The sequence below is a fragment of the Streptopelia decaocto genome (genome assembly GCF_964273445.1).
Source record: "Streptopelia decaocto genome assembly, chromosome: 1".
Taxonomy (NCBI): domain Eukaryota; kingdom Metazoa; phylum Chordata; class Aves; order Columbiformes; family Columbidae; genus Streptopelia; species Streptopelia decaocto.
The window spans coordinates 78676302-79253017 of NC_138663.1; the positions used below are offsets into that span (position 1 = coordinate 78676302).

Sequence of the window (576716 nt, forward strand, 5' to 3'; positions counted from 1 at the left end):
GCTCATAGATAGTGAGGAACAAAGAAGCAACCTGAGCTGGTTAAATGTTATAATCTCTGCTGAGGTGATAAGATAGTGGATGTTGCCAGAGCGCCGGACAATGCATGGACAACTGCGAATGACTTGTCACCTTGGGGGGTGGGATGCGTGATTGCTTTGTATTAACCAACCATATGTCTGTTGCTACGCCTGAGCCTGCTGTAGACAATATAAAAACCATGCCAGTAGTTTACTAAATTGACTTTGACTGCACCTCATATTGAGTCCGCGTCTCTGTCTGTCTCCAATCCGGTCGTGAGCGCTCAAAGGACCCTGTCGCAACCCCCTTTTGCGAGCTTTAACCAAGCTCACTCTCCACAGTCTACCTTGACTTCAGTAAAGCATTTGACACAGTCTCCCACAGCATTCTCATAGCTAAACTGAGGAAGTGTGCTCTGGACAATCGGGTAGTGAGGTGGACTGTGAAGTGGCTGAAGGAAAGAAGCCAGAGAGTCGTGGTCAATGGGGCAGAGTCTGGTTGGAGGCCTGTATCTAGCGGAGTGCCTCAAGGGTCGGTGCTGGGGCCAGTACTGTTCAACATATTCATCAATGACTTGGATGAGGGACTAGAGTGTACTATCAGCAAGTTTGCTGATGACACCAAGCTGGGAGGGGTGGCTGACACACCAGAAGGCTGTGCTGCCATCCAGTGGGACCTGGACAGGCTAGAGAGCTGGGCGGGGAAAAATCTAATCAAATATAACAAGGGCAAATGTAGAGTATTGCATCTGAGCAGGGACAATCCCAGGTTCCAGTATAGGTCGGGGAATGATCCATTAGAGAGCAGTGTAGGGGAAAGGGACCTGGGGATCCTGGTGGACAGCAGGATGACCATAAGCCAGCACTGTGCCCTTGTGGCCAGGAAGGCCAGTGGCATCCTGGGGTGTATTAGAAGGGGTGTGGTTAGTAGGTCAAGAGAGGTTCTCCTTCCTCTCTACTCTGTCCTGGTGAGACCACACCTGGAATATTGTGTCCAGTTCTGGGCCCCTCAGTTCAGGAAGGACAGCGAGTTGGGTGGGAGTGTGATCTGCTGGATGGTAGGAAGGCCATAGAGAGGCATCAGGACCGGCCGGATCATTGGGCTGAGGCCAATTGTATGAGGTGCAACAAGGCCAAGTGCCGGGTCCTGCGCTTGGGTCATGTGGGAATCTAATGGGAGATTGACAAGGAGAACTGCAAATATGCTCAAGCAACTGCAGATGGGGTGTAGGGAAACACATCTATCACACTAACTGTAGTTTAGCCTTACGTGCTGCACAAGTAGAACCTCTGTGTTTAGATGACATAGGCCTGTGAAGGTCTTAAAGGCACCTTATTGAACATCCTTGAAATCCCTGCTCTGCTGCAGGGAATGATCAAAGCAGTGTGGTAAACTACACTTGCATGAATCCCTGATATGCAGGTGTGACAGATGCACTACCTGCCCCACATCCTGAAAGCAGCAGAATCTTCTAGGCTGATGAGCCACTATGGTCATGCACACCCCCCTTGAATGACAAACAGGGCCTTTGACCAAGGCTGGACATTGGGAAAAGGTTCTTCACCCAGAGGGTGGTGGAGCACTGGAACAGGCTCCCCAGGGAAGCAGTCACAGCCCCAAGCCTGACAGTGTTCAAGAAGAGACTGGACAATGACCTCAGACACATGGTGTGAAGAGTGGGGTTGTCATATGCAGGGACATGAATTGGACTTGATGATCCCTTCCAACTCAGGACATTCTGTGATTTTGATGAGATTCTTAGGTACATGGTTTAGACTTGGACTTGGCAGTGCTAGGTTAACAGCTGGACTCTATGACCTTAAAGGTCTTTTCCAACTGAAATGATTCTATGATTCCTCACAACAGCCCATATAGTCCTGTGCTTTATAACTAGAAGGGTGTTGATAACACACCAATGTTTTGGCTGTTCCTGAGCAGCTCGCACAGCATCAAGGGTGTCTCTCCATCCCGTCCCCACAAAGGCCAATAGGCTGAAGATGAGCAAGAGGTTGGGAGGCAACATAGCCAGGACAGCTGACCCAAACTGACCAAAGGATATTCACCGAACCACAGAATGACTGAGGTTGGAAGGGACCTCCAGAGGTCATCTGAGTCTAACCTCCCTCCTGAAGCAGGGCCACCTAGGGCTGGCTGCCCAAGATTATGTCCAGGTGGCTTTTGAATATCTCCAAAGATGGAGACTCCACAACCCCTCAGGGCAACCCGTGCCAGTACTTAGTCCCCCTCAGAGCTAAAATGTGTTTCCTGATGTTCAAACGGAGCCTCCTGTGTTTCAGTTGGTGCCCATTGCTTCTTGTTCTGCCACTGGGCACCACTGAAAAGAGCCTGGCTCTATCCTCACTGAGCAGCGAGCGAGCGAGGAGCACAGTGGCGATTACGGTAAGTTCTGCTGCAGAGCACAGATCAAGGAGAAAAGAGGGGCAGGCCCAGCACCAGGCAAATCTGCAGAGGGGCAGAGGGACCATCCGGTGACGGGCTGATCTCGTGAGAGAGGCTGATGAGGTGAGGGTGTTGCCTGAATATTTAAATGGCCCCTAGTTAGCGCAGGTGACCAGGGCCAGCAAACAGGGGTAAGGCAGTTAGAGCGGAAGGGTTAGAGTGGCAAGGGCAAGTGGGGAGGTCCCTGCCACTTGAAACAGAGGCTACAACCTGCTAGCAAAGAGCTATGTTCAGCAGGAGGCATGTTATCCACCCAGAGAAGAGCAGTACCTTCAGCGTATCACATGGTCCTTTCTTGCTGCAAGAACTGATGCAGACACTCAAACCGAGTTTGGGAAGTCCAGGTCCTGTGTTGCAGAGTGTGCCCATTTCTGCTCAGGGACTGATGGCAGCTGTGAGGTCACCTGTGGGCAATGTGCCCAAGTGAAGGAGCTGCTCAGTCTGGTCACAGAGCTTCGAGAGGAGGTGTCCAGGCTGAGGACCATCAGAGTCAGGAAAGGAGACTGACTGCTGGACTTGCAGTCTATCATCCCAGACACAGGAGCAGAAACCAAGCATGGCCCCAGATACAAAGGACCCCTAACCTCTCATCACCAGGCTGTATTAGGGGCAACCCAGAAGATGGGGGAGAATGGAATGGGTTACTGTAGGTAGTTAGGGTCTGGCGGCCAGAAGATCTCGCGCTGTATGGAAAGATAGTAGCCCCTCCCTTTTAAAAGGAAAAAACCCGTGGGAACAGAAGACCCTGACAACAGAAGCAATGGACTCTCTCGATTTTATCGAGCAGCAAATATCATCAAGCACGCTTGCCAGGTGGAACCCACACGAACCACTCGATCTGTATGTATACTTCACAGAAGGAGGAGGAGTAGGAGCACTGGCTCAGGGCCCTCATGAAAAAGCTCGACCGATACAGTCGATAGTCCTGGGAAAACCGTCACGCGCATTCTCTCCAGGAGTTGAGTGTCTTGGCAACCTCATAATGAAAGGCCGAAAACTCGCCTTAAGGCACCTAGGTATTGAACCTGCCAGGATATTCTTACCCTTGTGCAAACAGCTGTTAACGCAATCAGTGGCAATGTCGGAATCTCTGGCCGTAGCCCTTGCAGGATTTCGCGGAGAAGTCCACCATGCCGTCAAGCCTCCTTGGGCTCAGATGCTGAAAATTTCCAACATTGACCTTCCACAGAAGATCATGGACCGACCCCAGCAGGGACCAACGGTCTTCACAGACGCATCCTCAGTGACCTCAACCGCAGCAGTGGTATGGCAGTCGGGAGAAGAATGGCACCGCATCAAAATGACTGACAGCGCGCTCTCAGTCCAGTTGCTGGAAGCGACGGCCGTGGTGCTGGCATGTGGACTGTTCCCAACTGAACACCTCAACATAGTGACCGTTTCCATGTTCGTTGCCAAACTTTGCTTGGCCATGTCGGGGCCTGGCGTGTCAACATCCGCAGCTGCTCTAATGCTAGAAGAAGCACTCTCCTCCCGAAAAGGAACCATATCGGTCATCCACGTCAATAGCCACAACCCAATCAAAGCGTTTCACCAGATCGGCAACGATAAAGCAGACGCCGCTGCAAAAGGGTTATGGACACTAAGAGATGCCCGTCAGCTACACGAGTCACTCCACATTGGAACTAAGGCTCTAGCAAAGAGGTGTGGGATTTCGACCACTGACGCAAAGCACATAGTAGCTACGTGTCCCCACTGTCAAAAAGCACCACTGTGGTCCAGTGGAGTCAACCCCAGAGGTCTCAAAGCCTCCAAGGTGTGGCAGTCGGACTTTACACTCTGCCAGTTGCTGAAACCTCGAGCATGGCTAGCAGTAACCGTGGACACATATAGTGGGGTGATCATAGCTACACAGCATCTTAGGGCCAACTCCAAAGCAACCATTCAACATTGGCTGACAGCCATGGCGTGGCTAGGTGTCCCTAACCAGATCAAAACAGATAATGGTTCACATTTTGTGTCCAAATCAGTCCAAGCATTCGTTCAGAAATGGAGTATCACTCTAACACATGGGATCCCGTACAACGGCACAGGACAGGTGATAGTCGAACGAGCGAACCAAACTCTGAAATCTAAGCTGGAAGTCTTAGCAAACTCAGAGAGTTTTGCCAACACCATTCCCTCGGGAGATCAGGCTTGCTTGCTAGTGACTGCTTTGCTAGCACTAAACCAATTCCCCAGTGGGGAGGAGGTGAATAGTCCTGTCCAAAAACATTGGGCCACTCAAGCGCTAGAGGAAGGCCCGTCAGTTGTGGTCAGAAATGAGCTGGGAGAATGGGAACCGGGGTGGAAATTAGTTCTGACAGGGCGAGGGTATGCTGCAGTCAAAAAAGATGGAGGAATCAAATGGTGTCCGCTTAAGTCCATTAAGCCGGATCTTCAAGCTAAAACTAATGAAAACTGTGAGTTTCTGTTTTCAGGACCGGATCATCGGACACCCTCGTGACCCATGTACCCCGGTGACCAGAGAAGTCAACAAGCCGGCGAGCACCCCATCTGGGCCTGAGAGTTCCACACTGATAGAATCCAGACAGCAGCGAAGCGGCTTCCGAGGAGGGAAGCTGCGACACTTCTGTGTGATCTTGATTCTGGGGTTTGTTGCTACAAACCTAGAGAGGGTCTAGAAAAGAGGAAAAGAGATAGAGAAGCCCTACAGGGATGGTTTGAGTCATGGTTTATCCAGTCACCATGGCTAACCGCCCTTATATCTACTTTAGCAGGGCCGGCCATTGTAGGTCTGCTAGCACTAATCTTCGGACCCTGCATACTGAATAAGCTTGTAGCGTTTGTTAGAAGCCGACTTGAGCGAGTTAACATCATGCTGATTGAACGCCAACAACTCCTTTAAAAGGAGGCATTTACCCAGGGTTATCCCCAGTTATCCCTAGCTATCGCTAGTTACAATCCATTACTAACCGTCACTCTCTAGTTTTCACCAGTCTATGGTGTCTTGCTGCTAACATTATTTAGTCTACCTCTAAAGATTACTTACACAGTATTGTACACTATTACCTCCTAGTTCTAACCAATTTATAGTGCCTTACCGTTCACTGTAGTCACTTTACTCACAAAAATATTGCACTAAGGTAGAAGCACACATTTTTAAAGACTGTTACATTTCTTGGCTAATTTAGTTTTGCATAGGGAGGGGGGAAATGTAGGTAGTTAGGGTCTGGCGGCCGGAAGATCTCGCGCTGTACGGAAAGATAGTAGCCCCTCCCTAGGTAGGTAGGAGTATGTGAGGCAAGCAGACGGATGTGACGTTGTAAACCTAAGGTATATAACGCTGTGATATCTGTTAATAAACGCCATTTGCCATCCACCACGTTGGTGTCTGTGTGCTGATGGACCGAGCGACCTGGGGTGTGGTCGCCGTGCTGTTCCTGAACCAGGTCGTCACTGCCTACTGAGAGGCAACAGTTACAGCTTGGGGTCGCAGATGAACACACCCTCAGCGTGCCCCACCTTCCCAGGTGCCTGTATACAACAGGTATGAGGTCCTGGAGCTGGATGGGCAAGCAGCTGATGCTGCTGATGAAGACACTTCTGGGAAAGAGAGGGCCTCTAAGCAACCCACATCCCACACGAAACCCAGCAAACACATTAAAACCTCACATTTAAAGAGAAAAAGAAGGGTTATTGTCATAGGCGACTCCCTTCTTAAGGGAACAGAGGACCTGGTATCCGGACCTGACCCAAGCCACAGGGAAGTCTGCTGCCTCCCTGGAGCAAGGGTAAGAGATGTGGCTCAACAACTCCTTAGGCTGGTAAGGTCCCCTGATTATTAACCACTATTGTTTTTTAATGTTGGCAGGGAAGAGAGAAGCAAAAGTAGTTGTATGGGAATTGTGCAAGAATGGCAAGGAGGCTAATTGTAAATATGCTCAAGTGACTGCAGCTGGCATGTAGAAAAAGCACATACATGACACTAATTGTTTTACTGATCTGATGTGCTTGACAGGTAGAACCTCTGTGTTAGATAACATAGGCCTGTGAGAAACTCTAAGGCACCTTATCATTATGCCTGAGATTCTTGCTGAAGAGAAGCTGCCAAATTAACGTATACTGTAATTAACACCACAGTTCCTGAGGTCAGCTGATCGAAGCCAGCTCAGCCGGTGCTGATTGAGTGAAATCTCAAGGTACAGAGAAGCTTTTTTAAAATTTTTTTGATTCCTGCAGTTTCGATTTAGCAACCCGGAAGCCTCGGCAGTCCTTGTGAGACTGGCTGACGTGGCGTGGGCGTTACCACGATGACGGCGATCACACCCCCGCCCCGCTCCTTGAAAAAGCCTCAAAGAGGGCAGCAATGTGTTGCTGCTCACCAGGCACTGAGGGGGAACCAGCTTGTGACACAGGTGAGTACCAGCCACAATAACCTATTAGAGAGCAGCGTAGGGGAAAGGGACCTGGGGGTCCTGGTGGACAGCAGGATGACCATGAGCCAGCACTGTGCCCTTGAGGCCAGGAAGGCCAATGGCATCCTGGGGTGTATTAGAAGGGAGGTGGTTAGTAGGTCGAGAGAGGTTCTCCTCCCCCTCTACTCTGCCCTGGTGAGAGCATACCTGGAATATTGTGTCCAGTTCTGGGCCCCTCAGTTCCAGAAGGACAGGAAACTGCTGGAGAGGGTCCAGCGCAGAGCAACAAAGATGATTAAGGGAGTCGAGCATCTCCCTTACGAGGACAGGCTGAGGGAGCTGGGTCTCTTTAGTTTGGAGAAGAGGAGACTGAGGGGTGACCTTATTAGTGTTTACAAATATATAAAGGGTGAGTGTCACGAGGATAGAGCCAGGCTCTTCTCGGTGACAACCAATGGTAGGACAAGGGGTAATGGGTGCAAACTGGAACACAGGAGGTTCCACTTTGTTTTGGACCCTGTTGTCCCCTAACTTCGGGGTGCCTCTGTGACATTTTTGGCGCAGCAGGCAGGGTTTCAGATATGGAGGAATTATTTAGAGGATTGAGTAATATCTCTGAAGTAACCTGGGGTCTTGCCGTAATGTGGATCGCAGTGTGTTTCAGTCTGGCCGTTTGCTTAAGGGTAGCACAGGATCTGTGTAAATTTAAGCTCCAGATGGAGGAAAACCTTTCAGGGCAAAGTGAACAGTCTGACTTTTTAAAGCAGGACCTTTTGCGTACAATCAGATTTTTTAGAACAGAGATTTGACTTGTTGGAACAGAAACTTGTTATTTCGGAACAAAAACTTGAGTTTTTTGCGAATTAATACAAGAGCTCCCCCTAGTGTCCCTGAAGTTCAGGTGTGCCTGTCGGTCTCCCCGCTTCTCGACAAAGATACTGATTCTGAAAACAGTGTTGATGAAGGGGGAGTAGAAACAAAGGACGTGTGTCCTCTTATTAGAACTGAAACACATACGGAAGGACGAGGCAAAAATACACGCACGGCTACCCATAGTACGCCATATTCAGGACTGGAGCTAGGAGATTTACAAACTCAATTTTCACGCAAGCCGGGCGAGACAGAGACTGAATATCTTTGGTGTGTTTCACTTACGGGGGGTGACAGAATATTACTGAGTAAGGACGAGGCCACAGGCTTCTGGGACCCAGGGGTATTTTTAAGTGATGGTCTGGACAGTAATCAGTCCATCACATCTCATGTAGCTTACTGGGCTGGTGCTATAGATCCCAGGGAACGTGGGGAGCCAGTTACAATTTACAGAATCACAGAATCACAGAATCGACTGGGTTGGAAAAGACTTCAGAGATCATCAAGTCCAACCCTTGGTCCAGCTCCAGTCCAATGACTAGATCATGGCACTAAGTGCCATGTCCAATCTCAGCTTAAAAACCTTCAGGGATGGTGAGTCCACCACTTCCCTGGGCAGGCCATTCCAATGTGTGACCACTCTCTCTGTAAAGAATTTCTTTCTAATATCCAGCCTGGTAGAATTTAAGCCCATGCCCCCTTGTCCTATTGCTAACTGCCTGGGAGAAGAGACCAATCCCCACCTGGCTATAACTTCCCTTCAGGTAGTTATAGAGAGTGATGAGGTTGTAACAAGCAGTTCCGAGAAATGTTTGTTCATTAAAGCTCCTGGAGATGTTTGTTTGAGTTCTGAGAGGTGTTTGTATGCTTACTTGCTTTGTCCTGCTTGATGTATTTACCTAACAAGGAGATGTTTGTTTGAGTTCTTACTTGCTTTGTCCTGCTTGGTGTATTTACCTAATAAGTAACCAAAGTAAGGTGACCGAAACTGGCTACACAGCAGTCAACGCCCACATGATACGAGCCTTCAACATGAGTGACAAGTTACATCCGGAAGCTATGGACCAGAGATGGACTTTAAAAACCCAGAGAACTGAATGAGCGGTGTGCACGTGCCGTGAGAGAGACTGAGGTCTCTAGGCCGCACCCAGTGCTGTCTTTGCTTGTTGCCGGATTCTAAATAAATTCTTGTTATTTACAAGATCGAGTCAAAATTTATTACAGAGGTCACCTCTAAGCCTCCTCCAGACTAAACAACCCCAGCTCCCTCAGCCTCTCCCCATAGGTCTTGTGTTCAAGTCCCTTCACCATTGTTTATAAAAAGTTTATCAGAGCTTGCTGAGGGAGTTCAAAAGGCGGCTTGTATACAAGCAATGTATGAAAGAGGCCGACAGTCTCCCGCTATGGCGGTACCGGTGGATCCAGTCCATCTTTGGGCACTTATTAAAGGACTACCAGATGCCTTAAAAATATATGTCCAGTTTCTTAAGGAGAAAATTCGGGGGGCTATCGATCGTAATAAGCAAAATCCCCAAAGCCCTCCTGAGCATGTATTAACCTGGGTGGAAATTTTACACAATGTGGTTACACATGGGCGCGAGATGGGGTGGGTAGACCCGAGCAGCAGCCCATGCAAGAGCCGGACGGTCCGGAAGATGAGCTGAGCCGAGCCTCCTCTGGGGCTGCCCACCCCCGTCCCAGAGGGGGTGCCTTGAACGCTGCAATATAAGCTTCCCACTGAGCATATACAGGAGCTGGTGGTATATTTAGGGGGAAAATCAGAGAACAAAGAGGAGGCACCGGTAACTGCCCCCCTCCCTGAGGACAAACGAAACATTAACCCTTTCGTATCCTCACAAAAGGAGTCAAAGGAGCCAAAAAACTAGTAGAAGCGGATTGGAACCAGGACTGCCCACCCCGCTTTGTATTTTCTTGCCAATGGTTCAGTGATAAGGAATCATACATACATATTCCCGTCGGTTCAAGGTGGATAAGTGTGAAATGTCTAATTGACAGGCGCACAAATCAGTGTTTTGAACAGGCGGCAAGCTGACAAACTCGGGATTAAACCATCAAGGAAAGCCATCAATATAGTAGGGTTAACGAGCATAGCAGAGAGATGTCCTTTAGCTCAAACCCACCTTTTTCTGCCTGGGGAGAAGTGCATGATGGCTGTGGAAGTTGCCCTGAGTCCTTATAAAGCAAACATATTGAGATTTGATATTTTGGCAGGTAGACGGTGGTGCTTACCTAATAGGGAGATTTGGAGCTTTGGAAGCCACAGAGCGGAGGTAGCCCGTATTAGAATATTGCCACTTACCTCTGCACCCTTGCATCTCAAAGAAACTACTGGCATTAGGATTTTGCAAATTGTTCCTGCTCTACCTACTTCTAAAATAACCTGTACTCCACAATAACCCCTGCCGAATGCAGCAAAATGGGGCATTATGGAGGTTATTAATTATCTTGAAAAAAGACAAATAATTAGCCACACCCATTCTCTCTATAATTCTCCAGTTTGGCCCGTTCACAAGCCTGATGGGCGGTGGCACCTAACTACTGATTATTGAAAACTGAATAATAAAACCACACCCCTAACAGCTGCCATCCCAAACATATCCTTGGTGGTGACTGTAATACAAGCAGCAGCCCACCCATGGATGGCTGCCTTAGCTGTCAAAGATACGTTCTTCATGATTCCCCTAAGGGAAGAAGACAAGGTACAATTCGCTTTTACCTGAGAAGGGAAGCAATACACTTTAAATCGGCTTCCTCAGGGGTACAAACACTCTCCTACTATTGCCACAATGCCCTTGCTGCACTCATTGGCACTGTACAGGTACCTTTGGGCGCTCACATATATCAATATATAGGCGACATCCTAGTGGGCGGAGACAATAAGGAACAGGTGGGGCAAGTAGCAGAAACTCTTTGGAATTTATTAACACAGAATGGATTTGATATTCCACCGTCCAAGTGCCAGGGTCCCAGTCAGGAAGTTAAATTCCTAGGGCCTTGGTGGATAGGGGGAGCCATAGCAGTGCCTGATGATGTCCTAGCTACTACAGAAAAGCGGCACACCCCAAACAGCAAAGCGGACTTGCAATGCCTGTTGGGTACATTAGAGTACTGGAGAAAGCATATCCCAGGATTTTCAGTGATTGCCCGTCCCCTATATGACCTACTCCGAAAAAACAAGAAATGGGATTGGACCCTACAACATACAGAGGCTCTTTATGTTCTAAAAGATGAACTTAAAGCCTATCAGAAATTGGGCCCACTGCATCCACAAGACCCATTGAGAGTGGAATGGGGGTTTGCAGAACGTGCTTCCTATTGTGGTATATTCCAAAGGGGGCCAATAGGGCCAGCTAGACCTTTGTTGTTCTCTTCCACCACATTTAAGTGAGCTGAACAACGATATTAGGAGTGGGAAAAGGGGTTCTCTCACTTACCCGAGCAGTTAAGGAGGCAGAGAAACTGTGTACATCACAGGAAGTTATTGTACAAGGCCCTTTTCCTCTGTTAAATTCAATCCTTAAAGGGTCACCCCCCCGAGGGGGTAGCACAGAAAACAACGGTACGAAAATGGTACACCTATTTAGAGGGAGTTAGTCAATTGTTACTACTGAAAGAGGGTTCTGTAAAAGTTTCAAAACTTCAACAACCTGTGAACGCTAATCCAGTCCTGCTGAGCCTGCCTTATAAGCCCTCCCCAATATGCCGCCCAGACCCATCCCACAGGGAGGTCTGCTGCCTTCCTGGGGCCAGGGTGAGGGACATTAATAGAAGACTTCCAGAGCTAATTCAGCCCTCAGATTACTATCCCCTGTTAGTAGTCCAAGCTGGCAGCTAGGACATCAACAGAAGAAGTACCAAGATAATTAAAAAAGACTTTAAAGCACTGGGTTGGTCAGTTCATGGGACAGGAGCACAAGTGATATTTGCCTCAGTTCCTGTGCTATCTGGGATGGATGAGGAGCTAAATAAAGAGAGGAGTAGAAAAGCCCATCTCATCAACAGGTGGCTTAAGGATTGGTGTCACCATCAAAATTTTGGGTTTTTTGACCATGGGGCAAACTCCATGGTACCTAGTCTCCTCAAATCAGATGGGCTTCATCCTTCTAGGGAGAGCAAGAGGACTATAGCCCATAAGTTGGCAGGGCTGATCAGGAGGGCTTTAAACTAGGTTTGAAGGGGGAAGGGATTGAAACTGGGCTCTCCAAAGATCAGCCTAAGGATGGAAAGCCCGAATTAAGAGTGAAATCAGTAGCCCGCTTGAAGTGCATGTACACTAATGCACACAGTATGGGCAACAAACAAGAGGAGCTGGAAGCCATCGTGCAGCAGGAAAGCTATGACACAGTTGCCATCACAGAAACATGGTGGGATGACTCATATGACTGGAGTGCTGCTATGTGTGGCTACAAGCTCTTCAGAAAAGATAGACAGGGTAGGAGAGGTGGAGGGGTGGCTTTATAAGTTAGAGAGTCGCTCAACTCTGTTAAACTTGAGGTCAGCAGTGACAAGGTTGAGTGCCTGTGGACCAGAATCAGAGGGAAGTTCAACAAGGCTGACATCCTCGTGGGTGTCTGTTATAGACCACCCAACCAGGATGACGAAGGAGATGAATTATTCTACAAGCAGCTGGCAGATGTCTCAAAATCGATGGCCCTTGTTCTTGTGGGTGACTTTAACCTGCCGGCTATCTGCTGGGAGCTCAATACTGCACAGAAGAGGCAGTCTAGGAAGTTCCTAGAGTGTATAGAGGACAATTTCCTTCATCAGCTGGTAAATGAGCCTACCAGGGGCAAGACCCTGCTAGACCTACTGTTTACAATCAGAGAAGGGCTGGTGGGAGATGATGTAGTGGTTGGAGGCCGCCTGGGGCATAGCGACCATGAAATAATAAAATTTTCAATACTCAGAGATGCAGGGAGAACCATTAACAAAACCTCTACGCTGGACTTCCGGAGGACAGATTTTTGCCTATTCAGAAGTCTAGTTCAGAGCATACCCTGGGAAACAATGCTTAAAAACAAGGGGGCCCAGGAGGGTTGGACATGCTTCAAGCAGGAGGTTTTGAGTGCACAGGAACAGGCTATACCCGTGTGCCGAAAGGCTAGCCGTCGGGGAAGACAACCGGCTTGGCTAAACAGGGAGATTCTGAATGAAATCAGAAATAAAAAGAGACTTTACCGACTGTGGAAAAAAGGGCTGGCTACTTATGAAGAATTTATGGAAATAACTAGTTCATGCAGAAAAAAAATCAGGGAAACAAAAGTGCAATTTGAAGTTAATTTGGCCAATTCTGTCAGGGATAATAAAAAGTCCTTCTTCAAATATGTTAATAACAAAAGGAGGGGCAAGGAAAACCTCCATTCTCTGTTGGACTTTGATGGAAATATAGTTAACAAAGATGAGGAGGAAGCTGAGGTACTTAATACCTACTTTGCCTCAGTTTTTACCAGTAAGACAGGTGGCCCTCAGGACAACTCATCTCTGGAGGTGGTTGACAGAGATAGGAAGCCAAATAGGCCCCTTGTATTCCAGGAGGAAATAGTTGGTGATTTACTGAGCCATCTGGATCCTCACAAGTCTATGGGACCAGATGGGATCCATCCTAGGGTGATGAGGGAGCTAGCAGAAGAACTTGCCAAGCCGCTCTGCATCATCTTCCAACAGTCCTGGCTCACTGGGGAGGTCCCATATGATTGGAAATTGGCCAACGTTACCCCAGTCCACAAAAAGGGCTGCAAAGCTGACCCTGGCAACTATAGGCCTGTCAGCCTGACCTCGGTGCCTGGCAGGGTTATGGAGCAGATCATCCTGAATGGAATCACATAGCACCTTCAGGATGGACAAGGGATCAGACCCAGCCAGCATGGGTTTAGGAGGGGCAGGTCCTGTCTGACCAACCTGATCTCCTTTTATGATCAGGTGACTCACCTGGTGGATGAGGGGAAAGCCATGGATGTGGTCTATCTGGACTTCAGCAAGGCCTTTGACACTGTCTCCCATAACATACTCCTGCAAAAGCTGGTAGCCCATGGCTTGGACAAATGTACTCTACGCTGGGTTAAGAACTGGCTGGAGCGCCGGGCACAGAGAGTGCTGGTGAATGGGGCTGCATCCAGCTAGCGGCCAGTCACTAGTGGTGTTCCCCAGGGGTCAGTGTTGGGTCCAATCCTGTTTAACATCTTTATTGACGATTTAGATGAGGGGATTGAGACCATCATCAGCAAATTTGCTGATGAGACCAAGTTGGGAGGGAGTGTCGACCTGCTGGAAGGCAGGAGGGCTCTGCAGAGGGATCTGGATAGAAGACTGGAAAAATGAGCTGATTCCAATGGGATGAAGTTCAATAAGGCCAAGTGCCGGGTGCTGCACTTTGGTCACAACAACCCCCTGCAGCGCTACAGGCTGGGCGCAGAGTGGCTGAAGAGCAGTCAGACAGAAAGGGACCTGGGGGTACTAATTGACAGGAAGCTCAACATGAGCCATCAGTGTGCCCAGGTGGCCAAGAAGGCCAACGGTATCCTGTCCTGTATCAAAAATAGCGTGGTCAGCAGGACAAGGGAAGTGATCCTTCCCCTGTACTCTGCGTTGGTGAGGCCACACCTGGAGTATTGTGTTCAGTCCTGGGCCCCTCAGTTCAGGAAAGACATTGAAGTGCTGGAGCGGGTCCAGAGAAGAGCAACACAACTGGTGAAGGGACTTGAACATAAGACCTATGGGGAGAGGCTGAGGGAGCTGGGGTTGTTTAGTCTAGAGAAGAGGAGGCTTAGAGGAGACCTCATCACTCTCTATAACTACCTGAAGGGAAGTTATAGCCAGGTGGGGATTGGTCTCTTCTCCCAGGCAGTTAGCAATAGGACAAGGGGGCATGGGCTTAAACTCTGCCAGGAGAAATTTACGCTGGATTAGAAAGAAATTCTTTACAGAGAGAGTGGTCAGACATTGGAATGGCCTGCCCAGGGAGGTGGTGGACTCGCCATCCCTGGAGGTTTTTAAGCTGAGATTGGACATGGCACTTAGTGCCATGATCTAGTAAACAGACTAGAGTTGGACCAAGGGTTGGACTCGATGATCTCTGAGGTCTTTTCCAGCCCAGTCGATTCTGTGATTCTGTGATTCTGTAATTAAAGAAGCACCTGAACTAACTCAGGACTCAGACACACAAGGGGTCTGGTTCACTGATGCATCAGCCCATCGGGTAGGGACAAAATGGCAGTATAAGGCAGCAGCATTGGAGATTGCTACAGGAAAAAGAATAACAGAGGAGGGGGAAGGTAGTGCTCAAGTAGGAGAACTGCATGCTCTCTTATTAGCAGCAGAAGGAGGAGCCTCCACGATTTACACTGATTCCTATGCAACCTGTAAGGGTGCCACCGAATGGATATGCCAATGGGAATCCAACCAGTGGGAAGTAAATCACACCAGAGTGTGGAGAGCCAAAGATTGGCAAGGACTATTAATGGTAGGCAAGTCATGACCTTTGAGTGTGGGCTGGGTAAGAGGACATGCGAAAGATGGAACCCCCGCTGCCAAATGGAACCAACAAGCTGACTTTCTAGCCCAAATCAGAATAGCTGGAAGCATACCAGAGGAGTGGGCACAGTTAGCTGAATGGTTACACCTTAAGCGAGGTCATTCTGGAAAAGCAGATCTTTATTATGAATGCCGATCCCAGGGATGGCCAGTGTCCATGGGAACATGTGAAGCAATTCTTACAGCCTGTCCACAATGTCGGATCAGACTTAAAGCTGATCACCCAAATCAGGCCCTGGCCCTAAATATCAGGCAGGGCAAGACTCTCTAGAGCACATGGCAAGTTGACTATGTCGGGCCATTGAGACCCTCTAATGGAAAGAAATACATCCTGGTGGGGGTAGAGGTAGTATCAGGATTATCAGTGGCCACTGCTGTCAACACCGCCACTGGAGATCAAACCGTGCAAGTGCTGTGTGGGTAGTTTAGTGTCCTACCCACTCCTGAGAATATCCAAAGTGATAATGGAACACACTTTTCAGCTGCCATGGTTCAAGACTGGGCTAAGGGAGAAAGTATTAAGTGGGTGTTTCGTATACCATACTATCCCCAAGCCAATGGGATTGTGGAATGAACCAACGGTTTAATTAAAAAATATGCAGATGTATCATGACACAACTGGGACAAGTGATTAACACAAGCTGTCTTCCTTTTCAATAACCGCTGGGGAAGCTATGGAAGCCCCAAAATCAGGGTGTTTTGTCCTGAAAAGCCACTGACAGACAGCAACTTGACAACAGACAAAGAGGAAAAACAGCCCCCAAAAATACAAGTGGGCCAGCCTGTCATGGTAAAATTACTGTCCATTGGTATTGTGTTCATGACTCTAGCAAAATCCAGAGGGTTATATGCCTGGGAAGCCCTCAATGAGAATGGGAAAACCCACCGTATTAGTGCCCGGTGGATAGTTCCAGACTACTAACTCTGAAAGCCCGGTTCCTAACCCAGGACCGAGGTCTGTCTTTGTGTTCTCTGGCAGGACAAGAGGAAGATGACGGGGTGGAAGAGGATCCATCTGGTGGTTAAAGTCAGTCCTTGGGAATGGAACTAGGACACCAACGAGCCATTCAGGAGGCAGGACTGCTACTGGAAACATCAATGAACTGTATAAGCTGGATCATCACAAGGACAAATTACAGAGAACTCAGGGGACAATTGTTGCTATACTGGGGCCTAACTGGTGAATGATTGCAATTGTTGTAATTTCACTATTCTATTGTTTATGAAGAAGTTGTTTTGTATACCTCAGGTATGGTGATCCACAATGGACATTAAGACTCATGGCAGAAGTGTCCCCTTTATACTTTGGAGGCAAGAGGTGACTGCACCAGCACTCCAAGATGCCTGTCAGATCATGACTGTAGTCACGGAGTCGATTGTGGCAGAATGCAAACCCACCTGTCTCCCCTTCCCTTCTTTCAATATGGAAGGCGTAGACACATCTCCCTGTCTCTCTGCTGCTTGAGGCTAACAGCTTCTTTTGTTTTTACCCCAGAGCACGCTGGCCAGGGTCGTTGAGAGAGAGGAGAAGGGAGCGCAGAGGTGCCAAGGAGTTGCTAGGCACCCACGGCCAGTGTGGGGGAAGCTTGGAAGCTTCAGGGGAACCCCACAGCCAGAGTGGGGCTGCAGAGAAGCTTCCGGAATGCCTACAGTCAGATCTGATCAGGCTATATAAAACAGGATTCTCGTTGAGGCTCCACCCCTTGTGTGGACCTCTTGGAGCACGAGTCAGATGCTGTGGCCGAGAGCCCTCCCCCTTAGGCAGGATGGCTGCCTAAGGTGATCTCCTGGGACCGGGATTCCCCCCCGCACCGAGCCACGTGGGTAAGTGATAAAATTTTCTTTAATTCCTCATAGGATCGTTGGTGCTTACTCTGTGCTTCAATATAAACACGTGTATCAGTTCCTCGGATCAGCTGACTGAAGCCAGCTCGGCCGGAGCCGTGAGCGAAATCTCGAAGCTACAGAAGTAAGAGAAGGTAAAGAGAGGGGTTTCTGGTCGTGTTTTCGATTCCGCTACCTGGGAGTCCCCGGCAGCTCTTGCGGAGCCGGCTGACGTGGTGCAGCCATTACCACGGTGACGGGGGTCACACCCCTTCCCTCTTGCTTTGAAAAAGCCTCCGGGAGGGCAGCTGCCCACCGGGACGCGTTGCTGCCCACCAGGCGCTGGGAGGTGAATGTGCTTGTGAGGCAGGTGAGCACTACCCACACCGTGCTGCAGCAGCGACTGGGGCTGCTCGTGCAGTAGGGTTCAGAGGTTCTGTCACTCCTTGCTGTTAGACCTCTCACTTGTTGCTGGTGACACAGACTGCGGTGTAGTAGGGCAAGTAGACTGGACACAACTAGCTCTTGTAGGTGAGTTTGTCCGGGGTTTCATTTTGTTTTCTTGTCCCCAATTTAACTAAGGGTAGTAATGGTTTCTAGAAAAAGGAAAGCTGTTGCTGCCATTAATACAAAGAGTGTGTCTACACAGACACTACCTGCCAAGAAGGATGCACCCACCCAGGCTTCTGGCTGTGCAGAGTGTCTGTGCCTGGCATTAGTACCAGAGAATGGTATGGGAGGTACCTGTGTAGGATGTGACCAGGTCAATGACTTACTGTGCCTAGTGGCAGAGCTTAAGGAAGAGGTGGAGAGACTAAGGAGCATTAGGGAGAGTGAAGAAGAAATTGACTGGTGGGGTCAAACTCTTTTGACTCCTAAGGGTGTGCAACAGGAGGTGACAAAGCCTTGTCCCTCCTGCCATAAGGCAGACAGAGCAGATCTAATTGATGGGGGGAATGGAAACAGGTCCCTGATCAGAGAGGTAAAAGAACCCCCTCTCGAACCTCATCACCACCCTTGGTGCTCTTAACAAATAGATATGAGGCCCTGGACCCTGAAAATCAGGCAGAGGACAGCCAAGACAGCAGAGGACAGCCAGGACAGCTGACGTGGCGGGGGGCGTTCCCATGGTGATGGCAACCACACTCCCTCCCCTTGCCTTGAAAAAGGGGTGCAGGGAGGAGCAACCAGCTTGTGTAGGGGGTGAGTCCCACCCACACTGTGCTGCAGCAGCGGGTGTGGTAGCTTGTGCAGCAGGGTGCAGAGAGCACTTGTTGCTTGTCAGCCCCTCTAACTTATTGCCAGCATCCCAGACTACTGACGACCATGGTCGCCTCCAGGAGGAGAGCTTGTCTCAAATAGACGGTGGCAACGCAGACTGAGGTTCTGTCCCGAACAGTGGCTGTTCAGGTCTCCGGCTGCAGGGAGTGCCAGAGCCTGCTGCTGCTGGGGGAGGGAGGCCAGCACTCCACCTGTGTGAGGTGTGAGCAGGTGCAAGTTCTGCTCGACATGGTTGTGAAACTTGAGGAGGTTGACACGCTGAGGACCATCAGGGAGTGTGAAAGGGAGATCGACTGGTGGAGTAACACCCTGACAGGCCAGTCGGAAAGGTCCCAGGGAGGTACCCCCCAAAAGGAGATGGACCTCCTGCCCTCTCGGACAGAGGCGGAAGTCCTGAGACAGCGCCACCCTTGTTGCTGTCGGGCAGAGGTAGGGGACCTAAAAGACGACGAGAGTTGGAAGCCTATTCCGGTTCGGCGTCACGGGCAGCCCCCCTCCCTGTCTCATTGTCTCCCCAGGTGCCCCTCCGTAATAGGTTTGAGGCCCTGGATCTTGAAGAAGAGGTAGGTGAGGAGGTGGTGCCAAGCCTGCCTACAAGATCACATAGGAAGAGGCGGTTGATTTCACAACTTAAGACTGCCTCTGATAAGAAAGAAAGAAGGGTGATTGTAATAGGAAATTCCCTTCTGAAAGGAACAGAGGGCCCAATATGCAGACTTGACCCTCATCTTAGGGAAGTTTGTAGTCTACCTGGAGCCCGGATCAAGGATATCGCTAGAGAGCTCCCCAAACTGGTGCACCCGACAGACTACTACCCGCTGCTGGTCTTCCAGACAGATGGGGAGGAAGCTGCTTCCCATAGTCTGAGGGAAATGAAGAACGATTTCAAGGTCTTGGGAAGGATGGTGAAAGACTCAGGGGCTCAAGTGATCTTCTCTTCACCCCTTCCATCTTCAAGTGACGATGTGGGATGGAATAGGAAAATTCAGTCTCTAAATGGTTGGGTCCAAGACTGGTGCTACAGGCAGGGCTTTGGATTTTTTGATAATGGTTGGTTTTATAAGACACCAGTCCGGACAGTGTCACGCGGGAAAGGTTTATCTCGCAGGGGCAAAAGGATGCTGGGGCAGGAATTAGCTGGGCTCATTTGGAAAGCTTTAAACTAGGCTTGAAGGGGGATGAGGTTGTAGCTGGGCTTGTCCCAGTGGGGCTGCATTCTAAAACTGATGAGGACCGGGTGGCCTCCTATGCCCCTAGGGAGAAATTGGTGTGCTCTGCTCGCTCCCTGAAATGCCTGTACACCAATGCACGCAGCATGGGGAATAAGCAGGAGGAGTTAGAATCCTATGTTCGGTCAGGAGGTTATGATCTGGTGGCAATTACAGAAACATGGTGGGACAGTTCACATGACTGGAATGTGGCCATGGATGGCTATGCCCTTTTCAGAAAAGACAGGCCGGCCAGGCGTGGTGGTGGAGTTGCTCTCTATGTGAGAGAGCAACTACAATGTACTAAATTCTGCCCAGGAGCGAATGATGAGTGAGTTGAGAGTGTATGGGTCAGGATCAAGGGGCAGGCTGGCAAGGGTGACACTGTTGTGGGCATCTGTTACAGGCCACCAGATCAGGCTGAGGAAGTTGATGAGGCCTTCTCTGGGCAGCTGAGAGTGGCCTCACAGTCACAGGCCCTGGTTGTTGTGGGGGATTTTAACTTCCCTAATGTTTTCTGGAAGGACCATTCAGCCAGCCAGCCACAGTCCAGGAGGTTCCTCCAGTGCATTGACAATAACTTCCTCATGCAGATGGTGGAGGAGCCGACTAGGAGAGGTGCACTGCTGGATCTCATCCTCACTAACAAGGAGGGTCTGGTCGAAGCGGTAAAGGTTGAGGGCTGCCTGGGTTGCAGTGACCACGAGATGGTGGAGTTCAGCATCTTGTGTGGCAGGAACAGAACAGCAAGTAGAATTGCAACCCTGGACTTTAGCAGGGCTAACTTTGGCCTTTTCAAGCAATTGCTGGGGGAAATCCCATGGGCAAGACTGCTTGAAGGAAAAGGGGCCCAAGATAGCTGGATTGCATTCAGAGATTGCTTCTTCCACGCTCAGGATAAGAGCATCCCCACACGTAGGAGGTCAAGGAAGGGAGCCAGGAGGCCTGCGTGGTTGAATAGGGATCTGTTGGGTATGCTCAAGCAGAAGAGGAGAATTTAAAGGTCATGGAAGCAGGGGCTGGCTACTTGGGAAGAAAATAAGGCTGCTGTTAGAGGATGTAGGAAGGCAGCTAGGATAGCCAAGGCCTCCTTAGAATTACAGCTGGCGAGAGGCGTCAAGGACAGCAAAAAGGACTTTTTCAAATACATAGCAGATAAAACTAATACCAGAGGCAATGTAGGCCCACTGGTGAATGGGGTGGGTGCCCTGGTGGCAGAAGATACAGAGAAGGCAGAATTACTGAATGCCGCCTTTGTCTCTGTCTACTCTGCTGGAGGCTGTCCTGGGGAGCCCTGTACCCCTGAGACCCTGGATGAAGCCAGGTCAATGGAGGAGTTTGCTTTAGTTGATGAGGACTGGGTTAGGGAGCAATTAAATAGTCTGGACATCCATAAATCCATGGGTCCAGATGGGATCCATCTGCGCGTGCTGAGAGAGCTGGCTGAAGTCATTGCTGGACCACTCTCCATCATCTTTGCCAAGTCTTGGGAAACGGGAGAGGTGCCCGAGGACTGGAGGAAAGCAAATGTCACTCCAGTCTTTAAAAAGGGCAAGAAGGAGGACCCGGGTAATTATAGACCGGTCAGCCTTACCTCTGTCCCTGGGAAAGTAATGGAACAGCTTATCCTTGGTGCCATCTCAAGGCATATCAAGGATAAGAGGGTTATTAGGGGCAGTCAGCATGGCTTTACCAAGGGTAAGTCATGCTTGACCAACCTCATAGCCTTTTATGAGAATGTAACAAGGTGGATGGATGATGGCAAGCGATGGCTGTGGTCTACCTTGACTTCAGTAAAGCCTTTGACACAGTCTCCCACAGCATCCTCACAGCTAAGTTGAGGAGGTGTGGTCTAGACAACAGAGTAGTGAGGTGGGTTGCAAACTGGCTTAGTGGGGGGAGACAGAGAGTGGTAGTCAATGTTGCGGAGTCTAGTTGGAGGCCAGTATCTAGTGGAGTGCCTCAGGGGTCAGTACTGGGGCCAGTATTATTCAATATATTCATTAATGATTTAGACGAGGGAATTGAGTGTACTATCAGCAAGTTTGCTGATGACACTAAGCTGGGAGGAGTGGCTGACACGCCAGAAGGCTGTGCTGCCATCCAGCAGGACCTGGACAAGCTGGAGAGTTGGGCGGGGAATAACCTAATGAAATTTAACAAGGGCAAGTGTAGAGTCCTGCATCTGGGCAGGAACAAGCCCAGGTTCCAGTATAGGTTGGGAAATTACATATTAGAGAGCAGTGTAGGGGAAAGGGACCTGTGGGTCCTGGTGGACAGCAGGATGACCATGAGCCAGCACTGTGCCCTTGTGGCCAGGAAGGCCAATGGCATCCTGGGGTGTATTACAAGGGGGGTGGTTAGTAGATCGAGAGAGGTCCTCCTTCCCCTCTACTCCGCCCTGGTGAGACCCCATCTGGAATATTGTGTCCAGTTCTGGGCCCCTCAGTTCCAGAAGGACAGGGAACTGCTGGAGAGGGTCCAGCGTAGGGCAACAAAGATGATTAAGGGAGTGGAGCACCTCCCTTATGAAGAAAGGCTGAGGGAGCTGGGTCTCTTTAGTTTGGAGAAGAGGAGACTGAGGGGTGACCTTATTAATGTTTATAAATATATAAAGGGTGAGTGCCACGAGGATGGAGCCAGACTCTTCTTGGTGGCAAACAATGCTAGGACAAGGGGTAATGGGATCAAGCTGGAACACAAGAGGTTCCACTTAAATTTGAGAAAAAACTTCTTCTCAGTAAGGGTGACAGAGCACTGGAACAGGCTGCCCAGGGAGGTTGTGGAGTCTCCTTGTCTGGAGACATTCAAAACCCACCTGGACATGTTCCTGTGCGACCTCACCTAGGCGTTCCTGCTCCAGCAGGGGGATTGGACTAGGTGATCTTTTGAGGTCACTTCCAATCCCAAACATACTGTGATACTGTGAAGAAGATCCATCTGGAGAGCTCCCTGGATGGACCTCATCTACAAAAAGGATTACAACTGCAGCTGTAAGAAGAAAAAAAAAAGAGTGGTAGTAGTCGGCGACTCCCTTCTGAGGGGAACAGAGGGCCCTATATGTCGCCCAGACCCATCCCACATGGAGGTCTGCTGCCTTCCTGGGGCCAGGGTGAGGGACATTAATAGAAGACTTCCAGAGCTAATTCACCCTCAGACTACTATCCCCTTTTAGCAGTCCAAGCTGGCAGTGAGGACATCAACAGAAGAAGTACCAAGATAATTAAAAAAGACTTTAAAGCACTGGGTTGGTCAGTTCATGGGACAGGAGCACAAGTGATATTTGCCTCAGTTCCTGTGCTATCTGGGATGGATGAGGAGCTAAATAAATAAAGGAGTAGAAAAGCCCATCTCATCAACAGGTGGCTTAAGGATTGGTGTCATCATCAAAATTTTGGGTTTTTTGACCATGGGGCAAACTCCATGGTACCTAGTCTCCTCAAATCAGATGGGCTTCATCCTTCTAGGGAGAGCAAGAGGACTATAGCCCATAAGTTGTCAGGGCTGATCAGGAGGGCTTTAAACTAGGTTTGAAGGGGTAAAGGATTGAAACTGGGCTCTCCAAAGATCAGCCTAAGGATGGAAAGCCCGAATTAAGAGTGAAATCAGCAGCCCGCTTGAAGTGCATGTACACTAATGCACGCAGTATGGGCAACAAACAAGAGGAGCTGGAAGCCATCGTGCAGCAGGAAAGCTATGACACAGTTGCCATCACAGAAACATGGTGGGATGACTCATATGACTGGAGTGCTGCTATGTGTGGCTACAAGCTCTTCAGAAAAGATAGGCAGGGTAGGAGAGGTGGAGGGGTGGCTTTATATGTTAGAGAGTCACTCGACTCTGTTAAACTTGAGGTCAGCAGTGACAAGGTTGAGTGCCTGTGGACCAGAATCAGAGGAAAGTTCAACAAGGCTGACATCCTCGTGGGTGTCTGTTATAGACCACCCAACCAGGACGATGAAGGAGATGAATTATTCTACAAGCAGCTGGCAGATGTCTCAAAATTGATGGCCCTTGTTCTTGTGGGTGACTTTAACCTGCCGGCTATCTGCTGGGAGCTCAATACTGCACAGAAGAGGCAGTCTAGGAAGTTCCTAGAGTGTATAGAGGACAATTTCCTTCATCAGCTGGTAAATGAGCCTACCAGGGGCAAGACCCCGCTAGACCTACTGTTTACAAACAGAGAAGGGCTGGTGGGAGATGATGTAGTGGTTGGAGGCCGCCTGGGGCATAGCGACCATGAAATAATAAAATTTTCAATACTCGGAGATGCAGGGAGAACCATTAACAAAACCTCTACGCTGGACTTCCGGAGGACAGATTTTTGCCTATTCAGAAGTCTAGTTCAGAGCATACCCTGGGAAACAATGCTTAAAAACAAGGGGGCCCAGGAGGGTTGACATGCTTCAAGCAGGAGGTTTTGAGTGCACAGGAACAGGCTATACCCGTGTGCCGAAAGGCTAGCCGGCGGGGAAGACAACCGGCTTGGCTAAACAGGGAGATTCTGAATGAAATCAGAAATAAAAAGAGACTTTACCGACTGTGGAAAAAAGGGCTGGCTACTTATGAAGAATTTATGGAAATAGCTAGATCATGCAGAAAAAAAATCAGGGAAAGAAAAGTGCAATTTGAAGTTAATTTGGCCAATTCTGTCAGGGATAATAAAAAGTCCTTCTTCAAATATGTTAATAACTGTGGCAGAATGCAACCCCCCCCCCTCTCTCCCCCTCCCTCCTTCAGTTTGGAAGGAGTAGGCACGTCTCCCTCTTTCTCTGCTACTTGAAGCTAACAGCTTCTTTTGTTTGGCCCCAGAGCAACCTGGCCAGGGCCATTATGAGAAGGGAGTGCCAAGGAGCCAGTGTGGGGGATGATGGAAGGCTTCAGGGGCATCCCACAAACAGTGTGGGGGTGCAGAGAAGCTTCTAGAGTGCCCACAGTCATATCTGATCAGATAAAAACGGGATTCTCGTCGGCGACTCCACCCATTGTCGCGGGTCCCTTGGAGCACGAGCTTAGCCACTGCCGCCGGGAGCCACGGGTCCCCCCCGGCTCCCCGGATGGAGACTCCGCTTGCCTTGCCGCCACGTGTGTAAGTAAAACTTCTCGCAGGATTGTGAGTATATTTATACTTTTCGTGCACATTTGCACATGCATTTTCCATGCACATTTGCACGTGTACTTTAAATTATTTCCTCGCACAATCGCGAGTGGCCGCCGAGAGCCCCTCGCACAGTTGTGAGTGTATTTTCCTCCCGTGCTTCCACATAAGCACGTGTAGGATTTCGTGCACACTTGCATGTGTAAGTAAATTAACCCTCGCAGGATTGCGAGTGTATTATAAATTTACCCTCACGGAATCGCGAGTGTACACTTCCCGTACTCACTACGAGGGCGTGTATCTGCAGGGTGTTTAGGCAAGTGTGTATTTCTCCGGGATTCAGGGCCGGCTCCGGCATTGTTTTGAGTGAAGCCATGTGCATGCACACTGTGGACCGGCTGTTGCATTAGTTGCTGCCCCTCAATAATTTTCCTCAACTGATATCCGAACCTGTATTTAAGTCACTTTTGGAGTGCTAAAACCCTGTTTCTCACCGGTTTAATAAAAGTTGTTTTGGACTCTGTTGTCCCTTAAATTAAGCTCGGGGTACTTCTGTGACAATAACAAAAGGAGGGGCAAGAAAAACCTCCATTCTCTGTTGGACTTTGAGGGAAATATAGTTAACAAAGATGAGGAGAAAGCTGAGGTACTTAATACATACTTTGCCTCAGTTTTTACCAGTAAGACAGGCGGTCCTCAGGACAACTCATCTCTGGAGGTGGTCGACAGAGATAGGAAGCCAAATAGGCCCCTTGTATTCCAGGAGGAAATAGTTGGTGATTTACTGAGCCATCTGGATCCTCACAAGTCTATGGAACCAGATGGGATCCATCCTAGGGTGATGAGGGAGCTAGCAGAAGAACTTGCCAAGCCGCTCTCCATCATCTTCCAACAGTCCTGGCTCACTGGGGAGGTCCCATATGATTGGAAATTGGCCAATGTTACCCCAGTCCACAAAAAGGGCTGCAAAGCTGACCCTGGCAACTACAGGCCTGTCAGCCTGACCTCGGTGCCTGGCAGGGTTATGGAGCAGATCATCCTGAATGGAATCACACAGCAGCTTCAGGATGGACAAGGGATCAGACCCAGCCAGCATGGGTTTAGGAGGGGCAGGTCCTGTCTGACCAACCTGATCTCCTTTTATGATCAGGTGAGTCACCTGGTGGATGAGGGGAAAGCCGTGGATGTGGCCTATCTGGACTTCAGCAAGGCCTTTGACACTGTCTCCCATAACATACTCCTGCAAAAGCTGGTAGCCCATGGCTTGGACAAGTGTACTCTACGCTGGGTTAAGAACTGGCTGGAGGGCCGGGCCCAGAGAGTGCTGGTGAATGGGGCTGCATCCAGCTGGCAGCCAGTCACTAGTGGTGTTCCCCAGGGGTCGGTGTTGGGTCCAGTCCTGTTTAACATCTTTATTGACGATTTAGATGAGGGGATTGAGACCATCATCAGCAAATTTGCTGATGAGACCAAGTTGGGAGGGAGTGTCGACCTGCTGGAAGGCAGGAGGGCTCTGCAGAGGGATCTGGATAGACTGGAAAAATGGGCTGATTCCAATGGGATGAAGTTCAATAAGGCCAAGTGCCGGGTGCTGCACTTTGGTCACAACAACCCCCTGCAGCACTACAGGCTGGGCGCAGAGTGGCTGAAGAGCAGTCAGACAGAAAGGGACCTGGGGGTACTAATTGACAGGAAGCTCAACGTGAGCCATCAGTGTGCCCAGGTGGCCAAGAAGGCCAACGTTATCCTGTCCTGTATCAAAAATAGCGTGGTCAGCAGGACAAGGGAAGTGATCCTTCCCCTGTACTCTGTGTTGGTGAGGCCAGACCTGGATATTGTGTTCAGTCCTGGGCCCCTCAGTTCAGGAGAGACATTGAAGTGCTGGAGCGGGTCCAGAGAAGAGCAACACGACTGGTGAAGGGACTTGAACATAAGACCTATGGGGAGAGGCTGAGGGAGCTGGGGTTGTTTAATCTGGAGAAGAGGAGTCTTAGAGGTGACCTCATCACTCTCTATAACTACCTGAAGGGAAGTTATAGCCAGGTGGGGATTGGTCTCTTCTCCCAGGCAGTTAGCAATAGGACAAGGGGGCATGGGCTTAAACTCTGCCAGGGGAAATTTAGGCTGGATATTAGAAAGAAATTCTTTACAGAGAGAGTGGTCAGGCATTGGAATGGCCTGCCCAGGGAGGTGGTGGACTCGCCGTCCCCGGAGGTTTTTAAACTGAGATTGGACATGGCACTTAGTTCCATGATCTAGTAAACGGACTAGAGTTGGACCAAGGGTTGGACTCGATGATCTCTGAGGTCTTTTCCAACCCAGTCGATTTTGTGATTCTGTGTGATTTTCTTTAATAATTCCTTGCCAGATTCAGGCAAGTGTATACATTTCCCGGATGGCTCTGGCATTGTTTTTGGTGAAGCCATGTATATGCACACTGTGGATCTCTAGTGGTAATAGTTGCTGTACCTTTACTAATTACCTCAGCTGATATTTGAACCTGTATTCAAGTCACTTTGGAGAGCTAAAACCCCATCTTCCACCGGTCCATCTGCTGTACCGATTTTTACCGAATAAAAGTTTGTTTTGGAGCTTGTTGTCCCCTAACTAACTTCAGGGTGCCTCCGTGACAGTGGGCGTTTGGTATAGCAGCTGTGGACACTGAGAAAATTGAACAGCTTTCTGATTTGCCTGGTCTCTCTGATGACCCTTCTGTTGTAGGACTGCTGATGGTTGATGATCAGCAGGTGCCAATTGCTACCATGATGGTGCATCGCTGACAATATTGCACCAATTGAGACTCTTTGATTCCTATCCAGAAGTTGATTCATCAACTGGAAAGCCAGGGTGTGATCAGTAAGACTCGCTCACGTTTTAACAGCCCAATTTGGCCAGTGCATAAGTCTAGTGATGAGTGGAGACTAACAGTAGACTATCGTGGCCACCATTGAGTGCTGCTGTGCCTGACATGCTAGAACTGCAATTTGAACTGGAGTCAAAGGCAGCTAAGTGGTATGCTACAATTTACATTACTAATGCATTTTTCTCTATTCCTTTAGCAGCAGAATGCAGGCCGCAATTTGCTTTCACCTGGAGGGGCATCCAGTACGCATGGAATCGCTTGCCCCAGGGGTTGAAACACGATCCTACCATCTGCCATGGACTGATCCAGACCACGCTGGAACAAGGTAAAGCTCCAGAACACTTGCAATATATTGATTATATCATTGTATGGGGCGACACAGCGAAAGAAGTCTTCGAGAAAGGTGAGAGAATAATTCAGATTCTTTTGGATGCTGGTTTTGCCATAAAACGAAGCAAGGTCAAGGGACCTGCATGAGAGATCCAGTTTTTAGGAATAAAATGGCAAGATGGGTGTCCTCAGATCCCAGTGGATGTGATCAACAAAATTGCATGATGTCTCCACCTACTAATAAAAAGGAAACACAGACTTTCTTGGGCATTGTAGGTTTTTGGAGAATGCATATTCTTGACTACAGCCAGATTATGAGCCCTCTCTATCGAGTGACTCATAAAAAGAACCAATTAGACTGGGGCCCGGAACAACAACAAGCCTTTGAACAAATTAAGCGTGAGATAACTCATGCGGTGGCCCTCAGACCAGTTTGGACTGGACTAGATGTTAAAAATGTGCTCTACACTGCATCCAGAGATAATTGACTTACCTGGAGCCTTTGGCAGAAAGCATCAGCAGAAACCCGAGGTCGACACTTAGGTTTTTGGAGTTGAGGATACAAAGGATCTGAGGCCAACTATACTCCAACTGAAAAAGAGATACTAGCAGCATATGAAGGAGTGCGAGCTGCTTCAGAAGTGATTGGCACTGAAGCACAGCTTCTCCTAGCACCTCAACTGTCAGTGCTGAGCTGCATGTTCAAAGGCACGGTTCCCTCTATGTATCATGCAACCGATGTTACGTGGAGTAAATGGATTGCATTGATCATGCAATGAGCTCGGATTGGAAGTCCCAGTTGCCCAGGGACTGTGATTACAGACTGGCCAGAAAGTAAAGACTTTGGGATGTTTCCAGATGAGGTGGAAGTAATGCGTGCTGAAGAAGCACCACCATATAATACACTTTCAGAGACTGAAAAGCAGTATGCACTGTTCACAGATGGATCCTGCCATCTTGTAGGTAAACATGGAAGGTGGAAAGCTGCTGTGTGGAGTCCCACACAACAAGTTACAGAAGCCACTGAAGGACAAGGTGAATCTAGTCAATTCGCAGAAGCAAAAGCCATCCAGCTGGCTTTGGACATTGCTGAACGAGAAAAGTGGCCAGTACTTTATCTCCCTACTGACTCATGGATGATAGCAAATGCCTTGTGGAAGTGGCTACAGCAATGGAAGAAAAGCAACTGGCAGTGCAGAGGTAAACCCATCTGGGCTGCCACACTGTGGCAAGACATTGCTTCTCGGCTAGAGAGCCTGCCTGTGAAAGTTCGTCATGTAGATGCTCACGTGCCTAAAAGTCGAGCCACCAAGGAACATCTAAACAACCAACAAGCGGATCAGGCTGCTAAGATGAAAGTAGCTAAGGTGGACTTGGACTGGCAACATAAAGGTGAACTTTTCCTAGCTCGGTGGGCCCATGATGCTTCAGGCATCAAGATAGAGATGCAACATATAAATGGGCACGTGATTGAGGGGTGGACTTAACTATGGACACTATTTCACAGGTTGTTCATGAATGTGAAACTTGCGCCAAAATCAAACAAGCTAAATGGTTAAAGGCTGTATGGTATGGGGGGCGATGTATAAGCATGGAGAAGCCTGGCAGATTGATTACATTACACTTCCACAAACGCGTCAAGGTAAGCGCTATGTACTTACAGTGGTGGAAGCAACCACTGGATGGTTGGAAACATATGCTGTACCTCATGCTATGGCTCAGAATACTATCTTAGGTAATGGGATCAAGCTGGAACACAAGAGGTTCCACTTAAATTTGAGAAAAAACTTCTTCTCAGTAAGGGTGACAGAGCACTGGAACAGGCTGCCCAGGGAGGTTGTGGAGTCTCCTTCTCTGGAGACATTCAAAACCCGCCTGGACATGTTCCTGTGCGACCTCACCTAGGCGTTCTTGCTCCAGCAGGGGGATTGGACTAGATGATCTTTTGAGGTCCCTTCCAATCCCAAACATACTGTGAAACTGTGAGATAAAGTCCCTGTAATACACATGAAAAATATGTTAGGAAAGGCAGTCTGGGTTACTCCTGCCTCAGGCAAAGGCAAGCCCGTTTTTGGGATTGTTTTTGCCCAAGGACCTGGCAGCACCTGGTGGGTGATGCTTAAGGATGGAGAAGTTCGGTGTGTACCTCAAGGGGATTTGATTTTAGGTGAAAATGTTCAGTGATGTGAATTGCCATACTAACAGTGTTTAACAAGTGTCTTTCAGATCAAGACAGTAATGATGAAACCAGAGCTAGCTTCTTTGAGTGGTGCCTGACATCTTCTTCAAAGTTGAGGTCTTTAACCCACAAACAGTGGTCATGAGATGCACTAGATGTACCATTTTTTCTGCCCTGGGAGAGTGTTGTGATAAATGAACTTAATGAACTTTTTGAAGGATGGTCCACAGATTAACAGAATGATGAATTACTCTTGTGTATATATGTACATATGTATATATATATATATATATTAGTGATTAATTAGATTGTCTTGATAAATTGTATTAATTAGATTGTATTGATAAGGTTTAAGTATACTGTGAATGGCATGTTATAAGGGGTGGAATGTCCTGGTTTTGTTAAAAATAAGTTTATCTTTTAGTGAATTTGCTTGTCAGCTAAAGCCTTCATATTAGCTGCTTTCCTGAAAGCCAGGTGCATGTTTTGGTAGACATAGCAATGGTATGCAAGGTTGCTGGACTGATAAGGACGGATGTACATCTCATGAGAGAGGCAACGAGAAACAGGTGACCAAAAACGGACCAATGGAGTGTAACATTCCATTCACATGAATATTTCATATAGAAGTGGGAGATCACGAGGATCTCGTCCTTTTTCCTTAGGGCCGACATTAGAACAGGACCTTGCTAGTCGTCCCTGTGAACTGAGGCCTAGTGACAGACTGAATCCAGTGCCGGTTGGCTGTGTAGTCCAGTCCAGGGCTTCAGATGCCGGCTCTGCAGTTGCTGGGACTTTCAAGATTGGTTTTGTATATTTTGTATTATTTTCTCTACTTTATTGGTAGCATTAGTAAAACATTTTAAGTTTTTTCTGACTCTCTTCTCTCTGTTCTTCTTTTCCTCCCAATTGCCTGTCCTTAGTGGGAAGGGGGGAGAGGGAGGGGCCGAAGACGGGAGGTGGGGAGAGAGCGGGTTAACAATACATCTGCCACCGTTTTACTGTCACCCTGCAATCAAAACCTCGACAAGGACACTTTCTATAGAGCACAAGAGCTCTCCATCCCCAGATGTAAGAAACTGGGTAAGGCAGGCAAGAGGCCGGCATGGCTGAGTTGAGACCTGCTGATCAAACTAAAGGGCAAGAAGGAAATGCACAGGCAGTGGAAGCAGGGTCGTGTATCCTGGGAAGAGTATAGGAATGTTGTCTGGTTGTATAAGGATGGAGTCAGAAAGACCAAGGTGCAGCTGGAGCTGAACTTGGCAAGGGACACAGAGGTCTTTTCATGTGTCTGCTCATCAACCTCTCCATGTTGGCAGTTCTTCACAGAAGCACAACTAGTGCACACTTACATAAGTAATTGATTAGTTGCTTACTTACAATACCTCTTACTAGTCAAATATAAGCTAAGCACCCTGCTTCTAAACAATGTATTACTTAATCTTCTGTCTCCCTCTTGTCATACAGAAGGATCTAAAACTTGAAAAATATCCCCTCATTTTGTAGGTGGTTAGAAAGCATTTATCGTGTCATTGGTTGATGATGGGTACATCCTTTGTAACTTCATCACAGGATAGATTAATTTGGCAGCTTCTCTTCACCGGAGTCCTAAGGTGATGACCAGCATGACTTCACCAAGGGCAAGTCCTGCCTGACCAGCCTAGTGGCCTTCTATGATGGAGTGACCACATCAGTGGACAAGGGAAGGGCTATGGATGTAATCTATCTGGACTTCCGTAAAGCCTTTCGAAGTCCCCTCCAGCATCATCTTTCTCTCTAAATTGAATAGATATAGATTTATCAGTGGTCTTGGCTAACTGGGAATGTCCCAGTTCACTGAAGGAAATGGCCTCAAATTGCACCAGGGGAGGTTTAGATTGGATATTAGGAAAAGCTTATTCACTGAAAGGGTTGTCAGGCACTGGAACAAGCTGCCCAGGGAAGTGGTGGAGTCACCACTCCCAGAGGTCTTTAAAAGATGCATAGATGGGGTGCATCAAACACAGCATTGCCTGCCGGTTGAGGGAGATGATTGTCCCACTCTGCTCTGCGCTGGTGCAGCCTCACCTGGAGCACTGTGGGCAGTTCTGAGTGCCACACTATAAAAAATATACAAGGCTACTGGAGGATGACCAGAAGAGGGGTACCAAGTTGGTGAAGGGTTTGAGGAGGAAGCCATATGAGGAGCAGCTAAAGTCCCTTGGTTTGTTCACCCTGGAGAAGAGGAGACTGAGGGGAGACCTCATCATGATCTACAGCTTCCTCACAAGGGGAGGAAGAGGAGCAGGTGCTGATCTTTTCTCCCCGGCGACCAATGACAGAACCTGAGGGAATGACAGGAAGATGTTCCAGGGGAGGTTTAGGTTGGACATTGGGAAAAGGTTCTTCACCCAGAGGGTGGTGGAGCACTGGAACAGGCTCCCTAGGAAAGCAGTCACAGCCCCAAGCCTGACAGTGTTCAAGAAGAGACTGGACAATGTCCTCAGACACACGGTGTGAACAGTGAGGTTGTCATGTGCAGGGACATGAATTGGACTTGATGATCCTTGTACATCCCTTCCAACTCAGGACATTCTACAATTTTGATGAGGTTCTTAGGAACATGGTTTAGACTTGGACTTGGCAGTGCTAGGTTAACAGCTGGACTCTATGACCTTAAAGGTCTTTTCCAACCGAAATGATTCTATGATTCCTCACAACAGCCCATATAGTCCTGTGCTTTATAACTAGAAGGGTGTTGATAACACACCAATGTTTTGGCTGTTCCTGAGCAGTGCTCGCACAGCATCAAGGGTGTCTCTCCATCCCTTCCCTACAAAGGCCAATAGGCTGAAGATGAGCAAGAGGTTGGGAGGCAACATAGCCAGGACAGCTGACCCAAACTGACCAAAGGATATTCACCGAACCACAGAATGACTGAGGTTGGAAGGGACCTCCAGAGGTCATCTGAGTCTAACCTCCCTCCTGAAGCAGGGCCACCTAGGGCTGGTTGCCCAAGATTATGTCCAGGTGGCTTTTGAATATCTCCAAAGATGGAGACTCCACAACCCCTCTGGGCAACCCGTGCCAGTGCTCGGTCCCCCTCAGAGCTAAAATGTGTTTCCTGATGTTCAAACGGAGCCTCCTGTGTTTCAGTTGGTGCCCATTGCTTCTTGTTCTGCCACTGGGCACCACTGAAAAGAGCCTGGCTCCATCCTCACTGAGCAGTGAGCGAGCGAGGAGCACAGTGGCAATTACGCTAAGCTCTGCTGCAGAGCGCAGATCAAGGAGAAAAGAGGGGCAAGCCCAGCACCAGGCAAATCTGCAGAGGGACCACTCGGATACGGGTTGATCTCGTGCGAGAGAGGCTGATGAGGTGGAGGTGTTGGCTGGATATTTAAATGGTATTTAATAGTTGTACTCAATACACGGGAAGCTTGTAAGTTCACTGTGGGACAGAAAATGATGGTGTTAGTGCTCCATACAGTCACAACTGTACTGGAACAGAAAGGTAACCGTTGGTTATCCCCTTTGAGATTCCTGAAATACCAGGTGATGTTGTTCGAACACGATGATGTGAATATTGTCACTACTAACATTGTCAATCCAGCTTCTTTCCTTTGTGGATCTGTTTCAGAGCCTGTGGTCCATGATTGCCTGAAAACAATAGAAGCTGTTTACTCCGGCAGGCTGGATTTAAAGCAACAGCCACTGGAAGATGCTGAAGACTCCTGGTTCACCGATCGAAGCAGCTTTGTAAAGCAAGGAATACATAAAGATGGGTATCCTGTAAGAACTACCAACAAGGTAATCAAAGATAAACCTTTGCTTCCTAGGACTTCTGCCCAGAAAGCTGTGCTCACATGAGCTTTAAAATTATCCAAAGAGAAGAAGATTAATATTTGGACTGATTCAGAGTGTGTTTTAGAGTGGTGCATGGCCATGGAACTATTTGAAAAAAACCGAAGTTTATTAGCAGCACAAGGAAAACAGATTAAACGTGATGCTCCAATTGTTGGAAGCTGTGTTGGAAGCCAAGCAAATTCATGAAAGATTTGTGGTTTGTAAAAAAAGTGAATAAAAAGGCACTTAGAAAGCAGCCTGCAGGAGGGCAGAGTCCAAGTCTATGACTCTTTCAAAATATTCAAGGTGATTTCTGTATGGGAATGTAGCACAAGGTTGGCAAGGAGGTTAGTTAAATGTAAATATGCTCAAGTGACTTGTACCTGTGTGTAGAAAAAGCACATACATCACATTAATTGTTTTACTGACCTTGTATACTTGATGAGTAGAACCTCTGTGTTAGATAACATAGGCCTGTGAGAAACTCTAGGCACCTTATCACTATGTCTGAGATTCCTGCTTTGTTATGAGGAAGAGCGGGAGGCTGCACCTGCCTGAAGCCTTGAAATACAGGTGAGCTCAGCAGGCCCAGTGATCTTCCAGCAGGGCTGAACTGACCAGCGCCTGCATCCCCGCTTGTGTCACCTCTGCCTGGGAGCTTAAGTGCCACTTCGGAGATCCCCCAGTAGAGAGGTAACTAAAATAAAAGTAGCTCTTTGCAATGCATTCATGGCCTCTGGCTCTTCTTGCGATGTGCCTGCGTATGTGTACACATTTTCACAGAATTACCTGCAGTTGGCAGATCACCTTACCGGGTGGGTAGAAGCTTTCCCTCTGAGCACTGCCACGGTGACAGTGGTAGCAAAAGTGATTCTAGAACAAATTATTCCTAGACATGGAATAGTGGAAAATATAGACTCAGATCACATTTTACCTCCAGGGTACTGCGAAGACTAATGGATAGCCTGGAATTTTCATACCCCTTGGCATCCCCCTTCATCTGGAAAAGTAGAAAGGATGAACCAGACCTTAAAGAAGCAATTGTCAAAATTGGTATTAGAAACCACATTACCCTGGACTAAATGTCTAACTATAGCCTTGCTGACGATCAGAACTGCTCCTCGCAAGGATATAGGGGTTTTGCCGTATGAAGTGCTCTTCGGGCTACCATACTTAGGCAGGAACAACGGACCCCCATGATTTGAAACTAAGGATATGTTTCTCAAAAACTATATACTCGAGTAGTCCCCTTCTTCTCTCAGTCACCAAGGGCTTCTCACACAAACTCTGCCATTAGAGTTTGCAGCCCACAAGTTTCAGCCCGGAAACTGGGTCCTCATCAAATCCTGGAAGGAAACTGAACCCCAGCCAGACTAGGAAGGACCATTTCAAGTTCTACTGACCACCGAGACAGCAGTATGAACAGCTGAGAAAGGGTGGATTCATTATACACGGATCAAAGGACCAGTCGAACCTCCAAAGGACAACAGCAAGTGGCAAGTACTGACCACTGATGACCCTCTTCAACTAAAGATACAGAGATGAAAATGAAGTGCAACATTTAGGGATTATTAATCCTGTGTTATGTAGGATTTACAAATGGGTTACTCGCTATTAACATTACTGAAATTGAAGGTTCCCTGACAATTTGACGCTTGTCAGATCCTTAATTGTGGGGATGTACAAAGCCAAAGAAAATTGAATTATGAAAACACGTACATTTGTCCAGGGGAACCAAGCTGCTCTAAGGATGATTTAAATAAGTGTATAATTTTCATTTCTGTTTCTCCTTGCCCCTCCTGGTACAGTGTTTTCTGGACTACAGAGTTTAGGGGATGGACAGTAAGCAATGAACACTTATCTCCTCAAAATATAGAGCTGAAAAGAAAAATTACCCTGTCCAAAGGACAATCTCTCCCAGGATGTGAGTCCCTGCAACGCAACCCTTTGTACAATAGAGGGAGTAGATAACTCAGTAAGTGGAGTTTATGAATTAGGAGAAGACATTAGTGAAAACGATCTCCTAGGAAGGTTCAAAATGCAAGTGTTAAAGAACAATAGTAATGAAGAATTAATAAAATCACCTACTCAAAAACCTCCAATAGAACCTTGGGTCCCACCAAATGACCCTAAGGTGGTCACAGTTTTGGAAATATCAGATTTAAGAGAAACCTTGGAAATAGAAACAGGATATGGTGATACAAATGCCTGGGTAGAATGGATAAAATATAGAGTGCAAAGCCTAAACTAGAGCAATTGTTATGCATGTGCATCAGGAAGGCATGTGGCCAGGTGGTACTCTTCCCTCTGGAATGGAGCGAAGATTGACAGGGGATGGAGTGCATCTTAGCTTTATACCAAGACTCTATGGCATGGGGAAATAAGTCGTGTCATACTCTTTCCCTACTATTTCCAGCCTTGGGAAAAATTGCTGGTGACACAGACTGGGGCGTGGCAGGGCAAGCAGACAGGACACAACTAGCTTTTGTAGGTGAGTTTGTCGGGGGTTTCGTTTGGGTGGTTTTCTTTTTTTCTCCCCAATTTAACTAAAGGCAGTAATGGTTTCTAGAAAAAGGAAAGCTGTTGCTGCTGTTAATACAAAGAGTGTGTCTACACAGACACTACCTGCCAAGAAGGATGCACCCACCCAAGTTTCTGGCTGTGCAGAGTGTCTGTGCCTGGCATTGGTACCAGAGAATGGTACGGGAGGCACCTGTGTAGGATGTGACCAGGTCAATGACTTACTGTGCCTAGTGGCAGAGCTTAAGGAAGAGGTGGAGAGACTAAGGAGCATTAGGGAGAGTGAAGAGGAAATTGACTGGTGGAGTCAAACCCTTTTGACTCCTAAGCGTGTGCGACAGGAGATGGCGAAGCCCTGTCCCTCCTGCCATAAGGCAGATAGAGCAGACCTAATTGATGGGGGGGAATGGAAACAGGTCCCTGATCGGAGAGGTAAAAGAACCCTCTCTCGAACCCCATCACCACCCTTGGTGCCCTTAACAAATAGATATGAGGCCCTGGACCCAGAAAACCAGGCAGTGAACAGCCAAGAAGATCTGCCTGGAGAGCCTCCTGGATGGACCTCATCTACAAAAAGGATTACAACTGCAGCTATAAGAAAAAAAAAAGAAGGGTGGTTGTAGTCGGCGACTCCCTTCTGAGGGGAACAGAGGGCCCTATATGTCACCCAGACCCATTCCACAGGGAGGTCTGCTGCCTTCCTGGGGCCAGGGTGAGGGACATTAATAGAAGACTTTACCAAGAATAAGTCATGCTTGACCAACCTCATAGCCTTTTATGAGAATGTAACAAGGTGGATGGATGATGGCAGAGCGGTGGATGTGGTCTACCTTGACTTCAGTAAAGCCTTTGACACAGTCTCCCACAGCATCCTCACAGCTAAGTTGAGGAGGTGTGGTCTAGACAATAGAGTAGTGGGGTGGGTTGCAAACTGGCTTAAGGAGAGAAGCCAGAGAGTGGTAGTCAATGGTGCGGAGTCTAGTTGGAGGCCAGTATCTAGTGGAGTGCCTCAGGGGTCAGTACTGGGGCCAGTATTATTCAATATATTCATTAACGATTTAGACGAGGGAATAGAGTGTACTATCAGCAAGTTTGCTGATGACACTAAGCTGGGAGGAGTGGCTGACACGCCAGAAGGCTGTGCTGCCATCCAGCGAGACCTGGACAAGCTGGAGAGTTGGGTGGGGAATAACCTAATGAAATTTAACAAGGGAAAGCGTAGAGTCCTGCATCTGGGCAGGAACAACCCCAGGTTCCAGTATAGGTTGGGAAATTACATATTAGAGAGCAGTGTAGGGGAAAGGGACCTGGGGGTCCTGGTGGACAACAGGGTGACCACGAGCCAGCACTGTGCCCTTGTGGCCAGGAAGGCCAATGGCATCCTGGGGTGTATTAGAAGGGGGGTGGTTAGTAGATCGAGAGAGGTCCTCCTTCCCCTCTACTCCACCCTGGTGAGACCCCATCTGGAATATTGTGTCCAGTTCTGGGCCCCTCAGTTCCAGAAGGACATGGAACTGCTGGAGAGGGTCCAGCGTAGGGCAACAAAGATGATTAAGGGAGTGGAGCACCTCCCTTATGAAGAAAGGCTGAGGGAGCTGGGTCTCTTTAGTTTGGAGAAGAGGAGACTGAGGGGTGACCTTATTAATGCTTATAAATATATAAAGGGTGAGTGCCACGAGGATGGAGCCAGACTCTTCTCGGTGGCAAACAATGCTAGGACAAGGGGTAATGGGATCGAGCTGGAACACAAGAGGTTCCACTTAAATTTGAGAAAAAACTTCTTCTCAGTAAGGGTGACAGAACACTGGAACAGGCTGCCCAGGGAGGTTGTGGAGTCTCCTTGTCTGGAGACATTCAAACCCACCTGGAAATGTTCCTGTGCGACCTCACCTAGGCGTTCCTGCTCCAGCAGGGGGATTGGACTAGATGATCTTTTGAGGTCCCTTCCTATCCCAAACATACTGTGATACTTCCTGAGCTAATTCAGCCCTCAGACTATTATCCCCTGTTAGTAGTCCAAGCTGGCAGCGAGGACGTTAATAGAAGAAATGCCAAGATAATTAAAAAAGACTTTAAAGCACTGGGTCGGTCAGTTCATGGGACAGGAGCACAGGTTTGCCTCAGTTCCTGTGCTATCTGGGATGGATGAGGAGCTAAATAAAGAGAGGAGTAGAAAAGCCCATCTCATCAACAGGTGGCTGAAGGATTGGTGTCATCATCAAAATTTTGGGTTTTTTGACCATGGGGCAAACTCCATGGTACCTAGTCTCCTCAAATCAGATGAGCTTCATCCTTCTAGGAAGAGCAAGAGGAATATAGCCCATAAGCTGTCGGGAATGATCTGGAGGGCTTTAAACTGGGTTTGAAGGGGGAAGGGATTGAAACTGGGCTCTCCAAAGATCAGCCTAAGGATAGAAAACCTGAATAAAGAGTGAAATCAGCAGCCCACTTGAAGTGCATGTACACTAATGCATGCAGTATGGGCAACAAACAAAAGGAGTTGGAAGCCATCATGCAGTAGGAAAGCTATGACATAGTTGCCATCACAGAAACATGCCCATGGTATCCTGTCCTGTATCAAAAACAGCATGGTCAGCAGGACAAGGGAAGTGATCCTTCCCCTGTACTCTGCATTGGTGAGGCCACACCTGGAGTATTGTGTTCAGTTCTGGCCCTTCAGTTCAGGAGAGACATTGAAGTGCTGAAGTGGGTCCAGAGAAGAGCAACAAGACTGGTGAAGGGACTTGAACACAAGACCTATGGGGAGAGGCTGAGGGAGCTGGGGTTGTTTAATCTGGAGAAGAGGAGGCTTAGAGGTGACCTCATCACTCTCTGAAGGAAAGTTATAGCCAGGTGGGGATTGGTCCCTTCTCCCAGGCAGTTAGCAATAGGACAAGGGGGCATGTTCCAGTGTAAGCTGGGGAATGACCTATTAGAGAGCAGCATAGGGGAAAGGGACCTGGGAGTCCTGGTGGACAGCAGATGACCATGAGCCAGCACTGTGTCCTTGAGGCCAGGAAGGCCCATGGCATGCTGAGGTGTATTAGAAGGGGGGTGGTTAGTAGGTCAAGAGAGGTTCTCCTCCCCCTCTACTCCGCCCTGGTGAGAGCATACCTGGAATATTGTGTCCAGTTCTGGGCCCCTCAGTTCCAGAAAGACAGGGAACTGCTGGCGAGGGTCCAGCACAGAGCAATGAAGATGATGAAGGGAGTGGAGCATCTCCTGTATAAGGAAAGGCTGAGGGAGCTGGGTCTCTTTAGTTTGGAGAAGAAGAGACTGAGAGGTGACCTCATTAATGTTTATAAATATATAAAGGGTGAGTGTGTTGTGTGTTGATAAGGATCATGGCTGAAATATTGTGGTGAAACTAGTTCATCCAGCCACAGGAGATGATACATCCAGTATAGGGTGAACTGCCACTAACGAGCCACAGCCCAGGCCAGCTGGCCGATCCCAGAGGTGGGGGATGTGCCAGAGGGCACATAGCTCTTCTGATATGCCCAGCTTGGCACACAAAGGGGAAAAGCTGAGACCCTTCAGCATGGTCCAAGACTTGTTAATCTTTTGCAATCACCCCTTCCCCCCAGATTTTCCTTTACTCAGAGAGCTATAAAAAAAGCTGTCATGAAACAGCACTGGGAGGGAACCCACCACCCTGATGACCCTCCGCCCACCAGCCTTGCCGCAGGAACTGGACCAGACACCGGAGGATGCTGCATTCCTGAACTACAAACCCCAGCATCCTCACTGTGCGACACCAGAGGCCATACATCATCATACAAGTCTCATCATCCATGCTGTGGAGCCATAACAGTGACTGGATCCCTCACCCTTTTCTTTCTTCCTTTCTCTCTGCTCTTTCCTTCTCTCCTTTTTTCTATTTCTTCGTCTCTCCTTCTGTGAGTGGTGATATCTTTCTTTCTCTCTCTCTCTTATACCTTAGTTTTCCTTCCTTCTCTACCACTCTCTTTTCCTTTTTCAACATATAAGAGTAACATCATCTGAAGCTCTGCTATTGGATTCTTCTAAAATTTGGTATTATAGCTACTAATGGTTGCCAATACATTGCTTGTAGAAGGACTTTTTGCTGTTTGCTGTTTGCCAAGCCACCATTTGCTGTAACTAGTATTCCAACACGTACTTTTAATAAAAGTCTAATCAAATTGGACCGCTGGAGTGATTGTCTGTCATTCACTTCACCTAACCGCACAGAATTAAGCCAGAGTTAACTCATACCTGGTCTCATCTGTTGAGTCAGGGTTCCCCAATGAACACAAAGCAAGAAATCAAGTAACTGCGGGTTTTGAATCCTTTTTCTTTTGGTGGGTAACTATAAACAAGAATGTAGTCTGGATAACTTATATTTATTATAACCAACAATGATTTATAAATTATACTAGACAAACAGTTAAAGCAATCACCAAACAATTAGATGCTACTAGTAGAATGGCATGGGAAAATAGGATGGTCTTATATATGATGTTGGCCGAAAAAGGTGGTGCATGTGTAATGTCGGGAGATAGGTGTTCTACCTTTATCCCAAACAATACTGCCCCTGACAGCATTATAACCAGAGCACTGCAAGGACTCACAACTTTAGAAGAAGAATTGGCTGAGAATTCAGGGATAGATAGGTCACTCACGGGATGGTTAGAATCTTGGTTTGGAAAGTGGAAAGAATTTTTAATTCTTTAAGCATAGTAGCAGGGGTGCTAACTGCAACAGGATGCTACATCATTGCATGTGTCCGAGGACTTGTTCAACGCCTTATCGAGACAGCTTTATCAAAGTAAATGCCTTTAGGGCCACTGCCATACTCTGATAAATGATACTGCTAAAAGAACAAGAAGAAGGAAGCAATGCTGGATGCATAACTCCTGAAGAGGAATGTGAAATCATGTTGTCCCGGCTTGAAGCCACGTACTAGACTGCATCATAAAATAATGCAAAAACAACAAAAGTAAAAAGGAGAGGAGGAAAATTGTAAGGAACATTTAATGAAGGACTGTTGTTTTTACAAAACTGAGGACCTGGCGCCTGACCCCAGCAGGGGGGAAGGACCAAGAGACATCAGATTATGAATCCTTAATGTAGCACAAATTATCTTCAACTAATCCCAGAATGCATACTGGTACTTGTATTTACAAGTTAATTTAGGGGGAAGGGTAGCTGAAGAGCCAGGAACCCATATTTTAAATAGATCAATAAGGGGAAGGGTATTGTTGAAATTAGATGAATAAAGTATGTAAACTGAGGCAGGTGTCAGGTAGTCTGTAAACCCTGAAGTACCCAGCCAATGGGGAACAGGGGAGGGAAATTACGGCCATGATTTTGGGGGGACTATAAGCAGGGGCTTTTTGCCCTGTTGTGACTTAGATTTAGGACTTGAGGGAATACTTAGTAAGTTTGCCGATGACACAAAATTGGGGGGAAGCTATTGACACTCCCAAGGGCAGAGAGGCCCTGCAGAGGGATCTGGACAAATTGGAGAACTGGGCAATCACCAACCACATGAAATTCAACAAGAGCGAGTACCGGATTTGGCACCTGGGACACAGCAACCCTGGCTGTACATACAGACTGGGGAATGAGATGCTGGAAAGCAGCTCTGCAGAGAGGATCTGTGGGTTCTGGTCTATGGCAAGTTGAACATAAGCCAACAGTGTCCCTGGCAGCCAATCCGAACAGGGTGTTGGGCCATCTTGTCTAGACTGCACTTTTGCCAAGAAAGGTTGGACCAGATGATCCTTGTGATCCCTTTCAACCTGGTATTCTATGATTTTATGGAGATATATGTAGAATTATATATTTTTGCATATATATACTGTATATACACACACATATATAGACATATAAAGTGTATCTAGGTATATTAAAAAAATATACATATTTATACACTCCTATATATATAGTTTCTCTGCATATATAAAGTGGATCAATATCCATATCTATATAATGCTTTATCTATATTAAAGTTTAAAGTTTGTCCCTGGACCAAATGAAATGAGCAGCCAGACTAGCTGAGGGCACTCTGAGAACACGTGGGCATAACAGTGTCAAAAAATGGCAACCAGGAAATCACAATATGGTGTGAAAAAACACAGACAATGATGTTGTCAAACATATATGCCCCCATATATGTAGCGAGAGGGGGCTTCCTTTTCTGACATACTTCTGAGTAAGCTCTTCGAGGTGGCTGGTCCTGCCAGACAATTACAGGATGGTATGAAAACACACGGGCCATGAGATTATCAAAAGTACACGTGGATTAATTAGGCATTAATTGCATATTGATTAAATAAACATTGATGCAATAGACACCTGTTAGTGGTAAGCAGCAGTCACACAGTTCACGACCCAGAGGCATATGCCTGCATTAGCCATCAGATGGAGGATTGCATGCTCCTCTGCACCAGGTGCTGCCCATCTACGGCTTTGGCACAGCCTGGCAGGGTGCTTGCTGGAGGATGCCTGAAAGCTTCAGCTGCCAGCCCTCGTACTGTCTGCAAGTTCACTCCCACACTTTACTCTCTCACACGCCACGATCCACGCAGTTTCTCACAGGCCCAGCTGGGCTGTGCCAAGGGGAAGGTGCCCACTGGCAGGCCTGCTTTATGCCCTGTGTATTGGTGCAGGAGGGGCCCAGCACCCCAACAGCACCCCAGCAGTGTGCAAACCCCACACTGAAGGAATGGGGTTTGCACACTGCAGCACCTACAGGCCTCCAACCATCATCACCTGGGCTTGGGTGGGCCAGGCACTGAAGAAGCTTCCCCCCCGGCATTAGGCATTAAATTAGGTATTTTTCTCCAGTGGTATTAAACGCCTTTCCTGCTTGATTGTCACCCATGATGGACTGGGGCACTCCTGTACCTCACACCGTACTGCACATCTCTCTGGCTAGGAGAAACTTGATCCAGTTTGTCTGCTTTCCACCTCCACCTCCCCCGCCCCGACTCCCTCCCCCCCCTCCCCCCCGCCCCCCAATATAGTAATATTCATCATCTTATTCTTGGCGCAATGGGTTGCATTTCCATCAATTAAGGGTCTAGATACCCTGATAGATGAGCCATTGAAGAATCATAACCCCTTGCTTTAGATGCTGCCCCCCGTCTGCCCCTTACCAGCCGTTCAGCGGAGGGGCCGCCTGTCCCCTCACCCTGTTCCCATGCGGCCAGGTGCCGGGGGGAACTGTGGGGCTGTTAAAGGGACAACCTTCCTCCCCTCCCCTCCTCCCCCCCCAAAAGGCAAGCTGCCTCCGCACTTTGCCGTGCACCAGCCCCGTCGGCGTGCCCAGCCCTGTCCGTGCCAGCAGCCTTCGGCCGCAGCCCCGGGGCCATGGCAGCGTCCTGCACCGCTCCTCCCCGGGCAGCCCCCATCGCGGGTGCTACCGCTCTGCCGGATGGCGAGAGGACACCCGCTGGAAAGCGGGTTCCCAGGCGGGGGGGACTCGGCTCCCTGCCGGGGCCACCGAAGGCCGGGCAACGCTACCCCGCGGCGGGGCGAGCTGCCCTGCATCCCGGCCGACCTCGGCCGCTCTCTGCCGGGGTGCACCTCACCCTGCCAGCCCCAGAGCGGCCCTGCCCTGCGCCCAGTCCGTGGGACAAAATCCCGGACCCCGGCGGCGGTGGGGAGGGGAGCAGCCGAGCACCCTCACCCCGGCGCTCCGCCGCCGCTCCAGAGCGGCGTTTCCACTGGGATCCCGCCCGTGGGGGGGTGTGTGGTTATTGTCCCGGTAAGAGAGGCACCCGGACTGCCTTAAGGGCCACGTAAAATGCCATCGGTCAGCGCCGCGGCTGCTGGGCAGAAGCGAAGCGCGGGTAATCTTACGTCCCTCCAGAGGGTGGGGACCCGGGGCTGGGCAGCATCGGACGGGCCTCCCGTCAGGGAGCAGCACGCTGTGCAGGTCCTGTCGATGGAAAAGTGACCCAGCACTGTAGTCTTTTGAGCTCTTATAGGGTTTTCGTAAGAGAAAACATTTCCATTCATCATTTCTACTATCAAACAAAAAGGATGTTCGCGTGAGAACTCGTTGCCGAACTGTTAGATAAAGGCAAGGCCACGCAGATGGTGTAATCACCAGCACTGAGTGGGAGCTGATGAGGGGCTCCTTGATTGCAATTAGCTGGCTAAGTTTGTCCTGTGGTGAAGGGATGTGGGCAGCAGAGCACGGCCTGAAGGTCGGGCAGTACTATAGCCAGAGATTGGTATGTTTTCTTTATTTCTGAAATGATTACTAGTAGGATTTTCTCTCAAGAAAAATCTGTGCTAAGCTTTATAATTTTGACACATTGGACTTGAAAATAAATTAATGGATAATTAAATACCAGCTAAATGAATGTTTTGTGTTGTCATAATATTTTTATTAGTTGAAAATACAGCAATAAGTAAAAACATTCAAGAACTTGCCAGTGAAAACATGTTTACGGGGTTCTGCTTTCATTTCTTTGAGGATAAGTAAATATTATTACCAGGTGTCTCTGAGAGGTTTATCTTGGTATGGCTGTTACTGGAACGTTGATCTTTGTGTTTTCCTCCGTTAGATGAAAGCAGAAAAGATGTGAGCCTCCAAAGAGCGCTTCATTAATGAAAAGTCCCACATAGGCTAATATGCCCTACCAGGAGCAGGCCCAATGCTGCTGGCGGTGGTTACAGGATGGTGGCAGAATGTGCTTGAGGGCCAGCACTGCACACCATGCATGTCTGGTTACAGCTTGCTGCACCCTGCACAGCATATGCAGGGCTAAAAGCAAACCCAGTGGGTGGGATTCTTCTGCCAAGCTGTAGGCTGGGGACAGATGCCAGTCAAGGGGTAAATGTATAGATGCTCTTTAACTGACATGGCACTTCTCTGCTCTACATTGTGTACCATGTGAAGAACTCTGGCTACAGCACTATTTCATTGACTCTGCCTCAGAGCATGACTAGATCTAGCTGGTGAGTTGAAGGTGCATTGGTCAGCTGTGCTACAGTCACAGGTAACTGTGAGCCAAAGAAAACCACACAAATTACAGTGTTGACACTTCAGTGAGGGGCATGAGATGGGAGAGCAGGAGCCTAAGTCAGTTTCATGAGCCTTGAGGTGGCTGAGAGAACCTTAGATTCTGATAGTTTCTTTAGTTAATTCACAGTCAGAAAATGCTTCAAGTAGCCATGACACTCTGGGGTTCAGAGAAAAGGGAAATTAGTATTGCCCTGCATACTCATACGTGTGCCATATGAAGTCCTTCTAATGCATTATTTATTTGTAAGACGCTTGTATGTGAGTAGCTCATTCGGAGAAACACGATGCCAGTTGTACCATTTTGCAATGCCCTTTCTTGCAAGGGTACAGCATACTTATTTATAACCTCCTGGTGTGAAGGAGATGTTAATCTGCATGGGGAACATTTTACCTCATTAATAGTATGATTTGTTCTGGGATTGATGTATTTGCCAAATAAAATATTAATGTAGCACCCTATGTGTGACCAGTTTATCATTTTGTTGACTTGTTTAAGTGCTAGCTTTTAAAAATGATACCTTGGCAGCTTCCCATTTCTTTAGGATTGGCTGAACAACAGCAAATACCTAAGCAAACTCAGAATATATAGATAGGTGAGAAAAGACATACAAACAGTATAATTGCTTGTACTGATTGCTACAGGAAGCCAGTATACTTTCTTATAGTCTATTAAACATTCTGGAAATTCACAATCCATGTAATAAAAACATATTAGACTTGTTGCTGTAACATTTATAATTTTTCCTCCTTATTGCCTTTCTTGTACTTCTCATATGACACAGGGGTTAGATGTTTGTCCCCCACAGCTTCTGGGTTGTCTGATTCAAGGGAATTCATGAGCTCTTGGATGGTGTGTGAATCATGACAATGGAGGCCTGCAGCCCCTAATTTCTGACATTGCTTAATGAGGATCAAGAATGGCAAGAGGTGTGTGAACCTGCGTCTGCCCATGTGTAGGCACTCTCACTAGTGCTTGGTCTAGTCTACACCTCCTTGGACTCCCTCCCCAGGCAGCAATTGTCACTCTTTAACAGGACACAAGCCCTGCTAGACATGTAATTTACCTTTCAATTGTGGGGCCTAAAACATGCCTTTTAGTTGTCGCCAATAATCCATGCATTTGTCTGTCCTGTCAGCTGCACAACGGAAACATTTTATGCTTGGCAAAGCGGGAGCCAGCTGAAGGTCTAGAGGCTTTGCTGATAGTCTTGACTAACCTGTTAAGCTATGAAATGGCTATATAAATTGCCATCCTTGCCTGAGGAAAAGACACAAGACAGAAAGGTGTGTCCTAGAAGCTTAAAACCCCAGAAACTGGGAATTCCATGAATAAGATTTAAGGACTACCTGAGTCTCATAGTTCCTAGCTACCCTGTAACCCACCCATTGAGAATCAATCATGTGGAAAGCAAAATAATAGTCAGGATGGACGTACCTAGATGCTGAGCAAGGCCTGTGGGCTCAGCCAGGGTCCACTCAGAGAAAACAGTACAGAGATTTTCATTGTGCATGATAAGGTGTTGTATAGCAAGAATGAAAGCCCAAACATATGCAATATAATAGTAACCTTTTTTTTTTTGTTATTCTTGGGTACAACACATTTTCATTCTCATTCTGTAATGTCTGTGGCAAAAGCTTGTTTTCTACCTGAAACATCCTGAAATAGAGATGACATCATTTGTCATTGCCCCTGGAAGAACTCTGACAGTCCTATTCTGTTACCTCATTATCAGTTCACAGTCGTGTCACTTCCCATTAATTGTGCCTGCCTTTGCCAGCCTGGATTAGTTCTGCTGGGGAAATTTACAACACTGGGGGCTGTGACATTGCTCCCTTGACAGCCACCCCTTTGTCACCTGTACTGCCCCTGGACCGGGTGCCATCAATGAGGAGAAGCCTGGCTCTGGCTAGGTCAAGCACAGAGCCACCTCAGCAAATTGTCTGTCCCACAATTCACCTTTGGGAAGTGATTTGCTTTCATGATAGAAAACGTATTTTTCCCCATAGCGTTATTTTTAGATGTGTGTTTGTCCCTTCCTCCCTCCCCTGCTCTTTAGCATCATCTAGATGGCAAGCGTCACTTCGTCTGGTTGTTTCCTGGTGTCCTGAACACTTAGAAATGGTTTTCTCAGAACATTACTTTTTCCGAACTATTAAAAAAAAAACAAAACAAAAACTAGTCCTTTCAAAGCTGCTAGAAACACTTTGTTGGCAAAGCAGGGGTGAAGCATTGAATGAGACCTTGTGAGGAGAACAGTCTCCCTTGCAGGGCAGCGGAGGACACACAGTTCTTGGCAGGACTCAGCCCTGTGGCAGCCCGTGCTGTGAAGATATTTGAGCTAAATTACCAACAGAGGGATTTTTTTTTCTACTTAAAACATTTCAAAATTTGTAGATACTGTTCAAGAGGTGTTTTACTGAATGTTGTGGTTATCAGAGTCGCTTTTCACAAAAGCAAAAGCAGAAATAGCTGCAGTTCATCTTTTCTTAATTACACCTGCCCTTGTGTCTGACCCTGCGCTTGGGCTGAGCTCACGTTTCAAAAGCCTTTAAGGGCCAAATGAGTAAAAACCAGTTTGTCCTGCAAGAAGCTTTGATATGTCAACCCACATTTCCTCCTAATTAGGATCCTGAGCCATAGGCCTAAGGAGGGTGCCTTACCCCCACAGCTATAGCCGGGGGGCAGGAAGAGCCTGGCCGTCTGGTGTAATGGTGGGCAGGTAGCTGCCCCAGCACACAACCCAGCAGCTCGGCAGGCTGGTGGCAGCAGCAGCCCCACGGTGCAGCCCTGAGCAGGGCATGGGGAGCAGAGTCAGGGAGGCTGCTGGTGAGCAGCGGGAAGCAGAAAGATCTGCAGTGTGTCCATGAGGCAGGATGGAGATTAGGCTGGGCACAGGCACACCCACAGCACAGCATGGGCAAGTCTGGAGGCCCCAGCTTGAGGACAAATGGGGCATCAGGACCCACGGGCCATTCAGGCCCCAGGGTACTCTCCACAGCCTCCCCAGCCCTGGGGTTGTGCCAGGGCAGAGCCATGGACCCAGGCAGAGGCGCCTGAAGCCAGTAGTGGGGAGTAACTGAGCCTCCTCTGAGGAGCCCTGGCAGGGTAGAATCATAGAATGTCCCAAGTTGGAAGGGACACACAAGGATCATTGAGTCTAACTCCTGTCCCTGCACAGGACAACCCCAAAGTTCACACCATGTGTCTGGGGGTGTTGTCCAGTCTCTTCTTGAACACTGTCAGGCCTGGTGCCATGACACCTTCCTGGGGAGCCTGTTCCAGTGCTCCACCACCCTCTGTGTGAAGAACCTTCTCCTAATGTCCAACTTAAACCTGCCCTGGCACATCTTCCTGCCATTCTCTGGGGTTCTGTCATTGGTCACTAAAAAGAAAAGTTCAGTGCCTGCCCCTCTTCCCTTTGTGAGGAAGCTGTAGACCATGATGAGGTCTCCCCTCAGGATCTTCTTCTCCAGGCTGAACAAACCAAGTGACTTTAGCTGCTCCTCATATAGCTTCCTCTCCAAACCCTTCACCAACTTCGTAGCCCTCTTCTGGACACTCTCAAGTAGTTTAGTATTTTTTTTATCCTGTGGCACCCAAAACTGCCCACAGTGCTCCAGGTGAGGCTGCACCATTGCAGAGCAGAGTGGGACAATCACTTCTCTTGCCCAGCTAGCAATGCTGTGCTTGATGCACCCAGGACACTGTTGGTACATGGGACAGGAAGGCTGACCAAGGAGCCCAGGGTCCCTGGGAGCCAGTCTGTGGCCCTTGGGCTCCGGGGTAGGTCCTGTGCAGCCTGAGGGCCAGGCACCCAGCTCCAGCAGCTGGAGTGACCTATGAAGGGAGCTGTGGGAGCGGAGGGGCAAGCCTGGAGCTGGGTTGACCCACACACAGGCTGCGCCCCTCACCCACCAACATAGCCCCAAAGGGCTGAGCATGGAGGGCAGGTCCTGGCTTTTGAGGTTTATCGGCAGCCCTGGGTATGGGATGTGATGAGTCAGATCCACCCAGGGAATCCTACCAGGAGACACAATTACAGGGAAGGCTCAAGACATAGCACCAAAGCCCAGCCAGAGCTTTAACAGAGCTCCAAGGCAGAGGGCATGGGGGGTACCAGGTGGGGCAAATCAGGGGAATTAAAGCCTATTATATTAGTACCTGACAGAAATGGTTTTGTGTGCACATTTTTGCTGATTTCTAGTCCTTTGCACCTCTTATCCATCTCCTGGTCCTCTGGTCATCCTCATTGTATAGAAGTTAGTTTGCTTCTGGAGTTAGGCAACACGTTCCTGCTGAGATCAAGCCCATGTGCAATGGTTGGGATAGTTTGCTGCAGGGACTGCTGCCAAAAGATGTTATGAGTGAGCCACCTTCCAAATGGTTTTGCTGCCTTCGCCCTGCAAAGTCTACTAGCATCAATCCAGGAGGCAACTGGTTTAGATGCAGGCAGAGACTGGCCTCGTCCCTCTGCCTGTGTGCCAAGGCTTTTATCCTCTGCTGTCTGGAAGAAATTTTAAATAACATGTAAGTTAATTTTTGTGGATAATACTAAATCAGGTGTTTTGAAAATCTTATGTCTGCAGATCAGTTTTAGCTATCCATCCTCGCAATATCTCCCCAGTTGGTTCTAGGAATGGCCCTGTGTTGGTGTGGCCAGGCAGCTCAGTTTATCCACAGATGTATATGAGATATTCACTGGTGATTTAGTGATGTACAAATAAGTCTGGATTAAAATCACCCCCGGGTGATTTTGATCTACAATAAAGATTTAACCTTTAATTTTTTTAAAAGTTTTGTTCTATTTACTGGCTTGTCATGGTAGCACAAGGTAAGGGAAAAAACCCCCAACAACTTCTATACAAGCTGTGTGATAAGTATGTTTTTAAAAGAATAGTTTAAAACAACTAGCTTTTGAGTCTCTTTTTCCAAGCCAGTGCTGTTGGCAGTGGCTCTGACAGTAATAAGTTTTGATAGGTAAAACAAATAACATTTGGTCCCATTTAGCTGAATAGTTCTCTTAATGTAGTCTTGTCATGGAGCTAAACTTGTTTCTTGATAAATGAAACCATCAGAACCGAGAAAGAAACTTCTTTTGTGAACTGCTTTATATTTCTGTCATTTCTCCGGGGGCTTATGATGAACAACTGTCGTGCATAGTATATATTAGATTTATTTCCTGCTTTGCTGTCACAGGTGCCTTGCCACTAAAAGTTTAATTCAGTGCATGGTTTCTGTGTAGTATTTTAAAACTTAAAAATCTTAAGTTTGTTACATTTTTGATGGCTTCTTCCTACAACATAGAACACCATGCTTTGTGATGGTGTCTGTAATGTATGGCAAAGTGGGATACACACAGGTAATTCTATACATGGATATTTATAAACCTCTGACTGTACATTTTCTGTAACTTCCAAAAAATATAGTGCAACAGAAATGAAATACATACTTCTTCCATGTGTGCATAAGAACAGTCACACAGGGTTGGATCAAAGGCTCTTCCAGACTGTCAGCTAGTCTCTGACGATACATCAGTTTAGGGAAAGGACATGGAGTGACCTTCCTCTGGAATATTCTTCCAGGCTCTCATCGTCTTTGGTTAAGAAACTTCCAGACTAAGAGGATGCAGTATAAACCATGGTATTTAATAGCATCATGATTATAAAATAGATACACCTTAAATGAAACTACATAACCCATTTATTATTCTGGTTTTTACCTTGTTCTGTGTCAGTTATTCCTATGGTGTGTTGAGGCCACTTTCATCTCAGGATCTCAAAATGCTTTACAGGTAGGCAAGTGATAGCAAGAAGTCACACTATGACTTGTAGTTCTGGAAAAGGACCTTGATCATCCTTGGTCATTCAGACTAAGGAATGGAACAAAGACAATGTCCTGTTATTTTTGTGTGTGACTTCCTTTTCATCTGTACAGAGTGGTAACCCTATCTCAACTTACTGTATCTGAGGACTTCATGACATTGGTACCACATGCTTCTGGCTGTTTGCAGAGATGATAGAAATATTCTGTAGTGACTGTAGTTTTCTTGCAGGATAGTTATAGGCCACATACTTTGTGGGGTCAACTCTTGAACTCCACGAAACAAAATTATCACTGGAACAACTTCAAGTTGTGCACGGTCTGATAGCTCTGCATGTCTTTATCATACTCTGACACACAAAATGAAGAAACAAACAAACAACAAAACCCCACAACAGTTTAAGGTCATTATTTTAAAAAATGTTTTAGTAAGTCTGACAAATCATTAATCCAACAGCACAAGACCAAGGCTGAAAGGACAATTACACTTAGCAACTTCATTAAAGTCTTCAGAAATGTTTCATTTGCTTACTAAAATGAGACAGTTTTAGAATTGTCTCAGACTAGTTCATATTTCACACAGCAAGTCAAATATGTCATCTTTCTTGTAGTTTGCAAGTTCTCCTATAAACTCTGAGATTCATTTGCAGTTAAGACCATAACAGCCAGATTCTGCTTCCCTTACTCTTGCTAGTTATTGTGTTATTGCAGGGTTGCCGTATTAATTCCGATATGAGTGGCGATCCTAATTCTGACATGATGAGGGCTGAATATTGCCTGTCTCAGGTATCTGGCAAGTCTGATGTAGAGGAAAATGGCAGGTATCTCTTTGGTGTTTGTTTGTTTGTAGGAAGACTGTTTCAGAGGTCTGGCATCTTACAGGAGTTCTGCTCAGACTGATCTGTCAATAGCATTGCAGTGGAGGAAAAATTATGCATGTTAAATTAATTTATCATAAGCTCTGCAATAATCACCAGAGTAAGCAATATTTCATTTTCTGAATGGGTATAGCCTGTATCCAACTACCCATCAGAAAGTTAACAGTGGTTCTCAAAGAAAAGCATACTTCATTTCATTTCTTCTGGCCTCTTTTGAACTGTACAACTAACTTACTTTCTCCCTTCCTCTGTCCCTCCCTCCCTGTTAGATTTATGAATCATTTGCAGAAGGGAAAATCTCTTCTGCAATATTTTTTTTGTTAGTACCTTTTAACGATTCATTTTGCCACAGATGCTGTCATTTAACTCTGCTGGTGCACGAGAGGCTCAATCTGATCACAAGTTTTTGGAACACTAGTTTTTTTCTAATAGCAGGAAGCTATCAGAATTGGTTTCTCCTTTGTCATATAATTTCTCTGAAAAGGTCAGGATGGCCCTATCTTCTGGGCAGAATTCATAAAATTATATATGTTGGTCAAGGTTTAAAATCAAAACCTTGTTTGACAGAATAACCATGACCTTAACAATTGCCTTATAGGGATCAGAAAATGTGGCCTTACGTAAGTATGAATAATAAGGACATTAGCTTTGAAAATACACATTTGAAAAACATCTTTCAAGTTACAGCCATTTTTTGCATTTGTTTTTAAGTGTTTTGGAAAATATTCTTGCATAAATACACAATCCCAGTGAATTTACTGGTTACAAAAATAAGGACTGAGACAGGAGTGTAAATCAGCACAGTTCTTTTGGCTGCAAGCCATCTGAGTTTACAAAGTCAAGAAGCAGATTTCTTGTTTAAAATGATCTGTAGTTTTCCTTTTTTAAAATATATGATTTTTAAAAATTCAAGGACACTAAATAATACATCTTTTGCAGCACAATTCTGACAGCGTTTACCTTATTTAGGTAGAGTACCCTTTAAAGTTACACAAATAAAGCAGTAAGAAAGTGGAGACTGTCCCTTGGCCTTTTCTTATCCATAAACAAGCCTTTTTCCTTAAAGGTATTTTTACAAATAAACATGCTATTTCATACACTCCACTGTATTCTGGTGGATGTTTGCTATGTTGACACAGCAAGCAGTATCCTTTTTAGTGTAGAGAATAAGAGAAGTGTGTGCTTTAAATCAAGGGAAAGATGCTTGTTGACTTTGTTGGGCACCCTAAGGCTCTTGCTTATAAACCCATTTTTCTGAGGAGGAATTTATCATGTTTTGTAAAAGATACATCACATTATACAAATATGTTAAATCTAGGTCAGTTTAAAAATGCGATTTACCACAGCATACACTCTTAGAAATATTTTTTTTAATAGTATGTCTTAGGAAATAAGCCACCTAGCCAGATAATGCTGCTGATAAATGAATAAATGAACGATAGTGATATTAGTTCTAAACATCTGAAGAGTACTGGAAAAGTCATATAAATCAAAAGATTGTTATTGATGCCTGTATGGACTTTAGGGTTACAATTCCAGGTGTATCTCTGGTGAAGAAAGGCTACTCAAAGATAACTGATGATCAAACAAATGGTATAATAAATTCAGTGATAAACACTTGTTTCCTACAGTCCTGCAGCCTTTTTGGCTGCATGAATCCTGCTGAAAACCTCAGGCAGGAAAGAGTATTTCTAGCTATAAGTGACAGTAGACTGTCAGAATGACATTTTACTGGAGTGCTGATGCATCATGCGTCTCTCAGTTTTTTTGGGAGGAAAAGAGGAGGGAACACCTACTAAACCAGAATTTACTGTGATTGGCAGGAAGAGTCAAAGCAAAAGTGCCTTAATTTTTTGTTGCTTTTCACTTTTCCTCATGTTCTGTTCTTGTGAACCAAAAAAGCCCTCAGCCTTAATTTTAAAAGAAGCCCTGTAAATTTCATGCTGATAACAATCATGTATAGAGAAATCCATAACAGGCACAAAATTCAGCTGGGTCTGCTGATGTTTAAGTGTGGTTAAAAAGAAAGCAGGTATTCATTTATATGAATGTTACGCATGTTGGTTACTCAACTTAAAATGGGAGAAAAATGGAGAAGTGTGAGTATAAATCTGACTGTTGAAAGGATTCCACCGGAATGACAGAATGATAGTATTACAGAATCATTTAGGTTGGAAAAGACCTTTAAGATGATAGAGTCTAACTGTTAAGGCTGCCAAGTCCACCACTAAACCATGTCCCCTTTAAATCCCTCCAGGGATGGTGACTCCACCACTTCCCTGGGCAGCCTGTTCCAATGTCTGACAACCCTTTCCATTACGGAATTTTTCCTGATATCCAATCTAAACCTCCCCTGGCACAATGTGAGGCCATTTCCTCTCGGACTATCAGTTGTTATTTTGGGAGAAGACACCAACACGCACACAGACAGGAAGAAAACTCAGATATTCAACTTACTGCCCTCAACTATTTTAAGTACAGATGGGAATGAGAGTTTCCCTTCAGTGAACTCGGACTCAGTTTTTGCTAGTTGATCTGGTTTCAGAGTTAGCTAGTGCTGATAGTGTTATTGCTGGATTTGTTTGGAGGTTGTATTAACATTCAGTGCATGGATGTTCAGTTATAGAATTTTGTTCTCATATTTTCTTGTGTTTTTCAGCAAATTCAGTCAGTTAACAAGCTATATAAATAACTTTACAAGTGTTCTCAGTTTTTGCCTGTCTGTATGTGTCGATATGCACATGTGAATATAGAAAAAGCATATTCATATTCAGATAAGTCAGCATCAAGCATATTTTGTTTGAATGAAAGGTATTTTGTATTTAAAAAAAAAAATTAATATATAATCAAAATTACACTTCCAGCTATCATGTATCAAACCTGACATACAAGTGTTTCAAGTATTCAGTGGTAGTGTTTGGTCTCAGTAGCATTTTGTGAGACTCTTCATGGGATGAGTAGTTCTTGCCTTCTCTTTTCCACAGGGTGACACAAAAGTTTGTTCAAGGTTGGAACCTACCTCTGAGCAGGAAGAATATTCCTGCCCACTAATAAATTCTAGGCTGGTCTAAAGGAAACAATTCAGTATTTGTAAACTGTCCCAATCTCTTCTCTCCTAGAGTAGAAGCCTAGAAGATTTCAACATGATATTGAAGGATTGTGCCATTATTCTTACCTCCCACTAATATGGCTTCTGCCTAGAAAGGGTGTGGAAGATACAAATTGGCAGTTGTTCTGTGCACCTTATCTCTTACCTGGCTGAAAAAGAAAACAAGGAATCACATGAAGAATTCAACAAGGGTGGGAAAAATACACCCAACATGAAGTAACGTTAGGGTTGAGGAAGGACAAGGAGCATCAGTGAGAGTAGGGTTGTAGCTGAGGCAGAACTGAATGCAGAATGAATAGGGAAGAAATATAGACTTCTCATCAGTAAACTATTATATATAAGGACATGTTGATTGGGGTATTTGGGGAATTGCATTCTGTTCAGCAGAGTTTTCTTTGATTGCTTTGAATTTTTTTTTTTTTTTTGACTTTGACTTTGACTTTAAAGACAAACTAGTTCTTGTGTCCTGGTCTAAACAAAGTGGATTCATTATTTCTAATGTGACATGCAAACTTTAACAAATGACCCATTTTTGACAGGTGCTAAGCATCCACAGCTCCTGTGAATTTCAGTTCTGACTTAAGTGGTATTCATAATTTTTCAGCTCAGTTTGTCCTTCTAGCAGGAAGCAAAGCCAATTAGACTTTGTCCTTGCTCACTTTTTCACTGAGTGCCCTAATAAAGCCATTGTGAGCACTAACACCTCAAATGTGTGTAGTTAATATTACTGCCAAGTAATTAGAAGTACAGTCTCAATGTCTATATTTTGGGGCAGGAGAAATTTCATTTTAAATTATCGGTCACAGTGACCATGGTCCTTCATTTTGTTTGATGGTGAGATTTAGAACATTTTCCATTTAGACAAAATAGAAGTTCAACATGTACTATGAATGTGTGAAGTTCATATGCAACTGGAAAGCCCAAGATACACTGACCATTCAAATAATCAGCTTTGAGGAAGTTTATTACTTGGCCATGGTTTATATTATCTTGAAAGTTAATTCACAACTTAGGCATCCAGTGCAATTAGTTATCTTTTCAAAGAGGCCTTTGCTTTTGAAAGAACTAGTTGTAATAATATCAACAAATATCGATTGTTCAGAGTGTTGTAAAAAGAGAATGGTATTACAATATCTCAACATCACTAACTTTTACGATTTACTTTTATTTGCAATGAAAATAGTCATTGTTGCTTCCATCTGCATCCTAAGAGCACAGCATTATCATGGAAATGTCATTTCTGTGCTACAAAGATATATGACAGCAGCTTAATCCCCTATATTCTTGAATTTTACTGCTAAGATTCTATTTCTAAATAAACTCATTCCCAGGTAAATGGTAACCAAAACCTTTTAACGAAAATTCATGGCATTAATTACAAATACACAAACATATCTAAAATTGATAGAATTTCTCCTAAAGGACTTGCTGAGTTAACTTAAGTTCTCCAAAAGACCTCAGAGTAAAACAGATGTTAATTTTTTATCTGAACTGAAGTACGAGGGTTTGGGAGGAAAGCCTGAAGATTTTATCACTTTGTAAATGCCTCAATTTGAAAAAGAGAATTGATCTCCTAAGACAATTAATTTAGCAGATACCAACTAGGAAAGAAACTGCTCAGTTTAAATTTTGTATTTCATCTGAAAGTTAGTGTTGCTTGCTAGATCTGAACCAAATCAGTACCTGAAACAAAAAATATGAAGTTATTTCTATCAAGAATAATTTTTCACTCAAATGGTCTGAGTCACAAGACAAAACTCCGTTGTCATTCTGTAATATAAATGTCTTGTTACAAAAGTATATAACTCAGCATGTGGGACGTGAGCATTTCAGAATTAAGGAACAGGTATGTTCACTTCCAGTTGCCTTGGGCACTGTTGTGGAGGAGTTTTTGCCTTTACTTATGATGTTGACTGGTTTCTTTTGTTATTTTCCCCAATATAAGAGCCATCACATTGGGAACCATATTCCCGATAGCACTGGACTCCTTATCTCCCATCGTTACTATTTAAGTTTGCAGAGGATTATGTACTCTGTTGTGTGGTAGAAATTATTTTGGCATCCTGTCTGGCTGCAGTGCTACTTGTCCCATCTTTTTTTCTGGTTTCCAGAGCTTAGCATGGTCTACTTCAGTGTATTTCTTCATCTTAGTTAATTGCTCATGAGCTGTCTGATTAACACTTTCTGTATCCTCTGAATGTCTCTTCTATTCTGAGTTTCCCTCACCTTTGTACCTTTCAGGGTATAAACAGCCTCTGGCATGTCTTTCTATTCTCCAGACTGTGCACTGAAGAATTCTATTACAATTCACCTACTTTTCATATGATTTCATATAGTTTTTGTTAAAAACCATGTAGAACTTCTATTAACATTTCATTGCCTAGTGCTTTTCTTTCCCCTCCCCTCCCCTCCCCTCCCCTCCCCTCCCCTCCCCTCCCCTCCCCTCCCCTCCCCTCCCCTCCTACTCAGTTTTCCCCGATTTAGGGGTGGCCTCAGGGAGAAAACAATCTTCCTGCTCTACAAGCTTTATTCCCTTGTCTCGCCCATTTTCCAAAGGTTTCATTCTGTGGAAGTGCCCTCCTGCTGATCTGCAAGAGTTACCTATAGGTGTTACTGCAACTGGCCCAAATGTATACAAATATATATGTATATATTAACTCATTCATGGTCTCAGTTTCTGTCTCTGAAACTTATTTAAACACAGGCATTTGCTTTCTTTGCTAACCTGTTGCTTATAGAAGTTGCCACTATATTAATTCTGAGGGCATTTCTGGCACTAAGTAAAGAAAGTACTTGACTCTTTTATACATTTATGTTAGTGAGAGGAAACCTCAACTCATAATTTCTCCTTGGCAATGTATATGCTCTTATGTTAGGGTGTCCTTTATTTGTGTTGAAAAAGCACAAAATGTTTACTTCAGGATTGTGGAAGTGGTATCTTGCTGCCCAAATTGTGGAGCTTTTGACTAACGCCTAGAGGAGATACAAGGGTGAATGTATTTCCTTAGGAGTTCTCTGCTCATTTCATCTTTCATCATGTGTGACCACCTCCTTTCAAGGGCAAACAAACTTGGCTGTCTTCCTGATCTCACAGCTGCTTTTATCTCTAAGTTTTCTTTGAAAGAGAGAAGAGCAGCTTGAACACTGAACTTGGACGTTGCTGCTCTGCTGGAGAGAATGGACTCGGGTGTGGGAGGAGTGAAATACTCTCTGGGCAGCACTGGGGCTGTCAGAAATCAGTGTGGGGCTGCAGCTCTTAGACTGCCAGCTCCAGCTCATCTATCAGGTGCAGCCTGGAGCAAGGGTGAGTGTGGATGGCAATTAATACCCCATGGCTTGCCAATGAAGAGCTGGATGTGTGCTGATGATGTGGAGGTAGAAGGGAGGAAGGGATGAGTTCTGCTAGTAGGGATGTGATGAGGGCACTGGGTCCCTTCTGCCTTGCCATCAGAAGTGACTTGCACATTCTCGTCATAGCATAGACTCAGAGAAATGATTACCTGTCTGATTATGACTAAGTTTCATTTGTGGAAACAGATGCTGTTCCGTGCTTTACTAGAAAACTTTTTTTTTTCCTTTGGAATATAACATTTTTATTTGTGTATGGCTTTAGCTGTATAGTAATATTCAAGTGCCCAGTCGGTTGGGCCACTTCTGTTTTCTTTTGATTCCCTGGGCAGTAGGAACTGATTGCAGCAGAATCCCATTCCAGGTGGCACTGATCAAGTACCATGTATGTGCCAAGATACAGAATAGCAAACCAGCTGTCTTTAGCCCCTAGAACAACATGGGGGTCAGAAGGTTGGGATGGACAGGAGAGCAGGTTCCATGCCAGTAATGGAGAACCAAAGGTTTGGTAGGATTTGGTGCTGTGTAGATCTGGGCTGGCTGACCAAAGGCCATGATGAGAGGAGCTGAGGGGTGGCAAAAGACATGGGAAGGGGTCTTCATAACAGACCTGAAGGAGGAATTTTGCACCTGAAGAAAAGGTCCTGTGACCAGGCTGGATTTCATTTACCACAGCCTCTTCCTCTCCCCAACTGAGCTCCTCTTCTGTGCTGTGAGTCAACACACCGACACTGCCAGCTGATGTCCTCCTGATAGGAAGCCTCCATTGCATTAGGATTTGTGCTGCCCCTTTTCAGCTTCTGCTCCTTAATTGCCTCACAACTATGTCCTTTCTTGGTTGCTCGCAGATCTGGAGACAATAGGTGCAGTCGAGCCTGACTGGCCCTGCTGTTGATTGAGAACTACCTTCCTCTACTCTGTAACACTTGGAGAGAAAACGAAATCTTAGAGAGAGCAGAGCTGCTGCTGTGACCTACCCATGTGTCCTGCCTACATGGCATACTTACTAGTTTTCAATTTTCTCCTGTATATTTCTGTTCGGAAATACACTGCTCCAAAAAGAATTGGGAGAGAACTTGCTCTTATTCCTTCTACCCTCACAGAAGTCCTTCTCTTTCTATTCCTTTTAGTACCTTTGGTACTGGGTTGTATCAAGTTATACACATGGCTGTATTGTTCAAGGTCTCCTGTCCATGTGCAGGTATGTTGCTGAAACTTATCTCTTCCTAGGTTGTCTCTTCAGTGAGAGCTCCTGTGAGAGCACTGGATAAAAGCAGTTGAGGAGGGAAAGACCAATTGCAGCCAACTCTGGATGTGGAGATAAATCTTGTGGAAAGCAATGTTTAGGGGAAGGGTTGTGTGCAGAATGTTAATATTTCTAGAAGAGTTTGCTATGTGTCTCAGTATCATTTATTGCATATTGGGGAAATGTAAGTGCAGTAGGAATGTCCTGTGGCTGCAACAACACCCTTTAATGCATTGAAAAGCAAAAGCATTTCAAGTGAAAAAGTAAAAGCATTAACTGGAAAGTGTGGTAAAAGTAGACAGGCTTAAAGAGTGACTGACACAGGGAGGTACAAGAAAAGGTTAAGCAGAAAATGTTACTGGGTGACAAAGTGTGATATATCCTTAGAAAAATATTCATGCTTTATGTTATGGTTGTGGACTTGGGCTTTATTGGGACTTGCTTCGTATGTAAACTTCAGCTTGTACCTGATATACATGACTTTTTAATCAGTTTTGCTTTAAAAAATTGATCTGGCCAACTGGCCTCTCTGAACACTCACATGGATTTGAATGTCAAACTTAGTCTTTTGCAAGGGAGAATTCCACAGTGCCCTGGCAATCCAAGCTGCTAGTGACAGCAAAACATGTTGCCCAAAATAAATGGCTTTATCAACAGATTCCAAGATCACCATTGTAATTTTTATGTCTATGTGCCTGCTTTCAGACACAGTGAAATAGTTGGCAGTGTTCATTTCTGTTTTGAGAGAGAAATACAGTGGAAAACAATGAGGCAGGTACACAATTTCTTTAGGTCTTGTCTCCAGTTTATCTTTGTCAGTTCAAAACAAGAGGCATTTTTCAAAGAGATATTTCAGAGAAAAATTCTGAGGCACAGAGGGGCACCCAGCATGTAAAATTAAGAGTTTAAAAATTAAAAGTCTGTGCTAGCTCATTTAGTGGATATTTTTATTTCAGTATTATGCAAACTTTGAGGGGAAAAAAAGTTTCTGTAGGATATGGAAAACACAAGAAAAGCTGTTGTCACAGTGATTTTTCCTAGTTCTCTAGTTCTTTAATTCTCTGGTATTACAACTCAACAAACTCAAGAATCTTGTTTTTGTAAAGTGAATATGAATTGGATGCAGATATCTGAATTAAAAAAAAAAAAAGTTCACATCACTTTTGATTAGAACTGCACTTCAAATTATTAGAATGTGATGGATGTGTTTGGATGAGGAGGAAGTTCAGAGTTATGTTTAGATTTCTTCTCTGGGCAATTTATAACCTTAGCATTAGTCACATACCCAATCTCCAGTCCCTTTCAGGATATAAATAAATATAGTGTAATATGTGAGCAGTAAAATTTATGACCATTGATTGATCTCAATGGAGTCTCTTGCTTGAGTTTCTGAATAGAGGGTACAGAAAAGAACTTCTTAAAACCTGCACAATCTTGACTCTTTCCAAAGACACGTAGTAGCCGTGGGCTAAATCTTGCAGTATTTACTAAAACCCATTACTTAATATGATGATTAAATGAAGAAACTGAAATTTTCACCTCTAGGATAAAACTATCTCATTTGTAGAAGACCTGTCCAAAGCTTATGAACTTTGAGTTCTGAGAGGCAGACAAATGTGTCAAGTTCTGGGGCTGGTGTGAATCTTTGGGATTCATTTTGGTGTCTAAAGATGCAAAAGTTAGCTCTACCACCTATAGTGTTCCCTTTACTTTAGCTGTTCTCTATTTTTCACTTATGTTTATCAGATTTTTTCTGGGCTACTGATTAGGTGCTTCCTGAGTTTCATCGTGCTATCTTTACGTTTTTCACACTTTACCTGCAAGGCCAACAAACACAATGTTAGTAAATTATGCTTCTTAACTCATTCTTTCCCATTTCCCAGACTGTATCATAACATATGTACAGATTTCAAACTCTTTGATACTTGTATCTTTTTGGCATTCATTAAAAAGAATTTTGACAAAAACAATTTGTCAAAAAGATAAAAAGTAATCTTTATATTAGTTCTGGAAATACTTTTGAACATAATAAAAAGTTGGATTAATCAGTTGAAGGTCAGCAGAAATTAAGAACTTCAGTGTGTTATCTCACTAATGAAAAACAGAGAAGTTCCTGTTACCTAAAGCTGCACAATTTTGCCCAGTGCTGTGATGCACATGTGGATGTGTACAGACATATAAAGAGTGTCAATGAAATGGTCTGTATGCCAAGGATTGTTGCTGCTGCCTTGCTGCAGAACTTCCACAAAGTTTCAGTTTTGCTCTTATTAGTACTGTAAGAGTTCTGAAACCCCACTGTTTTTGGATTTTGAAGTTGACTCAGAAGTTATTTCCTCGTTTACCAGTGTTTCTTATTCTAGTCAGGTTTTGTACTGCCAGATTTGATAGTGATCTTAACAAAAATGTTTCTTTTCTGAAAAATCACATCAGAAATGAGGTTTGCTCTCTAGTTCACTAAATGTATTGTGAAACAGGTACCTGAATATGTGGTGAAAAGTTTTTGGAGGAGAGTACAGATTTGTTAAGGTTGAAGGCTTTCATGTAAGTCTCTGAAAGTCTCTGCAAATTTTGAGCAAGATTTTTTTTTTTTTTTTTTTTTTTTTTTTTTGTAAGTGACTAAAACGTATGTACCATTTTGTTTCAAGGTTTTGGGTTTTTTTACCTTGGTGTTGGAAAATTCTCCTGTCTCACGTTGCCTTGTGTGGTCATTAGATGAATCCATGTTGTTTCTGCATAGCATTCAAGTCACCTTGTGACTGAGAGGCTGAGTCTGTTGTTTGTTTAAATCTGTGTCTGTCTACAGCCTTGAAAAACATTCAGATATCTTTTCCTCTGGCTGCTTATGCTGATTGTGTTGTACTGTTTTCAAAGCAATGATTTCTGTGGGGTTTTTTTTCCTTTTCTTTTTTTTTTTTTCTTTTTCTTCTCCTCCCCCCTCCTTTCAGAATTTTCCAAGACAAGAAGAAGGGTAATAGAAACAAATAAACAAACAAAACTGAACTGGAACAAAAGCCGTGCTGGAAAGTAGCAGTGCCTAAAAAGAGGAGGTTTGCCTGTGGTAGGACTCCTGGTTCAAGCAGCCATTCCTAGAGTCTCAGCCTGTAACCTCCAGCAGGACAGAGGAAGGCATTTTTAGTCCAGGTTCTCCCGTGTTATGCTCTGGAATGAGAAAGGAAACATCCCTTACAGTGGGAGTGATCTTTTTGGAAAAACTGTTGGGAAGTTCTGTAGCACAAACCCTATTTACGATGATTTGTGGGGCAGTATCTTTGCTGAAGATTCTGGGGTGCAAAAAAGTGGTGAAATTAGGGAAGTGCAAGAAGATGACAGCTGGGCCTCTGCATTTAGTTCAGCATCCCATAAGGGAGAGGAAAAATATAGCAGTGTCTGCCAGAATGACACCTGAACATGTGTATACCCTGCTAGGGATGGTGATTTCTCTCTTGATTTTATGGAGTCAGTTTTGCAGCACACTGTTCTGGAAAACCACTGTTAGAACTTTTGTGCAGATTCCTTTTGAACTGGGCAATGGATGGTTATGTGGGCAGCTTCCTTTCAAACATCAAGGCTGAACCACCTGAAAGCAATACCGAGGGTGATGGAAATAATTTTGCAGAGTCATTAATCTCCCGTGCCAATTGTTTAATGTAAAAAATGTGGAAAGAGTTGGGTTTTTAATTACTTTTGTTCACTGCTGTGAGCGGTGATTCACACAACTTACACTGCTAAGGTGTGGAATGAAGAGGAAGATTTTTAGGATGAAGCAGACTTCTCCTGCAATCACTCCATCCCAGATGTCATTGTCTGGTAGCTTTATGCTACAGTAGGCTCCCTCAGTGTGTTCATGCTTACAGAACTGGTAGTGATGCCGTCAGTGCTGTGCTTCGTTTGCCTGGATTCGAGCTGAGAAAACACTGAATGAGTAATGAGAAAAACACAAACTTTTTCGCTTCCAGAAATAAATTGTAGCACCATGCTTGGTTTCTTTACTGTTTACATTCTCTGGCTTCATCTAATGGCACTTTTATTAGGTCTCTTCCAAACATGCTTATATCTGTTTGGCTTTGTCCTCATTGTGTAAGCCTCGTGTTAGCAGGTGGAGTGGGTGCAAAGATTAGTGGCAACTTTGCTTTTCAATTTGGGAAAGGGTTTTCTTAAAAAAAAAAAAAAAGTGAGTTAACAACAAGTTACTATGGATTCAAGATTAGTGCTTTTAGAAAGTCTTCGCTCAATAGGTTTGTGTCAAAAAGGAAGGATATGCAGGGTTAATCTCAGAAAAACAAAGGAGAAGTTAGGAAAAAAACAGATGACGTACTGTGGCTGCCACAGGCTCTGCTAGCCCTGTTGTGCACATTACCACCTTCTCCTGCAGTTGCAAGCAACACCGATGTCTGCTCCTGGAAATCTGCAGGATGTCTGAATCCAGTTTAACAAAACCAGCCCCAGGGGATGTGCTGCATGCAGATGCCTGAAGCACCAAGTGCTGGGGAGCTAGCCTAATTTTTGAGATTGGTTAGGAAGTCGACAGCTCCCAAGAAGCACAGAAGATGGCTGCTTGCTCCAACAGTGTCTTTCTAAGCACTGTGTCCAAAACAGGACCAGAAAGTGTTGGTCTTTGTTATAGTGTAGGTAGCACCTTCTGACCTCTTTAGTACCACTATGTGGTCATCTTGAAATCTGAAGTGGTGCTTGGAGCAGTGGGGCAGTCTTTCCTCCTGAGATCCACTCACACATCTCCCACTCTCTAAGTCTGCTTCAAATCTGTATTTTCTCTGAAAGAAAGAATATACTGTCCCAGAATCTTAGTTTTTCTCTCTCCTTTCTGTGTAGTAACACTGCAGACAATTTAGAAACAAAAAATTGCTACCATTTGCATACTGATCTTGGACAAATGATTGAAGTATTGTGCAACCTTGACATTATTTGCCCCTTCTCCCTTCCCCCTGTAGAACAAACAAACAAACAAACAAACACCCCCAAACCAAACCAACAAAAACTTCAACAAAAATTTCCTCTGTTACGTGGCTAGTTCTATATGCAACACAGTAATGAGCTCATCCCAGAATGGTGTTTAAAAATGACCCATATTCTGAGAGTTAAGTAGCTCAGCTTCTTCACTGCTGGACTGAAAATCACAGACTGATTAAATTTTTATACAATGCCCTTAGTGGAGGCAAGTCCCACTTTGACCACTTCCAAAGGGACTGCTTAATGAATAAGGACTGATTCTGTTTGAATAAAGTGGTCTGCCTGTGTTGACAGTGTAAATAATAAGCAGCTTCTGGTTTTAATCATATTTTAATCATATTGAGTAGCATTTGATTCCAAAATTATTCCAGCTATTTCAGTTCACACATGTAATGATCTATTCAGTACAACTCCAATTATTTTAATACATCCCAGTATTTTCACTCCTATTGAATATCAAAGTGAAAAAAACAACCCACCACATAGATGATGCACTAATCAAACCTTGGGACTAAAGAAATTCAATTCAATCAGTTTCTATCACCCTTGGTGTCACCATTTGTTGCGCAGCAGATCTCAGGCTACTTGTGCAGTAATAATTTATAGTAAGGTTATTATAAAATAGCCTATAAGAAACAGTTTCACTGCCTCTAATGCTGGATTAAAAAAAAAGAGTATTTTAAGGTAGAGGAAAAATGTTGTTAAAGTAGGTGCAGGTCTGAGATTCCTAATTTGAATAATTAAACTTATTTTGTATTTATAAAAGCATTTCCAGGAAATAGTGACTTCATTGCATAATTGTTACTCAAATCAGCCCTATTGTCAGATTAAAATGCACATGAATGTGTTCTTTTTGTTCAGATGTTTTAGCATTCAAGGATAAAATGTGTTGCATAATGAACAGCACTTTCAACTATTGTCTTATCATCATCTCATTCTTTAGTGAGCTTCTGATGTCATGACTTTCAACTTCTGATGGCATATATGATTCCTAGCTCAAGAATTTTTTTAACATTTTAATTTGAAGGTAGGGTTTAGTTAGAGAAACACTTAACTGGATCTATAAGGATCTATAAGGATATATAGTTTTCATAGAATTGAAGCTGGAAACCAGCTTTTCTAATCAGTAGAGAATCCAGATTTTGGGTGGCTTTGTTGCTAAATTGAAACTTAGTATAAATGGTGGGCTCCAGGTCTGAGTTTGACTCTGATTATTGAACCTTACACAGCTCCACAAAAATATTTCATTTTTCAGTGTAGATTCTTTTCTGAGCATGGAAGAATAGAGGTAACAGTGAGATGATTCAAACATAAGTTGTCACATTCCATAGAAAGATTCTGTTTCATGTTACTTCAACCATTATTTTTTATATTCGGTATACGGCAAGGAGATGTGTCATACCTAACCATAGCTTTTTGCTAGTTGCATTGCAAAAGCAATGGAGAACAGTCCCTTTTCTATAAGATAATGAAGCTTGACAACAAAATTACTTAACCCTGTAACTCTGAACAAAAAGAGTCTACCATAACTGTCAAACTATATTTGTAAGTGAGCTAATTGAATCAAACCCAGCATAATTCTAGAAAGTGAAGATGGCAGCTACTGAAGGTATTCAATAGGACGTTATAGGAAATTGATTTTATTCATAATATCAATGTATTAACTTTCAAATAATTTTAGAAAACCGTTCAGTAAAATCCAGACTTGCTAATAATACTATCTTGTTGAAAGTGAATGGAATCTTTGCCAATCTAGTGTTTAAAGCTCTCACCAAGAATCTTATTTATTGGAAAAATATTTATATTTTCTTAATAAAAATTGAAACCATTCAAATTTTACTATTCAATCAAAGTGCATTTTATATTGCATGAATATTGTGTCCTTTCTTAGTTTGAGCCCAGGCTTTTAAAAGTGAAATAAATTATTACCTCAACTCTATTCATCAGGAAAAAAATAAATTCTGTCTTTTATGAAGCTGTCATAATTCCTGAGAAATATTAGACCCTAGGGCTCAATACTCCATTTAAAACATTCTTCACATTCGTATCAGTTTTTATTTTTTCTTTTACATTCCTTTTGCTTGTTTGATGACTTATAGTATTCCCCCTCTCACTCAGTGAAATTAAATATTATGTCCCTATACTGTTCCTTTTAAAAACAACTCAATAGAAGATACTAAAAACCAGAGATTTTATATATATATTTTTAAAGGGAATATAGCTGTGTTTATCACATTGTCTACATTCTTGGTTTTCCTCTTTCATATTTTTTGTTTTGTTGCATATTCTCTGAACGACGTAAGGCATCCAGATGAACTGAAAAAGAACAAAAGCTATTTAAGATGTGACTCTCAAAAAATATTTACATCCCTAAAGATGCAAGATAAATACATATTGGGATTTTAAAAAATGCATAGAGGAACTTAATTTTTGTTATGTAATTAGGGTTCATGTAGCAGTCTTCTTTTTTTTTTTTTTTTTTTTCTTTTAAAATCCAATCTTTTCCTTGCTCATTCTTTCAGGATTGTGCTTATAACCAGGCTTACCATGACTAGATCCTTATTATCTAAGGGATCTAAGTGCAGTCAATGATTAACTACACTGCAGGGTAGCAGAATTGTGTTCTCCAGGGTATCTATGGGGAAATGGGGAAACAAGTCTTAGTGTAGGCAGTTTCTCAAGATGCTCCAACTGATGAATCAACTAATGTATTCAGAATATGAGAGCTGATCCCTCTGATGATTTGGAGCCTGAGGTGGTTGTTGTTTGATTTTGTTTATTTGTTCTTTTGTCCCAAAATTTCTCTCTCTCTCTGTATATATATATATGTATATTTTTATTTTTTTTTTTTTTCAAGGTTGAATAGTTCATACCAACTGCAGGTGGGATTCTGTCACCCAACTCTAGTTATCTTAAAGTTAACTGCCCGTTTTCAGGTAATTGTCTCGACACTCTCTATCATCAATGAGGGAATGGAGGCAACTTCATGAGTGTGATTCATCCCATCCTAAAATAATTGCCTAAGCTGGGATGAATTGGGAGCAGCTGTCTTTCTCCACCAAGTAGCAGGAGAGCACTGACAACTGGCTAGACAAGAAGCAGCTAAAGATAAGTGAGATAGATGGTCCTCCTCTGAGCTATTGATACGTCTCTTACTCCTCTCTGTTCTACTGATTTGGAAGATGAGTAATATTTTTCAGTATTTACTCTATAGGGCAAACATATTAAATAGATGTTAGTATCAAATCCATCAGGTTCAGGAGTACATAAGGCAGAAAATAAAGCACACAGTTCCACTGAACCTGTCCATAGACAGTCTGTGCGTTGTTTAGATTTGTCAAATGGTAGCTTAAAGAGCAAAAGCTGATGCGTGAATCATTGTATGTATTTCAGGTTGGGATAAGCCTAGAAACTGGCATCCACCCACAGTGAAGACTCCACCTGGTTGCTCCTCTGTACAAACAGGGTCACGGTGACACTTCAGAGCTACCCTCCTCACCTTCTCATTTCTTTTCTGAAAAGTAAATATTCTATCTGAAAAACAAATGAAGCCACAATGGGTGTATAATACACCTTGTCTCAAAAGTAACTCGAATGTAAAGCATTTCAAGGTAGCAGAAATATTAGACAAGTTTAATACCATCTGAGTGATTTTCTCAATAAAATTCAGGATAAGTACCAATAGAACATTAATGATGGTTGAAACTTTCCTCAACAAAGAGAGTAATCAGTAACACTTTTACAGCAGAAATTCTGTGCAATAATTTTTATTCCCATGTACTATTTGTGAAATGGAGGGAATTTACAATTTAACATTAAACTTAGCAAAAATGTTCATATTTTGAGGCATACTTTATAACAGAAACCAATCAACCAAAGGCAACTATTAAGAGTTCATTTGCTTGTCCAGCACTAAGCTTCTGCTGAATGTTTTTCATGTTTGGACAATAATGTTTTTCAGATGATAGTGAACTCTTGACTGAGAAAATGATGGACAAAGCAGCCATTGCTGTGGTATAGGATGTCATCTCTATGAAAGTTTTCTTAACAATTTAAAGGAACAAACATGTTTATTAAGTTTGCACTGATACTGGCTTGAGGTAGGAGAAATTAACACCATCAAATTACCATTAAGATCTGCTGATCTCTAAACTAGTTTTCTTGGATTTTGGTAGCAATGTAAGTATGCCAGTTGGCAAGTTTACCCTGTCTCTATGATATGTTTTGATGTTTGAACTGCTCTTTTTTTTTCTTTTTTTTTTTTTCTTTTTTTTTTTTTTTTTTTTTTTTTAAATTTGTTTTTATTTCTCTTCCCTTTGTTACTCTAGTTCAAGCATAGGAATACCCAAGGACGGGTGTTCGGGTGTTTCTGCCAGCTTGTTAACTGAGTTTTCTTTCATTCATATGTTCATTATGCTTACATTTTACTGATACCATCTTAAAGTAAGAACTGTAAATTCTTAAAATTCCATACACTGTACATCTGGAAATCTGGGCTGCAAGACTACTTCTCCTTGCTTAATGTGTGTTGAGGTAGAAAGAGACCAGTCAATTAACTGGTATAATCATATGCTCAATGCAGCCATATTATCTATTTGTTCCTTCAGTGTGCAAAATAAGACACTGTAAGTGTTTCAAAACCAAAAGATTCATCTGTTCTACTTTCATTAGGACTTCTGCTAGCATTCTGATTTTTGTTGGTCTTAATTAAAATAATTTCTTTCTCTTACTGAACTGCAACTATAAAGACATACACATCATGGTTATATTTTTCAACCTTTTAATAACAATAAAAAACCCTGTTGCAATTACATTTCCATTTATTATTGTGATATCTTTATTTTTTTTTTTTTACAAAGGAATTAGACAAGCAAGTTTCTGGAGCTCTTAATGGAGTTGAAACAATAGCCTATGCATGTCATTGTACATGCATAGTGAAAAGATGAACATAAATCACATACCCACACATACACACAGAAAACAAGGCACTGTTAAGACTCTACAAATAATAAATGACCAAGAGGTTATTGATACATTAAAAACTAAGCTCTTACTGAAGCTCAGTATTCATTTTAATACTTTAAAGCTGTGCATTGTTTTGGGGTTCTCTGCTTAAAAGCCCAGCTGTGTCCCTCTTTCCGTATGTATTGGACCCCACATTTGTAGGTGAATAAATTGCTCCGATGTTGTTGCTGGAACGAACTAAAAAGTCGGCCAAGCGTTGTGTCACACATGTAGCGGTGTTGCATTTCCGTTTCTCCAGGTGGTGACTACTAAGGTAACACGAAAAGAGCCAAGATTAAGTCAAATGATGAGCAATCAAGTGTGCCACTTCTAATAGGCATTTGGGCTGTGCTAATGTGGGAGTTCTTTTAATATGTGCACAAATACAGGAACATTACCATCTTCCTACCACCTACTTTGTACCTGAAAAAAAATCTTGCATTGTATGCTATTATCAGTTTTAATGATGGGAGTTATTTTAATGCAAAGACCTTAACAGTCATGTGTCATTTTTATTTATATTCTGCATAGCAGTTTATGACATCTAGAAAACCTGTAATGATAGTATTGTTAAGACAGTAAGTGAAAACAATGACTAAATGTTTAGCTTTAAGCTGAACTTCTAAATCTATTTAGAGCTCTTGCTGATATCATGAGGATTACTAACATGATGACTATCACTAACGTCACTCAGTTCTTTTGTTCCCACAAAAGAGTCACATCCTGCTCTCACTGAAGTAAACAGTAACCTTCCAGTCCACATCAAGTGGATTGAGCCCAGACACTCTTTCTCCCAATTACATCACATATCATGAGAGGTGGCAGGCATTGCCAACTTCTGCTGACTTCAGTGCTAATCAGGATTTTGCTCTGTCTAAAATCTCTATACTACTGAAAAGCAGCCACATCTTTGTTGAAACACCAGCAACTTGAAAGTGGTGTTGTGGTAGGAGATAATAATTTGCTGGATGAGACTTTAAAGAGTGTCTATGGAAGAATCAATATCTAAAAAGAACATTTTATGGTCTGAACCAACAGACCATTTACAGAACTCTCTGTAGAACTAATGTAGCATGTTATTTATTTATTTCTTTTTAATCAGTTTCTTCAGACAGAAATGCTTGCTGAGATTGCATATTTTGTTATTGTTGATTTTCTTGGTTTTCTTCATGTTGATGTGCCATGAGGTAGACAACAGTTTGAAGCAAAAATTTACTGTGAAGAGTGACAATTTCCTAGTTTCAAACTCTGAGCAGTTACCAATAAGTACATAAATTTACTAAATCTGTTATCTAAAATGTTATATATTATTTTAGAAATATTTGTATTAATCTAAGAATCTAAATGTGCAGCATTTGTGAGAGAAATATCTGTATTATACTGGTTCTTCTTTGACTAACAGTCAGCAATTTCTAAACATTTAATATTTTAAGTATGTAATTGTATTTAAAGGAAAAGTTTGGATAGGTCTTGATTATACCTTCTCTTAGGTTTCCATGGGTATTTCTATTGATTTAAAAAGAGTTTAATCAAGCCTTTAAACTATGAGGTTCCAACAGCAACTGGTTCTCATGGAAATCCCGATTTCTTTGTGACGGCAGAATTCTCTTTTTTGCTAAGGGTACAAAATCAGGCCCTGACACTCCAAATCTAAAACTCCTGTCCTTACAGGAAGATACTAGATTTCTAGCTGATGTCTAGCCTGACTGACCCCACGATACCTGTTAGCTCTCTGATCTGTAGCCTTTAATTGAATATGTGCTTCAGTGAGACAGTTCACCCAGTGAGAGGTTGTAAACCAAGGCCTCAGAAAAGCAGGTAAGGCATACCACACTCATAAAGGTGATGCCTTACTTCTGAGTATTACATTTTTTTAAAAAAAGTAACAGGTGTAAAATGTGGGAAATTAGTCTCCATTACAAAAATATTTTGGGAGATAACCAAATTGTCATATAACATTTTTTTTAAATATAAATTTGGAGAGAGAAGAATAAGCAACTATACAGACACATATAGTAACTCAATCTATGTGTAACAGAATTATCATTGAAAGAAATTCACCCCAAAGCCCAACAAACAGAATAGTTCAGTGCTGTTAGTACAAATTGCAAATACTTTTCAAAATGCTATTTTATTAATTTAAAAAGTTACCTGTAATTTGATTTATAGATTTGTAAACATAATGCATTTCAGACTCACTACATTTTATCAAAGCCAATGGCTTATTTTCCTCCTTCCCCTGATTAAGTTGATATTTAACTCTGTAATGAAGTATTACTTACTTGCAGGAAATAGGTTTAAAAATAATTCAATTCTAGCAGAGCATCAGTGTTTTTAAGAAGGGTATTTTTTCCCCTTTAGACTTGAAAATGTGACAAATTTAAATAAGAAAGCCCTTTTAAAAGACTCGTTTATTCTGAAGGTAATGTATTTGTAGCCTTTCTTTTTTATGAAAGCACTATAATTGTAAAGTGGTTACATGATTTGCAAATTTTTTTTTCTGTGGATTTCACTTTCTGCCCTGAATGCTTTGATCTTTATGCTTACAGAATGGCTCTATTTATAAGAAGAAGGGTATTTCAAGCTCTTTTTGAGAATAAACAACAGACACAGAGTCTCAAGTAACAGAATATCACTGACATGAAGTTTACTTCATAATTTAATCTTAACTGATATGACTAAAAGAAACAAACAAAATCAATACCTTTTTGTCTTTGCTGCTGGTTGTTCTGGCATTTCCTCATTAAGTCTTGAGAGTGTATTCTGTGACATTGCTGGCAATATCCATCCTTGTCTCCTGGAAGTACCATCAGATAGATCATCAGCCACAGAGTAATCTCTAAACAACTAAATACCTTGTGAAATTGAATAGTTCTATTTTTGCTGATATTATCTGAGACATGAAAGCAAAAGCAAATCATGCAATAATCTGAACATGTTTTCTCCTAAAAAGAAATAAGTATGATTTTTTTATTACTCACTTCTCAATAGGTGTAGATTCCAAACAGCTCAGAGTGACAGAAAGTGCAATGAAGAAAATTGACAGCTTTAGGTTGCACATCTTTGCTTCCAAACTTTCTGAAAGGAATAATGATTCAAAACTGAAAGCAAACCCAAATACTCTTCAGCATATCCTATTACTGATGCCCAATGAGTCCTAAATCAGCAGCAGCTAGAGTAAAAAAATGATCCCCCTAAGTTACGTGACACAACACAGTTTCAGACAGATAGCTCTCGAGAGTAAATGTTCATTTTCCAACTAGTAGTTTCAATCCTTTCCCATATCTCCAGTTTGCAATTTCTGACATGTCCCAATCTCAAACTCTGGTCTCAGGTGTAATTTATCTTGAAGTTATCTTAGCCTGTTGCTGAAAAATGCCATTGATTAATAATGAGAATCATTGTGCTTTCCTGAAAGCACATCTGTTGCGCTGCATCTTAAGTAAGTAAAAAAGGGAAATTGTTTACCTTTCAGTGGTCAGGTAGCTAACTGAAGAAGCACTCCAGTGTTAGCAAGACGGGTGCATGCAACAATTCCACGCTTGCATCCAGCTCTGGAGTATCCCTTTTCGCCCTTCCTTGCTGACAAGTAATACGGCTCTTATATACCCTTCACACCTTTCTCAGCTCTGACATCAGGCAGCACACAGAGACTGTCATTAATTCCCATCCCTATAGATAGAAAGCACCCCAGAGAGGAGCAGAGGCAGATAGGTCACTATTACATTAGCACATTGATAAATATTAACCTGGTATATTCAGGATGCCATCGTGAAGATGCTGTAATAGCATATTGCACATCAGAACAGTAGCCTCAATCTTACAGTTCTGATAAGATGCTGAGGTAATATTCCCTGGGGGAGTTTTCAAGGGCTAAATAAGGTAACAAAAGTTATAAAGAAAGGCAGATTAAATGAAACACTAGATCACCAGTAACTGAAATATAAGGGAACAGATATCTTGGAAAAGAGAAAAGGGTTAAAGTTGTGGAGGTTTGCTGTAGAAGTATAAAATGATCAAAACGGAAAAAAAAAAAATGTTTGAAGGGATAAAAGCTGTATGACAAATAAGAAGAGAGAGAAAATTATTTAAATTGACAGATAGGGTGATCATTCAGGGTAACAAGGTAGAAATCATGTACACTTTTCAGCAAAGTATAAATTTGAATGAAAATTCTACCATTATTAATATAAAATCTTATGTTTTACTAACACTGTTAGCTTCTCTGTTATGCATGAAAATTGTGTCAATTAATATTCTTAAGAAGGCAAAGACTAGGACTAAAGAGCTAGAAAATGCCAGAATTAAGGCTGTTTGCACAATTTTATTTCTCTAGTGTGCACAGAGTTTGGTTCAGAGAAAAGTACACAGCTTTTAATAGAATAAATTCTATGTTAGTAAATTACCTGATTGCAAATTTCCAAGGATACAGATTAGAACTAATTTTTCCTGATTTCAGTGGGAATTAGGCAAAGCACTTATTTTTTTTTTTATTTTTTCGTTTTGTTTCCCTGTGTTATTAGTTGTCTTTAGGTGACTAAAAGCCTTTGGAAAACAGGTATTTCATTTATTTATGGAGGTTCAGATGCTGACTCAAAAGCTCAGGCAAAGTTGTCTATGATAAGAAGTTATCATATGTATCTTCCATATCGCCACAGAACATTAAATAGTTCATAACTGCTTCAGTTCCAAGTACCGGAAGCCACTGCCTTCGCCAGTTTAGTTTGTAACACCAGATTTTCACTGAAATGGTTAAAATTCTAGTGCTGTCTCTCTTCAGGCATCTGTGCTGCATGAGTGGAATACAGTAGGAATTTTTAGCTGATACAATATCTTAACCTGATACAATATCTTAGTCTGCCAGTAAGATTCTAGCAAGTGACACAATGCACTTTTTGAAATTATTTCTTTTATTTATTATTTTTTTTTTTTTAAATGAGATGCTGCTTCTGGATATTTTCCTCACTGTTTTTAATGCTACAATCATATGTTGTTGTTTTTTCTTTCCCCTCAGCTTCCTGTCATCCTTCCCTGGATGGACAGTCACAGTGTAATAGAAGTATGTGTAGTGTTGTTTTATCTTCACTATAACAGTATGTTCTCTGCAACATCTGAAACAAGTTTATCTCTCCAAAGAGTCTTCTGTTATTATTTTCATTGTAGCATTTGCCTACAATGAAATAACATTCTGGTGTTATTTTCACTGCAGCACTTCCAGTTCCCTGAAATGACGGCATGATTAGATCCATTTTAGAGAGATAGAATTACGCTAAAAAAACACAATTATGCAAATAATCTGGCTGTTGATTGACACCTGCCAAAATTCACAGCTTGAATCTTGAACTTGAATGCCTTAGTACACTTCTTCTGGGGCGGGAAGAGATCTGGGTGACACACTCAGTAGTGCAGAATGTGTTCAGCTCTTGTGAAAAGGCAAGCTCATGTGGTTTCAACTCCTAAGAAGCACTGGATAGATCAGAAGTAGTTTGCATCTGAGATGTTAGAAGATTGGACTGGGTATTCGGAATCAGTTGAATTTTAAAGCATCTAAGTGAATGGTTGTTATGTCAATCTGGAATCAAGCTGTAGGTTGGCATAAAAGTGAAACAGGCTTTTCAAAGAAATATTGGTAAGAAATCCTAATTCCAGCTGTCCTGCAAGTGGCCTTGGGGAGCTTCTAGTGCTTTGAAGGAAGAAGAGAAAGGGTGATTCTTCAGTGCATTATAGAAATAAAACTGGGCTCATGATGCTCCAGGGCAATTTTCTATGTCCCGAGCCACCTTTTGGCAGAGTCAGCAAGAAGTCTATCCGGCTATTATTCAGATGTAATGTTAACAAAATCAAGGCATTGTGGCTCCTCTTACAAGCTCTCTTAAGCAGAATTAGTGTTTTATCACACAAACAAGAGTGAAATATGAGATTGTGGAACCTCTCTGACAGCAGAACTATTCATAATTCAAATTTCAAGAACCTGGCACTAACTAGTGTGCAATTAGCACCATTCAATGTAGCAGTTAGAAAACTATTTTTATCACTGACAAAGTTCCTTAACGTTGATCTTAGAAAAAACCCTTAGTTATTGTGCATAACAAATGTTAGCAGCCTAAGGAAGAAATCAAATATTCTCAGTAAAGAAACCCACAACCAATCTATTCTGAGGAGTTACATTGTAATTTTACATGTTTATACTGGTGTGTAAGTCCATATGAAAAGATTTGCCAGGCTCTTCTCAGTGATAACCAATGATAAGACAAGGGACAATGTGTATAAACTGGAACACAAGAGGTTCCACTTAAATTTGAGAAGAAACTTCTTCATGGTGAGGGTGACAGAGCACTGAAACAGGCTGCCCAGGGGGGTTGTGGAGTCTGGCTTCCTTTCAATTTCTGAGTTCCACAATTGCTTAATAACATTAATAACACACATTAAGACTTTTGGTAATGTATGTCTCTTTCCCATTTATGAGAGTGACAAAAAGCCATAATACCTGTTGCATGCACTTTACCAGATGCTGTTCTCTTGTGCAAGGTAGATGTCTCCAGTAAATTACATTGTTGCTCAGTTACCAGGAACTAGTGTGAATAACTCATTGTTTTGTTTGCCTGTTGCATCAAAATAGAAAAGGAAAAGCTGTAGGCATTAATCTGAAATAAGCTTATTTAACTTTTTTAAATAAACCAGAAATCATACAAACGACAGCTTTAATATGTGTCAGTGTAGCTATTACCAGTAATGAAACCAAGTGGTCCATGTGTCACTGCTTGTAGCTGTTACATGAGTTGAGCAGAATGTTTCATGTGATCTGACAAAACTGTTTAATTTTTATGACAACTTTATTAGCCTTTGATTCCTTTTAGGTAAGTCTGAATCAGGCTCTGAAACAAAAACAAAGTATAAAAAAAGGTTTCATTGACATCGTCAGTACCTCTGAAAAAGTCTAAGTCCCTTGTGTTCAAATGGCCAAATCTGCAATTAGAGGAGTAAATCAAGTGCCTAAACTTAGTTTTATGCTATCGTTTAAAATGTCCTAGGATATCCAGGACTGGCATGCATGAACCTGGCTAGTAGGACACTGTCGTAGCAACTGCAGGCTAAGCGGAACATCAGAGGGAGTCTAAAATTACACTAGACACCTATGATTAGGAACCTGGATTGCTCCCTAAGATTTTACATTTGGATGTCAAAGTCTGAAAAATTTGTCTGTACTGCTTTCTTCCCAGTATTTCTTGCTTGGTACCATGTTGATGATATGACAATGTTTCTATTTTCTGGTGCATGGAGTTGCAATTTGCTACTGTTATCACAAGCTATGTGTGTTTGCTTTGTTTAAATATTGTTTTATCAAATATGCTTTTCTAGCATAACTTTCTTTGTTACTTTTATTTGGTGTGGGCCATTTCAGCACTGATAAAAGCTCAAAAAGCTCTTCTTGTTGATCCCAAAACTGATGTTAAACCTGTGGAAGTAATGTGGAAGAAGCAGCAGAAGTTATCTTAAGGATATCTTAAATCTGGCTTCATGATGTATTATGCTACTGAGCTCACACCATTGATGAAACAGTTATGTAGCCTCACAGAGCTGCTGCAAATGATTGCTTGGAGAGTGAGCTCAGCAGAGTTTGTGCTGAATCAGCTCCTGTAGCCGGGACACTCCCAAGCAAGAGGAATGAACCCCATGTTTAGATCAGCAAAGTCAGAGTTGACAGCACAGTGGACTGATGAGTTATAGTTCCTAATGCCATTCCTACTTACAATTTATATATCTTTATTTGCCTGGCATCTACTGACTTGCATCCAACAATTTACCTTTGAATACAATGGAAGGTTTAAATTATTGATTTTATTTTTCCCTGTCTCTGCAACCTGCTTCCAGAAGTATAAGCAGAACTCTCCTTTGGTTACCAATGTCACTTACAAGGGCTCTAGACAGTGCTAATGGTAACTAGATAATGTGAACTAGGACCACACTTCTTCCTTTATGGTAACCTAAGGCATCCATTCCTTCCTGCTATGGTCATTCTCTATAATCACTGTCTATGAGAATTCATCTATGAACAGGTATTCAGCTTTCAAATATATTCCTGTAATATATACATACCACTACAACAAGAATATATGGAGTCTAATAACATGTGGACTCATGTATTTTAAAGCAGAACAAATGATTTTGCTAAAAGGAAGTCTGTGGCACTTTCTTGGACTATCTGCTTACAGTCAGTGTATTGTAAATTTGCATCCTGGCTCACAGCATAGTTCTCCTTACTGAGGAGTCCAGGGTGACTATGTTGCTGCTGGATGTGCAGATTGAGGACTCCCTGAATGCTCCTGTGAGGGAAAAAAGACATTAAAGAATTAGGTCTGTGTAGAAGTTTCTGATTTACTAAGTGTAACTGTGAGAACTCTCCATCCTGTCTTCCCCACCGCAACATTTGATAAAAAGCAAAGACTTCTGTAGAAGATACAGTGAGACCAGGAACCACCCTCCATGCTCCCCAGACTTATTTCAGGGGAGATGAATCGCTAGTCAGTACAGACCAAATGGAACCATTCACCAGCAAGAGAAAGTACTGGTTTTCAAAATAGATCTACACAGAATCGTGTATATATAAATATCTATATCTGTATATATAGACATAGATATAAAATCTACACAGCCCTTCCTACCTGATCCAGTGCATAAGTTTTAACTAAGTTTTCTTTTAAACTATCTCACTTTCAGTAATCAGTCTTCTTTTTTTTTTTTTTTTTTTTTTTTTTTTTCCCTCTGCAAACTGCAGCAGGAGAATGACAATCTGGCTTTGTCTTGAAACACTCTGAGTCTTTTAGATGATGCTGTCTTGACAGCTCTGCTATTAATAGTGGCATTTACTCTGCTGTTTAAAAAGAGGAGTGGTGCTGAACTAAGAATCAGTCATGTTAGTAATAATTTTTCACTGAGGGCAAATGCAGTGTACTAGTTTACGTAGGAAGATTTACATTGACAATACCATAAAACATAAATTAACTTATTAATGGTATGTTGGCTCATGTGGCTGCAAAATAAGGTAGCTCTTCAAAGAGAAGTGCAGTAGGGCTGCATTTGCCTGTGTTCCTGGAGCTTCCGCTCAGATGTTTCACAGCTTTTAGGACTGATTTGTCTTAGAAGAGATCCCTACATAAAGTGCACCTAGAAAGGCCAGAAGTATCACCTTTAAACATTTTCTAATAACCAGTCTCTAGCCTGATGATATCTCTGCACACAAAGCATATCATCACACACCAAAACACTTGGGGACTTGATGGATAGAGAAAGTGAAATGCTATCAGGTTACATAAACCACTGATTGATGAATCATAGTTAATGTCATTTTTTTAGAGGAAAAGACTCCAGAGAGACTGTGAAGCCTTTGAACTGCCAGTCAACCTGCAGTACATTTGTTCCTTTAACTTTTCTTAAAGTATGTTCATGAAACAATATGCCTTGTTAGTGGATAGCTGACGACCTGAACACACAACAAATCCCTTTGTACTTTAAAAATGAGGTACCACCCAGAAGTATAACATTAGGTTTTCATATTCTATTTTACATAGGTGATTTTTTTGGAGAAGCTGTTTTGACAATTGGAACATTTATGTTTTCTAACATTTAAAAATAGAATTTTGTGTAACAGAATGTCTTCCAAACTTGCAGCAAATTTTGCAAAGAATAAAGAATTTTATGTCTTTATAAAGTTTGCTAAAAGGCTGGAAAATATGAACCTTCTTTGTTAAAACAAAAGCAAAATCTCCAAACCATACAGGTGGAAATCAATGTGATAAATTGCTTTCTTAAGAGAGAAACTGTTATGACATCCTCTCTAGTTTAAATAAATAAATTTTTATGAAAACAGACAACAATCAATGTTTTGCATGTAGACCATATTATCTCCAATATATGAATCTGAATGCTTGCTATAAATTACTATTTATTGTTATTGTGTTACAGGGGAAAAAATGAGATGAAGATGAGTTAAGGTGGATGCACAGAGTTGACCTGGCTTGTGTAGATCAAGCTCTTACCTATTAGTCTTTTCACTGGTCAGTACAAGGAGACCTTGTGACTTCCCATGTTTTACCTCAGTCTAGTATGACCACTGCCAGAATAAATACATTTTTTATTAGAACAGAGTCAGTTGAACTATTACATCTTTCTTTATTTTGCATCCTTCCCCTCTGTCCTCTGAGAGAGTAGGTTCCCAAAATACCTTCAGAGGGGTTTTTGGCTTTGTGCAGATATTGTGACCTCTATGAGGAGCTGAAAGGAGAGAAAATGTTGTGAAAGACTATGTCTTTTGAGGTTTCTAGACTCAGTTTTGCTGATCTGTTTGAAGGTTTAACTTTGCAGTGAAGCTTTTGGAGTGCATAGCCAGACCAGGGCACAAACCTGAGAAGAAAATCCTGTGTCGTTCTTGTTAGAAATTCTCTCCATTAGCCTCCATTTGACTGGGAGCTGCACAGCTCTTCAACTATCACAGCTCCGCACAGCCACCATCCCAATCAGTGCTAGTGAGCAGTAAAATTTTAAGCTCCCTTCTGTCTCCTGATAAGCCTGCAGTACAAAAGGAGATCTCAGGAGATGCAGCTGAGAAAGAAAATGGTTTTAAACATTGCTTGGATGGTGGTCCAGCTCTGAACCAATGGGGGAAATCACAGTAAACCAAATCTGTGTCATAACATCCTTACCTGGATTGCCACACTATGTCCTATGGGATGTGCAACCCATGATTGTTGCTGTAGTGCTCCGTTCTCTGGATACATAGCTCATCTTTCCAGCCTTTACTGAATTAGTTACATTTGTGTTTGTTTACAACTGCAGTGCTGGGAAAGAGCTACTTAGTCCTCAGTGTTTCCAAAATCATGCATTTAGAGTGAGGTCAGAAGTGACTTCTGTATTTTTGGTATGTAACTCATCATTACATATAACATTTAGACCAGGACCAATAATTGTACATCAATTCAGCATTTTTTTACTGAGAACTTCTACTGATTTCCCTTAGAACACCATTTATTCATTTGAATTTCCTGTGAGCTTGCATAAGCGGTTGTAACGGGGTCCTGACCTTAGGATGGGAGCTGCTGTATTACAGGCTTTTTTGTTCCTTGGCCAAGATGAGTAGATCTAGAATGACATAAGGAGAGATAAACAGGACAGATGTCATCTGACCTGATTTTTATCTGTCTGAAAGTTAGCTAGCTAGACTAAGCTAGCTCTCTAGACTTACAAATCAAAGGGAAGAAAGCAGCACCTCCAGAGACTGTTTCCTCCCACTTATTTTAGACAGCTGTCTTGAGATGGGATAAATTACTCTCTGGAAATATCTGACTCTCTCTAATACCTATTGTGAGACTCTAGATGAGGATCTTCAAGCAATCTTCTTGCTGAGAATAGTGTATATCTCATTTTATACAAATACTTGACTCTCTCAAGGTATTTTCCTTATATTGAAGCATTGGAATGTTTAGAGTATCCCTCAAACAAAATCTATCCAGACAGAAAAAATTTCTCTCATCTCACTGTCTCAAGTGGTGGCCTGATAATGCAGGAAGGGGTTAATATGGTGCAAATATGGCCTTTAGGAGAAATCAAAACACATCCAAACACTGAAAATTCACAGAAGTCATTAAGTGCCTAGATATGGGCCTTACAGGTGTATTCATTCAGGCATTCTTTTATGCACACAGACCACACAAGTAGGCCACAATTACCTACTTTAAGATTGAGAACACACACTTACTCTAAAAATGTTTCACCAGTAACCTTCAGCTTCCAAAAAGCCTGGGGAAAAAAACTCAAACCAAAACAAACCACCAAACAAACACAACAAAACCACCCAGCACTCTCTGACAGCTAAAAACTAAAAGAAATGTATTTTCAGTCTAATATTTTTCTCTGGGAAAACACTATTTTCATAGAAATAATTTCTTTCCTTATCCCTGTAAAAAGCCTTTTTCCTTCCTCCAGGACTGTGGAGCCAAATGTTTGGATACCAGCCGTTGTTCATTTCTAAGCAGAAGTACCTAAGACACTTTCTCCATGAAATAAAGATTGATATAATTCCAATAGTACTTCCTTTCTCATGGTGCTACAGAAAAACAGAACACCAGAGAGGTTTTGGAATGCAGACAGTCCTTGGGAAAACTCTTGTTAGTGTGTGTGTTTTTATCTGTGTCTCTGTGTCTGAGGAAACATGCCCTTGAAACATTTACTTCTTCATTTTGCTTTTAAAGAGAAACTCAGTTCATACTTAAGCACATCAATAAGTGAAAGTCTTTTGACTTCTGTGCATGTTCAGCACATCAATTCATACTTTAAGGCACCTTGCTAATACAAATTGACCAAAACTGAGTGTTAGCATAAGAAGAGTAAATATTTTGTAACTGGTAATGTGAACCTTTGGAAATAGATGTTTAAATCTCAAAAGTCAGTTCAGATAAGCTGATGGCACACAGTGATTAAAACCATTGTCCTGAAGAGGTACTTCAGCTTTTATAACTATAATTTTGGTGTTGTTTTTTTTTTTTTTCTTCTTCCCCCCTTAATTATTTTTTATTTTCAAGAGGAAAGAGGGCACTTATTTGTCTTCAGTTTCTAAAATGTACATTATTGATTATGACATTTTAAAAGCAAAGTTGTCTGAAGTGGAGCTAGAAAATCATATGATAGCAGGCACAAACTGTAAATTAGTTAAACTGCCACATGGGTTATTTTTTTCTGATATGGAAATAAGTATTTAGAGCAAGTTGTTAAGTGCCTGCTATAAGGAGATGTTTATTTGACTGGAATTTCTGCTTTCTGATTTTTGTTATTTATTTGCTGTGTCTGAATCTTCAACCTTATTCACCCTGAGCAGAAATTATTGTTGAACTAAATAATTGTACTGAGGTTGTAGAATTACAGTCCTGTATGTGTTGTTACTATGACTTTCTATCTCAAGGTTTATTTAATGGGTGATTATTTAATAATTAATTAAAACCCAGACAATGGCTTTTATTTCCCTGGTTTGCTTATTTCCCATAGATACTGAAAATACTTGCATGCATCTCAGAAGCTCACTTTTAAATAATTAGGATGGATAAGGAGATTTGAAAACAGGGATCTCTGTAGACAAAACCATGGCTTCTCCTCTCCCCAAATAGGCATGGATTAAAATATATGTAGAATATATTGTAAAAATAATTATGAGATGAATCATTAAAAAAATGGATGGGGTGAGAGAGAAAGAAGATAGGACTGGTAAATCATTGTAATAGCAAAACACAGGGTAAAAAAGAGCTAAACTGAGATCTACAGTTCTAGTTTCTAATCAATTAAGATAAATATAAATGTACCAAATTCCCTGTGCATTCTCCTAGCCAAATCTCTTGATCAGCTGCTTGCAGTCAGATTTCCATAGGTAACTTTTGCAATTAGAATACTGAAGTTATTTTTAATGCAAAATCAAGGGTAGTGCTCTAATGACACTGAGATTTCTTTCCCACATAGAACAAGGCTTCGTCACACACCGATGGCTGGTGCACGTTGTATGGGTTAAGGAGAAAAGCCACTTTACATCTGAACGAATACTACATTGCTATTGACATACACTGCTGAACAACTGCCATTTTGGTGGGCAGTATTCTCTTCCCTCTCCACCTTTAGCTGTTTTTTTTTAAGGGAAACATGGATGGCCGCATGGAGGTAAAGTAGCTTTACACTCAGCTATTTTCCACCTCTGTTTGCTATTGCTTTTTCATTGTATTGTCTTCTGTGAACACGAAGCAGTATGTGGCCCAACTCGGACCAACCACTGTCTTTATATTTTCTTAATATTTTGTCAGAGGATTCTTCAATTTTCCAGAAGTGGCAATGGATAAGTGGAGAAAACATAAAACGCAAGAAAACTCAAAATACTTAGTGAGAAATAAGACTTTATCTCAGATTTTAGTTAAAGGAAGTAAAATATAGAAGCAGAATTTCTGTTTCTACTTAAACTGCATGAGCAAAATCCCAGTACAGACAGCCGTCAGGTGTGATTTGGAGACCATGGTGAAGCGAGAACAGAAAACAGTGCAATAGCTCTTATGAAACGCGTATTTTCTGGGGGAACAGGAAGCTTTTCACGTATTGGAAGCATGTTAATAGATTTTTACTTGAGAAATTTTCCAGTGTGTGGGAACTGAGAAGGTGTGCTCTCAGAAAGTTACAATTGTGAACTTCTATTATAAGGAATAAGAGGTAAAAATGCCCTACCTCATGCTCTGGTGCAGCACTGAGCAGGCCAGGATCCTCAGCCACCAAAGGTCTGTAAGACATCAGTGGGCATGATGAAACACATCAAAGTGTTTTTCAGTACAGCAGCAGAGTTGTAAGTTTGTGAGATAAAAACACACTGTGTAACAAAAAAGCCACGTACCTTGTCAGTCAGTTATTTCCCACTCCCAGCAGCCTGGCCACAACAGGATATGTGGCAGTCTATGGAAATTTGTCAGGAAGGCTGGGTGCTTCCTGAGAAAGCTGAGAAATGCTGCCTTGGAGGCTGTGCTTTAAACCAGGCTTTCATTAATCCCAATCCCACCCTCACCATGCTTTTTAGACCTTGTGTTTAGACTTTTCCTGTACATTAACAGTTGATTCTGTGACAGAGGCAAACACAAGTGTTCCCAAGAGACTTAAAGTCACAGATGAAACCTACTTCAGCACTAGTACTTGAAGTGGTATCTATTTATTCTTAAAGCTGATGTCTACCCAATTTGATCTCCCTTATGAGGAAAGGCTGAAGGAGCCGGGTCTCTTTAGCTTGGAGAAGAGGAGACTGAGGGGTGACCTTATTAATGTTTACAGATATATAAAGGGTGAGTGTCACAAGGATGGAGCCAGGCTCTTCTCGGTGACAATCAATGATAGGACAAGGGGTAATGGGTTCAAACTGGAACACAAAAGGTTCCACTTAAATTTGAGAAGAAACTTCTTCTCAGTGAGGGTGACAGAGCACTGGAACAGGATGCCCAGGGAGGTTGTGGAGTCTCCTACTCTGGAGACATTCAAAATCCGCCTGGACGCCTTCCTGTGTAACCTCATCTAAGTGTTCCTGCTCCAGCAGCGGGATTGGACTAGATGATCTTTTGAGGCCCCTTCCAATCCCTGACATTCTGTGATTCTGTGATTCTGTGATCAAAGTCATAATCTCATTTTGTCTCATTAGCTAGAATGATTTATACTTGGTCAAACTACTCTGATTTTGTAATGTCAGTAATCAGTAACCAGCAGCACACAACCTGTAGGACAACCACAGCAGCTGTCTAACTGTAGGCACCTTCTTTATCTTTCAGTTTTGCATGGTGAACCATCATCATTCAACAAAAGTCCCAAACAAAAGGGTTCTCTTAGTGAATGTTGCAGTGCCTAATTATTAGGATCTTTGCTCCTTTCTGGAATTAACAGCACCCCAGTTATGTAGTAGGTTAGTTAAACTTGGATACTTTGAAAGCAGATCCAGAAAGGCTGTTACACTGAGAAGAAACGCTGAAGACCAGCAGCTGGGGATGCTGAAGAGAATGATATTATGCCTCTGTGCTTCAGGGGCTGAGGCAATTTTCTCCACTTTTGGTTCAGACCTAGTTCTGCCTTACTGTTGAGCCTCTGAGTGATTGATATCAACTGGGAAGGGCTACGCTTTCTTCCAAATCATTCCAACACAGCAAGAAGAGGCCAATGATTACGCCTGTACTGCTTTCCATCCACTAATTCAGGGCTTAAACACCCCCTCAAGATGTGAGAAGTACAAATTAATTCCCCACTTCCAGTCTAACCTAGTATCAGCCTTTGCTAGGGCACCATTTAACCTGTAAATTTACAGTTACATGTACTCTTGAAGTTGCTTTCTTGCTTGTGAGCACTCTCCAGACATCTTCAGTGGGCACGAGGTTCAGCACTTCATCCTCAGGGTTCTGGCACGACCGCAGATGCTGGCCTGTTTTGGTGGGGAAGGGAAAGAGATGGGCTTAATTATTTTCTAATGAAGAACTAAGCCTGCGCCTTTTGCATCAGGGTGAATACTCTAAAATGCACAGCTGAAATAATTTGGCAAAACCACAAATTCTGCAGTAAGGATACTTGGGTTAATTTTCAACGATTTAGAATAAAGGTCAAAGTTTAAGCGGACAATATCAGTCATTTGTTCTGAAAGCCTTTTCAAAACTGTAAGTACCTAATTCTTTTGCCATGAAAATAATTTCCTTTGTCTCAGTCCAATATTAATGTAATTGCATTTGAGTAACAGTTTGAACTGTGCCTAGTAAAACAGGATTTCAAAATGCTTTTTGCATCAGGAAAAATAAAGTAGTCAAAAATTCTACCACTATAATTGCCCTGTGCTTGGTTACCTCATGTGATTTTTAATCCTGTTTGTAAACAAAACAAGTACTTATCAGTTTATCCATATGACTAAGCTGAGCTAAATGGAAGATGCATTTTACATTGAAAATTGGATGTCACCTTGGGACTTGCAGAATATTGCTTCCTAGACATTTAAATCCAGATATTTGTGTGCTTTTTTTTTCTCTTTTTTTATTGGTTAGCTAAGGTGAAATGTAGTTTAAAACTGAAAAATGTATTTATGGGTTTGTGCAGGAAAAATGGGTCCAGACTTGTGTCTCTTGATGCTAACCCACCTACCATCATCAGCCTCACTGGATATGCCTGTTTTGATCCACACAGGATCTATCTGCTTTGTTTTTAATCCAACCTCATTCAGCCCAAATTACCTCAGCTGTACTTCATGCATCTGCTTTGTAGCTGTAGCCTGTACTAAAACTGCCCACACCGTGTGCTTTAGTTCTTTGTGCACTGTGTAAAGTGATTGTCTTCTAGAAACCACTCTTCCGATCCCTTGTCTGTCTTTCTGGTTGCCTGTGGAAATGTAGTCCGGTAGTGGTGATGGCTGGAATTGGCAGCTGTGATGTTACTGCTAACTAACCTAGCCTGCTATAAATATGTTCCAAACTCAGTGCAGAAGGGAAAGGAGTAATATCCTGTAAAGAGGGATTCAAGTGACCTCGTCCCTGAAATTTCAGTGGACATTGGAGGCTTATGAGTAGGATTCAAGTGTAGGTGTTTGGTATGTTAGCCACAACCCAGGGGTAATTTTTTCCCATAAATACATAGTTTCACCTGGCCTGCATAAATTCCTCAAGTGGTTTGTTACAAAACGTAGTCACAAAGTGAATATCCTAGTAGCATAAGTTACTACTTCCTCTCCTCTTGCTGTTGGCTAAAAAGATACTGGTTGATGGTCACTGAAGGAGATAATTTCCTTATAGCTGTGCTGATTCTAAGAGGCCAGTTGTGTTTAGCGCTGGCTTGGGCAGCTTAGGTTAGGGCTTGAGACTGTAGTTCCACAAATATTTGAGGTGATGTAACACATTACTAGTGCTCAAATGGGCAGGTTTCACTCTCCATCCTTTCCTACTCTGCTTTCAACCCTACTTTCTCTTATCATGTTCTTGACTTTACTTTCCTGCTCTTTTGCTTACGTGGGTCTGGCACTTGTTGAACCATTCTGCGGGCCAGATCAGCTCACTACTTGGAAAGCAATCTTCTTGTTGCATTACATTTCTGCCTGCTTAATGAGTTTGCAGAAGAGCCTCGAGATTTCAAGTGTGGAAGAAAGGTGAAACAAGAAGAATGCACAATGGAGAGCAGGGAGATGGGAGAAGGGAGTAGGAACACTATTGGTTCATCTTCAGGCAAAGAAATGGTAGTCTGCATTTTAACCTGGATTTAAATGCACCTGAGCTGAGTGAGTTATGCATCTACATCTCTGATAATCTAGGCTGTTAGTCTGTGTTGGCTTCAGTACCAATTAACCAAGTGTGACCACAAAAATATTTTAAAGCTGGGGATAGGACCCTCAGGAACATAGCTGGAAATAATAATTCTGTTTATTTTGTTATTCAATTTATAACCTCAATAATCTTCTCAGTAACAAATGGATTGAAATGCGTTTTCTTCTATGATGATTTATGCTTTGAGGGAAGGTAAATAGAGGCAAACATTGCCATTTTGTCACTTGCAGTTTTATGAGGGACGGTGTGATGTTTCTGATGGCCTAAGAGAAACGCGGACAGAGGTTGGTGGCTGGTTTCTTTTAGCACCAGAAGAGAAAACCTGTAATTACCCAGATGATGTTCCCTGTGTATGTTAGTGAAATGCAGGGACTGGTATAGTGAGGGACAGAATCCCACTGCCAACTGCTAGGAGCAGAAGAGGACAGATATCAGGGACTGCAATATTTGTTCTCTTGCTCATCATTTGTCATCACAGGTGGGCTACAGTTTGAATAAAGAAGTATTAAGATAAAGCATAAATGATTCCCTGAGGTATAAACTTTTATGCCAAATTGCAAAGAAAGTACATAGCTGTATAAGCACAGTTTAGTGCTGTGATTCAACACAGTTTGTGTAAGCATCTTTAAGCAAATCAGAAATGCAAATTATTTATATGTAATAATTAATTGTCTGAGTTGCAGACTTCCTACACTTCATTGTAAAGTAAATATTTCCAGGAATGCTATAATAATATATACTTTTAGAGACTGAAAAAGAAGAGGTAGCTGTGGAAGGAGTTAATTACCATGAATTTGCTAGGAATCAAGTTAGTTAATAAACACATTTGAGAGGATTAACATAGTTGTAGAAATTAGTGTTTGAAGAGATTGCCTGGGGGAGTGTTGGGTTGAAGAATGTGAAAGGCAATTCAGTCCTATTGGGCTTGTCAAGCACAACTTGCTTCCAACCATGGCTCCGTGAAGTAGAAAACACAAAGAGCAGGTGCCACAAGATCACACTTGAAAAGTGTATCTGAGACAGAAAAGAGGAAATTCACCCATATTCATCCCGACTGTAAGGTAGGGCTCTGATTTGTCCGGGTTTTCTTCAGCTTACTCCAACAGACAGAGGGAACTGTATTGAGTAACTTGATTTAATGATGCATTTATGGCAATCCTTATAGAGAAATCTTTAAACTGGTGTTCTCCCTGTTTAAGTCCTCATGCTAACCCTCAGATGTGCAAGGGCTTTTACAAGTAAGTACATTCCAAGCCCCTAGAATATATTGCTCCTTCTTTGTACACATTTTTGGCAAATATGAAAGATGTGTAAGAAAGCAGGTGGCTTAGCGCTATCAGAAGCTCTAACCCTCGAGGTGGAGATGACTAAAAGCAGTCAGACAAATAAAGAGGGATGTTTTTTTCCCAGTCTTGGGAGGGGAAGCAGAACGAGGTCTGGTTTGTTTCCATTTAGAACTTAATTTGATTTGGTGAGTTTGGTTTTATTTTTTCTCCTTCTAATTTTAGTGCCAAGATATTAATCTCCAATACAGTTTCTATGAAAATTAGGAAGTTTACCTTGATGCCAGTGGAAGTGGGGAGGGCTCAATAGAACATGCAGAGGAGAACTAAATGTCCTTTTTATGTCTAGGAAGGACCGGCATAGTAAATAAAGGCCATGGAGACAGGTATACGTCAGTCGAACATATACATCTTGGTAGTCCTGTCTCCCACAGTGGTGACTACCAAGGGCTTGTGAGGAAGACCGAAAAGCTGTACAGATGAACTAGATTGGTCTCAGAATGTTTCTTTCCCTGTTCTTTGCTCACTGGTTGTATGCTGCTGACAGCATTCCGCATTTGATGAGAAATATCTAGCTGTTACATTGTTGACATTCACATGTCATATTTTCTTGATTAGAATGAAGTGTATAGGCTTGTAGTTTTTGTTGGAATCCAGTCTGTAATTGTTTAAGGAAGATGCTCAAATATCAAATAGCTTAGAAGGAATCTGATTGTTTTGCAAACATGGGGAAACAATGTTTCTTTTTTTTTTTTTTTGTCTTGTAAAAGGATCATTGGACAGACTCAGACATCGGGATCAATTTAAAAAAGGCAACATGAAGGACGCTGAGAAGCCACGTGCAGGGGACAAATTCTGCTGCCTTTCCAAGCTGAAGGTACATAAATATTTTAGCAATTTTGTATGAATACACAACTGTAATTGCTTGCATTTATAGTGGTTTGGTAGAAGTTACAGTCTAGACTAAATGAATGAATAAGCTCTCTTTCCTTACCCTTAATGCCTTAACTGAGGTCAAGCAAGTTTCTAAGCAATCATGTGTTGCTTTTCGTGTCCCTGTACTTTACACTCTGTGATGTGTTGGAAGTGTATGTTTGATTGCCCCTTTGAAGCTCCACCTCTGAATTTGTGTAATGTTTACCATTCCTTCTTAAACCTGTGAAATGAGCCTTACAGACTGTGATATAGCAGTAAAAATGAGCTGTTGATGTAAACTAGACTATTCAAGCTGTCAAGAAGCTCAATAAAAGGTTGTAAAATAGCTTGGGTTTAGTAGTAATTCAAAGCCCAAATACATTACTTATGACTTTTAGCATTTGCAGCAGATGTATTTTAAAATACTATTGATATTTCGTAAATATTTTTTATTAAGAATGCTTAAGTTAAAGGGATTTGAATACTACTGCATATATTCATCTTTATTTTTTTACTGTCAGCTAGATTCTTGTAAAAAGGACACACTATTTGCTCCTGTTTGAAATGACTTGTTCTGGGCTCATGAGCTCTACTGAGATGGGAGAGCACATACTCGATGAAGTAATTTGATCAAAGAAAACGATCTTAATTCTGCAAGTAGTTTGTCACTCAGAAGAGCAAAGGACACAAAGAACTTTGCGCACTGGGCTGGCTGCAGGCGTTATGCAGTCCTGCAGATGGCAATCTTGCAGCAGACACTCGGTGGGAGAGGATGTGCTGTGCCTGTCTTGGCCGGGGAAATGGGGCTTAAGGTTTCTGAAGATGGTCTTGATCAAAGGTGAAGAACTAAAAATATATATATATATATATATATATATATATTTTTTTTTTTTGGTTTAGTGAAGCCATAACTCTGTGGACAAGGATGGATGATGGGATTTACAGATACATAGGTGGAACAGAACTGTTCACTTGTTTCACCTGGAAGCTCATCTTTGATGGGGGAAATAAACACAGAATATTTCTAAAGATATAATTCTGAATTCTCTATGCATTCTCCTCTTCCCTTCCTAGGTATTTCTGCTGGCACTATCACTTGCGTATGTGGGTAAAACGATGTCTGGTGCTTACATGAACAGCATGTACACACAGATAGAGAAGCAATTTAATATTCCGGCTTCTTTAGTGGGCATCATTAATGGAAGCTTTGAAATTGGTAATTACTCATTTTAATATTTCTTATTATTTGAAAATATAATATGTTGGTTGAACATGTATTCATAACTTTCCTGTCCATAGCAATCTGTCAGTTACTGTATGGTGACGATATTAACCAACTTTATCCTGCAAATTCAACTGGTATTCACATATTTAGTGTCTTGGAAACTAACACGACAGCTTAAATTAAGAAGTTTAGCATTAAAAGCTGATTCAGCTGATTTCTGCATTATTGTAAGACATGACAAAGCAACTAACAAAATAGAACTAGTTTATGAGCTTTGTATTGAATCTTTCTGAACAAAACAGAAAGATGTTATACATTTTGTTTGAATTTAAGCTCAAATTTAGCATTTTACAGTTCATTTAATCAATAACCTCACAGTTGGTTGGAGCGGATAGTCTCCTTACGCAAACTCAGTAGTATCTAAAGATTTTGTATCTGTACAACTGTAAAGAAAGTTTTCAGTTCTGCTTTTATTGACCCTTACCTTGTCTATCAGTGACAAGCTTGTGTCATGTCATTCAAAAAAACCAAACAAACAAACAAACAAAAGGCTTGATAGCTACAGACACATCTAAATAAAGATCCTCAGAGAATGTGTTTCATATCCTTAAAGTCACAATATGGATCTTTATTATCCCTGGCTCAGCAGAGGAAATGGTATGCACAGGCTCATATACTGATGGGGAGGGGAGACAATGCTTCTTCTTCCCCTTTTCCTGGTCTCCCATATGTTGAAGAAGAAGAAATTACTGTCAACATTGTGCTGCTGCCTGCAAAGCAGCCTGATGGGGCAGCTCAAGTTATGATAGAGAAAGAATACGCAGAATATATTCTTGCTTTTGCTAAGGAGGAGACTTTAAGAAATAAGAAGTGGCCAAGATTAATGATGTGGTGTGTAAATGGCTTATTATTTTAAATAAATTATCCTCTCATATGCACTTTTCTGTAGCCACTTGTGGTATTCATATCTCCAAGGAGGTAAAATAACTGTGAATAATCATATTAATATTTTAAATTACTAAGAGTCAGTGTATGTGACAGATGTAAGGAACTTATTAAGACCATGTAATTGTACATCCTCAAGTGTCATTCAAACCACTGGTTCAATATAGCCTGTCTAGCAATCATACATAAAGAAGATGTTATCTTCTTTCAGAGCATGATGCTCATAACTCAGAGACACGGTTTTGTTCTTTTGACAAAATGATTACAAAACTAGTAGGCGTGTGATTACTAAATTATTATTTTTACGAGGCCTGATTCATAACATGAAGCTTGATTCTTTTCCTAGTTGCATAGCAATAAATGAAGAGTAGAGAAATTCAGCTGATGTGAAGTGTAAGTGGAGGAGAGGAGAATGAAGATTTTTAGCACATTTGTATTTTTAAATGATATTAGGTACAAAAATCTGTATTTTTTTATTCCTCTCAAACTATTACTGAAATTGATATTAATTTATTATTCCCTTATTCTCTGTATATCATCTTGTGTTTATTATTTTTGGTACAAAAACACTTGCACATATACTTCTGTATTTTCCCACACTTTGCAAAACAAAATATCGTAGGAGAATAACATCCTAAAACAGCAATTATTCTGCAGCACCTGGGCCTGGTCTCTATGTGAAATTGTGGGCATTTTTTTCTCTACATAGATGCACTCAAAAATCTCTTTCACCATGATCTCTTCTGCATTCTGTCTTCTATTTTCATATTCTTTCCATGTGATGTAACTCTTCCAGAAAAAGATCACAGATAGAAAGGAATTACTTCATCATCTAGGCAGTTCCCTGTCTAGTTACAGTTTTTACAAGACAAGAGAAGTACCAGATGTTGAGCTAACAAGATCTACTCAAATTTGCATTGCACTTTACATCTTTTGAAGGATGCTTTGGTTTGTAAATATGAACCCGGTTCTTTTTGCAGGCAACTTACTGCTGATAGCATTTGTGAGTTACTTCGGAGCTAAGCTTCACAGACCCAGAATAATTGCTTTGGGCTGCACAATTATGTCACTTGGATGTCTTTTGATATCACTTCCTCATTTCCTGTTTGGAAGGTGAGTATTTTGCTTACCTCACAGCAGCTTCTGTGATCCTTACCTTGCCTTAATCCATAACTTTTCCCATTGAAATAATATTGCTTATTGAGAGAGACATTGCTGAGCATGGGTATGATAATTGTAGAGTAGCCTGTTTTGTTTTGTTTTTTTCTGTTCCTGAGATTGCTTCAAAAGTCAGCCATCACTTCCTGAGGGAAAGTCACCCCTCTGCTGGGCACCTTCCCTTCCCTTCCCTTCCCTTCCCTTCCCTTCCCTTCCCTTCCCTTCCCTTCCCTTCCCTTCCCTTCCCTTCCCTTCCCTTCCCTTCCCTTCCCTTCCCTTCCCTTCCCTTCCCTTCCCTTCCCTTCCCTTCCCTTCCCTTCCCTTCCCTTCCCTTCCCTTCCCTTCCCTTCCCTTCCCTTCCCTTCCCTTCCCTTCCCTTCCCTTCCCTTCCCTTCCCTTCCCTTCCCTTCCCTTCCCTTCCCCCTCTCCCCTTCCCCTTTCCATTTTTGCTTGTCTTAACAAAATACTAATTTAGGCTTGCCTATATTTCAATCAGTGGGATATCTTTCGAGAAAATAAAATCCTCTCATCTTGTCATGCCCAACGTGATATGACTCTGCCAGCCTTGGTGGCACTCTCTGCTCAGGGTGTAAAGGGGGTTAGAATGTAAGAAGAGTAGGAGAGAAGGTGATACAGGGTATTTCATCGGGGTGTTTCATCAACTTCTCCTGAAGCATCTGTTACAAGATTATATTAGGGGCTAGATAACAGTCTGAGTAAAACACTGGGTTGATTCCGTGTTACAGTTCCTTTGTTCCTAGCCTGATCTTACTGAGGCTCAGTTAACTTGTGATGTGGGTTTCCTTCTTCCTATAGCTACACACCCTTCTTATCGGTAGGTCTTTACTGAAGTACAGATTTATTGGATATTTCTAATGTATATTTCTTCTTAACCTGTACATGCTTTTTTTTGATTCAAACAGGTATCATATTGAAAGCAGTATTTCATCACAGGATAATTTTTCAGTCATGCCTCTGTGCTTTGTTAATCAAACCTTATTGTCTTTACCTACAGAGGAACCATCAACAGGTATGACTCTTCCTATGTCTACTAATACTTTTTCCTCAGCTTTTATAGTTTTTAAGTAAATACGATTTTATTCTCATTAGCAATTACTTCAGGGTCCTGCTTTAGATCAGTACTTCTTGCAAGCTTAAAAACTAGTGGTCATAAAATTTCCTGTCCTTCTTTTTTCTTTAGTCTGTGTCTCCAGAGCTGTAGCTATTTTTCACGAAGTTTTCATGGTATCTGAACAGCTCAGTGAAGATCCCTGTCAGTCCGCTCTGGTGAAATGTAACACCATGTTATTCTCAGAGAAGTTTCTGGTTTTGACTTGAAATTCTATGATACTGTAAGGAGGTGGGAAATATATTTGGACAATGGGTAAAAGGCATCAGGATGCTATTTTGTGCTACCACACAAGAAATAAAAGAATGAGAAGTACAAATAGACCAAAAAAGTGGATCCCACTTCTTTTTAGAGAAAAGAGAAAATAGTTTAAACTAGGCTGAAACTTAGCTGGGAGACTGAAAAATGTATGTGCACTAGCGATCTGCATATAAAGTAAGTACTATGAAGTCAGAGGACTCAGAAGCAACTATGCACAGGTCCTCAAGCCTATGACTATATCTGGATAAGGTGATTGTTCCCCTATTAGTTTATGGACAAGCAAAACTGTAACATTCGTATTTATGAGCCCCTCTCTTGTGTGATACAAAAACTGGTTTGAATTTGACCACATCTGCATGTGGATTGCTTCACTCATGTTTACTGACAACAATCTGACCTTGACAGAGGAGATCCTGGCTTGATCTCTGAACAGTAATGCTTTCATTTGGAAAGCCATCAGTTGCTGCTAACAAAGCCAGCATTTATTTGTTAATAAATCAGCACTGATAAGTCTCAGCATGACAAAGTGGGTCACAGACAACAGTTCAATCTGAAGCAGACTGCATGGGATGAAGAAATCCAAGGTCAGGGAGAGGAAGAAAGTACTAAAGGTCATAATAGTTTCTGATATAACTGTCTTGATGTGGGACAAACAGGATTGTGCTCCAGCACAGCATTCTTCTGCTAGTTATGCAGGAGGGCAGCATAACTGTGACTAAATGAGAGCTAGATCCCCAGATAGATTCAGCAGGCTGGCCAGATACATTATTGTGGATCTTGATTTTGCTTGATAATTATATAAAGGTCACGGATAGTCAGACACTTCTGCAGAGCAGTACCCAGATGGGCAGATTGCTGGCTATGTTCCAGTGGGTGGCTGCTCAGGGGAACACTTATCTTCTGAGCTGCAGAGTATGATGGAGGTAGAAAACCTTTCTGTTACATTTGGTGACAGGTGCCTATTACGGTAGAATTTGTATATTATTTGCTAAATCAGAATCTGCCTTGTCCTCAAGATGTCCCAAACCAGAAATTCAATACCTGAACAAGTAGCATCAGGACAGATGGAAGTTCTGGATAGGGAGGTCATTGATATGCAAGGCAAAAATCTGTACTGCTAGAGAACAGAACTTTGAGGTAAGGGTCTACGCTGAGGTTTCCAGTTGGTGAGGACTGTTGTACAGAGTGTTGTTTGAAGATACTGGCAAACAGCCAATGATTTAGACACAGACAAATTTGCTCTCCATGTGCTTTTCTGCAAACTTTTGAACATTAGTAAACCAGAAACTAGCAGTATGAATCAAAGCAAAAAAACCTGGAAAGCTCAGAAATCTCATTCCATGCAAAGGTAGAATGCCACCACATCTTCTGTATTGACATGGCTTTCTTGTAAGCAAATGATGACACCTCACTGTGAAATCGGGAACTCTTCTGGTTTATTTCAGACAATATTCTTTTAATCAAATGACAATGTATGGGCTTTATGCAACAATTACCTGAATTGTTGCAAGAGACTCCTGAATTTCAAAGATGCTCATACTGTTTTTGCCAGCCCACTCTTCCAGACTGTCCAGGTCTCTCTGTAAGATGGCTCTTGCTCCTGAAGTGTCCACCTTACCACCCCGTTTGGTGTCATCAGCAAACTTTTTGACAGTGCTTTAAATCCCATCATCCAGATCATTTATGATGGTGTTGAATAGCATGGGGACCAATATCAGTCCCAGAGGGACCTCACCTGTGACAAGCTGCCAACCCAAGTAAAAGCCATTGATCACCATGCCTGTGAGCCAATTTCCCACCCATCTTTCAGACTGTCCATTCAGTCCATATCTCACCAGTTTGTCTAGAAGAAGGCTATGAGAAACAGTGGCAAATGCTTTGCTGAGGTGCAGGTAAAAAACACTTACTTCCCTTGCCATATTGACAGAAAGTATTACTTTGTTGTATAACGGAAGGTGATCAGGTTAGTCAGGCATGATTTTTCATCCCTTCATCACTTATGTTCAGGGGTTGTCTTCTCTTCACTGACATGAAAATGGCAGTTTTTATGAGGGAAATGGGTAAAGGGAAGGGCCTAAGTCATAGTTGGACTGCCAGGTGGTTGGACAATGTAAAGGGAAGGAATTTAAACTACTCCAGCAAGTACAACAGCTTCTTTCAGTTCTGAAGTCTTTCAAATATCACAACTACTTATTTCCCTGTTTTACAGGACAGACCTACCAACTGAAGTCAAGTCTTTGTCTCTAGAATTCAATTAAGAGTTGGAATTAAAACATTAATTCTGGCTTCTTATTTTATTTACAGAATGTGAAAAAGAGCCTGGATCCTTGCTATGGATATTTGTGATGGTTGGAAACATAGTACGAGGAATGGGTGAAACTCCCATCATGCCTTTAGGCATTTCATATTTGGAGGATTTTGCCAAAGCAGAGAATTCACCTTTCTACCTGGGTAAATCTACGCTATTGTGATAACTCCCATCCCCAAACACACACACATATAAATGAAAGCAAAAGAGGGTTATCATCACTCACTTCAGTCTAATAAAGGAAAAGGCAGACATTATTGCCTCATCAAAATAATAATGTTGTAATGTAACTAGAGATTAACTTGTTGAAATGAGGCCATTTTTAGGTGTAAATGCCTATTCAGCAGAGCTGTCTTAAACATATATAATAACTCCAGGGAAATTCTGATGTCCAGGTTCTAATTTAGTACGGTTTGTCCTTTTCATACTTCAGGATGTCTACATGCAACAACCATAGCTGGTCCCTTCCTTGGTTTATTGTTGGCATCATTCTGTGCACAACTGTTTGTTGATCTGGGATCAGTAGATGCAGGTAATGGATGAATATATAAAATCTTACATCTAAATCAGTAGGCTTGATGGTGTATTGATCAGCACTAAAAGATGTTTTCTTGCTAATATGAGGTGTCTTAAGTTTGTCTGAGTCTTTTGGTGTTTCTTTTAGAATGAAAAATCTGTGTATAATATTAAATTCAGTAAAAGGCCTGAATTCACACATACAGAAATGAATCTGCATATAAATTATTTGATGAACAATTGTGTCATTCGCCTTAACACAGGAAAGGACTAGAATTAATTTAATGCAAAACACTGAAATTAACCAGAAAATTAGCAACACTGGAAAAGAAGACTGAAGACTATTCTCTTCCATCAGTCTCATTTTAAGAATCTTTAAAATGCTTTTAATATATCACCTGTAAGGGATGACTATGAAAACACACAGTGACAGCAAAGAATGCTTCTGAACTAATATAAAATTTTCTCTTTTTTTTTTTTTTTTTCTTAATAGAGGACATTACCATAACAGCTACTGATGCCCGTTGGGTTGGAGCCTGGTGGCTGGGTATTTTGATTTGTGCATCACTGAACCTTCTTGCAGCAATACCTTTTTGGTTTTTGCCCAAGTCACTTGTGAAAGAAGGAGAAACCAAGGAACCTGAGGAGACCAGTAAAAATAGTCTAGTAACATTGCAAGAAAATGATACAGATGAAAGCAAACAGACCATGTATGAAATTGCTAAAGGCAAGTTACATTGTATATTATTTCCTTAATTTAGTCCTTAAGATGTGAACTATGTCTGTATATTTTTTTAAGTAAAGGTGTGTCCAAGGTATGAAATGCATGTTCTGTTTTTCATCTCTCTGTAGTTCAAAGGATTTGCACAGGGGTCTAGAATGGCTCCTTGCAGAGGAAGAAAGCTAATTCCATAGATCCAGGGTATGAATTCACTCCTTTCCCCTTCACGCATTTCAGGTGTATGTAGGTCTCGATCTTTTCTTCCTGGTAGAGGGTTAATGTACTGAAATCTGGTTAAGAATTTCAACACTTCAGTGAGATGTGGACATATTGCAGATACTAGCTGCTTCTACCCCACATTGACCGTGCAAAAAAGCAGAAAACCAGCACAAATCTTGTGCATTCCTTGACTCAAACTTAAAGCCACAAAAGGGAATTGACAGGTGCTTAAGTCTCTCATAAATGTTTAATGGCTGTTGAATAAAGATCTATTTGACCTAAATTTATTTGTGTTACTGCTGGCAACATTCACATCTGTGGTCTTTCATATCTCTACATCTGTAGGAAGCTATTTTTTTCCTTCAGTTTTTTGTACTAGTTGGGAATGTAAATGGATAAAATATGTCAAAGGCTATGTTCTTCGGAGCAGTCTCATGATTCTGTATAGCCAGCTCAGGACAACTTGACAGGATCTTTGTCTTCAGAAAGTAACACCTCTCCGTGGTGTTTCAAGCTGAGTCCTGCAAATTCACCATGCTCAGAGTGATATTGCAACTTCATTGTGATAAACATGGCATCTTTCTCTGCTGCCATGTAGCCTTAACTGTATCCATGAATAAAGGCTTGTTCTGGTGAGAAAAGTTTCTTAGCTCAGACTGTGGGTCCTAGTACCCCAGAATCCCTTCAGAGCTCATGTTTTCAACATCTGACCCAGTTAATGACCATTTCTGTTTTTCTCTTACCCTCTCAGCCACATTGAGCATAGAGTGATTAATTTCGTGAAGCATCACACTAACACATCACATTATTTCATTCCAGATTTCATCCCCTTCCTCAAGGCTCTGTTTCGCAACCCAGTTTATATGTTATTTATATGCATAACTGTGTTACAGTTCAATGCTTTCAATGGGATGATATCCTTCATGCCCAAATACTTGGAACAACAGTTTGGAAAATCTGCATCAGATGCCATCTTTTTAATTGGTACGTTTGCATTTTGCTCTGTTCTGTTATACCAAATAAAGATGTCTCTAAGCAAATTCTCCCTATTTTTATATATATATATATTCCTGTGCACATGTATACATATACATATATATACTAAAATCAAATGCTTCTATAAATGAGAGATTCCACACTCCAAAGCATTTCTAAATGAAAATGCATTTTCTGCTAAGCATCTCCTATTTTTCTGTGCAGAATTTTATAATCTACTTCCCATCTTTTCAACTGGCCCAGAAAGTTCAGCTGATATGAAACTTGTACCACTGATCTCAAAGAGGTTATGCTAATTTACATATGCAGAACTTCATTGAAGGAAAGCACTGACCAAATAGCTGTCTTTTTTTTTTTTTAATCTCTTCTTTATTAGCTTGTCCTTTTTTTTTTTTTTTTTTATGAGTGAGAACAAGGTGTTCATGCACTAGGAAATGATAATGGCAAGTAGTTGTAGCACAGAGCAAATATCCTGAAACTGTAGGAGTCTTTCTATGGTTCCACTTTATCATGTCTTATATTCTCATTGTTCCTTTGTTGAACTCTAGCAACTTAATTAGACTAGAATTTATTTAATCATTACAGAAGAATCATCTTACTTCTTTTCCTTAACTGTATTGAAACCTGGCTTTTCCCTTCCCTTCCCTTCCCTTCCCTTCCCTTCCCTTCCCTTCCCTTCCCTTCCCTTCCCTTCCCTTCCCTTCCCTTCCCTTCCCTTCCCTTCCCTTCCCTTCCCTTCCCTTCCCTTCCCTTCCCTTCCCTTCCCTTCCCTTCCCTTCCCTTCCCTTCCCTTCCCTTCCCTTCCCTTCCCTTCCCTTCCCTTCCCTTCCCTTCCCTTCCCTTCCCTTCCCTTCCCTTCCCTTCCCTTCCCTTCCCTTCCCTTCCCTTCCCTTCCCTTCCCTTCCCTTCCCTTCCCTTCCCTTCCCTTCCCTTCCCTTCCCTTCCCTTCCCTTCCCTTCCCTTCCCTTCCCTTCCCTTCCCTTCCCTCCCCTCCCCTCCCCTCCCCTCCCCTCCCCTCCCCTCCCCTCCCCTCCCCTCCCCTCCCCTCCCCTCCCCTCCCCTCCCCTCCCCTCCCCTCCCCTCCCCTCCCCTCCCCTCCCCTCCCCTCCCCTCCCCTCCCCTCCCCTCCCCTCCCCTCCCCTTCCCTTCCCTTCCCTTCCCTTCCCTTCCCTTCCCTTCCCTTCCCTTCGCTTCCCTTCCCTTCCCTTCCCTTCCCTTCCCTTCCCTTCCCTTCCCTTCCCTTCCCTTCCCTTCCCTTCCCTTCCCTTCCCTTCCCTTCCCTCCCCTTCCCTCCCCTCCCCTCCCCTCCCCTCCCCTCCCCTCCCCTCCCCTCCCCTCCCCTCCCTTCCCCTCCCCTCCCCTCCCCTCCCCTCCCCTCCCCTCCCCTCCTTCCCCGCCCCCCGCTGACTTTGGCAGAGGTTTTCGATGTGCAAGAGAACTAGTAAAGACCCATTTCTGAATGTGGTTATATTATTCAGTCACAGGCACTATGTGAGTCTTTGCCAAACACAGCCTTCCCTTATGAGTAGCTTTGTTTATCTCCTTTATTTTAACATGAATGTTTCACTTCTTTAAATAGGTGTTTACAACTTACCGGTTATATGCATTGGGTATTTTTTTGGAGGCTTACTAATGAAGAAATTCAAGATGAATATCTATCAGGCTGCGAACATAGCATTATGGGCATCTTTGCTGGATTATCTTCTCTACTTTGCTGCCTATTGGACTGTCTGTGATACTTCACCAGTTGCTGGCCTAACAGTTTCCTACAAAGGGTACGTTCTTTAAGACACAAGAGGACTTCACTCTTAAGACTCTGAAATTATTTTTTTTGTCAAGGATCAGACAGAGATTTAATAGCTTTGCAATATTTTAGTTTCATGATCTAAATTCCCAATGCTTTTTACTTGCATGAGACAGTAGGTCTATCTTCTGCTATCCCAAGCTAGCAATATAACCAAGATAGCCACTCCCTCACCCTGAATAAGGGAGAAAATCAAAAGGGAAGGGAGAAACTTAGATTGAGATAAACACAGTTTAATAAAATAACAAAATACTAATATACTAGTAGTAAATATAGATACAAAATACAAATAGAATATAAAATAAAAGATACTGCAATTCCTCACAAACTCCATTGGCACTCAGCAGCCAGTCCCAGGCAGCAGCACCTGGTTCTGAACAGCTGATCCCAGAGAAAAAAAAAGAGATAAAAAGGCAGAAAGGCCCAGAGGCCTCTGCAAATAGCAGGATGGCAAAAGGCCAAACCAAAGACATCCCCAGAGAGAACTCCCCACAAGGGGTCTACATCCCAGCTTTGACCAAATGAGAAAAAAAGTTAGCCAGACGATCCCAACAGCTTAAATATGCAGTGTGACGCTAATGGAATGGAATACTCCCATTGACCACTCTGGCTGTCAGTGAAGCTCTGCCCCATCCATGCCCCCATTCCCTGCTGCCTCACACCTGTGGGCAGAGCACTCCCAACCATTCTTGGCTCTCAGACCAGAACAATTAAAAACATTAACTCTGCCCAGGAGTGTTATCTCTTGTTCTCAAACTAAGTCCAAACAATGACCATGCTAGCTAAAAAAAAGAAAGTTTTCTAACTGCATGAAGGAAAATTAACTAGATTTCAGTCACACCAGCAACTGTTTTAAACAATAAAGTGTATAAAAAAAATTAACATCAAGACTCAGGCAATTGCACGTCCATATTAATTCTTTTACTCATCTAATCATATATTCAAGTCATGTAACTGAGGGTAAAAATAAAAAGTTGTTGATCAAGTTAGGCATACATGAATGCAAAATCAGAATTACAGAGGGACAAACTTCTTTATATCACACAGGTTTACTGGAATTTGATTGCCATCAAGTTATCAAAGGGTATTTCATCTGCAGTTTCATGATTTGAAGGTTGCCATTAAGCATTGGGAGGGATTGTGTGTTTATAAAATGCACATGTAGGTATAGATGTAATGCTTATAGACAATCAAGAACATACATGCCATAGATGTGAAAAATGCTGTAGGGTATGCATACCTATCTATGAATTGATAATATAAATATAATATGATTAACATAACATATAACATAACATAACATAACATAACATAACATAACATAACATAACATAACATAACATAACATAACATAACATAACATAACATAACATAACGTAATATATTACAATATAATATCTGGTAGAAAGATAGAAATTAATGACTCCAGGATAGGAGCATGTAGGATTAAGTCCTGGATCAACACTTGAGCTAGAGTAGAATCGTAAGCATTGCAAAGAGTTACTGTAGGTATTTCATTACTGAACTATTTATTCATCTTCTAAATCTATTTCAGAATAGAGCAAGTTTCATATGAACAAAGTGCTCTACTTGCTGGCTGCAACCTGGATTGTGATTGTCCATTGAAAATATGGGACCCTGTTTGTGGCAACAATGGAATCACTTATGTATCACCTTGTCTTGCCGGGTGTAAAGCCTCAAGAGGAACTGGAAAAAGTATGGTAATGCATACATTTTACTGTGCCATAACTGTGAAATATGGTAGGTGAGAAATATCCATATCGATATAGGGTGGGAAACATCCATACGTATAAGGTGATAAATAGAGTTGGACAAATTCATTGAATGACAACATAAATTCCAAACTAAATATGAAAATTAGTTTAAGTTTAAATTAAACAGTATAATGAAGAAGCCTCCTTTTCTTCTAATAATTAAAGGAATCTTAAAAGCTCAAAATGGAGTGAGAAATTCTTCTCAAGGTGTTGCCACTTGGTAACCTGAGTACACAAGAACATTTCAGCCAAAATGAAATTCTATAGCATGGACTTAATGATCTCTTTTGACGTATAGATTTAAACAAGTAACCAGGTATTGTAGATCCCTCCTGCTAACTCCATGTGTCTCATACAGGCAATGGTTGGACCTGTGCCTGGCAGACTGGGAGAGGGTCTGCAGTGCAGTGCTGCACGTGTGTAACATGCTCAAGTGCAGGAGAGAGTGAGCTAGGTGTCAACTGTGCGAGTTTCACACTCGGTCTGTGAGTTTTGACAAGTCTGTGTGATTAAAATACTCTTTTGACAGGTATTTGAAAACTGCACCTGTGTTGCAGCCTCAGGGTTTTCATCTCAAAATGTCTCTGCAGTTCTGGGCCGGTGTGATGGAGGAGAACACTGTGACAAGATGCTTCATTATTTTTTAGTATTGTCATTAGTCTGCAGCTTCATTTTTTCCTTAGCAGCCATGCCTGGGTACATGGTCTTAATAAGGTACAGTAAAATACTCTTAAGAAATCTACTGAACTTTTTATTCTGAAGTCAAACACCCACAGGAATTAAAAGTGTGTTAGTTTGTGTATTGAGGGAGGAAGAATAGAAAGATCTTATGTTATTTCTGTGTTGTGTTAAGGTTTAGTGTTGTGCCAGCTTCACAACCTGTTGTTACTTCTGGCTATCAGCTGTACTCTGAATTAGTGTAGGACTGCTGAGTCAGTGCACTGAGATATTGAGATGTCTGTGATACCGTGTGTTTACTGATCCCATCAACATGATGTTGATTAAGACACAACTGTCTTGCACTTTTTGCTTGCCCCAGTCCAAGTGAAACATACTGGGACAATAGCTTTTTCTTTTGTGATTTGGCAGTCTTAGTTAAGGAACTCCAGTAAACTTCACCTAATGAGGATAATCAACTCTTTCAACCAGCGCTCTAATTAGAATGGTTTGGGCCTATTGTGATTAAGAGTTTGAAAAAAAAAAAAAGGTAAACATTTTGTATTAATGTCACCTCGACTAATTTATGTACAATGTAATTATCATATAGGTCTCTAAAGCCTGAAGAAAAGTCATTTGGAGTGGGTATCCATGGACTAGCTTCAAGAGTATTTGGTAAGAAAAGCTCTAACACACTTCAGAAGCACAGTTAGGTCTGATCTAGGGTTAGATAAGGATCACATCAGGGCTGTGGGTGTGGCATAGGAGTGCAATTCCACAGAGTGCCTTTGATCAGGAAGAATTTGGTGGTTTTTTACAGATCTAGGCAGCATGACAAATTAGAATGGCTTTCAGTTTGCATTTTTTTATACTAGGTAATAGGGTAACTATATCTGCTGTTTGAACGGCATTTTGCATTCCTTCACTCTTGTTATATGTTTATTGAACACAACACTCACTCTCACTGATGAAACATTGGATTTTGAATAGGAATCACAGTCCATATTGTAGCATGTATATATCACTAAACAGGCAACAGGAAAGAAAATCTTTGTTGAGGGTAAGTGGATAAGGAAGAAAAGACAACATAAGACATACAGAGAACCTGGTTCATGCTGCAAGAGGACAGGACAGATGGAGTAGGTGAGAAACAGCATAGGTTCTATTAGTGTATCTGCTAATTAGAAAAAGTACGCTATTCACAAAAATGTTGCTAATATCCTTTGTAGCTGGAATTCCATCTCCCATTTATTTTGGAGCTTTGATAGATACCACTTGCTTGAAGTGGGGTACCATGACTTGTGGTGGAGAAGGAGCATGTAGGATGTATGACATTGTCACATACAGGTATATTTTCTACTTTATTTTCATTTCTCCTTCCTACTGTTTTATTACAAGCATAGAGGTATAATTGTATGCTCTTTATCTTTTCCTAGTAGACAAACTGCTCCTGAGTTAGAGATTTGACACGACACTTTGGCATTGGCCTTATTTGTCAAGTGCAATGTTTGCCACAGATGTTGGAACATCCTTTAAACAGAAATGTTTGGTGTCATAATTACATTCACTAGTGGCCTTTCATGAGAACAGACCTTAAAACACTGAATTCTGATTAAAAAAAAAATTAAAGCAGTAAGCCCTTGTCAGAAAAATGTCAGATGTTTAATGGCTGACTATGCAATATATTTGAGCAGAAAATGGTTGAAATAGTACTTGAATTCAAATATAGGAGAAATTTATAGAGAAGATATGGTTACCTAAGTTGGGAATTGGCCTGGCATACTGTGCTTCATGCTTTTGTAGTCCTTCAAGGAGCACTGTGGTAATTTTCAACAAAAATCTTGTTGAACCAATGGTCTTAGGCTGATATCTTTTAATACTATGTTGAGGATGGTTTGGAAGAAGAATCCTAGCTAGTGAATGCCCAGAAGTTTTACTCAGGTGGTCTGAGCTGCCCTTTTCAGGGCTGTCTCCTCCCCCTAAGGAGAAAGCCACAAGGGTATCAGTTGGCTACCTTCACTGGCTAAATTAGTTGCCTGAACCTGAGTGATGTAAATAGCCATTTCACTGAACCTGACATATTCTCCATTCTCATATTAATTCCTCTTTTATGAGATCCAAAAGGATCAGGGCACAACCTTTAGAGCAGCTAGGCAACTGTCACGAAACAATGTATGCTGAATAGTTTTGATATTTTTAAATTAATTATAAATTTAATGACACTCATCCTTTATTTCAGGTGGCTCTATCTTGGCCTGCCAGCAGTATTACGTGGAGTGTCCTATATCCCAAGTGCACTAGTTCTCCTAATTTTAAAGAAGAAACTTAAATCTGAAAAACAAGTCTTATTGAATGCACCAGTAGAAATGCAGAATAAAGTACAAGAAGCATTGAAATAGCATTTCAAAGCAGGACATGTTGTGAAAAATCCTTGCAGTATAAATTTTGGATATATCCTTGTGAAAGATTTCATACTTTAAGTAGTGAACACTTAGACAGAGATTAATAGAATTACATCTAGTTGTACCCTAATTATATTATATAAGTATCAGTTCATAAACAGAGGTTATAGGAAAAATATATTTGGTGCAAAAGAACAAGGAGTAGACATATGAAAACTTATGACATGATGGGTTTCAGTTGTCTGAGCAAAGGACTATGAAGAAGAAACATATGTTTTCAGTCCTGGTTTCACTGAAGATAGGGACAGTTTTGCAACTGACTCCAGTGATGACAGATTTCAAGCTGGAATTCTCCAATGTCTTCCACCATAGCATCTCTCATTGACTGTAGACAGGATTTGTAACTTCTTTGGGCCTGACTTTTCCATAAGGTTATTTAATTATACTGTTAGTCCTTTCAGGCAGGTGCTGTTTGTTATTTTGCACAGTGTAGATCAGGGATGTCAAACTCATTTTCACCAAGGACCACATCAGCCTCATGGTTGCCTTCAAAGGGCTGAATGTAATTTTAGGACTGTATAAATGTAACTACTCCTACATGCCCTTTGAAGGCAACCACGAGGCTGATATGGCCCCCGGTGAAAATGAGTTTGACACCCCTGGTGTAGGTGGTCAATATATTGGCAGCCTGGTTTATGACATAGCCTGGGTGCTGTGGTAACAATAATAAATTTAAAACAAAAATAAAAAAAAGGAAGAAAGAAAAAAAAATTAAAAAGACGTTATTATGGAAATGTTTTAAGGTGTAAATAGAGCGTGGACAAGGAAAAGTATCAGGATTTGTTACTTCAGTTGCATTCACTTAAGAGTGGAATAACTCATACATTGAGCATGATAGAATTATACTTGTGAGCATTTTGCCCATCATATTGCTGTCTGCTAAATTGTACACCTTCTCATGTCTTGTCAAATTATTTTTGAATGGTACATAACCATAATCATCCATGTGCTCTTCCTGATCTTTGTCCAACTTTTATTTCTCTCAGACATGATACTACAATGAATGTAGTATCCATTTGGGGTTTGCTGACAGTGAGCTGTTGCCCTAGGATGGCTTAAGTATCTCAGGAAAAGACTCTGAATGTCTCAGGGAAAATACAAAAACAAAACATGAAGAAACCCCTGATGATAAGGGTATATGTCACACCAGGTGTATCTTTGATTGAATATAGTGCATCCATGTTTAGCTTCTAGACTGGAACTGCCTTGTGTTTAGGTCTGTCTGCAGGTGACCATGCAATAACTTCTCAAGCCCTTTAATTTCAGCTGTTGGAAATAATAAAAAAACAGCCCTCCTGATTATTACTCCCTTCTGCATAAGGAATGAAGGGAGCTTCTGGAACTATATTATAGACCAATGCTCCAGCACTTACAAATATTTCCTACCCATTTAATCTGTATGATGCAGACCTACTCCTGTTTTATCCATCTGAGACCTTCTGCAGCTATGGAAAAAAGGGAAGGATATTTCCCTAAAGTAGTTACATTAGTTAAGTTATATTCTGTTTTACTTTAAGGTGTCTTAGTAACACCTTATGTGTATATGCTTGGATTTGCTTCCTGCCACCATGAAATCAATGACAAAAGATCCATTTCTTCCCACATTGTAGGAACTCAGCTCCAGAATTTAAAGTTTTTTTCAAATACAGGAGATCCTCACAATTAGTTCTTTTGAAAAGATATGTTACAGTCCCTTCCTCCCTTTGCACTGGATGATAGAGCTGAACAGGTATAAAGTGAGGAAGGGGAATAAAACAATAAGCAAACATGATGCAGCTTGTGTCAGAGCAGAGCAGAGAGTGCAGTTCTCTATGAAGCGACAGGTTTTCCAGAAGTTCCGTGAACATTTGAAGCACAGCTGATTTTCAGCATTGCTCTTGCTACCACGGGCCACTTACTGAAAGCCATCATTCTTGCTCGCAGGTATTATATTCTTCCAAAGCTAGAGTTAAAATCTTTTGCAGGCATTTAGTCACAGTTTGGTGCCAAGGTAACCTGGGAAATGTGACAAGTTACAGTGCACTGAAGTTTCACAGCTGTAGGAAACAAAAGGGCTTTGTTAGGTAGGCAAATCTGCGCTGTTTAAATGGACCACTGCCAAAGAGTAAGGTCTAGTTAACTTACTGTATTTTGAAATAGAAGGAAGCAGATAGGAAAGTTTCCAAGTTTAAATTTAGCATTTTAGTAGATACTTTAACTTTCTTTTTAGTTGTTCCAGTTCATCTGCTTCAGAATGTAGCAATGAAACAGACCACCTTCACAAGATACTTTTAAATCATTAGCCTGCTACTCAGTCTGTTTATCAACATAGTGCTAGCTGGGTGATGGAATGGTAGAGAGGCTCCTTGGCATAAGCCTATGGTGGGAACATTGCTTCTCCAGAGCAAAACCAGGAAATGGAGAGTGCAGGTCATTCCAAAGTAATTGTCATAAAAGCTTTATGGTATGCCATGTCTGGTACAACAGACATTCCTGGGATTAGGTTGGGAGGTTAAAATAATACTCTTGGAGCTATTCCTTCAAATGTAAAGCCAAACTTTAGACTTGATCCTTCCAAGTTTTGAGTATGCTGACCTTGATTCAGCAAAGCATTTAAGTATGTGCTTAACTTAAAAATGTGTGGTCTTAATGATGTTCATTGTTTAAGTAGATGACATGGGACATTTAAAGACTGAGCCCCTAACTGACCCTGTTGTCACACTCACTTGAACAGAAGCTGCTTGCTGTAGGTTACAGTAGGTACTCAGATGATATTCACCGTGCTTGAAAATCTGGGCTGATCCTGGTCTGATGTTTCAAGCACCGAGACTCGCAACAGCATTGTGGGTAGCACAAGCCACAAATCAAATAATGCCAATAGAGGTAACAGTAGGTGTAAAGTTTTTTATCAAGCAGTAGTATATGAATATTTGAGTAGATTAAGTCCAATATAAAATTAATAAAAATGTGTGGTAAGTTTATTTTCTGAGTGTCTGAGAGCCAAGAATATGGTTATCATAATAAAATCAACCACGTTTCTTTGTCAATTAAGTTTCAACTCAGTAAAGGGTGCCCATGAGTTGAATTTTGATCCCTAAGCCTACCAAGGGGGAAGCTAGGTGCTGGTGCCTGGATGCAGATGCTGCCAGACACTGAGATAAAAACACTTGATGTTTTACTGGCAATGTGACCAGTGCAACCATCCTGAAGATATTTTAAAGGTAATGGTACTCAAACTGCACACACGTCTTCATCTGGCATTTTGTACACAGTGCCTTTTGTAATGATACCTGATGCTCTATTGGATTTTTTTGACCATGGTCAGGTCCTGAGCCATCATTTTCAAATAAATAAAAATAAAGCCTTCAGTATCTCATGGCAATGCTTTTTAAGAAGCACATCTGTGTGGTGGTTGTATGTGGGGTTTTGTTTGTTTTTACTATTTACATTATTTTTCCTGTATCAACTTTTAATTTCATCATCTACTTTCTTTCCAAGTCTGTTGATATTTTACAAGTAATTATTAGCAGTTTTATGTAAATCCTAAGAAATTCTGGGTCTTGTATAAACTTCATTGTCTACCTACTGCTTCTCACTTTTAAGGATTGAAACCTATTATTGATGCACGATTAAAAACTTCTTATTATGCATATTGTTTGAGCTATGATTTCTATGATTTTTTTTTTTTTTTTTGGCAGGAAATTACTCATTTGGGAGGAAAAAATGTTGCCTGGCAAGTTAATTTTAATCAGTGGGTATAAGGGAAGGTGTGTTGACCAAAGCCGCATCATTACACAAGGATTCGGCTGAGGGTGTAACTGTCTGATTTATGATAAGGATGCTGGTTTTTTGTTTGTGATACAAACATACTATGTTAACGTGTATAGCTCTGAACACATGGGCATTACAGTTTTGAACAAGTATTATGGGCAGTTCACTTTTTTTTTTTCAGCCTTTTCAATTACAGTGAACAGAAGGCTGATTCTGTATCTGTATTCTGTATCTGTGTTCTGTATTCTGTCTCAAGTTGAGTTTTTGCAGGTAACTCCTCCCTACAGGCTCTTCTCATCCAAGCAAGCCTCAGTGTACCAGGAGCTAATTCAGCCTGTGGATGTGGAGAGAGGAACACCATGAGCATACCTGGGATGGGATTTGGTATGCAAAAAAGCCAAATTGCTTTATGTAAGTTTGGTCATGCGATAAAAACTGGATATATCCAGCAACAAGTTCTTGGCTACTGCTGCTTTTTTTTTACAGAATTGTTGTTAATCTTTTCCTTTCTTAGTAAGGCATAAAGTGTTCTCAGTTATGCTGGTTGGGATTTTGAACTTTCATTGTTTAGGACTTTCTCTGAGAATGTGGAAAATGACCAGGTAATTGCCGCTCTCTCGCTTTGTTTGGGGAGTCAAGGGCACAGATTTCTTAAATCACAGGACAAAAAATAGTAGATCCCTTTAGAAGGTGAAATCTTAGGTGTCACAATGCCCAGCTTACCTTCAAGAGGAGCCCATTGGGTAGCTCCATGCCAGAAGCAAGATGTGTACCTGTTTCTTTCCAAGAGAGGTACTTAGGGAGTGCAAACGTGGTTAGTTCAGGGCAGACATGCACACAACTGTAGGTGGCAGCTTGCTGGATCCTCATAGCTTGGGCAGTGTTTGAGGAAGGTCCCCACTTGCAGGGCAGAAAGCCAATTACAGGTGGAAAATGGTGGTGTAAAAGAAAAAGTTCATTACAAAGATGTGGCTTCTATTAAAGGCCTTGAACCCCTGTGCTTGTGTAAAAGCTCCTTAGCTTATAATGTTATTATTTTAATCGTTCCAAAACAGGCTTTGAAAAAATCAGACTTCTCATTTGAGGTTAATGAAACACAAAGTTGTCCAGTTCATGCTGTACCTTTGCTGTTACTATTGTTTCAAGGCAGCTCTTTGGAAGGCCAGAGTGCAAGCAACTGCAGCTGTCTGGCACATGATGATTTTTTTTCTTTTGTAGGTAGCAAACTAATCTCAAGAAAGCTTCTGTGTATAAAGGCTTAAGTTTCTGCAGAAATTTCCAGAATTGAAAAATATTCCAAGAGAGCATGATCCCTGCTTTTTTGCCTTTTTTTTTTTTTTTTTTTTCCCCCATTCAGTACATTTCTACCTCATACTTCATTATAACTCTGAATGTTCCTCCTGGTGAATCTGAATAATAGGATAACAGCATTTTCAATGTTGCTGCTGCTGCAGCTTTGTGACTTACTTCCTCCTGTGGCCAGAAGTTTGCAGGATTATTCCTATAAAAGGTATATGTACATATATATATATAAGCATGCACACAGACACATAGACAACTTTTATTGTTTATGCTCTCAGTTATTTTTCAGGAATTACAATTTAACAGAGTTTGCCGAGGGAGTTCTCTTTTCATTTTACTTATTTATATGTAGGAGTCTGAAATGTTGTCTTGCGTGCTAGAGAAGTTATTTCTAAATTCAAATAAACCAAACACAAAACTACTCATTGTTTCCAACTTTCTCTGTTAATTTATCATGCTTTGTTTTCAGGTCAGACAAAGCCTGAGCAGTAGAGGTTTGATGTAGTTGAACTTTCCTCACAATCACAGACCTTTAGGTGCAGTTTAGTTTTTTCTTTTATTAGCAAAGGCTAATGTAGAGATGAGCTTAGATTTCTCCAAATCTTATTTCTGTGTGAACGTTGTGAACTTGCTACCACACACTTCCATGGCAGCACACAGTGATTTTGTTAAAAAAGAATTATGACTTCAGTAAATGTCTGGAGAGATGAAGAGTGTGGTAGGTGTGGGAAGCCTGTTTTGCTTCAGTACTATGGGCTGATAAATCCCCCCAAAAATCCGTATCACAAAGGAACCCTTCTGCCATATATTTAGGTGGCTTTAATACTGAGGGTGAGCTGTTGCAATCATTCAGTGTAGCTGGTATAACTGATACCTTTTTTTACTCACACTTTTCTGATATGTGTGTTTTCACACAACTGGGTTGCAGTTCAATCAGTCTTCCAGATGTGGAGATGACTAATAGGGAATTACTCTGTGAAATTCAGAGGCCTGAATGCCCAAAAATGACAGCTGAGCCATCAGTGCTCCAAACTCATTAAGCAATATCTTCTTTAAATAAAGTGACAGGTAGGTTAGTCTGGATATGCCTTTAGTTTAAAAAACAAAACAGGCATGAGAAGAGGTACCAGAAGGGTCAGGAGTGATACAGATAACTCCAGGATATGCAGTGGCCCTCACTCAGCATTTATGCAGTACAGGATGACAGGCAGAAGATAGGAATTGCTGTAGGGATCAGACTGTAGGCTCTCAGTCGTAAGCCACGGATTAATACCTGTGCAGAACATTTAGCAAGTGCAATGTATGCTGGAATAATCCCATAATCCAGACAACTCTATGGAAGGAAACATGCATCAGCCTAGAGGATTGTGCAAGTTGTAATAATGTGCTTGGCAACCTTTTTCTTTTTTGCTTTTGACTTTGTAACCAGGTACACACCTCTGTTTCTCACTAGAGGCTTTGGCAGATGCCAGCATGTCCTACAGTGAGATGGGTTGGCTTTGGTCCCCTCAGATTGCAGCACCAGTGGGATCCTTGCATAGCTCCAGTCAACCTGGGCTTTGCTTGAGACAAAAACCCTAGTTCCCAAAGGTTTTGGCTTGACAGGTATCTCTGTGTCATAAAAAAGTGTGGCTTGTGGTAACTAGAAAGGGAGGGCAATAAGCAGAGGGTGCTGTGGCTGACATCTGCACCATGGCAGGGGGAAGAGCATCTGGTGCATCTGTCTTAGGTGTAAACAATTGCACTGCAAGCTGCAAATGGGAACCCATGCGATATCAAATGGGGTTTAAACTACTGCCTGTTTAAACTTGTTCATGCTGGAGAACACAGGCAGTGATGGTGACTGAGCAGATGGGAATGATTTAGTGACCTAGACCTCTAATTCTAATCCTAACTGAGTTGTTTTAGCTCTTCTGATTTTATAAATGCACTATGGTAAATGAATTACATTCTCTACTGCCAATAAAATATTATTTCTTGGCACATATTTATTAATGTTTATCAAGTCTAATTTTAAAATATAGATGGCATGGCTTCCATTACTTCTTTGGGGATTGTTTTATACTCTATTAATTTTACTGTCTTGGAATTTTTCCCAATATGTCACAGATACCCTGTTGCATTAATTTGTTCTTTCAATATAGAGTTTCTAAACCAATTTCATATTCATTTTTTCTCATTGATGTTTTTACATTCTTCAGATACTTGTTTTTGTTAAGCTCCCTAAAGTAAGCCTGTACCTTCCTATACTGAGCACCTTATAGTTTGTCCAAAGAATGCATAAATTTCATGTGATGCTCATCTAACAAACATCCTTTTGTTCTGAAAACTGGTTCTTGACTGACACACTGCTTTTTTTTTTTTGCCTTGAAAGAAGTCTTCCAGTACTGATTTAACCAAGATCTTTCTACATTTTGATATTATACTGTGTGCATTTTTTGCCTTTGAGATTTTTCTAGAATTTGTGCCATTTACAAAATAGAAAGAAGAGATCTGTTTTTTTTAAAACTGTGTTGTCATTGGCACTGGGAAACTGAATGCCAGAAAGTAGTTTCAGGGACTTTTGTTTTTCCTTTTCAGCACCTCCAAAGCCAACAATAATATAACAACAAAAAAAAAGAAGTATAGGTCACCATGCCACTTCCTGGAGTGGAGCACCAAACTAGTGAGTATACTGCCTTTTTAATGTTTACAGTTATATCACTGACGTTCCCTATGACTGGTCTTACAGATTATAGAGGAAGATACCTTTACTTTCCTTAGCAGAGGAAAAATAATCCCATTGGATGTTTGCTGGAGATTATGCTGTACAGTCATCTTAGTGATAGTTCACAATATGCTTGCTTTAGATGCTCCTCATGTAAAAACCCAGCTGCCTTAAAACCAATTACTGCAAGTAGTACTTTAAAAGTACTTAATGCATAATGTCATGAAACAGCAAAACTCTACATAAAATATTGTTTCCAAAAGTAGCCATGAGAAAAACAGCCGTCCTTGGAACTGCAAGTGAGAAATACTGATCCAGGGAAAAAATAGGAAATGTTTTCCTAGAAGCTTCCCACATCTAGCACATTTTAAATGAAAGTAGAAAGTCTGAAAGTTTATTTTAATTACTTTTAAAACATCATTTAGTAGGACACACCCATCCCTCCCAGGTTGCATAAGTAATTATAGTCTTTTATATGAAAGTGCTTGAAGGTTTCTTCATATTAAAAAAAAGGTGGAGGCAAGTTTATAACAATGTAATGTACAAACAAATCAGTATTGAGATGTTCCTCCTACATTTCACACCAAAGAGAGAGTGAAAAGTATTTGAGAATAATTTTACAATACCACAAGTTATTAGTGTACTTTGAATGTGAGAATTAGCTGGAATTTATATACCAACCACATCGTAAGATGAAAGTGGTGCAGGTACATCATAGTGCTCCAAAGAGTTCTTCTCATGCCTTTGCTCAAATTTGCTGGAATCCAGGGGATTTGCACTAGTTTTGCCAACAGAGAAATTCTACTGTGCTTTTAGGTTACCACCCACAGGGAGATGGGATTGAAAAGGCACTCCATGTGCAGGCTTGTTACTGGAATCGCCCAGAATTAACTATTTACAAGTGCAGGGTTTCTCTCCTAAGCTCCTTGAATTCACTGTCCCTCTGCCCATGAAGGCAGAACCACACTCCCCAGTCTGCTCCCTGGTACGTGGAGGCTCGTTCCTCCTTGCCCTTGGGCTCAGGTGCATTTTGCACTCCCACAGAGGTGGCACAGGCAGTGGGCAGCTCCCACCTGGAGCTGGAGCTTAGAGGGAACAGCAGAGATCATGGCATGAGAAACACATTGGTACTGGCATACTTGAAGCTGACTTATTTTGGGTTGTATTCCACCATAGAGTTACTTCTTTACTTTCTTTTAAAGCAAACTTTCTGCTGCACAAAGGCTATGACCTTTAGGAGCCAAATTTCACCTTCAGTTTCTTAGGTTCATTTTTAATACAACTTTCACACAAAATACTTTTAAAAGGTGATTTCCAATGGCCTGTATTGAATGTGAGCACCCTCTTCTGAAGGTTGTCAGTGACATTTAGACTTCTACTTTGCAGCTTTGAAAACATCCCCAGTATGTTTGTTTGGGCTATCCCAAACATCTCGTCATGTTTTGTTTTTAAGCGTAGAGTGTAGCTAGACAATGATTCATTTATTCAGGTTAAAATATTGATCCAGCATGTAATGGAGATTCAGCCATTGACAAAAAACTGTTTTTTTGACATACCTTTTTCTTTTTCAGAAGACTAATTAATTCAAGCACACATTATATCCAAGTTCAAAGGCACATACAGCCCATCTTAGCAAGAAATTATATGACTTAAAATAATTTTTTAATATCTCTTCCTCCAAGGTTAATAGTATTGATTCCCATATGAGCACACATGTAATATCTGTCACAATTTGAAGAGATCAGTAACACTCCTCCTCTACTACTTCTATTATTTGAGGTTTTACATGTAAGTACTCAGTGCAGCCTCATCCTTGGGAAGAAAATTCCCTTACTGCAGAGTTAGATTGCACCAATTTTGCAGGAGACCTGTGAACAGTTGCCAAATCAAGTTCTACAAGAGAAAATTCTCATAGAAGAACACTCTGAAATGATTGTACCAGTTGTATCTTTGTCTTTTATCAGTTCTCTTTGGGACCCAAGGAGGCTGGAATTACTAAAATAAGGTCACATGACATCTTAGTATAGCAACCCCAGATTATCTGTGCACATTTCCAGAGATTAAAATCAGTGTGAAGAAAAAGGCTGAACACCTTATGTACAAATCATGCTTCTAAAAGCATTTTTCTTTTTGAGGCAGAGGATTAACATTTTCTTCCCCTCTTCTTTCACATGTTGTCCTTCCACACTTCAGCAATCTATCAGAATTTGTCTTCCTCTTCACTCCGCTACCACTTACTCCTGAGAAAGCCCACAATGTGACTTGCAGACTGACTCCCTGAGCCTTGGCCTTGCAGCCACATCAGCCCCGACATGGCACTGCCACGTGATCTTTTGGTTGGTGGCTTGACATTTGGGATTGTGCTGCTTCTGGCTGCGGCCCTGTTTGGCTTTAAAGCTCAATCAGCACAACCGAGTGCAACTAAAGCGAAGACAAGCGGGTTCCCCTTGCACAACACTTCCTCCACTGATGAACGAGATGCAGCTCCCCACACGCAGCCTCCTGAGCGGGAGTTGCCACCTGGTTTACCTCTGCGTGTCAGGAGGCCAAGCCTAAAACATCTGCAGTTTCTTAAGTGGCTGCCAGACAAAACAACCACCTGGGGAAACAAGCTGGCTGAGCACGGGAATGTAAACCTGCTTGTTCTGAATGTCCTTACTTCTCCTCATCTGCGGAATATCATGCACCCATTTGATGTGGTTCACAACACACCAGAGTGAGGATGTTGATGTTCAGCCAGCCAAGCGCATCACATCAGGGACACCGTGTCCTGCCTTGGGAGCATGGCTGGTGGTGCTACATAGCACAGCACCTGGACGGGCTCGGGAGGCAGCTTCCTCCATTAGAGCCATTTGCAGGGGACTCTTGTACCCACCTCTGAGTGCCTGCTGCTGCCAGCCTGCCCCAGACAGACAGCATTGGGTCATGAGGGAATCAGGAACACTCCATCAGCAACAACAAATACATCCTTTTTGGTGACCTGCTCTCCTGTTTTTGAGTTTCCATGTTACCACAGGCCTCGCAGAACAGGTTCCCCAGTGGGCAAGGCCAACCTACAGCCGGTTGTCAGGCTGGTGACTGACACAACATCCCACGTTGTGGCTTGTGGAGAGGTGCTGATTGATGTGAGCTGCTGATGCTGCTCACTGCCAGCATATGCAAGTGGGCTGGCTGGGATCCAGCAGCTACGGTTTGCCTCCCCAGGACTGCCCTTCCATAGCAAGGGCCCTTTTCCTCATCTGTTAGCACCTGCCACATCACAACCAAGTTGCATGGACAGGCACGGTGGCAAATGCTGTTGCAGATACTGGAGGTCAGTTTGCAAAAGCTATGGAAGACTATTTTTATGGGAGCACTGAAAACTTTTATGGTGGGATTCATCTCCCCTGACTTTTTGTTGTCAAAAGCTGATCTTGCTGTCTAGTCTTCTCTCAAAGCCATACCTGGAGCTCATTTCATCTCATATCTACAGTAAGTATCTAAAATAGACAAGACAACTCACACCTCTGGAAATGCTTCTTTTTCCTCCTTGAACTTTAAAGAGAAACTGACTGTCTCATCTGGATGTGTCTGTACTGAATCCGTGCAGTCCTGCCTCATAAATGTACCCTATCATCTGTGTGCGACACTTACAAGAAGTGTCATGCCCTCTCTAGATAAAACTCTTTGTATTCAGCTTCAAAATATGTTTACAGAAGTGCTGATGGGATTTTTCTGGGTGTCTCATCTTGAGAACTGCACTCCACCTTCTTTCCTGATAGACAATGGGCTTGCAGTTACCTTTCCAACAGACTTCTGTTCTTCTACCTGGTGACAGGCTCACAGCAATGATAAATAGGGGACCCGTTGCTAATGTTCATACATGTTTTTCCTCAAACTTTGCACTATCATTGTAGTTAAAAGTAGTCCAAATACAGGGTTTAATATGGGTAAATTTTAAATTATCAGATGAAGCAAATTCTGGTGATATTCTGGTGAATGAATCTAAGCATTTACAAGATTTTATTTTAAATAATAATTAAGATGTTAAGAACTAAGCAAAGATAACTCTTTTTCGCTGAAGTAAAAGTATGAGAAGGATCAGTTCCTCTGAAGAACAGGTTAGATTGCATTTCCTGTATTCTGAGTTATTTTAAGAGAGAGTTTCAATAGGTATTTTTTCCCTTGTGTTTAAACTAATGAAAAAACAAGTTAGCATTTAAAGACTAATGCAGCAACATTGCAATTAAAACCATTGCAGAAAATAGCATTTTTCTGTGTTGCATATGTTCTTACTAAATGGTAGAAGTGAGCTGTGTTTTGATTTTCTCACTGAGCATCTGGTGACAGGATAGAGGATAGAGTCCTGCTGGCAAAATGGAAGAACTGAAACTTTAAATGAAGAGTATTAATAAAAAAATATATAGTCATCACAGTAAGATGTGCAAAATTCCATCAAGCAAAATCCAATAGAGAGTGTGAATATGGCAGATAAAATGATCATCTGCAGTTAACTACCAGGCTTCAGTGGAATGTGAGAACTTCTATATTTATGGACTTCGCAAGTTTACTATTTCTTTCAGATTTCATGACTAAATAATACATTTCCATGTATTTCATTGAGTTAATTTAATCTTTAGCAAATCTCTTAATGTATTTTTATACAGAAAAAGCTAATCAAGACTTTTAATACCAACTTTGTCAAAGTTTGAATTTCAGTTTACCTATCACTGGAAAGAAAGGATGTTGGAACAATGCTTTTTGTTTCCAGGGTTCCTGAAGTTGAGTCGTAAAACTCTTTTTTTCTATATTTAGAAATCAGTAGAATGGTCCTTTAATTATACTTGAGTCTGATTTTGTAATGCTAGTTTCTGCAAAAGTGAGCACTGTGCTGTTACAGGCAACCAAATGACCAAAACCTTTTCTTGAGACTCTTGATAATGCCTGGAATGACTTCTATGTCAGAATCTTCCCTTGCACTGGGGAGTTCTGCTCTAGAGAGGACACAGATTAAGTAGGTTTGGACTCTGTATGTGCCCTGCTAGATGTTAGAGCTGATTTTCTACTTGTGGTTGGTTAGGACATGAGAGCTGGGCTAGCTGTGGGTAATAGGTTCACTCTATTTGTCTGGCCCATCAGTAGTCAACTTGGAGGGATGGCTGTTTCATCCCAGATCTCCTATTGGCACCTGCAGGAACTGCTTGCAGTTGTGTTAAATAATTCTGATTTATAATAGGCAGAGGGTCTGATGGAGGCTGTGATTTCCTGAGGGCATCTGCTTCTCTTTAGGTCTCCGCGAGGTTAGCCCTCTTGCACCTCTGCATTGGGGTTGTGACACAGAGGACCCTGGCAGATATCAATACACAATTCATGCCCTTTGAGGAGCTAGACCATCCTTCAGTATCTTTGCTGACCCTCATCAAAGGCACCAAGAAGTTCAAGTTACTGAGGCTGCAGGTAAAATGCTTGGAAAAACTGAGCCTGCCCTCTCAGGGGTCTTGTACGTGAGCTGAATCACTCCATGGCTGTTGGGTGGATGGTAGCGAGTGCCCTTTGGAAAGGTGCTTAAAGCAGCTTTAGTTTTTAGACGTTGTTAAGGAAAAAAAAAGAGGAAAAAAAGAAAGAATGAAAAAAACAAGTTGTTCCTTCCGGGAGAGGCTGGCACCACTAGCAGGCTGGCAGGTAGGCTGCCAAAATAACACCACTAGAAACCTGCCTTCTTTTGCAAAGCTTTTGTATCAGTGATTGTGGGAAAGTTTTGCAATCACCATAAGAAGGAAATTCAAGGTTTGAAAAAATGCGGTGGAGTGCTCCACTTCTTGGAGTAGGCAGCACTTTTGCTGTGACGTTGTTCTGGCTTCAAGCCTGAAAGCCCTTGGGCACGGGAAAGAAACCGCCTGACACCGCAGTGACACAAAGTAAGTTCTCTCTCTCTGCCTCTCGCTGTGTCTCCCTGCTCTACCTTCCTGCTTCTTTCCATTTGTTTCTTAGTTTTTTTGTTGGTTTAATTTTTAGGTGCTAGTGCAGGACAGACTAGGCTTTGTGTACATCTCAGTGTCACTAAACTTGAAAGAGTTTATGTGAAGTACAAAGGTACAATTCTGCAAATTAGATATTTTTTTAAGGGATAAGAACTGTGGACAGTGGGATGTTTTGTCCCTCTGTACAAAAACTATTAGTTACCATTACTTCATTTTTTTCTTTAATGGTCATAAATGAAATCTTGTATTATTTTTCTTGCTTCATGTAATTTTAAATACGACTGGTGTCAATGATTTGCTGGTTTGCCAAAGTTCAGATTTTTATAGAGTGGTTATGGAAAATGTTGTTGTTTCATTAGGCACAAGATAAGTGTTTATACAATTTAACATTTTCTATAAGTTTAAGGTAGATAATTAACCCGGCAGCATAACATTAAATATTGTGAAAAGAAAACCATGTCACTGATTTAAATACTGTTTATTTAACAGAGTCTGATGTTTCACAGAGTTAATCCTCAAAAAAATACAAATCAATAAAGAATATATTTGCTTTAGAGAACTCTTTCAGCTCCCATCCTGTAAAGATTTGAGTAGATCAGAATTCACTGTACTTTATTTATGTATAACTTCTTTTTTTCATTTTTTTTTTTTTTTTATTTGTGACCTGCTGAGGGTGATCTAAGGAAGACTAGGTCCCTTTAGAAATTTCTTATGTGGTTCAATGTGAAATATATGTGTCTGCTTTTCATAGTAAATTTTGGTGGATCCTACTGGAGTGGGATTTGGAACTAAAAACTACATAATAAACGTTAGAGTGCTTATGAGGCTTTATATCTCTTTATTACACATTAGTCCCTATCACAATCATTAGGAATAACTTTGGGGGAGCTGTTTGGTGGTTAGAAGAGTGTTGTCCTTTCTGGGCATGGGTGGATGTTTCTCAGGCAGTCCAGGTTGCTCCTGGGCATCTTGCTTGGGAGAAATGAGTTCTCCAGTGGAACGGAGCAACATCTGTGGGTTAGCCCAGGACCCTGCTACAGCCCCTGGTGTTGAAAATCTCTTGCGATACTTAAATGGCTTCTGCTCATGGGTCAGCAGGAAGGTAACTTTGAGAAGTTCCTGGAGGAATTAAACAAATTGGGATACCTAAGATCCCAGTGTTTTGGGGTGGAAATGTTACAGGCCAATTTCTTGGCCTGAGTTCTACTATATTCCTTTAATACATGTGCCAGTGTATATCAGAGCTAACTCATTGATTTCAGTACTACTGCACCAGTTTTCCAGCAGAGGAACTTGGCAATAGCTCTTTTTGACTTGTTGTTATTCCAGATCTCTCTCTATTAGCTGGTGTCCCCGATCAGCTTCATCTACATCAACTAGTGTAGCTGACTCCTTATATTAGAGCCAATTTTAAAATGGAGAACTTTGGCAGCCACATTAAGATAGCTGCATATTTCATCTGTCTTGCAGGAACCTGTGCAGACTTGTGGACTTAAAGATAGTAATTATTTGTTTCTTTAAATCAGTGCCCTCTTTTTCCCTAATACACCTTAACTTACTGTATCTCTCCCTCTATTTTCTCCTCAGTCATCATTTGTGGTCCAATTCTACAAATGTTTATCCAATAAATAATGTTACTCACAGGAATGTTGACAGAATGTACAGAGTAGTGTCCAATATTTCTGTGAATTCATAGATTACACAGAGAAAATCCTCATAAATATAACATATTACCAGGATCCTATTGGATCATACCAAAGATCCAGCTAGCCTTGAACAGTGATCAAAAGTGGATATTTAAAAAAGAATATAAGAATTTATTCAAACATGGTGAAGATGTTTATCTGACACACTGTCTTAGCCTCCAGCTTCCTAGGGACTTCGGTTCTCTACAAAGATTTCTAAAAACTGTCAGCACATTGCCTCTAAATTTTCCCTCTATCAAAGAAGGCCCTGAAGTCCTTTAGAAAGCAGATTTCACAAAGCAAGTGCACCGGTCCTTAACTCATTACAATGATACTTTGAACACATCAACATCCTTCCTGAGAAAAGGCGTAGACATCTCAAGTAGTGTCTCACCACGTAGTATGTCTGAAAAACATTGAAACCTTTATTCTTATGCAAATAATTGTTAACTGTAGTTATGTTTTCCAAACAGGAAGACCTACATATAAGATCTGGAGAAGGAAAACCATGGACAGGTCAGTCACTGCTGGCCAACTTAAAGACAAGTCACTCTTCCAGGACACAGATGACAGTGCAGTTCCTGTCAAGGGTGTGTGCCATAATTGTTCAAAGCTAAAGGTATGGAGAGGAGCCCTCACCACATATTTTCTCTGGAGTACTGAAAATGAAAATTTGTAGTTCTATCATAATTCAGTTAGTTCTGCATGACACTCTTTGATATTACACATGTTGGAAACAATGCTCTAGATTGTGATGCCAAGCACATAGGAGTCAATAAATATGTTCAGCAGTTAAAAACTGAAGCCATATTTTACTAATGAATTGTTTAGAGGTATGCTATAGTCATAGCAGTAGTTGCAGCTTTACCTTTTAATCTATGTTTTTAGTACAGGAGAAGTAAGAGAAATAAGATATGCTGTAATAACAGTACCAGTAATGAACCAGTAATGCCAATTTTCCCCAAGGAAAGAAACAGCTAAAACAGTATGTGGTAGAAAGATAGAAGGTGCACACAGTCAGGGCCAACTTTCTTTTTCTTTGAAGTAGAAGAGGCTTTAGAGATTATCCTGAAAGGTAAAGTAAAATCTTCTGTTTTAATGAAAACAATAGGAAGGATCTCTTCACAGAGAATTAGAAAGCAAAGCACTTGATTTTTGTGTTTCTTGTGTAGGTTGCTCACGCATGCAACCATGATAAAAATATTGTTTCTTTGCAAACTCAGTTATTTTCTCTTTTCAGATATTTCTTGGAGCCCTAGCTTTTTCCTTTTTTGCCAAAGGATTTTCTGGAAGCTACATGAAAAGCATGTCCAGTCAAATTGAAAGGAGATTTGAAATCTCATCATCAATTTTTGGCATTATTGATGGCAGCTTTGAGATAGGTATGTATACTTTTTTGTTTGGAAAGTGGATAAGTGCTTCTTCTTAATACATTTTTTCCCTAAAAATACTATCTTTTTGTAATCTTGCTGTTTCTCTCTCTTGTTGATGCAGGCAACTTAATGGTAATGGTGTTGGTGAGCTACCTTGGACCAAGAGTTCATCGACCAAAAGTAATTGGTGTTGGATGTCTCATCATGTCCTTAGGAGCATTTTTGTCAGTGATACCTCAGTTCCTAATGGGACGGTAAATATGGAGAGTTTTCACATTGTGCACTAGTTGAACTTGACCATATGAATTATTTTTTAATCATACACCCAATTTGCAAGCTTGACAATAGTAGTTTCTTCCAGATAACAGGAAGGTTTTGATAGTTGGATTTTTAGTACTGACTTGCTGATTTCCTCTCTGAAAGCTTACCTCTTTCTACAGGTAAGTAGAAGAGAAACCCAAGATTTATACAGAATTTATACATAATTAGGGATAAAGTGGGTTGAACTCTTTGCCTGGAATAGATATATATCTACACACATGTAGTTTTTAGCCATTTTCCTTTTTATATGCTTAAATGTACTGTAATGAGACCTTGATGGAAGATGTTTCTTTCTCTATAGTGGCTATTCATGCTAAGCTCTTTAACATTATCAAAATCTGAATCTATCTCCAGTGAACTCAGGGAGAGTTAAATAGCTAAGTAACTGTCAGAAGCAGTTCACACCTCTCCAATCCTTCGGCATTCTCACTGAATAGTAATTGTAAATAAACCCCCTCTGTCCCTCAAAAATTAAAATTGATTTGTGCATCTTCTTTAGCTCCAAGATCGACACCTATGACAAGGGGGCTATGGAAAGAATTGTATCTGGGGACCATGGTATGGAAAGTGGTCGCAGTCACTGCTCTGCTTGTGAAATAACATGGAACCTGCACTGCAGGGGACAGCACAAGCCAGAAGCCATGGAAATCTCTGATTTAACTCAAACATACAGCCAAATTCTGAAGATTGTGCATTCTCCACAACACTGAGTAAAACCCAGTGGCCATGGGGACCTCACCATCATCCGTCATGATATTAAAGTTTACCACTTGATTGCACAGTCAGAGGGAATATCTGGTCTCCGTTTATGCCAATGTAGCATGAATGTACTCAAGCTGGCTTCAATATACTTAGCAGATTTGCTGTAGTAGCTGGCTGCCTAAATACAGACGAACTGGCACATGTTTTGCAGCCTATGTTAATCTCTTTATAGACACAGATAGGTTACTAGTAGATCGTTAGGTAATTTTAAACTAACACAGAAATCTCTATGTTACATGTCTGTCACGTAGGTAAGAAATGAGTGTCAGCAGGGAAAAATATCAGCATTGATTTATGTGAAAAGATGTGGAAGGATTCTGCCTCTGTTCTTCAGTCTAAAAGAACAAACTTTAAGCCCTGGAAGCAGCTTTTTTGCTCTTTAGCTTAAGAAAATATTTGGGTTAGAATGGTCAGAGCATTTTGAAAAATATATGAAGATGCTTATCTTTTTGGGTTTTTTTAAGTTAAAGCACTTGAAATGGGTTGCCCCTCCACTTTGCCTTCATGTAACAGGAATGAACATGTATGAACATGAGGCTCATACACATTTCCTGCAAAGCAGAGTCTTTCACGTGTCAGTTGTATTTTACATAGTTGTTTTCCAGTTATAATTATGAAAGGATAACTGTTACTGTGGACAACTCTTCTATGAGTGTATCAGCTTGCTCCCCAGGACTGTCTGTGAGCCGTCCAGTTACAGATGCTACAGAAACACCCAGTGCAATGAAAAATTTTGGTAAGCAAAGGCTCTGATGCTGGGTTTCCTTCTTCTGCTTGTCCCCATTTTTTTATACCCTCTTTCACTGGGAAGCAGTAAAACCCCTGTTAGAAACCATGACATGTACAAACCCACTGTAAAATGATTTTTTTAAAAACATATTTTATGCCATTTTTCTGTTGCAATAAAGTATTCTCAGAATTACATTCACAGAAATGTAAATGTTTATGACCTGCAGGATGTGAGAAAACAACAAATTCCTATCTGTGGCTCTTTGTGTTGTTTGGGAACCTTTTACGTGGAATTGGGGAAGCACCAGTTATGCCATTGGGGGTTTCATATATTGATGATTTTTCTAAAGAAGAAAACTCAGCATTTTACATAGGTAATACGCAAATGAGTGATTTTTATGCTAAACATTCTTTTCTTTAACATTTCTGTAGCCAAGCAAATACTCACCAAAAAGAAGAAATCTATCTGCTCTATTCTGGGTAACTTTGAGTCATGCAGAGAAAAAAGCAATGCAAAAGAGATCTCAGGTTTATTTTTGAAGGATATTTCTCAGATACCCCTTTTGCTTTCCTCAGGTGGCTTCTGCCTCATGTGCCAGGTTTCTCTGTTGAAGAGGAGCATAATCAAATACTCATTTTTCCAAAATGAGAAATCGTCTCTGTCTTATCTGGCACATCATCTTCAGTACTACAGTTTCAGAGAATAAATTCTTCCTAATCGCTATTGCACAGATAAGAGAATCATTCTTAATCACAACAATGCAAACATGTTACAGAATCTTTACCTGACTTTTGAATTTTACATGCAGCATACTTCCTGATGAAAGCTTTTTGAAGTCACTAGCTACTAAAGGAAAAACCAAACACTTGCCAGGGTGTTGTAACAAATCCCTTCTAATTGGCATTTTGTTGTTGTTTTGATGAAACATAGCCTGTTGCCCAAGACAGAAAGACTTGCACCCAAGCTAATTATTTTCTTGCTGAACTGATTTAATAGCATGAAGTGTTTGTGTGGTTGAGGGAGCTCAAAACCACTGCGTGAAGTAAACTTGGTGAAGTTGAACCCGTCATAGAGATAGGAAGAGTTTCAGGATAAGCCCAGTGAGTAATGCTACTAGGTAAGGCCATTGTAAATGTCTTCATTTGGGGATGAGGAAATCTGCAGGTTGAAGAAAATTGAAGTATTGTGAAGGGAGCTGACAAAAACAAAAGTTCCACTTACCAGTTATCCAAAATATTTGTAATCACCTCTGAGCTTCTAATTAAAGGTATTTGTAAAAGTTCAGCTGAGATTTTTTTCTTGTCAGAATCTGATCTGGGAGAGATTGCGATGAATTGGGAGCTATTGGAGGAGTGAAATTAAAAATATAAAGCTGGCAGAGAGTATAGTATGGATTCAACCAAAATGAAAATTTGTTTAGGTCATGCAACGAGACAAGGCATTTTGTTTACAGATTATTAAAATATTTCATTTTAACATTCTGAATAGTAATTTTCAGTCTATAATTCCATTAAAATATTTTAGTCCTTTGATGGACTCACCAAATTTCCAAAAAAAAGAAGTGGATGTTGAAATTATCTTTTCCATAGATCTGAAATTCCTTTTCTTGAGCAACTTTACTGCTCTTCTGAATCAAATTATAATCAGCATTTTTATAAAATAATAATAAAAAAGTCCTATAACGAAAAAACTTCAGTCAATCCTTTCTGTTGAATTTTGTCTACTGTTCTCGTTATTTGACTCTGAGCAAAAAGTTTCACCTTCCTGTCTTTCTTTTTTCTCCTGCCCTTAGGTGTTCCGTTAAGAACATAACTTATATTGAAGCAGGGACAGCTTTTTTAAAGTATCAATGGAATACAGCATTAAAATACTTTTTGACAGCAATAAAACCAGAATTGTAATAAGAAGGAACAGAAAAGGAAAAATCAGCCTGTTTTCAAGCCATCTTACAGAATTTAATACAGGATGGTAGCTTTGTTGTGGTGGCTTATTTTATTAGAAGCTTTTAATGAATGAAATTTCATCACTGAGTTTACCACTAGCATATAATCTTATCACTAGTGAAACCACGGCTTCAATGGAAATGTATCTGAGGCCAATGTGTGTTGTAAATTTTAATACCTGTTACGTGCTAAATTACTGATCAATATAAGGGTTGGCTGAGCTATGTCAATATGCAGAAACTGATTAACTGATAAGTCTCCATGATTAACTGTTTGTGGTTTAGTCTGTTTGTCAATGACGAACTATAATTATTAAAAAGGAAAATAGAATTAAGAAAATACTACAGTGAACTTACTTGGTTTTATCACAATACAATCTAAGTGAAGTTATTACTGAATTCAAAGAGAATGCAGGTATGAAATTTAATTTAAAAACTACGCATATCCTTCTTAGTTTATCTGATAGCTTATGGTCTCTTAAAGAAATATACTACATACACCATACAAGGCCATTGGTATGAGTGTGCTGTATTTTATCTGTTTATTTTAGAAATTTGCTACTGTGTACTTGAAGCTTGGAGGTGATCTTGCAGAGTTCTGAATACTGAGTCCTGCTTTAGGCTCATTGATAAAGATAAAGAGGTAATTCCTGACTTCTAGTGTCAAAATCCTGATTCTGCAGAAGTCAGTCACTTTGGAAGCATCAGAATTTGGTCTAAAAGGCCAGATTTTCCAGTGAAGTAAAATGAGAGAACTAAATGAAAGTGATATGCAATTAGAGCAATGAAGCAAAACTGAAAAATCGTATGGTTAAATTATGCTCTATGAATTTCTTATAGAAGTCCTTGATCATAAGATAAGTGATTACTGTATTCAGAAGAGAGTTTGCAAAACTAAGAGGAGAAAAATCTCTGCAATAGAGGAATGCAGTAGGATTTACAGAGCATAGCACTTAACATGGACAAGAACTGACAGGCACTTGATCAATAATTCCTTTTTTTTTCTAATAAAATAAAATTAAGCCTTCTGCAACTTCAAATGGCAGTTCCATGCTAGAATTTACAAATACGTATCACTGAACTTTTTTTGAAACTTTTACCCTCTGTCACTAAACTTCAACAGATCAACACAAGTGACAAGGGAAAGTGAGTGCCTACACTGAAATTATTTTGAGGATATTTTTCTTTTATGTTGATTGCCAGCAGTGGTCACCAAAATCAGATTACACTCTATTTACATACTCAATCAGCAAAATGGAGGTCTAGCTTCCTAGGTTTCTGCTAGCCTTCACAGCTTATTCTTTTGCTCATATGGGCATCCTACCTTATTCTGATCCCACGTTCTCTCCTTTGTAAGCAGAGGCAGAGTGGGAAATGGAAGCCTTAGTGAGGCCAGTAACAAAACTGAAAACTGATTTTAAAGAGGTCATTACTTGATCACTAGATTTCTTGATTTATTTTTTTTTTAGTAGACACATAAGTACATATTAACACAGCAGTTACTCAATTTGCTCATTCTGGTGCTGAATGAATCAACAAAGATTGTGTCTAATGAACTGTGTTCACACACAGACACACTTTTATCTCCTTGTTGCCTACTGAAAATATCCTCATGGTCCTGTACCTAATTCCATGTCTACACACCTCTGTTGTCTCTGTCATCTTAATGTGACTCCAAACTGCAAAGATGTGCCTTCTTATATGCACATCATCAGATCAAATACTGCTACTTAAAATAAAACTAGGTACCTGAACATAAAGTACAGGGGAAAGTCCTGACTTCTACAATCACAGAACATCATGCAAGCTTCAAATAGAGTTGCAGGTAGATTTATGATACCTCCAATGAGCCTAGAGTTGTATGTTCACTAGTTAACTGCTACAAGCTCAACGAAGTAGCTACAAAAATCTGAGAGAGTAGGGAGGAGGAGGGATAAAATTCTTGCAGTGTTATTCTCTTGTTCCCTGTTCCCTCCAAGACACTGATCTTGCCAATGAAATGAATGCAGGAGTCCACATGAAACTATGCTCCCTTCAGCAAAGCCCTGTGTGGATGAAGAAGTCTGCTTCCACATTGCAGATAGTGCACTGGCAGTTTACTGCTTATCTTCTTGCTAGTCAGAAGCTTCAGAGTAGACATCTCCGCACAGCCTGTGCCCTTTTTCTGCTTTCTCCTTCCTTTCTCCTTCCCCTGCCCACAGAGGAGCAGGCGTGCTTGTCCATGGAACATTTTCCTCACTCTTCCCTGCTGCCTCCCTTCTCTTACAGGTTTGGTGAGATCCTCAGGTATGTTCGGGCCGACCCTGGGTTTCCTGCTGGGATCTTTCTGTGCCAGCCTCTGGGTTGATATCGGTGTTGTGGATATCGGTAAGAGACCATGGGGTGGTGCGTTAGCTGACAGGTCAGCAGGAACCTGCATGCTAACAAGCACCTTCCCAGCTTACTTCTCCAAAAAGGGGGGCTCTCTAGAGAGCTTTTCCTACTCAAAAGCTGGTATTAATGACATTTTAATATCTGCTGCATGCAGTGTGACTGGAATAGCCCGTGATGCAAGACCACTATGCCTGCTGCAGAAACATTCTGTATAATACCTACTTTTATACCTATACACACACTTGATACACTTGTTGTGCATTTGAGAACAAATGAGCAAATGAAATGCTAGAGAAAGGTCTTTGTTCATGGACACTTTCAACACCTGGCAAAAATTATGTTCTCTTAAAAAGCATGCAGCAGAGATTTGTATGAAAACTCATTTCATTGTTAAAAACACTTCCAGGTCTCTAATTCCAGAGAAAAAAATGAGGAACTTCAAGGAAAAACTGTTGAGTTTGGAGATGGAATAAGGAGGAGGCAGCGGGAAATTGAGAAAGAGAAATTGTTTTTTTGATGGGGAAGGGCCCTCTTGCTGTCACTTATTCCCACAGAAAGTGTTAGAAAATTGTGGCAAGGAAATGGGACCAGGGGTCTAAATGTAGACTTCTATTTTTGATTGCATGGGACTGATTTGATACAAGCTGCATTTCAATTCCTCATGAGAAACATGAATCACCTCTGTTCTGGTCTTTAAATAATAAATACACAGATATCTATAGTATCACTAGTTAAAGTAAAAATAAATATTATAATTGTGATATTTAATCTATTTTCCTGTCTTTCTGTATTTTATAGATGCCATAAGCATAAATCCTAAGGATACCCGTTGGGTTGGTGCCTGGTGGCTTGGATTGCTCATTTGTGGAGGAGTCAACTTCATTGCTTCATTGCCTTTCTGGTTTCTGCCTTCCTCCTTACCAAAAGAAGGACAGAACGAAAAAATGAAGATTAGTCACTTGCCTGTTCAAGGAGATCACTGTAAAACAGACTCCCCAGTTCAGCCACAGTTAAATTTCTCAGAGGCAGTAAAAGGTAAAACAGTATTGCTCGGATGTTTGCATGTGAATTCTCTTGGATGAATTCACTTTGAGCTGTACTACAAGAGCTGTTGCAGGGGTTTGAGTGAATTCATGGCTCCTGTGTATGAGCTCAGTAATGCTTAAATTAATCTTGTATAGGCAATATTAGACCCAACTACACACTGGGCTCAGTCCACCAAAGGTTTTATTTGGATGTATGCATGCACGTTCTACCCTCAGTGACTAGGGCACTTCCCATGAAGTGTTTTGAACTCTCATTTTTTAGATAGGTGTGCTAACCACCAGACTACAGGCTAAATATAGGTTTTTGTCTTCACTTTAATTTTATGGACTTAGATATCAAGGGTCTCAGGAAAGGTTTTGGTCTTTTCCTGGGTCAGGTGCTCCCTTTCTCTCAATATCACCCTCATGCAGGGCTCTCATACGATTTGTGAAGGCTCCTGCTTTAGGCACCAAACTTTTCATTGGGTGCATTATAGAGTCTTAATGCTCCCCTAGGGGCCCTTTTGTGTACGGGCATTGAGGATCAGCATTGCAAGCCTTAGTGGCTCTGATGAATAGTCCTGAAAATAATAAAAGGATTTCTGATTCCAAATCCAGCATCCAGCATGACATCCAGCCTTCCTGCTTCTGTAACTCATGTGTTGGCAACGAGGAAAACTCTCACTTGGACAAGCGCATATTTTGATAGGCAAAGAACTGTAACCTGCAGTAGAGCCAGTAATTAAATCAAAGTTAGTTTTATCATCTAAAGCATGTCAAAACAACTCTTCTCTATGTTTAGCAAGGTGTACAGCATATACCTCTCCATTTCAGATTTCCTCCCAGCTCTGAAGAAGTTGTTTGGAAATCCAATTTTCCTGGTGTTCATCTTTCTCACTATTCTGCAGTACAATTCTCTTGTTGGGGTGATAACCTACGAGACAAAGTTTATGGAGCAACAATTTAATGTATCAGTGGCAAAAGCCATCTTTCTAATTGGTAAGTACCTGTCCTTTTAAATTCCACTGTCAAAAAGGAAGCTTTTCTTTGGTATTTTGCCTTCCTTGTTAGAGGAGTTTCTATAAAGTTTTTTGGTTAAAAAAATCGTATAGTGGTTTATTGATTTTCCTACTATATTTTGAAAATTGATGTTAATTTTAATGCTAATTTTCCTGATGTTCCTAATTTAGTGAGCTAGAGGATTATTAGAACTGGGTGGGGTTTTTTTGGCTGAAGTTTTTTTCAAAGATTGAGATTTGTGTTACGAATGTATCTTAGTGAACAAAAACCACACAGCACTGTAACTAAGTAACAACTAAAAGAAAAAAAAAATTAGAAAAAAGTCTAATGAAATGTGTGATTTTCCTTTTCAGAGTAACATCTCAGTATAAATGTTCTTCAGTTTTTATTGCAAAAGCAATTTTCATACGCAATAAGAAACCAAAACGTAAAATTTTGAGTAATTTCATTCAGATCAAAGTACTTCTATTTGGAAGTTCCCTCAAAAATATGTTCTTTGTAGTGTTCTATTAAGAAGAGAATGCTGAAATTTTATTAATCTTACAGTGATTAACATGGTCTCATAACCTGGCAAGAAGACCAGGGTATTTGAATAACTGGGATTTCATGACTTTAATCTGAAGGTGCCCTGCTTTGCTGTGGGTCAGGAACAAATGTGGGAAGAACTTTCTTTTTCCTATCTTTTTTTTTGACCCAAAAACCCCACACAAACAAACAAACAAAACCACAGAGAAAGGCAAACCCCTTAAGATATAACCATGTAAAAGGTCTCTATTTAGCATGTAAGTATTAAGGCTGGATTTTGTGAAATGCTGAACAGATTAAATCTAAACGAAAATCTTTCCATGATTCACTCTCAGAGTAAAATGGAATCCAGTGCAAAACCAGATGCTGCTTCCTTTCATGTTCTGTTTTGGAGATTTTTTTTAAAAACTTTCAAAATGTTGAACATTTTAATATAGATGAAGAAGCACCCATGAAGAAGCACACATTTATCTCATTTACTCTAGTTTCTAACAGGCACTGGTATAGGTTTTTTTACATCAGTATGAATACAAACACTTTAATAAAAAGGCAGGGAATATCTAGGAAATAAGCTTTTTAAAGTTGTAACATGACTTGAAAGAAAATGAGGAAGTAAGCAAAATTACTTAAAGGTAATAAAAATTCTTAGAACCTCAAAGGGCCAGTCTGAAAAAAGGTCAGTTTCTGATATTTTGGAAACTGTGAGAGCCAGATACTTATTCCAAAAAGGGTCAATGCAAGTAACAGCAGTTAACATTTTTGTTACTTTCTATTTGCAGGTGTGATACTTCTACCAATCACAATCATGGGGATGTTTCTAGGAGGCTTTCTGATCAAGAAATTCAAACTTCGCATAACCGAAATGGCAAAGTTTGCATGTATCACCTTTATAGTAGCGTATTTGTTAAACCTCTTGTACTTTACATGCAGTTGTGAGGTGCTCCAGGTGGCTGGATTGACAGCGCCCTACTCTGGGTTTGTATCCGCTTAGGTTTGTGTTGGTTGTGTCATTTGTCATTGTTGCTTCCTGTACTGTGCAGAACATGATGCATGCACCTGTGTTCCTCTAGTCACAACCTAATCTGGATTTGTTATCTCATCTCTACTTCAAACCTTCTACTCTTGGAAACATTTTGATTTTAATTTGCATGAGTTCTGAAACATGGCTTCTCTGTTGATTTACTGTAGCATAGTGATATATCCTTTTGCATGAAAAAAACTGTATGTGTCTGTTTAAAGACAACACTTTTCATTGAAACTGGCTTGTATTACATAATCTGCTAGTGTCAATCAGTGTGGTTTCTGCTGCAATGGAGCTATTGTGATTATGTAATTTTACTGCTCCCTTGGTGGTGACAAACACAAGAAAAACCTGGATTTGGAGATAGACTTGTCAGGCTGAAAAGACACCTAGTGTTGGTGATGGGCAGAATACCCCAATTTTGCTTTTGACATTTCACTTAAACTAGACATTTCTTTTTCTAAATTGTTTATTGCTGGATATTGAGAAGATACCTCTGTATTCTATAAATCATTAATTAATACAAAATTTATCACAGGCGGTTTAAATTTTTATATTTTATTTCAAAGCCTTTATTTAAAGCTGTTATTCTGCTACCAGGTAGAGAGTGGGAAGTAAAAACAGTGTTGGAAGTGGCTTCCCCGTAGTCCCCCAATAGCTTTGCCCCTAGAAGGGACAATATACTTGATCAGTCTTTATCAACCTGCATGGGAAATTACCAGCCTGCCTTGGTTTCTGGAGCTGCTGACCTGACTGGGTCCATTTTCTCAGCTGTGAGCTAGAAAGTGGTCACATCAGGGGTGTGTGTTGCCCAAACAGACAATCTCCCTCCCTTACCAGGACCATGGTCATGCTTTCTTAAGAACATTTTGCTGACCCTAGCAGAATGCCACAATTGCCTACTGTTTAAGTTTAATTCAGCCTGGTCCAACAAATTTCAAGGGATTTTAAGGGATTAAACTGAATCCAGCAGGGCTTGTGATTTTCAGTTCAGACAGAAACTCAGTCCTGTGTTTTTTGAAACTGAGCCTATGTTCAGGGAAATATCAAAATTGTCTTGGCAAACCCAAAACCCAGTTCATCTTTGAGGTTAGTTACATAAACGATGTCAGAAGTTTGTGCAGTGGAGATAAGTCTGGTTGAGGGCAACATCTGGTGCTGTAGAGTGAATTAAAAATAAGAAGAAATGTTCAGACAGCATATACTAAAAGAGCAATTACAGTTTGTCCGAGAGAACTGGGGATAGAGAATTTAGCATGTGCTGGGATTGTTCTGGTTAAGCGAGTCACATACTGTTATATCCGTTTAACAATTTGTAGTTTGAAGATGAACAGCAGCCTAGCAAGGGCTAGCCCCCCATTTTTTTTCCCTGCTAAAAGACTTAGGAAAAATGCCTAAAAACACACCCCCTTGAAGTGTGTTTTGGATGGAGTGGTATGGAGGAAGAAAAGGCAAGTTTCGAACACTTTTCCTTTTTATTAGTGAGTCACTTCAAGGTAGGGGTGATTTGTAGATGGTAGACTCCTAACACTTTCTGAAAATTGAGCCCAGCTACCGTGCCCTCAGAGTTGCTGGCCACTTTTTCAATTCTCAGTGATAGTTGTCACCCACTTAGTTTAGCTCATTGGGGCTTGAGGTTGATGTTTCTTACAGATATGTTGGTAAAGGTGAAAGCTATGGAAGTCCATGATAATACATAACAAGAAATTAGATCGGATGAGAAATGGGGCTCAAGCCTGTCCCAGGTGCAGGGCTGCTGCTGAAAACTGTCAGAGCTGAGGTGAAAGTAGCACTTCACTAAGTCTCATGTCTTAGTGAGACACTACTTTCATCACTACTAACCAGCTCTGATCCAGTGAAAAAAAATGTTAAGGACGTCTTTTTGCTGTAGTTCTATATCACCCAGATATGGTATGATATCTACTGCTACAGAAAAGCATGGCCAGTCTACAAGGCATGAGAGATTCTAGGTATGATTTTCTTTTTCTTGGGTTGAACTTTCAAATGAAAAATACCAAATATTTCCTCCCAGCCAATAATATCAAGTTTGTGAGTTCCATGCCTTTTCAGCAACAATCCATAAAAATGAAAAAATCTTGATGAAAAAATCTCAGTGGAGCTTTGGTTTAGCTGAAATTAGCCCAGTCTCCATATGACAACTGCACAGTCTATTGGATGGTAGCAGTTACCTGTTCCAGTTACCTGTCCCTGTTTATTGCTAAACTTTCTCCATGGTTTTCCTGCCTACCCTCTAATATTTTGTTTGACAATATAATTAAACTGATTTTTTTTTTTTTTTTTACTTTTTTCCTGTTTTCCTCCAGATTAAAACATCTTTCCTTTCCTAAAAACAACTTCATGGCCAGTTGCAATGCTGACTGTGGCTGCAAGCTGGATCAGTGGGACCCTGTATGTGGGGATAATGGGATCACTTACATGACAGCCTGTTTTGCGGGATGTAAATCATCAACAGGGACAGGAAAGAACATGGTAAATATATAGGTGGATAGGTGATCATACACATAGTTAGATTTCTCCATCTGTTAGTGTTTTGGCTTTGTGATTAAGAAGTCCTGTAGACTCAAATGTCCATTCTGTATGATTTAACCTTGTAGCAGAAACAGCATGAGTGCAAGTTTGCAAGGAAGATTTTTAAAACAGTTGGGGTGAGACAAGTAAACTATTCAGGAAAGACATGAAAGTCTCAGACTATTGGCTTATGTTTCTTGAATGCTTTTATTTCAATTTGTTTTGTAATTTATTTTCTTCTCAGCAAAATGACCATAAATTTGGCTTTAAGTTTCTCAGTAGATCTCTTACCGCATAGGTACAATACAGCTAAGAGGGGTTTGCCTTAGAAAACCTTCACTAGTTTGGTTGTTATACTAGCAAAATTCCATAGTGTCAACTCACGTGCAGCAGACCTGTGTAAAATTGTGAGTACTGGTTTCACAAACTGTTACAGATCACACTGGAATATCCTGCTTTCCTGAGCTGCCATAGCTCAAACAAGCAAGTCATAACTCTAAGTTGAATGGCCAAGAGGTCATTTTGTTCAATGTATCAGCAGCAAAGCTGTTTCCAGTACTCCAAACAACCCTACCTGGGCAATACCATTAAAAACAGTAGGTTTGCAGAAGTGTGTGAAAATGGTAATGTCTTCTGGCAGAAGCAGAATTGTCTTACTGTAACCATACTGAAAGAGACAGGCAACGTTTCCAAGCTTATATCCTTATATCCCGACAACATTCTCTTGCTTCGCCCAGGGGAACTGGCTTTCAAACCCATGTTTCCTGCTAACTTCAAAGGCTATGAAATAGCCCTCTCTCAATCCAGCATCAAATGGTGTTTTAGATAGATAATGATAGATATTCATGATTGCATTGCTGGGTCCACTTCTGTATTTTTATTGTTACTCATTTACTTCATAGGATGCCTGAGCAGAATGGCTGGATAACAGTTCATGTCTGAATTTTGTAGCTTGGGCCCATTTTAAACAGAGCACCTTCTGTCCTAGAAATGGCACAGCTGAAACTAGAGTCACAGTTGCTTTGTGTCTCTGGAGCAGCTCAAAGCGTCTGGAGCATAGCAATGAACTTGGCCACCAGTCTGCAAAGATGATTAGGGAGATTCTTTCAGTGTAAACAACAGGCTGCCTGTTATGGCGAGTGAAAAATATAGCTACTAAAATAGTTTTGTGCCACTGATTTCTGATGAAATAAATTCTTCTTCTCATCTTTTCCTTTCAGGTGTTTCATAATTGCAGCTGTGTGGAAGGACAAGGGCATGGACTTGGCAATTCCTCTGCAGTTTTGGGACAATGCCAAAGAGAAAGCTGTACCAAAGCATTTCCCTACTTTTTAGCATTACAGACTGCATGTGCATTTATTTTAGTCTTAGGAGGCACTCCTACATACATGATTATGTTTAGGTGAAATACTTTACCTTACCTTGACCATAAAGCTTGGGGAAAGAGAAACAGAATATGGTGTCTACTATTTAATTCCTATTGTGAGGAACGGCATGCTGATCAAATTGCGTCTCTGAGTCTTTGCCTGTAGTCTGAAATCCAGCTCTTTTCAGAGGCACAGCCAAATGCCTGTCCACCTATTTAATTCCAATTTAAGGCTGAATAGATACTTTGGTGATGAAATGGGTGGGCCTTATGCTCATCCTAAACATTAGTTTTCACTTCCAATGACAGGGATGTTTATAACACAGCAATGAACTTGAAACAAAATGTGGTGCTAAGCCATATCCAAGGTGACTGTACTGCTCACGTTACTGAGGATAAAAACACCTTTGTTAAGTTTTGTTGCCTCAGAATGTTTTCTGTGTTGTGAGAAGCCTGATACTCCCATTTTGTCAAACTGGTATGAACAGAACTATGTCAGCAGCAGTAATTTTTACATTTTTATTCCTTCAGTTGTAAAGAAGCGCTGCTATTTTAAACTCAGAAGAAAAAACAGTGTTCTGTGCCTTTTGCATGGAATTTTCTTTCCAGTCATGCTCATGGGTGAATTGCAATCTTCAGTAGTCAGTACATGTGGCTAGATAACTCTTTTTCCTAAGCTGCTGATACTTCTGAAATATTTCTAAGTGTAGCTGTTCTTACCACATGCCTGGATTAAGGACAAAACTAACTTTGCTGGAAAAAGTTTTCGGAATAGTAATGTGTATAATCAGAAGCCTTTCACGCTAATGCTGAAAAGACAATATTCTGATGTATAGACTCCAGTTCAGGAAATAGTGTGGCCATAGCAAGTCTGCCTCTGCCCTCTGCGCCAGTTCAGTACACCCCTCTGCTTTATGTGAATTCTTCCAGTTCATCTGATGGAGATGGGCTGTTTCTCCACTGGTAGGAATGAGATGCTTTTATAGCCAGGTAACTCACATTCACTGTCTCTCTGCAAAATGTTAGAGGCAGAGGTGGATTTTACCTCTATGTAGCTAGCAAGGCCTGCACACCCTTGTTGCTTCTGTTCACCACTGCACAGTATTGCCTCTTCTAAAGAAAGGCAGCCTCTTGGAGCTTAACTGCCTACTTTTAGTAGGTTTACTTTAAGTTTCCTGTGCATCCTCTCCCAGAAGTCTTTACAATCTTTCTCCTTGGGTTCAAGGTCAGTTTCTGCAGAATCTCCCATTTATTCCAATGAGAGTTCATCAGCTGAAGTCAATGGAAGGAGGCTCTACATCTGAACTTTTACTGTGGTGAATGTTTTCAATTACAAATTGAGTGAGCTATGCTAGGTAGGCCATAATACCTTTGCAATGGGGCATGTTCAGATGTTCACCAGATGGCTACAGCTACGTATTTCTATTGTTCTCCAAAACAATGTAATGTTTTTGTTTCCTTTTCTAGAACTGTTTCACCAGACCTGAAATCATTTGCTGTTGGGATTGAAACTTTATGTGGTAGAATACTAGGTAAAACTTCATTTCTTTGTGGGATTTAAGTAGGTGGTCAAAGAGATAGACCCAGGCTAGCCAGTGTAATGACTTTGCTCCAGATGAAAGCAAGATAAATTTTCCAAAATTTTTGTTTGGAAGCAGACTATGCGTTTCAAAATATTTCTAGAGCTTGCTACATGTTTCCTGGTATGTAATTACACATTATAATTATCTCAGTATTTTTTCTCTGCAGCAAGGGAACCAGGTAAAGGAAGGAATTTTTTATTTTTTTTTTATTCGTGGACACAACTACCTGAGCTTGATCAGTCTTGATATCCTTAACACCTATGCTCCCTGTTGCTAGCAATTTCTCACTTAGAGCTGCCATGTACTTTGTCTATTATTTTCTTTCTTGTGTTTAACTGCAATAAATAATCACTCAGGTTTTCAGACAGGTAGTGAGCCCTGCCTCTAGCAAACATTGCCTTATCTCCATTTATTTGCTGATTTTTGAAATCTTCCCTATGCAGACAAGCCCAAGTAATCATTTGGACCTCTCTCTTAACTCCATATTTTAACTGCACAGAATCAACCTTGTGCTTTTATGAAATAGTTTCCTTCACAAAACTGCACATTATCCCTGAAATAGCTTACTAATTATATTAAAGCATTATGGCTGTCTAAAAGGAATTCTTTCAGTACTACATAAGTAATATACTTACTACCTAGTTGGTTTTGAGCAAGTATCTAATTTCAGCTCTTTAAACTCAGCTAACAGTTTTTAATGGCGAACGTCATACCTGAATATTATTAATACATTGGTATACATAAATATTAATGTGTAATGGCACATAATTCCACACCAGGGACTGAAAAAGAAATGTTTGTTACATTTTTTCTTTAAACAACAGAAGTTAGAATTTTAATAAAAATGCCATTAAAGTAGAATTATTAACATTTCCCTTGCTGAATATAATAATGCTATAATGTTCTATTCTTTCAGCTCCCTTCAGGTACTTGCTTAAATATTTTCACTAACTTGGAGTCTCAAAGCTGGAGGTGGATGTTTAGTCCCATTTTATGCAGCCATAATTCAGAAACCCTGAGATTCATTTCCTCATTTCTTTACCATGACATTAAATGTTGAGATCTTCATGTCTGAGATCATATAATAAGAATTTTCTTTGCAGGAGGACTCCCAGCTCCTATTTATTTTGGTGCCTTGATAGATGAGACCTGCTTGAAATGGGGGACAAAAAATTGTGGGGGATCTGGATCTTGCCGGGTGTATGACACAAAAGCATTCAGGTAAGCTGAAATCTTCAGTAAGGGATTACGCATTTGGCTTCTAAGGCAGCTTTGGGCACCAAGGACGAAGGTGTAACTTTGCCCACGACAACTCTCAGTTGACTGATTAGGATACTAAGAGCACCAAAACTCCTTATATTGATGAGGCCTTAATAGATCAAATAAACCAAATAATTTTGATTCAATTTGATGTATGACATTGCAGTACACTGCCTTACATGTCCAGAGTTAGTTCCTTTATTGAAACATTAGTGCACTGAATGCCTTGACTTTGTGGGAGACTGAACAAACATGGAGTGACTGTGGCATTAAAGATGCTCTTCCTCATCCTTAATTTCTCTGCTTTCTAATATATAAGACCGCTCACAAAATCCACCTGGAGAGGGTACCCAAATGAGTGGGGAGACTGAAGGGTGACTTCATTAATGTTTATAAATATCTCAAGGGTGAGTGTCACGAGGATGGAGCCAGGCTCTTCTCAGCGACAACCAATGATAAGACAAGGGGCAGTGGGTGCAAACTGGAACATAGGATGTTCCACTTAAATATGAGAAAAAACTTCTTCAACGTGAGGGTGACAAAGCACTGGAACAGGCTGCCCAGGGGGGTTGTGGAGTCTCATTGTCTGGAGACATTCGAAACCCTCCTGGACACATTCCTGTGTAACCTCATCTAGGTGTTCCTGCTCCGGCAGGGGGATTGGACTAGATGATCTTTTGAGGTCCCTTCCAATCCCTAACATTCTGTGATTCTGTGTGAGTGGTGGTGCATGGAGAGCTGGGGCCAGGAGCATCAAGTGCTGCCAGTGGGGAGTTGGGGAAGGCTGGGACAACAGGCAAAAAGCCCCGGCTGGTGCAGCTTCCACTGTTCCAGCCCTAAAATACGGACTGCTGAATGGAAGAAGTCTTCAGACAGATGACATTTCTGCTGGGATTATAGGACCTGATTATGATAGAACCTGCCTGGGGCTAAATATCATGAGATTGTTGACTTTCTGTCTGTTATTTCTCAAAATGTGGAGAAATATCTCATTGAGAGTAGATAGTTTTGCCAAGGTGTACTTGATGTCTTACTTGGTTTCACTCAGAATTGGCAAACTTTATTAATATAAAAATATTTTATCACTTTTTTTTTTTTTTTTCCTCCTAGAAATGTCTATCTTGGCCTCATTGCAGGACTACGGGCAGGATGCTGTCTCTTATACATAGTGATCTCTGTTTTAATAATGAAACGCTTCAAACTAGATGGCAAAGAGACAACAGATATTAAAAATACAGAAAGATCAACCAGCAAAGAAGCGGCTATTGACAATAAAAAAGAAATCCTTCCCAGTGCAAGAACATCAGAGGAGAGTGAGGAAACTTGTATGTAAAAAAGAGGTCATCTCATAACTTTAACTATGTTTCAATTTTTCTAAGCACAACAGGAGTCTAATTACTGACTTCAACAGCTAGTTTACATTTTGGGTGTTCAAAGAAATATCCTTGAAACATTGATTTTTAATTTGCTTTACCCTATCCTCTTTCTCTCCTCATCTGAAACAATAGGGGGTTTTCAAAATTTGGGGAATTTTACCAATCTCTTGCTCTCAGTCGCTTTCTAGACCAACAGGAAGACTAGCCAAAATTTTTCAAGTGTCATAAATTTGTTTATGCTTGAAAAATTAAAAAGAAGAAATCTACAATAAGCTTCTTTTCCATTTTTCACCAACTTTATTTCAAGTCCTCTTGCTCTGTATTTGGTCCTACAGCTCTCAATGGCCGATCGAGTTACACTTGCGTGGTTGCTCTGATGGCCTTTGCTGTGTGGTTCATGGCCAGAGCAGTTTGTTCCCAACTGAGTCCCATGGCCCTTGCTCAAGCAAGAGCCCCAGGGCTGTCAGTGAGCACTCTCTGAACAAGAACTGAATGATGACTCTGGGGTTTGGCTTGAACACATTAAACAATCAAAATGGATTGCAAGCAAAAAAAAAAAGGTGTATTAATTTTGCAGCACATCTCAGTGTCGGGTTTGAGTAAAATTACTCTGAACTGATGCAATAAAGTGATAGGTGTTTAAGTTTCTTTTATTTTTTTGTGTCTGTGCCTGAGCTTATGTGGTTATTTTTATCCTAATGACCACTGCATTTATAATACATGTATATAGATTTACTTTCTTGTTTAAGGAACCTCCAGTAAGCCTTGAAATATAGTGCTGAAAGCTTGCAAGTTCACAGCTTTCCATGGACAACCTAGCCCAGAGAGAATCTTCAATAAAAGACTCTTCCAGCAGTCATTACTTGGAAAAACATCTCTAAAAACACTTAATGTCTGATATTTCATTGATATCACTCATGATGTAGCTTCTCAATGGGAGCAAACATGCCTAGTAAGATCACTGCAGGTTTTGTCTCCATCATCACAGCCATTTTCCTTTCTTTTCTGAAGGTTATCTCTGATCCCTGCGGTCCTGTGCAGAAGCCTAAAACTAGGAAACAACTTTACTTTCTTAATCTTAAACTTCCTTGGGATATGGAAGAGGGCATTGCACTAATATAAGAAAATCTAGCACCCTTTATCTGAGAAAGTAGCAGATCAGAGGGCTAAAGAGAGGGACTCCCCTTATTAAATGATCTTCTGACTTTTTTCCACTGTCTGCCCTGTGTAAGCACAAAAACAGGAATGTGGAAAGCAAGTTCTTCATATCCTGGCATTGGGGATGGAGTTGTTTGCATTTTATTACTTAATGAAAATGACCCACACATTTAGACACTGTTTTTTACAATCACAGCTCTGATTATAAACTGCCAGCAGATATGGGGAAGTAGTGAGGGTTATAATGGAACAGGTATGAAAGCTTCTCTAGTACAGATTATATCAATATTGCACCTAGGTCTGCAAACAATTAAAGAAAAATTGAAGTTCCAGAAACCCCAAGAATTTAACACAGAGAAAATCATGATCTGTCTTTCTGTTTCTGCAAACAGTTTTTTAACATTGAATAAATATATTGGCAGTTCTAGAAACTCGGGTGACTCATGCTAACATCATTTCCGTTTTACTTCTGTTGTCTGGGTATTTATTTCTGTACATTGCTTTTTATATCACAGACTTTTTTTTTTTTTTTTTTTTTTTTTTTTTTTTTTTTTTTTTTTTTTATGGGAGCATCTTTTGCACCTATTGCTTGGTTTTCCTGGGAGGTAATGTTTTATCAAATGTGTGTTGATAATTGATGTCAGACTAGAAATGAGATTCGGGTCAGATTTGATGATTCATGTCCAGATATTTACCTCAGATGCAACTTTGTAAAGCGAGCTCTTTCAAACAAATAAGACTTAACACCATTCTTCATAACAGTCACAAATCGATAATAGCATAAGCACTGCCACAGGTAGTATTAAATGAGACTCTGTACTCCCAATGCCAAGGCTATATCACTTGCCTACATTTTCAACATGTCCTGTTTCTTGTATGCAAGTCTAAGCACTCTTCTGTGAACAACAGGTAGAAGTTTATTCAAGGAAATAATTTGTCCTTCAACATGCAACTGGCACAATATATACAAAAAATTAAATAGGTGGTCACCTGAGTGGCATTTTCCAGAAGTTGTTTATCCCTTTGCCTCTAAAAATAGGGAAGAAATAAGGACGTTCTTCCTTTTAAGTCCTTCTGCCCCAAAGGCAAGGTTTCACCAAACACAGAGGCAGAGAGGCCTCTGGGACTCTGGTTTGATTGCAAAGCCACATTACTGATTCTGGGATCAGAACTGGTATCTTTGTCCTGTGTGATAGCTGTGTTAGCAGGCTCAGAGCTGGCTCTGACATCTCTGAGCACCATCACTGGGAAGATCCTCCAGGAAGGAAGAGAAGACTGTTGTATTATAGGGTAGCAAAAGAAACTGATAACCAGGAAAGCTATTTTGGAGGCAAATTCGCAACTACACCAAGTCAGACATGCTTTTTTAGTCAGGCGTGCTTCTTTAGTCAAAAGACAACAAACCAGGGATCGTTACAGACAACTTGGTGGACTATAAATCATGGTAATTACACTGAAACCAATGAACAAATAGCCAAATAAGTGAATTTTTATCAGACTGTGGGAGGTTTAAGGTCATGAGCCTTGTGTTTACCTAGCTCTTTTTTGAGGCTATCATAAAGACCTTTAATGGCATTATCAAAGTCATTCTGCCAGAATACATATGGAAGACAGAGCTTTATAACAGAAAACACTGCAGTTATTTGGCGTTCCTTTACTTTTAGATATATAATCAACCAGACATAATGACCTATGACTACCTGTTTTTATGACATTTTCTAGTTGTTTATCAAAGACAAAAAAACCTCAGCAACCCTAAACCCACAGTTTTCTGTACACATTAGGATCATGTACCCTACAAAGACTGAGCTGTCCTATGAGTTTTGTGTCCCCATTATCAACAAGTCCTGTCTGTCCTGGCACAAAGATAAATTTGGAATAAAGTACTAGCTGTTGTAAATGAAAAAAAAAATACTTCAGACTGTCAAATTGAATTTAAAGCTTTTCAACTATTTTAACACTATAGCAGAAAGGTAACATTAGATTTAGTCTACCATTTTTTCACTATGGAATTTTGCCTACCTCTAGTTTGAAATATGGTCAAAATTCTTTCTAGCTGAAACTTAATATCTGAATCACATGTTGTTTTCCCTAGTGTTTCTTACATATCTTATTTTCCAATTAATTCATATTTTTATTCTGAGCTACTAAAGCATAACTTAATCACAGTTCAAGTCAGACAAGAAGAAAAAACAAAAAAATCCTGCTACAGGTACACCTGAATTTTGAGGCTGAGAATGTTCCTTCATGAGACCCTTCTGCACTAATATGCAAGTGGTCTGTAAGGGCAAAGCCAGCTTTTTAGAGAAGGTAAATTATTTGTTTGTGTATGTCTATGGATGTGGAGGGTGGAGAGTGGCCATGGGAAACATGCAAGTGTTTGGCCATCTCTTTGGACAGATCTGCATTACGGACAGGATGGATTCTTGAGTCCAAGACCTTCCTAATGCACCAGCAAGGAAATGGTAGCCCTTAGCTTATATCTGAAAAAACAGTGTTGCAGTCTCAGGTTAAGCAATTTGGGACACAGTTTCTCCCTCATGCAGTCAGGACTCTTAAGCATCAAACAAAACCTGGTGTCCTGGTTTCAGCTGGGATACAGTTAATTTTCTTTCTAGTAGCTATTAGAGTGCTCTGGTTTGGATTTAGTATGAGAAGAATGTTGATAATACACTGATGTTTTTGTTGTTGCCAGGTAGTCAAGGACTTTTCAGCTTCCCATGCTCTGCCAGGTGCACAAGAAACTGGGAGGGAGCAAAGCCAGGACAGCTGACTCAAGCTGGCCAAAGGGGGTATTCCCTACCATACGACGTCATGCTCAGTATATAAACTGGAGTTAGCTAGAGGGCAAATATCACAGCTCGGGAACGGATGGGCTGTTGGTGTCACACATGGTGAGCAATTGCACTGTGCATTGCTTGTTTTGTACATTCTATTATTATTACTATTATTATTACTGCTATATTTTCATTTGCTGTCTTATTAAACTCTTCTTATGTCACCCCATGAGTTCTTTTCCCCCTTTGATTCTCTCCGCCATGCCATTTGGTATGGGGGAGTGAGTGAGTGAGTGGCTGCACACTCCTGGTTGCCACCTGGGGTTAAGCCATGACGCCTGGGCATGGCATCCATTGCACAACAAAGTGTGGCACAGTGGAGTTATTGTGTGGGTTTGGACAGGCTGTGTGTTGCATGTGTGGTAAACTTGGTCTCTTCTGAGACCAACCATGGTGTCACTGCTCTTATGGTCCCACTTTAGTTCCTGCACCATGGGAGGAGCTGCTTAAGGCAGGGGTTGACTTCCACTGGCACATCTGGAATAAAGGAGCCACCCAGAAAGACTGGGAAGCCCAAGAGGTTGAAGCTCATGGTTAAGAAAGAGCCTCCTACGAAGCCACCCGCCCATGCCCCATGCTGGGAGAACAGACTGCTTTTTGAGTGTCTCTGGTACATAGCCTAGTGGTTGTGGTGTGGGAATGGAAGCAGAAAGCCCGGGCTTTATTTTCAGTGGGACCTCAGTGCTGCTTTTTTTGTTAGGTCTTCTAAAGGCACTATAAAGTGCTTACCATATTCAGTGGGGGAGAAAAGTAATATAGTAAGTCCTCAGTGATCAAGGTTACCAGGAAGCAACAGGCCAGCAGATTTCAGTAGATTGGTGGAATAAACTTAGAAGTGAGGCTATACAGAAATTGTTACAAGGGAAATACAGCTGGAAACAAAGTATTCTCATGGAATCCTCGAGATTTCATCAGAATAAGACTTACATGATGCAGGGAAAAATCTAATAAGTATGTCTAAAATTATTAGAACAGATCTTCATCTTGAACCAGAGACATTCTGAGTCAGTGACTGTCATACCTAAATAATTCATCTCCTCAACTGTGTTACGTTGTCAGGTGTTTATAAAAAAATGTAGCATTTTCTTCTCCAAAATCAACAGGTAAGAAACAATCAGAGTTTCAGGTTTCTCAGCAGCATGTATTGCTGCATAAAGGAGAGAGTGCTTTTCCTGTTATCTGCAAAAATATTAATTGAATTAATCTCATTTGAACATGTATTTATTTTCTTATCATCTCATTGATAGAACACTGATTCCATGTATTAGCTCATATCTCTAAAATTAGTGTTATACTAGGTCTCCGACTTGGATTTCTTATACATCTATTAAGTTACACCACCCTATAGCTTAGATAGCATTTTCACAGGAGAAGTATTAATGCAGTTTCAGATGAGGCCAGAAGGCATCTTCCAGGAATATCCCATGTTTAGGTGGCTCAATATATCTGCAGCCATGGCTGCTGAACTCTCCTGCAGAGGGTCCACATGCAGCCTGCTGGGAGAAAGCCGTGGCTTGACCCCTGAAGCTTCTGGTGGCCCTGCTCACTGCTTCCTTCAGGATGTGTCTCTCTGATAATGCAAGTGGGTATCTGGCCTGGCTCACACGGTGACATTGGAGCTGTGAGGTGGCCCTACATGAGGTGATGGTTCATAATGAACAGTGGAAGAGCCCAAACATGCTTGTCGCCTTCCCTGCATCCCATGGGCTGCTCCTGCCAGCAGAGCTCCTGCAAGTCACGGCTTGAGTTGGTTGTATATATATATATATATATATATGTATACACGTGTATATATATATATATGTACAGCTTCAGGATGAACTCCATCTCTACTGGAGTTTCCTTCCACAGAAAGCCAGACACCCTTGATCTCTCCTTAGACTAGAGTTAAATACCTTAGCGATGTATATAATGATAGAGTTTGTGCTCAAGTCCTGACCTAACCTGGCAAGACCAAGGAAACCTGAAACGTTACTCCAGTACTAACAACAGGTTATAGTAATAATAATGGTGATGTGACCTGAAATACCCAAGACATCCTGATGGGTTTTATGTATTGATTTCTTCAACTTTTTTTAAAGCTGCAGGCATGTGGGTGAGAAAACCATCTCCTAAATATGGCAGATAGATAGATTTCTCTACAGAATTTTGTTCTTCATAGCCAGCAGAAGGCATGAATCCTACAAGATTGTCGTGGCCAATTATAACAAAATTTAAACCGAAGAATATGGCTTTAGGAGACTGTGAAGAAGTTTCTTATCAATGCTTAAAAGTGTTGATCTGTACATTCAAAAGCAGAACCTGAGTTTAAAGAGAGAATTCCACTTTCAGTTGCCCTATTTTAGGTAATTTAGGTAACAATTTTGAGCTGAAAAACATTATTACCCAGCATTCTCCAAAAATCTAGCACTGGATTCCTCAATAATGCATTAAGAAAAAAAAAAAAAATCAGAACATCTCAAACACATTTGAACTTATAGTTTTTAGGAATTTTTAAAGTATCATTTTAGAGCCAGCATGCAAACAGCTTCAACCCCTCTGAATATAATAGATGTTCACCTACCCCTGATATGCTTTAGCCTGCAAATACCTTAACTTATTTTGATCAGTAAAATGACTTAGTCACAAAGTTATTTAACAGTAATATATGAAAAAAAGAGGATATTTACACTGCAGTTAAAGGTATGGCCACAGCTGGGTAAGCTTGACCTACTGGGTCCAGCTGCCACCGATTACAGTGATGAAGAAGACACCTTTGCATGGGCTTTACAAATCCGAAACAGTTTCTAGGCAGTGTTTGCACTGACAAAAACCTTTGCTGAAAGCTGGAAGGCAAAGATGTGTTCATAACTACTGTCATTCAAAGCTAAAGGAATTTAAGCTAAACTTCCAGTGGTAGAGCTGTTATCTCCAGGCAAGAACTACTCTTGGATCAAGAAATGAAAGGGTGGGGACTACAGATAAAATTACATTTCCAAAACACTTATAAGCTACAGTATCTTTTCCAGACATGGAAGGCTCATCTAGAATGAGAGAGCAACTCAATAACTATTAACAAAGAACATAACATTTCAGTTTTTGGGGCTATTTCTTTTTAGAGTAGGAAACATCTCCTGACTCACTTCATTTCTTGCAGGTTTACTGTGATCCAAGTCATTAAAATTGAAGTGTTCAAAGCATTTACACAGGACTCTTTCATTATTGAACATGAGTTAAGCTTTTTAGAGCTTGCATCCATTGGGATGCCATTGTAAATTAATCTGAAATAAAAACTTTTGACTAAGCTTGGCTTATGAATTTACCTAATAAGTGCTTTAGAAAAATGCTTTTTTATCTAGCATGCCCAAACTTGCATTCCTTGACCAAAGAAATAAGACTGTAACAGAACATGGAAGTGAATACAGACATCTCAAACACCAAGACAGTCTGTTCAATTTGAGTGTGTCTAAAAAATTACTACCTTGATTTCATGTGTGACAGTAACAGTGAAGTTTTGAAAGATAAATAACACTCCTTCTTCTGTCAGACCATTCAGATGCATATGTGTAATGTAACAGTTATTTGCAGCTCGGTTTTGCTCCATTCTCCTCTGACTACATAGTGTTGATAGAGACTGATCTAAGATCTGAAGATACTAATGGAAACTGTAGTGGAAATACCATGATTTCCATTTGTTTCTGTAGAACCCAGAAGATATCATCTGAGAGAAATACTGGAGAGCCAGAAATGAACAAAAATACCTAATGCTCATCATTGAGCTCTCACTGTAGAAGGTAACTTGCAGCAACTTGGAAAGACATGATTGCAAGTAGGAAAGTAACTCCTTAAATATTTTTCTCCTTCTTCAATTTGAAATTGCACAGTGCAGGAATTCACTCCTGCATCAACACTAACAATCCTAGCATTGCATGCAGTTCCTACCCAGAGGTTCCCTTTTTGGATCAACTGGCTGCATTATTTGCAGGTTTTCTTCGTTAATGCCGTAAGTTGAACTAGACAACTTAGTTTGGTTGCTGTAACCAATCCTGTTCCCTGTATTCCCATGTATTTTCTCCTTTCCTTCTTAATTAAACTTTCAAAATAACACTTAAGAGCTGCTGTCTTTCAAAGCCTTCCCACATGTACTCTCTGCACTCTATTATGATAACTGTTTTTGCCAAATCAACTGGTTTAGGAGATAAAATAATTTAGGTAGTACATTAATTGGAGAAATTTTTAGTCTTATTTTGAATGTTTTCCCACCCATCTACCCATAAGTGCCTGCTGCTAAGGCAGTTTTTTTCTGCAGTTTTACATTTTTTGAAACTTCTTGTCTTCTTGAAGCTTTTCAGGAACAATAGGAATCTACTTGTTCACTGCATTGTCTGCTGTTGGTTGCCAGTGAATGCCAGTGAACACCAATGTTGGCATTTATTGCAAGTTCAAATTGACTGCAAGCTAGGGAACTGCGTCCCTTGCTGATTAGTGTCAGCAATACAGAGATAATGACAACTCATCCAATGGCAGGTCTTCTAGACCTGCTGATGTTTGGATGACCTGGAGAACTAGCTATTGAATTTCTTAAAGCCCTGGAGGATTTGTCAAACAGGGCTGGAATAATGGCAGTTATGAGACCTGGATGGGAAAAGAATTTTTTTTTGCTACATACTTCTTTTCAACCAACTCAATGCATTCCTGAAGTCAATGAAAACAACAAACAACTTTAAATCCCAGGTATTAAAATGAGGATTAAAAAAGGACTAGTGGGCTGAAATTAATGATGATTCAGAAATGAATCAGCTGATGAATTCTCTTTCAAAATCTGTTTTCAAGTAGAAAAAAAAAAAAAGTATGAATAATTGGAGACTAAGGAGCTTTTGCAAGTAAATACTTGCAGGTATTTAGTGTGTGAGGAAGTAAGGAAAGTAAGGAATTCCAGAAAGCATTCACAAGGAGGTACACTAAGAAAACTAACTAGTGCTATTGCTGACCACTAGCAAGTATCTTTAAAAATAATAAGTAACTGCTACAATTCCAGCTGAACATAGTAAACAATCTGACATTCGCTTTTTGAAAGATTTGAGAGATCTGACAGCATATGAAACATCTACCCTTGAAGTGAGTAGGACACATCAGTGGTCCACCTCTGATCAGGTCTGCAACCCTAATCCAACAGAGCACACACTGTGGGCATTTTAAGTGTGAAAAATAGAAGCTTTTTACTCACACTATTTGCCAAGAAATCCTACCTATTTGGGGAAAAAACATAACAAACACCCAAAGAAAACCAAGCCCCCTCCCCAAAGACTGCTGCAATGACTTGCAGTTTTGAGAGCTGTAAACTCTGTCTCTTTGGGTTTAGAGGCATTGCTCCTAATGTTCAAAATTTCAGTACATAAAGGGAGGCACCTGAATGAAAGCAGTCTGCCTTTCCAAAGAGTTAAGCAAAGGGAGCTATGGGTATATTTACAGTAGTGGGTATAAGAGTAGATGTAGGCATTTAATTTTACTTAATGAGTAAAAACTGTGGCTGCAGTGACAGATTATTGCTGAAACACATTCATGTACATTTTTCTGCCGAGTAATTGTTCTCCCCTCAAAAACAACAGTGAAGAAAGGATCTAAGCCTTCCTCCCAGAATTGTAGGGGTGCTCAAAATTCTCTCTCGAGTCTTCTTCAAATCTCTCCTGAACATGCTTAACAGCACTCGTCCTTATTTCTTTCTGATTTCCTGCTTGAAAAAATATATATCTTGCCCTGCCTCAAATGCATGCATCTTGCAGTAGGGATTGACATCTTGTGATGTGGATGGCTGTGTGTGTGTGTGTGTGTGTGTGTGTGTGTGTGTGTGTGTGTGTGTGTGTGTGTGTGTGTGCACAGTGCTTCTCATGCAGCAAGGGCTCTTAGGACACAACAGCAGCACAAACATTTATTACGGAGTTCCACTACGAGATAAAATAATTTGATCTGTTTTCTCTGCTTCCACCACAGGTCCATGACCTACAGTTGCAGGTTTTTAGTGATGAAGGGAAGACCACAATCTTTTCAAGGCTGGCAACAAATCCAAATGTTGTTCTCTCTGTCTCTTTCTATTGCAGGTGCTGAGCTGCTGTGGCACCCAAAGGCATTTGGGCTTTTCTCCTGAATCTGGCTGGAAATACTTTTTCCAGAAGAAAGGGGAAAAACCCTTTGATAAGCAGGTTATGACCTTCTTGTGCCAGCCTTCCTCTCTGTATCCAAAGATGCCAGTTTATTGACACCTCCTTGACCTCATGAGCCTGGAATAATATCTTCCTAAATCTGCTGCAGACCATAACACCTTTTTCTGGCATTGTTGATTCTTTGTTCATAATTCTCATATTCTGTCATCTGGAATCAGGTCTTCTTTTCAGTTAAAACTAGTATATTTTGTCACATAGAATGTATTTTTAAAGATCACAGATTTTGGATTAAAAATATCCCTCCCAAACTCCTGGCTTGAAAGTCACTGTAGGAAATCATATATGCACCAAGATGTGTTAATAAAATATCAGTTGGGCAAAGCAGATGAGAGACAAGCAAAACTAGAGAGTTGCAACTACTTTCCCTGCCAAAATTCACTCCTGAGTTCCATAGTTAGATAAGATGATCAATTCCTTTAGGTCCAAAGGTCAATCCTATGGCTGTATCTGGATACGTCAAAACATTTGCAAATGCAATTGTAGGACAAGACCAAGCAAAGAGTTTTATCAGTTTTGCTAGATGGACAATCTCTGTCTCCATGAAATATCACTTTATTTGGGTAAAAAGATCCTATTCTTTTCCCTTGAGCTGCTGCAACGCTGCTGACTGTCATGACACACAATGCTTATTTCAGAACAACTCAGCATTTTGCACTAACATATCTGTTAACCATATCCCACTAAGCCTTGAACATCTATTTTAAAGTATCAACTGGGTAATTCAATCACTGTTGTGAAATGGTATCCAAGTACACATCTTTTTATTTAAAGTAACAATGGTTGTCAAGCTCCGAGTGACGCAAATATGATGAACACAAACCCGCAAATACACAGAAGCAACTTTGAATATATGAGCTAAAGGCTTGAGCTGAGAAAGTTTTAAGGTGCATGAAAATACAGATGAGTGTTTTGCTTGACTGATGATGAACTTCTCCCAGAACAATAAAGACTGAACGACAAACATATCGAGTATTTGCAGCAGCCATAGGGGTAGCGTTGTTGTTTGAGTGTCCTCTGCTGGGCAGTACAGGGAATAGCAGTCAAGACACGAGCATATGTTGGATGGATTTTGCTTTGAAAACAATATCACTACAAAATTCAGAATATTTATTTTGTTTCATAGCCAGTTAACGAAAGAAAATGAGTTTTTAATAAAATTCTACAAGCCTGAGATTTTAAAAAACAATTATTTCCTTTATGGCAATGTATGTTTAGTTTCAAGTAGGAATAAAATTTTCAGCTGAGCTAATATAAAATGCTTCTTGGAAAAACACTGCTTTTGTCAATTTTGTGATGGAAGATTGTTGTCATGATTTGTTTAGATAAGGAGAAAATATTTTTCTTATAGGCTTTGGGTTTACTGTGAATTCTGATTGAATTTGATGAAATAAAAGAACTGCTGTTAGCCTTGAGCTTGTCATTCCTGCGGCAGTCTACTTCATCGACCTGTTTAGAGGATCAGCACCACACTTTGTGGGCCTTTGGCATGTGGCTGTCCTGCCAGCAGCTATCCCTGAACCCTTTAAAAATTGCTGACTGGCTTTATTGGAAGTGCAATGGGAGGTTTTCCTTTATTTGTTGAGAATTCAGTTCAGTTCATATAACTTGCTCTGACTGTTGTTGGTAACCAGGTACACATAAGGCACTTTCATACTTGTATGTTAGTTTTTCTTGTTGTTGATCACAGGTTTGCTATTAGTTTTACTTGCTGAACAGAGTTATTATTTATTATTTAGTTGTTCATAACATTGTGAAAGTTGTTTCTAAGAGAAGCTGTCCTAACTCATGGAACACTGGTCTAAATGGCTTTCTAAATACATGATTCATTCTCTGCATCAGAAGAACCTGGCAAGCGTTCTTTGATCTTGCCATTATCTTCTTTATTCATAGGAGCATCTTCTCTTCCTCCATTCTCTATAGGCCTGGAGTTCTTATTTTCAAAGTGTTTCTTTATCAATATATAAAAAATGATCGAAATTAAGTAGGAAGGACCTCTTAACACTGCTGATAAACCAAGGTAGACATACCTGTGGAGACAGAGCATAGAAGATAGTGCCAGGCATCAAAGTTTTCAAAGACATGGAAGAAAATCTCTTTAATGTCTTTTAAGGATCACATATATAACAAAAGTGCTTAGGGGAAAACAGAAAAACTCATTCTTTGTAAATGGTACCATAAACTGGACATTTTTACTTGTAAAAAATTTCTGTTAAAGAACTGATAATATTACTTTTGCTTGCAAAGACAGGGATGCTTCCATTATCTTCCCTTTTGGGGATCACTTTAAGGCCTTAGATTTTTTTAGGGCTAGAAGTACATTGAGATCTCCAGAGTGTACTATTGTATGTAAAAATAAAAAATGTATCAGAAGTGGCCAAGGTTTGGGCGAAACTGAGAAAAATGTCTGGAATATTTCTGCTGGAGACTGACAGTGTTTGTGCTTAACCAATACCTTCAGATGCTCAGTATGATTTTGTTTTATTTATTTTTCTCTTAAATGTAGCCAATGCACAAAGTTAACATTCTTGCCAGTATGAACAAACTAACCTGCAAATAAGGTAAATGTGGGTTTCCTTTTGATGGTAAATCATATGATCCTAGGTCTTTTAAATTGACTCAAAGGATATTAAAAATATGTAATTAATTCCAGAAATCTTAGTCGTTGATACTAAATTATTTTTGCACAATGTAAAAACTGACTAAAAATACTAAGAGTTTAAGATCTGATCATAACATTTCTCAATTTCAGGAATCAGGACTGACCTAAATCTCATTCCAGAGTTAATATCTGACCATAATTTTTGATCAGTGGCCTCACACACTACAGTATAACAGAAAAAAAGCATAGATGTCCATAGAGAGGAAACGCATGAGGGTTTTTGTGCCCCAGTTTGCCTTACCTGTAGGCATCGGAATCATATAACCTGCAAGCACCTCGCTGCCCACAGCTTGTGCTTCCCCATTTCAAGCATGTCTTGTCAATCAGTGCACCGAAATAAACTGGTGCTGGAATCCCAGCTGCAAGGAAACAAGCAATATCACAGGAAAAGACATCTTTTTAGAAATCAGTTTTACATTTTCTTTGTGGCAAGTTACATGCTGCAATAGTGGCAATAAGGTGGATTGAACTGTGGGGAGTTTTTCCTTTCTTTTATCAGAGTAACTGTAAGATGGGACCCCCTCTCTGTACCATGGGGATCATCAGTCCCCAGATGTGGTCTGATGGGTTTGGTCAGGCTCATAGTCATGTCCACTGGTTTCTCAAGCACAGCTTGGAGAGTCACTGTGGCTTCCAGTGCGTGCTAAGATCCTGTAAGGGACACCTGGACTGGTTGTGCGTTTGGAGCACTGACCTGGTGCATAGTTCCCTCTTCTGTGCAGAGCCTACATTATGCACACTGGCTGATAGTCCCTTCTGCCTGAATGAGGGTAACGCAACTGAAATCCTTAGTGTGACTTGGCCAGGTATGAATTTAGGCTTTACCGCACAACATGGCAGACTTGCAACAAAATCCTAGCCTTGCTGAAGTAAAGGAAAGTATTCACTTCAGAGGAATCCAAGTTTTAGCGTGTACTGGGCCATTTTTCACATTAGCTTTGTTCCTACAGGACCATGCTGCATTCTTATATAGGAAACAATCTATTTTGTAAAAATAGGTTTACTTTCAGCCCGTTTTACCTTAGAGCTCTTGTGAGACTCTAAACTCAGCAATCTGTCTATAGAGGCCTGTGTCTTACAATCATCAGTGCTATAGTCAGAGTATGATTAGAGAAATGTTCGTTTTGGAGGTTTCTTAGAGAAAATGAGGGCACATCAGATTTGATCTCCAAGTCACTGAAGAGAAATGTCAACTTTTTTGAATCAGTGACAGTCCCTCTACCCCTTTGTGCAATGGAAAGAGTACGCTGGCTCAATGTGCTGAAGCAGAAGCCTATAGAAACGGGTCAGCACTTTTTTCGTAATGCTTTTTTTTGTTTTCCTTTTTAAATTTTCTATGGCTGAATCCCACTGAATCCAAGATTCCCATTGGCATTGCTTGTCCTGGGGGCTGAGGGAGAAATTCTGCCCCTCCATTGTCTGATGACAGAGGTAGAAGGGGACAAAGTGTGGATACACCTTCCTATCTCAAAATGTCCCATCACAATCCTGAGCACAGACTACAGCCCAAAACTAGCTCTGATTGTAGACATTTGTAAGTGACTGTTTATTTTTTTAGGCTTCATAGTAAACCCAAGTGGCTGGTCTCTTCACAAACATTTCCCTACATTTCTGAAATGCAGGTATTCCTATTACATTGACACCAAAAACAAAAGGAGAGAAGGGGTTTCTTGTTTCTTGCCTGCCTAGGCATCTTAATCATCAGCACTGCAGCATGCTTAAGGGGAATTGAAATCTAAGCTGTCATTTAACAGGGAAGTTAAGTTTCAACATGGAGAAAACACTGCTATGACCAGAGTTGTATTAGTGTTGAATGAAGTCCTACTAGGGCATGTCATTTTGATCTTACTTGCAGCATTGTATCTCAGCTATTGATTTAATCGTAAATTTGAAACCTTACAGTGTTGTCTAGAAATTTAAGATAATACTTTAATTTTGCTTAGAAACTCTTCCCATTTTGGAATGCCAGGTTCCCAAACTGCATCGCCATTTAATCAGTAGGTCAATTTTCAGAATTGTCTTAGCTAGTTTCCCAATGAACTCCTGCCTGAATATTGGACCTTCAGGAAAAAAATAGATCCTGGGCTGCTTCTGAAGATCTTAACAGTTGTTTCAAGGACACATCTGATATACAAATGGTCATTGCATTGTATCACAGTACCACAGTATCACAGTATGTTCGGGATTGGAAGGGACCTCAAAAGATCATCTAGTCCAATCCCCCTGCTGGAGCAGGAACGCCTAGGTGAGGTCACACAGGAACATTTCCAGGCGGGACATGGTGTCATTTAAAGCTATACGAACAAGCATCTCAGTCAGAATGATTTCTCTTACCTAGCATTCTCATGACGAGTGTATATAGACCAACCGCAAGAGATTTCAGCTCTGGCTGAACGCATCTGAAAGAAAGAGGGATAAATATGAAGTGTTTTCCTATCTAGTGCTTAGACAGGCCTATCAAAATGTCATTAATTACCCTGAATCTAATACCCTTAATATTAGAAAGCCGAACTTTGAAAGGAGTGTCCTTTCTATGTCTGCTGAAAACACTTGAAGTGGTATAAAAAATGTTAATTAAGATATTTTTTTTTTCCCCATCACATAGCTCCTGGGTTGTCTATTCACTAAACATAACTAAACAAGTGAAATTCTAAAGTCAGAATCACAGTCTATCTCAGTCTTGTAGAAAAGGGCTCTCCAACTGCCTTAACTCCTGGCATACATTTTCCTCATTTGATGGAATATACCTTACTCACCTAATGGAAAATATCACATTACTTGAAGACAAAAATCTTGCAAGTAGCTTCATTATTGTGTCATTTTTCTATTCTCTGATGACATTCCATTGTACAATGCCACATCTTGAACTACACAAAACCATCTGGCAATATGCCCACCTGTTTCATTGAAAAACACACTCCAGACATCAGAAATGGATGTTGATCTTGAATCCATTCTATATTCAGCCTCTGCCATCTCCTTACAAATACTAACATGGTCAACACTCAGAAAGATGTCTCACAGAGATGAGGAAGGGAGGGAGTTTGCATTCTGTTTTCCATGCTTACTTAGGAAAACATAATGCCCTTAGGACTACCATTGAATTTTGCACTAATGCACCTGTGTACCTCGACAGACATGAGTATAAGAGCCTCAGACTGAGCTCTCAGATATCTTGAATTTCCACATGTCTGATAAGCATAATCTGTTAGAGCAACACCACATCCAGAAATCTGGAAAAATGCATTGAATTTTCAAAATCTATACAGCCAGAATATCCAAGCAGAGAGAGAGAATGTGTTCTGGAAAACCTGGCTGCATGACAGGTGTAAGAGAAACCATTTTACAGTTAGTTGAAAGCAACACACTAGAACCAACTTACAGACAGCAGCAAAGTGAGGTTTGTGCTAACAGCTAAAACCAAATGGGAAATGACAAAAATCTTTAAAGCAAGCATGTTATGCTGCAAGAAAGTCTTTTTTCCTAAGTGAAAGAGAGAAACTTAAACATAATTTTGATCCCCTCATTGAAAAGCCTCAGTGTTAGATTTACTTACCTGAACATAATCATGTACGCTGGGGTGCCTCCCAATGCATAACAAAAGCCTCCTATGACTTGTATTACTGTATAATAAATAAACCTCATTGAACAATCTTCACTTTTTGGACATTGCCCCAAGGTGGCAGAGTTATTTCCTGTCCACAAACTGCTGGTTTGAAGACAGCTGCAGTTATGGAAGACCTGGAAGACACAAAGCAGATTTGGTGGGTGTGTGAACCAATGCAGGAAGAGACAGAGGCCACAAACGCGTTTGCAAAGCGCAAGTTTTATTTTAGTTACGTCTCTACTGGGGGATCTCCGAAGTATCACCTAAGCTCCCAGGCAGAGGTGACACAAGCGGGGACGCAGGCGCTGCAGCAGTTCAGCCCTGGTAAGAAGATCACTGGGCTGCCTGTGCTCGCCTGTATTTCAAGGCTTCAAGAAGGTGCGTCCTCTTGCTCTTTTTCACAACAAAGCAGGAATCTCAGACATAGTGATAAATTGTCTAGAGTTTCTCACAGGCCTATGTTATCTAACTTAGAGGTTCTACTCATCAAGCATACAAGGTCAGTAAAACAATTAGTGTGATGTAAGGCTCAAGGACCTGTGCCTTTTGGTACTAGGTTACACCGCCTGCTAACTGACTTGTCTCTGTGGAAAGTACCTAAATCACAGGTCCCTCTCTGTTAATGCTGATCCATCAGAAGTACCTCACAGCCTTTAGCAGCAGATACCTGTTTAGATACAGCTCATGCAGAGCCCTGAGATCAGCAGAAGTTGTACTGACACCTCAGGAGCAATAGCTCTTAACCAGGCCTTCAGGGGCTTGAGGATGTGCCGAGGTAAGGGGAAATGTGAACCACAAACCTTAACCTCTGTAGAGGCAGACTTGTGTGGGAGATAGTAGACCCACTGTCATGGATGCTGTTGAGCCCTGCTCCCTTGCGTTCCAACTTAAGACTTTAAGCAAAGAATGTCTTTTGGAGAAGATGTCTGTAGACACCAGAGAAACAACAGCCACAGTGAAAAATCTGTTGGAAGGAAAACTGAGTGCAAGAGACACCTTCAGACCACGTATTTTCTGGAGTGATCATCTGGCATCACGAAACATGGGAATGACACAGTCCAAAGGATGTTTATATCCATGGACTGGAGCTTTCTCTCTGTGACTCTGTATTATCCCCAGCACTCTGTGCTGAGCAGAGATCAGTCAGCAAGAAAAATAAGCAGTATCCTGGCATCCCAGAGTCTCAAATGGAGAAAACTAGCTGCCTCCCCTCAAATCAGTCTTCATGCTTAGACATTAATGATCAGTATCAGGGCAGATACTACACTCTCTTAGTTTACTTCAGCTGTTGGCTAAAACCTCAGGGCAGCCAAAATGAGGTTCGTGAAAGGCAAGCCATGGACGACCCTCAGGCAACATGCAACGACTTTGATTTGTTCATTTCACCCTCTTGTGTTCAGCCTACCAAATATGAAAATTAATGTCTACAACAAGCTTTTTGCTTAATGTGCAGCCACTCAGAGAAATCTCTGTCTTCCATACTGTTTGTAGCCAGAAATCATAAATACTTTACTGACTGGTCCCCAATAGCTTAGGTTTTCCTTAAATGAATTATACTACAAAATTCCTGATGTTACACAGATTACAAGGTAGTAGAAAACCACATAAATTGAAGCAGGGTCTTACTGTGTTCTTTCCATGTCCCACCGAAGCTGTGCACCCAGCTAGACATGCCGAAACATAAGTGATTCCATTGTCTCCGCACACAGGATCCCACACATTGGAGGCACATTTGCAGTCAGAGTTGCATTCAGAAAATACAGCATTTTCTTGGTAAGGAATGGGTTTGCTTGGAAGTTAAGAAATTTTTAATTCAGTGCTGAGATCAGTGTAATGGCTTCTGTGTGACAGTATTGCTGTCCTGAAACCCACCTCATATGCCCAGGACATACATTTTCATAGCTCTACTGATCTGTTGGTTTGAGATTCCATCCTACTTGCATTGATATTAAAGTAACTATAGATTATAAAGAATTTTAAAACAAATAAAAATGCTTCTACTAATTTTAGCTGGCAGGTGTAGATAGAAAAGAAAAAGGAAAATAAGAAAGGCTTTGAAAGGTCACGTAACTCCTAATTGAATGTAGAGATAGCAACAGTCTTATCAAGTACATCTTTAGCTGTTGGTAAAAATGCACCAGTGACAGAAACTAGATTTCTAGGTCTCCATAGTAAAAAATACTCCTCTCTTAAAGCCTAGTCTAACTCTTAGAGGATATGGATAATGCAGTATTCCCTTTTACTTTCAGACATCCTTTGGGTATTGAGATCTGTAATGAAGATTAATGTCTTCCCTCATCTCCTTTTTGGATTAATTAAGTTTATGTACTTGCCATCTGCTTCATCTCAGTGCTTACTAAGCATATTCCCTGGTCCAGTATTTGCATTCTAGTGTAAACGTAGCAGAGTACAGGACAAGAAACAATTAGTCCTTGGGTTCCAACAAATATAAACATCCTCATCATCCTGCCTCTCCAGTTCCACATTTTCAGCTGTGAACAAATATAGCTTAATAAATGAACTGTAGTGACAAATTATTGAACTATGGGAGATGCAGACAGGTTCACATTAGATATGAGGTACTCTGAGCAGGCTGGACATGAGGCAGTGACAACCCATATGCTATAGTATCTTGCTGGGACCCTTGGATAGCCTGGTCCTAGCATGCATTCCCTGTCCTGGTATCTTCACTCACTCCAAGAAAAAAAGTAACAGCCTGTAACTTTTAAAACCTGGTTCTCTCCTGAGAGGAGAGAGCATCTTCAGTAGGCATAAAAGCTTCATTTTGGTTTACAGCAGGCTGAGAGTTGAGGATGTTTCAGTCTTTATGCCTTTTACACAGGATATGCTTCAAGTCCTCTCCGTTATGTCCGCTTCACTTTTTTGCTGGATACACTTCACTAGAGAATTGCTTCTGCTGTAGACATAGCACAGTGTGAAACAGCAATACCAACCTCCACACAGCCAAACAACCGACATTGGTAATGACGTCATTTTGCTAATGTATTTCTAATTAGTCTTTAACCAGTGTTGAGGTTTGGCAGGCTGTCACTCTGCTGACTAACAAAGCTACCACAATGACATGTGGTAGTGTTCACTTTCTCTTAAGTATTGCAAAAGCATGTTAGTTTTTCAGTCTTGATGTCATAGTACATTTTTTTAAGTATTGCTGCTACGGAGAAAAACATACTCTTCATTTAATACTCACCCTTCATAGGACACTGTCATTCCTGCTACCATGTAGTTCTCACAGCCAACAAAAAAGTGCAATAGAGAGGAGGCATAGGCCAAAAATGACATGATAAATGCAAATTTAGTTGCTACAATGATGTTCATTTTGTACTTTTTCATTATGAGCCCTCCTAGGAATATCCCAAGACCTACAGGAGGTAAGGATGTCAATCCTGAAAGAGATTAAAGAAGGGAAAATGTTGAAATAGAAGAGTCACAACAGACTTAAGACTTAAAGTCTGTCCTCAGCTTGAGGTCCCTGGAAGCTTCACATTCTGTTATGATGACTGTAGGCGGGTTTGTGCTCAGCCTAATCCCTGGCTGGCACGTGTTATTTTTGAAGTGCTTAACCCTTAAAACCCAATTCCATTGCAAGGCACTTGATAGATGTTGCAGCAACAGACACACAACACATTCATTGCCCCTGGTATATTAATTATATTATATTGTATTGTATTATTTATTCTGCTCCTGTAGGCACCAAAACTATAGTTTGCATGAAGTTTTAATTTAACTCAAGTTCAGGATAGACCATCATTTACGTCACTTTGTTCTGCAAGGAATTCCGCCCAGAAAAATTATGTCAGAACTCATCCCCACGCACTGCTTATAGCATAAGCAGTTATTTCACTGTGTAACTCACCTATTAGAAAATTAGACTTAGATGTAGATTGTCCATACTGCTGTTCCATGTACTTTGGTTTGTAAGTCAAGAAACCAACAAAGCTATTGAACTGCAACAGTGAGCAACACAAAAATGCAAAGTACATTCGATTACCCAATACTTTTTTCAGGGAGGTACAGAAATCTGAAAGAAAGGGATATATGAGTTGGCTTTGAAAGATGCATGGCATGATTACTGGTGAATAATCTATAAAATTTAGGGCAAAATCCTCTCAGCTGTCCAAGTCCAAGTCATCCTGACCTTCATGTGAGTATCTGAAAGCAAAATCACATTCTTGAAAAACAGCAAAGTCTGAGACACTGGTAGAGAATTCTAGAAGAAGACAGAATTATGGGTTAAGGCCTGGGTGCTCTAGTGAGATCTGCACATGAAGACTAAAGGGCTCCACACAGCAAGGACTTCTTTCAGCTTACATGATTATTATCACAGGTCCAAGTCTGAGTGAGAGCTGCCTTTGGGCCCAATGTCTTCCACTGGGATCTGAACAAAGACAGGAGAATTTGACTAATGATGCAAAGCCATCTCTTCCACCCCTCTCTTAGCCTAAGGACTGCACAACCAGAGCTGACATTCAAGCCTGCTGTATTTTCTTCAGGCAGCAAAGTGCTTCAGAATCTCCATGAGCTGTGTGACGATCAGATTAATAATTTGGCTTCTCACATTACAAAAGGAGCCTTCTAATATTTTATTTAGTTCCTGATACAGAAACAACCTTTCCACTATTCAAATTTCTTCTAGCACAAAATTTTAGAGTCAGGTGCCACTCAGGCAATGACGGATTACAGGTGATGCACATAGAATCTCACAGCTCTTTGACTTCTAATAATCTTTAGAGGACCCCTTCTTTTCTGGGGGTAACTAACTAGTTTAGACTGAAATGCAGGGGAGCCAAAATATTTTGCAAAACTATGACATTCCCACTGTATGTTGTGCCTATTGCTTCTCCCGTTAATACAACATGTGAAACACTTGCCTTTCAGTATTACTGACCACTTCCTTGTTTTGGGTTTTGAAGAAGTAAGTTTCTTTCCTGTGGCACCCATGTTTTCCAAGAGACCATATGAAGTTCTGTCATTATTTGCTTCCTCTGGCTTTTTCAGACTCTTTGGCAGGAAACAAAATGGAATAGCAGCTAGGAAATTGGTTACTCCACCTATTAAAAAACCGAGCCACCACGCACCCACCCAGCGGGAATCCTGTGGTGTGATAGTGATGCTTCCTAGAATTGAGAGAAACAGATACAAGTTACCTAAATGAAGAAGTTGAACCTTCCCACCCTTTATCTCCTAAAACAGCTACATTTTACAGTGTCTGACTTCCAGTAGTGACGATAATCATCTGATGAGAGACCGTTCACGCAGTGAAGGCATCAGGACTCGCACCCTAAATTATGTTAAGTTTCATTTGCCTTTCTACATCTTATGCTGACTGACATTTTGTGGTATACATGGCAACACGGAGACCCTTATCCAACAATTAGGAAACCAAAAGGGGTGGCAGGCAGACTTAAAGGCTGATAAATTTCTACTGAGACCATCCTCTGCTAACCTAAACTGTGTAGGTTGCTATTAAGCATATGGGCATTCTCTGTGGCATTGATGAGATTAGCCGTGACTTTGTTGCAAGGAAGACGAGAGTAGTTTGTTGTATTTTTATTATTGTTGCCTGCTGGCATATTTGGTGGTGGACCAACACTATCATACTTTTCACCAACCAGAACCAGCTCACTGTCCTTATGCTTCAGTAAAATCAGACATTGGCTTAACAATCGCCAAAGACAAAACGGTTCATCTGTCTAACTACAGGATCCTGAAGATCTGAAAGCTTCTTTGTCCTGCTAGTAAAACAAGATCAGCACTACTGCTGCTACAGTGGGTCTTTTCCTGAAAAAGCCATCCCCAGTCTGCACTGCCTCACTCCTCATCATGCTGGTCCAGAGGATGGGGAGGTGGCTTGGCCAGGAAACACCATCTCAGAGATGGCTGCTGCATCTTCCACTGAAAGGGAACAGGACGAAGGACAACAGTCACTGCCTATGGGGATTCTCCAGCCCCCTTGGCATTTCACAGGTGTGAATACATACATGTGTTTTCTTTTCATCTGAATAAGCAATGGCTGTCAAAAAGTGTCTAATGTACTACAAACATTGTACAAATTATAAATAACATAAAACACTCAGCTGAAGGTGTGGGTAATCCACCCAAACTGTAAACCTGTTAAGCCAGCAGAATCCTTTCACTAGGATCCCAATTTCGTAAAATAGCTTGGGTCTGTTGGAGTTCTTGGTACTACCTTTTAAGTTTAAACATGTATTTTAATCCTTTAATCCTAAACCACAATTCTAAACATGTTCCCTGTCTAATTCTGCCTTTGACCTAAAATCTTCCAGTAATTTAATAAAAGTGTAATTATGTATACAGTAAAATCAATGAAATAAATATAAATTAAATCATAGCAATGTAGTATGATAAAATTCATGCAACTGTGCAGAGGAACCTGTTGCAAACAAATATTAGCTTACTTTCACTTTTCCTCTGTTTTGCTTACCTAAATCCACAGATCCAATATCCACGTACAGTCTTGCACATAAAGATCCCAATAGGAAACCAAACATTGGGCCCAACATGGCTATTGTGTGCAAACATGCTGAAAATATAATGAAGCAGATGCTAGTACATTCAATGACTGAAAGTTTTATTGGGCAGAGGATGATCAACCTTTTGTACTACAAATGTCTCAGTTTACCTCATGTTGAGATTACCTACATATACAGGAACATCCTCTTCTTTAGCAAAATCATCAAGATAAGAGATGCCCAATGGTGTTATTGGTGTCTCACCAATTCCACGTAACATGTTTCCCAGTAAGATATATATCCACATATATGATGATGGTTCCTTCTCACAGCCTGCAGATAAGAGTTTACATCTTTCTAATAGAATAGTTTAATGTGAAACAGTGACAAACCACAGGAAATTTGGCACATGAAAATATTACAGTTTAATATTTAAGTTATAAATGGCATTTTCCTTATGGAAGATTAATGAAAGGCCTTCAACCTCATTATACCTTTTAATAATATTTTAACAACTCTCTCTTCCACCTCCATTGTATGTGGTTTCTAAAAATACAGATAGGTATCATCCATCAGGAAATATGCCCGTGTAAAAAAAAATATGGCAGATTGATATTGTCATAAATATATTACCTGGCATACAACATATATCTTTAACTTGAAAAGTTTGAGATGGTTTCTGGGGCACAGCTTGGATTGTCTTTGCCTAGGTCCCATAAACACATAAAACATCCGCATTTCATATTACAAAGGAGATCACAGAAATCTCCATTTATTTCCAGTTAACTCTATGCAGTTCTGTGTCACACCATCTATTCCATATACCCAGCTCCAGGTCCTGGGTGATTTTATTGTAATTCAGAGGTGGGAATATAGGGAACTGGGGATCTGGATCCTTACAATTTGTGTTTGATGGATCTTTGCTCTTCAAATGAGATGAACAAAGTGCATTTAAGTGTTGGCAATGCTCCCAGACAGGTAGAGACTGAAGTTAGAATCTAACTGAGCATCTTGCATGAAACAATTATTTACTCCACTTGTAAACAAGGATAAAACTGACTCCTATATTTGTACTAACCCTTGCAGCTCCTTACCTGCTTGGGAGACTTCCAACAAGGTTTCATTCACATCTTGATGTAGGGAACAAGGATTTAGGCTTGAAGTTACGTTGGCTGAAGAAGCTGTATGTGATGCTGTCTCATACTTATAACTGAAAATACATAATAGTAAGTTTAGAAGCAGTGCTCACCAGGGAAAAACTAGCATAGTAGGGCAGGAACCACTGGGTTGCTGTTTCCTTAAAAAGAAAGGTATCTCTGTTTAAATATCAATATAAAGTACTAGTGAAGGAGCAAAAAAGAAGATTATGTAAGCACATTTTGTAAACCCAAACCACTAAAATGAAGAACAAATAAAGGTTAGAATGATTTGCCTAGAAGATAAAACATTTTAAGCTGGAGAATTCAAAAGTGCTTTTGAAAGTAATTCAGATAGGATTAGAATTGTCAGTGTCAAAATGTAGGCCCAAGTAAGCTCCCTATGCTGACAGAGTCAAGGAGAAAAAGAAGAATCTTGTGAGTGTAAGTCCCCCTTTTCCTCTTAGATATCTATTTTGAGGTGGTGGGGGAGCCTCAGGTGGTAGCTGTTTGCCTGATAAGTGGCATTGGCTTCAGAAAGAAATGTTGTAAAATAGGGCGTGGATAAATCTATTGACTAAAAGGTACTCTTCAGCTCTATTTACAGGGAGCATGGCAATGATGTGGGGAGGCAGCTGAGCAGCTCAGGTGCTGGAAGCTGTTCAGCTGTTTTAGCATGGTCCTTTTCCTGGATATGGGCCCTGCCGAGGTGCAAAGTACAATTGGCTTAGGCAGAACAACACGGTAAAGCACACATTCTGTTTCTAGGAAGTGGGCTGCCTCTGTTAGACCAGGCAGAGTTATTTTTCGGGTTGAAACAAAGAGCATTTATCAGGAGAGATGGTGTAGAACAGTTTCTTCATAAAAATTCAGGCCCAGGTTCATGAGAAACTGTATGAGTTTCCCAGTGTAGATGAGCAAGATATGTAGTTTGGCCTAAGCAGTGGAAAACAGAAGTCTGATGCTAGCACAAGATGCAGTATTGTGATAAAAAGCATTCCTTGGTTTACTTTTTACAGTAGCGTAACTAAAATTATTCTAATACATTTAAGAGAGCAACAGAAATATGTCTTGCTCTATATGCTATCACTATATCAAAGCTATGGCTAGAAACAGTGTCACATATAAGCAACAGGCAGTAATTCTCTAATCCTGGAGAAGGTGAATAAAAATTATCTTAACCAGCCATGGAAAAATCAGTTTAACCAGCCATGTGAATTTGGAATGTGAAAAGCCCTGGGACCAGTTCTACCAGCACTGATCCATCCACAGGCTCTGCGTGAAGCTGAAAGGCTGCTTTGTGTGAGGAGCAGCTGTTTGCCACAGGAGAGCAAAATGTCTTACACGACAAGGATCTGGCTTGTTCTTTCAAGGAGTGGGATATCTTCTTATGAGCATCTTTGTCAGTTGGTTACTTCACTAAGTAAGCTCTGAATCCCTGATTTTACATGAGAGTTACATGTTACTGTAGATAAAGTCATACTTCAGGTAGAGATGTCACTCAATATGAAGTTGCCCCCTCAGAGCTTTGAGATCCTGTTCAAAATGGCACAAACTTATTCTGGAAATCATATTCTGTGTTCCTCATAATTTGACTGTGGTTCATAATTGACTTTCCTGCCTGCATGATCCTAGCATCTCTATTAGCAACAAATGATGCCACATTCTTAGGTTAACAGGTTAACACTGGTTTTCCCATAAGATATTCTTATAGTTTGCCATTCAGGAAGAGTATATAATTCATTAAAGCAATAACAGCAGCGTAGCAGTATGGTTGAAGATTTTCAAAGCACAATATGTTTTGGATGAAACTTGAGTTTTCGTAAGATTTTCATAGGTGTTTCATCCTGAAAAAATAAATTCTAATGATTTTATAAAATCATCTCCCTCTTTACCTCTTTCTGAACAAGTCTGACTGAAAACTAAAGAACTGTAATTTTCCTGTTTTTTTGAGAAGTTGAACTTTTATTACAGAGAAGCCATATTGTTCCAGCCAGGTATAATAAACAGTGACATGTGTATCAAGCATGATTCACTGCACATCGAGGTGAGGGTCTATAGGCCTTTGCAAATCTAAGACTTAAAACATACCAAGTTACATTAAAAAACAGAGAGCAGTATCCAATTCCAATGTTAAGTTGCACAAATGAATCTTGATTAGTACTTACTATCCCATGAAGAAATGAGGCATTGCAGTTAAAATACTTCCCACAGCCATAATAAAGCATCCAACAGCTATTATTCTGGGCCTGTGAAGTTTAGCTCCAAAGTAGCTTACAAATGCAATCACCAGCAAGTTACCTAGAAAGTAATGAACCAAAATTAGTGCCAGGTGTTGTGCCTTGTATTTCTTTGAACAATTTTCGGCATGCTACGGAATATCAATTACCTATCTCAAAGCTTCCATCAATGAAACCAACAGTAGATGATGTCAGGCCAAACCTTCGTTCAATCTGAGTGATGGAACTTTTCATAATAGTACCAGACAACGCTTTACTCAAGTAGCTGAATGACAAAGCAGCAAGAAATGTCTGAGGAAAGATTAAGACAGAAAATGAGAGACAGATGCAGGGAAACTTGTCATTATGGTATACGCTTGTTACTCAAATTGTAGCGACAAGGTTGTGTGCGAATCTTCGTGTACCTTAACGCTACAGAGTGCCAGGGTGGTCTCTCAACGCTGTCTGCTCCTGCTCTGGCTTTTCGTGCAGGAGAGGGCTGGTGCTGGATTCTGCACTGAGAACGGCTGCTTGCTTTAGGGTTCAGGTTTGCAACAGCCATCTTAGTGACCAGAAAGCCTGATCTTCCCTGTGTTTGTGGCCAGAGGTTTTCCAAAGCAGAAATCCCATGGAGCAAGGATCTTCAATTTGGCAAGCAACTTACTGGGGACCACTTACCTTACTGACATCCTGATGCTGAATTTATCAAAAAGCTGAGGCCTGGTGTTGGGTAGCCAGAATGGTGGGATTTCTAGATGTTGCAGAAATGTAAAGTTTGCCAGAGGTAAAATACATAATCAAGGAAGATTTACTGGTACTAGTCCAACCTAAAATTAATCTTAGCCCAATTATCTTCTGCTTGGGCCACATGTCACTTATTTTAGGCCAATTTGTAACTGGTTCTAACTCAAACATATAGATTGCAATGGCGTCAAAATAGAAGTTTTTATGATACCCCAGTATGTGAAAGGTGGTACAGACTAATAAAGTTCATCTCTGTCTCAGATGATATATTTTGAAATGTGTGCGTCATCACTATGTTGGTTGTATATCATATACTTAATAAGGGAAGGCTTTATATTCTTTATAATTTTATAGTTGCTTCCATCAGCAGAAGTTATGGCTTTTACAAATAAAGATATATTTCATAAAAAGTTAAACTCTGTTTAAATATTATCCAACTATTTCAACAGAGTTTAAAAAACAAATAGACTTAATTCTCGCAGGGTAAAAGTTCCAATACAGCACAATGTTGGGTAAATAAACAAAGGTAAATACAGATTTAGACTTTGCAATACTGTCTATGGTAAGGAATTAAGCCAATCCTGGAAGCAAAAGCTTGAAAATAGGTAAATTTATTATCTTTTTGTCTAAGAATGAAGATAAAAATCTCACAAGTGTGGTTTTTGTCCTGACATGTTTTGTATTTCCTGATCTCAGTTGGCAAAAAGTCTGTGAGAACCACCTTTCTTGACTTATGTCAACAATGATCTAAGGGTTTTTGGCTGAAATAACAAACAGATGATAAGCATGAAAACACAAATAAAAATGACTTGGGTATTTTGGGTTTGAAAAAGCAATCCCCAGGTAAACCATAGAACATTTTATAGGAAGGTAAGAGAGAATAACAGTTTGTGTTTTGCTGCCTCCAAGGTATGGTATCCATTAAACTCTGATTGCCATAAAGTAAGGCATAGATCCACAGTCGTGGAGTATTGGCCACATACATGATGCAGAGTTAGTCCTGTGAGTCTCCCAGAGAGATGAAATTCTATTTTTGTGGGTGTATCAGGTGGCAAATATGAGTCATACAAAATAAAAAATGTAACAGGCTTGCAATTACCTATTTTTTTGCCATTAATCTTTCATTTTACAGATATTTGACAGAGAGAAATGTGTTCCTGATTGCAACTCCACTGAGCCTATGGAATTTAACCTGAGGTGAAGTTGGCTGAAAAAGTAGTCAAAACATAAACCCAAGGACGTCCCTGTCAAAAGAAATCTTGCCCTTGTAGTATTTGCAGCTCAGCCAGAAGCAATAAATACTAAGACTTCAACATGAAAGCAAAATTCTCGTTAGTTTACTTGCTTTGTTCCGCCAGTTCTTCTTGTGTGCTTCTGAAAGCTTGGATGTATGTGGGAATCAGTGGACTGTTTCACCTACAGCCCTGGATTAGATAAAAGCTTTAGAACACAATTTACCTCACCTTATTTTGGCCCTACTAGAATGGGTGATGATAGCAGCCTGCAGACAACAGTGTATTATAGCCACCTATTTTGGGATGCTTCAAGTCTTCCACTGGAGTTTGCTATCTCTCTCCAATGATCAAAAGAGAGGATCTACCTGTGAGTAACTTGAGAGTAAATACGTTATATCAGGACTTTTTTGTTTCTTTAGGACAAAGACAAGATCCAATCCTTCCCTGTACCTCCAGTGTGTATTCTATTCCAGAAATGATAGAGGGAACATGAATGAAGTAATCCAACATGTCACATCTTGAACAACATTTCTTAACATATGACAACAGCAATTTGTGGTGGTATTGATAAGGCACCAAACCTTCAAGCCAGTGCAACAGGTAGTCTTCTTTTTGACTGGTAGATTCTTTTTTGCTTCATCATCCAAAATCTGGGCAGGTTCTGCTTCCTGATTGGAGTCCTCAATATTGCTTGATTCAGTTTCCACCGTCATGGCTGATTTCTTCACTGAGCAATCTGAAACCAAGAGAAAACAATAGTAAATACAAGAGAAAGTGTTCCAAAATAGAGTTTCTGATGAAAAGTAGTTACAGGAAAATGCTGAAACAAAATATTTTCATTGGAAAGGATTTGGCTCAATGACTTGGGTGTTTCAAAGTGTGTATTTGTTTAAATTCTGAGGTATATTGTTTCGACATATTTATTTTCAAATGAAGCTATCTTCACTCTCCCCGCTGCTTTCCATTCGTCTCCACTCCCTTTTTTCAGTCTAGAATGACTTTTAATGCTAAAAAGATAATTTCCATGAAAAAAGTAAGAGACAAAGTCTCTGTCTAAAAATAAACTACAAAGGTCAACAAAGCATCAGTGCTGAATCACAGGGAGTTCTAGTGAAGCTCTGAATTTGTAGGCCACATGGCTTAGAACCCAATCACTATTTTTGTAAGTTCTCTGTGGTAACACCAAGCCACCCATTCAACTTACTCCTTCACATTGGCTTGTTTAAATCAATCCTTAATGACAAAATAATTGATTATTTTAGCTAATTGACCTCCTATAAGGAGGTTGTGTGTTTTTTCTTCTCGCAGTAGTATACAGGGTTTGCAGAGTGCTGTCTATATCCCCTGATGCATGAAATCATCTGCAACTCAGCAGTTCAGCAGAGCCGCTCCAGTTCCCCTGGGAAGAGAACAACTTGTAGCCACAGAGGAAAAATCTTTCCCTCTCTTTAATACAATGTATTTTTTATTGTTGAAAGCCCTGTTTCATAATTAAGTTGAATCTGGTTTTATTGCAATGAATAGTACAATACTTAATTTCTTCTTTTCTCAATATTTAAAACTCTATTTCTGAGACATAAGTAAGCAATTAAAGGTAATACTTCAGTGGATAGCTGTAAGGGAAGTCTATGTATCTATTTTCAAAGTTTATTTCAAGAGCGAAAACACTTGCCCGTTTGTGCAACTCCAAATACAAACACAACAGATTTCTGAAGGAAGATCCAGATACCCATGCAGAGCCCCTCGGAAAAAATGGGTTACTTGAAACAAACCCTCTTCAGATCTGCAGATCTTGACATACAAAAGAGATGGAAGTATTGAAACTAATTACTCCAAATCAGAGCTCAGAAATCGTAGCCCACAGGAACAGATTTATTTCACCTTTCATAGTAGCCTCTTCAATTGAGAAAAGGGCGAAAAAGGGGTGGGAGAGGGGAAAATCATACAAAGAGAGCTTTTCCATGCTTGAATGGAGCTGAAAAAAGTTAGATGAACTTTTCCAAAGCTGGAAAAAGTCCATCCACAGTTGCAAATTGCTCTGCTACAGGCCTAATGGCAGAGTGACACTTGTCAGAGCATTTAAAGGGTAGGCCTTGCTCCAATGCATGATGGTGAAGAACATTTATCTTCACTTAGATTGAAGAGCAGTAATACCTCAGAGTGTTTAAGACAAAAACATAAACAGAGATTTAAACAATTTAGGACTTTCTTAGGCTTAAATTCTGGATGAAAAATAGCTTTTCCTTTCCCTTGGTTCTTCAGACAGATAGGAACAAGAAGCAGAGGAAGGGATTTCCTCAAGTCTGCACAAATACCAGCAGATGCTTGTGAAATGAGATTTTTAGTGCTCAGGAAAAGTTAGTACAGAAATACTTTCCAGCATCTGGTTCTCTGAAATTTATCTGTCCCTGTGTAATCTGAAAATATCAGTTTCTCTCTGTTAATATGATACAGAAAGGACTGCGATAAGATGCGGGTTGGCACGTAATTGCAGTCCAAAGGCCTAAAGAAGTAGATTTTTTTTGGAAGGTATAACGTGACTTAGAGTCTTAATATATGGAGAGAAGGAGTGAAGGCAGAGAAACATGAAGATAGAAATGAGAGTCAGAGAAAAAAGAAAAGCAGTTAGGTATCCATACATGTAACTGAAGAAGTTCAGATATTAGCAGGCTATCCCAGTAAATGTTTCAGAGAAAGACTGTGAAGGAGCAAGAGGGGAGGACAGTCAGATGGAAAGTGCAAGCAGAGAGTATCAAAGAGCAGGCTAAGCAGTTAGAGGCAAATAGTGAAAAAGGCATCCAGAGACAGAGGTTAGGGTACCAGGCAAGAAAAAGAATTGGAAAAAAAAAAAAAGAGAGAAAGAAGAAAAATTAGGTAAAATTCATCTGCTGTGGGGTAAAGGCTACTTGATGTGCACAGAAAAGTGTGAAGGCAGCTAGAAGGTGGCAGAAGCAGCTAGAAGGTGGTAGGTAGCTGGCTCAGCACTGTCAATATGGAGCTTCTCCTGCAATCCAGGGGAAGGACCCTCAGGCAAGAGTGGAGATGACCAGCTCCTGTGAGTGGTGAATGACACGTCTTATCATCGCTTTGCAAAGGTGCTACTGAAGATGGTGGTACTTTTGCTGGGGAAGGGCAGGATGGGCGGCAGGATGCAAAAAGATGATGCAACCTGTGCTGGAGAAATGTTAAAGTGAGATATGTTCAAGGGTCAACAGTTGGAGCTGCTGGCAGCATGTTCTCTCATCCTCAGTTGACCCTGACCTACATGCAACTCCGCTGAAGACTGAAGAGATCAGGGCTGTGGAAATGCCAGACCACAGGAAGATTAGAAAAAAAGATACAAGGACGATCCATAATTGATTTCAACATACATTAGTTGTTGAGCCTGATGGTTTCAAGTATTGATAATGTTGCTATTTTAGATTTATTTCATTAATGTTTTTTTCCATGTTTAGTAAACCAAGGATCTGGTTACAAACAAAGGGAAAGTATGAAACTTTTGGCACCAAATATGATCATTCTGTTATATGGCTTCCCTAAAACCATTATGTTTTGTCTGCACAAACCATTCTGCTGTAGTAATGACCTGAGATAGTTGCATTAGCAGGATGAGGAGGTCAGTCAAATAACATATTGGCATTGTTTAGGTAGTCACTCAACCTAAACAAAAATCACCCTGACATCCTTCCTGAGGGATGAAAACAATCCTCTTCCCAAAAGCAAGCATAAGGAAAAAAAAAAAAAAAAGAAAAAAAAAAATCTCCCAAAGCCATATTGTGAGAATGGAAGCAAATGCTCTTCAAGTTCACTTTTGCATCATACCCCAGGAATATCTGACAAACAGCTAGTTACACTTGTTTGGTCTTGTGCTTGGTATAGTCCCTCCTGAGAAACACTTTGAGTGGGGAAAGATCAAGGGTTGTAACTAATAATCAGTGTGGATCATCTGTGTTGGTGGGAGCTGAAAGCTTTCATAGCATCATGGAAAGACTGTGGCACCTTGTGAATCTATTTCAGAGTACAGCAGCCAGCCTTGGGAAGGACAGTCACAGACTTCTTCAGTGCTTCAGGGTGTATGACCTTGTAGGAGCCATGGCCTAACTCTGTGCTTGTTAGGTAGGTCTATTCCTTAATCAACACTAAAAATATTCAAGCTTGGTTTTCTACACCCGAATTATATGCAAATTATAATGAATAAGAGCATAAATTTAAATACCTTAGCATGAATAACCAGTAATTAGTTTACAAAGGTCAAGACAATGGTTTGCTACACATCTTGTAGATTCTTATGAAAGAAAAGTACAATGATGTTTGAGGAATTTTCAGAATCCAACCCAGACACCGTAAGTCCTTGTGCTGTTTCTCACCACAGTTGTAAGCTCAGGGGCTCTACCACCATCCAATAGACTACCATATTGCAAATCAAGAGCCAGATTTCATACAGTAGTTCATGGAACCATACTGATTTAATCTAATTGCAGTGCTAATCCAATTGTCTTATAGACTTTTAAATATATATAGAGTTTTAAATAAGACTTTTAAAGTTAACGTAATACAAAAAAAGAATATCACAATGGTGTGCAGGTCTAAATGCTGCTTGCATTTCTCATGGCATATGATGCTTACTGTCCAGAGATGCACATACAAAAATATGATGCCGTCATTAAAGCCATTGACACAACGGGACTGTTACCGGTGTTTTAGTCACAGGAAACACAACTAGTACTACACAGGTAACGCTCATTAGCTGCAAACACTAAATGGCAACATTTTCAGGTTAAGACAAACAAAAATAATATTAAAGAGGTTCCTACCTAGGTCTGTATCCACAACTACCACACAAATGTTCCAAATTCAGAGAATTCTCTCCTTAAGCAAGTCAGTGCTGGTACTTGGTAGAAGAATCATTAACTTCCAACACAAACTATGGTTTAGGCAGTTTTAATCTTGTCTCCTCCCAGTTCTGCCCTCTGTTAAAGGTCCCAAAATACATGTTTATCCACAGTGGTCAAAAATTAATCAGGTAGAAAACGTGCAAGTGTGTTCCTTCTGTATACTCTTGTGAAACACATTTTTTTCCCTGAGCTTGTCAAGGTTATAATAGTTCACACCTTCCTGCCATTTATTTTCATAGTCTATGGCTAAAGTCTTTTCATCTAGAACCTGCTAGAAGTGGCCAAGGACTTTCAGGAAGAGAAAATAAAATGTCTTAGCCGTATTGAACAACCTGAATGTTCAAGAAACATGCATGCTTAGAAGACTGTTCAGATTTATAGGTCAGTGCTATTAACAGCACAGGCAAACCCAGTGTGAAAGTATATTGGGGCTCTGTGTACTTTGGAGCTGCCCTTCACCTACTCACAGCTCTAGTTCATGGAAAACTGAGCTGGTTTTGTGAGAAGTATTTTATTTGACTTTGCTCTTTTTGTGGATTATGCCTGATTCCTGAGGGTGATTGTAGAAAAAGGGAAGTAATTCTTAAAGTTTGTGAACTCTGACTACTGTCTGCCTGGATATTACACCAAAATGTGCCATTCCTTGTCAATGCACCCTTCCCTGCCAACACTGTCACCACACCCATACTTTTACTGTCTGTGAACAATTACAACCTACTTAATAATGCTGACCTTTGGATAATCTTAGTTAAATTTTGCCTTCAATACTGTTATCAGTGATACCTTGCACTGTTTATGACTTTTCTGACTCTCAGAGAGTTCCCTTTAGCTTCCTATAACAAGAGACATCATCATCAAGAAAACAGTAGTCACTCCAAAGCAATTAAACCGCAAGTGTTAGTAAAATTAAAAAATAAGAATGCAGGAGGAATCCAGATCACAAATCCAGTCTGCACCTTTTGTAAAAAAGACCAAGCCCTGCCTTGAAGAAAATAAGAATTGCATTGTCTTCCACTCCCTCCATTTCTAAGGCTACTGCAAAAGATTGGTCTTCTGATACACAGGAACCTTATTTTGATTTCCAGTGATGATCAAATTATATTCTGGTTTTGAATGGACAGGGTCCTTTAACTTTAAAACCTATTCCTCTCAATCTGATCCTTAGGACTCAACCTCGGTCATAAATGAAGAAAGCACATTTTTTCAACCGGTTTAGCTAGGTAAACAAGCTAATCATACTTAATAATTTCTTGAAAAATAGGATCTCTCGATTCTGTAGCACATTCTCAGAACCCTTGGCTACAGTGCTTTCTATATGGATCCATATTTCATCAATGAACTGGCTAAAAATGTATACAATATTCCAGGTGCAATCTCACCAGTGCCATGTCTTGAAATATTAACTATTCCTTATCTCTAGCCTTGTTTGATACATTCTAAGCTTACATATAGCATTTTCAGAAATTAAAGGGTGGTTCCTCATTATCTACAATTAACAGGTGTGCTCAGGGTCTTCTCAAAATTTTTTGACCATCAACCATGCAACTTTCTATTTAACATTGTATTCCACTCCTATTTCACCATTCTCAAGTTCCTTTTCTTTTTTTTTTTTTTTTTTTTTTCTGCCTCTATGATATCCAGAGTGTCCTCTGTTTAAGTCTTCCATCCAACTTTGTGCCCTTGCTGTTATTTCAATAAGTTGAAGCTGGAATGTAATGCATAACATATTTATACATCTAATAACAGTAATGAAAACTAAAGAGACAAACTGGTTCCTAGCTGAGAAACCTAAAATAGATGAGTCTTAACTCTTGGCTTCCTCAAAGTTTGGGCTGACTTCTGAAAGAAAGTAATCTTAGAGAAAAGCTTCGAGAAAGTCTTATAATCACAGTATAATTCAGAATAGAGATGGAAACTGGAGCTCATCGTCTGCACGAAAACCAGGACTAACTAAAAAAGTTTGTTGGTCTTCCTCAGGTCTGATCAAGTTGAGTTTTGGATGGAAATCTGCAAGGACAGAGGTTCCACAGCATCCATTGGCACCTGGTCCAGTGTCTCACCACTCTCATAATAAACAAGTTGTAGATGTAGATGTAGATGTATGTATAATTGGAATCTCCTTTGCTGCAATTAGTGTCCATTGCCTCTCACCTTTTTGCTGTGCATCACCTGTGCACAGGGAAGAGTCTGAAGAACACAATAAGATCCATCATTCACTCAGCTTGAGTTTGTCAATATCTGTCTTGTTCTGGAGAGCCTCAAACTAGACACAATGTTCCAAATGCAGCCTGACAAATACCGAGCAGAGGTATCACTTTACCAAATCTTCTTGTCTTTAATAACTGTAGCCTAATATTCAGTTAGCCTTGTAGGCTCAAAGGTGCACTACCGTCTCATGTTTAACTCACCATCCACCAAGAACCAAAGGTCCTTTTGTGCACAACTCTTTCTGTCTAGCTGACTACGTTGACATATTCTGTGGATAGATTAATTCTATCCCAGGTGCAGGGCTTTGTATTTTCCTTTACTGGACTTTATAAGTTCCTGTCAGCCTGTTTCTCCATCCTCATCAAGCCTCCTCTGCCATTCTGCCTTCCAGCACATGACCTGGTCTTTTCCTCAGTTTGATGTCATATGTGAACTTACTGAGAGCACTTCCAGTCCTATTCTCCAAACAATTAATGAATGTTGTATATTATCAGCCTCAGTGTTGACAGCTGAGGAACATCACTAGCAACTGGCCACTAGCTGCTCGGATTTGAATTGCTGATCACAATTTCAGATCTAGTTTTCTACCCACCCTATAGTGGATAAACTTACCAGGATAATAAGAGAGTCCGTAACAAAGGTATTGCTAAAACCCCAATAAACAACATGTACTGCTCTGCCGTTGTCCACCAGACTAGTCATCCAGTCATAGAAGGCAACCATCTTAGTCAGGCCTTGATTTGCCTTTGATAAATCCATGCTGGCTGCTCCCAGTCACCAGTCTGTTGTGTGCCTAATAATGGCTTCAAGGATAACTTGTTCTGTAATCTTCCATAAAGTTCTTTTGGCATTGTATTGGTTCCTTTTATTTGTAACTTCTTGTGCAGAATATTTTTAGTTTTCCATGACTAAGTGATAATTAACATGGTTAAGGGGGGTTTCATTCGCTGTTGCAGACAAAAACTATGTTGTTACATGATGATTTCTTCCATCAGACTAAGGTATGAATTAAACAAAACAAAACAAAACAAAACAAAACAAACACCTCTGCTCCCTAGAACTTCTCTAAAAGAGTGAAGCATATCTTTGCAGTCAGATGGTCAAGTATGTAGCATTAACTACATGCAAGAGGTCGAAACTCATGGTCCTACAACAGATGTGGGCCTCTTCTTCTGAGAGGTGGTGATACTTCATCTTCTGTTGTGGCATAAAGCATCAACCATCCACTTCAGCAGGCTTCTTATACAATGATTGACATTTTCTAGTCACAAGATAGGCATCTTGGATCTTGTATATTGCTCTTTATTACAGGATGACATCTCGTACTTCTGATAATGCATGTCATTACTGATGTTCCCCCGAGGATGCACACTAACACTTCTGTCCTCATCCCTCTTCAAAGGTGCATCACAAGCTCCACTATTATGCTCTGATTATGTCAAGATAAGTATTCCCTCTTATTTTACTATGTTTTTTGACAGAGTATTACGTTCCCAAGGTTTCATTTTCAGGTTATCTTCAGATTCATTAGCAGACCTACCCAAGGTCTTTTTTTTTTTTTTTTTCCTTTTTCTTCCCAGAAAGGGCATGGAGCTAGATATACTCTGTAATTTGGAAGTAGTAGCACCTGTAGAAAAAGTGTCACTTTCTTTTTTGTACAGTAAAAGTGTAAAGAGTATTCCTTTGGTTTCTTCATTGTAATGTAGGAATACACAGCAATTTGTCCCCATTTTTTTCCTAGTCCTGTGTATGCCATTAATTTATAACTTTTCAGGAATCAAAATGTCTTTTATACTTTGCTTTCTGTATGGATGAGAAGAATTTTTCTATATTCAGATTGCTGTCGTCTACCCTCTCTGTTGAAGCATTCACATTCAAAGTTGACTTCTTGAACCAAGAATTGTTGATCAAAAGTACTAGAATGGGAAATGGGAAACTACTGAAGTCAAATCAAAGACTATGGTCTCACACACAAAAAAGACATACCTCATCTTTTTCTTATCCAAGCCTTCCTATATGACTGTGACTTACACTCATGGGAAAAAAAAAAAACAACTGGATTACGTTTGTAAAAATCCCCTTATTAAGAACACTGAGATATCACTAATTGCTGATTACTCCTGAGACTAAAAACAAACCTTACAAAAGCCACACTAAGATTCACCTTTATCGCAGGAGGTGGTTGCAGACTCCTCCAGGCAGAGGGTGGCAGCAGACTCCCACCAGAAGAAGTGGCTGCCAAGGCACCAGTTTGCAAGGGGTGAGCCAGCAGTAGCAGGGAGCAGTCGACCAGGCAGGGGCCAACTGCAGTAGGCAGCTTTGGTTAGAGCCCTTTTTATTCTTGGGTCACTAATCCCTAAATAAAGAAAATCAATGTATTTTAAAATTTAACACTTAGTTAACAAACTAAGTAAAAGGGATGGTATACAGTTAAGCAAATATTAAGCTACTACAGGAATCCTGAGAACGTAAAACGACTTCACAAGAATGGAAAAGGGTTCTTGGTGCTCCTGTTGCAGCACATCCAGTTTCAGATTATGTTGTAGAGCTAAGAAGAAATAAAAGCATGCTGATAAGCTAGTGACTGGGACTTGTTCCTTCCACTTCTCAGTGGAGCTTTTGTCTTTCACAAGAACTCATTGATAATTTTGTCATTGCTTTGCATCATGTATCTATCTGGCGAAAAGTAGACCAGGACATGCTGTTTTAACGATATCTATTATTTTTCTATTTAAAATACAAAGGGTAGTCTTTAATGCTGATTGTACAGCTTCTCTTTGCATGAAGTCTTAACGAGCAGCTTGGTTTGGATTTATTATTTTAGGCACAGAACTGAAGGTGTGCAAATCATTGGCACGCGAGAGTATTTAGACCTTTGTAGGAGCTAGTCCAAATGTGTGCTGCATGATAGCATAACAGGGATGAAATTAATACTTTGGGCGAAATCCTTGGGGCAAAAGCCCCATCATCTTTGCATGGCCTGGAATATTATCTGAGATACAAAGACAGAAAAAAAATATTATGTTTCAAGTAATTGAATACCTGGCATTATATACAGCACAACTTCACTAAGCTGTTCACCTGTCTTGTTACACTAGAGCAGATCTTTTACAAAATTTGTCAAGCCTTGATTTAAAGACAAAATGTGACAGAAAAACCTATAACATCTCAAAGGCTGCTGTTCTAGTGAAAAAAAAAAAAAAGTATCTTATTTCTAATGTAGTTTTGTCCTGTTCTATTTCTGGGCACTGGAACACAGTCTACCTCTATCTGCAGAACTAAACAGACTGCATAGCACTTTCACGTTTTTTTTTTTGTAAACCCGTCCCCATTTCTCATCATCTTCTTCTAGATGTGCCAGCATCGCTGGATCAAGGGTAGGGTTCTGGTTATGTGCAACCATGTGCAACAACCTTTCAAAGTTACCTTGCTCAACAGCCATGAGGGGAAGTTTCCTGACCTGGTCACCATCAAGCTGTGAGAATGTACTCTGCGTGCTCTCCACTAAATCCTTTCCTTATTTATTCCATTCAATGAACTGTATTAATCTTTGATGAGCTGTTGGTTAGCCAGCCTCCTGATGATATTAATCACATGTTGCTTAAGTAAGGTCATTTTAATGAGCACTCTAAATCAACATTAAAGGGGCCCATCTTTAAACTGCTTTCATAATTTTCATTACAACTATGGACTTTCTTTCAGATATTGATCAGTGCTAGATGAAGATGCTTCAGGGTGCAAGAAGAAACAACCAACCTGAACCAGACCTATGATCCTTGTAGCCCAAAGGCTCTTGCTGACAGTGGCTGCTCTACAAGAAGGCACAAGTTGGCAGCTGAGGGCCAACCCAGTGCAGGCTGTGCACTCAAAAGCTGGTCAGAGTCAGTAGATCTGAGGCAGCAACAGGCACTGGTCCCAGCCCCAGGCCAGTGAGCATCAAGCAAAGTTAAGAAGTCAGGCCCTAGGAGCATCCTGAAAACCTAGACAATAATTCAGGAAGAATGAGGGAGAGGGCTCAGCACATGCAAACCTCAAAAATGGCTCAGATCAAGACTGCATGAGCATAACTAGAGCTGCAATGGGCCTCTAGGGCCCATGGGCAGAGGTGACAGTGGGTTCCAGGGGACACAGTTGGGCCATTGGTGTCCTCAGAGACCTGAAACACAGTAGCCAAGGAAGGTTACTTGGAGAAACTGAGGGTCAGCAGTACATATGAGATGTCTACTGCTTTCCCAATGGCCAATAAGTTTCAAAAAGACAAAGAAGTCTTGAGCAGAACCAGGAGACAAAGGCAAGCACCTAATGACTGACACAGCATTTTCTTTTCTATAACTACCCTATCTCCATATGAACATGGGTATACAAAATTTCTCTGTGAGGATTTCTCAAGTCCCACATCTGTTGTGTGAAAAGCCAGCTCCTTTGCTTTGAACTTCCCCTCTACTATCTCCCTTGCTATTGATCTTCCTTGTAGTCTTGTGCATAACCACACTTTCTCATATGCTCTTTCACTCTCCAGGGACTTTTTCTTTTTCTTTTTTTTTTGGTTGGCCTGGGACTGTCTGAGGTGGTCTTGACACTTTAAAGAGTCTTCAATACTTTTTTTCTCTTCACCTAGCCACTACTTAAATCTGTGTAAACTTCCATTCCCATAACTCTACTATTCGTGAAATGAGATTAAACATTACCTTTGTTCATTTATGCTGTACTTGCTAGTTTTCAATATTTTTGTATGCTCTTCTTCTGTTAAACAAGTGTACTCTCTTCATATTTCTCATGATTATCAATAATGCTCTATTTACAAATACTTTTAAAATACTCATGTGACTTAGCTGCTTGCAAATCTATGTAGTATGCACTTTATAGATTCTAGAGAGAATAAACTTCTTTCTTTCAATATTATGCAGAATTAAGATACATGTTTCAAACTATTAAATTGTGTTGTGTCATCAACAGTCAAACCTGCCAAAGTGGTAATGTCAATGTTTTCTCTCAGATGACAGTAATCATGCTGATATTTAAAAATGCTACAATAATTGTTTCATACGTCAGTCTTACTGTCTTGAGCATATCAAGGAAGCAACCTATAATTATTCAGCCTATGTATTATTTCTGATACATTCACACCATTTGCTCTCTGTTATTTGGCAATTCCCTCAGATTACAGCATCATATATAGCAATTTAATAGTGGCACAAGGACTGAGTAGCTGTTCTACCATCTGTGACCTGAAGATGCTTCATCTCATACTGACGTGTCTTTCCTCTCAAATGCTGGGAGGCCATGAGCTACAGATCAAATGCATTGTTCCCACAGTCTATTGACCTAATTGTTTTGCCTCATTTATTTGTTAGAATTCCTCTGTGTTTCCCTCCTGACATGATTAGAAATGATGTGCCTATAAGTAAGATATATACTGTCATTTGGGAATTGTATTTTTTGCTGGGAGGTAGAAAGGAAAATGTGGCTTATGTCCCCAGGCCTGGTTTCATGTCCCATCATGTGGCATTGCTTGGTACCCTTGCCTTATCCCGTATGTGCCAATTAGGGTCCTTGCTACAAGGTGAAAACATATGAATACCATTTTTATATGGCATACACCCTGTGGGTACTTCTTAACAAGGTTGTGAATCCCACTCTGGCTTCAAAGGCTGACATCAGTTGTTGGTAAATCTCCTCAGCCAATTATTTTAACATTCTCACCTTTGAAAAGGAAAGGTATTTGCTTCTTTGCAGTCTCTCAATTGTGGTTTAATATCTCTAATTCTAAAAAGAAAAGGAAAAAAAACCAAACTTGTAGACCTCTGTGAGACATTACCACTTGCACATTTAGTTTAAGACGAAGAATTCTGGTAGGAAGGACCTGACAGGTCCCAATCTCTTAGTACTGAGACCATATGTTCATCTACTATAACAAGTGCAAAATATGCATCTCTAGTCAGACTCATGCATTCATGCATCCACATTACTGCTTGAACTATTAAAATAAATAGCAGACTTTAAAATATTTTGAAGTGGGAATGGAGTATGTCTGTTTGGTGACTTAAAACATTATCATTGCCAAAGGGTGAGAGGAAAAGATTGATCCTTTTAAAACCATAATGAAGATAAGGCTTATTGAAGCAAATTCTTTTAGAGTATTCCTCTTCCTTTCATGTGTAAAGACAACAGGGTATGGAAGAAAAGCCCATGTTTTAAAAGAATTATTCACTAAGTACAAGCTTAGGTACATAAGCTTAGGTGATAAACCAATAAATTGATTGTTTTCCTGTTTCTTTCTGAATTAGAGTAGGATATGTTTATTTCTCTTGATTTCTTTCTTGGTGCTATAAGCCAGTGAATTTTCCTGGCCATCTTGCCACTGGGCCTGTACAGAACTGCTTCTGTGACTGCTTCAGCATTGCTGAGCAGCAGTGTCCCTGCCATAAACCCTTCTGGCACTGATATGCACATTAGGAATCATCCCCATTTATTTGACACACATACAACATCAGACATTGAGTGAACTGCAGATATCCCTCCTTTTTTATTCCAGTGTATGCTTAAGTTGGGTTGTCCCTTTCTCTCACTGAATGTGGTAGCTCATTGCTATGAAAAGTGCCGTACCAAGGGGGCTATGGAAGGCTTCAAGTATCTCTTACTCTCTGGATACTGATGCAGTTTGGCAGTTTTTGCTGTTTTTATGATGATGTAGTATAAATGAGACCTGAGAGTGGAATGCCAATTTTTGTGATTTATCCTAGACGTAATGCTTCAGTTACATATTCACAAATCTTCTCATTATTTTAGTTTTGTTTGTTTAGTTCAATATCCAGTTATATAAGGCAAAGTGAACAGCCACAGCTCTCTAGTACCCCAGTGCCTGCAGGGTCTGACACCCATCTGGGAGGACAAAGAGCTGGGACAGGAGACTGTGTCTCCCATATTCCAGGCCACTGCGGCAAATGGTAGGTGGTCCTGATCCTTCCTCTGACAACTGCATTTTCTCAAGTGATGGCTTTAAATCCTTACCTTCTGCAGATATTTGATGCTTAAGCAATGTCCTCTTCTTGGTATTCCTACTGAAAGGATTAGCTACTTCTCTAATGGCACAGTGTAAGAATTTATCATTGATAAAGCTAAGTAAATGCCATTCTTATACATCTGTCCATTCTCATGCATCCCACAGGAGAGGTTCCGCATCTGCCTCTGACCTGTGAGCCCAGGTAGGCAGCAGGGTACCTACTGTCACTGCTGAGATGCCAATATTATGATGAAGTGTGAAGCCTATCTTTGATCATGTGCTCTAAAATTCTAGTTTCCTTAAAAGAAGTAATTTGGAGTGGTATTGTCACAATTTTTTTCAGTGCAAGCATTCTTGAAATTTTGTTCCATGTTAAACAGGTGTCCATTTTACTCCTCATCCTAAATGTATTTAATACCAAATGTTGTCAAACTTCAAAAAATATATACCAAAGGATACTAGGATACAAATCTCAGTTTCAGGTAGCAAATACAATAAATTAAAAGAAAAAACCCAAATCACCTGGTCTTTGAACTCATTTTATTGTTCCCAAGCTGTTTTTCCACAGTTTGTTTTTTTATTTTTTTTTTTAATAAATCATATGTATCTTGTATCACGATATTATTACATTGCATAAAATGCATAGTATTATTCAGTAAACTGAGTACTAGCAAATAGCAAGAAACTGCTGGAAACCTAAAAAAGCTCTATTTTTATTCCAGTTTCCTTTGGATAATGCTCTCATGGTCTCTTTGACTTCAATGACAACTTTTATTGCTGTTATTGCTGTGCTGTAACAGAGCTACTTGAAGAAGAATCCCTAACCACAACATTTGATGTCTTAAGTGTTATGGGTTGAATTCACGAGATGCCCAGGGTCTGTTGCAGATTTGTACTTCCAGCAAACCACCTTCCTCTTGCCCTGTGCCACACCATTTGCGAGGGCGAGCCATGTGCAGAGCAACCCCACACCTTTCAGGTTGCCAAGTTGTGTTTCTTGCACCAGCTACTGTTAGGCTGGTAACATGGTAGAGAAGGCTGCATCGCAGCCTCCCTACTACCCCTCACACACAGAAGGAAGCCGAGGGGCAGCAGTGGCTGTTGCAACTTGAAGAGGAGGGATGGAGCTGAGGAGCAGCCATAGGAACGGCTTCTTGGCAAGGGAGCAAGCTGCACCTCCCTGGCCATAAAAAATCCCCTCACTTGAGTGGCACTGGCTTGGCAGGACAAATGGTGAGTAGTGTTTTCAGAGCTGTACATGTGGTAAAATGTTTGTCTTTTACAGTGAATATTACATGAAGGTGACCATTTTTGGGGTGGATGCTAATATACTGCTTCACTGATTATGAATTTTTGCCTGGAACCACCACTCACTGGGTAAAGTCACAGTGGAGATCTCAGTCTTCCTAAAGTCTAGTCTCCTTTTCTGGCCAGTAAGTTGTCTGAATTAAATGGTCATTATTGACAAAGTTATCTTTCCTGCTCTTTGTCCCACAGGTGCCTCTCTCCCCATTGGCTGAGAGAGTCTCATCTTGTGGAGAAGACCTTTTCCGGAGAACCCAAAGGACAGCAACGCTGAAGAAAATGGACACCATGCCCAACACCAAAGTCAGCCCCAGGTACACATACCTGAGAGAGAAATGATTGATCAGAGTCTATTTCAAAGGCAACACATGGCTAGAAGGCATCAAGGACACATTCATATTTTCACGTGGTATGGCTGAGTAAGAAAGCTCTTCAAGCAAGGCAATGACCCTGAAGGTGAGAGTTTGATTGCTCACCAAGGTCAGGCATTGTGTGGTCTGTGGCCAAGAATGCATCTCAGGCATTGACTGACCTCCCCCATCCCAATGTGCTTCAGTGAGAATAACATGAATATTTCTAGGGTAATTATTTTTGGTTGCCTCATAAACAGTATCAGTGATACGAAGACCATTTGGTGCTATTTTTGCTTTACAGGCATAATGACAGTAACAACAACAGCAACAATCACAGCATTATTCTTTATTAACAATGAATCCCGACTGAGCTTTTGTACTTTTCTTCAAATTTCAAAACAAGATGTACCCTCTCCTCATGTTTTTTCCTGAGGGTGGGGGGAAGGGCAACCTGTTCTCTCATTTTCCTTTTACATTTGTTCCGTTCTCCATTTCTGGTAAAGCCTTTCATGATTGCTGTTCAGATAATTACTCTCCTTTAGAAATAAATTGATAAAGACAACATTCTGCTTGAACCTCTAGTTAAGCCAAGCATGCTTTGTGGCAACCTTCCCTTCCTTTTTGTGGTCCAGCTCCAACATGGAGCAATAACGAGGTTTAACAGCCCTTTTACTTATTAACTTACTTATTTACTTACACACTCTTTCTCTTAGCAGAGTTGTTAAAAAATAGGGGAAGCTTTAGCATAAAATTGAGGTTTAACTGAATATTTTTTGGGATGAAAACCCAAGTGACTTCAATATTTCCACCTGATAGTGAAATAAAATACTCCACACACACACTTTGAAGAGACCAAACCAAAAGAGAATGCTAAAACCTGAGCATTATAATCAATATTGCTAGTCAGACTCATGTGGCATCAAATGTTTCATTTAAATTTTCTGACAGAAATTCTTCTACCAGTGCCAGATGTAGAGGTACATAACACAAGTGGAAGAACGAATGGAGAAGAGTGTTTACCTGAGTGCTCTGGAGTCGTAGAGTCTGCATGCTCCTCTTCCCCCACATCTTTTGCTTCCCCATTTCAGGCAAGTTGTATCTATGGCCACTCCATAATACACTGGGGCTGGAATTCCCGCTGGGTGTATTTAACAAATGAATAGATGCAAGAAGGTTACTTTCCAGGGTGACCCGTTCTGATCTAGAGACCTGTTCTTGTAGAACATTAAATAGTACCCTGAAACAGCAATGATACTTCCATAACATTTGCCGGTTTGAGAAATTGTGCCTTGTGCTGCCCAGGCACACACCGCCCTTTCCTCCCTGTGGGGAATCGGGGTGGGGAGGAAATGCAGCTCAACATCAAAAAGGCAGTGGAAGTCAGGAGAAGGAGTGCTGGCCATGGCTTGGTTTTCTTGACCTTGCATGACTCCTCTGGGATAAAAGAAAAAAAAACAAAAAGGAGATACTTCTCCTTTCTTGAGAGTGATTGGACTTGTTCAGCTGGGGGTTGGGGGTGTCCTATGTGTTGGTTGGGGCATGAGAAGTGGGAGAGGCAGTGAGGCTGGGAGCCTGCAGTGGGCTACAAGTATCCAGAGATCCTGCTATGGCAAGGGCAAACCTACGGCATTGCTTGTGGGTGTTGGAAAGGAAAAGCCTGGACTTTGTGCAACCCCTGGTTGCCGGACAGAAAATCCCAGCCTACAGGTGTGAGAAAGCAGCCAACAGCTTGTTTTGATGTCATTTCACCTGAATCATCCAGTTCACCTAAGTCTGCTCTATTTAAACACATGACTTGCTTCTTGCGAATTATTGCCTTTTCCATGAAGGCATAGAGGATTTTAGAGTTTCCAGTTCATTGATACCTCAGGGTACCCTTGATTTTAGAGAAAACTTAAAGGTGGCTCTACCACAAGGCTGCAGTGAACCCTACCCTCAGTCACATATGTACTTATATTAATCCCCTTAGAAACTAATGAAAACATGCATGAAAAAATGATCACAAATTCTGAGCCGTAGTGGTTCTATTACGCTTGTTGAATAAGGATAGATGAGAAGTAATTTTGATGTTAACTTCATAGTCCAAAGGATCACCTGTCACCTCTATGTACTTTAGCAGTGTACATTTTTATTATATCTAAGACACAGTTAAACTGTATATATACAAAGCTGCTTCCTTTTTTCAATCCTTTTCCTATTTTGTTTTTTAATCATGTAATATTAACTTGACAGTTAGACACCGTTCTTTTCAAAAGTTTCATTCCAGGATAAACTATTAGTTGGGAGTGTACTAAAACAGACCCAAGAGTACAACTGGACTTACCAAGTACTCTGATTGCCAGGGTATAGATACCAAGTGCAAATGATTTCAGGTGTGGTTTAATGCATCTAAAAATAAAATTTCAAAATGGTGTTAAATATAAATAAGTGATTGACTGTGGATAATTTGAACACAAACAGAAAGCAAGAGGAAGGAAAGAAATGTGATTTTTTTTTTCTCTGTACTGACACTGACTTTACCAGGATTACAGAAATATGAAAATAATGGGATAAAATCAGAACTGTACCTAGGAATTCTGAACATCTATATTCAATATCACTTTTTAAGAAGGTGATGGTAATACCAGCACTTAGTTGTTTCTAATGCAGGACAAGAAAATTGGTTTTGAAACCGTGCATCCTTGGATAGTCTTATTCAGTTAAACACACTTTTAAATTGTGGACCATAACCCAGGTTAGTACAAGGTATTTAGTCACTCGGTTTTCATTGTACTGTATTTAGGATGAGGATCACACCTTCTGTAAAGGTGAATCTGCCAAGCCATTCTCTGACAGAACAGATCATTTCTATTTTGTACTTTTCTGAGCTTGCAGTAGGGACCCAGCACAGACATCAGTCTTCCTAGTTCCAGATCGGCCCTGCTCCAGCTGTGGGTCATCATCCTGCCTCTTCCAGGAGGGTGAAGGTGGTGGGCAGGAGAACAAGGGCCTTTCACATCCATGCCAGCAGCAGTGTACATATGAAACCACTCAAATTAGTAGGACTCTGCTGCTGCTAACCTCACTGACCATTTAAGTGTGCTATTTCATTCAGCATGTATCAGCCTCACTATTGCAGTACTTAATTCAGCAAGAACTTGAGCACACGCTTTACTCTTAGCACATGAGTAGTCTCAGTCACATGATTAAACTGGAACATGCTTGATATGTGGGGTGAGTAACACATGGGTGTCATTATTGTAATTGATAAAACTCCTTGTTGTCACAATCATTCTATTCAATATAAAAAGAAAAAAAAATGGGCTGAAATTCAGTTGGCACTATGGATAAAAATAGCACTTTGGATGTCCAGTCTATGTGCTCTGAATCAGGATGGACTCAGCTTCTGCAGAAATTCATGTAATTGGGGACGTATTTTAAAAAATAATAAAGACATTGCAGAACTAGCTCTCTTGTTCCCCACCAGTGATGTTATATTATTTCCCCATGTAGCTGCCAGAGCAGCACTAAGAACTCATATTATAAACGATGTTCAGGTAATCTTCTTTTAATTTTGTGAAAATGGAAAAGGATGTTAAGGACATATATGGAAAACAACACAGAAGTGCCATGGTCAAGAAATTGTTGTGTGCATCCCATTTTGTAATCTGAGTGCTTTATTCTCTACTGAGAATCATGGATTATCATCATACAGTCTGTCATAGTGTGCATAGTGTGGTTTATGCAGTCACTGCCGTCTATGCAGGCATGAACGTAACATGATTTTGAGCTGGAAAAACAGTGTTTTACCTTTCTATCAGATAAATGTTGCCCAAGCACGCCTCAGCCTAGAAGTCCTTTTAACCAAATGTGAGGATATAGAATGCAAAAAGTGGAAAATAAAAACAATTATGTGTTCCATAGGACTTATATCATGCAAAACAATATCTTCTCCCTCAGATGAAAAAAAAAGTGTGAACATTTGTATTGTCTTTGCACGGAAACGAGCTGTTTGAGATCCTGAGTAAGAGCCAAATCTCTCAAGGAGATCTGAGACTTCCTTCTCACTGCCTAATCACCTGCTATTCATAGCTTGTGTTTGAACAACAGCTATCTGAATTGCGGGTTTTTTTCTCCAAAACTTCAGGGCTTTCCCAAGTTCCTTGGCAACTGTAATTAGTCTAATACCACTAAAAACACATTTCAGCAAATGACTTGGTCACCAGCTGTACGTATATGTCAGTGATTTCAGTCGTGTAACCCTTGAAGTATATGTCACTAAATCTTACAGGCATTTAGAGATTTAATTGTATTTATGCTCCATGGCAGGTGCAACGATATCTGCTCATCTAAAAACATCAGCTCACTTAAGTACCAGAATCTTATCAGAGTTGACTGCATATTGAATAATTTTTAAAACAGATAGTTTGAAAAAATACTTAATGAAGTCTGCAACTTGACCTCAGGCCTGTTTTCAAAGAGCATTTATTTTCTTTCTGGCAACAGAAGGACACTTTCAGTTCAAACAGATTTTCAGGGAAAGCCAATCAGTGATGGATTTCAGAAAAGCAAGCATGAGCTTAAAGTGGAATTGTGCCCACAGGTCATTTGCAGAGGAAAAAAAAGGGGGGAGTGGGATTTAACTTACAGAAATACGTATTATTTAGCTGCACATCAGATCTGGGTGTCTTCAATCCAGCAGAAAAACACATAACTTCTCAGTTTCAATTAAATGGCTTGCAAAGTAAAATGATTTTCAACAGAAATAAAATCTCTGGAGCAGAACCAATAACACTGTTTTGCTGATTTCGTATACCAAAATGTTTTAGTATTGTTATTGAAAATGTCTCTAAGCTTTTCTAAATAAATCCATCAAACATTAAGCCCCCTGAGAGCAAGTTCTTAGGAATGAGAAGTGCAGGGAACTGTGTGTGATACAAATTTGTAGGTGTTCAGATACGAACATCTCCTCCCAGACACTTTTGCAGCGGAGACAAGATGGAAAGCAGGAGGTTGAGCATGGCCGAGATGGTTTCAAGGCCCTGTGTGGTATCATACCTGTACATTTTCTAACGTATGTTTTATGGATAGAAAGGGGACATCATGTGAAGACAAAGGGGAGGGAAACTCCATCCCTGCATAGCCTTGTGCCCATATTTATATACCAAAAAATCCTACTGTGTCAGAAGGAACCAGAGAGGGCAATTTGGTAGAAATCCTGAAGGCTTTGCTACAAGCTCTCTACTCATGAATCATGCTCGTCTTGGTGCATGGACAGTTTCAGTGGTACATAAGCTCCAGTAAAAATTGTCTAAAATGGATTATAATATGATTGTTCTTCTTGGAGTGACTCCTTGGAGAGAGAGAGAGAGAAGTCATGTGTTTTTGCAGTACTCAACAGTAACCCTACAAGGTGGGTGGAGAAAGATGTGCAGCTTATATGGTCTAAGGCATATACCTCACTGGCATTGTTTGTAGAGGGCAGTGGAGAAGGGCCCTCAACAATTTCTGAAAGTCTCTATGTGAATATTACTTCTGTTTCAAGGACTGTGCTGGAACCACAGCTGAAGCTACATTTCTTTATTTAGGGGTTTCTATACAGCCCTTGCTCCGTCAGTTCTAGTACTGGCTTTTTCCATGTGTTATAAAGAGACTGGCAATGAGACGGCCTGTTCCAGAGAATTTCATTCAAAAACAAAGAGAATTTTGGGGTAAGAAAACACAACAGTAATAAAGATTAGTTTAACTGCAGTTACTGTTGTTTTGTTTGAGAAGTAAAATGTACCCATCTGGAAATAATTTGGAAATAGGAACTGAGAAAGAAAGCTTTCCAAAACAGAGCAGAGGAGCATTTTGAATCCAAAAATTGCAAGAAGCTGACAAAAATCCAGATTAATCCCTGCAAGTGTTATATTGCTTTTGCACTTTCTAAAATTAGCTTAAAAGATTACACTTGGTGGTGGACGAACAGTTCCAGTAGTTGAATACGTATTGGAACAATCCCTTGGGACAAGCATTTAATAAACGCATGATTATTATGAAAGAAAAAAAACCCTCATGCTGAATCTATCTTTGTTTTGAAGAGAGAAATCTGGGCTCAAACAATTATATGGAATAATAAAATGGACTACACGAGAAGAGTTGAGGGTATATAGAGGATTCGGGTTAGATCACCTCTGTGTAGCTGTGCATCTGTATCCACAGCAAATGAGGAAAACTGGCTACCTATAAGCATACATGTGCACACAATGGCATATGCAGAGCTAATTTCCATTTCATGGAGGTCATTTAACACCATTCTGGTAATGTAAAAGACATTCAGGGAAGTGGAACTTGTTATAAATGATAACCAGTTCTCCTGTATTTTGGATGTTTAAAACCAGAAAGGTATTGCTGGTAGAGATAATTATAAGCATATTGTTGCTTCAAAGGTAGAAAACTCGTTGTCAAATTGTGAGGATGCCTTTCAATAGTAAAAATATATATATATATATATATTTATTTTAAAAGCCACTTTGTGTAGCTGAAAATATTTCACAATACTAGAGGGGGAGGGAGACCCAGTTACACATGTCAAAACACCCTGAAAAATATTGGCAATGCTAATAGAAATTGCTTCTTACCTTAGAAGCAGTATGTATCCAGGTGTGCCACCTACTGACAAAGTATATGAAGTGATAACTGATATTACTAGAAAATACAGAAACATTTTTGGACACTCATTTCCTTTTTGACATGGTCCCACCACAGCTGAGGAGCTTCGTGAAGGAGATTCCAAGGTTCCTACACAGCTGCAGTTAAAAAATACCTGGAAGACAGCAGGCAAAAGTGTATGATAACCTGAACTGCTGAGAGTGGATGTTCAGGAATTGCACATCATGCTTTTCCAGGCAGAGAAAAGTTTAAATCCAACTGGAAAAGTTTTTTTTCAAAAGGAAAAGTCTTGTTCATTAGAGGAGAAATTTATAAAGAAGCATCTACTGTTGATGAATGTATTTAGTGGGTTTTTTAAAACAGTTTTGGTAGCCAACAGCTAGAAAAGAAAACAACCCTCCTATATTCTCTGCTTGGGATTTCTGCTGGAAAGAGCAATTGAGAGTTTTAAATGTGGGTGGCCAATCACTAAAAAAAAACCCAAGGAGCTTAGGCCTGGAGAGGACCTGCCTTCCTCAATTTTAATCCCCTCGCTCTGACAGAACTGTTCTTATAAGAAAAACTACCACATCACATTTGGAAATGAAAGCTTGTCTTACGGTGTTTTGCCCACTGCCATTGAACGCCTGGCAGCCGGCAAGACAAGCAGAAATGTAGGTAACTCCATTTTCCCCGCAGATGGGGTCCCAGTCGTTCTTGGAACAAGCGCAGCCTGAGTTGCACTCTGAAAACAGGGCCTGCTCATAATCAGTTGTCCATTTAGTTCTGCAGAAAAAGAGAAATTGCAATGATGTTTTCTAGCATACGTGGAATAAATCATTATCAAATCATGGGTTATGCTCTGCCAGGCACACCTGATCAGCCCTGCTATCTGAAGTCCATTAAGGTGTTGCCTCTTCACAGCCATGCAGCAGTGTAAATTATTTTTACTCTGTTATCAAAAGCTTTTCACAATATCACACCACCTACTGTGAGATAGTAGCTACTTTATTAAGGGGGACAGCTAAAAATGTGTATTCATGCATTTTCTCAGATTTTCTAAGATTTTAGTTATCTGAGACTTGATGCAATTTTAACAAAACCAGATATAACAGTTTGATTACTCTGATGGGAAAGAGGGGACTGAGCTATTCATGGGAAATGGCCACTGTAGAAGTTAGTAAGGAAATGATCAGAATGGGATTCATCCAAACGGAGGGTCTGATACCTTGCATGACAGCTATCTGCTAGCTGTAGCCATCTGCTGAAGTCACCAGGGGAGCAGCTCCTGGGGCTGCTGTGGAGTCAGTGCTGGAAACTCCTACTAAAAAGTGAGCTTTACAGAGTAATAGCATGGGCAAAAGTGTCCACAAAGTCCTAGCCTCTGGTGTACCTCACAGTTAATGTAATGGCTAACTCATGGTTAAACCATTAATCCTTAAGTTTTGGGTTCAGAAGCTATTAAATGCCATGAGTTTTTCAGCAGCGCACAGAGTCAAGGAAGAATTAATTGAATCTCACCCCCCCTACTGAGCTCCTCATATTTCCAGAAATCTCTAGGCTCAAAGGATGGGTCCCATGGCAAAGATAATTAGAAAGTAATCAGAAAAAATAATCTGCACTTGTGGCATAAACCCTTCTGGGCTGAAGGCAACAATCATGAATGGGTTCTGACACAATGCCTGCTGGAATAGATGGAGCGGTTTCCACCACTTTGAATCAAATTTCTGGGAAGCATATTTAGGTCAGTCATTCTCTTTTCAACAATGTATACTTTGTGGAATGAAATGAGGAAGAAGTTGGGTTTGCAACAGCACTTTATACTGAAGCGTGCCCTTCCCAGCATACCCATGGTACGACACGGTCAGTCCGGCCACATCCGAATTCTCACAGCCCATCGCAAATAATGAGAGAAGCAGAAGGTAACCAAAGAAAGATGAGCCCAGGGAGAGTTTTGCAGCCCCTAAAACACTGATTCTGAATTTTTTCATGATCAGTCCCCCAGACAATATGCCAAAGGCAACAGCAGGAATGTTGATAAGACCTGAAATCAAACAGAAAAAACTGTATTAATGAAAACTCCAGATCAATGTACTGTTTTCCTCAGCCAGAAAAACAACAGCAGCAATAACATGAAGCAACAAAATATGAAAGATCTTCAGTGAGGACATTTTATTTGTCTGGACTTCGATTGTTCCTAAAAAGGTGCTGGGACTGCTTTTAAAAACTTTCTCCTAGGGAAATATTTCTTTGCTAGTCCTTTGACAGAGAGATTTTATATATAAGGTTTAGATAATTAATGGCTTCAGGCAATCAAGTGGAAGAGCATTGAAGGAAACAAGAAAAACTGGGTGACCATTAATCCTTACCTGGACAGCTTTGCTCAAAGCAGTGTCCATATTGACCGACATGGACAACAAGATCAAAAACCCCCTCTTGTTCAGTATGTGCAGAAAAGATGTAAACAGAAATCACCGTGACCGATACTGCACAGTCAAGCAAGGTGCCCTTTCCTGGTTTCATTGTTACTGAAAATTATTTTCCCAGCTTTACCAGCCAGTCCCAGCACATTAAATACTCCCCTTGCACAGGGCTGTGTATGAGGTTTGCAGCTTTTAATTCATGCTGACACCAAGCGGTGCTGAGGTGAGTGAGCACACAAAACCCAAGCAAGTACCAACACATACGTGCATTCATATGGCAGATGATGTTTCAGAAGTCTGTTCAGGGGACTGGAGGTATTATAATATGATTTCAAATGACTTGGAATAAATCACCAATTTACAACATTAAAGTCTAATCTGCCTACTAGGAGATGTACTGGGATCTCTTACATTTCTGACTCAAGTCAGTGTTTGATCTACCTGTACACAAGGAAAAAAATCAGTGCTTAGAAGAGATGCTAGTAGCTATGTCTGATTTTAGGAAATGCCTTATTTTATATAACAAACCCAGGAGTCGTGTCTAGGCTGAGTACATGAGCCCAGTTCAGTTACTGACAAGGTTCAGGAAGCTTCACTGGGGCAGCATTTTTCACTCTGCACATACATGAAAGTTTTATTTCAGGGGATTTAGAAGCAGCATCCAAAATGTGGCATATGTAAATTAAGAGTCACTATACAACAGGTTTTCCTGTTCTCTTTTGCTTATAGGAGGGGACTGGGATTGGAACTGGGAGTCATGTGATGCACCATAGAGGGCTCACGCTCTGCCTGCCCATTCCTATACACCCCTTTTGTTCGTGACAATATAAGTCCATTGCTTGATACTGGCATCATGGTGAGGGAAGTGGGAGAAGGGAAGCAAAGTGTGTATATTTATGGAAAATCATACATACACAGCAGGAGCTTTTTTACTTTCTTGCTTATCCCTTGGGTTGCAACTGCTGAAAAATACCCTCTCATGACCTGCAGCTGATTTTTTTTAGAGTGCTTCAGATTGCTCTGACAATCTGGATATCTGTCAGAGAGATTGTGTTAGAAATTGCTTTGTTTTTACACACACACACACACACAGAAAAAAAAAAAGAAAAAAGAAATTGAGGTAGGGAAATTAAAATAGACCCTCTTAGTTCTTATTGCAGGGATGACCACTCAGCCAGCATCCTTCCGTAGCCCAGGAATCACACATTCTCTGTTGCATATTGTCCCTGTGCTTTGTGAAATCAGATGGATCTTAAGCCTCACTCAGTTTGCACATACCTGAAAGCTTAGCTCCAGAAAATCTTTAAATACAATTAGAAGTACTGTACTGAATGTAGCGATTGTTTCCTGGACTTTCTCTGGCCATTGACTAGACTAGAAGATTTCTCCTTACTTGGAGGGGTTTCATGCCAGGAAATTCCAGCTTCTATCTTTAAGGAATTAACATAGCACAAAGGATCAATACAGCTTTTCAGCATATATATATACCTCTGTTGCTGTGCAACAAATGCTGCTCTGGAACAGGCAGTTCCCTCTGTATTGGATAGATATGTCTCTTTGCTGCGTAATGCTATTGAGTCCCAGCACCTCAGGAGCTGAACCCAAACCTGCATGCAGGTTCAGCAACTGGGCAGTGAAGTTCACTATCCTGAAGACATCTCCAAAAATAGCCACCTCCGTACCCAAAGGTAGAAACCATGTCTCTCTCTTGTGCTGTACAGGAGGACTTGGGAGACTAACTTCATCACAGAGAAAGGCTCTCAGGTAAGGTTAGGGCAGAAATACCTGTTATTCCTCCACCAGTGTTGCACTGAGATGGTGTTAAGTTTTTAGCACATTCATGTTGTGATCACTGGTATAACTTTGACTTCCTTTTATTTAACACCAAATTCCTCAGAAAGTAAGAAATCACTGACAATATCACAGCTACTTTATGATCAGCCCTTTAGCACTCACCGAATTGATCATCATTTTGTTGAAATGGGAAGTCAGCAAGGGAACAGATCTGTCTCATGACAAATTTTTGTAAAGTATTTAAAAATTAATTATCTTTTCAATTATTCTCCTGTGGTGTACATACATTATTTTTCAAATTTCTGGTAAAATAAGGGAAATAAGGTATGAAATAATGTAATCTTTCATAGTTATTCTAGCGTAGATAAACTCAGAGCTAACTAGCGCTAAAGCAGGACTTAAATAACTTACCTTCTGTGAACTACTACTTAGGGCCAAACAAGGAAGGAGAAGAAACAAAAGTATCCTAAAATTCCAATTTTCTGTAGATGTATATATATGCCACTCCTAGAATGTCCATTTTTAAGAGATCAAGAAGCAGATATAACTTTACCTATAACAAAATTAGTTTTTGAAGAAGTTTGCCCATACTGTTGTTCAATATACTTTGGCTTATATGTCACCATGCCAATTAAAGAATTGAACTGAATGATACTTGCACACAAATACAAAATGTAAACTGGATTCCCAAAGAGGTTCTTCAGTGATGGCAAGAAGTCTGTAAGACAAAATGACAGAAATGACAACCAGGCTAGAGAGACAGTAACTGCTGTGAATAATGCTTTGCAACGTGTTTGCACCTTCCAAAGAAGGACTGCAGAACATTTCAGAAGGAATCCATGAAGTTCCATGATGCTCCTAAGAGCTCTCCCATTTCTGTATGGGGGATCAGTGGGTCAAAATACTAAGCATTAATATCCCAGAAAAGATCTTTTGGTTTAAATATCTTCTTTCGATCATAAACCAGGACTGATTTGGTTTCTATGTGTCCTAAACAGCCACAGCATCTTTTTGCTTAATTTTTTGGGCATAGGGTGTTCAGCACAGCTGACAGTAAGCACAGATATATTGAATTACAGATTCAAGTAGTGAGGAAAATTATTTTCACAAAGTAGGGCCAAGGAAATGCAATTGTGCAAAACAGCTCATGTCTAAATCCACTTAGCCTCCTAAAATACTGTATCTAGTCTGTGCCCATCCTTACACTGATCAGATTTTGCATGTTTTTCTAAAAAATCACCTCAAAGAAAAAGGTTTTGCAAAAACTGAGATTTTTTTATCCCCATTTCTGCAACAATCACTATCTGTGAATTAAAAATTTTTGCAGTTTCATGGTATTTGCTGGGCCACTAGCGTAATTTTACAAATCTCAGCTGGAGAAGTTCTGCGTGCAGATCCAGGGAACTACGAAGAGACCCTTTTTGTGTGTACTAGTTAGGTGGAGAGTGACGCCTGAGGGAAAACAGCAATTCTGAGGCCACTGAAATATGGTCTGAGAAGGTATAAGCTTTTAAGGTATAAAAGCTGCTAAGAGAAAGACTCAGGAAGGAACTCTAGTGACTTGCCTTTTGCCATCTCGGCCATCTTCACTTGTTGTTGATAAGAGCTGTGTTGGTCCTTGTTATCCTCAGTGATGAACTTTGACTGCTCGGAAGAGGTACTGGAGTCCTTTCTGCTCTCTGGTTTTGGGAGGTGCCTTGGCAGGAACCAGAATGGGATGCCAGCCAGAACACTAATCACACCTGCGATTAAGTAACCCAGCCACCAGGCTCCCACCCACTGCACATCCTTGTGAGTTATCGTTACACTGTCTGGAGAAAGTAAAAAAAAAAAAAAAAAAGGAGAAAGAAACAAATGGTTTTGGGGAATGTTTGCTGATAACAAGAGAGGTGATTTGGTAGGGACTTTCTCCAGGGGAATCCACCCCTGCCCTTGCCAGGTTTGGCTGTGCCTTGTGTTTCCTTGCCAGGTTTGGCTGTGCCTTGTGTTTCTCTCTCAGTGTTGCAGGAACAATTGTGGGGCGGCAATATGGACTTGCTGATTCCTGTGACACAGCAGCAGCTTTCCCACTGACACCATGGGGTACCCAACCTTGCCACTCGCATGTCCCCAGAGAGGCTGCAAGGACCAGGACATGGGGTAGTGCAGGTGACCAGGCTCTTGCTGCTAGCTGGGTTGTTCCACTCAAAAGAGCCAGGGAAAAAGGGTTGGAAGGTGTTTTCTTGAGAGGAAGGGGATCAGGAGCCCTTGTACCCAATGCAAGACCTCTTTTCCAGGCAACAACAGTGTACTATGGAGTGCACACACACATCTCTTGGCAGGATCCTGAGCTTCAGTTCTGCCTCCTTGGGGTGCCTGCTGCTCCCTGCCAAGCCTCCTCACCAGGGCATCTCCTGGGGGTCACCAGCTGCAGATCTGCTGAGGCTGAGCAAGAGTCAGGCTTCCTACTTCCTCCATATCTATCCTTCCTGCTAGACTTTTCTGCATGGCACACTGCACTGTTCTCATCCTTTTATAAAATGTCCTTTCTACCCCACCAGCCCATTATGCCTAGAAGATAACTAGACAGCTTTTGGTCTAGAATAGGTATGTTGGAGCCTGGCTGAATTTTTTTTAAACCTGAGTTTTCTGACTTACCCAGATCTACAAAGCCAATGTCAACATAAAGTTTGGCACACAGGGATCCTAGAAGAAAGCCAAATATTGGCCCTATGATTGCAACTGTCTGTACGCAGCCTGCAATAGAAAACAGGGCACTGTTATGCTTCTGAGTTAAAAAGAGTGCTGGTTCTTGCTGTACCTAACAAAGCATGACCTGTGATGGGTAACTAGTGATGCAGTCTTAAAATATGGAACCAACATTTGCTCTCTGGCACATTAATTACAAAGGTCAGAACATTTTCAAAAAGAAGAAAGCCAAAAATAAAATTTCCCCCACTGCACTGGCACTTTGAGATTTTTGGTATCATCCAATTAAAGCATGAAATTGAGCCCAATGTAAAAGAAGTCAGGGGACTTAATGTCCTGAACTCCATAGTAACACCAATCTACAATTGCTAGCAACTCTTTAGCTGACTAGATTAAAGTAACTGGAAAGCAAGTGTCAATTATTTAAGTTAATTGATTACTTTAAGTGGTACTGGGCCCTGAATAGGCTGAAAAATCGCCTTGGTTTGGTATCCAGTATTAATAGGTTTCAATATACCCTCAGCCAAACTTCTGAGTATTTTGAGTTTTCAAAATTGATCTGAAAATCTGGGAGCATGAGGTTTTGCCTTTTGCCACACTGGAATCTTGCCAAGACAAGATGCTGATGGGGAAGGACTTTTTGGTAATATTTCAGGTGAATGTGCAGAGATCTTCAGGCAATGAACACAATAAGAAAACAGTGACAACTTTTCATAGCCTCAGCATTATTGTTTATAATTCCACCTGAGTCCAGAGGGAAAGTTTTGAGTGCCTGCTGAAATTCTATTCTAAGTGCTTAAAATAGCACATGTTTTTAATCACTTTCCAGAGAACTGAATGTGCACAGAGGCTCAGCAGTCCACATCAGGAAGAATGAGGAAAATTTGGGTAACAGCAGGAATCTAAGGCCAAATTTTTTCCTCAAATTAAGATAATGGAACTGTGCTGGTATAATTAAAAGGGAACTAGGTCTCTTGAGTGTACCTGACTGTTAAATAAACTTTAATATTAGAAATTATGCAAACAAAACAATCAGGGCACTTAAATTCAATAACACTCATTCCATTATTCAGAAAGACTCTGTTTCCTCTGGAGAAAAATCTATTAGGAAAAAATAATCATTATTTATTTTACCAATGTATAAGGCAGCATTCTCTTCAATGGCATGATCATCAATGTATGTAATTCCCAAAGGCTGGATAGGAGTTTCACCTATTCCACGCAAAAGATTTCCCAGTAAAACATAGATCCACATGGAAGAGCCTGCTTCTTTTTCACATCCTGGGTACATCATAAGAGAGACAATAATGATGTGGGTTTTACTACATTTTGACACTGAATGCACATGACTTCTAAAATGTTTCTGATGTTGGAAAATCAGTATGAAAACTGTGAAAAACATTTTGTGATATGTGGAAATGGCAATTTTAACCAAATCAGCTTGAGGTGGACACATGTTTAGCATGAACTGCTTCAGCCAAAGGTATTAGAAGTTGGCCAGTTTTACACATTTGTCACCTCATCCTATTTTAGAAACATTTTTCACTTCCTTCTAACCAAAATTGGGATTTTGTAATGGAAAGATTTGGGAAACAATGACAATAGTGAGCACTACCGGCCACATATGCAAGCACACATGTGATTTGTGACAGATGGGGTTTGATTTGTTCACTTAGACCTTGTTCATGGCCAGGCATCAAGGAGGAAGACTTGGGAAGCTCAACACACCCAAGGAGGAGACACCTTTCTGGTATGTGCTTTGGGGTCAGCGGGCAGGGAGGGAAACAAGAAGGGGAGATCTGCAGGCTGGGAGACCCAAGCGGCTATTTCCAGTGGGATGAGGATCCAAACAACATTTCCTGACAGAGGGAAGACCATGACATTCCAAGGTCCCCGTGAGAGTTTGCCTGGTGTTCCTGCAAGCCACGAAGGTGCAGAAAGTTGCTGGAGGAGACAGTAAGGCTGGAGGAAAGGCTGCAGCCTGAAAACAAACATATTGGCTGTGGGCAGTGGCAGTTATTTATTTATTTTTAATAAATTTGCCTCAGCCGGTAAATCTAGCTTTTCTGTGGGAAAGATTCCTATTTACTACTTTTTTGCATTCTAATAAATTATTGCATGAGAGTTTGGGAGCCTTTTGATGTATTGCAGTGTGTTTATTACAATATTTAATAGAGATAGTTCTCACCTGCATTTATTTTTTCTTGAGATTTTTCCCAGACTGAGGTTGGAGTTTGGTTTTTATCTTGCAGACATGGAGAGATGTTAACAGTCGAATTGATTGTGGAATGGAATCTTTCATAGCGATATCTGTTTATAAACAAAAAGTTGCTTTTTACTTTTCAAGCTTATAAGAAAAAAGCAAATAGATCTGTTGCTGCCATGGAAGATAGGCCCATAGCACTTAAATGCAAATTTCATCAGCAATCAGTGTTGCCAGTGATGATTTACTGTGCATAGATGGAACTTGGTTTACATTGCGATAGTACATGAAAAGGGTCCCTTTGGTTCTCTTTGTGTCGCAGCAATGTATTTCAGATTAACAGGGGCTTTGTTGTGATGCCTGAATCTGTACATAGAGAGTATCAGACAATGGGTGTATAGGCTGGCTGGTGTTTGTTACTCAGATTGTCTTCCTGAGTTTAGTCATCAATCACTGAAGCAGCTTCAACAATTGTTAAACCATGTAAAAATGTGGCTGACCAAGATCACAGACTAATAAAACGATAAGTTGATTACAACTGAGACTAGCATATATGTTACATTATTTGCTCTACATTAGTAAGTCCTTTCGCAAAAAATATTGAATTGAGTAACCATGTCCACATGTGCCTATTCCTATGGGCATCTTCACAATCAATGCCTAAATATTTTAGTGAGCTAAAATTCATTGTGTATAGCCCAGTTGGAATATACCAACCACTTCACACTTACCGTCCCATGAAGAACTGGGGCATTGCAATTAGGAATGTTCCAGCTGACATAATTAAGCAGCCTGTTCCAATTATTCTTGGCCTGTGAAGCTTCGCTCCAAAGTAGCTTACCAGAATTATGATTAGGAGGTTCCCTTTGAGAGTACAAAAGGAAAACTGAGTTTTAAGGTTTGTTGATAAGAGATTACCTAAGATAACGGTTTCTAGTGTGTGGCATAGGCAACAATTTAAGGGGAGAGGGCTGATTGCATGGGGTTGGTGTTTTGCTCTCTTTCTGGGCATTCTTACAGGAGTGCAATGCCTTCTGTGATGAGAAAACCATAAACTTTAGATGAGCAGCTGGAAAAGAGCAGAATGACTGTGCCAGTTGAAGAGAACAAATAACCAGGAAAGCAGGAAAAGAGGAGTCAAACAGAGCTTTATACACTTAGGCTAAGATTTCATTCCCAAGAATACCACAGTCAATGGAACACCCATGAGATAAATTCAGTGATCTGAAATCACAAGAGACAATGTCACACTGGAAACCTTAGAAAAGAGGGAAGGGGATGGACTGGAAAATGAACATAGATTACAGTTAGAAGTTTGTACTCTTGCAGCTTAAGGAATCACAAAGGGTGAACACTTGTAGGGAAGGTGGATTGCTGACAAAAGGAGAGAGAAAGCAGAAATCTCTGCAGGTAAGCTCTCATTCAACTGTCAAAATTTCTATTAGTATTTATTAGCCAGCTTATTCAGTCACAACATATTTAGGTCTATGTTGAATTCCTTGTATTAGCAACTCTATCCTATCCAATGCAGTCATACCAACAGTCATGTTGATTTTTAATAGATGAATCTTGCTCAGTTTTTAATCTTGCTCAGTTTTTAATCTTGCTCAGCTTTAATGTTTAAAGGAAATTCATACAATAGTTTTTCACAACAAATTGCGTCACTTTTTTTTTTTTCTGAAAGAAAAAGGTTTCTACAGCACATACCAATTTCAAAACTGCCATCAATAACACCAACCAAAGAGGAAGGGATATCAAATCTTCTTTCTATTTGTGTAATAGTACTTTTTAGATAACTTCCTGACAGTGCTTTAGCAAAATAAACGAAAGACAATGCGCCAAGAAATATCTGTGAAAGAAATGGACAGTGATTAAAACCAAGCAGTACAGAAAGCTTTTTAAATTATTTTTAAACAGTTTTTACATTCCAGACTCTTTCTTTCCCAAATAACTGTGTCAATTTTTTTCCCACTTTTATGAAACATGCTAGATTGCCAATTTATCAATTTCTTACAAGCAATAATGATATAAACTGAACTTGCTATCAACCACTGCTAGCTTCAGGTATTTGCCAAAGTTACTGATGTTTTGAAGGACAGAGACATGCATCACCCTCCTGATATCTCTAAGGAGGGGGTATCTTACAACAATAACTATAAGAGTAAACGTAAAGTGTGGCTTGGCAGAGAGCTGTGTTGCTGTTTGGGCATTATTTAACGTAAGCTTTTGCAATCAGATGGAATTTTGAGCCCTGCTCTGGCAAGCTGTTCCCACTGAAGTCCAGGGTGGCCAGGAGCAAGTTGTCTCTGCCACCTGTGACGTGGCCCCATGATTTGAACAGTGACTTCCCAGGCAATTCTCTTCTAGGCTCATCCTTTCCCCACCAGATCTTTTGTCTGCTCTACTACAGAGATTTTTCTTTTGAGTGCATGCTGCATTTTGCTGAGGGAGAACCTTCTTGCATTTTTCTATTTTGTAGAGGCAGTTGTTTTCTCTTAGTTATTGCTATGTATGTTTTAGTGTGTTAGTCTGAATCAGGAGTGGGCTTTGGAAATTAAAGTCCTACACCCTTCACTGTGCTCTGGTGCATACAGCAAATGTGCAGACCGAATCCCTTTTATACAAAATTAAACTGAAATATGTACTCCAAAAGGCACTACATTCACTTCAACAGCTAATGGCTCTTCAGTCTCTGGAACAAGTCTGGAGCTGGTTCAAAGTAACTCCCCACCTTGAAATGAACACAGAGGGAGTGCAGGGTCCTTAGTATCAACTGCTTCACTCCTGCAGAGTTATTGCATATATTTGCCTTCAGTAAAGGCAGCCTTACAAAGTTTGAAAGCTCCAGGCACCATGCGATTGGTCATGGAAAGCACAACATTGCTTTCTAACTCCAGATACAGGTTGTGTTGACTGAATATATAGGGGTGCTCTTTGTAAAAGGTGTTTTTAAAAAAAAGCCAAACCTTAAACCAGAAATTAAAAGACAAAGTAATGTTTCATATAAAGAGAGGTCTAGACCCTTGTCCTAGACCTTAGGCCTGCTCTCTGAGCAATCACGCTTTCAGTAAGCAGGTGCTCTGCAGCAATGTACTCACCTCCAGTGCAACAGTCCTTACAACATCTCATTTGACAAGGCACATTGGTAATAACACTGGCATCACTGTTGAATGCAAATTCTCATGTTAAGGTTCAAATACATGTTTGTGTCACATTCAACACACTTCATTTTATCCAGTGCTGGTTCTTCTTCCTTTGGAAACACTTGTGGGTAAATAAACAGTATTTGGCTATTTCCCACAGTGAGGGCTCTAAAAAAGCTTTCTAGTAAAAAGATCACCATAGTATTTTACATTTTCTGTATGTTTATGCCTTTGGATTTTACATAGCAATATGAAAGCAAACAATTTTTTTTTTTCACAGGAAAATCATACAGGTCAAACTAGAACTTCAAAAGTCTCTGTCTCTCTTTGGCACAAGTTTTTCTATTGGGTTTGCAACTGTCCCAGGAGAGAAACGGAGACCATGTGCAGTGGTAGAAAAACACTCCTGTTTTAGACCTGGGACAGAAAGGTACACATGATTTTACGTTCTCCTGTGGTTTGTCAATGACTGTAAGTAAAAATTTCACCCCATCTTTCTGGTTAATAAAGGCAATCTTAACACATGAGAAGGCTGATAGGTGGTATAAACAACCTGTTGAATCTACAAATTGTTTTGGTGACATGTGTAGGCAAATACAGATCTGAAACAGACTGTTTGTGACTTAAGAAAAACAATAATTTCATACTGACTCATCAAGACATAATCAGAACTAAAAAAGAGTTCACCAAAAAAGAGGTTTTCTTAGTCTCTACCGGAATAGGTTAATCATATCTGTTTGGATTTCCAGAAGCCAGAAATTTTTTTAAGAGAAAGAAACTGAGCTGAAATATTATTGCTTTTCCATTTTCGGAGCTAACAAGTTGATTCCTGACTGGCTAATCTGTGCTGGAAGTTTTATTCAATGAGGGACTTGGTTTACCGTTGCAGTAAATGAAAGAACAATTATAGAATTATTTTTATGCTATGAATTTAATTAATGCAATTCATCTTCTGTTTCAAAAGAGGACTCCATTTCTGGGCCTTTAAAAGATCAGACAAAGTCAAAGTGAATATTCAGGAATCAAAATATTTTATAGTAGTCATCAGACTCAATCCCACAACATCTTAACTGCTTTGCATAATTATGGACTTCAGGTCAACTGTTGCTGAAGTCATTGACTGCACTGGGAGCTGGACTAGTATGTGGAAGTAGATATATGTGTGTATGTGTGTGGGAGGAAAAACAACAGAAATATGTGCAAGATGAAATGAACTGGGTAAGGCCAAAGATTAATTTTCTATATAACTCAGATGATAATCTCATCTCACCATTATATGGTGACTTATTGAGACCTCATCCATGAGAGTGTCAGCGTTTTCCAGCCTGGCTTTGGAAAGCAGGTAGAGACAGTAGGCAAAGCATCATGCTGCATCCTATACTGTGGTGTCCCATCAAGGGAGGAATGCTTCTCCAAGGTGCAGTGGTCCTACCAGCAGGTAGGTACAGCTACAAGATGAGGCTTAATGCTGGGAGCTTCCATTACCTCGAGGAGGTACTTCTCATCAGTGAGAGAAACACAGATACAGTGGTGATATTTCTACAGTTTCATTTCAAAGTAACTTCATGCAGTGCTCTCTCAAATCAGGAATATTGCAACAATACTTTAATAAAATGGCACTCAAAATACATGGACCATAATTCAAATATTTTTCAGAGCCCAGAAGACTACCATGGCTACAATCTTACAAAAGCAATCTGTACTAACAGCTGCCTGTGCTAAGTGTCTGCTGATACTCCGTTCTTAACTTCGGGAAAATAGGGTCATACAATAACAAGGATATAGTGACCTTTCAGGCTGACCCTTGAAGACACGCAAGCCTAAACCAACATGTTACATTTGAACATTGGCAAACATTAGGCAAATACAGATCTGAATCAGACTTTTTTGTGACTTAGAAATACTTTTTAAAATTTCATACTGACTCATCAAGACATAATCAGAAGCAAAAAAGGGTTAGTTCACAAAAAAATATAAGAGGTTTTTAAAGTCTCTACTGGAATATTCAAAACCACTTACTCTACCTTTATACCTCCACAACATGACTGTTTTTCCTTGGAAGCAGAAGATTCAGATTTGAATGAAGATCGGTCAACAGGGAGGATCGTGTTGTTTGAGAAAAACTGAGCATTTTCTTTTGATGAAATCTCCATGATGATATCACCTACTTCTAAACAGAAAACATGGAGAACATTTTAAAAGGGCATCGTATTAGCTCAGCCTCAAAAGCTCATCGCGTGACAGAAACACCCCTGTACTGTTTTCCCTACAACAGCAATTATCAAACTGGATAACAGAATCTGACCAGTGCACTGGATGTTTAATTATGGAAATTTGCTATGCACTTGCCTATAATAACGAAGATTAAATCATACTCAGAGGACAGTCTTCATCTTCATTCTCCAACTATCACTGATGTGATTTCATTAAACATTTGACCGAGCATTACCGGCAGACTAAATGAGGTTTGTTAACATTTTAAACAGTATTTCTGGAGCCTATAAGTAAGTTCACGTTTCTAGATGTGACCATGTCTGCAGAGATTTCTCAGAGCTGATCTCTTATTTCCCATGTATCTGGGACATTAAATAATTAGATCAAAGGAAATCTAGCCCCATTAATGAGATTGAAACATTTGCTCTAATTGTCTGATGTCAGCTAATGAGTTTACACAAGAATAAAGAGGTTTAGTTCCCTTTACCATTTTAGATAGGACTTTAGGGCTCAGTGGTCAATTGTTACAGGAAAAATGTGAATTTGCTGCTTTGCAGGTAAATACAAAGAAGTAAAGAAAAACATAAATACTGCACTTTGAGAACAAAATATATCACTAATTCTTAAATCTCTACTTGCACACTGCAGTACTTTGTTCTTAATTTCAATCTCTAAATCAGATCTGAAAATATTTATGAAATCAGCTTCTGTGTTCACTTTTAAACAGCACTATGTTTTATAGAACTGCTGGCTGAAAATATGAATAGGAGAAGTTCTTATTCTTGTTTGTCTAAAGACACAGATCTTACATTAATTTAAAATACATATAGTTTTATTTATATGTATGTATGAATGTACATACATGTGCATTCACAGCTTCCCAAGGGTCTGTGCAGTACATACTTGACTTCCAGAAATGTATGTGAAAACAACAAAAGTATATCTAGATGATAAGATTTGTTCAGACGAATAGTTGCCTGGGCTCTGCTAATATACAGGCAAGGCAAAAAGACTGTGGCTGTGGTAACAACATTTTCACTAAGATCTCTCCATGGCATCAGATGAAATAAAAGCTATTGACTACATATGAGAAATACTTGCATTTGACACTGCCCTGAGAGGGGCTGTAATGCATTTCATTTAAAAACAAAAAACAGTACAAGAAGAATTGTTTGGTCTTGCTGCAGAAAACTTCCAAAGTATTCTTGCTCTGCTGCTGATTTTCTTTCAATTTTGTGAACGTCACATTTTCTCTCTGTGCCTCACTGCTGAACTTGTACAGTGGAGAATGACCAGTGTGCACCTCAGCACTCATATCAGTTTAAATTCATCCAAATTTGTGATAATGGGTGTGGCACTCACCTAAGGTATGCTGCCATGTAGGCATATGAAACAGCCTTTAGCTTAAGGTTTGCAATACTCTGCATATTACTATTGTAGCAATAAATAAAATATAAAATAAAATAAAATAAAATAAAATAAAATAAAATAAAATAAAATAAAATAAAATAAAATAAAATAAAATAAAATAAAATAAAATAAAATAAAATAAAATAAAATGAAAACATCTGTAACACAGATGAAGTGAATTTTACTTATGTTTGAGCAAAGCAGCTTCCAACTTCAAAAGGTCCAGCAGAGGAGCAGGAGGCTTGCATGATCTCTTCCTCTGCACCACATGTGCAGGGTTGATAAAAAAAATATGCCATGGAGGGTTAGGGATGGACTATGACACACTGATGCTTGGCAGCAGCATACAAGTTCATGCTACACTGAGTTGGTACAATTCTCAAATGGACAGCAGTACTTAAACAAAACTTATACTCAGTGGTATAAAAAAAAAAGTATTACACTATAAAAATTATTACAGTTTCTTATCATACTCTGTCTGGTAAATGGAAACATACTAGGAAGGACTGACAGCCATACAAATTTCAGAGTCTTTACTGTATCCCTAATTGTTCTATGGCACAGGTTTAATGAGATCAGTAGTTTCCTGGCCTGGAGCAACCTGCAACCATGTATCTCAGATCATCAGTTTGGTTGCGCTGATGGTGCCTCTGAGGGAAACTGTTAACACAAGACAGGGAGCAGAGCCGTGTGCCCAGTGGTACCACAGCCCACTGCAATTCTAGCTTTAACCTTTCCTCTTTTGTGTAACGAGCATAAATATGACTGTTTCACTCTAATCACAAACTTGTCCTCTGCTTCTCAAATACTTTTTGGTGCCATTGGTATTTTACTGGGAGTACTCATAATACACTGCCAACTACATTCGGAGGTCAGAGATGGCTCTGGTTTTACCAAAGCAGATAGCTGACTGGTAAGGATGGTCTCTTACTGACTCAAGTATAGTGACAGCCTTAGATTTTTGCCATATCTTGGATACTGTATTTCTCCAGTGCCATGAAATATGAGGACAGATCGTCTGCCTCAGCTCTTCCTTCCCAGACATGGCAGGAATGCCAGCAAAATGAAATCTGAAGTAGTGGCACATTTCACTGAGGTCAGGCTACTGGACCAGTTTGGCAGATGATAATGAAAGGTTAGCTTTGTTCTATATTTTCTGTCATGTGCAGTCAACCTATCACCACTGAAACACTGTGGGCCAAATTCAACCTCTAATGGTTACAGTGCTAAATTCAGGCCTTCTGTATCTAGCAGCCTGCATGCATCTCTCCTTGTATATATGTGTATGTGTGTGCATGCACACAGTTGAGATTGTATATAATCATGATCTAACACATGTATGACTGCAGAAGTGTCTATGCTCAGATGCAAATGCACAGACATACAAATTTAAAGACAGATCTATTGGAGGACAAACTCCTAACCAAAAGGATGTTATATGGGTAAAGTGCATTCTGTCTACTCACTAATAATTTAAAAATAAGACCTGAGCAACCAATTACCTTGGCAGAAGATTTAGATTTAGGTTTGATTGGTTTTTTAAGTAGGTATCGTTACCACATAATGCTTGCAATGATAAAAAACATATTCAGTGGTTTTAGCAAGTCATTGTTATTATATCTGCACAGAATCTTCCAAAATGTAGGTTTTCTGGCAGTAAAGATACTCAGTTCTTATATAAGTAAATAACTGTATGGGAAGAACAAAATTAAGTGTTCCAAGGCATAAACAGTTATATGTGTGTACATAGACAGTGAATTTTCCTTCAACCAAATACCATCTAAGCAGTATTTCCTAATTACATGTAGCACCTTCTGAAGCTTGCAAAGCAGTTTGAAATCTTCAAGGCTCTCTGAAGACAATCAATGAATTTTCCATGGATTAGGTCTTCTAAATCCCTTTTGTAACTTTTATCAGAGACTAAGAAAGGAAGCCATCGAAGAAAGCTCTGTATAAGGCAGTTTTCTGTTCTAAAAAAGATACTCTACTCCATGATAGTCAAGGAAGAGTAGCTACATAAGTGAAAACAGAGTCTAGTTCTGTTAATGTATTCTACACCATCTTCCCCAAAATAGATGTACAGACCAGAGGTTCTTTTGGCAGGAGCCATCAAAACCAGAGACATTTTAGTCTCTCTGAAGAAAAAGGAGGGAAGAACATGGTGCTTTGCCACCACATTTAGGAAGAATCAAAGTTCCACCATGAAATTGCCTTTTGTGGGAATACTGAAATAGTGGGTAGAATTTGATCACTAGTCATTCTAACAGAAAGGAAAGACACCGAAGTGAGTGCCCTGGACTGAAGGGAACTTTACAAATTTCATCACCCCTTTGACAGCTAAGTCCAGGAGGGTGACACTCTGCCTGCAGGACAGCTGCTGGCCATGCTCATACCTTCTCCCTGCCTGTCACTGGGTCTCCAACCCCTCCTTCACATTCCTGGCTCCAGCTGGCCAGGCTGTGCGAGTCCTCTCTGGCAGTCAAGCTTTCTGTCTCTCTGAAAGCACACCAGGTAACTCACCGTGACTCAGCTTGGGCGGCAGTGGCACTCACCCTCCCAAGGGCTGGTGTGTGGGGCTGTGCCCCACGGTCAGGTCCAAGTACGAGCCCGTCCCTGAGCATGCATGCAGTGGGCTGAGATACCGCCAGGCAGCTCCCAAAGTGCGCCTCCACTCATTCAAACTTCAGGCAATGAAAAAAAAAGAAGAAAAAGTCCTTCCCCTCACTAGAAACTCCTCCGCTTTGCAGTAAGCCTCCTTAACATGCCTTCATTGTGTGTCAGCCCGCAGGCACAGGAGCCACACTTGCTAGAATAGGTGGACACAGGACACCAGTACAGAGACTGTTTGCTAAAGAACCCAGCTAAAGGACATCTTCTCTAAAAGGTGGCTCAACAAAGAGAAGAAGAAAATCCAAATCTTACCTGGCAGCAGAAATCCCCAGAGATGGTGCCTACCAGTTTTCGTAGGTAAGCTCCCTCTATTGCTTATGCATACCCATACCCATACCCATACATACACACACACATACTAGTCCCAGCTTAGAAGTGGAAAAAACTGGAGGGGAAAAGCAACTCTTAGAAATAACCCTGTTTAGGGACAATACATCTGATACTGGAGGTAAAGAAAGGAAAAAGCATAGGGGTGGGGGAACTTGTTTTGTCTCGTGTTTTGCCTGAGCACTTGATATTCATCTCCCCTCCCATCCTGCACCCCACCTCCTCATATTTTCTTCCTTTCTCCCCTCCTAGCCACTCCAGGACACTGGGCACAAGGGTAAAGCAAAGAGGCTGGGTGCCCTAGCTGGAAATCCTGAAGAGCATCTAAACCCACATGGGGCATTTTTCTTTGTAACACACTTTGTTTGATGGGGCATGTGGCAAAGCTTTGTGGAAAGGGAAAAAAAAAAAAAAGCCAACAACAAAAACCAAACCAAACCAGAACCAAAACCAGAACCACAAACAAAAACCAACCAACCAAAAAGAAAACAAAAAACACCCCACGAACAAACAAACAAAATCTCCAAAACAGCCCCCAAAAAACTGATCTTAATTGTTCATTCCCAGGAAATGAAAGACTTCAAGGGGAAATGGACCAGAAAAAAAAAGAATCTGGGTGTGTGGGAGAGATAGGATGTAGGGTGAACAGGCAATTCACAAAGCTTTCCCATCCAGACACTGGTCTCTCTCAGTATGCCCAGTATGCCCTGCTCCCCAAAAGCCCCAGGGCAAAGTCTCCATCAACATGATGTAAAACGAGAATGAAAAGACCCATTAAAGGCGAAGACAGAATTGCACAGGAGAGTCAGTCAAATCCTTTGCCACAATGAAAGGAAAATTTTGCAACCTTCACTCTCATGACCTTGTGTTTTTCCTGTCACAAGGTCATTGCTACTGAAAAGGCAATGTTAATTTGCAAGTTTTTGTAGTGGTGAAGAGCTTGCCTAGTTCCCAGTGTAGTCATCTGAAGTGAGAGAGGCTGTAAATCCTGGGTGTTCTGCTAACCTGTGAGATTTAATTACACAAACAGTGAAGGTATTAACACTGTAAATTCTTCTTTCTTTCTCCTTCTTGCTCCCTCCCACCCTGTGCAGTGGGGTATGTTCCCACGGCAGCTAAAACCTCACTGGCAGTCAAAACGGTACGGTGCCAAACACGGTGCTTTGGAGCAGGATTCTACTTTCCTGGAGTTAATATAAATTATTATCCATTCCTTCATCATATCTCCATTTGGGATTCTTAATGCGGCTGGAATTTTATTACCCTGCACATAATTCATGTTTTGTACTTTAATGTGTCTTACATCCTTACTTGTTGGGTTTTGAAACTTGGAAATCTCTTTTCCCCTTTTCTAAGAGACATCAGGGTGCCTAATAGTCCATGGGAATTAGTGATTAGGAGAATTAGTGATAATGAGTTTATTCAGCCCCCTTCAGAGAACAGCTTCCAGCCTAGCTCCTTCAATTATTAGGAAAAATGAGTTTACACAATACGGGATCTGTACTAGTTTTGCCTGACCTTTAATCTTCATTGCTGACCTTGTGTCCTCCAATGATTTCTGACACAGGCTCTAGTTTTTCTGCCACTGGTAGCCTTCACCATACTGTCTCTTAAAATAGGTGAGGTTCAGGTTCAGAATCACCAATTCTTTATATAAATCTCTTCCACATAATCCTCTGAGACACCATCATGCTACAAATCATGTCAATGAACACCATGCAATGGTCCCCTACCCTTACAGAAAAATAAGAAAAGAAGCGGTTTATCCAGTTTAAGATGAAACAATGCTTTGAAGAATGAAGTCCACAAGATTCAGTACAATCTTTTCATCTTTCCTGGATCAACTTGCTGTCGCAGTTGGGCTTTCACTGGAATTTCTTTATAGAGCCTTCTCTGATTTCTTTCAATGTGTAAATAATACCCTACCTGGAACTTCATCAAAACCAGCCCGGAGGTATTTTCCATTATGGAAAGTTTCCTTACACCTTCCAAAAGAGCATTACATTCCTTTATGCGCTAATTATAGCATTTCCTCAGAAATGGTCATATTTATGTCCAAACTACAATCCTTTTCCAGATGCTCAAAATAGATGAATACAAGATCCTCACTAAAACTCAGTGTGTTCATCTGGAAGAGAAGACAGCCTCATCCAGGTAGGGATTTATTAGTCTCCCAGGCTATATATCTCATGGGAAGGCGATGCAGCACATCATCTACTAAAACATACTAACAAGAACTGGGACGGGGAAAAGAATGACTAGCAGTTTCAATACAGGACATGACACTTCTTCTGTGTCACTTTTCAGTGTCTACCACAGCAGCCCCCTTCCCAAGCACTATTAATGACCGAAAACTCATTGGAAGTTTGCTAGACAATCAATCAGGCAAGAAAGGTTTTGCTTTCCCATAGTCCTAAAAGAAATTGCTTACTTATATATCCATATTTGATAATTAAAACAAAGCCTTTAAAGCAGCTACAGGACAAAGAACCAGACTAAAGCTTGTTCCTCGAGATCTGTTTCTATTTTCTTTGCATTCCTGCTTCATATTAGTTACAGGAAATTAGAAGCCAGACCACCTTCATTTCTAAAGCACAGGTTTAAACTAATTACATTTACAAAGCCTAGTCTAGACATAGTGAATAGCCGTGACAAGAGTAATCTTGATTCATAGATGTATCACTACACTAAGAGCACAGCACCTTTGTGGGGCAGTCTTTAAACCATCCAACAACAGCAGATCTGGCTGCTTCTTTGTCAAGCACAATTCATGAGCTAATGCTAACCTTGTAAAGTCTCAAATAAAACCCCAGTATTCAGAAGCATGAAACAGTTTCCTTCATAAAGGATATTTTTAAAAAACATATTCCAACAGACTTACTTCAATCATAAGGGCTTCCTTGCAAAGATAAACTTTATACTGAAATCAGAATAAACAGATAACAGCTGCGAAGAAACATTGGGTTTATCTGACAGAGGGGAAAAAAATGACTTTTAAAAAAAACTTATAAATGGGATTTTGATATATCATATAATCTTAAAGTTTAAATTTATATAATTTCTATGGTCTGACAGAGAACACATTCCCAAGCCTTAATACTGCATTGCAAAGCTACGTAGAAACTCTCAGTAGAATGAGTCCTAAACTACTCCAATCAACATCTGGCCAAATGCTCCTTTACTGTTTTATTTATGTTAGCACATAAATCCTCCAACCCTGAGCTGCTCTGCTGTTCCTGGAACAACTCGGAGAGAGGGAGAGACAGTCATGGCAGCGATTGCTTGTGGCCCAGACTCCTTGTACTGCAATGGTCTCCTAAACACCTGGAGAGCTCAGTGCAGGAGCTAAGATGCAGGAGACAAGACTGAGAGAGCTGTATAAATAGTAGGTAATATTTGCATTTGAAGAAGAGGAATTGAAACCATGTTCACTGAAGGTCATGAAGGAAATCTGCACAGAGCTCAGCAAAAATTCAAACAGATACAGACCTCTTGAATCCTTGTCCAGAGAGCAAGATGTTCCAGGCATCTCTCCATTCTGGAGTATGGAAATGCAGCTGCCAGAATAAAGGCAACTAAGAAAAGCATGACAGCTTGGAAGCAGCTGTTTCTTCCAAAGAAATGTCTCTGAGTAGTTAAACATCAATACAATTAAACTTTCATAATTTATAAAAAATTGTATTTCTACTTGCTGTGATTCCTGGGTAAATCTGTAGTTTGGATTCACTAACAATCAGATACAGTGAAGATGTTTACAGTTAATGTTTACAGAAATCCAGTTTCACTGCCTATATAATTTTAATTGCTTTAGCTGTACTCCTCTATTGCTATGGACACATTATATCTTGAAATTAGCTTTCCTCTTCTTTTTGTTGCCAGTCCTAAGAAGATACTTGTTAAGAACATGAACAAGTAGGAAATCCACTGTGGGAACAAATCTTATGTACCTTTTCCATATCAAAGAAACAGGGACAAGCAATACACTTCGGCTGTTAGAAGCACGTAGGGATTGTAGTGAAAAATTCAGGCTCTGAGGTGGTAAAACAAAAAGGAGAAATGAGAGATCCAGTGGCACAACACTGCTCCTCAGGGCAGGAACCATCTGTAACCACTGGAGCTTTGAGGAGAATTTTGATTTAGAATAATGTAATAAAAGAAACTGGAATTTGTCCAGCCACAGGGATTAATACCATTAATCTTAATAAAATCCCATAGCACTTTCTGTAATGCAGATAAGTTCTTTGAGCTAGGTTTAAAGCCAAATATTTTGGCTAGAAATGTGGAAAGAGAAGGTGTAAATAATTTAAAAGTAGAGTTTATTATACAGAAGGTGATGAATTTGTAGAATATGATTGGCAAGCACAGTAATAACAATTGACATGTGCAAAGGATTGTGAGGGGAAGTCATTTACCAGCAACAATGCAAGTCACTGTAAATGAAGCCAATGTGTAGATCAAACAGGAACCTTCTGCTTTGTATTTCCTGGCTGCAGACAAGCAGATATTGTAGCAACCTTTTATCTGTATTAGACTTCCAAAGCATTACAATCCCATCTATGCTGGGTTATTTAGTGATTAAAGCTAGAAGTCTGGACTGGGTGTCAGGGAAGCCATCAAAACCTTAGGTAAAACATGAAACTTGCACATTTTCTCTTGTGGCCCGTGAATTAAGGCAATGTTATTATCACCCTTTGGCTGTGAAGCTGTTCAGCACAGCACATCCGGGTTTTGGGATCCCGGTGCGGAGTGGTTAAAAATCTCCCTTGGATTGTGTGAGATGTCTTCTACCCCAGAGCTACAGACCCAGCAGTCAGTGCGGCACCTGGAAGTTACGCATCTGACTGTCAAAGTCATTTGCTCTTCTACCCCTACAGGAATCACCAATGATATCCAGGGAGCCCATGGTGGCATTGAGGGATAATGACAATTTCCACAGGACTTAGGTGAGATAATTGAAGAAGCATTAAAGAAAGCATTGCTAAACAGAATGCCAAGAGTTCTCTGAGATTTCTATTTTTAGTGAAACATTTTAAGTGGTTTTAGGGAAGTGGATTTGCCTGGACAATTGAGAGTAATTCAAACACCTGGCAAACGCAAAATTTAATTGAGCTGCTACTGACCGTGCATCATGGCCTGCTTTATGTTTTAGCAGAACCCCAGGAGAGGCATGCTCATGTGTGGTCTCATTAGCAGATTGACTGTTTCTGCTTTTTGCTTTATTGCTCATCTCTTCCCATGGGAACCTGTTTGTAGAGCTCCAGAGGCAGTTTGGTGATTTTCAAAGACAAGTGCATTTTTTTTTACCTTGGTAGCCCTTTCTCTTTGTGATGAGTATTGAAAGAAAAGAAGTTTCCTTCATCACTCCAGTTGTATACTTTTCTGTGGGCAGCTGTGAATCTCTGGATCAAATAATTCCATGCTCGGGAGTTATTAAGTGTTTGGGACAGACTAGCTGCAGGCTTATGAGCAGTTCCCTTAGAACATGTACAACTATATTTTACATTTTACTGGCAATAATCCCAACTAATACCTTTCATAAGCACTGCCTGGTGCAAAGTTCCTTACATTATTTTTGCCATTCAGAATTTAAGCCAGAGAACAAATAAACCGGTGAGACTTCCAAACTGACAGCTAGATGTGTGGCTTTTCCATATCTTGAAATATGTTCATTTTTAACCTGTAGGAAAAGAGGCTTTGAATATGAAGTTGATCCAGATAATTTGTATGCAGCAATTTCAAATGAGTTGGCTGAAGAGCTCTCCAGAGCTTTGATGAAAGTAGGTAATAAAACTTAAAAAATTGGGAAAATTTAAGACAGCTGTAAGACACCTTTTTTAAAAATTAGAAACAGTGAGCAAAGAAAATAGCTAGATGTCAATCCTAGCCCACATAACTAGCAGAATCTTTAACTGAAGAATGACAGTATACTTACCAATATAATTGCAAGAAAATTGATTTCACTTACTGATCTCACTTTAACAGATTACTTCTGTGATTAATAAGGAAAACACTGTTAACATAACACATTTCATTTTCTCTGGGAGCATTAGTCACCCTGCATCACTACGGCTGAATAGTACCATGTAATACAGACCACATTCAATCAGTATGGTCCATATTAACTGGGTTGAAAAGAACACAGATGACGGATGTTGGAATATTTGCCATCATTAAAGCAGGATGTTTATAACGAGGCCTTCCACAGATTGGCTGAGTCACACAGCATTTAACATGGGATTTATTAGTGATCCAAAATAAAGTGCAGAATTCTGGTGGTAAAAGTTGCAGATAAAGGGATACCAATAAATGTGAGCATGGGTCTCTAACGCATACCAAGCAGGGCTAGCAGATAAAATGGTAATCATTATACAGCAGTTTTACTGGATTTGAATCAGAGTTTCAAGCAGCTACAGGTCATTTGCAGTCTCCTGCTTACACTGGAAGCTGGGCACCAAAAGCAAATTTGTTCAGTAAAGGAAAAAAGAAACACAGCAAACAGGATACCACAGAATTATATTTATGTTGTACATTTGTCTTCACATTGCAACATCCACATTGTTCATTTTGTGACAAGTATTTCTAATAATTTTGAATACATATTTACTGTATAATACATTTTACCAAGAGGCACTTCCAGTAATTCTGGCAAAAAGGAGCTTCATTATAGTGTCTAACTTACAAAACAGTAAAAATAAATAATGTTTATCTAAAAGATTTTTTTCCTGTACAGAATCTATTTTGTACAAAACATTTATCAGCCATTAACTAAATCACTTAACAAATACTTGTGAAGAGAATATATTAGGTATTGCTACATGTATCAAGTGCAAGATACTAGTGAAAGGAAAAGAATTATTCTGTTTAAGAAAATCACCTAAAAATACAAGGCCTTGTTCCTGAAGTGTTTAAAAAGGAGAAGCTTGGTTACAACAATATTGACAATATATAAATATAAATTAATGTATGTAGTACTTAGTGAAAAGAACACTGTGTTAAAAACTGGCGTGTAGAAATCCTGAACAAGATGGCACTTTTCTGCATTGCCACTTTGGCTGGCAGTTATGTTTTAAAATATTGCTTCAAAAGAATTATAAAGGTACACAAAACCCTTTTCAAATAGAGTCATATAAAATCACATTCCTCCCCCTTCCCCTGCATCTTTTGAAGTGAAAAAATCAAGAGGGATTAATTTTGAAGTACATGGGTGAACTGCGGAAACTTGCTACTAGAGCTGAGTCTGAGGTGCAGTGCTCGGAGGGCACAGGCCAGGAGTCAAACCTCTTAGGATAGGATGTAAGGTGACCAAATTCATCAGTGTTTTCTGAAGTAAAAAAAACTTCGGTTAGCCTTATGTGAATTTGAAAATACAAAATTTGTATGATTTGGCCCCCAAATCTGGTGAGGGATCAAGTGCTTCAATTAGATTGACACACCACAAATTTTTACTCAGAAAGGGTTTTGACCTTGCAAGATTAATTTCTTGAATACTTTCAACAAAATGGATTTTTTTTTTTAAATTTTAATCACATCTCGTATGTGATATATGTACTTGCATATTGTTACCCAGATGGCCAAACTGTATTGGAAAACAATTATTTTTGAAAGGTACTACTTCCACAACTAGAGGCAAAGATTACAAAATGTGTTTCTGTTGGAAAATGCCCTTCTATCAAATGTTCTTCTATCAAAAGCATTACAAAGAAAAAAAGAACTGCCATCTGTCAGTGAAAATATTAATCTGTTGAACAAACATAACCTACAGTATGAATCACATCTTTTTTAAAAATGAAATTAAATTACTCTCCATCATGCAAATATCTTATATCAATTACTCAAGAAAAGATGACTTACTTAACTTCAGAAAAGTAATGACCAAATGTATGTTGACATGGTTGAAATACTAAAAATATAATCAACACCACATAGCAGTTATTAACGTTGTCTTTGATCTCTTAGGATACCATCTGCACTACTGTATTAAGGTTTACAAATATCTAGAAATGAAAGTTTTGCATTCAAATACAGATTTCCATCATGTGTCAGAATCAGGCAGGAATTTTGAGAAGGAAGGATAGCTTTAACAGGTGACAGGCTTTCTGCCCTAAGCAGCATGCACGCACAAGGCAAACCCCTCACTCTTTTCTCTCTGATCAGATTACAAAGATTACAGACCTTTTTTTTTTTATTTTCCTTTTCTTTCGTGAAAGCATGGAGGCAAAACGACTAGGGTCAAGGGAGAAAAAACAACAACAAAACCCACAAAACCTCTTCAATGTCCTTTAAATAAATATTTAAAATCAATGAGCAATTGCTAATTCATATTCAATGTTTGTGTTTGCTGTAGTAAAGGAAGACAGCATTGAAAACCGGAGCATCTAATCCCACTGCCTTGGGGCTACTGCTGTGAGCAAACCACAGCGAGATGGGTATTCAGTGGGCGTACATTACTCCAAGGTATTTCTCTGTCTACTTTGAGAACAGCCCTCTGAAATTCGGCATTTGTTCTTTACCTCCTGCCAGTTCCTTCCTGGGACCCCAGGTCATTTGCAGGCCAACTGTGGTAGCTCAGCTCCCTCTGCGAGCCTGAGGGCCACAGCACACACTTTTTCCTTATTTGATCTGATTTTTATGTTTGTTTGTTTGTTTGTTTGTTTTAATCAGGACAAGAGAATTCAATCATGAAAGGATACATGGTCTGCAGCTGTGGCAAGGTCCTTTATACCTGCTCTTGTGCTTCCACACAGACAGAAAAGTGAAATATTTGGGTTTCCCCATCTAACTCACTGCTGGGACACACTACTTTGCACACCTGCAGATTTCAGCGGTGCTCCTTGGTGTGCACAGATCCCATAAGCCATCCACAGCAGAACAAGTCTCACCTCTTTCCCCATTTCCACACCTCAGACATACAGCAAGCACAGCTTCAGAAGTAAGAAAAAACTGGCACAGACTAGCCACCTGAAAAGCTCAACTAAAATATATATTATTGTGGTTTTTTTTCCCTCCTCCAGCACTAAGCAAAGTTTTCCTTAATGAGGGAGAATGAAACTACTTCAGTCAAAAATTCTTCTTGGTTGACCAAATCTTCGAGCTCGACAGACCACAGCCAAGGCCTGTTGGTTTTACCTGAACTCATCGCTTTCCAGAAGGAATAGTTTTACGTGTGCAAGCACTCTGGGAAACTTTTGCATACACATCAAGTGACACTGGCAAGCTTTCAAACTGCCCAATGCTTACTGTTGTTTCAATTTTATCAAAGAAGTATTGTTAACTAGCTCGAGCTTTTGCCCCATTTTTGCCATTGTGAAAATGGGCTCTCCAAATATACACCTGCACTCTTGCGCCCACAGGCTCCTGAGGAGCTTGTATTGTCCTAGGAATTCAGGCAGGTGCTCACACGGGCATCTGTGTTCTACTGAGGCGGCACAATGTATTTTTAATCAAGAGAACACCTGCCTGCCAGGAAAATCCCACTAATGGCCTCTGAATAAATCATAATTACGATGTAAAAGGAGGATAACTCTCACACTACTCCCTCCAACACTGGGATTCAATAACTACCACAGCAGGGGCTAAAACCCTGCTTTGATTTACCTCCAGAGGAATGTTGTTTTGCTAAATGTGATGGAATTCAAAGGAAGATTTATCATATTAAGTTGCTCTCAAAAGTACTTGTGCTATTTTGCCCTAATTCAAAGTTTGGCTCCAATAATCAATATTTTTGCTAGCTTTTCCAATGATTGCTTAAAGCAGCTGTTGCCTAATTTCAATTATTCCCCCATTTGTTCAGAAACATTTTCTTCAGGAGGCCTCAACATTCTTATTTGTTGATTCACCTAAAAATATGAAAAAAAAAAAAAATATTTCCCCACCCTAGCTAATGGGAATAATTCTCTTTAATGCATTTTCACCAATGCTGCAACATCAAACAGTAACTAAACCCCCAGAAACTCCATGGTTACTTCATTCCGGTGGGATTACATTTGCTTTTGAAAGAAAAGTAAAATTAAGTGCATTACATAAAGTCCGTTTCACGCTGGACTGCAATTTGCTTTTCTCCTCTCTACGAACTGCCAGTTCAACTTCCTCCCTGTATGTCCACAATCCCACCAGCTTGAGGACTAATCACACCAGCGCTGTGCTGCCTGCTGAGGAACACCCGAGTTCTCGGGCCAGTGCCCAGGCCTGAGACTGGGAAGAGCGAGTGGCCCCCTGTGCCTGCCCCCCAGCTGCAGGGCCTGCAGCAGACCTGGGGGAGGCACGTTCTCTGCTCTGGGCACACGCCTTGATCTGATCTTCTGCCCATGATGCCGCGGGATGCTCACAAAATTCTCGTACTCATCCTTAAATTGAAAGCTTTCTTCCTTAAACGCATAATGCTGCAACGCCTCAACCATGACAGTACTTGCAAAAGTAATAGCAAATATTACATATTTTTATGAACTACAGGTTTTCCAACAGTCGAAAGTACTCTTTCAGAGAAAGAAAAGCCATGTTCTGTCATTGCTGCCCTCCCAACCTATTGATCACTATGTCCATCAGATGGCTCAGCTCTAGAATGATCCACAGCACATCTGCATTGTCTCTCTCACACTTGAATCAGTTGGTGCATCTCCCCAGGGCATTTGCTGGTCAGGCACCTTGTGCTTTCTCTGGATCACAGCCCTGGGCACAACTGGGTTTGCTGGGGTGCCCAGGCTCACACCAATCGGCACATCTGTGCCTGTGGAAAGTCAGTGAGAGGGTGAGCCCAAACCTGCAACCATCTTCTTCAACAACAAAGCCCTCACCATCAGCGTCACAGGATCACATCATGCAGACCAAGCAGGATGTGCCAGATAATTAACGAGACTTTGCACAAGTACTTCATTAACACATGTGACCAAGCACAAATGTTTTGCTGCATCATACTTATGGCAAAATTTCTAAAAGTGCCTAAGGTTCATTTTGAAAACTTATAAAACTCTCAAAGATCACAAGTCCCACTAAAAGCTGGTGGGGCTCAGGCTGCCAAATATCCAAACTGCCAACTACCCCACACCTACTCAGCTCAGAGCTCAGTAGCCTGGGCACGGCACTGGGTGCAAATGCTCCCAGACAGGGCCACAGGCTGGGCAGTCCTCGTGAGCTGTGCCACGGACTGATGCTCCGCTTGGCAAGATCCCTCCCTTCTCCACACTGCATTCTACTTTCTGGGGAGTTTCAGAAAGAAGAAAGAAAGATGGGGACAGAATTTCATAAAAAAAAAACCAAAACCAGTATGTAAAAACCAGACAGAAATTTAGGAGAACTTTCTAAAGAAAAACAGATAATCTTAATGTCCTGCATGGAAAGCATAAAAATGGAGCTGGGTACAGAATTTTCCTAGGTGCCAAATTGTACTTTTAGAAGCATCTATCTGAACCTTTACAGATTTCCTTCCAAATTCAGATGATCAGGATCCCCAGAACTTCTAACAGTAGTGCACTAAGGGCAAAAGTCCCAAATGCATCTATTGAAAAGGTCCTAAGTAATTGCAATCTTGGATTTTAACTTGATGAAGATGCAGAGAGACATTCACACATGATGTCAGCGTAAAAAATGATGAACAACTATCCTTGCATTGTTAACAAATACTTTCCCAAATTACACCTGTCCTGGGAACCATTTACAACCAGAATATGACCTATGCTATGAGAGCCAGCACCCTGCACAAGGTCACAGAGGAGGCCATTGGTGACATGCTGCCATTTCCTCAGCTTTCCGTAAAGGATTACACTCACAGAGAAGGGCCGTTCAAAATGCTGCCAAGAGCACAGGAGAATCCCTTTTTTCCTAGTAGATTCTTGCAACTCACTTCTAATGCATGACTTGCAGCATCACATCAAACACTGTCTTTCAACTGGAGGCAGCTGATTTTCAGAGATGAGTGTCGAGGTGCTCTGTACTGTGGCTCAAAACGAACCAAGAAACGCCAGATCCCCTCAAGAATTAGAGCATACATAGTGAACTATGGCCCTTTGAACAAGGTGGAAATTATTACTTCTAGACATGGGCATTTTTTGGGTTCTTGGAAACCAAAGTCTCAGACTCGTCCCTATAAGAAAAAGTAATAAAATAAGTAGTTTGGAACTTTCTCACTCTTTACTTAAACGTGTCTCTTCTGCAACACAAGTATAATGAGAAGCTATGTTCCATGGTAAACAGCACGCGACTATCAAGCAAACAGGAAATATGGGGACAAAATGGTTTACATGTGATTGCTATGTGATGGACAGTGCTCTTCTCACTACACTGGGAGCTGCAATCAGTGCAAAAAGCCTCCTGTTTGAGGGAATGGCAAACTTCTAGACTAGAAGGGAACAGGATCAGCTGCCAAGCAACATTACAATGGAGAAAAAAAAATCCAATTTGAAAAAACAGTTCAGCTCTTCTCTCCCTATTTTTAAAGCACTGAAAAGTGATTTTTTTTAACTGAAAAACACACTGTTTAGAGAGGGCTTGCTTTTTCTAGTATTTAACAAATGTCTTTGCATACTGGACGTACCAGAAACCCATATCAACATTGAACACTTCCCAACTGAAAGCTGAGCACTTTTCTGAGAGAATACAATTCTTCTTCCTTTATTTTTTTCCCCAAAATATTGCACAGGCTGTGGTTTATTTGGGGTTTGCAACACCAAAGGTGTAGCCTCCAAAATGTTGTTGCAACTGCAGGTTAAAATGTTTTGTCTCCTTTGGACTAGAAACTATTACAAAACCCCCTAAAATATTGTCTGTTTCATTATCTACTACAAAAAAACCAAAGCAAAAAAAAAATTGGTATTCACATATTTGATATAAATTCTCTCTAGTACTTTTTTTTGGTGTTGTATTTAAGCTGGCCTGGGAAACTCCCTGATCATTGGCTGCAAGAAATGTACTTCGAAGACTGAAAATCAGATTCATAAGGAGGGGACACCTGCAGAAACTGCATCCTATTACCAACTATTTGGAGTGCCAAAATCCTCACCCCTTACCCAGTTACCCACTCGCAGCTACTTTAGCTTCTTCACTGGTATTCCTTCCCATTGGGATAAAATCAACAGTCATTATGATTTTAAGCCTGTCAGCCATTCCTTCACTGGAAAAGACCTGAGTTAATCAAACTGCACCCACAATCAGGCTTGTGTAGCAATGCAGCACCAATTTGTGACAGCTGCATTGGCACTACAGAAAGCAAGCCTAACAAATTAAAAGCTGACACTCATTTTACCCAATGGCAACGAAAAATGACGACTAGCAAAAATATAATAATTCCATTTCAGCACATTTTTAGGATAATTTTTCTTGGTTCAGCCCTGCGCATGCCTGCTTAGAGGAATATGTCGTACTCCATTTGCAGGATTTGGCCTCATTTTTTAATGCCTCTTCGTAATTTTATCACCTGAGCACCCACTAACACTTTCTGCAATAATTTATTTTCATTTTCTTCTAGCAAACACAATATAGAAATCACGATAAAATATCCAATCCCAGTGAACATGCACTGAAAATGGCAAAAAAAGTGCTTCGAGATGTGATATTTTAAATAATCTCTATAAGTTTAATTTTTAAAGGTCAGAATGAGGCATATTAAATTCTTCACATATTATAAGGTATGCATATCACTTGTACAAGAAAACCCCTAACGATTAATCAAAGTGACTAAAGAGGTGTGAGAACAGTGCAAGCTGGAATTGGTGGAGACTAGCTGAGATCTTGAAGACATATTTTTTTCCTTTTGAATGAATTCTGCTATATCCTTTCCCTTTAAAACAATAGTGCAATTTGGATTTTTGCTTTTGTGATTTCATTGAAAAACATTTACTAAATATTTCTGCTGATAAGAGCATTCAGAGCTATGCTCTGGAGTCACTCTGCCAAACAGCAAACACCTTCTCAACTGGTGAGAGTAGGATGGGATGATATCAGGCAAAAAAACCTCTGAGAAAGTAAAATGCAAAGAAAAAAACAAACTCTGAAGTGACAACACACATGCTGATTGGCTTTGAGTAAGAAAGTTTTCCAACATTTTTGGGCAGGTATCAATAGGACCATGAAACATTGTGGATGAACAACTATAGTAAAAATTGAGGGATGCAATGTCAGAAATTTAATATACAAAGGACTTCTACAAACTCTTCCTTTCACAAGCATTTTTACTCACACAATCAATCCTCTTCTTGGCAAGGGGCTGCAGGATCAAAATATAAAAAGCATACATAGTCAAATAATTTTTGAGAGATACTGAACTTTATATAATTACTTTTGTGGGAACAAACCTCTAAATTTTGTGGTACTGGTTTGTGCTGCCAGCCCCAAAGAGAATTAATGTGCTAAAGCCTTGATCCTGTAGACCACTGGCTTCCCAGAAGGGTCTATACAAATTCCTCAAGACTTCATTTGTTGGGTTTGGAAATGGCTACACTGTATAAAAATGTTTTTGTATTTATTTTTTAAAAAATTAGCTTTACAAAAAACTCTTGCCTTTTTTTTTTTTTTCTTAAAGATATCATTATCTACAGGAACCCATAAAAATTTTTCCATATTTACATCTAGATAGCTAATAATTGACAAATATAATATTGTGAAATAAAATATTGAAAGTGAATATCCAACCTTTTAAATAGACATTTGGCTCACAGCATAAACAACAGAGAAAACAAATAAACAGAAAAACAAAAGAAGACCTCTTCTTCTTACAGGCCCGATCTTTTCCTTTCTCTTAATAAAGAAAAAAGAAAAAAAAGTGTATTGGTGGGATCAAACACGCTGCTTCTAAAGAGAAGGCCAGCAACAAACTGCTCCCATCCAGCACCTCACACTGAAAAAACAAGTTCTCCGAAGCTCATGTGAGCAGTTGCTGAGACATAGGAGTGCCAGCCGATGCAGGACTGGCACCTGTCCCCACCACTCTGCTCCTAATGCATCATTTGCGGACGGGCACGGCTCCCACACTCCCCTTGCTTGCTCTCAGTAGATGGTGGTTTAGCTTCATTCTTAAATGATGTATTTGGCCACTGATGCACCGAGGCACAAGGTTAAGGTAGGAAGGTGACCACGTGCCTCTAGTTTCCAAGTGCACACACAGACATTTGCTCTCTCCTCTCTCCTGCCCAAACACGCGCTCTGCCCCACGCAGCCACTCACACACTCAGAAGGACACAGAGGGCCAGGTCCATGCAAAGGGAACAGGCCGGCATCACACACAGTCCCTTGTAACCCCTCTGGAAAATAAATTTCCTGGCACATCCCTTTCGCCAGCAGTCTGGGATGTGCTGAGGAGGAGGAGGAGGAGGAAGAAGAGGAGGAAGAGCCTGCGCAGCCGGATGGGGCCAGGCCAGCAGCCCAGGCCACCACAGCCCCTGCTGAAAGGCTGCTGCCTGCAGCTGGAGTGCAAACTGGGATTGGAGGGCTACAGGGAACGCAAAGATCCTCAGAATGGTCTCCTGTTCCACCGTGGTCACATATTCTCTAAAATTCAGGCCTTCTGTTCGCTGCTGTGTATCAGGACATGTGCTACAGCTAGTGTAATAAAAACCCGATCTATGCTATATCATGTTACATCCATTCACACTTGCAAACACCCCTTCACACACACACGTATATGTTGGCAGGATACATCAGCATTCATAAAAAGCTTTGGAACTTTTATCCCTCAGCATTAAGAGCAAAAGCTACTTAAACTGGTACCTTACTGTTAACTGCAAATGTGCTTTAGAAACAGCATTTCCTTAGATAACTTTCTTCTGTAAATATCACAGTGACCATAATGTATCATTAAATGTATTTTGCTGAAGTGTGCAGCCAATAACCCTGGCTATATATATATATTTATATAATTCCACCCACCCCTACATTTTTTTTGAAGAAAGTCTGTAAAAGCCGGTGTTGCAGTGTGAAAGCTTCCTTGAGCACAGGAGTTTAAACAATGTACCTCACCATAAAAAGGAAAGAGAAACAAATTAAACAGCTGTAGGCGCATTATCCCATACTTCTACAGTGTTGTGTCTAAATGCTGTGCTGGCTTGAGAAAGAGTCTGTGCACGAGTCAATCTGTCTTAAAATACTGCTGTGAATATTGTCATTGGTTCGGTTCTACAGTTGCGTTCTCCTCTTCGTCCCTCTTGGGCTTCCCCTTCTCCTCCTCCTCTTCCCTGATGGCCTGTATTTGTTCTGAAGATTGGTGCAGCGTGGATTGCTCTGCGCCTTGCTTCTCTGTCCCAGCTAACCTCTCCTCCTCCTCAATTACTTTCTTCCACATTTTATGGTTCTGAAGCAGGTGTTGAGTGATCTGACAGTAGATTTTTCTCCTCTTGAACTTCTTTCCTGCAAAATACCATGTGACATTAATGTACTTTTTATTATGAGGGAAGAAGGAAAAGGGACTGAAGATGTAGGAAGCAGACAGGGTGTACTATGACACAAACTGCAGAAGCAGATTTTTTAACCCACAAACTTAGAGAGTCTTAAAATTCAGAAAGTCATGCCTCTCCAGACCTCTGGGAAAGAAGCTCACACAGACACCTAGTGCTTGAATGATTATGCATAAAACATGTTGCTGAGCTGTTTATGTTCATTTCTTTATATCAAGTACTTAAAGACTCTGATCGACCTACTCGATAACTCACCATTGAATTCTGTGGGTCCTCTCCCCCTGCTGCAAAGGACTCCTTACAATTGCCCTAGAAAAAAAGTCCTGATTTTGTTCTCTCCACATTTTACCCCTGATCTGTGCTGTAGACAGATAATGAATGAGCAAGCATTAGTAATCAAAGGAGGGAATCTATTCTTATGTTCTCTTTTCAAAGTCAGAGATTTTGCACTCCACCATCTCAGTTGTGATGACCTTAAAACCTTTGCACAACGTTGTTTCAGTGACAGAGTCTGACCACTGAAGAAGTAGTCATATAGCCAAATAATATCAGGGAGCTTTCTTGGATTTGCTTTTGAAGTATTAGTCGTGTACTGTTAACCTATAAAACGTTTTTGCCACTGGTAGTTCTCATGGCTCCTGACACAGTTGCACTAGAAGTTTCCTGTTGTCTGAAGTGTGCTTTTTTCTGTGTCAATATAGTCTGTCCAATGCAGATTGTTAACTCCTCAACAGCACAAAGCTTGAAAATTTTCCCTGGTCATTAACAGTGGCAATGGCAGTTGCAGAACTGAAATAATAGCCCCTCCAAAGACAACTGCTGATTTATTTTTTAAAGAAAGTGACATAGAGGAATGTTTTGTACCAAATAAATTTGCGTGGATTAGTACTTGCAAGTTGCCTAAAGTATGCCTGTGTCAGGATCCAAAACGTTTAGCCCTTGAAGCTTTTGAACTGGAAACAAAGAGCTTTTCACTGAGAGTAGACCAAATCCAACTCAATCCTTCATTAGAAAGCCCTTGGTTCCCTGTGGGGAACCTTCAGATTTAGCATTAATAAGAAGTTCCTACCCTGCCAATGCCGCAGCAGGACATTCTCTCCTGGGTTTCCCGGGTGACCCTGCATCTTGCTGCTCTCTGCAGACACCAGTGAGCACTCGCTGTGATGTTAAAATTGGCCTGAATCACTGAACACTGAGCCTGTTTAATTCTTATACTTGCATCAGAACTTTGGGGGAATTACATGTTTCTGTTTAGTAACGAAAATGATTTAAAGCTACCTTAAGGTTTTATAATTCTTAAATCTATCTCAGCTGCTTCAGTGAATTATCAGGACCCAGGTGAAGTGGTTTCTGCCACAATTATATTTCCACCTGACTAAAAGGCATTTCCATCAAGAAAGAGAACTTCACCAACATCTACACAACTCATAGTATCTATGCATCTGACATCTCAACCTTTTGTTTCACTGATGAAGTTTAGAACATCCAAAATTGTGTTGATCATAGGTATACATTTCTAATGACCTGTAAGACCCCTATATAGACACAAAACAAGCCACAGATGCCTGACTCAGATCCACACAGTCACAGAGAATTTAGGGAATCAAAACAAAACAGCTTGTGTTAGTTTGTTGGTATGACTGAGAAGATGAGCACTCCATACTTGGTAAGAAGAAAGAAGGAAGAATTTGGACATTTTAAAACTTCTGGTACATTCATTTTTAAGGTTTTGGAAAATATAAAGAGCTTAAATCGACCAGGTTGAATAGTTAATTACTGTCATGAAGTCGAAAGTAAAAAAGAAAACAGAAGACAACAAAAAATGGTCTGTTTTCAATGTGACAAGGGTTAATAATGATCTGTGCTTTTATCCTGAAATCAGTATTGCTGACCCTGACTAGCGGTGTTACAGAAGATAAGTGAATACAGAAATGAGGAGAAAGCAGAGTAAGGATTTCAAGGAAAGTTAAGCACTGCGATAGATAAACGAGAACATCCTCCATCTTATTTTTTCACACAGCAGTGTTGGTTTCAGTGCACTGGCTCTATGTTGGTTACCAATTGCACTAGGTTTCCCCCTAGTAGACAGTTCCAGAAATGCCCATCTGCCACAGAAACGTGGCTCCGCATGCTATTATAGAGCTAATAGATCATAAGGTGCTAAAATAAAGCAGTGTGCTATATTATGTAATGCTTGCTGTTCTCAACAACATTTTTTGTGCATGTGAACCTGCTAAACTTATGTGCAATTGTGTGCGTATGAACAACAGCAATGATTTCTTAAATACAAACTGCATACCCCTGGATCTTACTAGACATAAAGGTCAATTCTGCATGTCAGGAGATGTAGATTTTAGTTTCATGCCCTGACATCAGTTATTGCAACCATCACATCTTTCTACTTCTCAGCTTTCCCAACAGCAAATGGGGATGATACTCAGTAGAGCATGAAAGTGTGTGTCTAAGAACAGAAAAAGTGAGGCTGCTAGAGAAAAAGCTGTGTCAGTACTTCACTAATGCACTTAAGTCTGGTGCTTTCTTGAATGATTAGATACAAGAGAGGGAGAGAAAGTTGATGTGGAAGAAGGAAATAAAAAAATGGAAGTAGGAAATTCAGAGGGAAGAAGAACACAAAAGAGAGGAAAAGGCTATACATGCAGGATTAAACTGGTAAAAGACACAGATTTTGTGTCTTGAAGCCTTTTCTCTTAAAAATCACTTCCAACAAGTTCCTGAGATCTCCCCGTAAGGTAAAAAGTGGTGTTCTCCATATGACAAAAACTGGCACTGTTGCTCTTCTGGAGAAGAGGCAGGAGACTGTCAGTTTTAGTTACTGATTAGCTGGAAGGGTTAAGGAACACAGCTGCCAGCACACAACACAGTGATGCTCAGCAACAATTCTCTCCCCTCTCCTTCTCACATGCTAACTTGAAAACTTTTGCATTAAAATACTTCCCTTACTAAAAACTTTTATTGCATCAGCATCTCAGAGCCTTGTTCTATTATTCCTATACATTATGCTAACTCATGGAAATGATGAGTGTTTTCCTCAAAAAAATCTTCTCCTAACCATCCTTTCTTCATCTGAAATTGTTGCAGTCTACTATAACATCAGTGCTGAAATAGCCTAAAAAGCCCTCATGCATAGACAGGTGATCCACCACCAGAAACCTCAACTGAAGGCAGAAATGAGTAGTAGATTGAACAGCAAGGCAAACCAGTCCTGAAACCATGGAGTGGCTCCATTTCCAATGTAACTGGCTACATGTCAGCTTCACCAAGGGCAGCACTGAATCCTTCTGACTCTGGCAAGGCCCAGACTGAACCCGACCAGCTCATGGTCTCTACGCTTTTACAATATTGCTCACAATACAGAATTTACTCTGCTGAAAAATATAAGTGTGAACAACTTACTGGATTCAGCATTTTCACAAGTTTCCATTTCTGCTGTTTCTTCCTCTTCGTGCTCATCAGTGTCTCCCGATTCATCACTATCTTCTATCCATTTTCCTGGCATCAGCCCCGCTGAGTCATAGGAGTTACATAGTGGTCCCACAATGTGAGTGATGAAAGATTCCTGGAGGTGTGCCAGCTGAGGAGCAGAGCGATCCATGAAAGGGCTGATTGGCAAGCCCAGGCTAGCCTCTTCATCACCCTGGAGATGAAAAATAGCAGTAATTTCTCTGAAGTAAATGAAACAAAACCATGTCACGAAAAGGACTAATGCACATCAAACCAATTAGAAATGATGAAAGAAAAATAATTCAACTCTAACGCCACTTCCATAGCATGCCAGCATGACAGTGCTACAATTCCATCATATCAGGCGGTTAATCAAAGTTACAGCTCTTTTCTTGTAAGAGGACCCACTACTGATAGTGTGAATTTAACAAAGATGTTAGTTGATGACTCTGCAAGATGACACCCACTGCCCTGGTCCTGTACTTTACACTGTGTGAAAGTTTGAAAATCATTATTTTCTTCCTTTCTTCACTTTATTTTCACAAATTCCTCCTGATTTTGTGATTGTTAGCTCACAACCACCTTGTAGCCAGCCATCTGTTTGCAGGGAACAAGACTGAACTGCTACAAGCAAGGGCTCTGTCATTGATCAGGTTTTCTTACAAATTTTGTCTTAATTATACATATCTTGACATGGAGAATTCCTCTTGGATTTGAGTGATAATAATTTGTTTTCCTGGGAATATTAGAATGATCCCTATGAAAGCAGGCATTACTCAGAAAGTAAATCTTTCCTATAAAGATTTTTACTAGCTTTTCTTCAGGAAAGCAGGGATAAGGGGGGTATGGGAAGACTTTTCTCTCCCTCCTCTTACGATGTAAAAAAAGGTTAAACTTTCTTGCAGAACAAAATCTAATAAACTCATTAGTCTCTAACACAGCAAATCTTCTAGTGATATTACCAAGTTTTCAGCTGAGTAGACATGTCAACACTGGATGTCACCTCCCCAAATCTAATCTTCCTAATAAAGTCTGACTTGTAAATTAACGTTTTAATACAATACAGAGAACTATATTTGAGAATACAGATCAGAATTTGGAGAGAAATTTTCAGTTTCCTTTATGTTACATATTGCCCAAATTTATCTTCTTGTAACCTAAATTTTCCAAAACTCATGGACAATGTATCTAGTCAACACCCTGTTGATATTTGGGTAGGCCAAAGAAAGAGAGTTAAATTTTGAAGCATGTATGATAAATGTCTCATTTCTTTGTGTTTTGTTAATTGTTTTATTTCACTGTTTACCCACCCCAAAATGTTATGTTCAATCATTAAACAAAAAATATTAGTGATAAAAAAACATGCCATCCATTCTTGAAATAGCAAGCAAATTAAGAAGAGCTGGCATGTTGCTCTTCTTTACAGTAACACATCTGAGATTTCAGAAAGGTGACTACTGAAATGTTTACAAGTTTTTATTAATGTTCCATTAAAAGTTGATTTATTTTATTAAACATCTCACAGTGCATTTTTTGATTCTTCTTAATATACCTAACTTGTCTTCAAATAAATATGCTGAACATGCATAGGGAAGGAAACATACTGTAACAATATGACATAGGATTTTGAATGTTTCTATGCAACATGTTTTTAATAAGGAGCTTTTATTTACCCAGGTGTTAAATTCTTCAAAGGAATTGGTGTTTATTAAAGGAAATCCAAGAAACATATTTCATTATTTTCACAGCATAGGTCAAATGTACATATGTGTGCTTTTTGATAACAATTCTATGGAAATTCAAACTTCCCATAAAATTCTCCTTTTTAGAAATTAGAAAAATGAAGACTTTCCTCTTCTCAAAAAAAAAAAATCTGATGATCAAAAGCATGGTGAAGATGGTTTGATACACCTCTCATAGCACATTACATTAAAGAAAATCAGATTTTAACCTAGGTTAAATAAACTGAGTATCTAGCTTATCCACGTTAATGCCAAAGGTTAAGTCCTAAGAAGAAAATGTTCTTCGTTTTCAATCTCATCAGTATCCTGCTAGCATGGCAACTCCTGTTATGCAAAAAAAATGAAACAGGAACCCACCAGGATGTACTGATTTCTCAATACAGTGAATAAACATCTGTTAAAACACAAACAAACCCCAAAAAATCTTAATATCTTACTATCTGACCTCTTGCAATTTGCAAGCCAGGAGTTCAAATACATTTCTCCACAATCCGCATGCCAAAAGGAATGCCATTAACAAAGATAACACCATGTGTTATTTTGCATCAAAATTTGCAGAGAGGGTAAATCTCAAATGTGGTGGATTTTTGGTTTTTTTGTTGTTGTGGTGGTGGTGGTTTTTGTTTTGTTGTTTTTGTTTTTGTTTTTTTTTTTTTCCTTTTAAATTACAGGATTATAAAAAAGATAATCTCCAACAATCCTTTGGAGCAGCTTCCAAGAGCATGAAAACATTAGTAGCACACTTTTCTGACTGATAGAAAATAACTCAGATTACTACTGTGGAACAGATAATGCAGTAACCTCCCACATGTGTTCTTCCCAAGCTTGACCCAAAGCTCAATATCCAATACTTTGACGATATTAATGTACTGGAGCACTTGCTGCCTTATGACATGAGCTATGTTGGATTAAGAGAGAGTCATATCATATATCTGATTAACAGGTCTTGTTTGCACACAGTAGTCGCCCACATAAGCTATGATCATCACCAGAATTAAGTGAAGTACAATTTCTTTGAGAGTTGTAAAGAGAATAGACAAACATGAAGAAAAGCATTTGCTGACAGAAAATTCGGGAGATAAAGGCTGACCGCTCTTTCTTTAAGAAAAAATAAAAAGAAAAATGGAATCAGCTATAAACATAGTATATGCATTGTTATTTCTTTTTCTCAGGAGATCTCAAATAAATGAAGGAGCTTCAGGTCAATGTCTGAATTTTGTCCTTTTTCCCATTACTTCAAATACACCAGAAGCAGCAGCAAATCCTGTTTGGTTTTGTTTTGTTTTGTTTTTTCCAAACTGAAAGCACAGTAAACTTAGCCTGTGACTTCAAGTTACTGCACAAATTCCCTGAGAAGTCTGTGGGGCATCTGGTTCAGTGATTAAGCCTGCTCGCTTCCTCTCAAAAAGACAGGATGTGGAGTTTAGTTTAACCAGCAAATTCAAAATATGTTCCCAACCAGGAAACAGAGTTTCCTGATTGGAAATGTATTTTGCACCCCCAGGTTCCAGTACAGGTTGGGGAATGACCTATCAGAGAGCAGCGTAGGGGAAAGGGACCTGGGGATCCTGGTGGACAGCAGGATGACCATGAGCCAGCACTGTGCCCTTGTGGCCAGGAAGGCCAATGGCATCCTGGGGTGTATTAGAAGGGTTAGTAGGTCAAGAGAGGTTCTCCTTCCCCTCTACTCTGCCCTGGTGAGACCACATCTGGAATACTGTATCCAGTTCTGGGCCTCTCAGTTCAAGAAGGACAGGGAACTGCTGGAGAGGGTCCAGCGCAGGGCAACAAAGATGATTAGGGGAGTGGAGCATCTCTCTTATGAGGAAAGGCTGAGGGAGCTGGGTTTCTTGAGCTTGGAGAAGAGGAGACTGAGGGGTGACCTCATTAACGTTTATCAATATGTAAAGGGTGAGTGTCACGAGGACGGAGCCAGGCTCTTGTCGGTGACAACCAATGATAGGACAAGGGGCAATGGGTACGAAGTGGGACACAGGAGATTCCATTTAAATATGAGAATAAACTTCTTCACAGTGACAGAGCACTGGAACAGGCTGCCCAGGGAGGTTGTGGAGTCTGCTTCCCTGGAGACATTCAAAACCTGCCTGGACGCCTTCCTGTGTAACCTCATCTAGGTGTTCCTGCTCCGGCAGGGGGATTGGACTAGATGATCTTTTGAGGTCCCTTCCAATCCCTAACATTCTGTGATTCTATGAATGGTGTGGAAACAGCCCTGTCCTCTGTACTCAGCAGGAGTAAAGAGGTTATTATGAGAAAAGGTTCAATTAAGGGCTCCCTTACACCTGGCAGGAGAGGACCGGTGCCTGGTTGTATTCCCAGGTCTTTGAAAATCAATCTGTGGCTGTCCTTCCTCGCACTACTGTCAGCTGAGCCTTGCATAATTAGTGCAGTTGTGCTGACAAACCTTCTGAAAGCTGAAAGTGTTGTCTTAAAAAGTAAAGTATGCATTAGGATCAACGTGCAGGAACTAGATACAGTCTATGACAAACTGGAAGTCAATGCTACAGTTGTTCTCAGTACATGAAGGTTCTGTGTGTGTGAAGAGAGATACGGCCCACAGGGAAGCGAAAATAATCCCTCTGCTCTGTTTAAATCATCTCAATAAGCGGGTTGTGTGTAGTTTTGGAGATCATATATTAATACAAGTTTAAGCCACCTAGAGTCACTGCAGAGGGAACCATCAGATGTCTTCGAAAGACATAGAAAGAAGGAAGGATGAAAAGACAGTTTGCACCAAAGAAGACTGAAAGGAAGACACGACGACTGCCAATAGGTAAAAAAGAGGAAAGGAACACTTGTTCAACATGTCCACTGTAAGGATAGTGCCAGACAAGAACAATTAAGCCTGTAGAAACCCCATCATCAGAGGTCTTTGAGGACACATCGGAACATCAGTGACACATCAGTGACAAATGTACTTTCACTGATCCAGCAAAAGGTTGGACGAGTGTAATTGCAGCCCTCCCCTTCACCCCTGTTCTTTGTGATTTTGTCTTATCACCAGCACTAGCATGCTGTAGGAGTGTTTAAAACAAGACATACAACCAGCAGGCCCCAGTTTGGATGTGCATTGATTTACCTGTTCATAAAACTCATTGACAATGCCTTCTGTCCACTGCAGATGCAAATCTTTGCATTTTGCAGGTCCATTTATATCAGCCAGTTTGATGCACATTTGGCAAACCAGCAAGCGGTCGTTCTCATTAGTCCAGTCAATTCCAACATCATCATTTACCTAGCAGAAAGAAAAAGGAAAACCGTGACAGTAATCTTGGAAAAAATAATACACTCACAGTGGAAATTCTACCCTGGGACATCTGACAGTGTTATTTAGCTATTTAACCAAATCACAGGTGTAATCAGGTGAGCCAGCCCAAGGCTGGAATTTACAATCAGCTTTAGATCAATCTGTAAAAAGAAAAATAAATGAAAGATAATGAACACTGAGATAAATTATGAGAAATTAATACTTAGCATATGATATGCCTGTTTGAAAGCATTTTCTAGGAAAACAAACAAAGGTAACCTTTCCATGACATTTTCCAAGAAGCTGCTACCTAATTTGTGTACAAAGATAAATTTCCACCAAATGCCATGCCGATTTAATTCCAGTGTGCAGACACATGTAAAAGGTTTATTTCCGTATTTTAGATAAGCATGTGTGAAAGTATTCCCTATATTTTTTCTTTTCTCTGTTTTTCCCATACCTCCCACAATAAAATGTGGTATCAACTGATCTAAAATGAAAGGGTAACCTTCAATGAATCACAGAAAGGTTGAGGTTGGAAGACACCTTTGGAGCTCATCTACTCAAACACTCATGCTCAAGGCAGGACCAGCTAGAACAGGCTGCTCAGGATCGTGTCCGGTTGGGTATGAATATCTACAAGGAGGGACACTTCACAGCCTCTCTGGGCAACCTCTTCCAATGTACAACCCCCACAGTTTACTCTCATAGTAAACACGTTCTTTCTTATTTTTAAATGGGGATTCCTGTATTTCAATTTGTGTCCATTGTCTCTTATCACAGGATACTGCTGAGAAGAGTCTGGCTCCATCTGCTTTAGTCTCCCTATGAAGTGTTTATACACATGGCTGCATCCCATCATGTCCCATGGACTTGTGTATATCCAGTTTGTCTAAGTGCTCTCTAACCTGACCCCATTCACTAAGTCTTCACCACTCCAGACTTTCTCTCACATCTCAGGGGTGTGGGATTCCTGAAGCCAGGTCTTAGTCACAAAGACTGAGGCTGAGAAAGTATTGAGGACTGCAGCCTTTTACATCTCCAAATGGTGAGCGGTACCAGCCCTTACTGACATCAGTCACATTTTCCTACCTCAGCCTTTTCTCCTAGAATATCTCCTGGTGTGAGAGGGGCTGTCTTCTACTGTCCACTTAATTTTCAAAATTCAAATTCCTCCTTCAAACACAGCTTTAATTGTCAAGCTTGCAATAGTTATATAAATGGGCAGAAAGTTATTGTGCTATGATTAGACGAAACTTCAACGTCCCCTGTCAGCAGGTCCCCTGCCCCATACAGCAGTGGGGCCCACATGGTGAGGGCTTTGCTTTTGGTGTACATGATCCAATATAACTAATATCATAGAATGGTAAATGATCCAATGCATTGATATCATCAAAGCATCAGACAGTGAACTTCCTTCAGTATTTCTAGGTACTTTCCAGACTGCAAGCTTTTCTGGTAGGAGGATGCTCACGCTACGTGTGTTTACACTGGCTTCTGTACAGAAGGGTCTCTCTGCCTGTAGTCTCAATATACTACATATATTATACAATATACAGTTCAGCAACCCAAACAGTAACATGAGCATTTAGAGCTAATTTTATCAGTTGCGGCACCTCCACTCATACACAAACATGTCAGGTCTGGTCTCTGAGACCACACTGGTACAAAAGAGTTTTTGCTGACTAAACTTAATAATCTCTTTTTAAGGTAGAGATTACACTGGGAAATCCAGACTCAGACACAAGCACTGGTTAGTATTTTCACTTTCTCCTCCACTTTTTATTCCATGCATGACCATTTGACTATTCAAGCAACAAGGAGAGAGAAGGAGGTTAACAGAGGTCCTTGGAAATCTATAGCGAGCTGACAGTACGTGACATATCAGATTGTTCTCCTATTTATCTGCAGTGTCTCAGGTATCACCTTGCTTGGTTACAACAGTGGTTACACCTACTGTTGTCCAGCCTGATAGATTTAAGACAAATTTAGTTTTCAATATCCACAATTTACAGCTACTGCTTTGGTCAAGCTTGTCCTCTTCCACAGTTAAGACAGTTAATCTCTGTGACAAAACCACAGTAATCACTGGTTTAGCCTGCCTTTTTTCATTCCCTACTTAGGTTCACAGAAGTGAAGGTGTTGGTCCAAACTGTCAAATTCAAAGGATGTATTCAGACAGGCTAAATTGCCCATGCCTTATTGTCATTGTAACCCTGATATATGAGAATCTGCCAATACTGTTCAATACTCTAAGAGGAAATTAGGCAGGTGAAAATGATTCCAGAGTTCAAAATTAAGACATAAAGAAATCCCTCTGATATTACCAGAGGTTTTGGGACATGACTAGCAGAGATGCAGGCAGAAGGAGTTCAGACTTTTAAGCATCTATAGATCAGTTCTCTGTCTATCCCAGACCATAATTTAAGGCGCTTCTTTATAGCATCTTAAAGCCTAACAATGAAAGAGATGTTACAGCGAAATGGAAACCAAAACCAGTCATACATCTGGAGGCTTCAAAATTTCAGGATACAAGCCCATCCTAAGCAATACCACAAGAAAACATTCTATCTATGTCACCAAAACAGCTGGGATGTCCTAGTCCTGGATGAGAAACACATTGTGCTTGGTGTGTTTCTCACCAGGAACAAGAAGGGAGTAACAGCTCCAAAGGCAGGTATCATCTAGGTGACATGCCAACAGCTCTGAGGGATGATGAAGTTTAATAAAGTAACTTGATAAGTGGTGATTTCCAATAAATTAGGTTGAAACTGTACAGTAATTTTTGAAAATGGTTTCCCAGGGTTGTGATTTTATACTCACGAAACGGAGCATGCAAGAAAGATCTTTAGTGACCTTTCTTTGGGGTTTACCCATTTGAAACAAAGTAGGAGAGAAAGATCATGCTTTCATTGCATTTGAAATTACAATTTCAAAATTGTTATGATTTCTGTGCTTTGCCACAGTAACAGTACGATTAAATCAATACAAATTTACATTAAGTATTTTTAGCCATTATGGAAACTTGATAACACCTTTGATTTTTTTTCCCTGAGTGCTTTGCTAATAGATCCAAAGTGCCAGTCAACAGTAAATAGTATTGAAAAGTAGGATGTAATAGGGATTTACATTCAAATAGTCCATAATATCCTTAGCCTTAAACCATTTTCTGAAAAGACTAAGCAGTTGTGCCACTAAATTTAAATAAGTAAAAAGGAACATAAGTGCCTGATTAGTATTCAACAGCATGTTTTACAGCAGCCAAAAGGACATTCAGAAGAAAGAGCGACACAGCAGCCTTTCTAGCTTTTTCACTGTGATGCTATCAAGCCCCACAATCTTTTCTGATCATCCACCAGAAACCCGAACCAATCTTCTTACCTTGGCATTGAATTTGGCAACAAAATCAAAGTGTTTCTTCAGATCAGTAGCCAAAATTGCCTCAATGACGAGGAAGCGGAAATGCTTGAACTCCACGTGGTCGAGGTTGACCAGGAAGTTGTACTCTGGCCTTGACATGAAAAGGTTCCAGGCAGCAGCAGCGTGGTGGTTCTCCAGGACGGAGCGGTCGTTGTACAGCACCGCCTGCAAAAGCAATGTGGGCAGCTGAACACTGAGAAACCTCTTAGCAAAAGAAACATCACAATGCAGAAATGAGAATGTCATTGGGATGATGTGTGAGCGTGGATGAGGTTTGGTTGAATACTTATTTTTTTTTTTAAAAGAACTTCCTGAACTATAAATATATGATCTTGGCAGGATTAATAGCAAATACCTGAATTGTGATGGCAAAGATTTATTGGAAGACTGATTTGGAAAACCTGGGTCTTTCATACTCAAGGTTCTTTGGCTCCTGACTGAACTGTATTATATGACAACAGATTATTCTGTTTCCAGACACAAAATAATGACTAATATAATCTATGTTTGTGCTTCTCTGTTTCTCAGAATTAACCTCACTAACAGGAATTATTGTGTTTGGTGTTCGTACTGGGTAATTCTGTCCATATTGGATAGATTCCAAACACATAAACAAGTGAAATTCCAGTTTGCAACCTGACAATACACACACAGCCTAACGGATTGCTCAATGCTACAATCCAAAATTGGTTAAATCTTTACCAAAACAAGATAAATGATACTCATAGTAATAGCAATTCCAATCAGGAACTAAAGAAAGATCTAGAACATGGACTTTAGGGGACAACAACCATCCAGAAAATCTCCACTTCAGCAGCATTCAGTCTTTTGACAATTTGGTTTATGGAAATAAAAGTTTTTGGAAATATGCTTACATGTAAAATACATACAAATTTTGTAACTTTTTACACAAATATATACATATATGTTCCCGTGGCTTTTCACTTAAATTATACTTTTTTGTCATCTGGAGGTGAAAAAATTAAATCCTATCCTAAAGTAGAGAACCTATTCTTTAACGCAGAGGACAGGTTGCTGAAACAACTCAGCTTTACAGTCCACCTTGCCTAAGTGCAGAGTAAGCACTTGAGACAGATATATTCTGCTACACACGCCTGAGTCCTGAAAGCAAATTTTTAATACATCAACGCTTTAATTACTGAATGCTGATACTGCTTCTTGTGAAAAAAGAAGAAAATACCTAGATGCCAAATTCAAGTTCTGCAAACTTCGGGTGACATCAGATTAAAAAAAAGAAACCCAAACAAATAAAAAAAAAAATGAACAGCAAACCAAAATCAAAAACCAAAAACATAAAAAGGAGGACTTAAGTTTTTCACATTAATTTATTTTCAAAATAGGAACAATACATCAAGGCTAATAATCTAATTTCCCTTCTTGATTTTTACAACCACAAAGTTACAGCACTCGTTCCATATAAACAGATTTAAGGATAGCATACGTTTTCTATTAATCTATTTACCTGGCCAGAGTATCAAAGTTCTCAGTCACAGAAAGATGTTGTTGCAAGGATGGGAAGTATTGGTTTCTAGTTTATAGACAGAAACTGATACAGAGCAAGTACAGGTCACTTGCTCTGGATGAGAGAGAAAGGCTGGATCCAAGCTGGGGAGTAAATCTAGAATTTCTGCATCCCTGCCTGTCTTCTCACCATTAAGCTATCTTTTTTTTTTTTTTTTCCCAGCCCATAGAAATGTTTTTCAGAACAGTATGCTGAAGCCAGGCAGGTCAGCTATGTAAAGTAAGGAGAGATGATCTCATAATTAAGCCAATTAAGACTCAGAATTGCTGAATTCAGCTCCCAGCATTGGCAGCAACTTCTCTGTAACCTTAGCTAGGACTCAATTCTTCATCTGTAAAACTCAGATTATTTTCCACACACCCCTTGTGCTTAATAGAAGCTGCAGACACTGCTGGCAAAGAGAGGCTGTTACCCAAGACCTTCCAAACTTAACAGCAATGCTGGCAAAGATTTATTTACCTGAGGAGCACTCGTTGCTACCAAAAAGGCATTGGTCCTTCCTGGGTGATCATAATCATGCATGGCTGCAGCTACATAAAGAGCCATCAGTTCAAGGGCAGGGATGTTGCCAGCGAGGCATCCATAGCTGTCATCTGTAGGGGTGTATGTCTTTGAAAACACGTAACCCATGTGGCCGTGAGTGATTCCACTGTCAGAATCTGAGCAGAAATAAATAAATAAACAAAAAATCCTTACCACTTTTTCAGTGTCTTACCGAAACAGATAGAAGCAACAAAGCAGGAAGAGAAGAAGCCAGTTTACAATACATAATACAACAGTAAGCACACCCTGACTCAATGATTTCTGATACTGTGCACATGATTCAGTGCAATAAGGTACACAATTGAAAAGGAACAAATTCTGATCCCACCTGGGCATCTTCCAGCCAAGCCTATTCTCAAACTATGTAAGTTGCTAGCAACAAGCCATGGATTCATGGCCACGCTGTAGCTTCGTGGGTAACCTGATCCTCCCATTCCTTCCTCTAATTGCTTCACCATGTAATCTATGACACACTAACGGTCAAAGCCATGAACTAGTATTTATGAAATCAATTACGGTGTTATGTTTTCCAATCCAAAGGTCTAGACTTCAAATCTTTGCTGATTTTTTTGACAGCCTCTTTTTGAAGCAGCTTGAACATGCCTGTCACAGGCAGATACTGAGTGAGATGCTTTGCTAATTCAATCTGCTTCAATGGATCAATGTCTTTCAAATAGCAAACAGCAAAAAGCTCCAAAACTCCAGCCCTTTCATTCCACCCATTTCACTTCACCTATAAAGTCTCCATCAATCCTTGCTAATAAAATCTTCCAGGAATAAAAACATTTTCCACCCCATCAAAACATCCTGAAGAGTTTCACAAATGCCACACAAGCAGCAACAACAAAAGCAGAAGTGGAATTGGTTTCTGCAGCACTAATTCCTGCTTTTCCAGTAACTCCCATGAAATATAGACAGGTCTTCTAGCTGCTACAACTGAACCTGGAGAAGTTAATATAAAGCTGCAATGAGAACAGTTTCCTGTAAAGAAAAATCATAAACCAGCAGATGAGTGGTCTTGCAAACTAGTTGCAAAATGGTAACAAGTCTCTTTCTTTGGAGCCAGTGAGGAAAGTCGAAGGAAGACTTTGTGACAGCTAAGCAGTGGCAAGTGCACGGCACTACCGGCATGTCCCAGTGGTTTTGTAATAGAAAATCAATGCAGGGTTTGAGGATTTAAAAATCTAAACTGCTTCTGGAGCTGCTTTGAAAAGCACTACTAATTCAGTTTTCCTAGAAAAAAAAAAGCTATTGTAAAAATGAAAAGGTTACAACCATCTGTTGTTATGGGTGACCACAAAGACACGCATTCACACATCATTAGATGTGAAGTATTGGGTTTTGGAGGACCAATTCCATTATCTTCAGAGCTACACAAACATACCTTAACACCTTCAACATCCAACCTGCTACTGAAATTAAAAGTCTATATAAAAACAAGTACTGCACACAATCCCCAACTGCTGACCTTCTAACAAAAAAATTAATGACAAAAACTTTAAAAACACAGCGTATATATTTGCACATTTAAATATACCTGAATCACTTGCTGACCCATGATCATTAACCACAGTCGGGAGTCCTGGGATGGGCTGAGTAGTAAGGTACCAAACGGCATGCAGAACATCAGTTGCATGGATTCGGTTGTGATCTGTGATACAAAGCAAGTGACCCAGCTATTAAAGATGAAGGGTTTTTCCAACAGAGGGAAATCAGCACCATCTAGTGGGTACCATCTGGCAGTCAATCGAGCAGAGAGAAACAAACATGAAAAACACCTGTATTCTGTAAAAAGCTTTTTTTTTTTTCCATTAAAGCTGAAGCACATTCAATGGCATTCAATGCTATGTCTCACACTACTCCAGAAAGAAAAAAAAAAGCAGTGACGAAGAGGCAGCTGCAATGTAGGAAACTTTGCAAAGAAAATGTTAAACAAGGAGACTGATCTGTGCTACCAGCTCCAATCCTTTACTCCAGTGGTCGTCTTTTGCTTGTTAAATGCACTGTTAACCTCTGATTCAAATGAAATAACTGGGAAAAACTCATCCAGTTCAGCCAGATTTCACCCAGTTTCTAAATATAAGACAGGTAACGCTTACCTGACTCTTCTTGAGCAAATTTAGGTACCATGCTAGTAGCTGCACTGCAAAATATCAAACCTGGCGTACACCACAGAGTTAAACCAGGTTCTTTCCGCAGTTTTCTGGCCAGAGATAAAGAGTTCAGGCCTTGTGTCTGGCAATTTGGCTTGCTACAAGCTCTCTTTGCAGAAATGGGAGATAAAAGTCACCAGATCCTTCAAGTCCACACAAAGGTTTACCGTAGTCATAATTTGGAATCGCTTTGCTTACTCACTAAACGTGAGCATGATGTCATGCTACTTAGACCCTGTATTTACCTGTCACTTTCCTCTTTTGTCTCCTTTGTCTTCCCTGTGACCCTCCCTTTAATTATATTCATAATAATTGTTGTATATATAGTATATATATAATTATAATATATAAACCTGATCTAAAATATTATATAAGTCACTTGTTAGTGATTGCTGTGTGAAATTCTGAACAGTAAAACAGTAAGCAGCATAGGAATGGATTTTTTTTAAGTAGAGAGCAAAATAAGGAAGGAGTCTTATTTCCTCTGCCTTCCTCGAAGTACTAAGAACATTTTTCCAGAGACACTGATCTCCTCATGCAAAACCTAGAGGACACCCCTGCGTAGGGGGTCTAAACGCTCTTCTCAGGAGTAAAGCTTGGGGGAGCCTCTTGTGAGGCTGACTTAATCCAATTGGGACAGTCACCATTCTTTTGTGTGAATAACCCATTTTTTCAGTTCAGCAATCAAAAGAAAAAAGTGGTTAAGCCCAAACAAGTTGCTTCACCTTTTGCCCCTTCACAGAAATGAAAAAACTGGAAGGTAAATTAATTTTGTATTAAACAAAATATTCTGCTTTACTAAAATGAAACAACATAAGAAAAAAACAAGGAAATGAAGGGCTAGATCAAAAAAAAAAAAAAAATCCCGAGACTCTATAAATAGCAAAGCAGTTAAAAAAAAGAGGAATGGCTCCAATAGGATGGACAGACTATGGGACATCCACCTATAACCCCTTCAGGCTATAATCTGCTGCTTCAAATCCCTGCTCAGATTCAAACCAAGGCAAGATTTGGAATTCGGTCTCTCACTTTCCCAGAAGAGAGTTCGAACTACGTGGCTGGAAGGCATTTGAGGTAGCTTTCCTTCACTCCCTCTCACTGTATCTGTTCCAATTGGTATTTAATGCTTTGAGAGAAAGACTATATGACTTATTAAACCAATGTTTCAGACATTTTTGGGGGAGGCAGGAGAAAACAGGGTGTTCTACATTGCTCAACACAAGGGCTATCCATCAGCTAAAAGACTTAATAACTGGCTCCCTCATCCTGGAAAAGAAAAATTCTTTTGCAGTTGAAGCAGTTTGGTAAATTTTATTTGAATTAGTAACTACTTTGGGGATGACTGAAAGCAGGTTTTTCAGTGAATAAATGATTCACACTGAAAAATACCAGCTGAGCTGCAGTTGCAGAAGAACAGGATGCACTTATCTCCTTGGCATACTTTTTTCTGGTTTATAAAGCTTCTCCTTTGGTAGCATAGCACTGCTAGTGTGTAAAAATACAGTTTGCTTATGGGAGGGAAATGGTTCAATAACTTCTGGTCAGGGCATTGGGGTATACTTGCATCATCAAGAAACAGTTCTTTGTACCTGTAGTAGCTTTATATGGTTTCAGGCTTGCACAGAATTTGCCACGAATGAAACAACATGAGATGTTAAATGCAATGAAAAAAAGACGAGGCTGTGGTTCAACACCAGCCTATTACTAGAGAGCCATCCATTTATTAGCAATGTAGCAGAAGAAAAAAGGTAGCTGCTATGAGAGAAGAAAGGCTTCCATAACTAAGCATGTGGAATATACTCAAAACTTTATGGAAACACTGTTTTCTGCTGGGAATTTTTACTTACAAGGTATCTCTCGGTATCCACATTCCAAGGCATGAAAGTAGTTCATAAATTCCCTCACTGGTATTTTAAAGGTTTCAAACAGCCCCATGTCTTCAAAAAGCCTGTATGATACCTGAAAAAGAAACAAAACCACCATCCTCTAAAAATTAGATATAAAAATAATTGTCAAATTACCCCATGAAAACCTGCATTCCTGATAGTATTTTCTCAAGTACATTTGATCCAGCTATACCTGCAGCTATTTGCATTTCCATATGGATGTGGTTACATAGCCAAACAGAGGAGTTATTAGTACCAAACAGTCCTCTTCATTCCTTCATTACACTTTTCCAGATGTTTTTTTTTTTCCTTTCAGGCATATGGATCCCCCAAATTTTGCAGGCACCTCAGGAACATCCGCATATAAAGGAAGATACCCAGGGGTCTTCAGTGTTTTGGGAAAAATTTACCTACAAACTTCTCCAAGGAGCACCCATGATTAAAATCAGTTCCCAGGAAAAGGGGGAACAGATGAAGGAATAACAAAAGGAGAGGACCATTTGGATGCCATGCATTATTTCCTCTCCCTCTCCCCCACTTTGGAAGTGAAATGGCAAAAATGACTTCCATGGGATTTCAGAGGGAGGCAGCAAGCAGCTTAGGAAGCAAAGCTGCTCCAAGCATTCCTACACGGAAAGATGACTGTAGACACAGGAGAAGGTCTACTGGAAGGGAGAATGTAATGGATGAATGAGGGGGGTGTTCGGGAGAGATGAGTAGGGTGCATAAGGAAGAGTGTGACCAGCAGGTCGAGGAAGGTTCTCGTCCCCTCTACTCTGCCCTGGTGAGGCCACATCTGGAGTACTGTGTCCAGTTCTGGGCTCCCCAGTTTAAGAAGGACAAGGAATTACTAGAGGGAGTCCAGTGGCAGGCTACAAAGATGATTAGGGGCCCAGAGCACCTTTCTTGTGAGGAAAAACTGAGAGAACTGGGTCTGTTCAGCCTGGAGAAAAGAAGGCTGAGAGGGGATCTCATAAATGTTTATAAATATCTCAAGGGTGGATGTCAGGAGGATGGGACCAGACTCTTCAGTGGTGCCCAACAATAGGATGAGAGGCAACGGGCGCAGACTGAAGCACAGGAGGTTCCATCTGAATATGAGAAGAAACTTCTTCTCAGTAAGGGTGACAGAGCACTGGAACAGGCTGCCCAGAGAGGTTGTGGAGTCTCCTTCTCTGTAGACATTCAAAACCCGCCTGGACACACTCCTGTGTGATCTGCTCTTGGTGAACCTGCTTTGGCAGGTGGGTTGGACTAGATGATCTCCAGAGGTCCCCTCCAATCCTAACCATTCTGTGATTCTGTGAAATGTAGACAGCAGCACCTACAAAATGGATGCTTTGGAAGACAAGTTTGAACTTGACATACAGAACAATGGGACAGTGTAAAATTGCTGCCTGACCTTTTCACTTCTTTCACAAATTGGATCCTGAAGCCTTTCAGCTTCTTTATTTATTTACTGCTGTTAGCTAAATTCTGTCCTTTTGATGCCATCTGTCTGGTAATGATGTGCCTAAAGCTAAGCAATTTGAAGCATATTTGGAATGATGAGTGCTATTCTGATAAGAAATTGCTACAAATTATGTTTCGTGTTTTATTCCTCAATGTAAATCAAACAGCTATCCACACCTATTTCTTTCCCTAGATTGTGCATATAAATTGAGACCTGGGAGCTGCATCTAAGGTTTAATAAACAGAAACTTCAAATGTCCTGCAACTGTGGATTTTTACAGTAAGAATAATAAAAAAGGACATGAATTTGCAGCCTCAATGATACTGCCGCCTTACTCCCACCTCCTCTTCTAGTCATTGCCTAGGAAAAATCTGCACGTGACCTCACTCTCTGGCAAAGCATTGCAACAGGCAGCGATACTGCAGAGACAGGTTGAGTGAGGTGTCTGACACGACTTGGGATGCCCCTCTAATGACACGTATCTAACAGCTGGGGTTCTGCTGGTGGCCCCACCTCTTACCTCTGTTCCCATCGTAACTGTATTAGTGTCACTAGCAATGCAGTTAGAAGAGTCATTGCTGATGGTAATTTTGCTTTGTGGCCATGGATGTTGGCCCTAAAGCAAAAAGCTCTTTGTAGCAAAGGAACTAAGGAACTACTGAATTACATACAGTGCTTTGGAAGACACAAGCTTAGAATAAAAGGCAGGGCCTGTGGAAGGCAAAACTTCACTATCTGAAAACCCCATGGGAACCTCCTGTACAGAGGCAGAATGAAGAGAGTGACTTAATGCATAATTTGGATTAGAAACTGCATAGAATTCTGTTTATCTATCTGGAACTACAACTGAAATAAATCAGGCAGGATCCAAACTTTTAGCTACAGAGAGATGACGTATTTGACACTCTAGTCCTCAATCACTAAATGGTGAGCTTCGTATTTCCAGCAACATATCCCTGGCTAAAAAGAGGAAGCATAAAGAAATATTGTTCTGCAGGATGAAATCTTACTGGTCTATACTACCAATACTGGACAGGTATCTTAAATACAGCATGTTCTAAAAGCGTGTTTTTCCTCCTCCTTGGACTGGAGGTTTGTGTGGAATTCCACAGCAGTTGAAAAGAAGTGAAGCTGCCTGTGATGGAAAGGAATGACAGCTCTTCTCCATGACCTGGAGTAAAACGGCATTATTTTCTGTGGTCATTAGAAAGCACGAACAGCCAAGCAAGTCATTCAGACATTTTTGTAATGTTTTCTTTCTGTTTCTCTTTCTCAACAAATGGGGAGGAGGAAGGGGTAAGGGCAGCTCAGAAAGAGGAAAAAAAGGGGCATTGAAGTCTTCCAGAAAGTCAAATAATGGAATTCTTTCATTAAAAGAAAACAAGCAAACAAAGCCCCAAATAAATAAACAAAACAAGCAAAATCAAACAACCCCACCAAAACCAAACGAATCAAACTAAAAGACCCCACAAAAAAAAACAAAACCAAACAAAAGCACAATTGTGCGATTTTGTTTATCCATTTCTCTGGATTAACCATTTTTACACACTTCTATATTTTAAAATTGTTGCTCCCCAAACTGCATGCTGCTTCACGAGCCCCCCGTCAGTGATGGTCCCAGGGGTCGAGCAGGGGGTCCCAGCTGCCAGGGACAAGCCCAGGGAAACGCCAACAGCTGCCAGGCACTTGGCAGTGGGTGCTCCATGCTGCCTCTATCTTCCTGCCCCCATCTCCTGCTTGTCTCTGCAACCACTGCTCATGGCTGAATGAAATTTTTATAACTCAGATACTTCTGGTGGCCCTGCCAGAAAAAGGACAAATGCTTCCCCCAAATGATTCCTAATGGAAGGTTTTTTGGGGATGGGGATGGTTATTCACATGTCGCTCCTCTCCTGGGTGTTGCAGACACACATAGATGGGTCTTGTCAGAGAACAAAGGCAAAGTTTAGCTTGGCGGTTCCCTACTCACTGTGTGCAGGAAACCCTCTTGCATTCCTTTTTTATTTCTTGCATTTGCTTTCTGCAAATGTGTGTTTTAAGTTGTTGGCACCTGATCTCCAGCTCTGACAAACATGACTCCTCACAAGGACCACTATGACAATCCTGGGAATACCCCATCCCTCAAGGACAGATTTTCCCTCGTTCCCTTGTATCGTGGCTGCAGTCTCTCTTTGCAGGAGCTGTGCCTGATGATGAGATGGTCAAACCTTCTGCTTGGCACCACCCATTGCAATGACGCTACCCTGTCTCAATGATGCTCTGTGTACTGACAGCACAAGAGCACCACCCGCATTTCACAGCTCTATGGGACTGGTAATAAAAGCCAGAGAGAAACCTTGACTTTAGCCTATTCTTTTTCACTTTATTTGCTTTCCAAAGCAAATGAGTTTCTCTTCCACAAATTTTCATTTTACAGGAGCTGTAAGAAGAGTGTTAAGTGTGACTGAAGATATTATCTAGCTTTATGGCCTGTTGTGAAGCATCAGCTCAGTTGGAGAGTTGTTGCTTTCTGAAGAGAGACTTGTATGTAAATTCCTCTCTAACCCCTATTATGCATATTTGTTAGTGCTTTAGAGTGCTTTCCACTGTACTTTGCACAGATGCTTTTATGGCCGCTGACTAGTTTGGGATCTTTTTATATGTCTAAATCAATTTAACATTCCAAAAAGAAGAAACAGACATCTCAAGCAGCTTCCAAAATGCTAAGCCAGCATTTGCTTTATAAGCTGAATGCTTCCCTAGAGGCACGTGTCAACTCTGCTTTGTTCCATCTCATAAATTTAACATAGCAAGGCAAACATAGTTAATTCAGCTTTTTAATTTACTTATTTTTAATGGATGAGTCCATGTAATGGCAAAATACAGAGAATAAATTAGTAGAGCTTTTGTTTTCCTTTGTTTATAATATCCCAGAATTTAAAAATTATACAAGAAAAAGACAATACATTTGGCTGGAGAAAAAGATTTATTTATTTTAGCTGTCTTATTTCTGAAAATAATTTTCTTAGAAACATCTGAGCAGGTGGAAGAAAGACCTAAAAGAACTGTATTCCATGAACAAGGTTGAACTTGCTACATTCTGCTCTTAGGGAGTGGGAGTTATTACAAACAGCTGTTATAGAAAAGTTGAATTTTGATCACAAATATTATTTATTAAACCTCTATTTATTTCACAGGTCTCATTTTGTGGTGCTGCAAAATGCATAATACGGTCAGAACCTGTGCAAAAAGCAGACTCTGGAAAACAGAGTGTGGAGCTTTACTGACAGTTGAGGGAGGCACAGAACTCCATACAACTTGGTAAAGAGATACCCATGTAAAACCAGAACAAATTTTGGCTCATCCAAACTGTTGTTTATACGTTTTTGAAAAAGCTCTGTTTTTTCTTATGTTTCATTTATCATTCTGTAATGTGCTTTGCTATTAGAAAACAACATGACCAATGATCCAGAAGAGCATTTTAATCTCACACTCATTATCTATCGCAAAATTGTCTCAGTGATCACCAAACACCAAATTTATCTCAATATCCACATCCAGCCACAGTTTGCCTATTTCTCTAAAATTAACCTAGAGAGCTGGCAGGCTGGTTAAACATAGATGTTCCTTGCCAACCTACAGACCAACAAAAAGCAGACCACAGAATAAATATGAATTCATGCTGTGGTTTTTCTGGTTCAACACCAGATAATTGAATGTAACTGAATAATAGTTAACCCCCAAGGAACCAAGATTTGATACAGCATTCTCTGGAGCTTGTTGCACTAAGATCTGCCTGACACACAAACATCTGTCTTTGGGATAGGGGTGTTAATTGTCTCGCATTATACCAATTAATATAATCTCTTCTTTCTTGCACTCACCACTACATAATGCTTTGTAAAGTGATACTAGATCAGTCAGAAGGCCTTGGGGTTTTTTTCCTCCCATCCCTAAAGATAATTACTTGCCTTTCTTGTTTAAGAAACCTCAATACTTCTGCAAGAAAAAATGGCTGATTTGTCAGTGTGCCAGAAAAAGGGGCACAATAGAGCAGAAAGTTCAGCCAAGAGCGTGATTCTGGAAGTGACATCAATTGTGCTGGGTAGAGATGGGATGTGCCTGCATCTGCATTCAACTTACAGGAGGGAATGGAAAACCTATAGTTGAAAGAAAGACTAGTAAGCTCTTATATCCTGATTATTAGTAAATTAGTCTTCCTTGTGTAATAGTGAAATGAACTTACTAACAAAGTGCTGACTCTTTAAACATGAGGAGAAATCAGGGCTATTTTTTTCCCCAGTTCCTTAAATCTTGCTGTCTTGCACAGCCTGACTGGAGTGTCCAGTATAAAAAAAGTACCTCCATCAACTGAGTATATTTACTCTTTAGTGCTCCCATGCTGAACCCCACGAGAAATTATTTCACAAAGAACTCACTAAGGGGTGTCAGCACCTCCTGCAGATAGAAGAGAATATTCAGAAAGGTTTAAATAAACTCATTGGTGATGTTTGGTTTTTTATTTCACAATTTATATGTTAAAAAGCAGCAATTTAGAAGGAATGTAATGAGGAATTCATATTGTCAACTTTGAATGAGGCAGCAGCAATCACAATTCAGTGGATTATCGGGTTGTAAAGGTCATGGGTGTTAATATTACTTTGTCTGAATCTACCAGTAACCTAGAGAGTCATCACAGACAAGATAACCTTCCTACCTGACTGAGAATTCGACCACATTTCTTTCCGATTTTTTCCACCAAATCAAAGATTGGGAAGTTCCAACTATTTAGCTGCTCCATCAGGGGATCCAAGTTATCCATAATCAGAGGCTCAGGAGCAAGTATAGGCTTGTCCTATGCCAGAAATCAGAATAAAGAGAAATGTTAGTTCTGTGAAGCATCTCACGCTAACATTTATGCTCTTAAAAAATTAAAGTCATACTGGCATCATCTGTAAGCCGATGGTACTTTACTCAGCTCAGCAGAGATGTCCTCATTTCTACCAGCCCTGCAGCTAGACACTCTCCTTCATAATTTGTTTCATTTGAATGAATAAAAATATATGAATATATGAAACATCAGTCTCTGAACTTAACCATGAGACACATTCATCCCTTCATTCATGAGAATCATTCATTCATTTCTAAGGGAGTCTGTCTTCTTCATTGTAAATTTTGCTGCAGTATAGATGAAAAAACGTTCAGCTTCTATTATACTTCTGCATCAGGACTCATTCATTATAATGTAACATGGCTAACTGAGCATGATCCAAGGGAAGACTTGTACTTCTTAAACTGAAACCTACTTGTTTTTTAAGGTTTGCAAATAAAAGACAGGTTGTGTCCTTCCTTTCACATTTCTCCCCGTATACTTCCCTTGAATTTCATTATTACTAAGAAACTGCAAACGAGTAAACACCAAAATATCTCAAGAAAAATGCCTTCTCTCAGTATATGCAATGTTCTTACGTTCAAGACATACAACAACATCAGTAGCCCTCAGGCAAGTGCAAATTTATTTTAAAATAAGGACCACTGTAAATATTAGCCACAATTGCAAGGCCATGGAGAAGCTGAAGTGGCTGAACAGGAAGTCTATATATCATGCTGGTAGTCTGAGAAGATAACTTCTCTTCCTTCCAATCTATTCCCTTTAAAGGCAACACTAACACTGAAGCCAAACATTTCAGAAGTGCCTCATGCCAGACCCATAAGCTTATATTTATTCATCAAAATAGTTGGTTAGTGTTTCACAAGTGGTCAAGGCTTAGTAGTTCTCACACATTTCAGTGGGTCCTTTCAATTCTTCAAAGTCAGTCCTTCCTACTGCAAGTAGAAGTCTGATACAATTGTTGCTTAAAAACATGGTCACAATCTTTACACAGCTCTAGGGTTTTTGGATTTTGTGTGTGTGTGTGAGCTTGGGGTTCCTGTTGTGTTGTTTTCTGTTGCTGTTGTTTTTCCCTAGTATCACTATACACTCAGTCTACTGTGCAAGTGGAACTTAATCAAGCTACCTCAGGCGGTATCAGCGGATGCAGAATGATGGTCTCAGGTGCGTATGTCCTACAGATGGATCCCTTCCGTGTCTGCTCTTTGGAGCAATCTGTCTCATCATCATTTTGTACAATATCGCTGCTATCGCTGTTGTTGGTCTCATAGTCAGAAGTGGCTTGCGCAGGATCATCTAAAACACAAATCACAAAGCTCGTTGTGTGAACAGCAAGGATTGCATGAAAGTCATCCTGTGACCTTCTGAATAATAGCAACAGGATCTCTGACTCATAATACATATGTGCTGCTTGGCTGGGGCCAAAGGCAGACAATCTGTCCAAAGGCATTAAAGCATATACCCTGCAGAGTGTAAAAAATGGTATCAGGGATTGGAGAGTGAGAAAAATTTTGAGGACCGTTATTTGAGCTGACTAGGTTAGATGAGGGAAACTGTATTTTCTTTATTTTTTAACTCTGTTCTTCATTAGCATTTTGCACATGTTGTACAAACAAAAAGGAAAGGAGCCTCAAAAGACAACTCGTAGGTCTCACCTACATACATTCTCCTTTTATGAGAAACAGGCATATCTGCCCTTTCAGTGAATTACTTTTAAAGGATGAGGAGTTTTTGATGGATGAAGAATTACCTGCTCTGTTCAGGGTGTGTGTGGTACCATCGCTTCTATCTAGTGTCCCATCACCAGCCTCTATTTGGTTATAGGGTCTCCCACAGCTGAAATACAACATCAAGAAACATGCACAATATAAAGAACCATGTGCGTTAGATAGTTTAACGTAACATGATTTCCTGCTGACAGCATAAGATTATGTCACACAGTGTTAACTATGGTACAGGGTGCTTTCTCAAGACAAAATTACAGCAATGAGCTGAAGTTTTATTGGAAGTCAGGAATATAAAAGGACAAAAATACAAAAGGACTGTGGATGAACTGGCCAGTACCAATAAATTTGTGTGGCCAACAGGAAACCTATACCATGTGATTTCTTTTTCTAAATTAATTTTTTATTTTTTATCAGTACATAAACCCTCCCTGGTTTTGTGTGACAGCTGTACTACAAACGTGAATTAAAATGATGATAATCTGCCAGAGTGCCATATAATCTTATAAATGCAATCTGAACCCAGTCATGATGTGGATTTACTCTCCTTTTCTTGCTTCAAACTTAAATGTGTTCCTCCCTAATACTGCAAAAAGGTATTTGCCATTACTTCTGTGACAACATACTAAGTACATCAGAACCAAGGGGCATTGTGGACAGAATGAGGGGAAGTGATCTGGCATCCAGACATTTAGCAATGAAACAAGAAGACAAGAGTTTGCTTTATCATTCCCAGAACATAAAGATATTGTGGGAGGGATCACAACATCACGACCTTTCCAAATGATTGTCTCTTCCCTTTCATTAAAATACTTTATTCCTTGTTTGTGACTCCCTTTAAGCCCTAAATGTTAATTCAATACCAGGTGGAACATTTCAAATTACAATATCCCAATATGACTGAGCCTAGGACCTAAAGGAACAATGATATATCATCAAAACATGAGGGAACTTAAAAAATCTGAAACCTCATTTAAGAGCTTTACATCAAATTTGTCCATGAAAAACTGTCCTTTTAACTTTTTTTTCCTCTGGTTTGAGTCAGTATTTGTGGCATATCCTTTATATGTCAGGCTTTGCAAAGCATCTATTACACAAGTATTTTGATTGGTCTAATTTTGTACTAGAAACTTTGCACCAATGTAAGTACACCATAAAAAAATTGGCTGAACTCCTATGCCTGATGGCTTTTGACTGGGTCATCCAAAACATTTTCTGGAGCTTGGTATGCCCTGCGAACATAATGAAATCCTGAAAGAATTTAAAATAAAAATACAAATCTGTATGCAATGACACTTGTAGTGCATAGCAAACCGAATAAATCTTGTATCACTCTGGTTTATAAACCAGATGAAAAACTGTATTAATTTCTCTGTTCTACATTCTTTGTGGTTTCCATAAGGCCAATGCTAACAAGCCAAAATTTAAAAGTAATAGAGAAAGGAAGCCTTTGATTGGTTGTAATGCTACAAGGGCTTGCGTCATTATGATTGTACCTCTTTATTTCCAGAACATATGCAAACTCACACTGATACAATATGTATGGTCCACATAAAACGCTATATTAAAAAAAATTCCTAAGTTGCCCTGTGTAACACTTGAAATCTGCTCTATGTCAGAAGTAAACATGCTCATGCAACTTTAACTCAATCCCCTTCATGCACAGCCATTATAACACAATATGCTTTCTGATCACAGGATTAAGATTTTTTCCACAGGATTCCTGCCTCATCCACTAAGCAGAATAAAAATGATTATTTACATCTTATTTTAACAGCATCGCCTGGTAAAATTGCTGTCTTGATGCCCCTGTCTGGGTGGATCTGATTTAAAGCACTGAACCCATCAGCAGTTAATGTCCTCTCTTTTGTTGTTGGAGGAGGGATTGGTTTGGTGGTAGCAGAGGTTTGCTGACTTTGTATCATTTCCTAGCGGGGCAGTTTTTTTGGCAGTAAATGTAGGAGATGCATACCATGAAAACTAGCAATCTACAATGTGAAAGCTCAAACATTACAAGATTTATTTCCAGTGTTTTTTAATTTAACTCTCTCAGCTTGTCTTAGCCATTTAATGTCCTTTTTTTTTTTTTTTTCTTTAAATTGTGCTTACATTACTTAGGGGTACATTATTTATATGCTGCTGGTTCATCTTGTATCTGTGGATATGACATCTCAATATACGAATGGCTAGAAATATGACAGTGCTTATGATTTTTCAATGGACGTTAAAAGGACACTGACTTATTAACAGTTGATGCAAATTCTATTAACAGTCATTACATCATAATATTTTAAATAATGTGTTTGTTTCAAACAATCAACAAAGCCTATGTGCTGGCAATGTAACTATTTGTATTGCTTATGCAGTCCAAGCATTTGAAAACAAGGAAATTAAGAACCTAAATGTATTATTCAACTTACGTAGATCACATAAGACAGTAGCCACATAAAAGCTAACAAGCATTTTACCAATGAGTACATTAAAATCAAAGTCTACACATAACAAGAAAATATCTTTCATTGGCATCCAAAACAATCTTACATGGATTACTTTTTTCGACTTTTTTTTATGCAATTCTTAACTGTTCTCTTTAATGGAAGGCTTACAGTGATAATTGTTACTAGTTGTTACTACTAATATTTTGTTGAAGCAGTAATAAAGGCACAGTTTAATCAGACAGCAGCACATTTACGGTATATTTCTTATGTGTAATACGGTTTTCTTTTCAAATTAATCAGTGCCAAGTCCCTGTCTTGCAATACCTTTGAAAAACTTTGAAAGGCACTTGGTTTCTATTTAGCTCCCTAATTATGCCTTAAAAGCCCACCAGGACTCCAGGCCGAACTCCAGTGAGTATCACTCCCTTGAGTAAACTCAGAATCTCATTTTTGACTTTCTCACACCCACTTCCAAGCCCTGCACCTCGCATATCGAGACACATCTGAAGTCATGCAACTGACACCAGAAACTAAAAACTGTTTCCAAAGATAGTCAAGGATTTAACCCGTCACATTGACTTGATGTGCTTTTTGCTAGCTAGCCAACAATCACAAGTCACTACTGTGACCAAAAGTAACATCTAATGAGCAAGGTAACCTTGAAACTGCACTGGAACAGGATTCTAAATACCTGTGTTTCCCACTATGCTGAACTGGACACATACTGCAAACTGCAATAATCTAACTTAGCAACTGAATCCTCTTCAAGAAGATAAACAGAACAACTTTTTTTCTAAAATGCCGATTTTGCAGAGCAGGCCTGCGTTATCTAATAACGGGGTACTTTAAAGCATGAAATTAACCTGTGTTACTGTAACTCTCTGCAGGAGGAAGAACTCAGCTGCAGCTCATTTCCGAAAAAAATCCCAGTGCTACATAATCCGACTCTGCCGTAGGGAGGGCAGGATCCACTCCTTCTGAGAGCGAGAACTCAAAATGACATAGTCTTCAGGCATTGTTGGAACACCTTTATCAGAAGGCTACAGGCCAGCAGTTTTTAATCCTCAGCAGTCAGATTTTTCTACCAAACATCAGGTGCCTCTTGTGAAAGACTTGGCCCGTGACCTGAAAGTGACTACTCGTGTTAAAGGCATGAGAAGCTGTTAACATGAAATCCAACTTTTGAATCTGCACGTTATTGATGAAGAATTTATTTATCAATCAGACTGCACATCTGACATGAGTAAAAGCTGCAAATTTAACTAAACGTCTTGCACATTAAAGCACTTTGCAGCATCAATCTACACAGTTACTCGTGTACTATCAACTGCTTAGATATGGTGAAATATCAATACACAATACAATGACAAATCACAAAAACTTCTATGTGGGCCAAAAGAGATTCTTTGCAAGAACAATGTGAAAGGATTCCAACGCATATCAAATTATTATCTTACCTGCGGCAGATGACAGAGGGGCTGATAATAGGGTCTGACAGGCTAGGTGCACTCTGAGTGGCAGTTAAGACTTTGTGTGGCTTTAAGCCTTGCTTGGTGTCAGTATCTGTAGAGTCTGGAAATGATGCGGAAGTTGACTTTCCAGTAGGACTTGTGGCAGGCGTCCCCTGAATTGGTGAATGGCATGGGGAGGTGAGAGGTGAGATATTTTGCGGGACACCTGGCAAAAGAAGAGTCTTGTCAATTAGCAGAAGTGGCAGATGGCTATATGAGTTCACTGGGCAGAAACAGTCCTCTCGAGATGCGCAGGTACCAGCACAGCTTCCGAAAGGAAAGAGAAAACCCTCCTCCGCTCTGAGCCAAGCCCACGGGTGTCACAGAGAGATGAAACTCCATTAATATCAGCCACTTCTACGCGCTGAAGATCTGGCCCAAAATACGAAACGTATTCTCCCTGTTGAGTAGGATGCACTAACTGACAGGCATGAAATGAAAGGCACGCGTTAGTGGCGCGATTATGGGTATCAACATGTCCTAGCGACCGACAGAGACACCAAACTCCAAACAGGCAGTTCCCAGACCCATATCCAATTTCTTGTTGCTTCATTGTCTCCATCTGTAAAGCAGGGACAAGAAAGGCTTACACACATTCCCAACAAATTTGAATTTCGACATGTGTGAAGACTAGAAATAAACAAAAAAAGTGCAATATTTAGTAGTCATACATTACAGAAATACAAAATACTGCACTTATTGTGCCATTTCTGCATTCCTCACAGAATTTGGCCTCCATCTTGTGCAGCTTGAGTTTAGTTTTCAATATCTGCTGCTCACTATGGGAGACTTGTGACCATTACCTGTACATGGTATTCTACTCCTGAGCTAGTGTATGAGAAACCGCCAAGATCCACACATACGAACACTGGCAAGACATATTTCTCTCTGTCCCCAACTCTATCTAATCACCACTGCCAAGATGAAATTCATCAGCCAGTACAGCATTTGAGACAAATTTCCCCTTTCTCTTTGAATCCACTTTACGTTTTCTAGTCTCAGACAAAAAGGCCCCATTCACAATATAGTGCAGGGGGGCAAAGAGAATCTAAAAAGGAAATGCAAGTAAATTGACTTAACCTCCTGAGCTTTGTTCTGAAGTTTGTAGGAACTCAGCCCTAGTTCATTTACCGTGTTCATCTTCAAAGCCAAATGACATAAAGAGCTTGGGAATTTTAACTGGTTCTATGTTTGAACTGTGCCCACTATCTAAAATGCAGTTCAGACACAAAAATTATCTTAGAATAAGGCACTATGTTGATCTAAGTTTATGAAATACTAACCTTGCAGTAAATATGTGTACAGTTCCAGTGGTTTTTCCTGATAACAACTTACTGTGATATGAGGTTAAAGTATTATTTACTGTTGACAATCCAAGAGTCAAAAATAATCTCTGACAGTTACTACACTATAATTTTGAGATATCCAGCATCTCCTACATTTTGATAAGGGTATTTCTTCAGCAAACATGTGGTATGTATTACCGTGTTAATTCAATAACTGCAAGTAGGATATTATGCTATTCTTGAGATCAGAAACCTACAGCCTATGGAATAATTAAAAAGTTATCAGATGGCCATGACATATGGAAATTGCTTTAAAATACAGAAAGCCTCTGTTTCACATTTACTGATCCATTGAGATGTCTGCTTTCCATCTAACAAAAATATGTCTTTAAAAACATATTAGTTGCACAGGGGATTGAGTTGGATTATTATTTATCTTGGAGCTATATTTTACCAGGTAATCTTTGTGACCGTTAGAGAATACAATATATATGGTCATCTATCAGCAATTTAAAGCAAGCCTGGGAATTTAAACAGCAATTTTCACAATACTGTTTCTAATGACATCTGACTTCCTACTGCTAGTTTGGGCTTCTATCTCTCAAAATATTTTTGGTTGTGTTTGTTTTAGAAGAGCAATTTGCCAGGGCAGGTAACCAAAAATAAATTTACCAGGAAAATGCAAACCTACTTTCAATAATTAGACATTTCACCATTTATTGGAAAAAGCAAGAGAAAACATATCTTGCTACAGCAAGGAATTTTGAACAATCAGCGTAAAAGAAAATGAACAATACAGGGAGAACTTTCAAGTTCATCCATCTGCTTACGTCCTCCAGAAATTTTACACACGTGCGGTGTTGAAGAAGTAAAACAGTAACTTCAATGTGATGTGAAATTACATATGAAAACACTTGAGTTTACCTCGGAATTTTGCCAAAATAGGTATAGCTAGGAGTATATTAAAATCCTAATTCTTCATGTATAATTAAAGACACATTTTGTAAATTTAGAGATTTACAGATTTCTCTAGATTAATTTCTATGAAGAATTATTATATATTGCCCATGGAGCTAGCATATAAAAGTCTAATTTGTATTAACTAATGTAAATTGATGCAATTCTTTAGTTGGAACACAAAACCAAATTACAATTAAAAGAAAATGATTGCAAACAGTCTAAACCATCAAAATATCAGTCTTCTACATAAAATGCTAAGCCAAAATTTTTACTCATGTGAATCAGTGCCCCTAGGGATTCCTTGTGATGGAGAGGAGCTCTCTCTTCATCATTGGGGAGCTCGTGCTGATGGCCAACTGAGATAACTATTAACACTTTCTGGAAGCAGAAGAGACTAACTGTAAACCTAACTGATAGGGTTGGTAAGTGTCATTTTCAGTGTATAAAAATTACACACACACAATCCTCCTTTTCAACTTAATGGGTTAATCTCTGAAAATCACAGGTTCACGTTGGATTTATTTTTTTCGAAAACAAATGCCTGGATTCTTAATACTATATCTCCCATCATTTTCCAGTTTCAATTCTATTCATTTGCCTATGTGCCTATTATGTTTTAAGATAATATTGTGTTACTTAATACTGTGGTATAACAAAGCAGTTTCTGTAAAAGAGGAGATTAAATAAACTCTTCAGTTTGAAAAGGAGATGAGATGTGACAGCGCTAGATATGCAGAATAATTGTGCACCCATATCTTCAAAGTCATCTCTTAAGTTTCGGTTCTCTGACTTTTTCAATGTCAGGCCTCAGGCACCTATCAATTTCCATCTGATGTCTGGGTGGTCAGTATCTTCAAATAACATTGTCTCAACATTATCCCATGTTTGGAAAAAAAAAACCAGTCTAAACAGTCTAACCCAAACAGGTGATTTAAAAAAGGAAGGCCTTGTGATCATTTTTAATTACAGGTTAGAGCATAGGCAAACATTACTTATCCTGCATTTGTACAGGGATGAGAACCACATTACTGTGAACTAAGACTGATCCATGGCTGTCATAGTGCATATTTCATTATAAAATAAGAAGACACCTTCTTAATTTCTTTCCCTCAGTTAAAACAGGAGTCATTTCTTTAAGGGCTATACTTACTGAGTAAAACCCCCCATATTTCTCATCTCTAATATACAGTAAGAACTAGCTGGACTTTCTCAATAACGAATATACAGAGATAGACCTCTGAGTTACAATGGCGGTATCTTGGATATGTTTGCTTAAGAAAGGTCAGTTGCTGCCTACAGCTCTGAATAGCATTATGGAGATTGTGCTTCAAGAAATCTCAGGCAATATACACAGACAGTTAATTTAATTAATGTTATAGAAAACACTGTTCTCAGCCCTGTTGTAGTCAAGGGAACTACATGGATATAAATCACAACATGATTTAGTATCGCATCTGCCACATCATGTCATGACTAAACTCTATAAATCATAAAAGTCAAAACATTTTCAGTGGCATCACTATGAGCTATAATATTTTAAGCCACTGTTGGGTTTTCTTTTCAACAAAGGAAATAATGATATTTATATTGATGGAAAAATAAGAAAAGACACAGACTGGACAGAGACCAAAAGCAGCTGCACGTGCTAGTCACAGGCAAGCAGCTGAGCAAGACTGATGGAGCCACAGACACCCACTCACCTTGCCGGCTCTGCCTTTTGGCATTCAGGTGGTTGGTAGAAGACATAGCGTAGGAGGTGGAGAAGGACCTGCTCTTTGTGATTGTCATCAGAATTGAACTGTTCCAAGAATCAGCGCTGCAAAACCAGAGCACAAACAAACATCATTCGAGACAGCAGAAAGCCTAAACGGCAGCTCTTAAGAAGTTACAAGCCACAGCAAGACGTATGTGATACTGAGACAGCACAAAATCTGACAAGGACAACAGCATCTATCTGCTGGATGAACTGCTATTTGTGAGGCACTCAGTATTGTATTCTGTAAAAATATTTACAATGCAGAAGCTGGACTTCCTTCAGTGCTGAGGCTTTTTCACTTTATTTATATGAAGATGTCTTAATTATGTGGTTCTGACAGTACAAAGAGGCTCAAAAGCTGACCTGAAATCAAGGCAAATCTATAGTCTGTTTTAACTCCTCCTTACAACAGTCCAAAGTTCTCAGTGTAAATGAAAAGTGATCCTCCTTGACTCCTCTGCTACCCATGCCAGGCAGATACCCAGTATCACTTTGGGCACCAGAGGAGCTCATTGGGAGACTGGAAGAGGCTCGGAAGAGCCCTGTATTGCTCTTACTGGTGGCGTGCCTCTTCTCTGGGCAAAGCGCTTCATGCTCTAGCCAATTCAAACACATGCTGCATCTCAAAAAAAAAAATAATCCTGTTGACAGACCCTCAAGACATTGGTCACTGATCCAAGAGAAACTCAGTCGAGGAAAATAGGGTGCATGTGTCTGTGTGTGTGGGGAACAAATGCCTGTCCTTTACAGCAGATGGGCACGTGCTTTTATATATTTATAACTTCTGCGTACCAGAAATGGCCAAACAGTTCTGTAAAGCAGAACTGTATTTATCATTGTTTTCCTGAATGACACTTGTCAAATGTCAGCTTCTTACAAGGCCACATCATTCATTCTTATCATGAGGCCTATGACTTCTCTGGACAGATCCATTAGGCTGTTCAGGCTCCACATTTCTCCTCATAGTCTTACATCCAAGTGATGAGATGACATGCAAGGCAGAAGACAGCTTTTTAAAGCACTCTAGCCCCAGCTGAACTTGATAAAGCAAGACAAAACCAACCAACTTGAAAAAAACAAAGTGTTCTGGGAAAAAAAAAAAAGCACGTAACATTTTCTTAGTTCTACAAACACCTTATTGTTTTGGAAGAACAAGCACTATATTAAAAAATATTAGCTGGGTGTCTTTGTTGGCCCAAATTCCTATAATCCATGATGAAGTGAGACAAAGAAAGAATCCAGCTGTTTCTCAAATTATTTTGTTTTGTTTTGTGGGTTTGCTTCTTAATTGACAGGAAGAATATAACACATTGGGCCACTGTAAAGTAAACCAAAACCAAACCAAACCAAACCATAATCCCCAAACCACATCCTTTGACTTCTTAAGGAAGAACCACTGGATATGTACGTGACTGAGGGAAGGAATATGGAAACTCTATTACTTTTCCCAAATTATTTGAAGCTATAAGAGGACCACATCTTACCAGTTCAGTGACATGTGGACAGAAGAAGGCAGGTTTACTAATCTTAAACAAAGACTGAAGGGGGATTTTTGCAAATATTTGATTATAGAGATCTAGAGGTTCTGTCCCAGAATGTGAGGAGTATGTAACTGAAGAATCTGCCACAGGGTAATTCCAGTGTCATTTCCCCTCTCCTATCCTTCAAGCCATGAAATGCTACTTTCTCTGTGACCTGTGGCCCGCTTGAATTATGTACAGGGAAAGTGGCAGATAATCAAGATTTTTTTTCTCCTTCAGTTCAAAATTATTTTCCTTGAAAGCAAAGCTGTATTGGTCTGCCAAAATTTTTAAAGCCAGACTTATAGGATTCATTTTTCCCCTATCTGGAATACACGTTGTTTCTCCTACTGTAAAATAAGAACGGCAAACAGTAGGCTGGGAGGCTTGACAGAGCTATAATTATACAATTGGCGACATTAACATAGGAAGAATGGATAGCCTGCTTAGTTGGCTCATCATGTAGAGTTATATAACAACGGTAGAACAAGACCAACAATAATATTTAATTGCTCTCCTTCTCCCTCTGATTCCCATCTTAGGATGCTTACATACTATGTGAGAGTCTCGGATCAACAGCATAAATCAAATGCAGCCTGGGAACCAAAGGCTGGTGACTGAATAACATTTCCATTTGGTTATAACTTCTTCATATTTACTTTTACGGATATATATGGGACTCCTCACAAAGTGAACTTTGGCTAACCGTGTATTTTTCTTGCACGAGACACTTGGTGTGTACTCTGCAGACTGCCTTGAGCACCTATGCTCCCTGCACAAGAGCCTCCTCTATGGGAAAGGTTTACGTGTCTGGAAGAAAGGCCAACCAAAGCAGCTCTCCGGGGCTGCATTCACCCAGGCTATCCAAGAGCAAACTCTAGGGATGTTGGGGCTTCTCAGGTTCTACCTTTTTCTCCACTACTGGCACCAAACTTTGAACTGCAGAAAAAACATTTGAGCCTTCTGATATCATGGCTCTGAATTCTCTTTATTGAATTTGGTGCTTTTGCTCTGCTCTTCCTTCCCCCATAGCAAAGCATGTCTCCACACTCCTCCTCTCCTAGATCACGGCCCTTGCTGAAGTGGGGAGGGGACCTGAAATTTATTCTCATAGAGTGGCACCATAACTACCACACTGGAAAACTGGCTGCCCTCCACCCTTCCTTTGAAGGCTCTGCTCCTTTCTGACTAGAATAGAAAAATATTCATGGAACCAGAAAGGAGAAAATCCTGTTCAAACAGCTATGAAACATATCATAGTTAACAGTGCCTGGGACCCAAGCCTCTCTTCTCACAGAGGAGCACCCTTCCCACAAGACTAAGAGCCATTCAGCTCCTTGTTTCACTGGTTGCTACTGGCTTATCTGCTACAGCCCTCGTGTGGGGCCAAATGCAACTCACCTCAGCCTTTCTCATAGCATGGAAGTCCCAAAATGTGAGGTGCCTAGGTCTGAATGCCCTCAGGCAGAGAAGAAACTTTATTAGGGTAGCTCTCTGCAAATGCCCTAAACCAGTCAGCTGCTGGCTGTAAGCAGGTGAGCGGACACAACTCTCCCTGTCATGGGAGGCCTATGTAATTCATGATACTGGCTCAAGTATCAGGCTCTGGGAAACAGAGAACGGGTAAGAGTGAGCAGGGAATACCTAACTGATATAGTAAATCGTAAGGGAATATAGCCAGAAAAAAAAGCCTGTCTCTTGTGCTTCTGGGTAACTTTGAAAGACTTTGACGGACATGCTTTAGGAAATTGGAACTAAACTTCTTTTTGGGCACAAAATTGAGTAGGTAGGTACCTCAGCCTATGCAAACCTCTTTGTAGATCTAGTCTTCTGTTTCTACGACACTGTATGAAGGTAACGTGGCGTTGTGTATGTCACAGACTCTTTTTAGTGTACAATTTCTCCAGAGATTTTGCTGAAATCCATTTCAAGGCTTTATTAATTATTGTTTTGTAGTTGTGACTCTTCCAGCACCATTACCTGCTTCCATAGCCCTTGAAAATATGAAGCATCTTAAATGAATAAGTAAATAAATACATTATAAATAGAAGTGGGCAGTCAGTCTGCACCCCAAGAAAGCAGCTGTGTTTATTCGCTTCTTGTGGCAAATTAGGAAAAGCCTTTTAATTAGATGAGATAGTTAGGATTAAGGACGGGACAGTGAGGATTCTGAATCCCAGTAGCTGAACTCTGTGGTCACGAGGAAAGAAGTGCTCCACTGCAGTTTTTAAAATTAAGGGAAAGTATGGCAAACATCCTGTAAGAGAAATTTACACTGTCCATTTCATTTTCAACTTTGCTTTTAACCTCTATCAGTAAATATTCCTTTTTAATTTTACTCCTAGATCACACTTTTTTTTTTTTTTCCTTTTTATTTTCCCAATGGTAACAAATATACTTAGAGGCTTAACTTCTCTCTACTAAATCATGTTTTGACTATTTAAACCAATGTGTTCTATTTACCATCTATTGCTGGTACTGCATTCGCATGAGTTTGTTCACGGAGCCCTAGGCACTTGTTATATTCTGCAACTAAGTGTGCACCTGGGATGCAGGGTGTGTACAGTGCTGCATCATCATATGATACTCCATTTCTATGGACAGAAAAGCATGAAATCGTGTATTTTAGGACAGTCCACTTGAAATCAGGGTTTGTGTTATGCAAGTTAGTATCTAGAGGATGGAGAAGCGCTTTATGAACTGGTTTAATGTCAGGAACACATAACTATGTGTGTTCTTAGAAGGGATGTTCAACAGCTGGGTTACTTGTTAGAATTGTTTCTTGGCTGGGCAATACCCAGGGAGGAAACTGTTGTATATCAAGAAGACTTTAACCACATATCTTACCTTGTTTCCAATTTTATTGTGTAGTTCTGCACTTTTCTAGCATAAATGTATTTTCTTCCCATTTTGCTTCACAATAATAGGAATAGTTTTAGCATAAGCTGACTAAAATTGGTAATACCATTTCCTTGGCAACACAATCTACAGAAACATGAAGAAGTAGTTCTAACATACTTTGGAGTCAGCATTTTTATATCAGGGACATCATCACACAGAACCAAAGAAATCTGCCTGAAGAGACAGACACAAAAGACAGAGGAGGTAACTTGTAACCTGGATGAAGATGATTCATGAGGTTTGATGCTGGCACTGCGATCCCTTCTCACTGGAGCTGGCTCCAGTGTAGGTAATCCCGTGGCTGATGTTGTGGTGGTCCAAGTTGAGGACACTCGTCTCAGCAGCCCTGGAGGCAAACTTCTCCGTAAGCGCTAGAAAGAAATCAGTTGCTTAGAGTTTATACAGGGTCACAAACACTTTAAACGTGCACAAGAAAAACCTTTTCATTTGATTAATTCTGCCTGAGAACACCTAATGAGCTATCTGGTATTATGGTGCCTACCTTCTGTTCAGACACACTTGGTGCTTTAAACACTTGGAGTGTCTGGACCATCCTCCCTATTTCAAGTTTAAAAGAAGGTATATTTCTACAGCCCCATAGCCACAGATATGCAACAACTGGAGCTCTCACTGGAGTCAGCCAATGTTGATTGTGCTCTTCAAAAATGTTGGTTCTATATGATGTGGCAAAAGACACTTAAGTGAGTCATCAGGGCCACAAAGGTGACTGAGGGACTGGAGAACCTGTCATAAAAGGAAAGGCTGAAGAGACCTGGGATTCCTCAGCCTGGAGTAAAAAAAGGCTCAGGGGTGATCTTATCAATGTATATAAACACCTGAAGGAAAGGTGTAAAGAAAAAATATGCCCAGGCTCTTTCCAGTGGTGTCCAGTGACAGGACAAGAGGCAATGGGGCATGAATTGAAATACAAGAAATTCAATTGAAATGTAATAAAATATTTTTTACTGCGAGGATGATTGAACACCAAAAGAGGTTACCCAGAAAGGCTGTGGAGCCTACATCCATGCAGATACTCAAAACCCAAATGGACACTCTCCTGAGCAACCTGCTTTAGGCTGAGTCTAGAGAAACCTGCTCCAGGCTCAGCTTCCATGAGCTGAAGGACTGGACTAAGCGATCTCCAAACTGGACTACACGATCTCCAGATATACTTTCAACCTCAGCTGTTTTATGATATAAACTATCATGAATGCTCACAATCAGAGATTTAAGACAAGAAAGGCTGTAAGAAAAATAACAGAAGGGGAGCTTCAACTTTTTTTCCTGTTATATCTACCCAATCCAAAGATCACCCACTGAAATAAAACTTTCACGCTCAGGGGTATGATGTCTCCTGAAAAGCTTACAGAAAGCATCATGGTTCATGGCAGATTTTTCTTGACCACCCTGCATTTTTCTTTCACCTGACTCTTCCTTTTCTCCATTAATAGTACTCACATTGTTCTTCCAAATTTTTGAAGGCAGACAGTGAAAATAAAGGATGATGATCAAGTTTTTGCAGATCCAGATTTGCTATTGCAGATGTTATCGTTTTCTAAGATGTTTCCCTTGTAGTTCTTGTGAAGTGCTTATAGTTAAGAACTACAATAAATATATCTCTGTGAGGGAGAGCTTTGACTTTGCCAGAGGGTTAAGAGATATGAGATGGAAGACACTTGTGGTTCTGAAGTTCAAACTTACAGATAAATATGTTAACAGCTATCTTACCCAAAATGCTCAGTGTCAGATGCTTAAGATAAAGACCCTAAACCTATATTTAGACACTTAAATAAAGTACTGCAAACTACTTTATGAACCGTAATACATTTAGGTCACTGAATTCTTCAGTCAAATTAGTCCTCTGTAGCATTAACTCATTTCTTCATCCTTCATTTCTCTTCTCCTCACTAGGTATTATGCAACAGTAAACTGGTATCTGTTCTCTGTGCTTGCTCATGTGATGGCAGTGTTCCTCCATGTAACTTCTCCACTCAGAGCCTAGAGTACAGCCATTATAGACATGTACACTAGAATAAACTGGAAAACGTGTTTAACAACCTGTGAACATCCATTTCATACATACAGCTGCTACAAAGGCAAACAGGGTAATAATTATCATCACACTAAAATACATTAACGAAAGAGTCACAAGTGTTATAATTCAGATGCCGGGAAATGCTGGCATGAATGCTGGCTGTGCCATGTGAACTGCTAAAGCATTCGCCTGTGCAATGTCCTCTGCCTATATTTAATTTTACAAGGGAGATTGCAGGACAAAAGTATTTCAGTTTAGTTTCAAAAGCGAAACGTAAGCTTTACAGGACAGCTAATTAGCAATGAACCTACAATTCAAACTGCTTCAAAGCTGACGTGTTCTTTCTAGTTTCTCACTTACTAAACGTGAGTGGTTAGCAGCAGTTATTGCCTGTTGGATCCCTGAGCATTCATAAAGTAATCTGTCAAGGCAGTAACATATACTTTTTTTGTTCAGTCTTCTTTTTCTTCTTAAGACTATTTCTCATGAGCTCACAATATTTGTCATACTAAGTATTCTGGTGATATTTTTTGTTTGTTTGATATACAACATTTTAAACTTCGTCCATTGCACCTGGAGGTCATCAACAGACTTTTTCACTGACTTCTATAGGTTTCTCACCTCTAGCTAAGGGATGGAAGACAAGACTGAAATTCATAAAGAATTTCAAAATCCATTGTTCAAAGTAGGCAAAAAGGTCCCTCATATTACTACTTAATTCCCTACTGTTAATTGACTAGAATAGTCACCCCACATGCACTTGCTCAAATCTTTTGAGTGGGAGTGGAATATCTTTGTGAGAAGTAATGGGACAGACTTGTGAGTCTGGATGCCAAAAGACTTTTGCTTGCCCTGCTCCCCATCGTGTCTTCTCTCTTAAGCTCCAGCCAACACCTGTGAAGAAATATGCACACCACCTATGTGAACTACCCTGTGTCCAACATCATCTTCTAAACATGCCTGAACCAAAGTTAACCTGTCCACGAGTTGAAGGACACACAGGAATTTTCTCACTACAAAACCAACAGCCTACTTAGCTGTCCTTTTAATAGTACAGTATGATTAGTGCATAAGATGTGAATCTGAAGCAAACAAGCAAAAAGTAGAGGGAAATATCCCACTAGTCCAGTGCTGCCCCTTTAGGGAGAGCCGAGTTATAAGATGATGGACAGGATCCAGTACTCACCTTGGGAATAGCTAGTTTCTCTCCTTTCTCCGGACATTCCTCTGAGTCGGAGCAGGTGTAGTTCTCACTGAAGGACACCAAAGGGTTCACCCGTGGCTTGTGGATGGCCTGGAAGGTTAACTGCGTATTAAGCAGGTTGCTCACTGTTCTCAGTGAAGTACACACATTGGGGGGCAGCGAAGGATCTGCTAGAAGGTCTGTAATGAGCCCGTGTGCTTCTCCCATGACAGCAATATCCACTGTGATACTGGTACCAGAAGACTAAAGAAGAGAAAAATAATACATATAAGACAATTGGAGTGAATAACCTGTGAAACAGTATCTAAAGCTATGGTGAACTCCCTCCACAACTTTTGCTAAAGTGGTTACCCACTGAGTGGAAAAATAATAACATGAAATATCTCTTTAAATAACGAGAATCATGCTGACTAAATTGATCATCAGCCATAATGCTCACAGTATGCAAAGAGTTTGGAATTTCATCATATCTGTTTTCCCAGCTTTCACCATCTGCAGCTGACTTAGCCCATCTGAATGAATTGTCCAGGCACCCTACAGAGAGATAGTCAATGGCCAGGGGCTATTTGCACAAATAATTTCAGAGACATAACTTAGGATGGGAGGGGTCTCTCTTGAGAGGTGCCTTTCTATTAACTACAGAGGCATCTAGAACAACTAATGTTCAATGCTTATGCTTAGATGAACAAGCATACACTGAGATTTTTAAAATAACTCCATGCTATTAAATTATAGCATTGTGATATGGTGGCAACAACACTCTTCTCCAAGCAACTGCATATTGGGCAGCTATACCAAAACTGAAATGGATTAAAAAGTGGATTGTACAATCTATATTTTATTCAGACAGAAGAGAATAATTACAGATTTGTAAGACCAGTTCAGGTGGTCCTTACTTTCCCTTGGATTTGAAATATATATCTACTTCACATATATCATTTGGAAGAATTATTAACTGGAGTGATCTGCAAGCAGAAATAATACCAAGTAGCAGTTCATATCACTGGTGAATCTTACACATTCTACCCAGTACATGTATATAATAGATCTATAAATCACACACTGCAAGCCAACTGTGGTCCAGGCAAACTGTCTTCATACAGGTAGTCCATCCATCATGCACACAGGTAATCTAACACAGCTGTAGCACTGGGCTTCCAGTGCATGCACAAGAGGGTTGACATTCAGCAGCTCCAAGTACCATTTGTCCTGAAACCCAGTAGGGCAATATCTGGTACATAGGTACGTATACATGTAACACACAGTAACACTGCTGCAGCCTACGGCCCACCAGAACAAATATATGGCCATCAGGCCCTTGGGATAGCTCCACTGATACACTCCTCGTGTCCAGCTTCTTGTTAACACAGAGGTAACCTGTAGGACCAGAAGACAGGCCTCCTCACTCACCATCCTCTCACAAACAGAAAATCAGCCTCCTCTTCCCTCATTTCTTGTCTTTGTCATGATACCAAAGAAAAGAAACCAGAAACTGTTTGATATACTGAAGTGCTATTTCACCCTACTGAAAAAAAAATGGCTGAAGTTCATTTAATGGCTTTTTCATTGCTTAACATCTCAGAAGTGCATGCAGAAGGTTCTGGCAGATGCTAAAGAAAATTCTTAAAATAAAAGACAAGGCTTGGGATGGGAGGAATTAATTATCTATCTTAACCTCAACGCTGAAAAACAGACCAAAGGGGAATAAGGGAGAATACATAATTCAAAGTGCAATAGAAGCCTCATATTTTCAGCAAAACTGCATAATCTACAGTTTGAAATTCTATTAAGCCTGGAGCCTGGAGTTGTTGACTGCCGATCAGAGACAGAGATTAATACTTCAATGAAGTAAACAAGTCTGACTCAGCGGGCCGTAAGCAGAGGCCCAGATTTTGTACAGCAGTACTAATATTTTGCAAAGCAGCCAGCATTGTTCTGCATGATTAGTACCAAGTGGGGGAGGGAGAGGGAAAGCCCTTCTCTTCTTCATGGTGTACTTCTGCCACATGGCCCTGTTATGTCTTGGTGACCCCTGTCTCGACTCTGGGACCCAGCAGATGGGTCTGATTCAAAGGCCAGGCTGTGCTGTTAAGTGAGGAGCTGGTGCTGAGGCCACGTGGCCCAGGAATGGGGACACCACACACCAGGTCTGCATCCTCCCCGCTGAGCTGTGCCTGCACCTCACCGCAAAGGACAGTCTGCACTCAAATCGAGTTAGGGACTCACACACATAACACGGTAATGCTGCTGCAGCCCATGCCCCACCAGAAGAAACCAGTGAAAACGAAGGGATTCTCTCTTTGGAAGAGTGCCCTGCACCTGGGAAAAGCTTCCAGAGCTTGGCAATGGCACAGATGATACCACCTCACTCTCTCTGCACAATGTGCTCTTCATACAGCAAGGTGGCAGGACCTTTTGCATCTTTGATCAAAAGGACACTACCAGCAGATCCAACGCTTTCACCTGACCCCTCACATGAAACCCACTCAGCTACCCCCATTGCCCTTGGGGAGCACAGCATGCCCAGAGAGCTCAGCTCCATGCCTGTAAGGAGGTGGGGGTGCACGCTGAGCACCCCTCACCAGGGCTGTGACGTGACATGAGGATATGCAACCGGCACAGACCGGCCGGAGTCACCATAGAACAGCCACAGTTGCCAATTTGTGCAATAGGACTTACTGCATTGCACAATAATTCCAAGTGACAGCACAGTACAAGGTATCTCAGAGACATCACTGCGCTGTAGTAAGCTGCTTTAAACGGCACTCATGTATATCATACTTACAGTATTGTTTGAACTATGTCTAAGCCTCAGAATTCTTAGAATGAGAGCATATATAAAAAGAGAACAGCCCAAGCTTAAATTCCTCTCAAAGAAAGAAGCAGAAGAAGGTAAACAGCACTCTAATCCACCGATTCCAGCACATTAACACCACATCCTAAATTGGTACAGTTTGCACACTGTAATTTAATCACACAGAACTTATACACAGGATAAGTTTCTTTCTCAAGCAGTTTGAATATTTTGTCTGTCTCAAGATGAATTTAGAGTATTATCAGACTACTCTGACTAGATAAAATTACAGGTATTAAAGTAACTATTTTCTAAAACTAGTTACAAATTGCATGAAAACATTGAAAAATATTTATTTTTTGTATTCTCTACTACAAAACAGTGGAGAACTGTGTATGCTTTGCAAACCGTTAGAAAGTAAACTAAAATGCATTTCCCTAAAGGACAATGAAACCTGGAATTTTTTATAAAATACATATGGTGATGTAAAACAAGATAAAGTTTTATGTAGGACAGCAAATTGCTGAAAATTTTAGATTGATGTAATTGTATATATGTGTATACATACACATGCACAGACACAGTCTTTTTTTAGGGTAAAACTGTGTCTGAAATCCATGCTCAGGCTTTGTAAGTAGTTTTCTACTAATGTGCATAGCCTCTGCATTAACTGATGTGGCTTCTTTCCAAACTACTTTACTCACTGAAACCCAAAGGCCGGATACTTGGGAATAGAGGCATGTTTGCAATCAACACTAATGAACAACTAACTTGATAAAACAAAACAAAACTAAACAAAAAAACCTGAAGAGCTAAGCTAAGGTGAATTTAATTTCACACTGGTCAGTATTCGTTTACCAATCCATGCCAATAACTGTGAATGCAGTTTCCTCCCAGAAATTTTGGAGAAGATTCACCTACTGTTCACATTGTGACTTCATTCCCACTGATTTAAGCCATGTCAGACAGTGACTAAAACGGAAGCGTTCTAGGTCATGAGAATGAGAAAGCAAAGAGGCTGGAAAGAAAAGCAAAGCTGGATCAACTAAACATACTCATTGATAACTAAGGTAAGGAACAAAATAAACGCCTTAAAATGTTGAAAAACAGCTGTTTTTTTGCTTGCCTTACCTCCCCCCGCTTCTTTTATTTTAAACTGGCACTAAAGTGGGTGTTTTAGGCTGTGGTACCACCTGGAACTCCTAACGGGGCTCAAATACACTTTCTGTATGTTTTGGGGATTTGTTTCTTTTTTTAGTGTACAGAAATAAAAGAAAAGCTTTTCACCTAAAGAGTTCACATGAAAAATAAGATGGCCAGATCAAAGAAGGATGCATTAGAAACCAGGGACAGGTGTGCATAGTTCACAGCACCAACTCTGCAATCACCTAAGCTTCCATGGGCAGGGGCTTACTGGGAATTGGCAAGAAAGCTTTCACGTACCCAGAAGCACACATACTGCAAAGCGCAGGACCAAATCACAAGTAGCACCTCCCACTGTCAAATAGACAAATTTTTTCCATGTAGGAAACTTATATTCAAGGAACCCTCTTAAATGCAATATGAAAACAATATTCTGGCAAATTTTAATGAACACTTAGCATTTTTAGGTTTGAATAGCGTGGTTTGGATTCTGTAACATGACTAGGAAAAAAAAACAAACACTCAAAATTTACATAACCTTCTGTAGGCTTTCAGACTACATTTCACAAAATCACATTCATTTTCTTCTATTACATTACATTATGCATAAATATCTAAGAATAGCTTTTTACTCACTAGGGGAAAAAGCGGAGAAAACTGTCCAGCAAAAACCATTTAGGAAAATAGGAATAAAAAATTCCTTTTATCCTTAAGACCTGATAGATAAATTTAGTTTATGAGTTGAACCTGCTTAAGAAACAGCTGACCTACCTATGAAGCAGATTTGACATCCTTATACTTAATAGATGCCTTACTGCAAATAAAAGGCTTCCCCTCCCTCATTGGTGTTTTGCATATGATTCTCATAAAACTGAACTCATCCAGCTTAAAACACTGCTCTTTCTCCACCCTAAAAGAAAAGACGATTAACATGAAAACATATAAATAGTCAAAACTTAAGCATAATAAAAAAAGAAAAAAAGAAGAAAAAAAAAAACCCAAACAGTTATCAAACACAAACCACAATTCATTTCACACAGCTTCATGTTAGGCAAAAAATAAAATCTTCATTTGCTGTGGTTTGTACAAGGAAAAGCACCGAGATGTTGGCTTTTCACCACGTTACATTCAAGAACACGCTGTAAGTGAAAGAATGGGGGAGGCGAGGAGGAAAGAAAAAAGAGAAAAGAGCAGCATCCAGTGTATCTTCAATCTTCACACAATTACGAGCAACAATAAATCACAATTTGATATAGTTTCCAAGTCACATCATGAATGCTCAGGCCAAGCTGTCTGGAAACAAAATTAAAAGCAAATATAATTCTCCATTATTTTAATGTCCACAGAGCGATTTGAAGGATAAACATGAATTGGCTTCTATGGAAATAATGAATCATTTTAAAGGCGCCACAGACTTAACTACTCCACCTTTCACTGAATGACTAAGGAAAAAGAAAAGTGTGCGTACAATTCTTTGACATTTCATTTTTCTGTATTTAAACCTGCAGAACTGGGGTCTTACCCAGACTTCTTATTTTTATTTTACTCTTATTTTGTACTATCACAAGATTTTAGGTTTTCTCTCTTCTCTGGAGAGCAAATAGTACATTTATGAGAATCTTTTCTCCAGCTTAATGAAGCACAGCATTTCCACTGCTCTCTGGTGACGGACCAACCCCAAGCTCTGTTCTTTGGTAAGGATGAATATAGCACCTTCCCTTTGTCTCAGCATGTTGATCAAAGGAAACATTTCCTAATCATCAATGTAATCACTGATTTTGCTGTTGATTCTTTAAAGCACTCAGAGCCACATAACCACAAACCAGACACTGAAGCACAAAAGGAGGAGCCCATAATCAGGGAAGACTCTAGATCTTCTGCGAGCCATAAACATGGCATTTGAGTTGGCATCACCATAACAAAGCAGCCCTTCCTGGTAACAATGACATTGAACTCTGATCTGCAGAACAGAAGGTGTGAAAGCTAACAGATGCAGTGTGTCTGTAGCCAGCAAGATGCCGGAGGGTCTCCAAGGACCACAGTACAGCCAGGAGAAAGTTTTATAAGTAGTTCTGCAAAGAGAGGATCCAATAAAATGGGCTCACTTAAGGGTTAAACGTTTTTGTCCCCTTAGCACACACTGTATTGCAATGACAGTCAGCAGGAGGCAGCTGTGCTGGGGGCCAAACTGCACTGTGATGGGCAGGTTTTTATGTCTCTCTCTCTCTGTAATCTCTCACTGTCTTAAACTGCTAGGTATACTAGCAAGCAAGTCCACTAATTTGGACCTTCCTCTGGCATCCTATAGGCTGCCATAAAATTTCTAGGAAGATAATTGTCTCTGATCCTTCCTCACATTTGCCAAATTTTCTTGAAATTGTCAGAATGATCACATAAGCCTATTTTATCCAGAAAATCAGGATGAAAGCAATACACTTTTAAAATGGCTCTAACATTTAATCTATTCAGAAAAACACAAACTTTGAACATATTTAGAGCTTTTCAGAAAGAAGCACTGATTTGAGGAGGAAATGCCTTTTTTTTTTTTTTCTCTTATAAGATCTGTGGAATGTATCACCATTTATAGCAAACTCTGGGGCTGCAGTCGCCATTGCCACATCCTGCACTTCTGCCTTAGGTGACACCATTCACAAAGCTCATAGCTATAGCTGACTAAACTTCTTCCATTACAGGACCTTGCAGTTCGTGATATCTTTGTCAGCCAAAGAGCTCAGACTGAAACAGCCCATGCCAGGTATTTGTCTGGGGTGAATTATTTCAGAAAGATTGTTCAGACATTTACAAGAACACTGAGTGTTTCATCCATGCTAAAAATTCTTAGTAAACTGATACCATTTAATCTGCAGCAGGCACTGAAGGTGCGGTAAAGCCTTTTACTTTCCCTGTCCTGATATGAGCAGATTTAGTTATATAGCATCTGGGAAAAACAAAACCAAAGCTAGCCTTGTGTGACCTGTATGGGTTGTCAGAAACCAGCCACCAAACTTCCTGAGGACGCTGTGTGCACCTCCACCTGCTGCCCATGTGGCCTTGTGCACAGTGCTCAACATCCCATGGGGCACAGGATCACATCGAATCCAAACTGCACTGTCAGTCTGCAGCTCAGGCTCACACCACAATTATTCTTCCCTCTTGTTGAGTGGCGATGTCACAGTAATCATTAGCACTGATAACACCACTGTGATTGCTCCTCTCTTCAATGCCCAGGCTTGGGTGAGCATCTCCCTGGATGGGCCATAGCTGCTCAGAGAGAAATCTGTCTCACAGCTTTAGCAAAGACATCTACATTTAAAAAAAAAATATGCAAGAGATTCTTTCTCATATCATACTCAATAGGCAAACTGATGTGCCCTCAGGAAAGCATGGCTTCAAGGTTTTCACAGATAAGCACTGTGAATTTACAAAAAGGAGAAAAAGAGAAACAGAGAATACATTTTAGTCCAAAGCAGCTTTGGTGCCATCTGTAACTTTGAAGGGAAACTATCAGTTCTTGCTGTCAGGTCACCTATCAATCTTTTCCAGATTTGTTAAGTGAACCAAAATAAAATCTCCTTGCGGTGGTTGGCAACCAAGAAGCAACAACAACAACAACAAGGTAGATGCAGAAATCATCTCAAGTGGTAGGATGATTAGATTTGGTAAGATTCAAGACCTTCAAGACTAGGAAAGTCTTCACCCATGTGGATGCAAGTACTGGACGTAACCCAACACAGCAGAATTATGTACCATCTATATCTGACATAAAGGACCTCAAATTAAGTAACTCCACTGGTGCTGACATAAGGGAGTACCTAATTTTCCACATTTCCTCTTGCCACAGCAGAGCACAAGTATCTCGGCTGCTGCTGGAAAACCCTTGAAAGCGCAGGGCAAAGGGACAGAGTGTTGTTGCCCAGCAGCATGCAAGATCAACAAGGGGCAAACTGGAACCAGTTGTACATGTGTTCTGCCTTGGGCTCCTGGGGAAATCCCAGTTCAAATCAAGATATTCAGAGACTTTTGGTGACCTTCTGCAAAAAGCATCCCGCAAGAAGATCCAGGGAAAGCCGCTCCTGGAAGGAGGCAAGAGCACGGGGTGAACTTCCTGGCCGAGAGCCGCCCATCGCAGCTTGGAAACCTTGTGGAAACTCTGACACTGATGTTTGATGTTCTCGGCAGAGCCTTGGGGACCCAGTCACCCAGTTCCAAACTACTTTCTGTGCAATTTGGCTGCCTAAAAATCTTAAACTATCATGACTATCCTGGCCTGAAGAACTACTTGACAACATAGAGCAGATCACTGCAGTCACAAACAGTCAGGGCTTATTATTTAAAAAGTAGACACTGCTCTGACTAAACTCAGAACTTTAAAAATTACTACTTTTCTTTAAAACACAGCAGATGGGAAAAATTAAATTCTAAATGGGGCTCAAATCTGCTTTGAATAACACAGACTGAGGAAAACAATTCTGTACCTCAGAGACTGTCCTCAATTGTCTTGCACTATTGTTCTTCAATTTGTACATCAGATGGTCACAAATTGGTAGCTTGAAGCTGATAGTTTACGTTCATGCAAAGAAAACAGTGACAACTGTCTTCAGTCTCAACTTGAGATGCAGTAACACCAGCTGAGACCCAGCAGGGGCGGGATGCTGGGTGCACACGCAGCGGAGGATGTGCCATCTATTAACACCTGGTGATTTTACCCATTTGAGTTTACAGCTCCAATATCCCAACTGCCTGCTTAGCACGGGGAGTTATTTTAATTCTACGGTGAACTAAAACAGAGCAGTCAAATACACAGCAGGAGTTAAAAAAAAGATCCATTGAAAGCAATAATCACCATTCTGCCTCTCGCGTACTAACTAATCCCCCCACGTTTTCAACGTGACAGTCTCAGTTACAATAGAACAAAGTCAAAGGAGTCATATATTGCCATATTTTCTCCCTTTCAAAATTTCTCAGACTCTTTTGAGATGCAACTTGACAAGTGACATTGGAATTAGTGAGAAGCTGCAGAAATACTTATCAAAACTATCCAATCTAAATCTTCTCATCGACTACAGTTCTTCACTAAGAAGTGTTTAACAGTATTAAGCAGAAAAGCATTACTAAATTTCACTAAAAACATAAAGCAAATAAACGCAGCCTCTAAATTAAGCCAAAAGATTGAGGGGGAGTGGAATGAAGAATTGCTACAGAGAGTGTCAAATGTATGTTTAAATACTAGAAGGGAGTTGCCAGCAGTGGAATAAACTAAAAAAAAGAAACTCTGTGAGGTTTTAAGAACTGTTCACTGAGTCGTGAAAACCAGAAGAAAAAGAGAATTAGAATCTAGGAAATAATCATAAGTGAAGCTGCAGATATAGTGTCTTCAAAGTTCAGTCTGCTCTTATTGCAATTATGACAGGGATTTGGAAATGACAGCAGGAGGCAGATGTGTGTCTTGGGCTGTGTTTTGCATATGCCGTAGGAACAGGAGCAGCAAAATCTCATTAAAGTCCAGGTGACCAAGAAGACCAATGATTTTTAGTGGCCTATTTTTTAGAACATGCTTTCATTGAAGCCAAAGGCAGGCAGAGATAGTCTGCACCTTTGAAAAGGATAAATCCTGTGTTCATGAAAGTCAAATGACTGCCTCACTGCAATCAAATTGGCCAAATTTTAACACCTTTTTCCTTCTCCATCAGACCGTGTGGTAAGCAGTATTTTAGTTCTCCTGATTTAAAGTGTTCACACTAATAACAGTTAATAACTATCTAGTGTTACAGATGCCTCCTCCTCTCTCTCATGACTTTATGTCACTAATTAATTCCTCTGTGAAAAGAATTATTCATATTTTCTTTAAGACTTGGCTTTGGATTCTTATATTATGACTCATTCAAGAAAAGCAACTGTAGCCTTAGGGACTGGCAGCCCCCAAATCCTTCATCATCAGTGACGCAGAGCTGTAATTTCTCTGGAGTACAAGCTACTTCAACATCTAAAGCCAGGACCTGCAAAAGGCACATCAAGCATGCACTGTATGTGAAAATCCCCCACCTCTCCTAGATTACTTGTAGGCAGACACTTCAATGAAGATCAAAACAGAGAGAAACAGTAATTAATATACAAGAAAAATAAAACTGTCTTCTATGTGTCTTCTATGATATTAAGATTATTTTTTTCACTTAGCACAGATCTAAGCTGACAGACCGGCAAGCCCTGAGGACTGCTTCCAACCTACTTCATCCTTGATCTGCAAGGACCAACTTAAAGACACACTAGGTTAGTTTATACTATAGGCTTATTTTGCCTTTGCTGTCACACATAAGAAAAATATTTGCCCATTGAGGTACAAGGTATAGAGGTGACCAGAACAACAGGCCAATGGCTGCAAAAGATGGCCATTTTCAGCCTCTGTTGTTCTGGCTTATCATCTATCAACTGGATGTTAAAGGCTCTAAGACATTCTAATAAATTTTAACAATCACAGTTTTCTTTCAAGAAGCAAGTGACTGATTTGTCTTGTGCACAGTTTTAATCTAAGGAAAGTCTTACTTCCAACTTGTGGCTTTTAGGTTGTGAGCAGTTCTTGACTTGCATTTCAGAAAAAGAGAAAATGCAAACAGTATCCCTAATCATGACATGCTGGCTGCTTCTCAATTGTAATTAGAGATTGATCCAATCTGTACTTCCGCATCACCAATATCTCATCATACTGAACTCTGACCATCTGGCTCAGGGTCTTCATTTCTTGATGAGGGTCAAACAATTCTGTGTTTTTGGAAAGCTTGGATTCAAATTCACATCTACAGCTAACAGCATCAGCTTCTCATTTACAAAAGGCAACACAACCACAGAGACCGAAAAACAGACACAGAACATGAAACATTGGTGCTTACGCTGGTAACCCAACTAGACAATGATTTCTATTTCTGCAGTGACTTAGGTTTACTGTTTGGACATAGGAATCAAGAAAAAAAAATCAACGATGGGTTACACGTGTTTATTTAAAATGTTAAATCATCTCGTGAAGCTGAACTTCAGTGGCTCATCTGAATTTACTCCAGTAAGAAATGTGTGATGATGCACCAGTGAATGCAATAGAAGCCCTTTATACCAGTGAGTGGAGTAGGTTGCCTTGAATTTGGAGAGACAAGATGACCCACTGAAACTCTATCACTAGGACTCTTACTGAACTGTGAGAAAAGAAACACCGAAATCACCCTTAAAAGAGAACAAGTGAATGCAGCCCACTTAAATCATCACTTCTTTCTTAGCACACAAACCATCTGACACAGCAGACATGAGACTGGTACTGACACTCTGGCCTTTTAAAGCTAAAGGTCTGAAATGCTACTGGTACCTCTGCCAACAATTAAGAAACACATGCTGCAACAGTGCTGCTATAAAATAACTAAGAAGTCCTACATGACTGCAGGATCAACACAAAACGAGCAGCACTGCACAATGGGTAAGTCACCTGCAGCACCGACAGTTATCACTTTTCAGACAAACGATAAGGTACATCTGCCTGGACACATGCACAAACAGGTATATAAATAACCAAACATTTCATCTCTTCAACAACAAAATGATCAATCACGGACTGGGCAAGCTCTGCCAAGATGGTCAACAACACAGAGAGTGCCCTGTGCTGCCTGGCCAGCTGGCACGCCCCGTACAACCCTGGCACCAGCTCCCAGTGAAGCCCGCCAGTGTTCGGAGAGAGGTCCAGTGCCAAACCCAACCACCAGCTACCACCAGGCGGTACTGGTATCAGCACAGGGTTTGAGCTGCCCTTGAAGGCAAGAACAACACAGAGAAATATGTAGATGCATGGAAATGTTTAGAAGTGTGGAGGAGTATGGGGATGTACTGAGAATGCAGAAAGGCAGGACCAGAGTTTGGAGAGGAGGAGGAAGACATAACGGCAAATTGAAATCAAGGAGGAAGGCACAACGAGGGCCAGTTTCAGAATAGCTGGAAACAGTGCATTAAAGCCATTCAGAAGTTCACATTTTCTGGCACATGGGTTAAAAGTCTGCTCTGAATTTTTAAAATAAGGTATAGAAAAGCAGAATCAACATACAAATATCTCTTTTAACACTGAAAGCAAGCCACTTTAAAAGACATATCAGTATAAAGTCTTGCTATTTTAACTCCTGTTAATCAGTGGACATATTATTTAGCTAGTTTCTGATTACACTTCTAATCACATGAATTTGCCATAGAGCCCTCTTATACAGAGAACAGCACTGTCCTCACAAGCAAGAAACAGTGGTTCAAACTAAGCAACTCAAGGATCCTCACTATATTGACAACTTTAGAAAAACACCAAAAATACTTTGTACCCCGACAGAAAAATGATTTGGTTTGGAATTTCTGGCAAGTGAAAGGGCTCATTTTGGCTCTGCTTCAGCAATTTTAAAGCATTTTTATTAAAACACAGGAAGAAGAAGTCAAGTAAACTTTACAAAACTCACATCTTCACTTTGAAAATGCTGAAACAAAGCTACTTAATGTTTTCAAAAAGGTTATGACTTCTTCTGCAGAACGGCTTAGTGCCAACATCTGCTTTATTTGCTGCATCAGACTTCTGCAGAGGCTTAGTGTGTCTCCTGCAGTCAGAGGCTCCTTGTTGACTGATCCATAATGAATTAAACCTTCAGATGCCTTCAAGATTCAGGTTTGTTAACAGTGGTGACCTGATGCAGGGTTTTGAAGTTAAAGGTCTCCCCCCCGTAGTCAATTTAACTTTGGGAGGTTAAACACAGAACAACAAAGATAAAAGGCTGCCTTAATCACAAGGAAGCTCTTGACTTCATACCACTGACCTTGTTGAAGAGTCGTACACATCTCTCATTGCAATGTTTTATGTAAACATATTTGTTAACAAATTGAAACAGACCACAAGCAAAATTGTTTGCCATACGGTGCTCTGACAAATCAGCTGATGAAGCATATGGATTCAGTTTTCCTACTTCTGTATTATTTCCCTGAGTGCTTCAATCTGAGTGTTGCAAGTGGCCTCAGATACCCTATTTATCCTACTAAAACTAACTCACTAGCTAACTAACAAAATATATTGATCAATTCTCTCTGTATTCCCCTCTTCTGCTCCTAATGCATTTGGTGAGATTTTTGGCAATAACATTAGGAAGCAATCTTCTCTAGTAAGAAGAACTAATTCAATTAAATTATTTATTCTTTTAATTACTGTCATTCCTAGCAAAATGCTAATACAGAACAGAGAATGTATACCAGTAATGCCCACTCCATGCAAAACATTGGCATTTTGCCAGTAATGTGAAGCCAGACCTTAGTCTGAATATAGATTTATTTGCATCCATTTCATCTTTTGTGGCAAGCTACAATTGTGGCAGAGAGTAAAGCTGAAATATTCTATATATTACTGCAAAACAAAATTTCCCACCAAATTAAATATGCACAACACCTTACCTACTTGCCTTTTCTATCTTCACTGACAGATCAAACAAATGTGTTTGATTTCCTGTCAATAAAATCAAGGTGGCACAAGAAGGCAGTGTGATGAGGTCCCACTTTGTTCTGCTTTTTAGGAAAGATGCCTTCAATTAGGATGGGATTTCTCTGACATGACACAAATATGCCTTTAAGCCGCAACTAACTGCATAATGATCTAATTTTATACAGAGCCGTAGTAAAATACTTCACACTTAAACATGTTAATAGCTCATTTTAAATGAGGGGAGGGGAATTAATTGGAAAGAAAGGAATTAACATTTTGTTGGCCTTTTTTTAAAACAGAGAAGAAAATGCAAATCAAAAGCTGTCTCTAAAGACTAGCTAATCCTTTGTGTATAAAGAGAACCATATGAGCCTGTGCCAGCTAAAAACAAACAGACAAGTTACAAATAGGACTTCAGATTTAACTCTGAAGCCTCATTTGTGTGGATTTGGGTGTACTTAGTAACCAGATAAAAAAGATAAAATCATGTTCTGACTCTACATATAATTTAGGGGTTTCTACTCTGTTTTAAGTCATCAGCCTAAATGAGAACCAGTTAAAGATGTTTCACCAAGTGCACAGAATACAGTGTTTTAAATTAAAGCCTGTCCAGTGGCAGACCTCTAAAAACACACTAACTATTTTTGCTCGTAAAATCATGTTCGTTTCAATCTGTATAAACAATTTATGAATCCACCTTTTAAGTAATACAGCCTTTTCTCCCTACGCCAGGCTGACAGCAATGCAAAACCCCGCAGGGCTCCAGAGCATTGGGCTGAACTCTGCTTCCCCTCAGGCAGCGACAGCACCAGTGATGACTGGGATGCCAGCCCTTCATTACTGACAGGAACTTAACGAGAAAGGAGATCAGAGTGCAGGTCTTCTGCTGGAAGCAGAACCAAGCGGTGCAGACCGGGAGTTCCCAGAGGGATGGAGGAAGAAAGTCCAAAATGTCACTCCACTTTCTAAGGGTTACTGCCTCCCGGATGGTCCGCCGGTGTCTCACGGGGTCAACGGCACAGGAAAAGGGGAGAGGGCACGAGAGGGGGTTACGCAGCACAGCTATGAGGATATCCAGCTGCAGAAGTGAAAAATCACAACAGGAAAGCGGATGAGAGTTTCACTGCATAGATGCCACTGAGAAAATTACAGACCAGCTGGTTTGAATGCATATTCAAGGCTGGAGCACAAGTACTTCCATAAATGGGCACACTACCTAGGTTAATTAATGCTCGGTAAATGCTTAAAGTGAGTCGGTGCTTCGGGAAAGTTATAATGTAACAGCAATGGTACAACTGAGGAGAACTTTTAATACAGCGCATTACGATCGTGTGGTTTTAGATGGAGAAAAGCCAATTCCGGGGATCACCAGGTGGCACTATTCTTCCTTCAAATTGAGACTGTAACTCTGCTGTACACATGAAATGCTACCATCAGGTTGGGAGGAAAAAGAGGAGGAAAAAGGAGGAAAAAGATGTTCACCCATGTCTTTTATACATTAGTCCAGTAGTCTCTCGCTGTTTGCATTCTTTCCAATGATCTTGAAAATCTTGTACAAACAGCGAAGAAATTACTGTATCTGGGTGAGATGGGTGGAATCTCGTAACTTTTGAATGGAACCTCACAATAAAGTATTAGTAGCAGAAGGATTACAGACATTTCTCTAGGAACACAAAACTTCTCAACACTACATGCAGTGCCTGACAACTGTAATAAGAAACCAGAATTTCTTTCAGAGAAATAAAGCAAACATATAAGGAAAACATACACATGCCCCTATTCTCCCCATTTTTAATTTCTATCTATCTGCCACCAGAGCTGTTGAAGATGATGAACTCCCTCAAAAATTATGCAGTGGTTAGTATGAAAATATTCCCTAGATGTGGTTGGTAATTTTTTTTCTAAATAAAGCTGCTGAGAGTATCCACATACAAATAATAACAGAAGAGAGAAAATAAAAGAATATTGCGAAAAATGCTAATACGGAAATATCAGCACACACACATACAAGACAATGTTTACATGTGCATGTTGGTGTAAGCATGCTTTCTTTCAATTTGTTGAAGTGATTTACAAAACAATGCAAAGTATTCAGCAACACATTTGCAATTAGGTACAAGCTACAGAGGAAGCAAATCCAGAATACAGACAATTTGGGATGGAAGTACAGAAAAGGCACATTCAAATTGAAGTCTCAAAAACACCTTAATCTGGATAGAAAAGAGTGTTCTTTTGTTGTTGTTGTTGTTTCGTTTTGGTTTTTGTTTAATCCACTAAACGATTCATCTGCACTCAAGACTACAAATTGATTGCGAGACAAATTTATCTGCAGAGTGACTCCTCTAACTTCAGTGGGAGTCAGAGCAGAACTGGTCTGATCGCTGTGCTCACGAGCCGAATTCCCTCACAAAACAGATTTTTGTTTTCCTCTAAGCAACTCTCCCCCCTTTCAGCTCCCTAGAAGCTGACAGCCTGCTTCCTGTTCCATGATATGTGAATCACGATGTGAACGCCAGTCACTATTCCCCTGTGAAATTAAATTAAGTATCGGAGCACAGCGTGAGCAATAAGTTTCCCTAAGACGCCAGCCCTAAAGAAACTGTACTCTTTCTTCCCCCAGCTGAAGAATGGAGTTACAAAAGCAGGGTCAAGCTGGTTATTACTCTTCGTATTCCGCAACATCAACCAGACTGCTTTGAGCCAGCTTAAAGTAATTTCTTCACTTCCTAGTCATGGATATAATGGTACCAAATTTAAAGAGTCCAATAATTCATTACATTTATTTGTGTGTTCTTCTGTAACCACTTAACACCATGTGAATTGCAGCAACGCTTAACATACACAGAATACCATGATAAATCACCAGAACTTTGTGTATGTCATACAGCTGGAAAACTGGTAAGACAAGGGTAAGCAATATTAACACATGGCTTATCAAGCAGCAAAGGGGAGTTTGTGATGCTGCTTGTTTCATGATTTTCAATAGCACTTTGTTAAGCCATAAAATATTCACACTTGGAAAGATCATAGGGTTATGTTGTCCCATGTTTTTTTGCAGACAGATGGCCCTTAGTAACTTACGCATGTCTTTGTCACTGCAGTGTACTCTGAGCAAGGAGGCACCACAGGGGCATAGTAATGTATTAAAAGCTAGTTTGTGAGCCAAGATTATTGCACATCCTGTGGTAATCTCATTTAGGTTTAGGAGCATTTTAGTTTTAAATTGTGATGTAGGAGCCAAAACCAGACTACTTAGCCTCTGTTATGCATCAACACATGTGCTCCAGCCAAGGTACCTTGCATTTGCTCCAGGGAAAAATAAGAAGTGCTCCCACCTTTCGTTCTCAGACAGAAATGCATTTCTCCTCCCTTTGACGTGAGAAACTAGTCCAAGGACCAGTTTCATAACCTGCCTAGGTTCCACTGCCTAGTGCTCCCGAATTCTGAAGTATGGCTTTTCCTTCTCCCGAATCCACCTGCAGGCTTTGCAGGTTCATCCAGGATCACTTCTCTAACATCTTAGTCCACTGAAAATCTCATCACAAACTCTTCCTCGTCTGGATTAGCTGCCAGACAAAGGCTACTGTCGGAGTTACCACGTCAGGAAGAGATGGTCCTGGCCTTCAAGCATTGCCATGTCCCCTGCCCAGCTGCTGCAGGGACGGGTCAAGCACAGCAAAGTAAATTGGTTTAATCTTGTGCATCTGGTAGTGAGTTTCCAGTCATCTGTTCAGGGGTATAAAGGGACTACATTCTATTTGAATGCATTGATCACATCACAGTCCAGCTCTAATGTTAGAATCTGAGAGCTTCAAAATCCAAACTGAGATAGCTCACAGTGTTGGACTTGCATGTTTGTTCTGCAAGCTACTGAGTCACCTGGATCTGAGAGACTAAGAGCTAAGCCCTAGGTTTATTTATTGCCCTAAGTTCACAAAAATATTCTTTCCATGAAGAAAAAAAACAAAAACAAAACCCAAGAAAAACCTACAACAACAAACAATGAAACCAATCAACCAACCAACAACAACAAAAAATCCAAAACAACAAAAAAACAACAACCAAACACAAAACCAAAACAAAACACAGAACCTCTGCAAAGCACAACCATCTGGAGGTTTTTAATATTTGGTAGTGTGTAGCAAAACCTTCACCTATGTGTACCTCTTATAGGACCCACTTAAGGTAACAGCATCCCACAGAAGGCCCCTCTGGGTCTCTGGAAGGTGCAGAGCACTCTTTGCCTCTACAGTGAGCAAAAGCTTTAGACCACTTCTGGGAATGCAAATGAACGGGATCCACGTGACCCCACTAATAAAAGGCTCCTGTCTCTTTGCAAAGCATTGAAATGCCATCTGGCAATTTTGTTGACGTCAGCAGGCACAGAAAAACAACCGCCACCTCCCCCAAAAAATCAAAAGCCTTGGGTGGAGGGGCGGGGGGGAGGAATGCAGAGCCCTCCACTGTGCGTCTGCACTTCAGGCTGGTGTTACTAAAAACCTGCAGCAGTGCTGTCAGCCCGGAGACCCGTAATTCCGTGGGAAGCAGCGCAGGCAAATGCACCGTCTTCTCCCACTCTTGCCTACATGGACCTGCTTGAAAAAAGGGGTCTCTCTTGCCCTCCTTAAGCTACTGAAGGTTTCCAAAATAACTGCTTAAGTCTCTTTCAGAAGAAGGTTTCACTTTTGTTAGGGAAGGGGAACAGCTGTGAGCACACAGAGTAACACTGCATCTAATCCCTGATCTGGCAGAAAGCAGGAGTCTGTCACCTTGTGGTGCTCCCTCTTCACCGACAAGTCCCAAAGCACACAGAGAAAGCAACTGTATGCTCTTGCCTCTATTTTATACTGCTGAGCAGCCATGGGTTCCCTTGCACTCCAGTTTCAGGAACTGCTACCAAGCATCAAGCAACATCCAAGCATCCTCACTGCTATTTTGCCTTGTCACTCTGTCAGGTTGCTGAAAGTTTGTATGTGAGGAACAAACCTTTCAGTATGAAGAAAGAAAACTTTCATCAACACACCAGTAACTGTAGGGTATGCCAGACGTAACGCTCATTTGGCTACTTTGACTAGATTTCTTGCAAGTCAATCTGGAACACAATGAAAGAAATTCTGTACTATTTTAAGTAAAATCTCACACAAATATTCCACGATGACAAGAGATAAATGACCTAAGATGCTGTACAATTTATGTTCAAATCCTGCAGGGATAATATTATAAGCTACAGCTACTAATTTTATATCATATTTAATAGAAGGCACAATATTGATTTTAAGTATCACATGCCATGGGGCACAGAAATAACCCCAAATATTCATGTAAAATGCCAAAATTTTAACTCCACAATGTAAGTTATCTTTTCCATGATGAGCTAAAATAGTACTATCAATATACGTGCATGTAGACTAAGCAGGCGTCTTTTTGTATTAAAGTACATTTTGCTGTTAGTAAAGACTTTGTCAGCTATTTCTGATCTCTGTTAACAATTCACATAAAATGCAGAAAAGGGCAACAGTACACCACCCTAAAACAAACATTAAAAGGATAGATGCATCCTCCATGTGCCACATTTAAACCCTGAATTGAGTAGCTTCTGAGTTCCTTTTAATAAGGGATGAGAAATTTTATAGTAGCTTTGTGAAAGAAACTCAATCCCCCCAATAATATTTCTCAAAAGATTAGGACCCAGAACCACGCAAGATGGGCAAAGATGAGGAGGGAGAGATGGAGGGAGGAGGCTAACCTGCCATCTAGGGCCACATATGTTACATGCTCTAAGTTGTCCCACTGAAGCAGTGTAACATAAAGCATAAGGCTCTACAGCATTAATGTCTCACTGACTGACGTATGCAAACCTGCGTGAAGTAACAGTCCTTTTTCTTTCTCCTGCTCACTCTCCCCCTTTCTCCCTCCTTTACCACATCTCTTCTTACTGAATGAAACCGAAGGATTTTTGCTTACAAAACCGCCCTTTGAATTCCTAATCTCTGCCTCAGTGTAATTTTTTAGCAGGACGTCAAAGCAGCACTGTGTAAATAACTGCAATGAGACAGCTCTGCCTGGAAACTGGAAAGTTTTCCTTGCTCAAATCTTAAGCTTGAAAGCTTACGCTCAATTCAATTAAGAAAATTTATGGGTAATTCCACGGTTTCTCCCCAAATCCCTACGTTCTCAGGCAGACAACCCAGGAATGAACAAAACCCCCAACAACTGACTACTTTCTGCTGGCACATGGGCAATTATGAGGAAAGCATGTGTTTAATTGACTTAGTCGTAAATCCTGACACAGGAATGAATCAGAGGATGGAGGAGACATAGCTATTTCCCTGCTGCCATTTCAGGTGTAATCACTTCGGCTTAACATTTATTTATTGACTCCATAAAATACATAAACAACAAAACCATCTTCTCATAATTTTATGGGTATTAAGCCTCCACTTGAAGCTGTAGGAGAATAAACTTAAAGCTACAAAGGTGACAGACAAGACAGAGATTTTCTGAATTCTCTTCCTATCTCGCAGGTCTGCATCATCTCACATCTGTTTTAAATATAAACAATTTTCGGACTTCACAACTAAATCCCACTCAGTGATTCTGCTTAGAGCAATCCCTAGTAGAGCAATAAATTAGAAATCCTCATGCCTTCTTTCGCTGGTCCCTGGCTAATACTACAATGAACTCATGAGAAACACAACCCCTGTACCTAAATGGTCATCCAGAGGATTATGTTATCTTCGAAAGCATCAAGATGCCCCTCCATCCATTCCAACCTTTCATTCAAAAGAAAGTCAGCCTTCCTGTGTCCATATAACAAGTGTGTGAGTTTCACCTTCTGAAGACCTTGCAGATTCTGGAGCTCCTCAGCTAGAGGAGAAATGGCTGTTGTGACACTTCCTAGGGAGACCCTCAGAAGCTCCACTCTAATAAACTTTCATCTTCTAATTAAAACGAAGTCCAGATAGCCAAAATTTGGAATTCTGAAATGAATCCTGTTTTCAAGCTTTGTGAGTATTATTCAGACACTGACATTCACTGTAATAGGCATACATGAAATGTAACTTTTCAAAGGGAGCCTGTCACTTTGACAACAGTAAGTAGTGTGGGAGGAAACCAGTGCCACTTGCAGATTCTCCTTTACAAATATTTGTTTATTCTTGTATGGATAGCATTTCCTATTATTTCCTGTTTTCCAGTTAAACTGCTCTGCTTTCCAAGCAAGTAATTTCTCTCTCTAATAGGTGTTATACTTTCCCCTACCAGGCACACCTGAGACTTTGTTTGGGACAACTCATCTACTGTTCCAACTACTGGAATACGCAAAACTATTGGCCCATGTGAAGTAAATACTCAGGCCGTGAGGAAGTCACTTGCCCCTTCGCTGCCCTCCCAGAGGAGCTGCTGTCTCTTGGAGATCCTTCCATATTTCAGTTTGGAGACTAAAGCTGAGCAAACTACAACCCATCAAGGTCCAGCCTGAGCCAGGAAGTTCCAGTCCAGCCTTTAGTGGAATAAATCCAGCACAGCAGGTTGACAGGTGACCGGCCACCCTGAGGGACTTCTCTGAGCTAGGAGGCCTTGTGGGTAGTAATTCAGTTGATCTGCTGATAATGGCATGCAAACACAGCCCCAATTTTACATTAATTGCTTTAATTTCTTGCACAGCCTCTGCTCATGTGAGGTGGCCAGGAGTCAGGCCTTGCTTTACCTGCATTAGTCTAATTCTTGCAGACTCAGAATAACTACCTTAACTGAAGTTAAGATAAACTGAAAGGCTTTTAAAAAATGTTTTCAGACTCCTGAATTTAATACTGAACTGTTCATCGCAAAGTTAATACAAACCCAAGGACGTCCATGCGGTCACAGCATTTGAGATGACTCCTCTCTCCCTATTTGTGTGCCAACCCCTTGCCAAGAGCTCTTGCGTTTCCCAGTTCACAGCTGATAGTGCCGTAAACACCTCTGGCAGTGGAAAGAATGTGGCCTGGACACAATGTGGGCAGCCACTGCAGACCCAGCAAGGGAAGGTCAAACATTCAAATTCTGGCCTCATGTGCTGGCGGCTAAAATGCTTGCAAGGTCCCCCTTTCATTACATTCGTGAAGCAGAAAACACCATGCTTATAAGGTCCATGCAAGGGTCCCTTAGAGCCCGCGCTGGCTTCCCCCAAAGGCCAGGCATCCTCATCTGAGGCCAGTTTCACAGAGTTTTATGACAACACTATAAAGCACAGTCAGAAATTCAACAAAAGGTTTACAATGCAGATGCTATGCTCGCACTTTAAAGACAAGCTAACTAAACCTTTCCACTAGACTAAAAGTGCAAAAACTTTATTGTCCTGGGAAGAATAAAAATGACAAAGGGTCTAGATAAAATCTTTGTACTAGGGTGAATGACAGTGAGAAATTACAGGTCATTTGACTACATTACCGACATTAATAGCCATTTAAAGTTGTGGATCATCAAGGGACAATCATGTTACCTTCTCCAAAAAGATGCCAATGGGGAAAAAATGAGTAACACAAGTTCCAATCTACCAAGTTTAAAGTAGGTGTTTACTTCATTAGTGAGTTAATTCATTATGGTACTACCCAATTTGGTTCTCATGCTTAAGGTCCTTTAACACCTTTGCATCATCCTTTAGAACTTAAGGACGTGTGTGTACAATTACAATTTTTTTCAAGGGAACATACTTTTGACTGCTGGCAGTGTACATCAATAAAGTAAGTAACTAAAACCTCGCTTTAGCCACAGTTTTGCTATTACCACAGAGAAAGACAGAAAGGATTTCAAGATAAATGGGAAACCACGTGCAGACTTCAAACTATAACTGTGCTTACAGTCAAGTTTCTCACCAAACAGGGGACACTGCAAGTAAGGGCTCTGTCAGAACATCCAGCACTAGCTTATGAAGAAACACTCGACTTGTAGCTGAGCTCTGCCATTACTGCTTTAACTTTCTGATTTTATCAAAACAAAATTATTTCTCACAAAGGGTTGCTAGTTCACATTTGTGAACTTGCCTTTTTGCTAACCCACGTTCTCAGCTGTGCTAGCCAATCTAGCACACATATTATTGTGAAGAGTTTTGCATTTAACTTACCATTGTGTTGAAGTCTTTAGCGTGGAGCAACGTGACGAATTTTACCAACACTTATTAAAAATAAAAAGAGAGCAAGCCATAAGTAAAATAAAGCAAAGCCTGGAATGCAATGAATACATCTGCACCTAGAGCAGTGGCCAAACCATAGTGCTTTATCATAGAAAAGTAGCTTGAAATAACTTTTCAGTGTATTTGATATATGATACTGCTTTTTTAAAACCAAGACTAGAGCAAGCTTGTGAACTTCAAAGTGAAGCCATTTCCGGTGAGAGGTTTATTTTGTTACGAATTTGACACACTGTAGCTGTGACACTGAGCAGAGTTGCAATGTCAGGGTTCGGGAAGTTCATCCACACTCTAATGACAGGAGATCACATGAGCCTGACTGCAAAAAATGTCATGGGTCGGGGGGTTCTTCCAAAGTTTAATTTCCCAAGCAGTTTATCTTGCTTGCATTGCACCCCCCCCATACTAAAATCTTGACACAGAATGAGGGCTGAAGTGAATGTTTGAATTTCTTTCTGTCTAGTGTATAATAAATCTAATTCGTGTAAGGCAGTTTTGGCACCAAGCTATGTATTTGCACATTTCTGTTGGCTTAAGTCACACTTTCTGTTAGGAAAGCTGTTCAAAAAAGCTTTATTTCCTCCGCTCTTATAAATTGTTGGCATAAACAACCATTCAAAAATCTAACCTCAGTTATTTGGCATTCTAATGATTTACACTGAAGCCCACGAACTTGGGTTTCTTGTTAAAATCAGTGTGTGAAATTAAGTGAATTAACCTTCAAAATATTTATATTCAAGCTAAGAGAATAAGAAGGGGGTGGAAGACACCTGACAGCTATGCTGCTGGCTTCCACTGCTGTCTCACTGGAGAGGGGCACGGGATAACCCACAGAGATTAATCCCAAACTGGCAGGGAGATGGGGGACATATAATCGTTCTTTTTCCTCTTCCATTTCTATCCAGGCTCCTGTGCAAAATAGTGTTTCTTGTCTCACCATTACCTCCTTCTTGGTCTTGGTTGCTTTCTACTTCAGCCTTTTTTTTTTTTTTTCTTTTCTTTTTTTTTTGGGGGGGCGGGGAGGGTAGGGGAAAGCTCCAGAAGTAGCATAAACATTTCAAAAAACAAGCTACACAGTAACTTCAAAGAGGAGTACAGTCAGATCGGGCAAAAGGTTTGCAATGAACCACCAGAGCACTTCGGCCGTGGCACAGATTCACCTGAGTCATGCCTGCTGGGAGCCGCGATATCTCCATTCTGAAAACGAGGAGATGAATAAAACATGCGTTCAGTCACTGACTCATACACATGCAAGCGCACAAATTCTTTGGCATTTCTTCCCCTCTGAAATAATGCAGAAAAAAATAATCCAAACAAACAACACAAGGAAAATTATTTTGTGCTTCACAAATTCAGTTACGGCGAAGAAGACTTACATACAAGAAAAATATTTGTGCATGCAGCTGGAACTGAGCTTTTTAAGAAAAGTACAGAAGCACTAAGTTTTTTGTGTCTTCGTTTACCTAAAACTTGATTAGCACATTGATATGCAAAACACGGACACTCTCCAAAAAGGGTTACAACACATCTACCACGGGAAAAAGAGCAGTGCCAAAACGACATCATACCATTCCTAGTTTGCTACAAACTCAATTACTCTGGTCAGTTAAGAGGTCCTTAAATGATTTTCCTGACAACTTTGCTATGTCATCCGAGCCTGGTAAATCAAAGGCAGCTTTCTTTCTGCTTCCACAGCTTCCTTGGTGATAAACACTCTGCAGCTGGCTACAGAGGCAGCATTGGTAATAGATTATAGGCAGGATTAAGTCTGGTTCACTAGTTCTGAGGACTTTTTTTTTTTGTGTCCAGGCAAGAGAAAGCAAAAGGAGAAAGCAGGCCAGTTGGGTCAGGAGCACTTTTCAAGGAGCTGTCACTCTTCTGACATGAGCTGCACATTTAGCTGGTGCTGAGGCAGTAGCTGACACGGCCGGAGACCAGAAAAACAACCTGACCGGTGCAGTTTTCTGCACAGGGTGTTTAGAGACGTGGAGTTTCCACATTGTATGGTATCAAACTATTTCGTTACAGCGCAAAGAGAAGACACTTTGATCACAAGCAAGAGGGAAAGTGTTTATGTCAATCAGCATGAAGATGGAGTTTCCACCAAGCCACGACCCTGGGCCCGAGGCGCTGGGGCAGGTTTATGCTGCCTCCCTGCGTCTCCCTGCTACTCCAGCTGCTCAGGAGCTCACACACACGCTTTGTTTTTGATGTGGAATGACAGAAACAGCCTTTTCTCTCTGTAACTTGAGGCCTCTGCGCTTACTTTGCCAAATCGTGCTGTTTTTTTGGTTTTGCCTCTGTTGGGGTGAGGTTTTTTGTTTGTTTTTGAGATGATATTTGCTCTGTCTTCTCTGAACTATACCCACTGCACCTGGTGTCTTCCTCACATTAAAATAATTGTATTTTAGTGATCTTTTTCCAACTGTCTCAGAGACAAAGCGGGGAAAAAAACGAAATACAGAGGGTAAGTAAATAGCTGAGCAGTTACAGAAAGTCAGGGCCACTGACACTTGCCATAAAACACAAATGCTTGGTGGTTTAACTGCAATGTTTATGGAGTGTGGTACAGGGATACCAAAACTAAGTAGGAAAGATCTCTCAGTTACTAGAAGCAGACAAGCCAAGTGAGCTGAGAAAGGGGATATGTTATTGAGGATATTTGCCCGATTCGGTATAGGCTGAACTGCTCCCAATACCAAAGCTAGTTTGCTTGAATCTACACATCAGTGTGCTGCCAAAACCAACAGTCTTCCCAAACCAGGCCGACTTTGATACGTTAGGAAAGAAACAAAGATGCCACACTAGAAGAACCCTTTAATCTTACAATTACTAGTGCACCAGCTCAGTTCTTTTGTTGTGCACCTTCTCCCCTGTTATTTAGTTATATTCATAATGAAATTTTACACTGTTTGGAAGTCTTTAACTAAAAAAAAACCAACAACAAGCCAAAACCACTTCCAAACAAACAAAAAACAAACAAAAACCCAAAACTAAACTCAAAACAACAACAACAAATCAAAAAAACACCAAAACAAAAGCAACAACAAAAAACCGCACCAAACCCACAAACCCATACCCAAAACTCAAGTAGTGACTAGGTACTGTCATCTGTAGGTAGGTTGAGCATATCAGAGGTGGGAGAAATCAAACTTGAGGCAGAGGAACAGATTCTTCTGTACTGCATCTATTGTACGTAGGAAACCCTTCCAATGCCCTCCGCTGCCACCCCCTAAACCCAACAGACCCCACAATGACAGTGGACACCTAAGCATTCAGAATCTCTGTCAGATCACAAACCCTCTTTGAAAACAGTTAAAAACATTTTATTTCAATTTCTAATAAAATAATCTAGTTATGAAGACTTATACTTTATCTAAAGATTCAGTACCTAATTCCGGGCCTACAAGGAGCCCAGCAGCATTTAAGCCATGCAAAAGATGATATCTGCTTTGAAATCTGTTTTGCCTCTTACTGCGGTCACATGGTCCTTTTGTTCTCTTTAATATTAATGTAATTGTATTAATTTTATCAAAAAACAGAGAGATCTAATTTCAGTGGGAATGCCAAAGGAAATCTGTATCTGCTGTGGCAGCAACTAATGATGTGTCTATCAAAAAGAGATGTATTCTTTCAGTTGTCCTCCTACTGGGAAGTGCAAAACTTCTTCTGAAAGACTTATGATCCTGTTCTTTAATTTGTGTATTTTATACGAATGCTACCAAGTATATTGTTCATTTTACACTCAATCAGGGAAGTAATCGTGAGAATAATTACAGATAAGTGCTAATCCACAATTAATGAGCACTCTTGGAAGTACTGTATGCTCCTACATGTCAACAAACTCGGACACAGAGCAACCAAAAAGATTAGCCGAACAGGGTAAGAAATGCTTTGGCTGGAAATATAATCAGTCTAATCGATACAAAATGTCTCACATGTCACCTTCTCTTTTTATACATTGGCAGTATTTTGCCAAGACAAACTCAATAAAGTAGAACATCTCTTTTGTCCATCCCTCAGAAGCCTTTTAATGAAGCAGCTGAAACCTCTTAATCACTCTCAACTAAGTCTTGACAGCAAAATAAAAGCCAAATGTATTTCAGTTCTGACAAGACTCCTTTATATGACCATCAGTTTTCATAAGAGGTAGTGCTTGGTATGACCTCCAAAGTGGACAGGGCGAGGCTTCAACATGAGGTCAGGGTGGGTAGGGTAGGTAATTACTGGCCTGGCCACCCCACCCATACCCTTAGTTGTCCAGCTGATTCTTAGAGGATTTACAATAGTGATAGGAATTAGGGAATGAGGGTGTCTATGAGATGTGAAACATAAATTACTGACTAATTAGGTTTAATTAATTTTCTGCCTGTAGAGCAACCCATTTAGGTTAAGCTGTAATTGGAAGCCATCTAAACCTAAATGATTACATTTATACTAGAAGTGCTGCCTAGCTGCTCTCCTTCATCAAGACTCACTCCATGTGTCAAAAGGGAACACTTGTTCTTTCCTAGGATTAGCACTTTCTGCCTTGCTTTCTAAAAGATAATAAAATTATTCAATCAACAGAAAATCACTTAAAAAATTAACAATGCCATTACTCCTCAGAAAACTGCTCAAACTAAGAAAGGAGTCATGTGACAGCTGAAGAGCCAGAAGACCTGGAGCTGCAGACCTATCTGCACTTCTCCACAGGACTTGATTATCAGGGAGCAAACAACAAGTAGGAATTTGTTTTAAAATCCTGCAGTGCAGACGTGTTTCATGGTCAGGAAGTCATTTCCAGAGCAGAAAAGACAGGCTGTGCACAGATGCCGCTTCTGCTTTCTCAATGGCCAGTTCTTCAACCAAACAACCCAGCACAACACGCACCAAAGCTGTAATTGGTTCTCCAGAGCAGATTTGTCTGATAGATCAGATCCAAGTAATAAACAACAGAAGTAAGATTTTTATAACAATGACATGACACATTTCCTCATGTTTTAAAATATAATATGGTTTTTAAAATGCAGCATACACCCACATCCATCCCACATGGCTACATATACGGTCTATCCATATACCTATGGAAAATATATTATTTAAATATTATACACAAAACCTTCAAATCTGAAGAAACTCCAGCTTGACAGCAGAGCACAAAAAAAGCTGCACCGAACTGATTTGTCCCACAATATCTGACAACACACGCATCTGAGAAAGGGATGGGATCTAACACCCTTTCGTAGATACACAAAGTGTATGTTATGGGCTGTTACGGTATGAGGTCAAGAGACATCGTAAGCATGAAGTCTTGTCATTCTCTGGCTGAGCCTCTGCCAGAAATGCCTTGGAAAGCATCTGCCAAAAGAAAGACTTTGCATCTGACACCATCAGCTCCCCAAATCAGCACACAGAGCTCAGTGGGAAACACTTCCTAACCCAGGCTCCCAACTTGTTTTGGGTTACAAGACACTACAGTTATTTGACTGTAGTCCTCAGTTTGTGCCATTCAGCAGCTGAGAACTGAAAGTGTCACCTGCCTTCCCTTTAAACACTAGACAGAGAAAAGAGAACACATCTTAACAAAGCATCAGGGTAAGTTCCCAATCACGAGACTTACACCAAAGTTGTAATAAGAAATATAACCCAAGAAAATGCACTTCTTGATTGCATTTAAGCAGTAAAGTCCTCTTTAACTGCTCAAATATATCAGATAATCAAGGGGAGACAGATGACTGGCAATTTACTCCACTTCCTATGGCTATTTGTTCTGGGTAAGGCTTCTGTTTTTCTGTCCCTTTGTGAAAGATGGAATATTCCTCCTGCTTTCTTCTTCAACTGTTTTTTCATGTAACTCAATAAAGCACAACTTTAGGGGGGGAAAAGACCATGAAAACTCAGTTCTTTATCTCTAGGACTGGGATTCTTCCTGCTTCCTTTTTCTCTAGAATTGAATTACAAAATGTAAACATGGCAATCACAATACTACCTTCTTTTTCAGTTTTGCCAACTTTATATCCTTTTCCTATTGGCTAATTATCATATATATCACTATAACTCTTCACCATCCATACGTTATACAAAATAGTCACTACATACATTTAGCTCAACCTCTGCCTTGCTCTTTGCTCATCACACACACTACACACAGCAAGTTGACCTCCCAGTTTGGACCACACATTTCTATGATTTGTCACTCAAAAACATAACCTGCAGTTGCATGACATTTGCTCCTGTCACTCCAGTCCTCCAGGCAGCAGAGACAGACTCAATGTCAGGGACCTCCATCCTCTTCCTCACTGCCATCACACATGATATTTTTCACAACTGTCACCAACATCAGATGGGAAACTCTTAGTCTGGCTGCTGAGGAAACTACTGACAAAAACTCTGAGGAATCACCTATGAGGATGTGTCAGTGTGGGCTGCAGCGAGATCATTTTTTTCATTTCTCAAAGGCCAGGTCAATCTTAGGAAAGATGATAAATTAATTCTTACCAGTGAGACTTCACAAGAAGTACAGTCAGCACGAGACGTGCTGATAACAGCACTCAAAGACACTGCTCACACAACAGAGAACTTGAACATCATAACAAAAAACTGAATTGGGGTGGAGGGCTAGAAACCAGCACCATTCGGTAATGTAGCTAAAGGCTATACTCCTGAGGACTGGCAATCAGAGCTTTCAATCAGCCCAAATGCAAAGATTTGCCACTTTAGATGGTCAAGATCATGTTCATTATTCAAGAACAAATACAAGGCATCTATGTGATCCAGTCACAAGAAGAAAATATAATGCTTAGATAAAGCACACAAAGCCTTTTCGCTAGGTGCAGGAAAGTTTTATGCCATTGAACAAGGTGCAGATTAGACGTGTCTTAGAATACCACACAGAGGAAAAACTTCATGATCTGAAGTTGAACTAAGTGGCTTGTGCATTACATCAGGTTTAAAAAATAAGATTTATACTTTTTTTCTTTTTTTTTTTTTTTAATTTTAATCAGATACCCAGGTGAACTCTAATTTCTATCCAATTTATGAAGAAAGTTGAATTCAACTTAACTAAAACAAATGCAGAAAAGAGCCTTTGCAGGAGGGAAGAAAATAACCTATGGGAAGACTAGAAAAAGCAAACTCTGTCTAAGGTAACAGAGTGATGGCTGAGAGGGGATATGATTGCTCTTTAAAATAACCTAGATGGGGAGTTGGTTTATGCTACAGGATAATGTTGGACTGTAACAAATAGGATGGACATAAATAAAAACAGTTAGAAGACTGTTCCTTGCTACTAGAGGAGAATTTGGGAAAAAAAAGAAGTGCAGTAACAGTAAGATAAGAGCCTGGATTAGGTTCATGAAAGGATTACATACTGGTCTCTTGCTAGCAGGAGGCAGCATTGGCAAATTGTCCTTGCTCATTAACTCAAATGTAAATACTGCAAATTCCCTCCTTTTTCTTCCTTCTGCAGTGCATTAAGCATGGAGCATGGAAAAAAAATCTTGTCTCTTGCAGCGGGAAAGCTAGCACAGGAGAATACCAGTAAAAGTTTTACATGTGGCCTCAAAACTCAAACCACAGAGCCATGAAGTGGACAAAATGACGCAAATGGTGACGTCAAGGTCTCCCAACACTCTCATCCATGTTAAATAATTGAAAAGTCTCCGACAGTTACTGAGCCCAGAAAACAAACCTGCGCGCAGCAACAGCAGCTGAAGAGATGAATGCACTGACACGGGACAGGGCAGTTTTCTGCCAAGTTTAGTCTTGAAAACTGATTATGCAGCAAGTGCTCCAGCATCCTGGCATCAGCAGAAATGCACAAAATGGGCTGCTATCCCCCCAAACCCTTCCCATCCCCACAGCGTACTCAGAGCACAAAATCTGGATACATTGGTACGGACCATATTCTAGATGCTAGCAGAGAGTAGAAGGCAGTGAGCCATTTTCTTGCACTTATGCAAAAATCATGTTAATATAATATCCTCATACAGACATAACAAATTAAGGCATCACCTGGATGGCAACTCTCACTGAGCAATACTTCCGGCTGCCAGGAATTCAGAAATCAGGTTACACCCCGCTAAGGAATCCAGAGCACATTACACACAGAGCAGCCTATTCCATACCCCTAGACACAGTGGCAATCCTACCTTGTTTTTTCACAGTTTTCACCACCTACTCCTATTTGTGATTGCATCCCCCCCAGTAAATTTAATCCATTCATCCTCATTAATGAATCATGATATAATAAAAGAAAATAAATATTCACCGATTAATGAATTTTTAATGGAAAGAAGGCAAAAAAAGTCAAATCACATGAAATTGACAAAGACTGTATTTTTATAAACTGAAATAGCAATGCCAAATTTGCTTTGTTCTCTAGGTGGCAAGCCAAAAAAAATGCAGAAAACAGTAAAAACATGTTCACATCATCTGTTATGATGTTTCCATGAAAGGCCTGTTGCAGAGATGAGCATTTTCAGTCACCTGAGTTTAAAAAAAAAAAAAAAGCTATGGTACTAAAAGAGCCAAAAAAGAGCCAATTTTTGGCCTGTAAACTATCAATATTCTCATGTAAGGTAACAGGTGTTATAATAAAGGCCATAGGATTTGGCTTATAAAACATAGTAGCAACAAAAATTTTAAAATGAACAGCAAAAAACAACCAAACAAACAAATACTAAAGATCAACAGAAACAAAATGAAGTTATAAAAAAGTTTGAGAGAGTCTTCTTTTGTTTTCCTTGTCCAGAGAGAGTCACTAGGTTATGACACTGTCAAATGGCACAATGAAAGAGTTAAATTTAGATATAGGATTAAAAACTGAAAGGTATAGATAGGCTCTGATGAGAGCAGATCAGATCATTAGAAGTAGTAACAGATGGACAGGAGTAACAGGAACAATTTGAAGATTTTTGTACTTAACTGAAAAGGGTAAAGATCAAAGCAATAGACGTTGCATGGACTAAGGTTTAAATACTGAGAACCCAGACCACATTTTGTGGTTTGGAGAAGTTCCATATTAGAAATGTTGCAAATGGAAAAAAAAGTTTGTCAAGGTTAAGGCAACTTTGCTTGGGTTCAGGGGCCTACACAGAGCCAAAGATGATACAAAGGAAGCTGGAGAGGGAATTAGGATGAAGCATAGGTTTGAGGTCTCTACACAAGGCTTCTCAGGAGTCAAAAAGAGGCATTAGAACCTTTCTGAAGAAACAGAAAAAAAAAAAAGAAGAGAGAGACAGGCCCTAATACAGTAAATTAAGCATACAGAAGAATATAATCAAATGCGGAGTTGACGAAGAGTTAGTGAGAGCTGACACGCACTCTGGTCAGCTGAAAACATCTGGCATCTGAGATGCCAGTAGTACACAGGACGTGTCATAAAGGACCGGGCTGGCATTACAGTTGAAGTAGTCACGTTGGGATCCCTGAAGTAATAGCTGGAAAAATAACTGTCATGTATTACTGAGCCAAAATTCAGCATTTAAAACAGGCCCAGGATCAATATGCATAGATTTTATGGTCGTATAAGAAACTTACAGATGAGACTAAGTTACATTGCAATTTCATGGTAACGGACAAAAATGTCCTTTGGTGTCATTAGTGTTTCTCCAACATGGCAGGGAATAGGCGTGGGACAGGTTCTAAGTACTTAGCTTCATACTGCGAGGGATGATCAAGCAAGCGTCAGGAAAACAGGGAAAAGTACTCCAAATGAGATCAAGTGCCATTACAGGAAGAACCACACTAGTTAAAAGAGCACTGCTTATTTATGTCCCCAGCAGCTGAGATCAGGAGGTGAAGAAAAATATGAGGTGCACCTCCAAATATCACCAGAAGAAAAGTCTGACTCAGAAATTGTGCTGTGCCTTTATGCGATTGCCACCTCGAGTGGTTCCCTCTAGAGCACATGAAAGAGATGTTGACAAAGGAAGGTTCATCTACACTACTACAAGGACTCTGAAAAGCCTGACTAGAAGAAATGAGAAGAGTGCAGGTTACATATCCATGACACAACAAACACCTCCCAAGCACTGAAAGACCAAGGTAGAGTTTTCAGTAAAAGGCAACTGACCATTAGAAACCGGATTAGGATCACCAAATCACTTCTCTCAAGTCAGCTGTTGCTAACATACTCTTGACATTTAAGTAGAGCACTTCCCTTTGGCAACAACAGAACTGTGTGTGCCATATTAAAATATCTTGGATTTGTTTCTTTCTGCTCCCATGGTGAGGAGTTGCTAAAAATTCCTGGACTTCAGAACTCCAGCAATAATTCCAAAACAAAATGTTGGAAGTACATTTTTTTAAATGCCTGCAGCAACAAAAATAGCACATCCCTAGGACCTTGAGCATCTCAGGAATTCAACATCCAGTTGCATAACTTCTCCAATTTCTTTTTCCCAACTCTAAGACTCAGTGTTGGGGGGGTGGTGGGGTAGAGAAAGAGTATCACAATCTTAAAAGCAAGGTGCTGTCTATGCAGTCCAAAAGCCAACAGGACACTCCATGTCACAAGATTATGAAATTTACTCCAGAAAATGCGTCTGGTACAAGACAAGATAGTTTGTCTTACTGATTTGCACCCCTCTTAAGGCACTTCAATTTCAGTTTCGACTTTTCCTCCTCTTCTATGTTCTACTGGTTCTTCAACAACAACAAAAAAAAATAGAGTGTACAGCATGCCCTTTTCTGCTCTAGCTTAAGCATGCTGGGGGATTATCACAACTGAGGTGATATCTATCTGCACTGTGTCCTTTGCTGAAGGAGACACTGTGCCTTGTGTTGCTCCTCCACCAACATCAAGCTGTACTCATCATCAATGCTAATAATGGTACTAGCTCCAAAAAGAAAGTCTCCTCTTGTTAGACAGGAGGTGGCAGTTACACACAGACAACACACGTACAATCATACTTTCTAACAACTCCTATCTGGACAGAAATGAATCAAAATCTACAGTGTGATTTTGTCCAGACCCTGCTTCTGTGATGAGAATGCAACCACATCAAAATCCCAGAAACAATCACCATTCTGAAACAGCACTGTCTCAAAGGCAACATTGATCTTTTATGATCCTTATCGTGGAATTTATCTATTCATCACTCTCACACCCCACAGAGTTGTAAGGAATAGCAAGTACTACTGCAGATTCTCTTGTCAGCTATCCTCACTTCCTTTTCTGCATCTTAATGAAGAACTTAATATAAAATAATTATTCACAGATTGTTCTCTCAACTCCAACTGTTAATTTAAAAGAAGCAAGCACATAAATCCCTCCAGGAGTCCTAAAGCACAGTCTCTATATGCAGAGAGTTATTATTTTTAAACACTTATAAAAATTAGTCCATGACACACAAAAAGCTTATTGCTATTCTACATTTCTATCACACCCATCACTCAACTTTGTAGCTTCAGGTTCCCCTATCCTGGATGTGAAAACTGAAAATGCCATATGTGTGGGGTTTACTTCGAAGCTAACAGCATGTATGTGAGAACAGCATATGAGCTTACAAAGCCATACAGAACAGAAAAATTAAAATCGTTTGTCTGTCAGGTACCAGAAGAACAATAGACAGCATTAACAAATGACATTTACTTATTTTCAGAGCTCATTTTTAGAGAAGTGAGCTCTTGTGCTTCAGAAGCAAAGTTAATGGAAACAGAAAGAAAGGTTATCTGGGTTTCTACCAAAATTCTATCCATGTATTCTGAAAATGGATTACATGTTTTAAATCACTATCTTGGTAGCCAGTTTTTAATAAAGCTCTTGCTCTGTTTGGAAAGCTTTTTTTCTGGCTCCCATTCCCCATCTATTTTTTCTCCCTCCTCCCAGTTTTTGTGTGCGTGTTGGGAGAGGTGTAGGGAAAATGAAAAGGCAAACATCTGCTACTGCCACGTGTCTTCCAGCTACTGGATGGGGCTGGGATATGGAGAGAACGAGTCTTTACAACTCTACAAGCTCATCTTCTGCTTCCACACCTCAGTGAGCAGGACAGGATCACTAACACTGCAGCCCTTGCTCGCTCCCTGTCTTGCAAAGAATTAGTAGAAAATGACTCAATTCTTAACTCTGGACTCTTTCCATCCCTTTTACCAGCACCAATGAGGATGCCAGTTAAGACATTATGATCTGCAAGCACCACAGAATGGTACGCTCTGGCACCACACTCTCAGAAGGACATTCTTGGCAATACTGTTTATCACCAAATCTGTGAATATTAGCAGACTAGTATCTGGTAGCACTAATGCACCTCATCACAGCTTTTAGCTACTAAATTTAGGAAAAAAAAACTTCCTGTAGTTGAGGGGGAAAAACAGCACCCCATGACATGGGACACAGAACCACAGAAGGGCTGAGGGTAGGAAGTCACCTCTAGAGATTGTCCACTCCAGCTCCCCTGATCAAAGCAGCAACAGCTAAAGCAGGTTGCTCAGAACCGTATCAAGTTGAGTTTTGAAAATTTCTGAGAATGAAGCTCCACGGCCCCTACTCCCAGTTCTGTATCATCTACACATTCACTGAGGGTGCACTCTGCCCATCATTCAGATCACTAACAAAGATACTTGTTTCATGCTAATTTTTTTTAACTTTTTTGCAGTTCAATAACTGATGCCTCTACCTCTCCTGTATGGGCTTGTCTATTCACTATAACAAATAGCTTTTTCAGTCCTGCATAAAGCGCAGTAACTCAATAATTATGAACTCTACATTCAGGTCTGATAATCTCCAGACTTCCTTTATGGACTGCAAGAATCCATACTGCTCTCTTATAACATTCAAGGTTATTCAGGAATTGAAAATTGAGCAACACAGACCCATTACACAATGAACCTTTGATCTGTAAAATCCAACCCAACATTAAATTTTATTTTTTATGACTTGACTTTAAGATTTACTCCAGCTCTGGCTTATTCCAAAATCTCAGGAGGCTGCTCCAATAATTCATTTTGAAATTTTGAACACTGATCCATCAGACACAAAACAAAATTATGGCTCACTACTAAAGTCAAACAGAAAAAGAACATCTGCTGTTGGGAACAGAGCTGATCAGCTGTGAGCTTTTCCACTGGGAAACTCATAAAATGAGCTACTAGAGAGTTCAGCATGTGTTCTTGTAAGGAAGGAACAATAGGAAATACTTTCACTTATTTATTCTTTAAAACTATCCCAGAGAGCGGCAATTACAGCATACATGTCTTCCCCAGTATGGACACAAAGCACAGGAAAAAAGAAAAAAAGCAAAACTAAAAAACCCACCCCTCTCCTCCCTCCCCCCCAACCCAACAAACTAATAATAAAATTGCTATCAAACCAAAGTTTCCATTATAGAGTGAAATCAGTCAGCTCATTTTGTCCTTGTTCCTGACGACATCTTCTGCTACTAACAGCATTGTGGAAACTCTGTAAGGAAGGTTAGAGCAGCCCACATCCTCCAGCAGTGCTACTATTAACACACTAGTGGAAACATCCTGGCTGAAGACTGGGCATAATCATTATTCAGTAAAAAAAGAAGTACATTTCATCTCTGAAAACAGGAAGCAAAAAATCTATAATGCTTGCGTTGAACAATTTCTTTGGGTAGGTGACAAATACTTGAAACACACATATGCAATAAGTTAAATTTAAGATGTTGCTGAAAATTGAAAGAGCGCCTTGTATCACAATTTTCAGGTTTTGATAGTTGGGAGGAGCTGAAATTCAGTCTTTTATCATCACAAAAGCCACAGTGCTACGCAATGTGGTAGGTATTTTTCATTACAAAGAAGCTAGCTGTATCATTATTATGCTGGCCATCGCTTCCTTTCATAAAATCCTGCTTTCAGATGCTTATATTTTTGCAAAACTTCAAATTTGCACTGACATTTCCCCTTGCAACTCTTCGCTTGTATTCAGAAACTTTTATCCAGCAAAGCCACTTCCAGAAGACTAATGGGACACTGTTTTACTAATCACCTACTACTAATCTCCTTGAAGGGCACTGCTCTGGACTCCGAATAATCTCAGTGTAGGTTTTGTTTCAGAGATTGGCAAGTGGATGCCCAAATTTTGGAAATTTGAAGAATTTGCTATCTGAAAACCTGCAGATAGCTTTGCTTGTACTAAAACAGAAGACTTGAATTTCAGCATGATCAAAGTCTCTGAAAGTCTACAAATTTCTCAATGGGTACTTAAAGATGACCAGCAACTTCAACTGTCAGATGTCAATACACTTCAACCCCCCCCAAAACCCAACACACAAGTGTAAGAGTTTGAAACTGGAAAGCTAAAAAAGTGCACACAAACAAAATCTCTTAGCTGATGTTTTTTAACCTGAAGAGCATAAGCCTCTGAACTGCTTCAAAGGAATTTATAAAGAAGCAATTGAGAAATATAAGCTGTAGCCAGCAAACTTACATTCTATAAAAAACAGTAACAAAAACAAAAAAAATGAAAACTGCTGGACCATAAAGATACACTGTGGTGATGAGAAATGCAGGGAGGTTAAGGGGTATTTCAGGAGTCTGATCACCCCAGAGAAAGAGATCGGCTTTCTCTGCTCCAAATGATGACAGTTCATAATCTTGTCCTCTCAATTCAATTGTCATAATCAAGCTATATCTGCACCACAGAAGTAGATACGCACTCTCCAGCCTACGGCAATGTTTGGAAAAAAAACAAAAACAAACAAACAAACAAACAAAAACAACAAAAAAAACCCACCAAAAAGCAGACCGCATTTCAGCTTCTTCCACTATCTCTGCTTTTCAAAATACTAAGTCAAATGTCATACTGCCTAACTGCTTATTCTCTTAACATGCTGCTTCAAGGAATCATTTCACCAGGATGTGACTTCAGACTGCCGTTTGCATTCCAGTGCTGATTCCTTTTCCAAACTGCACTGAACTGCAGCATGCCTATGAACCTACAAATCACAACCTTTCTGAACTGGAACTTGCTCACTGAATAAAGTAAAACAGAATTTAAGTTGTATATCATCAGCCAGCTTCTGTTCTATGTCACACAACCGGACTGCCCGACTAGCAGCAAGAGTTGCACTACAAACCTGGGAGGATTAATGGTAGAGAAAGGATTTGAAGAAGAAAGGCAGTACTTCTGGAAATCTGTGTTGAGCTCCTGCTTAACTATGAAGAATACTGACATAACAGAGTGACTGAGTCTTAAGAGGTCCATCATTATCAAGCTTCTAATCTACTTCTCTCCCACTGCAAAGTATTTTGGGGTGGAGAAGCTGATTCATAGATTGGCTGACACCATTTAAAAGGTTTTTCTCCATCTTGCGATGGATATGGGAGGTTGGAGGAGGTTTCCCTGCGTCATCTGTGTCACGACTGCCAGCCAGACTTATGCTGTCTTCTGTCCTGCCAGCTTCTAGCCTCTTACAGTTCTACATCAACACAAAGTGCAATTTATCACACTTCAGGCTCTTGTGAATCACTACAGACAATTCATTGCCATTTGCCAGCGTGGAAGGATGTACAGCGCTGAGACTGCCTGCCTCTGCTCTTGCCTGACGAAAACCATGGAAGACCACAAGTGTATTTCCGCTGCTCATCCTTCTGAAATGATCTGGGCTCTCTTTCTTGCATTTTGGAAACATTGGCTCCCTGGCCTAAATGCACATTCTGACAATCCTGAGTACTTGTAAAACCCCTTTGGTTATCTCCTGAGCAGTGGTGGTGGTATATCAGCAAACCACAGTAGTCTCTTTCAGGTGCCAAGCTCATTACAACCCTGCTCCCCTCCTGGACATTCATTAGAGCAGCAGGGTAGAAAGCCTAGGAGACAAATAGAAAAGGTCTCACAGTCACACCACAGCTGTGGTGCCACTCCTCACCTCTATAAGAAGCAAGGCCAAATCTGAGGCAGATTATTTCTTTGAGATAGCTTTCTGCATTACACCACTTATTTGCTGCATTAGAAAGCAAGGAAGTATTTTATAGATCATATCTTAATCCCAGTCTCGGCTTTCTGCATCTTGCCTGCTCTGCAAAAGCCCACCCCCAGCTCCATATTCTGACCGAACTACTACCCTCCCATGAGGTTTCTTCCTCCTAACATCCCAAACTCCACAAATATTTGCTCTGCCACTAAAGCTTTGAAAACTTGTTTGCTGAATGAAAGGATAAAGTAAGGTACTATTAACAATGAATGACTGTGGAAAACCACAAAAACATACTTAACAGAAAATACATTTTTTAAGCTGTTTTCAGGTATAATAAGAAGGATGAGGTAAGATACAAGGACCACTCTTTTGACATGTTCCAGCAGGAACTCTGCTTTGGGCAGAGCCTTTCTAATGTGAAGATGGGGGCAGAGACGAGCGATGAATGAGAAGGCTCTAACACCTGGGTGCATGGATTTGAATAAGCTGGAGATGCAGGAGGAGCTGGGGGCTTCTGCTGAGCTCCTGTGGTCACTGATACTGCTGTTCCAGCAGCAGTCTGACTGACAGCTGCCATACACTTCCTCTAAGTAAATGCCATGACACAAAGCAGTGTATTACCTCTACCTTGTCTTGCATTGCCTCTCCACGGTTGTGCGTGTTTATTATTCTGCCACTGAAACCTCTTCAAGAGAGCACATGCTGCGGTGGTGGTGGTGCCATGGCGAGCAGGGCTCCCAGCACATGCTGTAGCCTGCCTGTGGGAGACAGGCTGTGCAAAAGAAATAACCAGGCACAACCCACCGGACACAGGCACTTGAAAGGAAAAGGAACTTCTTGGCTCCAGCTGACCCTGGCTCTATTGGACATTTTCCTAATCCCTAGGCAATCTGCGAGCCAGGGAGACCTACACAGTCCCACACTGACTCCTCCGAGGCCTCCTCACCCATAACCATTCCTTCATCCTCTTCTCTATGAAGAGCTTCATGACCTTTGCACATACCAAGAATCCTTGCTGCACTGAGGGTTATCATGCAGGTTCCTTACACCGTCCTGCTTGTAAGCGAGCCTCCACCATGGCCCTCCCCTATACAAACATCCCCACCAATGCATTCACACCTGCTGATGAGAAGCAAGAACTGGTGTGTTGCAGAGGCTTGTACTTCCTCAGCATGAAGTTCCCAGCAAAGCTGGCTCTGGCCATACTGCTGTCAGGCTGCTGGATGCAGGGGCAGCTGAACAGCAGTAAAGTCTGAATTTAATGGATGTCTGAGAGAAAAATAAATCACATGATATCCAGCCTTCTCATAAAGATATCAGATACGATGTATGGATCCTCACGGATGTGTAGGGGTTACAAGTGAGGATGATTCAGAGCAGAAAGGCAAGATGCAGCTAGTAAAAAGGTCTGTGGCTAAGCAAGCCATTATTAAAAAAAAAAAAAAAAAAAAAAGTTGAAAAGACAGTTCCCAATCCTGACAAAGGGAACCTCTCTTCCATTTCTTTACACCAGCTTTAATCCATCAGAATTAGATCATGCAGAAACACAGTGAAAATATGGTTGCTGCATGATGTAACAATATATCAAGCTCTCTCTTGGAAAATCCTTGGATTTATCATTTTACAGAATTACAACTCAAGTAAAATTTGAATCAATTTATTTTCAGTTTAGCACCCTGCACAGATTGTAGGCTATGGGAGTTTCTCCCATCTACCAGATCAATGGTAAGGAAGAGGATATTGCACTGTCCATGCAAGCTGCCTTAGGCATAGCTGCACTGTAAATGGCTGGCAGGTAAGAGAGGTGTCACTTCATGAGATTTACACAAATCCATCAAAATCTAAACTGGTGACTTAATGGTACAGAGAGTATTAGCATTGTTTTTACTGCTACAGGCATGCATTTTTCACTACAGAAATATTACTGATGCAATTTTTTACCTTCACAGTACATTCCCTTGAACAATCCTGGGCTATGTAAAACTGTATATCAATTACTGGGTTATTTGGGCTTTCTATTGTTGTATAAATCTAGTTCCTACTTTTTAAATTCACAGGCACCAATGAAACAATTAGAAGTTTACATCATGGGCTAATGAGTGAAGATCTTTTCCTGTCTTAGGACTGGTATAAAATACAACTTCTATGCTCAAAGACTATGGCCTGTGAAATCTACAGGGAATTTCAGGCACAGGGAAATACTCAACATCCTTACAGCAAATATTTAACACCTCATCACCTTTGGCTCATTTGGTTACCACAGCACTTCAAGTGCATATCCATTCGCTGAAGTCATTCTCAGCTGTAGCTATCAGGGATAAAAAATTAGGATCAGTCCAAGAAACAAGATCCTCAGGCACATACATCAAATAAAACCAACAGAGAACTGCCCCCCAAACCTGTACTGAAACTTCAAAATGATTTTCAGGCAATCTGAACAGCTGGATGGACAAGAAAGAAAAGCATTCATAAATTCTTTCCTTAGATCTATAAAGGTAGCTCCTTCTGAAATTATTGAGAATTCAAGATTCAAGCACCAAGAGATAATGTGGTTTGTTGAATAGACATTAATATATAATGCAGAATTAATCATAATTTTGCTTCAGTTTACCCATGCAAAACACCCACAAGATCAGGCTCTCCCACATATAAAAATATGTAGCTAGGTAAGGTGTTTCTCATCAACCAAAACCAAAAAGACCTAATTCAGGGTTCACACTTGAAACCAATTGCCTCACTCTTTCACATGCACAAAAAGCCAAAAACCCACGAAAAAATTCCCTCGTTGCACCAGACCGCAGAAACCACAGAGACTTTTGTGATATAGTGTCTGTGAGTGTAAATGACGCTCAACTGATCAAAAATAAAATTATACAAACTCCCCCAAACAAACAAACAACAGAACCCCCAACAATATTGTCTATAGCCATTGTAACTACTCTTGTTTCTTCTCCACCCGTCCTTCTCAGCCTGCTTGCTGTTCTTGGTTTCACTTGATTTGATGTAAAGTGTGTAAAATGAGGAATAAAGATCACATAATGACTTCTAAAAGATACAAAATATGTTCAAATAGAATATCAGAATTCAGACTTACAGTTCCCATGGCTTTAAAAGTCAGATCTGCCAAATTATTTTAATTTAGAAACAAGATCAAACCAAAAATCCCACTTTCAGAATTCCATTTTATTTCCTTCCTTTAGTTAAAAAAAAAGAAAAAAGAAAAAAGAAAAACGAAAAGGTAATACAGTAAGCAATTTTGGAGAGGTTTTCTTAACTTAAATATCTTTAATCTTGCCTGAATAGAGAAATATTATACAGTGTTACTACTTGCCTATCGAAATGCAGTATCATTTCCTCAGCGTTCTAGTGCATCCCTTTAAGGACTAAATAACAAACTTGCACCAAAAGCCGGAGCTATTATTTTTGTATCATAACTGTGTGAACAGGATCAGCCTAAAATGCTCAAGAAGTTGCCTTTTTGTGGTTGTCGTCTTCCACAATCACTGCATTTTCCAATAAGGCACTGTTGAGCAGGGGAAGAACAAGCAGAGCAGCTCCACTCCACCTGTGCCACTCAGAGTAAGAAGTGCGAAGAGCCAGAGAAATATCTGTGGCTTTGAAGCTGAACATCATCTTCCCTCCCTTAGTTTACCTTCAAACAATCCTTATGGATTCACGCTCCGCTCAAGTCAACTCCATCTACGTGTGTCACTTATTGAGTCTCGCTTACGCCCAAATTGGTAGATAGGTCTGGGAAATTTTCTTTTCTCTTTTAAAACCCTCCAGCAGCACTGAGGGGTTGATGAGGGAAAGGATACACAGCTTAGTGCACTCAAGCACACCTCACACCAAGGTAAGGAACACTTATCTTTCCCAGACACATCATACTGCAACACAGTAAGACGCAATGCAACATCAGGGTTAGGAAACATAAAAGGAAAAGGAAACACTGAAAAAGTGAGGCTGAAATAAGAGCTTTCCTTGGAAACTACATTAGTGTTTCTACATCTTAACAGAAACACAATGACGAATGATTCAACTTCCTAACAGAGCATTTATTTACTCTTGTTTACCAGGAGATTTAAGAATGTCTGACTGAACTGGATCAATTCAGCTTCAATGCAATGAAATTCTATCCGTCAACAATCTCTTATTATTTTTATTGTAACTTTTTTATTGTGAATTACCAGAGAATCTGATTCCTTTGAAATTAAGTATTTCAGCTAGTTTAAATGATAGCAAGCCAAAGGAGAAGAATAATCTGGGTATCTTTCAGCAACAAAAAATATTTCTGAAAGAGGACTTTTTAAATTGGGCATTTAAAGCTGTAGCAAATTGATATGGTGTAAGATTAGAAGAAGTCAAAAGAGAAGGCATTACGTTAAAAAAAAACAACATTTAAAAACCAGAAAAACTTTCTCAGAGAATATGGTGGATTATTATTCACTTAAAACATTTAAAATAAGACTGGATATATTTAAAAGGCATATTCTTATTTAACTAGAAAACATAGGCCTGTTTGTGACACCATGATATTTTTGACTAGTAATATGTCCGAGATCTCTAGATGTTCACAGTGATCAAATCTGGCTTTAAAAATTTACAACCCTGTAAAATATGGCATGCAATCTGCCCTTCCCTTCCCTCTCTCAATTGAAAGGGTACAGGAGGATTCTTCTCAAAAACTGGGAAGTATTATTGTAGTTCATCCTTCTTTCTGTTGAAGAATTTTCTCCCAAATTCCCTCTTTCCCATTGATAAAGGCATCCCTTCATAGCCAACCACTTTATAAGCAGAAAACTGAGTTGGAATATGTAATAAGCTACTACCTCCACTTTCCCTTCAATATTATTTCTAGAATGATTTCTTTTAGTGCCGTTACATCCCAAGTAAGATATTGCCAAAAAAAATTGCAAAGCCCTGGATTGCCTGGAGCAAGAAGCAGGAAATTTACTAATTGTACTCCCATTCACCACATCTTAGTCGTAATTATGGTGAAGATCCTTGCTCCAAACAGCATCCCACAACTTTTCTGTTACATCTGCTCTATATCGTTCACATCTGTTTCACTCTCATACTTGTTAGCATATTTATAATGATGCATCAACCTAGATGATGCTGAAAAAGCTGAGGTTCTGCCAATGCATTGCATGTACTTGTGATCAGTGATTTCATACATACATACACACACACACGTAAGATATGAAATGCAACAAAGATACACACCAAAGAACCCATCAGCAGTAGACTACAATTTTCCTTAGACACTTGGTTTAAAATACTCCTAAAGCCTTTAAAAAAAGTCTCATTTTTGAGACAGGGAGATTCTATCCATTACTTAAGTCTGCATTAGTGGGCTGTCATGGCACCTCCACAGTCACAAGTACATGCTCTCGCAACATCAGCTTTGCCAATATTTTGCACTATTTATCATGGAAACGACAAGTAATGATAAGCTGATTCTCACTGCATGCAGAGGACCCCGCCGACCACTGTTAAATCACCATGAATCTCTTTACAGTGGCATTGCATGGGAAGACAGTGACACAACAGATCACCAGAGCACAGTACCTGGTCAGTAGCGGGAATCGACTCCCACCTACGCTTCAGCAAGTACAGAGATTTCCGGCTCATGATTTTGAATCTGCTCTAGAGGTCTTTCCACACTCGAGAAAAAGTCTTCTCCCAAACCAATATCAAGAACCTTATTTCTGACTCCAGTGCTTCATTGCTGTAGACGGCAGAGCTCCTCGGTGTGCACACGATTTTTGCAAGCTGCAAGGTTGAGATCAGTCACACCCAATCTTCTTCCGTTTCTCTAAAGCATCCGTCTCCTTATCATGCCATGAGAAAGGGAGGCAGTGAAAAGCCTAGCTTTCACTGACGAATTACCTCGCAAAAAGCATGGAGTAGGTAGACAACACCAGACGCACTCAATCTGAAAATAGCTGTTGCTTAGGAACTGGAGGGGTGAAACGAAGCACCTCAGATATATGATTGAGAGCTTTTATATTTAAAGAGAATTAAAAAGACTGGACCCCTGTGTTTCTCTCCCAATTATCATCCTTTTAAAATGTTGGAGAGACGACCACTCAGTTCCACTGTATCCTGGGGCTACGCCTACATCTTCGGCAAGCCAAACAAGGCTTGATGACAGAGCAACAAATAACTCCCACACATCCAAGTTCCCGTGTAAAAATGTGTGCACAAAGCATGTCATGGGTTCCACCTGAAATATATTAGGAGTATCAAGTATAATATTTAAGTAGAATAATTAAAATACAGTTTGCACATCTTTTCTGCAGAGGGATAATATGCCAAAGATGAATTCTGCTATTCACATTTTCTTGTAGCATGTACTGATATTAGAAATGGATATGAATATTTTCCCCTCACACAAGATGATGTGGTTTTACACACTGCACCTGTTATTTGAGAGATTTCTTCAGGCAGATGAAATATTCCTAAACATTTAGAAATTCTTTAACTTGGAACTCAATTTTGAAGTTTCCTGGCTAAATCCTAACACATATTAATTTTAAAAATTAAGCATGTGTTGTGGTTTAACCACAGCACTGCACCAGCAACCAGGAGGAAAATTAACTCTATCCCAGACAAAACCAAAACAGCATGGAACATAATGAAATTAACTTTGCACTTTCTGAATGATTTCAAATCCAGAGAGTGAGTTCTCTGCATGAAGCATTTACATCAGGCAGTGTTAACTTTCAGAGATTAAAAAGAAAAAAAAAGAGGGGGAGGGGGAAAAAAAAAAGAAAAAAGAAGAAGAGGTAGGTAGCCAGGAACTCATCTGCTCTTTGTAAGGCAACCTAATTCACTCTAATTACAGCAGCTTTGATAGTAAAATTGTTTTAAAAGATAAAGAATCCTACAACATACATATACATATAGATGCATGTAATGCGTAATAAAGTTGAGTGAGGCGTTGGTGTGGAAGCCAGGAGCAAGTTAAATATTGTAAAGATTGCTCTTTACTTGTCCCATTTACATTCTATTGAATTGCAGATGCTTATCAGGAGACAAACTCCTGCAAACAGAAATTCCATAAGCCTCAGTGTATTTCATTTGACATCCATCAGTACTGGTAACTACTTCACTTTGCATTTAACTCCCACAAGCAGAAAAAGAATATATTTTCCAAGTGGGTCATCAAGAAGCATGACGTGCACTGTAATAGTTTCCTCTCATGCTTCAACACATGCCATAGAAAACTTCTTAAAAAAAACTTGATAGAATTAGTTTTGTTTAATGAGTCTTGGTAGAATAATTTTATGAGTTTATATGTGGGTTTTAGTTTTACATTATGGTAAACTGGTGGTTCCACTTGCTTTTCTCTCAAGTGACACTGTTAACATTCACACACACAGGTGGCTTCCTAAGATCTGTCTTCCCATTTTCTTCAGTTTACTGCATAAAAATTAAAAGATGACATGGGCGACTAATAAACAAGCTCCCATTAACACAAGCTTAAACCCCTTCCTTCCCTCTCGCCGCTTGCCTGAGCAGCACAGGTTACCACTGGCCAGGAGAGACCTCTCCCGCCAAGTGCCTTTTCTCTGCTGGAGGAAAGCCTCATGGACCTTGGGAAACACCACAGACAACCGTATGACAGATCCTGCACACACTTGCCAGCCCATCTTTAAACAGCTGATGCATTGGTTTTGAAGGAGAGGCGTACCTAACAGATTACTCATCTTAATTTTTAAGCAAGGCCTTGTTTAATAAAAGGTACATTTATTAAGGACAAAAATCAGCATGTTTTTTATATTACATGCAAATATCGGATCCTCCTAAACTTCCAACCTTTTGAGGAATTAGTCAAATTAAATTCAAACTTATTCCTGTCAAAGACAGTTTTTAGAGCTGTGTAAAAGAGAGAGTCTAAGGCCATGGTGCAATAACTGAGGTTTATTTTCTTCCCCGTAATGAAACTTTTCTTCCTTGTTTCTTGTGACTGGACACTCTGATACCACACAGTAATCAGAGAACTTGGGTCATTTGCTTTTCCTACCCTATTCGAGATACTAAACATTTCTGTGGTATATGCTGATTGTTAGTTTTACAAGGTTCTTACAAGATTTATAATAATTAGCTCTCTAGAAGCTTTGTAGAACATCTGTGCACAGCACAAATGAAATAAGAGATTGCGCAGAGGATGGACTTGATCAAAACTATGCACTTCTTTTTAGAGGGATTTAGGAGGAAACACCTCACTGCTCTATCAAGGAGACCCTACAGATGCAGATTTTCTCCTGTTTTGAACACAGTCTCAGGGTGCAATTTTTTTTATTTATTTTTTTTTTTTTTTTTAATGAAATATGCAAAAAGAAAGACATTCTGCCTAAGGAAAAAAATAATCAGCAGGAGTGTCTTCTACAGGAAAATCTGATACATAGTTTTCTAGAATAGTGTTTTTAATAATTCAACAATATTCTTCAGGAAAGGTTCAAATGTCTGCAGGCTGACTTGTGGAGAATTCCACTGAACTTCCCCTCACCTCTTTTTTTTTTAATACGAAATGGTGGCAGCGTATATAAAACATCACACAGAGAAAGAACAAAACCACTCTCAAAGACAGAGAAAAATTTTACATTTATATTGAGTTATCTTCTTACAATTACCTCCTCCTCAGCCTCTAATGAAATCCAGAGAATTTAATCTATTTTTGAGTAACTAGTTATCTAATTTTCCCAAGTACGAGCTTCCCTAGCAGTACCCAACAAATGGTTTTACTTGCACTCCATATACATGGGCATTTGCAGCAAATGAGTTAATGTCCATGAGACCTCTTCCTTTGAAATCAGGCCATGCTGTGAAAGCCCTCCTTATTCTCAGGAAGGGACAAAAGAGAGTAACTAGACAATCCATTTATTTCTCTGGAACCCTCCTTGGAAGCAACCATAGCCTCATGAGAACAAATAATTAACAAATTACTCAGCAACTATTTCATCCTGTGAGTTCACTATTTCAGAAAACTCAAAAGGCACCTATTAAACAGCCCAACTCCGATTTCCTGCAGTAAGGTACCTTTTTGATAGTCAACTTCATCCATTTTACCTTTTAATTTAAAATCTATTTGGGCCAGATTGATACCACCTACCTTACACCTAAATCCCTTTCTCTAACGTTTCTTACTGGCTGGCTGTAAACCTTCAAAAATGTCCAGCTGGCACCATAAACCCCTTTAAGCATGGAGGCACACAGCCAACAGGATGCATCAGGCATGAGGACTTACACAGGACTTAAGCCTCCATCTCTGATGTAACATCAGTGCAGACTTCATATGAACTCCACAGAGCAGCCTCTAAATATTTTGCTGCCATAGGCAAAGCATTAGGACTCTGGTGCATGGTTCAGAGCATACGAAAGACTACTCAAGTTTTCATATGCACACAAAAATCAGATTAAAGATTGCAATGTTAGAAAATTTTAAGAAGTTTAAGTCACTTTAAGAGTCCTTCAAGAGACTACCTTCCCCTCAACAGTAGGTTACAGTCCAGTTTACCTTCTGCTCTTTGGACAGAAGGACATAACACGATCAACTAGCACATCAGATGAGGCAGGAGAGATTTTGTACTGAACAGGTCTCACTTGACTGGATAGGATTTCCCTGATCTCTGAAAATTCCTTAGTTTCCACTGAAAACTACTGTGCTTTCTGTTTTCTGTTTGTTTGTTGGTGGTGGTGGTGGTGATGGTGGTGGTAGTGTTTTTTTTTAATATTTTTGAAATGATAGACTGTTACCTAAAAAAATCAGCACTGCAGTCCTTCCTAAGCTGTTTAATGAATATCCTGCAAATTTCACACAGTTCTAACACCAATAATCCCTTTATTATTGAACAAGGTGAGAGAGACGTCGAAGTTTTACAAGTTTGTTAGGTTTTAAAGAAAAAACTGTAGAAAACATACACATATTATTTGAAACTGTATTCCTCTGTATTCCTTTGATATCCTAATGGTGACAGCTAAGTAAGAAATGCTTTACCAATACATCTATAATTCATCTCCCTGCTATTGAAAGAAACTTTCTGTTGGATGACTTAGATCTGTCTGGATCAACAGTATGGATTACAGCTCAAAAATTATATTAACAAAAGCTGTCACGGTTTTATGCTTTTTTGCATTGATTCAACCCTGCAAATATTAACCAAATGAACAACATTGCAAGTTTTGAATGGAAAACTTGCTGGAATACCTGAAACATACAAAAAGACAAAACCAAACACAAAATACTGAGCAACTGACCTGTGAGCCTCTGGGTCCTCGTTTGTGATCCCATTCAGAATGCCCCATGAGCTGAAAAACAAAGAAAAGCACAGGTGAGAAAGTGCACTGATTAGCTTTAATTGAAACACTCACACTTTCATATCCATTAAACATTTTCTTTGAAAAAACAAGTTTGCTTTTGTGATTTATTTCACACAACTTTTAGCTTCATAATGAGGGTGAGAAGACTTGTGAGTTGCTACTATAACTTTGTACCTTTACATTCAGTGTCAAAACACATCCAGCATCACAATACTGCTCATGCCAATAAAATTCCCACTGCCATAGATTCAGCTTTAGCCAAATATTGAATACTGATCTGGCAAAAGGAGAGCTGATATAATCAATAAGGAGATTACCAAAACAAGGGGATATTCGATTAAATAGCAATGCACATTTTTACATCAGGTATGAAAGTTAGTGACAACTTTAATTCTGTCTCACCACTGAATTATTCTCAATGTAATAAGAAGCAGAGTTGTACCCTTCTAAAGGAAAACAGGTTTGTGTTATCACATTGCAGAGGAAAGCAAAGAGAAAGAGAGTTCAGAGCTGATGGGTTCTTATGGAAAATAAAATCTGTGACGGTACACAGCTCCTCAAGATAAAGAGAATACAAGCATTAATTATGGCCCAAATTCAGCTCTCAAATCCTCCACGCAACCATACAGGAGACCGTGTTGTGAGACAAGTGGTCAGACATGGGACAGTACAGATGGACTCCATAAAAAAATCATTTCCCTTCTCCCATAATTTTGCTATTGTGGCTCATAACTGTCTGCTAACACAGGCACTCAGTCTCTTAGCAACATACAGTTTGCACACAGCAGCTCTTTCCATGTATGTCATGGTGGGGAACAAAAAAAGAGGAGAGGGAATACCCAGCAGGCTTTATTACTGCTTTATGTATCCAAAGATTATGGGTAAATGTAAACTGCTGACAATAAAGCTCTCCTCACACCTGCCCAAAACCCCTGGGAAGCATCAGGGAGTGCCTGGGCTGTGCAGCTCACCAGGCGCTGCTGCTGCTCATCCTGCACCCGAATGTTCGGCTGGCGCCTGTTCCAGCCTGGGAGCTGGCTGCCTTTTACAGCTACTCAGGGATCTCTTCTGGGTAATGCTTTTTCTTACTCACATCAGCATAGTTTAACACAAATATAAAAATACGTGAATGAAAGATACGACGGTTAATGTGACATGTAATGACTTACAGTCACGAACACTTTCTTGCTCTTTTTTTCCCCAAAGAAAATGCCTTCTCTCCCATCAGAGGTAAGCAATGAGATTTACAACCTAAGCTTAATGCAGAACGTGCTTTTGAAACACGCATCCCAGGACAACAGATCAAAATTACTTCCAAAAATGAGGAAAGCCACAGACATCTCATAAAATCTTTCTCTTCTCCATCTTATTCTTTCTATTCTCCTACTTATTCTTTCCTTCTCCAAGGGCCCCTTCATTTCCTTAAATTATTACTTATGATTACCTACCTTCACAACTGGAGACAAACTTCACAGGCAAATAAGCATCAAAGATCAGAAATGTCACAACATTTTTGTACCTGAGACAGCCTCACAACTGACCCCCTCATTTTACTGTAATTATTTCCATTTTCCATATACTGTTAGTGGAAACACTGGTTGTGTCAGATTTCCCTGTTTGTTTCTCCATTCTGTTATGTTTGCTCACTACTGTATGAAACTGAGCTTTCACGTTTATGAAAGCTGGCCTCTCAGTAAATAACGGGCATGCAAAAGCTACCAAGAGATGCATCTACCCAAGGTTATGTGCTTCACAGAACCTCTGCCAAAATCCTCAGAACCTGTGCTTCCTCCCTGGCTCCTGCCACTCTGAACCAAGAAAACCTCTTCAGTTTTAACTCCTCAGCCCCTGTTGCCTTGTGGGAAAGTGGTGCTTGCTTTCTTAATTTACTGGACTATAGAAAAATTAATTTAGCACGAGCCTGATCACCTGCGATTCCCAGCGTAACAAGGGGTTTCTTTACCTACAACTTCCTACCAGTGAAATTATCACAAAAAATATGCCTGTTACTTCACACTTAAGAAAAAAAGGATTAATGTTGCAGGTCTGGCTATGGTTACTGTGGTTCTACAGGTTCTATAGACATTTGGCAGCACATAACATACCCTCAAAACCAAGTGTTAGTATGAGATCCCACTACCAGGTGTGTCATTCTCCCACCCTCACTGAATCCACAATTTGCAGAAAAGCAAAGGGTTGCTTTACTTCTGCCACCAAAAATAAGCAACGCAATTAAGAGTTGGAGTTCTCATTCCCATTAGAGGAGGTACACCAAATGTCGGGATGCTCCCAGTCCAGCCAGCCCCAGGCAACCAGACTGATGTGTGTCAGGGGTGGTTATTTGTGACCACTACCAATCTTCAAGCCCTGATCCAGTTCTCAAACATTCATTCTCCTTCAGGCATAGTTTGCCCACCCTGTTCCCTAGTTACCAACTGCTGTGCCCTTGTGGCCAAGAAGGTCAATGGCATCCTGGGGTGTATTAGAAGGGGCGGTGGTTAGTAGGTCAAGAGAGGTTCTCCTCCCCCTCTACTCTGCCCTGGTGAGACCACATCTGGAATATTGTGTCCAGTTCTGGGCCCCTCAGTTCAAGAAGGACAGGGAACTGCTGGAGAGAGTCCAGGGCAGGGCAACAAAGATGATGAAGGGAGTGCAGCATCTCCCTTATGAGGAAAGGCTGAGGGAGCTGGGTCTCTTTAGCTTGGAGAAGAGGAGACTGAGGGGTGACCTCATTAATGTTTATTAATATGCAAAGGGTGAGTGTCACGAGGATGGAGCCAGGCTGTTCTTGGTGACAACCAATGATAGGACAAGGGGCAATGGGTACAAACTGGAACACAGGAGGTTCCATCTGTATATGAGAAGAAACTTCTTCATGATGAGGGTGCCAGAGCACTGGAACAGGCTGCCCAGGGAGGTTGTGGAGTCTCCTTCTCTGGAGACATTCAAAACCCACCCGGACACCTTCCTGTGTAACCTCATCTGGATGTTCCTGCTCCGGCAGGGGGATTGAACTAGGTGATCTTTCAAGGTCCCTTCCAATCCCTAACATTCTGTGATTCTGTGGTGCTTCACACCCCCATACAGAGCTTTTCAGTGCCCAGAGTGCTCTCCTGTGTTCTTACCCCCACAGCCAGCCCTGGCTCTGCTCCTCCTCCTCCAAGGCTTCCTGGCCTTTCAGCCAGATCCCCCACCTCTGGCCCTGCTCCTCTACCAGATGCTGCCCATCCTGGGGCACTCCACAGGTTGGATGCTGCAGCAACAGGTAACACTACAGTGAGAAATTAGTCCAAAGGCTGCAAAAACTTGTCCTTGCTCCATTTCTCAGCATTTAGTTATCAAAATCACCTACTGAAGAGAGGCCAAAGTCACCAATGAAGCAACCAGTCATGAACGCATTGGAACCAACAAAGTGACCCCTTGCTTATTCTGGCACATTTCATTAACAAACTGCTAACTCCTCACAGCAAATTACACAACCCACATTTCATTCCATTTCTCTACAAACAGGCCTTTGTGGAATCAGCCATTTTTGCTGAAGGATCCATTGCTCCTAGTTTAAAATAATTTCAACATCATTGTTCTCTCTATGCCAGGATGCTCTACTGACTTTAACCCTATCGTTATCACTTGCTATAATGGTGAACATGAGGAAGAAAAAGAAAAACTCCAGGATACTAAGACACCTTACCAATACTAGGTAGTTTTCAAGCATGGTACAAAATGCACGATCCTGTGAAGCCAACCTTTTCCTACCATTTTTATAACCTACTGAATGTTACTTGGGTTTAAAAAGTATTTCTTCCTCACAATCTAGAAAACAGTTTTCATCTCATGCTAGATTGTTCTTGGCATCTGCAATCTAACATCCTACACAGGGATGATTGCCTGGATATAACACCCTTTAGCTAAACAAACCACACTGTGTTACATTACTTCTGAACCTTAGAAAGATTTTCTTTGAATGGACAAATACTAAGTGTTGGACTACAATATGCAGGAAAGGAGGAAAGCAAGTATGCCTGACCTATCAGGCTATCTGGAAATCAAAATTTCCACAAGCTTTATAGAAATCAGAAGATAGAGAAAACAGTATTAAAATAAACAAACAAACCCAAACACCCCAAAACAACACAATCAGAATCAGTCAGAAACATAGAGAGTCTGCATAAATCCACTTGAGTCTGAGTAAATCCTCTGAAATCAGAAAAAAAAAAAAAAAAAAAAGAAAAAAATAATTGGTGCATGCATGAAAACATACAGATACAAAAATGCATTTGGAAGTAGAGGGTTTTATGTTTATTCCTAACAGAAGGGTTTGTTCCAGACTCCATCAGTTCTGAAACTACTATGAAGCAATTTGGTCCAGAGGAAAGGTAAAAAGCCGCACACCATCCAATCACTTTCCCTTATCATTGTTACCGACCAGGCTACTGAGTCTGAGCAGACCAGCAGCAGCAAAGGAGGGATAAAACCAAAACCAAACTCCCACACGGCTTCTATGCGTGAAGTTTTTCTCAGAAGGAAAGTATCTACTTTACATTTCATCTACAACTGCCCTGGCAAACCAGCTCTGACAGTTTTAACACTTAAGGATGAAGGCAGCTTTCAGCATCAAGAACAACTCTTTCATGTTCAAGAGTGCACAGAAACACGGGCTTTGCTAAAGCCAACTGGCTCGGTCTACTCTACTAATTGACTAACAGGTCTCCAGGGGAAACAGCCTCCTGCAGCACAGCTGAGTTTGAAGATAGTGAATGGAAGAGGGGGCAGGAATGGAGAAGACCCTAACACCAAAATCACAAATGCAGGGAGAAAACGAGAAATGGAAAGGGGCTCTGTAGGGTGGTAGCCTGTGCTTTAAAACTGAGGCTTTCACTACAAACACTATGAAGTCTCCAGGCCCCATGGTTGTAAAACCAAATTTAAATGTAAACCAGATGTTCACTAATGCAATGATACCTGCAAAGGAGTAAGGCATGGCATATAAGGGACTGCCTACATTACTTATCTGAGATACTAATGCCGAAGTAGAACAAAGACATTTAAAAAATAGCATCTTCAGCTCTCACCTCTCTAAATGGAGTTCTTCTCCCATTTTGTGATTTAATTAAATGATTACATAACAATGTCAACTTTCACTAAAATTTGTAAACCATAATTCTAAGCCTCCTCAGCATTAGAGGACTGCAGGAAAATGTTACCCACACATACCATAAAAGATCTAAATGAACAAAAAGACAGAAAGTAAAGAACGACAATTCAAACCTTTTTAGCTATTTCTAAGTCTTGTTTTCCACTTCTATCATCTTTTCTGGTCTGGGTTTTTTATTTTGGGACCTCTGAACCAGCACTACTGCTAACTATGCCATGGGTGAAAGAAAACAAACAAAAAAAAACCAAACCAACAACCCAAAAAACAACTCACAGAAATAGAAAAGGCATCATCTTATTATAAGGACCTCCACAACTGGGCACAAGTGGGGAAAAAGACCCCAACATTTAGAATATGAGCAGTCCCATGTATATTCTTAGGAAAGGGAGGGAGTCCTCAGTAGCAGAATGCAGGAACATTTTGAAATCACAGGGCTTTCTTTATTTAAACAAGTAAAACAGTGAGAACAGTTTCATTAGAGGGAATGAGCAGATCTTTTCATGGTAAGTACCTAAGAGGACCAATGAAGCAGTTATTCTTAGTGTTTAATCAAAGAGTTTACGTCTATTCATTGTCTGTTTTAATTCTATTCAGTTTATAGTCTACAACTCTGGAATTTTATTTAGATATATTTTTACACATACAGAACATTTTTATAGTTATATATATAATTAGATGGTGATGACAAAGGTGAGCTAAATCAATCATAACTCACCAAAGCTAGTAAATGGGATTCAAACAGACTGAAGAAGATTCACATAGTCCAAATGCATGTGTCAGGACTTTGCTCCAACTCACTGGCTTCATGTGATGCATGAATAGGATACCTTGAGCTGCCCCAAACAATTGAGCACCTGCAAAAATGTCTTTCTGCCTCTCCTGCGAGGACTTAGAGCATTTAGTAGCAGCAAAACATAATTACCAGTGAGGTTCTGGGAAGTTTTGTCTGGCTGGTAGCTAGCAGTTTTAGGAGAGGTAGGAATCAGTGCCCAGTAGAGCTAGAAAGGAGCATCCAATCTGGATGGCACCTGGTTTCAACCTTTGCCAAAACAGCAGAGCCTATATTTAAACATGAGCATAACATCTTCCCTCCTTGGAAGAGATTTAGTTGAATGGGTATGTTGAGGATGTGGAACAGTGTCTCACTGTTGAGTTCCTTGACACTGCCTCCTTACAGCTTGCGCTGAATGGGGCACAGTATGATACATATTCTCTGACTGAATGGGTATTAGCTATGCTTCAGTCAGGATCACATTTCCACTGGTAAGAAGAAGCTGTTTGTTACCAGCACGTAGGCACAAAATGTTCTTGATAAATTTATTTTTCAGTAACAAAAAAGCACAAATTATTTCCTTGATTACTTAATAGAAGAAACACAAATATGCAGGAGTCAGGTCATGCAGAAACTAACAGGGTTTTTTTGCACATGCTATTTTGAGTAGGAAACCTTCTCTTCGATAGACTGTTCCCTGCACTTTCATGGTAATCAAGATTAACGAGGTGATTTACCCAGTTGACTGACTTAAGTAGTGCAGTTTTGGTGTGGACACCATCAGCAGAAGAAGGTAAGTGGGCTGTAGTTTCTGAGATTCAGCACTGCCAGATGCTGATAATGGGGGAGCAACTGCATGGCTGCACTGACCACCCTTCTCCATCAAATGGCACAGCTGCAACTGGCCCTGTGCGCATCCAAGGTGTCAGAGATGCCTTGCTTGCTGTGTGGTGAGTGTGATCATACACAGGCACATGTAGGCTATGACACACAGACAGCAAAGTGCTCTAGTATTTGGAAAAACAATCCCTTTTCCACAACCACTCGCCAGCTCCCAGGGTCAGCTTAAAGCACGAGATGTCAGAGCCATGCTGTTCAGCCAGATGTGTGAGCTGCACGCTCGCTCCATTGAGGTCTCTGGTTGGGCAATTACTGGGGAGGAAACTCTCCATCCGAACACTCCCAATGAGTTAGAGCCCTGCAAATCAACAAGGTCAGCCCCCATTCTAAGACTGGTTAAAAAAACAAAACAAAATAAACCCCACCACAATAAACTAACTAAATGAATAAACCAGGGGGGTGGGTGTTAGAGCCTTTAAGCTGCTTCCTAATCAAATAAGTTGTTTCAAAGGTTTGTGGGCTGTTGGACAACAGCTGGAGGCAGACGTGAGATTTTTAAATAGAGGCACAGGCAGAAACGCTTAGAAACTTGGCATGGCTTTAAACTGGAGGTGGGGGATGCGAGGTAGAATGATGGGTCTGGAGAGGAGCTGCAGTGAATGGCTTCCTGCAGGATGATCCCATGCGGGGATGGAGTTAAGCCTTCTGAAGCTGGTACCGTGGTGAAGCTGGAAGCTGCAGGGGCAGATGACTCCTTAACCCTGACAGCCCTCTCACGGCCTGGCTGGCAGGTCAAGCAACAAACCACAGCACTGCCAGAGGCTACACAAAACTAGGGAAAAACATTTTATATATATTTATATATATATATCTATATATCTATATATATGTCAGGCAGATAGACTGTTGAGACAGTGAACATGATACTGAGCTGCTGTGGCAGAAGAGAATGGAGAAAATAGGGCACTCAGTGAGGTAAGGCTGAGAGGATGGGAACAGGTGCTGTGGGACGAGAGGACAACCCAAAAGGCACCAGCAGTTGACTGTCCCACAGGCACAGCGAAGAAATCGTCCCAAGCACTTAACCAGGGACTCCGCTCCAAAGGAATAAAAGGAATGAGATCATATCTGGCACCGGGTGAGACAGCAAGAGAGACTACATTTTTGAGGTCTTTTCTCATGGCAGCATATGACCTTTTAGAATATTTCCAGACAATAAACTGCATCTGACTTCTTCAGGGATCCTGGCTCCCTTGCACAGGGGCAGGAGGCATAAAGACGTATGATACAGCAAATCGGCAGCAGTGGGTTCATGGAAAACTGTTGTGCCCCTTGCTCCGTGCCACTTCTTGAAACGAGCAGGTTTAATTTAGTGTGATGGCACTGTGAAATTTAAAAAAAAAATGTAGGTGGGAAAAATAAAAGACAGGGGAATATCCACCTCCACACCCTGTATCTGGATTTATATAAGTTTTTGTCACAACTACTTAAACAGATTATAGTAGTAAAACAAATCCCTACAGGTTTCTATTATTTTCAGTCCTACCATCAAATTTCCCAGGTCCTTATTAATCTTTCACACATCAAATAGGATTTTAAACAACAGGTTTTGGAGGCAGAGCTGTAGTAAAATATAGGGAAGGATTGATTTGTTTTGTTTGCCTGTTTGCTTGTTTTTTGAGAAAAGCAACTGTTACTCTTCAGTGATTAGCAAGGATGGACACCACACAAAGAGCTACTTGCTAATGTGGAGTAGATTTCTTTCAGCAAAGGCTTCCTAAATTAGTCTTATCTTAATCTGGGTATTTACAAAATTTCCAGAATAAACTAATAAAACAATTAAACTGATCATAAATAGATTTTTTATCTCCTTAAACCTATCTGGTGGATTAATAATAGGCATGTTGATCCTGTGGATTAGTATTCAACAAGCAAAAGTGCTCACCACATTTTCCATTTACTCACTTGCCCATTCTGGGCATAATCATGAAAACCAAAGCCCTAGAAAAAAGGTATCAATACTGGTGAGACAAAAAATGTGGGCACAGATACTCTGATATCCTCTCAGCCATGGCCATAATTTACATACAGTAACCCACAGAAGAAGATTCCTTGATATGAGGATGCTGGGGCAACACAGCAATATCAAGACTCCTAAATCTATCAGCAAGCTGAAAAAAGAACAAAAATAGATTGTTAAAAAGCAAAAACAAACAAACAGAAAACAAAAACAGAAACAAACAAAAAACAAAACAAAACAAAAACAAACAAACAAACAAAAAAACCCACCAAACAAAAACCAAACTATTTAAACTTTGCTTGCTATTCAAAGCAGACACATTAAGTCCCTGTATTTCCAAGCTACATAGTCAAGTCCATCCTGGTGTAATTAAGTTCCTAGAAAAAGTCAGAAAGCTTATTTACTTTTTTCCATTGGGAATCATTAACTCTGCATTAAGAACCGCAGTCACAATACCAAGCCTGGCACAGGCTTGATAAACTAGCTAGCTACTGCAGCAGGCAAAGTCAGCAGTCTGAAAGACCGTTTAGCTATCTAAAGCCTATTATTTATTTTATGAAGGAGTCTAAAGACTTCTACAAAAAAAAAACAACAAAAAAAACAACAAACCAAAACTGCTCTGCAATGTGTGTTACCAATACTGTTTTCTCTTTAGTGCATGATTTTTCATCTCACTTTCCATCTTTTCAGAGATATTATATATGGTGTTTGCACTCTCTGTTGTTAGCCAATACTAGCCTCAAATATGATAAGTGCTCTTTTCAGCTGGCTATCAGTGCATAAGAGGGTCTCTGCTTCCAAAGAAATTAGTTCCTTGAAGATGCAGAGCATGTCTTTTCACATAGCAATTAAAAACCCACTGAAAGAATAGGAAAACTTTTAAGGGACTTTTTCAGTCAAGCTCTGATTTTAGGTGAATCACCCACAATACTAACACGAAACATGAAATGCCACACGGAAGGCAACTTAGTCCAATTAGTTTAATAAGTGCATTAGTCTAAGAGCTGACCGCTCTCTGGTAGTCTGCATAAAAATACGAATTTCTCAACTCAATTCCCAGTGGATAAGGTTCTACCTCACATAAAAAAACAACTAACAAAACAAACAAAACACCACACATGAAAAATCTTTTGTCAAATTGGCATCCTTACTGGCAGCCTCAGCAGAAAAAAAAAAAAAAACAAACAACAACACCCTTAGGACTGAGTAAGCATGAAGGTTTCACCAGACATTTAACCTTCAGAAGTGGTTCCTCTGCGGGTAGGGAGAAGTGTGACTTGCTTGTGTCCCCCTTGTACTTCCCTCGTGCATGCAGGGTGGCACTTCGTCATAGCTGTCAACTCAAAACCTCACACCAGATCAAAGAGCCACTTATAAAAAGGAAGGGGGTAGAGAGTGGGAGAGCAAACCCCCAACCTCTCCCTCAGATAAGTTAAATAAAGGTTGCAGTGCTATTGCCCCCAAAACTGGAAATTCTGTAAGCAACAGAATGCAGTGGTTTGACGAAATCAGACCTCTTCTGCTACCATAGTCACTTACTGAAACAAACAAACAAACAAATAAACAACTCCACAAAAAAATCCCACACAACTTGTCTTTTTTAATATGGCATCTTAATGTCCACCTGGTGTGAAACAGTAAACACAGTGATTACAGGAATCAGCTCTTGGTGAGGCTAAAATGCAGAGGGGCAGAAAGCCAGAAACATAATTTCTTACAGTTTCAACAGCTAATTTTCCTGAAACGCAGTAACTTTAATGGCAGCACACTGAGGGATAGCTGAATTTAGTAATGAAAGTCTTAAGATACTGAGAATTTGGCCTCCCTTACGCTAGTGCACAGAGCAGGCTGACCTCCCATCGTGAGAGCAGCACTGTGGCTAGTCAGGTGAAGCCTCAGCTCCCAGAACTGGCCTGGAAAAGAGCATCGCTCTGCCAAAGCTCACTGACACCCACACAAACAAACTACTTCTTTCATTAACACCCCCTTTTCCCAGTTTTGAGGTTTCACAATGCAGAAGAATAGCCCTGACATTTCAACAGCTAGATCCCAGCTAGCAAATGTCCTAAAATTACACTGTGGAGCCCGGTAGCTTACTAAAAAACCTCAATGTCAAAACTCAAAGCAGATTCAGTTTAAATGCACCCTTGGGGGGATTTTATACTAACTACTTTCTATTTCAGACTATTCACTTTAAGCTCAACCAGCAATGCTTCATCACTCATCCAGGAAAACTCCCCTCTCTGCCACCCAATCTCAATCAACCTGCCAAATTAATTATCACCCTGCATTTGTCTATTGCTAAGAGGGGGGAAAAAGCAAATAGATGAATGTAGCAGTGACCCGAGCAAAAATGAATCCTCTGAAACAGAACTAATTAAATCAGTTCAGTGATCTTCTTCCAGCACGACACATTTCACCCACCCCTTCCCCAAGCAGCCCAGTTCCCGCATCTCCTCCAAGCATCCTCGGCAGGGCGCTCAGATGTCTATCCAGCAGCAAACTGGGGATCTTTCCTAGTCATCCTTGTAACCGCATGGTTTAAAACGAAAACAACTGTCACAGAAAATTCACCATGATAATTTCACACTGACATTTACATGCAAATTCCTGGCCGCAGAATACGTGTTTCAGCCAGATAGCAGTAGGAGTTGATTATCTACCTCAAATTTATGGGACCACAGGCATCAAACTTCGGTGCTTTGCTGGCTCTACGAAATGAGCAGAACTCAGAATGCTGGCAGAGTGAGGCTTCCCCTTTGGTACCCCACTCAGGCCTTACAGCAGAGCTGGCAGACTAACATGTAGAGAAATTACAGAACTTGTGGATTTTAAATGACTCCATGAGTCAGACACCGAACTTTGTTCTAACTGCATTCCTAACCTAGCAAATAGCTGTGCATGCACAACCACAGCATTGGCGACCCTGCCGACTCAAAAGGGACTAGTTCAAGGAAGCAAGTAACACATTCTAGATTTCCTTGTCCTACAATTTTAAGCGACAGTCCAGCTGAAATGCAGTCAAAAATATATTTGGGTCATAAAGTTCCCCGCCACTGGAAATGGCATCATTTTCATTGCAGTCATGCTGTCAAGACAATGTGTGAAATTCTGTACCAGTTGATAACAGCGTGCCTATGCAGTAAGAATATCAAAAGCTATAGGTGTAAAGACTGCAACAGAAACACCGACCTCTCTGCTCTCAGTAGACTTCACTTTCCATCACTTTTCTCTTTATGCAGAACACATTCAGAGCAAGAGCAGAAAAGGGAAAGGCCACTCAAATAGAAGGTGACAGGGAACAAAAAGACACTGAAGCGCGACCTGTCTTTATGAAGGAGTTCAAATATAAAGTCAATCCCACCTTGCTTTTCTCCCTCCATGATTTTTAGTACGGTCAGTGCTTCCTTAGATGGGAAGGCACATCAGGAACGGACATCAGTACTGAAAGGTACTGAAATCTGGATGCCTGCACAGGATCTCTGTCAAGTTAGATAAAGCTTCAGACACGGGATGCCTGAGAGTGCCCTGTTCGATAACGCTGCATAGGAACAGAACAACAACACACAGAGGCAGGACTCTGAGTAATCTCTAGGTAGGTGCCTACCCAGGCAACAGTTTGTCATTCGCACCCATCTGCTGCTCCAAATCACACACACATGCTGTCACATGTGCTTTTCCCCATCTGGATTGCAGAGATGCTAGATATAAACAGGCAAAAGCCAGGAAGATGAATTCCGGGCTTGTGCTATACAAGGGGGAATTGGCAGTTCGCTTCATCCCCTCCAAAGGGAGTACTTTCAGTGGAGATTTCTAGAAGTCAAAGTAAAAAGAGATATTTCACAATGGTTGCAGTTTTTTCCATGATTTAAAATCCCATCTTTCAAACCAGTACGGCTCTTTAAAAGCTTTGTTTCTGAGATTTTATTTTTAAAGTAATAAAACCACACATGTTGTCTTAGAGGGATACAATAAAATACATTCCCCTGCAATGTTGTCTGCCAACATTTAATTCCAGATGGTCACTCAAGCCATATTTCCATAGCGTCACAGCACTGCTAACAGCAAAACCAGACCCCACAAAAAGTGTCATCTCTATCGTGGTGTAAAGGGTGCACAGAATATACACTATCCAGAGGTGTCACAGTGCAAATGGAGAGACCAGGTGGCATTTTAGAGTGAGAAGGAGAAAGGCGGAGCAGGGCAGAGGGGAGAGGAGCCTGTTCTGGAAAGGTGGACCTTGAAGGAACAGGCTTGAGAGACATGCAGCTGCCTCATCTCACACACAGAATCACTGTTTCAGGACCCCAGTTTTGGTTCAGTTAAACTGAGGCACAGGAAAGCTGCTGAAATATTCTTTGGTAGAAGAATCTTGCATCGAAAATATGTCAGTTTGAATTATCTGCCCTTCAGAAGCAGGCTTCAACAAAATTAAGTACCATTTTTGTGGTTAAAAAAAGTTGCATGTCCAAAAGGTCCATCCATTCAAAATGAAAGTTCTGAAATTTGTTTTCTTTTATGTAAGAAACTGCTTCCCCCTCCACCATTAGTCCTTTTTTCCCTAGAATTTTACTCCTTGCATAATTTAACTTTCCATGTTGCTGAAATATACTTCTAAAACAATCTTCCTCAAAAAGTAATATTTCTTCTTCTTATGACAAGCTGTTCAGCAGTCCATCAGAAATAAGAGCTTTCTCTTCTATTAATCTAATTGTGATGTCTTCAGCCCCTTCCTTTTTTGCTGAAAAAGTAATTAAAGTTCCCTTTTCCTGTGTCCCAAATATTTTTCTTCCATCTTCTTACGTTCAACTTGTGTAAAAATGCTATCTTGATTCAGCAGAAGTGTTATTTTAGTAGGTATTAGCCACCAAAACAAACAGCTGTGTGGATCTGGTCCTATGACTATGAAAAAGAGATCTCCAGATCTGTATTGATTACAGACACAATCCTGATCCCCTAATGCTAACAACATTTTCATCAATTCAGCGTGGCCTGGATGTTGTCCTTTGTTTTTCCTCTTAGGCCTTGGAACCAGCCTGGTCTTCTGGGAGATAGACTTAAACACAGTCTGAATCTCTGTAAGATGGCTTTGAGTGTCTCTCTGCTATCATGTACCAGCTGCAAGTCAGAGAAATTTTAGTAGCTACCACTTCTAAAGCACTTATTTCCAGAGCACCATATGCCAACTTGTTAAGTCAGACAAGACCTTTGTGAGAAAAAAAAATGATTTATCTCCTTTTCACAGACGTAGAACTGAGGCATTTACCCAGCAAGGTACTGCCAAACTGGGAATACAAACTAAATATCTTCAGTTCATGGGATCAGACCATAGGTTTCATTTTGATCAACTATTTATGTCCAAATTCTTTTTTGTGGGAGTTGAAGGCATACATCAGAGAACAGAATTATTCTTGTTTTCAGCTGCCAGGAGATCTTATCGCTGTTTCTGAAAACGAACTGCTCAGCCCTCTAAACATCAGAAAGGGGACAGGCTTCAAATATCAACAACCTTCCTTTTTAAGAAAGCATTAAAGTAAAACAGGAAATATAGGAAACCTCAAAGATCAAAAACAGTGAAAGTTTTTCCCCTGTATCTGTGGCCAAACACCCAGGCATCCTGCAAGCCTCTTTACTCAGTCAGAAGGACGTTAGCTAAAGAAGATGACTTGAACAAAGTGAAACACCAAGAGCTGTGCCCCAGACCTGAACCCTCCCTGAGCTTTAAAGACATTGAGTTCACGTCAGCTCCTCACAGAGATGCAGAGATGAACAGCGAGAGCAAGGGATGAAGAGCCAAAATGCCAGGAGGAAAAAAAGCTTTGTCATGAAACTTGCTGATCTATTCATCAAGATAAGTGATTGGGATGCATGAGGCAACTCTGGCATGAAAGTGTTCAACACAAGAACTCCATGAGTTGGAGAGTATTTTCATTCTTCCACTTCCATTTTACTGTGCAACTCCTTTTTCAGAAAGAGATATCAGAGATAATTGCAGTTTACCTAGTTTACTAGTATCAAGACCCACATTTCCACAAATACACTGTCAGGAGATAAGCAGTTTGCATGTTGAATGTCAAGTACCTGTGCACCTTTGGTCCTCTCAATAGATCCCTTTATCAGGACAAACCCTCCTTAAAGGGGAACCAGGGCCACTAACAAACTCGGTTCAGGCAAGAGAGACAGAGGCTGAGAAACAGATGCTTTATGAGCTTGAGAGAACTGCAGAAGGAAATAAAAAAACAAACTTCCCTTCTCATACCTAAATATAGAACACAAATAAAAATGTATATATCCTAAATATTTTTCCTAACCTAATCCTTTTCTTCCCACACATCCGCCTCACTCCCCCTGACACACGCAGTGTGGTCCTGGAACCCGTGTTTTCGTTTGTTTTCAGAGGAAGACAGTTCATGCTAAAACACCTGGTGGCGGCTAATGAGAAAGTCAGGAAGTTCAAGGTGGACTGAAGAGCTGCCCATGTGCAGCCAGTCTGATGAAAGGAAAATTCAGTTCTTACCAAGGAACCACACAGAAACGAGTATTTTGCAGTGGAGAGAAAATGCCCTTCTCAGTGTCAGCCTGGAGTGCAAACCTGAGGAAGAGACAGCCAGAGGAGAACAGAGGCTCTCAGGCAACACCCCACCAAAAGCTTGTAATGACACACTGTGTTGGCCCTGTGACTAAAAAGTGGGGGTCAGCCTCCATATGCACAATGGTACCAGTATCCTCCATCATATTAAATACACGGGATCCAGAAATAAGAGGATGGAAATACAGGTAGTACCTACACATATAGCTAATCATAAGCTGAAAACATTTGGAAGCTCCTTAGACATCAGTTCTAAAAACCCTTATTCTAACTTATGGAAGACATACACGCTGATTTTCTGCAGTTGCACAGATTAGATCTGAAGTGGTAACATTTCTCACAGCATTTCAAGTTTTCTTAGAAATTTCAGTTCCTGGAATCTGAATTGTAGGAAAAGAAAAGAAGAGGAGATGAGAAATAATATATACAAAAACAACAACAAACCACAAAAAAACCCAAAACAAAACAAACAAGAAAAACCAACCAAGCAAAAAATAACCAGTCCCCCCACACCCCCCCACACCCCCCCCAAAACCCCCCAATTTCCTATAAGAGAGAGTCTTCTAACTACCATGGCTGTGAAGGGGGCAAAATTAAATACAAGGATTGAAAACTGAGGATTCATGGCTGATCCGTGATCTCCAGAATGCAGAGAGCTGTCCCTGCATTGGTGGGAAAGCTGCCAAAGGGCAAACCTCAGGTCTGCCCGGTATCAAAAGCCAGCACAGTAGATACGGTAAAACATAATAAACAAGCTGCATCCTTCCACTCTGTCAGGAAGACGGGCAGGACAGAACAAAATGCCAGAACTAAAGCAAGCGATTGCTGAAAATAACTTTATCTCTCCTTCTTTATCTCAAGAGCCAAATTATCTCAGTTGCTACTTAAGAAGAGTAGGCAATGCCAGCATCAGAAAGGTCAGAAAGCATGTGAAAATGTACCCAGTAGCTTATCCACCAACTAAATATCTGCTATTGCAACACTACAGATTAGCATGAAAATTCCTACTGTCTTGCTGCACAAATATATGCTAAGTCTTTATTTGAAGAGCATGAGAGTAAAAAATGTGCTAGGTGGATACCACAGTTCAAATGTCCTCACATACTGATACGTGAGGGTTTGGATTAACTTTTTAAAATTTATTTTATTGAATGAAATAGACTTCTGATTATTTATTTAAAAGTGCTTTCAGACTGACAGAAAGCATCTTGTAGACGTACAGACTAATTCCTCGTCCCCAGAATGCAAAGAGCATCTGCATATAAACAAATAGCCTAAATAGTTGACATGACTGCAAGAATTAAAACCAGGTTTCTTCAAAACCGAAACACTTCAAGAACTAAATTTTCTGAAGATTTCATTTTGGATGCAATTACTGGAATTGAGAGAGATGATATTCATAAGACATCAGAACCTCTTGTTTCAATATCTAGGGAGAACAGCATTTCAGCTTTGTTTTACTATAGAGTGGTGAAATTAAAAGCTAAAAAACAAACAAACAAAAAACAAACCAAACAAAAAAAGACAAACAAACCACACCAAAACAAACCAAACAAAACCCCAACAACCTAGGGAAAAAAATTCCCACTATTGCTTCAAGCTCTAAAGGGTTTACTGACCCAAGTCAGCCTTTCGGCTGTTGTGGTAAAGAAACTTCATTCACAGAGCTTCTCAAAATATTCAGGCTGCTTCTGCTTGGGGGGGCGGGGGGAGATGGCTTGGGGGAAAGGCAGCAAGCTGCATTTGGAAATCTTTCCTGAAATGCCTCCACATTCCTCCTTGAAAATCAGGTTTTGGGGTGGCACTCCATTTAGAAAGAGAGGCCAATTTTTCTGACCTTACAGACCAGTCCATCTTTCTAAGTTCAAGAGGCACAAGGTGCACAGATGGGAGAGTGCAGGGGCGAGGGAGCCAGGAGAGCTTCCTGACCAGGAGCCAACAGCAGCTCACCAGGCAGCCTGATGCCCCACACTGCTGCGAGCGCTTAGGCTCTAGGAAATCCCATGACACTGAGGCCTGGTGTCCTTCCTCCCGTTTTCAGGTCTGGATCACCCCAGAGTAGCCCAGAAGTCCTGGGGACCTGGTACACAGGAGCAAGTCAAGCTCCATGTGAGCTGCTGGAGAGCCATGCTCGTGCCCAGCAAAATGGCTTCCTGGGCGCAGAGTGGTAAAGAAACACTAATAAAGAGCAAAGCCATAAGGACGAAGGACCCAGCAGAATTCACAGGATGTAGACGTCAGAGACCAAAGACAGAATGAGGTCAGAGCATGATCCGCTACCTGGGGAGCACAGCAAGCTGTATCTAGGCCAACAATTTGCTGTAATCTTGGTATTTAATGGGAGGCAGAGGGAGAGAAGGGAATACCCTTGGAGCTCACACAACTACCAAGTAATGTGTGCTCAAAAGCAGGCTAGACCAGGGGTACAAACTTAAACCACTCTGAAGCATAGCACAGGCACTTCAGCTTGCAAGCTGGCAGCGCCTGTCACGTCACAACTACACGGTATGAAACAACTTTGGAATTACATCTGCGTGTTCCCCTATTTCTGATTCCCACTTTGACAGCCATTTTCTGCCAGGACAGCATCATCTGTGCATCCTCCTGTGTGCAGACTCAACTCTGCCTGGGGACCTGGGTCTAAAATAGATTCCTTCCCTTTTGTTTTCACGGTTAGGGCAGGGCAGAATATAACTGAATATAACTCCTGGAGGAGCCTTTAATTTTCATTACCTTCTAAGTTAATTTCCTAGCAGGAGGAGGTTGGAAGTAGGATGTCAACCTTCTTGGAAGAAGGAAGGAAGGAAAAAAATCCCAAGCAAACAACAAACCCAAACCAGAAATGTGCTAAGAACATGGCATGCAGATGGTTGTTTTTGTTTTGCTTTGTGTGGGGGAGTCATAGGTCCAGGATTTCATACCAGGGAGGAATTTCACTTTTACAGATATCAGCAGAAAGCCTTTATAATGCTGCTGCTATACTGACTTCGAGTCAAACACATCCTGTGTACCTCACACACTTCTGATACCGCAGCTACCCCGCTCAGTGCCAGCCCACCCTGCGCAGATGTGAGCTCTTCACCTGGCTGGACACAACAGCGGCTCTAATACAAACATGCAGACGAGTACCGGGTTGTAAAGATGTCCAGCAGAAAAGTATGGACCCCCTCTCTGATTAAGGTGGGGCAGGGGGATGAAGCATTTGGGCAGGGAGGTAAACTCATCCAGGAAGAAAAATCATTTCCAGCTCTTCGTAAGACAATGGAGAGTCTTCCAACTCCCAGGCTATTAATTAATCTTCATCTTATAGATACCTACCTGCATTTAATCACAATGGAGAGCAATTCTGCAGAAAGAGACGATTACTAAATAATACTTTCAGAAAACCTCAGGCTGAACCAAATCTCCAGGATCCAACAGGGATGACACTGGGCATGCCAGGCCATGGTGAGCCTTTTACTTTTGCTCTGAAGAAGTCAAGAAAATATGAGGAAGGACAGTGCATACAGCTCACCCTTTTATCTAGTTGATATATCTAACTGCTCAGTGAACAGAAAAGTGTTCACTTTTTCTTTTTTTTAAAGGCCACATTGCTACCAAGGGATACAAAATACATCCCTAAATTAAGCAACCCAAGCAAGAGACAGTAATTAATTGGCCAGTTTAGTTGCTCTATTCTTTTTCACCAATCTCCTCTAATTGTCCCCAATTCCCTGTGGGAACAACAGTAAGCAGTAGCTTCACTTTAGAGCAAAACAGACCCACAGGACTCGCTTCACTAGGGTGGAGTTAATTCATTATTTTTGTCAGATCCTGGCCTGCACCAAAAGAAAAAGCCTGTCTCACTGGCAGGATAGAAACTAGCTTGAAGACAGTAATGGTTCAACTTAACTAGATAGAAATTACTCTGTTAAGAAAAATTCCAAGAAGCAATTGCACAGTGACTCAGTTGTATACAGCTGCCTGCTTGGTTCATGGGCTGCGTAAGGCATCACCCACACTCTGCGCACCCGGCAGTTCTGCCTTTCGCTCTGGGTTCTCCACAGCTTGCACAAGGTATCCCACTTGTTTCAAAAAAAAGAAGATTAAAATCACTCTGAGTGTCACTTGTGATGAACCAGGATTTGAAATAATGTCCACATCAACTCAGCAATTTCATCAGCAAGCACAGTGAAACAAAGCAGTTTTAATGCAACTTGAAAACTGTTAAGTCCTTTATCACTATGCAGGCTCTGTTTCTACCACAAGGAAGATAAAGGTAAAGAAACTAAAATACAACAATTAAAAAAAAAAGATATTTTACTGCCAAGGATTTTTCTGAATGCATATTTTGTGTGCATATTTCAGACAGCCATAGATTTAACTATGGGAACCCAAGATACAGGTATGAGACAAGAGGTTAATTCTTATCTTGAGGAGTCAGGAAAAGCAAAAAGCAGCACCCAGATTTCTTTTTAGCTCTGACATGTTTTTTTTTTTTTCTTTTATTAGCATCTCTCCTAAGCTATAACTATTTATTTTCAGTTTCTTTCTCACATGGTGCATTGTCCACAAAATTCTTGACTGCTAAAAAGCTGCACCAATGTGACCACATGCTGCTGGAGAATTTGTATAGCCCTCAGAGGATGCAGTCAGTACAGCACCAACAGCTCAGCCTTCAGTAGCCAAAGAGTTGCTTTGTCACTGAACACAGCTGTAAAAAGCCAGAAAAACAACTCACTGCATTTTAGAAGAAGAATTTCCCAACATGTGGTCTATGCTTGTATACTCTGCATATCACATGGGGGCCAGGTGGTGTTGAAACAGTTCAAGGTAAAACTTTCCTCAAGCCAAAACTCAGCTTGACTGCAAGTTCTCTGGGGCAGAAGCAAGCATCTTTCTGTCCTGCTTTTAAGCAGCTTCTAGAACAACAGGGCCAGATCCCCAACTGGAGATCCCAAGGGTTACTGTCCTGTAAATAACAAAACTCCAAATCAGCAGCTACACTCGACCAAAAATCTCTCTGGCTACCATTGTAAACATGGATTTAACTAATCAATCCGCCTGAAAAACTAATAAAGGTCAAGGACGATCATTTAAAGCAGCAGCTATCACAGAAACTTATAGAGGAACAGCATCATTGTGCAGCTCCTAAACCACAGACTAGATGCCTAGATCTACAAAAAGCATATTATTGAGATTGTTAGGCTGCAAGGGAAGATGGTTTTAAAAACACACTCAAATAGCAACCCTCCTTAAAACAACCATGCTCATACTATCTCGTAATAGTAAACTAACATAGGGAAAAGCAAACAAGCAAACAAGCTTGAATATCTACATAACGAAAAAAAACAACAAACCTACCAAAGAAACCCGGGCAATATTGAGTCTATTCTGAGAATGTTTTCAAAAATAAAACTTCCTTCTCATAAGAGAAACAATTGCTCCTGACAAACTTAAGTCATTTTATATATGAAACAGATTTGAGTCTAGGCAGTTACAACAGGATAACTCCAGTCCGAGAAATTTAAGGAAAAAATAATATTGAGATCAAATTTCTGCTTCTCAGAATCCTCAACCTAAGGGCTGATTAGGTTTAAAAAAAAAAAAAAAAGTTAAACAACAATATGATGAAAAAAGAGGCCATGCCCCTGGCATTTGGTATTATAAACACAGGAAAGTGCCAGTATAAACCTTTATCGGGAGACTGGGTTCTTTGTCAAGCCGTGCCTTTCTTCCAAAACATCCTTGCTGCCATATGTCTGCATCTCGCCAGCTGCAGACCTAATAAGAGACTTCTTATTCATGCCGTATAATGTTTTACAGGTTTGCCACGGGGGTCACTCACTGCGAGTCATTTACGTCACAACCCCAACAGCCTCGGAGCTGGTGGGAGCCAAGAAATGTAGGTTGGCGTAGAGGAGAGGAGGGGGGAGGGAGGAAACAGCACATCAGGCTTGGAGCTCTGAGATTTTGTCTCCTCACCAGCGCGTTGAAAGCCGGGCTTTCTAACTTGCTTTTCTGCTCTGAGGGGCTCTGGGGCCTTCCTGCTGTTTTTACACTTAGGAGAAGAGGGGAAATGAAATACATGTATTTAGATGAAGACCGCTGAAAGATATTTTTATTCCCCCTACTCTTGTTCTGTGACTCATTATGTGGAATAACTCTGCAGTTCCAACAGGCCAGTCATCAGTTTTTGCAACCTATTTCAAATATTTCATGCATTTATAAAATGCAAATGAAAGACAGGCCATGCTTGTGATGCAGCGGGTGTAGGCATTTATCTGAGTAGAAACGGAGCTGGCTGCCTGATGAAGCTCGTTTTTTTGAAAGAACTGCTACCTCACCCTCACAATTTATCCCCCCGATGTGGCTCTCCGTAGTGTTTTTGTCTGGTTTTGAATCGTATCCACTAATTGTAGGGAAAATGGCTTTTCAAATCTGCGTGGTTTTATGGTGTTGGAACCACGGAGTAGAAACACTCGCAACAGGGAAATTGAAAAAGGCAAAGGACCAAATCTGGAGCTGTGACTGGAGTGACCAGCACATCTCTTCCATCTGCCTGAAGCCTTTGGAGGCAACGAAATATTTGCCTTTCCTCCTCACTCCCTTTCCTATAAACAGAGAATGACAGAGATGGGTGGAAAAACGAGGGCAAGGTAGAAATTTGCTCTTTTTGCCACTGGAATAATTTGCTCATTTAATGGCCAATGGACTGAGCATTAAACAACCTGGTCCCGTGCAGCCGATTCAGAGCCATGCCAGCAAACTCATGCACTGTAGGCAGCAAAGCTGCCATGTAAATGACCAACAAGTGATGAATAACAAAGGCTGGAGCTTTTAATTGTTCATTTCCAGTTCAGTCAACATTTCAAGGATTTTTGGTTTTAAATGCAGGTATTCTATAGGTGTAAAACTGAAAGGGAAGGGGGCACTCTTGAAACATTTTTGACTCTTGCTCCACATGAAGCTGGGACATTTTCTTTCCTTTCCATCTGGTTTGGGGGATAGGAAGCTTTTTACTTCAGTATTACCCTATGCTTTTAAAGGTTTTAAACTCTGTACAATGTAAGTCCACAGGAAGCTAAGCCTTTTCTTTGTCTTTTTCTTTTTTTTTTTTTTTTTTCCTGAAATGCTAGAAAGTCACTAATAAGGCAGGGTATTTTATTTAGTAAGGAAACAGCTGCAATGGAAAGTCATTGGAAAATACGAGACAGGTATTTCCATGGAAAGTTTAATAGCTACAAGACTTAGTTTGCTAAAATTTTCAACATTTAAATGGTTGTTGTTGTTTGGTTGGCTTTTTCATTCCTCTTTTTTTCTTTTCAGACAAAAGACAGCAGGTCCCTGTCTCTCACCTGATCCCTGTACAGCCATGATTTGAAAATGTGCCTAAGAGCACAGCGTGCTTTAAGAGCTCTGAGTCTTGGAGTCACATGGCCATATGAAAACTGCAGTTTACACTTAGAAAATGTTAGCCTTCCAGATTGAGCCCATCATGCCAAACAAAACTTAGAAAATCAGTAAGGACAGCAAAAGGTGAAAGTAACAACCACAGAACTGAAATATTCTGAAAGACTCTTTTAAATCATTTTTTTTTCTTCAAAATTATGTACACCTAAAAGATTCAGCCCCAGTACTTTCAGGCTATAAATGCACCATCTGCATAAGTGCAACAAAACCCTGAGCATCCCCCCCATCTGCAGCTTCTGTAGGAGGGGAGAGAGGTAGAGGAACAAAGCACTCTGGGCAAATCCAGAGAGACATTTATGAATTCAAGAAAGCCTCTCACTGGAGAAATACAGATCTTTCAGGTCAGTAATCCCTAATCAAGGCTGCAAATAGCACTTCAGTGCTATGACGCATTTCAGAGCAGCACGTTAAAATTAGTATTATGACTGCTGAAACTACAGTAGCTCTGCCGGGAGTCCTGTTAATGAATGTACAGGAAGTGTAATACTAAAGTCCTCTGGTACATACACACGCACACGCTCCTGTCAACTAACCTATAAACATTATGTGCACTAAATCCAAAGTCACGGTCCTAGTCTATTTTTTGCCATTCTTCCCATAAGAGAAACTAAAAATAGGCCCATGAGAACCATGCATGGGACTCTACTCTTCAAATGTTTAACTCTTGCAGCAAAAATTGCCTAACACTATTTTGAAGGGATTCTTCGAGGAGCTTGCATGATATATATATGTATGGTTTGTTTTTTAATATGTATCTACACACACACGTGTGCACACACACAGAGCTAAGAAATTGTGGGTGCACACTATTGCCTACTTAGAGATATCGCCGAAGTTTATTTATACATTATTTATCAAGAAAAAAATAAAGACCTGGAGAAAACAGAGGCATGACCTCATGCAGCTCTGAAGTCCTACTCAGATGCATGGGGAAGGAAAAATCAAAAGTAAACCCAAACCCCCTAGCTCCTTTGAAGAATTGCTGCTGTGCAGTCAAGCAATGTTACATAGCCGTGTGCCAAAAGAATTTTGCTGATACACTGAAAAAATGAAGAGCTGTTATATTTAAAATAAAAGATATGCCAGTAAGAAAAAACAAAAATCACCTTGCATATGCAGGACCTGCTGTCTCTGCTACAAGGCCTTTTCTACTCAGCATGCAGTCAGCCAAATTCCATGAAGACTACCCTCAAATGCTGCAAGTGCCCAACAGGTATAGAGACACAGTAAAACCAACAAACCTCCACCTTTCTCCCTGTTCCTCCAGAGAAACGCTACCCCGGCATTAGGATAGACAACGTCCCTGTTGCTACGCCTCACCCATTGGAAAGGGCATGTACGGTCTCTGGCTGCAGCAAGCTCAGGGGAGCAGATGGCAGCAGAGGCAGATGGCAGCGCACAGGTTCCGCGGGGCTGGGAACGCACAGTACTGCATCCTCCACTGAGGAAAACAAATGTTGGGAGACACCAAATTGTGGCTGAATTGACTTCCTCAGAGCCTATGGTGTTTATTTTCAGGGGCCAACACTTCAAAGAAAAGGACTGCTAGATTTCTGCAGTGATGCTTTGCACTAAAAAGGCTTGAAAGACTCCCTGCACCTTGGTGGAAAATTGCCTGAGCATTTGGCTCAGCCTACCATCATGAACTCCATTTTTATCTTATTCCATTCATTAACAGTGGTGCTTTGTGCTTACAGACTGCTGAACTGCTTCTTCACAGATTTTTAAATACTTTTGAGAAGGAGACTAAACAGTCTTATCTCCTTGGTAAAATAAGGAAGCAGAGGGGTAAATTGTCCCATTGCCTTCTGCTGTGAAAGCTGAGTGGCTCAGCTCCAGAGTGACACTACGTCCGCAGCAAGTGACAGCAAAGTGGTAAGGTCATGGGGAACTGGATGGGACGGGGAACAATCCTGGGAAAAAATCTGCAGTATCCATGAATAGGGGCATGGGGGAGTTAGAGACCCATGGTGGTTCTCAGCAAGCAGCTGGGATAAGCCAGGTCACAGTGGGAACTGATGGAGTGAATGGGATGGCGAGCCAGCCAGGAACAGAGGGACACAACCGGACAGGGAAAGGACATGTAGACTGGGGTCTTCAACAAAACATGCTACTGGTGAAACTCCCCAACGGTGAGAACAGGCCAGGGGCTGTGAACAAGGATTAGAAATCCAAGCCAGGGAAAAGACACAGGATGTGTCAAGAGCAGTGAGACTTGGGAGCAATGTGGCAAAGCGTCCATCCCACAGAGCACACACACCTTTCACACACACCTTTCAAACTTGGACTAGGACACACAACCCTCTTATCGCCAGAAGGCAGTCAGAAATGTAATCCTGCTGAATTACTGGTTCACCTGAATAATGAAAGCCTTAGGAAAGAAAGGAAAAAAAAAAAAAAAAAGGCTGCAAGCAAACAAAAATCCACAAGGAGATCCTTAACTTTGAAGTCCAATTTTACTTCACTCTTTCTTCTATTACGCAGCACAGAGCTTAACGAAGTGGCAACAAAGTACTTCATTGCAGGGTCCTTTCTCATTTGGCACACAGAAAGGGTGCTGCCTACAAATGCTTTTGAATGAGCAGCTGCATTTCCTTCAGTATATATAGCATTGAAATTTCTTAACTCTAAGCTACAGAAATTCTCTTGTCTGTTCTTTTATTCTGGAAGCTTTTAACATTCATCACCACATGATCTGAAAGCTTGAGAAATACTTATTTGAATAAGACTTACTTAAGCAAGAGAGAGCTAAGACAAAGAGTGTCAGGTCAAATACATCTACTGATTTGAAAGGTATGGTATATGAAAACCGAGGCCTATTTCTGAGCATTTTTCATGTTATATAATACTTTCCTTATTCAATACAGTTCCCACTGATATCTAAAAGCAACCAGTAAACAAGATAAAGAGTCAAGCAATCATAAAAAGAGGAACTCACTTATAAGAATCTGGATTTTAAACAAATTACGTAGAACTGCACAAAAAGTCAGCACTCTAGGGCACCATTCACCTACCTTAACACTGATATTTTCCCTTCTGCAATCTCCTGACTCATTCTCTAAACGCATTCTGGTATCCTCAAAAATGTGATCTAAGAAAATACTGCTTGCCTCTGTAGAGAGCACAGATTTACACCCAGCACCGGTTTGTTCTGTGCAATGACCTTATCAAGGAAGTTATAGGAAAAGAAATACACAGAGATGGATAAGAGATGTATATTATTTTAAAGGCTTAGGACACAAGGCAAACATTAGGGAGATAATAGAACACAGGCCAGTTAAGCTCATACAGGCTACCATCATTTTAGCTTTCTCCTTATTTCTGAAAACTCAATAAATCCTTTTAAAATGTTTTTCAGTGGAGTTCTATGAGGTATACAGTCAGAAAAGTGAGATCTGTCTTCATTTCTGCTTTAGGTTTCATGAATATGTAAAAGATGCAGCAAGTGAAATCATCCAGAGTGTATGGGCTTAGAAACTGTGACTCTTTAAAGTATAATCAAAAATCATTTCAGGCACAGTTTTCTTTTTTTTTTTTTTTTTTCTTTTCCAGTTACACAAGACAGTTTCCATTTACCCGATCCTGCAGAAACATTAGTCTCCATCTGAAAGAAGAAACCAACCTTTCAATCTTAAGCTTGGGTAACTACATGCTGTCTTTAAGAAGAAACAAAAAGGTTAAACACCTCTCCTAGTTTCTACATGTATTCCTCATTTAAGTCCAATATTGCTTTGCTAACAGTCGATTTTCCTGAGACCTTGTTCTTTAACCTAGTAATCTGTAAACTTGAGTTTTCATCAGTGTTTTTCCAGATGGTTTTTTTTGACATGCTGTTTTTTAGTTATTGGTGGTTCTATGTAATTTGCTTCATTTCAGAGGAAAGAAAAAAATAAGTGAGAAACAACGTTACAATGAAATCTGGCTGAGGATGAACGAGAACTTGTGTCTTGGGCTGCTGCTTTATCAGATTGTCTAGTTAAATGGATGATGTTGATGTTTGTGCTCAGGTCAGGGGAAAGAGAAAGGGAATGAAAATCCGAAGTCCAACTGGTACAGCAGCAATCAGCTGAGTTCACAGAGACTGTAAAAATGAAAGGTCTCTAAGTCAATTTGCTTTTTAAGCCCTCAGACAAATGACTTTTCCCTCCTCATTCAGAGTTAATTTTTTTTTCCCTCTAGCAAACAAGTCTGTAAGGATGAATATTTACATGTTTGAGTTCCAACAAGGAAAGCTGCAAAACATCAAAATAACTAATCACAAAGAGGATCTTTATATTGAAACACAAAACCTTCCTACAGCAGCCCTGCTGCTTACAGTAGCTCTAGTGACCTGGTCAACAAGAAGAAATCCATTTTAAAATATTAACATTTTTATATCCCAAAAAGATTATTATTATTTTTTTTTTTTAATCCATAAAAAGCTCCTGGAGTTGCATTCATACCAGATTTTACTTTGTACTGGTCTTCAAAGACTAATTCTATATACCAATGCACATTTAGCAGAAAACATATGCTTACTATAAGCTCCTTTTTTTTTTTTAATTACCTCGCTCTCCTTGCTCCAAAACAAAACAGTTAAATTGAATGCCGTACAATTCTGCTGGCTCACTCAAGACTGTAGATACAGAAACATCAGTGCTTCAGAGTAAGTCAATCCCTTCCCCATCAAATAGACTCGGCTGCCCCACCAGTGTTGCCTTCCACGCGCCTGGTCCCATGTCAGCATCCTTCCTGATATGCTGAGCTCACAGCTCCTCCTTTACGTCATGGGCACAACAACTCTGTCCCAAGGTCATGGCTCCTCTGATGCAGAGGCTGCTAAAGCTGTTGCGTCCGGACCTACTGAAGTTGGCAGGTCTCAAGAGCTCAGGGGTGGACATAACTTCCACTAGTGTCAATAAAGTGGTCAGATTTAAAAATCAGAAAATGCATATGAGAAAGACAAGTGTCACATAGTAATAATTGCTTTTCAGACTGGAAGGGGACATGACAAACATGGTTACTGCCGTAACAACCACACATATGATCACCTTGTTACGAGAAACATCTGACTAAGGGAGACTTACAAAGTCCAAAATACAATTGCTTCCTCCTTTTTGATACAAAAGGGGGACCCATGTTCAAATTCCAGTTATGTCCCCATCTCTTTCTCTCAAAGGAAGGAGGAAACAAGGAAAAACATTAAAGCTGGACAAAGGACAGAGAGCGCCATGTGAGGAGCCTCGAGGACAGGCAGCACCTTTTCCTGATTTCAGGAGGTCCTTTGGTGGCTGATGAGCCAACAACCATCTTGTCTCCTCTGAGATGTCGCTCCTCATGGGGGACAGAGAACAATGAACATGAGGAGAGGGAGAAAGGTCTGCTTTTGAGACAAGGAGCTGAGGAGCGGTGGGACAAGCCAACCGCTTGGTCCTCATTGTTGCCTCCAACTTGCCACTCGTAGCTGAAGCCAGGGCAGGAGCCCACACGTCTCTTCTCGAAAGGTGAGGAAAGACAGTGCAGAGACTGGGCAAAAATCTGTCCTGCCTGTCCCTCCTCCATCCCCGCCTGGGCCAAATTCTTGCAAGCAGCAGAGAACAGGAATGGTGAACAAATATCTCTCTTTTTGCTGCAATGTTATTTAAAGCTCCAGCTTCCTTTCCACTCTGCTTTGGACAGCTTGAAGCAGTAAAAATAAATTAAGCAGTAACTTTTGACAACAGGGTGATGGCACAGAAGTCACATCTAGGTTGCTACAGTCAGCTTGCACATTTTAATGCAAGTTGCAGTAAATTCCACAAAACTGCTAACTTGCTCAGGAGAGGCCACCCAGAATTATTTCCTTACATGGAGCAATGACAAGACTGTGTAATAGATACAAAAGGTCTTGACTCCTAGCAATTATGAATTTGTTGGAGAAACATGGAAATTCTTTAAATGTCTCCATGCTGAAGACACAGCATCTTCCTGCATCAGACCCTCAAGAGAGGCTGCAGTAGGTAGGTGAGTACTGCAGAGCTGCCACTACAGTAATCTTCTAAAGACTGTTTTTTAAAGTTTTCCCAGCAAATTGCCTTGTGCTAGTGAGGAAAATAAAAAAACCTAAAAAAAATTAAAAAAAAAAAAATAAAAAAGGAAAAAAAAAGAAAAAAAAAAAGGAAACAAAAACCAGAAAAGAATCCAAAGCAGCCAACCGCACATCAGTACCTCTCCTGTGAGGAGCAGTCATACTTTCCAAAGTCAACATTTTTCTTCCCTCTCTAGTTTGGGGGGACAAAAGAGAATTTATCAAACCAAACCAAGATAAAGCTGAATGTTTTTCACTTTAATATACACCGTGACAAATGCAGGCTATAAAAGCCATTTATTTCTTTTGCCCAGGCCTGAAGTTGGTTTAGAGTGAGATTTGAAAGCTACCACTTCCACATTTTTTTTCATTACATCACTAAATACGACTCTACAAGCAAAGGAGCCTACATGATGCAAGCTGAACCTCTTTGGAGAGGAAGACTGTTTCTTTTGGACTTCCTTACAATTTTCTGAGGCCAACAGCACAGTTGAAATTCAAGTATTTGAAAATCCAAACATGGCATTTTCTTCCTCAAATGCTCTATCTAGCACCAGTCCCTGGAGGAGCAGGAAAAAAAGCAGATTCTTCCCATCCCTCTCTCATTTTCCATTATTTTTTTTTCCTCTTCACAAAAGAACAGGAGAAACCTCCTCCCTTCCCTCCTTTTTGTGGGCAGGGATTGGGAAATAAGAACCTGAAGCAGCTTCTCAGCCCGTTCTAAACATGTGGGCAGCCTGTTCACTTCTCCAGCTCTCTCGCTGGCTCCCTTCCATAATGAGCTCAGAAAACACAGCCTTCCCCAAGTATTACAAGCACCAGACTGTTCTGCTTCTGCAGACTCCATCAGTGAAAATGATGAAGCAAGACAGGAAAATATCCCTCCTTCCCCTACCTTTCATTTATAATTGACCTCTTTGATCCTCTCCCTGGCAGAGTCTGAGCTTTTCCTTGAGGTAAGCCAGCCTAATGACAGGAAAAAACAAAAACTCAATATTCAAGAAATGTAAAAGAACAAAGCCCCTGAGAGGAAAGTGAAGGGGAAACGTGGAAGCAGCAAGACTACCAACCTCCTGAAAGAGGACAAACCTGTGACAACCTTGTGTTTCTTGCAAGCAAGCAAATATGTCTGCAAATTTCTAGATTGCTCAAGCAGCGTTTCTAAATACTACTTGCTAAAGAAACAAGTCACATAAAAGAAAGAAGAACCTCAAAGTAGTATACTTGTTTTTTTAAAAAAATTATTATTAAATGTAGCTTGTCATTTTTGTCAGAAGGAACAACATCTGGGATTCATGAGTAAAAAGGCTGGGAGAACATAACGACACGTGCGATACAAGGAACTAGGAAAAAAAAAACAAACCTTCCTCGTTTCACAGAGCCTGATAAACTTGCTACATGTGTCTAATACATTTTACCATCTGTGTTATTGCAATAACACCTAGAGAGACAGAGAGATGTTCCCTTGGCATTTGGCTTTTCAGATACTGCTGCAAAAAAACATGCACCCACAAAGGCCCACAGGGCAAGCTATAAATTTGGGGTTACCATGCATGATGACAAATACTGGAAGAGGAGCTGGCACATCACTGCCACAGATCAACAGTGAGGACACACACTCCCAAACAGAAGAAACATTGCAGCATTTGGTCACAGCCTGAAGCCAAAGCCCAAACCTGCACCTTTCAGACTTTTACAGTCTCACTTCCTGAAAATTTGGTTTTGATTTTCCATGAAAGCAAATAAAAATCTTGATCTCCAAATCTAGGGAAGAAGCCATCAAGCTTAGAACGCCCAGAGTTCCTTACCAAACCAGTACAATCAAAACACTATGAGTAAATCTCAGTTTGGATTAATTAATTTTGAATCACTAATAATTTAGGTTGACATGGACCTTGTGAGATCATATAGTCCATGTGCCTGTTCACATCAATGTTAGATTAACTCAGGGTGTTGGTTCAGGTAAACTTTCCATCCCATGGGTAGATGTGCCACAGCCTTTCTGGGCACTGTTTTTCTGGTGTTTAACTACTCTTGCTATGAAAAATTCTTCTATTTAATTGACTTTCTCTTGCTCTACTGATTGCCTCTGGACTTACAAACGCCCATCTTGGTGAAAAACCTGGCTCAACCTTCCCTATAATTCCCTTTTAGGTAATCTGAAGACAACAAAGAGGTCACAGGCAGCTCCTCAGCCTCTCCTCTCAGCCCTGGTGGCCCCTCCACTCATCACCTGCTTGGCACAGGAGCAAAGCACAGACAGCACATCATGGGATACCTTGGGATCCCTGGAGGGAAGGATCACTTCCACCAGCTGGCCAGCTACACTCTTGCAAGGACAGCGGGCTGGTGGTGAGCCCCACGGCCCGGCGGCTGCAGTGATGACTCAGGGTCTGGCCTTGACTCATTTCCCTGGAACTAGGGTTGCCTTTTGAGCTAATCAGTCAAGAGCGCTAATGGACTGCTGAAAAGGGTAAGTTGCTGCTTTTGTCCTCATTAATGTATCATGATTCACAGGATCTTGCCTACTACTAACACCAGAGTGCTTTGACTGAGCATACCAGAACTGACTGATACCGTATTTGTGACAACTGTCAAAGAATTAATTTTCTCGAGAAGACAAAAAAGGTGTCAGTATCTGACTTAACCATGTCACCTATACAACAAAAAAGACTTTGTGTGGAAGAACAGGTAGCCATAAGGCTGAGCGCTGTTTAACAGTATTGGACTAAGGACATAGTCCAACAAAAATCTATCCTTTTAAATTAAAGAGTTTCTTAATGCTACAAAGCAAAAGAAAACCAGCAAGCCAAAATGAATCTCTTTCCCTCCTACTCCCAATATGCAAGAAAACAAGAAAAGCACAGCAACTATTCATCAAGCAAAACACCTGGTTTCCAGCCTACAGCCCTCAGCTCTGCACTCAATCACAGTTTTGGACTTGTCTTACCATGAATCTGGAGGAAATACTTTAATTTGAAAACCAAATGCAATCACAGTAAAGGAAGAAGGCAAGTGCTCAATCTGGCATCACAGCTCCATCTACCTTCCTAGCTTCCAGAGCACACCCAGCTTGCAGAGCAAACTGTAATGCATTTGTGCTCCCAGGTGCTTCTTCTGAGAATATGGCCATACTGCTTTAGTACTTTGGCACCCAAGCAAGGAGACAATCTGCATCCAAGGGTTCTGCATCTCCCCAAAGAATGCCTCTCTTACAGCAGGTACAGTATAACATAGCAAAGGCTTGGGCTACAGACTATCACTTCTGCCTTTTTCCATGCAGTGTTACATGCAGAGATGTGTAGGATCAAAACAGCTCACCATTTCCATATTGACAAAATACAGGTGAAGCTTTCTTTGTGTATATCATTATTCTAGGTATTTTCCACTGATGACATCTACTCCAGCTTCATTCCATTCAGTTTTTTATTCCCACATTACCTGAGATCAACTATCAGCAATACCCATTTCAAATCCTACCTACCAAGAGAAAAACAAACAAACAAACACCAAAACTATCTGTCTGGATCTCTCCCCGGCAAAGTCCAAGCCAAGTGACTATCTGTGGTTCTCTTGGTATGGACCAATTTCCAAACCCCAGTGAGATATAGACGATTTAACAGCCAATAAAATCATTGCCACTCATCAAACAGAAGACTACAAGAAGTTATAATGATATTTTGCAGATACAAGCCACTTTGCTCATGCCTCAAGGCAAAGGAAAGACAAATGCAGTTTCTTTTAGTGCAATGTCAAACCCAGGTAAAAATCTGTTTTTTTTCCTACTAAAATGAAACAGAACTCTCTGACACTTTGTGTCTCAGTTGAGGGAGGAATGAGGAACAGCTGAGTGGTCGTAACTTCATAAACTGATATATCTGAATAATGAGCAAACATCACTCTGTGTCCCAATCCCAACAAAATTGCAGAACAGCCTTGGTACCCAGTTAGTGTCTGGTCTTCTGGACTGCCTAGTAAAAAGAATCACATGGTGGATACCACTGAGCTGCACAATTGTCATGTAAATCATCTCCTCAAAATGGTGGAATCCAGATGGGAAAGGTCAACTCATTTAACTTTTAGTCAGGCACAGTCTGACGGTTGGCTGGATTCCTTCTGCAGAAGGTGGACACCTGCAAACATGTCAACATTCTTTATCTTATATAGCAAAACACCTGTCAATCTTAAAAGAAAGAAATTATGATCTACAGCAGTTGCAACATGGCTATCTCCTGAGCCTTCCATGTCCTCGGATCATGTCGCACAATGTTTAGTTCCTTTACACTGTATCTCTAAACTCGGATTCCACTTACCAGATGTTTTTTCCCCCAAGTCTTCTGCATGAAACAGTGCTTTCTTATATACGAAGTAGCAATAGAACCTGATAAATGATTTCTTTCTGCATACCAAACAACATAAATAGAGCTTCTGAAATCATCAGTTGAAGCCTATGCATCAAGAACCTCAAATAATACTTAAAGCTTTGTTTTGTGATGCCACTGTAGTTTTTAATACAATGTATGACACCACAATGGTACGCGCGCTGTTTTGGTACAGATATTTTTTTCTAAATCCAACAGACACATCCCAACATCATGGAAACAACATGGTCGATGTAGTATACTTCTTATTACAAGTAAAGGAGAGAGGTCGTCACTGGTCATCCATAAATATATTCTACTGTCAGTCTAAATACCAACAGGAACTTGCTCTCAGCACAGACCCACATTACCTTTCTCGCAGAAAGATTCGACAGGCCAGCAGTAATCCCCAGATCAGATTTTGAGGCATTTTAGGTACTCCAAATCCAAATCAATTATCATCTTGGATACTAAGAGCAATATTCTAATTCAATGCTCCATTGAAGGCCAGTGTGAAGACAGTAAAAAGGTCTAACACCTTTATGGCACTGCATGTTGCTGACAAGATGGACTGTAATCATTTGAATGATCTAAACCTTCCAAAACATAAGACATTTTGTTTCCAAGCCTAACTGTAGCATTGCAACACAGCTGAGAAGTCAGGGAGTGAAAAACTGAAGCCAGATTATGATGTGACCAGATGGGACCTGAAGAACTTCCAGCCATCAGGAGGTGACATGTTATTTAGACATGCCTATTGATTGCTAACTCTGGAAGGAGTTAATCTTTCCTACCTGTAGACATGTATGGTGTAGACATCCAGATGCAAGCTACTTCCTGAAAGCTTGTTTTCATATGTCAAATGGACAGTGTCAGGCATGTTTCCGCGTCATCTCTTCACAGTGAGATGAAGCACGTCACAAAGCAAGGCATATGATTTTTTTGACAGAAATGCCTTTTCTCTCCACCCACCATGAAATATGCCTTGGTGGACAGCACAAATGCTGTTCATTTTGCCAGACAAATCCCACCTTTACAATCACAAGGTATCAAAAACCATAGCTGGAACTGAACAATTATGGACTTGTGCCTGTAACCCAACAGGACATGCCTTGTCTATAAAACCCTTTTCAAGAGTCTTCCCCTGTCTACAGCACAACCTGTGACACATTCATCTTTAACACCAACCAGTTACTCTTTTCCCTTAGCAGATGACATCCCAGGATGGGGCCAACTCCATACTATTTGCTTGCTACAAATGATAAGCAGAGCTTGCTAGGCAGGCACGTCTACTTTTGTACATACAGATGAAGTTATACTCCATTTTGCCAGGCTAACTTACAAACTACCTTAAGACAGATGCTGGGGACCACCAGAAAGGAAACTGATGGTGGTGTGACTACTAACAGAGACAGCTCTTCAACAACTTCTTTATTTTGGGGTGGGAGGTGCAAGAGGGTGGAGGCAGGTGGCAAGCAGGGAGCCAGTCACTACACTGGAGAAGGCTCAGATCTGCTTAGCACGTTATATGGATCACTGCTACCTTCCCTTTCCGACAGCATCTGAGAACATCATGTTGATATGCCTAACACCAAAGTGTTGACATATAGCTTTTAAGTGGCCAAGTAAGGTTTGCCCCATAACTGATAGAGCTGTTGCAGGCACTTAATAAGCAGCGACAGACAGATGTATCTGACAGGCAGCAATAAGGACTCAGTATCCTTGATTTCCAGTACTAACATGTCCAGAAGTACAGCAGCTCTTCTAAATGAAATAAGGCCAACAGAAATAATCTTTTTAAAAAGTCTAGTTTATAAGGAAAAAAAGAAAACCTAAAAAATGAATAATTTTCAAATCTGATTGGGTGACATTTTAATCCTGGACTGTGGTGCCAACAAACTGGAGTATCAAAGATTTGCTGGATTAATAAATTGTATTACATCATAAAGAAAATAAAGAAGTGCTTTAATACAACAACCCATCAGAATTTCACTGATCTTACTGCACACAGCTAGATGATCAGAGGGCTCTGTCTGTGTGTGTGTGTATTCACGGGCAAGCACATACGGATTAGCAGAGGCTTAGGAAGAGAAAAGCACTCATACCTATATATGGCCCTGTTATATGGCACTGAAAATAAGTGCAAATACAGTAGAATATATGGAAGGACACGTACAGTGAGCAACATACAAGCAGAGACAGATTAGAATATTTCCCACCAAAACAGAATTCATTCCTGAAGTATTCATTTCAATGGCAATATGCTTTTTCTCTTACTGAATTTAAGAAGGAGATCTGCCAGTTATTGCAAATGCAGAAGAAACAGTTACTCCAAAAGACCAAGCTAGTCCACAACATGAACTCCTACAAGTCTTATAAGGTTTGTCAGTTTCAATAGAAGGCTCAGATACTGTTTTGGTAATCAAATTAATTAATAATAACTATTACACTATACATCCAAGAATGCAAAACCTCTGAAAATAGGATATGGAACTTGTCAGCTCACACATATCAGGTCAAATCTATCCCAGGTCAATAGCAGCCAAAATTGCTACTTGTGTGATAACTGTTCGGGAGCTTCTGTAAAACAGATTAGCTAAGTCTACACCACGTAATTACAACACTGTGCAAGGCTACGGGAGCCTGCTCAGGTAGGGGAAGCTGCCTTGCCACATCAGTGTGGTGCAATGTCCAGGTTAATTAGTGGCTGCTCAGGGCACAGTGACGCTACTTCCCACACCACAGCTGTGCTCCCGCACGATGCTTCGCCATCCAGACACACCAGTCCATCCAAAGCCAGCGCTCCCTGCCAGCGCTGCACAGCTCGGAACACAAAGGTCTTTGCATCAGTAAATGCCAAAGCTGCAGTCACGCTGGCTCCAGTCAAAAGCCCCGACCTAATCAGAGGTGATGAGAACTCAGCAGACAGGAACCCAACCCGTGACACTTCCCCAAAATGCCCTCTGTCTAACAGGTACGGGACAAAGTGATGAAAGCGCAGCTGTACAAACTTGCTCTGGCTTCGCCAGTCTCGTTGCAAGCAGGCCTGTGCCGCTGTCCATCCGTCTCTCTCGTGATGCGTAGACCTCCAGAGTAACACAAGAGGCCTCTAACTTTCATGCTGAAAATCTTAAAAAATGTTACTGTTCCACTTTACATTACAGAAGACACAAAAGAGCTGGCGATTCTGTGGGTGCACAGGAGTGTCTCAGGCACTTTCAATTAACCTCTGTATTGTGATACCAACATAAGAAAAATGACAACTCTGTCAACTGCTAAACTGGTAAGAAACCGAACACTGCCACACATAACTGGCAGCAGAGACCTGGTCAGCCCTGGCTGTGGCAAATTTATCATATACTGGATTTCAAAGCAATGAGCAATTTTCTTTCTACTCTCTTTTTGTAAAGCAAATGTGGTAATGAATACAGTGCTCACCATTTCAACTAATGAGCCCTAAAAACTGCAGAAGTGTAGAACATTTGCTTGCTCTACTGAGCTGTGAAGTAAAGCAACAGATGACAACCTTATGCCTCACTGTCTTGTGGCACTTTTCTTAAAAACAAGGATTAAGAAGACATTCAGAGAAATAGCACATATTTATGTCATGAAAAAATATCACATCTGACACTCCCTAAAAACAGTAGAAAAACCCAACTTCCTTCTAAATGATGAACACAGGAAGTCAGACACTAATGACGTCCCCTGCCCTAATAACAGAAGAGCATTTCTAAATTAAAGCCTAAAAATCAATACATACTGTTACCACATTTTGATGATTGCTTTATATAAGGAATTAAAAATCATAGCACATCTTTAAATTTTTGTAAGGTATTGAGCTCTTCATGTCAATGAAATTACTCACCCTTGCATTCACAGTTTCAGAATTCTAGCTAAAAAAAAAAAAAAGCATATCTAGCTAATGGTCGATGTGATAGAAATAAAGCAGTAAAGAAGATGCAGGGAAAGAAAAAAAAAAAAAAGAAAGAGACATAATGGCCCAACGGAACCTTAGCAGGGACTAGTGTTTCAGAAGTTTTAATTAGAAATGTTAGTGATATTCTCATCTACTGCAGTTCTCATGCCTGCAGTACTTTCTCCTTTTGTTTCTCGAACAGCTGCTTCTAAAACTTTACCTGGTGAGTTTGGTGGGTTTTGAATGGTTTGCATCTCTCTCCCCAATTTTTAATTTCACTGCAGAGAGTGGATCCTACTTCCTCCATCAAGTTCTAATTAACATGAAAACACTCATCGCTACACTTTTAATGCAGCTGTTACAGCAAACTTCACCCTAAAGCAAACTTCAAAATGGTCAAACTACAAATCATTTGCATTGATCAAAAAGACAAAATGAAGTACACTTATGAATTTGATGAGTTGCATCTGTATGCACAAGCGTGTTCTTCCCAAATCAGCTTTGATCTGGAGATTGAAATCCCAATATAAAGAATTTTAGACTTTGGCCATCAAAACAGCTATGTGCACAACTATTGCAAAAGCCCAAAGTAAGCTACAAATTGCCAGTAAATGTAGAAGTGGAAAGCAGCAGGTCCATTTCAAGTGGAAGAGTGTCATAATTCTTCTCTCAACCACCCCTCCCTGCCCCATCTATTTCTCTAGCAAAACTCAAGACCCATTTATGAATTGAGAAGAGAAAAAGCAAGCTACAAACTATCAACTGGAATCAGATTCTGTGGTCACGATTGTCAAGTTACGCTATTACGCTGCGGTCAGAGTATGATCACTGCTGAATCAAATGAAGACTGGAAGGAATCTCTAAGTTACCTGAGGTCATATGCTGCCTCGAGTCAGGATGACTTACGCTGATGACATTCCTGACAGATACCCAGTTACCCTTGTTTGACAGCCCTGGTTCCAGTGCCAGTGCAAGTAATCCTATTCTCTACTAATTTACGCAATAGATTATTCTTTCCTCTTTGGGAGAGCCTTTTAAAGACTCATGTTACTCCTACAGCTGTTTTTGACTCAGCTCAAATCCTGTCAATCTTTCTTCAGAGGTCATGTTTTCTTTATCTCCAGTCATTTTAAGTACTGTCCTCTGGACGTGGGTTCATATCTTTCCTGGAGCGTGAGGCCCAAAATTAGAAATAGCCCAATCTGAAGCCAAAGAATTTCAGAGCAAAGTAGAAAGGTTATGTGATCTGTCTTACTGACACTATAGTTTAGTTTAGCTATTCGTTATGGCACTAGTCTTTTTCACAACACATAACATTGCTTTTCAAGTGCGGGCTGTGATCCACAACAAACCCAAATCTTTTTTCTAAATAGCTGCTACAAGCAAGTTGTTCCCCATCCTCCTTTGGATAGTCTAGCTACAGTGATCTAAATTTAGCAAGCTCAGCTGCAGTTCATTTCCCAGACTGCAACTGCAACTTCCCCAGATAAATTTTGAAATTTAAACCTGTTCTGCAAGATAGTGACAGTCTGTCTTAGCTCCATGGGATCTTCCTATTTAATGAACATTCCCTGAAGTCCATCTTTCAGCTTGCTAGTGAAAATACTAACCATCACCAACAGCTGCTATTGTCTTCCTTTTTTTTTTCTTTTACGTGTTTAAACGTAATTCAGCTACTTGCTTCAGTGTTTTATTGAGAACTAAATGTCTAAAATATCCTACCTCATCTACTTTCTCGCTCTTCAAAATTCTAACACTAATCTACAGGTCTGTCTCACATCTGCTCTCAAATATGGCTACTAACACCTCCAAGATGTTGGCTACCAACTCTTTACATGTACTAACATGAAATTAATCAAGTCAAGACTACCCCCAAATACCTGAATGTTTTCTAACCTTACTCGTATATTCCTGTCATCTGTGGTCTCATCACATTAATTGTGTCAGCCATCTTCCACACAACTGACCTTTTACATAAAGACAGCTGCTAGACAGTCAAGAGTGAATTTCAAAAATATTGGTGTCTATCATATGCTTCCCCTTTCCATGAAAAACTGGATTGACTCTTTAGTCTTCCTCTGAACACTTAAATATGATGACCCCTTGTTATTTTGGGTGTAGCTTGCTGGTTTACTCTTACTTTTTGGCTTCGGTTTTCTGGTTTTCTCCATAGATACTTTCAGTACATTTCCCTATTTGCCCTTAGCTCCTTGATTCAGTTTCCATGTCCTGTACATATGCATATATACATAGGTACATACACACACAAACACATGATTAATTATTTTTACTTTGCTATCATTCATTTACACTCATGCTGTTTTCCCACCTGGGCGTACTCAACCATTTCTTCCTAGTGGTTGTAGTCAAACTTGAGAAGTTTCTCTTCTAGTTGTGTTCTCCACCTCCTGAAATAAAAGCCACTTTAATTGCCTTTGTGTCCTCTTATGCAGCTGTGTAAAACAGAGCTGACATTCATCATAATATTTTCTACATTATTTTCTTCTTTATCTGTTGCATAAAGACTTTGGGTAAATACCCTTCCCCTATACAGGATCTCAGAACAAGTACATAACACTTATACAAGGATGTAGCCCAACTCTGCTTGCTCATCTTGAGAAAAATAATGGCTTCAATATTAATCTGTTAAAATTACTTACTAGGTCAGGTGCCTATCCCAGGCAATATTGCTTATAGTCATCCACAGTTTCTTTTAATGGAACACCCCTCTCATTAAATTAATATGCTTATGCATTTAATTAATATGCTTATGTGAAAGAAGCTCTTCCAGTTTCTCTCTGCTTTTTTTTTTTTTTCCCTGTTTTTTCTTTTTGTCTTTAGTATTGAAACATGCACTTAATTTTCATCCAGCAGGTCAGAAATCACCTGGGAATTTTTATTAAACTGATTCCTTATCTTCATAAGAAAAACTTTGTTTTATCAAGATCAGTGTGTGCCACTTAGTTATGCTACTAATTATTTCAAAGTTAGAAACCAATTGATCAGTGCTATCGATAGGGTACAGTGAAGAAATGAAATTGAGAGGCTACAGAAAATGAAGACGAGAAAGAAGAGACAAGACAGGAGAGGAAGAGGGGAAGACGGGAAGAGAGGAAGAGAAGATGCCAAGAAAGAAGTCAGACATGCAGACTGACGCTCATCATAACAGTGACGCTCTTGTTCTATTCTCTATTGCAATGATGACCACTGTGTATATCATCAGTAGGATTACAAGCCAAATGTATAATCTGTTAACTGCAGCAGCTTGGAATGAGCTGATATAGTGCCTTTGAGATTTCACTGTAACACTCTGCTTTCGGTCAAGTGAATTTAAGTTGGGAAAGATTGAAGCTTCTGAACCATCCATGTTCCCATTGTTCTCAATATATCACTAATGGCTGTTCTTCTCATAGTGTCTAGTTTATATCACATTGTACTAAAACATAGCATTCAAGAAACAGTAGGTAAAATGGCATTCAATTTTAAATTACTTTGTAGGCATTAGTGCAGTGTCTATGACCTGAAAAACAATTAAACAGTAATTCCAGACCAGGAAGGAATCATATGCTGTTAAGTCCACAACATGGATGCAATACACAGCTCTGGTCCTACGAGATTATATTTCAAATAGTTCCCTTCTTGCATCATGAGTCAGTCAGCAGTCCCACACCATCACAACGATTAGCCACAGCTTTTTGTTCTTCAATGAAAATGTACAGGCTAACAGCTTGATTTTAATTCCCCACTGGAACAAGTAACTAATTACGAACTGTATTAAAAGTTAGCTCCAATAATTTAATAGGGTAATTTTGGAGATCTGACAGACCTCTAAATTACGTATAAATAGATGGTTATGAATGCTTGAGAAATTAGACTATAAATGTAAAAGCCTTCTACAGAGCCAGATGAAGACCAACTATGCACATAAGTCCCTTATCACAGCAATTTCAGAGATCCCCATCACTGAGTTTAATAATCCTAACTAATCCAACTTTCCTGAATGGAAAAGGGTCACTCACAAAAAAAAAAAGAAAAAAAAGTATGAAATAATGAAATTAAGCTCTTGAACTCTCAGACAAGAAAATGGTAATTCTGCATCAGCATATTTTAAAAATTTAGACCTTTATCATCATGGGAGGGACAAGATAAAGAATCTTTAGGTTTTATCCCCAGAAGCTGATGGACAGCTAACATAGTAAGTATCCAACAAGCTGAATGGATTGCACTTCATGTTCATTAGTATTATGGCTTAAAATAAAGGTGCCAACAGTGTCTGTTCTTTGGTGACCAATGTATGCCCCCTCCTTGGTCTTGAAGTGTTAAAGCCTCCCAGCAGGTTAAAGCCTGTTTCCCAGAACAATGAGATTGGTGGGTGGCAAGAAGAGGCAGATTCTCTTATTTAATATTATTCTAAGAAGTGAAAACAGTGGGGCACAATGTAGAGAATCGTTGAGAGTACATATGTCACCTGAAATTTCCTGGTTCAGCAGAAACACGCTTATTTCAATTAACAATTATACTACCACACATTTGTGATCTTAACAAATATAATGGAAAGATTAAAACCACTCCGTAATTCAACATGAAGATGTAACAAGTCTTTGTACTCATGCAGTCAATGTCCACAAGCTGCAAAAAGTGAGTTTCTGATCAATTTTGCATTCCTAAGAGCCTTAAACACCTCTTATTTCACTTATATGGCTGTGACGAAAGTGCAGCCATGGCAATATTGCCGCATTTCACCTCTAAGTTTGATGAAGAATTTACTATCTTCTCAACAGCACATTTCATGAGTTTTACCACAGAAATATTTTTATTTATTTTCCGTCTTCTATCTGAGAGACTGAGAGAGCTGGGTCTGTTCAGCCTGGAGAAGGGAAGCCTGAGAGGGGATCTCATAAATGTTTATAAATATCTCAAGGGTGGGTGTCAAGAGGATGGGACCAGACTCTTTTCAGTGACACCCAACTATAGGATGATGGGCAACAGGCACAGACTGAAGCATAAGAGGTTCCATCTACACATGAAGAGAAACTTCTTTACTTTGAGGGTGCCAGAGCACTGGAACAGGCTGCCCAGAGAAGTTGTGGAGTCTCCTTCTCTGGAGACATTCAAAACCCACCTGGACACATTCCTGTGCGATCTGCTCTGGGTGAACCTGCTTTAGCAGGTGGGTTGGACTAGATGATTTCCAGAGGTCCCTTTCAACCCCAACCATTCTGTGACTCTTTTTCACACTTCTCTCTTGCACCTGTTCAGATCTAGTTTCTCCTTCCTTAGTGTTTCAAAGACAATTGTGTGTACCATAGGAAACGCATTTGAGAACTCTTGGGTCTGCCTGAAAGGCACAACCACCACAGGCCATCCTTTTAAAGAGCTGAACAAGAACTATCCCTTGAACTCTGAGGGCTCCCGAGTTGCTCTGCTTGTAGCACTGACGATTCTAATGCCGATGAAAACCAGAATATTATTCCCTAGTTCTCAGCAAAAGGCAAAGGCAAATTAATAAGGTTAAACAACGTAATCCAATAATGGAAAAAATAACTGCATGGTACAAAAATTTAAGTATTATAAAGGGCACTGACTACTTTATCAATGAATAAGACTGCTAACATTTTAGATAGTTACCATATAGCACTTTGACATTATTAGCTATTCAGACATTCAAAACAGAACATACTCTGAAATACCAGACTACTACATTTGCTTTCACACGATGAGGTGAAGCTTTTTTCCTGTACTATTGTGGACTTGGACATTTTCTAATATGAACCTTGCTAATGTTTGCCTAAAGTATACTCCAACACTGTAACATATTTTCATTTTTAGAACAATCCTATCCCCTTAACTTCCAGCTTTCAATTTGAAACTTGAATGCTGTATGTTCTAACAGAGTTGGATAACATATATGCTAAAGAACATAACTGCTGATGTGAACAAAAGAAAGAGAAAAAAAAAAAGTCACTACTTCTCTATCAGTTCCACACTGTGGTTTTTTTTGTTGTTGTTTTCTTTTTTTTTTTTTTTTTTTAAACATCAGCAGATCAGGAATGAATAATTGCCTTAAAACTTCTCCTATGCTATAAACCTTTCATGTTCACATGCACCAGGGTAAGGATATCTAAAGTTTCTTTTGTGAAGAGTGACATGGATTTGGTGAATATGGTTTAAAAAGGCAAGACAAACACTTGGTCATGCAACCTTACAGAGGTTCTCTTGGTCTATGTAACACTTGAAAAAATAAGACAGAAAAGCATTTGAAAAATATTTAATTTCATGGAATATAATACTTTTGCAAGGTTTGATTAAGGTAACTCATGCCTAAACCAAATTGAGTTGGCATCAAAGGGGATCATACTATCCATTTACTGATACGTGAAAACAACTGAGTTTCAGCCATCCTTTGGAGGCTTTTTCTGGGTTGCAGGTCAGTAGTGCCTCAGATGGAGGGACACTAGAGATGGCTCTTCAGAAAGCTGTTTCCTGAATAATACTACAGAATTATTTGTCAGGCAGACCCTGAGCTACTTTTTGGGGTTCACACTTGAGCAACAGGCAGCACAGCTCTCGGTAAGGGGGTTGAGTTATTGAGTTAGTAAACACAACAGGTTTGAGTGAGTCCACCTGGAGCTGTTCCTGTACCAGCCCCTCTGGAGCCATCAAGGTGTGCGAGCTCAGCCGACGGGCGCACAGGATCAAGCTGCAGGCACCGTTTTGCCCACACCACCTCCTGTGCTATGTCTGCCTGGCCCTCACCACCTCCCTGGGCAACCTGACAGGCACAACCATGTCAGGCTCTTGCTACCAGCCCCAATTCCCCAGCCTTCCATTCCTCAGGCTACAGCACCCCAAGCCACTCTCAGTGATGACAACTGGCCATCCTCTTCAACCAACATTGAGTATTGGGATGTCTACTGCAGCAACTGCTTTGGGCAGTTGAAAAAAAAAGTAAAACAAAGAAGATGAAGATGAAGATGGAACAAAGGCTCTAGAACAGATTTCCCTATTCTTTCCTGCCCTATTGTTAGGGGCTGTCATGAGTCACTGAGGCAGCAGTGTACTCCTGGAAAGAGCTTAAAAAACCTCCAGGTATGCGCAAAATGGCTTTGCATATCACAAGTCAGGGAAACTGCAACTTACAAGGCTTCCTGACCAAGGTCAAAGCTAAAAAATCTAGAGGGAAAACTGAAGTTGTTACTGGTAAGACGCCTTGTGTCTCCTGCACACATGAGCTCTCATTTCTAATGAGGAAAGTTCTTGCATAAGCTTAGGTAAGAAGAGTAAGCTTCAAGTAGGATATATATCTAAATAAGAACTTCTGCTTTCAGACTTTTTCTCCCAGATGATAAAATTAAATAAAGACCCTTTGCTACCAGAAGCCAGTCTAGTTGCCATGTCTATCACTGATCACAGGTTTCCTAGAAAGCTATGCCTAGATGTACTAAACTCCATTGGACCTACTGGCTACTCTTACACATGCAGACACATGGTACTGCTACCTGTAGTTCTCCTGACACTGCTGCAGAAAAGGAAGAACACAGCTCCTGTGGCAAATATGCTTGTGATACCATGGAAGTCTCAGAAATGCTGTGTCTTTTGTGCCTTTTAAAAAGTTGCGTTCTTGAAGGAAGGTATAAGTAATTATTCTAATTCATCAAAATTACAGTCCCTAGAAACCATTCTATCTACCATGTGTAGCTCTATACCAATTACTATGCATACAATTGAAAATTAAGTTTTAGGCATCTTTCAGCCTCTCAAAAGGATTTTTTAAAAGTCCCTAGCTTTTTTAGACAGAATGGATTTCCAAAAAATTCACCCTGGAGCACCATTCAGAAATTATCTTTTCATCAAAAACTGTATGATTAGATTGGCTCAGATTACTTCCTTGAAAATATATCCATATTTAATTGAGCATATAAATCGGACTGATGAAAATTTGTTCCCTGAAGATACAGCCTACGCTATCAAGTTTTAGACACGAGTTAGCCATACACTATTTCATTTCACTTCATTCAGCTTTCTCAGACTGTGGCTGTTGCTGAATTATCAAAACCCACACACTACATATCACAACTTCTTATATCCAAGTCAACTCCTTCACTTTTTCCAGGACGCACGCAGATGCAGATTCCTACATACGTAAAAATCATCCAGACTGTTCCCACCTTCACTTTCTACAGATCAGAGCATCTTTCTGTGCCATGTTCTTGTGTCTTCTGATTTTAGGATCAGTCCCAGACTGACCAGAAAAGTCTCTTTCTGTACGGTTTCACCTCATACTCACAACATGTAGAGGTGGCAGAGGTTGTTCCCTTTAGGATTTATAACTCAAGTTAGTGTCTGTAACTCAAGTAATGGAAGCAGAACATGGGACAGGCAGATGTATCTACCAACACAGTATTCTCAGTAGGCCTGGGAAATCAGTGCTCGTCATGTTCATCATTTCCTCTCAACAAAAGAGCCCAAGGAAAACCATACAGCTCACAAATATGTGACAAGTTCAGCTCTTCCATCTGAAAGGCCATCTTTGTTCTGTTTTGCTGGAATGCAGTTATTCCAGGCTACCTTGCCTCACCTGTGTGCAGGCCAATTTATCCACTTTCACCCCAAACTCAGGTAGCAAACTCCAAACAAATTCCATTTAATCAGCTTCCCAAGCTTAAGTTACTTTTTGTATTATTTTTATGTCTTTGATTTAGCTTGTAAAAATACCTCTTGGAATGTTTTTAATACTGGTTTCCAGAGACACAGTTTCCCCTTTGCTGCCTCTTTCTATTTGCACAAAGCAAACCTCAACACTCAGACTCCGCTCCTCCCACATGCTGACCTTGGCATGCTCAAGTGACCCACGTGAAATGATAAAGCTTTCCCTTCAGAGACATGAGAAGCTGCTGCATAAAGGATGAAAAAAGGTACTTGCTCTGCAACCGGTAGCACTAGAGAGATAAAGGCATGGTCAGACAGAGTCAGTAATACTGCAACTGATAAACCAGTTATCTACTATAGTTACCAGATAATACATGAATCTGGTCTTTCAGCCTCTCAGAAAAATACACAGGCTCTCCTTGTTGAATTCATCACATTCCAGAAATCATTCAGTCTTCTGTTTCTTTACAGATTCTTGAATAGTCACCAGGCTTTGCTACCATTAGGTTATCAGCAAGCACTCTACCCCCAGCCTTCTCTCAAGATGACCGTAACAACTTTGCAGCCCTGTAATCTCAAACAAGTTATATGAGGAATGGAGATTCTGTCTTCAAGGACCAAAACCACCAAATTAATATTTCCACATCACTATCCCTTGACTGAGATCATCATTGCTGCACCTTGAATACTGTATTTAGTTTTGGGCCCCTCATTACAAGAAAGACACTGAGGCACTCAAGCATGTGCTAAGAAGAGCAAAGAAGCTGGTGAGGGGTCTGGAGCACCAGTCTTAGGAGGAGCAGCTGAGGGAACTGGGGCTGTTTAGCCTGGAGAAAAGGAGGCTGAGGGGAGACCTTATCACTCTCTACAACTGTCTGGAAGGAGGCTGTAGCATGTAAGTAACAAGTAACAAGTGACAGGACAAGAGGAAATGGTCTCAAGTTGCGTCAGGGTGGTTTAGATTGGATATTAGGAAAAATTCTTCACAGAAAGGGCTGTCAGGCATTGGAACAGGCTGTCCAGGAAAGTGATGGAGTCACCATCTCTGGAAATATTTAAAAGAAATGTAGACATGGCATGTAGGGACATGATTTAGTGACGGACTTGGCAGTGTTAGGTTTAGAGTTGAACTTGATGATCGTAAAGGTCTTTTCCAACCAAAAAGATTCTATGATGCTATACAATTCAGCAGACAGAAAAACTCCCTGAAGTGAACCATTCCTAAGCAAAATAATCTCTTATTTTATAAAACTGGAAGTTGTCCCATACAACATCTAATGAAAATACTGTTCACAAGGAAGACTTGTGGGAAATTCTGATGAGAAACTGTCTTCACTGAATTATGAAGCTTTTGAGGTACTTCAGGAAAAATAAAATTATTTCATCATTGTCTGGATGGCCATTAATATTGATATGTGAGGAAATTATTTTAAAATATGTTTAATTTTGCCTTCTACAATACCCCTAAAAGGAATTTTCTTGAAAAAGCAACCAAAATAGACCCTTTAAAGTCATCCTGTGTCCCCTCAAACTGATTCTCTAACTCCCTTACAAGCCAACTCTTCTCACATTCCCAAAAAAAGAAACTCACACAGTCAACTGCAAAAATCATAAAAAATGCCCTCAACCTATAGAAAAATAACCATTAAGCTCATTTGATCAGGGCTAAACAGTGACTTAAAGCTATCAACACAGTTAGGCAAAAAGCTTAGTGCAGAGCGACACTGCACAAGTGTCTCAACAACGAGACTAAGAGACATCTCCAGCTCGAATGCATTTCTCTTTCTTTCTCAAGCTCACAGAAATCGCTTTAATTTACACTGAAAAAAGAGCCCACGTACTCTAATTATGAGTTTCAGCAACAGATGTGATGCACACACGCCCATTCCCAGTTCTCTGCTCATTTGGTTGAAGACAAACCAAAGGGGAAGATGATCAGTTCAGCAATTTAAGCACAAGCCCTAGGACTTAGAAAATTTCCTACAGAACATTAAGGCAAAGTTTCCACATTCTCAAGCAAGTCTGTGGTCAATTCACAGCTAAGCCTCGGTAGTGATGGCCACACGTTAATGGGCAAGCAGGAAGCAAAAAGCATGCCATTGAAATAGGCTGAGACCTACAAGGATCTCACCAGGAAAGGTGATGGTGTATTACTGCATTTCCTGAACCTGTTCCAGCTATTTTAAATACTACCTCCCTTAAAATTACACTCAGGCTTCAGTGATGCTACACTTTCAGCCTCTCTTGTAGGCCAACGGCACTGTTAATATCATGGCTTCTAACTTGTCTCAGAAATAAGGTGGGGAAAAAGAAATGGAAAAGGGACTGTCTCGCTCACAAAGCTTCCATTCCTGCTATCAGCAAGCCAAGCCATAGCAAGGACAGGCAGCAGCAAGTCTGGTGAAAGACCGCTGTGTGTAGAAAGCTGAAGAACAGAAATAGTATCATGGGAACCCAAGCTCAGGTTGCTTCAAAGGACAGTGAAAGAAAGTGATTCATAGAGTGAGGTTTCAAGCATTTGCACATTTCAAGCCAAGCATGTAACCACTTACTGGTGCAAGTCTCTTTATTAACATAAACAAAACCATATATCATACACACACATATGGAATAGTTTGTGTGTTTAAGATAATTTTTGGTTCCTCTTTAAGGAAATTCAATCATAGTTGACGTTTCAGAGCTGCTAGTAAGTGACCTTACATAGCATCTGTGTTGCAATGCCTAGATGTGTTGCTAGGGTGAGCTAAGGATAGGAGTTAAGCCTTGGCTCTAAATTTCCTGGCTTTTTTCAGCTCATGTCAGCCCTTATTGTTATTTCCACATAGGGAGAGGAAGGTGCGATTAAGAGAAAGAATACTGTTGCTCTGCTTGACTGTTTCTTGGCAGTTGGTGGATTTTGCTAAAAAACCTTATCAGAATGAAACTCTCTCTTGTTTCTGTGGCATGCAGTGGAACCATTTTCATCCGCAGAAAAAGATATGCTGTAACTGAACTGTTCCCCACCTCAACATAAGAGGCAACCTCCCTGTCAGCACAGGCTTGACCCCTCCAACCTGCACATGGAAAGGGAAGGGAAAGGAAGACTGAAGTTGCATCTTCTTGAAGTAGCCCTTTACTTCAAATACTTACTGGGAAACAAAACAAACTAGCACACTCAGGCCAATAGATGATTCAGTCTCAGCTATACCACTACCTCATTTTACCTTTCTTGGAAACACAACCTGCCCAATATTTTTTTCTTCTTTTCCTCCTCCCAGATGCCTGTATCCCCCCGCAACAAGAAATGCAAGATGTCTTATGAACAGTTTCAAAGACTACAGATGATGCTTGTTATTCCTGGTAGACAATAAAGAAGGTTAGCAATTAATCACTGTCTGCTAATTGCACTTAAAAAGTGGCAATTATTGATAAATGTGTTCCCACTTCAAGCACATTACTGAGAATTGCGGCTGGTGAGAAGTCTGGACTACTACAGAACCTGAAAACATTAACTGGTCAAATAGCTTTTGAGACCAGAGCACAAATACCGACTTCACTAATTGAAAGGATGACGTCATTGGACTGATTTATGAAAGGCACTGCTGATGTTTAGATTAGGAAAATTTACTTGAGATGGCCAAAGTAAACTTCATGGCCTTTGTTTTGGATACTTCAGTTTATGAAGCTGTCATTTAAAAGAACCATTAGAAATAAACAGATATGTGGTGGTATAACCTATTGAAGAGGTCAGGGCTGGGGGGAGAGGGGCTGAGATTGTTTTGTTTTTAAACCCACATATGACTGGCACAGCAGTGCTTCCTTCGGGCTTCCACTCTTGTGCCCTCTGAAGCGAAAAGTTTCCAATACAGTTTTCTGCCTAAAATACCATTAATGATAGAAGCATGTGTTGTTTACGATATGGGTCCACTCAGTGATCCAAAAACAAAAAAGGAGGGCATATTCTGTATTCCCAAGAGAAACAGGCTGGAAACATTCTCCCTGAGTCACAAACATTCCCTAGGCCACAACTCAGGTAGTTTCTACAGACTTCAGGCTGCGGCTGAAATGATTTATAGTAAGACTGATGAATTAAAATATTTGTGATACTCAGAATTATTAATGGTTTATGGAACTTAATTACAAGTCATTTTCTTTCCTTAGCAATTTTATTTTTTGACTACTTAATGTATTTGACATTTAATTTACTACTTTATTCGGTCTGGAGACTGGACAACAAGCATGTTTTAAAGCCCCCCACCTCAAAACCTTGGAGCCTGCCTTGTTTCCTCATGCCACAAAAAAACACATGCCCTCCCATACACTGCAGAACAGACGGTATTGAAACAGGGCCAGGAACAGAAGCAACCAAGTGGCATCCATCCTCACAAGAAAGAGCAGAAACTAATCCAACATCTGAATGCCAGACACTGGTGTGTATACATGAAGAGAGAGAATAATACAGCAAACTCATTTTTTTTCTGCATTTATATAGGCTTACCACTTTAACATAAACACATAACCCTACTGTGCCAAAGCTGCTGTCCAGTGGAATGAAGCCTCCTATAATCCACTAGTGTTGTCAGTGGATCAAAAATAAATTATTGTAAAGGACAAACAAGGTATCACTCTCAGCTGTTCAACATGAAGCAAAAACAACAACAAGAAGAAGTAAAACGATGCCTGATTACTCACTCAGAACATGAACTTCAGATGGAGTTCACCTCTGAAGAGCATCTACAGGGACTTGAAACTATTATACAAAGTTTTGGGTGAGACTGCAGCAGAAGGATAAATATTCAGAATACAGGACTAAACAGAAAAGTAGCAACTGCCATAGCTGCTTTGTAATACGGGAAAGAAAAAAAGGCAGCATAAGGGAACAGGGACGGCAGCCGAAGCAGGACATCTGTTTCAGTCATTTCATAGAACAGGCGAAATTATTTAAACGCTGGTTTGGGAGACAGAAGCTCTTGCATATGGTGGGACCCAAGACCCTGGGAGTCATGGCCAGAGTAAAAACGAGGTGAACTGGATGCCTGATAAGGATCACATGATTAGATTTAACTTGGAATAATCTATTAATACTGCATGATAAAACCAAAGCAGTACTCTGAAAATGGATGGTTTTAATTATGTTACATACCACTTCACTGGCTTTGGGAAAAGTTTCAGATCTACCAAGCTCCCTTCCTCCCTAAAACAATTCGATACATATTGATTTTAAATAGTCTTTAATATCCAGACAATTATAAAACAATAAATATGGTACAGCTTTGTATTTTCCACAACGAGCCTCTGACAGCACAACATCAATTTATACCACTGAAATACCCGTGCCCATATAGGACCTGTGGATCTCAACACCACAGTAGTTATGGAGGAAGTATATGTTGTATTCACTCATATTTACCAACCTCACTGTGTATTGCTTACTTTCTCAGTATGCACTCAATATACTGTATTCAAAGATCAGTATCATCCTGGTTTACATAATGTTAGAAAAAAGGAACCAATGAGACAACCCAGGTCATACTGGGATGCTCACGAACACATCAAAATAGTACATTCTCTTGATAGGTGTATCTAATTAATTTAAAGCCTCTGCCTTCAGGTGTTGCACCCTTTAAAGTATGAGTTATCTAAAACAGTGCCACTTGTAAGGCATGTTCATGAACACATTGTTGGTCACAAAAGCATCAAACATTTCTTCAAATTATTTTTAAAAGTGTTGCTATTTTGAATTTCCAAAGACATTTACCTGTCCTTAGTGGGGGTTCTCTTCAGGCAAAAGGAAGAATGGATATTTGTGTAAGGGAAAGTTTCCACCTTATTATAAAAGCAATCAAAAAGCAAGCAGACCTCAACATTTTCAGCTTTTATAATCCTTAGTAGAATTTAAGTCACCACACAAGCAATTCTGGGAATTTCAGATAAGTTAAACATTAATGGCTGAGGGGAAAATAGACCCATCCAGGAGAAGATTGCTATATTATCTACCCATTGAACCACAGTAGTGCAGACACTGTCTTGTAACAAATTAAACTAACTCCAGTTGGCTTCAGTGGTTTAATCAATGAATCTATATTAATCAATATTAATCAACCAGTAAGCAGCTTGCCTAGTCCTAGTATAGTACAGGAAATTTCATACATGTTATTTCAAATAGGAATTAAATAAAAGTGAGAAAATTGAAAAAACTAACAAACAAACAAAAACAAAATAAAAGCAACAAGATACCCTCCCAAAACTTTCCAAGAGCAATGTCTAATGGAGTACAAAACAACTTCAAATATTAATAAACAAACAACCTCCCAAAAAACCCAAACCAAACAAAAAAAGCAAAACCCAAACACAAAAACCCTCCGTCCGTCCCCCCCAAAAAAGGCAGGAAAAGCCCTCACTTGAAAATAAACAATCTGCCCAACATGTCTGATCAGTTCCTTAGTTCTTTTCAGTACTAAAATCTGTGTGGCTGTGACAGGAAACATTATGGGACACAAGATGACTTATCAGCTACTGAAAGCATTCGCAAGGTTTTGCCACTGGCAGTTGCTAAGCAGTGACGTCTCCAAAGCATCTCTCAGGGCCACAATAAACTGGAAGGTTTGTCAGTTCCAGCACCCATGAGTAAGCGACAGCCCAGAAGACAAATCAGGCTTAGTTCAATTTTCTCCTTTAAAAATACACCTATCAATCAAAATCCCTGTGCAAACAAACAAGGTAAACGAGTCTAGTATTTGGTTCACTCTTTCATTTAAAATGACTCTTTAAAGCAGAGTAAGAAATCTAAATGTAATCTAACTGAAAGTTTAGTTGGACACACGTGTGATTAAAAAAAAAAAAAAAAAAAGCAACAACAACCACCACCCACACCAAAAACAGAACACCAAACAGAACAGCATCACAAAACCACCAAGTAGCATTTCCTGAGCTCAAATGAATAAAGTAGCATCTCAAAGCACGTGAGCCCTACAGAAAGTTGCTTCCATGAGAAAATTATGAGCTCAAACATTTTTTAAAGAAGCACTGGAGCTAGAAAGCCTGATGCATTATGAAATGCAATCACAGGTCAAACCTGGCTGGGTCCCACTGAACAAGGTTTCTCCTTGTGTTTGACTCACAAGTGTCTGCTGCCTTTGCTGCAGAGTGTAACCCAAGCACCTACTGAAGTCTGTGCCATGGGTCCACTGAAAACCCCACTCACCTGTGGATTTTCTGCTGTCTGGTAAGCCGTGCATTCCCAATGCTCCTTCTTCTCCTCTACTGCCTCCAAACATAATGTGTATTTCTCTCATCTACCTGGCCACCTGGATCTGAGAAACTGATAGAATGCTGAGACCTTTACCATTCTCTCCAGGGCAAATAAAACTGCCTAACGGATTAAAAGACAGGCTTTTGTTTGCTTGTTGGATGAGGAAAGGGAAAATAATTGGGCATCTTCATTCAAGAAAAACAGTGCAATGGCATGGCTTTATTTGGAGTGACATCTGTATTATTTACACAGAAAATCAGATATTTAAAGATGGTACACAAAATAACTGACATGCATAATTGGTGGCGTTACTTATCTTCTAGAAATTGTAGTAATTTATATAAAAAAGCAACTTCTCTAAACAAAATCTACCTCCTGATTTTTCACCTCAGTTTGAGAGAAGTTGAGTAGCAGCAATGATTTTCACTTTTGCAAAATGTCCTTAGGATAAGGATTTAGAACTCCAGGAATACTTACAAATGATTATGCTGAAATACCTTAGCATATACTTGTACAACTTCTTGTAGACATTTAAAAATTTATCCCTACAACAGAAAGACAGGAGGTCTTTTCCAAGTATACTCAGCAAAGAGTCAGCAGAGCCAAGATTAAAACTTGTACTCTCCCTATGGCTGTGAATTTAGGAAATTCACTGTTATAATGGGATGGTTTTAAAAAAAAAAAAAATCTCCTTCAAAACAGACATGCACTCTCAGTCCCATCAAAAAATGCCACACAGCATTACAATTAAACTTTTTTTGAAAACCCTTCTGGAGTGAAATAAGGAAAAATTTCAGCTCTGGATTGCCTGCAAGTTCACAGCTCCTGTTTTCACATACTTCTGACAAAAAAGCTTCATACATAACTGCAGTGATGCTCTTGCCATAGGAAATCTTTCAAATGACTTCCACGTTGCATGTGGCAGGTCATGCCCTCGCTGGAACAGCGGCAGCTCCTGCAGAGCTGTGCTTTGGCTAATAGCAAACAATAATTGACCTCCATATCCCTCAATGGCTTTCACAGCAACATCACAGATACACTGCAGTCGTGCCTGCCCCAGCCTAAAACACTTCAGCTATTTCACAAGATTTTCCTCACTCCTCAGTTTAAAAAAACAAACAAACAAACAAAAAATCCAAACCAACAACACTACTTGATTGGCTACGCTTACCCACTACAACCAATACACTAAATCACAAAGCAATTGGTGTCAATGGCCACTGTGGTACAGCTGCACCCATTTAAAAGCACAGCTGCTCAAGAAATAAAAGCACATTCTTTTCATCCAGCCACAAAACTTTCAGAAACATGAGTGACAAATGTGCCTAAGTGGATATTTATTAGCAACACTAAGGGCTCCTCCTTAGATCCCCAGTGTTTTGTTCCAGGCCCAAATCTTCTCTCAGCATAAAATTACTCATTTTTGTGACTGTCCTGGCTTCTACAAGCAGCTGCTTTTGCCAATCATTAATAATAATTATTTGTATTCTATTTTATCATATACTAAGTGTTGACCATACATATGAGCATGCTGTTTAAGGCTCCCAAATGCCAGGTGCTCTTCATAGCTGTTCTTAAGCCTACACGGACCCCATCTCACCAAGGCCTACAATGCTACAGCTTTAGCACGAGCATCTGGGTTTGTGGCAAAGGAGGAGATTTTAGTTTTTCCCATGGCCTCTGTGTCATATCCTGTTTCTCAGAGTCCTCCCATTCCCCTAAAATATGACTTATCTCCCCAGCACTTCTCTTTCTCAGACTCCAGGCTGACTATCTTCTTGATGGTGGAGCAGCATGAATGCCAGCTTTGCATATAATTGGATAAAGATTTCAAACTATGCTTCACTGTCTCCTGGCTTTCCAGTACAGCAATTCTACAAAACAAAAACTTGAGGATTCGGGGTTTCTAACGTGTTTTGCTATCGTAAGATAAAAAGCGTTATGCAGAAATATTGTTTACATTTATTTGTTGTAATAGAATTTAGTTCAAATAAAACCTGTAAGTGATAGAAGTGAAAAAGTATTTGTTTGCAAGACTACACTCTAAAATGAATAAAATATGTTTCAAGAGTAAAAGTTACAGATGCACAAGCCAAGACCAAATTCTGTTGTTCTTAATCAAGCCAGCTGACCCTAAAGCTACTGCAAATCTAAAACGGTTTACGAGAGGAAGAAACTGGAGCTTTGACATGTGAGTGTATGGTAACAAGTATGTCAATCGCCCCTTATAAAGGTACTTACATATGAGTCTGAGAACAGATGCTGCAACAGTACTGAAGCTGGGTGAGATTTGGTGGTTTTGGTTTGGTCAGAGTTTTTTTGATGGTTTCTTTTCTTCCCTGGAAATAATCCAGGGACAGCATATGGAAAATAGAACAGAGATTACAAAAAGGAAGGATTGTTCCTGAGAAAAACAGTATTCTCAACAGAGCTATGCGTGGCTCAGGAAATGGACAACTGACCCCTGCTCGGGAAAGATTTTATCAATGAACAGCTTTTTGGTTTTACATTCAACATTATTGCAGAAGGGTGGAAGAAGGTGACACAGATTATGGTATCTGTTGTATTATTTTTTGGCTTTACACAAGAGATTTAAAAATATGACTATCTAAATGCTGGCCGTTAACAGGCAAAAACCTTTTAAGGAGGAAGACAGAGCAGGGGTGAGTATCTGTTAAGTAGTTCCATCTGCTGAAGCCAGTGGTCCCCGCAGCCTCTGTGTAATCTGAAGCCTTTTCCAAACACACACCTTGTCCTGCTAGCCAAAAAATAAATACACGATGTGCTCACATTTGGCCTCAAATTAAAACCTAGAAATTTTTAAGGATTACAGTGAATATCAGTCAAAACATTTTTTTTTTTTTTTTTAACCAATCCTCCACCAGGCTAGGGAAAATAGTCTCAGAACCATACAAATAATTGTGTATAATTGTGTTTAAGGCTGCCAAAACCAGGTGATCACGTAGTTTCAAAACACGGAAACCCAAAAGCACCACTAGGTGAAGTCCTGGAAAAGATCAGGTGGGATGAGGGGAACAAAAGTGAGTAACATCAGGGCTCAATGCCAAGTCTGAGCTTAGTTCTGTTCTCTAGTATGTGGACACACATCACTACTTTGTAAAATGGATTACTGCATTTACACACCAGAGCAGCAGTAGCTAGATTCAGAAGATTCACTAACAAATGTGCCAGAAGATACGAGCAAATTTGATGTTATACAGAGCCCCTTCTGGATCAAGGGGAAAGTGAACAACTTGCTTTCCATTAAAACAGTTACATCAGAATTGCACAGACGGCACACAGAATAACAGTTCCGTATGTTTGTATTCTGAATTGACGAACATGTTGGCTACAAAATTAAGGCTCACATTATTGTGTTCAGTTCAAACATTCCCCAGGTTCAACCCACAGACCTCAGAAATAGGTCTCCTCATTTTTCTTTTTTCCCCTTTTTAAAAACACAAGACAGTAAGTCAGACATGCAAACGTAAGAACTAGTTAACTTTTTAAAGTATTCTTCATACCACAAGGTACCAGAAGAGGTTTCAAAATTGCTTTTCCAACACATGACAACTTTCAGAAGAACACCATTTCCACGGTGCTCCAGAAACAGAGGTAGGAAATGATACACACTTTTTTAACTGGATGATCTGATGCAGTGCAGGTGTTCAATAAAGAAACAAGCAAGCCTACAAGCTGGGCTCTCTCTAGGATGCACAAGTCCTTTTACATCCTTAGATCACCATAGCTGCTCCTCCGTCCACTTTGGGATCTCTTTCAAACACACAGATCCATCCTAAATGCATTTGCTACCTTTGCAAATTAAACAAACTCCATTTGCCAAATAAAAACCCAACAACTTACAACTGAAATACTGAGAATGGAGACTGGATAGATGTATAGCACATATACTCACAAACAACTACTTATCTAATCAATAACATTATTTTTCAAAAAGGAATATGGGTTGGCCTGGGACAAAAACCGGCTTGTCAGATCAATAGCAACTTTAGACACATTGCAAAAAAAATGTGTATTTCAATGTGACTGTGAGGAATAAGCTAGAGTCTAGAATTCTTGAAAAAAGATGTAATTCTTTTTATGAAGACAAATACTAAGAAACAGTCTTTGCCTTGAAGAGGAATCTAGGAGAAATCTGAAAATAGGCAGAAGAAGGCAGTTAAGAGGTAAACAGTAAACTGTACACTGGATTCAACCACAGCTAACTCTTTGAGTTAGTGAACAGACACAAACCATTACCATCACTGGAACGTTACAGATGATTTTTTTAATCATCTTTGTCTATCAACCTTAGGATAAAATTATTTATTAAGGACATACCACATTTAAAAATAAAGTTTAATACAGCGCAGGTCCACACAGGTAGAACTGGGTTCAGCCATTCCAAGCAGTGTGATAAGATTGTGGACCTTCATCATCAGCCCACTTCATCCAACACACATGCTTTATAAGCAATGGCAGCAATCCCCTGAAGGTACAAAATTCCCACTTCCAATAACATTGCATCAACAGTACATTTGGACCAGCACGCGAGCCATTTGAAAACTCCTAGGGAAGATTTTCAAGCTCTCTTTGTTACGTTTACTTGGGTTGTTGTTTAATTTCTGTCCTCAAGGCTTTGGCACCTCGCAGACTTGGGGGAGCCTGGCACAGGGTCACACTCTCATCGTCCAGACAGAGGACGACGGCCGAAACCCCCACCAGACCATTCATGCATTTCAAGGACAACCTGGTCAGCTGCCATCTTTTGGTGTCGTTTTAGAACACGGCTGGCTTTTTAATGGTTTTATCAAAATAAAAGCAAAAAGCTGTTAGTCACGTTTGAGACCACCAGTGTCACAATCTGAGACCGCATGCTCTGTGATTCCTGCCATTTGACATGTTTTCCCTTTGCCCCCGAGACATTCTTTCCATTGAATTCACAACAGAAAGAACATAAAACAGACCTTAAAAAAAAGCAATTACTCTTAAATAATAACAAACAGACAAAGCCATAGTAATTTCTGTTGGCATAAGACAAATTAGTGGAATTTAACACATAGCTTGATGAGTACCTCCCACCAAAGGATTAACCATACACAGATGAAAAGATAAGGACTAACCATTGCCAGATAAAAACTCTTATTGAAGCAAAAAGAAATAAAGTTTCAAGGAAAGTGTCGAGCAAACACTGAAAGCATTACAATGCTTGCAGAGTTCCACACTTTTTCAGTAAGTCTGGAATTAGAAACTTGTTTTGTTTATGAAGAGGAATGCATAACATGCTTGACCGTGATAGGGAAGAATTGGAACAGATCACACCAAGTGTCCTTTCCAGACCTAAGATTTTAAGATGACTATCCAGTATCCACTGAAAGCAAGATGATCCAGATGGTTATTTGTCAGCCTGCTCTCTTGTCCTCGTGATTCCCCCTTTCCTTCGCAATTTAGTGTATTTTTTCCCAGCTTCAAATGAAACGTGGTCTCAGCAAACAGTACATGATTTCAGAACCCTAAGTTTGATGTAATTTGTTGGTGAAACAGGATAATAGTCTTAGTAATGAACAAATCTGCTTGGCATTCTGAAATGTCCAATTATATGGTTAACGTAAGCATGTTAAGAGCTCAAAAGCAGAGCTAAACGAGTAATGAAATTCTCTGGCTTGGCGGCCCAGTTAAAATAAAGGAGGGAGCAGAAATCACCCTAGGCCAAGAAACAGCACCATTTCAAATTAAACCCAAGAGTAGATTTATCACAAAATAAATTTTCAAATGTATTTTTTGTTAGCATATTTTATTATTTTTCAAAAACTGAAACATAATTTAACATCTAAGCACAGATGACAAATTCTGTTCTGAAATAAGGTCTGACAAATTCTTTAACTAGCTTAGATTGATATTTCTAGAATTCTTCCTCTTGTCATCTTTAATTCTTTGGGTGAAACTATTTGAATTATGTTAGTCCTCTGACTTTTCTTGAGTCTTTGCTCCCCATTAAGAAGGCACTTTCATAATGAACATGCCACTTGGTGGTAATGAGCATTTCTGTGTTACAGGATATAGTATGAAATATTGAACTTAGAAGTACAGAAGCAGAATTCAGGAAGCTCCTGAGAATTTCCTACTTTGAGCTACAGATCTGTTTTACAGAACACAGAAGTGGGTTTGGCTGATGGGGCGACAGAAGGGATGTACTACTCCATTGATTGTACTTTTCTTTGCACAAGTCAGTAAATGCTACTAAGATGACACAGAAGTCTGAAAGACTTGACTCCCAGAACTATGCACACACTGCTCATTATGCCAACATACAAAAAACAGAGGAACACGAAAACACAGCTCATCTTGTGTTCCAAAACGGCTTCATGCAAAAGTGCTGCATGGGGAAACTACAGAGAGGGAAGCTAAAAAGACAACAAGAATCTTAAATTAAAATATTTTATAATCATAGAATAACTTAGGTTGGAAGGTCCTTTGGAATTCAACCCAACACACAGCCAACTTAGTAACTTGTTTTCTTATACTTTTCTTCCAAAGAGAAAACAAAATAAGCAGAAGCATAATCATTTACAAAGGGATATCAAAAGTCTTTGTGACTTAGATAAAAAACATAGCATGCAAGTCAACTAAATTATTAAAAAAAAAAAAGAATAAACCAGGAAGCCTCTGACATGCCTTCTATCCTACCTGCTGTTGATTTAACACTCCCTTTACACACACCTTTGAACTCCAAGAGGAGGCATGAAATGGAACTTAAAGAAGAATATAAGATGGTGGCAGATCAATGAGGATGTCTCAAAATTACATTTTTCTCTTAATGTATTTTTTTCACTCTACTGAGGTCCAAAATATAGACATTTTACACCATTCTTTGGCAACTGATACCAAAAAGGTAATACCTTTAAATGCTAAGTTCCTCCACGTTGGGAGCCTCTGGAAGCCACAGATCTGGCAAGGGCTTGACACCGAATGGTTCATTAACATTTTAGTTCAGTGTCCCTCACCCAGCTGGTATCAGCAATCTAAGAGGATGGTGCAAGAGCTCTCTGACAGGCAGATATGGCAGACTCCAGCCTCTGGGGAGATCTTTTCCCAAGCCTGGGAGTCTGGATGTAGTTCTCAAGAATGCTGTTTTGTGCTACTTTCCAAGACTCTTTTGCCTTCCCGGCCCACTCCCCCCCCCCCTTTTTTTTTTAAACCAAACATTATTTCTTCTTCTTAAACTCAGACCACCATAGTTGAGAGAGACCAAGAAGCTCATACATAACGCAATACATTTATTTATCTGTACATCATAAGGTCAATGCTACAAATGGGCTCACAAATAGGCCGAAGTCTGAGATACATGCACCTGGGCTTTTGTCAGTGCACTGTGCCTCCAAGTGTCCCATGGGAAAACCACAGTTCTCCTGTGTAACCTTTAACAGGAACCTCAAGTGATATCCTTTCACACAAGCTGAGCTAACTAAGCATCAGGATTAGATTAAGTCAGACAGCCAAGAATCCTCTATAATCAGTAGAGAGAAACAAGAAACTCCATAAAGTAATTGACATTTATGGAAACAAGGAGAGAAATGAGAAAAAAAGAAAGTTGAGGAGACTAGTAGAAGTTTTCTGAATGGGATTTAGGAAAATAGCACACCTAATATTCCTTGCAACCTTCTGAACTCTTTAAAAGAAACACATACTGAAGGGACCCTGAGAACAAAGATAATATGGCCCTTTGGAAATGGTAAGGCTAGATCTCAAAACTGTTTTTTCTGAAAAATCCTCTCTGCCACATGAGAGATTTATATATATTTTATTGAAAACAAACAAACAATACTCACTGTGTAATTTCATATTCTGTGCAACTTGAGACTGCATTGTTAAATACTTATTTCCAGTGTAATTAATTTTAAATACTGGAGAACAAAAAACTGTCTTGGAGCATGAATGGCAGCAGGGTACACTTTACACTATTTCTCCTTTCCAAACATACCTTTACACTTCACTTAAGAATGTAGAATGGGAGCATAATACCTCATTCATTGCTAACAGCACTATGAATGAAAGGCTCTCCGAACATCTGTTCAATGATATTTAATGCATGGTCGAATAAGCATTGGTATTTCCCGCTCACAGATTTGTAAGAATTACATATGGGCTGCAATTCTGTTGACAGATCCTTGCTCTTCTGGAAAGACTCTTTGCCCAGTCCCTAAGGCTTTAGTTTAATTCTTTAAGGACATTACCATATGCTTGCAACTCTGGCTAGTTACGTTAAGCCAGGTTTGATCATGGCATTGGATACACATTGTCTAAATACCACACAACATCAAAAGCCACTTCCCAAATTAGCTGTTGCTAGGAGAGAAAGGAATGACAGAGAAACACAGGAACGGAACACGAACCAAAATGAACCAGACTACGTTTTTCAAAGGAAACAGAAACATTTGGGTGTCTTCACGGAGCTGGCGTTTACGAGGCATTATCACAGAGTTTATATAGTCACGTCCACAGCCTCTTCCCAGACACAGTCCCTTTAACCCATAGCAGAGTTAAAGCAGCGATCACAAACAACAAGGAAGCTCAGAAATCACTCTCCTTCTTCTTATCATACAAAGCAGCAGAAAAAAAACACTTGGATTTTTTACAGTTCTGTACTTGGAACTGCAAAGCATGTAAGTTAGTTTTGATTTGTAAATGAAAGGTAATTCACACACTATTTAATCTTTTAAAATCCAGTAGAGGAAGTTATTTCAAAGCTTTACTTCAGGGTAGTGGAAGGACAAGCCATACAGAAAGCTTTTCAAGGCTTAATTGCATTTGAGCATGCATGGAGACGAAAAGAAGATCTGAAATTTGTGCAATATTAGTCACACTGAAGAGGTCCAAGATAATGACAATGCAAGAGCTAACACAACATCTGCGTGGAAAGAAACCTGACCCAGAATAAGTAATATCTTTCTTGGTTTGTAAAGCTCTCTATGGATGTCATCCAACATACTTCGTAGATCTGCTCTCTTTCTATTCCCTTGCTGCAAACTTGCACTCATCTCAGGCTGGCTGCCTCCTCTGCTCTCCACATAACCTCAGCACTTCTGCGACGCCAGCCAAGTCCTCTGCAGTTCTTGCTTTCTAGAGTAATCTTCCCATACATCTACACCTGTACAGCTATCCTCCTCCCTCGTCCTCCCCCTCTCCAATTATTCAGCTCCATCAATGGTATTACACAGCCTTGCAGTTTTGAAACACAGTTCAAACCAAGAAAAAAGAAAATCTTCAGCGAAAATAAAGCCATCAGAAACAATGTGGTATTATCCAGCGTACACAGCTGTATGTAGAAATGACTGAACAGGAAAAATACAAGGATGAAAGCATGAGTGCATGCAACGTTCAGAATGAGGAAAAGCTGAGATATGAGCCAGCTGAAAGTCTTTACCAGACACAGAAGCTGCTACATTGATCCACATTGCTCAGTGCTAGTTATCTTGCTGGGTCCTGCATATCATTTCCACAAAAGACCCTTAGAAACTTCCACTAGATAAACACACCATTTAAATATCAGCAAACTATTCTGTTCACTTAATACAGGAGATTTTTCTGATGGTGACTGGCTGCCTTAACAGCCTGATACAAGGCCATCCTGGTTGTGTGCCAGGATGTCCTACACGTGTGCCACCCATGTTTAGTGCTCACTGACCAAACCTGGTTGGCCACTCCAATGCAGATAAATTGTTGAGGACTACACAGGCAATGGAGAGCACCCTGCCTTTTGAGCAACAGTCACACTATGCTTAGGTCAAGCTTGAAGCACAAGAAGAAAGCTTTGCATTTTCACAGAATCACAGAATCACAGAATATTAGGGACTGGAAGGGACTTCAAAAGATCATCTAGTCCAAGCCCCCTGCTGGAGCAGGAACACCTAGATGAGGTTACACAGGAAGGAGTCCAGGCAGGTTTTGAATGTCTCCAGAGAAGGAGACTCCACAACCTCCCTGGGCAGCCTGTTCCAGTGCTCTGTCACCCTCATTGTGAAGAAGTTTCTTCTCAAATTTAAGTGAAACCTCCTGTGTTCCAGTTTGAACCCATTGCCACTTGTCCTATCATTGGTTGTCACCGAGAAGAGCCTGGCTCCATCCTCCTGACACTCACCCTTTATATATTTGTAAACATTAATGAGGTCACCCCTCAGTCTCCTCCAAGCTAAAAAGCCCCAGCTCCCTCAGCCTTTCCTTATAAGGGAGATGCTCCACTCCATCATCTTTGTTGCCCTGTGCTGGACTCTCTCCAGCAGTTCCCTCCTGTCCTTCTTGAACTGAGGGGCCCAGAACTGGACACAATATTCCAGGTGTGGTCTCACCAGGGCAGACTAGAGGGGAAGGAGAACCTCTCTTGACCTGCTAACCATTCCCTCATCCATATGTGAGATTACCTGGTATAATCTCTCCCTGTTAACAATTTCTTGTGAGGTAGCGCAACATATTTTAGCACTGCCTAGCAAAGGTACTCCCATACCATACAATGATAATTATTTGTACTTTCAAGAAAATAATATTTTTTTTTTTCTTTTTTTGGGGGTGTAATTAAAACAATGGCAGTTATTTTTCAGTTAAATACATAGGGAGAAAGCTGAAGTTGTACAGCAAATGAGAAAGTGACAGCCTAAATTACACTCCACAGAGCCAGATTTGAGTAAATATCACATACCATCCTTCAGATAATACAGTATTGTTATTTTTTCCTACAGCATCTTGTAGCCCTGCGCATTTGTCGAATTAAGAGATCCCACAGAAATTATCCATAAAGTAGCATATGACAACCACTACTTAAACTCAGTTTTTCATAAACACTACAAAGCAACAACGAAATTTTGAGGAGATAATTCTCTTACATCAACACCTAATTAATCACTTCAAACCTCTTGTCTCTGTTTGTCAAAATACTGTAAGTGTATGTGTGTGGATATATGAAATCTAGCTCTTAAATCTTTCTCAAGGGAGCCAATATTACTGGAGAACATGAAATAATGCACCAAATAATGGGGATCTGATAGTGGGGAACAAGCTGCAAAAGTGAGGGGCACATAGCCAACTCCACAAAGACCTGAGGAACCCAGTTGAGGGACCAGATCGTGTACACTTACTGATCTTGAACATGACAAAGAGAAAAATAATGGAAAATGCTGACATACATCCCCCAGGTTCTGCCTACTTGGAACAAATCTGTATTTCCTTGTTGTTGAGATGCTTTTCAATAGACAGTATAGATTAATGAAAACATGCCTTCCAGGAAAAAAAAAAAAAAAAATAAAAAATTATATATATATATATATATATATAAAAAATATATATATAGTTTATGAAACATTTTAGACAGTAACCTTGGTAAGAACAGTGGATTTTTACAAATTAGCTCTGAATTCATAAAACTCACATGAACAAATTAAACTGTAGCCTCTGGTCTATGCCAAGCCACCAAGTATGAAATGAATGGTAGAAACCTTAAATATTTGGTCACTAGGCCCTGCATATTTTGTAAGTAGCAAGCATTTCCATAAGCCTATTAACCTCTTGAAACAAAGGATCACTTATGAAATGTAGGAAGCCCTTCCAATCTGTTTTTTTTTCTTTCCAATTAAATTTTTAAAATAACGACTAGAAAAGGGAAAGAAAATGATACAGCAGTCTTTTCCATTTACAATTGATATTCAGGTGGTGATAAGGATACATTAAATAATGTTTTTCTTCGCATAGGTTGAGCAACTGGATGCCTTACAGGGACAGGTAAAACATCAAGCCATTCATCTCTAAAAGACCGAAAAAAATTCCACAGTTGCAATACTAAAATTTGAGAAAAAGAAAAATATGAACACTTGCTGAATGTTTCAAATAAAGGGGATGGAAAAAGATCAAGTAAAAATATACTCTGAAAAGCGAATGGTAATATACAACAATCAAAATACTTGATCTACTATTTTAACATTATTTAGCCTGTTCCAATGGCTATTACTATATTGAAATACAGTTTCTAGACATTCTACAATTTGACCAAAGCTAAAATGAAGTGAAATGAATTCACTTAGCCAGCATGACAACAGACACCTCATCATCTGCCCTGCAGCATGAATGCACCACCAAGACCTTGATCTTGCAAGAACCTATAAACATCCTGAAGCCATAAGCTTAAGCAAATGTTCTCACGACAGCCGGGAGAGCTAATGTTAACTCAAAAAAGTAAATATGCTGTTCTGGTTAGTTGGGTAGTAGATAATTTCTTGTATCATTGTCATTCCAGTTCACATGACTTTCCTTTCCAAAAAAATTCTTGTGCTCATTCAAGATCCAAAGTTTCTGATAAAAGAGACAGAAGTCATAACGTTCCTAGAGCCAAAGTCTCGATGTTGTTAAAAAAGCAAGAGCAGTTCAGAAGACAAGGCAAAAATACCAGTTCAATGAGGAATGAGAGTAAGCACTGGGCTCATTACACATTAGTCAGGTTTACACCCAATTTAAATATTTGGAAAATTGTAGAAAGGAGTGGCAAGCAAGAAGGTTGTGTTTGCAAATAAAGATTTTAAATCTCTCTCATGGATTTTATTAGAAACATGAAACATAGAATCATAGAACAGTTTGGGTTGGAAGCAACCTTCAAAGGTCATCTAGTCCAACCCCCCTGCAATGAGCAGGGACATCTACAACTAGATCAGGTTGCTCAGAGCCCCGTCCAGCCTGGCCTGGAATGTCTCCAGGGATGGAGCATCTATCACTTCTTTGGGCAACCTGGGTCAGTGTTTTGTCACCCTCATTGTAAAACATGTAGCACCTCTCAGAAGCAGAATGGCTCCTGGCAAACTGGATGACTAAAACAGCCCATGAGACAGCTACTGTGTGCCTGATATTTGCAAAACCACCTCTACATGATCACCATCAGCTCTTGCTGCAAATTATGCCACAGGAAAAGAGGAAAACAAGCCAGCAGGACATTTAGTCATGGCTGCTATTAAAAAAGTGAACAGATGAAAGCTGTATGTAAAATGGAACAAAAAGCAAAAAGAAACACCCCACACCAAAACGTTCAACATGAACAGTGAAGAGATTCAGCGTTCATTTAAAGGTTTTATCTTCAACCATCTGTGACGTAACTTATTATTTTATAGTCATATATCACTTATTGCTACATACTGTGAGGAACAGAAAAAGAGGGATGGGGGAAAGATATTTAATGACAGTAAGCAGAGTACTTACTAATTTGAATAACTCCCAGAAAGTTTCTTATCTACTGAACAAACATTCCCAGTGTTTTAATTAAGTCAAGCAGACAGGGATCAAATGAACATGTATATACAGCAATTTAAGAATAACTGACAGCAGTGTAAGATGCACTTTTGCTCTTGAAGCCAAGCTAGGCCTTCAAATCTTCCCCCCTGCCCCATTAGGTTAGAGTACAGGGGGGAAAAACATTCTAGAAAATATGTTGTATGGAAGCTCTTTAAGCTACTTTGTTACTTAGTATAAAGTTAAATGTTTTCAGAATTAAGTTTTCTAGATAAAATAATTAGTAACACTATTATTTAAAAATAAATCTGCTGCTAGGGAGGTAGAACACTCAGTAGTAGCCATTGCAAAGATTTAGCTAGAATTACCAACAACTGCTCAAACGGAAGGTTTAACATTACAGGAACCAATGTCTACTTACAGTGCTTCTGTCCATTAGCGGAGACAAGGCTGAGCTGTAGTAGCTTCCCTGACACGAATCTGCACAACCACAAATTTCACAATGCCTTTGAACATGCATCATCAGGCTTTCACAGGAAGGAGTCACGCTTATTTGTTTGCTCAGCATCTGTTACTTCTACATATCCAACACTAGAATTATGTATGGGTGCAAAATGCAAGGCTCAGATGGGCCATCAATGTGATCTACCAGTCTGCCTATGCAGGGGGTGAGGAAGCAATGAGACCATGCTGAAGTTCAGAACTTCTTCCGTATTGTGCTTTTTGTGCTTAACTAAAGACCAAGTAGTTTGCATATGAGGCTAACATGGATTTAAGCACAAGTAAGACCAACAGGCATGCCCATGCAGTTGCTCGCTTCGTTAGAATAGGGCAGAGAGGGAAGGAATATCTGTTTCTGAGATGGGAGGAACAAGAAACATGATTTGGGCCTCTTGGACTTCATCCCCAACAATTCTGCCTTATGTGCAAGACACTTAAACTCTGCTAAAGGTAAAACACGAGTAACTGCAGCAGTCCTCGATTGCTTGAGTATTCCTGAACACTTTTGATCCTCTGCCTGAATTTGATGTCTTTGAAATTATTATTTCTGTTGATTTTTCTAAGAGAAGAGGTTTATCTTTAGAAAGCACAAGTGGAGCATCACATAATTGGTCACAAACTCTCACGACACCTTGAGTTTCAAGTCAAACTGAGTTAACAGGCAATTCATTACAGAAGAAAAATGTGGGCGGCTGAGTGCATCTTACAGCAACTGTTTCTCCACCTTATGGAAAAACAAAGTAACAGGCATTCTGAAACATGAGCAAAGACCTGAAGGTGCAAAGGTGTCACAGTAAGACCATGGTCACAAGAGAATGGAGCAATGTCCTTAAATGCCAGAAAAAGGAAATGATAGAACAAGTCTAGGTATATATATATGTGTGTGTGTGTATGTATATATATATATATATATATTTTTTTTTTTAAAGTAGGCTTCCAAGTGATCTGTTATTCATAATGCAGAGGAATGGAAGAATTTTCCATCCCAAAAGAATCTAAGAACATACTTCAGAAATTGACTTCAGTGAGAAACCAGGATAGGATAAAGTATAGCACATTTATTCCATTATTTGACAACACAGTTCTTGTCCCTTCAGAGCAGCGAAGACAGTTTTACGGAACTGCTCCATTACACCACAAAACTGTTACGGCATACTCCACTTAGATATATGTCTGTTCTCCCACATCAGCATAATAATTTCAGTTGAAATCAATGCAGACAACCCATAACCAGCAAATTTATGTCTTACATCTGTCTTTAACCTACCATCAATCATATAAATATCTGAGGCCTTTATTTCAAAACAGATTTTAAATACTTCAACTAGTCAATCAAAATTTATAGGAAAATGCTCACTATATATAGTCCAATTTAAAACTCACAGCTCTAGATAAATTTCACTGTAATTACCTAGAAAGCATCAAAACCCTGTAGAATCAGTCAGCTGCATACATTCCAAGAAGAGGATAACAATAAGCCCAACCAATTATAGTATGCATCTGGAAAATTAAGACTTGTGACTCCTGAAGATACTTCACGCTCATATTTAAGATTCAGGAGTCAAGAATAAGAACCCAAACTCTTTGCATTTAAGTGTAGGCTTAGGTAAAGGATTCTGGAAGGACGACAGCACCCCACCAACAAACAAAACACATGTTGATGCCAAACAGTTTTCCCTGAGTCTGTGAATTCATATTAACATCAGCAAGAGCTGCTAAATGCTCCCTCCCTTTGGTGTTGACTCTCATTTTGTGCTGGCCTTTCATTTAAGTTCACTTACCCTTTTTCTAAGCTCCTAAATTCATTTGTTCATAGATTCCCCATTTTCAAGAACACAAGGGGAAAGAAAGCAAACATTAATATCATTAGTAAAATCCCCCAAACTTGCACTTAAAACTTCTTTCCAAGCAAAAGACCCAAGCAATCATCTTATAAAGTTTGAAACCAAAAAGATTGTATCACTCCCATACCTAGCAAGTATTTAGAAATCTAAAATTAGCATTATTTTTAAACAGTGTTTAACTAAAGGACATAGGGTAAATTAAATAGGAGAAAAATATTATTTTAAATATTCACATGTAGAAACTTTACATATATCACCTTCATGATGTCGTTTGCCTTTTGATCAGATAATTTGTCTCATTTCTCTGCAATTCTAACCTTTCAACTCTCAGTCATTATCATTACAAGACAGGTTGCTATTGGGAAAAGAGGATAATAGATTATGTACTTCAGTAGGACCCCTGCAATGGAAAGGACAAATCAGTAAACACACAAAATAAGAATGTAAATATGCATGGAGATAACCAGTGAGGGAAAGTTTTCAGATAGCAAGAAGCTGTAGGAAAAGGGTAGAAACATCTCTTGGCAGAAAATGAGGAAGGAGGCAGAGCGTTTATTGGGTAAGGAAAAGAGAAGTGGTGGAAAATGAGGATTTCAAAGATGAGAAGTAAAAATAGGCAGCTTAAAAGAAGCACACAAGTCAGGAAATAGCTACATGAGAAAACAGTAGTAGGTAATGACTCAGCTCCTTCTGTCTAATCGCCCAAAAGAGCAAGCTACATGCTAAAGGGTAAGTCACAGAATGACTTCAAGGAGTTCAGCAGGTTCTAGTCTCTCACGTGCAAAGCAACCATTTATGATGGGGAACTGATTTAACTGTGGTGACTAAAAAGAAAGCAATTAAAATTATGATGGTGCTTAATATTTCAATGCTGAAGACACAGACATCACTAAGATAGAAAGGGAACTAGAAAGCTCCTGGGAAGCCACTTAGAGTATAACAAGAAGAACTCACTTTAAGGATAACAGGTACTTCAGACAAAAATATAACACTGCCTTCAGATGACACAAACACCTATGGCACACTAAGAACAAGCCCTTTGTGGAAAGCCCAGTAATGTCTGTAGAGCTATTTACAAAGCCCTTCAACACTCTTGTGAATCTCATCCCGAACATCTTGCCCACTGTCACATCAAAGTCTTGTGAGGGTTGAAAACAAACCAGATTTCCCCAGTCCCAGTTGTGTTCTCCAGAAACTAGAAGTCAAGACACCTGCATGTTCTCCTTAAAAAACTCCAAGGAAAAGAACAGGTAGTTTCTGGAGTAGTACTCATACCTGCCTCTCTTGCTTCTCTCTCTCTATTCTGTGCCTAAGAGGACTTCTTTTTTAAATTTTTCTCCACAAAAATAAAAGAACTATTACTTATATGAGACAGACACGTGAGGAGAATAAGAAGTAAAGGTTTTGCTGGTTTTGTAAAGGTAATGTGTCGCATGAAAAAATAAAGTCAAATTGCACTACAAGCTTGCAATCTTGTCATAACATGCCTCAATTACCTCAGTCTTGACATGGAGAAAGCATGGTCTCTCCAAAGGACAGAATGATCCAGTCCCAAAACCTTCATGAGCCAGAAGCTATCAATTAATGTGCAAAATTATATGTAAAGATTTTATAATGCGAACTCCCAGTGTCACAGCTGAAACTCAAACACTTGATTTTAGAGTCTCGAAGAAGATACAACAGTGTATTTCCCCCATCACCTCCAATACACACCTATTTCTGATGCTTCCATAAATTTTCTTTTCCAAACATGCCCCTCAGAACAATCCTAAGCAGAAGTGTTTCCTGCTGATACAGGTTGTGCTCACAGTATCTGTAGGCCATCAGCGACTCAAATTCCAGTAGCTAGTACTTTATAATTTGTTAAATCAGTCCTAAGTCTACTGAGTATTAAAATAAGTGTACTGCAGCAGTACATAGCTATGCTCCACCAATCCTATTCAGACACCCTAACCTCAGGGTTTTTTTTAATTCCAAGGAGTCAGAAGTGCAATATATCTGGCTACCCTAGCATCAACTCAATGATGATACCTATGATATTGAACTCAAAGGTTGCAAACAATAACATTCAGGGATAAGAATTAATTACTGGTAAGGGCTGATAGTTTTATGTTTTGATAATATTCATTTCAAACTAATTTATTTCTAGAGACTTGCTTTATGATCTCAGTTTAACTGTTCTAATCATCACATCACTTGCTTTTCCATATGTCTATAGCAAATCTAGGGCAGAATCTAAAAGCAAACAAATCTTGGTACACAATCTTTCCCATCCTATCTGGCTTTTTAAGATAGAATATTCATTGCAAATCTTGCTCTATGCATATATAGGGAAGTAACTAGTGTATTAGAGAATACAAAAAAAAGAGGAAAATTACTAATTTGAAAGGCGTATTTCAAATCCACTCTGCCTCTTTCCCTGCTGTGCTCATGAAAGCTCGGGATACAGTTTCTTTCAGATTCCCTAAAGGCAGGGCTAACTCTCTCTTGTAATTGGGGAGAACTGGCAGGAGTGATATCACTTTATGCATCACCTGAAGGAAATGATGGAGAGCATTATCAAGTTTGCAGATGACAGAACTTTGTGGAGGAGCAGAAGAGGGGAAGATAGTTCAGTACACTTGTGGGCAGGGGCTGTCACCCAGAGGGACCCAGACAGGTCACCCTGGGGAAGAGATGGATTTGGCGGTCCTAACAGCAGCCTGTCTGTACCTACAAGGGAATGAAGCCAGAGAATGAAGACAAGCTCTTCACAGTGAAGCATGGCCAGAGGCTGAGAGACAACAGACATAAGTGGAAACCAGAGAGGTTCAGAATAGACATCTCTTCTATCTCTGCTATAATTTGGTTTGTCACATACAGGAAGTGCCACAAAGGAGAGGAAAACACCTCTCTGTGAGGAGGGGTTCATTAACCAACTTAACTTTCTAGAGAAGGGAGATAATACAGGACCTAAATAAACTGCCTGCTCACTACAAAGAGCTTTGAAAAGAGCTGAAAATGTAATGTAACTTCTGTGAGTGGTTTTAAGATCCACACCTTAGCTTTGGACCTGACTTCAGACTTCCTCACAAAGTTCCAGTCAACTAAATTCATTCCTGATTGCCAGGAGGACAGCACTGAAGTTTATTTGTTTTTCTGGAGTAGGAGTGTTTTGGTCTTTGTTTTTACTAAGCTAACTATGTACATCAGTAGCTAGTAACTAGGCTTTCCAAGTTTAATTCCTTTGTTAGTATGTGTTAACATCAGTATGATGTGAGATGGATCACTCAACATATTCTAGTACTTCACTTATTTTTCCTTGGATGAACAACTCAGTTGGCAACAGCCTATTTAGTGAAGGCATCCCTTATTAAGATCAACCCATTTCAATTATCAGTTCTCATGAAATCCTGCATCAAAAGGAGAGCTTAGTGATTGGTTCTGAAGGGGGGGAGGCAGCAGGGGGAGGAGAATTAAAAAAAAAAAAAGAAGGAAAAAAAAAACCAGCAACAACAATAACTCCTTCCTATTAATCCCTCATAGAACAGGCAATTTTCAGAGGGATTTGTTCACAAACAGCTAAAAGGATGTGAAAAGCAACACCGCCCTGGCCCTCTGACATCCAGGTTGATGTCTCCTAGGGATGATGAGCAGGCAGCTTTCACAAGCCGCATTGCATAACTGCGTAGGGCTCAGCACCGGAGAGAAGGGTGGGACTGGAAGCTCACAGGGAGTATTTGGACATAATTTGAAAAAACAGATTTTCAAACAGGCCTTATTAAAGGGGCCTCCAAACTTTATCAGCCCCAGGAGCAGCCGTTGTTTTATCCAGTCTAAACCAGAACAACTTACTGATTTTATTTTTATTTTTTTTTTCCCTGGGAAGCTGAGGAATCAGTCTGGCACACTGATTCGTGGTGTTACTACACTGGCTTTCCTCAGCTGGAACATTCCTCCAGCATCCCATGAAGGGCTATTAATAATAAGTAAATCATGAGAACCATCTGTCCTCTGCAGAGAGGAGGGAATGTGGAACTGCAGCGGGTTTCCTCTTGCTGCGCAGTGTTGACCCCTTCCTGCTTGTGAGACCAGCCCACATTATCATGAGAACTGAACACCTACATCCAACACACAACATTTTGTCTGTTTAGCTAAACTTTACATTGCTTAGGAAGAAGGACTAGATTTGGGGGCACATGGGACAAAAGACAGCATAACAGTATGCTGGAAGAAAGGATATCATCTATCCCTTCTCAACAAAACCTTAATCAGTTGGGTTTTTTTAATGTTGCACTATATTCTTCTACTTCCATTGACATCCTTCGTTCAGGCTAAAAGCCACTATATGCTAATAAAGACACACATATATATTAAAAAAGAACTTTTAAAGTATTCTTATAAGAAGACAAAAAATGTCTTTTCCATGAAAAATCACTCTTTAGAATAGTGTCTTTTCAATTTTTCATTAAAACAACATTATACTGAATTTCCATCCACAACAGCAGAATATTCTTCTGCCCAATTAGCAAAGCTCTGCTATCACCAAGGCAGAGAAAAAGTAGGATACAATTAAGCAAACACAAAGGTGATGTGATATACACTCATAAATGAAAGAGAATAGAAAAGGAAAAAACTAGGCACTTTTAAAAGTATCTTTTAAGAACAGTATGTTTTTGCTTTTAGATAGGCATCTAATCCTCTGTGCCTCATCAGGAGGAAACACTACTTGTCATCAAAGGAAGTTATTGTTCCCAGTTAATTAATGACCGTAACACGCCTTGGGATCTTGGAATGTAACATATTATTACTATTACACAATGCAGAGGTCTTTTCAATCAGTTAAGTATTTCTATTAACGTGTATAACCCAAGTGTGTTTTGCTATTTACTTTGAGCGTATCCTTTCTAAGCAATTTCACAATCTCACCCCAATCCTGCAAAATACAGTTTGCAAAATCTGCAAATAGCTATAAAAACACCAACCCTTACTGATCCTCAAATAAGATCCACATCCTACATATCTTTTAAAAATGCCACTGCTTACTCCAGCCATTCTGTGAGAGGTGGAGTTATCCAACAGCACAGAAGTACACAGCATTACAGCATTTTGCTGACAAAAAATACTTTTGTGATTACCTGTACCGAACACTGTTCTGGTGAACTTGCAAAGATGCATACAGCAATTTCCTTCCCAAGTGCTGTTCCTGCAGCCAACACTGCACTTGCACACCTCTCCTTACCACAAGAAACTCCTCCTGACTTAAGGGAGCAACGTGATACATGCAAGTATACAAATCTTTCTAAACTGAGGACCTAAAAATGTCCCAGTCATTAAGCCAGAAAATATTCATTCATTTCTGTATCAGCAGATATACAGTGATGTTCTAAACTTTTTACTTGAGAACAAAAGACATCATGGATGTTACCATGTTTTCTGACTTAGAGTGTGGACCTAACAGGAAAGAATTATTATATTCTGCAATACTTTCCTAACTAACATCAATGCATGTACAGCCTTTACCTCATCAACGTCTTTACAGTTTCACATTTTCTTCGATCATCATCCTTCCCCACCTCACAGTTTGCAGATGAGCTTTATAGCTTCTCCTTTAGGAACAAAGAAAGCTTAAACCAAAACATTGCTAAGTGGTGCTAGACACACAGAAATATTATTTATGGCAAGCAAAAAGATAAAATGAATCAACATATACATACAGAGTGGACATGTGAACCACTCAAGTCTGGAGATCTGGAAAATCATCCCAAAGGTTTAAGAAATAAAGGAAAGCAACATACTCCTGTTCACAGATACAGGAAATTTCTGTTGTGCCTCAAGCATTTGCCAACAGAACAAGCTGAAATTTGATTGCTAGAACCACAGAGCAATAAAGAGCGCCCCAGTCAGAACCAGCATAAAACCACAAATAAAAAGCAGTCCAGTGTGCCAAAGACTGCCTGAAACCGGGAGGAGGCTAGGGTTTTTTATTTAGCAAAGATGAAAAGGAAAAGTTCTGATGTGGTTGCCAGAGAGGAGCACGTTTCACAGCCACTGAGCTGCCCAGAACTGCCCTCCCAGAGCTTCCCAGCCCCACACAAACAGTCTCAGCTTCTCTCCATAGTCCTGCAGAGCAGCACCAGCTTCTGGCTTTAAGGTCAGAACAAATACTCTGATGCCAAAGAAGCATTGCAGCAAAAGCCCTGCAGGAAGTACATAAAGGAGCAGTGCTGAGAAGTTGCTCTCCCCTTTGCATCTCATGGTTGCAGAATACAAAATAGTTAACGAATTGGACGGGTGCTAGAAGTTAAGTTTAGACATCAATACTCTTTGAAGTCGCAAGATTATGCATCTCTTCTGGTCCTATAGATGCAGTCAAGTAGAGCCCAACACTAGTGGGCTTTCAGACTGTGAATCTTAACTCTGCGAGATCAGGAAAGCCCATGGGTAAACTGGTGCTGCTGAGCATTAAGACTCACCTTTTGGATCATGTACAAAGAAACCTGTAGCTGTTCAACTCACCTCTTAGTTTAATTCACAAAGCACAGACCTCACAAAAACTGCCTTGCCTACATGTGTCATTGGGGACCTGTTGGGATCTCTTCAGCCAAGCTAGGAATGCATTCACCGAACCACGCATGCACTTCTCATCAGGGACGATGGCCTGAGAAGGCAAACTGCCACAAAAGAGCAGCACAAATCACTTTAAAATGATAACATTGCTTCTTCAACTATTTTCTTCTAGAAGAAACAGTGTACAAACAGCCGTATTAGGGCAATGAAAGGATCTCTGCAGCCCTGCTGCAGTCCCACTGGGAAAGAGCACAAAATGGTGAGAGGTATCACAAAGCACCACCTATGCTGCCTGGTTCAGCAAGTCATTCTGTCAGAGATAACCAAAGCTTATGTATTGTTCTGAACAACCACATATAACAAAAGCAGATTCACACAAACTAATTAAAAAGTCAGTAACAGGGCAACCAGGATGACAGTGTCAAAAAGCAGTGTAAGAGACATGTAACATGGTGCTAAGCACTACCAAACCCTCACAGTCATACATAAGAAAGCATATTTTAAATAGATAATCTAAATATGTTTAACCCTCTTGCAATTCAACATTTGGCTTTGTCTTTATCTATTATTATCTATTATTATCTATTATTATTAATATACCATTCAATTGTTTATGTTTCTTAATGGGCTTCAACTACTAGAAATACAATATGCTGACAGTTATATATGCCTGTATTTTACATATGTGGCATCAATATTCTGTCTGTATTGGAGTACATGTATGTATTAACAGAGTACTTAAGAACTGGCTTTAAAAGAGTCATCATATTCAGTTCAATGAAGAAAACTGTGGTAAAGCTTACCTGAACTAACTCATCAACCGGCAAGGAAATTGATTCCTTTTAAATACTTGCCATAAGACCAAATTTATTCCCAAAATACAAGAAAGCAGGAACAACTTTAAAATATACTTCCAAAAAACCTTCTAGTTGTACAATGCAAAATTCTTAATTACAGGTTTTCCACAAGAAGAAATATTACAAGCTTTCTTACTTATCAGGTATTGATTTAGAAAAAGTCCCATTGTTTATAGTAAAGACATAAAATGAAGTACAGCACATCTGATCATTGGGAAGTTGTATTTTAACCAGGCTAGTAAGCCAAAAGATAAAACAACAGTGTGTTGACATCTACGTCCACTAAAAGCACTTTTTTGGAATCTGTTATAATACAGAATTCTTAAAAATATCCTCACATGACCAAAAGAACATACAAGTGTAATGTGATATTATTTTCTCATATAACACTGGCTGTAGAACACATGACCTAGGGACATGACTGTGTCCCTAAATGGCTACAAATATGGATCTTGCTGAAAATCAGATGCACGCACTTACGCAAATGTTTTCCTGATCTGATTTCTGCACAATAACGTTTAAGAGCATATATATATATTTGTTTTAATTTTTTGATGCACTGAGATTATTTTCCATTGCTCAGGACAGGAAAAAAAAAATAGAAGAAAACACAAAGTAAGTACAGAATATTGAAATCTAGTAACTCACAGTCTACCAAAAAAAATATAACAGGTTCTGCATTTCTTGGCCTTTTTTTTTGCTATAACAATCACAAAGAACGCCATTTTAGTTGATTTAGGATACATTACGCAGCATAATTTTGAGTATTTCTTTTAAACAAACACATCCATCAAACCACAGCTTAAAACAATTACAGACCCTTGTTCACTGGTAAACTTAAAGCTGGCAGAGTCAGATAAAAAAATTCAGTTGCAGTAAATGTCTAGCCAAGCCCAAGCCAAAATAAACTCAGTTTTGTTTTACTGTGTGCTTTTGTTGGTTTTATTGTTGCAGCTACACCAAATATCCTGAAAAAAATACAAACACAGGCACTGAGTCACGTTATGGTAGCTCCCCATTATCAAGGTTCTTCCAGGCAACCTAGAACTCACCTTAAACTTTCAAGCTTGTTTCTCTTGACCAAATAAAATTCTACTTCTATTTCTGCATATAAAGAAAGATAACAGAATTAGCATAATTTTAGGAACTCATAAACTAACAGACAGGACTATTAAATAGTAGTTAATGCAGCTGACCCTGCTTCCCAACAGCCTATTGTAAATATTTATAGGAGTTTCTAACCACAATAGTTGGGTCTCCTGGATGTCTTCACCTGGAACACTCAAGCCATCATGTAAGTAGTAGCTATGAACAGGAGACTATGTTCACATTCAGAAGAAAATTTGCTATTTAGCTACCACAAAAAGGATATTTTTATTCTTTAAGCTGTATCTTCTAGAGTAGAATACAAAGTACATCTGCCCATGGCTAAGAAAATTTAGTAATTAATCCGGTTTCAAAAAATAAAAATATTGAAATTAAGAAGCAGCAAGTTCCTGCATGTTTATCTCTAATTGCTGAAGACAAACTATCAAGTTTCATTGTTTTCAACAAAATTTTTAGTAACTGACAAATTAATTCTGTAAAGATTTATTGGTAAATTTTTATTATTTTTCCTTAATACCATGTTCAAATTTCTATTACAACAGCAAGCAGTGAAAGATTACACATTTGAAACTCTAATATCTTGAGAAGGCATGAAATACTGAAATTCTACAAAAACCTAATTAATGGACCTCTTCTGTGCTTTTATGTAATCCCTTTTATCCCTTGGAGCAAGGTATAGAAAAGAATCTGGTTAATAGGGATAGGAGTAAGAGAAAGCCTTTGTCTTCCTTCACATACAACAAAAATCCCTCGTTTCATTGCCTCTAAGTTAGTCAAAGCAACCAGAGTCCAAGTGAAGCAGCAACATGGCAGCTAAAGATTTTTCTGAATGTAGAAAACAACACTGCTCTACTCAGGAGTTGAAAACGGAGACTCAAGTCTATTATACACTTTGTTTTGTATCTGTCTGCCTTTTTCTTCAGGATTCAACCAGGACTGGGTTGCATTTCAGTATCTCATAGGTTGGAAATATTTTAAAGTAAAGCATCATCATCATTTGTGGGTCCTACCTGGAAAGCCAGGCAAAATCTTCTGACCCACCAAAAAGGGAAGAGCAATACAACACAAGTTGAGGGACAGCCATTCAAGTCCTACCCTTTGCTTAGTTATTATGCCTCTCTTTATATTTTGAGGGAGAAATAAAAATAATTTTCATCCAGTAAGATATCTGGTTCATAGCAAAAGATGCCTGTACAAAGAAAAACCCTCAGCCAGTGGCCCTGAAACATGTTTGCCATACTGGAGCACACTTGAAGTCTTACAGAGATAATCCAAGGGCTCCTGAGGAAACAGAAACAAACAGGAAAACACTGGTGAAATACTTAAAAGGATTTAAGGAGTGTTCCTCTAAGGTGATGTGGCCAAGAGCCCAGCTGAAGTGCCTCTACACCAATGCACGCAGCATGGGCAACAAACAGAAGGAGTGGAAGCCATCATGCTGCTAGAAAGCTACAACCTCATGGCCACTACTGAAACCTGGTGCGATGGATCAAATTACTTGAGTGTGGCTATCAATGGCTACAGGCTGCTCAGAAGGGACAGGCGAGGAAGGAACAGTGCAGGCATTGCACTCTACATCAAGGGATGGATAGAGTGTGAAGAGCTGTCTCTGAAGAATAGCCACGAGCAGGTTGGATGCTTATGGGTAAAAATCAGAGACAAAGGCAACAAAGGAAACCTTGTGGTTGGTGTCTACTACAGGCCACCCAAGCAGGGGGAGACTATTGATGAAGCCTTCTTACTCCAGCTACAGGAGGCATCGTGTTCACAGGCTCTTGAACTGCGGGGGGACTTCAACCACCCCAACAACTGCTGGAGAAGTAGCATCGCAAGATGTAGGCAATCCAGGAGACTCCTGGAGTGCTTTGAGGATAACTTCTTAAGCCAGGAAACAGACAGCCCTGCCAGGGGAGATGGAATACTGGACCTGATGGTCACCAATGCAAGTGAGCTATTGGGTGACGTCAAGACTGGGGGCAGCCTGGGCTGCAGTGATCATGCACTGGTGGAGTTTGGAGCCCTGAGGGATGTGGGACAGGTAAAGAGTAAAGTCAGGACCCTGAATTTTAGGAAAGAAAATCATATCTTGGGCTGTATCAAAAGGAGCATGGCCAGGAGGCCAAGGGAGGTGATTCTGCCCCTCTGCTCCACTCTGGTGAGAACCCCCCTGGAGTCTTGCATCCAGCTCTGAAGCCCTCAGCACAGGAAAGACATGGACCCACTGGAGGTGGTCTAGAGGAGATCACCAAGATTATCAGAGGGATGGAACACCTCTCCCGTGAGGGCAGACTGAGAGACTTGGGTTTGTTCAGCCTGGAGGAGGCTCCAGGAGACCTTATTTTGGCCTTCCAGTACTTAAAAGTGGCCCATCAGAAAGATGGGGACAGACTTTTTAGCAGGGCCTATCACAATAAGGGCTAATGGTTTTAAACTAATGGAGGGGAGATTCAGGCTAGACATGAGAAAGAAATTTTTTTACAATGAGGATGGTAAAACAGTGGCCCAGGTTGCCCAGAGAGGTGGTAGATGCCCCATCCCTGGAGACATCCAAGGCGAGGCTGGATGGGGCTCTAAGCAACCTGATCTAGTAGAATATGTCCCTGCTCATTGCAGTGGACTAGATGACCTTTGCAGGTCACTTCCAACTCAAACTATTCTATGAATCTTGGAGGAAGAGAAACAGGTTTGTTTTCCTTGTTCTGTATGGTTTTCTGTATGTGGACACTGTGGTGAGAGCCCCATAAGAGCTAGGTGACTCGCAGAAGTGTCTGACAGGACAGGGCTTCACAGCTGCTTCCACTTACTCTTCTGGCTTGGTAGGGGACTTTCTCTCACTAGACTGCTGCCTGGGAGGGCACAGCTCTCCCCCGGAATCGAGCCAAAGCCGACGCTCCCTGGGAAGGGTCACGCTGGCTGCAGCAGGAGTACAGGTTCACACCTTTTGCGCCCAAATATAAATACTCCATCCTAATAGTGAAATGGACCAACGGAAGTTCATCTTCCATTGTCCACCCAGTTCTAAATACAGTAATGACATCTAGATGACTCGCTGGGTCTTGCTAAAATAGAAACAAACAGAACAGTTTCCTGCAACCACTGAGCCAAGTTCCAGTGCAGTAACCGAGTCATGACATGGCAAATCAGTCTTGAATACACAGGCACTCAAGTACTCTCTTTAAGAGAGTAAATAGGAAGAGAGAAAAGCATCTCATTTGGCATTAGCTTAATTCACACTTTCTCATGCACTTTCTTAGGATATCTCTTGACTATTTAGATTTCTTTGGGAGTTTCCAAGATTATATCTTTGCAAATCCCCTACAAAATACCTTGATTACAAGGTATGTATGCAACAACCAAATGGAAAAAGGAGTATATCAGGCTTGACTCAGCAACAAGTTAGACCAGTGATATTAACCATGCTTTTCCACACTGTTCATGGTACTGTCCCTCATGTTGCTACTTTAATTTGAAACACTCCACAGAGCAGTATTTTTTACCCTTAATAGCCTGAAATTCCATGTTCATGAAAGATTAAAAGAGTCACACCAAGTACAATGGTGAGGAAGTAGCAGGCATGCAAATATAAGCATAAGGCTTTATGTGACGGTACTTCAACAGGAAAGCAGTGCCAGCAGGATACAGGATTTTGCATTTCTTGCTTTTTCCATTTCAGTGACAAACAAGGGATTTCAGTCAAAGGAAAAAAAAAAAAAAAAGGCAAAAAGCAGAAAGAAAAATGAGACCCCCTCACATCCAAAAATGAAAGCTACAGGCACTAAACCCACTATTTATATAGGTTTTCTGAATGCTTATGGTCTTTGGTTAGAGAAACAGAATGCACTTCATAACGTCCAAAATTTGACCTGCAGCATATTACATTTAAGTATCACTAGAGTACAAGTAAGACAGTTCTCATGAGCGCTGAGCACCCAACCATATCCCTTACCCTCCCTGACAGCCAGTGGGAGGCAGACTGGGGAGGGTGAAGAAATGAAGATGAACCCAGCCATGAGTTCCCCAATAGCAACATGTGCACCAACAGCATGGCATGCATTTACTTCCCTGAAAAAAAACCCAAAAACCTAATTTAGGGGACTCCTAACTCTCAGTTCAGTCCTCTTAGAGCAGTCTATCAGTTCTCCTTTCCAACATAGAAGTCTTTGTAGAGCCACAATGAAAACTGAACTGTTAAGATGATCTAGATGAAAAATACCTCCCTGAAAGAATGTAAGATTCATCTCAAGTTCAAGGAATTACATAAAAACCAAGGCAGGAGCAAGCCGTAAATATAATGGCCATGTGGGAAGTCAATGGTCTATCACTAAACACTTGTCTGTGTATCAACAGGCAGAGCCTGCTGACATGCTGTAATGATAAAATGTGCCCTAATGAACACAGGTGCTGTCTTGTGAGTATATAAATCCAGCTCAGTTTTAGGCTGGTGACAAAAATTTAACCAATCAAGGGCAAAAAATATTTTAAAAAATTATGTTTTCAGCAGGATTATTTCCTGACAGCTTACTGTGCAACTGATTTAATAGCAGTACTGGTATAAAATGGAGAAAAATGGTGAGGAAGCAGTATTCCTCCATCAACAGCCACCTGAACTTAACAAGATTAACTTAAAGTAACTATGAAACCACAGCCAGTTAAGCACTTTGAAAATCATAGTTTCAGAAAACCAACACAAAAACCAGCACAAGCCCAAAACAAAAACCACCAAAAACCACCACAAGCTAGTAAGGGAATGAAGCAGCAAGGTATCTTCATTTGGGAAATATATTTGTCTCTATTTTGTTACAAACAAAGCCTCACACTTCTGTATAAATGCAGTATCAGCTGCAAAGTCAATTCCACTTCACTGCAGCGTTTTACCTAGTAATCCATGCAGCTTTCAAATTATTTTCACTCTCCAAAATAAAAAGAAGCATGCATGTTCTCCATTGGATGGAAAAGTTAGAACTTGATTAAGTAACAAATAAATTCCTTTTTACAAGAAAAACTTGCTTGCTTGTACTACGGATATAATAACTCATACACGAGTTTAGGTCAATCACTTTTTTGCTTTTTTGCTAATGCACTTGAAACATTAGGAAAGACTATACTCGAACATCTGGAAAATGGATTCTGTGATTGTGAAATCCAGTTTGTAAGCAGAAAATCCCTTTTCTGGGAGAGAAAAGAAAATGGACAGCCAAGGCACCTCCAAAGGAGGAAGATGATGGGATTTTTGCTTGCCTTCAAACTCAGCATGGGTGAATAAAAACAGTTAAATAATCCATCCTTCCAGGGTACTTCATAAGAAAAACAATAAAACCCCACAACCAGGCCTGTCACTCAGTGAAAGCAAAGCCACTAGTGTATTCCTGACAACAAGGGTTTTTCTAGGTGGAGAGAGATGCATGGAAAGATTGAGAATACAAATGAGTCCCCAGATTGAACACTGCTATCCTTAGTTTTGGCACTCAAGGGCAATAACAAAACATCAGCAATCATTTCTACAGGTCAAGAGCTGCTTTTTTTTTTTCGGTTTCACAGGAGTGGCTGAATCTCCCAGGTTTTCCAACTCCGGATGGCACAGAGCAGATCCACCAACAAAATCTGTGGCTCATCTTTTAACCACAGGTAGAATCACCTCCTCACATAAACTCTCCAAAACGCAGTTCAAATCATCCCTTAATGTGCAAATTACCTGGTCCATCAAAGCCATCTGGAAAACACTTCATATTAGATAATAAGGTCCAGCCATCTACACTGGTCAGGTATTTGGATGTCTGTGTTAAACAAGACAGTATCACACCACTGTAATACATAGCCTAAGAAGCTTTGTATTAAATAGCTGAAGTGTTGCTGAAAGAAATAACATTAAAAACTGTGGAGATAGGAATAAAATAAAATAAAATAAAATAAAATAAAATAAAATAAAATAAAATAAAATAAAATAAAATAAAATAAAATAAAATAAAATAAAATAAAATAAAATAAAATAAAATAAAATAAAATAAAATAAAATAAAATAAAATAAAATAAAATAAAATAAAATAAAATAAAATAGTTGTAGCTTCAGAATCCCTGGAAATGTCACAAGTCTTCAAGTCTATGCAAATACAATAAAAAAGGAACCATCTTGACCTGTAGATTTACTGAGGAAGATGGAAAGCCAAGGATCAGATAACTTTCCAACAAACCAAAGAGTATCTGCAGAAACTGGCTTCTCACATAAGCCAACATGAATGCTCGGTTTGCAGGCATGAAGCTGTCCAAGTGAAGTAGCTGTAGCATCAGAGGAAAAGGGAAAAAAAGGCATCAGCTCTTGGTATGAGAAAAATCACAGGAACTACCCAAGACAGACTGATTTGTGGTTTCCTTTGGGTTAGCAGAAATCATAAGAGTATTTTGCCGATTCCCTTAGAGTATTTGCCACCAAATCACCACAATGGTTTCCTCTTAAGGATAAAGCCTGCACTCATATTATGATCCTACGTCACTGAAACAGAGAAATCCTGTTATTGATTTTGATAGTTGTTAGAAAAAATACAAGCCAAATCCTGGTTTATATCCTGTACAAACCAATATCTGTTCTCTTTTCGAGCAAAACCTTAACAGAATTTAAAAGGTAGAGAGGGTTTTGCAGCATCAAGCTAAAGGAAGCGCAGCGTGGTAACTTTCAGCAAATTCTACCATTATAAACAGTGACCATGGTAACAAGCAGAGTTTTTCTTCCTTTAGACCCTGGGGGAATAAAAGACAACATGGACATTTTTCTGTGTGTACATATATTAGTCTTTGTACGTCACCACAATGTTTGTGTGTCAAGACCTTGCTTTAGAACTGCTGCTCTTTTACTTAGGCAAATGTATATTCACATTGGTTTCCTGCTAAAAAAGGAAATGAGACAGGCACAACTTTTCTTGCTTATCTCTACCAGTTGCTCAAAATGGCACACCTCTAAAAGGATACCTGAAGAAGTTTTCAGCTGACAAATGAGGAACAGGAAAGGGAAAATGATGCTGCCCAATAAACACATAACAAAACAGCAAACGCCTTTTGATGTGTTATTTCTGGCTAATTCTCTTCTTCCAAGTATATCTGTTTAGAAACCACAATTAAATTACTTTGCCCTGCAGCTAGCATGGGGATGGGAGGGGGAGGAGATAAAAAAAATAATCAACTACTAAAAATGCTGATATCTAAAAATGACTTCTTTGGGAAGGCGAGTCAATTAAAAACAAAAAAAAAAAAAAAACCAACAAAAAAAACCAAACAAACAAACAACCAAAAAAAACCAACTACAAGGCTACAAGTACTTACCAAGTTATAAATCACTTTTCAAGCATATTGTGATACAGAAAAATATTCTGTGCTGAAAATTACCATCTAGATCTTGTACCAAAGTGGCACCACACAACTCAAAGAAACACTTTTAATGTAAAACTGATGCCTTTGAAATCCCACCACTACTTCAATCTCCTTTCGGCAGATGCAGCAGAACAGCCTGGTCCCCAGCTGGCTCTAACCCACTGGTTAAAACCAGATCCCATTTACCTTCCTAAAAGATGTGGACCAGATGACTGAATAAGATTTTCAGCTTTTTGTCTCAGAGTACAGAATTCTGCATCACTGTGCTTTGTTCATAAGTGCTTAAGGCACACATAGTGCTCCCATCCTATTTGGGCATCACCAGCTTGCCTATACAAAAGCATCACAGAATAATTTTGATCAGAAGGGACTTCCCAAGGTCATCCAGTCCAGCGCCTTGCTCTAAGAAGAATCAGATGTCAATGCGAAGTACAGGAGAAAACATTCATACTGAAACAACTTTATTACAAAATACTCACAAAAAGAGGTCTCAGAGTAACTTAATCTCTCACTTGGAGAAATGCCAACAGCCTCCTATAAACCTGACTATTTCTGCTGGATATAGAGCAGCCAATGCACGGGAAGGGCCAGGAAACCTCAGACCTGTTTCTCTGGTCAGTGTGGAGACCCACAAGGATGCAACAACTGGTAGATACTCATCAGCAAACCCAGTTCTCAGCTACTAAAATCCCATCAACTGCACTGGAATCACATGAGCATATTTGTGTTCTGATTATATGAAATGAAAGTTAGTATCATGATTTCCTCATGAAATTCACTTTGAAGACAACTCTGCCATATAGTCATTGCTCTTGTGTAATATCTACCACACCCTTCAGTAAAACTTCCCAAGAACCACCACAGGAAAAATAAAATTAAATAGACCCCTCAAACTTACTGTCATCTATTTGAGTCACTCATATGAGTAAGCATATTTTTACTGAAATTAGGATATCTTAAAATTCTGAATCAAATTTATATTCAATTATTTTTCACCCCACTGCCATCCTGCAATGAGGCACTGCTTTCAGCTGCAAAAAATTCTGTGTTTTTGAGCACTGTTCACAGTGTTTAGCAAAAAAGTGTGTGTGGAGGGAAGCTTTGTGACCTAGAAAGGAGATGTGCTGTATGAATGATGCACAGAGCCCAGAGAGTAAGACGTCATTATTCTATTTATATCTATAGGCAGAGGAAAAATGAGTCCACTATAAAGATGATATACTTCATGTACTGCAATAATTTTTATTTATATGAACAGATTAATAAAAAAAAAAAAACCACACAAAAAAACATGAAGACATGCATCCTTGCAGTACAAAGAAAAAAATATCAAATGTTGATCAAATCTCATAGTCTTGTCTTATTTATTCTCTTGGGCATTTAGTTTGCCAGACCTCCAGTTGTCCAACATGAAACAACAAGTCTTCAAATCTGTGGTTTACAAGTATGCTATCAAGCCCATTTAACAATTGTGTTCAACTGTTTCTAGTAATCTCACCAGATACTTTGAAATACAGCTTTTCTTCCAGCTTCTCTTCAAGACACATGTATTTTCTTTCCTCTCCTGTGGCTGCACGCTGAAATGGGCACGTGAGCCAGAGACACCAGTATGGCTGAGAGGTGTCAGACCAAAATACCACCTGGACAGTTAACTGAATGGCTTTCAGAGTTTACAGAAAACAGTGCAGATTCCACACCTCTGATTTTATTTCAGTTCAGATTAGATAAAGTGTAAGGAGGAAGGAAAGGAGAACCCATCACTCCCAGGAAATCGTGACGTAGGATCTCTAGTGTCCACAAATCCTGCTGTAACCTGCTGTGTGCTTTTACTGTTACGTTCCACTTACGTCGTCTACTTATCAAACAGCATCAACACTGAGTGGAAAAAAAGACCCCAGAATTTATTACTTGACATCACTGGGGTCCATTTTTAAGAAGTAATTGTCATGATAACACGAGTCTCTCTCTTATCCCTGCTCTTCATTTAAGCCTTAATTCACACAACTGCCTCTCCCACTTTCATAACGTTCCGCAAAATCACTGGCAAGCACAAAAGAGCTCAGGGACCCACTCAAACACATTTAACCTACATACAAAGAGCTAAGGGAGCTATTTCAGCCCTGCCTTCCAAAAAAAATAAAAACACATGCAAAATCAATTACCAGTTCTGCCTTTTTGAGCCGCTGGATCTAACAGATGTAGCTTACAGACTCCCTCATATCACATGTTTATACGACAGCCCTTAGAGTACACATTTTAATAATGGAAAAAACAAAACCATTGATTGCCATTTCAGTTGTCATCAAAACAACTAGAACCTTGTCTGCTTTCATTCTATGTTTCCTTCTTTGTATTCTCCACTGACTTGCAGCACACTCTAGAAAATACACCCTCAAACTACCTTTTCTAGAAAATCTCCGATTCACAATAAAATGAGAAGGCGCAGTGGTTTTCACAAGCAAGTTTTCTGACATAGATGCCTGCAACACATTCCCCTTTATTACTCTTCTAAGAGGAAGGAGCAGATTCTTTTGGCAGGCTAAAGCTGACACTAATGGGTGAATAGGTCTAAGCTCTGGAAAGAAGAGATCCACCAGTGTCCTACTGAACTAACCAGTCACAAAGTAGTAACACTTGCGGTATAGGGGTACTAAGAGAGAAGGCACACAACTTTCAAGTGTTTTGCTGTAATGAAAGCACCAGTAAAGAGTCCTATTTACCTCTTTTAGCAGCCATCAAAAGACCTTCTTAGTGCTTCAAATACAAGCAGTTAAAAGCTCATGGGATCACAGAACAATTCACACTGGAAGGGATGTCAGGAGGACATCTTACCCAACCTCCTAATACATAGTTATAAAATACATATTCTAAAGCAGCTGACTCTAATCCTAAATCCATTCATATAATCAACATCAACTTGCTACAATCAAATGAAGGAATACAAGCCTGACCTAAGCAGTTAAACACCCAATTTCAGAAGCTTTCAACAGCAACAAAAATCTGTTCTTCATCTATTTTTCTCACCTTTGGTTTGCTTACATTTTCCACTGGAAACTATTGTTTGCCTCGCATGCCGGCAGAATCCCAGCTAGAGGCTTCCAGCTCTGCACCCAGCCATGTGTTGTGTTCAGCATGTTGAAAAATGTTTGGTACAGTCAGACCAAAGAGTGCCAACTCATGGCTATGGAAAAATATCAAACACTTACTGAGGAGAATACTTAGATAAATTACCAGTTATTCACTAAGGGATTTAGTCTTCTCTTTTTCACTGAGTGCCTCTGTCTTCTCTTAGGAAACTGTAGCTTTAGAGTTAGGACACTTTGGACTTCCCCCATATTACTAATCACTGACACTAAGACACAAAGAACTCCCTGAAAATGAGTAATTTTTCTTTCTAATTTTTTTTTTTTTTAAGTCATCAGATTATTTGGTTTGCTAAAGTACTTCACTGAAAAGAGGTAACTGAGTTACAATTGTTTCTTATGTCTGGTTTATATATATACAAAATGAAACCAAACAGTATGCTGTTCATGATAGGTTTACTTTATTCAAGCAATGAACTTAGTAAGTCCAGCTTTATTTCTTCTTCTTTTTTTTTTTTTTTTTTTTAATACAGCAGGTTTTAAAGCTAAATAACTTCTTTGACTGAGAAGAAACTTAGGACTACACGTAAACAGCAGAGTGAAAATAGGTCAGATTTTGACAAGTCTATGAGTTACCTCACAGGAAGTCTGAGGAAACTGGAGATTTTCTGGGAAACTTACCCACATCATGTTTCCATTACTGAACAAATAATAAAATTATGAAAACAGGAAGGAGGTTTTTCACTGTTGCCTACTGTATTTGTTTCTTTGTCTCCCATTAAGTTTCCAGTCCTCTAGATACTCCTGAGTCCATTTATTCCTAGAATAAGAAACTCCATACTTAATTGTTGTTTATTTACATGTACAGTGATACAAATCATATGCTATCACAGCAAACCAAAAGACAAATCTACCACAGAAATCTGATTTTATTTTTTTCAATGAGCTGACTAGTACACATTATGGCAAAAATAATTTATTTTTAAAGAAAGAATAAGTGGCAAAATCTAAATGTTCAACCTCTCATGTTTTTAAACGGAGAAAGCAAATATAGGTAGCTATGAGCTCACAAATGACAGGAATGCTGTTAAGAAAGCACCTGGGAATGAGTAACTTTGGTACAGATTGAGCACACAGGAAGATCCCCTGACCTACCAGAAGGACATGTCAGTAAACATCTGGCACAACCTCCCTCTTTGTGGAACTCCACCGAAGCATGACCAGGAATGAGTCCTCCGTCTGCAAACACCAAACTGTTTCACCACTTCCAGGACGGATTCATTCAAGTTAGGACATGGGAGCAAAGCAAGAAGTCCATTTAGAATATGCAAAACGGAGGACAGCATAACATCAGAAAGGCAAACAGAGCTCAGAGCTGAGGAGAGGGCTTGCAATTTCCCATCCTGTTCCTCAATGGGCTCTACCCAAGAGAGGACACATTCTACAAAGCCACACAAGCAGGTGCTCAAGTGTCAGCAGGGAAACAAACCTCGCTGAAATCACTGCAGGCCTTCACTTTTTACTTCTGGGCTCGACACTCACAGTTAAGAGCTCTTCTGGTTCAAGGCCAAAGTATTCAGTGTTTTACTCAATCATGCCCATAGAAAGGATTATCAATGACCTACTTAAAACATTCTTTTGCAGTGTTTCCATCCTTCTGACTGCTCACCTATCTGTGTTGAAGATAACATTTTTTACAATGTTTGCAAGTTAATGATTGTCACTAGTGTACAAGGTGTACACCATGTGCTTGGCAGAGATAAAGACTTGGTGTGCCCCATAAAAGCTTACCATCAAAGCAGTCAAAAAAAAAAAAAAAAGGAAATATGGGAAGTAAAATTAGCAAATTTTTGAGCCCTGCCTTAACACAACACTTTACAACCTCAGCAGAAATATAAGGAGAAGTGAAAGAAGCTGCTATAGTTCTTCTGTACTGGTAATATTAACAAAATCCAGACTAAAAGCAAGTAAGACCAGAACTACAGTATTCCAAGCAAGCCTTATTAGAGTAGACTGGGAAGGGAACTCTGCCAGCTGAACACACCATGATGTCTGAAAGCACAGCATGCTCACACTTTTGTATGACCTTCACAGAGACTGCCATAGGCTCTACACCTTCAAAAATTCAACCAGTGCTGGAAGACAGAAATGCCAGTGTTCACACTTCTTTTGCAGTAATTTCATAACTGAAGACCTTTAATCTACTTAGATTTTTTTAGGCTTCCCTCACATTTACAAACCTTGTTCAGTTTGAATGAGGCAGAATGCAATTTGTTTTTAAACCCTTGATTTCCTAATCTGCTGCCAGTTGAAATGAGGCACCTTCCATCTTATATGGATGCAGACAGGTCTCATGAAGATCTGCTCCATTCCCTGAATAATCACCACTCCAATGAAACTCAGGTCTGCAACTCCTTGGTCCCAAAATGCAACCTGAGATCAAGCTGAAAATTTCTTATTTTGTTCAACTTTCAGTGCTTGCAAGTCTACAACAAGTCTTGAAATAGCTATGTTTCTCACTCAAAAATACTCATCAGTGGCAATCTCAGAACTGCCTAAAACTGCCTTTTACTCGGAGGAGAAAACCAAACCAAACCAAACCCACCAGCCCCTAGCCCTGCAAGGGACATGTGTGAAGAGCTTGAAATAAACAAATCCGGAAGATCTTTTTTTTTTTTTTTTTTTTAAAGTAAGCATTATTTACTTAAATAAATAATCCTGGAACATTTATTATTGCAAGATTTTCAAACTCCACTCCTGAGTTTTGGCATAGAGTTTTTTGGCTTTTAACACTGTAGTTTCGTAGCAGTAGATTTGCAGTCTGATATGTGCAGGTTGTATGTGACTATTTATGCAATGAAAGTGAATTTAATATAAGCTGCTCCAATTAGAAGCTGTAATACCAGTAGAGGGAGCAATCATTAAGTCTCAGATTCAAGGCCATCCCTTTGAGGAACTTCCATAAACTTTAATTGCAGGGACAATAAACACAGAGTGCCAGATCACAATAACTGGAACAATAAAACAGTAAGGTGATTTCTCCATAATGCTTATCAAAGTTTTATCTCGAGTAAATGACTTATAGTACCAGATTCTGTCAGGGCTGCTCCTCTTTCTGCCCCCCCCAGTCAGATTTCTCTTAAGTAGCGATACCTTTCAAAAAAGAGGAAGAGACAAATTTCCCTCAGTTTGTCAACTGATGTTCTTCAATAGGATATGATAATGTTGCAAACAGACATTGACTTTTAAAAGGTCTGTTTTCCCTCCTGAACCTAGACACAAAATAAATGAAGTGCCTGTTGATATTCACTTTCTGTGCTGATTCCCACAATGGGGTAAGTATGCCCTTTTCTGTGCTATGCAGGTGTCCGGGCTTATTGGTAATGGATCTCCTTCATTTGCACTTGAAAAGAAATGAGCCTTTGGAGTGTAATCACCACTGTGTTTATTTGTTGCTCCCCTCTTTCTTTTCTGAGGGTTACAAAGGGTGCAATGTGCTCTTCTTTTGCTCTGTGGACCAACAGATGTCTCACTGCTCTCCAGAACAGTGACACGGACAGGGGATAAGAGAGAAACCAAAAAGACCTCTCATTACCCATCAGATCTGGTTTCCCGACAGAAGAGACCAAACTAAACTTGAGCTCCCCTCCACCACCACACTGCTGCTTCCAACAGGATACAGTGGCAGCTCCGCCTTCATGTGCTACTGATGTGAAAACACGTAAGACATGTGAGAGGCTAATTCTGCACTTATGAGCAGGTAGCAGAGGTCCCAGGTTTTCTTCCTCTTAGAGATTCAACGCACATGCACATCTAGATGAAAAGCTCATGTTTGTTTTTTCACCTTCTCCAATGGCCTGGCCATAGTGAGATCAGAGGCCACAGCCTGCTCATCCTGTCCTGCATACCTCCAGCGTGGTTACAGGCTCTTCAAGAATAGTTTCATTCAACCCAGAGGTGGTGGCTTTTCAGGCACAGAAGGGAAAATTAAGCACAAGCAGTCTGTGAAATACTTTGCAAATTTAATCTCCAATTCTGAAAAACCCTAAGGTATTTGTCTTGACATTCAAATGAACTGGGCCACTGACTTCAACCGCAACACTGAACCAGAGATCACAGAGCACAGGACTGTGTTTCCTCAATTTGTGCAATGCTCAAAACTCCAGATTGTTTTGACAGTGATGCAGGGTGACCCAGGAGTGCTCGCCCTCAGTAGCAGTTACATAAATTTACCAAGCGTTAATCTTTTCTTGTCTAGGACGAAGCCTGTCATATGATACTGCCACCAAAGCTACTTCTCCAAAGTGAACTGTGTAATTTGCAAAAGCTGTGGAACAGATTAGCCTATTTATTTGCATTTTTCTTTATTGACTTCTTCTAAGTTTCTATAGGCAAAGGAATTAAACAAACAAGCAACAACAAAAACACCCTGAACTGAAGTCCTCCATCCTCTCCGTCTCTGCCCACTGCACTTTACCATGAGAAGAAAGGAAAGCTCTATTTCAAAGCAGGAGAGAGAGGAACAAAGAGGTTAGGAGATATACCCGTGGACGTGCAGATAAGTCATTACAGAAAGTAGTGTGAGAACCTGGATCTGAATACTGCTGCCTCCACTAATTAGAACATTCAAATACCCACACTTTATTCCTCCCTCTAATGTTCTTCATTATTGCTGCTATATGTGGAGCTGTATTTAATAGCCCTTGTGGGTGGGCATAGGTCATTTTCTGCTTCTGCATATTCTGTTTTCCCCAAGAGAGGCTTATGCAATATCCTGATGTTCAAACAATAAAGGAGTCACGGAAAATGTGCTCTTGCATGAAAACTTAAGGAGGGGGATGGGAGGAGAAGAAGAGTTGTCCCATTATGCTCAAAAGTTTCAATTTAAACCAGCTGTACAATAAATAACTTCCTGCACTTTGCCACAAACACACTAAAAGGATACTCTCTAAACCCAAATACTCTCGGGTCAAGTGTGTATATCCACTATAATGATAACACCGCAAGTACTTCCTGATAACTCAGTAAGAGCTACATGGAATTCCGCACAACTTCACTGTTCCCAAATACCATTCTGTTTCAGAACCAGGACCCAGTTTTCTACCTCTCATCATACCATTTCAGCCTGGGCAAGTAGTTTCCCCCAATGCTGAGAGAGAGTGCTTCCCTAAGGAAACCTGTCTGCAACTCTTGTATCTGTTCTGTACCAGCAGTAAAGCCCAAGCTCGTATATGGCTGCCCCATGAAGATGTTCTCATGCAAAGTTCAAGCTGAGGTCATCTTAGGTTTTCCCCCTCGGTCGTGAAAGGGAGGGAACTGAATCAAGCCCCTTTCTCTCTCTCCTTCACCCAGCCACCTTTTTTACCTAACTTGTAGGAAGTAAGTTCCTTTCACCTCACAATATCCTCTGAGAACTTTGGACACAAATAGCCAATGGGCTCAAAAGCTCTTAGGGGACATAGTGAAACACATGGACACAAATTATGCAGAACTCGTACCTATTTTCAAATCATTTAAATAGTTAAGAATAAATATTACACATTTCCATTTAGTTAGATAATTCAACACACGGTTCGGGTTCTTCACTTCTGCATGGAACCACTCATAGTATGACCAGTTGTCACAGTCCTACCCTAAATGTCTTGATATTTCCTATTTTCACCTAGAAGTCCAGATGTCTACTGCAAGGTAACAATAGGGAAGTATCTGCTTTCATTTTAAAGGAAAATTTCCAGCAACATTAGGCTAGGAAAAGCTTGAGAAATGTACCAGAAAACAAAACAAACCTCCTCAAAAAGGGAAACAAAAAACAATATATGCAGACTGTTTAACACTAACAGGTATATACACCTCAACATAAAGGTTTGTTCCTGTGTGACTATCACAATAATTCACAACATCTGGTTGGAAAAGTGGAATTGTATTTCTTTTCTATCAAAACTTTATGTGTTTGTTTTGAGATTTGCTGTCCAATTTTCCCAGCTAAGGCAGCTACCGTTGAAGGCTTTTATAAGGTCCTTACATAGAGCATCGATGCAAAAGACCAATTGTGCTGGAGCAGACCCAGTGGACAGTGAGATGATGCTCTGCTGGAAGACATCAGGCATGTATGAACTCTAATGACCCCAAACAGCTGTACAAGTCCTGCACCTCAGAGGCCACATTCCCTTCGGACCTCTTACCTTGATCCACAAAGCACGACAATTTGTTGCTGATCCAGGCAGCTCAGCTGTTCAAGACATCACAGTGAAGAAATGTACCACTAAATTACTTTTCCATACATGGATTATAGGTACAGGTAGTACATGCTGGGCTGGAAAAAAATGGGGGGAGGCTGTTCCTTATGAGCTTTGAACAGACAGTTTGTGTGAGTTTCAGGCAAATACCACACAAGCCAAGGTAAGAAAGCAAGGGTGTTTAAATAAAAGCATTGCTCCTTACCTGCTGTCACCCATTCTGTGGCCATGGAACTTTATCACACAGTAAGTCTCTATCTAAATTGAGAGGTTTTTAAACCCATTGCTCACTATTTTATCTTATCAAATTATTACAGGTGGAAAAAAGATACCTGTATTCTCTTCTCCCTCATACTAAATGTTTGTACTAATAACCACTGTAACCTCCTTTGAAACACAGTACTTAGACTATCTTCTTAAAGGAATGGGTCACTAGCCACCCTGTTATGATCCTGCTATACAAGTCAGATGTCTTTTTATGGGTTTTTGTCTGTTTTGTTTTGTTTGCCTCCGTAAGTAGAAAGTACCATCAATGTTAGCTACCGAACCTGTCAGCATGTATCTCAATGGTACAAGACTTCCAGTAACCTCACAAACACCAACCTCTGCCCTCTTGCCCAGCTCCTGTTCTCCAAAGCTACCCCTGACATCCTCTGCAACCTGTTGCTCCATTAATTTTTCAACATTCATCCTCTCTCAACACTGTCATAATGAGAATCGCTATTGGAGACTGTCCTGCTAATTCATTAATAATCATAACCCATCAGTTGTTAAGATGATTTGAAACAGCAAATTAAAAAACTCCTTCATTTGTTGTTAGCAATTATCTCAGCATCGCAGTTTGGTGTTTTTCTCCGTTACACAGACCATTTATCTTTTCTGTTCAGCCAGGGGCAAAAAAGTAGAAACAGAATAAGGCTCACGTCAGCATTGCCAAAGACATAGGGAACAAAGCCACGGAAGTCCTGGGGTCCGACTGTTTCTGTGCAGTAAGATCCAGGCTCCCAAAGCCCTACAAATTGACTCCTCTCAGATGAGATTCAGTGTGCTGGCACTTCAGAGTCCCTGCCAGGGGTTTTGCACTAGGACTGGGATTAAACCATCTCTGGGCAACTGCCAACACTCACCCCTGCCTCAGCCCCAGCTGCCCCAGCCCCTCCTGGCCTCCCCCAGCACCTGAGCCTCTCTGGCTGCAGGTCCCATCTGAGGGAAAATTCCTACCAGTGGGGCCACTGAAACACTAACATTGACTTAACCTGACGAAACCCTGATGGCAAAATGTGCCTGGTTTGCTGGCAAAGCACAAGAAGATGAACAGATACAAAATAATCAGCGCAAAAATGGTGCTTTTCATTCCCATTTGAGTCTGCAAAATCAACATATCAAATGCTCAGCACCGCAAACATCTGCACACACCCAGAAGGAGTAACACACGCGGCGTTTTTCAGAATTTACCTCAAGAGCGTTGCAACAGAATTCACAATTATGACAGAAATCACTTCAAGACTGGATATAAAACATGATACATCCAACATCTTGGAATTAAAATCACCATAAAAAGGTAATCTGACAAGCTCAGTATTGCCTCTTTTTTCTTTTTTTCCATAGAATCTCCCCTCATTTTTCCTCATTCATTCTTATAAACATCACCTTTGAAAACACTGCTATTTGAATTGTTTTTATGTCCTCCCTTGCTGAAACTGAAGGCAGAAGTAAAGCAAAAAGAAATGGTGATTTTTAATTCATTGCCCTCCACATAGTAGGATCAATCATCATCTTTGGATAAGAAGACATACCAGAGGGACAGCGTGTGTGTATATATATACACGCACACATATATATGGTAACAACTGGTTTTTCACTGTTAAAACTATTTGCTTTGAGACTGGAACATTCTGATCCTGGCAAAATGACGCAACTTATTAGTGGCAAGAAGTGACTCAGTGCCTTGCACTATTTTAGAAAGCGAGACAAGATGATTATTAACTCTGCTACTTCAAATTCATACACACTTCCAAATTCAAACTTTATTATGGGAAAAAGATAAAAATAGAAGTACAATGGAAAAAAACCTTCAAAATAAACCCATAAGAAAGTACAAAAAACAATACAGAGCTTTCAACTTGTTCTTCATAAAGTGGCCAGGAATGAAAACATACACGTACCTGATGAACCATATTTTTAGTCACTCTTCTTTAAAAAACAGATTGCTAGTTGTCATAAAGAAAAAACAGAGTATACTGAAAATCTCAAGGTTTTCTCCATCTGTAGTTCTTCTGATAAGCAAATAAGAAATCAGTTTAACCTAACTGCACCTGTATTTCAGAAATAGTTATTTCCTGCTGCCAAACACCCCATCTCAGCACTAACTCCAGTGCACCAGTAAGAGCATGAGGCAGCCTCAGAGGCCTCTCCTCTGGGATGCAGCTGTGTCTGAAATCAGTGCTGCATCACTGGCAGAGCACTTGCAATAACAGGCCAAAAGAATGTTCCAGTGGCTACTGCAGATTTGCAAAAGTAAAGGTAGGAAGCTCTGCCCAGTCTTCAGTTCTCTTTATTGTCAACTCTATTTCTCTGTACCCATATACAGCAATAGTTTTGTCTGGTCAAGCAGATCTTCAGAAGAAACATTTTACATATTTTATGCATATGTGTGAAATACAAATAAATTTATATATGTAGGCTGTGTGATGTGGTGGTCACAGCATTAGGTAAAAGACCCAGCTTCCATTTGGGCCATTATCATTTACTTACACTGAAAGGTGAATAAGTTACCACCTTTCTCCAAGTTTCTCCAACTACCCATACCTACCCTCTTTGAAAATAAGGCTTGCAAAGTGCTAAAAAAGGCCAGTTGAGATCTGATGCTCCAACTGTACCAGCAAAGCCTTCTTGAGCAGCTCCCAGACACCAGAAGGTGCTTTGGTTCACACAGTTTATGACCAGTTTGTGCAGTGAAACAGGCTATTGCTAAATAAAAGCAGTTTTAGCTGTGACAGCTACATGAATACAGAGGTTTGTAAGTGTTAATCAAGGAGAAAATAAAGCTCCATCCCTAAATTCTGAAAGTTTGTAGCACGGATTCAGCCTAAGAGCTACTAAAACATTTTGTCTTGTGTATTAAAAAAAAAGGGGGGGTGGGGGGTGGAGCTTAACGTTTGACATTTATTAGAGAATACAATCATGTCATACTGAGTCTGTGTCATATTGAGTCTCTCTGCCTTTATGCACGCATCTGACACAGAGATGCAGGCATAACACCCGAGAGACAGGACACTCCTTTCCACATGAACCTTTCCAGAAATAATTAAAAATATTCTGCTAAGCATTTCTCTGACAGCTGTTTCCAAAATTGCCATTTTTATTTGGAATTTAGAATCCAGCATAGGTAGTTTATGTTTTGAATCCAGAGTAGACTATATAATCCTATAATTGCATTTAGCATGACTTTTGAGTTCCTAATTGTGTCAATGTTATGTGCCAACTGGACTACACCAAAGTTGCTAGCAATCATGTTTGATAACTGTTTATGAAGAGATAGAAACCGAAGAGTACCTAGAGAGCAGGAAAAATTAGAGTAGGGGGATGAAGACAGAGACGAAAAAAAGCAACCAACCAACCAAACAAACAAACAAAAAAAAACAACAGGCAAACAAGAAAACCCAAGGTTTGGAGAAAAAAAAGAAAAAAAAAAAGAGGATTAAAGTCCTGTTTAAGTCATCTGTATTGAAGAGAGATTGCAATCAGAAATCTGCCACTTACTCAGCAAATTAGCCTGACTTTCAAAGGCATCCTTTAGCAGATGTGTGCCATGGAGTAATCAGTGCACCCATTACATGAAATGCCATTTATCACAAGAGCCAGGGTTAGATTGAATGAAGGAAAAAAAAACCCACAACACTTCTCCCTCAAAAAAAAAAAAAAAGAAAAAGTTAAAATCAGGCAATATATTATTTAAAACAATAATATTTTCAACATGATGCATCCTCAGATATGAAATGTTGAGAATAATGGGAAGACTAGAATTCAGGATATTTACATGAATTTTTTCCCAGTTTAAGCCAGAAGATTTGGGAGTAAGGTGACAAACTACCTAAAAGAGACAAGGATTGTGCTTTATGCCACCTCAGTATCAGCCTCCCCATTCAGGGCTCCTGCGTAAACACACAAATTCATGACACACTGTACAAATTTTGTTTCTCAGCAACCAGGGAGGATGAAGGGTTTACTCTCCAGATCTGCAATCAGCTTTGGCACATCACACCCCCTTCTGCTCCTCACATCTCCCCAGGGAAGGTCACGGGCTGAGGGCTGCCTGGGTCCTTCAAAAATGTTCGGCAAGCCACACATTCACGTACACTCCCCAGAGCAAAATCAAACAGCAGCAGGAAAAAGGACTGAAATGTGGCCACAGGCTCTGTAAATTGTGGACCATATCCTGCCCATCAACCATGAATTCTTCACGCCACCTTTGCTGGACTGAAACCAATAACAAAGCTTTCCAGCACATGCCGCTTACCCCACAAGATTACTAGCTCAAATACAAGATCACACCTACAAGGAAAAACAGTACCATCATCTAGTATTTAAATAGGAAGCCTTTTAGTCTCATGCTATAAAGCCCTCACTTTGGACCCACAATGTAGCATCCATGAGATGGTTAGACTTCTGCCACCTTCTTCCCATACATCATCCACCTCTGCTGTCCAGCCCAGCAGCACAGCTTGTCTTTAGCACCCTAAAACTGATTTAGGGACTAAGAAGCCACAGACTAGGAACGCAAAAGCGCCCATCATTACAGGGGGAAAGAAAATCAACAACAACAAAACAAAACCAAAACCACACCAAACCAAACCAAAACATACACCAAACCAAACCAAACAAACAAGCAAAACTAGAAATACCAGGAACGCACTTCCGTATTGTCTCATTCCATAGCTCACCATCAGCAGCCTAATGGTTAAAACAAGTTCATGAGAAAGGCCCCTCTCTCCCATTCCCAGTTGCAGCATTGATTCACTGCATAACACTGACCAGGTCATTTAACTTCTCCCTTTGTTTTAATCAGCTGTAATGGGGGGGATGAAGATCTACATCACTTGAGGTCAGAAGAAGCTTTAAAGCTAGAAGATGCTTTGAAGAGTAAGAAAGAGAAAGAAACAATATAAAGCATAAATGCATGGTAGTGAATCAGGTAAGATTTGAAAGTCAGCTGTAAAAAAAGGTAGCAAAAGAAGCAGACTCAGATTCTACCTCATCACATTGCTAGAATGCTCTGAAAATTAAGTTCACTAAACTGTGAGTTTACATCCCAAGGAAAAGATTGTTCCAAAACCACCAAGTTTTATAAGAAATGTATAACATTGTTCAAATCTTCCAGATTCATTAGAGTTTTAATTCTAGCGTATCTAATATATGTGCATTTTTGGCCATTCCTACTAATACTGTGTGATTATTTGCTCAAGCATTCAGCAAATACAGGTACTGAACATCGGAACCTCTCTCCTGCATGCTAAATATGCTCTAAAAATCCTAAATGGTTTAGCACATACAAGCAAGTACGTAAGACTATGTAATGTGAGCTTTTTTACATTTGACCTGGTTTGGAAACGAACACCTCTTTTTCCAGCTGGTTTCTGTTTTTTCCATTTACATGGACGATTCCCTGTCCTCACAGCTTTTAGCTTCTCTGGTTAAAGGACAAATACCAGTCATTTTCTGCTCCAGAAACCTACTCCCCTGCCTTTGTTTAGCAATACATTTGAATGGAAGGATGAGTGTCAATGGATGAATGTCCCATCTATGCCACAGAGTCATTCTGGTGCTTAGCAGAGCCATGGTCATAGCAGTTGCTGTATAGATGGCCTTTTCATGACACTCACAAAAAGACAGATGAAATGTATGGGTAACCAATATGTTTTATTCTTTGCATTGCTGCCATTTTCTCATGATTTACAGTCCTGGTGGCTCAACAGTTGAACACAGGCATTCCCAGAACATCCAGCATCTGAAATAAATTATGAAACAGTTCTTTTCACTTTGAAGTCCACTAAACCTGTCACACTAAGCAAGACTGGAAGCCAAGGAAAGCCAATAGAATCACAGGTAACAGCACAACTTTATTGTCAATTCAGAAATGAATTCATTCCAAAATTCACTAAAACTGGAGTGCATCACTGTAATCAACTCCACCCTGTATGTGCGACACAGCGCTCGCCCGAAAGCCTCACTCCGGAACATTTTGCTTACTCATACATGTATTGCACCAGGATCCCTCATCTTTAAAGTACACATATTGAAACCTAACCTCTTGCCAAGAGTGATTTTGCACACCACTGTATATTTTTAACACTTCGGTTTCTCAGTCCCTATTAAGAATGAAATGTCATTCTCTGAAGTGTTCTCCTGGACCAGTCTCTGCAAACAAGTGCCTAAAGTATCATCTGGTAGCCTTAAAAAATTATGACACTTCCACCCCCATCCCTAACCTATACCTCTCCCCTAACAGTGAAGCAGCAATCAGTCTGAAAAACAGCCTGTCTAATTTGCTAACACCACACCTTGTGTCAGGAAAAAAAATAGATTTTGTTTTTGTTTTTGTTTTTTATTTGCTGTTCACCCCTTTAATGGTTCTCATTAATTGCCAGGGTCCAACTTTCAAGTGAGGAGCTCTGGTGTTTAACAGCATACACAATTAGCTGGCCCTGTTACTGTTTAAGTCGGAGGCAGGCACGGAAATTTCCAAGCACGCGGTGTCTGCCGTGCCCATTAGAAGGAAGAGTGAGGACATTAGTCTTTGTGACATATGGTATTCAGATGCACCCCACTGACACAGAACATAAATGGCCTCGGGGCACTGATGGCAAACACGTAACTCCTGAAGCCATCATGGTCCAACTGTCCACCAATTTATCATTGTATTACAAAAGCCATGTGTATTCGTTCACTTCTGTTAACTATCAATGTAAGGGGGGCCAGCGTGTCACTACGAAAGGGACAGTGGGTGCACTCCAAAGCTTTTTTCATGCTGAGTGCTTTGTTGCACACTGAGTTTTCTCATTAGGTGGAAATCATCAGAAGAAATTCTGCATGTCCGCCTCTCTCTCCCCACCCGCAAACGTACATCTGGGAGCAAACATTAAAATATATTTATTGGGGGCAATGAAAAAGGAAAGCCAAACTAAATCTTCATCTCATTTTGCTTCCACGCTTTCTGAGTCCTCTCAAATTTCTTGTAATATTGCAAATGAAAACAGATGCAAATGCAAGCAGAGGAACTAGTAAATAATCGACTGTCTGATTACCGTTGTCTGCTCCTATGCAGAGCTCATTTGATAATTATGAGGAACTGGAAATGAGCTATGAAGCTCTATGAATGAATTTAAAATCAACACATTGAGGGGGGAGGGGAATACACTAGATTACATTTTCTACACCGTTGTCCCTTTTGACTGCCTCTCTTATTTTGTACTTAATCTATCTAATGCTTCACTTATTTTGAGCTTAATAGAGACACTCAAGTCAGAGATGAATGTTTTGGTTGCTGCATTTAAGAAGCACAAAAATCTTGCAGTAATATCCTAGCACGGATCATAAAATACAGGTCTTGTATTCTTGTTTATCTTAACGTACACCTTCACATGACCAGTTTCCTTTCGGCTACATACAAATACAAGTAGTGCGGTTGACATGGGAAAATGGCTTATGTCTAGCTGCAAAATTACTTCAAACATGCAATTAACATTGCCCCTAAACCAAAATAATCTCCCTCAATACTGACAACAGACAGTGGAAAAGAGAAATCGGTTAACAGAGGAGGAAAAGATGAGAAGGTGAAAGCTGAAGATGTCATGCTCACTAAAACATACAAATATTCTTTCTCTCTGTAAAGATGAGGAGCCCAATTGAAAGGCCCTCTGCATCTGTTCTCCTGAGTACCTTTCATTGAAGTCAATAGAAATTAAACCTGGGTGCTAACTAAGGCCGCTCATGAAGGTGACCACAACACCAAGACAAGGTGTGCCTGCACCTCTAGATCCATTGGCCTGGGTCTTCTAAAGTCACCAAAGCTGTGTAAAGCAATAGAAAAATGGCTTCCAAGAGCCACTTTCTGAATACGGTTGGGTATTTTTAATCCTAGTTTTAAGGACAAAAGAGAACTACAATAATACAAATATGGAATAGAATAACAATATTTTTTAAATAGCTTTAGGCCAGTAAAGAGCTGTCACTAGCAGGGGAAAGATAAAAAAAAAGTTGAAACATCTTCCCTCCCATGCTCACTGTTTATGCAATATGTTTATACCAGATGTAATACACAAGATGCACTACTATAGTGGTTATGATTCCTGCCAGGTTTCATCTTTCCTTTCCAGTCACCGTAAAAACCAGTCTCATACAGGCAGGTAAGAAATCACAGATGATTCCATAACGAGTCCACCAAGCCATTTAATTAGTAAGGCTGAAGGGTCATAAATCATATGTTTTAAGTGGTCAAACAGCAAGCATGGGGAAAAAAACCTAATGCTGGTTACTCCTGTGACAATATTTTAACATTTACATTAGGTAAAAAGAAAGGAGTGGAACCCTAAGTTCTTGCCCATAAGTTTATCTAAGAGGAAAAAGGAAACAAACAAAATCTGAAAGTTAAATACCAAACATTGAAAGTAATGGAAAAAAAACAAGTTTAACTGCAGTTCACATAAAAAGAAAAAAAAAAAAAAGGGAGAAAAACAAAAGAAACAAAAGCACAGTTATTTTGAAAACATACACAATCAGATATAGATTTAGAAAATGGGGCATTTTAGCATTCAAATTTTCCCTGCTTCTATTAGACTGAATCTGAAGAGATGCCGAGTATTTGAAGTCCCAAATTTGGAAAAATATTATGCAAATGCCTACGATAACAAGCACACAAGTAATCATTTGTGCTGGCTAATGCAACTGCTTGGATTTCCAAAGAGAAGATATCACAGTCAGGACGAAGAGCAATTGCTTTTGCTGCAAGGTGCAAAGATTGCCCCAAATCCCCATTACAATTAGCAATGGCATGCCCTTGGTGATTAAAACATATCAACACAACAGAGATAACATTACTCATAGTATGGAAGATGTACATTCTGCTCAGTTATCATGTATAAAGCTGAACAAAAAAAAAGTATCCAACATATAAATAAAATATCTTTGCAGATTGACATGGTTATTTCCAGTAGTTCACTGTTAACTCGGTGAACTCCCACTCAGCACCCCAGCTGGACTGAATAGAAACACCAATACTTTTGAACCACTAAGAACAGGATTTAACTACTCTCATCTTTCCTAGATTTCTTTCTGAGGAGGTACATCTGAGAGGCAGTCTTCTTCCCCCTTCCATGCCTTCTGGTATCAAATGTACAAACCTGAAAGTGATTCTCACAGCAGTCCATAAAAATCAAATCTGGGTATCGTGCTATGTTCCAAATGTGAGATTACATGGGCACAAACACAGAGAAGTGGGATGCCTTAAGGCAGGTCTCCTTATAGGGTAACACCAAAGCTGAAATGAGACTGCAAGAAAATATCTGCCAGTTAACCAGGAGGCTGCAGTGACATCTTCTATAGCATTTTCTTTTCAACTGTTGCCACCTCTACTAGAGGACAGCATCTTACATGTAGTTTATGTTGTTTAGCAGTGTTTGACGCAGTTGTCTAATTGCCATGTCATGAAGTTGTACCTGACCATGACTCTACTGGAATACTGATGAGAATCATTCCTACATCCAAGAGTTTGATGAATACAAATTTCAGTGATTTTGAAAGCCAAGAGAGGACTCTTCCTCTTATTCGGAAGTTACAAGAACAATTTTACTGTAGTTCCTATTTACAGGAATTTTTCAGACAGGTTAGGGAACCTGTCAGAGGAGGAAGAAGCAAGGGGCAGGGGGGAGGTAAGAAACTTTTCCCTTTAGTAAGTCACTGGAATTTATTTAAAATCCTTTAAAACTAACACAGATTTCATTATACATTTAAAACTCACAATTTCTCAGAAGATATAACTGTCTTTTTACATTTGTTTAGAGCAAGTTTGAACGGCAAGCATGGGAATATTTCTTCTACAAATCTAAGACCTAACCTTTTCCAATAAATGACCCAGAGAACCAGATTACAGTTTTATACTCCGGATGTAGATCAAACATTTTCACAAACAGTGGACAAATCTTGATTTATTTAAGCCTTTACTCATGCATCAGAAAAGGCTTTCAAGCAGTATCTCCAAGTTATTTAGAAGACAAAGTCTTATCTTCACAAAATGGGTAAATCACTTACAAACTTAAAATGTGATTGTGTAGGTTTGCAGAATGAGGATATCTACCTGCCGTGGTTTAGCCTGAGCTAGCGATATAACCACAATAGCTGCTCAGTCAACTCCCCCAAATCCCACTCCCAAATAGTGGAGAGAATCAAAAGGGAATGGAGAAACTTGTGGATTGAGATAGATGCAGTTTAATAAAATAACACTAACACACTACTACTAATAATATATATAAAATGGAAATAGAATATAAAATAAAAGATATTCAATGCAATTCCTCACAATCTCTGTCCGCACTAAGCAGCCAGTCCCAGGAAGCTGCACCTGGTCCCGAACAGCCAGTTCCAGACAGAGAAAAGGCAGAAAGGCCCAGAGGCCTCTGCAAATAGCAGGATGGCAAAAGGATGAACTAAAGAAACTCCCAAACAGAACTCCCCGCAACGTATCTCCGGCCCTGCTCTGAAAAATCCTATCTGGAGACCTCCTTAAATATGAAGCATGATGCCAGTGGGGTGGAATACTCTTATTGCTCAGTCTGGATATCAGTCAAGCTCTGCCCCATCTGTGCCCACCTTCCTCACTGCCTCACACCTGTGAGCAGAGTGCTCAGAAAAAGTCCTTGGCAGACACCAATTAAAAACATTAACTCTGTCCAGGGTGTTATCTCTTGTTTGCAAATTAAATCCACACAATGACCATGCTAGCTAAGAAAAATAAAGGTTTCTAACTGAATGAAGGCAAATTAATTCACTTTCAGTCAAACCAGCACACTGCCATAAGTATTGTTGCAAGACCAGGTAAAAAAAATATTTGTTCTTTTCCTATTAACAAAATGGAGAGAACTTTACATAAAGCTGAATACAAAGTAGAAGGTCTACAAAAGCCTTTTGCTAGACAACTTATAAAACCATTTATAATTCCTTTGCTTTCCTGCTTTTTTTCTCCTTAAACATTTCTCAAGGTCTTGAATTAATTTAATCCATTCTTTTTACTGAGTTAGACTGAATCGTTTTATCAAGTTCTGCTAATTTTCCATAGAGCAGCTTCAAGAAGTACAAACATGCCACGGCCCAGCTCTGGCAGCCCAGCCAGGTGCTGATGTACATGGTGCCTGCAGAGTACAAGGTGTGGTTCTGCACTTCAGCAGCACTCCAGACACACTGGAAAAAGTTTTTCAAAATAATACCAATAATAAATATGGGTATCTCCAACAGGACAAGGTGTAAATCTTGACAACTATTTGTGCAGCCCTAAAGTATCACAGAGATTAAGTTGAAAGCTGCACATGGACAGCACTACCAAAGAAAAGCGAGATTGTGACTGACATGGCAACAACCTAGTCCTCAGGAAGAAATGGAAAGCACATGTGTCCTTTGAGAACTCCACATTCAGTGACATTTAATAAGCCGGCTGCAAAAAATACAACCGCAAAAAGCCAGTCTGTCTGCTGACGAATAGGTACCAAAGCCCTGGAAAATCCTACAAATAGTAGCAAGGTCTTTTCATGCTAAATAATATGTCTGTGGTAGAGATGAATCCAGTTCAAGGGTGATTAGAAGCAGGAAGTAATAAAGAAGGAGAGTCAGCATCAGACTCTGTAGAAAGTCTTTAACACTCAATTATCATAACTATAAACAGCAGGAAAAAGTTTTAAAATTTATTGAAATCAGGCTAGCAGTGCATGCATCCCATGTAGGTATTTTTTTCTGTGAAGCTCCCTAGCACATCAATCTGCTTTAAGAAATCATTAATAAATTTTAATATTGCTTTTGAAGTTTATATTAAAACATTTTACAGCAGAAACTGTAAGGCTCGATCTTGATTTGCCCTAATAAGGTTAAAGAGTATTTATTGCTTCATTAATTTGGAGACAGCAGAACTGATGGGAAACAAATATTGGAAAATATCATTAATAAATACTCAGTATCCAGCAGATTTTGAAGTTCCACCTTCTCCTCACAAAGAGAGGTAGTTCTAAAAATGCTTGATCTTCAATCCTAACTTCACTTCCCATTATGGTTACAACTAGATAGAAGAGAAAGGAATGGTTCCTTTATCACCCTACACTACATGTGAGAATAAAAATTACATTAAAAGACAAGACTGGTGAAAATATGCTTGTATCACAACACATTAAGTCGAGCCACCACCTATCAAAATGAGAAAATGCATAATTCATACAGCCTTTTTGCATCAGTCTGAGGAAATTGAATTTACAGCGAAGGGATCCCATACATAAAAACTTTAAATGCTTTAGGACTGAAGAATAACTACAAGTGTGGGTAAGTCATTTGTGGGCTACCCAATAACATTTAAATGACTGAAAAGCTCCTGAGTACTTTTGTGCATCTTGCCCAAAAGATGCACAAAAGATGCATCTTGACAAAAAGTATGATTATAAAGCACTCATACTCCCCTAGCCTCCAGCCATGAAAACCAAGACATAAATCCCATACCCAGCAAAGGAGTCAACAAGCCTCTTTATTACCAATAAAATTGTTAGTAGCAAACATATGAACATGTTTCTAAACAATTTCTTTCTTTTAAGTCAAGTACTGTAAACTAGTTAGACTGATCGTAATTGTTCAAACCTAACGTCTATTTTTTGCCTTGGCTGAAAAAATGGAGCTGGAGCTAAAAAAACAAAGAAAAACTTAAATCCCAGCCTTGGATTTGTTTCATATTATAGCATGTGGGTTTTGCTGATGCAAGTACCAGCGGAAGAAAAAGCCTTGACTCAATTCTGTACTTGACTCACAGCAACTGTAGTACTGGCAGGGCTAGCAGCATCAACTTTAAAGTGGCCCAACACTTTCCATGACACAATTCATTTTAAATTCTGTCTGCACCATTTGATTCTTCATTATTTGGCCTGAGATTATGTATATGAGTGGCTGAAACAGAAAAACACATTATTTTACCCATGTGAAAAACGGAATCTACTTCCTCTTAGATCTTGTTTCAGATCATGAATTTGAGAGTTTGGAGCAGGCTATAGTATCAGAGACATGTCATTTGCTGTCCCACTCACAAGCACCCCCAAACTGGCCAATTTAGAAGCTAATGAAAGTACAGTACTTCAAAATTACTATTAAAGAGACCCATCAGAGAATTCAACACTGCTGCTAAGATCTCACCCACACTTGACTGGCTCCAGAGCATGGAACTGAAATACATAAGGTGCTCCAAAAGACTAACACTTGGGTAGGCAAGGTAAATCTTGGACTATGCATTAAAACAGAGTTTGCTTCCCTCTCTATCCTAAGCACAATATACAGTCAGTTACAGAAAGCACATAAAGGGACAACTGTTTTCTTTATCTGGGAGAAAAAGGTGGGGAAAGCTTAGAGAGGAGGACACAAAAACATGAGAATCACTACAAGGCAAAAGAAGTATGGATACTGGCACTGGGAGATAAAATAGAGGAGGATGAACGGGACTGAGAACACAGGAGACAAGAAACAAGAGAAACGAGAAGGGAATGCAGACATGGTGGGGAGTGCAATGGACAGGGGCAGAAAACCAGACTTCTCTCCCCACTTGCTCAGGGTGAAGGAACAGCACTGGAAGTCAGTGGAGACTAGAAACAAAGTAGGGATGGACAGAGTTGACGTGAGACAGGAGAGCAAGGGAGGTCCTGAGCAGAGTCTTGGATGCCTTAGTCCTCAATCCCTCATGTTCTGCAGAGTTGCCAGCTGCCAGGGCTGGGGTGCAGAGAAGGCAACAATCAGCAGAAAGGACTTCACTAGCTCACCTGGCAGAAGTTTGCATTCACTGTTTAGGCAACTTTGGTGCCTGAAGGAAGATCTAGCCTCAAACTCACAAAATCAATCTTTAATAAAACACCTATGAATTTCAGTTTAGACAAGAGAAGCAAACAAATCCATAAACTTGGGATGGCTGCAAAAATCAATTTAGAAGTTAGTGGAGAAAGCAATAGGGTTGTGATTCAAGGCATCAGGACACTTGAACCCTCTCCTGCATTAGCTGCGTGACGTCAGAACAATAACGCCACTCGTGCTCTCAGTACCTCTGTTTCCCTATGTTTTCCACCTGTGGAAGACATTCGGAAAGTTATGGATGAAAGAAGTGCACAAGGATACTGAATAGGAACTCATAGTTCAGGCTGATATCGAAACATGTGAAAAAGGGACTCACAAGAGAAAGTGAGGGAGAATCAAGGTTCTTAAGGTTGAATTCACTAGGAAAAAAAATTAATGTTTAAAATGAGGCTGACTGCAACATATTTGATAGTATACAGACTCCAACTACTGTACATGTCAAAATTCCTTTTAGCAACAGAAAAGTTGCTCAACATAGTTTGCCCTACATATTTTCCTTTGGGTAGTTGATTATTTCTTCTGACATTCGCACATTTTTCTTTCCCTTTTGCACCGAACAAGAGGCACCTGTGTTTCTTTAATCATTTATAATATTCAGATTCTGCTTTTGAACTTTCCTTTGCCCCAGTTTCTTGTCATCACTGCTTAGTTATCAGCATGGGGAAGCAAGCAAGTAGCTTACTCTCTTCCCTCAGGCGATACCATTGCTGCGCTTTGATTTGCGTCACAGAGACAGAAAAAGTAGAACAGCTGCAGCCCTTAATTGCAGAAACCACGTATGCGAAGCTGCAGCTCAGTTTCACTGTTGCTCTTCCAGCTAGAAAAAAATCATTAAAGGCCCACTTCTGCTTGCCCAAAAACATGCTTACCAGGCCACACACTGGAACATTATGTGACTTTCAGAGACAGTGAAAAACAGTAAAAAAAATAAAATCGTTTTAAGTAGAATAAAGGGAAGTTTAAGAAACAAAAACTCCCATATCGGGTTCATCACCTGAGTTATTCCCACAAATGTGCTAAGGCAGCAAAATCACCATTGCTGCTTCTTGTTCTCCAGCCCCCTCCTTGAAGAGGATGAATGGGCACCACCTGTTTATACTGTGTGTTAAAGTGGGTTACTGCAGCAGAAAGGCTCAAGTGCCTTGGTCATTGATTAGGTGTAGGTAGCACATTTATGTTAATAAATACAAGATCAAAGAGTCACACGTGGCATTTGCAGCGAGGGGAAGACCAGCAGGTTTAGTGATACATGTCAAGTTCCTGGGGACAACTTTCCCTAGATTTGAGCCATAACTTTCCCACATACATACCCTTCTTTATGCATTCATCATAGGTGGATGCCCACAACAAAACCAAGAGTGGTTTCCATTACACGGGCATGGGACTGAGGAGCTTGTCTTGTTGGGAATTCCCAAACAGTGAAACCCGTCACTGTGATCCAGCCCCTGCCAGGAAAACAATGACTATGGCCAGACCAAAACTGATTTGGACTGGAAAATACACACACAAGTTTATCATCTTAAGCTTCAGTATAAAATGCTTTTTTCCTAAAGAAACATTTTCCTTCAGATTTATAGCCCCACTGGTTTTGAATGTCTGGTTTAGAGGTTTTCATTAAGACGTCTATCTGTTTACATACTGTCCAAGTAATCAGATGGTCCCAGAGTGTTTTAGATATTGTTTATTATGTAGCATGTTATAAAGACATTTTTATATTGAGAAGTGCCATCACCTAGTGGTAATGACCTTTTGCTTCTAATGAAAAGAAAAAGCAATGCTGAAATGGATAATGCAGTAGTACATTAATATTTGAGAAAAAGGAGTGAGGATAAGGGGAGGGGACGACTTTTCTTTAAGCAGTACCGGATGTTCATTTGATCAAACCCAAATCATGCCTAAAAAATATTTTTCCATATAGAAGCAAAAATGAACCATAGAAAGCGCCCAACACGCTAAGAGAGGACCACCAGTTAGAATCATAAACAACGCATTAATTTATTATATTAGGAAGAAAGTCTGCAGTACGTACCTCAAGCCCTCAGCAAACCACTAGACAAATTCAGATGCAAAACATGTTCAGACTGTGTACTCAAGAGCACGTTACACCTGCACTAGCCACGTGCTGGTGATGCAACAGCTGGATAAATCCACTCCCCCACCCAGCCTCCACCACCAGACTCAAAGGACAGCAAGGAGCATGAGACATTTTTCATTATACTGTACTCATATGCGTGTTACCAATGCTTACACAGCCCTACTTTCACGAGGAAAAAAGCCTAAAATAAAAATGTCCTAACTTAAAAGAGTACCCTGTTCTAGTTGTATTTACAGTGCTGCAGAAGTGTAAGGTTTGGATTGCTAACGTGGATCATTCACCACCAAATTCCTAGGAAAATGCAAGCTGTGAAAGGTTTTGCTTGCTTTAACTTCTTGAGCAAAAGGTAAATCTCTTCCAGACAACTTTGCAGTATTGCTTAAAAATGTCTGATGCTGCTGAAATTTGCATTTTACAGAAACCACACTTAAGACCTTTTTTTTTTAAAAAAAAAAAAAAGTCCTCCTGGAAGCACTGTTTCATTTGTTCAAATAACAAGCATCCAGTAATACAAAAAATAAAACTCTGAGATAGAATTTGTCTGGGATTTCCATAATTATTTTCTCTACATTACTTGTTTGTACTGGGTGAATATGCTGCAGGTTCTCATCTTTACTGTCTTGTTTTCAGCCAGTCCTGCTCTCTTTTGAGGAGAGCTCATTTCTGCCACCAGTGCACAATGGTCAGCCAGAAATACAGTTTTTTCCATATTCAGGGCATTGTTTAAACATACCAAATAACTTTGGCTTAAAGCATAGATCTGTCCATTTTTACAAGTACACAATTTTGTGCTTCATGATCAAGCTATTTGCTCTAAGGGGTTACTATGACTTCTGCTCATGAACATGCTTCTTCCAGAAAATGAGAAGCAACACCGTGACAGCAGAAAGGGAAAAACTATGGCAGAAACCTCTGTATCACAGTTATTCTCACACATTTGCTGCCAGGTCTAGAATGTACTTTTGGGCTCACAGTTGCTGACTTACTCTAATCAAGTTTGTCATGGGAAATATTGACAGACATGGAGGATAACCATGTTTTCCACCTACAGTGAGATGTTCCAAAAGCCAAGATGCTTCGTGGTTAATTCTCTCCTTTTGCCAAATACGCATATAGCCTTGTCTTTTGTTTTTGATTCAGATGATATTTAATATATTTTTAGAGGCAACCACCGGCTAGACCAAACAGTCTCCCTTTCTGAAATAGTAGCTCTATTTTATGGTCTCTAAAGCATGACTGCTTTCCCTTTCTACTCTTCAAATGCAACTCAGTTCTGCTAATCTGCTTAATCAGAGCTCTTCCCCACACCTTCTGAGACACTCACAATTCTACACTGCCCATCTCAGCCTTTGACTACCAAAGCAATATTTCAATGAGCATTATCACCTAGACACTCCACCCTTCTGGTCTTATCTGGAGAGAAGAGAAAACAATATGATGGTATCACTACTAATCAAAGATTTATGGACAAGAGAGATGCTCCCAGACAAATGGGACCACATCCAGAAAAATGTGCATGTTCTCAAACACAACTAGCAAGAAGAGATACGGAGCAGGACAAGTTCATTCCTCCAGGAGCAGTGAGAATCTTACACCAAGGATGAACCTGACTATGAACAGGGTTGGCTGACTTCCATGCCTATCTTTCAGATGGGTACCTAATGTACCTTGATTTCATTCAAGTTTAGCCAAAGCATCACAGAAGAACAAGGCATGCATACTGGAAAGGCACCAAATGGTGACATGTTTGTACTGCTGTTTGGCTAGAACAATACAGCATTTATCAAAAGTTAAACATTTACTCAAAACAGGGCTTCTGAACACTTTCTGTCACAGTGTAAATTGCTGTAATACAGCATGAAGTTCCATACAGAGGAGCACAAACAATGAAAGAGGTAAAACAATCCTGCTAAGTTGACCCAATACTTTTCTTTTTCTTTCTTTTCTTTTCTTTCTTTCTTTTCTTTTCTTTTCTTTTCTTTTCTTTTCTTTTCTTTTCTTTTCTTTTCTTTTCTTTTCTTTTCTTTTCTTTTCTTTTCTTTTCTTTTCTTTTCTTTTCTTTTCTTTTCTTTTCTTTCCTTTTCTTTCCTTTTCTTTCCTTTTCTTTCCTTTTCTTTCTTTCCTTTCCTTTTCTTTTCTTCTTTTCTTTTCTTCTTTTCTTCTTTTCTTTTCTTCTCTTTTTTCTTTTCTTTTCTCTTTTCTTTTCTCTTTTCTTTTCTGTGAGCATGGTGAGAGTGGGATATGACTATTCCATGTTTGTTTTCAAGAAGATAATGAATTACAACATCTTTTCCTCTTTGATTTCACCTTGATCTAACTTAATTACGGAGGGGAGGGGGGCAAAAACAAATAAAGTAATTGACTCAGGCTTTGTTAACTCTGGGGCCTTGTTCCAGTTTCAGCTTTTGGGTCTAGCTGCCCAAACGGAAAGGAAGAGCAAGAAAAAAATTACACACTCAAAACAATTGTTTGTACAGCACGTATCAGTACAACTTCAAACAAACTGCCCTGCTTTAAATGACAAAGAATTTGCCCTAAGGCAGCAGACTGTGACTTGGACACTAACAGTTTAAGGTCCAGGGATAAAAATCCCTCTACTCCCACTTCTCAGTTTAGAAGGCCAACAGCCTGTCCCAAGGGGAGTCATTAGGCAGCTCCACCACACAAAATCTTACCAGCTTCTTTCTAGCATGCAAACTTTTAAGACTAGTATTGCTTTAATGGTGTATTATCAGTTGAGTGATGCTGATTTTTGAGAGAGCTATAGCAAGCACTCAAGGAATTTAGTGTTACCTTTACTTGAGCCAATTCTTTAAACACATATGCTCCCAGCCTCCAGAGGCAAGGGGTTGGCCTGAAGTCTCTGAAAACAAAAGGATGTAACTTGCATACTCTTTCTTACCACCACTGCTCCCATGTTGATGTATTTATATATAAAAACACTATACACATGGGCAAGACATCTTAGAATTCTCCAGTGAGAAAAATGACATGAAAACCTTCCCCAGCCCCCAAACTGGTACAACTTGGCAGAGGGACAACCATAACTGAGACGAGCATACGTTTTTCCAAACATACTGCCTGCCCTGTCCTACTGCCAATGGTGTGTTTCTCCCTTTGAATTGTCATCTGATGAAGACTAGAATGAGTTAGTCCATCCACAGAATTCAAACAGCACAGAAATGCATTTAAACAGGCGCCACGGAGGCATTTACATAATTACCTTACGTGCAAGGTCACAACGTGCTGTACTAAATCTTCCATGTATTGTAAACAGGCAATTTCTGCAGGGCAAAAGCACAGGCAACATTGTTTTACTCACCTATGATAATGGCCTCATCAAGAGCATCATTACAGGAACAGGATATGTGATTAGAGAGGACAATAATATAAATTTCGTCCTCCCTTGGCATAACTGGAGGCATAGTGATGGCCCTGCTTTTCATTACATTCAACTGATCTGTGATGGTTTTGGTCAAAGTTTCTGTCACAATTAGCTGCTTTCAGAAAACGTTAGAACTTTGACACCCCCCCCCCCATCTTTTGCGGTACACTTCAGGACGCCAGGCTTTTGCTGCCCTTCGGCAGACCGCTCCTCCTCACAGGCCATCGGCTCTCCATCCCTCAGCCCTTCTCACAGCGAGCACCGTGGTTGCATTTACACAGGGCTCGTGTTTCTGCCATCTGCCCACCATATTGGTGGTGAGGTTTGAAAACTCACAGAACAAAGCAGAGCTTGTCTCTCTTCACCAGCCAGTATGAGGCCTGTGCTGGCACCCAGCAGGCAGCCTCTACATCAACAAGTAGTCAGCAGTCTGCAAAAGCTAAAACCAGCAAAAGATCTTCTCATTTCTAAGAAAGAATTTAAACAGAGTTGAGACTAAATCAAGAGTTGGAGAAGGGCCTATTCAAAAAGAAGAAGAAGAAGGAAAAAAAAAGACCCCATCCAACTACATGTGTGATAAAACTAAGGCAGCACAAAAATCCAACTGACATGTAGGAACCAAAGATTCATTCATCTCCCTTCTGTGAAGCTCCTTGACTTACAGCTACTCTAGAAGCCTCTCCCAATTCCAGCTATTGACTGCCTGTGCTTACACCACCCCTTGAAGTGAATGATAAATTCACTACTGCCCATATTTCTGGGTTTGTTCCTGCACATATTGCTACAGCCAGCCCCGCTGTTCAGATAGCAACTCCCTTTCCAACGATGCCGGTCTGGCTGCTGGAGCAGCGGGGCTGCTCAGCCTGTCCTTGGGAGGGCATGGACCCACGCAGTCTGCGCATCCAGGTTTCCAGCACTTTTTAATAAAAGTGCTGTCTGATTGACTAATTGTTCTTTATTGGTGCAGCTGCATCATAGACCTGCTAATGGCATCACAGTGGAAGTTTTGTCACAGTCATACTTTCCTGTTGCAGCAGGCAGGAAGACAAGACAGCTACTGGGAAGAAACCATAATTAAAAAGCAAATATGTTTGTGTGAAATGAGTTGACACAGGCAAAAACTATGTAAGAGAAGGATGCAGAACTTCAATATGGTCAAAAGCTTTTCCAGAAAGGGAAATTCTTTGCTGAGGGCTTAGAGGGAGGCACACAGACAGCTATTCTCTCCTGTTCAGTTTGAGACTCTCCAAGTAACTAGGGTTGAAGTTTCCGTCAGTAAAGTCAGTTGCTTCATCCTAGAATTAGATACTGCAGTGATAATAGATGATGTCTATGGCATTAGTGTATAATACAAATCTTTGCATATACTAAAAGGAAATTGCCAAAACTAGACCTTTTGTCAATGAAAAATAAAAATACCACAGAATGCTCCTTCACTCCTTCAGCTTGGAGTCTACCTTCTTTTTCCAGCAAAGAGAGCCATACAACAGTAAAAAAACCCCACAGAACAGAGCACTTCTGAATCACAGAATCACACAGCATACGAATAGGTGCTAATAATATGGAGATGAGCCCCAGTTGCATGTTTAGTAAACACCTGCTGGAATAAAAATCATGTGTGACACAAACCAACCAGACAACACACATTGATCTTCCCATCTCAAGGGCATTCACAGTCTACTGCATTACACAGCTCCTTCATCAGTTATCAAAGATAGAAAAAGGAAGTGTGACTGCAGACTAGAAAGAGTTAATTGTTCCAAGAAAAAAAAAAAGGCAAATAAGTATTAAAAGAAGCAATAAATAGGAGAACTGAAACAAATCGTGTAATTTGCAGATTAAAATAAATTAACATGGTCTGAAAATTAAAAACATCCCAGATTAAAACTCAGTCAGCCACACCATTAGTACATTCCTCTCAGACCAAGTGGTCTGAGGAATTTATACATTTGGCATCATATAAAATGTGCTATTCCTGGCAGGACTTCGAAACAGGGGAAGCGAAAGGGCCAGAAAGACAAGCAGAGCAACAGGGAGCTACCTCAAAGGAGGCGGGGGAAGGAGCCATAGGGCTGCCCTGCCAGGTTTTAATCACAGGCTCGCCGTTGTCTGTCACCACTGAGACTAAGTAAAAGCACGTTACACTTAAACATAATATTCACCTCTCCAACTCAGCCCCCTTGCTGCTCACTCACTCTTTTCTCCCACATAAATAGCTAATCAGTTTTCAGTTACTTTGATGTGTTCCTTAAGGACCCCACGATATGATCCTCAGGACAACAAGTGCCAATAAACTACTTGCACCATGCAGCCCTCTACTACAAGTCCTGACCGCAGCTGCCATTTCAGCCACCTGCTATTGCGCTAACTGGGTCCACAACTGGTTAACATTTTTGAGCATCCCTATGGGCTATTTGCCATAGTATTTTATGTCCCAAACCCAGAACATCAAAGAGGGTTAACAAGTTGTGCTTAAACAATTGTGACTAACCTACATCTCTGATACATGCTGCAATTTGTAAGAAATCAACAGCAAGTTTAGTCATGTAGTATTTCTGGGTGACAACCTACAGACTGATTTTTTTGTTGTTCATTTAATTTAAAAGTGCAAAAGCCATGACTAGGCATAGGTATCTCTTTTATCAAGTTTAACACAGATCAGTTCTGAACTATCTTTTCCCTTTACCATGCTAAGACAACACTACTGGAGGGAAAAAAAAAAAAAAAAGAAAAGAAAGAAAAAACAAAAGAAAACAAAACAAAAACAACAACAAAAGAGACCTGAGCCACCTCAGGGTAGTGGCTCATGACGGTCCTTGGCACTGGGAGGCAGAAGAGCTGTGGGTTATGAATGGAATGGAAATTCAGTTGGCAGAGATGTGTTCATCAAGGATATTTAGGAACCAGTTCTCCAGTTGCTCCTGACATAGACCAAAAAAAACCCCAGAAACTACTGAAACAAAATGCTTGCCTTAGAAAACAAACAGGGGAACCACCACCACTGCAGCAAGCATCTGTTCTCCATTTTCCTTCTGCATCCCAACCATTAGAGCTCTACAGACCTTCTGGAATACCTGAAAGCATGCTCCACCCCACCCCCTCAAGTCCCTGAAGATCATAAGAACAAGCTTGATTTGCAGAAGACAGAACAGATGCAGGAAGAAAAGATCCTTTGGGTTTAGAGGCTATGGAATCTATACACTTTCCTACTCCTAAAAGCAAAGAAAGGCAATTGCAACACAGCGAATCAGAAGTGCAATGCTGATGTAAAAGCAAAGACACTAAGAAGAAAGGAAAGGAATGACAACAACCAAATAAAGAATTTCTCCAAACCTAATACATCCTAACATTGCCCACTTCCTTTGCACTCCCTTACTTGAATTTTTGTCTGTCTGAATAAGCATTTGTAATGGGAACTCAGCTCATGACCTTGCTCCCATTACCATATCTTACACTTAACTGTAATCCCATGGAAGTCCAGACATTAACCCATTTGGGTGGGGTGACTATTATTACATGGTTCCTTTTTTATTCCAAAAGCTCCAGCTGCTGGAACCATAAGACTTCATGAGAATCCAAGGGTCTCAGTTGCAGGATTTTTGTCTTGTTTATTTTAAAAGATATCTCAAGTTCTCATGCTAGTGGAGAATAAATAAATAAATTTTAAAAGCTTGAAAACATGACTTGCAAGTTCCTTAAATGCTCAGACACCAGCAGAGGATAAAAAAATACCATTTTTTAAAAAAGGCTCATGATTCTTTTAAGCTAATTTCCTAACTGCTAAATCCTTGGTGGCTTTTATTCTGCAATGACTTCATTTCAACAACAATTTTTTTCAGAATTGAACTATTCCTGATAAAAGTGATAGATTATAGGGCCCATTCTTCTGTTGCTTTACTGAAGGTGACCATTCATTTGATGAGTCAATTTTCTCTCCCATGCACATAAGAAGATGTAAAATTATTTATGGGTTAGTTGGGACCATGCTGCAGGAAATGAGAGGGAGAGACATGGATCTAGGATCACAAAACTTTTTAGATAAAATATAAAAAAGGTAATAATACATTTATGTTGCCTCAGAACAAAGGGATCAGGCCACAGCTCATCTTCAGGTTTGTACCTACTACCTAATCAATACCAACAATAAATGTATGGGCAGGCACAGAATTAAGCTACTTCACTCTCTGTGGGCATTTCTGTGGGAATTCACTAGAATGCTTTATCTACAATACCAACACCATTAATTTCAATTAAAAAATACTTCAAAAATTGCTTCATTACTTTTTAATGATTATTTCAAATTATTTTCTGGCTATGTCTTAAGTCTCATCACCAGGTTCATGGGGTTTATTTGATTTTGAAAATGCCCTTTAGAACCCGAATAGTACTGTAATGATGCAATGAGTTTTATTAATATATGGTAGCACTGAAGAACAATACAAGCACCACACCATACAGCATCTTAGCAAGACAGCCAGCTGTATCTCCTCCATCAGAAGAGTAATATTAGTTGTCAGAACTTATTTTCTTCCTAGTTGTTATGAAAGAACTTCGTCCAGCTCTAACGTGTTTGTTTTCATTGAGAAAAAGAACATTTTTTTTTCTAAACAGTTTCCAGCTTCAGGAGTCTCAACTTACAGATTTGAAGCCCAATAAGCCACACAGGATCACCGGTAATAAAGACAAGCAAGAGAGAGAGAGACAGAACAAAGTGCAAGCAAGGGAGTACGTGTATTATCATATTAAGCTATGCATAAGCATAGCTTGGCCAAATTAATTTTTCAGTTAAACTCCCACTACTGAAACACAGATTGCATGCAGCTAATTAAAAAATACTTTCTAATGATGTTTGCTGAGTAAAGCATACTACAGCTGTATAACAGTAATGGAAACATCCACTAAAATTCACTCAGACCACTGTGTGAGCTAAATAGGTTAACTCTTGCAAGAGAGGAGAGGTGCACTGCGATCACATCATTACGCTGCAGTCCCAGAAGTCTGACTGGCTGAACTGGGCCTACTCAGTTTACAGAGGTGCTTCAAAATAAAAATCCAGCCATTTTCAGTTGTGCTGCTAGGTTTCTCTCTCTTCTCTGCAGTATCAAATGCTACTGACTACAGCTGGAAAAATTATACAGAATAGGATGGAACCCTGGCTTCTCACAGAACAAAACCTCTTATGAGGTCATATGAAGTGGCTTCTCCGCTTCCCCTACAAGAACACTTAATGACTCCCCAAAAAATTTATTGTCAACGCTGATCTTAGCCTGAATGCTAAAGCCCAGTCTAGCCCTGATTAACCCTACCTAGTTTTTTCTACATAGATTGCATAACACAAAAAAAACAGTATAGAAAAAAAAGAAAAAGCAGCACCGACTCTTGAAGCATCCTCAATTCCTTTTTCTTTCTCCTTTTTTTTTCTTTTTTTACATGTCTAAGGAATTAACTATCAATTGCTTTCATCTTCAGGGCAGTGACTTGTCAGACCAAAGGAAGGAAGGAAGGAATGAATTGTTTCATTTGGCATTCTCTTGTATTGGAGCATCTACCAAACAGCTCTTACGTAGAGCTTGTCATGGTGATTCATCTTATTGCATCCCAAGCCCCTCATACTGCCACAGTAGGTATTCCAACTACAAATGAGTCATGAAACCCCTGAATGTGGTGTTGCACAGGGAAGGCTGAATTCCCCACCAAAGCAGTTTCAGGGGAAAAAAAAAAAAAGAATGATAGAATAAATAATGTGCAAGTAAACAAAGTCCTTGCCGTGTTTAGCACAGCTGTTCTACAGCATTCAGAAAGTCAGTAGTTACATAGGGCCACTTCCCAAATAAAGAAATGCACTGTATTGCACAATACGGGAATATGCACACATAGGGAATATGCATTGGCTTATTAGTGGTGAGGAAAAAAAAAACCAAAACAAAACAGTGATCTACAGCAGTTCCAAATGTGCTGGCTTGACTGAAAATGGGCTGATTTTCTTCATACAGTTACAAACCTCTCTTTTTCATAGCTAGCAGAGTCATTATTTGGAATAGTTTGAGAACAAGCAGATAACACCCCAGCACAGAGCTAATATTTTTAATTGCTCTGGTCTGAGAACCAAGGACACTCTGAGTGCTCTGTCCACAGGTGTGAGGCATCGAGGAAGGAGGGTATGGATGGGGCAGAGCTTGACTGACATCCAGAGTGAGCAATAAGAGTATTCCATCCATTAGCGTTGTGCTTCATATTTAAGGAGAGTCAGGATCTTCCAGTCTCTCTCTCTCTCGCTTCTTCACTTTCTTGCTCTCTTTGCTGGTGTCAGGTGAGTTCTGTTTGGGAGGTTCTTTAATTCAGCTTTTTGCTATCCTGCCATTTTGCAGAGGCCTCTGGGCCTTTCTGCCTTTTGCTCTTTTCTCTCTCTGGGATTGGCCATTGGGGACCAGGTGCTGCTTCCTGGGATTGGTGTGGATGGAGTTCATGAGGAACTGCATTGAGTATATTTTATTTTGTATTCTATTTCTGTTATATATATATATATTTACTAGTAGTATAATAGTAAAATAACAACTATTTTGTTATTTTATGAAACTGTGTTTATCTCAATCCAAATCTACCCCTTCCCTTTCTCTCCCCTATTTGAAGGGGAGGGGAGTGGGGAGTGAGCGAACAGCTATCATGGTCACATTGCTAGTTCAGGTTAAACCATGACATTAAGTAAACAACCAACCTGATGCTGTTGGAAGGTGTGTACTGACATTATTAGACTGGAGTCAGGATTCTTACAATGTCAACATTCACTTTACCATGTCAGACATCTATGCACAACAAATTTTACCTCTTTGAAGCAGTAATATGGATTAGAGAGCAGACTATTATAAACTGCAGACACTGAGTAAATCATTGCCCTTGCTCCATTCTAAAATAGAGAACAAGCTGTTCCACTTTGCTCTGGACTTCTTATCCATGTTCAGCATGTGCATTGACTTTGTGCATCTCTTGACCTATCCACTCCTGCACAGAGATGTGAAGACAAGAAGTTAATTAACAGTTAGGTTGGCATTAAAAAGATGTTCAACTAAGCAAATATGTAGGAAATGGGTGAGGTACAGCATAATGAAGGAGCAGAGCCATAACACAGCCATAGGGTTGTTCAATCTACTTTAAGTTGGAGAGTACAATTTTCCACTGAACTCAGAGCAATTCATAGGAAGTGCAGCTCTCTGTTTCCTTGGGGCAACAATAAACAACCAAAATAGCAGCAAACTAAGTGGGAAGTCATCTTTTCCAGCAAGTATGACAGCACAAGATATTGGCAATCAATTTTCCACCTCTGAATATGGTCATACACAAACACATAGTTAAAGGCACCATATTGTAAGACCCAAGACAACATCTTCTCAACCTGATGCAGTGCAGTGCAGAGCTAGTTCAAATACCTGAAACGATACAACTGAGGAGTAAGACAGGGTTCATTTGCTCAGTCAGCGAAAAGCTACATTGCTTCTGGTAAGGAAGTCGGTGTAGATTTACCCATGTGTCAGTGTGTACACGTATTTCTTTGACACTATATCAGTACTATAAACGACTGTCTTACTCCTGTGTTTAGTTCCTTCAGATTTATTCACACAAGTCACCCCATCTGTTGCAAGACCAGGTTTTCTGCCTAACATTTATAGCTGATCCCAGCGTGACAACTTCATTCTGAAAACAAAAAATCCCTGCTTTCCAGTTCAAGAAAGCAAACCATTAGTCAGAGCAATCTCCTGGCAGTAAGAAACCACTGATTGAGTTTTTACTCCACCCAACTCAAAGGTCAGAGAATAGTTTTCCATCCCACATTACTATGTACCCCACAGACCAGGAAGCTGAACCAAGTCTTCCAAATCTCAGGCCAGTTCCTTAACTGCCTACCACAATTTGCACATCTACACACTCACGTGCATGCACTTTCTCTCCGAATTTCTTCAGAACTCTCTTCCAAACACATTCCCCCTCCAAAAAAAAAAAAATATCAAAACTGATGAATCTTGCAAAAGACTTTGGCTTCAAAAAGAAAAAACATTTCAACAAAATTTCCAATCTAGGTTTTCTGAGTAAAGCTAGTATCATAAGCAATTGCCAAGATAACAAAACCAAAGTGCACTGGCAGAGAAAAACTAATAATACAAGAGCATGAGCTAATTAGGATAGGAAACAGACTTCTGTGATTTTGTGTTGGTATTGCTCAATGTTTGTGAGGTTTCAGGTGGTGTTAAATAGATCTGTAATCTTCACTGTTACACTGGTATGCATCTAAAGCAAATGCTATGCATGCAATAAAGTTCTAATATTTTCAGAGACACAAAGACAGGTTAATCAAAATTAGATGTAAATTTTAGCATAGCCTATTTTTAAACTCACAGGAGAAAATTCCATCAAAAAGCATTTTCTTTTGAAAGCCACTTTATCCTCATTGACTGCAGGGAGGGAGAAAGAAAAGGGGTAAAAAAAAATAAAATCACACGCCACATTTCTATTCCATTGCCTTCTTGAAGGAATGCATTATGAGGCTGAAAAGGAGATTTAATTAAATCAGTCCCACTTACCAACCAAATCCTACCTGTTTCTTTGCCAGAGACACCATTCCTTCTTATTTCCAAAAGGATGTAGGGAGGAGAAATAGAAGAGCAAAACTGGATTTTAAGAGCAGGAAAGCAGAGGGTGCTTTTACTTTCTGTAACTCAACAAAAAAAAAAAAAAAAAGAAAAAGTGGAAAAAAAAATCCCAAACAGTGGTATCAAGGCATTCATTAGTGCCAAAGCACCACTGCTACAACTCTTCTTGTGAGGATGCAGGATACCACATGCAGAACTCTTGGATACTAAAAATAAATAAATATTCTAAAAGGGCTTCTGCTGAATTGTACTTTCACAGTAAAAGCTGGACCAGGTCCAAGAAGAACCATGAAACTGAGGCTTTCTGTATATTGCAGCCATTAAAATATGCAGTATGTCGAACAACTGCAAGGGAACCCTGTTATGTGGTAGCCCCTGCTAAACCTCATAACCATCGCTTTCTCCTCAACCGTTGTATGAGGGGAGAAAAATTATTACCCACTGAAAATCAAGAATCAACTTATTTAAACAGATGAGTCAGCAGATGTAAACTTCAGCAAAAGTAATTCCCCAGGCTGCTGACATCACCACACACACACACACAGACCACCTAGGAATTCCTGCAAGCATGCTACCATCCTGAAAAAAAAAGGGAATAAAGCAGAATGACCTCCATGATGGTAGGCGGTGTTTTACTGCCATTACTCAGGGTAACAGAGCCTTTGGTAACCTCAAAGATTCTGAGTACTATGGCGTGTCTTCCTCAAAAGTTTTCATGTAGCATCAGCTTACGCCTAGCTGCTCTTGGCAACGTGCTCGCCCTCGCTGCCATGTCCTCAGCAGATGCGATGGGTCCCAGCTGTGCCTGGGGCTCTGCAGCAGCTGCCGAGAGCGAAGGGGAACCCACCTCGAGAGTAAAGGGGAACCCACCTCCACGGAGGTGCAGGTCCCCGCAGCCCACCCAGCCACCACTGCTTGGAGGCACCCGGCCAGCAGCCGCCTCCACCGACTGCTTTGAGGTGGCTCGTGGCTCACCAGTGATCAGCAGCTGGGGAACCTTAACTGTCAAATTATATCGCCCTCAATTCGGACTTTTGCACTGAACGAAAACAGCACTGTAGTCAGCCGGCTGCACGAGGAAAAGAAGAAAAACACAATGGTCTCAATATGCTCGCTGCAGATAATATTAAAAACATGCAACTGCGTCATTCTCCACAGAGCAAAACACCATTATTAAAATAACGTGCTGATAAAACACTTGTGGTGTAAATTGGGCTTAACCAGTGCCGCCTGCGCAGGCCGCGGCTGGGCCCGGAGGGAGCTGTGAGGCAGCAGGCATGTGGTGCCGTGACGGAGCCCCAGGGCAGCACCAGGCACGGCCCCCCACACCTTGGCTCTGCCCCAAGCTTCACTTCGGCAGGAGGAGAGGGGAAACCCAAGGTCACCCATCCCTGAACCTCTGTGGGCTGCCTGAGCTGCACAAAGCTCAACAGTTGCCCAGTCCAATTATAAATCAGGCTGCCGTCTCTGCCCTGACATTACAATGCAGGTTCACATCCACCGCTGGACACATACCATACCGCAGCAGGATGCCAATTCTCACGAACAAAAGATCCAGCTAGTTAAACAGAAAAATAAATCTCAGCTGATAATAGGAGAGAAGTTAATTTTCAGTCTAAATAGCTGCAATATTTCTTAGTTGTTTGGTATTATTTAAGGGTGGGATAACTCAAACCTCGAAGAGCCCCAGTATGCCAAGCACAGTAAGTTAAATCCACAGCCACGTTCAAAATAGGCATTTGGCTCACTAATAAACTCTGCATTTTGCACTCCACCTGTCAGTATAGAAGAAAATCACACCATGCCAATGCCTGCAGCCTTAACAAGTTCCTTTGACTGTAAATACTTGATACCACCTTATAGACACAGAAAACAACATTTGTAATATGGACAACAATATGAATAAACTCAGAGAACATCACAGCAAACTGTTCTTCACTTTTTCTTCTATTTCTTTAAACAAAGAAGAGAAAAAGTAGATGAAGGAGCTGCTCACTATCTGTTTTGTAGATTAAGGTGACACTGATAAATGAACAGTCAATTTGCCAAAAATGCAAAGAATTAACTTTGTAAAAGGAAACAGAGATACTGAATGTATTACAGCTTGTCTCTGACTTTATAATGCAAAGCACCATGCTTAACCATGAAAATCAAAAAGCCAATCTGACTTGAAAACAGATCAGCCCACATTTTACTGTAAGTGGTAAACAGGAGAAAAGTGGGGGGTTTGGGGGTTTTGTTTTGATTTTTTAAGTGTAATATAACTGACAAAAATCAAATTTCCCCACTTGCCATCACACTATCTTCTGATATTTGCGCCTTTTACAGCAAATACACTATTAATCACTTTCCTAGTAAGCATTCATTTCCTCCCCAGTAATTGCGTAGCCAGTTTGTATTTGAAGTGCCTGTGCAACACATGCATTACATGCCTGAGATAAAAGCTCATCCCTAGTCAAATAGTACAAATTAGAGTTTGACTGTGTAACTACATAAGCAAATGAAATCACCAGAGGGTTCTGCATAGATGATTATACTTTCTTAACAAATGTTTAAAACAATTTCAAGGACACTAACCTACACAGTTGTATGGGAATCTGCAAACGGAATAGAAGTGAGCAACAAGAAGACAGTAGTCGGCTACTCCAGCAGGGCTGTGTCAAAAGACCTACACTGTATTAATCCCCAGGTCACACTAACAGGTGCTGTTGGTCCTTTGAACTTTTCAAATAAATATGTACGAGCTTTCACAAGATCTCCAGTAAACCAATCTAGTCAAAACTAAGAACATTAGTTTCTATTTTTATGAATATATAAAACCCTAGTGCCCTCCACCTGATGTACTTTTTTCATACAGTCCTGCCAGGGGATGAAAAAAAGGTAAGGAAACACAAAGTCACCTAATGTGACTTCGAACAGGGAGCCTCTGTTCAGATATAAAAACCAGGGAGTGTTTTTAAAACATTGCAGGCTACCAGGACAGCTGATGGGAGGAACATGAGATTCACATTGAATGTCGGTGTCACTTCCGAGCCATCACACAGCGTACCATGGAGATAAACCTTGCACACGTGAAATAATCGTCAGTTACTTCAGGCTGTCAAACACTTCAATGGAACATTGTCATCTCAGCAGCAGACAAGCAAAATACCAGTGTTTATGCAAGTCTACATTCATCCAAAACACACCTCATGAAATCCCAGGCTCTCAAGAGGGGGTAGAGAGAGGACAGATAGAAAGCACCCTTCATTTGCCCTTTCCACACACTGAAAGTCCATGACAAAGACCTTACTGCCACCATTGTGCCCATTTGTGAAGGGTACCTGCCTAACACAGCTGAAGTAATACAGATCCCTAAACCACAGTAACATAGCGTGGCTATGTCTTAAAACCATTATTATTTCAGCTGGCAAACACAAAATGAAACTAAAAAGAAAATACAGTGGTGCATGCTAGTGCTTTGCTAGGCTGGGCCCGTGTTTTGGTTAAGGAATGGAGAAGATTCAAAGCCTACCACGGAAACGAGCTGTTGCCATTATGGCACTGCTCCATTACTTTGTAACATGGACATCTTGGGCACTTAAGTGTGTGCACATCCACTCTGGGGATGACAGGTAGTTTTATCCTCCAGGATAACAGGACACATGTACCTGCGTTCTTAAAGCTGACACAGGGACCCCTGCTATCCCTGCTGAGGACCATGACTGGCCCCTTCAGGACATCTCCCTTGGTCTCCTCACTATGGAGAGAAGCATGTGTGCAGAGCCTTTGTTAACTCTACTCAAGGCTGTGGGGAAGCGAGCTTTGGAAATCCACCAGGTTCATTAGGAATAGGTGTCTTGTGACTGTGAGATGCTCCCCACAAGGAAAAGATACATCAGTGAGCCCTTCCCCTGGCACTGAGAAAGAAATAGCTCAAATTCTACCACTCTACACAAGCCACTGCAACCCAGCACATGATGTTCAATCACCCCCATCCATTTTGGTAGCCACTTTATCTGTAAGATAAAGGCTATGTATCTTTAGGGACAAAAATGCATATGGGCCTCAAACGATTCTCCCAGAGCTACAATTCTTCTCCTCAAAGAGTTAAATCACGACAAATTTCACGCAGATGCAGTTCTTTGGTATAAAAGATGCTTACCACAAATACACTTACCCTGCACAAGAGCAGCTTAATCACCACTTATTTAATTACATCTATGTTAGCTAAATACATTGGTAAGAGGCAAGTTATTTATGTATAAATGGAGAACTAAAGCAGTAAGACATATGTGCATAGTCATTAGCTAAGCCCCTTCTCTTCTTCCAAACCTCCTCCCTGTTCATTTTCTTTCATTTTTTCACCTTTACCTCTCACCCTCAAAATACTCATTTTTATTAAAAGGTTTAAGAGAAAAGACAGAAATACATTTGTGTTTTACGTGATGTGCATTGACATTGTCATTGCTCTGCTTCCATCCCCATGTAGTGTTCAACAACAACAAAAAAAATGGAGGTAACTGAAACCCTGGCCATCAGGAGATTCATTTTTTCAAAGAGCACATGCCCAGATAAGTACCATCTGTCTAGACCACTTAGCACACAGGAATGTTAAGTATTGGCCAGTCTCGCATGGACCCTAAATTGCCAAAACAAAGTCATCAGATTTTAACCAACTGTTCTCCTGCAAAACTTTGTAACTTAGTAAGATGGTATACCTAATTTTGTTTGGGCAGCAATTGAACTGTGAAGCTAACAAACTATGACTCAGGTATTTCTGGAGTAATTTCAATTCCTTAAGCCTAAGCCAAACCTTCCAGGCCTTTCACGAGGCTCTAACTTCGAATAGGATTCACCACCCTATCAGAGGCCATATAAATAATAAGAAAGCTGGTTCCCCCTGCACACCTTAAGTGCAGTTCAAAAATCAAATGGTGCACACTCATCACCGAACTGCAGCCCAGAAACCCTTCTTATCATCTTTTGCTGCTGTGAAGTGCAGCCAAGGCCACACTGATATGTAAAGCTGTTCCAAAAAGCAATGAAATGGCCTACACTTCCATAGTCCTACCCTGCAAGCAAGCTTCCCATGATTTTCCAAACTCTACGAACTGATTGCACAAGTCTAGAGAACTGTGAAAGCTAGAATAATACATTAAGGAAAGATAAGACCAAGGAGAGACAAGGCCACAGCCTTCATATACATTAGAAAGATGGGACAACCAGCCCTGCATGCCTGCTGGAAGCTTGCAGGCTGGCAGATGTTGGCTGGCCGTGTGGGGATCCTTGGTAGAAGATGAGCACAGAAGTGCTAGAACAGGTTCTCTAAACAATGCCCGTTGCTGGAGCTTCCGCAGCTTAACTGAGACAAACATAAGTTAGGAACGTGCTTGGCAGAGTCAGTCCTATCACCAAGATGAAAAAAGACCGAACAAGCTTTCAGAAGTCCCCAGGTCGATTTTCTATGATTAGGGAAATAGTCTGTTTTAATAAAGACTGCAAGATAAGGTTTATCATATTCACATCTCACGGAGTGCTAATTAATGCTAACAGGGGAGGCAAAATACTCTTTGGCTCCCTTGCTAAGTCCACACCTGGAGCTCCTGATTTAAGTACAGACATGTCACTTACTTGCTCTACATCAGAATTTATCCACTTCTAAAAGGACAACAACATAATTTCCTCACTACACCATCTGCTTAAAGTACACTGCACACTTCTCAAGGCAGGGACTAGTGACCACTACAAATAGTGCAAACCCCAACAGATTTGTCATGACCTGAGCTGGTACCTCCAGATTACTTTTGTACTTATCTTCTATCTTCTCCTTATCTTGTATCTTGTATCAGTATCGTGAGCACCACGACTGAATAGGTTAAGAAAGAACTGATAAACATGGTGTGCCACAGAAACCAAGGGGGAAATCTGACGTTGGGAGCAATGAAATCAGTTAAATGAGGACTTTTGCAAGGGCTCTCCTGCTCTGGAAAAGCTAAGAGGTTTGCAACATGACCGCAAATGGCCAAAAGCTGCCTCCTCCCAATACTTAACTTCTAAACCACTAGCACTATTAAAAAGGAAATATTTTTGTGAACTAGGACATGGAAAACAAAATTATTTATTTTAAAAAAATAAGCTAGTCTCTGCGTTTCTGGAGGCCTGATTTTCATTAATGTAATATTTCTGTTAACAGCCTTGTCTACGTAAGGCATCTGTAGAAAGTTTTTATTGTTAACTTAATAGTGAAAATCTAATACAGGTTCTATTTGAATTTTCCTATTAAACTGACGTCAATGGCAGTCTGAGAATCAGATTGTTACAACCCAGACTGAAACAAACATTCAAGTCAGATGCTATAAATGTAGCCATTGCACACTGCTAAGTGTGTTCTGACATTTTTAATCAGGTCTCTGGGCAGAGCCAAGATACACTTGGCATAGAGAAGAGGGGAAAAATTATAAAAATGTAGACATTTTTGCTTGCAAAGTCAATTATAATTTATTTCCAAGAAGATGGAAAAAAAAAATGGAATACACACACAGAATTGCATTTGTGCAAATGTATGTACACATACTGGAACATGGTCAAGTCACTAGAGCTTGATGTCTTAATCAGCACTCACCACACAACAGATTAAAGGTGAGATGTTACCTTCCCTGTAGGGTTACCTCCCCAGGAAAGTATATATGGCACAGGAAACCCAAAAAGGAGGAGGGAATGAGGAGGTCCTACAGCAGTGCTACAGAAGCAGAAGGGACTGCACAGTGGTACCAAAGTAAGAAAAGAGTGCGTGCAGGTAGAAGAGATTTTGGTTGAAAATTAGAGTTTCCAGAGAACCAGACTACAAAAAATCTGAAAACCCCACCTGGGATTCCCATCAAAGGGATGCTGGGATCCTTACACTTCTTCAAAACCCTTATGCACTTTGGAAGAAACTTGTCCTTCTCAAAGTTTCAGATTTTTATAAAGAGACCAGAAGAAAAACAGATAAAATAAATCATGAAGTGGTAAGAGCAAACTGGGCTGGAAGAGAGCTGGCTGGCACAGCCTTCTTGGCCTCCTCCATGTTGGTCTCTGGAAACCTGCCGGTATTGGCACAGGTTCCCTGCAGTGGTCCCTGCACCAAGGATGCTGCAGAGCCTCCAGTTAAAGCAGACGTGCCCGGGGGCACCAAGAAAGCACAGTACTCTGGTACGTGTTGATCACTTCTCTTGCCAGAAGCCACGATAAGGTTGAAGAGAGCTTAGAAGAGTAAATAAAAAGTCAAGACATGTACACGTGACTGTATTAATTGCAATTGTTTATTGCTACCAAAGAGGGCCTGAACACTTATCAGATTTCAAAACCTTTTAGGCATGTGTGAAAGAAGGATGAATCAGAGTATAAACCCTGCAGTTCTATGTCATTTTTCCCATAGAGGTGGCTAACATGGTCACATATTTCAACTCAAACAGAAAGGAAAAGCACTGGAGCTTTGTGCTAATTATGAAATTATTTTGAATATTACCCAAATCTCAGATTCTTTTGTTAACTATAAAACCAATTGGGCAAAAGTTTTCTCCTCTTCCAACTCACAAGATATTTCTAGAGCCTCCAATAATGAGGTCTGAAATCAAACAAGTTTTTAAAATAAAACAAACAAAACTAAACTGGTTTTAAAAAAGAAGATAAATTACAGTTCACAGAACTTCAGGCTGTTTCTTATTTGATGCTGAAGAGGTTATAAGTTACACACAAATGTCAGAAAACTGATTTCCATTCTCAGAAATATTTTCGAGAGTCTTGGCAATACTAAATGTCTTGGATATTAGATTAAGGAGAGGTGCGGCACTGAAGGGAAAGGAGACCTGTGACTCATATTGTATGTTAGAGTAAGATCAAGGAATGGCAATGCCAGTGCAGGCACAGGCTACCTGCTGCAGACCTGATCTCTCTGTGGAAGTTTGGGACACGCTACAACACCATGGTGGAAAATGGAGCAACGCCAATACTGCAGTAGAGGATGAAGGTGCAAAGTCCCCAACCAATCCTTCTCCCTTATAAATCCGCATCTGTAAAACGCAAATTCTCAACATTTAGAAATAAATTATTTACTTGATCCAAAAATAAAAATATTTTACTTCCAAGCAATAAGTCTTTTTGTGACTATGCCTATGGACATTTGCTTTGTGCAGAGCACCAGGTTTCCTGTGTGAGGCTGGAAAAATCCCGAGCATGATTTATGGTATATTGTTACACCACCGTCTAGACATGACTAGCTAGCTCAGGAACCGATAACAGCAAGCCCATGACAATACAGGCTCAACAGAGACTGACATATCCTGCCAACTCTGCGGAGTTGGCATAGCTCTCCAGGACAAAAAGCTCTCCTGCATGCAACCACCTCAGCAGACTGGTCTCCTACTCCCGACCTGCTTGAGGCCAGGGAAATGCAAATTGAACTTTTGGAAGCTGTCAAGCAGCTTCCACAATCTTCCCTACATCAGCTACAGGGATTTTACAGCCCGTTTGTGACATTTTGCCCAGCTGCAATGGGGAAGGGCTGTTCAAGTTACGGCTCCAGCTAACAAACTCAGTCCAGGCTGGAGCTCACGCTGCATTCATCTCATCCACACACCGGGAAAGTGCTGAGTGCTTGCTTCAAGGTCTTGGAAAGGATTTGATGGTTTAGTTTTGCCATACAGGTAAATGCCATTGCCTAGCCAAGACGCAGCTTACTTTGGCAGAAGACTCTGCAGGAGGTTTAGCAACAGCACCAAAAGGACTTCCGTGCTTGGAATAAGTGCAGCTACACCTGAGCTTCTGTTGACAGAATTATGCAGGTAAGAGTGGAGGAGGGGAAACGGCTTCCTGACCAACCCAAATATGCCAGCAAAATCAGTAAGCGTAGGGTCAGGTTTCCAGAAGAAACCACGCTGTGATTCCTGGCACCCATCTTTATAGTGGAAATTTCAATCACAATAACCTGCAGTAATTAAATGGACCACGGAAGGACTTTTACCCTCAGGGAAGGGATAAAAAGAATAATATTTCCTTCAACGAGCTGGAGTACATCCAGCGTCGGCACAACTGTGCAGGACTGGGCGTAGCGGTATCAACATCTCACGCGACAGCCACTGGCAAGGAAACCAAATACAGAAGTGTGGGAAATCTGTGTGCTTTTTATTTTCTCTTCAGTCACGTAGCTTTTCCTCGATATCTGAAGCTTCTAGTCCAAGGCAAAGAATATGAGTAAGCACAGCTGATTTGGAAGTCAGACCGTGCACATTGCTGCATGGAGAAGTAGGTGCGAAGTCCAACAGCGAGTCTGGAGCGTTCCTGGAGGAGCACTCGTCCAGCCTTCCTTCCTGCAGCAAGCTCATTTAAAATTTCACTTCTTCAATGGCAGGTGCTAGAGCAAGTCTGGCCAGCCAGGACAGCCCTCACAAAAAATAAAGGATGGAAAATGTAAAGCTAAATGAGGAGAACAAGCCAGGCAGGCTCTCAGTAGGATCCCATCGACTGCTGCAATCCACACTTACATGCAGCAAGCATACAACACAAAAATAAAAGAAGTCTCCCACGCTTTAAAATACTAACACTTCTGGCTTTCTTCCCTGCCATGAGCATTTCCTCATTTTGCAGACAGCAAAGACTCTGACAGCCAGATCTCCAGAGCATACCAAAGATATTCTGATGGGACCAAACAAACCCCCTCAACGCGAAGCCTCACAACCCAGCTGAGTGCGTGAGCAGCTGGGTCAGAGAGCTGCTGGTACGCAGTGCTGAGCCCAGACCCAGAGCCTGGCCTAACACCTGGGTGGGTGGGGAGGAGAGCACGGGCACGCTGGGCAAGCAGCAAGGTGTCTTCCACTTCATACACCCACCTTCTCGAGCACAGACGGAGAATAGAGCAACTTCAGGAACAATGCACAGATATGTAAAAGCTTGGTATTTTAAGACCCATCTGCATTTTGGGAAGCTGAAAAGGGCTTCATCATTCAATCTAGCATAGCGTTCATTTTTCAGCCAGACCCACTTATTATTCAACATGCAAGTTCCTAAAGCTGACAGGATGTATCCTTTTCCTGTTCTACCATTATACCAGCTTTTATGGAAACTATTAATATGTATCTAAAAAGACAAACAGTTACCAATTTTCCTTACCATAACATCCACCCTATTTTCTGTCATTTACTTGCTGCCTTTTTTAAAGACATGTGTGATTATAAATATGATTTACTTCTTTCTCGCTGATTTAGCAGTCTTCCCTAAATCAAATGTTAGCCACACATACATTCCCTAAAAATTAATGCTTAGTAACATCCAAAATATTAAACCCTACAGCATTTTTATGAGTCCATTTATCTATACTCCTGCCTACTAAACATCAAACTCCTTCCTTTGATCTGTGGGCACTAACATTACTATGGCTACACTCATGTATTGAGCAGATCTACTTCTACTTGAATTTCTTATCTAATGCATTTACAACTTTTTAAGGGAGAAAAAAACCCCTGCATTTGTAATTTTTTTTTTTTTTTCCCCAGCAATAGTTCTTTTTTCTGGACAGTAAAACCGTAATTACTCAGTCTTGACCTATGTTAGACCGAGTATTAAAAAACAAAACAAAACAAAAAAACAACCACAGTTATATTTCACAGGTGGCAACCAAAACAGAGCATTACACATGGTGTCACCAGTATCAGGATTCAGTTACACATGGACCTCCTGACTGGCCAAAACCTGCATGAAAACAGTATAGCCTTCTACTCACAAACAAATAAGCCCAACCAAACTCCATGGGCCTACTACAGAGCCAGCACCTCCAGCATTGCCACTGTGTGCTCACAAAGACACTCCACAATTCCCTACCCAGAAATTCCTTAATTTACATTACAGGGTGGTTAACGAGTTCAGCAAAAGAAGGGTGTCCTACAGCCCAGCAAGCAACAAAATGCAGCCATTGATATTTCACAAGAAACACAAAAGAGAGCAGATCTCCATGGAGGAGCATGCTTTAGGAGCACAAGAGCATTTTGCCCAGCATTACTGCTGTATGCAAGCTCACAGGCACAAAGACCACTAGCCACCCTGAACTAATATCCATAACCTCTCTTTCTCTTATTAAGAGGTGAGAATAGAATGCTTTCAAACTAGTAAGAACTACGAGAGCTAATGAAGTCTTCCACTACATTGCAGTGCATATAAAATTGGTGTCCTGTTGTCAAATACATAAGATACTGAAAAATAAAGCAGTCTGTATTAGGAGGAGCATAGCTGGAAACCTGCATTTTCTTTACTATTATACTTTATCTAACGTTATAGTTTCAATACCTCAATGACCTCTTGTTTGTCATGTATATGACAGGCCAGAATTTACAAGTCAGACAGTAAAGGAAGAGGATTTAAAAGAGAGAAACATTTATTTACAACTTTGAATTTTTTGAACCCTATTTATTCCTAACACAGCTATTCACATTTGGTCAGCTACTGCACATGTGTGGGAAACTGTTCTGAAAACAGTAATTTGGCAACAGCAGTAAAAATGCACAGCCAGGACATTTGCTGAACAGAAATACGTGTAAGCTCCATGAGGGGGATTAACAAAAAGCCAGGAGGGGCAATTTTCTAAATAGTAGTAGTAGCCGCAACAGCATAAAACCAACACAAGCAATCTAGACAACCAATAGCACATTTTCTCACTTCTCTAGGAGGCTGCAACATACCTGTCTTCTATAGGGGAGAGATGAAAAAAACGGCAGATCTCTAAGGAGCAAAAAGCTATTCTGTTGCTATTCTCTTATCCTTCCCATTTGTCGAAGTACATTCAACAGCTAGTGCAGGGCCTTTCACAGTGCTAGGCTCATAGATACATATGAACAACAGGATTCAAGGTATCTGAAGTGTGCTATGCAACAGCTGAAATTCATAATGGAGGTAAAGACATGCAACACCATTGACATCAAGGAAACATGACCACTAGACCAGACCTAACTCTGACCAAGAGCCTATTTTTCATGTGGGAAAACCTGTAGCAGCACAGGGGGAGAGAGAGAAGCAGCCACAAAGCTATCTAGCAGAGGGGTTGCCTGCAAAGGGCTCTTGCCACTCCTTCCTTGGGAAAGCTGCTCAGAGGCTCAGTCTGAGAGCTCACAGATGTCTCAGCCACCAGTGATGTGTCGATACACAAACTGGGATCTTTGAAAATCTCCTCTAGTGCTAGCGTACATTTTCTTCCTCCTCCTGCATATAGACTTCTTCTGGGACAGTTTGTGAAACGAACCAACTGTTCTTCCAAGTTCATTTGCAAATCTCTCTCTGTTTTCAATCTTTGTTTCAGAAGCACGACAGCAATAAATATAAGTTTCTTTCCCAGCTGAAAAGCTGATTGTGACACACAAGTCAAAGTTCCAGGAGTGACCTTAGCTCCCATGGCCTCCTGCCGGACAGACTTGGTGGCACATACAAGCCTCTTGCCCACCTCCTCCAGGAGAAAAGAAGCAGGCAACAGTTTCCATCTGGAAAAGGAATACCACTGTGCCAACAGCAACACTAGCCAGCAGAAACCCAAACCTTCATCACCAAGGGGCCCATTAAAAGCAACCTGAAAAAAGTATTTGTCAGCACAAGTCCTACTGAACTACATAACTACACATAACCAACTGTAAATGTATGCTTGAAAGGGACATAAACATCATTCGCATTTACAACACCTCTGGTCTCTACAGCTGCTAGACTCGCATGGTTTGAGCCATGCAATTCCAGCAGCTGCGACCAACTTAGATCTCAGGAACAAGAAACAAAATTTCTATTTTCACCAACATTTTTATCTGTCCCAAGAAAGACTTAGGCAGGTGTAAGGATTGTAAAGGACCTCACATTATGAAGTTGTGGCTAGAAATAAACACTTTTTATGGAAAACCTGTTATCACATGAATCAAAATACTAGCAGGAAGAGCAGAATAAAAGAACATTTGGTGGTCTGTGATTTCAAATCCATCTACCCACCCCAATTTATACATATTGAAAAGATCCTAGATTTTTAGGTGGTGCTCAATTCCCATCCTATGACATTCAGGGTCCTTTGAATAGCACTATAAATTATTAAAGTGTCCAACTACCATTGCAGAAAAAAGATGCAGGAACACAGCATAATTAAATTGACTCACTATTTTTCAAAATACTTTTTCCATTTATTGAAGATAGAGTTCAGAAATCACACACAGAGGTAAAAAAATTCACACACAAAAAAATTCCCAGGCTTGCATTGATATACAGGTGACTAGTAAGATAAAAATGAAATACCACACATCAAGCAAATGCTTATAATAGGTTAAGCACTGTACTGATATAAAAGGACATCCTTCAGCACGGCAGCACAAAGGGAAGCCCCATGGGCTGCCTGGTGTGAACGGCGTTGACTCTGGCAGCACGTGAGCACGGCACCAGGGAGAGAAACCCAAATCTGCCCCAGCTGCCTCTGCAGGAGCGGAAGGGATGTAGGTAAACAGTATCACAAACAAAGAGGGTTTCTAAGACATATAATATGTAAACCAACTTGACTGGCCTCAGAGAAGGAGGAAATTCAACACACCTCTGAAGTTAAAACTCAATCAGTTTAACAACCTCTGAGTCCTGTCAAGCAGAAAGGCTCCCACTGTTTCTCTCTGGGAGGCGAGCAGGAAAGGAAGCACCCCAGAAAGGGCACCAGTGACAGAGACTGCCATCAGCAGTGTCCCCCCTGCTCAGCCCACGGGGCTTCAGTCACCCACACACAGACAATGCCACAGGGAGAGGAGCCGCCATACAAGAGGGAGTAGATTCCCCTTCACATTAGACGAGACTCTATTTCCCCAGCGGTAGGTGTGCATATCTCTAGGTTAGAGGCCAGAGGTAATAATCATGTTAGGAAGTTTGACTTTGCCCCATTATATCACTGTTTATTTACACTATATTTAATAAAAGAATCAGATTAGGATGGCATCTCCTAAAAACATGTATATACTGTCAGGTACAAGGTGATCTTGATCTTCTTAAGGCCTCTAAATATCACTGTAACATGATGAATAATTAAGAGGGATGTTTGACTCCTGATTTGAATAGAGTTTCTTCACCAGAGAACAAAGTGGTAATTCAAATCAAGTATAAAAACACATCATATTCTTAATTGCAAGCATACACTTCCAAGCTTCAAAACCAAAATGAACACACAAAACCTCCTCCCACCCAAGTACCTTTACATATTAGCATCTTCCAGTTAGAGAGCAAAATCTGCCATTTGTTAAAATAAACCACCAACCTGCTCCAAAATCCAAGCTACTGAATGCTTTAATGTAAGGACCTACAAATTTCCCATGGGGATATAACAAAAATTAATACATTTGATTCACAGTCAATGCTTTCAAATGCCCAGTCAAAGCAGTAAAAAAAAAAAAAAAAAAAAAAAAAAAAAAAAAAAAAATCCACAGGGATAACAAGCTAGTTGTACGACTTGGAGATGCCTAAGTAGTTGTTCTGGGGTCATTATTTCATGTTTCCCACTGGATAAATACATCCTCTCATTATAACATAGCGTGTGGAAAGGATCCTACTTCAGTCTGTTCCACCTCTCAAAGTCCTTGACCAACTGTCACCATATGAAGAATTAATGCTGTGACCTGCAATCAAACTCAAGCAAAGAGGAAATATCAAAGTAGCCAGGTATGAAAGAGCCTTATGTCAGGATGTACATCAATGCAATTGAATATTATATTACATATAAAGTACAAAATGTATTTCTACACATCGTGTATACATGTATATCTAAAACCAGAAGTATTTCCAGCTTCACGTGTTTCTACATGTTGCCTAAATACTCTGTACTGAAAAAAGAAGTACCACAAAACCTCTCTCCACGAAGGAGAAAAAAACAAACAAGAACAGAAACCCCAAACGGGAGCACCAGCAAACTGTTTAAGGAGAAAAGCTGTTTAAGAAATGGGCAATCAGAAATAATGAGTAAGCAGGGGAGCACACACACTTGTGCTTTTTGTAAGAAGTCTAACCATCCTGAATATGGGTTTTGCAAAGACCAAAATCAGCTTGCAGTCAGATACCACTTTCAGACAGACATATGAAATGTCACATAAGAGAGCTACACACAACAAACTTGATGAGGAAAAACAAACCCGAAGGCTACAGGAATATTTTTATGCCAATGTATGCATAGCCTCCAGAGAGCTGTAGACGGGAAAGGCAGAAACAATCCTGCGCTCATGATTCCTTCAAGCAATTTGCTTGAAGGATTAAACTTTAAACATGCAATCAACAAATAAAACTTACCAAAGGATTCAAAAGCTTTCACATATGCATTTAATTCAGAACTTTTCTCATTGAGTATCATAAAGAATGGAGATCCTGTTTCTGTTAACATTGTGATTCTGTGATAGTATTTCATTATACTCAATGCTTCGGAAACACCATAAAGCAGGACATCTTCATTTTGATTAGCAGACCATCACAATTTAAGCTCTTCCTATTATTGAGAAGGTTTCTTAAGATAAAAAGATCCTAAGTCTCTTAAAGCCAGTTAAAGCCTGTTTGAATAGAAAAAAAAGTAACTTCTTCCAGCTGTGAAGCAACGCTAAACTACTAGAGGCCTAAACTCCCACAGTCAGATTTGACTTGAGAGCATTTTCAGGATTAAAAAATTGGTTTGAGCTCAGGGTGTACTATCAGATCACAATAAAAGGAAAATGAATACAATATGCTGGAAATACAACACTAGTCACATTAAAAACAAAACAAATCAACTTTCTGACAGTGTTAATTATGACACTGTGCCTCCCACTCTTATCACACATAGCCCTTTCACAGCAGCTCTACAGACCTCCGCCCTCAGCCATCCCAGGCATGAAACAACACAACAACAAGCCTTCTGGAGGACAGAAAAAGAGAGTTACTACTAGTCTGAGTTCACGAAAAGTGCTTGCTTTGACAAGTTCTTTTCATCTGTTTTCCAGTTCCCTCTCTTTCACAGAAACCTCTGCATCTGTCTTCAAGGAAAGAGGTTAAGAATGGCAGAAAGGAAAGGACAAACATTGGCAAATCAAGAAAATGTCACTGTTTTCATGTTTAGAAAAAAATAATATGATTTAACCTTTTTCCATTGAAAAAGTTTTTTCCAATCAGGGATGGAAAAAAAGAAGAAAAAAGTGTTTCAAGAAAATTCTTGGGACACTGTATCAGCCACCCAAGGTTCCAGCATGACCCCTGCCAGAGCATCCTTAAGCTCATGACCTGAATATCCAAGCAAACTCTTCTTTTGTGCTGCAAACCCAAAAACATGGAACTGGTTCCAAGTCACACTATTTACATGACAATCTTCTGGACGACAGTTGAAAAGCAGCCAGTGAGCGATGTGCCGGCCTAGTCCAGGCAACCCCAGGCTGGGTATATGGATGTGGGGTTGGAGGGCTGGGAGGGGCTGGGGTCTGTCATCCTGACTGGGGAGCAGTGGAAACTGAAGAGGGGAAGGAGAGAGAAAAGCCACTGTGATAAATAAAAACGCAGTACTTCACGCTGGGATTCACTGGAGCAAGCTGGGAATGAGGTTACAGTCAGAGTCCCCTGTATCTGTAGTTCTCTGCCAACATAAACCTATGCAATCCCCTGCCTTAGCAAGACTCTGCTCCAACTCCTATTCATCTTTGAACAGACTGGACATGCACCTTTCAGTCCTGCCCACATGGATTGGTCTGCACAAGAAGAAACACAGAATAAACATAAACAAGCACAATACACAGCTGTAAGGCAGAGCTGCTCTGCAGGAAGCAGCAGCAAAGGCCTCCCCAGCAACAAGTTAAGTATGAACAACTGAGTCCCTGGTTTTTGTCCTAATTTAGACAGTGGTAAAACCAGCATTTACTGCCACGGCAGCAAGACCAAGCAAAACAACAGCAGCCTCATGCTCAAAGACAGAATGAACAGGTTTACTGCCCTCACGCAGAGGGCAACACTTATGACTGCACCTTATCACAAAGCAGTTCAAGGAACAACGTGTGTTGTATTCCTACCTGTGAGAAATGAAGTACAGGGAAATACAAAGCTTCAGGATCAACAACCAGTAAAAGCTGGGCAGTGACTGCCTGTATGTTGCTGTTTTGGTACTTGGGGTGGGCACACTAACTACTGTTTATGGCTTTTATCATTTTCCTTGGGGCTGTCAAACAATAATGGCACAGTCATCATCTTTAAAACATGGAGGATTTAAGTCATACATACAGCCATTACAAAAACAAATTCTAAGACAGAAATAGAATTTTTTGTTATTCCTATATTATATTGATCAAATTGTCCAACTGATCAAGGCAATTTCTTTTTCTTTGATAGTAAACAATATCCTGATTGCACAACAAATCACTGTCCTACACAGTAACACTCCCTATTAACAGAATCCACATATGTGGTAGTCCTTTAAAAACACTAGTTTTAAAGAAAAAGCCTCCAGGCATGCACATCTCCTCCCAAACAAAACACTCAAACTATAAAATCAAGAAGTAAAGGTAAGAATTACCATTGTTCAAAGAAGCATTATATGTACCAGCATATTTATACCAACTGTTCTGAAGAGATTAAACAATTATACAACTGGGTGTCCAAGATCACTAGGAGTTTTCTTATAAAAATATCCAGTGTATGCAAGTTCTTAGAAACAATCTGCCATCCTGAGAATGATGCAGATGTTGTTGCTGATTCATTTTCTGGCAGTAGCAATTTCTACCCCTGTTCAAATATCTGCTTTCTGGATGCTGCATGACCATCTTGCAATGCTTAGTCTTGACAAAGTGTCTTCTTTTTTCCTCTTCGATTGTAAAAATACAGTTGCTCTCCCATCATCAGGAAATGTGTTAGTAATTACATTCATTTCTCAGACCTTTTCCCATTTAATTGTAGCAATTGTTTCATCTTCTGATTACAGAGTTTGACGTATGTAGGGTGTTACTCAATAGTCAAGATAGACTTTCAGAAGGTACAGACACTGAAATTACACAAGAGTCCCTTTTGAAATTAGTAAATTAATCTCTTATTTTTAAGTATTAATACTAGATGAAAAGACTAATGGAAATGAATCTCTGATGGAAGTAAAGAAGGCAGTTAGCAATCTCTTGCTATCTCTCAGAAGATGTTGCATCTCAAAGAAACTGAATTAAGTAAGTACTGTCCAAATTGCTATAACCATGCACAACACATCACTCATTCTTTGAGCAAAATGTTATCAAGAAATTGCCTGAACAGCCTAGAAATTGATCACATAAAAGAACAGCTAATAGGGGGGTAAAGTTGCTTAGGCTTTAGGTATTCATGAAAATTTTAGTCTACATAAAAATGGTAAAGGTCCTAAATACTTATGTCATGGTTATTTGGGAAAGAAACATGGTATCTAGCATAAACTGAAAGACTATGAAAAATAAGGCTGAAAGAGCAAAAGATTGAATAGGTCCTAACATGCAGTGTAGCGGTGCTTGATTTCAGACCTGTTATTGCACAAGTCACCGCTGTCATTTCCTTGGTTTCTTGCACTTTGATTTTATACCACTGCACAGAACAAAAGGCAGAAGGCTGCATCAAACATGCTACAGTGAAGAACTGAAAAAACTTAACCTCCGTCTCTGATACTTGGCTCTCTCTGTAAAAAGTGACTTCCCATAAAATTTCATGCATTGTTCTTTCAGTGGCTGAAAGATTAAAAAAAAGTAAACCAAACCCTGGAATTCAACATGAAGGGAAGATGTATGGCATATTACTGCTCTTCAAGAGCAAATGAAATCAGACCTGCTAACCCACCTAAGGTAACAATGCCTATCGTTATCTAAAAAAAAAGAAAAAAGAAAAAACAAAACCACTTTACAGAACTGAAGGGAAAAAAAATGCCCATATCTCAGCCAAAAACCAATACGTGAACATTATTGTATCAGCAGAAGTCAGCTTCACAGACTCCTGCCCTGACCCTTCTACAGCACCTCCTCACATTTCAGCTCCTGAGGTGGCCAAAGGACTCTGCACACACGGGCAGGCGCCACCTCGCCACTGCTGTGCAAACCCACCAGTTCCTCAGTCGCTCAGACTCAGCAAGTGAAGTGTGGACAGAGCTCCCCGGGTCCCCACAGCACCTCCGCTTCACCAAGCAGCGACAGCAGAATTCCCAGTGTGGCAGACAATACAGTCACCAACAGCTTACAGAATTACCAGGCTTACAGAACAGCCTTCCTTATGCAGTTAAAGCCTTTCATTGACCTATTTATATCACTACTTATTCCTTCCCATTTCTCGGCCAAGCAGCCAAAGAGTGGCTGCACCTCTTAGCAGGCAGACGAGCTGATCTCGCCCCCAGTTGCTTCTCACTCTCGAGGATGTCAGTCAAGTCCAGACTCTGCAGATACTTGGTGCCTGTCACGGATTTAAAAGGGAGACCTAGAACACTTAAAAATAATATTTCCATGTAAACTCATTACCCTGTTTTTGTTGCTCACATCAAAATCAAAACATTAAAAGAATTTGTTCAGTAACACCGGACTTTTTCTTTTTTTTTTTAGCTTGACTGCACAAACGCCTTTTTATTTTGAAGGGAAGTCACCAGGAATCTCAGCATCACCAGCAGCTCCAAATGATGCCCTTTAAGTGCTTGTTAGGTACATCCCACCTGAGATAACAGCACAATTCCTCCTATAAGCAAACAGTTATTCACCACACAGACAAGCTACTTTTCCCACTACAGCTACTCCCAGGTATTTCCGAACCCTTTTCCTAAATTTTAATTCTGTAAAAATCTAGTAAGGTGTTCATAAAGTGCTCTTGAAATAAATCATTTGTATCAAACAGAATAAAGTTTTACTAGCATTTTCCCCAACACAAACATTCCAAATAAATTTCAGTTTTCATCAAAAAACTATTCAGAGTTACTTTGATTAAGTATCACTTTTATAAATACAGAGGCAATTTAAAACATCTGGAACATAAAATACTTCTTTGTATGCAATGTTTTGAGTACAAGTCCATTAATTTCACAAAATTTGCCATGTGCTTCAAAGTTAACTGAGGTGACTGAACTAGGTGTTACCTCTGAACAGCTGAGCCACAGTTAACTGCTTGTGTGCTGCCACCCACACCAGTGGACCTGAGCATCCACACCATTAGGCTGCTGATGGAAAATGCAAGAGTGTCAGCAGGATAATCCACTACCATAAAAGAAAGACATTATGTGCCTGACCCAATAAGGTGAGACAAATGACAGGGCATTTTAGAGTATTAAATCTCTATCAGAAGATGAAACATCATGGAACAGATACTTGTGCATTAGCAGTGAAATCAACACCTTGATGCTCAGCAAGTACAGGTAATAGTAGCAACTCATTTTAAACTGGCTGCTCCTGCAGCCCCAAGAAAGCCACTATATCAAGGAGCTCATGGGTAACCCTTAAGAATTGGTCCACCTCTTCACCAAAGCATTCACCAGCATCTGTGGAGCCAGGAGGCAGGATGAGCCAAACATAATTCAGACCTATATGCTAGTAAAAAGAAAAAGAGGACAGATTTAAATGTCAGCTGTAAGGTTACTGCCAGACCTCCAAGCTATTTTAATGCACTTACCAATGGTAATAAAGACCGAAAGTGGTGGCTTCACTGTCGTTTAACAAGCAGCAGAGAAGGTTTTAGCCACAAAGTAAGCAAAGCAGGATACAGCAGAGGGACATCACGCCAACAGCACCCTCAGGAAAGATGCTGCCTGCAGGCAGCACATGAAGCAGAGCGGGCTCCCTCCTGCCGAGGATGCACTTTTGTGTGGGGGGGTGTGTGTGCACCAGCCACAGCCACTGATACGCTCGAGGTGCTGCTGCAGGCTGGTTTCACCCCACTGAGCATGACCTGGAGAACTCGCGTGTCCTACAGCATACAAATATTTGAGTGCAAGACAAGCGAGAAGCCAGGATTCTGGCCATTCTTTGCAACAAGGAGTGGCACTGCAGAAAGAAAAAAGACTTATTTCAGTCTTCCTGTAAAAAATGCATCCTGAAATCCCTCCTGGTCTTACCGCCACTTTACTGAAGAAGTGTGGTCATCACACATCTTTCTAGTATGGATGGTAGCCTACCAAGGGAGGTACTAGTACTTTGTAACTATCTGTATAAATAGCTGAATATCAAAAGACACTTAATTCTTGGACAAACTAGTCCCTTAGTCAATAAAATATTCTTCTGTGCCTTAACTGCAGTTTGCTCAGTTACAGCCCAGAAAGAGAAACAAGTAGGAGATACTGACATCATGCTGGAAACCTCATGCAGCTGAAGTTTCCCTATGCCTTTTAAAAGCATCACTACTTTGGGGGTTGATTGCTTCATTCCACATCTGGTACACAATCAGGAATGGATCTAGTGGCCTCAACTGAGGCTGGCACAAGGTGTGGTTTCCATGTCTTTTTAAGTCTGTACCACTCAAGGAAGCACAATGTTAGAGATCTCTATACCTCGCCCTGAGTGAGCTAGCCCACCCACTTGTATATTGCAGCATTACACAATGATAATGAATCAGGTCCTGGAAACCTGCTGGTCTGTAAAGACTGTAACATTCCTGAGCAAAATCTTCCCTGCCCCCCCATCACTAAAGTTCTGTACAGTCATTGCACTATCGAGACGTATTTTCTTACACAATTTTGAGCAATTCCAAACTCCCTGTGACACCAGAGACCCACATGTCAGCTGTTATCACATGCACATGCCCTCTGATATCCTCCCTCAAGTCTCTCACAGCAGGGCTGACTTAAGATCAAAATGGATTAAAAAAAAAAGGGGGGGGGGGATGACACATTAATTCCATTTATAATGCAAGTCGCAGATGCTTTAACGTAAACTGCCAAAACCAGTTGAGAAACAGGCAAGAACTGATGTAAAATCTGAGTCCCAAACTGACATTTAGTCCCAAGACCGTGCAGGACGCTGAATAAAAGCAACCTACTGACGCAGTTCACCAAAGCTATTCCGTCCCTGTCTGCAATTTCCTGACCTGTTCCCACATCAAGAGTCATTTCCTTTACCTTCGTGCTGACTCCCACTCCTACACAGGCAAATGACTGAGCTCTTTTCCCTCCCTGTCCTCCCTTCCACCCAGCCTCAGTAACTAACATGCTCCAAAAAGGCTGCTTTCACCAGGACTCTGCCCACCTCCCGACACACGCGGCTCAACAGCCAAGCAAAGCGATGTGCTGGCACATGCAGAATCTGCTGTATCCAGGGAATATGCATTAGGGAGCCAAAAGCCCCACACCCCCTTGCAGTGTGGTTTTAATTATCCAGGAAGAACCCAAAGAAATGTCTTGGGCTCCTCGTAAGACCAGATCACCTGTGATGCAGCAGAAAATGCCCCTAACCACAGATTTCTGCAAAAACCTCTGACTCCTTAAATGCTGGAGCCAAAGCTGCATTTCAACACTACAGAAACAGTTGTCCCTCAGTCTTTCCACTCTCTCCACAATTTAGCCTATTGCAATATACATAGAAGACAAACCAACATTCAAAAATATCAATCTCATCATTAAATGTAAGAAGATCACAGGAGAAAAATATAAAAAGCCCCAGCCTAAAATCTTTTGCTTAGTCCTCATCTATCATTCTTTTCCAATCTACATGCTCAAGAAAGGAGCTCAAGGTTACTCTTCTTGCAAATGCTTTTCTGTCTTGTATTATCAGCCATTGTTATTACCTACAGTTTCATTCAGAGACAGCATTTGAATAGCTTTTCAAGGGGAAAATTCTTTTTAATCAAGTCAGATCATGGATGATGTTAACCAGATTTGTTTTTATTTCTAGTCACTCTTCAAATTATTAATATCATTCCCTGCAGATAAATGGTGTGTTTGTGGTTTGCAATACACATGGAGAAGGAAGACTTACTAGCACAAGGGATTCATAGTATTTTTGCCAACAAGAAATGGGAAACTTCTCTGGGCAGCAGAAAGTAGAGCATCCACTTCAGTAGTATTTTCCTTTTATTTTTCTTCTCCTTTTTTTCCCTTTTTCACCTAATAAAGGCCTTTGGCTGCATTTCCTTGATTCCCATTTTTGACAGACAACTGAAGCAGGAATGTTATTAAAGACAGTTAGAAAAATCCTTTCTAATAACAGAGATAAAAATAATTTCATGCAAGTGACTCACAGGGTTCTATGCAAAGTGTCACCAGATTTGCCCCCTTGGACCACCAGGCATTTTCCAGGTGGCTTTACTTAAAGCATTTATCTCCATTTCTCTGGTTACATATAGTGCCTCACCATTTTTCTCCCACACAATTGTTAGGAGTCCAGATGTTTAAGAGTGGGAAACGGTTATGATGTAAAGAGGATAAAGTTACTCTTTCTACCTCCTTTGACCAACTGTACAAAAGCTGGTGCTTTGCCCAAACTGCTGTGGCAAACTCAGCAGCGATTTTCTAGAACAGACTGAGACGTACCACCTCTTCCAACACTAAATGGAGCACACCAGACAAACGTACCAAGGTTGCAGAGCGTTATGGTCCTTGGTGGAAGCACTATCAGGAGAAGGCTGGCAGAGCACACTGAAAAAGCGATGATGCATCCTGCCAGCCAGGCACACAAACGCCTGAAGCAGCACGCATGTGTCTCACCTTCAGCTTCAGTACATCTTGCAGTTGAACGCTGAAACAAACCCTTTCCCCAACCCCCAGCTGTATTTTTTAGATGCAGTTTTACACACCAGGTCAAAAATCAGGTAAGAAGCATTTGACAAGAGAAAAGAAAAACAACCAAAGCAAACAAAAACCTCAATGTCAACAGAAATGGAGGAGGGGAGAAATAGCTATTTAAAAGTGACCCTTGCAGGGGGCGGGGGGAGAAGTCTGTCTGATTTTCTTTGGATATAGTTGGGCAGGAAATCGTTGAGGTGGGTTAAAATACCTTTCTTGTACATGCTTTACAAAGAATTTCCTCTGATTACTAGAATAATATTTGTTTTCATGTCAATCTTGATAAATCACAGCTGCGGTGCTTTATTTCCTCTCTCCCTTCCCCTTATTTTCATCTATTAATAGGCCTGCATGTACCCACACATCAATAAAAAATATACATGCATATTTATTCTATATGTGAACACTTCATTTTGCAATCAAATTTCCAACATAACATCATCCTGGTCCTGAACTGTGTTGTTTGCATTTGTACTACTGAGCCCACGGCATGACCCTACAGTCCCTCTTGTCAGCCCAGGATCCCAAGGATGTCAGACTGCACAGAGCCCTATGCCCAGGGGGAGAGCCAGAGGTACCGAGGAGGTAATTCAATTAACAGCCCTGCAGCCACCACAGGCTCACAAGTGGAAGTGGCAAAACAAGAGAAGCATAAGCCTGAAAAATATTGCCTGTTCGGTTGGTTTTGGGTTTGGGTTTTTTGTTTGTTTGTTTGTTTTTTTCCTTCTGTTTCCTCAGCTCAGGGGGAGGCAGAGGGAGTTGAAACGTCTGAAGAAGCTTTAGTGTAATTCAGAGCTATTCAATTTTGCAATTTCAAAGCTATAGAAGTCTCTGGAAGTAGTTTTAGCCAGGCATTTTAAACCACCAATATGGTCAGCATCACTTCCAAATTACATTCTCCTGTATTTCCACTGTTGAAGTTTGGAGTTCAGCATAGAAAGGAAGGAAGAGGTTTATTCTTTAAGTTCAATACACCAAAACTCACCACACTTTTTTATCATTTCACATGCAATTATGAAAAGCTTAGTTCTTGTCACAACTCATCTCCCCACAGGTGTCACCTACTCACTTAAAATACAACTCCGAACTAGTTCTCAGGCCCAAACTCAACACATTTTCCAGAATCTAAGGAGAAGCTGGAGAGCACCAGACCGCACTGCCACGGCCCACTGAGTTTCATCAACTGATCAAGTTGAGAAACTCTTTCAGATTCAAAGTTTTTCTTAATGCCTCTGACAGTCACAACAGCTGCTTTATTTCTGTGCCGAGCAACATTAACAAGAGAGTTATTTGCTTTCTTCAAGAGGATCTAGTACAACTTTAAAAGAGGACTTTTATTACAGGTCCCACTAACCGGTTACTTAGTTCTTAACAAAGCAGGTAGATACGGTTTTGAAAACAAGAGTCCCTTTCCCAGAAGGTTACCTGGAGGCATCTGATCTATTCCTATGGACAGTAAATGCATTCAAAGGTCTCCCCTGGGAAAGATTATCTCCTGGAGTTGATTAGGCAATTTTACAGCTGGCATGCTGAGATTTTAACAGCCTTTAAAAACCATTCAGTTAGTTCAGACTGAAGTGACTTCAAAAAAGGAAACAACAACAACAACCACACACAGAAAAACACAACGAGAACTGACAACAAGAATGTTAAAAAGCCAAACAGACAAGAACTACTGGGCTGGCCGGCAGGGTGTAAAGCGCAGGACATGCTGTTCCCTACACGCACACATCCCCAGGCCTTTCCTCCTACAGTTCTCTCCCAAGCCCAATGCTGGTAACTCACGCGAGCAAGGGTCAGGAGGTTTGGCCCTCTGGTGCTCTGTCGTGTCCTTCAAACTGCTGTCTCTTATCTGGCTGCTAAGGAACCACCCTACACACAAAGCCTAACAACTCCCGGCCACTTCATCTCACACCACCGAGCACTCTTTGGCAGCCATAAAAGCATTAAGCTAACAAGTGGACTTGATAAATCAACTTGTAGCTTGGCTAAGATGAAGAGCAATTAGGAGCCTACCTGGGACTGGAATGCTATAATTAAAGGGCAAGAAAATTAAAAAAAAAAAAAAAAATCAACAAAAAAAACCCACTGCCACCAATCTCAACTCGATAATGCAAACCAAACAGCATAGCAACTCCTGAAACAGAGAAAGGCAACAGCAGAAGAGCTGCAAGAAATCTGATCTGTTCTTCAGCAACCCTGTGTAAGGGCAGGCACCTAGCCTGCAAGCTCCTGGCTCCAGCGTAACATTAACATTGCACACTGGGCACAGAATGGAACATAAACAGGGCTTACTGGTTGGGCTCCATATCCCAACAGTGAGCAGAACTGGCACTGCGCGAGGATGCAGGCCAGCAGCTGGGGGAGGCAGCTCACAAGCTCATGTAGGCAGTGGAGTGCAGGCTGGGGAGAAACACCATCAGCAACTTCTACACTTGCCTAAGAAAAAGCAGATACCTAGATGCACTTGGAAAAACACCTAAAAGGCTATTCCAAAGGAACCTCTTGTGCAAACACATGAAATTTCCCTAGATAGCTTGTTGCAGTGCGCTACTCCCATTGTTGCTGGAAAAGTTTACAGTGATATCCAACCAAGCCTTCTTTTCCTATAAAATGAACAGGATGAGAAGAAATCAGCTACCAGCAGACATGGAGCACACTATTATTTTCTCTATCTTCTGACATATCAGAAAGGACACGGGTTTTGTTCACAGCCATTCCCGTCCTCTAGCCCTCTCAAATGTTGTTTATATATATAGAGGAGGGAGAAGCTCTGAAGTACAAGAAGAATTCAGAGGGAACTCTGGACTTCCAGGCTTCATCCAGCAGAGACCAGATGTGATGCATTTGGCTTCCATGGCAAACAAGGGAAGACAGAGACATGCTTCCTTCGAAACCAGATTTTATCCCAATACCTCTGCACATTCATTTTGCACCAGCTGAAGCTAGCTGGTCTCAGGCAAATCACACAGCTGAAGCAAGGAAGTTAGATGGGACACAAGAAGAAAACAGCACTAATTCAACTCACTCGATTTAGTATTTTAATTGCTTCAAGTACAGCCGACCAGGTACAGTCAACCCAACAGGAAGAGGTCTCAGGCTTTCTCTCACTTTCAGCTTCCTGGAAACCTACAGAGATACACAGTAACACTTGAACTCAGAAGGCAGCAGGCCAGAGAAGCTCACCATTAAGAAAGAGCTAACAGTTTCAGTACCCACCTTCTAACCATGTCTCTAGCCTGGAAGAAAGAACACTAGCAGCTACAGCTTTTCTGCAGCAACATTTAATATGAAAGCTATCACAGGATACTCATTCTTGTGAGATGGCAAATGCCCTTACTGCCCACCCAGCTCAGCACAAGTAGAATACATGATACACCTCATAACATCAAGCCAGAAGTCCAGAGGACTTTCTAAAAGTAAGGAGAACAATACAAATGCTAAGCAAGATTAGCAGAGGGGAGACCAATTTCCTATTTGATATTCAAACACCAAAGGAATAAAATATTTCAATGCTAGCAGCTCTGTTTGGAAGCATCTGACAAGGGCACTTCATAATACCTACTGGCCTGGGGAAACTTGTTTTCTTACAGCATTACTGGTCTCCAAAATTATGCAAAAGTGCAATAACAGAACTAGAAGATGACTGTAGATGGAAGATCTGAATTGTTACCAGAAGTCAATAAGAAGAACCATGCCATCTCAGGAACCTGAGAAGCACAGTAAGTGTTACCACCACAGAAGCACAACCCTGGGACTTCAAATCCAAGATAACAACTCAACAAGCTATTTGCAGGATATCAGTCCCACCCACAATGCAGGATGCTTCCCACTGCTACCAGATGAGGGAAGGGGACCAAAGACCAGTGCATGGGAGCTGTCTCTCCAGGTCCATAAGCAACAGTTCATGGTGAAGATTTCTACCTTGGCAAACATTAGAAGATACAAATTATCTTCTAACCCTGATAGGGATTCTTTCCTATTTTAGTCTTCTTTTTGTTGTTCATTTTTGTTCTTCTGAAATGGTTACAATTCCAGTGGCAGTGTTAACAGCAGGCCTAGAAACTACATGCATTCAAGAAGCAAAAGTAAACAAATAAAGAATAAGATCTTGTTCATAAGCCAGCCCTGAAAGCTAATTCATTGCTTCCTATTTCAAATCAGTATGTGCTCACATCAGGAGAGAGCACGGCATATTGTACTTGCTGGGAAAAATAATACACACATGGAAAAAGTACAAGACACTCACTGATACATGGATCAGTTAAAGTTTCAAAACCCAATGTCTCGCCTAACCAGGTCATTAAAGTAACAGTTTAAAGCAAAACAGAAATTGCTTGAATTACACGTTTAACAGGAACAGGGAAGAAACAGTGTTCAGAATATTATAAATAATTTCCAGGACGAAAGGCTCTGCCCACATGCAAAGATCACATGCAGGTATTTAATTTATAAAGGAATTGTTCCTGTACATACTACATATCATAGTAAAAATCAGGATGTATTTTCCAAGCAGAAAACCCCACTGCAGCTGCACAGACCAGAGCACGTGTCTTAGCACACACTGAGCGTCACAGGCACCTCTCCCAAAGCCAATATCGAAACTGCTATGAAGACCCTTTCATCTGATCGCTGGCAAGCCTTTCCCAACAGGCGCTGAGCTCTCTCTCCTGTTGTTGCACATGCATTTCAATATTCACCACCCCCTGGACTGAAATGAGTTAAGACCGAAGGAGGTTTTATTTCCAGCAGTACGACAGAGGGACTTCTGCTGCCAAAAGCAAATGTGAAATAAGAGGGCCGGGTGTGCCAAGCAGGGCACTGCACTTGGGAGCCCTGACAGGAATGGCAGGGAATCCTGTGAGACTCTCAGAGCTACAGGCTGGATAAAATGAATATATACACAGGACAGAACAAACACACAATGCTCCATTAGTTGCTAACGGTCTGCTTCCAGAAAGCTGAATCAAAATGTGACTCCACCAGAACCACCTACCATAAAACCCATTACAGACAGACGGATCTCTGCTATGAAGTTCAGACCCCGCTCTTTAAAAGTCTCAGTAAATTTTAGATCCAAGTATCAGAAAACTGAATTATGATTTCACATCTCTGATACAATTTCTTTCCAGCCATCACGGCTGTAGCTGACAAACATTTCCCCTTCTTTGTAAACTACTTTGATTATGAGCACCATATAACATTTAGGGACATTTGGTGGCAGTAAAATATCTCACAGCAAGGCTACCGTTAAATCTTTGCTGAGAAACAAGGCAAGACATCTGTTTTACATTGTCTTTGAAATAATTAACTGATTTGTGCATTACCAAAGTGAAAATTAATTTTATTCTACTGTGAGAAAGTTTGGGAAAAGTGGAAGTCTTCAGTAATCTCTAATAAGAGGGGGGAGAGGGGGGGAAGAAAAAAAATAAAGTCAAGATTAGGCCAGACAAAGAGCCAGTTCCCACAAAAGGCACGATGGAGCTGCGCCAAATGCTTCTAAGAACAGAGCATTTTTTGGTTGTTTATTTGGAGCCAAATTTCTTATGCCTTCATTCTCTCTTTTATGGGTATTAATAAGATTTCCACATAAATCTGTCTCTACTTAGTCATCTTCACCACTGTCAGATTTGAGAGTCCTCCATGAGGAAGGATTGCCAACACAAATGTTTATGATGTCACACGAGCCTCACTATCGCTCCAGCCATCGCTCGGAACAAACAGTCCCAAAAGGTGAAAGGCCACTACAGTCTATGGAAAGCAAAGGATTTAAAAAATGTATATATATCATTAGAATTAAGAGACTCCAAAAAGAGAGGGAGAGGGGAAATAACAGTGGGAATCAACTAAATGCATTTCTTTTTTTGGTGTTAACAAACAAAAAACAGAGAGCATCTATCTCCAATTAATATACATTCTTAGGACAGAATTCACATGCTTCCTGGAAATTTTACCTGTAATTACCTGAAACTGCCTTTCTTTGATTCTTCTCCTATTTATTTCACCAGCCCTTCATTTTCAGATCACACATCTTTCATCGATGCATGGAAATTTCCTCCAAGACACCAACAAATTTTTGCATTCAAGCTTTTGCATTTAGAGGCAGGTAACACTATCAACCCCTAAAATCTGAGATGGCATCTCCGTAGATTCAAACTCATGGACAGATCTCTCTGGCTCAGCAAACAAACATCCAACCTCCAAAACAAAGAAACAGAACCAAAATCAATCAAAGAAAAACAAAGCAAATAATCAGATATTCTTGAATCTGGTTGAAGGGAAAGAAGTGAGATGAGCTATGGAAAAAATACATCACCACACAAAACTGTAGTGTTTCTTGGGTGTCAGTCATAGCCTGAAACAAATCTAACCCACCTTTCTTAAACATGAAAGCAGAATCAAGTGTCTAAAACCCACCCCTAACTTCCTTGGCCTGTCTTCTATGAGAGAGGAAAGAGGTTTCAGATTTTCTGGTCTAGAAGATAGGGAACGATTCAGGAATAATTTAGCTCATTGATGTAAACATTCCTAAATCAAAAAAGAACATCTGACCATCACATTTCACAAGAGTGGCACTAAGGAACCTGTTAAATCAAAGCATGTGGGCATCAATATAATGAGAATTGTCTTAAGTTTGCTTTTTATTAGGGGGAAAAAAAAAAACTACATAGATCTAAGAAGTTACATATATAAAATTTCATTAAAACCATCTGAGATTGCAAATTCAAGCATTCAAAAGATAGTGTATGCCATAATTATGCTTACAAACACCAATTCACTATTATAGATAGCAATCCATTAAGATCATAGGTAAGATAGAAAGCACCTTTCTGGGCTATCAAGTTTCTGCCTTAAGTTCTCATCTACTTAACTGCTATTATGAATGATTAAGACAATCTGATCGTTACTTTTATCTCAATCCTAAAAACTTTAAACAAATAAAAGACCCAGAGGCCCGTAGGCAAAGTTCTCATGAGTACACTGAACGACTGTAAAGGAAGATGTTTTGTCACCACTCCCACTAGCTGAGGACTTTTTGGGCTGGGTTTTTTAAGTGCATATCAGTAAATTCTGCAATACACTGACTTTGGTTTAAAGATCAACAGTTTCCTCAGCATCGTATTTCTACTTTCATTTGAGAAGAGACAACATATAAAGCAAATCAGGACATGGAATAAACACATATATTTGCAGCTGCAAACTCCCTTCCATTAAGGAGTTATACTAATTCATGGCCAAGAATTTTATCATTTTTTATCACAGATCAGTTGCAGTTCCCAAAAGGATAATAAAATCTAAATATCTGCACACGACAGCATGTCCAGACATGAACACAGACTTCAAAATTCTGGGTTTTCAAAAAGTCTGCTCGAGTGGCAGATCACAGCCCAAGTCAGGAATATCTTAAGGTAATCTTAAGGATCTTCTCTCTGGTCTATGTGTCATACAAAAGGAAAAACAAATTATAGATTCAAGGATGATGGCAGCTAAAATATTGGAAGGAAAAAACATGGAATCTATGCCTCAGTCACCACAAGTATACACCATCCATCAACCCTGAATAAGAACATCACTCATATTAGGACTAAATTTATACACCACACACAGTAGAAGAGAAAGTTGGAATAAAGATTAGGTAGATTTAAGAGGAAGGAGACAGACAATCTGTTTTTACTACTTCTCTTAAAAATGTTCAAGAATTCTCCAAGAAACACTTTGCTGTGCCTTCTCCCTCTGTCTCACCACATCACACGTACCCAGAAAGCTAGGTTTAGATGTCCTACATTTCAGTTAAGCTCTGGTGCCTAGTATTTCCTATCAGCTGGCTGACTCCAAATGTGCGTTGCCAAGAGGGAACAACAGGCTTGGATCCTCAAGTGGAATTTAAGCTGGAACATGTGCTTTAGTGCTGGTACCCCAATCCATCTAATTGTTGCACTATTATCCCGTGCTCCTCTATTATACTGCTTGACACAAACGTAGCAAGCTTAGTAACAACTAACATTTTGTATCCTGCAACCCCAAAGTCAGTTTTCAGTATCCGTATGCCACAGACAATATTCCCCTTTGCCACTGGACATACTCTCACTACAGTGTCTATAACGAAACACATACAGAGCCAGCACCGCCTAAAATAATCAAACTGTGTACACCTATTGGCATACCTGTCTGCTTCTGGGCAGTACTAAATGTGTTTGCTTCTTCACAAGTCAGAGGAAAGACGAATTCTCTGCAACTCTGACCAGAAGTCTGTCACTGAAAAGGTTAGGGCCCTCCTTCCACCCTTATCCCCCTTTTAATCTCTGAACCTCTGGCAGAGGCTTCCTCGCAGCTCAGTTCCTCACAAGCACAAGGGAAGTACAGCATTAAATCCTTTAATAGAAAATGTTTATTCATTTGCAGTTTTGTATAATCAGCAGACAATTAAGACTTCATTTAAGAATGGCACTTGCATATGAATGAAGCTGGTCTTAAAAAAGAAAAAAAAGTAATGGAATATGAATTATGTTGCAGCATTTCACCTCATACAGAATTCAGAATCAACAGAAAAGCAGCAAATTTCAGGGAACTGTTGTAATAAATAAATTTTCAGAACTGTCCTAATAAATAACAAATACTAACTAGTCCTCAGCTTCCTTGAGAATAGGTACATAGCAGCAATCACATATACACTACATATAACAGACCAAGTTTTACCAGCTAAAGCTCATCATCCTTATCTGTAAAAATGCGCGTCAACTATTTATCTCAGCTGGTCTTACCATGGTTGTAACAGCCCCCATGTACGCCCACAAGAAGGACACTGGCTCAACCTGCACAGGGACCTTATCAGTTCCTCCTGTCCAGCCAGACCTGAGCTCCACGTCACAGCTAAATCCAGCAGCAAGTAAGTCCAGGCATCATGTAAAGCACCTATATGGCTTTGCACCTCTAGAACAGAGTTGTAGCACCAAGTTCCAGTTCGAATATTGGAACAGCATGTGATAGTAAGACACAAGTATGTATTTGTTGATCAAAATCACTACTCAAACATCTACAAATAAAAGAAGAAAAATTTTGCAAAACTTGGTATGCATTTACAAGTCAAGAAACGAAAAGACTAAAACTAAGACAAATTAAAACTCAAGCAATGGGCACCAAAGTTGGTATATTAAGAAACGTGCTCGCCTGTAGAAACATCAGAAAAATATTATTAAATATCTGAAAGAACAGTGACATATGTAACTCAGGCTGCAGACTGTGTTGTCAGAGTCAAAGAATTTCATTCCTCTAGGCTACACAACACTAATTTGATTGTGTATATGTACACAAACACATGGATATTTACATATAAAGATGTATGTGTGTGCATACACATCTATAAAAACACGCAACAAAGTCTCAGGTCACATTTCAAGCAGCACAACCAGTGTTAGCTTTGAATTACTTACTTTAAAATAAGAAAAAGAACAGCTAGCCTCTTTTTTTTTTTTTTAAAAAAAAAAAAAAAAAAAAAAAAAAAAAAAAAAAAAGGAGCAATCTGCAGATTTGTGTATGGGAACACACCCTCCTCCGGCACTAATGATTCAACTGAAAGGATCAGCCTGTTACCCTGGGAGGACTGAGCACTCTCAATTCCCACTGAAGTCAGCGGAGGCAGGAAGGAGATTATCAGTAATCACTACAAAAAGAACATTTTTAACAAACCTTGACTTGCACAATATAAATTTTAAAATATCACTGAATGACCTCCAGGAGAAGTTAAAGGTATTCATTGCCTCACAAGATGCAGAGCTACATCTCAGCTCAAGTATTCCTGTAACAATCCCACTTACAGACTCACACTAAAACTACAGCCACATGTAAAATATCTTATCAGTTATCTTGCAATTATAAATACACCCAAACACACCTAAGTTCCTTATCAACATAATATACAGTGAATAGACCTTGTCAAGAATAACCTGTGGTTAGCATCACCAACAAAAATGAAGTGAAATGCACCTGAGAACTCTACATGCATCCAACACTTTTTTTGCCACTCGCCAAGCTACTGTCAGGGGAAGGATTTCAGTATTACCAATATAGAAAAAGCCCTGCCTGCATTGGGGAGTGTGGTGGAAATGAAGCTGCATAATCTATTCTGCAAGGAAGACCAAGTTAGATCAGTAAGCTGGTGAGCTCTAACAGGCTACAGTGAGAAAATGCAAGAATCTCGTAACAAAAGCACTCAAAACTGCAATAACAGGGACAAGAGGGGGCAGCATGTAAGACAAGGTCAGGCAGCCCTTTCTAGTCTACACTTTTGCACAGAGGCCTGTACCTTTCTACAGCTGCCATTCCAATTGAGATCTAATACACAAACATAGACAAGTTTTCACAAGTTTTACTCCACAGGCAACAAAAAGCTTGGATGAGCGTATCTAAATTACTGCTCATAGAAGAAAATATTGTTTGAACGTAACCTCTCAACCCATACATCACCACTTCCGACTGCCTCATCCATTGCTGGTCAGAGCGCAAACACAAATGCCCATGAGGGCACCTTTGCAGGCTGACACCCCAGTGGCTTCCATGGCCACCACAGGGCTCACTGCCCACCGCTCCGGCCTCTTTAGCTGCCACACACTCTCATTTTAAGGTAAATTTAGGGTATATATTTTTGCTGAGGACAACGTAACACAGGTAACAAAACACGTTGATGTTCTACCTACACTCCTTTATATTAAATACAAATATATATTGGTTTATTTAAAACCATATAGCAAAAGTAATTGCAAAAGACTAGCAAAAGTACCTGTACTTCAAGGTGAGGAATAATTTTGGTTATTGCTGGTGGACATAGAGATGCTAGCAGGTATCAGCAACCTGCTGGAAGCACAATAATTCACACAAAAAAATCAACCTTCGGCATTCAAACACTCAATTATTTCCTCTTCTGGAATTCATTTCAGAAATGTACTTACGGACAAATTTAGTCAAACATCCGTCAAAAGGATGCTGCTCAGAATAAGCAATGTTCAGTTTTGGAGATGATTAATAATTCTTCCCCCTGCATTATAATCATTTACACCAAGAAAACAAGTCTGCAACTTTACTTAAATAAAGAAAAAGGTTCTTTAAGACAAAACAAAACATAAAAAACCACAACTAAAACCAAATAAACAAAATTGTCATCAGTGACCTGATCTTCAAAACACAGCAAGCGATACCACTTTCCATCAGACTTCACCACAGCTATATTTTACACATCTTTTAATGAGGCTGAGATATTTCTAGGAGAACCAACCAGTCTGAGGAATAGTTGCTTTTAAACTGTCACCAGAGTTTGTGTCAGGAGTTCAGCAACCATCAGAAAAGCATCCTGAGTATGTCTGAAAAGCATCACTCCTACAGTCAGGCACACAAAAATCCCATTAAAAAAATAAAGATGCAGAATATAGATTTATTTTATTTTAAAATTCAAACCAATGCATAAATTCTTACCACAAAACAGAGCAAACTTAAGCAACCCACGAAGCACAAAATATAAATAAGTCACTTTAACACAGCATATTTCACTGGAGGGTTAGAGGTGTTAGACAAGCAGGCCTCGGCTATGGTCTGAGCTATTTCTGATACATGGAGGTTTTGTTTTTTTCCACTCTCATGCAGGGGTAGAGGGAGAGCCTTTAGCTGTCTTGATGCTCATAAATATCTTCTCCCTAATTGTTTTCAGTAGTTAATTGTAGTAAAAATTATGAACACAGCCATGCTGTAATAGGTCCTGGTCAGTGGACACTTCAGACGAAACAGTAATTTCACTAAAGCACACCACAACAGAGTAAACAAGTAGGAAATTTCTTCCTAACTAGTATCAGACTAAAAAAAAAAAAAATAAAGCCAGTTTTCCAATCTTCAACCTGCTTGGAAAAAGAAACCTCTGAACTTCAATAAATAATAAATACAAATGTCTAACAATGTTAGAAATGCTTTACTCATACTTTGTGACAACACATTCCATGATCAGTGTTTACTTCTATCTTGCCCATCCAGGTTTCTTGCTAGAAGTTTAACACTAAAGTGTTGGTTTGTTTTTTTTCCAAATTCCCTTCTATTCTTCAATTTTTAGGAGAATGCCTATTCAGTACTCCTCAATCAGATCTATTGTTACGCATTTTCCAGTCTCTTCTTAGGTGACAATAAGAGGTTCAGGCTATATGTGTAGACCCCAACTGCTCACTGTGGCTGACCAAAACTCAACACAACACTCCATATCAGTGCTTCACTAATCTAATTTCACTATAATACTTCACACACACACAAAACCAGACTTTTTCGGTGACCAGCACTGCCAGCTGACATAGAGTCTTTTCCCTGAGAGGTTCCAAAATTAACAACGTAATTTCACCAACCAAGCTCTTATACCAAATACCTTCCTGTGCTTTTTGTTTCACCTTTCATTCGGCAACCCTTAAGGCAGCATCAGGAAACCATCCAGCTGCCTCCTACACTCAGCAGTAACGAAGGACCATTTGTCTCATCAGCTTGTTCTGCTGCTGCAATCTTCACATGGTGCTTCCCTTTTATTTATAAATAGTCATAGGTGTTCCTGCTCCAGCAGGGGGATTGGACTGGATGATCCTTCGAGGTCCCTTCCAATCCCTGACATTGTGTGTGTGTGAACAGAGTCACGAGGTGCCACAATACATAAAGCAATGGTGGTTTAGCCTATTCTTCTGGATTACTGACAGATCTGGAGGCAGCTTCATCTTTGTATCGTGATCTCCAATTGCATTCTTAATTGCCTTTTTGAAGGCCAAAACCTACTGCCGCTCTTTTTCCAATGACTAGAGCAGCACAACCTTCTCTTGGCTGTTTTGCCCCTACCTCATGGTGCCGCACTGCCGGCAAACTGAACCCCAGGGGAAGTACAAGAAGCGGGCAACACTGCTGGTATCGCCGGGGAAAGACACCAAACCGTTAAAAAATAATAAAATAAAATAAAATAAAATAAAATAATAAAATAAAATAAAATAAAATAAAATAAAATAAAATAAAATAAAATAAAATAAAATAAAATAAAATAAAATAAAAAGGCGGGCTGGGTTAAGTACCACGGACAGATGTTGTTCATTACGGCGGTGACCGACGTGGCGGGCGGGGTCGCGCGCAGCGAGGGGCGCTCGTGCCCTCTAGGGGTCCGGCCCCGCCAGCGCGCGCCCCGCCGGCCCCGCCCCCTCCCGCCGCTGGGCCGGTATCGGCATCAGCATCATCATAATCATCATAAGAGGCTTGTAACAATTGCTCCCACACAGAGGGAGAAGAAGCTCAAACTTTTCAGTAACCACAAAGAAAAAATAAAGGAAAATCTTGATGAAGCTTGATAAAGGAGTACAGCAGTTCTTCCTCCCACCACCTCATTCAATCCCCAAAGAAAGGAAAACACTGACATTCCCCACAGCGTAAAACCTGGGCGGACGTAACTTTTTTGTTTGGTTGGGTGTTTAGTTTTGTTTTCCAGAGAACTCCTGATGCTACCGCTGTACTTGCAGCAGGGGTTGCAGCAAGCTAAATCTGGGAGGGGGGAAAACAAAAACAATCCAAACCAAACACACACACACACACACACACACACACACACAAAAGACTAGAGAGAAAACACAAAACACACACTAAAACTTGAAAAATTACGGAGTCCAAAGGATAGGCATTTATTTCCAAGCAGCACTCTAACACAGAAGGGACTTTGAGGAAAGGTTCATCAAGAAACTTTTTCCAAAACAAGCAGAGAAGAAAAACCTTGCACAAAGAAAAACCACTTCTACTTTGTTAGCTGATCTTTACATTTATTTCCTTATCCATCAAGTCTACTATACATCTCCCCTTAGATTATCTAAGCAAATCACAGCAACGGTCTCAAAGCTTGAGTTGCAGCAGCATTCTTTGTATTCTCAAACCACGTACGATGCAGTCAGCTCACCCCTCTCTCGAGCCCTGCAGTTTGCAGGCACCAGATTTCAGCAACCTTTGCAGTTCCAGGGCAGGACATTTTATTTTTTTTATATATTACTTTTTAAAGAAAAATCCCAAGCAATAAAAAGCCCAAGCATATTCCTTCAATTTGTAAAATACAGCTGTGTCTCAGTCTCTTGCAAAAAAAGAGCTGGAATGCAAGCACAGTAACAGCAGATCAGGACAAATTCATACAAATGTCGCAGTTAACATCCAAAACATCATGTGTCACTGTTTTTCCCCTCCAACCCCCAAAAAGCTTCTCAAAACACAGTTCATACACAGGGTCACTGTTCTGGCTGTTTATTTAATTAACATGACAACCCAGCGTACACAGGATTTCTTTCAGTTCCCCAGCTTTGCATTTTCACACTTCAGGCAGAAAGAGTAGAAAGTCACTACTGTATTTTACTTTTTTTGCCAGTGTGCCCTAATATAAATTTCTTGATTTAACCGATTGACGAAAATAGATTCTAAATCAATCGTGAGAGTTGCAGCTGCAGTTTTTACATTTTTGTAAGGTTAAAAATAAAAATAAATTTTAAAAAAACTGGGAAAAAAAAATCGAAGTAGAGCAGGTTTGCGTAAATGAAGCCATGCAAAAGAAAATAAAGTATTATGTCTGGAATCCCCGGGTGATTTTTTCTGGAGCCTTACTAAAATATTTTACACAGTTGTGTTTCGGCAAGTCACCAGATGACATAACTCCCCAGTATTCCTTGGTTTCTAGTGACCTAAATGGTAATGCCAGCAAATCTTATCAGAGTAATTACAGCTCAATAATGCTTATTAGCAGCAGGAGGTATGCGGTATATAACACTGCATGCCTAATAGGAACTTTGACATACAAAAAGTTCTAGATATTAGATCTAGAATCTAGATATTGGATCTAGATCTGGATATTAATCTGCCTTCTCCCCTCCAAAATTTTAAATCTCTGTACGTTGCACTCCGTTCTCTCCTATTTTCAGGCCAGAGGCAGCATACGTAATATTGAAAATTGGTTATAAGATAAGGGTACAGCTGCCCTTTTCTTTGGACAGAATGATAGAGACCCAGGAAAAGAGGGGAAGCAATGCATTCCTGGCACTTACAAAGCTCTCACTGTCAAACAATGAGAAGAACAGATAAAGACTTCATCTTCCTTTGAAAAAAAAATATTTTTTCCCCTCCATTTCTTAGATCTTATTGCTGAAGAGATATCTTCGACCATGTGAACTGTTAACAGTATTGTCTTCTCAACTCCACAGACAGGCAGTGATAACGACAGCCCTGGCTCACAACTTTCCCAGGCTACAGACTGGGAACAGGCAGAGTCATCACCTAGAACCCTGCGAAAAACGGTCAAATCGATCAAAAAAACCCTCTGCTGCTGCAGATGGAAGACAAAAGGAGTCTGTCACCGAAGTTGTTGATCTGAAAAAATAACTTTTTAAAAGGAGAAACAGGCAGGGAAAGATGTGGCAGCACAGAACAGCTACCAAATCTCAAACCGATTAAAAATAAGTGACAGACCCTCAGGTGTCCCTCAGCGAAGCAAAAAGCTTTCTATTTCTCCAAGTGCCCACAAGAGAAAGAAGGAAGGAAAATGGGCAGAAACATGCTCTGCCCCAGGAGCCAGAGGACACGGACAGGAGTTTGCACATGGAGCCAGTGCTGGCCTTGCAGCCAGAGGAGAAACTCCTCCATCCTGCTGGTGCCCACCAGCAACACTGAGGACCAGGGCAAGACTCAGCACCTCGTTAGTGCCTTCTCATACAATGCTGTGTCACCCACCAGTTTGGGAACTGGAAAGTACTTCAGACCCTGAGGTGTGCTGTACCTGTGACAGTCTTCTGACAAAATTAAAAAAAAAAAAGGCTAAGCATTTGAACTACTTGTAGCAGCAGCTCTAGCTCATTTAACACACACTTGTAATAAATCTAAGCTAGCTGAAAGCCTCCCATTCCCCCCAAACAAAACAACAAGCAAGGCAAAATCCTGAGTCTTCGGCACTGTTCAAAATTGTACAGCTACTATCTCCTGTGGAGTATTTTACCCACCAAGGTGAAATCATCACTTTAGACTGTCGTATGTCAAGATCAAGACTCGCAGATCAGAGAGACAAGCTCTAGAACACAAAGGCCATATAATATTTTAATGGGAAACGCAAAACACACTTCTATTCCCCCCGCCCCCATCTCCTCTCCATGCTTTTAGGGAAAACTAAAGTGTTTGCAAAAACATGAAGAAGAAACTCCAAAAGCCATCATCCTGGAGGTAGTTGTTTATTTACCAGAAGAAAAAAAAAACAGCACATGCATTTGTTCATTCACTCACTGTCTTATATATCCATTCACAATTTCTCTCTGCTGCCTCTTTCAAATCTGGGTGAGTGAGCCCTCAAGGAGCTGAGCATCCTTAGCCGGCATTGATGAAATCACAGGCAGACAATGCTCAGCTGGGAGCAGGATCAGGCTATTACAAAGCACACATTTCTCAATGAGATCTACACACACACCAAACTGGAAGCTTTTAATCCAAAGAATTTACCAAAATTGAGAAAGAGAGAACATATATTTAAAAAATCCACCACACACACACACCAAAAAAAAAAAACACCAGAATTAAAAGAAAAACCAGTAAAGACCACTTCTGGCACCAAAAAAAGCTTATATCTTGATGTGTTTGATTTTGGATGGTGGAGTTTTACTTAATAAAGCAGCTTTTCTTTTTAAATTCTTTTTGGAACTGATTAGAAACTAAGGTGAGACACTTCTAAAGAGGGAATAATTTAGTGACATACGCATTTCCAGCTACTCCGACTAGCAGCTTAAAGAGCATACTTTTCATTTAATTTTACATATTCTAATACCTCTGTGATGTTAGTCTGCAGCTCCTAGTACTGTCCTTTAGATTCCAAGACCACATAGATTCAACTCCATGTTCTAATAAGGAAAAATCCAGCTAACAACTGAGATGTGTGTGACTAAGAAAAAAAAAATTCAGGAACTCCGACTTTTGCAGAATGTCATATCACAAACAGACGGGGAGGGAATCACACTCTGGAAAAATAAAAGCTTAATTAAATGCTCAGCAACAGAAAAGATTACGTGAGAAGTAATGGAAAACATCTCTAAAAATTCACTTAATGTTATTCACCAAATGAAAGCATGTATTTCAAAGCAGTAAAGTAGACCTATTTCCTGATGAAAATTATTGGCAGTTCCCAGATGTATCAACAAGCTATCTTTCAGATCAGAAACATTCAGGGCATATTTTTTAAATACAGGGGGTGAGAGAAGGCCTGGTCTTGTTTATAAAGTCCTCATCTCTATTTTTAACATGTTATATTTAAAAACTGTCCAACGCAGAAACATTTACCTATGGTTTCTTTAAGTCTATAGGGAACTGATTTTTGCTATAAACACAAACTTTGCTGCAAGAAAGTCCCAATTCTCCCAGCATTTCTTCAAGGCCCTCAGAGAGCTTTGTTTCAGCTTTTCCATTTTTCTATCTGGCTAACATTTATTTAAGAGGACAGCTTTTAGGGGGGGGGGGGGGTGCATATACATGCAGCCATACTGTGCTATAAAAAAAAGAAAGACAAAAAGTTTCCCCATACTCAAAAGTAGTCATCCATTTCTAATCACCCAGCAGCACAAGCAATACCAGATTTCACTATTGATTAACAGCGAGTGAGAACAAAAGAAAGACAAATTTGCCAAAAAAACTGCATTGAGTAAACTTCACAGTTGCCAGCTAACTCCACTCCAGCTCCGCAGCTTGGAAGCGGGAATTGCTGGGGGCAAAGCTGACCAATGTCCCTAAGCAACACACCACTGAGGGGGAAGAAGGCTACCTTGTTATCCATCACCAGTTTAACATCTTGGTATACAGAGATGGTTTTAACTCCCTCCATAAGAAAAGAGAAGGACATTATCTCAAACTAGTGAGCCCTATCACCAAATGATTGCATTTAGAGATGTTAACTGAAAAGCTGCTTTTATTTTAAGTGTGAGAGTGACTAGAAATACGTTTTAAACCTTAAAAATGATTATTGTAAGAAACCATCAGAAATGTCTAGCGTCACCAAGTATAAACAGTTTTAATTTCTTGCCTTAGATACTGTATTTACAAATTATTCTTACACCCTTCTCCCTCTCTCAGTTCCTATTAAAGTCAGAACTGGGTCAGCTGTCTACTTTTTCACACTGTATTTGCCCGGACACTGTGGTAAATATTTATTTTATCTAAGTAAAAACGTTAAATAAATAAGTGCATTTGTTGTAAAATAATCCTCAAGCATATAAAGTTGTCAGGCCCTCTTCTACAAAATGTCATAACCAACCACATAGGGATGTAATCAAACCATTTCTAGAAACAAACTAGCCACCCACACCATATAGTTAGATGCCATCACTTGGAAAATACTTAGCTGCTTATCCAGCAAGCAACCTGAAAGAAAACCTTTGGTGTATGGCAACACGCTTCACTTGACCACAGTGCACAGACCCATTTTCAATATTAATTGGAAAAGAAAGCTTAATGCCATTTGCCACTTATTTTCCCCCAGGTTTCCCCTTCCACTGCTCGGTGAGGGTTGCACTGACTTTCAATACACTCAGTTATACTCGACCTATCGAACTGTTCCCTCCTGGGGCAATCTTAAATCTCAAAAAAACCTGAGAAAACATTTCGAGCACAGAACTAAGCCAACCGTGTGTCCATGGCAAGACTCTATACAGCTGTGCAGTAAAGAGAATGGTGTTTGCTTGTTTCTTTTTCTTTTTTTCTTCTTGAGATGCACATTCAAAAGAATGCATCGCTGCTAAAAGAGTAAGTTCTCACTCATCCCTTGAAATCACGGCCTCTTAATGGAAACAAAGTTGAGATAAATCGCGTGTGCCTCGAACCGGTTCCCACAACCACAGCAGAGCGGGAGCTATTGATTACACGCACAGGAACAGCCCTGGGAAGGCAAAGTGCAAAGATGAGCACCGCGCTGTGCGGGCCAGCCCCAGAGGAGACGCTATCGCCCTGATAAGGGACTTCTCCCACCGAGGACAAGCTGCTTGGCTCACGCACGCACACCTTTACAGCTTAAAGCAAGTTTAATAGGGCTAAGCTACCTTTCGGTGAAACCCTAGGTTTGAAAAAGCAAGGCTCGTAAGTGATGCTGGGAAACCTCAGGGCTGTGCAAAGAGCAGGTTCCCACCAGCTCCGAGAACCAGGCGGGTACCACCCGACGCAACTTTCTGCCAGCTTTGAGAAAAGCAAGCGCCGGTGATGGCTGTAAAAGAAAGAAAACCCCGAGCACTCTCCCCGTCGCCCTCAGCCGGGACAAGTCAGGCTGGGTCCGGGGAGTCCCCATCCCACCAGCCCCAGGCCCGTCCCGGGGCGGCCGCACGGGGCTCTCCGCGCCGCTGGGAGCCGGGCAAAGCCCGCACCGTGCTCAGCTCCTCCACCGGGGAGCGGCCGGGAGGGTACGTCTGCCCGCGCCTCTGCCGCCGGCGGGGCTCCCGCCAGCAGCAAAGTTTGGGACCCGTCCGCCCCTGCCCCTGCCCTACCTGCTCCCGGGGGATGCAGGGCAGCGAGGTCCGCCGGTGGGTCTTGCTGCTGCTGCCGCCGCCGCCGCCCGACATCTCAGGGGAGATCATGGAGCTGGACCGTCGCCGCCGCCTGAGCACCGGGGCTTCGTCCGCGGCCGCGGGGGCGGCGGGAGGCTCCGCCAGCGGGGCGGCCCGCCGCGGGGGCCAGAGCCGGTCAGCGTAGCCGGCCAGGAGGATGCCCAGCAGCCCCAGCAGGTAGGCCAGGTAGGGCCGCCAGGACGCCGGGACCCTCTCCAAGGCGACGAGGGACGTGGTCCTGGCCGCGCTAGTCACGGCGAGCATGAGGACGCCCTGCCTCAGCTTCAGCACCAGCCATGTCACGGCGGCCAGGCAGCTCAGCACCACCCCCGTGGCGGCGAGGGAGAGCAAGTGATCCTCCCCCGCCGCCAGCGCCGTCTGCGCCACCGCTTCCCCCCCGCAGCAGGCGGCCAGCAGCAGCGCCGCCGTCCGCGGCCGCACGCCGCCGCGCAGCAGGTAGCGGCCCGCGCCGAAGAAGGCGGCGGCCAGGCCCAGGGGCACGGCGCCGGGGGGCAGCCAGCCCCAGCCCCGCGGCCCCGCGCCGCCCTCCGCCGCCAGCTCCCGGCCGCGCTCCCCCCGCACCAGCCTCACCACCAGGGCCAGCAGCACGGAGAGGGAGCCGGCGCACAGCGCCGAGGAAAGTTTCCGGCGGCGCCAGGTCTCCCGCGGCGGCGACAGCGCGGTTCGGGAGGCCGGTCGCCCCTCCGCCGCCCTGCCGCCGCCCCGCGGAGAGCCGGGCTGCAGCCCCGCCGGCGGGCAGCGGCCGCTGCAGCCCGGGCTCCGAGCCTCGCCGCCGGCCATGGCCCCGACGGGCCTCGCTGGACTTACTCCCAGCCGGGCAGGGGCCGGGAGTGACCCCCCCGGCGGCCGTCAGCGGCGGGCGGCCGGGGGGCAGCCGCGGGGGCGGCGGGCCGGGGTCGCTCCCCGCCGCAGCGCCGGCATTTCCTGCGGAGCGCGGAGCTCGCCCCCCGCTCGCCTCCTCCCCGAGAGCTCAGCGCCGCACATGAAGGGCTGGGGAGCGCCTCGCCCCCTCCGCGACCCCCTCGGGCTTGGAGGGGGAGTAGTAAATTAGAGATTTTTTTTAAAAGTGCAAGAGAGGCAGAGACGCAGAGAAATCCTAAACAGCATAAGAAAAGGGGGGGAGGGGTAAGTGGGGGAGAGGCAGATGTACCACCTCAGAAGTGCTGTTTAATTTCTAGGCCATCATCTCCCTCACAGGCGCTCCCGGCGGAGGCAGGGGCGGTGCTGCCCGCCGGAGGGTCCGCGCCCGGCCCGCGGTTGTCCCGGCCGTGCCCCGCGGTCGCCGGGAAGGAGTGTACCGGTCGTTGCGGACCGCGGGGATGGAGGAATGACAAAAAACAAACCAAACCAAAACAAAAACGCCCAGAAAAATATTGCAAATAAAAGGTCAGCGGAGTCGGGGACAGAAGTTGCGAAGTTGTGCCGGGACGGCTAGAGAAAGATCCGCGGGAGGGACTTTGAAGGGAAGCTGCTTGGGAAGAGAGAGAAGGAAAGCAGCCTGAATGCTGCCGGGATAGTCCTTGAGTTTTGTACGGAAAAAAACAAGTGATGAGAGCTCCCCCCCAGCCGGGAGAGGATGCTGCCGAAAGCTCAGAAGCAAACCCAAACCCGAACAGGAGACCACACCAAAAAAGAGCGGCGGAGGGGAGAGGGTGTTGGAGGCGATAACGAAGCACAGCAGGCTGCCGGGGAAGGGGAGGTTGCCACTTTCAAAAACGGCCGGACCGGCTGCCGGGAACGGGCTGCGCCGGCCCCGTCCACCTCCAGCGCGGAATGGGGCGGGGGAGACTCCGCACCCCGCGCCCGAGGGTCGCGGCGGCTCCGCTTGGGGCCGGGGCGCAGCCCGTGTCTCCCCCGCTGCTGCCCCGCAGGAGCCTGCGGTGCCACCCGGGCGGCGGAACTCCCCGGCACCGTGCGCTGGCGGCGAAGGCATAAATCCGCCTGTCAGGGAGCGGGGCAATTACGAGACCGTAAAAAAGTCAGAAAGATGGATGTTTATGAATGATTATTACTATTATTGTTGTTGTTTTAATGGGAAGCCCGCACTGGAATCCCAAAGCCAGCGGGCTACAGTTCTCCAAAGCGTTACTAATTTCTGGGCTGCGGCTCCATCCAAACCCCGCTGCTTCCTTCCTCCAAACCTGCCTCACCCTCAGGCCAGAGGGCTCCTCCAGCCGAGATCCGCAGCGTGCTGGGGGCTGTCTCTATCCCGGACGGCCAAAAATTGCTCTTTGCGTGAGTAGGATCAGGTGCAGACTAAAAGCCCATACAGGATGGAGGCCTTATTCTTAAAGCCTTGGGTCCCACTGAAGGGTGTAGAGTGATGTATTCAGCATATAATAATACGAACAACAGAAAAATACATCACCAGCTGTGAAGTTACAGAACATTAAGAGTCAGGAAACGAACAGCTTAGAAAACAGAATTTCCCAGCGCTCTTCCACCTCTCACATCCATAAATCACTAATTTCAGACAGATTTATAGCCTTTACATATTTATTGGTGTATCTATCTGGATATCATGCCTATCATCCAGGATCTAAGTATCTGAAATGGTAGCATTAGTGAAGCATGTTTTGGATTTTTACTAGAAATGGATCATAAAAACTGAGTATGTTTTTAAATAATAGTTTTCCAACCTAACTATTACGGAATATGGATTTATTAGTCATTTTTATGTTTGAAGCTTGGTTTGAAAACAGCCTAGATATTGTTAGTGAAGTTTGGCTCCAAGGAATGGAAAGCCTCTGGCTTTTTTTAAAGGTTAAGGGTCCAGATTAAGAACATCTGGGAAGGTTTACAGTTTATTCTGGTGAGACAGCAATCAGCAGGTTGCCATATACACCTAGAAAAACATAGCTGCGTTCCATCCACCCCAAGCATCAGCATCTCAGAGGCAGAACTAGGGTCTAGATAGCAATAAACCTATGACTCCTAATTAGTTTTCAGATTTTTATAAATAAGATGCATCTCTTGGATATTTTTTTTAAGTCTAGATGCATCAAAACAGAGTGCAAATAAATTGATACTGCAAAATGGATGGCAACACATGTATCAGTTGCAGTTTAGATAGACCAGACCTTTGACCTAATCCTTTGTACCAAGTAGCTTTCAATTACATCTTAATTTATCTCCACTTTGTTATTTTACAAGTAGACTTACTGATATCAGAAATATTGACACTTTAAATAGAGTCATAAAAAACTTTTTAAAAAATTAAAAAAACAAACACAGAAGTAGAGGAATAAACACACCCTACCTTTATTTCTTGCTGCACACCCCCTTTAAATGTGTATTAATTACACAGATCAAAGCAGATAATGGTCTAATATTCTTTTAATTCCTTAAGCTAAAACATGAATTATTCACTTTAGATTAAAAGCAGCAGCATTTTTTATTTAGACAGATTCTAGGTTACTGTAAAGGAACTTGTACTCTTTGTAAGAGCTGTTATAATCGTGGTTTGTGCCTAATAGTAGGGTTTTTTTCCAAGACTACTTCAAACTTATTAAATGATTGAAACACATTTCTGATCTCTGCCTGCCTGGATCTCCGAGGTTACTGTGAGCCCAGCTAGCAAAGAGGGGTTTATGAGTGTTGGGCTTCACCAAAGATCAGGGCTTGACCCATCAGTGGATGAGCTTGCCTGAAGCTGGCAACTCTAAGCCAGACACAGCATCTTTTCAGTCTCACATGAATGGACTAGACCTCCTTAAGCCATCCTTAAACATTCTACTCTAAAGTTTACAGAATAAAGTCAAATTTTGATTATTTTTCCTGGTACTTGATTTCCATATCAGGGAGCTTTCAGATGGCATGATGAAAGCCAAGGCTTGCAAAAACAACTTCAATGACTAGCACAAACATGATAACCTCTAGATTTCCCAGAAGCATGGCTCAGACTCTTACCAGCTCATTCTTCTGAGCACCAAGGTTGTATATTGAACAGTACATGGGAAGCTGAACTTTGCTGTACTGTGTGGGAGTTGATCAAAATTACTTCTCCATGTTTCTGAGTTAAGCAACGCAATTGTCTCTTATTCATCTAGTGATTATCTAAGGGTGTATTAAGCATTTAAGTTGTGAAGATCTTTAACAAAAAGGCAGCAGTCATGTAAAGTTGGCATCTCAATCAAAATCAATACCAGGTGATAGAATGTGGTAGATGATGAGCCAAACTTAAAGTGAGTTTCACAGAAAATGAGAAATATTGATCATTTAGGAGACTTCCCGTGCAGAGACACACAAAAAGAACTGGGGGAGGGCATTGGTGTCAGTTCCTTCTTTGAGATATGAAAGATTCCACCAGACTGAGCTGTCTACAGATGATAGGTACCTCTTAAACAGTATGTTGAACACATAGTTACAGGCACCTGAAAATCTGTCTTCCTTCTCTAGTAAAGAGAAATTCTGAGAAGGCAGATTCTACCCCTGCAAATGGGGAACAACTCAAGACTTCATTGAAGTTCTGGGAATGTAGGCTTTTCAGCACTTCCAGAATCAGGCTCTTTATAATGAACAGACATCAATAGTAACCCAAAGAAAATGGAAACCATTACATACAATAAAGTCATTGTATAAATGTACTGGAGCAGTATCAGCCATTCACCAAAGAAACTGCCACTTGCAGAAGATCGTGCTGTAGTGAAAACCTAGCAATACCCTTCTATTTTCCATTTGGAGAGCAATCTTGTGGGGCAATGGCAGAAATTTCTTAGAGATTTCAAAGGAGGCAAACCCAGGAGGTTTCACAATTACCATTACAGAAAAGTCTGAAAGAAAATAAAGGTAAATGTCCAATTAAATAAGAAATTCAAAATTGATTGACCTGCAAAAAGGCAGCTTCCTCTGGATAATGAAGAGCAGGAGATGGACAGCAAGGAGGATGAGATGTAGAGAGGTTCTGGACAGGTGATAGTTTCCTAAGATGTAATTGTCTGTCTCAGAATCACTTCTTCCTTAGCAATCATGGGCTCTGCTGTCATTTCTTGATAAAGCAACACATCTTTTATCCCAAGTTAAATGCTAAATTAATGGAGAAGATGAAATGCCCTTTATTCATTACTGTGTCCAGCAGGTTGTACACTGATCTAATTCACTCGAGGTACTTTGCATGAAGCATCCATGCAGGATACATGATTCTCGATATAAATGGGGAAAAAATGGCTTTCCTGATCATTAAGGAGGAAAGATTTCATGAAGGTGCTGCTTAGCCCAGCTATACAGATCACAAAACTGCCGTTTGTTTTGTTTGTCCACACTTCCTCGCAGTCTTTTCTCATACCACTGCTAGATTGCGGTCACGGTCAGAAGGCCACAGCTGGTCTGGGAAACCACAACGTACAGTGCTGTATCCCATAATGGGTTACATGGACTGTCCTCCAAGAAGTAATATGACAAAACAGAAGTCCCAAATCATGCAGCAATGATGTGATCAAGCTGAAGTGAAAAGAGGCTCTTCTGGGGGGTAAATAAGCAATAGAGAAAACCAAATACATTCCGCACCATGTCATACTAGAGAGCGCCATGGAGCCAGGGGAAAGACAAATAGAGATGGTCTCTATGACTTGTTCATCCCGTTCCACCTGTATCACTCTTGGTCTATACTGGAGGTGATTATTCATGCATTTTGATAATTTTTCTCTCTTCTTTCTTCCTTGTAACTAAACTTTTCTCATCCTCTTATGAACTTGCACAACATGTGTGGATATGTAGATATGAATTTTTATAATTCTGCTGAATATTAGTTTACTGAATAGAGTTAAGTTTACCTAATTTGTGAAATACACTGTGATTAAAACCTATGCATAATGGCAATGTTCTGAACTTTAATGATACTTTTCTCTGTTAGAATCTCAAATTATTTTACAAACATTAATGAATAATTCACATCACCTCTGTTTAAGCCGTCTAAATCCTCAGAAGTTTAGGTGATGGCCAGTAAGTTGCATGACAAATTTACAGATGTCTGTCTACTGGAACACTTAAAAATATGCCTACTTTTAAACTGAGCATTTTTCTGCCTTCAGTGGCATTTCATAAAGAATATCACGTGAAATACAATTTAAAGTTTTGAAAAGGATAAATTTGTCATGTAACTCAGTAAGCATCCAGATTATTAGATAGTAAAAGATTTTATAATGTGACTTGCCTCACCAATTCAATGATTTTGATAGTGAATGTGGCATTGAAACATATTTATCATATGAATTAGATTAATTTTTAAACCATTTTTCAGCAGGGAGATAGTAAATAATGTTATTTTGGGGGCTGAGTGCAGGCATACTCACAACACCCACACTGCATCTGCTTCATGTAATTCACATTTTCAAGGCTTGTTTTTTTTTTTTTCATAATAGGATGACTGAGGTATCTAATGAACAAAAATGAAGTCCTATATTGTGGAGAACATTCATTTGATGACAAATACCTTCATCAAATTTACTCATTCATAAAAATTTCTATTGCCATTCATTGTGGTGTGTGTAGAAAGAATTACAATTACTGTATTAGGAAAACAATTACAATATTCATACATTGTGAACAGTGGGCTGTGATTCAGATGTTACTGAAGTATAGAAGTGAGCTTTTCAGTCGCTGAAATTCTGTTACACTCTCATTAGAGGCATTTAAGAAAGTACAGACTTTATATTTCATAATAAGTATTATTCAGAAATTAATGGATTACTTTTAGCTTGTTAGAACCACCATGCTGTAATGAAAGAGTAAAATTACGGTTTGGGGAAGAAAAGGGTGGGACTGGAGCCTCTTGTGGGGTATTTTTTGTAGCTTTTGTGTATTTTTTTCGTCTATGTATGTTTTGTCAATACAGAGGTATTGAATATTGTGCTCAGGTGGATTCCCAGTGAAGGTAACACAATCTGCTTACAAAGTTGGAGTAACACATTCAGGGATTTCTTCCCAATTTTAAATGCAAACCTCTACCTAGTTTTAACTACAACGAAGTCACAGGATGTTCGTCACTGACACATAATTTTAGCAGCTATTAAAAATGCAAGGTGTTCAATGATGCCCATGAGGGGAAACTAGTTTTCAAAGCGTGATACTGTTTTACCACAACTGAGACTTCACATTTTGCTTGGGTTTTTACTGCAACACTGAAGATGACGCTAGTCTATAGAAAATTAAACACCTGTGCTTATGCCTGTGTATATAAACAATACCTTAAAAACGTACTCTTCTGGAACAATGCACATTTAGCTTTCATATACAGACAAGTATAGAGCAAGTAGAGCTATAAGAAAATTAGGTGTACCAGAGGCACGCTGAAATCCTTCCAAACAGCTCCACTTCCCTGTGAGGGCCCTGGGGGCAGCTCTTCTCTCCTCCCCGGGCTTGGCAGAAAGAGGTCCATTCCCTCTGACATGCACTGAACCTCATTCACAAGGACTGGCTCTCCAAGACACTGCTGTGAGTCTTGCCTGTTGTGGTAGTGTCCTGGTTTTGATGGGAATAGAGTTATTTTTCTTCCTGGTAGCTGGCATAGTGCTGCTTTTTAGAATTAGAATAATGTTAATGCAGTGATGTTTTAGCTGTTGCTAAGTAGTAGTCAAGGACTTTTCAGCTTCTCATGCTGTGCCAGGTTCACAAGAACCTGGAAGTGGGCATAGGCAGGACAGTTGGCCCGTAATGGCCAAAGGGACATTCCGTACCGTATGATGTCATTTTGGAGGAAGAAGAAGGAAGGGAGGGACATTCAGAGTGATGGTGTTTGTCTTCTCAAGTAGCAGTTACATGTGATGGAGCCCTGCTGTCCTGAAGATGGCTGAACACCTGCCTGCCCTTGGGAAGTGGTGAACGAATTCCCTGTTTTGCTTTGCTCACATGTGTGGCTTTTGCTTTACTTATAAAACTGTCTTAATCTTGACCCATGAGTTTTTTCATTTTTACTCTTCCAGTTATCTCCCCCATCCCACCATGGGCAAGTGAGTGAGAAGCTGTGTGGTGCTTAGTTGCTGGCTGGGGTTAAACCACAACAAGTAGGTAGAACACAAATATTTTTAGCAGTATCTTGTTATTTTTGAAGAAATATGATATAATGATATAGTCACAAGCACTCTCTCTTTTTTTTTTTTAGATAGTAATCAGAATTAATAATATTAGAATGATTGTCCCAGAAATATGATTTGCTAATTTTTGCTAACATTAGATAATTATACCATAAATTTGTATCTCTCTCATACATGTACATTCAGGAAAAAATATCCAAAGAAATTATGTATGTTATAGTTTTGAAGCTGTCTGAAGTATCACTTTATAAGTACTAGTTTTGAAAGCAAATATTCAAATCCTTTTAAAAGAAATAATTATAAATACTTTGTCGCTCTGGTTCAAATTTGAAAAGGACCCTCTGTTTTTTTTTAATGCTTCAAATGGTGTTTAGTTTCCTGATAGCTAGGTTAAGGTTAACTCTTGCACTGTTCCTTTTTTTCATTAACATGCAAATACCCCTAGATATGCATTATTTTATTAGCAAACAATGCAACAGATTTAAGTGGTTATATAAATGTTTGTAGGATGGGGCCCTTCTTCCCATGGGCTTTCATGTCACTATAGTATCCAGCTATATGGCTCTGTAGAGACCAAGTATTCCCTTGTACTTTCTCTTAACCTATTTTCTTTTTTTTTCTGGTGCTTAAAAGTACCCTGCATAAGGTGCAAGAAGGTCACACATTCATCAAACAGGAATTTCAATCCTGATGCTGACTTTCCTCTTTAACATAACCTGTTTTGTGACAGTCCTGGGAGATGACGCTGAAAAACCCTGTGATATTTACTGATAGGCAGTAGTGTCTTTCATGCCAGTTCCTTTTTATCTTGTGTCCCAGACCTCACAAACAACAATTACTTTAAAATAATTTTGTATGTACACTAAGTTTTATGCTTTTTTCCCCTGGTTTTGTGATTTATAACTGTGTACACAACCTCTTAACAAGGCACCCCAGGAAATGGGACAGATATGTTCAAAGCATCTTTTCTTCATAAGGCAAACAAAATGTGTTTCTGCATAAATAACTGAGAAACAGAAATGTGGGCTGAAAGTAAGTTTTAACTGTGTATTCCTAGCAAATGACCCAATCTCTTAGAGTAAAGGGATTCTAAGAATAAATACGTGTCCTACTGATTAGCCAAAAAAGTAACTAATTTCACTGAAATAATTCTCACTTGACATGTAATGCACACAAAGTTACAAGGTCCTTAATGACTTACTAATGGCAGCCTCCCTCTGAGTCACGTTAGGAAGCTACTTCTAGAGTGGAAAAGTTTGTAAGAGCAAAGTCTTAAAATAACACGCAAGAAGCACAAGAGCTTAAATTGATTGGCAATTGAATTGTTGCAGTTAGATAGGTATCTGAAGATGTAAATAAGTAGGATTTTCAAATACATTGTTCAAATAAGGTGCCTGCATCCAAAAATGCTTTAGCTACCCCTACAGTCCTCTGCTTCTGATGTTAAAACAGGTGCCTAATGTTTCACTTCTGGGCATGTCTAGGAGTCTTTCAGTGTCAGCAGAGCTGAATTCTCCATGTGTAATTCATGCCTGGCAGGATCCACAAGCACAGTTCCTCCACCTGTATCGCCTGGGGAACTGTATCCCAGAAGCATGTGGTAGGCACATGTAGAGAGTTTCCAAAATCACTAGTCACAAAATGCAGAGTGCTGGGTAGCAAATTCTTCTTATTCTTCAAAAAAAATGCCTTATATTCCTGGCTAAGGAATATTTTATTAATCTCACAAACTTTGTCGGAGAATCTGTTTCACTTGGCATAAATAAATAATTGTCTGTTTTGTCTGTGGCAAAAAGAGAGAAGCAACAAGTACGATTCTGCAGCTTTGTGGCAGGAACATTCACTGAGGGGCAGAGACACCTGGATCCCAACCCCTGTTCCAGAGACTGGTTTATGTAAGATTTGTAATGTAGATGTTGAATATAAGATAAAAATGTGTTTAAAATACATAAAGCAACCACTGGAGCAGGGAAAGATGTCTCTATTCCTTCATAAGTACCCCTACTTTTTATGGTTACTAGCTTCTTTGCCTCTTGAGCAGCACACGCAAACCTTTGTATGGCTGGAAGCCTCAATATACAACCATGCTGAGTAGCGGTGGGAAGCAGAAGCTCCCGGCAGCACTTGATTGTGGCTCTTCTCAAATTCCACCAACCCATTGCTGGGTCAGACTACATTAACCATGCAGTGGGGTCCTGAATCAATGTAATAATATCACGTTCAAGAGCCTGGGCTGCCAGACTCCGCCCCACAAACAGAAATTCAGATTACTCCACAACCCACTGCTCTGACTCACAACACCAGAGCAGGCTGGTTCAGTACTGTGTGAGCCTCTTCTCAAGAGGGAGATATCTCTATTGTTTTATCTTGATTTAGAAAATAACTTCTAGCCATATACTAATGATGAAGGCAACATTTTTTTTCAGTAGTATATAGTATATATGTCAGCGTTTTATAGGTAATTTTGCTGTCTTTCAAGACAAAGAATGCTTAATTATTTCTTGCAAGTTGGCCATTTCATGCCAGGGTGGGAGGGGGGTGAATGGCCTCCTCCACAGCTTTTACTACAGACTTAGTGATTGAGGCAGGATATGTGAAGGTGCATGAGAGGCTTGGGGTCAGGAAAGGAAATTAAACCCAGTTGACTGTGCCTTTTAATTTTGTGACTTTTCAATGTAAAATCCATGAGCCAACCCTAAAGAAGGTACAAGAAGCCAAAACTTGCTTTCCCCATTTTCCTTACCCTCAGATGTATTCCTTCTTTACTGGGCTGCTGCAAGATCGCACTTTCTTGCTCACTGTCTCTTGGGTTTTGTGCATCCTTCATGTTGTAGCTCCCTCTTTGGGATTTGATCCCAAGTGACCGAGAAACAAATATGTCAAAAATATCCATAAAATTATTCTGACCTTTGAGGCTGAAAGCTACATCTTGTAATGGCAGATAGACTCATGAGCCATTATGGGCTCCTTTTGAAACTGTTAAATTCTGAAATCTTGACATTTTCAATTGTTTCCTTTTAAGCATAAAGATGATATAACTAGATCTAAGATAACATAAACACATCAATTTTAATATCATGTTGTTTCATATGTTCAAATACTATCTCTCCTACCACCAACAAAAGGAGCAAGTGACCTTCTCCATTTCTAAGACTATGTATTCCTATGCAGTATCAGAACATGTACAGATATTATATTAATGCTGCAAGATCTCACACCTGTCATGAGACTAATTTAATGGGAAACGTAGAGACCTACATGTGTGCTTAAGTGGCTTGCAGGCTTACACAGCACAGAGTAAGATTTAGGCATGGTACAGGTGTGTTTAACCCAAATAAAATCAATGGACCTGTATATTCCCATCTCAAATCTAAAACTACTGACACTGCTGTTCATATCAGTACGAGAACACAAGAATTTTTAACAGCAACTTTGTGGAGCCTAATGGGATTCATTTCCTAGTCAGACTAACTCCTTCAATTTGTTCCAAGGTCTAATACAGGAACCATATGGAGAGAGGCACAGAAAGATAAGTGGGCGTTGCATGCCATTACTCGCCATCTGTTTAGGCAAGCCGTGCTGAGCCGAGCAAGGAACAGGTCACAGCTCCAACAGCATTCACGGGTCAGAGCCCCCCTAAGAGCCAATGTGGACTACAACAGCACCTGGCTGTTTTCCTGGCGTTACTGTACAAGGTACAGACAGCAAGCGGTCGCTTGGCAAGGGAGGAACAGTGGGTGAAGGTAAATAAGTGCCTGAGAAGGGAAAGCCTGTGTTTAGAAAAGGGATAAGGGGTGGAAGGTAAAGGCATAAGTGATATGGCAGTGTAAGATGCTGACATGCAGCTTTTGATGGCAGTACAAAGCCCTACATTTACAAAGAGTTGGAGATTTTGCCCTTGGTTTCATAACCTTATAATGTAATATTATTCCAAGTGGCATTTTATCAGAGAGACCCTTTCTCAGCATAAATTATAAAAATATAAATGTATGTTAAATCATATGGCATGTGTTCACCGAAGATTTATGGATGAATTTATCCACCGTAGTGCTGTGTTCTTGGAGAACCTGCCTTGCACTTCCCTGCACCTGCAGAGAGCTGGGAACGGGAGGATAATTATGAGCATTGATAGCCTAAGCCAGATGTTCCAGGAATGGAGAAATTTCATCTTTGGTTGGCTGGCCTCTAAAGGCAGGAAAACAGAAAAAGGAAGTGTCCATGTTTGAGCTGGCATGTGCCATGCAAATCTTTGCCTAGTCAGCGCCAGGCCTCTGCTGCTGGCAGCCGGCCCCCCTTGTGCTCTTCGCCTGGGGTTATTACCACAGACCAGGCGAGTGCTAAGCCAAACACAGAATGTACAGGGAAGGCTGAAGTGTTAAAGGAAATATGGTTCTGAAATAGGAGTGCATGCAAATGAAGGGAGCTCAAACCTTGTATGATATACTAACTTAAAACATTCCACAGTGCATTGCTTCGAAAAGATTAGGTATCATTTCTCGGCTTGGATCACTTAGACTTGTGAATTTTAGCTTTTTATCAGAAGAAGTATATATGAAAATATTGAGCAGGTATGTTTACATCTTGTATCTCTGTATTTTGTTACTAAGATGATGCATGTTTTTCTTTTTAGGCAAAAGAAACTAAATAAAAGTTAACCCTTATCTATTAAATGACCAACTTTGGACCTAGGTTTTTCCCAGTGTTGAAATCATCCCTTTGCATTTTCTCTCAGCATATTCAGCAATACCAGTAAGGCAGTACTGCTTACTTACAATTTAGAGCAAGAATTTCTACCTCCAGACAGCCGCCTTGATTCTTAAAATTATATATTGTAGTTTGAGGAAAAGTATGTATTCTCAATCATACATTTCAAACACTTTTTTTCAGTTTCTTCTACTCTTCATTTTCTTTTCAGAAGAGTAACTTGAGTGCACAGTCAGTTTAATAATAAGAAAGAAATCTTTGTCAGCCACTTCCAACTCCTTTTTCATTAATTCATGCAAAACTGTCAACATGTCAGCAGACTGCAGTGCTTCATTTCAGAGATGTCTGAAGGAGGAAGGAAAGCATTATGGCAAATGTATTATTGAAAATGGGAATATCTCAACTGAATTGCACAGAGAGGCATTTTAGGATTAAAATAGCAAAAGCTCAGAATGAATGAAAATGCCTAGATGATGCAACAGTGACAGGCAGAGAAATGAGACTTATGAAGTTAATGTCTGGTTGATATGTGTTCTGATAGAGTTCATGCTTTTTCACTCTACTGTGAAATATGAGGACTTCTTTGTTTTCTGTTTTCAGTTGATGAAACATCACTAGGTGATCATAGTGCAAGTTCTGTGACCTGTAACTATCTACTTTTGGGTGGAAAAAGACACTTTTGTCCCAATTTGGGAAGCCTCTTGGATCTTGACTGTGGGATACCTGATGCTGGAGCTGCGTTCAGAGTCTCCACAACAGCACATCCCTATCCATGTTACCCTTCACTTCTCAGGCATATCCCCCACTCCACGTATTCAAAGAAAGGCTTAGAGGATGGCCTTACAAGCTAATGTCACTTGTGCCTCTACCAGATTCTTGCTCTGCTCAAGGAGAAGGTTGATGAACCACTTCGCAGAACTTGAGCCATTTACTGAGGGCAGCTGCTGTGATCAACAGCTGCACTGCAGATACTCCAGCAATGCTCAGAAGTCCAGCTGAAGGCACACAAGGATGTCAATGAGAGAGGCAATTCCTTAAACACCTTGGTTTTAGTTGTTTACAGGTGTAATTTAACCAAATGAACAAAGGAGTATCTACCAGTACTGTTACTAGTAGTTGTGGTGGACTAGTTTTTTGGAGAGGTCTTTGTTGTTGTTTTTTTAAAGTAAAAAAGAGCCAAACCAAAAGTTTCAGGAAGGAGGAAAAGACCATCAAAGGCCATTTCTTTGCTTTAGGATTAAGGGAGGAAAAAGCCTGAATAATTAAGAGAAAGCTTCTGTGAAATCAGGGAAAAACAAAGATGCACCATGGACTGAAGTCCTTTCCCTCAGGATCATGCTTCATTAATTAGCACTGCTTCAATAACCATTTTTGAAACAAATTTAGGGGGTATTCTAGCCTTACTTAAAAATCTGAAAATTGCTTAGATATCCTTCCTTAAGCTTGCTTTATTATAAGCTTGTCACCTCTATAGAAGTTCTCAATAAGGCACAGATAACTGGCACTACTTAGTTTGATCTTCGTTTCAGTTGCACACACAGAGTCTTGCCAGTACAGAGTTTTACCTCACCGGTAGCTGGTTCTCAAGAGCTCAGGATTTGGTTGATTTTCCATTTCTGCTCAAACATTGTGAAGAGTTAATCAGAAGACGTGACATGTTTTACCTCCTACCTGATGCCTCTTTGTGGAGAAGATTAGTCGTCCAGCTGAAGTTCTTCTAGGGTGACTGAACATGGGAGCCGGGTTGTAACTGCAACTCCTGTACCTGTGTAGCAACCTGGTGGGGCAGAGGTAACAGTGGCAGCAGGCAGGAAGCAGCAGTGTTCCCATGCTTACCCAGCCAGCAGGAGAGATGCTGACATACAAAGCACTGCATGATTATTTTTTTTTCAGATTGCAGATTTCAGTGTGTAACTAAATGGAATGCAAAATGACAGCCCCAAATTTAGGATTTAGTCTGTTACATTATTTAAAATATCCTATTAAATTTGGAAGATGCTGAACATACCCAGTGCCGTGTGGAAAGTAACCAGAATCAAGTGCACCAGAGCATGGACCGCTACAAACTCAGAATCTGAGCCAGGTCTGCCACGTTTCACAAAATGTTTTAATCAACTTTGACTTTTCCACAACATTTCTAAAATTTTAGCTGCACCACCTCTAATCAGCAACATCTCACCCTAAAAGAGTGAGTGATGTTTCTCTTAATCATTGTTTTAAAATTCTGTAGTATTTTTCTTGGATTTAGAACAACATGAGCAGGGGTTCCACCCACATTTCAGTTCATTGCTGGCTAAATGAACCTTCATGACCAAGTGACTTTGGGAGTCAAGCCATCCCTTCTCATCCTGCAACTTCAGGAAAGCCCTGATCATCCTGATAGTCTAGAAGGAAGAAACTTAAATGGCTTTTGGAGTACTGAATGTGCAGAGGTGAACCAGGGAAGGCAGAAATCTATATTAGGTAATTCCAGTTGCAGAGAGACAAAAAGGATTAATTTAGAACATGTGGTTTCCTCAAATAGAAGGTACACTAACAGGGGACGAAAACAGGAGAATGAAAGCTTAAAACAAAAAACAAATCTTCATTCTTAAATACAGTGCAGTATAAAATCACTACATAAGACATTAGTTTGTTCACCAATATTTGGTGGCCATCACATGCATGATGCATGGTTTATTTCTTGTGAAGCATTCCAGTGATTTAGTTAATTTCTCTCTTTACTAAATACTATTATTAATATTGCTAGTGGATAATAGATTAGTTTTGTCATGTTAGATATTCTTTTGATACAAAAAAATAATTTTCTGCTAAAGCTATGGTCAATGTCTCACCGTTTGCTGGTTTTAAAACTCTTTTAACTATTTCTGATTGGTTATGAAGTATAAATTCCCATGTCACCGCAGTTAAATGCTGTGTAACTAATATCTGCATTGGTATGGTTTTTGTCACTGTATTTTTTCACTTCTGTTTTCCCCATTTATAGTTTGAGTTTGTAAAATACATTGAGAACCTTCAGTCTGAGGGGGGCCGTAAGTTTAGGTTATCACTGCTGCATAAATCCTATTCACAGCAGCATTTAAAGATTGCTACTTGAAATGTGGGTGAAATGCAGTCTATTTGACAACTTATATGCATTTTCAAAACCATGTAGAATAGAAAAAAAATCTAGAGTTGTATATTTCAAAGAAACAGACTTAACTCAATGCTGGCCAAATGTATAGAAGATCCATAGAAAGGGAAAGCAGCAAATGTGAGAAGGCTGTGACTAGAGGATCCACTGCTCCACAGATTTCCCCTCCTCAGATGTCTTTCTGATAGTAGCATAACTCTGTATTCCTCCTGGAGGACTTACTGCAATGTCATTCATATTTGAATAGAGTATTTTAGCAATACAACAATATGACAATAACTATAGAAGAACTTATTATTTAAAGCAGTGCCTTGTGTGGGAGGAAAGTAACATTTTCAGTGGCATTGCTAAAAATAACTGTTCTCCAGTATCCTACAGGTCCGAAAGAGATGAACAAATCCTGGAGTGGAGCATTCAGCCCTTCCTGTCCGTGCACTGGCTTTAAGCCTAAAGCCAAGCAGAACTGTGAATTGTGAGGTGGTTTTGATTTCATCCTGTAGTCAGCAGCTAGCTCTGAAATATAGTCAAAACTTACCTAAATCTATCAGAGGGGTTTTTAAGACAAGCTCTTAACTAGCCTAGCTCTTACTATTATCTCATCACAGTAGGTATGGTTTAGCAAGTTGAATTTGGCGTCTACTACCATATATAATTTCCTTTATTTTGACTGTAATGTATAAAGGAAAACTTTGAAGAGATTACTGTGGATTGAAGGCCAGTTTAAGTGAAATGTAGCATTTGAGCAAACAAAATTTAAACATATACCCATATTCTGGATATCTTTGTTGTAGTGTCTTATGGAACAATTGAGGAGACTTTGCTGGAGCACTGAGAAATTAGACACAGTTTCCCACTTAGTGAATATGTTTTACTGAGTGATGGTAGTTAAAATATCCCTCCAGTAACAGTAATTTGCATTCCTAAGCATGACTGCAGGTATGTGTAATGGGATACAGGTAGTTAGGGCAGATATTACAGTAGGTGCTAATCCAAAGTTTAAATCTCAAAAAATTATATATAATACAAAGACAAAAGTCTTTTAAAGAATCACATTTGTAAAGCCAGTGAATTGATATGCTTACTGGGACTTGCTTCTGACAGGTCCAGCTCCTTACATTCAGATACACTGGCACGACTGAGTCTATTGGGAGTCTAAAAGTCTCTGAGAATGTTCAGAGTGACATTTGGGATAACAGGGGTGAATTTCAGCCAGGTCTTTCGTATGCCCATTTGCTGCTCTATATTTTTGGCTTCAAGTGCATGCCAAGATCAAATTCTCAGACTTTTTCAGTGCCCGAGCAAACATTGTTAAACCCAGATTTAGGACATTCATGAAACACAGACGCAGCACGTTACTGTGCACGTCTGCTGTCACACAAACACGGTCAGACGGTGGGTTGTGAACCAAGCTCAGTGTGTGGAGCCTTATGCCGCTTTGAAGCATCCTATGTCATGAACAGCAAGGTGTCATGAAATTCTCACAAAGGATAACTTTATCCTGGGGAGATTAATCTCCTGCATATCCTCCAACAAGCTTGGAAATGGGGAGATGAAGGTTCTTCTGAGCAACAATTAAGTGACTAGATCAGACTCCAGCTCTGAATGTCCCTTTCAGGGAAACTATCTCCCTGGCTTTTCTACGGAGAAAGCCTACAATGCTGAGCTTAGCTTGCTTAATAAAAACTAGCAAAAATCTAGGCTTCAATTTGCATTTCAGATCACCTTTTCCCCTCCCCTCCCCTCCCCTCCCGGTAGCTGATGTGGCCCATGTTATTTTAGCTGATAGATGATATTGGATAAAGCTGTAATGCAGCAGCACACACAGGAGTTATGGCAGGCTGCTCTTGCAGTACAATTTCTGAAATCAAGGCTAAAAATTATGCTTGCCTTATGTGGGGCTCTAAGGACAGGGACAATCCCCTCACTACTACCTTTTCTGAAAGAGATTCAGCCAAGAAGACGAACAAATGTCTAAGATGCCATCTGCCATCTAAACATCATCACCTTTCATGAGAAAAATACTGCTGCCTTCCTTTATGATGGGCACCTATCTGTAACTTTAAACATCCAGAGAAATAAACTTCTTTCAAAGATGGATATTCAGCCCGGTTAAACAGGCTTTATTTTTCCATACAAAATATGCTAATACCTTCACTCTGTTCTTCAGAACATGAAGTTTGGAAAGATGAGGGTAACAGAGTAGGTTATTATTGTTGTAAGAAAAAAATAAATAAGGAGTCATTGGTTTTTAATTAAAAAAGAGAATGAGTTCTAGCTCTGGGGGTGCTTTATGGTGCTCTAATAGTACCTCTGTGGCTGATGCCAGCATCAGGAGAGAAAGCACAGAACTCCTCAAGGCTTGGTGAGGCCCTGCCTTGAATACTGTGTTCAGTTTTGGTCCCTTCATTGTAAGAAAGACATTGGGGTACTAGAGAGAGTGCAGAGGAAGGCAACGAAGCTGGTGAGGACAAGTCTTATGAGTTATGTCTTATGGAGTACCTGAAAGGAGGTTGTAGCGTGGAGAGTGTTGGTCTCTTCTCCCAAGTAGCAAGTGATAGGACAAGAGGAAATGGCTTCAGATTGTGCCAGGCAAGGTTTAGATTAGATATTAAGAAAAATTTCTCTGTGGAAAGGGTTGTCAGGCATTGGAACAGGCTGCCAAGGGAAGTGGTGGAGTTGCCATCCATGGAGGTGTTTAAAAGGTGTTTAGATCAGGTTCTTAGGGACATGGATTAGTGCTAGAGTTAGGTTAGGTTATGGTTGGATTAGATGATCCTGAGGGTCTCTTCCAATTGAAACGATTCTATTCTATTCTATTCTATTCTATTCTATTCTATTCTATTCTATTCTATTCTATTCTATTCTATTCTATTCTATTCTATTCTATTCTATTCTATTCTATTCTTATTTCCTTCTCTCTCTTTGTTACAGGTTTGGTTCATCTTACAAAAATTATTTGTTTGGCTTAGTGCCTTAAAACACAAAGTGAGATTTACAGCACTTCATCAACTTAAGCTGAAGTCCCATGAAGTGAAAAAAAGAGAGGAAACAAATAAAAAACACAAACAATAACAACAATAACAACAACAACAAAATATTAGTATTCACATGATGAAGTCTACAGATGATATGACACACCCATATAGGTCCTCAGCCAATGCTTGTTAGGTATCTACCTTTAGGGACTGAAATACAAACATCCCTAGAGACCAGCTACAGCTATGATGGTATCGGACATCTTTACTTTCTTTCAAATGCAAAAGCAATAAAGAAAACTTTGAAAATTAAAATGATTAAGTAGAGTTCCAGGCTCCAAAGCAGCACTACTTTCAGAAAATACTGATGTATCGCTACCAAAGAAAAAAATCAAAACAAAAAAAACCCAAACAACCAAAACCAAAGAGACCCCACCCCCTACCCAGGAACAACCTGTCTTGGTTGGCAGAACAATTTAACTTCACTAAACTACTGTGTGAGCCAATGCAGGCAGGTTGCAACAAACAACCAGAGACCACTAATACAATTGCAAAGAGCAAATTTATTTTAGTTACCTCGCTACTGGGGGGTCTCCAAAACAGCACTTAAGCTCCTGGGCAGAGGTGACACAAGAGGAGATATAGGTGCTACAGAATTCAGCCCTGGTAGAAGATCACTGGGCCTGCTGAGCTCACCTGTTTTTTAGGGCTTCAAGCAGGTGCAGCCTTCCACTGCACTCTTTCTCACAACAAAGCAAGAAGTTCAGGCATAATTATAAGGTGCCTTAGAGTTTCTCACAGGCCTATATTATCTAATGTAGAGGTTCTACTTGTCAAGCACACAAGGTCAGTAAAACAATTAGTGTGATCTATGTGTTTTTTTCTACACCCCAGCTGCAGTCACTTGAGCATATTTACAGTGATCCTCCTCGCCATTCTTGCAGTATTCCCATACAACTACCAAACTGGAATTTACTGTCAGAGTGAAAGTTGCCTTTCAAGACTAACAAAAACAAACAAAACCCAACAACCCCCTCAGCCATATGTTTAATGCCAACATTAATGAAGTCATGCTCAGCCCACTTCAAAACAAGAAAGCCTAACAGTTTAGAGAAAAGTCTGCATGTAAGTTGAAATACTGATCCGGATGGAGAAGGATGGTATGTCCTATGCAGCCTCTTTGCCTTTTTTGAGTTGTCAGTAACACATTTAATTAAACATTCAGAAGGATCTGAATATATTTTCCTATCTTATTCTGATAACGTACAGAATGTGTGTGTACACAAGACTGAGAGAGTGCACACTTTTCTTGCACATACATTGAAATCCACTCAGGATATAAAGATAGTTCTTACATCACAGCACATCATGAAATATTCGTGAGTTTCCCTATGGTCCTCAACTGTTACAACACAATAGAAAACCAACGTATTGCTGCATCCTGAATATGTGGTCACAAGCACGTTTACTCGTTGCATTAAATTTCTGCTCTTGGGCTATGACTGCAAAGGAATATTTGAAGTTAAGATATGAAAATGAATATGAAGATAAGAAGTCAATTCCTCTCTTTCAGACAAACCTTTAGATTATATAATTATAGCTGAACAAAACCATCCATTTTTGCCTGTATTTTTCATGAAGAAAAGGTTTCTAAGCACAATATTTGGGGCATACATCCCCAACAGATTATTTTGTAAGACTACTTATGAACTTTATTAAAGGGAAGAAATTTGTGTAATTTTTTTGTGTAATTCTTTTTCCCCAAATTAAGAGTTATGTTTCTGAAAATGTTTGACACAGAGGAAGAATAGCCTTATTCAGGGCAACTACATACATTAGGAGAATAATTACTTAAAAAAACAAGTGCTGCATCTTGCATTCATCAAGCTGCTACAAACTGCAGAAGCGAGTCATATGTGATTTGTCTACTCTTAAAATGTGCTGTTATCATTCACTGACAATGAATAATAGCAATATCTTGCCATTTACATATGATATTATAACATTATCTAATATTTTTCATATTTGATAAGTAACTGACTAAAATATACACACACAAATTCATGTTAATAGTAACAATAAAAGTGAAATTGCACACAATAGCAACATAAAACTGTATCTTCACACTATAATACTTTGGACATCGACACTAATTATTTTTAGAACGAGTTTTGAAAAAGAAATGATGCGGAGAAGAGGGAGGGAAGACATTGCTCCTGGCTACTTGAAATAAAACAAGCTTTTCAGCTACATGGCCATCATTACCATTCTTGCCTCTTAGTATTTTATATGAAACAGATGCCTTTTCAGATACTGGCCAAAATCATAAACCAAAGCATAAACCAAAAAACATATAGGCCTTTCAATTTTTAACATATTCTTTCAATATTTTGTTCCTTGTCTTGCAAATACATGTATGGAACTTCTGCATATGGATAGGCTTACTGAACTACATGCCTGACTGGATCAAGACAAAAATATTCACATATATACGTATATATATACATAGATGTATGTATATACACACATATATACATGTATATTTATACCTTAGTAGATTATATACGGAAAACTCATTCCAGCTACAATTTCCGTAAGTGTAAACTGGGGCCTCAGTGAAAATGGAGCAGCAAGGATATTTAGACTTTGACAAAATGAAACAAACCACACTGATGGTCTGCATTATCTATACTACTAATTTAAACCCCAACTTTTAAAGGATGAAAGAACTAATGAATTTATAACTTGTGTGATCAAGTTTGGCTATATCATATCTTTTACATTATTAAGGGCACATTATTAAGGCTTGCTTTCGCAGTTGGTGCTATTTGTTTGACTCATTGATTAGCATAACTTTCATTAAGGTTTCTGAGTATTTGGAGGATGTGAATAGATTTAGACTCTTATCGCTGTTTCAAGAAGATGAAGAAGTTAGACTGTTGCTTTCTTCTAAATTAGAACAGAATTACCCTGCTAAGTTGTCAAACTTTGTGTCACTTCATATGCATTTTCAATTCACTAGTTCATTTAATGGTTCCTTTATGGGAGAATCCAAGTTGAATCTTGACTCAGAAAATTTCGTTTCTGAGAAGTTCTCAAAGGCTATTCTGAGGTTCATTTCTTAGATTAAGAAAAAAATGTTTTAATTAAACTCTTTTCCCATGCCCGCCATTCATAAAAACTCCATAAGGCACCCAGGGATCTTCATAGAGACAACAAGAAGCTGATTTTGAAACAGTTTACCATTACTGTTTAAGCTTATAACATAGAAGGAAGGGACTCTTTTGATTATAAAAATCTTGTAAAATTATGGTGTTTATGATTGGTCCCAGAGAGTGAACAAATGCATAAATTAAAAGCAAGTAAGCACAGAATAATTATCAGTGCTAGGAAGATGATGGAGTTATTTCTGGTATGTTTTAGAAAGATAAAATGCATACAATAAATTATAATGCAGGCAGAGATCTATGCTAAAATCAGGATTCCACCGAAGTGCTGATGCCTTCTGAATTTACTCAGATCTTCTCTTTTCTAGACAGAAAATACTTAGTTAATGTGAGAATTAGGCACATGTAAAATTGATTTTTTTCTAGATAGAGACAGCATTGCTAGTGTTCTTAAATTGACACATTCTGAAGTGTTACATAGAATTTGGATCTTATAAAAGAATATTAGGAAATATAGGAAAAAAATCTCAACAAAGAACTGAACAATGGGAAACACGATTTGTGAACCCAATTTACGTATATTTTGTGAAATAATAGGGGTACTTCACATTTTTACAACATTGTTTCTGCTGCTGTCTCTAGAGAGGGTACAGATTTTTCAGTTAGGAGTCAATGGCTATTTGAAGAAGTCTTTTGCAATATAATCTATTGAAAACCACTAATAAACAGGTAATGGTCATTAAAGGAGAATATATATGCTGAATAGAACAAGTGACATAAGAAGAAATATTTATTTTGACCCAAGTATAATATAATTTTGAACCACTGGAAGTGGAGCTAGCTATTGTCTGTGTAACATCCCAGCACTTTATGGAAATAGATCCTACAGATTTAAGGAAGACTTATTTTATGGAATCATAGAATTATTTAGGTTGGAAAAAAGCTTTAAGATCGTTGACTTCAACTGTAAAACTAACACTGCCAAGTCCACCACTAAATCTTGTCCCTAAGCACCATGTCTACACACACAGAATCATGTGTCCTTTATGTATAAAGTTACAATAAGGATCACCTGCTAAAAATAGCCTCTAGTTTCTATTTCTTCTAACTGTTATTCCTCAGATTTTAGTTCAACACTTACAAAATATTATTTGTTGAGAAGTTTCAGAAGCTTTCCAAAGTTCTAGATTTTAGACATCTCCAAGGAGGAAGGCAATTTGGAAAAGTTATCCTGAATTTCATTAGGGTTTCTCAAGTGTGTGATATTCTTAATGAAGCCAATGAAAGCCTGTCCTGTGGCCCATTTTTTTCATCCTACTCCCAGCTAGCAGTATAGAATTATAAAAACATGTGTTTCCAATGGTGAACAAAGCTAACCTACAATTGCTACTAAACAAACCAACAGAACAATACAAAATATGGCAGTCAAAGGCCAAATTCACTGATGCATGTGAATATTAGAATACTATTTAAAATGTTAGCCCTTGTCTAAATAGAGCTCTAAGTTTCTTTTTCTTGGATAGCCATGTCATGGGCATAAGCTCTGAAATCCATCTGTTTGGAGAAATAAAGTCAGTTTCTAACCTCTTTACAGGATTCCCACCATCCCCCAAATGACAAAGTCATTATTCATTATTGTTTTAAAGGGGAGTAGCTTTTAACAGATGTATAGTTACTCTAATCTTATTCACTAGCGACAGAAATAAGTAGCACAGATTTTTCTCTGAGTTACACTCTTGTGTTTCTTGTGTTTAGTCTCTTGTTAGTCAATCACAGAATGCATTGTTAGAGAACTGGGCAGAAGATATCTAAAATGAGATAATGAATTTTAGCCATTAATATATTTATATTATTTATTATCTTTTTGGACAAATTGGTAGTTAAAAGAGTTTTGAAATTTAAATTAAGTTGGAGCAGGTCAGGAAATTACATTTTCCCCATGGAAATGTTAATGAAAAATTGATATTCCAGGTTTCCATCATTTCTCTGCTAATACTGGGGGCAGGGGAGAAAGAGAGGAAGTTGTCAGGGAGGAAAGGCAATTAATATAAAATGAGATTTAGTTGAAATCTAATTTTCACCAGGAAGACCATTCTTCTGTTGAGAAAACAATCAGCTTTGGTGCTAAGAAAATAACACAAATTTTACACAAACTAGCAAAAGAGAATGAAAACTAAACTAATTACTATAGATCAACTCTAAAGTGCCAAGAAGCTTCCAATCGTTTAGGAGTTCTTACACATTGGGGTTAGCATATCCCAGCTGTAATTTACCACTAAAATGATATACAGATGCCAGTAATTCCAGGATTAGACACAGTCCCCAAACAAGAACAACAGGGAATACAATTTATTATTGCATGTGATAGCCAAAGTTAGAAAGGTTTAAGAAAAAAATATGTACTGGCAAATATAACTTCTTTAAATTGTGAATATTCCCTGGGGTTGGACTGTACCCAGGAAACTTAGTAATTGCTCACCTTCCATGACCATTATCATCTCCTTGCTGAAGGAAAACCATTGGGCCACCTGATTCAACAATGCTGCAAAAACAATCAAGAAAACTTACCATATGTGGTTATGAATATGGTATATGGCTGCTTTGCAATCTCATGAAGCCCCTGCTGTTGGTCAACAAATTATATATATATTTAATAACACAATTTCCTTTGTAAGAAAGTACAAGTATGATGGCATTCTCCAGGTGACTACATAAAAGTGAATCAAGGATAGGGAAGGATGGGAAATGGAACTGTGATATGACTTTGATTTCAAAATCTCCATGGAATGAACAATAATAAACATGTGTTCCCTCCTGCAGCATAAGGAAAATTACATAAGTAACATGACCCTATTTGATTAGGACATTATCTAGAATATCAGAACTCTTTCAGGAATTTGGTCAAATTGACTAGATGATAGCTTACCTAAGAAATGACAGCAGAAGGCAGTAACTTTATCATGTTATTAAACTCCTTTCATCAAATAAATCTCAGTACAGAAAAAGCCCTTAGACCTCTTGCTCTAGTGCAGTCACAGAATTAGGGTAAATTCTTTCTTTACCAATACTAGTACTAGAGAATTATTGTACAGAAAATATACTTCAAAAATACATATATGAATGTTTTACTTTACAACAACCCTTGTAAGATAACCAAGCCTATTGAAGATGAGTTGCATCACACAAAATGTGGAAGAGAAATCAGGGAGTGTAATGGGTAATGGTTTTTGTTTTTAAACGTTTTTGGATTATGACTTGATTTCCCTGCTGGCTGAGAAGTCACAAGCTTGTTTTTTTCTTGGCTTCTCTTTAAAAAAAATAATTAAAAAAAAAATCTTACTTTCTACAGCTATATATTTCCTTTTCCTTTCATGTACCTGTAAAATACTTATTTCAACAGGTGAGACACATTCCAGCTCAGGCGTCTCAACACAGATCCCACTGGTGCTGGCTGTGAAGGTCATACTTACAGGCAGGTCGTCCATGAGCTTCCCACAACAGGATCAAAGGCCCGAAGTAGTTTTCACAAAGCATGGAAGGAAAATATGTGTGAAAAGTGACTTTACATACTTCTATCAGAAGGTATTCTATCTGTTAGGAGCACAGGTTGGATACATCACTTCTATATAATAGAATTTTCAAAAAAATACAAATAATATTGTTGGAGCCTTCATTGACGCAAAGAGAAAGCTATAGAGAAAACAGGTGAACAACTCTCCTTCCTAATGGAAACAGTATCAAAGGCAGAGGGGAGAAGGAGACAGAGTTGGAGAAGTGCAGCAAGGGAAGAGATAAGAGGCAGAAGAGCAGGAGGCAGCAGCATCTCTTGGGGGGATTAGACCACAGGAAAGTTGAGACCCAGTGCTAGCAAGTTCCTTTGTGAACTTTAAGCAGCTGTCATTGGGAGATGTCATTTCTCTTGTAATTTTCTTCTAGAAACAGTATCCAAATCCACATGTCCAGAGAAGCAAATATGTTTTTTCTTGTTTGTTTGTTTGTTTGTTTTTTTGTCCAGACACATTATTCTGTTGAGTATTTGGAACAGAGCTTCCCAAATACGCACATTTTTCAAAACTGGAGTTTTATTTCAAGCAGAACTTGATTATATTTAAAATTTGATTTAACTACTTGGGAATTGAAATTCCTATAACCTTTACATTTTTGTAACAACCTTTGTTACTTGCATTCTAAGAGGAACAGTTAAAAGAAAGATTTCCTCAGGAAAAATTGCCATATTGTATTGCTGCCAATTGCTGAACAGACTGCACCTGCTTCTGATACCCACCAAGTTTTGGCAATTGTCAAAGTAAAGAGGCAATGGGTCTGATTTGATAAAGCAGTTCTCATGCTTGCAAAATCTTACCAGATTTCAATTCATCTCAGCAACCCTCCGCTTTTCTCCCTACAGCAAACAAATCCCCATATTTTAGCTTTCTGCAATGAATCCCAATCAAATACTTGCAAATACCTAATTACTGGAACTACATAGCTCTGATGCCTATTGCGATTCAATGCTGTCATTATTCAGCAGGAAAATTCATGCTTTTTTGTAGTTTTGGTAATAATTACTGAGTCCTGTGGAAAGGCAGCTGTGTGCTGGCACTCAGACCCCGCGTCCGTCCAGCTCCTTGCTGGTGTTAGCACACAATGTGTCAGGGTCATGGTAAAAAGTGAAGTTGCCTCATTAGCATCTCTTGACTGAAAAGGGATAAAACTTAAACTGAATCCATCTGTTTTCAGTACTGCTCTGTTTATACTTTCTAATGCTGGGTTTTGGCAGGCCCAGGCACTATTTATTCATCACTGTTGTCACTTATCCATTCATCTAGCCACAGAATTTTGAATAGGAGTGTTCACTTAGGCAAAATTTTCTCTGCATGTTTGTTTGTCTCTTTTGGATACAAGTGCCAAATATTTATTTGAAAGTGAAATCCTGAAGACTGGGAAGGAAAGGCAATAAGGTACTTTTGATGGCACTTGAACTGTAGTTTCTGTCAACAGATCCCACTTTTTCTTCTATATAATGATCCTTCTTTGCTGTACTGGGAACCTCTCCCTCATGCTGGAAAAGACCAAGACATCTTGGCACCTGTTTGCAATTTGCATGTTTGGCAGTGGTTTTTATTCTTAGACAGATGCAAACCTCTCCTATGATCTGCAGAAACGAATTCCTTTGAGACCCAGCTCAAGGAAGAAGAGAATTACAAGGTGGATGGACACACATAAAATAGTGGAAAAAAGACTGGCAGCTGCTTAGCAAGAAACTCTGTGTTATGAAAGGGCAAGCAAAAGGGTAGTAAATGCAACATGTACTTTGCATAGTCTCTCCACAAAGGCAGAGAATAATAGTGGTGGTAAACACTTGCAGAAGAAAGGTTTTCCAGAGGTTACAGAGAAATTATTGTGTCCATTCAAGGGCTTCAGTGACTTCTCAGTTAGGATGCAGATGACAGTTTAAATCATAGTCATTAGAGTTAGTGTGTACAGAAAACATGGCTTAATTATCTAATTAAAAATGCATAAACAGATAATGGAATTGCTGAAGTGACAGCTACAAGTTCTTCATTCACCATTGCATGCTGAACTACTTTTTTTTTTTTTTCCCCTGAACATCCTCATCATACAAAGGTCAGAAGGGACAAACTAATAAGGAAAGTTTAAAATTTGAAAGAAAAAAAAAAAACACACACACAAACTTGTGTAGCCTTTAGAAGTCACAAAGTCCTCATGGGATGTTGCTTGATTTAAAGTCTCAGGTGCCTGAGCCTAAATATTTGTTTATTTAGATATATCTGACACTTCAGCTTGCAGAAATTAACCTGTATCTGTGAATATTTTAATAACTCTGGTCCAAAACTTCACTAGAGCTGTAGTCAACAATTCTCTAATTTCTTCAAGCCATTAACGCCCTTAAAACTGAATCTCTGCTTATGCCTTACTAAATAGTCACAGCTGAATCATCTAGTAACTAAACAAGACCTAACGAATGCATTTGTGTTTGAAAAAAATCATAAGAAGTGGAAGTTACTAATTGCAAAAGTGCAGTAATATGAACAGAAATCAACTTGAAAGTAACAGAGTAAGAATGACTTCATCTAAATAAATAAAATAGCATACTGAATAATCTTTCACTTGCAGAAGGATGAATATAAGCATTGTATAATGCATGCATGTCTCAATTTTACTTAAATTTGAATGAGACATTGCAGAAACAAAATATAATATTTTAAAGAATTGCAAGTAAAAACCACATCTACATAAAAAACTCCAGCTATTTTATGTATTGTAATTTGATTCTGGGGAAAGTATTTTCAGTGTCATTACAGCACTTCAGAGATCACAAGCATGTTATCTGAGTTGTGGAAATCCTCATACTTAGATGAAGCTGCTCCATTGTCTCAGAAGCCACAGCATTTGGACAAGAAGAAAGCTGCATTACATTTATGCTAACTTTGACTTTTTGGGATATTACAGTATTTGGACCAATAGGTCTTCTCTATTGTGTGGAATAACCCCTTTGAACCCTTCCCATCAGATAAACAGACAGAGCTTTTGGGAAGGAGAATAAAGAATTAATCTTGATCATATTTCCTCAAACATTTGAAGAGTATTAGTCCTTCTGATAGCTGACAAAAGTTTGGCTCTTTGCTGGAGAGCCTCCAACTGTTCCACTTATTCTTAGAAGTCTGTAATAATTTCTAGTTTTGTCTTCTTAGAAAACAGTTGATAAAACCAAAAAATAAAAATAATTTTTTAAAAAATCACTGCCCCTTTTCCCAAAGTAATTTTTTTTAATTTATTCAACTAGGAGTTCTAGAGAGCCATTCAATGCCATATTACAAAGCATTGTGCCTGTTTTCAAAATAGCATCTCTGTAGCCACCTTTAGCATTCTAGCTGTATTGAACGATAATACAATATTGAGATTGCAAGATGAAGAACTCAGACATGTAAAAAGCCAAAAAAACAAACCGAGGGAAATAAAATGCTGCTCCTCAGATTTCATCTAAGCCAGTTGAGAGGTCTCACATATTCCATTGTAAACCTTAGGAATTAAAAACATGTAGAGAATAGTCTCTCTGGCCTGAGACACTAGTCTAAATTCACAGCTTTGAGAGATTCTTTATATCCAAAGGAGAATTTGAGGGTTATGATACACTTGGCAAAATGCACCCAAATTTTTCTTCTGGCTTTCTGCTTTCAACACAGAGAGTTAGCAGGCAATAACCAGGCTCTTTGTTTACAGTGGGGCAGTCCATAAAGCTCTGGTGTGACCTACATGCAGATGAATTCTTTTGGCAGTAGATCCATCCCCTCAGCACTTTTTGTTATGTTAAGAGCACTTGATCATCCCTCCAGTTGAGTTTCTAAATGTCCTTTGCCCATTAGTTGGCTTTAATGCAAACTCCAGTTCTCTTTGCATCTGTTTTGCCTGTTGTCAACCATTTCTCACTTAGTATAGCACTGCTGAATGTTGGTAGTCTGGCTCAGTTCAGTTACTGTTCTTTTAACAGACACTTAAAATATCTGTATTATTACAGTGGTAAGTAGTAAAATAGTATATGAAATGGATGGGTTTAGTGCTCAGCAGTATTTTATTAACGAACACATTCATTAAGTTTAATCTTCTACTGCTAACTTAATAAAAAAGAGCCATTTAAAATTGAGTCAACAAAGAACTATAATGAACAATTAGACTTAAAAATTACCTGGCTTTCCATTCACTACCCCTTTAAGTACCCAGTTTCACATTGAAAAAAGTAACCCATGTGTTCCCTAGATCTGTGCAATTTTTTATAGAGACTTTCAAACATTTATATTTTCAGTCATTAGTAGACAGTATAGCTGAATAAATTATAAGATTTTGATCTAATCCTTGTTCTCTCTCTCTCTCTTTTTTTTTTTTGGTGTGCAAATGAATGTAGCTTGAGCACAGTACCTGGAAGCTGTGAATCTGATTTAGCTTCTCTCTATAGTCTCAGCACTTAATACATGGTCTACCCCATTTTCCTACCTGTTAGACAAAGATAGCTTCACTCAGCACACAGAAGATTGTGAAGAGGTGTCATTTCATGTTTTACTCTCTTTGGAGATATCTGTAGATAGGTATTTTCAGTTCGTGAGCCATCTTATTAATGTTTTCTTGTAAATTGAGAACTCAGGATCGGGATCAGCCTTTATTCCTTGAAGAGCTAAGGTGATGTTAAAGGTAGAGCTTCAAATATCAGAACTCCTGTGCTTCTAAGCTAGTGAAAGGATTTGCTGTGGGGAGATACAATGTCAGCTGAATGACAAAAACTGTAATCTTTATAGAATGACAGAATGTTTTTTGTTGGAACGGAACTTTAAAGATTATATAGTCCATCCCCCCTGTAATGAGCAGCGACATCTTTCACTGGATCACGTTGCTCAATGCCCCATCCGACCTGGCCTTGAACACTTCCAGGGATGGGGCATTCACAGCTTCTCTGAGCAGCCTGTTCCAGTGTCTCACCACCCTCATAGTAAAGCATTTCTTACTCAAATCACTAGAGGCCCTGGTAAAAAGTCTCCATCTTTCTTATAAACCCCCTTTAGGTATTGAAAGGCTGCAATAAGATCGCTGCAGAGGCTCCTGTTCTGCAGGCTGAACAACTCTCTCACCCTTTCTTCATAGGAAAGGCATTTCAGCCCTTTGATTATTTTCATGGACCTCCTCCAGACTCACTCTAAGAAGGTTGTGTCTTTCTTGCACTAGGGACCCCAGAGCTGGATGCAGTACTCCAGGTGGAGGTCTCACGAGAACAGAGCAGCCCAGGTTAGCATTGGCTTTTTGGGCTTCAAGCACACACTGTTGGCTCATATCTAATTTTTCATCTACCAATATCTCCAAGTCCTCTGCACTGCTGCTCTCAATCCATCCACAACCCAATCTGTACTGATACTTGTGATTGCCCTGACTCAAGTGCAGGACTTTGCACTTGGCTTTGTTGTACTTCATAAAGTTCACTTTGGTTCACTTCTCAAGCCTATCGAGGTCCCTCTGGATGGCTTCCTTTCCCTCAGGTATATCAACTGCACCACTCATTAAGGTCTATTAGTGCCCTCAGGTCCTGATACTGTGTAAAAGACTATATATGCATCACCTATAGCATTGCTTTGTTGACTATGGTATTTTAGAAATGAGGATCTGAGACCCAGAGCATAGGACTTATATCCAAATAAGGACTCTGGCAACTAAACAGGACTTAGATACTCTTTGGGTACCAATTGCACGACTGATGTTTCCACACTACCTGCTGCAACCTTAAAGGTTTTATATCAAGTAATTTACCAGCTTCAATTGCTCTCACTTAACCACTCTGTTTCTCTCTGAGCTCTCTATTTACCCTTTTAATCAACATTAAAAATAATATCATGTAGAAATGAAATTCACATCTAGGTTGAGTTACAGCCTACATCATGTAGGCCATAACCCACATGATAGGAACCACTGCTTTAAGAGCCTAAAGGTCTGTAAATACATGAGTTTTTGCTAATTCTTAAGTGGCTAACTTGGACTATGGTGTATACCGAGGACTTCATCTATATTTGGAAATCTCAACAGCACCTGTATCCATCCACACAGCATGTGGCCTGTGTCCATCCCTGTTTTGGTCCCATCTCCTGCTGTCCCTACTTTGATTCCCTGGATGGACCAGGACCTGGTCTGTCACCTACTATCCCTGAGACTATCAATGACTCCGTTATCCGTCACCAGTCCTTCTCCATATTCAGCCCTGTGGGACTTCACTTGTCAGTGAGGGCACGGCCTGTGCAGGGGCTGCCCTTGCTTCCCAGCTTGTCCCCTCCTCATGGGGCAGCCCCACTTACACTACTCCCTGACAGCAATTTAAGAATCCATACCCATGAGAATTTGAGGCTGTAAATCACAGGTTGACAGGGCACCTCACAGCAGACTGGGGTGGCATTAAGTTCCCAAGAGCAACTGGACTCAAAAGTTATCCTTTCCCAGCAGCTTCTATTTCCTGCTCAGGCAATACCTACTCTCAAGGCACTGGTCCCTGTGAATCCTGTGCTGTATGAACTAGTTCCCCATATGCAGTGTAAGGAGCTAAGAAGCCTAACTCAAAGCTCTAGGTTCTCCTCTGGAGCTTGGCTCCTTTGTAGGTCTAGCCAGGAGTGATACTCTTGCATCATGCACACATAGCCTCAGAGGACAAAAACCAACAACTCAAACACCCTACCTTATGGAATGTACATGACCAGGCTGCATGTGATACACTTACAGACCCATTGCTTTCTGGAGAAGGACTTCTGCAAACACTGACCTCAAAATGCCATTGGAACATGAAAAATTAATCAATTCATTAAGAAAAAAATGCATTTAAGAAAAAATTTCTCCGTCATGCTGTGTCTTTTGCACCCTTTGCCAACACTGAAATAATCTCATCCTCATGCTTACTTTAAAAGGCACACAAAGTTCACAGGCTTTGCAGTTATTCTGAGATTAAATTTAGCTGCTTAGATCTAAAATTTTCATCTGTGTAATCTGTTCCAACACCATTGATCCACTCTGTTTTTCTCATCTGATTTGATCTCTAGACTAAGTGCCAGTGACATTTTTGGTTTTTTTTTACAGGAGCTCACCCACTTACAGGTGTTCTGCAGATTCTTTTCCTGATGGGTGTACCATCTGACCCTGCTTAATACGGTATTCCAGCTTTATCATGTGGGATAAATCTTCCTTGGGTAGCTCATGTGGGAAGTCCCACTTTGAAGTCACTGGAATTAATTGTGTGTGTAAAGTAAGCATGACACAATAGGGGTAATCCAAAGGTACTTAATGTGCAGTAAGCTGTCCTGCTTGTGGTAGAATTGTCCTATTCTTCAGTAAGGCATTTTGCTTTCTTCCTCTATAATAAATTGGCCAAATACCCTACTTTTGACATTACATCTTACTTTTATTTCCTTGGGGGAAAATACGAAAGATAAAACATACAAGGAATGTGCAGAACATTTTTCCAGGCTGTTGTGTAGTGTTGCTTCTGTATTTCTCATTTTTTTTTGGTTCTATCAACATTCATCTTAGCACAAGAAAATCTAACATTAAGAGGAGACTTTGCTTCAGTCATGTCTTGCATTTAAATAATCCGATCAAAGCACTTTATAGAAATGCATTAACCTGAATTAAGCTCAGGACAGGTATAGATATGTGTAATCTCGACTTGTTACTGCAGCAAGAAAGGTTAAAGGATTTTCTGGTGGCCATACTAGTCAGCCATAGAAACAGAAAACATATCAAAATTACTATGTTGTTCCCTTTATTGCTTCTTATTTCACGATTTTTCTCTTTTAAGAGCTAGAATGACATACTGCAATGTTTACTATGATGTCCATTGGGACATATTTTAAGGGGAGACTTTTGTAACTAATACAGTAAAAAGGCCATAAATAGGAAAGGTTTATTAGCTAATCACAGTTAATCACAAACATAGTTAAACCATCCATAATGTTTTTCTATTCCAAAGTATGCATATATCATGGACTAATTATATGAACAGCTCAAATTACTAGTGATTGTGATGGAAAGAAAGGGTTGACAAAGTTGACCTGGCCATATGATGAGACATGAATATTTCTGTGACTTCTCCCTGGTACTCCACCTCTATTCTTTTAATTCTGGATTCTTAAAGTGTAGATTTGTATCCAAAAACAACCTTCTTTTTTTTTTTTTTTCACATCCTCAAAGACAATTTTAAAATCTATTGAGCCTGGGTTTTTCTTTCAAAATACCCAGAAAGAGTGGCCCAAACTGACCCTTTAGCTGGGCAAGACAGGCCTTTCATCATTCCCTCCACTTATACACATGCATATTTCTCCTTCCTGCTCCCTCACGCAGGACATGGTCCTCACTAGGGTCCTTCTTCCACTCCTGCCTGAGGCACGTGTTGGTTCCCCTCTTACTGTTCAGCTGTAGAAAGTGTCTGAGCTGCTGTATGTGGTGACATCATCTATTCAGACAGAGGACAAAGACTTTATGTTGAATTTGTTGTGATTCTGTGATTAGCTGGGATGTGTGGCAAAATTAACACAAAATTTTTGCCCATGTTTACACCAAGTGTTTTTCCTGGAGTTGTATCACTTATAAATGTGACCCACTGAATTCCAAGGATTGAAATAAAACTAAGGGCTAGTTTGGTCTTTCTTGGTTGCAGTGTGAAAGAAAATTCCTTGTCTCATTTCTCATCCATAACTGGATAATGAATCTTAATCACTCCTCTTTTACTGTGAATTATGAGAGTTCTCTTTGCTGACTACTATGGAGAAGAAGAGAACACATATTTGAAGACACACACAGTGATGAAGAAAACTCCAATATGTGTGTTTAGAGTGTAGAATTGTGGACACTGAAGCTGAGGGCCTTATCATCACTCACTGAAACAATGACCTCTCCTCCCAGAATTTAAATTAGTGTCTCCTCACATGACAAAAAGTTACTACAAACAGTGGAAGAAAGGACTCGAGGATATTATTACATGATGCAGAGACGCAAAATGAAAATTTGCCCAATCTGAAACACTAACCTCTGCTAAAACCACACTGCTGCAACTATAATTGGTTTTAATGTATATAACAGATTTATGAAGACAAATTAAGATATTGAAATGCTCAATAAACAAAGCAACAAAAAAATACGAGATCTTGGAAAAATCCAGCTGACCTTTTTCTGTTTTCTTTGCCTATAAATTTACAAAGTGCCAATCTTAATCTTTTCCCTCAGTTTTACCAAGTTACTTCCAATACCTGAGAAAAGTGCCAGCTTGATATCTGCTATTTCTTAGAAATGAGCAGTAGCCAGGGACAGCGTTTCCCCATCCTAGATCAGCACCATATTACAATTGTGGGCAAGAAGGATCCGTTTAAGAGAGAAGTGCCTGAATTCTTTTGAATGCTGTCCTTGCAGAAGCTTATTATGAGCAGGAACTTTAACTAGCTTATTTGCTTATTGACTTCTGTGTAGGAAATGTTGGTCATTACAGAATTGTTGATACCAGGGCATATTTAAAACAAAACAGGCTAGCAAACCTATTTCACAAAGATCCAGAGCCATCATGAGGAAATGATAAGTCCCAGTTACCAAAGAATTGGGCTGGATGTGAACCATTGATGAGTATCACACTATACATTGCTTTATATCATATTCCAAGTTCCCTTTGGCAGCCAGCTTTCTGACATGATTTCTAAGCAACCTGACTGAAGTATCAGAGACTTCTGTTGGAATGCTTCATTAAAGGTATATCAAGCAAACTATGAATTCTCATCCGTAAGCTACATCCTTTATCTTTGATAACTACTAAGTTTTGCATGCTTACTGGAAGAATACAGTAGCGTTTTGCCATTTGTTTTGCTCTCTAGGGCCATGATAAAATTGTATACAGGAACATTCTTCCTAGCAGAATCTTTTCCTCAGCTGTCTTAATTAAATTGTACGCACACCACTTGCTGAGAGTTCATCTGCTGTGTTGGTGTGGCAGCTAGCTGAGTGTTCATACAAACTCATTGAAATGCCTATTTGTCAGCAGGGCTTTATGTAGAAATTCAGCCTAAAGTTCAGAAGAAAGTTGTACACATGGATGATGATCCATTATTCACTTATGAATAATCGAACCTATTTCTATAACAAAGGCTAGCATATATTTTAATAATACATAATTAGTATTAATTAGCCTTTAGCCCTCACTATATTATTGGTGAATCTCACTGAAGACAAGGTGTGTGACCAGATACGAATTAACATACTAGTGCCCTCTACTGCACATATTCACAGAAAAAGGCTACCATAGTCAGCAACAGGGGAGCTCAAGACTAGCTTTTTCATTTATGTCTATAGATAGCACTTTGTTCACCAACGTAAATCCCTCTAATTCAACCCAAACCACATCCATTATGAGTTCAATCTCATGTTTCACAGGCCCACCTCAACCAGAAATAATTGTGCCTGAAAAATGAGTGATGGGAGCCATCCGCAGCAAACGCACGAGGGGACCAGATCTGCAACGGGCAGCCATTGAACTGCCTTTCATCCTCAAAGGATTCTTCTCTATAAAAACCCCTGCATTTAAAGGTGCTTGGCATAAACAGGCACCTCGCAGCTCTTCCAATGACTGACTGGGGAAAGGCTTTCACAACACTGTGCAGATCCCACAGAAACAATGTGGCTTCCCTACACTGACTGGGAAGCCCTAGTGGTCGTTGCTTTGAAGCCAGGGGTGGTACAGTGGCTGCTGTGGGTGCTCCAGGGTTGGTGGGTACATTAATACACCCTATCACACCCTAGTACACTGGGGCTTCCCAGTGGATCCACCAGCCTCTGATACTCCATACTCGTATCCTCTGGGATTCTCTCCCGAATCCTGTCATGTCAGGGGACACCCTACAGCCTTAGCTAGAAATTCCAAAATGGTTTCACACCTCATCTCCTGAGCTGTTTGTGTATCTGGCAGAGTCACTATGCTATTATCACTAGGAAAGCATCTGCAGCAACAATGTCTTCCTGACACAGTAGGCCTAACTGCTGTTAATACTGCCTTGCACTTAGCAAAGTCTCTGCCATACATTTATCTTGACAGCCACTATCAAAAAATTGCTACACAATAAGACAGACACCAAAATGAGTGATTTTGATTCACAAAAGTGACAGTACAGGCTTGCCAAATGCTTCACTAGGCTTTTTTGGTTTTTTTGCTTTCCTGTTTTGTCAGTAATCTGAGAAATGAGGTGAGTCATTCAGGCAGCTTGCAAAAATTGACCAGTACCTTGCAGTCTTGGCACCACGTTTGAAAGAATTTATCTAGGAACGGATAACTGAAAGGAGCCAGAATAAACGTAGGTGGAAGTAGCAGCTTTTACAGGCAGACTCCCTTCCCTAGTCTCACAGAAGACGTGCACGTTCAGGCCGCCAAGCAGAAATCCAGCTGCGGTGTCTGCTCCCTTCTCACAGATGTAGGGGTGTCCCAAGGGTTCCTAATTTAAAGCCCAGAAGTGAGCAACATAGACGATAACAGCAAAACTAGCAGCTTTGTGGCAGCTGTTGTTTTTCCTTACACCTCTCAAACTTGGCTTCTTGCTCAGCAGTTGAGATCCCGCTTCTCTGCTAGGAGCATTTTGACAGCTGAACAGGAACTCTGTAGCTGATCGCAGACTTCCCACTTACTCATGCCATACCTGGTCTCAGCTTCATTTTGGTTTTGGTTAAGTTCTAATTCTCTTGTGGTCCTTAACAGACCTAGGACATCCAAGGCAACATTAGCATTATTCCTGAATTTTTTGCCCTGAGTTTTATTTTTGCTGCTGGCTTCATGTACTCCTGACAACTTCAGTTGTTTCTTCTTTGCTTCCCAGCAAAGGCTCCTGGATAGCATACATGCAGTTAAGCTACAGAGTTTTACTGTGTGATCATTGTGTATTACAAACTGGAAGGACCTTCTGAGGGTGTCAGAGATTAAATACTACTGCAGAATTTACAAGAGTACTGTTATAGAGGTAGACATCTCTTGCTATTCAAACACTTTTACACCAGAAGAAATACTTCAGGATTCCATTATCAAAAAGCAAAGCAGTATAGAATGCTGGATCTCTCCAGGCACACAAGGTTCTTGGAGCAGAGTTGCTTCCAGAGAAAGTTACAATTTTCACTGAAATTTGGAAAAAAGGTGGAGGGGGGAGGGGAAAATGGGGAAAAGGGCAGGGTGGGAATCTATCTGCTTCTTGTTCTTTTCTAACCATAGCTTAGTCAACATAGTGTATACTCAGATTTTATATTTTTTTCTTCTCCTTCAGCAGGAAACCAGCTTTTACAACCTTGTCACTGTTTTTCAGAGGAGCTTTCAGATTTATAAAACACTCTGAAGTCCTCAGATGAGAAAAAAAAAGTACCTTATAACGGCCTCAGTGAGTCTCACAGCCTTATATCATTCACTTCACAGGGTGGTGTCTTTTGTGATGATGAATTGACGAAAACTCATCGCAAGTTTCATTCTTCCAGAAGGCCTAGAGCCAGATGCCACAGCCCACAAAGTGGTCAGGCTTGGCAGGGTAGATGCTTTGGTGAAGCACATCTCTTGGACAGCCCCCGTCTAGAAGTGCTCCAAAAGCGGCCTGGCAGCAGTTTCAAATTACTCCCCCAGTGAGACCTTGAGAAAAATTGCAATGGTAATGCTGCTTACGTTTTCCCTGTTAGTGCAACAGGGACTGGTTTGCATCCTTTGTGCATACTCTCTCTGAACCCAAACTGACAAGTCCTCTATTTTTGAGACCGCATCTGGAATATTGTGTCCAGTTCTGGGCCCCTCAGTTCAAGAAGGACAGGAGGGAACTACTGGAGAGAGTCCAGCGCAGGGCAACAAAGATGATGAAGGGAGCGGAGCATCTCCCTTATGAGGAAAGGCTGAGGGAGTTGGGACTCTTTAGCTTGGAGAAGAAAAGACTGAGGGGTGACATCATTAATGTTTATAAATATGTAAAGAGTGAGTGTCACAAGGATAGAGTCAGGCTGTCCTTGGTGACAACCAATGACAGGACAAGGGGCAATGGGTACAAACTAGAACACAGTGAGGGTGACAGAGCACTGGAACAGGCTGCCCAGGGAGGTTGTGGAGTCTCCTTCTCTGGAGACATTCAAAACCCGCCTGGATGCCTTTCTGTGTAACCTCATCTAGGTTCCTGCTCTGCCAGGGGTATTGGACTAGATGATCTTTCGAGGTCCCTTCCAATCCCTAACATTCTTTGATTCTGTGATTTTACTTTTCATTCCTATTAAATAATAATATTAAGTGTTGACCTGCACGTCATGCATTTGTCAGCTAGGTCTTCAGGGACAGGACCTGCTATTATTACTAAATTTCTATTCAGTAGACAATACTGTCCTCTTACTTCAGTGAGAGTATTTGTGCATGAAGGACACAGTCTGTAACTGCACTTAAACATCTAATTCACCTTAATGGTGTGATCTAAATGCCCTTCAGAACTTGGTCCCTGGGAATACTGCCATGTAAAAGCATCAGGGTACTAACCAAGGATTCATTTCTGCCATAGTAGCCCCTGTATTTTACCCCTGCCTCTCTAATCGTCTCATGCCCTAGGTCTCTATTTGATGTGAACTAGGCTTGTAGATCATGTGTAGACCAAGTAAGGTAGATCTATTATTACGTATCTCTACAGATCCAGCTAACTCGTGATTCAAACAATAAAAAGACCACAATTAAAAAGCTGGCATCTGTAAATGTTATCAATCATGCCATGATGATAATTGCAGTGATAGTTAACACAATCTTACATCTACACCAAGATCACTATAGTATGTCTCCACAGATACCACACTTGCAATAATAATCACTTTATAGAGGCTCTTAGCTATTTTTTACCTTGTTTTCCTGTGTAAGATTAATTTTCTTGAAAGTATTTTATCTCACTGACAAAAATAAACTATAATAAAAATAAACCAGGAACACATTCATACAACACTCTGTAACTGTCTAAACTCTACTTTTAAAAGTGTAACTAGAGCAGAGAGAGAAATGAGATTATGATTCAGTTTGGCATATAAAGAGTACATGTTTATGACTTTGAAAACAGTTGCGTAACTTAAATGAGAATCAAGATAACCACACAGTAAAAATGCACTCAAAATAGCCACTAATCCATCATTTTGAACATGTGTTTAAGTAGACGAGGTAGATATGTGATGCTTCTTATTGGAACAAAAATATTTTAGAACATTCAAGCTTGAGGGCCCAGAAGATCCTTTTCTGGATGTATTATTATCTAAAGAGTAGATTAATTATCCCTGATTCAATAAAAAGTATCATGTTATCTGTACTGTCTTAAATTGACAATTCTTGCTCTTGGACAAATAAAGCTACAAATATCCTTTGCATACTGACAGATATAAAAAATGTCCATTATTTTGACTAAACCTCACAGTATTTAAAACAATTATTTGAAAAAACAGTGTTAAGGTATACCTACAAGGCAATTTTACTCAAAGATTCAAGGCCGACTCTGAGCCAGTCAGTTCCACAGCCAGCAAAACCCCCCACTAAAATATAAGGTAAACTAAGGTCTGACTTTTCTTTGTCAGAACTGCAGAATACAACTCAACCTGTTTTCTAAAAGTTTGTCCCTCATTTTTCTGTTTAAAATTAAACTCCACATTCCTTAAAAAATAAATCCAGAAAAAAAGCAAGGATGGGTGCATGGAAGAAGTGCAACAAAAGATTTGGCTTATTATTATTTTTTGCCAAACTATGATTTTGGTTTTGATACACAAAGTCCTGGAATTTGGAGACTGGTGATCAACTGATTAGACTACCATCTCCTACTACTGTCTTCTTAAGGAGGGGATCTAGGCCTGAAAATGCAGTAGCTTTGATACTCCTCTGCAGCTTCACTTTGGATTTCACTTTCTCCCCAGCCCCAGGAGTCTGGGCTCAAAGATGTATTTGCATTCCCATACACTGAAGACTTAACTGCCTGACTGATGGGGTTAGTTCACAAGGTTTTAATCTACAGGATAGAAAATAGCCTTGAAAGTTCAGTCCATCTGATTACAAATCTGCTAACATTACCAGTGGATGAAGTAGACCATAAGAATTTGGCAAGCACACTGATTCCAATAGCAACCAGGCTGGTTAATCCATAAACTAAATCATCAATAAGAATGATTATATAGAGCTTTATGGCTTTTGCTTGAAGAGGACATTGAGAGAATAGGTTTTAGTGCTGCAAGTTACGGGCATATTTTAGTTCAGTTTTGCTTATGCTAGCTTGACTTGTATTTCTATCTCCTTTTATAAACTAACAGCTGTATAGGGTTACATTAAATATTTCAATAAAATCATGTTATGAGACTGCATTCAGTTATTCAAGAAGACAAAAACTTAATCTCTAGTTCTGTTAATATGCCTCCTCCTGTAAAGAGTTGCCTAAAGTCTAGCCACATGGCAACAAGGGATTTTTCTTTCCAAGGATCCTCTGGTGAGAAATGTTCTGTGCTGTTGAAAAGTTTGACAGCAAAAACACATCAGGACTCTTTCCTCACCACTCAAACCAGAGTAATTTAGCTATGTAAAAAGGCCAGACACATTATGATAATGGGGTCCCTAAAAGGAACGTGGCCAAACCACACTTGATTTTGATTCATGATACTTCTTCAGTATCCTTTGTGCCATGGTATAAAAGGCAGAAAAACTTAAACACAGGAACAAGAAAGAAAGGTTCTTACATAAAAATGTAGTCCAGAGGTGCGCAGAATGATGTTTAGATGCTGTGTACGAAGAAAGTAATTTCTTCTAAAATTTCTTTAAACTGACTTTATAAATCTGGTTTTCGGTCAAAGTAACAGACAAAGGGAACAAAAGAGGAACTTCTATGTATACACATATTCATGCAGTGTTTGCCCTTTTTTGGGTAGATGGGGCACTTTTAGCAGCCCTAGATGGATCTTGATGAAGGATTGGCAGTGAGTCCAAATGCAGTAACTGTTACAACCATGCCAAGGAGGAGGATGGTGTTTCCCCAAGACGTGAATAGCAGTAATTCTTTAGTGTCATGACAAATAAGATGTTTTTACAGAATCCTTGTACTCTCAAAATCAGAACAATGGCAGCAACCAAGCCAACAGGGAAGACATGTGAATGGAAACTTTTAACAGTAATCTTTATTCATTTCAAAATATTCTGACAATAATTATGTTCTGTAAGGAGTGGGAAAGTTTTATAATTGTCTTGTTTTAGCTCCAGGGGATGGATTAGAGCCTTAACCTTTTGGGCTGGGAGAACATCATATCTCCTTCCTGGAACTGGAAGTCCATCTCTCAGCAAAGTCAACTCAAATTCTCATTCTTAAAGAGTAATTGGGGGAGGTAACATGCCTGCAGGCATAGGGAAATCAGTTAACATTACTGTGCAAAGCTGACTGCAACTGTGGCTGAAGAGGGTTGGGAATTAAGTTTATTTGGTTTTCCTATGCTTGATTTCCTTTTTTTTTAATGTCTTTTTGACACGTAACACTCTAGGGTAGAAAAAGAACAAATTCTGCCTGTGGCCATTAGCTAGGCTGGACCTGTCGAAGCTACTACATCAGACTTCTGCCATACATGGTTGTAGGTTAATCCTAACAGCTGTTATTTATGTGGACCAACATGCTGGGAGCACTGGGACATACAGTCATGAAAATTAATGCACATTTGCTAACAAAAGGTGAACATCACCATTCAGGAGGTTGACCGCAATGCTTTCTCAAGAGAGGAGTTCCCTGGGACGAACAAATCTCTGCTCCTAAGCTGAGGGAGCTGTGCTGTTGTGTGTCCAAGGCCTGGCTAGGCCTGCCACCCTCTTTTTTGTGGTTGAAGTCTCTTCAGCTATCTGAATAGTCACTACTAGTCAAGTTTGCTAGCCCAGCCCCATTTATATTATAGCAGCCAGTAGGAAAACAGCAAGGATCCACGAACTAGAGCAATAGCAGTACTGCCAGTGCCTTATACTCATATAACTGAGAGCATAAATCACAGAGTTTCAGGTTGCACACTGAAGCATGATATAGCCACCATCTTTTGTAGAGCTAGATAAGTAGCAAAAGCTTTGTTCGTTTTAGGGGATTAAAAAGTAGAGAACAATCAGACTCACAGTTTTTTCCTCCTCTCAGGATCTAATAAAATGATCAAATATGATGAATCATTCAGCAAGAACTTCATACTGAAGTTCTTTTAACTTCAGTGAAGTTTCCACTAATATGGAAAAGTCTTCAGTCCCTTGGACCATTGTTTTACAGGAGCTAAAAGCACTTAAAAATGGCTGAAAGAACATATGAAATTATTATAGACAGAATGTAGCCTCTGGCTTGCCTTTATTTTTTTTTTTTCTTTTTATTTTCCCAAATGTAAGTCCACTGTCCTGCTTTTATCATCCTGTATCTTCACAAAAACAGAAAAAAAAAAAAAAGTGTTGTGTGTGTGTTGGTTTTTTTTTTAAACTTAATTCTACTTAGTTCTTTGCTTCCAGCAGTTTCACTGACAGTACATTCCTGTGTTTACTGTCCTTATGGGAAGTAGCTCCTTCTCTCAAATCCCAGCTTCTTAGCTTCTCAGTCTTTATTGCTTTCACATTCACCACTAGTGTTGAGAAAAGACACCAACACACTAAAAAAGGGAATTGCCTCTCCCTCCCTTTCCTTAATCCTTTGGGCTTCAGCAGGTCTTTCTTCCTTAGCTGCTACTGTCACTGAGGTGAAGTGCGCAAATAAAAAAACATAGGAATGATAATTTCAGAACATTATATAAAAAAAAAAGGTAACAAGAAAACAAAATACTTTTAAACTTCCCTCAGATTTTGTAAACCTTTCTCAGAAACTGAATTCAAACACAGTGTCAATTTTATTGCACAGCTCTATACTTCCCTGTACTGATCAAGCTGTACTGAATTTGCACTTTTACTGCCAAGAGCATATTGTTTTGCAATCCAATATTTCAGCAGTTTGTACTGACTTTGCACATCATGATCAGTAGGAACACCAGTTCATTTCACTTTTCCATGTATTTCATGTCACAGACTCTTATCAGATATATAATGCTTATTGACACAGAACCTTTTATTAGAAGCTGTCCCAGTGAACCAGCTTTCAAAGGTTGCTTCACTGTACCTCAAAGTCATGATCACACTAACAGAGAGGATTGTAAACTGGATAACTGAAGTGCTCTGACATTTAAAAAGTATTATTTTCAAATACATCTCTGCAGGTTTAATAAAATGTAGATCTACTCATTTTAAACCACAGCTTCTTTGAGAAGACAATCAGGAAATATGTGGTGAGTACTATTACTACATTATGAAGATTAAGACTAATTTATTAATTAAATGCATCTATCATATTGCAGAGTTAATACACTTCAACATAAAATGCCATGAAACAATTACATTGAATACTCAAATATATAAATACTCAAATGTAAAGTAGTGGACTGCAGTCACCGGAAGTACTACATGGGAAAAGAGTGCAGGATTTGCATAGAAAGTTTCTTGGATAAAATACAGGATGCCTTATCTACCCTCTCTAGCATGGAGCATAAGAAATATCTCAATAAAACTTCATGCTGCTGTGATCCCACACACTGTGAAGAGCTGTTATTTTAACTCACTAGTCTACTGAGTTAACTAATTTATGACATTCCTGGATCCAGTGTCTAAAAGTGCAGTCTAGGATTTCCACATGCCATCATCTGGGAGTGCCCAAGATGCTGACCCAGCTTTGTGACTCCCATCTCCTTTATTTGCATTTCTGATAACGTGAGTCTTTAGGTGGACTTCAGCCTTTTGACTTCTCTCTTGAGCAAGAGTACAGGATCCAATTATTCTACTAGTTACATCCAAACAATCCCCTTGATATCAAAATGGCTTACTCTGGAGTTTATGGGAAGAGACTGCTAAATTTGACCCTTAATCAGCATTGTAGAATGGTTCAAATTAAAAAAAAAAAAAGAGGCGCAGCATGAAACAGAGTCAATAGTAGGTTGCTAACAGTTACAACCATTAGGTAAAGATGGCTTTATCCTGAAAGGTAAATGAAACCACCTGACATGAAACAAAGAATAGTTCACAGGTCCCCATCACCATGACACCGAAAAGTATATCAGAGCATTAGCCTGGCATTCTCTATAGGAAGAACCAGCAGCTGTAAGTGGTAGCAGATCTACATTAAATCAATAGCTCAGGCTGGCATTATCACCTTTTGCTAAGTATGTTTGCAAAGTGCAGTAGAAGTTAATATTCAGTGAAAGTTCAATAGCCACCATTGATCCAGCATATTAGCCCACAGCAGGAGATTTTCCTGTTATTTTCCAAATATGCACACTGACAAAACACAAGATAGCTAACGTCAGCCATGTGCTATTGCACATTTTAATCTAGGTCGTCATTGTACAGGAGATGCAGTGGAGACTGAACTTGTGCTGCTGCCTTTGTGTAATTCACTGTTAACAACAATTATCAATCCCATATCAGCATTGCAAGTGCATGAACTTGGTTTGCAGCATCGCAGTGCCATACTGTGAATCCAGTGATGTCCACAAGTGCAGGTGCACAGAAGAACAGCACACAGCTGACACAGCGCACCTACCAGTGCAAGAGGCATCCTCAGGTTTTAAGCACTAAATGGATGCTCTGAATTTCTGAAGCTGGAAAGAGTGTAAACTGCAGGTTATGCTACTTCAGCTGAATGAGCTCAGCTCCAGCTAGAATTATATTCATTCTGTGTGAAGTTATAATAACAATAAAAAGCTCCAAAATATATAAAATGTGTTCACTGGCATTTTAATGTCATGTCAGATGTGCAAATAAATGTCTCTGGCAGACAAGAGGCTAGTGCAGCTCCCACAGACTCAGCTAGAGGGAGGCTCCTTCCTTATCATCAAGGAGCACTTACTACAGCTCTGCTAAACTTACTCTCTAAAGGAAGTAAAGGTATTCTAATCTAAAGAGTACTACCACTGCTTGCTACAAGAAATTATACAATTTTCTGCACCCTGGAAAAGAATTTGGCCAATCTTGGGAAAAAGATTGAGAATACGTAGCCCTTAGCACTCTTTCCAACTGAACTCAGTTTTTCAAAGTGCCTCCATAGAGTTCCCCACAATTGGCAAAGGAACACAGCCATGGTGCAGTGCCAAGATCTCCTCACAAAGGAGCCACAGGTTTGCTGTTTGGTTATAGACTTCAATGAAACTGTAAGGTGAGACATAGATTTGAAATTTGGCCAGGCTTCTAGTTCAATTACAAGGGCACCAGATAGTTCAGTAGGATTAACCCTAAATGACAGAAGACACTTGAGGTCATAATTTTCATAAACTTTTTCATAAACTGTTTATGAAACAACCAGTTTATGGCTGGTTGTATCTTTTCACTGCTTAAAGACTGAAACAGTTCTAGACTTGTGGCTTGCTTACCTAAATTCCCAGCAGTCCTGTCTTTCAGACTTTGACACTTGCTTTCTGTGCAGAAATAATTTCAATTCTAGGAAAAATATCAGGATTCTTAAAAGATTACTGAAAAAAAAAAAAAAAAACTAAACTAAACTAAAAACAAACCCAAGACCTTAAAAATATTTTTGGTAGTTCTGTAGTCAAATAGCATACAACCTTTTAGTACACAAATATCTTTCCTCCAGCTGTTTTTTTTTTTTAAAAAAGGATAATCTTCTTTCCCTTCACATAATTAATTTTCCATTATTTTAACTTAAATCTCAAATTATTAATGCAAGAAATATTATATTTAATTATACAGAAACTGAAAAATATTTTACTTCCTAATGTAGACAGTAAACTCTTTGAATTACCACGTAAGTCAGTGTTACCTACAAAGAAACAGTGATGAGTTCTGCTTACTCTTCCATGACAATATAGCTCAGCAGCAGTAATATACGTGGAACATTTGCCTGAGCTATGCAGAACTTGCTTGATTTTATCTGTGTCTAAAAAGTACAAAACTTAGTCCAGATTTAAACAAAAAAAAGTATGACATAACATATGTGGAATCCAGACAATGTTATACCCTAAGTGGAGTTCAACTCCAGAGTTAAAAGCTTTGCAACTCCTTTGCATATGAAAGCAAAGCCTTTGCATATGAAGTAGTACTAACTCTTGGTAAACCAAGCTGTCTTGCGTGACAATACCTTGCTACCCATTACCTTAAAATCTCATTTTATCAGCAATTTACAGCTAATCTCTCACAATACTCCACAGAGGGTGGGATATAATGAAACATCTTAATATAAAAAGTTTCTTCTCTTCTACAAAAATGCATCCAGAAGAACCACAAATGAGAATGAACTCAATTCAAGACTAATGCAATAGACTGCATCTGCTTGTGTCAATTCTGAAAACATCCGGGAATGGAATAAAATTTAGTCATTGCTATTCTGCCCTATTGTATAGATAGTGATTTGTGGTACAGCTACTTAACAGAGAAGTCTGCATTAAATGAACAGTCATAAAATGTTTCCAATTATCTTAATTAGAGTAAAACAAAATGCATAGACTAACTCATCATGGTTGCTGTTGTAATTTATAGTTTATCCATGACTACATCACACAGCTTTGTGCTCTAGACATTTAGTTCAGAGTGGTAATGGACATGTGCAACTCTGATTTCCTTGAAAGCAGTGGATATTCAGCACTGCTCAGAAATAGGCCAAGAAGCTTAAAATGAAGAGAGTAATCAGTCTATTATTATGGGAGGAATTGCAAGACTGGAAATGGAATTACACAATTTGTATTTACTTTTAATTCCTGAAATCTGTCATCACCTAGAAGGAAGTGATTTTACAAAATGTTATTCTAAGTTGGTTAAATGATCTCATAAATGTATCTCATAAATGATACAATTTTTTTTTTTTTTTGACAGTAGCTTCATTTCTTTATTTCAGGACCTAACTGTAAAAGAGAGACATGCACCAACATTCCTCCAACAAATGGGAGATGTCAGCAAAACTGAAATACAGCCTATATCAAAAAGAAAAGGCCTAGAATAAATACGAAGTAAGAATAGATTATCAGTACTATGAACAGTACCTTGCAGAGCTTTCAGTATTGTTTATGAAACATAAAACATTGAAACATGTACTTCTTTGCCCCACAGTAAGGGACATTTTGTCAAGTATGTGATACTTTGCATCTAGGTTTCCCAGTACTTTAACATAGCTGGGTAAAAAATACCATTATTCATCTTTTACAAGTGAGAGAACTGAGACAGAAGACACCTGGCTCAAAGTCTTCAGCAGATCAATGGCAGAGCCTGGAACTTGTTTTATATCTCTTGTTTTTCAGAGATGCCTCACTGAAAATAGAATATTCTCCTGAAAATGTACTTAGAACACTCAGCATCTGTTAATATGATTCATTAATTGAAAAATGGCCACATCAAAGTTTCCGAAAGTTGTCTTGAACACTTACAGCAGGCATGTTCAAGGCAAGTCCTAGAATATCTCTGCTAAACAGAAGATGAAGAAAAAAGAAAGACTCTGATAGCCCCTGGGAATGGTATGAAACAAGAAAACAAAATACAGTAGCTGAGACAAATCAACAGCCTACAGTGAATATGGCTGAAACCATATTTTTCTTATAACTTCAGAGGAGACTGAGTCATGGCAACTTCTTTCACTGATCCTCCAAAAGAATAGTTTCCAAAACTTCAATCATACTGTGCAGGAATATGCTTCATATCTTGTCTTTTCTGGAGGAATGCCTGTCTTTGTGGGTGCTTACCCTGGCTTGACTACCTCAAATTTCAAAAAGCAGTGAAATCTGTCACTTAAATTAAGCTTTCAGTAGGAAGTCAAGCCTGTGGAAGAATCTGAGCCTGAATTCAGCTATTTAACTAGCTAAAAAGCCAGTAAACATGTTTCACTGCTGGTTAAAACCATGTTAATTATGCCTTCATTTATCCTTAGGACAAATAAACTGCTGATATCAAGGTAAGTAAACAGTCATTGGGTATCGCAGTATATATCCACAATATCAACTCAGTACTATTTTGAGTTACATTCTACTAATCTCAAGAAAAAAACTAGACCCTGTTACTGCTGGCACAGTCATTATTTCAGTTTACTTTTGATATCTGTGTCTGAAACCTGTGTTGGCAAATTCATGATCTTGTTTCAGAAGACTAATTTCATCTCAATGGCTGCTTTATTTGGGAATTCCATCTGCACCACAGGAAAAAATAAAGTACTAGATACTGATGCCTCTAGATAGTAAATCTATAGACCATATCCCTGAATTATTTACAGCAACCACTAGGGCCACTGTCTCAGACTTTTTATACAACCAGAACAAAGTTGTCTCATCTGCATGAAAAGTCAGTCTGTGATAGTTACATCTTTGCTAACATCAAGTTTAGAGAGACAACCATTTAAAATAAAGTGATCATTTATAGGGGTGGAGTAGGAAGCCAAGTACAACTAAAACTTGTTTTGCAATATGTGACCCACTATGGTTTGGGCTAAGCTGCAGAAAATCAAGTTCAGTTTAAAGAGCAAAAGTGTATTTTTTTTTAATATACTTATGTACTGTAAGGCCAGCAGCAAGTCACAGAAAACTCATTTTTAATAACCACAGTATACCTAGGAATTTCAGCTATGCTGACTAGTTTGCTGTGAGCAGACTGGTAACATGGCCTATTATTAAGATTGCATAATACTTCCGATTTATACGATTTTTTTTGAGTCCAGGGAAGTCATAAAGAACTGAAGCCACTGAGACTAAAGCTCCCCATGCTCAGGGTATGCCTCAGGCTGAATTTGTTTGGACATTTTTAGCCAAAATGGTTTTTGTCATCTCTAAGTACAAAGTCAGAGAAAGATTTGTTGGTACTTGACTCTCTTCACTCCTCATCTGTTAAAAAAAACCACAAAGAAACAAAAAACAAAACAAAACAAACAAAAAAATTTTAAAAAGCCCCACCAACAAACCAACCAAAAAAAAAAAACCAAACAAAAAACCAAAACCAGGTAGCACTTTCTTAGGTCATTTTAGTGTTTTGAAGCGCTCATAAAATTTTGAAATACATGACCAGCATTTCCACCTATCTGGAAGATGGGTGCCTGGGTGGTAAGTGTGAAGGTTGTCCTCTGTAGTCTCTTTTCCCTCACCCATTCTCTATTCCAGCCCTGTGAGCAAGTAGCCTTTTCACAGAATGCAATACAGAAAAGAGATTTCAGGGCAGGAAAAGAGAGGACTGGGCAAGGATCATAGATCAATAGGAGGAAGGGGAGAAAAGACACCAGGGCTGGCCAGGGAAACCGTTCTTTCCACATGATCGAGTAGACCACTGAGGAGAAAGAATTTCTGGTGTTTCAATAATCCTTCAGTCTGAGAGCCAGGGAAGGAGCAGAATATAATTTGCTTCTGAAACACTGAACTGTTTGTGCTGTGGAAACAGCCTCTGCTTTCTGAAATGAAATATTCTTGAGTTTTGGATGGGCAAAAAATGCAGTTGCTGGATGTTAGGGGAAAAGGTGGAGGGAAGATGTGTTAGCTTGGATTTGAATGAAAAAATCCTGAAGCTCAAGAAAATATTCATATACTTGGGACATCGTTTCTTGGTTGGGTCTGGTATTAAAACAGAGTTCTGCAGGAAGAAAAGGCAGGTGAAAGCTGACCAAAACCTGGATTTTAGGACTGTGGCTGTCAAAGGCTGAGTAATCATTAAAAATATAAATTTTAGCAGTAGCCATTAGTACCGTGTTTTGGTTTTATGGATGTCAAATGTATGATTCTGAAAAAATCCTAGCTGCAACTCATACAAGGAGCTAGGTACTGAAATAATAAAATCCCAATATAACAGCTAAAAACCTCAAAAAATGCAGGCTTCCCATAATAAAAACTAGTGTGTCATTTGAACTCAGGTCTGCCTTGGGCTTCATTTTTCCAGTCATAAAATGAAAACCATATCAGCCACTCACCCCATGGGCTTGGTGTGAAGCTAGAAGAAAGCCTATGCGGTGCTCAGACATTCAGTGATGGGCACTTCCATAAAAGCTAAAGGAGAAATAATTAAGTCTCTTTTCACACAGGGTTTTATTAAAGGGGAACAAAAGTTTTGTGTCAAAGAATGAAGTTAATACAAGATTATTAAATGAGAATCATCTATCTTGTTCACTAAATGAAGCAGGGGTCCTGTCAGAAAAACAGTACAGGGTCATAATTAAAACTGGCCTCATATATGTCAAAAAGACTGAATTAAAATTGCATATGCAGTAGTGTGCAGACAGGGAATTACTTCATGGATTCTTCACTTTGCAAGCTTAATAAGGCTGTATTTAAAAAAAAAAAAATCTCACTTACTGTTAGTGTTTTAAAATCTACAATGAAGGAATGGATAGTTTCTCCATGCACAGATACAGCCTCTTTCACTTGACTTAGCTCTTCTTTTAATTGACTATGCAGAGTCAAAGCTAGGTCATGCTGTAATAATGAACACAAACTTGCATAGAATGCATATCCCCAATTGCATACAACCTACTTACATCTATTACAGATCACTCCAAAATGCCTGACTCCACACTGATACTTTGACAAGGTCCATAGTCAGCTCCTCCCATTTTGGTAAGGTGCAGCATACACCAGTGACGCTCTTTGCTTCCAGTTTTCTTAACCAAAGGTGTCAAAGTAATTTTTGTTTATTAAATGAGCCTTTACATCTGTTTTTTTCAGAGGTTAAAAGCACAACTTACTAAAGGATGTTTACATCTTCCCCAAAAGGATGTTGAATAAAAAACGTTCAAAAACCCCCAAACAAAACAACCCCAAACAAGCAAACAACAAAACAAAGAAAAAACAACAAGCCAAACAAAATGAAAAACAAACAACAAACCCAACCTTCTAGAGTACAGAGCATTAACAGGAATTACTTAACCTGTGTTGTAAATATATCCACCTCTGGACTTTAAGAAAGCAGCTGTTTAATATCTCATATAAACATCACAGTGAGAAACAGAGCTGGAAGAAAAGGAAATGACTGTGTCTAATTGCAGACAATTGGAAAGACAGAACATAATTAACCAAGATGGAATTTTCCCTATACCCTTGGACTGCCACACCTAAACCAAAACAAACAAACAAAAATGTAATGAGATCCTTACTTTTCCAGAAACAGAGAGAACTTTAGGTTTTTACTGTCACCCTAAACACTGCAACTCTAGCAAGAAATTTTTCTGAGGCACAAATTCTGTATGAGCTTTAGAACAGCCTCTATTACAAATGCAAGAAGGAAATAACTTGTATTTTTGCTTTGACAGATTTGTTAGATCTAACCCAAGAAAGTGAGTAATAGAACACATTCCCTACTGTTGGAGAAAGCCAGAATTTTAACCAGGTCCTTAGCCAGACTTCAATGAATCCATTTTTCTCGTTCATCTCTCTCTAAACTAGATGTAAGGATAGCTTCTGACTTCTCCTGTTTTAAAGGCAAGCTTCCTCCACCAAAAAATCCTCTGCAAAGCAGGAGAATAAACAGAAACCCAAACAAATAAATCTGATTGTACTCACTTTATTCTTACAGTGAAAACAACAGCTTTTTTTTACATTGTCTCATTTCAATCAGACTATTAGAGACTAAATTAAACTAAACAAATATCTCAGGATTTGGAAAACATTTATAACCCAAACAAAGACAGAGCTCATAAGCTGTTCAGTATCAAAGGGGCATGAAGTCAGCACATAACCATAGAAAATGTCAGGTTTACAGCTCCTGAGCTTACTATGGGTGCTGTGAACCTGCTAATTTCTACAAGAGTATTTTCACATTGTGTAGTTGGTAATTTGATTGTGCTTTTACAAAACATAGCTATTTATTTTATTTACATAATTGAAGGTGCCACATCTGTCCAATTTATTCATTCAGGCCTTCTTTCCAGTCTTATATACGAAGAACATAGTTTTCAACATCTCTTCTTAACCTAAGAGGAAGAAAGGGAAAATGTTGGCCCTCAGTCTTTGTGGCAGATCAGAGCAGTAGGAGGTGGAACTTGTTTATAAGCTTTTCAAATGTCTGGTTTTCAAATACTTTCCAGCTTTTAGGCACTTTGTTGAAATAGTCACAGAAGTTGCTCATTCATGTTTGAGTAAAAAAAAAAAGACAGAATACTCCATACCTGATGAAAACCTGAACCTTGGATTTTTCTCAGTTTGTTCTTCTGTGAAAAACGGACCAAGCTAAAGCAATAAGCACCTTTTAAAATAATACCTTGTATCTAGTTGGAGCTGAATGCAATAGGTTTGAATACTGCCACATCAAATAAAATGAGGGACTGACCTGTTTCAAAATATACCTTCCAGCTTAGGCTAGAGCAAGGCAAATCTGAGACTGCTACGTGAAAGATGGTAAAGAATACATGAATTTACAGAATAAATGTCATTAAATTACAATATTTCTTCATCCCAGATTTCATAACTGGTTTTAGTTCTGGTAACCTGGTTTCGGTAATACATTATGGAGGAGTATGTCATTGCTCACCTGTTTGTTCTGCAGAAACAACCTTCCATGTACCAAAAATTCAAATTCTTTCACCTTACATGAACCTGATCCTAATCATAAAAGAAAAGGTAAATGGAAACTCCAGGTTAGCAGCTCCTGAGTAGCAATCATTTCATGTATATAATTTTAAGACCTAGGTATTTTATTTTGTTATATCCTAAAGTATATCCAAAGTAGTCTATGACTAAGGCACAAAACAGGAATTCACTGAAACCACCTTGCAACAATGAAGTCTGTAGAGTAAGAGACTATGGGAGAAGAAACCTCTTACTCTTGACTTATACCAGTTCAAGACTTAATATTTGTTTCCTTATTTACGTGTAAATATTCATACCTGAGATAGCATAAATTATTTCTGAAATAATGAAAAAGACAAATCAAGAAAAGGCTTATAGTGCAAGAACTTAAGAAAATCCTGGTCAGATATATTGGCAGAGTATGTTTTTTATTTTGTACAGTTGAAGTTGCTCAGAAACATAAATGTTTAATATAGCTTTCTTCTAGTGTGATAACCTGCTTCATAAGCAATGAATGGAAAATTTTCTAATATCAGCTGCAATTAATTTTACCACCTTTTGTTTTATATAAACTTGTCAATCTATTTCTTTCAACATGCAGCGCACATCTGAAATTTATTGAACAAGGTCAGGGATGAGATTTGTGATGCTTTCAACTTACAAATTTTGCTCACATAGCAAGAAAGAAAATTATACATATTCATTATGCTGTTCCAATTGATTTTAATCTCTTCAGTCTTTACTTCTGAAGTCTAAATCATTGAAAAAAAAATCAATAGAAATATATCAATAACATAGAATTGGTTGTGGAGAAGGCCAGTTCTGAACTACTTGAAATTATCTAGTCAGCTGAACAGAATTTTTAACTTATATATGTTCTGATTTTTCTTGCCATTATCATAGTCTGGCATGTTTTCCATATGGAGCAAATCTGGAGAGAAAATAAACATTTTTTTGGAGCTTGATTTGAAGAGAGTACCTTTTGTAAATATAAGGAAGATTATATACTGTACAGGAAGCTAAAGAACATAGCTTCATATACCTTCAGGATATTCTATCCTGATAGTAAAGCAATAACCATATTAACAACCATACTTCAAAAGCTTATTCCTTTCTAAGATACAGTTATTCAAATGGTAATAGACATATCTGTGTGAATGACATTTACAAGGCCAAATCTTCAGCCTCCCAAACCTGACAACACTTATAACTCTGAATGACTTCTCACGTAACACTAGTGCTCTTGATCTCATCTGGGCAATGTCACCAGTCTGCACAGGAAGCAGTCCAAGGGAGTCATCCTTGAAGTTATTTAAACACACAAGTCTATCCAAGATCAGTGCACTGCTTTGCAATCTGGGAAATGCCATGAGCTGACCTTCCATATAAGCTTCTGAGGAGCTTCAATGTTCCTTTTGTTTATTCAATTAATCTAGTAAAGTATAGAATCTCTATTTTTTTTTAATGCAAGAATAATTCCCACTCTGTAGTCCCAGATGTTTTCCTGGATGTAATTTCAACATTGTGTATGTTATTTGGTGCTTTTGACTAAATTTATAATGCATTTAAAATATCAGTGTGTCCAATCAAGTGTAAAGAGACGTGAAAATGAAGTGACTCATGCGATGGGAATTAAATGTAACACTACCTTGTCACCTATACTTTTAGAGATGGATTTCATTTACAGCTTAAGCAAATCTGTGCTTCCATCACACATCACCAGCAATGCAAACAGATTAGAAAACATATACTGTAGACTCATTAAATATGGATTTGCATTGCAGAAATCTTAGGATATATATTTTTGAACAAACATCTTACGATCTGTGTTTGAGCCATAACTACTACTTTCTTCTTGAAAAGTAAAAAAAAATGCATAAAACTAGTACTTTACTTCAAGGATTTTGTAGAAATACCATAATTAAAATTTACAAATCTCCCTTAAAAAGAGAACTAATTTGGCAGTAGACTGAACTAAACAAGATCTGTCAGAAGCCTTTCTTTCCAAAGCATCTTCATACCAACACTCAAGTGGATTTTAAGAGAGGAAAATCCTTTGTTAAATTGAGGGCCAAACAAATCCAGATGACTGAACCTTAAGCCTTTGTAAGTTAACAGCAACAGAACAAGGCTGATGTCAGTGAAACAGAGTTTCTGTATACTGGCTGAAGATGCACTCTGGTATCTAAGGGAATCAAGCTAGAATGACACAGACAGGAATAGTAAGAACAATTTCCTACTGCATCTCTGTGCTTTATTTCCATTTGCCTTTTTTCTCTATCTGTGTCTCTGATTCAAGGAAAAGAAATTCCTGAATTTAATTTTTTCTTAATGTGGTTGTTCTTGCCCTATATACACAAAAGAATTACAGGAGTTAGGGCAGGATAAAACCCACGTACAGCAAAATTTAAGCCTGGTATGACGATAGGCCAAAACAAAAGTTGCATTCAAAATTCAGTCTAAGGATAGCAGGGGTGCACATGCTTGCGCTCTAGGTTGTAGCACACTTGCTTTGTGTGCTCCTGTATCAGCCATGCACACTGGTGGGGTTATTCAGTTCCTTTATACTGATAGATAAGGAACACTGGAGAAGCTGCCACTTACTAAGGGTATCAATTGAATAACAGCCTCTATAAAACAAGTGCTTCCTGCAAAGCTTCAGGTTACCTTCTGAAAATTCCTGGGAGCTTCCATTCTGAGACTGTGAAGGCTGACATAGTGGATTTTGTGGTCTGGCCACTAGAATGACATAATCTACCCTCTTCATGAGGGCAGCCAGGAAGCATACGTCTCTCTCTTGCTCTGGGGAGAAAAGAAGGAAGAATGAGTAATTGAGATGAAAGACCAGTTCATTTATAAATTTAAATGAACACTGATGTATACAAGCTGCCTCCAGCTCCATCTCTTCTTAGGTTTATTTACATGTGCTATCTTCATCATAGGTAGCATAACAGAAAGGAACACAATGTTAATAATAACAAAAGGCCAAACAATAAACAATTGAACATTTACATATCATCTATTTGAAATGCCATGTTAGAGAGGAAGAGCCACTGAATGACTTTTGCAGTGATCTTTGGTGCTGCTTGTAGGGTTAATTACTAACAGGAACAATGCTGAATTACTAAAACCTTATCACACATTTTTTGTATCTTTCTAAATTACACAAGTAATCTTCATATCTGTGATCCTTCGAGGACTGCCATTTTGATACTATTCAGAAGTGCTTGCACTGACTTCCTTTTCATAGAAATTCTGGACTGTGAAATTCATTTTGTGTAGTTTAGTTCCTTTGAATATCACAGGAAAAATTTACTTAATAAAATTATGACACCTGTAGGTTTCAGTTAGAATGAACTATATATTCTGTCCTAAAGTAAAGGGCATCACAAAGAAGCAACACTGGACAAGACAGAGAAGTGAGGCTCCCAAAATAATTATGCTGACAGTAATTTTCTGTTTCCCTTTGTTATTATTGTGACTGTATTTGCTTGATCACAAGCTTCTTGTCTTCTCAAACCAGAATTCTCCTCATCTTAATAAGGGCACAAGCATGTGCTCAAAACCTCAGACTCTGTTGTCTTGGACGTGGGAATTATTTGCATGGACCACTGTCTGTGTTGTTTTTTTTTGAAGTCTTTATGCAACAAACCTGTTATGTAAAAGTACAGGAGTAGCAGAGCCCAAATAGCTGTACTTACTGAAAATACGCAGCAAGTGGAAGATCTCTTGCTTTGGCAGACTTAATCTCAGAACCCAGACCATCACTACAAGATTCATGAGAAATTTTAGGAGCTACTGTCCCATTCTTGAAAGTGGTGTGCCTAAGTAACAACTTTACAGGTGTCTATACTCTAGCATCTAGTATATACTCATATACTAATTAGTGCTTTTCTCCCTTAACTTATGTCTGGGGACCTAAAAGTAGAGAATCAGTGGGGTCAGGTAACCACGCAGGCCCCAGCTGCTGTAGGTGAATATGCTGCTGCTTGCTCTCTCCGTTAGATGCTGGTGGATGTCATGTGACAGGCACCAGAAGAAAAGTCAGCAAAAACTTTATCAGCCCTCAAGCTATTCTTTCCATCTGTGCATTTCTGCACAGCTTCTGATTGCATTTTTTCCATTGTGTTACTAGCTTTCAGCATCTATTGTGATATGCATGATAGCTGTTTTATCTTAAGGCCTGAACAGCTGGAATCAACAGGACCACCATTTCTCATTTTCATTTTTTAAGAAGGATCATAACACAGAGCATCATAATGACCCAGAAACAGGAAAGAAAAAAAAAAATGTTTTTTCAAGCCAGCTTCACAATTTGAACCAGCAGGGAGAGGGGAAGTCATTTTTCAGCTTGATATTTTTTTAATCTAGGAGCAAGAAACACATTTCTGCTGCTGTTCAGAAGAAACACAGTTACTCTTGCTTGAGTAAACCTGTACGGAGAAAGATGCTGTTTTCAAAGAGATGAAAATTCTTCCTCCAAAACTACTAGAAATTTGAGAATTTGGGATATACATAATATTTATTAGTATCACAAAAGTAAGTTTAGATATGAAAGTTGGAACACTTTATGAGACTTTAAAATAATTCCTGTTTATGAAAGTCTGATTTACATAGGCAATTTTGCACATTTAATTTGGTTAATCATCACTTGAGATACGTATAAGTGAAAGTTAAGGAAGCATTAGAAACTACGGTTGCTGTCAAAATCTGCAGTTTTTCTTTGTCTACAATATATTTGTATTATTTATTCAGATGTAATTTCTTCAATTGCTTCTGGGTTAGAGAAGCAGCAAATTCATTTCTGAGGGTTATGGCTCATGTCCTCAGAAAACGTGGTATCTACTTCTGCTATTTCATATACCAAGAGGATGCATTCAGAGCAAGATGATAATGGAAGAACCATGTAGGAAAAAATCTTAACCTGGGGACTTTAGCGGTCAAAAGGGAATAATCCATGAAATTCTCTTGGGCCAATCTCTTTGTTGGTGTAAGAGAGGATAAGCATGTCCACTGATTACAGCAGAATTTCAACTAGTTATACTGAGGAAAAAAATAGCCTAACCAAAACAACCCACAAATAAATAAATATGGTTAGCACACTGGTCTCTGAGAACAGCTGCTGAAACAGAGAGCACTGTGCCCTTTCTCATGTCCTAAGTAGACAAAAATATATACCTCCGTTTTACACTACAGCTACCCATATCTAAATGTGAAAATAGGGGGGAAATGTGAAGATATAGATAAAAAAGCATGTGCATAAAGATTGATTTACAATCCTTTTTTATTTTGTACTAGGTGTGGTAGTGTCCTCGTGGTCCATCTCAGAAGAATCCAAAAGACACCAACATTTGCAAGAAGGCAGCAAAGGAGGGCAGTATTAATTACAGACTATTAAGAGTAAAGAAGGATCAATTTGCTCAATTTCTTTCAAAAGATTTGAACAATAAATTTCCACTCACGGAGAGAGACGTTGCCTCCTCACTGCAGATAATTCAAAGGAGACCAGGCGAAATGGAATCTCACCCACTTTTTACTTTCAGACTGAGCCCCCTATTTTAAGCTTGGGACAGGGACTTCAGTACCTGAAGCTTTGAGCTCTGGCAGCAGATTTCAAGGAGGGCCCAACAGTCTCAGAAGACCACCCAACTTCACTGCCATGCTGTACACACTACTGAAGGTGCCCAGAGGTCAACATCATGCTGCCTCCTCTCCACCAGTCTCTATGGTACCCACTTTTTAGTCCTTCTGTTCTTGCCTCTCAAAAACCCCAGAACTTCTACATTAAAAAGTTATTCATGTCCCTCATATTCATGTGTCCCTTCAGGCAGATCTTTTTCTGGCATGTTCAGAAAAAACACTCTGGAAACTTTGCAACACAACCATCAGAGCCCATGCCCTTTCATTTATCCTAGCTAGACTCCAAAGAAGTTATGTTGATTTAAACAGCAAAGTCTCAAGGTTATGACCCCTTCCCCTGTCCTAAAATAAGTTTTCAGAATTCAGCCTTGTGCCTGACTTTTTTGATAAAAAAGATTCAAAAATCTCCTACAAATGGCTCTGGTCACTCAAAATGGAAAACCTACCTTGAGGCAAACACTCCTCAGTCACTAATAACAGATTAAACTGGAGATCAAGGGAGCCACAGGAAGGAGCTCTGACTTCTGGCTGTGACTCTTCAATGAAAATTCAGACTCCTTAAAAAAGACCTGCTCCTGTCTCCATACTCAGAACCTTGTGAACCTCTGTCACAGCAAAATGAAATTTATTATAAACTTTCCAAAGTAGCCAAGGGAAAAAAGTTGTCCTTCTTATCTTTTGTTATGTATTGAGAGATACTAAGCCAATATTTAACAGACAGCAACATCACAACCTGAGATTTTTGGAGCACAATAGTGGAAAGCTAAACAATTATTTCTAATGCTACTTATTTTCTTGAAGCAGCTAAACTGTTGGTATTAATTACCTCTGGCCCACAGCAGCTTCTTCCTTGTGCTGAGGGAGGTATAAACATAGCTTCTTGTCTGACTTGAAAGACTCCAGAACTCCTGAAGCTTAAAGAGATTTTCTGGAGAGTGTTGAACCTGCCTCCCACTAGATCTATGGCCATTTACACCCTGTACCTCCCTAGTGCACAGGGGTCATTCATTCATTCTTGAAACACAGGTCATGAACATGCATGGCTACAAGCAGACAAGGTTTGAGAGGAGAATCAGGTATTAATTTTGACATACGTGTTTATCAGTGTACAAAGCTGAACAGCTGAAAGATGATTTTTCAAACATGTAGAGCTAAAGCATACAAATTCACATTTTCCTCCTTAAGGAAAAAACTGATTTAACAAAGCTCAGTTAATTTAGACGACTAATTATACTGCTGTTCCAGATAACACTGGATATTTTGAACTAGGAAAGTTTAACAGAGTTGAACATAAAATGTACCAAGCAGGTGGTTTTTATTAAGATTGCTGATGTCATGCATTACTTGGAAGCCATACAAAGTATGTAGGGAACATTGTGAAATAAAGTTAACGAGGGGGTCATACTCTGTAGCTTCTGTAAGCCGAGCTTGCAGCATGCCATGGAGGTTTCTTGCCTTCCTCCTGGGTCTCTCCTCCACACTTCCCATCTGTCCAAATCAACCTTTGCTACAAAGCCTCCTTTCCCCTTCCCAGAGGTGCTCTGTCTTCCATATCTTTGTCTCCTCTACTGTCCCAGTTAACACACAACATTTTTCCTCATTTGCTTGCACTGTCTCATTCTGCAGCAGTAAGTCCTCCCTCATGCAGCACAGCACCTGTTCATCTCTGGCATAGCAGGATCCTCCAGGTGCACCGTACAGAAACTCCTGATGTTGCAGACTTCTCTCTAGTTCCCACCCCTTACTCTTACTACCTCCTTACTGGCCTTGAACTTGTCCCAGTATTCCTTCTTTCTTGGCAGACAAATCTCCTTTTCTTCTGGTCCACAAGGGCCAGAGAAATTTGCTTTTTTGCAACTCATTCGTCTCCTATAACAGCAATCACTTTCCTTGGCTTTACATGCTTCTGTTCACTCCTCCTGTCCCTGCTGGTATTTGAGCTGTTGTCTCTCTTTACTAGGATATTCTAACTCCACAAACAACTCTTCCACACTTTCTGGCATCTCCCATTTTCTTCTCCATCTCCCACCACCACCAGTTTTGTAGGAGACAGTCCATCAGAATAATAATACATGAAATGACCGTGAGAAGGAGATTACATTTCTACTCCGCTGTGTAGGAACCATTAAGTAGGTCTGTGACTTAGAAGACTGAAGCTGTGGCTGTACTTGAGAGAAAGCAGAAGCTCCACATGTCTCCCATTTTCTCTTATTGTTTTTCAGTGAAATCAACAAGGTTTTGGCTATCAAAATCTGTAACAATCCCTAAAGCTTTGAAAAATATCAGATGTGATGTTAGGAAGTTACTGTTTTACAGACTCACAGAGAATTGCCATCGGGTTGAGTCTGTGGCCTCTTAAGCTAAGCCAAAACCCAGAACAGACATCCTTCTGAAATAATTCCACTCCAGCTGCAAAGTAAAATAGGACCCTACTCAGTTCCAAAATACAGACAGTGAGGCTTCTGAAAGTGTACTTACGTAAGACATGAAGAAAATGAAAAAAAAAATCTGGCCTCTATCCCTGATCAAAGCTGAGAATTAAACCTCACTGAATTTTGCATGCAACTGGTTTCCTGGATCCAACTGTAGGCCTTCATATTTACTAAGTTGTATATTTACAGTTCTGTGCAAGTCAGAGACAGATCCAATCACCTACAAAGCCTGGGGCTGACAGTTACATTTAGGCTTCTTTACCACCCTATTTTGTAGGTGGAGACCAACTACAGTCTTGAAGTCAGACATACATCTTAACTCAGATGTTCTGGGGTTTCAGTCTCAGATCAGATTTGTTTGTTTATTTTAATTTACAACAAAAAGTCCATTATTATTATTTCTTTTTCTATATTACAGAAAAGGAAATTATGACATGATTTAGGATTTTTGGTTTTGAACTGGCAAACAAAAAGAACAAAAAACCCCAGACTGGAACTGTACACTTCAAAGACACTTTGTTCCACACAGACTTTTTCTGTCTGTTTCTTATAAAGCAAAGACTGACTGTCAAAAGTGACAAAGAACTGTTCTTTGAAAAGCAAAGGCCACTCATAGGGTCCTACATCCTGTACTACTGAACTCAGTGACACCTATACATATATTGTTGCCTATATTGACTATGCTCCATAATGAAGAAGAGACTGCTGCATACCTGAATGCTAAGCATAATTCCAATTTTAAAGCTATACTCCAAGAAGCATTTTAAAGCATAATTTCCTTTGTAATTATCTATTTCTGTTCTCCAGGTTCAAGAGAAGATGTACAAATATTTATCCTGTGTGCTGGACACATTTGATATTCCTGTAAGTAAGCAGCAGCAAATATTCTCCTTGAATATTGTTGATGATGTCTTTAACAAGGGAAAAAAGCCCATGAGATAACAAAAAGTTTTCCAAAGTCCAGAGATGCTCATAGGTCCTCTCAAATCAAAGAAATTCCAACTTTAACATTTCTGTCTTAAGCCAGTATGCAGAATTTTAGTCAATTATCAAATTACATAGGAGCTTTGAGAGCAAGACTGGCATCTCAGAATGTGCTGAAATCTGAGTTAGCAAACTTGATGACATAATAATCAGGAAAGATTTCAGCTAATAACTATCTGCTTCCAAATATATTTAAAACAGTCCCAAACAGAAAGGTCTACAACAATCAGATTCTCAGATGAGAAAGGCTTGATTAAGGCATTGGGATCTGGCAGCCAAAAGTAAAGACCACATGCCAACTGCAGCCAAATTCAAATGAAAGAAAGCTGTCCTGGCCACTGCTTGATCATTGTCACCCAAGAATAGCTGCAGAGGTGGTTGTATTCTCAAGCTACAAACACATGCAAGGAAACACTCCTCATCATAGAGAAAAAAAAAAAAAAAATCAATTTTGTTATAATTTTAAGCCTATCAAGAACAGGCAGATGTTCCCCAAGAGACTGGGATGTAACCATCTGAAAAAGCAAACAATGGGTTCAACCATAGATGAATGACATCTCAACCACTTACTGTTCAGTATCGTTCTTACTGGCCTTGGAGCCATCCCATTGTGTAAATGCAAAGGAAGGCAAAATGAATCTTCCATAAAGGACATGATTAGAGCACACATAAGGAATACAACAACAAAAAAAACCCAAACAACCCTCTTGAATACCGTTCTCTAGAATCCCACTTCTCAGTAAGGGTGACAGAGCACTGGAACAGGCTGCCCAGGGAAGTTGTGGAGTCTCCTTCTCTGGAGACATTCAAAACCCGCCTGGACATGTTCCTGTGCGACCTCACCTAGGCGTTCCTGCTCCAGCAGGGGGATTGGACTAGATGATCTTTTGAGGTCCCTTCCAATCCCAAACATACTGTGATACTGTGATACTGTGAAAGAATGAAAACACTTCACATTGACTATATATTCTTCCCAGTCTTGAGTGGGAAATTAATGTCCTCTTGAAGTCAGAGATAAGACAAATAACATCTCTAATGATACCATCAGGACTTTAAAAACACATATTAAATGGTCAAACTCACCATCTGTGTGACCCCTGGACTACCATCCAGATTACCTGGGCAACAAAGTGCAAGTAACTCAACTGAAATTTACTCACGAGCTTGAACAGTAAGGAAATACTGGCATAAAATGGCACCTGACTTGACTGTCAACATCCTGCAATGATTTCACGAGCAACAGTCGCACATGTTCTCTGAAGGAAAGCTGAGTTTTCTAAAGGGAGGAGGAAGAAGTGGCTGTTGCTCAGTATATCAGGTTTCTCCTTTTCTGCTATTATCAGAAGGTGAACACCTGTGGAACCATCTGCCATCTTCCTAAAAAGAATAAGGCATTAAAGAATTAGAAAGGAAGGGATGAAAGAGAAAGCAAAACCACCTCTCTGCAGAAGACACATCAAATGATCACACATGCAGTTACTTCACTTTTCCCTCTTGTAATTAATCTAATTCCCTTCCATGTGACCAGTGTTTCTTCATCTTTCCCAGTAAACTAGTTAAGTTATATCAGCATGAAAAAGTAGCTGCTCCTTACGCAAGTGAAAGTCAATGCAATGGGATGAGAGATGTCTAAAACAGGTTATCATTTATTGCATTCTGAAATTACTTACCTTACAATATATCTCTTTGAAGATGTTTAGCTTTCAGGCAGCAAAGCTTACTTAACTGTCTCTGTATTTTATCTTTTGTATGAATGTCTTATCTTTTATATTTATACTCTGATAAACACTACATATGTGCTATAAATTACCCTGATGATGCATCTTGCAACTGGGCTTCAGCCACATAGTCTGCTGAAACCCTTAAGACAGTCACTGTAAGATGAGATATTGTCTACAACAGATACGTACTTGGGCTTCACAAGTATAACTAAGGTATTCATTGTGACACAGGCATATTCACTTCTGTTTACCTTATGGCTGAAAGTCTCATTTAATATTAACCCTTGTTTGGGTCCTACTAGTTAGATCTAGAGAGCAAGTACATTTTGGTGTTGCTTTTATTTTCTCAAAGACAGAGGTAGCTGTTCTCACTGAAATTAAGCTTATCCAGTCAAGGCTTGTAGTTTATATTGAAAAACAAGGTACATCCACACTTAGGATATAAAAGAAAGAAAAATAGTAGAACATCTAACCACCCTCCCATTCCACTGAAATTTTCCATCAGGTTGGGTATTTCCATCCATCAGATTCCTGATTTTAGGTTTGTCATGCATGAATTTTGTGTCAGCTAAAATTAATGAAAACCACCTTTCTTCTGCTGTAGGAATGGTACCAACTAGCTATACTACCCAAGACATATTACTGGACCTCTCAATTATCAGAGACAGAATTACTTTTTGAGGTGAATACTGTTTTAAAAACCAGACAGAAATGTACTTCTGAGTAGCCCCTGTAACAATAAATGTTATATCCCCAAAACTGAAATTTTCTGCAGTGAGTCATTTTTAAAAAGTAAATTTTGAGGAAAACCAAAAGGTGGTTGTTTGTTTCATTTGTTTGTTTGCTTGCTTCGCTTTTAACCAACAAATGAACAATGTTTTTTGTTTTACTTTGTTTTTTAGTTGACCTGAAGTGTTTTCTTCACTTATATTTCTGATCTGATGTAGCACAACACTTTCTAAGTTAGTATTTGTATCTGGCTACCTCCTGCTAGGGTACTAAAAGCTGACATCTACCAGAATTGAATCTAGATGCAGTGGACCAAAAGTGTAAGGCACATTAAGCAGACTCATGGCATGGAGCATATCTTGGGAGATGAAGCCCAGACAACAACTTTGATAAATGCCTACTGTTATTTTATTTATTCTTCCCCTGTTGAAATGGGGTTGTTCAACCTTTAAGATGACTGAGTTTCCTCTGTACCTTCCTTCTCTCTTACTATAGGAACAACAAAAAATGCATTTTCATTATAGAGATTTTACTGTGGTATCTGTATTTTTAGAAGGGATGGGGAAACTTATGCATCTATAAGCAAAGGATGCTCAAGGATTTTTGGAGTTATTTCAGGAACTATTTGCTTTCCCCAAATGGCATTTGGAGATCTTAAAAATGCTGGCCATGTAAACAATTTAGTTACATGGTGTTACACAAGTCTGTGAGATTCTTGAAAACTAGATTCTGCTGAGGGAAACACATATTTATGAAGAAAGTGCTAACTTGATGTTTTAATTATTCCTAAACAAATATTAAAAAAATCCATAGTTGTAAATAAATACTGTATAAAAAGCATCTGTGCTTAAGCAGAAACAGTTCCATCTGTCAGTAATATAATTTCTATTTCCCAAAAGTTTGCCATTGCTGTGGAGATAGTAAAGTGTGGCAGCAGACAGCAGCATAAGAGTCCGGCTTATTAAGACTTTAGCAGGGTGTCTACTTCTCTTAGAAACTGAGCCCTGATATCCACTAATAACAGTCTAGGGGTGTGCCCACAAACAAACAAGCAAACAAAAAACAACCAGCCAACAAAACAACAACAAACCAAAGAAAAAAACACGAACAACAAACCACAACAAACCAAACAACAAAACACAACACTGCCACCACCACACACAAAAAAAACCCCACAACACCAAAGCCAAAGCACAAACCAGCAAAAAGAGCACAGCAAACTCAGCTGAAACACAAAAAAAGGGCACTTTTAATATCCTTTATTTCTTCTGGAAGCACCAGTTAGTGTCCTTTGCCTTAGGACCTCTGCTTTTATGTTTTCCAAGGCTGAGTGGAAAAACATCATCTTTTCTAGGTCACATATTATGTGGTTTCTTATCCAGTAATGTCCTGCTCGATAATCAGCTAGCTCTTCTTTTGACATCAGGATGCTGGTGTCCTGAGTCTGTACCAGCAAACTCAGATGAAATCAGCAGCCGTTCCTTATTCTTAGTAGTTTTACTATGTGAATATCTACATTTGGTTTGGATTGCTTGACACGCAGAAGGCTTATAGAAGTGGTAGTGCACATCAGAATTATTACAGATGCTATTTCATGGCACTGTTGCTCCCTCACTTTCAATTTATTTAAGCTGCTTAGCAATAATAAAATTCTGTCCTGTAGAAAAGAAAAGAACTCCAATAGGCAACGCATACTCAGCTGACCTGGCTGGTGGCTGTACCAAACTCACTGTAGTGCTCTACTTCTGTCTTCTCCATCAAACTGGTACTTCAAGCAGCCTTTCGTAAAAAGTTACACCACTTAAAGAGCTTGTTGTTGTGTTTCAAAAAGCCTGCCCTTTAATGTACCGAGTATGGTTCTGCAGTGGCATCTTGCGGTGCATCTTATCACTGTTTCTTTCATGTTTGAACTTTAAACTGTGTCCTTTACCATATTCTGTCCTACTACCTTGGGTTTCATGTCTCTATTTATATCCTATTATGCCTAATAACTCCATAAGATGGATTCTAACTGAATAACTAAACTTTATGACAGAAAACAAACAAAAGAATAGACAAACTCACCCTAATGAACAAACCTCCTCTCCACTTTCCTTGGGATTAGGCAATACTGCCTTTCAATTCAGTTTAGAAGGAAAACCTTCAGCTACAGAAAACTCATTTGAATCCATATCTTGCCCAAAAGTGTCTTTCTGGGAACTATATCATTAGTTTTTTTCTCCTCCTTTGGGTCCAGAGTGCACTTTAAAGTTCAGTTTAAGACTGAAATCTGAGAAACAGGACTCCATATTTGTCCTCAGCAATATGTGCTGCTTCATTCCTGAGAGGGTTTGGATAATCAGACACATCTTTAAAAGAAACCCTTTAGCCAGTTACAGGCATCCTGTAACAAACTACTCTCAATGGTACCTCTTTGGGTACCAGGCTCTAGTTCACAGCTGCTCAAATGCTGTGATTTTGATAGTAGAAGGGATATCTTGCTAGAATAGTCTTCGTAAAAAAAAAAAAAAAAATATTTTAAGTAGAACCAGCCAACAAAAGCCACGAAATCACCCTGCTACAAAAGCAGTCAAATTGCCAGAATGTTCTTTCACTCTACTGTAGATTTGGCACATGTGCCAGCTATTCTTAACCAAGTTTTGGAAATACAACCAAAGCAAACATTCCAACTGCCTAGACATGGTATCTGCTCAGTACTGGCATCAGTGCCACTGAGAGCACTACCATGCAATGCCAACCCAACAGTTGTCACTTTGGGAGGAAGTATCAGTATAGTCCGATTAAATAAAGTTTCCATGTTATATCCTTCTAAATAGGTAAAAAAAAAAAAAAAAAAAAAAAAAAAAAAAAAATCATCAAAATCTGCTTCCTTTTGGAGCACTCTGGAAGACAGGACTTCCATTCCAATATCTTCAGGCTTTAAAACAGGAAACTAAACTGTATTCTCAAGTCCTGAGTCAAATAGACCTTCTAGTACAAGAAAAAGCTGTGTATTTCTAAATGGTCCAACTTGCATAACATCTCTAAGCATTCAGTTCAACACACGTCAGTTCATTGTAGTTAATACTGTCCATTAGCTTGCATACCTTGCACAATACCTTTGTGACTGCTAAAGCTGTAAAGATGCTATAATATTTTACCTGATTTTTTTTTAATGAATTATTTTAAGATTCTGTGTATCAGTATAGTCCAATAACTACTACCATAATTTCTGCCAGATTTCACTTTGAATATATCTTCTTGTATGCAGGTACACATCTTTGAATATGTGACCAGAGCCCTTTGCAATTTGCCCTGATTTAGCAACTCAGTTCTGAACTTGATTTCCTTTGTTGGGATTTTGGACCCCGCTGATCTTCCATGGTCCAGATTATTCCTAGATTTGTTGAGTTTGGTTTGATTGTTTGTTTTAATAACAAATAACAGTAAACAGTGTCATCCGAAACTCTCACAAAAGTACAGTAGTTCCCAAGAGCATCCTGTGGAGCAGTTCAGTTTACCTGTCAGCTCTGTAGGCCTTCAACTGAGCTGAGGCCAATAGTGTGAGTAGGGACGTTAAACTTGTCAGAGACAGTAATTATTCACATTAACAGATGCTATGTCTTAACTCTGCCTGGTGTTTCAGACATATTCTATCAGTCTGTTACAATTTAATTTTAATAGATGCCATGTAGCTTTATGGTATCTGTAGTCCAAAGCATGTAACAGAACAACTAAGTGGCTAAGGATTAAACTTTAACAGACAGGAAGTGAAATGCAGTGCCCTGTGTTTAATCACTTTGGGAACAAGTTCTGTGTGAAAAAACACATGGGCAGATTTGTTGTTACTCCATGAAATTCAAAATAAGAAAATAAAACCAGAAAGAACTTACAATAAAAATGCTATTAATAAAAAGAGCAAACCTATAAGAATTCTGATTTTTATTTTCCCCTCCAAGCAGGATGCATTTTCCTGTGAAACATTATTATCTGAAGATAATACTAATTTAGCTAGCTGATAATTCAACACACCATAGTCAAATATCTCTCAGTGGAAATCTTACTAGTAGTAGTCCATCACATTGTTTCTCACCAGCTCTGGTACCTTCAGATATTTTTTATGGTTTCCTTCCCTATCTAGGTGATCATTTTCTTGACCATGAACTGGTTATTCCTTTTCATTATATTATCAGTAAACTAGGCAGATAGATACCCGTATTCTGCACTGTACACTATGCTATGCTGCAGTGTCACAAAGCTGAGCTGGAAGCCTGCCATTTGCAGAGAAATTACTCACCTGCTAAACAAGTGAGAACATCTATCTGTTCCACACCATACCTCTGTTGCTATTTACCAACAGCTTGAGATGGTATGAAATCACTTTGATTTCATATTTACTTGGTCCAATCACCATGAAAAATATACAGTTGGTTATATCATCCTAAAAAAAAAAACTGAAATCTAAATATCTCAAATAATAGCATAGCTGAAATTTGTCTGAGACTTCCAAAACCTGCCACATACCTAACTGTAACACTGTAATTGCTGTCACCATCAGAGAAACCCTTTATTAAAAATTGAATATTTTACTGGCAGCTTTCGCTACCTAGTAATTTTTATCTCTAATCTGTAATGCACACAGGAAACATTTATTTTTAAGAATTCTCAGTGATATAAGGTATGAACACCTTGGTTTTAAAATTCAGGTGTGCACAATACGTTCTTTTAAGATTAAAAAAAAAAAGGACAAAAGGACAGATATTATATAAAAATGGAAGACCTTTGTAATTAATAAACTAAAGACACACTGTGTCTTATAGGTATCAGATGATAGATGCACAAATCCTGGAATACAGAGAGTTAAATCACCATATGTTATCAGCTTGAACAAAAGGCTGTTTAACATATCCTCCTTGACTCAAATGATAAAAGAAATATAAATAAAATGTAGCAAATGCTAATGTGAAACAAACTTCTTACATCTATCTGTGAAACACTGCTCTTCCTGGGTAAGCAAGTATGTGGGCATTCATTTTTAAAGGAATTATAAAACCAGAAGGCTAACGAAAAGATAACCATAGTCCGTACTCCAGTAAGGATTACTGCCGCCCCCAAGTTGATGATGACCATGCTTCACAGTAAATGTACAAAACCACAGTGTATTTCTAATCTCCCAGCAAATTTCTCAGTAGTAACTCTTCTGCAGTATTTTGAAAAGTTACTGTAATTCCCCATCCTAGAAGAAAATACTCTTTGTTGCAAGTTATACTCTTGGAGTTCGGCAATCATGTCTAAGTGAAATGAAATCAGAGTCCTTTAGAATAACTTACTGATTAGTTATTTGGATTTGAAATATATGTAACCTATGATCAAGTACTGACAAGTGATAATCAAATTAAACTAATGTATCATAGAATCACAGATTGTTTTGGGTTTGAAGTGACGTTAAAGATCATCTAGTTCCAACCCACCTTCCACTAGATCATGTTGCTCAGAGCCACATCCATCCTGGCCTTGAACACTTTCAGGGATGGGGCTTCCACAGATTCTCTGGACATCTTTTCCAGTGCCTCGCTACCCTCACAGTGAAGTATATCTTTCTTATATCTAATCTAAATCTACCGTCTTTCAGTTTAAAGCCACAACCCCTTGTCCTATCACTATCTGCCCTTCTAAAAAGCTCCTCTCCAGCTTTCTTGTAGGTCACCTTTAGATACTGGAAAGCTGCTATAAGGTCTTCCTGGAGCCTTCTCTTCTCCAGGCTGGACAACCCCAACTCTCTCAGCCTGTCTTTGTAGGAGAGATGTTCCAGACCTCTCATCATCTTCATGGCCCTCCTCTGGACTCTTCAACAGGTCTATATCCTTATGTTAGAGGCCCCAGAGCTGGATGCAGGAGTCCAGGTGGAGTCTCATGGGAGTAGAGCAGAGGGGCAGAGTCACCTCCCTTGACCTGCTGGCCACACTCCTTTTGATGCAGCTCAAGATATGATTGGCTTTCTGGGCTGCAAGCGCACATTGGTGGCTCATGTTGAGCTTCTTATCAATCAACACCCCAAAATGCTTCTCCACAGGGCTGCTCTCAATCCCTTCATCTCCCATCCCGTATTTGTGCTTGGGATTGCCTTGACCCATGTGCAGGACCTTGCATTTGGCTTTGATGATAGTCATGAGGTTTGCACAGGCCCACTTCTCAAGCTTGTCGAGGTCCCTCAGGATGACTTCCTTTCCCCGCAGCATGTCAACCACACCACACAGCTGGGTGTTGTTGGCAAACTTGCTTAGGGTACATTCAATCCCACTGTCCATGTCACCAACAAAGATGTTAAATAGGTCCCTATACTGATCCCTGAGGAATCTCACTCATCACTGGTCTCCACTTGGACATTGACCTGTTTACTGCAACTCTTTGATTGTGACCATCCAGCCAATTCCTTATCAACAGAGTGGTCCATCCATCAAATCCTCGTCTCACCAATTGAGAGAGAAGGATGTCATGTGGGACAATGTCAAATGCTTTGCACAAGTGCAGGTAGGTAACGTCAGTTGCTCTTCCCTCATCCACCCATGCTGTAACCCCAGCATAGAAGGCTGCCACATTTGCAAGGCATCATTTGCCATTAGTGAAGCCATGTTGGCTGTCACAAATCACCTTCTTACTTTGCATGTGCCTTAGTATAATTTCCAGGAGGATCTTCTCCATGATCTTGCCTGATGCAGAGATGAGACTGACCTTCAACCCACAAAAGTTTGACTGGCCACCCTACTTCACTCCCTAGCACTCTTCCTCATTGATGAGCTTGAAAGAAACATCGAAGCACTCTGATACTTAGATAAGCAAGATTATAAACTGGTACAATCAACAAGAAACATTTACTAAGATAATGTTTCTTTAATCAGAGTGGAGATAAAGCTACTGCTGACTCTATCAGAAACGTTTGTTTACACAAGAGGTTAGGTTCGTTCCTCTTCAGCTTCACACAGTATTGCAGTAAAAGACGAATGCTGTATAATTCTGCTAAGTTTTCAGTACTTTCAGTAGCTCTGTAGTATTTCCTTCATTCTCCAGTAAAGAGCAGGTCTGCTTTGTTTTGAGCACTACAGATAGATGGAATAAGGTGCTGCTGGCTGAAAGTCTACAATTTAGAAGAGCATTGTATCTTGCTAGCTCATACTTGGCTGAACTTTGAAAACCACATTCCTTATGCCTGAAGTAAGGGCCCTGTGATTCAGGCCTTGGTTCCTCCCTCACTAATGGGGATAGGCAAAAGAAACCAGAGCAATGTAAAGAGGGATGGAAGGACCATAAAACCCCACTGGTGGTGTTCTTTGCTGCCACAGCAAGTCTCTAGCATTTTAAGTGTTGAAAGTTGAGTTTCCACAGTCTGCAAAGTGGTTGATGTACAGAAAAGAAGGGATGAGCAAAAGTTGACCTCCATGATTCCCATTCCAAATTTGCTCTTAACTCCAAGGACAGAGCTGTGTGCAAAAGGAAGGAAACCAACAGGGTTAAGCTCATTAAGTGAGTGACTAATACTAATAAGCCTCTTTTCTGTCAGCATATATGGACCTCACAGGTTTTTGAAGATGTGCCCATGGTCATACACATGACTACCCATGAAAAGGAAAGAGAGGATAATTTTCAGCCTAGCATTTTTAAAGTAAGTAAAAAAAACCCCAAAGCTATTTAAGAAAATAGTTGATAACATGTTTTTACAGTATATATCAATGTGTACATGTTTTCCTTCAGGGAATAGGTTTGTTGGTTTTGGCTGCACTTTTTGACCATTAACAAAGTAGTTGTTACACTAATTTTTGTCAAAGATTTAGTAAGAGGTGGTTGCTTGAAAATCTTAATTTCAAACAGTTAAAACACTAAGGCAACAGAGAAACAAATTTATTGCAACTTGAAGAACATTATGAGAGTAGTGCATGTTGTTTACAGCTGCTACAGCAGTTGTTACTGGGTGGAACTTTACAACTGCAATTTCTGACAAATTAACAGGAATCTGATTCTCAGTAGAGGCTTGTTGAGGGTTAAGATTGTGGGGTGACAATAAAACCCTGGCAGCTGTATTGTTAACCCCCTCTCCCCCCCGACTTCCCCCTTTTTTGCCCCTCCCTCTCCCCCTTCCCACTAAGGACAGGCGATCGGGAGGAAAAGAAGGACAGAGAGAAGAGAGTTGGAAAAATTAAAGATGTTTTACTAATGCTACTAATAAGAATAGAGAAAATAATACAAAATATACAAAACCAATCTTGAAAGTCTCAGCAACTGCAGAGCCGGCCTCCCAAAGTCCTGGATTAGACTCTGCAGCCAACCGGAGCTGGATTCAGTCTCTCACTAGGCCTCAGTTCACAGGGACGACTAGCAAGGTCCTCTCCTAATGTCGGCCATAAGGAAAAAAGGACGAGATCCTCGTGATCTCCCACTTTTATATGAAGTATTCATGTGAATGGAATGTTATACACAGTTGGTCAGTTTCTCGGTCACCGGTTTCTCGTTGCCCCTCTCACCAGATGTCCATCCATGCTTATCAATAAGTTTGCATTCCATTGCTAGGTTTACCAAAACATGTGTCTGGTTCTCCAGGTAAATGCAGTTAATATGAAGGCTTTAGCTGACAGGCAAAATTCGCTGAAAGGGAAACTTGTTTTTAACAAAACCAGGACAAGGCTGAAAAACAATATACATTTTCAAAAAGCCTAACTAAGGTCATGAGAAGACATTTGGAACAGGTGCCCACATACACAACAATGATATAATGCCGGTATATGGAAAGAACAAAGACATTAAATGGAATAACAGCTCATCAGGGTAAGTGCTGTATGAATATACAGGAAGACAAGACATGATACATGTTTCAGCAACTGCATACTTGAGGACTGTATGTCCTACCTTTTTTTAAAAAAAAAACCTTCTAAAAGCACCTTTTGTTTTGAAAATATCTTATATTTCATATTATTTAAATGCACACATAGAAATGTATAGTTACAAACAACTTCCTTCTGGAAGGCATCAAAGAGATTTTCCACTGGCAGAATTTGGATTGCAGCTCTGGAATAGGTGCACTATAAGAAAATGTTTGCAATATAAACACTTCCATGACATTATGGCCGAAGCTCTGAAATCCCTTTAAATCAATTCAGAATGCTACTATGAGCACAGCAATTCTTTTACATGCAGATGTGTAAAAGAAGGTTAAGGGAATTGTTGAGATTAAAAACAATCAAAACAAAACACTCAAGAAGAATCTGTAAATAAAGATACTGCCTCCTCTGTCCCAGTCTCTGCCATCAAGACCTTCCAGGTCTCTACAGACAGGGTTGGAGGAGGAAAGGAAATACCAGCAGTGGGTGCAGGCTGAGTCAGGGATTAGCTGAGAGAACTTAATCCATACCAGTCTTCGCCTGAGGGTGTTGAAGAAGCTGGCCAGTGTAATAGCAAGGCCTATCTCTGTTGTCTTTGAAAGGTCATGGAGATCAGGGGAGGTCCTTGTGACTAGACAAAAGCAAATTTTGTACCTATTTTCAAAAAATGAGTGGTCCAAGTTTCCTCTTCGGGGTCCTTGAAACAAGAAACAAGTGATTCAGGGAACTATAGGCTCGTCAGCTCCACTTCAGTCCTTCGAAAAATCACGGGTTAAATCCTCTTGGAAACCACTTTTGAGCAGATCAGAGAGAGGAAAGTGACTGGGAGCAGTCAACATTGATTTACCATGGGTAAGTCATACTTGACAAGCCTGATTGACCTTCGATAATAAAATGAGTGGATTTGTGGATGAGTTCATTGCAGTGGATGTCTCTGGTCTGTGCTCAGGTCAAGAGGACTTTCCTACCCACCAGCGTTCATGGTGGCTAATTCACCAATGTCAAAAAGATGGCTCAGGCCAGGTGGAGCCAGTGGGTCCCTGGGGGCCAGGAGCAGTGGGGGCTCCCCCAGGTCACCCGGGCTGGGGATGGCAGCCAGTGTCTGTCCCACCACCCCAGACAACAGCAGGACAGTGGAGGGCACTAGGGCCAAATTCAGTCCTGGGTATGAGGCACATCCCCAGGGATGGGCTTGCAACAAGCCAGGTTATGGGGCTGTGGGTGGGTCCAGCTCAGGGACCCCATGGCCAGGCAGGGTTGTGGGGACTGAGAGACTGCCGCTGCTGTGGCGTCACTGGGGCAGGGGCTGAAATGGTGTCCTGGGCCATGGACAGGTGGGGAGAGCCCCAGGAGGTGGGGAGAGCCCCAGGAGGTGGGCAGAGGCAGTCAGACCCACTGAAGGCTGTGGGACAAATCTCCTTCCAAAATCAAACTCAACTCAAAAGGATCGAGTCTTGCCCCTGTCCATCTCCCCCCTAACCCTCAGGTAACACTGCAGCCTGACAGATCATTTTCCTGCTCCTCCTCTTCTTCTCAAGGGGAACACAGTCCCCACAAGAACTTATTCACAGCAAGGATACTGTGTGGAGGTCTCCCTTTCAGCCAGGACTGACTGATTCTTTCCCACTTAACCTCCTTCTCAAATAATAGGCAACACATGTACAAATGTTCCAGCTATCAGAAACACAGAGAGCACGTAGGAGTGATAAAAGAAATCAGAGGTGAAAAAGCACAGACTAAACAGGATATATAAATCTATGGTACTTATTGTTCCCATCTGGGAGGGGGGTGAAGCCGCAATGCTTGTACTGGGGCAGTGACGGATGCTCCTCAGTTTCAACCAGACGCTTACTATAGTGACATGCAGCACCTACTGGGCTGTTAACCTGGCTTCACAAGTAACAAAAGCTGAATTACTTCACATTTTTACACTTGTGTCAAAACACCATAAAATCACCTCTTTGCTTTTGACAAAATATAAATTGTTGCTTGTACCTAACCCTCAGCTGGTGAGAATGCCACAGAGAGGCTGAGACCTCTTACTTGTCAGCCAGCTACGTCGCCTCGGGAGATGAGAAAAGAGTGGGAACTTTAAGGAGTTTGAAGCATTAAAAAGTGGCTCATTCACTCACTGGCCAGGGACCAGTGTGTGGGAGCTACTCAGCAAGTACTCAGATTGTCAGCAGGATGTATATTACATGCAGAACTGACATTACATAACGTTAAGGATGCAAAGTCAAACAAAGTTGCCTTGGAGCAAGTTTGTCCTGATCTAATCCTAGAAGCACACATATAGAGGAAGTACCACTAGGAAAAAAAGAAAAACCAACCCCATGCTATTTTTCAATAGCTTATTGTCTTTGGTATCTGAGGTATGTGAGGGGAAAATGTACTGTTTTCTAGGTGGACATACAAATCAATGTCAATAAAGAATATGAATGGGTACATGTATGGGAAGTTGCAGTTAAAAACTGTCACTTCAACAAATTAGATTGGTTTTAAGTGGCTCTCTGCTATGCAAGTGGTCAGTGTTTTTCAGATAATTGTAAATTAAAGGAAATTTCAATTTCAATATTTCCGTATTTTATTTACCTAGAAGACAGACATGAAACACACACAGCATTCTAACATCTGTATTATACATTTTCTAAACTCTCTGTTGCCTTATTTCTGGCTAATAGAGTTGTAGAAGAATGTCTGTTGAAAGCTACATGCTTAAAGTAAACAAGAGACATCCCAGTTTTAGAATATCTATTAAAGCAAGACATTTTTTGAAGGCACACATTTCATTTGATTTTTAGAGACCTGTTTGAATAGATTCTGATTTGTTTTCCTTTCCCAGTGATTTTATAGGCATTCTTCTATTTCACAGTCAACATTCAGAAAACAACTCACCAGTTGAGAGAGGGGCAGAGAGAAAGTTCTGTCCAAAAAGCTGAACTATGAAAAAACACTACAGAAAATCCATTTCTATCTTAATCTGCAGTGGGGTGTTTCTGTAAAAATGTATATGTCTATATTTGTGACACTCACCTAGACTTTTCTTTGGAAAGTTTTTTCTAAGGTATGATTAATTTCATTTTTAAATAAGCATCTACAATGGATCAAACGAGGCACTCCTAGTGCTAAGTGCCTTCCTCTCTTCTCCTCTGTTTACTATTACAAGATTCAAAAGTGAACACTTATTGTAACATCTAATCCTAAAATACTCTGATCATAGGATTTCTGTGATGTTTGTTCTAATCAAAATTTTTAAGGTTTCAAAATAAACTGGATTGACCTCCAAAGCTTGGAAACAATTCTGCCAGAGATTTACCCACCTTCTTCAATTAAACAAAATGGTCTGTCTCTGCATCACTGTTTTCTGGAACTGGGTCATTTTCCTTCCTCAGGACTACTGTAATTCCTTCCCATGTCTTCCAACTCTGAAATCTCAGGTTACTCATGAAGATCTTATTTGTGGGAGCTTTGCACTTTTGTCCATAATGTAGGAAAACAGCAAAGCAGAAAAATCTAGGAACAGTTTAATGTTCACTTAGGCAGGTAGATACTGTTTCAGAAACAGACCTGAGCCACAGATTTAGGATCTAAGTTTTGCCAAAGCCTCTAGGCATTCAAACTGGGGATTTTCGTCTATGATTTTTGCAAAGTCCTTGCTCAGAAACAATGCTCTGGTTGCTGTGCCTCAGCTCTGAGTCTGCAGGAGTCAGTGAATACTTTCTCTTCATTCTGTGCCAATGGGAAACTCTTGACATTCACGCTTGTTCATGCTGCAGGCTGAATGCTTGCCCACATTCCCCTTCTTATCTCATTGCAAAAGGATAGGATACTCAAAATTTCTGATCATCTTTCTCGGTCCTTCTGAACTTTTCCCTGAGCACTGCTAGAGACACCTGTTCAGTTCTTCCTGAGCTATCAGATACAACTACCCTCTGCTAGATGGCAGACAGCAAACTAGTGTTACCTCTTTACTCATCCAAGTGAACATCCCTGTCAGCATTTTAAATATTGCAGCAATATACAAAGATCCACTTGGTTCTCGCTCCCATCTGAGGATAGATTTTCCATGTGGCTTACAAGACTAAGGACAGAATTGAGCATATACAGATCCAACATAGAGAAGACACAGACCTGTCATCCCACTCTTCTTCAGTAACAGTGTCCATCTCCGCTTACTCACACTTAAAATTAAGAGCATATGAAGTTCAACCATGCATCTGAAGAGCACAACAGATTTGTTGTCATCTCTGAGCCAGCTCAAAAGTACAGGAGCAACAGTCCAAAGTCCCAAGACACCTCTCAGATTTTTTAATAGATTGAGCTCCATTAGCTTTGCTAAATTTTGGTCTGTTTTACATAATTAATGCACTCTCCCTAGAGTGAAATCCAAAGTCCAGTATTATAATAAACCCACAGTGTACATAGAAATTCCATTTGGAAGCTATCAAAGCACTTTACACTGAGACAATATTGTTCTTATTCAGCAGCTGAAAAAATGAAAATAAGGGAAAACTAAGTAATTTTCGAAGTAGCACTGCAAGTGAGGGCTATAATAGACCTAAAGTCTTCTGACTTCAGTATCTTAGTCTACTGTTGAATGCATACTGCAATTCACATTCCAGTCCTGAAAACCTAACATCAGCCCCAGATCATCAGTACTCAACTTGATTCTGCTGTCATACCGTAAGTTGCTGTATGGAAACAAAACATTCATATAGACACAGCCTGTCACACATGGATGTAGAGTCTCACTCTGGAGATCGGATGAAGATCTCCCTTTCAGGCCCTGTGGGAATGGGATGGCCCACGGCATTTCTAAGGGGTCACCAGCCTACTACAGAACCAGTCGCAAATCACAGAATCTCTCCCTATTGATGTTTATAAAGACAGTAGTGTGACATAAGCACTGAGTAGAGGGCCTGACTCCCCAGGTCCCAAATATGCCATGAAAGAAGAAAAGAACTTCATTGGTTCTGTATTCAGTCCCTAATGCATTGTGTGAAAGCACCCTGTATTTCTAACTAGCTGGGTTCACCACACATTTTCTTCCTGAAGATGGGGCCAAAAAGCCTCCAAAAAGCAACACAACAAAAATCAATTTGAAATGTTCTGGTCTTCTTCAATTTTATGTTTAAACTCTGTATTTTTTATGTTTTTAAAAACACAGCTGAGCTACCCAACAGTTGGTATGCTCACTTCACAACGCGCTATGCTGAGACTAGGTGCTCTGTCTGTCATGTTTACACTTCATGTGATCTCACACTTAGTGTCAGGAAAAGGAAGACTTCCAATGACAAAAAAAATCACAGGAGGCAGATCAATTCAGGCAGGAAGGAAAAGAAAGAAGGATGGTGTGAGGCAGTGTGTTAGATAGGAAAGTGTAATGTGACACTGTGTCATATTAAAAAGACATAGCTTATTTTGAGTTTTTACTCAGAAGTATCTTGTTACAATCATGGGAAGAAAACATTCCCTTGGAAACAGTGATGCGCTTTTCTTTCACTGCAATAGCAGAGTTGTTTTGGTTTAAGTATCAGGCAAAATATACTAGTTAGAGATAAACAGAAAGATCTGCTCATGAAAAACAGTGTAGATATCCAGGTGAGAAGTGAAAACAACCTAAGCAGGGATAGGAAGCCCAAAACAAGGCATCTAGATCTATGGTAAGAAACCTGAATAAGTACCAAGATTTTTAGAGGCGCTGTCTGATCTTCCCCCCAGTCATGGACTTGACATGATTTCCAATTTCCTCTCCTATGGGCTGATCATTCTTGTTGGTGTGATACATTAACATATTTGTCGTACTGACTGTCCACATCTGTTGGAAGCAAACCAGTCCTGTGCTGAAGTGGGACAGCAATGTTAATGCAACCCTGCATACCAGCCAATGAGTATTTTGGCATACACAGTAACACATCAGATTAACTAAATGCCTTCTGAGCCAAATTGTGCCTGGATGGCTCAAATCGTAGGTAAAAAGAATGCATGACTGCTTGCATGTATCCAGGTAAATATGCCTTCAAGTACATTGTTTTGGAGACCTCCTGCCTGGCACCTCTTCCAACAGAAGGGTCCTGTGCACCTAGAATCCCCAAACAAGTGGATCCAATCTTCCTCCTCAGACTTCTAACTCCTCTGGTATATTCCCCTGGAGACAACGAAGCCTCGCACCAGGGCTGTAAAGCTTTGGTTTCCAGTTAGAATTTTAAGGGACAATATGACAGACAAACAAAAAGCACAAGCCTTCCTGAGGAACTTCTTAGCCATAGACATTTCATGCTCAAAAATGACAAGAGATTTGCAGATCCAAGAGAGCTGCCAAAGTCCTGAACTTGTTCTTTACCAGTCACGGCATTTGCTATGGTCACTGAGTCTGATTAGCAAACTTTCTTTGTTTCATCACAGAGTTCTTTTTCCCTGTTGCATTTAACAAGATTGGATCTTCCCAGAGAAGCTCTCAGAATGTAACAAGTGACACAAAAACTTATAAACCGTCATCACATGCAAGAAACACTTGGACATATCCAGTCTCAGGCTGGATCCCTGTGCAAAAGCTGCAGTATGTGTGGACAACTGCACTCCTCCCAGGGATTCAGTGAAGGCACCTTGCTGTCCTCCTTCAGAGTGGCAGCTTGAGCTGTGCCTTGGAGCTACCACGGAAGCTGTCCACTGCAATCAAAGTTTAATCAGATTGTGAGAGCTCCCATGTGTATGTAATGGAAGCTTTTATTTCCCCTTCCATTTCAAAGGAATCATGACATCAGGAGACACTCGTTGTGTCTATGTCAAGTGATCAGCAGAAGGAATTGGAAAGGGTCAACACACTTGGAAGTACTGCCATCACTTTCTGCACATTCTGCTTAGTGGGAGATATGCAAGGATCTGAGCTTGAACAAGTATTCTAAAAGTCAGTATTTCTCAACACCAGCAACAGGTCTATAGGTGAATATTTTTACTAACCACAAAACTTCATTCCTGGTAGCAAAAGTATGTAATACTTTTTATAAAGCACGGCAATTTTACATTATGTAAAATTCCAGTATTTACAGGGTTCCTATGCAGCATGGGGCTGTATAAATTAGTCCTTGTTTTGCTAAGGATATTATTACACTGTGTACACAGCACAGTAGGGCTGAAGCTAGTTCAAAACTACTGTGTATGGGTTTCTTTTTTCCTTCCTGACTTAAAAATCTATATAAATTGTACTTTGATTTATCAGGAAATGGCCTGCAAATGATTATCTATCCTTCTATGAAGGATAATTAATTACCGATTTCTTTCCTTGAGAAATAAATTGTTGTCTATTGTTTCTTTGCTTGTTTTGGAATTTGTTCTCTTGAAATGATCTAAGGCATAATATTTGTTCAGGTTAGTTATGGAGTAAGGGAGTCCAAGCTGCTAACCAAAATAAAAAGCAAAGGGATTGTTTAGTTTGTAGCCTGAAATGGGCAGAGGAAATTATTTTCTTTTTGATTTGTCCAGAGGGCTTTTTGTGAAGGAGAGAGTGACAGGCAGAATGTTTGTTGTTGTCTTTTTTTGTTTGTTTGCTTTTTAAGGCAGTGCATTTCTTAGCTTTTTTTTTTTTTTTTTTTTTTAAGTTCCAGCATTATTCTATTCAGTATCTTATTATTTGGAGTTTCAAGGTGAAAGGCCAAAGAAAAGCAAGTTGAAAGTGCTTGTGGAGCACTTTCATATTGCAAATTCCCTTGACTGAAAAGTTATATTAACACCTCTTCCATTGTGTCAATCCATGAGAAAAAAAGTGCAAGGGTTTTTTCAACAAGTATCTAGGACTCTAAACCACATTGGATTCAGGGACTTGCATTTTATTTGATGGTGAACAAGGGCATCTCTGCAGAATTCATCTAGGTATTTAATGGACATTGCATGCCATGCCTGCACACTTCAGGTTTTACAGAAAGATGTCTGTTACAGGTCAGCAATCTGACGGCCATAATTGCTTGAAGCACTGGATGATGGAAAGGGGGATTAGGGACATGTTCTTTCCCATGGAAATATGTGTCTTGGACATACTGGCTTCCAGTTTTATGTGCCACTTTTTCCCGTGTCCTGATGCGGATACTTAGAGTATACTAGATATCACTCACACAGAACTAAAAAAAAAGAAAAAGAAAAAAAAAGAATAAAAGTTATTTATCATTTGAATGAGCTCAGAAGAGCAGAAGAAGGGCAACAAACACGTGAAAAGAGGACTTCTGACAGGAACTGACTTTTAGGAATGACTTGGCACTCTTCTAAAATATTTTGTTAAAAATATATCCTTCCATTTACTGAGGGATATCTGCACAAGGCAGCACTGTGTGAAGCAATTTTCTTAATTTTATTTTCTTTTCATTTTTCTTCTAAGAAGTTGTAGAAAGGGAGGCAATACATCCTTATATACCTTACTTCCATTAAATTGCCATGCCATCACTGTTACAAAAACACTAGATATATTATTTTAAGTGCAACACTGGTGTATTAAAATATTAAATAAAGTTATTATGGATTTTTGGAATGGGACACTGAAACTTTTACGTGACAGCCAGACAACTCTTCCTCAAAAATTGAATGAGAAATACTGTGGCATTCCAGACTCTTGGAATAAGAAACAAAGAACCAACTCAGAATCGCCAGGAAATAATGAGACAAGAAAGAGATTTTATAGAGAAATTCTTGGCTTCTAAAAAAATCATCTGGGGAAAAAAAGAAGATGTTACAAAACTTGGATCAGCTTTTCTGGAGAACTAATAGGCTGCAAGGTAGCTATCATAAAAGTCTGTAAGAGCTGGGTTAGGGACAGATTGTACTGAAGTAAAGAAACATCTTTCTGAAAGACTTCAGTCTTTAGTATTTCAGTTGCACATAATCTTAAAAAATCCAATGGATCAGATGAATTCAGTACTGGTATAAACAAAGTCTGGTAAATAACACTCAAATAAACATCCTGAGGATTTTATTTTTCTTATTAAGCTGTGGTACGTTAAACACCTTAACTCTGTTAAACTGTGAATCAAATCTATGGCATCCCTGCAGAAACGTTGAGCCTCTCTTTTGTAACAAGTCAGAAGGGATTTAGTGTGAGAACAAAATTCTGGAATAGTGTAGAAAAAGATGGTGTTCAACCCATGTACATACGTGTGCGCGTCTAGAGCTATCTAATTTTAACTGCTAAAAAATATGTGGTTTTTAATCTCATTTTTAAATGTGCAAATTTTATCTTATTTTCCATTCCAGTCAGACTAGGGCAGTAGAAAATTCCATTCAGTACAGCAAATGCAAACCTTTGGCTTCTGATAAAGCACAGCTTTTGTTTAAGCAGGTCTTTGAAAGTATTCATAGTCAGTAAACCATCGCCTCTATAAAAAAAAAACATTTTGGAAAACAAATACAGTGACCTTATATCCCATCAGATGGCTCTTTGCAGAGAAGGCAGCTCATCTATCCATGCCATGCATAAAGTTCCCACTGCCTTAATTCATGCTGCACATTCAAAATAGACTGAGCAATGGGAAAGTCTTTGTCCCCACAAGGATGAACACAGGAGGCAGCAAGCCATCGGTCAGGCCTCCAGAGAAGAGGAAAAGCTCACTTTGCTCTGGGTTGCCTCTGCTTCCAGTCCCAGGGAACAGAGGCTGCCAGCTCTGTGCCTATTGATTCCTGGCCCTCATCTCTGCATCCTCTCCATTACCGGCACCAGGCATCCATTATCCTTCAGATTTTCAGCGCTCTTGGAATGGGTTCAGTGCCCGTTGTCATCTCTCCCTTTTCCACACAGTTAGAACACTATAGTTGGAATTTTACCATCCAGCAGTTTTGCACATCATAACTCATAGGATCATATTTGGCTCCAGATTGTCAAGGCAGTACACGGATCCTTTCTTTTAAATCCCCCCCCCCTCTTTCTCCCCCCCCGCCCCGCTCCCCGCTTAGTAAATTAAGTAAATCTAACCAGGTAATGCCATGAATTCGCATCTGACATCTCAGTTAAACTATAGATGATTTGCAAGGCACTTGGTCTCGTGTAACACTGTGCATGTACAGAGAAAAAGAATAACAAAAACCCAGCTTCCGAGACACACCAAGGTATGGCTAAGTGGCAGCAGTGCTTTGGAAATGACAATATAGCTTGGATAGCTATTTCACACCATTGCATGTGTAAAGCCTTCCTTTACATTTTTTTCATCTCTACTATCTACTAAAATGGTCCTTCACCATATTCTTAAACTGGGTCATCAGTTCACTGTTCATTTTAACAATTACTTTTTTTTTTTTTTAATTTTGCTCCTTACTTTTTACTCATGGCAATGCTGAAATTAGATGTTTAACACTAAACTCCCTCATTTCACCACAAACTAGGTATGGCAGACACAACCATAGTGAATGCTACACTACTGTTATGGTGTTTTCATCTCCCCTAAACCTGCTTAAGAGGGTATTAGACAGTCTACGTTTAAGTTTCTGTGGACTTTTTGTACCTCTGAGTTTGAAAAAAAAGCAACTGATGACCCCATCTCATCTTGTACAGGCAGCTTAATGCAGCTTGATGATACACTCATGTTTTAGCTGGTGTTATCAATGCCTTAAATGTGACAATTCATCATTCTATTTCTCCTACTCCTCTCGGATGGAAATTCACCGTAGCCTGAAGGCAAATGAATGAAGAGTTCTCTTCTTCCCAGATCAACATCTTTAAGTGTGGAGGTCTCAGCCCCAGCCATCTTCCTCAATTAACTCAGGCATCGGATGCATTTCTACACTATGTGTTTCTAGAAGTTTACAGAGAGGGAGCCATGACTCACTTTTAAACATTGCCTATATGCCTTCTGTACTTCTGTCTCTTCATTGAACACTACATGCTGATATCAGACATTTATTATTTCCTGCAACCTACATTCCAAAAACATAAGAAGGACCAATATAAAGAACGCATCGATCACTACCCATTACAACATTATAGTTCTTCTTCCACAGGACCTTCATGCTTAACCTATTAGAAAAACTAACAACGTTCATTTGAGCAGCTGTTCAACACTCTAACTCTTCTATATGACACATGTTGAACCATGCTCTTTACAAATGCATTTGCATTAATCTGGCATGCCTAATGACATCCTCCCCCTCTACACAGCCTCCTTCAACTTCGCCTAAGACCCTTTTAATTTTCATCTTTTATGTTGCAACTACAATATAGTTGATGACTACAGCAGTAGGTGTCTGAGCCAAAGTTCATTACAGTCTATTGAGTTTTTCCATTGACTGGACTTTGGACTTTATGCTTCAGTTCTCTGTACTTTACAATTAAGAGGTTAATTAAATAATCCTAGACACAAATAAAAGCTGTATCCAGGCAACATATGAATTGACATTAGTTAGTAAGTCCCACACATTACTTGTAAAACGTGCTCTTTATTTGTCTACTACAGGGCAATTAGTTAGCATGTCTGAGAATGCCAGATGATAGTTTAGTAATCTGAGACTGAGAGCATGAGAAAGGAAATTGGTGGCTAACCAAGTAACCATCATCATGTTTTTTAATGCACTATGATAAAGTTGTACTTGGGTCTCACAACAGAAATCGTCTTGTTGAGCTTTACAACACATATAAGACCAGAAATTAAAATAAAGGACAATATGACTATGGCCTGAGATAATGATTCTTTTTTACTCTTAAAAATTAGAGCTGGAGCTAAAGCCACATCAACACAAAGTCAACACAAAGAAGAAAAGAATTTAACCTAATAGGACATCTTTCTTCCTGTCTCTCTAGGGTTTCTGATGCTCATCACTCTGGTATGTGACTTCAGCTGGAACAAAAAGCATTCCCTGTTTTGAAGATCATAAAAACCTTGATGGAGTACACACGGGTAATTCCAGGTTCTTATTAAAAGCAGCTTTTTTTAAAAAAAAAAAATTTGCTCCTTACTTATTACTCATGGAAATGCGGTGAAAAAGAAAAAAAGGGCAAGAAGAATTACAACAATCCTTTACTGTCCTCTATCATTCCTCATGAGGACACATCTTTCTATATTCTTTCCTAGAAATAAAGTATGAGATATTTCTTGTTCTTAGTGTCATCAAAAAATTATAGAATAGTGACAATGAAAACAGTAAGGCATCCAGTTTGAAATGGAAACATGGAAACTTTTCTGTCATATCAGAAGAAAATCTGAAGTAATTAATGTCTTAAGAACTACGGATCCAAACTAAATAACTTTATTCCTTCATCACAGCCACATAGTTGCAACACACTGAGAGCCACCTTCACCTTCACAAAAAAAAAAAAAAAAAAAAGATCTGAATGCTCTTAAGTAATACAAGAGTGGGACATACTACTAAGAAAAAAATAACAAAAGCAGGCAGCACATGAAGACAATTTAAAGCACTATAAATTGCCTCCGAAAGAAGTCCAACAAGTCAGAAGATGCAGAGGAGTAGCTGAAAAGTGGACAAAAGCCAGCAAAGAGATGGAAGATAAGAAGTGGTATTTCAGCAAATAATACTAGCCAGCCAAAACAGAACAATTATGTACGGAGCTGACGTGAAAGAGCTGTTTTAAAAATGTTGCCAATTTCTAGAAAAGAAAAAGATGAAGCAGTTTCCCTGTGGCTCTGCTCTAAGAAATTGTTGTACACAACACTAAGATTTTTCTTAGCACCTTGATATATAGATATTTAATATTTAACACATCTGTAAAAATACAGAATTATCTGTTAACTTTCAAACATTTTTCATATTCATTCAAAAAACTTCAATCCCTGTTACACAAAGGATGAGTTAATAACAGCTTCTAGGAATGAAACACATCTTGTGTCTTGTTTGCTATGCAAACTGAACATTGAAATCTTGCTACTCAGCATTTTAGGGGAAGCTGTCAGGATCTGAAATTCTTAACAAAAGCATTGCTGCTAGTACTTTAAAAATAATCATAATTTGCTCACATATTGCAATAAACCCATTTTAATATACAAATTAAATTGAGGACAAAGAAACCATATAAGTAATAAGTGTGATGAATAATCCATAACTGAGCTACAAAGTAGCAAAACTACTAGCATATTTGAAATATATGAAGATGAGAAAAACATAGCAGAAAAGGAAAGGACACTGAACTGTTCATGGCACGTCAACCAGAATCTCCTCAGAATCTCCTCTATACTGTGGTTGCCAGATTTTTTTTTTTTTTATTTTTTTTTTCTCACCCTGTTAGTGAAAGAGATGGAGAATCAAGAATCACTGTTGGGAGGCTTTAGCTGACATTGTTCCATGCCTTGACCTATGAAGCATGTCTAGTAATCCAATACATCTAAAATTACAGTTTACTTACTCCACCAGGAACACAAGTATATTGCTTTGTAGAGTACCTCAGCAGCTCCATATTTGCAGGCCCACAAGGGTCCTGAGATACGTCTGCAGTAAACATTAACTGGCTCTAGACCAGAATTCTGTACTATCAACTTGTGGCAACACTGGACCTAATTAGACCCATTCTGCTGAGATACATACAAACCCATGCTATATGATTTATGGGAAAAAAAACCCAACAACTTATTTTACTCACATAAGTTCACCTCAAAGCATAAGAAAAAAAAAATCTGTCTGTTCTCAGACAGGTAAATATGCTCTTGTTTGCCTTTTCTGGCTTAGCCAGTAGCCAGTAAGCAAGACTCATTCTTTTATTTAGGAAAATAAAGATATAAGTAATGACTGGTGCACATCCAAGTGTTCCTTCTGCTGTAGCACTCTGGTTGAGCATGGCACCTGCCTGCCATCTCCAACATTAGACATGAAACTAAGCCGCAGTCTTGGGATCCAAATGCGAGCTTGTTTGGATACAACTTACTATTTTTAACCTTTCCACCAACTTATTTCCAACAACAAAGGTCAATTTCTCTAGCTATAGAATTTTCTGGTAAAGTCATTTGAATTCCTTAATTCATGTCTATTCACTCTCTAGATATGCCTGTGGAGGTGGAATTAAGTGCACCGAATTAACCTTAAAAGTTAACATGAACTTCTTGCTTTCTTAAAAAGCTTTGCTACATGATCCCAGTATCAGACAAACACTCCTTTACGTTTTGAGTGTTGTAGAAAAATCGAAGAAAGACTTATAGGAACCAAGCTACGCTGAAGTCAGTTTTCAAAAGGACTTAAACTTCTTCCCATATCAACAGGCATTTAAGTGACAGGGGGGTTAAATAGGAAATATGTCACATTAAACATAGGCAGCCAGTCAACCCAAGTGTTAAGACATCTAGAACTGGTTAGGTTATTAACAGTGTATTCATATACTGGATCAAAACCTATATTCCATGTTACTTTGTTGCTATTCCTGTTAATGAACCTACAAACATAATTCTAATTAAAGTTTTGTTTGTTTGTTTTTATTAAAAAAAAAAAAAGCCCTTAATGTGATTTTTCATAGTAAGTTGCACTACTCCCACACTGGGACAATGAATCAGATTCTGTGTTTAGTTTATAGTCATAAGCTTTGCATTATCCCTTGAGAATCCAATCACAGCTTCCTGTAAATACTTAAAGCAGTTTCAGTCATTAACCAGGAATTGAACAACAAGGGGTTTTGCTTGTTTGCAAGTTTTGGGGAGGTTTAGGTAATATTTCAATAGGTACAACCAAAGCTTCTTATCAGGCAAATAAAAAGGATTTAATTTATCCCTGGTTCTGCCCCAGCCGTCCCATAGTCCAGCACAGAACTGGTCAAGAGCTTACACAAAGTATTATTTTAATCATTTTCATACTGTGACACAACAGTACAGTAACATTACTGATGGGAGACTTCCATCTGCCTTCCATCAATATCAGGAAACAGCGGGTTTGCAATCCCTTCTCTGCCCACGACTCAGGTAGGAAACCTGGGAGCTCCAGTCACCCACAGTTCCAGCCTATGACATTTCTCAAGTCTGTGGCTGCTCATGTCCATGGTGTCATAATTCACTATAAAGAAAATAATGAAAATTTGCACTAACCCACCTTGTTCTGTATAGTTCTCATCTACGTCTATTTTCTGGGGTAGCCATATGTTCTCCAGTAAATATTCAGTTACACCATATTTTCTTATTAAATTTTTGCTTTTTTTGAATGTTAATATACTGAATATTTTACATCTTGTCACTTTATTGCATTGAATATTAAAACTACAATTGTTCAAACTTTGGCCGCTTCAAGAAAGAGTTGCTTTTCCTGTGTGGTTGTTGTTTATGCATTTGTTTTTGGTTTTGTTTTGTGTTTGATTGGGGTTTTTTGTTTGTTTGTTTGTTTGTTTTGCTTGGTTTGTGTTTTTTTTTGTGTGTGTGTGTGTTTTTAATTTATTCTTTTCTTTCTTTTTTTTTTTTTTACAGCTTAGATTCACCACAGAGCAAAGTTATGGACACAGAAAGAGTGGCTCAGTCTCCAATGCACGCTAAACGTTAACCTCACAATCTTAGCTTCACATTAATAAAAAACAAGAATAAATCTGTTAAACCTGTCAGGTTTACAATCTGGAAATGTTATTGGTTGATATGGAACACAGAGCATTTTATTGGAAATGAATTGCACTTGAGGAATGTAAGACATCTCTCATCCTGGGAAAAAAAAAAAAACAACAAAAACAACACAAACCTTCTTAGAATGGAGGCAATAGATTTTTGAATGAGCAAAACAATAAACACTAGAACAATAAAAGAAGCAAATAAAAAGGAAATATTCTTATTATCTAAATTTTGAACCAGTCCTTGGTTCAAATCCAGTAGACAGTTTGTCCTTGATCTCAATGTGAGCAGGATCAACTCTCCTGTGTAGGAGTTTGTGATGGTGCATGCCTCCTTCCCCTTGCATAGTTTTATGTCCATGTTCCTGTGTTTGTTTCCTAGTGTTCTAGATCCTTGTTCTGGATTTTGACAGGTTAAGACAACTCACCACGGTATTCTGTTAAAAAAGACAACTTCTCTTTAGTTAATTGCTCTGTGAACTATAAAAAGAACTACAATAACCTCCAAGAACTACAACAACCTCCTTCTTCTAAATGATGCTAGTGGGTTGCGTGTCTTAACCAATGTGTGCCCACAGGATTGCTGACCTAAATCAAGCTGTACTCTCAGCTTTTAAAGTCTAGCCCTGGACACCATGAAAGTAATTCTTACCATGCCACTAGGTTTCCACCATAACAGAGAGATGAATTTAGTGTGTGAAAGTTTACAAACACTTCAGTGATTCTAGGTCCTACCCAGAATTTTGAAAAAAATGCTTCAGACACTAGGGAGCTCTTGTGTTGCTGGAAGGCACTAGGGCATGAATTCGTAGATCACTGGCGGAGCATTTTATTCACTTCATGAACTCACACAAAATAGAGATAGTTCACCTCAGTCACTTGTATAGTAAATCCATGCTTTCTACCACTTCCTCTTCTGTGATGGTGTTACTACCCATGCTGCTGCTACATTAACATGAGAAAATACTACAGGAGAAAATTATTACTTGTGATAACAATTATTCCACTCAAGCAAGGTTCTCTTTATTTTTGCCCACAGCATATTTTTGTACCCCAAAGGCATACACTGCTCATCAGTGGGAAAGTTACTGGTGTGTAACACAGGGTGGCCCGGGTTAGAGCTCTGTATTCCCTTGGGATCAAACCAAGTCAAAAATTAAACCATGCAATTTCTGCAGAAGTTCTCAGGAGTGCACACACTATTGTAGGCTCCTTGGCAGGGTAGCAGGCAGCCTTCTACTGTCCTGTACATTCCTGGGAACATTATTTTTTAAAGGCTGGTAGAGCCTCAGTCCTTCATTCCAAGTCTGTGACTGGGGCTCCCAGACCAGATGTGCCTGACCTTCATATAGCCATGCAGGTTAAAATTCAAGAAGTTTCTAATTATTAGAGGGTACAATCAGGACAAAGTATAATTGCAGGCTTTTGCTCAGATCATCTCTTTCAGATGTGCATGAAAAGGTAGGGTGGAAATCAGGGAAAGCAAGAAAGAGATTGAGCATATGCACAGAATTGGTGCATGAGAAAACATTACCAAGGCCAGCAGGGCAAATGTCTCCAGTGTGCTAAAAACATTCTGTGCTGTGCTCTCATCCTGACCCCTTTGGCTATGTACTCTGTCTATTCCAGTAAACAAAACAAGACCAGGACACAGACTGAGTGCTGGGCCACAATAATCTGTACCATCTTGCATTTTCCCTGGTGCAGTTATGGCTCATTCCAAGGCTTACTCTCCCAGTCAGTGCTTGGCCTTTGTTCAGGGGATAGCTCATGTGAGGCACTGCTTGTGGTTTGCAGCCTGGATGTAGCCACCTTCTCTGGGGAAGCCAGAGGCAGGGGGCATGAGGAAGGATGAGAGCTTAAGTGGACAGACACAAGCCACAGTACATTGTGCCATGTGGCAAGGGATTCATACCTGGCCCATTTATTAAAGGGCACAGATACACTCATTACTAAAGTTAGGAGATACACCAGATGTCATACATTGTAAGGGCTAAGCATAGGCAATTAAAACAAGCAAATAATAAAACAAATGTATATCCATACATACATAATAAGTAGAAAAATATTACTGGGCTGTGGTCTTCTGTCCCTACTGTAAAACAGCCTGCCAAGCACATGCCTTCTGCCTCTGTTGGCTCCAAGGTAGTTCCCAAGAGATCGTGAGCCTCTATCACTGACACCAGAATTTAATTATAAAGGCTAGGAAAGCCTTTTTAGAAAGAACTTTCCTTTTTTTTAGTGTCTAGTTAAGTTCTGCCCTCCGGTGCCTGTGATGCACTCTCTATTATAGTCATACTGCATATCAGCAAAGGCACCAGGAAAGAAACTGGTTCTTTTATGTAAATATGTGCAAATGGCCTGCGTGACAAGAAAGTGACAGAGGGATTATCTTCTAGCCTTCCTTTTTCCCCATAGATCATGTTGAATTGTGCACTGAATATTTTCTTGCTAATGTGCAGGGCTTTGAAAGCATTGCAGGCTTTACTGTGAAATTTATACCTTTATTTAGTGGATTACTCACAGGTGGTGAATTGAGTAAAATCTCACTGTGCTGCTGTACACTGTTATTCAGAAGAGCAATTTTGGCACAAATTTTGCTTTGGATTTTGCAGAGATCCTTTTCTTTTGCATGTTTGTTTTCACATGGTGCCTTATTCTCACTTGCCAAATCAAAACACACTTTTTACTCATTGCTTTCCTTGCAAAAGCTTTGTTCACCCGGCAAATTAATAAGGCTGTGCTAAAAAACAATATCGCACCAAAGCTGCCTATAGGCTTTTCTGAAGAGAATTCAAGCTTTGAAATATATATTTTATTTATAGAATGTCCCTTGGAAATCAGGCCAGGAATTTTACAGCTGCTGAAAAGTTCAATGTTCTGTTTAATTTTTAAACAAAATTCTAAACAATGTATTCTAGTATAAAGAAGGCTTTTACAAATCATGAGTCATTTTCTGATGATGGAAATATGATTGGTATCTCATATAACTTATTACTTCCCTGTCCTGCCCCCACTCTTTCCTAGTGAAAGTATTTAACAATCTATCTTTGCTATTTATAACACGCCTAAATAGACTGATAACCAAAGAGAAAAGAGACTATGTTTGAAGTTACCATCCAAAAGGTCTTTCTAACACTGCCTACTTCCTCATAACCTGTCACATTCCACAGTCTTATACTACTAATAGAAGTTAAGTAGGACTCAGGTGAAGCATGCATACCATTTCCCAAATTTTTAATCCTTTGATCCTTTTGATTGTATTTTCAAAACAGAAAATGAGTTGTTAATTATTTCAATCCTATAAATCACGTTTTGCACTTGCATACCCCAGCAGAGCCAACCTTTTCTGTTGAGTCATAGCACCAAATTTACAGATAGGTATCTGTTCTTCATTCCTTCACACGATTGCCTCTCTGCTAATTGCCTTCTACCTCAAGACAGTACATTTCTAAGGCTTCTGATTAATATATTTCATAAGAATAACCATTTAATGCAGATAGGGCATTCTTAGCCCATTCTTAGTCCAAAGTGGCTGCATAAACACAACAGACTAGGAAAACTGCGTGAATTTGAACAAACCAGGTGATATGCTCCTACTCTCCAGTTTACAATCATTATTACAGTATCTAGATTAAAAGTCAAATTTTAATACATCAAAAATAAACCAGGTAAGAACATGATAAAAAATTGCCTTTAGAGTTGCAAGGTACAAGTGCTTGTGCTGGCAAGCCTAGTATAACACCACTTTAACACCACTGCCTGTTTTATGAATTAGTTCTTGTGTACAGTGAGCATAGTGGCTGAGCTAATTAGAAAAAGGGCCATATGCTCATCTTTGATACAGCCTGTCTCTTTGGCTCTTCGAATAAACAATAATTAATCATTTAACTAGAGAGAAATTAGACCTGTGTCCTAATGAAAATAATGTTCATCTATCACCTGCAACACTGAAAACAGGAGCTATCTTTAAATAGTTATATTCTAAAAAAAAAAGCTTACTTCCAAAAGTAGTGACAATTTTGATAGCTACAGGTACTGGTATGCTTTGTCAGCAGCCTCTTCCTCTGTCTGTCCCAAAACTGCAGTCTGTTCCAAGTACTTCCTTTGCAAATCCTTAAGAATCCAGAAGAATCTGCTTTGAAGTCCACTGTCCCAATAGGAAGCAATTAATAACTAGTAAAGCAATACAAAGACTTTGGAAATAACAGCATCAGACAAAAGTAAAGAAGGGGGAAAAATAAAAAAATAAAAAAAAAAAAAAAAAGGAAGAGAGAAAAAAATAGAGGATGTCTTACTTTCACATCTTCATCCAGAAGGGAGGAATGAGGAGGAATTATTTCACAGATGCCACTTGTCTTGGGGATCCTCTTGACCTTCACCTCTCATTGCAAGCATACACAAACACGCGGAGCCTGCTCTATTAAAATGGCATGGCCATACCCTATTATACCAAAATGGAGTGGTCTTCATTTGGAGTACCAGTCCTCCTAGATGAAAATATAGGGGAAAAAAGCTTCTGAACCTTTGGCTAAAATGATCTTGAATCAGTTGCAGCAAGAAACATACCCACATATGGCAGAAAAATTTGCAAGATTTGCAAGCACGGATCAGAGGAAGGAGAACCAAGGTCCAGGGACACTGGTGACAGACCACTCTGTGGGAAGAGAGTTCCCATGTCCCTGCAATGGGCCTCATGCAGCAGCAGGCATCACTGACGCTGGGGTGGTTTAGGGTACCAAAAAGGGGAACCCTTAGAAAGTTGTGCCAGTGAAGGTGCTTAAACACCCAGAGCCTTAGACAGAGCCTTAGCCAGACCAGTAGACATGTTGATGGCCAATGCTTGTAACAGGCAGCAGGTTTTGCATCATATGGACCACCCACACCTCAGGGCTTCTCAGGCTTTGACTTATCTAGAGCTTTGCTTTCACTTATTTGCTTGTAATAGAAATTATCTAATAATCCAGCGTGCTGGTTTGGCTGAAAATGAGTGAATTTTCTTAATGAAGTTAGAAACCTTTCTTTTTCATAGTTAGCACTATGGTCATTATTTGGACTTAGTTTGAGAACAAGAAATAAAAACATTGTATCTGTCCCGGCGTCTTAATTGCTCTGGTTTGAGAGCCAAGGACACTCTGAGCACTCCGCCCACAGGTGTGAGGCATTGAGGAAGGGTGGTAGAGATGGGGAAGAGCTTGACTGACACATCCAGACTGAGCAATGAGAGTATTCTATCCCATTAGCATCATGCTTCATATTAAAGGAGAGTCAGGATCTTCAGGTTTCTCTGTCTCACATTCTTCTTTGCTCTTTTTCTGGGAGCCAGGTTAGTTCTGTTTGGGATGTTTAATTAGGTCTTTTGCCATTTTGAAGAGGCCTCTGGGTCTTTCTGCCTTTTTTTGTTTTTTCTTTCTCTGGGATCAGCTGTTCAGACCAGGTG

General features: G+C 40.2%; 4 protein-coding genes across 5 annotated transcripts; 1 reads left to right on the forward strand and 3 right to left on the reverse strand.

Annotated features, from left to right (window-relative positions):
- Positions 1 to 89719: 89719 nt before the first annotated feature.
- LOC309452098 (uncharacterized protein) lies at positions 89720 to 140560 on the forward strand (the record flags this gene model as incomplete). The annotated part of the gene is made up of 27 exons (XM_082075950.1): positions 89720 to 89779; positions 90892 to 91033; positions 92968 to 93100; positions 94069 to 94175; positions 96840 to 96986; positions 97277 to 97375; positions 97853 to 98098; positions 99119 to 99283; positions 100875 to 101070; positions 102655 to 102820; positions 103404 to 103588; positions 104142 to 104206; positions 104761 to 104878; positions 105771 to 105909; positions 122638 to 122779; positions 122892 to 123024; positions 124459 to 124589; positions 124810 to 124956; positions 128794 to 128892; positions 129697 to 129933; positions 130758 to 130922; positions 132248 to 132443; positions 134814 to 134979; positions 136239 to 136420; positions 137852 to 137916; positions 139071 to 139188; positions 140338 to 140560. 27 exons carry the CDS (start codon positions 89720 to 89722, stop codon positions 140558 to 140560), a joined length of 3972 nt encoding a protein of 1323 aa, XP_081932076.1.
- Positions 140561 to 151613: 11053 nt separating this feature from the next.
- Positions 151614 to 169602, reverse strand: LOC309452194 (solute carrier organic anion transporter family member 1C1-like; the record flags this gene model as incomplete). The annotated part of the gene is made up of 10 exons (XM_082075963.1): positions 151614 to 152825; positions 153699 to 153816; positions 155792 to 155856; positions 157014 to 157198; positions 158691 to 158853; positions 160273 to 160468; positions 160939 to 161103; positions 163742 to 163888; positions 167081 to 167222; positions 169471 to 169602. 10 exons carry the CDS (start codon positions 169600 to 169602, stop codon positions 152609 to 152611), a joined length of 1530 nt encoding a protein of 509 aa, XP_081932089.1. The 3' UTR covers positions 151614 to 152608.
- A 14799-nt stretch (positions 169603 to 184401) lies between these two features.
- On the reverse strand, positions 184402 to 205684 carry LOC309445196 (solute carrier organic anion transporter family member 1C1-like; the record flags this gene model as incomplete). The annotated part of the gene is made up of 14 exons (XM_082063725.1): positions 205541 to 205684; positions 202081 to 202222; positions 201105 to 201237; positions 200359 to 200480; positions 199305 to 199451; positions 198120 to 198218; positions 197048 to 197293; positions 196036 to 196200; positions 193114 to 193309; positions 191886 to 192051; positions 191256 to 191440; positions 186977 to 187041; positions 185674 to 185791; positions 184402 to 184624 (listed from the first exon to the last, which is right to left on the reverse strand). Exons 1-14 carry the CDS (start codon positions 205667 to 205669, stop codon positions 184402 to 184404), a joined length of 2136 nt encoding a protein of 711 aa, XP_081919851.1. The 5' UTR covers positions 205670 to 205684.
- Positions 205685 to 216633: 10949 nt separating this feature from the next.
- On the reverse strand, positions 216634 to 483122 carry PDE3A (phosphodiesterase 3A; the record flags this gene model as incomplete). 2 transcript variants are annotated; one of them, XM_082063703.1, is made up of 16 exons in its annotated part: positions 216634 to 226466; positions 229928 to 230168; positions 234818 to 234973; positions 238367 to 238570; positions 240408 to 240607; positions 242029 to 242142; positions 244492 to 244603; positions 250680 to 250817; positions 251980 to 252149; positions 252604 to 252689; positions 256473 to 256692; positions 260473 to 260588; positions 265166 to 265320; positions 268171 to 268431; positions 316899 to 316949; positions 482262 to 483122. In XM_082063703.1, 16 exons carry the CDS (start codon positions 483120 to 483122, stop codon positions 226222 to 226224), a joined length of 3330 nt encoding a protein of 1109 aa, XP_081919829.1. In that variant the 3' UTR covers positions 216634 to 226221. The 2 variants fall into 2 exon arrangements, with proteins under 2 accessions (XP_081919829.1, XP_081919830.1); XM_082063704.1 differs by lacking the exon at positions 250680 to 250817 and having other exon boundaries at positions 482262 to 482614.
- Positions 483123 to 576716: the final 93594 nt, after the last annotated feature.